General features: G+C 34.7%; 1 protein-coding gene across 3 annotated transcripts; it reads left to right on the forward strand.

The window, feature by feature from the left end:
- The first annotated feature begins 40232 nt into the window (after positions 1-40232).
- LOC150103899 (uncharacterized) lies at positions 40233-466970 on the forward strand. 3 transcript variants are annotated; one of them, XM_090397172.1, is made up of 26 exons: positions 40233-40478; positions 98705-98790; positions 116623-119310; positions 160452-160604; positions 164677-164738; positions 173631-173753; positions 196823-196966; positions 211032-211210; positions 225393-225502; positions 235209-235370; positions 247199-247305; positions 272645-272767; positions 277810-277914; positions 298143-298247; positions 312068-312183; positions 323017-323055; positions 336036-336099; positions 375604-375707; positions 382558-382702; positions 400032-400109; positions 418582-418697; positions 431591-431677; positions 441507-441585; positions 452333-452508; positions 459168-459332; positions 465000-466970. In XM_090397172.1, exons 2-25 carry the CDS (start codon positions 98739-98741, stop codon positions 459325-459327), a joined length of 5277 nt encoding a protein of 1758 aa, XP_090253298.1. In that variant the 5' UTR covers positions 40233-40478; positions 98705-98738; the 3' UTR covers positions 459328-459332; positions 465000-466970. The 3 variants fall into 3 exon arrangements, with proteins under 3 accessions (XP_090253298.1, XP_090253297.1, XP_090253299.1); XM_090397171.1 differs by lacking the exon at positions 40233-40478 and adding an exon at positions 63829-63850; XM_090397173.1 differs by lacking the exon at positions 40233-40478 and adding an exon at positions 85219-85318.
- The last annotated feature ends 17236 nt before the right edge of the window (positions 466971-484206 follow it).

Raw genomic sequence — 484206 nt, forward strand, 5'->3', positions numbered from 1 at the left:
CAGTGAATACATGCTTTTCACAGATCCCTTGTCTCATGACTGTAATGTTCATTGAATTTATGTATGCTGAACACTATGTTGAGATAATTATTGAGCATCATCATATTTCAGAAAAATATTGCACACATCTAATTAGTGTGAGTTCGGCTTTAGTTCTAATCACATTTTTCCCTACAAGTTTTTGATAATGTATGAGTGGATAATTTAGTCCGTTCTATTCAACAGATCGATATTCATTCAAATTTTTGCACATCATTTCCTTCAACCCATTTCGCAATAGCACCCATATGATATTGTGCATTATCGTGTTGAAAATACATGGACTGTCACAAATTAGAAAGTATTGCATCATGGAAGTATTGCATAGTCATCCTTTCAGGCCCTAACCGAAGGTCCTAGTCCATATCAGAAGAATCAGCTCCAGACGCCGTTCCACATCTGTTACTAAACTTCACGGTTCAGAATGATGCATTTGATCACAAGGCGTTCCCGTATATCTACTACACTCACACTTTCCCATCTGACTGGAAAAGTGTTTTCCTAGAAATCAAGATTATGCAGCTATTTATGTAGTATACAGGTTAATATTATGCTTATTTACTGTAAAAGCTGTATGTTTAAAACACGTTCAACTGATGTGTGCGTGATGAATCAAATTAAGAAATTTTGCATGTATTGTAATAAGTCTTCTTTTTGATAGTTTTTATCTGTTTTTGAGCTATATTTTTTGGGCCATCGTATTAGACGTCATATGTTTAATATTAGTTCTAGTCACTTACAGGCTAACTGCGAATATATTATGTTGCATGTCATGTCTTCTAAATATATATATATATATACTGTATACATTTGCTAGAGGAAACTCACGTTTACAGAGAGAAACCCAATTTCAATTCTTTCAGACAGGATGGGAATGAAACCCAATTTCAATTCTTTCAGACAGGATGGGAATGAAACCCAATTTCATTCCCATCCTGTCTGGTTTAGCGTTGAGTTGGGTTGGAATCATAGACGAAACAACTAAGGTTATAATAAGCTGAGTATGTTATTTTTGTCAATTGCAGTGTTTGAAAAATCAGCTTTTTCTGAAGATAAAACCTTTTCATCTCCGTATGATTGTGGCCAACTTTTCTTTAGTTGAAAAACTCTTATAAAGAATCTTATATCCAGGTCGTTCCATCTGAAGTTTGAATATCACAACTGCATTATGGCGTTCCTTCAGCCACAAGAATTTCACTTTTCTCTCTGCATAATACCTCGAGCTAATATCTTAAACATATACTTCAATGTTTTTGTTTACAGTAAAGCGAAATTAATTTTTTTTTTATATAAATCTATAATAATACATCCTTGAAAATGATCACAGTGGCAAGCGTTCTTTTCTGCGTACTATAGTGTATTGGCTCTTTCAAATAATTCGTTTCATTAATATCTGTTCATGAATTAAATAACATAAAGCAAATTATTAGTATTCATACATGGTGTACCTTCCTTTTTTCTAGTCGAGGAAGCTAACTTTATTTTGTGGACAAGTTTAAAAGTCTATAGTTGCGCACATTTATTTCTGCCTTAACAGATCTATCCGTTTGTCTCAGGATTGTTACTGTAATCACGGTATGCTGCTCTTAGGAGAAGTGTATCGTGATTACAATTTTTTGTCTTGGGTAATAGCATTCATGTCCGCCTAATCTGAAGATTGTTAGACTCGTATTGATCTTCATTGAAAGCTAAATAAAACCCCAATAAGACCGTAAGGCAATCCATTTTCAATAATAATAACTTATCAAATAAAACTTGTAAAAAGATTTTTTTTTAGTTGTCATGAGGCTTTGACGTATATTTATAGATATAAATAATATATCTATCATTTAGTTGTCTAGTCAGCGATTGATTTATGTTTTGTAGGGAAAAAAAAAACAAAAACGAATGAAAATATTGCTGACTCCTGCCGTGACGCAGAATCCTCAACAATTCTATACGATAGACAAAATATAAGACTGTCTACATTTTTTACGCAAACATCAGGCAACGATGTCCTTTGAGATAATTGTGGAAACAACAACCAGAACATTATGCACAAAAAAGTCTTTGAGAAAACATTTACATTCGTCCTTTACAGAAATCTTTGCGTATGAATGTGTTGGTGAGTTTAGTGCACACTCTCACAAAATGCCAAATTGGTTTTCTTTGATGAGAAAATAAATGCTGAAATATATCAGAGCATTTTCTAGTACTTTCTCCGTGATAGATGAAGGCAAATATGGTGGATTCCACTGGGACTTAGCAACTGCACCATGTACACCCATGGCTTTAATGTAGTGTTTCTCAACGTTTTTTGGATCGTGCCCCACCTCAGCGTCTCAAAGATTTTATTGCCTCCCCCCCTCTAGCATAATAGTCAGCCAAGTTCTGAAAAAGCATAATATAAATATATACATGTACATTTTCTAATTGCCCCCCAAAATATTCATATTGCCTTCCTGTGGGGCGTACGTCCCACGTTGAGAAACACTTCTTTAATGGAATTCTTGTTGACCACACTGAGGACACTGAAGTAATCAGATTCATAAGGTTTTTTTTTTTTTTTTGACGAATAAGGCAATCAATGCGTAACTATTATGAGCTTCGACACAATGTGAGGTTTAGCGATGGCCACTCCAAATGAAAGCTTGTGTGAATTCAAGCGGAACATCGAAAACCGATCCTACAACAAATCTTCTCTTCTCAAATCGAATGGAAAATAAAATATAAATGAACTATAAATAGAGCATAGTTGCAAAAAAATGACAAACATTGCCACTGAATCCATTACAAATATTTTTGTATTAGTATATTCAGCATACTAATTTAAGGGTATTCGGTGTTATACAGTTAAGACATTTGATGCATTTCATCCAATGAATATGAATTCTGGAAAACGCCAGACATTTTCTTTAATCCTATTCTCGATTAATACCGTTTGCAGACTCACCTGTTAACATTATAACAGTGCTTTTAAAAATCAATAAATGGTAGGTGCATTACATGAACAAATCCAGTATTTTCAAGGACAATGCGAATTTCGTAACAATATCTACCATTTCGGTATTAAATATTAAAAGCAGTCTAGACTTCCTCGTGCTTTATAATCAGAGCTGTTAGTTTACTTTAGTTTCTATTTTTCTCTCATTTTAATTTTTTCAAACTCTAACTTAAGGCTGCTGCCCTTCCTAAGCTCCAAATTAAGAGTATTAGTAAACGAACTCATTTAGAAATTTGATCGGTATTCAAGAACCATAGCTTTGAATACGCTAAGCACTTTATAGATTGCATGAAAAGGGGAAACAATTCTGATTTTCAGATTTTTTTTTTTTTCAGATCATTCTGTGAGACATGGCCCATCATTCTTTTACTGATAGCAGCATTACTGATCCCCAAATCCACATATGCTTGTGTAGTTTTCTTACATACTTAAGTACCAAGGAACTCTTACAATTTAGAACTCGCTGGTCAATTAGACCTGTTCAGACACCCAGCACTACAGATTAAGCGAACCAGAAAGTCTTAATAGGACATAAAGCACCAACGCCTTTCAGATTCGTGCTAGATTTCAAGTTTATTACTTTTTTTTTTTTTTTTTTACGGTTTCAGTTCTTTATTCTTTTAAAGGATTGAGCTACTATATATGTTACCGCCATCTGTTCATTCATAACAAAGAGGAGAACCAGGAAAATAATTCATCTTTCTCTGGGACTTTCTTAGGATTAGTCCATCCTAAGCAAATCTTCCATCATCATCGCCACAAATTCCGTCGTATTTTTCAAGTTTCACCCCTTTCTCTTGGTATAGAATATAATCTTCGGTATTTCCCGTCTTAATTTTTTCTTCTCTTATACATGGATCGTTGTTAGGAATCGAATGTCTGAGAAATGAAATCTGTTGGCCTCTATTTTCAATGTCATTCACTGTTCCAAGCGATATGATAGGTTTTATTTTTCACTTAGTTACTGTTATTTGTTCCACAGAAAACACGAATTTTTGATATTTAGCATCTGTCATAATTGTAAGCTCTGATACGTTCCAAAGTGCGCTGTAATAACTGTCTTAGTTCTTGCCAGAAACTCGTTTTGTGTATAACGTGAGAAAGTAAAAAAAAAAGGGTTTGTCCTTTCGACCACCCTAGAAAATTCTAGATTGTTCAATATAACAACGGAATCAATCTTCACGGCTTTCCTTACTGCAGAGACACTGTTTCTGACGTTTTTCTTTCTTTCTTTTTTTCTTTTTCTGTTTCCATCTCCCCCCCCCCCCCCGATACTTAAACAGCCATTCTTTAACGTAAACTATCAACTGATTCATACTTTAAATTGAAGGATCTGGGTGTGAAGATGTATTCAAAATATTCCAGATTTTTTGGCATTTCTTCTTATACATAAGACGTTTTCAGAAAAACATCGGCTACAATGAACTAAGAAATTATAACTTCAAAAGCAGTGTTGACCTTTTACTGGACTACGGCTTCGTGTATTTTAAAAACCTTTTTTTAATTCAAAGAGTCAACTCCCTAACCTTTTAGTATTAAACACAGTTTTAAAATCCAAACGATGTTGAAACTAAAATATCTCCCTAAATCATATATTCAAGGTCTTGCAATGAATTTAAAAGTTGTAGTTGGACATTAACGGTAAAATGTTTATAGACAGGCGTGGCCAGGAAGTGAATATTTTGTAATATATCATGTATGAACCGTGATGGATTTAAAGAACACGACGATATAAATCTACACCTACTTTCGACAGTTTCAAAGTCGAAGAGTAAAGATTGCAACATGTAAAGTAATTGCGAAGACAACGTGAGTATTATATTTTAAACAGAGAAACTATGACCGCTTTTTTTAAGGTAGAGAAATTACCAAAAAAACTCCAGTGAATCAAGAAGGGAAAATAACATGCATTACAAGAATAGTGGAAAACGTTAATAATTTATCTGTATATTAAGGAGAAGTGTGTTCAGCTGAATTTCAAACTCAGCTGTGTAAGCATTCTATAATGTGTGTGTTCTTCTTATTCCACCTCTTTAATCTAGATAATTGTGTTTCTAATTTAAATAGCGCTTTCCAAATATAAAAAAGCCCAATTAACAAAAGATTCGACAAACTTTTGTTAATTACGTTTTTTTATATAATCCTCAATCCTTTCTAAGTATGTATATTTATTTAGGGTGTAGAATTGTACTACCTATTTAAAAAAAATCTTCAACGAAAATTAATAGCGGACTCCATTAACTGTTGTTATCGATTTATTACAACTTAAATGCCTTCATGTTCGCTTTCAGTAAAAATTACTGCATGTCAACCCCGCAACCTTTCAGTAGTAAACACATTTTTAAAATCCAAATGATGTCATGAAACTAAATATCTAGTTGATTATATAGCTATCCTAGTACTCCAGTACTAGGATAGTTAAATTATATTTACAAATATAAAAAATAAAATTAAAAATATATACATATAAATAAATAATACAATAAATTTATCTTCATTAAACTGACCGTTTAATGTAGGTAAATTTTCATTGACTTTGGAGACGATTTAATCGGTAATAGCAAATTTATTTTTAACCCATATTATCCACATTATTACCTAAATGGTATGGAAATTTCCTAGGGACACCATTCTCATTCAGCAGATATTATGGACTTTTTAGTTTGTCTTTTGAATGTTATTGTGATTTAAAGATTTTATAGCGTTAGAAGATTCTTCGCAAATATAAATATATACGTTTATTTATTCCAAGTATTTTATCTAGATTCTAGACTATCACGATGGAGAAAACAGTTCAAATAATTAGTTGCGGCAACTAAGTGAATGCTGATGTTCATTTTTTTCCCCTTTCCATAATCGTTTTCCCTGTTTCCTGTTTTGCAGAAACATTTATGTCCAGTAGGGTGCGCCAGGTAACTGCATTCCAATGAAAATTACGTAGAGAGTATTGTCTAAATGGCGTAATATCGTTTCGTGTTTTGTTTTTCCTTAATGTATATAACACTGGCCAACAAAAAAAAAAAATTTTTTCCTGCTGATTATGATCTCAGACTTGTTTTTTTACCAATTTGGATGGCTGATTTCAAATATCAAACCCATTTTTCTCTATCACGTCAGGTTTTCCCTCTATGGCATTTTCTTTTTGCTAATTTGTAAGTTTTTGATAGTTTTAAGGAGGCAGTACTATTTAGAGGATCCAAAAAATCGATTTTTTAATATTATTTTCTGAAAGTATGTACTTTTAAAAATCTGTTCCTAACTTTTTATCAAGAAATTCGAAAAATTCCCGAAGATATAGCCTATTATTCAAAGCGGTGCGCAGATCAGAATCGGAGCGCTCACCGCTCTCGCTTGTTAGTAAACGAATAAATGCGTAAGAACCTGCAATGGTACGTACTGGCGCTTTGAATGCGAGAGAGGCCATAACCGACCTAATACATTTAGGTGATGAAAAGTAGGCGATGACAACTGCCTAAAACAAATGAATGCTATATGCGTCATAGCGGACAAAGAACGATCGAAATCAGTCAATCGTTAATCGATCGTGAACGTATGATGAGCGTTTATAACGTTTCAATAAGTCTCTGGTTTTTTTGTCTTGTTAATTGCATATTAGTCGGCAGTGAAGAAAATACATCATGTCTACTATTCGAAAATGTGTCAATAGTGTAGATTCCTTTTGCTACATTTGTGGCAGCTTTACTGTTCCCAGTCAAAGGACAAATATCACTGATTTCGTTAAGAAAGTGTACTTTGCATACTTTGACGTAAAACTTGCAGATCAGGACAACTCATGGGCTCCAAATAAAGTGTGTAAGTCATGTGTAGAAAATTTACGACAGTGGAGCAAGGGAAAACGCCAAAAATTAGCTTTTGGCATTCCAATGATTTGGCGTGAACCGAAAAATCACGTAGATGATTGATATTATTGTTTATTTCAGACTTCCGGTTATAATAAGAAAAAAATTGTGTATCCAAATCTCGACTCAGCAATTCGGCCAGTTGCTCATTCCAATGAAATAGCCGTGCCAATTTATAAAGGACTTCCTTTACTTGAGAACGAGCATGATCGGGATATGCCAGATGTTCTTGAGGAGCAAGACCCGGATGTTGATTTAGACAATGAAAATTTAATTTCTAGTTCTGGACCGCAACGTTTTACTCAAGCGGAATTGAATGACTTAGTAAGAGATTTGGGCCTATCAAAGGAATCATCGGAATTGTTAGTTTCAAGATTAAATGAAAAAAAACTTACTGGAGCAAGATACGAAGATAACTTTTTATCGTAGCAGGGAAAGTAATCTTGTACAATATTTTAAATACGAGTGTGGGTTTTTTTACTGTAACAATGTGTCAGGTTTACTAACTGAAATGAGTGTTGTACAATATCATCCAAATGAGTGGCGTTTATTTATCGACAGTTCAAGCAGAAGTCTCAAGTGTGTCTTACTACACAATGGGAATGTATATTGGCTCAATTCCGATTGGCTATTCAGTCCACTTAAAGGAAACATATGAGGACATTAAAAAGGTTCTGAAGTTATTAAAATATACAGACCATAACTGGATCATCTGTGTGGATCTTAAAATGGTGAACTTTTTACTTGGCTTTCAAAGAGGATATACAAAGTTTCCGTGTTTTCTATGCTTCTGGGATAGTCGAGCTAGAAACCAACACTGGAGTCAGAAACATTGGCCTCTTAGAATATCCTTAAATGTTGGAGAACAGAATGTTATAAATCAACCTTTAATTGACAGAGAAAAAATCATTTTTCCACCCACATCAAACTAGGTCTTATGAAGCAGTATGTTAAAGCTTTAGATTTACAATGTGAATGTTTCCAATACATATGTGAAAAATTTCCACGACTTAGTTATGAAAAAATTAAAGCCGGTGTATTTGATGGACCGCAAATTAGAACTTTAATGAGAGACCCAAATTTCATCAACTCTATGAACGAAATTGAGAAAGAGGCCTGGAATTCATTTACGATGGTTGCGAATAATTTTCTTGGAAACAAAAAAGCGTGCAATTACAAAGATCTAGTGGAAACAATGCTTGAAAATTTCCAGCGCCTAGGTTGCAACATGAGCATAAAGCTTCATTTCCTATACAGTTATCTTGATAGATTTCCCGAGAATTTAGGTGCTGTAAGCGATGAACAAGGCGAAAGATTTCATCAAGACTTAAAAACTATGGAAGATCGGTATACCAAGGAAGATGGGATTCTCACATGATGGCCGACTACTGTTGGAGTATTCAAAGGGATTGCCAAAACAGAACATACAGCAGAAATTGCTACAAACAAAAATTTATTCCCTGAAACTCATGTGTAAGTAAAATTGTCATTTTTTAAATAAATATTCTTGTAATTTTTAATGAATATTGTTAAGTAGTTATGTATCTAATTATCGGCCTCTCTCGCACACAAACGCCAGTACGTGCCGTTGCAGGTTCTTACGCATTTATTCGTTTACTAACAAGCGAGAGCGGTGTGCGCTCCGATTCTGATTTGCGCACCGCTTTGAATAATAGGGTATATCTTCGGGAATTTTTCGAATTTCTTGATAAACAGTTAGGAACAGATTTTTAAAAGTACATACTTTCAGAAAATAATATTAAAAAATCGATTTTTTTGATCCTCTAAATAGTACTGCCTCCTTAAAACTATCAAAAACTTACAAATTAGCAAAAAAGAAAATGCCATAGAGGAAAAATCTGACGTGATAGAGAAAAAATGGTTTGATATTTGAAATCAGCGCACCCAAATTAGTAAAAAACAAGTCTCATATAAAAGTCAGCAAAAATTGTGTTGGACTGCGTAATCAACTAGATATATAATTCATGAGCGTTTCTACCTGTTGCAGAAGAAATTATAGCTAATCAGATACGTTAATGCATTCCAAATGAGTAGTTATATGAAGAATATTGTTGACATATACAAAACGTGTGCCATATATTGAATTGCCTACGAACACCCATAAAATGGGGGGGGGTAAAATAAATAGATCAAAGATATTTTGGTAATCCGAATTAGAGTTTCGAGTGGTTCAAGATCACTATTTTGGGAAAAAAAAATAATAATAAATAAATAAATAAATAAAAAATTTCCAATGTGCGTGTAGATGTTAAAATGATTTTGTGCTTTTTTTTTTTTTTTTTTTTTTTTTTTTTTTTTTTTTTTTTTAACTGTGACCATCTTGCCCTTTTCTATTGAAGAAACGGACCTTTGAGATGAGTAAGTCTTCACTCTTGCGAAGAAAAGAGGTCGCATAAGGAATTTAATTTAATTTTTTTTCAACAATGTCAAATTCAGACAATTTTGTTTCATGCTAGGTGGAAGAGAGTATTCGATGCGAAACTTGCACTAATGCGATTAATGTCTCTGTAATCGGTGAGCTTTTTTTTTTTTTTTTAATTTCCCCAAGTTTCATCACGTTCATTTCTTTCGCTATGTTCATTCTATTCTGACTTCTGCTTTTGCAGACACGTTTAAAAATAGCTTGAACCATTTGAGGCAGGTGTATTAACTGATGTGACATTACGTATATCTTTATTGATTTATTATTATTTCTAGGCTTAATATTTTTACAGTTGCACATACGGCCATGACAGAAGAATTTAATGAAAGCAGAAAAGTGTCGATTTTTTATTTTTTAAGTATGTTCGAAGTTTGGCACCACTTCTAGAAAGACGAAAAATGTTTAATTTAATGGAAGAAAAAACATTACGCAAAAAACGTAAAGTATGAAGTTTTTTAAATTTCTGCTTCTGTTCTTAAAACCTTTTTTAAATGTTCATGGCGTGTTCAGTTCGTGATAGTTTCGTGCCATCCTTTCGAAATAGCTTTTGTACATCATCAGAGAAACCGAAAATAAAAGGTTACATGTGAAAATATGCTCCTCTAACATTTCAGCTTATTAAAACTGTAAACTACTAAATTACACTGCGCTGCATAAAACCTGCACTGCATATGACATAAGAAATGAGGCCATCGATACACAAAGTAAACAAATATTTAAAATAGTTACTGATATAAACTGGAATTTTTCTTTGATAATGCTTAGATGAAACCTTTCATTTATAATTCTTAGTTATTATTCTGTAAGACAAATCGTAGTCCAATTTGAATCAATATATAATTTAGATTTTAATTATATTGGAACAATCAGTTGAATAGAATAAATTTGATGTTCAACGATGATAGTAAGCTCCAGTTGCTGCATCTGTAGGAAGCTAAATCAGAATATATTTTTAATGTGTTATATTTTTACGCACACATCGCTGAAATTGGAAGTTGGTTTTGTACTTATTTCCTTTAATTTTGTGATTTACTGGTGATTGAGAATTTCTCAGTTATTGATACTTGTGTAGTGTTGTAGCAACGTTTTTTTATCGTTCCACGATGCTAGACTGCCAGAAGGCAGACTGTTATAGGTTCGATTACAGATGCCTACTAGAACTTTTTCCAAGCCTTTTTTTCCAACTTATTCCTGACTTACTCTATATTTTCCACAGGCATTTAGGATTTTTCTTCCTGAAACTTGGGTTTTTAATCTTGCAGTTCAGAAAATTCGACCGCAGAACTCGCTGTTTTAGACAATAAGACGAGTTATGGTTTAGGATCACGAGATGGCGGCAATTAACTTTCCTACTTTCACTTGCCCATGAGCTCACCCTGGAATAAGATTTCTGTGTTCGATAATCAAGGATGACTACTGATTTTAAAAGTTAGTTGACATTAAAATAGCTTCACCTACTTACTCCTTTTTGGAAAAAAATGCGATTGAAGATTAACTTATTATCTATTTTCTCTAAATATTTAAAATAAAATTTCATTTTTCTGTAATGCATTTTCTTATTCGTACTAGTTCATTAGCCGGAAATAAACAGGATTTAATCCTTATTTGAGGAAGAAAACTTTTTTTTTAAAAAAATGCATTAAATCTATGCAGAACCTCTAATATAAAACAATTTTATAAAACAGCATATGTGACGTCCAACTCTCAATAAAATAAGCACTCCTAGCGCAAAACATCCATAAGTAATATGATTGTATGAAGCAACTGCTTCCTTGTTAGATCCCAAGAAGCTTGCTCGCTCTCTCTCTCTCTCTCTCCCTCCCTCCCCCCCATTTTTTTTTCAATTTTTTCCTTTTTTTTATGCCATCATTTCAACCATTTTCTTATGCCTACATGTACTATTCATCTTCCTAATCCTTTGTTTGCTGTCTTGGTTTGGTCTCTCTCTCTCTCTCTCTCTCTCTCTCTCTCTCTCTCTCTCTCTCTCTCTCTCTCTCTCTCTCTCTCTCTGAGTTCTCAGTAACTCCCAGTTGAAACCCTTCCTTTGATACCACATTTGTCTCACAGAATAACCCAGCAAGATTTTTAAAGGTTAAGATTAAAAGAATTCCGTCTACGCACTTTAAAAATAAAGTTGTTAGCGGATTTATCATTATTATTATTTTGTCATTGCATGACATTTTCATGTGACGGAAAACCATTTGTCACTTTCGGACTGAATTTTGTTTTCTTCAAAAGTTTTTTTTTTTTCAGTAATTATTACTTTCCCTTGTGAAGAGATCCTATTACAGCGTTTTCAGTTGTTTATTTACAAATTAAATGAATAAAAAAAAAAATCGTCACTCACTGTTCTAAAGAATCATGTACTATATAGTACAATATATATTCTTTTTCTTCTTCACCCATAGTCAATGTAGACGGTTGGAGCACTGAAGGTGACAGTCCTAACATACTCTCTCCAGGTGTTTCTGTCTCAGGATCTCCTTAACAAAAATGGATAAGGAAGAATTAGTAATTTTCTAACATTATCTATCCAGGTGGTTCTAGCTCCCAGGTTTTTATTTTATTTTATTTTATTTTTTACCAGATGTCAAACAATATATATATATATATATATATATATATATATATATATATATATATATACATACAATAATAATATTCCAGGGTGAGGATAATATCCTGGAATAAGATTTCTGTGGTCGGTAGAATTCGAGATTTTAGATGGTTTTATTAATGTTTTCTTTTGGATATGAATATTTTTTAACTGCAAAATTTCGATAAATCTCGAGTATTCTGAATTTATGTAAGACGATAGGTCCGAGTAGTCGAAATCATTATTTCTAATTACAAACCTTATTACTGGCCAAAAAAGCAAATTGTCATTATATTACACATCAAGAATAAATTTATAGATAAGAAGTTACATAATGAAAAATTGAAGTAAAGTATTTTGTTTCCATTGCTTAGATATAGCTTACATAAACACGATCAAGCTCCATTCATCTTGTGAGTCCCATTTTCAGGGCGATCTGTTTTGTATTGGTGATTTCGGCCTATAGAATGACGATATAGTTCATATTTAGCTAATCATAGTTATAAGTATTATTATTATTATTATTATTATTATTATTAAACTCCAAGGAGTCCTTACACCCATCGGGGGAGGCCCTTAACATCATGCCAAGAACAACTATTCAACATCCACACAGTATCTATCATACTTTGCCTTGAACTCATTCACAGTCATGGCACGCACAACAGACTCTGGCAACTTATTCCACTCATTCACCACTCTCCAAGTAAAAAAACTAGTTCTAACCACACGCTTCCCAGTTTCCATGAATGGCCCCTAGTCCTCCCACCACCAGTTCTGTTCTGAAAAATATCGTCTGAATTAATCTTCTAGAAACCCTTCAGTAATTTGAATGTCTCAATCATATCACCCCTTTTCCACCTATCAACCAATTTCTGCAACCCACAAATCTTCAACCTGTTCTCATAAGGTTCATTTCATAGACCTGCTTATTCCATTCATTCATCTTGGTCACTCGCCTCTCGATCCTCTCCACCTCCTCCCCATCAAGAAGAAACCCTGGCGCCTAGATCTGGGCACAGTAGTCAAGATGGGGTCTTATCAAGGTTCGATATAGAGGAACAATAATCTGTTTGTCTCTGCTCGTCAAGGTATTCTTCAGTAACCAAATGATTTGATGAGCTGATTTAGCCACTTTTGCAATGTTCCCCCTAAACTTCAACTCACTATCCACGAACACTTCCGAATCCCTGGCCTCATCAATCTCCTGGAGTACAGTTCCACGAATGTGGTATACTGCTGCTAATCTTTTCACCCCAAAATGTATAACCTTACACTTTGTCACATTAAATTAATATCCATTCACCTCAGTCCAGTCCTCCAAGCTATCCAAATCATCCTGCAAAATTTTGACATCATGTGCATTCACTATTGCTCTACCCAACTTTGCATCATCCGCAAACAAATGAACTGTTCTTCTCAGATCCTTTCCTATATCATTAATGAACAAATTAAACAGCAGTGGTCCAAGAACCGAACCCTGCGGCACACCACTAGTCACAGGCCGTCTTTTGTACTCTACTCCTGAATAAACTACTCTCTGATATCTCTCCATCAATCACTCTCCTATCCATCCCACCAACCTTATATCCATCCCCATATGCTGCAAAGTATGCACAGTGGCGGCTCGTGGCTTGAAATCGTGGGATGCTGCACTTTCGAAATATATAATACACACTGTAAGTTCAGTGTACGCATACGTGTTTGGATAAAATATCAAAATTATGGTAAAAATTAAAAAAAATTAAACATGAAAAAATATTGTTTATTATCGATAAAATTATACAGTTTAGTATAATTCAAAATTACTTAAAAATTACTATAACAAATGTTATGTCTTTAATTGTAATGTTCAAATATTTAAAGTGACGGAGTAAACACGATCAGCACTACGAACACTTTACTACTGGCGCAAACTGCATATAAACAACAGTGGAACTGCGCGAGAGACAGTGCCGTATTACGCTAATAGCTCGTATCTCACTACGTGCATATGCTTGCGCGTGTAGCAATATTACACTGTGGAAAACACAGTACTATTAGCGTCCTACGCCCTCCTAAGTGCTACAAGATGGATTTTTATTATTTTTTATACAAAATAAGATAATTGTATAGGATTGTTGATGATAAAATTAAATATTACAAGCAACTATAAATAAATGAATAAATATATTTATGTATCGAGAAAAATTAGGAGTACTGCAGTTCCGCACTGCCTATGCATGAGCCGCCCCTGAGTATGCGATAACTTGATTTGTATATCGTAACTTAATAGACAAAACCAAGTTAGTGAAGCTTATAGTTAAATAGAATATATATATATATATATATATATATATATATATATTCTATTTATTTATTTTTTTAAAGTAAAGGGATACCTATCTTGTTATAATGTCTGACTAGATGGCGAAAAAAATGTATTTTTTTTGGAGGGTGGGGTGGGAGTAAACTGTAGATTGATCTACACTTCTCGTTTTCTGAACTTCATAAACAGAATGAGAGACAGAGAAATATTAGGGAGGTGGGAGGTAAGCTAGAGTTGAAACCCTAAAACAAGGAAGAGTAAATAATCTAGTTGAAATAATGTGGGAAATGATTAAAAAATAAAACATAAAATCCATATTATTGAAATTCAGTTTTAAATTTAAGAATGTAAATAGCTAAAATTATATAGTGTAATTCGATGTGAAATTATCGGGGCTGAACTGCATAATTTTTGATTTTTATGAAATAGTTATTTTGTCATTCTATCCTTTAAATTTTTTTCCTATTTTTATCCTTTGGCAGTGGTGTTCAACTTTTTTTACTACGCGAGCTACTTTTCTATAAAAAATTATTCGGCGATCTATTCTCTTATATATAAGTCCTTCGGCGACGTTTCCCCAACCTGATATCTGATTACGCACAAATAAACAACTAAAAAAAATACACAACTAAAAACTTTAGAAATTTTTAAATTTTAAAAATTTATTTATCACTTAATTATTTTAATACAACAAATATTTTAATACAACAAAAAAAAATATTGGAATAAAATATTTATTTCTCTATTTTTTGGAAAACCAAAGTTAGAATAAACAACAGATTGATTACAAACTCACAAGTTACAGGAAATGCTGGTTGATTAAAAAAAAAAAAAAACAAGTTAATGTGAAATTTGCCATTGTTTGGACCTCGCAATATTTTCATAGTCAAGTTGATATGAAGAAGTGGCCAATCGCAGACAATCATCCAAATGATCATTTCTAATTTGGGTTTCTTAATTGATTTTTTTATGACGGTCATATTTGAAAAAGTGGATTCTGACAAGTATGTCGATCCGAAACACGACAGAATTTTTCGCGCATATCAGTTAATATTGGGAATTATTCATAATACTTCCAAATGACTTCATTGTTTATTGATTTTAAATGTAAACTATTCTGAATGTTTATTATCTCAAGTTCTACTTCAGCTTGGTTTATATCAAGCAGCCCACTAATTTTATTTGAAATTTCTGTGATGTTCAAGTTTTCTTGAAATGGATTATTGAACAATCATTTCAGTTTTATTAAAATCTTTAAATCTTGAATTTATTTCTTCCTCAGCTAATTCTATTTCACGAATAAATTCTTTTAAATCATAGCGAAGCATTTCTTGATTTTGTTCAAAAAATGTTAATAAATATGGGAGATGTTTAAATTCGCGGTCATTTATATTTTTCTTTAATAAAAGTAAGTATTGTTGGAAAGTTTTTATTGAACTCAACATGTCAATTAATTTTTTATCTCTACCTTGTAACTCTAAATTTAAATTGCTTTATTTCGCACAGAAATCTACTAAAAATGATAAGTGTAACAACCATCTTTTATCACTCAATTGTGGATAAATATCTTCATCAAGAAAAAATTTTATATCGTTAATTAATACAAGAAATCTTTCTAAAAATTGACTTCTGCTGAGCCAGCGAACATTATTGTACAACAGAAGTTCCCTATCATCATGTATGCCTGTAATTTAAATAACCGGTGTTGCAGGGCTTTTCCTCGAATAGAATTTACAATTTTAAATGTAATATCCAAAACATCTTTCACTACAACAGTACTTGTTGGTGAGTAATACAGTAGTACGTTAAAAAATCTGGATATTTGTTATCGTTTTTACATAATGAAATGAAGCCTGATTTATTATCTATCATTGCAGGAGCACCATCAGTAGTAATAGACACAAGTTTAAAAAGCGGAAGTTTGTGTTGTTTCACAAATTCATCAAATGCCGAAAAAATGTCTTCTCCCCTAGTCCTTCCCAATAAAGGTATAATTTTCAAAAGTTCTTCTTTACTTGAACAATCTTGAAATACCATGCGAATAAATACCATTAACTGAACAATATCAGTGAAGTCGTTTGATTCATCAAATTGTAATGAAAACGCAACACACTGGTGAATGTCTGACATTAACCTGGCCTGGAGACTTTTCTCCAGCAATTGGAACTCTTCCTTTCGGCAATTTGAAACCTTCTCTGCGGCCTAGAAGTAGTCTCTCTCTAGCGACGTCTCAAACCGAGAGGCTCCTTTCTGGAAGCCGGAAACTCTTCCCTCAAGCAACGTGGATCCGGGCAGTCTCTCTGGTGGCGACCCTGGACCGGGCGGCCTCCTCTCTGACAGCAATTCTGGAACCGGAATCCCCTTCTGCTTGCTTCTGTCCTTTTTTATTAGGCCTCCTCTGAGAGCTCGCATGAAGTTTGGCAACCCCCAAAAGAATTGGTATGTCTTTCAGCTTAAGTTTCAAGTTCGGCACGCCTTTTGTTCTCCTCCGCTTTCTTTTGATTGTTTGTAAGTTGCCGGCCATCGGAAAGTTGTTTGAACTCTTTCTGACTGACTTCGGAGATGTTTACACTTAGAGCCTGCAAGCCTTTCTCATGCATACAAGTTTCAATAACAATCTTTCTAATGCCGCCATGTACAGCTTCGGCGACAAAAACATTGCCTTTGTTTTTAACACTAACATATTCTTATTAAAGCACTATATACAGTTAGTTTCAAAAGAGTTATTTACAAAAGCATCTAATACAAACTATACCGAGACAAACAAAGTTTATTTTTTTACAATATTCACATGGGACTTAACCTAAATAAAAAATCGATGTAATGTGCTTTGGAATATTTAATATTTAAGCTACAATCGAGTGTTTACACTTTGCTTATAATGGTATTCACTCGGCTCGCTGTTTGACTTCCACTGATCCAAATTAATTCATTTACCCGGACTTATAAGAAAATTACTGATTTGACAATTTTTAACGAAAAATAAATAAACAATAGCAATATACTTTAAAGCGAATTAAAAATAATACAAAATAATGATAAATGAAATATTATGTTTTCAGTTTTAATTAAATTTGTAAGTAAGGAGGAATACACAAAAGATCGACCAAAAATCGCTCCGCGATCGACGGGTTGAACACCCCTGTCCTATATGGCATCCTATTAATCATGGCGGCCCATTTTTATTTAGTGGATCTACAGCATTTTTACAATTTCAGAAAGTTTTAAAATTTATCATACCTAATTTCCACATTGTCCAATTTCTGATTTTTTTACTATCATTTTAATTCTCAAGGTAGGTTTGTGATTACTAGTTTGTTTGTTTCAAACAAACAAACTAGTAATCACAAAAAGTGAAGGTAGCCGTCACTTTTTCCGAGTGACTGCTACCTTCTTTAGGTGTTCCAAGTGCTATTTCTCCATTTTGTACTATACCCTGTGGACCATATTTTGAATCCACAAGTCTGAAAACTCGCCTCAAAATTTGAAGAAAAAAAAATTAAAACAGCTGACTTTGAAACCCCCTCCCCCCCAAAAAAAGTAATTTGGGAGTAAATAAAGATTTTAAAATTTTTGAGAGATACTCTTGATAGGTGACTATAAATTTCTGATTTCCCTCTTTTGAATAGCATCAAGCAATTTAGTGGGACTTTGAGTGCATCACTCCAAATGTGGGAACAGCATTCCATGTTTGGGCGTTGGAATTTATAGTGTTAGTAGTTTTGTAGGTGGAAAGTAGTATGTTGTGTAGACAAGTATGTCGAGTTTTTTGGCGGCCTCAAATCTATGGCTGAGATGTCTTTATGGTAGGAAAGGCTGGACAAACACATCTCAGCCTAGTCCAAGAAGAGAAATCTTATCACGTTTTTTACCTGAGTGCTATCGAAAATAAGAAGTAACGTGAACTATTTCTTGCGGGAAATTAGATAGGGTTGTGGTTTAGTAGCGTTGAAGTTCACAAGGTTATCCTCACCCCATTGAAGACGAGTGAGGAAAAGAGTTTAACATTTGTTATGGATAATCTTGAGACTTCTTATGATTAAGATTCAAAATGAAAGCATCGCGTCATCTCTCTAAGCTGTTGGGCATTGGCAAATAGCTTAGATTTGGCATTTCTCCCTTCTTTTTTTTTTATTTGCAAATAGAGACTACGTTAATGTATTAATGACAACGATGGAAATCGACTTTAAAAAAAAAACATATTTCCATGAACGATAAGATAGATAGATAGATAGATAGATAGATAGATAGGTGTTTTATTCTTCATATGATTATTACAGTTGAATTATCAATGGAGAGACTGTACGATTAATTTTGGTTAGAAATTTTCCTAGGTTTTTGGCAAAAGAGTTAAGAGTCCTAGAACACATCTTGCCCACCCGATCTGGTTTTATTTGGCTTTACTCTTCTGTTTTCAAAATAGTTACGCTTTCACCACAGTGAGTACTTATTCAGTAGTATATAACAGTTATTTTAAAGCTTCACAAAAGATGATTTCCACGATCATTTCTAAACCTTAAAGGCAATGGAATTTACACACAGTTATAGAATTGAGTTTCGAAAAGCTTCGTGGCAATTAAGGATATTTTTTTAAATTTATATTTAGGATAGTCAGACCATACACAAGAATTTTTTTCTTATTTAAAGATTATGTAGAAATGATTAACATATCAAATATGTTATTTGGAAAACTCCTCTGCTTAGTATAAATATAAATAGACACATATTTCTTATTTCATTTCTAGTAAGTAACAGAAATAGGAAATACATTCTTTTCATTTCAGATTATATTGCTTTAGATTTATTATTAAGGCGCTTTTATCTCAGTTAATCGACATAAAAATTAAGAAAATCAAACGATCAATAATTTTTTTTTCATTTTTATAGAATTGAACTAATCCTGCCATGTGCAAGGATAGAAACAGTCACCATGGCTGTATTCTTCTGATCACTATCACCATAGCAACAACTACGTTAGCACTAACGATACAGTATTGTTGGACTTTACAATATAGTGTAACGTATTATCTTATAAATTGGTTTTTGAGATATTTGTCATTTATTTATTACTGTTTAATCTGATATAATCTGTTTCAGTATTTCTCAAAGCGAAACTGCAAGGCACAAACCGATTCCTTGACTCATATTTCTGGAAGAATTAAAATGTCCTCTTTTATTTTAGCATCTTTTATCCCTTGGAAACTATTTCTTAGATACATAAATAAAACAGTGCTTCATTGTTTAGTATTTAGAGATATAAATTATTGAACTGTAATGTGATATGGTGGCAAGAAAATTGTTTCGATATTAATATTAGAGGTTATACGAAACACTCCTCTGTCTTGGAACAAAATTCTGCCTAGCAGGCTATTCTTTACGAACATAATGACTGTCTTCATTCTTAGCATTCCACGAAAGAAAACAATTATATACACAGATTTGAGAGAGAGAGAGAGAGAGAGAACTGGAAGTGTTGTATACTCTTCTTTGTACTTATTGCATCAAAGAACTATTATGTTTCTTGAAGTTTAAATCTTTCTTTCATTGTACAATTTCCAACCTTCTTTTCTTGAGGCCAAATCTAAAAAATATTAGTGAGTAAACGCATTTTGAGATAAGACTGGCTTAGTGGTTAGCTCTCCAACCAACAAGCTGGGTTCGAATCCCGCCATGGGCATGGATGTTTGTGATTGTCTTTAGGTGGGCGATGAATTTCATTGTCTGGTGTGAGACCACTGCCATACTTATTGAAGTCCTGAAGTGGCTTGAAAAAGTTCCATGTTTGTTCTCTAGAGCAGGGTTTCCGGACTATTAAAATGAATTAAAAATACAAATAATAAATACATAAAATACAGAATTGATAAAAATAGGAAAAAATCCTCAGCCCACCCATGGTACAAAATTGACTATACGTTTGCAAATAACATTTCGTGGGTGTGAGCAACAACAACAAAAAAAATTATATACACTGCTTGACATTTTGCTGCGATAATTGCAGCAGTCTTATGGGACATACTTTTCACCAGTGTATGATAAACGATCAATGGGAATTTTGGACCATTCTTCCTGTAAGCATGTAATGAGATCCTGGACTGTCGTGTGGTGGACGTCCTGTAATAATATGCTGTTTAATACTTTTATTGTAGACGGGGGCATTAACTCTTTATTCTAATTAGCAGTGCGCTTTTGCTTTCGTAACCTCTCTTACTTATTCTATTGCGTACTATGTTTATCCACCTTTCGTATTTACTAGTCGTATGCCTATGAACATTGGAAAATTTATTTGTTATGACTGCACCACCAGTATTTCTATATCGATAAGACTCAGTAATACTTCCGGTAGATCTCTCTCTCTCTTTTACTAGCATAAATTCCTTCACTAAAGTTTACATAAACAGTCGTCTCAAGTATTTAAACTGCGCTTTTAATGCCTTAGTTGTTTCCCGCTCACAAGTTGCGTTTATTTAGGAACAGTGCATTGTAAGTTTAAAAGATCAGACAACACTCTATTGACATATAAATAAGACACATTTATTTTCATTAAAATCAAAGTACATTAATTAAACAATAGAGAGGTTACTATCGTTTGCTGACTCTGTCTCTACCTATCCTTTAGACTTTTAGCATAAAGAAACTAACTTTCCCTTTTCAAACTAAATAACTATACAATATAATTACTCAATTACTTCTCTGCTTATTAAAACTAATTTACTCACAAAGAGGTTAGCTAACTATGCCAAGTTACTTCACAAATCTTATGCCAATTATTAACATGTCAAATGACTCTCTTATGGACACTTCTTATGACTATTAACTTAATTCGTATCAGTCTATCTATAACATATCTTCTAGATTATAAAGGTGGAACAAAAAATGGAACAATAAAAGATGGAACAAACTTACACAGGCTCTGTGTCACACTCGATCAAAGGTCTTGCACTAAAGTCCCTATGCCTTTTCTTTCATCTCGGGTTTTAGGCTTCCTTCTGGAGTGTCTTGCTTCAGTGGCATCTCCGGGATTTTTTCTTGAATAGCTCAGACAAAAGGTTTCAGCATACAGGCTTGAAGATCGCTCTGTGGCTTTTGGCTTTGGTTGACCTCCCGTGGTAAAAGGACATCCGACCGACACTTGGCTCGAGTATTTACATTGGCTGTTCTCTCGTCATTCCCATTCTTCTCCTCTAGCGTGGGTTCGGTGTAACGTCCGGTCCTCTAGATCCTACTTCTGGAACTTCTGCCTCTAACTGCCGACTCTGATAACTAACTGCCGACTGCCTCTGGTTCTAATGGCCACTTTGCCTCTAACTGCCGATTCCCTGGTTCTCTGCCGACGACTACCCACCTCGATGTTCAGCTCAGTCCCTTTTTATTTCACGCTCTCCGGGACCTTGCACCAAGGGTTGTAACCCCCGAAGAATTCGGCACGTCTCCTTGATCTTCTGTTAAGACCGACCCGTTTTTTCTTCTCCTCCATGCACTCCTTTAATCCTATCTTGTCAGGCAGTGGAAACTTGTCTGAACGTTGCTGATCTCTTTGATACTGACTTTGAAGGTGTTCATGAGCAGAGTTCGCAAACAACTTTCTCATACACTTAAATCGTAAATAACTTTCTTGTGCCTTTATACATAGCTATTATACAAAGTTCCGGTGGCAAAGCATTGCCTTTGTTTTTGACATTCTAGAATTTTTTTTTTTAAAAAGCAGTAAATATAGTCAATTCCCATAGTGTTATTTACATTAATATTTAGCATAAAATACATAGAGACATATAAGGTTATTTTTGTAACAATCTCATGAGACTTGATCTCTGTAAAAATCGATGTAAAGCGCTTTGGTACTTCCAAGCTACATCGAGTTTTACAGTCCCTTGACCTCACCTGATGTTTCAATTCATCCCACAAATGTTCAGTAGGTTTGAGATCAGGGTTCTTTGGAGGCCAGTCAAGTTTGGTGAAGTTCATGTCCACAAATCACGGAGTTCCAACAGCCTTATGACCCTGTGCATTGTCTTGCTGAAAAAGGCAATAGTCAGTTCTGGAAATGCAACAAAGTAGGAAACATTGCATTGTTCAGATACCCTCGGAGTTCAGTGTCATGGCACCACAAACAGCGGTTTAGGGCCAAACCAAGGAAAACAGGACCATATCATTACACTGCCACTTCCGAATTTCATAGTTGGGATTACATACTCTGGCAAGAGACGTTCACCGGGCATCCACCACACCTGTCAATATGTTGGGTAGAGGGTGTAGCATGATTCGTCGCTCTAAAACAGCTTTAGAAGCTTCCGCATTTCACTGCACATGCTATTTTGTATCACAGAAGACGACGCTGCATGTTGGTTCGGGTAATGTGTGTGTGTGTGGGGGGGGGGCTTGCATGTGGTGATCCTACCATGGAATCCCATGTTCTGAGTTTCGGTTCTGGATGTTTTTGTGGAGATTGATGTTCCATCGATGCTCGGAACTCCCATTCAACGTGTCGGCTGACGAATGGCGGTTTTTACATTTTATCGTTCATAACACCCTACGGTCACTTTCATGGAGTGGGATGTGTTTACTCCGTCTCTTTAAATATTTGGACATTACAATTAAAGGCATAACATTTGTTATAGTAATTTTTAAGTAATTTTGAATTATACCAAACTGTATAATTTTATCGATAATAAACAATATTTTTTCATGTTTAATTTTTTTAAAAATTTTTACCATAATTTTGATATTTTATCCAAACACGTTTACACTTACTTACAGTATGTATGTATGTATGTATATTTCGAAAGTTGCAGCACCCCCCCCCCCCACGATTTGAAGCCACCGAGTGCCACTGCTGGTACATAGCACTTGCAACTGACTTCCTGCTCTTCCATTTCAGTTAGTACCACCAGCGGCAGCTCGTGCATAGGCACTGCCGAACTGCAGCACCCCCAATTTTTCTCGATATATAAATATCTTTATTAATTTATTTGTATTTGCTTGTAATATTTAATTTTATCATTAACAATCCTATACAATTATCTTATTTCGTAAAAAAAAAATAATAAAACTCCATCTTGTAGCATTTAGGAAGACGAAGGACGCTAGAGGCACTGTGTTTTCCACAGTGTCATATTGCTATGCGATCAAGCATATGCACGTCATAGTGGAAAACACAGTTCCACTGTTGTTTATATGCAGTTTGCGCCAGTAGTAGAGTGTTCGTAGTGCTTATCGTGTTTACTCCGTCTCTTTAAATATTTGGACATTACAATTAAAGACATAACATTTGTTATAGTAATTTTCGAGTTATTTTGAATTATACCAAAGTGTATAATTTTATCGATAATAAACACTATTTTTTCATGTTTAATTTTTTTTTAAATTTTTATCATAATTTTGATATTTTATCCAAACACGTATACATTGTACTTACAGTGTGTATGTATATTTCGAAAGTTGCAGTTCCCCCACGATTTCAAGCCACGAGCCGCCACTGAATACCACAGATTATTAACATGGGCTGGTCCAGTTTGTCAATAATTTGCCATTTTTCTGATTAATATGTAGAAGGTATAGCTAGCTACAGAATAATCAATCATAAGCGAATATACTTAATATTTAAAGAAATGTTATTTCTCAGGAAACTACTGTAGTTGAATTTCGAGCTTAATCCAATTGTATTGTGGTAAAGATCGATCAATGTTTCACCAAGCTTGGATAAAATAATCCTAGTTGGTGAAATTTTGTATATGACACTAGTATGCTTTTTTTCTGAATTATAAATATATAACTAAATAATTTTGGTTTCTGCAAGGTTAAGTAACATTACTGAAGTCGCTGCTATTACTTAAAAAATAAATATCGACCAGTAGTATATAGCATTCCACGAACCAGCAGCCAAAGTAATAACGAATGCAAGCTTTCTATTGTTTAATGTTGTTTAAATATTTTCCACTAGAGATGTTATTACTTGTGTTCTAATCTTTTAGTTTATTCATGCGATTATCCTGATGAAGTGAAACAAAACAATTTCAGAAACTAGTCGAGAAATAACAAAAATTACTTATTCTATGTGATTTTTGTATTAAAATACCGGAAAAACATTTCGTAGCATATCCTTTCTACATAGATGTCTACCCAGTGGTAAAATGAATACGTATTGTTAGCGTATTTAGTTAACTTCCCACATATTTGTTTTACATATTTTCTCCTTTCCAGCAGGCTGAAAGAAATATTTTTATGAACTCTCTATCTTTATGCTACCAGACATTAGCCCGTTTATGTGTATTAATAGATAAAATGTTTTTGATGCACATCTCATCTTCCTTTTACCCTCTTTTACCTTGCGGTGTCGAAGGTTTATTAATCACCGGACCTCAAACCGTTCACAGGATGAGGTGGTCAGCCCTACGCCCCTGTACCTATGTCCGTAGTGTTGAGTTCTCAAGGTCGGTTTGCCAGCTTTGCTGGGTGAAAAACTCCAGGATAAACTGGGGAAAATGATGCAGATTGAAACTATAATTTCTCACAGGTTAAATTAAAGGTTAGATTAAATTAAATCAATTTTAAATATTTAAAATTGATGTTTAGATAAATATTAATATGAAATAAGTACTGTATTCATATTTTAGATTTATTCGGCACTAACTGTAAATTATCAATAATTTACAGTTAGCCCCCAAAATCCAAAAGCCTGGTTTGAAATATTCCATTGGAGTCGTGTTATGAAATAGAATATTTTCGCAGCCTCTCGAAAAAATCTTGCTAGATATTAAAATTATTTTCGTCTTAAAATCAATTAAGCTTTTCCCAAGATTTTTAAGTTTACGCTTGAGTGATCGCAAGCAACGATAACATTACTGGATGTATCCAAAGCAAATCAGATGATTCCTCCCTTCAAACCTTCAAACGTTTATCTTAAAAGTTATCTGAAAAAAAAAAAAAAATTCAATTATCACAAAAAATCACAACACAATTCAAATCTGCTTTGACATATCACTACTGAAGCGGTGCATCAAAGCTAATCGGCTTGTTGAGTTTACCGTTTCATTTTTTACCGCCTTTCTGGTTATTTTAAGTCGTGCAATCTATGTAGTAAAGTTTTACTTCATGAGTAAGAGCATTGTATAAAACTTTTCTATTATTTATCGTCTCGAAACGGCGCCTTTGTGTGGGGCACACCCACACGGCGCTGCCCTGATTATTGTCATTAATAATACAATGCTGTGTCTGACTGTATAGTGTAATTGTACGATATGGGACTCTTAGATTATTAATAATTAACATTTGGGTTTTGGTATAATACATTATGATTGAACTGTTATGAAAATACCTCATTCACTCAAATATCCTGTGCTTTGGAGAGGGTCGTCTGTATACTTATATATCTCGCTGTGTATGGGAAGGAAGACTGATATTATTATGTGTATGTTAAAAAGTGTAATTGATAATATTGCACTTTGAGTATTCGGTTTCTATTATTTTACTATATACGTAGCTTTCCGCGAATTCCAAAGGAGTGGAATTTGTCCAGTAATGTTTTGTGGACGAATGTATCCAATGCTTTTCTTAGATCTAACATATAAGTGTAGAGGATTTTTTTAAAATCAAAAGCTTTGTATATGTTCTTAACACCTTCTAATAACGTGGTTGTGTTATTTGTTTATTGGAATCGGTACTGTTTTTGTGAAATTACATTGAATAGTTGACGCAGTTTTGTAGTCGAGTACTTTTTCTAGTGCTTTTATGATTATTGGTAATTGACAATGGGTCGGTAGTTTTGTATGTTATAATTACTCTGTTTATAGAAAGGTGTAATTACTGCGGTTTTTAATTTGATGATATTGATGATGTAAATACTGCGGTTTTTAATTTGATAATACCCTTATCGAGAATTGCATCGAGCAGTTCTCAATGCATTTCTCGATAAGCATTTGAGCACTTCTCATTGAGCAGTTCTCAACCCTTATTGAGAATTGCATTGAGTTCTCAAGGCCGGTTAGCCGGATATTATTTATTCATAGCCTAAATTTAGGGTTTATTTGGGAGAGCGCAGCTTTTAGTTCTGGTTTGGAAATTAATGAAAAGATTGTAATGTTGTTTACGAATTTTTGGGTGAAGGATACAACTGTGTTGTGGAAGTTTGTGTTAAGCAGTTCGTTGAGTGTCGACGATGTTTTTTTTTTTCATATTCCCACTGTCAGAGTGGGAATATGAATTTATTTCCAATATTTTCCGCAGAGGAAAATATTGGAAATAATTCTTTTTGCGACGCGCATTTTGACTATTAGTTGTTGTGTTTTTTGTTATTTTTGTTTTATATAGTGTTTGTATCTGTGTCTAATTAGGTGATTTTTTTTTAATCTCTTCCAAATTTTATACGATGGAAAATATAACATCAAGTTTTCCCGTAGCAAAAATTAAAAATATAACAAGCAATTATAAAACAGAAAAGCAAAGCAAAAGAGGTCGCAATTCTGGTAGGTTCCAATGAGTTAACTAGCGATAAATTCAGTATTAGAGAGGATATGAAAAGGTTGTTGGAAGAAGCGAGAATTTTTGAATGTAAAAATTACTTTTACATTCATGAGAAAGTAGAATAATTTTTACTTTCTCAGTGAAGAGTGAGAAAGTAAAAAATTACTATTATATTACCGAGATATGATGGAAATGCATTACGGAGAAGGGCTATGACGGCAAATGATTCGATGCCTTAGGCATTAGTGAGACGTGGCTATCAGAAGCCGACATACTAACTGTATCGAGTGCAAAGGGTACAGTATTTTTTGAAGGATATACAGCAGCATTCCCCTCCCATCCTATCCTAATGATATCAGATTACTTGAATCCAGTTAGCTTTGAGACTGATGAGTGCAAAGGGTACAGTATATTTTGAAGGATATACAGCAGCATTCCCCTCCCATCCTATCCTAATGATATCAGATTACTTGAATCCAGTTAGCGTTGAGACTGATGACTGCAAAATTACTAAAAATTTTTCATGTGCAGTGAGTTTTGAAGCCTGGTGTGAGGTGGAACGATGTGTTGTCACAGACCTGGTGGATCGGTTGCTAGTGACGAAGAAATGCATCACCAAATAGAGACGATGAGTGCAAATGAGTAACCATAATGGGAGACTTTAATTAGTCGAACATTAATGGGGTAGTTGTGAAATCGCATGAAACAACAGCTCAATGAAACTGAATTCATTGAGCTGTTGTGAGACAACTTCCTTATCAGCATGTGACAGAAGGAACTCGTGGTCATTGGGTGTTAGATCTGATTACAATGTCATGGGGGGATTTCAGTTAAAGACGTAACTATTCTGTCTCCGGTTGATGGCAGTGATCATGCGGTGCTCACTTTCGAGGTGGTTAAGTTTATGAATGTTCCATTCAGAAACGGTTACATGCTGAACTACAGAGCAGGAAACGATGACCATCTGAGGAGTATGCTGGGTTCTGCGTCATGGTATCAGTTGTTGGATAGGAAGGATATCGACAGTTTGTGGGAAGTGTTTAAAAATACTTAAATGATGCGATATCAGAATGTGTCCCTCGAGTTCGAAGAATAAATAAATGAACTTGGAAAAAACAAACCCATGCTGCTACACACCTAGAAGTTCAAAGGCATTTGATAAGGTCTCTGACATAGGGGGCTGCTAAGCAGATTTCCATCCTGCTGTCTGCCTTTCATCCTTTGTAACAGAAGAGACAGTTTTCTCTGTAATCGTTGATTGCGGACGGTTTCTCTTTCGATTTCTCTACCAATGCAGGAGTAGTTCTGTGCCTTGTCTGTCATCTATTTTCTTACTCTTTTACCTGTTTTCATTGACCTCAAATTTTATGCATAGCTTTGTTGGTGATAATACCCTCCATTCCTCCTATTCTTCAGCTAATATTTACCTTTAGAATTTCCTAGCGGTAATATATTACATACATGTCTTCCTTGCCCTCCAAAATATTTGTTATTATTCTTTTCCGCTTGAAGAAGTTCTCTCATGAATACAAAGTTTGTGCAGAGTCAATAAATTCTATACAAATTCGTCTAGTCTTAGAATACTGTTGTCATATTTGGGACGGTGAAAAAAAAAAAAGTCTCATCTTGATGTTGTCCAAAAGTAGAAGATAGAACGGGAAATCGACTCCCCCTCCCCACACACGTAGATTTATTTCACCTACTCATTATATGGTAGATCTGTATATGCATATGCTTTTATATATACGTCCACCAGCATTGCTCAAACAGAATTAGGATCTGTCGTTCCTCCTTTCCGCTGCAACATTCATTCATTCATAGTATACAACTAACCTACTAAATTTGCTTCTCTCCTTCCTCTTTCATTCTATCCAGTGCTGTTTGATGAAGAAGTTTCTCAGAAACTACAATCTATTATTGAAAAGAAAATAATCCATTCTGTCTTGACATAGGAAAGTGAAAAAAATGCGCACGGAAAAATAGTGCCTATTCGTTCTTGACACGGAAATCGCTGGAACACACGCAATTGTCAGGCATATTGACAGACATTATGCTTGACTCATGACCTTGATTCCTTTGCTATATAGTACTATACTAAACCACAGTCGTCTTTTATATACATGTATTCAATGTTTCTCGTTCACTTTTCTATATTTACTGTTTCTGGCGCCACCTATGGAAAAGCTTATTTTGGGTTATCCAAATCAGTCTGTTTGGTGTTAGATAAGGGTTCACAGTTGGATATCCAACGAAAAAATTATATTTATGTATAAATATATAAATAGTTAGGAACTTAGTGATTTTTTCTTCGACATACGTTCTTAAATAAACAGGACATTTATATCTACTTTTGATTGTCCTTCTCAAAAGAGTCAAGGAAATTTTTCGCTGACTCTTAAACGACAGGAGATACGAATATCGACAGTAAACGTTTGGCGAATTAACGGCGCTTGCGCAGTTTCTTGGTACTACTGTAGCGCTGAAGAATAAGCAGGTCTATGACCTGAGTAACAGCGCTAACATTGTATCTAATTGGTAGTTCTTGCTGGCATTTCAGAAATAAAACTGATAAAAAAAAAATGGCTTTGCTCACTTGTAAGCCATATCTTATATTGTTCTATGCTATTCTATAAAAATGTATATCGAAGAAGTTTGTTATTTAGCAGATGTTGCAAATGTGCTAGTCTTATACATATTTGTTAAAATAAGTAAATCTCGTGATGAGTCTCCATTGGAGACTTGGAACGATACTAAAGTAAAGCAGTGGTAACCAAAGTACGGATCTGGTAGTACAGCGTGAAAGTATATATTATTTATTTTTACATTTACTTTGCATATTTATTATTATTATTATTATTATTACACCTTCCATAGAGTCGACAGAATTGACTAATTTTTTTCATTATTTATTTCTTTGGCTATTTGAATACAAGACATATGAAGTATAAATTTTTGTGAAGTGTGCCTAATGTGCCTCTGTGTAATTAACTTCCATTAAATGAGCCAGTTTTTTTGTTTGTTTTTTAATAAAAAGTTCTCGATAGATCAAATTCATTATCACATTCAGTATAGAGTTGTGTTTAATTACACATCTTTGTAGTATTAAAGTATAGGGTGTGTAATTAAAAATACTAATGTGATAAGTACACGGTATGATTATAATTGGTATGTTTCATTTAAATTATAATCAGCTACCACGGAAAAGTCTGGGTTATCGAAACATCGATGCAAAGAAAATGTCGCGTCCGAATATTTTTCCCCTTTCTTGTTTTCTTGTAATTGTGCGAGATACGAATAAATATCAACTCCGGTATGTTTAAAGATCCATATTTTCAGAGAATCACCAGGTATCAATCACAAATCGGATGGAGCCCAAACAAAGAAGTAATTTGGAAATTAGAAAAAAAAAAAACAAAAAAAAAAACTAGGGGAATTTTTTTTTTTATTCACAAGATATTACTAATATTCTATTTTAATTTTGCGAATGAAAAAGTGTCTTAGTAGATTTTCTTTAATAAAAAAAAATGGTCTAATCATCGTTTTTATAGTTCTATAATAATACTGCTGGATTTTACAAAGATATTGACAGGATTCCACATGAAACTTTATTGCATAAATTGGAACAAATAGATTCGATAAATTGGATTCGAAGCTGGTGAGTTGGATTAGAAGGTTGCTGATGGACAGATATCAAAGAGTGGTTTATGGAGGAGGTGAGTCCAGGAGAAGGCAAGTGACTAGTGGCGTACTTCAGGGCTCAGTACATTTACAGTATCATTAATTTGTACATTAACGATATTGGAAATACTCTTACGGGAAATCCACTTGTTTTCTGATGATGCAAAACTGGGAAGAACCATAGTCAATGAAAGTGATGTAGAGATCTTGCAGGATGACTTAAATATGTCGCTGGTATGGGCACAGTTAAATGGCTGCCAGTTTAACGTGGCTAAGTGTAAGGTGATGCACTTTGGGAGGATGAGATCACATGCTGTATACTGTATTGATGGAATGAATTGAACTGCAAGAAGTTGACGAAACAAGGGATTTGGGGGTGATTGTGGAAAGAAAACTGAAGTTTAGAATGCATATTGCAAAGGTGGCCAAAACAGCACATCAAATTACATGGTTGTTGAAGAACACACTGAAAAGTAGGGATGGGAAGTTATTGTTCCAATTTATAAGACATTATTAAGGCTACTTCTGGACTATGCGAGATCTGGTCGCCTGATTCCTTGCTGATGAAGTGGTGAAGAGGCTCCAGAGGAGTGACAAAGATTGTGGCAGGTCTGGAATGTTTCCTATAAGGATAAATTGAAGATTTGTGGATTTCAAAAACTAGCTGACAAGCGTAAGAGACGATATGATAGAAGCATTTAAGTTATTAAAGGGATTTTATAGGATTGACACTCATGACTTTTTTCTGTACAGCGCAGGAAGGAAGGAAGAGAACCAGGGATCATCCCTGGAAATTTTTAAGAGTGTGATTAACAAGGATGTCAGGAATAGTTTTTTTTTTCTTGCTTGGAGAGTGGTGAATGTGTGGAATGCCGGAGGTGGTTGTGAGTGCTTCGTCTGTGAATGAGCTTAAGAAGAGGTTATGGCAGGTATGACTTCATGAAGACACCCGTTATAATAATAATAATAATAGTTGCATCTTAATTGAAATATCACTGCTGTTCCGTATTTAGGAAAAAACACATTGAATTTTGTAGCTGTCATTTCATATAAAACTCTTGACAGCATTCTCATGGCATTTGCTAGTGAAAATTAATATTTATTATAATCGTGGATATTTTTTTGAAGTCTATTCAGAAATATAAAGGTCCGCGCGGTTAGCCTAGTGGCTATGCGCTTCACAACCATATGCCTGGGGAAGGAGTGTCCTAGGTTCGATTCCCGTCGGTGACGTGAGGAGCTGAAGGATCTTCCTCAGCCATAGCCAAGTTAGCCAGTCTTGGGCGTGGACAGCAGGGTTTTTTTCCTCAGTTTATTCTGGGGTTTTTCATCCCGCAAAGCAGGCAAACTGGCCTTGAGAACTTAACACTACAGGCCATAGGATATACTGGGGCATAGGGCTGACCACCTTATCCTGTGAACGGATTGAGGTCCGATGATCAATGGACCCTCAACACCGCAAGGTAAAAGAGGGTATAAAGAAGATGAGACAATGATTCAGAAATATCTGGCTTCCATCAAAATGAGCCCATTTTGGTCACTTTTTTGGATACATTTATTGAAATCTGTTTACGGATTCAAGCTGCCTTTGTCGGTTTGTCGCATTTCGTTTAATTGCGAGTATGTCATTAAATTTACGGTTTTCCAAAAAAAGTTTGAACCTTGATGAAAAAAAAATGTATGGAGTCAGATTAGTGAATATAAAGGGCACTGTATTATTGAAGGTTTGACCAAAAAATGCAACAAACTTTGTTTTAAAACGACAACAACAAAAACACACTTCTTTCCCTTCTTCCACAGATCTTTTTTGCATTAAATTGTTCACTTTAACCAAGAGTCTTTATTTCTCGACATTTAATGGTTGTCTAAAGCACTTTTGATTGATGTTCTCCCCGCTCACGTGCTTCGTTGTTCGACTTGGATTCGAATTTCATTCGAGGAACATTTAGAATTTGCTTTTCATCTAAAGATGAAGAGTCTTCATAGCCCAGTAGCAGTATTTGTCCTTCGGTTGAAAAGAGCTAAATTTGAATCTTGGTAATGCGACAAATCTTCATTTTTTTTTTTTTTTTTTTCAGATGAAATGAATTACTTTCATATGGGTGGCAGATTTTTTCCTCCCAAATAATTTTGTTTGCATCTTGCAGAACATGAATACTAGCCAGAAATCACACTTAATTTACAGATATATGAGACTAGTGGGAATGAAAGTTATGCTGCCACCATATAGTACTTGGACGTATCCAGTGTTCCCTGCTATGTGGCCACAACAACAACAACTAAACATGAGTTAACCAATCTCATAAGTGGTAGTTTCCTCACAGAAACTCGAGTTTATATAACTCTCTCTCTCTCTCTCTCTCTCTCTCTCTCTCTCACGCACACAGATGATCAAATGGGCATACAGACAAAGCAGTAATATTAAACTTATTTCATAGTCTCAGTTGCTCTTGCATAATGTAAACAACTACGCTATTCCTGTTTAAATGTCAGAACTGCTCAATTACATGTATACAGATAATAACAATTATTTGTATACATTTATTATAGCATCGTCTCCATATGTTACTTTTCGTAATTCATACGTTTTACAGGCCGTTTTTGCCAGTTTTAAAGCAAAATTTAATATCAACATTGCTAAGTTCATGTAAAGGTTTGGAGTTGTTAATTCCATGAAGATTTCCAAAAAAGATCCTGAGTTCATAGTAGAACCCATACATATTAAATCTTCGAGAAAAGGTAAACAAATATTGGGATAGTTATCACTAAAAGAATTTGAAAAAAGTTTCTTTGCCCTTAGAGTTGGCCCTGATCTTCTTCGAATAAAATGAAGCAGTTTTCGATTATTTTTTCCTACGATAATGACAAGCTTATGGCTAACATACGCATTGGAATATATACCTTTCTCTCAGTTAATTTTTTTATTTTTAATTTTATTTATTTATTTATTGAGAAGCATTTAGCATTTATTAGAGTACCACATGATAAGCTGATATTTGAAGTTAGCGGAATGGATTGGCAATTGGCTGTCTGATAGATATTAAAGGGAATGAAGTATTAAATGAAATGAAGAAGAAATATTAAAGGGAATAAAGTATAGTGTATGGAAAAGCAATGTTAGAGATAAGGGAAGTTTTCAATGTGATTCCACATAGCTCTGTACGAGGACCATTGCTGCTCTGGGGATAAGTGTTGTGCTGATGTACATCAGTGGCTCTTCAGGAGGTTCTAATAAGTTGAAAAGATAGACAGATGAATGGGAATACCATTTAACGTCGCTAAATGTGTACAATTTAAACTTTGGGATCTGCATACTCTGAAAGTATACAAGAGGCACGTGGCTTTCGAGTGATGGTGGATAGAAATTTGAAATTCAAAGGGTTCCAAAGGTTGTAAAGGCAACTTAGATGATTGCTTCAACATTTGGACTACTATGCTCAAATATGGTCACCAAGATTGGAGGGACGAATAAATTTTGGAGAGGATGCAGAAACATTTGAAAAAAAATGATTTCAGGACCATGGAATGTTAGCTATAAGGATAAATTAAGTGATTTAACCTGCTATTCAGCAGAAAGAAAACGAAGGGGGATGGATACGAGAGTGATTTAGACAGTGGAAGGAGCAAGGGAGTGATGAATAAGAGGACGAGAAGTTTATTATTGTTATTGTTATTATTAAGTGGAGAGTGGCGGTTGAGTGAAGTGAATTGCCTGAATATGTTGTGAATATTAAGAGTGTGAATAAGTTTTAAGGTTCAATATGATAGGTATGTTTCAGGCAGCAGAAGACCCGTGATAACTCTGGACGCTTGTGATATTTGTATAATACATAGTTAATGTGTATAGTGTAATATTAACTGTATAATGACGTAAACCTCTCTCGTAAACTATGCCCTCATGAGTCTTTGGCTTCAGGAAAGTTGCTGTAATAATAATAATAATAATACCTCTCAGTTCTCTTTATTGGATTTACCTTCAGCTTAGAATAAGAGTTTATAAAGTTTTGCAAGACCTTCTCTACTGTATTGAATTATGGACCATAAAAACTGAAGAAGAAAAACGAATAATGGAGAAATGAAATTCCTGCGAATGACAGCAGTCTATACTCTCTTGAACAAAAAACAGCACAAAAACTACGTAAGGAACTAAAAATAGACTCGGTATTGGACAACGTATACGAAGAAAGTGGATTGAACATATCGAAAAACTGAACAGTTCATTAGGCCTAAATCCTTGACATGATGATGCGTATAGTATGAACAGATGTTGGATTTCAAGGTGGGAATAGGGAACAGAATGATAAAAGCTTTGAGATATCTATATTATGGAGTTATATTATGAAAAGAGATATTAAGGGAACAGAGTGCGTTCAGTAAAGTGAAAAGTCAATAGGAGTGAACGGTAAAAAAGAAGTTAATCCTGTCAAACGAGTAGCTAGCTAGTTTTAGAATTCCAGTTAGATCTGATCGGCGTTCTATTCAGTTGTGTACTACTGAGGATCGCATATTCACAGAATATTCGATCCTCAGTAGTGCATTCACTGAATATTCTTGAATAAAGACTGATATATATCAAAGTAACAATCTATGGTAATTTCTGCCCATGGAAGCACATTCTTGGTATATGTACCGAGAAGTTTAAAACGGTGATTAAAAAAAAAAATCTTAAGTTCTGTAATGTTCCCTTACCACCAAAAATTATGGCATACAAGAATCCAAATTTAACTGCTCTTGATCAAAGCAATTTCTTTAATTGCCGGTGTAATTCTGCCAACTTGGAAAGAGTTTCTTTTTTTCTCTCTATCATTGGATACGAGCATAATTTCTATAGCTCGTAACGGACAATGATTATAGGTAATATAATACAAGCAAAACAAAACATTAATTACAAAGTTTTTTATATTAATTACTTATTTTATATTATATTTCGAAATTGGATGCTTTTTTGGTTGTAATGTTGTATCATAGTCAATTTTTCATCACAGTGGTAAATGAAACAATAAATAAAACTAGTCTTTACTCAAAAATTAAAGCTTTAAAAAATATAATTTAAATCAGGTAGAGACATAAGAAGGTATAAGACTCCCTGTGTTTAACTCTGAAACACGAATAACAATTTTATGTATAATTAGGAAATAACTCTAAACAACTTCATTTAAAAATAACTAACTCGTTATCAAATGTTTATTATGTTGGGGGAAAAAAATTGTCAGCTTTGTCAACATCTTAGTGAACAGCTACAAGTCCGTTCAGCTTTTTTGCATACGTATTAGTATGGTTAACTATAGGCCGTTACAAAAATAATTGCTTTCGCAATTATTATGCTGCTTTTGGACGCAGTCCCGCTTCCTGGTTATTACTGTTTCTGTTTCGACTTGCTGGTTCTCATTAGAGACCATGAATTCCATAACCGAAGAGTTGGTTTTGACATTTCTGTTTTTAATGTGATGAGGTTCTAATTTTTATAAACAAATAATTTTGCTTTTATTTGCTGTGCCACGATGTTTATTTCTATCAGTACTCATAAAAAAATGTAATTGAATTTTTATAATTCAACTACATTAATTTAGACAAAATATTATTATATCACCATTTATGAGACGCTAAAGAATTCATTTCTAAATTCTGGCGTAATCTTTCTCGCTAGAACAAAATTTCCCGTACTGAAAAAAGCAATTACAATAGAATGCGAGAGAACACTGAACGAAGAATTGTAAAATCGTAGCTAGAAACGTGAGCTCGTATTTCCAACTTTAGCAGCCTTTAAGTTCTATGTTTGGAGAAGTTTAAAAACTCCGTCAGGAAAAACTGAAATTCATCTTCATATGAACTTAGCCTCTAAAATGGAAATATAATATATATGATCTTCACAAAAGAACCGATTACAGCCACCTGCTGTATCAGGTGCAGTTATGTGTGGCGAAACATCAGGACAAAAATGACTGCAAATATAATACATAATGGTTCGTGTTTTTAAACGTGCAATCGAAATAAAGCATAATAAGTAATTGTTTTAAAATATACTTTCGATGATTAAAAACTTTTGATGATTAACCGGTAATGATTAATATTAAACATTACGAGTTTATGTGTTTATTGTTATCATTCATGTAAGATGAAAAGGATATTCATACTTTTTCATTCCCGAGTGCGTTGTTTAATATTTTTTTAACTAGATGGAAAAATGTCATGAATGGAGCTGAAACTTTTTTAAAGCTTAGTTTTCCGTGCTTTCGCCCATTACAGCATTAATTTATTTGTGAAATATTAGGCCATGACGTATGAACAGCCTGGAAGGTAGAGATGTGTTCTTCGTGGGAATCTTATGAAAGTGGTGCAGCATTCATTGAAGAATCGGGGAACAGTGTGGAAAGGATTAGGATTCTGACGAAGATATAGAATCGTGAAGAATCATGAGAAGGTTTTGGTGAAGAACAAATACTGGACACATCTGTTCCAGCATTTTTTCTTCAAATGCTGTAAGAGAAAGAAAAGAATTGCATTTAGACTAGAACTAAGGAGTATGAGGGAGCAAGGAACATAAAAGATGGAAGGGATGGAGCGATTCCTCTTTACTTCCTAGATCCACTCATTATAGGTTTTGCCACATATCATGTATTGAGTAGTTTTGGCAACCTAGAGTGCATAACTAGATCATTAAGAAAACAGGTCCACTAGCTTTCTCAGAAGCGTTAGTCTTTTCCAGCCATTTAGATTATATCCCTTAGTGGAAAGATGCGAGTTTACTTAATACATATGTTTTAAACGGTGGAAAATTCTGTCGGCATTTTATTTGTGGTTCGAAATTATTTCTACTTGGGTTAATAATATTAGATCGCGTAATGTAATGAATATTAGATGGTTTTAACGTATTAATAACCCCTTACTCTCTCTATCAGTCTTTCAGCTTTGATGAGAGACAAGTATTTGTGTGTGTGTTCGTTCGTTCACGGGGCTTGTATGTCTGTTTACAGAACCAAAAAAAAAAAAAAAAACGAGTTTACAGGAAGCAAAAGCCTACCGCCACATGTGACTCGCTAACTCATCTTTAGCTAAAACGCTCGTAACCCTGCAGCGGTCACGATCGAAAAAAAATTGCAGCGTAGGTCGCATGTATCTGTGAGATATATTCATTACTAGCATATGCTAAAATGCGATAAAACTTAAAAAAAAAAAAAAAACTGCAAATATAATACATGATGGTTTATTTATTTTCAGTTACAATCTAGAAATTATTGAACAAAGGAACAAAGAAAAAAAAAAACTAAACCAATACTATACTGACATCGGAGTTCGCGGTATCTCTCAGACACAATTTAACTATGAAATATCACACACCTTTACATAACACGTGTTAAACCAAAACTGACCGCATAAACAGTGCGGAATATCACTCGTAATATATGTATGCACAGCTACTCATGACCTCCAAGCTATACACCGGATATGTGTAAGAATATTTATATTAAGCAATTTGTTTGTATATATGTCAGATCAGCCGCGACCTCGACAGGGTTAATAACTATTCTTCGTGTCCCAGACAGTTTCCAACTCAAGTCTTTCCAGCCTATTATCGTTAGTGACTGAGCTACGAAGGCCTCTTCCTAGTAATGTAATATAAATTATTATTCAGTTATTTTAAATAATTTTATGATGAAGTTCTTTTTATAAATCAAAAACTTCGAAAATAAATAAATCGAAATGAACCTTAGAAAGCATTGAATTAATGCATATCGTGATGAATTACAATACCCCCACACACTTTTTATTTCCTAACTCTGCTCAAAAAAAGTTGTAAACCTATAGTAATTTTATATATATTTTTTTACTTATTCTGGACTACCTGTTTATTGGCACCATGCTGCTTATCTGTTAAGATTCTTTTTGCGGTTAATTTTGTAACAAATAGTTCAATATTTATGTTTATTAATTGTGTGATATTAATAATGTAAGATAAATATTTCTCCCTTCTAGACTTTTAAGTACAGGGAAAATGCCTACTGTAATACTTATTCCCTAAAATTAATTTATATTTATGTGTAAACGACGCTGTGCGTCGCTAAATACTCAACCTTAGCAGCAACTATAAACATTGCGTGCTCAAGGCACGTTACTGCTTTCGATTTGTTGTTGTTTTTAATTTCCATTTACGAGTGTTGTTTTATTTATTGAGATACAGTAGAAGTGCCAAACACGACTTTTATTTGTATGCTGTATGTACACTCGTGATTTTTATTTGATATTCGTTATTATTATTATTTGCTATTAATTTTAATAATAACAAAGTATTTTCAATAAGAATAATAAATCATAAGAATAAGAATAATCGGTATGAAACTCTCTGATTCCAATCTCTGAGTTTCTTATTCGGTTTTAAAACAATGTGGGATTTAATATCCCCTTAATTGAAATAGTAATTGAAATAAGAATAATAAAGTTATTATTTATATTTATGTATTTATTTATTTTTAATAATAATAATAATAATTTTATTATTATTTGTATTATTGTTTTCTAATATTGTTATAAATTTCTGAAATTGTTTAACATATATATTATTAGATCTAATAATTATGACCCGAAACTTTCTGCCTTCCCTAAGAAAGCAAAAAGTCGTTCATGAGTAAACAAAAATTTAATATTTGAAAGTCACTTGAAAGTTATTAAAGTATGGTGTGTTTTAACAGATGAGCTAAATGGAATTTAAACTATGATTCAGAAATGGGTTCATAACAGCAGCATTCTCTTTGATGGTCAGCATGGGTTTACTAAAAGAAGATCGTGTTTTAGTAATCTGCTTACTTATTATAACAAGGTTACCAATGTATTCGATAAAGGTGATGCATGATTTAGATTTTGCAAAGGCCTTTGATAGATTGCCACATATAGAACTGGTGATTAAATTGGAAAGCACAAGGTTAGATAAGGGATTGGCTGTCTGATGGGTATTAGCAAGTTGTGTATGGAGGAGCGATATCCCAGAAGAGGAAATTGCTAATGGTATATCCCAAGGGGGGTCTGTTTTGGGATCTTTGCTATTCAACTTTTATGTTCAACTTGGATGTCTGATGATGATGATAATAATAACAATAATAATTTATAAGAATGGAGACTGGAAAATACTTGTTTTTATTTTGAACGAGTCCTTAGAGTAGTGTTTGCTAACTGGCAATCGACAAAAAATTTACATTCGAAGGACTTTAATTCTTAAACAACGAAATAAACAAAACAATAGGAAAATCGTTGGCAGAGAAGCTGCCTTGCACGCTGACCCTACCTGTATTCTGCATGCATTTTGAAATGATGCTCGCACTATATATATCGATGGGATTGTACTGCTAGAAATTGACGAGGCCAAGGATTTGGGCACGATAGTGGACAGGGAGTTGAAGTTAAGAAGATATAATGGCGAAAGTAGACTAAAAGGATCGCTTGGATGTTGAAAAACACACCTGACAAGTTTTATGGAAATTCTATACACGATAGATTGGGCAACCTACATTACACATTAATATCATGGACAGCCTTAAAGTTGAAGAGAAAGAAGACATCTGTTAACCCTGAATTTGAAAAATAGGAAGGAAAACCGAACTACTCTACTCAGATTTGGTCTCCTGGGATTCTTGAAAATAATGAGGATGTGGTCGAGAGAATTCAGAGGTGGATGACCAAGAGTGCGAGGCTTATGGAATGCTTTTTATGTATACCCTTTATTGAAGGCTTGAAAGAAATTTGAAAAAGTTCCACGTCTGGTCTCTAGAGTACGATTTCTGGATTCTGTGACTCTTATCCCCATGTACGGTACTAATGTACGATAGGCTTACAACTTTTTTTATTATTCATGTTGCGTGGATTCGGATTATGTTTTGTCACAGTTAATTCACAATGTATTTTACTGTCTAAATGTATGCCAAGTTACATGTATTTCAGTTTCATTTGTTTGATAATAATTGTTCTTTTCAGTTTGTTGTAGAGAAAATGTACACATTCTCTTTGAGATTATTTTATATGAAAGCCTATATATTTTGTACTACCTTGTATTGGTAAGCACCTGCACACCATACTTGTTTTGTGTGTCGTTGTATTAGAACTGTGTCCTTATACCGCAGTTTAAGGTAAGTTTTTTGTCACCTGTTAATAAACATAGAATTTACTAATAAGAGTGTTTTCATTGCAGTATAATTTTTAGTTTTTTAGTACTTGTTCATCAGAGACAGGAATGTGGGAATTTTTTTATGCCACGGAAGGTTATAGCACATTAAAATTATAGCATTAGTATCCAAGAAAAGGTTTAGCACATTATTACTGTGGGTAGGCTGAGGGTTCAATAATCCAAAATACTATCTTAGAGAGTAAACATGAACGTTTTCAAGGAACTTCATGCCTCTAAGCAAGACTGTGACCTCACATCTAGCTACAGAATCGTCTGCCACATAAAGACACACAGACATCCTTTAATAAAGGGTACATTGCAAGGTTTCAGAAATTTCCTTCATGTTGTCGATCAGCATGAAGAGCTTCAATTAGACGTCTGTATTTTCTAGGTAATGTTTCACAGCGTAGATTCTTATGGGACTTCACTGAGATGGCACTTTCGTGCCTAGAAGTTCTGATTTTCTTGGTTCTGTTTCTGAAATAACTTTTGAACTGAATATTATTTTCTTCTGATTCGCAAGTTAGATATAAGGTATGCTGTGCTTGTTACTTTTCTGGAGTTGATGATTGGTGATGATGATTATGATGCGCTGTTTTTCTAGAAAAACTGTAAGTTGTCGAACATGTTCATTCTTTATTTTTCTCATGTCATGAACTATCGTTCTGAAGTTTCATATTAGATTATGGATTAATTTATATACCTAGAGAGAGAGAGAGAGAGAGAACAGTGGCGATTTTTAGGACTTTAGACAGCATTCGATCCACCTATAACATAAGTCAGATTATATTACAGAGTGTTCAGTAACACTAGATATTTAATGGCTGTTGCGATCTATCCAATACTGAATTGTTTTTAGTGGTTTTTATGATATGTAATGCTTTCTTTGCAGAAATCAGCGATTAACATTCACTCTTAGAACAAACAAATGGCGTCCCAGTCGAGAACATTCAGGCACCACCATATCACTGAAGATTCTTCCGTCCCCAACTTTTTTCCTCTCCACTAATTATTAAATTTGTTTGGAATAATAAACCAGTTGTGGATACTTTTAAATTATGGACTCTATCCTGGTTTCCAAAAAGCTCGTCGCCCTTCGAGATTGCTTGGGTTGCTTGATCTCAAGACATTAATCAGTATGAAAATCATTGTCAAAACTTTTATAAAACTTGAAAGAAATTCCGCATTACTGAAATGCTAAAACATGCTTGTCAAAGTATGTTATCATCATTAAAATGTTAATGATAATAAGCGATATGAGCATTCCAGAATATCACATAATCGCACTGCGATGAAAATGAAGAAAAAGTGAGAGGACTGATGCGAAAAACAATACCAAAGAGACTGTTCAATATATTTCGATTGACAATTTGGACATGACAGAAGTTCTTGTAAAGCATTGGCATCACTCCAGAGTATTTCAGTCTCTCAGAGTTTCAGTATTTCAGACCCTTTAGTTTAATGTTGAAACTTTGCCGAGAACTCATTAAAAATAATTTTTATTTTAGGTGCAGGCTACATCTACCAAAAATATTTGCTCAAAGTCCTGCAATCCATTGTGTGTTTGTGCCATCACTTGTGACTACGATGAACAAAGATCAAGTAATTTGTCAAAGATCTCACCTAGTTTACCATATTTACAAAATCCTATTTGAATCTAGTTGCCGGATCTCGTTCACGGATTATCAATTTGCTAATTATACCGATCATGTATATTTGTTTGTTTTAAGTGATATTTATCATTTTTATGACTTTTCCCTCCCGTTATATAAATCTCGTTTGCATTTTTATACAGTTTTTATATGTAATTTTCGTATCGTTTCCTAATTTTATAAGTTGTGAACCAATTCATAAAATTAGATTTCCTAACGCGGTTATTTAATAGCATGAATATCAAATCTTTAATTAATATTTAAACATGGATTTAAAAATAAATTAATATATTACTATTTATTATATTACATGTAATATAAAACCCGTGTAGTGTTTAAAGTATTTTAGTCTCATTTATTTTTATTTTTACTTATTATCGATCACTTTTTTTTTTTTTTTTTTGCTTTCTTCATAGCATCTCATTGACTTTATTTACTCTTATTAACCATGTGATATCAACTGAAGTGTTTGTATTTGTTTTCATTAATCATCTTATCCTGCTTTACTTGATGATGTTGTTTATGATAATACCAGTATAATTTTCTGAGCTGTTCTTAACAAGGACTTCGATTTTTAAACAGGGAAGTATGCATAAAAATACACGTAAAATCAAACTATTTATTTATTTATAAATGTAAGTTTAATTGTTGTATAGTAGTAGTATATACACCGTATGTATGTATAAATATCCTTATTTCTAATTTTACAAGTTACATAAAATGCAGTTTCTCTTTTCTTGTGGACTGCTGGACACTATTACAATATCCTTAATTACTGAAATCTTGGTTGAAATCCAATAAAGTATAGGAGGAGGAGGAGCAGGTTTTTTTTTTTTTTTCCCCGTAAAATAGACAGACCGACTCTTTGAAACATACTTTCTAAATAGTATGTTGTAGTGTCATAATGTATTCGTCTTGTCTGTAAAGACATCATAAATATATTTATGGTCCCGGTTGCCTCTATAATAAAACTAAAACAGGCTGACTACCTCTGGTGGTATTGCTTGATAACAGAAGAAAACTATGTTTCTATTGCCTATAGAGGCAGTATATAATCACTTTATTATTTTGACCATTTTTTCCCCCCGTGATAATGATCTCAAACGCGACAAGTTCTTCACCTGTAACACACTTGTATTGCTAGAGCGCAAAGATCAAGAAGAACGACTAAATTCGTTAACATTGAATTTAAATTTGAATTGGAGATAGATCTGTTTGGAAGTCGTACTGAATTATTATTAATAACTGGGCATTACCACGGAGTCGACTCACTGCGGGATGCTTATATTAATTGTTATTCATATTATGTCTATTGTACCTCTCAAACTTATTCACTGACAGTATATCCATAACCATTTCCAGATAATTCATTCCACTCGTTTACCATCTTCCAAGCAAAAAATATCGTCCTCACATGCCTAGTGACCACACCTTTAGTCACTTTTTTGAGGATGGTGTTTGTTTTTTCCTCTCGTATCATGTGTTGAACATTTTCTCCTCTGTAAAACCCTTTTACCGACTTATATGTTTCTATCATATCTCTTTTTCTTCTATCAACCAAACTGTAATCCGTGAATCCATAACTGTTCTCATGGGATGCACTCCACAGATGAGTCGCCATTTTAGTCACACTTCTCTGGATCCTCTCCACTACTTCCTCTTTCTCAAAAAAATCCTGGCGACCAAATCTGATAACCTTAGAGGTCATTACAACTGCTTATAAATAGAGAGAACTTCATTGTTTCTACTCGTCAGTTTGTTTTTCAGTACCCAAATAATTCTCTGCTATTTCGCTTATTATTGTGATTTGAACTTCACCTCTCTGTCCACTATCATTCCCAAATCCCTTGCAGTTTTGTTCAATCGATATAATACATAGCTTGCCATATTTTCACTCCATAATGCGTAACTTTTTGGCTTGATTTAGCACCAAAGAAATTAGTTAATTGTATAGGAGGAGGAGGAGGAGCAGATTATATAGGAGCAGATAATTTATTCAAGTGACGTCGAGATCCTGCAGGATCTCAATATCACTTTTATGTATTGTTATCTTCTCCAATTTACTGCCTTCAGCAAATAAATTAATATTGATGTACAAATGAAACAGGAACAAACTGAGTACGGTGTTGAGGGACACCTTGATATTTGTTCCAGTTTGTATATCAAGAGCATTTTTTTTTGTACTTTTAAAAGGTATTAATATTGTATGAATAAATGTAAACTATATATAATGAGTATGAATCGAAAGTTAAAGGTTCATCATGGTATATATAATTTAATTTAGTTAGCAAGTTTTTTTTTTTTTTTTTTTAGTAGCGTTGAATTCACTCCTATTTAATAAAAGCGTTGTTTTAATATGCATACTTTATTTCTTATCCAGTGCCACCATATCATACCATAATCGGAAGCTTGACGCGATATCTGACCTCTTTTTAAATTCCATTCAGGACAGGAGGAACTTTTATAGGGGCTGAATGTGAGTTAACTGAATTAACATGACAAACATGTAAAATATGACACGTAATTCTAGATACAATTAGTAGCCTTCCGCCGAAAATATATTATTGATCTATAATAGAATGATAAAGAGAAGAGTAAAAATTATGTTTATATTAAAATTAAAATCCAATTTAATAGCATGAACGAATTTTCAAAAAATAATAACATTTAAAATCATCCCGTTTCAAAGAAAAAGAAACAGAAAAACTTCGAATTAAAATATTCAGAACCTGTTATGAATATAGCGTTTGCTGTAAAAGGGACATTTCTTCTGATTTTATTAAAAAATAAAAAATCGATCACTTCAGCTAATTTCTGATTACAGACTAAAATGATATCGATTTTTTTTTCGAACACTTCCTGTTCATCGATTTCAACCTAAAACAAACAATTATTTTTAGCAATATCACCACTTCGCACGAACACGTGTGAAGTGGTTTTCAACAGTTACCTTTATATGGCCATTATTATTATTTGACACCTCCAGGGAGTCCAAAGACTCATCGAGGGAGAGTGTGCCAACAGCATCGAACGATTTTACCCCTTCCAACTACTAACCGCGCTCAAACTTACTTAACTGAGCCATTAGTAGCAGAGGCTCTACCAATCGACCAACCTTTGCCGGCAATGCATATTATTAATTTTTTTCATGAAATTATTGCAATATACAAATAGGCGAAACCTTAGCACATCAGTGCCGTGTGTAGGCAGCGGATGTATGGACTGACAAAGAAAAAGTTCTTTCTTTCAGAAGAGTACATTTTGCAGAGATATGATGCCAAATTGTTAACAACTGGTTTAGCTCGTTTAAAATTTTAAAGGAAAAGATAAAATTGTAACACGGTGAAACAGTTGGACTCTGCCACTTTGCTGCCTTTTTAAAAAAGTAGAAAATTCGTATTATTAATTTTATTCAGGAAATTATTGCAATTGTTGATTGACATAAAGGACGACGTTATCAGTAGAAATAAATATCATCATACGAGAGCAAATGTGTGGATATATTATTTTAAGGTGAGGCCAATTTGAGATTTATACAACGTTAGTTGCTCTATGGGAAAGGAAGAAGAGATAGAGTGTTTCTAAAGTTGAGGAAGATAGAGGTGCAATATTGACTCGATTTTTCAACTTCTGCTAAAGAGTGATGAAACAATCAGCTTTAAAGGATTTGGTTACGAATGATCTTCAAGCTTGAAATGTTCGGATAGCAGAAAAGGATTCGCTGTAATCCAAATAACATTGCTGTTAGCAAAACCATGCACTGAACTTGAAGTCACCGAGAGAGTCGTTGATGTATAAGGGAGGATAGAGGAGGGAACAGAGTCCCTAGGTGTACCATCCCATAACATAAATTAAAGTGGCAGGTAAGGCAACCAGCCAATTCAGTTGCAGAGAGAGAGAGAGAGTGGAAGTACGATCCTTAGAATAGTTTGTCAAGGAAGCATTTTTGTTACACCTTATCAACAGGAAACGATGAGAAGAAATTTCTTCATACATTTGTATGGCACATGGCAGAAGTGGATGACATAGATGGTGCACTTCCAGGTAGTAAAGAAATTGACTGTTACCGATATTCTTTATTATTTTAGACAGGACCAAGGTGAGTGTAACGAAATGATGGTTTCATGAGAAACTTAGCATATTTTAAGAATAGGCTAGATGTTACTTAGGTTATAGAACTAATTTAGAGCACAGTTTTGAGATGTGTAAATATGAGAAAGGCAAAATTATATATACAGGGTGTTCGGGATAAATTTGACATATTTATAATTAATTATATTTTTCCGTAAGTTACATGTATTAACACACACTTCTCTTCATTTAAAAGTTTGGACCCTTCTTCATTCATATACAAGATGTCAGAAAGGATGGATAGCTGGAACCCACCTGAATCATGGAAGAGAATAACTTGTATCATGATGATTCGTGCCCGCCATCAAAATAAGGATATTACGACTGCTGCCCAATGCTCCCTGAATACAGTAAAAACAATCAGGCATGAACTAGAGACTTGCAATGGTGACTACGAGGATGTAGCAAGAAGAAAGATCCCTAGCAGACGATCTGATTGCGTTCGTACAGCAGAATTCCTCGCAAATCTGCAGGAACAGGTGTTGAAGAACCCTGGCATTGGAATTCGGGCTTTGTTCGTGGAGTTGCTAACTGTAGTCAAGCCCTGGATAACAAGGGTAGCCAATGGTAGGCCGTATGTATGGCAGCAGGATTCGGCCCCTTGCCACACCTCTGGGAAAAGTCAAAAATGGTTGTCTGAAAATTTCTACGACTTCACCAGTCCAAATGTTTGGCCTCCAAACTCCCCAGACCTTAACCCCATGGATTATTTTGTATGGGGCGCAGTTGAAAAAGACACCAATCGCACTTCCAGTAATACAAAAGCCCAGTTAATGGATAAAATTAAAACAGTTTTTGCGGCCCTTCCCAGGGAGACTGTAGCATCAGCTTGTTCGAGGTTCCGAAGCAGAATTGAAGCTGTGATCGATGCTAATGGTGGTTATTTTGAGTAAATCTTGTTGATAGTATTGTAATTAACTCTGCCTGTAATGTTTTTTTGTCAATTCATTAAATTTAATAGATACAAAGAAGATTTTCTTTTTCCTTACGAAACTGTCAAATTTATCCCGAACACCCTGTATATATGTACAGTGTGTGTACTTGATGCAACGGATTTACTCGGCTATATGATATGATTAAAAATTTAATGACTATATATGCCGAGAGATACCAAAATAGAAAAAATACTATTTATTATTTGAGCGTATAACTAGTTTTCTCTTCTTAGAAGACTTCATCGGATACATAGCATGAAAAGAGAAATAATAATAATAATAATTATTATTTCTCTGTGTGTGTGTGTGTGTTACGGATAATGTAACAAACTCGGTTATTATTAATAATTACCGGCTATTATTAATACAAACCAAATAACGAGATTAAAGTGAATAACGAGAATTAATCACATGAACCGGTAATTATTAATAATTCCTAGAGGAGTCTGGTAAATGTAATAAAAACATGTTTTATAAAAAAATATTTTATATAAATACCTTATTATATGATTATATTGTTGTCCGAGTCCACGCGGTTAGCCTAGTGGCTATGCGCTTCGCAACCATATGCCTGGGGAAGGAGTGTCCTTGGTTCGATTCCCGCCGACGACGTGAGGAGCTTAAGGATCTTCCTCAGCCATAGCCAAGTTAGCCGGTCTTGGACGTAGACAGTAGGGTTTTCCCCAGTTTATCTGGGGTTTATCATCCCGCAAGCAGGCAAACTGGCCTTGAGAACTCAACACTACAGGCCATAGGATACACCGGGGCATAAGGCTGACCACCTTATCCTGTGAACGGTTTGAGGTCCGACGATTAACTAACCCTCGACACCGCAAGGTAAAAGAGGGTAAAAGGAAGATGATGATGAGATTGTTGTCCGGTTAAAAACAAATTACTTATTTTTGCAGGAAAGACCTCTGTGGCACTTGGAATTACAAAGGATTTCTGACTTTTTACATTTGCAGCGATTTGAGTTACAATGGGCTGTACAATTGTAATAATGGAAACCTTGACCATCTAAATTAGAATTCTTGCGGGCACATTCTCTTAGACTTATCTCAATATCAGAAACTTCATTAACTGAAATAAAAGTTTCCTTACAAACGGTAAATTCGTTCCTCGAATAGAGTTGGTTTAAAATACCATATTTTGTACCTAATTTATATAGGTTTTCATTCTCAATAGAAATTATAACAGCTATAATATTCCAGTTGTTGGTCTTAGTCCTATCATTTGCAATTGGAAATTTAGTCATTGAAAGCAGTAACATTTTTTCATCTTGCTTAAGTGACTGCTTAGCAGAGTTTCGAGATTCTTGAATTTTTTCAGTGATTTCATTGAGTGCAAAAGAAGTACTTTCTTTTATATATACAGTATATAATATGTCTCTTTTCATGTTATGCACCAGATGAAGTCGTCTAAGAAGACGACTTCATCGGGTATAAGTATCGGGGACAAGTAATTATATATATATATTCGGAAATTGTATTATATTTTATTTAAATTTTCTAATGTGTTTTATTTTTTCTAATAGAATAATGTTCACTTTTGATTTATTTCTCTATTTTATTATGTTACTTTCATATTGTGCTATATATATGTCTTTTTACATATAATATGTATTTATACAAGAGAGGTGCAAGTGTTTCGTTTCTGTGGAAAATAAGAACTAATTAACAGTCTGGTAAATCAGACTACTAATCAGTTTGGTAATAACAAGGAACCGTCATTGTTATGTTTTGAAGCACAGAATCGATAATAATAATTGGAGAGTTCGCGTAAATCCGTTATCATCAGTACATATTAGGTTACGTTTTCTCGGTCTACAGATTAGAACAAATTGTCGTGCCTGGCTCAGTAACCTTTCATGGAAGAAGAGCCATTTTTCTGTGAGTAAAATTCCAGAGCTGCAAAACATATATAAACATCCTGCATGCGTACATTGTGTCGGTTGTGTGGGGATGTATACATCATCTCTCTCTCTCTCTCTCTCTCTCTCACACACACACACACACACACACACAGGCTGGTATTAACTTAAGACAAACGTAAAAAAGACCTGAATTCGAATATCTTCTAAAAGTTGAAGAACATTTTCAGGTGTCTTTACAGCTGAAGGTGAGATAACGGTTTCGAAGAACACATGCGATTGATGAAAATACTTTTTTATGGTCGTTTGACTAACGAAAGGTTGGAAACCTACACCACATTTAGTATTGTGAGTGGACTTCTTTTCTTTAGATTCTTTCCATCCATTGCTGGATATATGCCTTCCCCTAAATTTTCCAGTTCTGTCTGTCTTTAGCTAATATCCATCTCATATCACATCTTTGTAGATCATCCCTCCATCTTATGTTTTGGCGATCTTTGCTTCTCTTGGTATCTACTCAGTGCACATATTAAATAGTTTTTCTTTTTAAGCATGCAGGCAAATCTCCTATGGGTTGGATAATCTGGGAACCTTGTTCTGCAGACACACATAGTACCATTTTCAAGCCACTTAAGATTTCTTGCAAACACGGTAATGGTCTTATATTGGACTAAAATTTACCCACAAAGAATTCCAGATATATCCATGTCACAGGGAATTCGAATAATAAATAATTTATTTATTATTAATTTTATAATATATAGTACTAAATTTCTTCAACAAAATTTAACCCCACATGAGATCTCTGCAATCCAGATTGTAATTAATATTTAATATGCCGGATTTTATTAAAGCTATTTCATTAGAAAATTAGGAATTTATGGCTAACTTTCTTTTTATTACAGAGTAATCACATACTATATAAAATTATTTCCTTACTTCAAAGTTCGTGTTTGTTTCATTAAAATTATTGAGTTAATAAAATTATTTATTTTTATTTCAACTATTTTTCTCTTAAGAAAAGAAGACTTATCGTAGTTCGATTCTTTTAGTTCATGCAAGAAACATTTTCTCTAAAATAAAAATGCTTTTTCACACAAGATGAGTTAGCCGGTTTCATATCCCTGCAACAGGCTTTGAGTGCAAGTTATTCGAAGAGATCGCAGACCTGGATTTTGGAGGTTGAGAAAACATCGAATCTTCAACAATTCCAGGTTCACTTGCCAGATGCCTTCCTGTTTAGTTAACGTGGAATTAGGACCGACGTGAGAACTGCTCAGTAGAATCGGTGCCCCCCCCCATCCTCACATATAATAACAACTAGCCGCCTGTTGCTCTATTAAGTATCACGTGAGAGTTCTTGAAATCATTCATTTCTTTTCAGAAAGCCCCCCCCCCCCTTTCTTTAAATCAAAATATCTTACAATAATGATCAGAAAGTATTTGACATTTATACTTTTTCCTCAGTTCGTTTCTTTAATAATTTTGTTTCGCTTCTTAACAAATTTTTCAATTCATTTTTGTTTTTGCTAGTCTTTAGGATCTTCTGTTGGCGTTTTTTTCATGCACAGTAACCAACTCACTGCTTTTCTTCTCCTCCCCTCAAATTATTTTACATTACTTCTACGATTCGAAGCATTGGATATAGTCATCTTACCTGTATGCTTCTTCCACCTCAGGTCTATTTTTTCCATTTCATGCACAGTTACATCGCGGATAGATAGAATATTAGGTTACAGTTTTTGAGAGTGACCATCTGTTAAATGGTTAGATGATTTATCCCTTGTATCTTTTATTTTAGGATTCCATAAAGTTTAGTTGATTAAACGATTATGATAAGCTGAATATTAAAATATTATATACCCTAGTTTAATCGATTTAATACCCAATAAGAAGTGGGAATCAAAATATGATCGCAAAGGATTTTTTATTTTATATTAAAATTTATATTGAATATTTTATATTAAAAATTATAAAAATAGTGTAAACTTAATAATATCCATAATTTATAGTCTACATAACGCTGACTATAACATAGATTATCATTTGTCATGATTTGTGAACTGGCCTTAAAATAACTACAATTTTTCATTGAAACACATTTTGTAATTTTTTCATAAACTTAGTAAAACGTTTTCAGGATTTCGAAATGCCTTGTACATGCAGCTGTACATGTCTTTTGTAGGCTTGTGAGTCAAATGATTTAAAAATAATAAAAGTATATTATATTCTTATTGTTAATACCAGTAGAATATATTTATTTAGCTCATACCTGTAGCTCAGTCATAGACGAAGCCCTTTGGTCAGAGACCTGGGTTCGATTCCCGTCCATGATGTGAGGAACCTATATCTCGTCTCTTTCGGCTAATTCACTAAAGGTGAATTAGCCGGTCTCATACGGAAGTAGGGTATTTTTTCACCCGGAAACTCGAGTTTTACACTGGCCGCATTGCCTTAATTGGTTCAGCCATTAACTCCAAATAGCCTAGCCTAGCCGCAGAAAGGCAGAGATCTAGGTGGACTGATGCAGTTGGAAGCGCATTAGAGGATCGAAATATAAGATCTAGCAGTATTGGAGTTCTTACAAATAGTAGGCTAATCTCAAGGAAACATGTTAATAGGAAATTAGTAATAATATAAACTTAATCATGAACTATCATATAATCTTTTACACGCCTTGAGGGTACATATCAGGATTTTCATGATGATCACAATATAATTTTTTCGCTGATAAAGGGAAAAATGCAGCTTCAATTTATAAACAAGAGATCTTTGCTGACAATCGCATGACAAAGAGATAAGAAACTAGCAAGCAGAATTTCAGTCAACGTTCATAAGGCAAAAATAAGCAACATTTTTATTTAAATTTTACGAACATTGACTGACATAATCATTATTTCTGGTTGCTAGTTTCTTATTTATCTATTTGCCATGCGATTGTCATCAAAAATTTCTTGTTTATAAGCTGAAGCTACATTTTTCCTCTTTTATCGGTGAACAAAACAAACAAAAAATTATCACCATCATTATCATCATGCAATCAATGACATAGAATTACATAATCCACCATCTGCACTTATATCATCTACTGCTGTCTCCACAGCATTCATCTATCGATTGCGCGTATTCTCTGGTCGGTTTGCATGTTTGAGAGCATCCAAAAACGATTTCCGGTTCTATTTAAAACCAATTTGTTTAAAATATTTTTCGCATAATGAGAATCGAATATAGGTCTTTTCCAGTTGAAGAATAAAATATTAGCTTTGCCACCAGCGTTGTGGGCTCGACTCTCAAGTTAACCTAAATGTTTGTACTACTTTGAAAAATATTGGGACTTTTAAGGGGGGGAAAAAGTGACAGAACCACATGTGCCGTCAAATTGCATGTTTGATCAATTTTATAAAAGTTTACACGACTGTTTTTTTTTTTTTTTTTTGGTGGGTCTTCCAGATCCTTGTTCTTCAACCTGTGGTCCGCGGACCGATGCCGATCCGCGGAAATTTCCTGGCGGTCCGCCAAAAATTTCTTCGTCTCTCAGAAACAACGCTCCAGCCACGTATATCAAAATTTCTAACCTCTAAGCAGCAGCAGATGCCGCACTAGCTAAAAATTGTAATTTTATAACACTGGATTTAATAAATAAAATACTATCTTACATTGGTTTATGTTTCTGTCTTAGCCGTCAGCCGGTCAGCAAAATATTTCTCCTATTTTCCCCGGTCTGCAGGTGAAAAAAGGTTGAAGAACGCTGTTCTAGATAACATATACGCTCTCCAACTACTAGATTGTAGATTCGAGTCTCCCCGCTTGCATGTCTTTAGGTGGTTGGTGGATTTCGTTAATTTGGTGAAACAGCTATCCTGCTTCCTCGAGGCTTGAAATGGTTTTTAAGTTTCATGTTTGGCCTCTAGAGCAGGGTTTCCGGATTATCCAACTCTTAGCTCATTCGCGGCAGTAAATCTGCGATAGGTTTAAAACCTTTCATGGGTGCATATTTAAAAAAAAAAAATTAAGAAAATATATTTCACATGTTCATTTTTTTCTAAGGAATATATGTAATAAATTTACTTACTAAATTATATTTTATTTATTTCTATTATTATTATTATTAATTTTTTTTTGTAAATCTCAAATCATAAATTATCATAGGTATCAGCAAGTTATGTATGGAAGAGAGATATCCTAGAAGAGAAAAGTTATTAGTGGTGCATTCCAAGGGTATGTTTTAGAACCGTTGATATTTAACTTTTTTGTTAATGATATCAGAAGGGATTTGAATGATGATATGCAGTTGTTTGCAGATGATGCAAAGTTGGGAAGAACTATGAGGAATGAAGCAGATGTCATGGTGTTGCAAGAGGACTTAAATATGCGCTGGCCTAAATAGCGATTGGGTTACCAGTTGAATGTTGCAAAGTGTACAGTTGTAATTGGAAGCAAAGATGGGATGCAGAGCATACAACTGGTGGGAATATCATAGAGGAAATGGTAGAGATCTGGGAGTTATTGTGAACAACGAGCTAGAATCGTGAAGACAGCACAACCGATTATGGCAATGATGTGGAGGACACAGACGTGTGGAAGTAAGGATATTATGGTTCCACTGTATAAGGCTTTGATTAGGCGCATATGAACTGTTGTGCACAGATTTGGTCACTGGTTTTCAAAAGGATGGAAAGCTATTGGAAAAGGTCCAGAGACGAATTGACTTCGGTGGTTTCTGGTTTCTGGAATGATGAGTATGAAAACAGATTGAGGAAATCCAAATTGCAGAGACTGGCGGATAGGAAGAGGAGGAGAAGGAATATGATTGAAACGTAAAAGTTATTATTACCAGAATAATGTGGATGAGGTTTTACATAGAATGGCGAAAACAAGGGGAAACATTCCTGGAAGTTGTATTAGGAGGATGTGAGCAAGGGGGGGGGGGTTTGAAGAGCAGGTTTTTTTGCACGGAGAGTGGTGGGTGATTGGAATGTATTTTCTGAGGATGTTGCGAATGCGGAAACGGTGAACATGTTTAAGGCAAGGTGTGATGAACTGTGTGGAACCTCCCGCGATGAGGCGCTTGACTCCATGGAGGAATAATAATAATAATAGTTATTATTATTAATACATCCCTATTTACGTTTAGACGAGTGTGCAAAAAAAAAAAAAAAAAAAAAAAAAAAAAAGTGCACCTGACTAGCAACTGTGGTGGATTAACTGGTGGAAACGGAGAGTTCTAGAGTAGTTATTTCAGGATTAAGGGCCATAAATGCCGTACCTTCTGACCCACACATAACATAAATATCATTCGGGATTCATTCTCGGTCTCACAAACTGTTAAGTCAACAGTAGACGCTTCACTAAAATATTAATAGTTTTCGACATTCGAAATCCAAAGAACAATGATCAATGAGTTTGATAGGCAATTTGTTTATAGTCATTTTTCTGCATTGCATTCTAATTAGAATTAAAACCAATAGGTCGGTAAGACTAGTTTTAATTAAGTACTACATCTACCACATCATCTCGTATGCTCTCATAAATTTACTAGGAAAAAAAAAAAAAAAAACTTTACACAAAAATACAATCTTGCAAAATTATAATTACTTCTCATATACTTGTTCATTGTCCAATGCAAAGCTTTTCATGCCATAATTTAGAGCCTATTGATTTATAGTAAAATATATCACGTCCTAGCGTTTTATGCTTAATGGTCTATCATGGCTTGCTTTCGTTGACAAATAATTAATGCTATAATAAGACAGTTGTTCCCATCTTCGCAGATCTGGTCGGCCGAGCAATTAGCGTACTCACTGTCAACAGCCTGCAAATTCAAATCCAGTCGATAGCATGAATGCTTATAATTGCCTTTAGATGGCGCAAGACTAACACTGCTTATTGGATGTCGGAAATGTCTGAAAAAGCTCCATGCTTGGTTTTCAGAGCAGTGTTTCTGGTCTGTGTAAAAAAATAAACAAAAATGATAAAAAAAAAAAAAAAAAAAAGAAAAGAAAGAAATGCTGCCTACGGTACTAAATGTACTATAGGTTTACACTCTTTCTTGAGTGGAACATAAAAAAAAATCTACATGTAATCTGTTGTGTCAACCAACTATATCTATGTACGTATTTTTTATTGGTTTCTTTCTCTTGTGGCGTGTAAAAATCTACCATCTCTTTATGGGATAGTAGATCGTATGTCACCTAACTCGCTTTCAGTTCAAAAGTACCTATATAAAGATTACCTCTCATCACAGATGGGATTCCAATCAACCAAAGGGCGGCTTCATTTGAACTGCAGAGGTTTCACTATGTATATGATTCATATAATGTTAAGAGATTAAGACTGTGTGTGTGCATGCGCACGTGTCCGCACCTCACCTGAATTTGACCCAAGAAAAGCTGTAAATTTATTAGTTACTGTGAGAGCTAAGAGCCAGATAATTCGGGAACTCTGTTCCAGAAATCGAATATTGTATACTTTAGTAACTTTGGATGTTCAGTAACATGGCGGCGATGTCATAATACCGTGCGATACAAAGCGTATAGTACATTAACCTATGGTACTTTCAGGGCCACCCCTAGGAATTTTGCCGCCCCTTCCCCCTTATTTTTCGTATAATTTATGCGAATTTTGCCGCCCCCAAAAACTTGTCACCCCATGCAAATGCACGTCTTGCACCGTCGGTAGAGCCGGCCCTGGGTACTTTCGCGTTAAAACCATGGATAGTTTTATCAGCTAGAAGCGATCTTAAATTGTTTTCCAGTAGACATTTACAAACATCCATGCCACAATGGGATCCGAACCCACATCCTTAGATTGGAGAGTGGAAACGTTGTCCTCTCAGTCAACCTGGTCGGCAATACCTACAATATTTCTAAATTATTGGGCCAAAGAAATTCATACAAATAATTACTTACTGAGTCTACGTGTTAAACATTCTGTTAGTTTGTGATGGCGAGTGACGAGAGTCTACATGAGTGAGGTGGGTTAAGATCGATTCTGAACTGCTCAGTTCATCGATGCCACTGGTTGTGTTCAAACCAAGTTCTCGTAAACCAGATTTGAGACATTGTTCTGCTGAAACGTGCAGAACCCTTCAACTAACACTGCATCAGCATCACGTGATGGGCTATGTTATTCAGGATATCACAGTATGATGAAGAGCATCCATCTTCATCTCTATGACTCCTTTCCTGTCAGTCTTAGGAAAATGAAGTCCTGTTGGAAGCATTCTAGTGATCATCACCTTGTGGGTTTCGTGTGTCAAATCTTGCTGGTGCGACTGCTGTTAGGCCTCTTGCTTTAAAGGGGGAGGATCCTTTGGTCAATCTTCTATTCAATATGCGTATGGCCTTTCGTTTTATAGCTTCGTATGATGTGCATAGAATTATTTGAGGAAAACTGGTTCTTCTGAAGTCTAACGCTCAAATCTCCATTGCGACATAGAACTGCCCTTTGTTCCTCTTGGCATTTTGAGTATAACGAAACGAGGCTCATCCCCTATGCAGTGGCGGCTCGTGGCTTGAAATCGTGGGGGTGCTGCAACTTTCGAAATATACATACAAACTGTAAATGTTTGGATAAAGGATCAAAATTATGGTAAAAATTTTTTTAAAAAATGTAAACATGAAAAAATATTTTTATTATCGATAAAATTATACAGTTTAGTATAATTCAAAATTACTTAAAAATTACTATAACAAATGTTATGTCTTTAATTGCAATGTCCAAATATTTAAAGAGACGGAGTAAACACGATAAGCACTACGAACACTACTACTGGCGCAAACTGCATATAAACAACAGTGGAACTGCGTGACGGACAGTGCCGCATTACGCTAATAGCTCGCATCTCACTATGATGTGCATTGCTTGCGCGCGTAGCAATATGACACTGTGGTAAACACAGTGCTGCTAACGTCCTTTGCCCTCCTAAATGCTACAGATGGATTTTTATTATTTTTTATACAAAATAAAAGAATTGTACAGGATTATTGATGATAAAATTAAATATTATAAGCAAATATAAATAAATTAATAAATATATTTATATATCGAGGAAAATCGGAGGTGCTGCAGTTCCGTAGTGCCTATGCACTAGCCGCCCATTCCCCTATGAGACTATAATGTTCTTTTTTTTTTTTTCCCCTTTGGCATTAATGGAACCTATATTTTAGGAGGGATAATAGTGATAATCAGGAAATTTTGCACTAGAGGCCAAACATGAAACTTTTTCAAGACTACTCCACTCCTTTAATAAACATAGCGGTAGTCTCATACCGGCCGATGACATTCCTCCCACCAAAAGGCATTCGCAAAACACCCATGCCTAAGATGGGATTCGAACCTATTGACTATTGGTTAGGTCCGCAGCATCTTGGAAGAGTGTAGTTTGTGCCTTTTGAATTGAACAGATCTTAAAAACCATTAAAAAAAGAGCCGAGAAGCTATCTTTTATGATTTTTAAGTTTGTGTTAATTTCTAATCTTTGTTCTCAACAAATCATACAAATTAACACTAACCTAGTCGTTGCTATTGTAGGTTTGTGTTAATTTGGAAGTTATACGGTATTAATTAAGTAACTTATTTTTAATATTTAATTCTATTCTTATTTCTATTCTTTAATTTTAAAACACAGTTATTGAACATCTCCTTCGTAGCATAGTTTGAGAGGATGACGCGAAATTTATCCTTAGGTTGGGATCATGGGCCGCTCGTGCATAGGCACTACTAAACTGCAGCACCTCCAATTTTTCTCGATATTGTTATTATTATTACATGACACTTCCGGGGAATCCAAAGACTCATCGAGGGAGCTTACTCTATAACTCTGTCTCCACCACTCAATCCACCAACTACAACGAATCGCAACTACACCATCGCCATCTACCGTCGACCACTAGTATTTTCACAGACAATTACAAACATCCATGCCCAAGGCCTTTTTGCTGGAGAGCGAATACGTTAACCACTCGGCCAAGCAGGCCGGCAATATATAAATATATTTATTAATTTATTTACATTTGCTTGTAATATTTAATTTTATCATCAACAATCCTATACAATTCTCTTATTTTGTATAAAAAACAATAAAAATCCATCTTGTAGCACTTAGGAGGGCGAAGGGGCAGCACTGTGTTTTACCACAGTGTCATATTGTTACGCGCGCTATTAGCGTAATGCGGCACTGTCCGTTGCGCAGTTCCACTGTTGTTTATATGCAATTTGTTCTAGTAGCCGTAGTAGGAGTGTTCGTAGTGCTTATCGTGTTTACTCCGTCTCTTTAAATATTTGGACATTACAATTAAAGGATTTAATTGTAATGTCCAAAAATTGTAAATCCATTCCTTTAATTACAATTAAAGGAATGGATTTTATTTTCAAGTAATTTTGAATTATACTAAACTGTATAACTTTATCGATAATAAACAATATTTTTTCATGTTTAATATTTTTTAAAATTTTTACCATACCTTTGATATTTTATCCAAACACTTATACACTGTACTTACAGTGTATAAGTAAGTACTTACTTATACAGTGTATAAGTAAGTATATTTCGAAAGTTGCAACACCCTACAATTTCAAACCACGAGCCGCCACTGATTGGGATAAAAAAAAAATAAATGATGAAATTCAAAATTTGGAAGGAAAAAAAAAGAACAGTATTTGGTATTCATTTTGGATCCAGAATGAGTTATGTTGAATGTGCCATTTATGTTTTAAAATTTTAAGAATAATTTGCTAAAATTTAATATACATCTGAAAATTTCCAAATTTTCATATTATAGAATAAGCAACGGATATCGACACGAAAAATTTATTTGACAAACTTCTGAAATAATCTCTCACTGGGTATCATATATCCATTACTTTTCGCTAATTGATAAAATTAGGAAATTTTAAATTTACATTAAATTTTGACAAATTCTTAAAATTTTAAAAGGCGTTAGTGGATTTACTTATTTATAAATGACACATTAGAGGTGGATCGAACAAATGCGATTTAAATTTAATTTTTTTTTATCACCCTCGATATTACTACATAATTTGAAATTGTTAATTATAATTGTATTTTTGCTAATCAAGTTTTCAGAATGATTTTTAGGTATGATAATAGAAAATATTTTAATATAAGATATTTTAGCTAGGAATAAAATGAATGATATAATTCGCATTGAAGTCTCCTCCCCGGACGGGATTTTATTAAAGAGGAAACGATGGTGGTTAAAGATATGAGGAAAGTTTTGTTTTGTTTCTTTCATTTTCTGTTAGGGAATTTTGACCTTGAGGCATTTTGCTCAAATTTATTTTCTTATGTTTACTAGTATAAGCTGCCTGTTTTAATTATCTTATTTTATTTCTTTCCATATGACATGTTTTACTTAAAATATGTTATTGTTAAAGGGTAACACATATCATGTTGTGCTCAAAATTGGCTGTTTTAGCATTAGGCTTATTGACTGCACGATCATGAGACGTATATCTGTTAGCGGCACATGTTATTAAGCTTCTATTTAAGAGGTAAAAATTATATTATCTAGAGTAACATACTTGAATCTTAAGGATGTTCGGAATCAGGGCCGCGCCAACCCGAGGGTACCCCGCACCCGGGCGACAACATTGATAGGGCGACATTTTATGTAGCTAATATCTATTTTGGATTATACAATGCAGTATTAAGGGCGGCCGATAAAAGTTTGCACCCAGGCGGCAAATATATAATAATACCATTGGTATTATTATATATTTATAAACAACACTCTTGGCGTGCCCCTGTTCGTAATAATTTATTATTATAAGAAGTATTCTCATGATTTTTAACATAGTAATATCTTCAAATAACTACCCCCCCCTTCCAAAAAAAAAAAAAAAAAAAAAACACTTAGTCATATGGAAAGCTAGAAGAGATTTCTACTTCCATAGAGGGAATTAATTAATATTTTTTTAATCTTATATCTCATGAAAGCTTGCTACTGTTTGTTGTTACGTTGGATATTGATGAAGGCGAGGAATGTATATGTTTGGCCCACTTATTAAGTGAACATACGATATGCCGAGAAGTATTGTAAAATTCATGGTTAATAAACAATAATAACAAAAACCTTACAACGAACCATGGGAATGTTCTTATAAATCCAGTGAGTCCATTGGCTTCAGTTATTTATTTGTATTCTGCGATTTAATTTGTTTGTTTATAAAGCTTGACTTTTTTTATTTTTTATTTTTATTTTTTAACCAACGGCCATGGGGTTTAAAGTAATTTAAAGTGTTTGGAAGAGAAAGAAGGTGCATATTCACACAATTGGATCTATATTCTCGTTTAATTTATTTATTTGTATCTCTGCGGGAGGAATTTTATAGGTTTTATAATTTCCAAATAAAGAAATTCAAGATTATTAACAACTTCAACAAGAGGCGAAGGTAAAAATTAGCTAGAAATTTGATAATATATATAAACTGTAACTGTAATTTTGTAAGCTGCTCTCATATAGCTAATTAAGATCTTTCGGTTAACGCATTTTTAAAAACATTTTCTTTTATTTATTTATTATTAGACGACTGAATTACTTGGTCTGGAGATGTATACCCAGACCAAGTAATTCAGTGTCTTACGCTGCAAACATGAGCCAGAAAACTTTTGCTGTTGTTCTCACCTAGATGAATTTAGGCTTCCGGGTATTATGTTGCTTTTTTTTCTTTCCCGAAATGCTACCGAAACAACTATAGCTAGTCTCCTGCTGACTGGATGGTCGATGACAAAAACAGTTCCTCCATATCAGTCGGTTGGGGCCATGCCCTTTAGTGAAAAAAAAAAAAAAAATTGTATTTCTAGATGGAATTCTCATCAAAAATTTTTATCATACGGAAGTTGCAAGTTTTCTTACCGGAAACTCAGTCTTGCAAAAGGGGTAAATTGGCCAGAGATTATTATTATTGTTGTTATTATTATTATTTCGTGACACCTCCAAGGAATCTTAAAGACTCATCGAGGGAGGGGTACTTCTACTCTACAACTTTCCGTCTCAGGGCGTTTTATCATTAGGCGAACCTAGGCGGTTGCTAGTCAGTTGCATATGTTCTCTGGTAAATCTTCAAGAGAACATTCTTTTGTGTATTTTGGCCTATTAATTAATCTGATGGTTAATCATTATTCTGATTAATGATTAACCATCCTATCTTAACAGTGACGCCAAGTTACTCAGCAGTTAACATAATACGTTAAGGAGACGAGGAGATAATATCAACAAACATTTTCACGCCAGTTTAATTCGGACCATTTACAGTCATTCTTTGTCATTCGTTTCAAGCATATTTCACTTCTTTTGCATTAATATAAAAATCTAAATTGCTGGAGTTTAGTCTTACAAATCTGCATGATTTTTATGAACATGTAGTAAACATTGCATTTAAATAAAAAAAAAATGACATTCACATGCCACCTGAATAAAATTTAGTCTTCAAATACTATTTTTTCTATTTAATTTATTAAGTTAATAAGTTTATTTGTTCATCTTTTTTAAAGTAATGAAGTATTTATTTCATTCTCTTAAAATAATAAGATAATAAAAGTAATATATTACGTCATTCTTTTCAAGCATATTTCACTTCTTTCGCATTAATATAAAAATCTAAATTGCTGCACTTTAGTCTTATAAATCTGCATATATATTTGTAAATACACAAATAAGATTTTAAACGATGGATTTAGAGCAGGGCGCAATCGATCTCCCCCCCCCCAAAAAAAAAAGAGTGAAAAAATTATTATTATGATGATCAGAGACTTCCAGGGACTCAAGAACTCATCTTACCAGCTGTCTTACCGTCGTCTCTTAAGTCATTCACATTAGATGCACTTAACTTCAACAGGCAAACCGTTCCATTCACTCACTGCTCTGTGAGAGAAAAATCTAGCTCTCACCCCATTCTTAACCGCACATAAACTCAATTTCCCCGAATGGCCCTTGTTCATCTCCTCACCTTGCATATAACGAAAAATTTCTTCAAACGATATCCTATAACATCCCTTCAAAGTATATAGGCTTCTATCATATTAACCGTCTTTGTTTGGTCCAACTGTATTTTCAATCCATATATTCTCAATGTCCTTATAATCCACGTTCCATAACCCCGATATCATCTTTGTAACCTGATATCAGGTTACAAAGATATTTTAATTCAAATATACATGCATACATATATCTTATTTTCAAGTACAATACTCATTAGGAATTTGGGGGGAAATGCTGTTATATAAATTTACCACAAGAACTTGTAAAATCTTATAAATATTCGTAAGCTGCTCTCATAAATTCTCCGTTAACCTGAAATATGTTTTAACGGGATTAATTAATTAGTACACGAAGACGAATACTTTTTTCATGGATTATTTATACGAGATTCTTCTCCAAGCAACGCTGTGTGCTGAAGCTTTGTTCCTCGAGGAGCGGAAAACTTTTCAAATTAGGGAATCATACTCAATACATATTGTGGATTAGTTCTGTTTTCAGACGCTTTGATTGAATAAAACAAATGCTATGATTTAAATATTTCTTTTTTATTAATACAATTTACTACAATTTTCTACCGCTAATAGATATTTAAGTCTTTTAAATTGTATTCGAATCAGAAATACATTACTATTTTTATTTTATTTTTTGTTTTTATTAATTGAAATTCACCATGCTACGAGTTCTTGAAATGTATAAGATTGCTTTCCATTTCCAGCTCTGGATTCGCCACCGTAGCAAAAACATTCTGACTTTAGATCTGGAAGGATTTCGTTGGCGTTATTTTCAAGATGGTATTTAACACTTTCCTGATGTTCTTTGGATGTACTGTTTCAGAACATTATTATTTCTGATAGATGGTGATGATTATAATTGAAATAATGTATTTATAGTTGTTTTCTCCTTTAGCATCTACATTGTCGAAGGATGTCTAAGTGGTCTCAGAAATCACATCGAGCACAGTTTTTTTACTTTAATTTGTGAAACTTAACAAGGCACTTAATGTTATTATTATTATTTATTATTTTTTTTTTTTTATTGGTATGTGATTTTCTGATCGGTGCTATATTATAAAATTGGATTAAAAATGAACAAACAAAACAACCGCCTTCAAAGTTCTGGATGTTTGATAGTCATAACACTATTAGATTTTCGTCGCTACCAATATTTCATGTACATGAGAAGTCGCTTTTTATTAAGTCCAATTACAACTTCAGTAAAGATATCTCTAAGCTGATTCCTTCTATTCCCAGTAGCCTTGGAGCATATTTTTGAACATGTGCGCAGGCGCTTTTATGGTATAGGACTAGTGCAGCAGTTAGCTCTTGGTTACTTCGCTTGTGCTGCTCTTTAAATAACTACATGCAGTTCAAAATGTATGGAAATTGCACACTAAGGAAACGTAAACTCTTGAAATGTAGAAATAAAGAAAGGAATTTATGAAATCTATATAGCTTAATTTGGTTGGTTATTCTAGATAAAATAACACTGAAATATTCATTCCCATATCCGACAATGTAGTCCATGTATAAATATACAACAAACAGTAAAAATTATTTTAGCATCTAAATCAAAAATTTTGTTGAATATATCACTTTAATTTATTTCTCCACAATCATTTAATTGTCAAATCGGGATTAATTGAAGATCTAAGGTCACGCATTGCTGGTGTGTTACACGCGGATGTTTACTATATAAGTGAAATGCCTTGAGGTAAGATGGTGGTCGTCAACGGACTTTCGCGGGTAGGTTTTTGGGGATTTTCGGGAATCTCATATACTTCCCTATAAAAAAAATCGCCAACAACTAAGTTATAGAGGGGAATAAATGTTTCTTAATTGTTGTAATATAATCACTAACGCTTTATTGTATGGTATGCGGTTATGCTGAATGATTGCTTCTTACTCTTGTAGTCTGTAGCTTACTGTGATGCTTTGTGAGATGGCGGCACTTGAGCCCTCTGCTGTTTGAAGTAGGCAGCATCGATGTTGGGCCGGCGCGGTGTTCAACTTTATTGCTATTTAGATTTAGAAATGACAATTTTTGTATAAACATCCATTTATGAATTTTCTTGGAAAGCATGTTTAGATTGGAAAATATATTCTAGACTTTGTGTATAGTTCAGTTAAAGTGTAACAATTATATTTCTTTAAAAAATTGGGTTTCTCGTTGGGATCTTTTTCGTTCGTTTACTGCTTTGAATTGCTAGCTATACGATCCCGCGTGATCTGTTGTTGGAAAATAAATTTTGAAAACTAACTTGTTTTAAGTGTATGATAATATTTAGAACATTGTATTTTATTAATTTTGAAATTCTGGTTGGGTTTTATAGAATAGTTTACCATGTGTAACAATTCGTTTATTATGCTGCATGCTGTGCACTAGCAACAAAAGATGTGTGAAATTAAATTATGCTCAGTACATTAGCGTTTACATGAAGAGAAATAGTATATCAAACTAACTTTTTAAACCGTAATTAAGTAAGGAACATTTATTGAGGACAGGAAAATCGATGAACTGATAAGGCGACATTGTGAAGAAGTTGCTTTGAATTCGTCTGGTTTAGTGTATCTAATGGGATGAATATAACGAAATTCTTCATTTGAAATTATTTATATATATTCATATAGAGTTTTCAGTATATAATTTGCTTCATTAAAGAAGCTTATTTGTTTTGTAGAAATGTAACCAACAAGAACCATTTGTAAACTTCCTAGGTGGTGTTACCAAACAGCCATTGCACCTGAGTGATGAAGAATGTATGTAACATGCACATTTTCCATCATTATGCGTGGTTTGAATCAAATTCGCATCCTGTATGCTCCCCTTTCTTTCTTTCTTTCTTTTTCTCAGTATCATTTTAGATGCAGTTTCAAATAAATTGACTTCATGGCTCACTTGTGGAAGATTTTAAATAATGTTTTGTTTACTTACCAGATAATTGTTGCCTTTTTGTAACCTTGCTATATAAGTGAAATGTAGGTGTATTTTAAAGTGGTTATGATGGTAGTTTTAAATATTGCATATCAAGCCTCTCCCCCTAGATGAGATGGCCTGTTTGTAATTAGAATGATAAAACTGATCATGTTTATCATTAGTATTGTGTATGTGTGACTGATTCTTACCAACTCTTTACATTTTCAATAGATAACAGTAATCTTAAAATTTACTGATCAAGTGCTAATTTCACATTCTTGTATATAACTTGGTTATAATCAGTTTGTGCATTGGATAATATTCTAAACAAGCACACAAAAACAAAAAAAACCCTCACTTTTGATGTACGGGCAAATGAAAACTTAACTGATAATGAATTTCCCATTGTACCATTTCTGTTGTGGAGATAAAGATGTTAGCTTGAAGTTACTTTGGATTAGATTAACCTTTGCCTTCAGAGGTTTATGAGTATGAATTGTTCAAATTCTCTTTGGTCAGAACTTCATATATGTAATGTGAAGTTTGGGTGTTTCTTTCTTCTACTCGAAAAGTCAAGTACTAGATCTCTTCAGAAGAGGATTACAATTTCTGTATTATGAATTTAAAATATCAGCTGAAGTATTATCATAGTGGAGGTCATATGCGAATTTTGGTTTTTAATGAAGAGCTGCAGTACAGCTTTGGCACTCAATAAATAAATGCAAACTAATATGGTAACGAAACTAACATGCTTTGGGATTTTTAATCATTAAGTACAGATGTTTCTGACCATATTGGTTCACCATTAAAATGTTATTCTAAATATTTTCAGGAATTTTATTACCTTGTATTAGAGTCCAGTTTATCTTAAGATATACATGGATCCTTTTAATTATTTTTAAACACATGAAGTGCTATTTTTCTCATTGTTGAAATGAGAAAATATAAAATGTTTATCTTATCAAAACCCTTTTATTGTTTTTCCACAGTTAAGAATGAATTTGTTTCTTATTTTGGTGTCACTACTTAATTATCATCCCTAACTTCCTGCACCTATAATTTCCATTTAGTTTTCAGATAAACTTTATCTTATATAATATCATTTTTGATATGTATACTGGATTGCTAACATGGATTCAATGTTAGGCATTCCTAACATCAAATCCATGTTTTGTTTTGTTTTTTAATTCATGTAAAATTTACATTTTTTAAATGTAAAATTACATTTAACATAATTTTAACATAAATTGAACAGCATAAATATTTTAAGGTAAAAAGTTTGGAAAACTTACCATATATACTTTTTTGCTATGGTGCCCTGCATAGTTAGGGTTTTTGTGTTCTTGACAAAAGTGTTTTTTTATTATTATTATTATTATTATTATTATTATTATTCAGGCCTCCATGGAATCAAAAGACTCATCGTGGGAAGTCCCTCCTAGGAAACACAAAGTCTCTCATACCACTCATTGACCGTTCTTGCTCTCACCACTCTATCAGGCAATGCATTCCACAGTTCATCCACCCTCCATGCAAAGAAACCACTCCTTATCCTCTTGCTCACAGCTTCCTTTCGTAACTTCCAGGGATGGTCCCTTGGCATCTCTTCTTCCTGCTGTTCCACCAAGCGAAGAACTCCCCAGTGCCAACCCTGTAACTACCTCTCCACAGTTTAAGTCTCAATCATATCACCTCTCCTTCTATCTACCAAACTCTGCAGTCCATATTCCCTCAGCCCAGTCCTCATAACTAACATTGTACAGTCCTGAAACAATCTTTGTTATCTGCCTCTGTACTCTTTCCACAGTTAATTTATTCTCTTCAAATCCTGGGGACCAAATTTGAGAAAAATAGTGTGTGGTCTGATCAGGGTCTTATACAATGGAACGATAACTCTTTTATCTCTGCAGGTCACCATCCTTCTCAGTATTGCAGCAATCCTCTGGTTACCTTAACCACCTCTGCAATATGTTCCCTGAATTTCAGGTTTTTATCAGTACCCCCCCCCTCCAGATCTCTTGTCTCCACCACTTCCTCCAGTATAGCTCCTCCAATTGAGTATGCAGCCTCCCATCGAGAAGGGAGATAATTCTGTAATTAGGCTGACTCCAAAGTTCAGAGTTCAAGCAGTTTGAGGTTATTGCTAAAGCATGAAGAATATTTTTCCAAAGAATTGGGAAACATGAATATAAACTGAAAATTCTTAAAAAAAAATGTTAATTAGTCATACCTTTTATGATAGGTACTTTGTGCAGTCATCGCCAATAACAAGAATAATAAAATGACCTTTCTGGAGAATACTACCAGTCAATAGCTTGACTAGTAGTTGAGTGAATTAAATAAGAATGAAATGTTTAGTGACAATTATATACATCATCAATCTAATTCTTTTTTTTTTTTTTTTTCCCACAAGAAAATTATTATGGCGAGTAAAGTTAAATTCTAAAATTGACCTTTCATATTGAGTAAAGGGACAAGGACTTGCTAGATGAGGTGAAATTAATCCATGAATTCCTTCATTTCATTTGTAATATCATTATCTCCACTGAAACCATTATTATCTTCCTATTATTATCCCCCATTGAAACCAGCTATTATCTTCCCTTAAGTTCATGAGTCTTGTAATCACAAGACTCATGAACCTATGAGAAGATAATGGCTGGAGATCTACCCAAGCCTCTTCTTCAGTTATGCCTCCTGTGAACCCATTGTTATAAACATAGCATGGCTATGTTTTTTGTTTTAAAAATGACAGGCCATGTAAACTTCAAAGTCTGTACAAGCTTCTTAGCCAGAATAAACTTTTACAATCAATTTGTGCCTTACATTGGACTTGAACCTTCAGTCTTTGTAGAAAACAAGTATAGTGGTTTTTATCAACCAAGCTGGTTCAGGCAGGCCATTTATATTGTTTTAATTTTGGTATTTATTAAAATAGCTATACCATCATTGAAATCATGGTGTAGCTATTTGAACATATTTTGTGTATTATACTTCGTTGGATATGAACATTTCTTGCATTTGTAATTATACATATGGATATTTAAGAATGTGATGTTAATTTTTCAACGTGCAACTGCATCTTAAGCAGTAATGCTCCCCCTCTCTTTTTTTGAATGAACTTTTTAATGCTTTCCTTTTATTAAACAGTTTTACCAATCATTGTTCACAAAGAGACCTAGATGCCAAGTGCAGAGGCAACATGAGATGCAACATTCAGCTAGTTGATTTCTAAAAGTTTTTGGTTTGCAAAATTCTAATTTGTGTAAAGTAAAATTGTCTAACTTTTTGGTCCATTTTTCATTTTTTGAGCATTATGTAATCTTTTAAGTGGCTTCAGAATTTTAGTTTTATTAGTTTATTGATTGTGCTGAAGAGTAGACCCAGATTTATATTATTTAAGTAATTCACAAGTTTGAGATAAAAAAACAAAACTCATGGCTTTCAGAAAAATGAATTCACTTTGGAAGGTAAAGAAAAGATGTAAATCGCATCATATTGTAGAGTTTTTCGTACTGTGTGTGTTAAATGTTTGCAATAGACATTAATAGCATTTGATTGCAAAGCCTATGCAGTTAAGAAATTTTCAGTAGGTGTTGTTTGAAACTTATTTTCAGTTTTATCATTATGTTTGCCCTTACTTGTTTGGTATATTCCTATTAATGATATTGTCAAAATCAAGTGAAATGTTCCTCAAATTTTTTAATTTCTCCTTTCTTTTTGAATGGGATAAAGCTGATTAAATCTTCTGCAGTGTGCAGCAGACTTCAGTTTTTGGAAAACATATTTCTATAACTTGATTTTATAAATGAAACATCCTACTTTTTATACTCAAGTTCTTCTGAGAATAAGAAAATATCAATGGAAAATTAGTTAATGAAATTCATTCAAATTATCAGATTATATTATATAATTTAGTTAAGATTGTGTAATTGTCGGTTATATGGTTAGTTTTAAATTTCTTTATTTTGTAGAGTTGATGGTGTTACAGAAATGAAGACTAAAATAGTTCTTGAGATCCTGCTAAATATGTTATATTTGGGCAATAGTGATCAGGGAAAGGAAGGAGTAGCTATAGTATTGTATTCAACACTAAACTTGAACTTAAACTTCTTAAATTACTAACAATTTAAAGAATGAATTTCAAAATGGGAAACTGAACAATGACACTTATTTGGTACCTGTTGGCCTACAGAAGATTCTATGAGGGAAAGATGAGTTTTTTACAGGACTCATTACAGAGGGCAGCTGACATAAAGGGAAAAAGGAATAGCTGGAAAGGAATGTTGTTGTGGTTAAATTGTTTGGAGTGACTGGTGAGAACCAGGATCCAGAATTGGATTGACAACAGTGGTATTATTTTTGATGGACAGCATGGATTGCTAAAGGGAGGTCGTGTTTTAGTAATCTACTTACTTATTACAATAAGGTGATGGATTTATTGGGCAAAGGAGATGGATACACAGTAATATGCTTAGGTTTTGCAAAGGCTTTTGATAGATTACCACACAATAAGTTGATAGTCAAACTAGAACAGATAGCAGATAGGGTTGGATATTAGACTAGTGCATTGGATCAGAGATTGGCTGTCTGATAGGTACGAGCAAGTTGTGTATGGGGCAGCAATATCCTGGAAGAGGAATGTCACTAGTGGTGTGCCTTAGGGGTCTGTTTTAATGCCATTGCTATTTAATCTGTGTGTTAATGATATTGGGGAAGATTTGGGCGGGGATATTCAGTGTTTGCAAATGATGCAAAGTTGGAATGAACTATGAGGAGTAGAGCAGATGTGGCCTTACAAGAAGACTTGAATAGATTGAGCGAATGGGCACGGAAGTGGGATGCCAGTTTGATGCTACAAAATGTATGGCTTTAAAATTTCAGAAACAAAGATGGAATGTAGAATTTATGCTTGGTGGGGATATATTGTTGGAGGTGGAGGAAATAAGAGATCTTGAGGGATAGTGGATAAGATTTAAAATTTAGAGGACACGTTGCCAAAATTGTGAGGACAACACAACGAATTCAGGGAATGATGCGGAGAACACAGACTTGTAGAAGTAAGGAGATTCTTGTTCCGTTGTATAAGGCTCTGATTAGGCCACACATGGACTACTGTTCGCAGATTTGGTCACCTGTTTTTTAAAAAAAACAAAGAGATGTTGGAAAGAGTCCAGAGGTGACCGACTAAGGTAGTTTCTGATCTCTTGAATGATAAGAGGGATGCAATTTGCAGATACTAGTGGATAGGAAGAAGAGGGGGTGATATGATAGGCATACAATTTGGTAAGGGGTTGCTATAGGATTAACGTTGAAGAGGTCTTTCATAAAATGGCGAGAGATCAGGGGGAGAACAAGAGGTCATCCCTGGAAGGAGGTTGTGAACAAGGGAGTGAGAAGCAGGTTTTTTGCGTGCAGAGTTGTGAATGATTGGAATGTCTTTTCTGAGAGAGTGGTGTCTGCAGAGAATTTTAATGTGTTTAAGGCATGGTATGATGAGCTGTGTATATGACAAAGTGATCTCTTAGATGACTCCATGGGGGTCTTACGATAATAACGATAAAAATAGCTGGTTTTTCACGGAGATCTAAAGAAGTAGAGTAAGAAATGAATAATAGACATATATTCATATTGGGAAAATTTGTAGAAAAGGGCAAAGTTAATAATGGTAAATACCTGCTAGATTTCTGTTTATGATACGGACTAGTCAATAGAGACCATATTCCATCATAAAGATATGTATAGATTCACAGAGAGAACACACGAGAAAGAGGTTTTATTGAATGTTATTTTTTGATATACTCACATGCTTGTTCAGGAAGTAAGAGAATGCAGATGATTTGAAATAAGAAATGATCTGCATTTAGTTTTAAGCAGGATAAACATGAATTTCATATTAAAAAGAAAATTATTTATGAAAATATTGAAAAGAATCTGAGTCGAACAGCTTTTGGAGGTGAACTGTGGACTCAAATATACATATTGGAGCCAAAAAAAAAAAAAAAAAATGTAGACATTTGAAAATCAATACTAGAATTTGCAGACTAAGTTGAAGATCCATGAACAAAACAATGATTGATGAAGTCAGAGAGCCATCTGGTTGAAGGTTGCAAGAATAGAAAAATCAGAACTTCATGGTGAACTCAAGAAGTTAGAGACAATCTAAGAAAACAAGAAAGCCTATCAAAAACTACTGGCAAATACGTCAGAAGATGCCCTGAGAGAATGTGCTCCATCACTCTCATTTAACAATCCAAAAGATTATTAAATGAGAGTGAAAGAGCACAGAAAATATTCAACAGAAATGTAATCAGGAGTACTTATCAATTGCATGAAGTAGAAAAAAAAAACTTTTGGGAAACCTAAAGTGTGAAAAGTAACTGGAGTAGATGATATTTGACCAGAAATGCTCAGGTATAGTTTTACAGTGGTTTCACTGCAAAATTCAGAAGGTTGAATTCCATATGATTGGAGTAGAGTTTATACATAAGTACCAGGAGATGGTTCCAAATAAATTAGAGGATTCCCTACTGAGTGTTTTACAGGGAAGGTTTATGGTAAAGCAAGAAAAATTGTTGAAAAGAAATTTAGAACAGGTTGGGTTTAGGCTTTTTACATGGTGTTAGGGTTAATTTTTACTCTAAAATAAATAGTTTGAAATCATGGAAATATAATTGGAATCTGCATGCAAATTTTCTAGATCAGGAAAAGGCTATTAGGAAAATTGTTTAAAATCCTGTACATATTATGGTGTAAATCAGATATTATGCAGCTGTTAGAATTCAAGGTGTTCCAAGAAGATGGCTTGATATGAAATCAGGTGTAAGATAAGGGTACACATTACTTTATTCATCTGAATAAAGTAGTGTGCACCTGAGAAGGAAAGTGGCATTAAACTTCTAATAAATTAGGAGATATTCTTTCTTTATTGTAAAGATGATGTTATACTCCTAAGTCTTCAGAATCTTGAATTAAATTGAATAATTTAACAAGTATTGTATGAAAATAGCAATAATAAAGACAAAAACAATGAAATAAGTAGTACAATGGAAATTGACCATTAACAGTGAAACATTAAAACTGAATAAGTAGAATATTTAACTGTTTAGTTGTTTTTCATGAAGATTACAAACATGGAATTAGACAACAGCAAAGCTAACATGTTGTGGAGTCAAATGAATAAATTTATGTGGAATAAGAAAGATGTCAAAACATTAATATAGCTAACTGTTCCAATTTAGTTTTAACTTTTGATATTAGTGTTGAGTTTAGAAATAAAGCAGTCGATAAATAATTGGAGACCATAGATATGAGAGTTTTGTGAAAAATTAGGTGAGTGAATAAATGGTATCAATGGTATAATCATATTAAAAATGAAAATTAGAAATCTGTCCTTGTTAGCATTCAAAATGTTTTAGCTGATGTAATCTAAGGTGCTTAGGCCAGTTAAAAATGGGAGAGGGAAGGTTAGCGAAATAGTTGTTTTGATGGTTGGAAAGAGACCCAAAAGATAAACCAAGTTCTAGTTGGATTTGTGCTGTTATTAATACCTTCAAAGGTAATAATAACACACAAATCCACAGTCTTGGAGATCTGTCAAATAAAGATTAATTTGGAAGAAAATTGTTTATTGAAAGCCAGTAATAATGCATAAGAGTACATGCCATGAATTTGGTGACGGTGAAATATAACTTCTCTTTCAGTTTTCAGAAAAGGCTCACCCAATTAAAATCATCAAATTCTTGATAAGGAATATGATTCACCATCATCAATTTCCTGATATGTACCCTCAAGGAGTGTTCAGCCTGTTATGACAGCACTACATGGTTAACTTTGCATTATTAATCTCCTATCAACAATTTTCCTCCAAATGAGAGTATTACTTGTCAACACTCCAATATTGTCATACGTAACATTTTGTTCTTTTAAAGCACTTCTCACTGAATCAATCCACCGAAAAATTTTCCTGCCATCTTGGCATCGAACAACTGTTTTGCTAATCTTTCTTTTCTCATTCTCTTTAAGTGACTGTACCACCTTAGATTAGCCCTGTTCACACTTTCTTGAATGCAAACAATATCAAGTTCCTTCCTAATGTCTTCATTTTTAATATCATTCTGCCATTGATTTCATCTGTTCAGGTCCTTAATTTTTTTAAGAACTCTCATATCTATGGCCTCTAATCTTTGATCAAGTGCTTTATTTCTAATCAACTCTGTCCATAACTTAAAACTGGTATGAACACTATCTTGTATGTTGCTAGTTTAGTGTGTTGGCTAATTTCTCTCATACATATGATTTTATTCATCTGGTTCCCAACCATACCAGTTTTGCTTATTCTGTTGTGTTTTCCACATTTAACTTGCTATCTTCATAAAAACTGTGCCTCAATAGCTGAAATATTTTACTTATTCTATAGGCTATCAATTCAGAATGCAGCTAAAATTTTCTATGTTCCTGCTTATTTTCATAGTTTGTCTTTTTATTGCTGATTACCTTGATTGACCTGTGATTTCAGTCAGGATTTCTCTATGACTGTAGGTTGTAAAGAGTCTAGCTATTTCTGTCTTGAGCCTTTCTTTTCAATTTTCTTCAACTTTATTGATCTTTTATTGCTGATTTTCATCCTAAATTTGTTACAGCTGTTATTTAGTTTAGTTAAAGAATCATGGAGTCATGCACTGGATTTGTTTAGGAGTAAAACATCATCTGCATAAAGCAAAGAGCTAAGTTTGATATCTCCAATTCTAATATCTGGTTTCATTGGAGATATCAAACTACAATATGTGAATTCCTAGTATTACCACTTACCATCATGAAGAAAACAGTAGAGGAGTTTTTTAGATTCCATTAAAGAGATGCTATCAACTTCAAGTACAAAATTGAAAATGGTTGTTTAATATTATTATGCACAATTTTTAACTATAATGCTAAAAGATTCAATATTTTATTGTCAATGAAAAAATATTGAATCAGCTGTGATTCATATAGTTATACGAAGTTGTGCTATTTTTATTTGTGAACCAGGGCAAAGTGTGATAAGTCAGCTGCCAGAAACTCAACAGAACTGAAAATTGGCATTGTATGAAGCATGAATAATAGAAAAGAGTTAATTAACACTAGCAAAAGAATTGTAAACATGTAACAACATGTAATAAACAAGTAAAAGAGAAAGATAATTAAAACAGTTGAAATTCTTCTAAATGTTGATTTATTCAGGCAATAGCATTCAGAAAACAGGAAAGAGTGACTAGAATATTAACCATGAAACAGAAAGATAAACATCTTGAAATTTTAGGAGATGATTTCTAGTAGAGTGATGTGAGCAAATTTCAAAAAGGGACTTATTTCTATGTATGGTTACCATTAGTGTAGAAATGAGGAATTCTCTGGTCATTAGAGAGGTTAATTGACAACAAAAATTGGTTCTTGTTAAATAGCAGAACAGGAAATGAATTGCAATTCTACAAAAGTATTATGGGAAAATTTGTAGAGGGAAAAAAAAATACAGGGCTAATAAGTACTGGCCGGATTTTGATGAGCTTATTAACTCCATATTCTATCAAAAAGATTGCATACATTTGATGGAGAGAACACAAATCTTATTACATTAAAATTGATATTGTCATATTTGTTCAAGATACAAGATTTGTATATGGTGTTTAAATAGAAAGTAGTCCCCCATCTGGTTTTTGAGGTTAAAAATCATCTTGAAATGTGTTTTTGAAAGTTTTCTAAAAGAAAAGATAAGCAGTCTTCACTTGTGAATTATATAATTCAATATGCAACTGTTATTCGTCAAGAAGTGAATGAGTTTGAAAACAAGTATCAAAAATTAGTGAGTGTCAGAATTTGAAGAAATGATTGATTCAGCTGCTGCAGCATACTACGAAGTTGTTTGTAAGGATAAGAATGCAAGCTTAATGCAGACTGGAAAAATTAGAGGCAATCCTGGAAAAGAAATACTGAAAGTCTTAGCATTGGATGGCTGGTTGGCTGAGGTTAGTGTATCTGCTTGCTAACCAGCAGATTGTTGGGGTGAATTCCGCTGTGGGTATGTAGACATTTTGGTGAATGTCTTAAGGTGGAAGGTGGGTTTCATCACTTACTGAATCAGAAGTGGCTTGAAAAATTTCCATGTTTGTTTGGTCTTTGGAGCAGGGATTTGGAAATATCTTTCCTTTAGCCCACTTGCAGTAATACTAACATACAATAGGCTAACATGGTTTAACAGAGCAGCATTTATAATTGAAAGGTGTACAGAAGATATGAAAAATGAGATTTAAGGCAAGGTTGCACACACTTTTATTCTGCTGCAATACCATTTGTATTTTATCACACTATGAAGAAATGACAAAATCTGATATTAAAAGTGGAGATATTTAAACTCAATTCTTTACTTTATGCAAATGATGTTTCACTCCTAAGTGAGTATTTAGGACTGACAAATTGGGTATGGAAATCAGAACAAACACCCCGAAAATAGGCAGAAACATGAATGTAGTTTTCAGTGGTTGAACTCTTGAAAATAAAATGCTTCAGCCATTCAAGCATAAGTTTTAGTGAAGGCAGGAAATTAAATATGGAAATAGATAATACTTCATTTAAAAAGGCTAAAAGAAATTAGCCAAAACTCAAAACTAGCAAATTATGCAAGATGACAATGTTCAAATCGATTTTACTTTACAGATATGAGAGCTGAATTAGAAATAAAACAGGAAATTTCTTTCGAGCAGAACAGAATGATTTTAAAAATGAAGATATCAGAAAGGATATCTTCATTTTTATCTTCATTGTTTGCAAGAACAGAAAATATACCCTTTGGAAGTCCATGTGGATTGATGTAGTGTCTGACAAATAAAAACTGATGATATTGGAGATCTGACAAATCATTAATTTAGAAGAAAATTGTTGACAGGCAATTAGTCTAAGTTTACATTATTACTGTCATAGTAACCTGTATACCCATTAAGGATACATATGAGGGAACAGTTGTGATGAAAGCATTTACATACTTTAATGTAATCGTACTACGAATGATATGCTAGAAAAATTACAGTAGCAGGAGAGTATTTTTCTGTGAAAAGAACCAGTAGTAGCCATTCTTGTTGGCTACATGGTTAGTCTATCTGCTCTCCAAACAATAGGCTGCAGGTTCGAATCCTGCCATAAGCATATACTGTATGTTTGCGACCGTCTTTAGTTGAGATGAATTTTATCACACAGTATGAGACCGCTGCCTTGCTTGTTTTGGAGACCTGCAGTGGCTGAGCATGTAACTTGAAAAAGTTCCACATTTCATCTTTAGAGCAGGATTTCTGAATTATGTAAAAAAATACAATTACAGAAAAATACATAAAATTAATAAATCTTCAGCCTGCCCACTGTACTAATGTAATGTATTAGTATATAATGTACTAATTTACAGGCTTATAATCTTTCATGGGTGGGAGCATATAAACTCAAAGCTAAATCCTAAGTTAAAGCACATCTTTAGGATATACTCCGATTTGTCAGTTTTTAAACATTCATTTATTCCTTTATATTGAATAAATTGAAATTCGATTCGTGTTATGTGATATTTTATAAGGAAATGAAGATAAAACAAGATTTTTATTAATGCCAGGCAGCGACCAAGGTAAGAATTTTCATATTTACTGCATTGAACTTAGTCAGTTTATTTACTTTCATTTCCATTTGCTTCTCTTTATGATATGCTAAGTTACTTTTCCTGGTAAGAATATTTTATTATCATTGTGGTGATGCTTGTTTATATCATGATTGCAAAAATTATATATACAGACATTACTGTTTCAGAAATTTTTTTTTTTCACAAACCTCAGTACACTGCTAGCTTGCTTTCAGATTGTTATTAGATTCAGTTTATGAGTAGACTTTCCACTAAATGTCGATAAGCGAATGCAGGTATTAGGTCTATTTTTCCACCAAAAATTGCAGTCCTTATAAGTGTTGTTGGGATGTAGGTCTCTCACCATCAACCTCTTTGTGTTTTCTAATTCTTCTGAAAGGTATAATGTAGAGTTGAGATCAGAACTCTGTGTTTGTTTTTCTAACCTTATTTACATTTCTTCAAACCATATTGCCATAGTTCTTGCAGTATAAAATGTTGATACCCAATTGGGGTGGTTTCATAAACTGCCACAACATAATAGACAAACACAGAATTATTTAAACTCAGTATGATATGTGCTGGTAATTTTTTTTTTTTTTTGTATTGCTACATCAAGGGATTGTTGTTGTCTTGTCCTTTGAAGAGTCTTAGATGTTTCCGTGTGCTCCTTGTACTGCTTTGGCTATGTCTGTGATTTTGTTTGTATAGAGCTGTTGTTCAGGATTAGGATCTATTTCTTGCAAGGCTGCTGTAATTGCTGGACAGGTAAAGATGTGAGTGGGTGTCAATTCAGTATTGGGGCAGTTGTTGCAGTTTCTATATGTTCTCGTATCATCTGTATTGATCTTCTTCCTCTATAATGCCCTGTTCGTAGTCTTGCTATCGTGGTGGAGGTCCTTCTGTCAGCATTGATCTCGGGAATTTGATGTTGTATCGCTGATTTCAATGGAATTAGTTTAGCTTTTGCTAGTGCATTGGCATCAGCAAGAGTTATCATATGAGTTTCTTGGTTGAGTTCTCTGGCCTCTTTTGCTAATTTATCAGCTGCTTCGTTGTGATCAATGCCTACATGAGCAGGAATCCATTGTAAAATGCAACTTTTACCTAAACACTTTAGTTGATTTAAGAGTTTATGGATGTCTTGTGTGAGCTTGGTATTGCCATTTTTGATTGCCTCCATAGCTGATCTTGAGTCACTGTAAATTATAATTCCTTTAGATTGTTGAGATGATGATAGATTTAAGTTGGCTTCTAGTGATTTATTTATTGCGTAGAGTTCGCTGGTAAAATTGGAAGCGATTCTCCCAGATCCAACTTTTATTGAAAGTTTTTCACCTTTCGGGAGTAGAAGGAGAACACCAGCGCCTCCATTAATCATATTGGTGTCTGATGATCCATCGGTATGACAAATAACCTGTTTGGAGGATGAAAGAAGGTTGATGGTATTTAGGCCTTTTTCTTTAAGCATTTCTTTTGGTTCTTTTTTTGTACAGAGTTTGGTAAGGTTTAGATTTATGGAGAAAGGACTGGAAAATAGATGTTCTTTGTTTATGTGAACATTTAGCTGATCAAGACCTATTTCTTTCCTAATAGTGTCATCATATTGTAAAGTTGATGATCTGTGAAGTCTGCAATTTTAGTTCCAATGTTCATAAGTTTTTAGGGAGATATGATCACTTTGGTAGCTTCTGATATTATTTATGAATTTTATGGTGGCAAATTTTCGTCTGTCCTCCAGCAGGTCAAGCCCACATTCCTGTTGGGCTCTGATGTTGTTAGTGGATGAGACTGCACCAATGATAATCTTGGATGCTTTTGCTCGTATTTTGTTTAGTTTTTTCTTTACCGATGAGGCCAAAGGTGACCAGATAGGTGCTGCATATTCCATTATTGGCCTTATTAGTGTAGCGTAAGTAGTTTTGAGGATTTTTGGCTTTGCGCCCCAGTTTGTTCCACAAAGCCTTTTCAGTATATTTAATTTTTTTAGAGCTCTGTTGGAAGTGTTAGAGATGTGTTGTGCAAAACGTAATTCCTGATCAAGTGTAATACCAAGGTATTTTGGATTTGTGACTTTTTCAATTAGCTTGTTATTGATCATGACTTTGGGATTGTAGGAATGTCTATTTTTCCTGTCTGTACTAAATGTACTTAGTTTTGTTTTGTCTGGGTTGATTTTGAGTTTAAGTTCGTCTGACCATTTTTCTAATCCTCTCATGGATTTGTTTAGAATTTCCTCTGATTCTGTGATTTTAGCACTAGTGTGCCAGATGGCTATATCATCTGCATAGCAAGTTACTTTTGTGTCTTCTGTAAGGTAGGGATGAATATTATTGACATATAGAAGGAATAGTAAGGGACTGAGTACTGAGCCCTGGGGAACACCAGCCCAGGTTCTCTGCTCTTTTGATATTGCTGCATTGATTCTGACTTTGATCTTTCTTCCTCTGATGAAATCAGCAATCCAGATTAAAGCGTTTCCTCTAATTCCAATATCATGTATTGTTTGTATTAATTTTTTGATCCAAACACGATCGAAAGCAGCAGTCATATCAAGGAATATGGCAGTTGTCTTTTTTGTTGGTTTTTCCTGAAATGAGTCTATTATTGTTTGGCAGAAATGGAATAATTGATCTGTTGTCGAATGACGAGTTCTATAGGCAGTTTGGTAGTAGTTGATTTTCTTATTTTTTGTCAGCCAGTGCATAAGCCTGGAGTGTATGATTCTTTCAGTAATTTTACAAAGTATGCTAGTTAATGCGATAGGTCTGTAACTTTGACATTCTGCAGCATTTTTGTCAGGTTTTAGGATGGGTACAATAACTGATTTTTTCCATTCTTTTGGAAGTTTGCCTGTTCGCCAAGAGGTATTGAGAATGTCCAGAAGTTGTTCTTTGGCATTTTTGCCAAGGTGTTTGACCATATGACCAAAGATAAGATCATTACCAGGGGATTTATTAGGTGCAGTTTTCTCGATTGATGAATTTAGTTCACTTAGTGTAAATTCTTTGGAGAAGATGTCATTAGTTTGGTATGTTCTTGCTTGTTTTAGCATTTTACTTGTGAGTTTATTGAGGGGCTTGTCCTGTCTGTTATACTGAAGTTTGGAGTTGTTTGAATAGGTTTTTGCCAGTGTGTTTGCAATTTCTTGATCTGTAATAGCTTGTTTCCCAGCATTTATGATGAAGTTTGTTTTCTGTCGGTTCTCTTTTTTGATATTGTCTAGGATTCTAATAATGTTCCAGTGTTGGCTGTCTTTTCTTGGATCCAGGTTACTGCAAAGTTCTGCCCATTTCTCTTGTTTGCACTTCCAAATTTCCTGCTCTATTTTGTGTGGGGATCCTAGTTTAGAATAGGAGAAGAATCCTTCCATAACAGCACTTCTGCACTTAACAGATTGAACAGTACAGTCTACCAAATAATGTTTTCTTGGCAGCTGCCATGTCCAAACACATCCATCTGATTTGAAGAGTGTATGCATTGTGTTTTGTTGTGCCATACCACAACGTTTCAGTGGTCTTTCTCTAGTTATGTAAAGTTTTGTGCCCCACAGATAGAACCTGAGCAGTGTAATATTCGGAGTGCTGATTTGTATATAGTAATATTTCCTGGAAATACTCATTCAAATCGCTATAGTCACAGACATCTTGAACTTCTGATTGATAGAATTCACTGATATATGATAAGGAGAAATGGGTAAAATTTTTTATATGGTCGGTCTGTCAGTGTTTCTTGAGGTACTTTTCACCATCATGTCTTTTAATGGTGTCATTTGATCTGGGATAAATTGTGCTGTAGTTGAATCAGCTGACTAATATGATTAGCATATTATTAACACCTTGCAGAAAATCAGTTAACTCTAAATCCCCATTCCATTTTCAGTATATACAGATCCAATCACATCTGTGAGATTTCTTACCTTTCTAAGCTTTTATTTGAAGTCTTATTTTAGTGAATATTAGTAATTTTAGTAATTATTTTTGGTTATATCTTACTTATTTTAGACTGTAATGTTGTGTGTGTGTGAAATTGAATATGGGATATCATTTTAGAAAGCAGTTTTATATATGGCCTTGGCTGCTGTACAAGGAAAACAGCAGCCAAGGCATCCTTGTTTACCGAGTTTAGCATGAGGGATTTTGTATGACGTAGTGTATGTTCTATGTATTTATTGCCGAGAGTGAATGGTTTGTGGTGCAAAAGCAAGAATGGGGAGAGAGAGTTTGTTGTAAATGTTTTGTGTGGCAGTGCAAGAAATGTGAGTTGTGTGGAAAGTGGGAAAATGAAGTGATGAATATGAACGATGTAAGAAAAAATAGCAGAAGTGTTCTGGTTAATGTGGAAGTAGTACATGATAGCGTGCAAAATGAGAGCATGAAAGAAGTGGCTGAAAGTAATATGGATGATGAAGTGACAAAGGAGAGAAATATGCAATGACAGAAGATATGAAAGCATTGTCAAAATAAGTGCAAATGAAGAGTAAGAAAATAAAATTTGTGATTCTACTGCCTTGGTATGACAGGACAGAATTGAAAAGAAGGGCCATGATTGTTAATGAGAAAATTGTGCAGGAGGAATGGCGTGCAGTTTATTGATGTATGGAGTGAATTTGATGGACAAAAGGACATATATATATATATACCTGATGGATTACATTTAAATGGTTTTGAAGTTTGGTGTTATTGTGTTGACGTGTTTTTATGTTTGGTGAAAGTGTTATTTAGTGAGAGTTTTGGAAGTGCAGAATCAGGGAAACTAGAGATATTAGGGGGAATACAATCAAGCACGTGTTTGGTCACCCCTCTAATAAATGAGCATGTGTGTAAGTATGTACACAAATGATCATGTAATGCTAAATGCGATTTCACTGGTTTCTGTTTAGAATGAGTTGGTAATAACATTGATGATGATCAGCCTTTCAGATTTGATTTATTCAAATGAGGTTTGAAAGCAGTACAGGGATTATTTAATTCAACCATATTTATTAAGATTAGGCTGGTTTTTTTTTGTCTGCTGCAGATTCTAAAAACAGTTTTTCAAGTTTGTATTTGCTGTGATGGAGCATGGTGGTTTCTTCCATCTGATTCTGAGTAAGGTATCCAAGGCATGGCTGATTGACCATAGTTGTGTGGCAGATGTATTTTTTGTGTTTTTCTAGGTAGATATTAGCAGAACTTTTAGTCTGACCATAATATGATAATTGGCAAGAATAAGGAACCTTGTAAACACCTCAAATAGAGAGGGGGGAGAAAGCAAATTCTTAGAAGGTAAAGCCAGCTTTAAATGAAGTTTGAAAGCAGTGCAGAGTTTGAAGAACTATATTTCTTCAAAGTTCTGGCTATTTTTTCTGAATTGCTCAATTTTACATATGGCTATGAAACATGGATACTAAATGCAAAGGAAATTCAAAAATTAAGAACAGCACAATTTAGTATAGAAAGAAGCATGCTTAGTATCAAGACTGAATCGCAAAAGTCTCTGACATCATAGGAAAAGTGAAAATTTTGAAGTGCAATGGACTGTGCTTATTGCTTGAAGACAAGATCAACGATGGATGAAAGAAGTACTGGATTGGATTCCATGAGGGGAAAAATGACCACGACGCCTCAAACCTAAATTACAGTGATTGATGATGTCATCAGATTTGCAGGAGTGACATGGGAAAAGAGAGCCATGGACAGACAGTTTTGGAGTAATCTTGGAAAGGCCTTCATCCAGCACTGGATTGGCAATGGCTGATGATAGGGAAGAGTAATGGCATTACTATAGTCTTTATGTTGAGAGGGATGTGATAAGGCTGAAGGGACAGATAATTTGTAGATTTAAAAAAAAAAATTTTTCTGTTCCACCAAGTTCCGCTTACAGCAGAACTTGGTGGAACAGAAGTTGGAGGCTCTGTTGACATGAGTTTTGATGACTCCATATTGTTGAGAAGGGGGGAGATTGTGAGAAAGTTTATGTATGTATCTACCTGCCTGTGTGGGTGGGTTTTTCTGTAAACTGAGAAAGGGTGCCATTTGGCAGATGTGTCTAAAAAGGCAAGCTGTTGTTTTTTCATTTTCAATAAACTGGATTCTGGGTATTGACTGTTGAGGTGGAGAAGGAAAGAGCCTGGTGTGCCATGTTGCCAAATAGAGAACACATCATCAATATATCTTAACCAAATAGAAAGCTTGAGACCTGATATTATTAAGAGCATTTTTTCTGCTGTAAGTTATTCCATTAAAGTGCAACATGAATGTAAACCAGGACCTAAGCCTAAATACTTCATAAAAAGAGTAGGTGAGAGTAGAAGAACAAGAGATCAACCCAGAAGTGGATTTTTTACACGGAGAATTTCTTGGTGAAGTGAACACATTATCAGAATGCATTGTAGGTGCTGGGGGTGCTAAGGATTTTAAAGTAAAATATGATATATGTGTTGTTGAGTGAGCCTCCCATATTGAGTCTGCAAACTCCATGGAGGTTGATGTGATGATAAAATTATTTTTTATTTCATTGCTTTCTACATACAGGGTATCAGTGCATTTTTGGACTAGAGTGTCATTTACTTCTGTAGATTGAGCATTTATCCTCACACTGTTTCCCTAAGGACTGTGAGCTCTAGTCGTTCAGGAAATATAGTTTCTTTTTCTTTTCACATATGGTATTATTGTGTTATAGGTTTTTTGATCACTCACATGTGGGGTTGATATACATTAAATATGCTGTGGCCACAGAGACCTTTACATGTGAAGATATCCCAAAATTGTGAAGAAGAAACCATAAGACATTTTGGTGTTATAAATACATATAAAGACAGTATTATTTTACCTAATAATGTTTTCTAAGCATATGTCTTAAGGTGAGTTAAATCCTACTTGATTGGTCACTATAAAAGCAATAAGGAGTTCTTAAACAGTTTTTTGGATTGCTGTGAAAAGAAAAGCATAACTGTCTGTTGCAAACAGTCAAGAGTTTTGGTTAGTACTTAAGAAATAAATTTCTGATAGCTTGATGAACATTCATCAAGAATAAAGTTCGAATACTATATCTAAGAAAAGCAGAAGTAATCTTCTATTTGGATAAGGCATACTCTTTCTTTCAAGGTAAGTTGTTTATTTTGAATTAATCATGCTTTTTATGCAACCTTTATTCTTGAGTAATCAGTTTGCAAATAATATCTAATACACTAGTATATACTTCTGTATGTATTACATTACCTTAATCTAACAGATAAGCTTAGGAGTTGACGATTATTCATGACTTATTTTTCACAGTATTAACAACAGCACACAATTTTATCAGAGAGATGTTTTATTAACTGCTTATATTTTGCTGATTTTCAACTTGGCATCATCAGAGCACAACAAGCAATTGTACATGCGACAGTGAGTGAAACAATATAATTGCAATGGACAAAAGATCTAAAGTCCTATTTTTGGCATCCTCTAATGAAAAAAAAAATAAACAGTTATTCAGGAGTTTCTTTTAGGATAACAGTCTCCCAAATTTTTGGCTAATTAATGCAACCATATTTGTTAAGATTGGGAGAATTCTTCAAAGCCATTGCTGACTCAAAAAGTAATCTTTCAGATATGTAATGACTCCTAAATAGCACATTCGTTTTCCTCCATCTAATCTGTGGTCTGTCAGTCCCGACTTGTCATAGTAATAGTAGCGAATGTATTTTTCATGTTCTTCCATCGGATGTTAACTGATCTTCCTGTTTGCCCATAATAGGCCAAGTCACAGTCACAAGGAACATGGCCTTCGCACCACTTTCAAATCTCATGTCAAGCTGGCACCTTTGATCCGCTCTCCTAAGGGTAAACTTCACCCTTTAGCACATCCAGGAGTGTATGAAGTTCCTTGTGACTGTGACTTGGCCTGTTATGGGCAAACAGGAAGATCAGTTAACATCCGCCTGGAAGAACATGAAAAATACATTCGTTACTATTACTACAGCAAGTCGGGACTGGCAGACCATGCTTTGGACACTCCTTCACACAGGATTAGATGGAGGAAAATGAATGTGCTATATAGGAGTTGTTATAAATCTGAAAGATTTTTTGAGTCAGCAATGGCTTTGAAGAATTCTCCCAATCTTAACAAATATGGTTGCATTAATTTGCCAAAAATTTGGGAGACTGTTATTCTAAGAGAAACTCCTGCATAGCTTTTTTTTTTTTTTCCTGTTAGAGGGCGCCAAAAATAGGACTTTAGATCTTTTGTCCATTGCAATTATATTATTTCACTCACTTACTGTCACGTGTACAAGTGCTTGTTGTGCTCTGATGATGCTGAGTTGAAAATCAGCATAATATAAGCAGTTAAAAACATCTCTTTGATAAAATTGTGTGGTGGTGTTAATACTGTGAAAAATAAGTCATGGATTACATTACATTGGTATTACAGTGGTGATACAAGAATTGACAATTGAAGAAAACAATTGAATTAGAATACTTTTTTTAGTGATATTTTATAAGTATTTCTTATGTGATTTTCTTTTTCTAGTGACAGAAGGAATACCTGAAAAATTATTTCAGTGAATTAGAAATAGTTCAAATGTAGATGCGAATATTATGTAAATAAGTCGATAGGATTAGATTGAACATGTGTGTTTGTGTTTTAAGGATATGTAGCTTGATTAAGTTTTGTAACTGGATCATGAGAGAACAAAATAAAGGTATGATGGTTTTGTTTCTTGCTCAAAAGGACTAAAAAAAAAATAATAATGTTCATGTACTAACCAAAAATCTTGACTGTTTGCAACAGACAATTATGCTTTCTTTATTTATTGAATCATGTAGAGACCACCATGGATTTTTTTAAAATGTGAAATCTTGTTTTAGAAGTTTTTTCCTATTTTATGATAGTGCTAATTGCATTTGACGAAAGAGAGATATTTATATTGTGATATTTTTGGATTATGAAGGTGTTTGACAGATTATCATATAACAATTTGCTATTCAAATCTTAAAATGAGGCTGAATAGATTAATCGCTTTGATAGGAGATTGGTTTTGTGATAAGTATTTGTGAATTTTTGTGAAAGAATGGTTTCTTTTAACAGGAGGCTGACTAATGGAATACAGAATCCTTTCTTTTAATGTTACATGGTGATTAGCATTCATTTCGGTAAATTATGAAGACTACAACCATGATAGGAATATTTACTTTAATTTCCCGATGTTTCGACCTACATATTAAGGTCATCATCATCTGGAGTACGCGTGCACACACACATACAAAGATAAGCTATATTACGTTTCAGACAGTATGACAAAGATTTGATGAACCAGTTATTCTACTGGCCTGACAATTCTAAAGCAATAACTAGCAACCTGACCAAAACTGAATTGGCAGCTATGAAATCTTTAAAAAGCAATCCATCCATCTGTTTACTGGGCATCTACAGATGCGTATGGTCACTCCAATGCTCGGTGATGTGAACCACCAGGCCTCCCCCGTGTACTCCTGTTGTATGCCTTTCTGGAGGATTCAACTCTATGAAGATCATTCACTCCACACACTCACACACCATCCATCCATCCATCCATCCATCCATCCATCCATCTCATTGACAGTCTGCCCCTTCCTCTTTTTCCAGGAACTTTACCTTCTATTACTGTTCTTAGAAGTCCTCCTTCCATCGTGTCCAAAATATTTTAACTTTCTTCTGTCAATATCCTTAAGGAGCCTTAAAGTTGTACTGATATTTTCTAACACCCATTCATTGTATGCCTTTCAGTATATGATATCGTCAACAGTCTTCTATAACTACATCTCAAAAGCAGCAATCCTTTTCTTATCTGACTTCTTTAGGTTCTAAGTCTCTCATCCATAAGTCGCTTTTGGAAAAACAATTGTATTTTCCAAAGGCGACTTTGCAAGCCTTCATATTTCCCTTATGTAGTGATATGAAAACTGACTTCTAGTCTCTAGGCCATGATCCTATTTCCCATATTCCTTGTAATCAATCTCTAAAACACTTTTATCCCTCCATCTCCTGTGGTCTTAATTAACTCTGCTGGGATTCCACCTGCACCTGGAGCCTTACTGCTGTTAAGCTGCTTAACTGCTCTTTCAACTTCATGGCTAAGTGGAGGAGGTTCCAAATCGGAATTTTCCTGGTGAGAGGGCTCCAAATTTTCTTTATCCACTCTGTTGTTGTTGATGTCGACATTTGGGCTTAAACCTGTGCTTTAGGTCACGAACTAAATAAAACATGCTTTTATAATTGTGCCTCCTCATCTGGAACTCTAGCTCATCACATTTATTAGTATAAAACTTTTCCTTGTCCTACTTGATGGCTCTTCTGACTTCTCTATGTAATCTCTTATATTCTTCAGTGTTTCTCTTAAATCTCTTATATTCCCTGTGTCTCTTTGTTTTTCCAACCACCTTCTTTTGATTAGTTACAATATTGAATCTGATATCAATGGATCTCTTGGTCTTCTTATTGGGCCAAGATACTTCTTGGCTGTATCTTGTATTATCACCTTGACTCCTTCCCAAAACATTTCTGGTGAATTCTCCTCATTGATCTCCAAAAAAATCATCCAACCGAGTTGATGTTTCTTCTGTGAGTCCACTAAGAATTATTCTAACATCCAGTCTAGTGGGATGTGCTTGACTTAGACATTTTTGGAGTCTTAGTCTTACTTTGGCTCTTACTAGCTGATGGTCTGTACCACAATCTGCTCCAGGTCAAGTATGCACATCAGAGATGCTCATCTTCATTTGCTGGAGAGCCAGGACATAATAATTACTAGAGCCGATAAAAGCAGTGCTACATTTATCTAGAAAAAATGAATCGATCTCAGACAACAGCGCCTATCAACTTGTGAAATATGACCCACCTCATTAGATTAAAAAGAAAACAGAAGAATATCTTAAATCAATCACATCCTTGCTACACAGCTAAAAAAATATTACTTCAACACTATGTTTATTCCTTGAGAGTTTATGGTTTGTCCAAGATTTGCAAGCAGAATTTACCTCTTTGGTCGATAGTTGAAAGTATTGACAGCCCTGAATATCATCTAGCCAAGAAACTAGCATCAACACTCAAGGAGTTGGTAGGTCGTTCCCTCTTTTATATTAAAAACACACAACACTTTGTAAACAATATTAAGGGCATCAAATTTGGAAAAGCAATTTATCAGTCAGTTTTGATATCTCCTCTTTTTCGGAGTCACTAATGTCACTAATTGGTACATCTGATTCTTCTTTTACAATTGCCCACCCAATATCACGGTGCTCTTTGTTTGTGTATTATGTTCTAGCTATTTACGTTGCAAAATACTTCTTACCTGTAAAAAGAAGGCACAGCTATGCCCTTTCCCCTCATTTGCCTAACTTTTATATGGGAGTTTTTGAGCAATGTGCTCTAGATTCGTTTACTTTAAAACACAAGTCTGGCATATATATATGTCGATATTTTTGTTATCTGATGTTTTGTTATATGAGAAAAGTATCTAATGTCTGGTCCATAGGACCAGACATTAGATACTTTTCTCAGCCACCTTAAACAACATAAACACACACAATCAACTTTTGAAATTGAAAGTCAGAACACACTTCCTTTTCTAGATACACTTGTCACACGTCTTCCCTCCTTCCTTCACTGTTTACTATAAGCCTATATATACTGGCCAGTGAACTCTTTCCACTCAACACAAAAACACATCGGGCCAAGATACTTCTTGGATGTATCATGTATTATCACTTTGATTCCTTCCCAAAGCATTTTTGGTGAGTTCTCCTCATTGGTCTCCAAAAAATCATCCAACCGAATTGATCTTTAAAGATCATGCTTTAAAGATTTTCTCCAGTGAGTAAGCACTTAAATATGAATTATAAGTTATTAGCAATACATACCTGAAAAATGGCTTCAGCAAAAATGTTATCAGCAAAATTCTTCACAAGATTCCACTTAAATATAAAAATAAACTAGATTACCATACAACTGTAGCCATTCCATACATTAAAAAGATATCAGATAAACAGAATACTATAGAAATATAACCTTAATGCCACCTACAAAATTAAACCACCTGCAAAATTAAAGAACTTATTCAACTCATCCAAGGATCCACTTCCTTCACTGGCCCACCACCCTGGAATATACTGTATTCACTACACCTATAATTTGCCCTATATAGGTGAAATAGAATGCACAATTCCTATCCAAAAAAAAGGAACATAAATGACATGTTTAATTTAATAACTATGGTAAATCTGGCCTTTCTGATCATGCCCTGAATACCCTGCATAGAATTGACTGACTGGAAAGGCACCTGTTCTTTACATCACATCAAAATAGTATGAGTGCAAATTTAAAGAGGCCCGAGAAATTCTTATCCTTAATCTTAACAGTAGTGGTGGTCTAAAAATCCAAAGAATATGGATTGTACATATTCTGCTCACATAACTTTTTGGTCAAAGAGTTATTTCTAATTACTACAGTCCTAATTATAATTCTCATCTTATAGAAATCTGTCTTATAGAAGTATAAGATCTAACAATGTTGGAACCTTAACAGGTAACAGATTAATTCCGAGGAAAATTGTAGATAGTGAGTTAGTAATGATGTAAATTTTTCATTTAGTACTATTATATAGTACTGCCGACCTGGTTAGTGTATCCGCTCTCCCACCAAAAGGCTGCAGGTTCGAATCCTGCTGTGAGCATGGACGTTTGTGATTGTCTGTGAAAATACTAGTGGTGGCATGGCAGTGCTGAGTAGATGGTGTTGGTGTAGATGATGCGGTTCGTTGTAATTGGTGAATTGAGTGGTGGAGACAGAGTTCTAGAGTAGGTGCCCTCCTTCGATGAGTCTTTGGACTCCCTGGTGGGTGTCGTAATAATAACAATAATAATATCCTGTACATCCCTTGAGGGTACATGTCAAGAATTTGATGATGACTGTAGTAATTTAGGATTTTAGCCGTTAATATAACAAACACATTTAAATTACTGTAGGTCACCAATTTTGCTGTATTAAAAGTATTAATGTGAATTTATTATTCTCTGGTGTTATAAGTAGGATATAGCTTTGTAGTTTTTTTTTTTCTATTAGAGGTCAGGCCAGTAGAATAGTGGTTGATCAAATCATTGTTACTTTGACATACTGTCTGAAATGTAATATAGCTTGTGTGTGTGTGTATGCATATACTCCAGATGATGACCTTAATATGAAGTTTGAAATGTTGATAAATTAAAGTAATTATTCCTAACATAGTTGTAGTCTCCATAATTTTCCAAAATTAATGGAATACTCATCTTATCAACAAATAACTTATTTGTTAATGTTGAAATAGTTTGAGGGAGGATGTTTAGTTGGTTGCGAATGAAATAAAGTAGGGAGGTACTAATTATGTTGATGTAGTGTCTCTGCAAGAGGATTTCAATAGACTTGGCAAATGACTTGAAGATACCACTTTAATCATGTGAAGTGCAAAGTTTTATACTTTAAAAAACTGTGTATTCTGGAGGATTACAGGATTTGAATTAACAGCAAAACTGAATGTTCAGATGATAAGTTGCAAAAATAGGTTAAGCAATTTTTCCCCCTTTTCACTGGGCTACAAAATATTTACAAGTGCGTCGAGATATTTGCTTAAAAACACTTCACATTCATTTTCATATAAACCTAGTGGTCTGTTATTGCCAGGTAGAATAATTTTGTATAAAAATGATCTTCACTGCACTGATTTATGCCTTTTCTTTCTACTTGTGACAAGCCATATTGTTTGTCAGGTCAATTTTGATAGAGAACATAAAAAAAAACATATTTTAAAGACTAAATTAGTCCCACTAGCAAAAGTAAAAATTCAGTTATAGGTGATTTACCATGTATAAATCACTAAGATTACCATCTCATGTAGTTGCTTAATTTTTCTTATTACTGGTAACTGTTACATTTGTTTCATTGCTGCATACTTCCATTAACTTTGAATGATAATTTGACTAAGGGAATTTTTTTGTATATTTTCATAGGATGAGAAGCATATTTTTCACTTTATAATATTTTTTGGGGTGCTTAAGGGTCAAAGCTGTATAACTGAGAGGAGACCTCCACATATGCTTCGACTATTGTGCCCAGATTTGGTCACCTAGGTTTCTTCTTGATGGGGGGAGGAGGTGGAGAGGAACCAGAGGCGAGTGACCAAGATGATAGCAGGTCTATGGAATAAACCTTATGAGAACAGGCTGAAGATTTGTGGGTGGCAGAAATTGGTTGATAGGCAGAAAAGGGGAGATATGATTGAGACATTCAAATTGCTGAAGAGTTTCTATAAGATTAATTCAGAGGATATTGTTGAGATCAGGACTGGTGGTGGGAGAACTAGGGGACATCTATGGAAGCTGGGCAAGAGTGGTTAGCAAGGGTGTTAGAGCTGGGTTTAGAATGGTAAATGAGTGGAATAAGCTGCAAGAGTCTGTTGTGGGTGCTATGGCAGTGAATGAGTTCAAGGCAAGGTATGATAGATACTGTGAGAATGTCGAATAGTTGTGTGGACATGATGTTTAGGGCCTCCCTCGATGAGTCTAAGGACTCCCTGGAGTCGCCCGTAATAATAGTAATAGGCTTTAAAGGAATGCGGAGGACTGACCAGGGCTTCTAACCTAATGTCCAATCCTCGTCCTCTCGTGGTGCACCCTACTAGGTATCTACCTGGATACTGAACGAATGAGAATGGGCTGGCAATATAGGATTTAGCTGACCAAATTGTATTCTTATTGGCTTAAATCACAATATAAAACGATGGTACAACATGATAGAATTTCTTGCTGATTTGGGCATTGCCTAGTTAAACAAGGCCCCTGTTGTTTTTGCCAGAGAACCAGGGTAAACAGCGAAAAGTCAGCTACTGGAATAAATCCTAAAACACACCTGAATTCAACATCACCAGAGTTCAAGAACGGTATTATCAACATAAGAAGCCTGAATGGCAAAGAAATGGTGCTAGCTGAGAAATTGCTGTCTTCAATTTTGTTTCAATCAATAGGGGGTGATTGAAACAAAAAAGATAAAAACTGGTGAGCTATTTCTGATCAATAAATACAAAATTTTATATTCAGGCAATGACGATCAAGGAAAAGAAGGCATAGCCATAGTATTCAACATTAAATATGAGGCTAATCTTCTTGAATATAGCTTGTGTGTGTGTGTATGCATATACTCCAGATGATGACCTTAATATGAAGTTTGAAATGTTGATAAATTAAAGTAATTATTCCTAACATAGTTGTAGTCTCCATTATTTTCCAAAATTATGGAGACTACAACTGCCCACATCACTCTACTTGAATGGCAGGCCATATCAAGTAGAGTGATGTGGGCAAATATCAGAATGGGGAACTGGACAATGAGACTTATTTGTGCATATGGTCCCACATAAGGTTCTACTAAGGTAGAAGTGGAGGAATTTTTTGAGGGCTTTAGAGAAACCAACTGACACAATGAAAAATGAAAAGTTGATCCTTGTTGGTTATCTAAATAGCACAGCAGGAAATGATTGACAAAAATATTTTGGGAAAATCTGGAGAAAAGAGCAGAGCTAATAATAATGGCAAATACCTGTTGGATTTCTGCTCAGGACATGGACTGATTACTGACGCCATGTTCCAACATAAAAATGTGCAGAAATTCACATGGAGAGAAGAGGCAAGAAATAAAAAAAGTCTCATTGACTATGTTATTGTTGATAGTGATGTTTTCTCCCTGGTACAGGACACTAGTGTTTACAGAGTATTTAAAATTGGAAGTGATCACCATTTAGTCTTGTGCAGGATAAAATTGAATTTCATATCGAAAAGAAGAACATGTAAGAAAGTTTTAAAGTGAATAAAAGTTGTGCAGCCCTATATGTGAACTGTAGATTAAAATACACAAAAATTATTCAAGAAAAAATGAAAAAGTTTGAGAAAAGATCTCAAAGGGCATGTGGTGAGGTTTTCTGCAAGGATAGAAAAATCAGAACTCCATGGTGGACACAGGAAGTTAAAAGGCAGTGAAGGAAAAGAAGAAAGCATATCAAAAGTTCCTGGCAAATAAGTCAGCTTGTGCTCTTAGAGAATACAGAGACAAATGTAAGAAAGCTAAAGACTGTCTAAAACTGGCTAAACAAAAGTCATGGGAAACTTTTGGTAAAAACATAGAAAATAAATATCAAGAAAGTGGCAAGATATTCTAGAGGTTGTTGAAGAAGCTCAGGAAGGGAGGAAAGAGTACTGTAAAAGGAATTACAGATGATAAAAATGACATTAAAACTGGAGAAAAAGATATCCTTGATGTATGGAGTAATTACTTCGAAAAATTGCTACATGACACAATCACTGAGAGCACAGGAGTAAAAACACTGAGCAGGCATGCAATTAGGAATTCATATCCATACTTGAAGGAGGAAAAGCCATCAAAAGCCTGAAATGAGGAAAGGCAGCTGGAGTAGATAATATTCAATCAGAACTCAAGTATATAGGTATAAAAGTCTTACAGTGGCTGCACTGTATAGTTCAGGCTTGGACAGAGGGATGAATTCCAGATGTTTGGAGTAAAGCTCTCATAGTACCCATATATAAAAAGGGAAATAAACTGAATGTGAAAATTACAGAGGTATTTCCCTATTGAGTGTTCCTGGCAAGATCTATGCAAGTATACTTGAGAAACAGTTGAGAAAGATTGTGGGAAAATACCTTGGTGAAAAACAAGCGGGATTCAGGCAAAATAGAGGCTATCAGGATCAGATTTTCACTTTAAGTAAATAGTCGAGAAATCAAGGGAATATAAAAAAGCTCTGTGTTTAAATTTTGTAGATCTGAAAAGGCATATGACAAGGTACCAAGACAGAAGCTATTCAAAATGCAACAGTTATATGGTGTCAGTGGGGCATGATATCAAGCAATATTTAATCTTTATTTGAGTTGTACGTCAGCAGTTAGAATTGAAGGAAGTACATGAAGATAGTTTAATGTTAAATCTGGTGTCAGACAAGGATGTACATTATCCCCTGTGTTATTCATTATCTATATGGATCACATTATGAAGGAAAGTGGTATTAAACCTGATATCAAAATTGGAGATGTTAATCTCAGCTCTTTGCTTTATGTGGATAATGCAATTCTTCTAAATAAATCTGCTACAAGATTCCCTGACTAAAGTGAATAACTGTTGTAATAGATATTGTATGAAGGTCAGCAATAACAAAGCCAAAGACAATGAAAATAGGGAGAAGCATTGAAAATATCAACTGAATTGTGATTGAATAACCTATAGAACAAGTAAGACATTTCAACTATTTAGGCACGATTTTTAGTGAAGATGGTAAATTAAATATGGAAACACACAACAGATTCAACAAAGCTGGTATGATAGGAATTCAACTGAATAAATTTATATCGAATAAGAGAAATTAGTCAAAACACTAAATTAGCTGTATACAAGAGAGTGTTCAAACCGATTTTATCTTATGGATCTGGGAGTTAGGTTAGAAATAAAACACTTACCAAAGACTAGAGAGCTCAGATATGAGAGTTCTGAGAAAGATTTATAGGGGTGAACAGGTGGGATCAGTAACAATATCATATTCAAAACTGGGATATTAGGAAAGAACTTGACATTGTTAGCATCTTACCTCCCCCATTCTGTTTAAGTGACCACCTTAGCAGAGCTAAGGTGGTCAAGATAAGGTGACCAAGATAAACAGAATAAGATTAGCAAAACAAATGTTCTCTGCCAGGTTGGCAAGAAAAAGACCCAGAGGAAGACCAAGATATAGGTGGATTGATACAGTAAAAAATGCCTTAGAAGTTAGAAATATAAGATCTGATAATGTTGGAGTCTTGACAGGTAACAGATTGATTTGGAGGAAAATTGTATATAGGAAGTTAGTAATGATGTAAGTTTTTCATGTAGTACTATCATATCCTGTACACCCTTTGAGGGTACATATCAGAAATTTGATGATGTTATATTTTTTTTACAGTTGACTAATTACAGTTATTCATTTTGATAACTGATTGAGACTGCTAGGATGTTAAGAATAATTACTTTAATTTCCCAATGTTTTAACCATCATATTAAGGTCATAATTTGGAGACAAGCTACATTACAATTTAAACAGTATGCCAAAGTGATACTAATTTGATCATCCATTATTCTATTGGCTTGACTTCTAGTGAAAAAAAAAAAAAAAAACTTACATCAAAGCTATATCCTGTTTTTATAACATTGCCAGGAACAAAATCATGTTACCTTTTAATATAATAATAGTTTTTTTTTTATATTGATCTCATGCACAGGAGGTATATCCTTAGTATCCTAAACACAATGCACATATCTTTACTGATATATATAATGCTATGCATTATGGGAAGTGCACTACCCAGACTGGTTTCAACCTGTATCGAGGTCTCATCAGTGGGAGCCAGACCGAGAAGTGATACCAAGGTTGAAGTAATGCAGAAGTCATATTTCTATATACAAGTAGAGATATTAGAGATATAGTTTTCATACTGATAGTTTTGGTTTCATCCTTTATCCGTGAAGTTGCTTCACAGATAAAGGATGAAAGGATGGCTATAACAGTACCCTTTTGTAATAACATGGCACTGTCATGACAGTAACATGCTGTTGTACTTGGCCTTCTTCCTGTTTTATTGCCATATTGGGTTCACCATTTTATGGCTGTATCTTCCAGCGTGTGTGTGTGTGGGGGGGATTCTTGGTCTCTACAGTGTATTTTGGAATGTCTTTGAAGGGTATTGTCCAGCTGCATGTAAGATGGAGTGTGGGAGATATATAGAGAGAAAGAGAGAGAGGATGGAATCGATACTGTCTGGACCAAACACTGCACCATTCACAAATATCAAATTGATGTTTTGCTAGGTAATGAAAGTCATCTACAACCTAGAAGTCTGATCATTATTCTATACAAAGACATGTCTCTGAATGTATATCAGTTTCAAAATCTTAGATTTTGAGATCATTATACATTTACTACAGTGATGACATCAGTTGAGTGAAATTAGAAAACTGTAATATGCACTTACAGTACACTGTTTTGGAATAGCCCATCTGCATAGAAATAATTGACTTCTGTATCCTTTTTTGTATAATGTGTAACAGGGGTTATTATGCTGGTCTCACTCTCTGCCTTACAAAATAGTTACATATATTTATTAGACTAAAATGAATGTAAAGTTACTCTTCATGTCAACAAAGTTCTGTTTGTTCGACATGTGGCAGTTTGTCTTCAAGAATGAAATTCAGGACTGTTTGTATTACATTAGTAATATGTACTTTGAAATATTCTGCATTCCAGTTTAATTTACTTCAGAAATATATGGACCATAGTTTAAAGAACAAAATATGCAATATATCAACATGCCAAGCATGCATACCAGGTTCTAATATTAGAATAATAAATGTGTGTGTGTGTGTAGTATAATTAGCATGCATATCAAGGTGCATATTAGGTTTAACATCAAAGGGTTAAATTATATTTTTACATCGTGATTTTATGTTTTATGATTCTGATACATCAATGTAAGTTGTGCATATATTTTATACTATCGTTGGAAGTTTATTTTCCACTTGGTTAGACTTTAATAAATTTAGTTTAATCCTTTATCCAAGTGTAAGCAAACAAAGTTTGCTCCTGAAGTATCTTCAGGACTGAGGCAACTCATAGTAAAGGTGGATCAAGCTCTCATCACTCTTGTCTCAGTATTTCCCATAATGCAAAGCACATCTTGCGGACATGTATAATGCTGTGCATTAAAGGAAGGGCCACTACCCAGACTGGTTTCGACCTTTATTGAGGACTCTTCAGTGGGAGCAAGACCTAGAAGTGGTGATACTAAGGTAAATATGACCTCTCCATTACTTCTGCCTTAGTATCACCACTTCTGGGTCTGGCTCCCACTGATGAGACCTCAGTAAAGGTCGAAACCAGTCTGGGTAGTGGCTTTTCCCTTAATGCTTAGTGTTATACATCTCCGCAAGGAGATGTGCTTTGTATTATGGGAGATACTGAGACAAGGAGTGATAAGAGCTTGGTTCACCTTTACTACAAGTTGCCTCAGTCCTGAAGATACTTCAGGCACAAACTTTGTTTGCTTATACGTGGATAAAGGATTAAACTAAATTTATTAAAATTTTATACTATCCACAATAGTCTCTGGCATGATGATACTCTCTGGTGGTTGCTTTTTGTTTTCTAATGACAAATTTCTTCACCTCTTTTTATGGTTATCAGTACTTTGTGAAAGAGCTTTTTTTTTTTTTTTTTTTACTGTAAAATTTCTGAAAAGTCTTGATACTCCTAAAATTGTTTAAAGTAGGAAAGAAAAAGTTAAGCTACTTTTCATAATGGAGCAGTCCATTTATGATTACTAGGTTAAAAGAAGTTAAAATTAAATTAATGAGGTTTTAATTAAAGGCTGTTAATTTACATGTAAAAACTTAATCAGATCTGAGATGTATACAATTAAAAGTGATGAGCACAAGATAATGACAACTAAAAGAACATCTGTTTAGGATGGAAAGATATCGGCTATCAAAAGAAATGGATAGATATAGACAAAAGGGAAAGAGAGAGAGAAGACCAGCAGCAAGATGGAAGGACTAGCGAAGCTGGAACAGGCAAATGCTTCATCCTTCAAGAGAAGAAGAGTAAAATTTTGAAGATAAAAATGGTAAAAACTTGACACAAGACTTGATCAAAGCTGAGATGATATACAATTAAAAGTGATGAGCACAAGATAATGACAACTGAGTGCAGAAAATATATTCAGATAAACGAAAAATATAAAACCTATTTTATATGTAAATAAAATAAACACTGAAAATATGAATTGCACAAATTTTGGATTTTAAAGAACTAAGAATAAAGAAAAAGAAATAAAAACCTGTTATATATATATATATATATATTTTTTTTTTTTTTTTTTTTTAAATGTTGCTTCCACTTATGAAAGGTTATTTGCAAACCTATAGTACATTTTGTACCATGGGTGGGCTAAAGATGTTTTTTCTTGTATTTTTATCAATTTTATATATTTTTTGGTATTTTTTAATTTATTTTTTACAATGTTCTAATGATCAAATGTGGAACTATTTCAAGCCACTTAATTTCTCCAGTAAAGCAGGGCAGTGGTCTCACAATGGACCATGCAGTTAATCTCCCACCCACCCAACCAGACTGACAAAGTACATGTTTTAAAACGTCATGAGATGTTAATAACAAAAAAAGTAATGATAAGCAAGCTTCATGGTTTTTGTGAAACATGTTAGGAGGAGTTTGGTTGGTTTGAGAGTAATTTATTTTGCTTAATTGCTATGAGCAATTAAGCAAAATATGTGTGTACAAAATTTGTTTTTTCTTTGTGCTAGAAAATAGTCAGGTATGGTGGGAATATTACCATCTCGCTAATGCTCAGATAAGCGAAACTTAATAAAACGTTTTAGTAAATTTTGTACTTTGTTGTTAGTGATGAAGTCAATTCTGTAATTGAATATTTGTTTTTGATTTTTTTTTTTTTGTGTGTTATTAGTTTGTTTTTATCTGTCATGTATTTTCTGTACTCAGTTGTCTGTATCTTGTGCTCATCACTTTTAATTATATACCATCTCAGCTCTGAACAAGTTTTGTATCAACTTTTTACCATCTTTACCTTCAAAATTTTCACACAGGTATCTAAATTAATATCCTTTAATTAAACCTAATTTAATGTTAACTTTTTAGCATAGTCGTTACAAAGGGACTGCTCCATTGCCAAAAATAGCTTAGCTCTTTCTTTCCTTTTTTTTTTCTCCCTAAGTAATAAAGATGGCAATGCATTATGATATTACTAATGATCTTTGCACTTACCCACTAGAATAATATTGCAATGGTAATACGCCTTGCACATTGCTGCTTCTTTTTTCCATTTTGAGTTAGAAGTAATAATGTTTTCAGTTTTATCAAAGATTCCTTATTATAGCATGCAATGTATTTGAATAATCATGTCATTGTTCCTTTAAGAAATGATAAACATTCTCATGGAATTGAATTATATTTCAGGGAGAAGTAGCTTGACTTCTTATGTTATCAAATCATGCAAACTGAAAATCGATCTTTTTGGTCTGGAAGAACCGGTAATTCCAGAGGTAAATATTTAGTTTGCAACATTTATATTTTTCATATTAGAAGACATATTTTTAGTTTTCTTTAAGCAGCACATATCTGAGTAGGATAGCAACCTGAACTGTCTGATATCTTTTTGGTTCCTTCAATAGGGAATTAATAGCCAGTGAATATTCTTTTAAGGTTGTGTTTTAGCACCAATTATAATATTCATTTTGTTTGTTTGTCTGTCCATACAATACAAGTTATTCTGGTATCCTGACTTGTTTGGAATTTATTGATATTTGTTGTCTTTACAAAAAATTATCAAGCTATTCCAGTTTTTGCTTTCATGGACTGTTTGCAGAGGCACCAAAGGGCATAACATGTTCAAATTATATATTGCAATAACTCTTCCTTGGCTATATGGAATTAATAAAATTTGGGATTTAGTATGCATGATTGGTCCATTCGTTTCAGTTTTTATTTAAGTTTGATCTCTTTTATTAACAAAATTTCAACAAAGTAATTTATTGATAACTCTACACTAGCTGGATATAATGAAATTTTGCATTTAAAATCCCTGTTGAACTTTGTTTCATTTGTGGGTTACTCAGACCATGTATAGTGTCGGAATTGGGCAGAATCTTATTTAAGTATGTACATATGTCAAAAACAGGTTGATTTATCATAAATCCACAATGTTTGTTATACAATTCTCAAATATTTACTAAAGTACTTCCACTTCATAGGCTTCTGTAATTTAATGCAAGTGTGCCGAGGACTATCAGTGTAGCATTAGTGAAAATAATAGAAATATTTACATTAAAAAATTCATCTTTGAACTATTTCATACTGAAACTGTATTGTATGTAAAGAGTTTGTTACAGCAGTTTGTGCAGGATCAAATTGGGTATCCTGCAATTCAGTAATTTTCATTTGAACTGATTCTAGCTTCAAGATTGGTAGATAGTTTCCTCCTCCCATTATGATTTCCATATTTCATAATAGTGCTTCATGGTATAAACAAAAGAAGAAGAAATTCTTGTGGAAAGGCTTAGACATTGGTTATGCATTTTTTTACTAAATAATTTACAGAAATTACAACATCAACTAGGATATACATTAAAATAAATTTTAATATGCTTAAATATTTCGGCAACATCACGTTGCCGAAACTTAAGAACAAGACACGTGCACGCAAGCACAACAAACAGTAAGTGAGGAAGAAGCAGGAAGCTATTATTTCTCCTAAAGTCCTGATGGTGCCCCCTAGCGGCAATGTTGGTATTCTTGGGTGATTGGGCTGAAGGTCTTCTGATATAGGCTTCCCAAATTTGAGGTAGTCTCATGCAGCCAAATTTGTTGATGTTTGGATTGTTTCTTAAGGCTGAAGCTGATTCCATGAAAAGCCTTTCATATTTGTATTTACTATGGTGTATTATCGTGGCTTTCTTTCACCGTATTCTATGGCAGGTATCCAGTGCATGGTCAGCAAGACCAGAGTGGCTGTATTGGTGAAACCGGATGTAGTCCTTGTGTTCTGAAATTCTGATATTTGCTGTCCTGCCTGTTTGGCCAAAGTAGGACAGCTAAAAGATATTAACATTTATTTTAATGTATATATCCTAGTTGACGTTGTAATTTCCATAAATTATTTAGTAAAAAAATAAGAGAAGAAAAATATAATTACTTTATTGTACTTACTAATATTTCTCTAGTTTTCCACCTAGCATCTTCAGAATACAAATTACAACTGTGACAAACACAAATCACCCAACTAAATTTGTAGAAAATTCAAATTGTAACTGTAAACAAACTAATGTCCTAACATGGTTCCTTCTATGAGACGGATAACAAAGTTAATTTGGAGAAGTCATGCTATCTGTCTCAGAATTGACCATCTTCCAGGTCTTTGGAAAATTAATGCAGTGTAATGCAGCCATACTTGAGATTGAGGAAATGCTTCTTAGCCAATACTGCTGCTTAAAAGTCTCTCTCAGAGTTATTGAAACTTCTGTGGAATACCGACGACTTCATTTAATCCTATGTAAAAGATTATCCATAGCATGGTCTGCTAGTCCAGACTTGCCATGCAGATAGATGAACATAGATATAATTTTTGTGTTCTTCAAGGTGGACGTTAACTGATCTACCAGTCTGCAGGCACAAGAAAAAATATGCACTCCAGGATGCACAACAGGATGAAACTCATCTTTAGGAGAAATGGATGAAGGTAGCTAGCTGATTAAAAGCTTTGAAAGTAGCATAGAGATCATATTTACAAAGAACTATATTTTCTGATCGCAGACTGAATATATCCTTTATATTCAGTTCTGCAATGTTTGGTTTCTGTCTGCAATGTTTTTGCAATCTGTGGTCATGTGTGTTAGTTACAGGAGGAATGAGGGATGCATGCAGTATTTTATCTGTTTTATAGGGATTATAGCCATTGACTAAAAATTGTTATGAAGGTATGTGATGTAAACCCCCCCCCAACAGTTTGACATCCTTAAAACATTTGCACATCAAGCCAGGGCTATTTGTTCAAATGTCACAGTCCTTGAAACTCGGCTTAGGTGCCTTTGCAACACTTTTTTTTTTAGCCAGTTGGCTGCAATCCTTATAAAGTTCTGCATGTCCCCCCCCCCCCCATCCCTTATATTCAGGGTAAATCAGAAAAGAAAGTTAAATTCTCTGCAAATATGATCTCTATGCTACATTCATTCTACTAGCTACCTTTATCCATTCTTTTAAAGATCACCTTCATCTCTGGAACTACAGTTAAGCCTTACTTTGAACAGACTGGTAGATCAATTAACATCTGCCTTGAAGAATACAAACATTACACCCGTGATCATCTGTAAGGCAAGTCTGGACTGATACACCATGCTCCTTCACATGGAATTAAATGGAAGATGACATCAGCATTCCATAGAAGTCGCCATAGATGTCGGAGACTAGCTCATTTTCAATTGCAATTTTAATCGTTTCTACAATGATATAGTTGAGTGCTGTTGCAATGTAATTTGTGTTCTGAAGATGCTGAATAGAAAACCAACAAAATATTGGTAAATTCAATAAATTATTTTTCTTCTCTTGGTGGTAGCGATACTGTTAAGTGCTATAATGAATAACTAACAATACCTAAGTCTTTCTATACATATACCAGATTTAATTACAATGGGTGATGAATGGGACAAATCAAGTCAGGACAAGAAATTTTGATATCTGGGTTATTCAAGATACAATACATCTGATATTCTGGTGAATGGTCATCATAGGAGGGTATGTGGTGCATTGTTGCTGGTATGGTTAGGTGATTCTAATCTGTGAAAAAAAATGATGTCAAAGAGATCAGTTTTTTCTTTTGGATTTTAGGGTAAGAGTAGTGCTGTCTGTGTGTTGTATGTATGTATGTGTATGTGAGAGAGATAGAGCACAAATAAATTTGCATCCAAGAAATAGAAGGCATGACTGTCATTTATGTGAGAGGTATTTTATGATCCTTTGAAGTTAAATTTAAGTTTGTTTGGTAATGTTACTGGGCTTCATACTGAGAATAAAGCTTTGAAATGTTATTTATTTTTTGGTGTGGTATTTACTTGAGTAAATACTTATAATAAATTTACTAACTTTAAGAAACTACTGAAAAGTTCTGACTGAAACCTCAGGCCTAATGTTGTTCTAACGAAAATTCACTGTGGCAAACTATTTCTGTGGTCCGTGTGAGTTTGCTTTCTTGAGGGTCATCTGTACTCTATCATATAAATTAACATGATGTACAGACAATGACTTTTTTTGCCTTGTGAATCCAACCTATTAAAAGTTATAAACCTGTTATACAGTTTTGTACCATGTGTGGCTAGAGGATAGATAATCAAGAAACCCTTCTCTAGAGAAGAATAGACATGGTTCTTTTTCAAGTTTCTTCAGACCTTGATGGTCTCACACTAGTTGATGAAATCATCTTCCACCTAAAACAGACTTATTCACATATAACACATTCTGATTTTAATGTAGTTAAGTTAAATTACTTTATATACAAATGATTTTGTACTCTGTATTCTAGTAAAGTATGAAGAATAAAGCTTAAGTGAAATGAGGTTCATTTTTGAGATTGTTGTTTTTATGTGTCAGATACACTATTAATATTCAAATAAGTAAAACATTATAACAACTTAGTTGAATTATAAATTATAGATACCAAGAAATTATATACTTGGTTTAATCCTTTATTCAAGTGTAAACAAACAAAGTTTGCACCTGAAGGGCAGCTCGTATAAGGAAGCTAAGACTTCACATCACTTGCCTTAGTATCCCATAATGCAAAGCACATCTCCTTGAAGACATGTATTATGCTATGCATTATCGAAAGGGTCACTACCCAGACCGGTTTTGACCTTTATTGAGGACTCTTCAGTGGGAGACAGACCCAGAGGTAATACTAAGGTGAAGTAATATTTTCATATACGAGTTGCCAAAAGGTGTCACAACTTATTATTAAATTATTCTGGATTAGAGAAAGATGTTAGAAGTTTTTTCACTTGATTATAGTATAAATTAAAGATATCAAGAAATGATGTACAGTTACACCCTGAGTTACGTAAGTAATGCGTTCTGTAAACTTTACATAACTCGAATTTTACGTAAGTCGAATTTGTAAATTACATACATATAATAAAATGTTCAGTGGCTACTCATGCTGCTGAATGAATAATATTTATCATTTTTGGGGTGATTAAAAAAAAATTCAGTTTTAAAAAAATTTATCAATTGTATTTGAATAATATACATACTGTAAATATGAAGGTATGAAAAATTTATAATATAAAAGAATATAAAAACAAAACTGAAATATTCATTTTTCCAATAAAAAAGTCTTGTGATGGCTAAGTTGGTTGTTGCTGTTCTGCGGGAAGTTTTATCCCTTTCAATGTTGAAGGCTGAGGTTAGTTGGGGTCGTCTGAGTTGTGATCTTGACTTTGTTGTGAATGGCATCTCACAAATATGTCTAGAGTAGATTGTGTGGTCACACTCTTCTTGTCCTCGTAGATGGCCTTGTAACTAGACATATCAGAATAGATACGGTGGCTAACATTTTCAAACCACTCAGTGTTCGGATCCATCGATTCTAATTTTGCTAACGCCATGTCTATCAAGTTAAAAACCTTGGCTAGTCCCTTCGTTGTAAATTTCTTTATGTCTGGCGGTCTTTTGGCTTATTGTTTTCTTCGGAATCCCTCCAACTGAATAAGGTCATCATTAGTTAGCTCTTCATCATGACTCAAAAGAAGCTCGTGAATGTCACTGTTATCCACTTCCAGCTCTAAGTGCTGTGCCAGTTGCACACACGTCTCCGTCGCCTGCTGAAATTCTTGTGTCAACTCAGCACCTATATCAGTCATTGTTTGCTTTCCTTCTGTGAAATGCTTAAAATGATGGACCACTTTTGGACAGAGGTTCTTCCACACAGTGTTCATTGTTGTCTGCTTGATTTCATCCCAAGCCACGCCGATGTTTTTGATAGCGTTAAGGATGTTATAGTTCTTTCAGAAATCATGTAGAGTAATGCCCTTACCACAATCAATGGCCTTGGTTGCTTGGGAAAATGTACACTGCAGATAGTAGGCTTTAAAGGTCGCAATACCTCCTTGATCCATAGGTTGCAATAGTGAAGTAGTTCTAGGAAGAAGGTAAACAACTTTTATATCAGGATGAGTCATCCAACTCTTCTGAGTGACTGGGGATATTGTCCAGAAGGAGAAGCACTTTAAACGGGATTCCTTTCTCAACACAATATTCCTTTACCTGGTGAATGAAGTGGTTATTGAACCAGTCTTCGAACAGCGCATGTGTAACCCAAGTCTTGGTGTTGTATTTCCAGATTACGGGCAGCATACTCGTGTCAGTGTTCTTAAAGGCGTGCAGGCTCTGGGAATGATACACTGTAAGCAGTTTAAGTTTTAAGTCCCATGAAATGTTGCCACCAATCATAACTGTGATCCGATCTTTTGCGACCATGAATCCAGGCATAGATTTTTCCTCTTTTGCAATAAATGTCCATGTTGCCATCCTCTTGAAAACAGAGCTGTTTCATCGACATTAAATATTTGCTCAGGCAAATATTCCTCCCCCTCCAATTATTTCTGCCAGAGGTTTGGGGAATCGACTTGCTGCCTCACCCATGATTTTGATGCTGTGCAGATTTGTACGTTTCTTAAATCGTTTGAACCATCCAGCACTAGCTTTAAATGTACTCTCTCTGAGTCCATGATTCCGGCCTGCTCTTTTAAATCCTTATATAGGGCCATAGCCTTCTCCTGGATAATCAGTAAACTTAATGGTATCTGCTTCTGTGTCAGATCATCGATCCAGTGAGACAACAATTTCTCCATCTCTGATATCAGGCCCAGCATCTTCTGGTAATAATTGTGCCCTTCAACGCTACCACACCTTTTGTGCTTTCAACAATGCGAACTTTCTCCTTCACTATTGTATTCACTGTTGAAATAGGCCAATTTATTTCCTGAGCTATTATTGATAGAATTTTCCTGCCTTCATACATGCGAATTATTTCAGCTTTTCTTCTAAAGTAATTGCAGACCTTTTTTTAGATTTATTACCAGTGCATTCAGTTTTGCGTTTGCATTCCATTTTAAGAATAAAAAACAACAAAATTAGCAATGAAATGTGAAAGATGAAATAAGTGGATGAGCTAACTGTGCGAGGCATCTACTTCTGTACTGCAATAAGGCTGTCAAAGATGCACCTGCGCAAAGCCGCAAATCTGTTCATATGCGCGTAACTGCAAATTTACGCAAGTCGCGTGTTACGTAACTTAGGGTGTAACGGTACTTGGTTTAATCCTTTATCCAAGTGTAAGCAAACAAAGTTTGCACCTGAAGTATTTTCAGGACTAGGGCAACTCGTATAAGGAAGCTAAGACTTCACATCACTTGCCTTAGTATCTCATAAGGCAAAGCGCATCTCCTTGCAGACATGTATTATGCTATGCATTATGGGAAGGCTCACTACCCAGACCAGTTTTGACTTTTATTAAAGCCTCTTCACTGGGAGCTAAACCCAGATGTGATACTAAGGTTGAAGTAATGTAGATGTCATATTTTCATATACGAGTTGCAAAAGGTGTCATCACACCTTATTATTAAATTAATCTGGATGAGAGAAAGATGTCAGAAGGTTTTTCACTTGGTTATAGTATAAATTAAAGGTACCAAAACATTATATACTTGGTTTAATCCTTTATCCAAAAGCAAACAAAGTTTGCACCTGAAGTATTATGCATAGCATAATACATGTCTGCAAGGAGATGTGCTTTGCATTATGGAACACTAAGGCAAGTGATGTGAAGCTTCCTTATACGAGTTGTCCTAGTCCTGAAAATACTTCAGGTGCAAACTTTGTTTGCTTACACTTGGATAAAGGATTAAACAAAGTATATAATTTCTTGATATCATTAATTTATAGTATAACCAAGTGAAAAAATTTTCTAACATCTTTCTCTAATCCAGAGTAATTTAATAATAAGGTGTGTGACACCTTTTTGGGCAACTCATATATGAAAATATACGAGTTGCCAAATAGTAATCAATACTTTTGTGTGCTTTTAATTATATATTTCATTCCCACTTTGAACCTGTTATTGATAATGCAGAAAAATATCTTGTAGTCAGTCTCATATTTGTAGATTTAGGGACTCAAAAACACACGTGTTAAACAGATTGTTAAACTGTAGTCAGTATTAGATAGAAAAATAGGTCTCCAGCTGCTGATTAAGGTGTGATCTCTATTAGGTTTAGGAATGAGGACAGTATGGCTTGCTACAAATTCATTGGTATGTGTCCTGATGAGAGAAAGGAATTAAATAGTGCAACTAGAATGGGAAGAATAAAATCCCAGTCCTCACGATAAAGTTCTATCCCTAGACCATCAGGCCCTGGGGATTTTCGTGTCTGGCATTCTTTATTGGCTGTGGTAACTTCAGATGCTGTAATGGGGCTGTCAAGCCCATCTTGGATATGAACAATAAAGCCATTAATGTTCCAAGAGTTATAATTTCCAACAGTACTATTGTCTTCAAACAGATTTTTGTAGTGTTTTTGAAAGGAGTCAAGGATGTCTTTAGTGGTGGATATGTCTTCTCCATCAACACAGATTTGAGTGATAATTATTTCTTTGCGAAATTTTGTAAATTGTCTGTTGAAGAATGCAGCTGAAGGACTAGCTGTAAGTGCTGTTGTATTCTTATCTTAAAATTTCTTTCTTCTACTTGTTTCTGCCTTTCCAGTTCTATCTCTATGTTAATGTTACTAATGATGTTGCTACATTTTATACCATTGCGTTGGTTGTTACAAACCAGCTTCTCTTTTTATACATATCTTTCAACTTTTTCCTTTGGAGGAAAGCCTTTTCCTTTCATCATTCGATCATATTATGCTGTATTGCTTGTTTGAATTTTAACCACCTATCCCAATTCCAGGTAACATTATTCTAATTCAAACAGGGGGTCTGGAATTTAGTTGAAAAGATCAACGGAAAATTTGGTGGAAGTCTCTATGGTCCAGACTCTATTTTTTCCATGCAGTGGAACTTAAGTATAACTGGATTATGATCTGACATGTTGATGTCAAGATGTTTTATCTGAATTATCCTATTTATAAGGGAAGAAGAGATATAAATTCGATCAATATGAGCATCAATACCTTGATTCATATTTTCATATGGCTGGAGATTAGGATTGCGAATCCTCCATATGTCTACTAGTTGAGCATTGTCAAGACATGTTTTTAACTGTGCATATCCCACTTTTCCACTCCTGGAGTGTCCTCCTATTTTGTCTAATGTGCGGTTTTCAATACAATTCCAGTTCTCCAACTATTATGATGTAGTAGGCACCATATAAATATGGCTCCAATTCCTGGAAGAATTTTCGCCTAACTGTTCCATTGGATGGAGCATAAACATTTATAAACCTTATTACACATCTACAGTATTTCCAGTCTATTGTCAGGATTCTCTCTTCTGCATTCCTTTGGATATTACAGAATAAGAACTCATACTCTAGCCCTGTTAAATCTTCTAAAGCTCCAATAAGAAAAAAGTGGGTATCTATCTGTTAAACTTTTTATATCTTTATATCTGCAGAATTATGTTTCTTGGAGAAACAAAAACCTGATATTATGACATAGCATAAGTTTCCATATAGTTTCTTGTTTAATTTGCCTATGGAATCCTTGCACATTTAATAAGGCAATGCAAAAAGGAGTTGCTATGATTATTGAAGTGTCACTGGTAAGTCTTTAACTTCTAAATTTTGGATGAACCCGATGAGGTCTTCAGTCTGTGAAGAAGCAATTGTGTAACCTGCTTCTTGTAAACTGTTTTCCAGTTTTTTCCAGTTGCTTTCCATTTCTTCAATTTCATGGCTATCGTTTTTGATTTGGAAGCAAATTATTTTCTTTTCTTGTAGATGATACCGAGAAAACTTTGAATCAGTAAACTTTATTATATTTTCTTAAATTGTATCTCTTGTTTTCTCTTTATTAGCATGAGTTGGTTCATAATCCATAAACTCTTCTGAGCCTGAAGAGTTTTCATTTGATGATCCACAGCCTTCTCCATCTTTATATTTTTTATTACTTGTTTTTCTTTTAGTTCTTTTTTTTAATTTTTTTTTGTTTATCTTCAATTTTTTTTTATTAATCCGTCTTTCCTTTTTGATGATCTTGTTTGTTAGCAAGTTGTCTTACTTGCTTTTCTGTTTCTTCTCCAGTTTCTCCTTGTAGAACAGTTGAATGTTTTTCATTTCATTGTGTACCTGTTCAAAATTGTTATTTTAGGTTCATTATTGGTAATTTCAACTGATGTTCCATCAGTATTTGACTGGAAAAGTTGCTCCTGTAGGTCTGGAATTTTGGGGCTAATTTCTAACTAATTTGGTTGTGCACTTTTTGTGATTTTACCAAGTGTAGTTTGCTTAAAAGCACCATCTTTACTAGACTAAATTGGAAGATCCAGGAACTCTTCATTATGCCTCTCTGATATATATGGTGTTCTAATTGGCTCTACAGGAGCTCCCACTCTTTCTCCGAAATTTCTAAAAGGACAGTTGTTGACGTGGTGTTCAGAACTTTCGCATTTCTGACAGGGTTTGAGGTACTGATTAGCAACATGTCCCATCTTCATGCAATTGAAACATTTAGATTTGGGACAGTTACCACCTAAGTGAACGTATGAACCGCAACGCAGGCATTGACGTTGTACTCTGGCATAGTTTACCATAACTCGGTTGTACCGATGTTGACAAAATTTGGTACAGGCGTCTTCATATCCATTGTGAAGGTGACATCACCAGAAAACCAATTTGGATCTTCACTTGACAAACCCTTTCGTATATTACTAATCTTACCCCATTTTGAAAATGTCTGTATAAGAATTTCATTACTATTCTCTATGTAAACCATCGGAAATCTTTCGATTTTTACTGTTTTTATCTGGCTCCTGACCATTACAGGAACGACTGTGCTGCCTTTGAAAGTAAAACCCTGTAATGATTTGTCCCTTATTTCCACATCTTTAACTACAATTAAATATTTCCCTCTGCTGTAAGGGGTGAAAAAATAAATCTTGTTTGTGCTATCTCTTTTAAAACCTTAGTTACCTGTCTTGCTTCTTCACATTTGGGAATTTCAATTCCTAGAGTTCACACCCTTGGAGGAATTGGTACCATTATCTCAAGTGGGAAAAAAGACTATAACCTCTGCGTTTAATTGGAAGAAAAAAACTTTCAGTCGTAACACTGAGAATAAAATAATCCTGTGATATAGAAATAATTCTACACCGCCAGCAAATGTTTGTTTGAGCTACTATAAATGATGGCATGATGCCGCTAAAAGTAATCCCATAATGCAGATACTAACTCCACTACCAGCAATCCTAATATTTATTAAAAAAAAAACCAGTGCTAGTGGGGACGAAACCACCACTAGCACCAGTAAATTAAATTGAAGTGAAAAATAAACGAAAGAAAACTAAAGTACTTATCTTGCCAAAAAACCGAGATCTCGTCAGTAGGAGCTAGACCCAGACTTCTTCAATTGAGGTGTCTTGAATGTGAGCCAGTCTAGAGGTGATACTAAGGTTGAAGTAATGCAGAAGTCATATTTTCATATACAAGTTGCCAAAAAGGATTAGAGTAATTTAATACCAAGAAATCATATACTTAATGATACCAAGAAATCTCTCTCTCTCTCTCTCACACACACACACACCAAACTGTTTAATAGTTTGCATGTAATGCACAATTATAAAGTTTCGTGGCAAGGTTCCCGGGGAAGGGGAGAAACATTTTAGGTTTACTTCTATACTTATCTGTTATATACACATCATTCAAGAATCACATGATGTTTACATTGAAAATTATCTCTGGATGAAGTTAATTACATTATTGTGATGATAGATGAAGAATGATGGTATCTACAATATGTTTTTGTCTTTAAATGAGGTTATAGTAGATATATAAAATTTCAGTTGCTGTTGTAATGCTTTATTTCTTTTGGATTTTGAATTCTTTAAAGTTTGAATTTTATATAGGTAATCGTGAAGTTTAAAAAATTCTTGGTCTGCTCATTATTTTTAACATTAACATTGCTGCTATGGTTGGCTGAGTGGTTCATATACTCACCCTCTAACTTACAATCTCTGAATTTGTATTCCAGTGTGGGCATAGCAGGAAATGATTTTCAGCACTGGATGTGAGACATGATCCTACTTATTGGAGGCTGGGAGTGGCTTGAAAACGTTCCGTGCGTTTGGTCTCTAAAGCAGGGTTTCTGAATTATGTAAAAATTTTGTAAAAAAGTAAAAGGACCATCTTTTGACAGACTAGTGCAAGGTGGTGTTTGTGGATATATGTATATAGTGCATAAAAATATAAATCGAATTATATTATTTCCCCAAGTGCTTTGCCGATTATGCTCCTTATTTTATTTAAGTCTTTTGCATTAAATAAATTTCTGCTCAGATTACTATCAAGTTCATAACTTAATTGTTTATGATTTTTTTTTTTTGCATAACAGTTCTTAAATAATAGAAAAATATTCATACGGTTACACATAAGGTTATTTTAGTATTGCGTAAATTCTTACATGTTCCCCTTGTAATGTATACCACAACAATCTAGAATGCGATGTTTTTTTGATTGTTATGATCCCATAACGTAATACTTTTTCACTTGATATTTCTGAATAATGCTGGTAAAGATGTTTTTAAAGTTGGTAGGAGGATGGAGAAACACTTAGATAATGGATGCCAATACCTCATCTTAAAAATCCAAAGAAAAATATATGACACTTTTAGCCTGTTAGCAAAAGCTTTATGAAGAATAGAAAGAAGCCACTATGCAGTAATATCTTGATAATTTTACACAGAATGGTTGGATGGGCAAATCAAACTTTTTTTTTAATCTTATTTTCTCATATTAATTATGCTTTATTATATTGCTATACATTAAGAATGACTGATATCTGATTTGTATGTGAATCCTGCAAATGAAACTAACAGAAATAACCTTTAAAACATGTTAATGCACTAACACATACAAACACTGTAAACACTTCAGCAATAAGGCAGGATTAACTGATGAGGGGATTAAATTTGGTTCACATAAATTTCAAGTTATGTGATGTTTGTAGACCATAGCTCTTACGTAATTTGGACACTGTTTGTGCTCTGGATCAGAAATAGCCATAGAAGAGATTTTTTTCGCTTGATTATACTTTAATCACGTGAAATTATACTTGACAAGATATTATATTCTTGTTTAATCCGTTTTCCAAGTGTACGTAAACAAAGTTTGAGTGCGACGTATCATCATGACTAGTTTACTTGTATATAGAGGCTGTTGACTTCATATCATTTCTCTTAGTATCTCATAATGCAAAACACACTTCAGCAATACATATTGCTATGCCTCTGGGTAGCAGATCACTACCCAGACTGGTTTTGATCTTTATTAAGGTGTTATCAATGGGAGCCAGACCCAGAAAGATGCCAAGATTGAATTAATGCAGATGTCTAGACTATGAATAAATAAATAAATAACAAAATGAATAAATCAAGCTTATTCATATATTTTTTTTTTACAAAAAAATCCCTACAAATTAGTAGAAAAATATTACTAATTTTGTTCTTGCCTCATGCATAAAATGTAATCATAAATCAATATTACTTTTTTTTAGAATTGACTTAGAAATAGATAATTTTTTTAAAAGGAAATGTTTCACATAAGGTGATGAGGATGATGACATAGTCCTTGGAGGTATGTTCCGCCAATATGTGAATGTGTCTAAATCAGCTCTGACAGTTTGGCATAGTATTTTTAAAATTTTTTGATATGCTAAAGTTCAAATGCATAAAGAAAAGTTGAGTTATTTGATTTTGGCCATTCAGTCCAGATAAACAAAAAATCTAAAGTAATAAACAAATGATTTATGTATTATTCGTGTATATATCATTTTGTTCAATTAGAACAAGCTGTTTAATTTGGTATACAGACAATATATATGAAGGGGTGAGTCTGGAAAGTTCTTATAAACACCTAGACAAAAATGATATTAAACCAATTGATATAACCACAAGAAAGAACATATTAGTAGCAGAGTTATGAAGGTAACTCATTCTTATATCTTATGTGCTTTCTTGTGGTTATATCAGTTGTTTAATATCACTTTTGTTCTAAGTGTTTATCAGAACTTTCCAAACTTCTCTGTACACTATTTATGATGGCATGCAGTAAGATTTGAAAATGAACTATGCAAGTATAAAGAATACATTCCAATAACTTTTGGTTTAACCTTGTATTATAATACCATTTTGTACAAAAATATTTTATTTTGCAATGCATTGAAGAATAAGCTTATTCATATTTTAGTTAACTAATAACTGTAACCCAATATTATTTTTTAAATTTAAATTAAAAAATACATAGTAGATGTAATTATAAATTTGAATGCTTATTCAAAGAAAGTGCCAATACACTACTTCATTGTCCCAACTTGAATTGGAATGGCTGTGTTTCTTTACCAGAAATTTGGAAAAGTCTTATCTTTATAAATTTTAAACAACAACATTTTTTGTATATGTATGAAATTTATATATACTCTACTATGATTGCTTTAGCATGGGGCATGTATCTCACTTTTGAAATCCATTGTTGTCGTTTTACCATTTGAATTATCAGTTACAATGACGATTCAAAAGAAGGTTTATAGATTGAAATATTTGGTTATTTACAATTAGTAATAAAAGATCATCATCATCAAATTCCTGCCATGTACTCTCAAGGAGTGTACAGGATATGATAGTACTACATGAAAAAAATTACATCATTATTAATTTCCTATCTACAATTTTCCTCCAAATCAGTCTGTTACTTGTCAAGACTCCAACATTATCAGATCTTATATTTCTATCGTCTAAAGCACTTTGTACCGTATCAATCCACCTATATCTTGGTCTTCCTCTGGGTCATTTTGCTGTCAACTTGGCAGAGACCACTCGTTTTGCTAATCTTTCTTCGCCCATTCTGTAAAGTGACCATACCACCTGAGATTAGCTCTGCTAACGCATTCCTCGATGCTGACAATGTCAAGTTCTTTCTTAATATCCTCGTTTTTAATATGATATTGCCATTGATGCCATCTGTTCACGCCTCTAATCTTTCTCAGGACTCTCATATCTGTGGTCTCTAGTCTTTGGTCAAGTGTTTTACCTCTGACCCAGCTCTCAGATCCATAAGTTAAAACTGGATTGAACACTGTCTTGTATACAGCTAATTTAGTGTTCTGACTAATTTCTCTCTTATTCCATATGAATTTATTCAATTGACTTCCCACCATACCAGCTTTGCTGATTCTGTTGTCTATTTCTATATTTAATTTACCATCTTCAGTAAAAATCGTGCCTAAAAAGCTGAAATGTTTTACTTTTTCCACAGGTTCTCCATTCACAACACAGTTGACATTTTCAATGATTCTGCCTATTTTCATTGTCTTTGTCTTTTTATTGCTGACCTTCATACCATATCTATTACAACAGCTATTCAATTTAGTCAGAGAATCTTGCAGACTTGTAGCAGATTTATTTAGAAGTATAACATCGTCTGCAAAAAGCAAAGAGCTGACATTAACATCTCCAGTTTTGATATCATGTTTAATACCACTTTCCTTCATAATGTGATCCATATAGATAATGAATAACAGAGGGGATAATGTACATCCTTGTCTCACACCAGATTTAACATTAAACCATCCTCCTGTACTTCCTTCAATTCTAACTGCTGACTTACAACTCAAATAAAGACTAAGTATTGCTTGATATAATGCCCCATTGACACCATATAACTGCAGCATATTGAATAGCTTCTCTCTTGGCACCTTGTCATATGCCTTTTCCAGATCGACAAAACTTAAATACAGATCTTTGTTATATTCCCATGCTTTCTCGACAATTTGTCATAAAGTGAAGATCTGATCCTGACAGCCTCTATTTGGCCTGAATCCAGCTTGTTCTTCACCAAGCTTTTCTTCCGCAATTCTTCTCAACCGTTTCTCAAGTATACTTGCATAGATCTTGCCAGGAACACTCAGTAGGGAAATACCTCTGTAATTCTCACATGCAGTTTTATTTCCCTTTTTATATATGGGTACTATGAGAGCTCTACTCCAATTATTGGGAATTCGTCCCTCTGTCCAGGCTTTCTGAACTATGCAGTGCAGCCACTGTAAGACTCTTATACCACCATACTTCAGCATTTCTGGTCGAATATCATCTACTCCTGCTGCCTTTCCACATTTCAAGCCTTTGATGGCTTTTTCTACTTCAAGTATGGATATGTATTCCTGACTGCATGCCTGGTCAGTGTTTTTTTTACCACTGTGCTGTCATCACTGCTTGTTTCATTTAGCAGTTTTTCAAAGTAATTACTCCATACTTCAAGGATATCTTTTTCTCCCGTTTTCATGTCACCTTTATCATCTCTAATTCCTTTTACAGCACTCTTTCCTCCATTCTTAAGCTTCTTCAACAACCTCCAGAATATTTTGCCACCTTCTTGATATTTATTTTCTATATTCTTGCCAAAGTCCTCCCATGACTTTTGTTTAGCTAGTTTTACACAGTGTTTAGCATTCTTGCATTTGTCTCTATATTCTCTAAGAGCACAAGCAGACTTATTTGCCAGGAACTTTTGATATGCTTTCTTCTTTTCCTTCACTGCCTCTTTAACTTCCTGTGTCCACCAGGGAGTTCTGATTTTTTTTATCCTTACAGACAACCTCACCACATGCCTCTCTGACAGAATCAATCAATGTTTGATTCCTGTTCTCAAACTCTTTCATTTTTTCTTCAATAATCTTTGTGTATTTTAGTCTACAGTTCACATCTGAGAGCTGCTCAACTTTTATTCGCTCTAAAACTTTCTTACATGTTATTCTTTTCAATATGAAATTCAATTTTATCCTGCTCAAGACTAAATAGTGATCACTTCCAATTTCAAATCCTCTGTACACTCTGGTGTCCTGCACCAGGGAGAAAACATCACTATCAACAATAACATAGTCAATGAGACTTTTCTTATTCCTAGCCTCTTCTCTCCATGTGAGTTTGTGCACATTTTTATGTTGGAACATGGTGTTAGTAATAACCAGTCCATGTCCTGAGCAGAAATCCAACAGATATTTGCCATTATTATTAGCTTTGCTCTTTTCTCCAAATTTTCCCAAAATATTTTTGTATGTCTCACAATCATTTCCTACTCTGCTATTTAGATCCCCAACAAGGACCAACTTTTTATTTTTCATTGTGTCAGTTGCTTTTTCTAAAGCCTCAAAAAATTCCTCCACTTCTACCTTAGTAGAACCATCTGTGGGACCATAGGCACAAATAAGTCTCATTGTCCAGTTCCCCATTCTCGTATTTGCCCACATTACTCCACGTGAGACTGACTGCCATTCAAGAAGATTAGCCTCGTACTTTGTGTTGAATACTATGGCTACTCCTTCTTTTCCTTGATTGTCATTGCCTGAATATAACATTAACATTTTGTATTTATTGCTCAGAAAGATCTCACCAGTTTTGGTCTTTTTTGTTTCAGTCACCCCTATTATGTCGATCTGGTACTTATCTAATTCCTCAGCTAGCTCCATTTCTTTGCCATTCAGGCTTCTTACATTGATAGTACCGATCTTTAACTTTGGTGATGTTGAGTTGGGGTTTGTTTTCAGATTTGTTCCAGTAGCTGACTTTTTGCTGTTTGCCCTGGTTCCCTGGCGAAAACAATGGGGGCCTTGTTTAACCAGGCGACACCCCAGCCGGCATGAAATTCTGTCATGTTGTACCATCATTTTTTTTTATTTTGGTTTAACCAATAAGAATATAATTTGGTCGGCTAAATCCCAAATTGCCAGCCCATCCTCATTCGTTCAGTATCCAAGTAGATACCCAACAGGGTGCACCACGAGAAGATGAGGATTGGACATTAGGTCAGAAGCCCTGGTCTGTTCTCCGCATTCCTTTAAAGGCTGTGTGGAGGTCTCTTCTCAGTTATACAGCTTTGACCCTTAAGCACCCCGTAATAAAAGATTATTAATGATAAACTTTTATAACTAATTATGTAGACACAAGAAAATTTATTAATAAGAAAATTTCATATGTCTGCACATGTGTGTTGTGTCTGTAGTGTTATTTAAATTGAACTTATTTATTTATTTATTTTTATTGGAAATAAGTAGAAAATTGAAATGTGTTTTTTATTGTTATTTTAGCATTATATTCTTTTGCTTGTTTCTTTACAGGTGAATACTGGGGTCATTGGTCATCAAAGGGAAGAGGAAGATTTTCTAATACATATAATAATTATAATCGGTCTGTATATAGTAGATCAGATAGCTATAGATCACATCATGAATCAAGAAATCACAGATCCTCTCATAATTATCATCATTCCAGGTGGAACGGTGGAGTATATAATGAAGGACACAGAGATTATCCTGAATATTTTACATCTAATGAAGCAAGAAGTGCTGCAGTTCGTGAGAAGAATTCTCATAAGTCTCGGTCATCACCTTTAACACCCCAAAATGTTTCTAAGATTCATAGTACAGAATCATTCTACAGAAGTCCGGTGCAGAACAGTCACCATGAAGTGAGAAGTGTTCCTAATGGAAAACAAAGTAGGTCAAGAATAAGTAGTGAAAGTAGTTTGAATGCTGCAAAACCTACAAGATTGCCACATAAATATGAGGACATTGATAATTCAAAGCTGGAGAATAGGAAGAACAATGCTATGCATGAGAGTCCCAAAAAGTCAGAGTTGTTATCTTCTGAAGATAAGACCAAAAATACAGCCCCATTTATTGAAAAGAGTATAAGTAATCTGATAAGCAAATTATTTTCAGAAAAATCTCTTTCAGAATCACATGCTGTGAAATCTCTTAATAAGAGTTCAGTACTTCCATTAAACCATGTTTCTAAAAGAAATAATAATAGTAGCTCTGTGCATAAGGATAAAATTAAAGCAGGGGAATCTAATAAGAAATCTGCCTTGGGATGTAGTGAATCTCCTAAGAGAGAAGCAATAAGAAATCATTTGAAGTTTCAGAGAGATAAAGAAAAAAATGGGTTTTGCTTTCTTGATTGCCAAACAAAGAAATCATATGTGACTAGCAAGCAGAAACTAATGGATGTTCCAACAGGTAAAGTCAGTGGATCAAATAAAAGAAAATTGTCTCCTGTGTTGAATAATTCTTTGCATTCAAGATTAAACAGTGTTGAGTCTCCAAAGAATATGAAATCTGATGGACAGAGTATCATGCCAGTTTTGCCATTGACAGTCAGGTTGAAAAGAGATCCACCCAAAAAAGTTGAAGTTTCCAGTGATGACATTAAAATAAATGTGTGTAATGGACCACCACAATTATCTCCACACAAGCCTTTTCAGCTTCATGAAGACATGATGACATTTAATAATAAACAAGTTGAATCAAAGTCATTTTTGAGTTCTGAAGTTCATCAGAGTTTCTCTGACATGCCTATTTTGTGTAAAAATTTGGATGAGCCTGTGAAAACAGTTTCTGAAGATCTGCCACAGAAATCTCCAGAAAAAAATGAAGAAAGTTCATTACATTCAAGAGTTCCTTTAACTTTGCCTGTAACCATGGAGAAGATGTCATCTTTGCATAATATTCTAAATTCTGTAATGAAAACATCAATCAGCAAAGTGATAAGGAAAAGGCTAGATTTTGATCCAGAAGGTAAACAAGGATTATATGATACAAATGCTGAAGAATTACCTTTAAATAATGTTGATGGAAACTTTAAGGATGATTTATCTGAAATCAGTTCCTCTACAATAATTGTTTCACGGATTGATAAATTTTCTGATTCTCAAAACTCTGCTAGTGAAACTACAATTCAGAAGCCACAGGCAAATGTTAAACTGACAAAATCTCTGAAAAATAAAGTTCAGAGGACTCTTGAATCTGTTACATATAGGACAAGACTTTATACAAGTAAAAGAATTCTTTCTCTTCGAAATGAAAGGAGGCGACCCAATTTAGAAGTTTTGAGGTTAAAAAAGAAAGCTAGACAGTTAAAATCATCAAGAAGAAATCGGATAATCTCAACTTCTGCAATTAGGAAAAAGGAAAAAAAGAGGAGAAAAAGACATTTTAAAGGAAGTACTTATGATCTTTATTTGAGTTCTGGAAAAAGGAAAAAGAAAAAAACTTTAAATTCAGCAAGCACTTCAGTTGGAACTCAAGATGATGAACTTAGTACTGCTGGAACTGATACATTAATAGGGAGTCTACCTGATTCCGAAGACAGTTTTGAAACTGTCAGGACTTCATTTACAGTCCAAGAAAAATCTGATCAACCAGGTCAAGTCCTAACAACAAGTAAAATTGAGAGTCCTCTACTTGGTGAAAAAATTGTGAGGCCACTTCCTATTCTTAATTCTGTTATGAAAACTTCTCTTCGTGAAGTTTTAAGAGCAAGTTTGAAGTTAAATTCTGACAAGATTGCACCAGTAAATGATGTAAAAAATTATTCTTTTCATAATAGTGAAGACAGTACACAAATTACTTTAGCTAATAAAGCTGTAAATTATTCAACACAATGTTCAACAGATAGTAACATTGTTTCAAATAATAACTATCAGGACAGTCAATTTCAAGAAACAGCACTGGACCGAGCATTAGAAACTAAAACAGGCAGTGAATCTTTTTTCACTTCATCAACTCATTTACATGGACATGAATACAGTGCCAAACATACTAGGAGTATGGCAAAACAGGCAACACAAAAACAGCAAACATTGCCTTTCTTGCCTTCTGGTAGCAAAAGTGAAGCCAAGTCTTTTATTGATACTTCTATGGTTCCTGAATCTTTGTTATCAGTGAGTGAAATAGACAGTTCTGATGGACATGAAACTGAAGTAATGACTAGTGATCAGAAGAAGTCTTCCCAATCCCATCTAAGTGGTCAGTACTTTTTAGCATAATTACATGTTTTTTTAAATACTGATTTGCTGAAGAATAGAAATAATAAGAAAATATGAAAAACTTTTAGTTTCTTTATAACATTAATATATCAGATCTGTAGTAAGGATAAGATTTCTCATGAATGATAATTAATACATAAATTAGTGGCTATTTAAATTGAAATTGTACTTCATTTGTTGCATGCAGTTATTCTGTGAAGGTCATTTGCTAACAGAATATTGATAAGTTGCATGCATTTTGGGTCATAGATTAAAAAAATGATAACAGAATTGGATTTGGATTTTCTCACCAACATAGATCTTTGATTGTTTCTGCTCTGAGTAATCTGAAGTTGTGTCAGTTTTCTACATAGAATAAATACACTCCTCATTTTCTGGTGTATGTCAAATACTGTGTTATACAGTTCCAACACAGTTAATAATTTTGAGTTGATTATCACCTACATCTAGCTGGCTTTCCACATTCTTGGTGGCTTTTTCTACCTCAAGTATTGATTTATGCTTCTGATTGCATTTGTCTTGAATATTTTCTACCACTGGTCTGTGATGTCTGGATTCATTTAACAGTCATTTAATTATTCCAGATATCTAGAATATCTTTGATTTTCACATTGCCTTTATCATCTCTGATTCCTTTTACAGTAGTCTTTCCTCTGTTCTAAGCTTTTTCGATAGCCCATGCTTCTTAAACTTTTTCAGACTGCAGCAAACTTAGCAGTGCAAATTTCTGTTATGACACAGCCTGTGTTCTTAATGCTGGATGCTTGTATAATTTTACCATAAATTTATATAGTATTTTACACTTTACACTACATTGACTACAGCTGAACTTGATTATAACAAGCACCAGGGGACTGAAAAGTTCTTTGTTATAACCATCACTCTCTCTATATCAGTGAGTGATGGTTATAATATTATTTCTACACATATCTGGAAGGTTTCGTTTATAACTGATTTTACAGTTGTGATATTGTTTGGAAAGTGAGGAAGGAGGGCTGGAGGCTAGACACTGAAGAGGTAGTAGAGCAGGGAGGTTTCTAAGGTAAGATTAGGTTATAAACTGGCTTGCAATCTGATTCAAGTGGTCATACAAGCTAAATCATTCCTTTCATTTTGGTCTATTTCAAGAATTGGGTATTCTAAGAACTACCCGAGCAATTAAGAACATGTGCATAGTTACCAAAATTTGTATTGTATATCCATGTAGTATGCATGTTATAAAATGAGTAATTGTATGGGAATATGTGTAAATTAAAATTATGGCCTTTTTCTCATTACAACCATGATCATGTGATTTCCTTTTTTGTTACAACAAAGTTCAACTGTATATTCAAATTCTATTATTATAATATATGTTTTTATAGTAAGACATGACAAAAATGAAAAATTAGAGAGTGATTTTAAATTTTATTATGCAAGTGCAATTGGAGACATAGCTCTTCTTTATCCATGGAGGAATATGGGACAAACACTTAATTTATGTTCTGCTGACTGAAGTTTTGGTCTGAATTTGGTCTTAATTTGAGTGAGGCTAGAAAAGCCTGACTCATGTAAGTGGTAGCAAATGCAACAGATTTGAAACAGCATATCTAGAAATGTCTGGATATTCCTCACCACTGGCAAGCCAAAATTTGGCATACCGTTTGAGTGGCTTAGGAAAATTTTTATACAAATATAACTGTATTGATAGGTAGAAGCATTCCGTAATTAGGATGAAAATATTTTTTATTATCAAAATTTGCTTTCATAACACTGTAATAGCCTACAGAACATTTTCTGCCGTCACAATATTTATGTTCAGTCTTCTTACAATAGTCTTCCCACAGATATAAGTTGCTAGACTTTAGTTTAACAACATTTTACACACAGCTTTGCTTTCTTGCATTTTTTTCTGTATTCTTTTATAAGGCAATGTGATTTACTTGCTAGGAACTTTCAATATGCTTTCTTATTTTCCATTGCCACTTCTATCCTACTTTGCTACATTCTTCCATAGCTGAATTAATAATTGTTTTTTTAGAGCCTATCACCTAGGTTTGTTTCTCGTCTTCAAATTCGTTGATATTTTCCTTGAATAATGTTTGCATATTTAAGTCTAAAATTCACCTCTGAAAACTCTTTGACTTTAATTCTTTTAAAAACTTTCTTGCACACCTTTCATTTGAGTATTATGTTCAGTTTTATTCTGCTCAAAACTGAATGGTGACACCTGCTATTTCAAATTCTCTGTATACTCTTGTGTCCTGAACCAGCTTGAAGATGTCTACATTGACTTAATGAATAAGACTTTATTTCTTGTGCCTTCTCTCCATGTTAATTTGTGCACATATTTATATTTATGTTGGAACACGAACAGTAAGTAATTAAATAAAACCCATTAAAGAAAAAATTAAATCATCTTTGTTTTTCTGCTCTGTTTGCTTTTGTGTAATGAAAAATCCCATTTTCCAGGAGAGATAAACCTCCCACCTCACCTTCTAACTCACCTTCAGTTGAACAGTCATTATAACGGTTCTTCTTATCATCCTAGATAGGATTTGACCCCTCGTCCGTCTAATGAAAAAAGAGAACTAGCATCAGCAATACTATATATGATTTGAGGTTAGGGAGAGATCTTTTTTGAATGGAAGGGCAGGGGGAAGCCTGAGAGAATGTTCTAGCATTGGTGGAGAAAGCCAAAGAAGGGATGCATTCTACCATGACATGGACATGTAGATTGACTAGAGAGGATATGGGAATCTAATTGGAAAAAAAAAAAAAAAGCTTGCTAACAAAATTACCATATTCTGGTCTGCTGTCATCCCCTCAAGAGCATTTGGAATTCATAACAACTGATCAGTGAGTAATGAAGGATACTGATTACTGGTGAAGAAGTTGGCTATTGATGGCTTTTTCCATTATTTTTGATAGAATTGAGGTGAATGCAGTATAGCAATTACTTGATGGTTGGCTTTTTATCTCCTTTCTCTGGAATGGGTTGAATATAGGTTTGCTTCCTTGCTTTTCAATATACATGCTGGATGAGTATGAAAGATTGTAATGATGCTACTTGTGAAGACATAAGGTATTCAGGATTTTTCTGATGTCTTTCTAGTGAAAGACCATAGGAGGCCTGCAACTAGCTGTGTATGCTTTAGCATTAGTGCAGGAGTTTGGAATCTTATATTTAAATGAAGAAGAATATTATATTTAAATGATGTTGTACTAGTGTTATCTGGATGTCAGAGAGAGAATAAACATAGATGGGCTGAAGGCAGTCCTTCTCTTAGGTGCTCACTGGTTTTGGTGAGGGACAAAAGGCTACTGTTATTTGAGCAGGATGCACCTTTTCTCCATATGGCCTTTTCAAAGTCTGATTTTGATTTGTTGATGGTCTTTCTCTTTCTGTAGCTGTTCCATGCTACAGTATAGACTGAGTGTGAAGCTGGAGTTTTTGTTGTGGGCCATTATGATACACTGCATTTTTTTTTCTTGGACTGCCTTGCCACACTTTTGGAAAGCTAAAGTTTAGATAGTTGTCTGAGATTTTGAGTGGACTAGGGGATAAAGGCCTTCATTTCAGTAAGAATTATTTCAGTTATTTGGTTCAGAAGAATGAAAAGAGTATAAGGCTTAAGGAAAGAAGTAGAAATCTCAGATTTCTATTGCATAGCCATAAAAACAATTGAGTTCATCTGAGAGTTGTTGGATGGAAGATATTCTGTAGAAAAGAAAACTTGGATGAGGTTATTCAGGAAAAGAGCTGACATAATTAGTATATTTGGAAGGAGAACTTTGTTATTACCTAAGCAATCAAAGGTATAAGGAGAGTAAAGAGGATTATCAAGTATTCTGCTTAGCAGATAGACAATTTAGGGAAAGTTCATTGTTAATAGTAGATATCACAGTATCTCTTCCAGTTTGATTTAGTGGAATTGGAGAAGAGGAGAGAAGCCAGTTTGATGAGCATTGAATTCTCCAAGGAAGACATCCTCATTACTTGAGTATTTGGCCTTCAGAAAATCAAGCTTCAAAGGCAAATAATGAAGATGGTCAGATTTATTAGAAATTGGAAATCAATAGAAACAACAAATGAATGTGACTAAATGCAGTAAGGAACTTTTGAACCAGAGCTGATCATAAAAGAATGGATACAACAGTTGGCTTTCTTTAACATGGGTCAGATCTGACAGCTGCACAGGTTCCAGCCTTGTGATGGAAGGAATCATCATGCATAGTATTTGGAAAGTTGAGGTAGACAGTAATTGTTGCTACCAGTTGAGGTTCTGTTGATTCAGATTAAGATGTTTGTAATTAAGACCACAGGTGTTGTATGATGCAAATGTGTTTTTATTGCAATGGGTTATGCTATTTTTATGATTTTTTTTTAATGTATTTTTCTTAGCATCTTGTGTTTTTTTGATAGTTTTTGATCCACAGTGTATCAAGATTATTTATAAATATTTGCATGATTGATGATGGAAAAGAATCCATAATTGTGTGCCCCACAGAAAGTGAAGGTTCTACATTGTGGATCAGAAGTTAGTCTTTTCATCAGCAGGAAAGCTGTGAAGAATTCCACCCATTATGAATTTTTGTGACTCATAAGTATTCATTTGTGGAAATCTGCTATTTATGTGCATATTTTGTTGCATGTGCGCGCGCGCACACACACACACACACACACACACACACACACACACACACACACACACACACACACACACACACACACACACAGAGAGAGAGAGAGAGAGAGAAAATTGCATAATTCCAAGCTCCTGTCAGTTAACTTTCCAATCAGTGCTCTTTCAAATTTGTGGTTAGATGACTGGTTGAAGACCATCTTGATAAGCTTATTCTGGCTTTGAGCTTGACGTGGTGTTAGTTCCACCTTTGTTCTTGAGTACTTGAGTTCAGCAATAACAGAAGTTTGATGGTGTCCATTTAAATAATATGTAAATGCATGCAGCCCATTTTTAAATATAATATATTTATTTCTTTGTTTTTGAATAAAACAGCAAAATGGAAAATTTTGAGAAGAGACTGGCTAGTGAATCCATGAGAGGAAAGCTGTCATTAAAAAAAAGACAGAGCAGATGTTGAAGGTGTGTATATGGAAGAGTGAGCAATAAGATGAGTGACCGAGGTTGTGGAGAATGGAGAAAGTGCACAGTAATTGTGACTGTATTAGTTGGAATAAATGATTTATGAGGAAGTATGAATGACATAGCACAGGATTTGAGTGTGTTGGGATGAAGCAGAAGATTTGAATGGGAGACATGCTAATAAATTTCTTGAGCTGCTAAGGAATAATTACCTTTCCCAACATGTGGTGGAAATTCATTGATGGTACAACATGGATATGAGTATCTGACAATAATAATGTCTCATTCAGTGATAATAGAAGTTGCTAGGAATCTAGTAGTAGGTAAAAGTAATCATGTAATTTTTGATATGGGAAGTAGCCAAACAGATACAAACTTTGCTGAAAGCTTGCATCTGTGGATCTTGAGACTAATAAACTAAGAAAACAGATTGGTGACCTACCATAGCATGATCATTTGAAGAGAATCAGCAGTGATTTGGACTTCATTTGAGATCAGTTATGATGGCAGTGTCAGACTATATTCCTAAGATTAGAAAGAAAAATAAAGTAGAAGGAGGTGAAATGGATGAATTGTAGAATTGGCAGGCGCTTTGGAAAGAGGAGATGCTATGAATCAGATATATGAAACAGGATTATACTCCTCAGTGGCATGAGGCCACAGGCTAGGAAAGAGAAATTAGCATGTAAAAAGAAGATCGATTTAGACAGCAAAACAAAATCCTAGAGAATTTTTACAGCTATGCAGCTAGTAGAAGAGAATATACATATGGTAGACTGATTTTAGTGCTACAGATGGACATGGGAGATAAGAATATGAAGTGTTTGAAATTTTCAGCAAGCTTGTTGTTAAATAAAGCTATGGGACTAGAAGATATCACATGTATATTAAGGGTATGTACAAAGTAACTCATATGAAGGTAGAGTGTTTTATCATCAGGAACTCGTGTTTTTCGTCCCTCAGAACAGACTAACTTGTTTTCCGTGAACATGCGCATCTCCAGACATCGGACACAACTGGAATAAGGATTGGCCAACTTCTTCTGTGGGATTTTTTGCTTTTGAATGCATGCACGGTGAAGTGTGGGTCTACGTGTGAGCGTAAATGATGATGATGACAAAGGAACTGATAGTGTCCTTGTCTTGGTTGTACAATGAGAGTGGCAATATGTTCGAACTGTTCCAGAAGTGTGGAAAAAGAGGAAAATAGTGCCACAGCAAAATCCGATAATCCAAGTTAGTGGTGTGTTAAAATATAGGATAGTTTGGTATCAGAAGTGGTGGTGAACATATTAGAGAGGCTGGTTAGATACAATGCAATTTTGGATTGATGAGAATAGACATCTTTCTAGAGAGGACAGATCTGTTAATGGGAAATCTTGTTTCAGCAACCTGTTTTTATATACAGCAAACCCTGCATAGTACAGTTTTGAACAGCGTGGGTTTTGCTATAGCACAACTTATAATTTTTAACAAAAAAGATGTTTGTTATGGTGGTGGTGAGAGGCAACCTCCACATAGCCTTTAAAGGAATGCAGAGAACCAACCAGGACTTCTGACCTAATGTCCAATTATGAGCTGGCAAATTTTGATTTAGCTGACCGAATTGTATTCTTATTGGCTTAAACCAAAATATAAAATGATGGTACAGCATGACAGAATTTCAGGCCAGCTGGATTGCCTGGTTAAATAAGGCCCCCGTTGTTTTTGGCAGGAAACCAGAGCCAACAGCGATAAGTCAAATACTGGAACAAATGCTAAAACACATCCCAACTCAACATCACCAGAGTTCAAGATTGGTACTATCAACATAAGAAATCTGAATGGCAAAGAAATGGAGCTAGCTGAGGAATTAGATAAGTACCAGATCGACATAATAGGGATGACTGAAACAAAAAGACAAAAACCGGTGAGATCTTTCTGAGCGATAAATACAAAATGTTATATTCAGGCAATGACATTCAACATTAAATATGATGCTGATCTTCTCGAATGGCAGGCAGTCTCAAGTAGAGTAATGTGGGAAAATATCAGAATGGGGAACTGGACAATGAGACTTATTTGTGTCTATGGTCCCACAGAAGATGCTACTAAGGTAGAAGTGGAGGAATTTTTTGAAGCTTTAGAGAAAGTAACTGACACAATGAAAAGTTGATCCTTGTTGGTTATCTAAATAGCACAGCAGGAAATGATTGACAGACTTACAAAAATATTTTGGGAAAATTTGGAGGCCAGAGTAGAGCTAATAATAATGTCAAATACCTGTTGGATTTCTGCTCAGGACATGGACTGGTTATTACTAACACCATGTTCTAACATAAAAATATGCACGATGGTGATGTTTTCTCCCTGGTGCAGGACACCAGAATGTACTGAGGATTTGAAATTGGAAGTGATCACCATTTAGTCTTGAGCAGAATAAAATTGAATTTCATATTGAAAAGAATAATGAAAATGTGGACTGTAGACTAAAATACACAAAGATTATTCAAGAAAAAATGAAAGCGTTTGAGAACACGAGCCAAACCTTGGCGATTCAGTGGCAAGCCCTGAAAAAAAAACACTGATTGATTCAGCCAGAGAGGCATGTGGTGAGGTTGTCTGCAAGGATAGAAAAATCAGAACTCCATGGTAGACACTGGAAGTTAAAGAGGCAGTGAGGGAAAAGAAGAAAACATATCAAAAGTTCCTGACAAATAAGTCAGCTTGTGCTCTTAGAGAATACAGAGACAAATTTAAGAGAGCTAAACACTGTATAAAACTAGCTAAACAAAAGTCATGGGAGGACTTTGGCAAGAACATAGAAAAGAATATCAAGAAGGTGGCAAAATATTCTGGAAGTTGTTGAAAAAGCTTAGAAATGGAGGAAAGAGTGCTGTAAATGGGAGAAAAATTGCTGAATGAAATTGAAGTAGTGGGACTGTAGTAAAAAGTATCAGAGGCTTGAAATGTGGAAAGGCAGCAGGAATAGATGATATTCGACCAGAAATGCTGAAGTATCGGGGTATAAAAGTCTTACAGTGGCAGTGTAATCTGTGGTGCTATTACTTCTCTTTATAAAGCCTGATTGGTTACTGCACCTTTGAAATACTGTTATTCTAATTAGCAGTGTGCACTTTCTCTCTCGTAACCTTTCTTACTTATTCTATTGCGTACTATGTTTATCTATCTTTTGCACTATGAGTCTTATGCCTATGGATACTAGAAAATTTATTTTATTAAGACTGCGCCACCAATATTTTTTAACTGGCATAAAACTCAGTAATACGGCCGGTTGATTTCTCTTTCTCTAACACAAATTCCTTCAATAAAACTTTACACAAACAGTCGTGGTCTATTTGCACTTAACTATACGCTTCGGCTATCTCTCTTGGTTTCCCGCTCACAAGTCCAATAATTTTTTTTAGGAATAGTGCATTGTAAAATATACAATCAGGCGGCACTCTATTGACATATAATTAAAACACATTATATTTACAAAAAACAACAAAGTACATTAAATAAGCAATAGGGAGGTTACACTCCCTCTCTCTCTCTCTCTATCCTTTTGGTATAAAGAAACAAACTTTCCCTTTTCAATATTAAATGACTAAACAATATATTAACTCTGTTACTTCTCTGCTTAAGAAAACCAAATTGCCGAGACTAATTTACTCATAAAGAGATTAACTAGCTACGGCAAGTTATCTTACAATTAATATTCCAGTTAACAACAAATCAGAGGACTCTATTATAGATATTTCTAATTACTATTTCTCGTCAGTCCATATATGACGTATCTCCTAGATTACAAAAAGAATGTACATTAGCGGTAGGTACACACGGAGGCTCTTTGTCATGACACCTTCCAAAGGTCCTTTATCAAAGTCACTATGGTTCTTTTTTCATCCTTGCTTCAGGGGATGTTTCGTTACAGTATTAGCGGTTCTTGGACCGCAATTTTCCCGGTACTCAAAAACTCAGGCAAGAAGTCTCAGCATAAAGGCCGGAAGATCATTCTGCGGCTTTTGGCTTTGGTTGACTTCCCAATTTTTTTCCTCTGGCTTGGGCCAGCCGTAAAGTCTGTTTCTCTGGGTCAGTATGCTTCTGATTCTCCACTGACTGCCTCTGGCTCTCTTCGGTAACAGAGCTTCGCCTCTCCTTCTGTCAGCAACTAGAACCTCGCCTCCTCTCGACTGCCTCTGGTTCTCTGCCGAAAACTGTACTAGTTCTCTGCTGGAAACTGCCAACGATGATCGGCTCAGTCCTCTTTTATTTTTGCCTTCTCGGGACCTTGCACCAAGGGTTGTAAACCCAGAAGAAATCGGCAGTTCTCCTTGATCCTTTTGTTAAGGCCGGCCCGTTCTTTCTTCTCCTCCGGGCACTCTTTTTTCCTTGTCTTGTCAGGCAGCGGAAACTTCTGAAACTAGCGGACCTCTTTGATACTAGCTTTGAAGGTGTTCATGCGCAGAGCTTACAAACAACTTTCTCACACACTTAATCATAAACAGTTTTCTTGTGCTCTTACACATAGCTATTATACAAAGTTCCAATGGCAAAGCATTGCCGTTGTTTTTGACATTCTAGAAACTTTAGTTAAAACGGTAAATACAATCAATTCCCATAGGGTTATTTACATTATATTTCTGCTCAGGATATGGACTGGTTATTACTAACACCATGTTCCAACATAAAAATGTGCACAAATTCACATGGAGAGAAAAGGCAAGGAATAAGAAAAGTCTCATTGACTATGTTATTGTTGATAGTGATGTTTTCTGCCTGGTGCAGGACACCAGAGTGTACAGAGGATTTGAAATTGGAAGTGATCACTGTTTAGTCTTGAGCAGGATAAAATTGAATTTCATGTAAGAAAGTTTTAAAGCGAATAAAAGTTGAGCAGCTCCAAGATGTGAACTGTAGACTAAAATACACAAAGATTATTGAAGAAAAAACGAAAGAGTTTGAGAACAGGAATCAAACCTTGGAGATTCAGTGGCAAACTCTGAAGAAAACATTGATTGATTCTGTCAGAGAGGCATGTGGTGAGGTTGTCTGTAAGGATAAAAAAAATCAGAACTCCCTGGTGGACACAGGAAGTTAAAGAGGCAGTGAAGGAAAAGAAGAAAGCATATCAAAAGTTCCTGGCAAATAAGTCAGCTTGTGCTCTTAGAGAATATAGAGACAAATGCAAGAATGCTAAACACTGTGTAAAACTAGCTAAACAAAAGTCATGGGAGGACTTTGGCAAGAATATAGAAAATAAATATCAAGAAGGTGGCAAAATATTCTGGAGGTTGTTGAAGAAGCTTAGGAATGGAGGAAAGAGTGCTGTAAAAGGAGTTAGAGATGCTAACTCCTTTTATGCTGTAAAACGGGAGAAAAAGATATCCTTGAAGTATGGAGTAATTACTTTGAAAAACTGCTAAATGAAACAAGCAGTGATGACAGCACAGTGGTAAAAAAACACTGACCAGGCATGCAGTCAGGAATACATATCCATACTTGAAGTAGAAAAAGCCATCAAAGTTTTGAAATGTGGAAAGGCAGCAGGAGTAGATGATATTCTACCAGAAATGCTGAAGTATGGTGGTATAAGAGTCTTACAGTGGCTGCACTGCATAGTTCAGAAAGCCTGGACAGAGGGACGAATTCCCGATAATTGGAGTAGATCTCTCATAGTACCCATATATAAAAAGGGAAATAAAACTGAATGTGAGAATTACAGAGCTATTTCCCTACTGAGTGTTCCTGGCAAGATCTATGCAAGTATACTTGAGAAACGGTTGAGAAGAATTGTGGAAGAAAAGCTTGGTGAAGAACAAGCTGGATTCAGGCCAAATAGAGGCTGTCAGGATCAGATCTTCACTTTACGACAAATAGTCGAGAAAGCATGGGATAACAGAGATCTGTATTTAAGTTTTGTCGATTTGGAAAAGGCATATGACAAGGTGCCTAGAGTGAAGCTATTCAATAAGCTACAGTTATATGGTGTCAATGGGGCATTATATCAAGCAATACTTAGTCTTTATTTGAGTTGTAAGTCAGCAGTTAGAATTGAAGGAAGTACAGGAAGATGGTTTAATGTTAAATCTGGTGTGAGACAAGGATGTACATTATCCCCTCTGTTATTCATTATCTATATGGATCACATTATGAAGGAAAGTGGTATTAAACATGATATCAAAATTGGAGATGTTAATGTCAGCTCTTTGCTTTATGCAGATGATGTTATACTTCTAAATAAATCCGCTAGAAGTCTGCAAGATTCTCTGACTAAATTGAATAGCTGTTGTAATAGATATGGTATGAAGTGAGCAATAACAAGACAAAGACGATTAAAAATGGGCGAACAAGTAAGACATTTCAGTCTTATATGTTCTATAGTGAAGATGGTAAATAAAATATGGAAGTAGACATCAGAATCAACAGAGGTGGCATGGTAGGAAGTCAGTTGAATAAATTTATAAGGAATAAGAGAGAAATTAGCTTTATACAAGACAGTGTTCAAACCAATTGTAACATATGGATCTGGAAGTTCAGTCAGAAGTAAAACATTTGAGCAAAGGCTGGAAACAGCAGATATGAGACTCCTGAGAAAGATTATAGGAGTGAACAGGCATAAATGGCAATTTCATATTTAAAATGAGGATATTAGAAAAGAACTTAATATTGTTAGCATCCAGAAATGTGTTAGCAGAGCTAATCTCAGGTGGTATGGTCACTTAAACAGAATGGGAGTGGAAAGATTAGCAAAACAAGTGTTCTCTGCCAGGTTGGCAAGAAAAAGACCCAGAAGAAGACCAAGATATAGGTGGATTGATACTGTAAAAAAGAAGACAGAAATTTGAGATCTGATAATATTGGAGTCTTGACAGGTAACAGATTAATTTGGAGGAAAATTGTAGATAGGAAGTTAGTAATGATGTAATAGTGTCCTATCCTCTACATCCCTTGAAGGTACATGGCAGGAATTTGATGATGATGGCTAGATGAGATATCAGATGTACATTAATAGAATGTACAAAGTTACTCCTATTGCTGTAGAGGGTTTTTTGTCCCTCAGAACAGGCAAACTGGTCCCGTGAACATATACTTCTCCAGCATAGAACACACATGGAATAAAAATTGACCAACCTTTTTTCGTGAAATTTTTGGTTTTGAATGCTTACACTGTGAAGTGTGGGTCTACGTGTGAGCATAAATGATGATGACTAAGGAACTGATAGTATCCTTGTCTTGGTTTTCAATGAGAGTGGTAAAGGAACTGTCCTGGAAGTGTGAAGAAAAAGAAAAATAGCCATATCAAAATCCAATAATCTGAATTAGTGGTTTTAAACTATAGGATAGTTTGGGTATCAACTGTTTTGGTGAACATATTAGAAGGCTGGTTAGAGATAGAATGCAATCTTCGATTGACAAGAATAGACATCTTTCTAGAGAGGATAGATCTGTTAATGGGAGATCTTCTTTCGCAACTCTTTTTATACACAGCAAAACTTGCATAGTGCAGTTTTGAACAGTGTGGGTTTTGTTATAGCACGGCTTATAATTTTTAACAGTAGTACAATACTGCATTACTGACATTTCAACTCTACTAAAACAGTACTGTAGTGATTTATCATATTGCTTTAGTTGCAGTAGCAGCTGTATTGATACACACTTCATATTGTTTCAGCTTTGGCACAGTAAGTTGTGGTTACTCTACAAAATTTTTAATTTTTTACATATCCCTTTATATCCAATTATGAGTGGGAAGAGGAAATGCAACAAACCTTGTTGAACCTAACAAACATAAATGGTTAACACTAGAACAAAAACTTGAAATTATAAGGCATCATGATGAAGGAGCATTGTATGCTGAAATAGCACTTGATAAGGAATGAATGAGTCATCAGTACAGTGCTAATTAAGTAAAAATGTCAAATAAAAAAACATGGAATAGCCACAGCATCTTAGATGACAAACGTGATCATTGAAGAACTTCTGTGAAGAAGTGGATAACATGGAATGTCTTTTAATGATATTGATTGAAGACTGCAATAAAAAAAAAAAAAATTTCCATTAAGTCACATGATAATTCACGCTAAAGCAACAAGTCTCTATAAGTGATAAATGAAAACAGAGAAGAAAATGGAGATGAAGAAGAAACTTTTTTTTTTCAGCAAATCCTGGCTGGTTTTATAACTTTCAAAAGCTTATGGAGTTTGAATTGTAGGTGAAAGTGCTAGTGGTGATAATGATGCTGCCACAAAATTTTCCAGTGGGTTAAAAGAAGTGATTAAAGATTTGCTTCCTTGTGGCCTTCTTTTTCAATGATGATGAAACAAGTTTGTTTTGGAAGATGCCTTCATGCACTTATTTAGCAGACAAAGAAAAGTCACAACTATGATATAAAATTTCACAAAACTGTTTGACACTTTTATTAGGTGGAAATGTATCTGACAATTAAATTAAAGCCTTTACTTGTTACTGAGCTGAAAATCCACAGGCTCTTAAGGGCTACACTAAAAGTGTTCTTCCTGTAATATGGTGATCAAATAAGAAAGCATGAGTTACATGACAAATGTTGAAGAATGGTTTACAACTTATTTTTGTCCTGCAGGTGAGTGTTACTTCACAGATAATGATATGCATTTTAAAATTTTGTTAATAGATAATGCACCAGGTCATCCTACTGCTATTTTTGACTTGCATGAAAATGTTAAAATCCTTTTTCTGCTGCCCAATACATCATTATTACAAACAGTGGATCAGTGTGTCATTTCAACATTTAGCACCTACTATTTGAGATGAACTGTTTTGAGATGAGGTCGTAACTTTGACAAATTTTTGGAAATGCTTTAATATCAGAAATCCTGATGAAAACATTAGTGAATCATAGCTTAAAATGACTGCTGGCAATACGAGCACTGTGTGGCATTGCATTATGGGAATGATTTCACTAATTTTGAATTGCAAATTAACACTGTTTCTAAAGACATTAGAAAGGTTGGGAAAGATCTCAGATTTGAAACTTTGGATTTTGACAATGTACATAAATGCATTGACTTGTGTTCAAATGACTTAGATGATGTAACGCTCATGGAGATGGATCAACAGTCATGTGAAGAAGAGGGAGATAAATTAGATGAAACTGTCACTGAAGCACCCCAAAAAATTCTCATTAAATGAGCTTTTGACTTTTATTGGAAAAATAGATAACGTTTGTGATTTTCTTATTGATGGCAATCCTAACATTGAACAATGCATTAAAATTCAGCAAGTTTTGCAGAATGGTATTCAATGTTATAAAGATATTCATGCTGAAAAAATGAAGGAAAAAACCTGTTTAAACTACATTGTTTAGATACAGTTTTTTCCATAAAAACTCATGTTTAGTTATCAACAATAAAACCCTTTACATTTTTTTTTGTTTTATTTTAATCCTTTTTAATTTTTTTGTGCACATTAATTTGTATTTTTGCTGAGCTTGCAGTAAACAAATGGTGTGTAATTATTATTATTTTTTTCCAACCATACTGTAATTGTCTGTTTGGAATGCATTACACCATATCATATTATAATAATGTTTTAAACAGCATGGTTTTGCATAGAATGGAACTTTTTCAGCACCTACTAATCACACTATATGCAGGGTATGTGCAAAGTTTATGAAACATCTAGAATACCAACTCTTTAGTACCATTTTTCCTCGACCTTATGTCTGGCTTCAAGTTTGTAGATATCTCCACAGCTAAATCCCACTCAGAGACAAAATTATTACGATTTTTGGACAAGAAAAACTTCATGTGTTCCCATATCAAATTCACTACTGAATATGAATCCAACAACAGTCTTCTCTTTCTGGATACTTTTATAATTGGTACTTGATTTTTTGTTTATAGAAACCTTCCTTTCATTCGGATACATTCATCCATCTTCATGCTATTATTCATCACAGAAGGCAGGTATTATCAAAACCCTTGTACGCAGGCTCTTGCAATCCACTTTTTTAATATTCCTTGTGTTGGAACAGTAGTTTATCCTTGCTAGACCACAATTTGATATAAGAATTTTCATATCCTACCTTAAAGGAACATTGGAACAAAGAGCAGTTTTCAGTACAGTACCTTCAAATAAGTGTGGATGCTGCTTCTCTGCTACTATCTACCAGGAACAAATTATCCTTTCCCTATCCCCTGTCCCTGACACATGCATTGAAAAAAGATAGCTTAGAAATGGACGAAAAAGCTTCATAAACGTGAAAAGGAATCAAAGATGATAAAGGAGACATAAAAACTCAAGATATTCTAGATATCTGAAGTAATTAATTTGAAACACTGTTCTGTCCCTCTCATTTAACAATGAGAGGGACAGAACATTGGCTTAAAAATAATTAAGATGAATGCAATCAGGGACACATCTGAATTATTTGAAAAAAAAAAAAAAAGTGATTATCAATCTGAAATGTGGAAAAGTAGTTGGAGTGGATGACATGTAACCTAAAATGCTCAATTATGAAGATATAAAAGTTTTTCACTCTATTAAAAGTGTTTGGACAAACACTTTTAATCTTTAAATCTGTTTGAAGGGTCAGGAGGGGTAGTAGGAAGGTTGAATTTTAGATGATTGGAATACAGTTATCATAGTACCCATCTAGAGAAAGGGAAATAAAACTATATTACAGATGAGTTTCCCCATTGAGTGTCCTAATGAATCTCTATTTAAGACAAATATAGTAATCTGCTGTTTATCCAACCTTCAAGACAATGACCCTGCCATTAACCAACCCTTGCATGGCAACTAATTTCTAGTAGAACATTATGTAATTATACTTTGGTTATCTGACCATTCATTTATCAGAACTCACTATTCTGATGTTTGAAGGGTTAGATAAATGGCATGTTAATTTATTTTCATGGTATTGATTACAACATAGAATGATAAGAAAATAATTAATATTTGTTAACTTATTAGCTGATATTATATTCAGAATCTTCAGAGCACAAGAACAGTTTGTTACTGTACATGAAACAGCAACAATTTGGTATAACAGGTACTAGTTTAAAAATATTGTAACTGAACTGAACTGGCAACACAAGGAACTGAAGTCTTAATTCCATCTATATTGGAAAAAAGAGAGAAAACAAATATTAATTTGATCTTAAAATGACTGTCTCCCAGATTTTTGGTGAATTTATACAGCCATATTTGTTGAGGTTTGGAGTATGTTTTAAAGCTGCTGTTGATTAATATGTACTGCCAACACATAAGTCTTTATGACTGTAGTTGAGAAATCCTTGTAATACTGTATAACAAACATCTGTATTTAAGTTTTGTTGATACGGGAAAGGCATATGATAAGGCACCGAGAGAAAGTTGATCAAAACACTACATTTATATACATGAAAGAAAGGACTGCATTTATATATTGCTTAAATGGTATATAGCATATTCTTAAGTTGCAACATGTTATACTCTTAAATAAATAAATTCAGTATAATTTTTCAGGATTCTTTACTAAATTGAATAACTGCTATCTCAAATTTGCCATGAAAGTCAGCAGTGAAAAGACAAAAACTGAAAACAGGAACACAAAAAACATCAGCTGCATTCTCAGTGGAGTACCTATGGAATGAATAAAATATTTTGGCTGTTCATTTTGGCAGTAGCAAGCCAGTTACATAAATTTATATATAATAATAGAGAATTTAGTCAACACTAAGCTAGAGCCTCCATAGCTCAGTCGGTATAGACGAAGCCCTTTGGTCGGAAGACCTGGGCTCGATTCCCATCTGTGACGTGAGGAATCTTTATCTGGTCTCTTTCGACTAAAGGTGAGTTAGCCAGTCTCATACGGAGGTAGAGGGTTTTTTGTCCCTTAGAACAGGCAAACCGGCCCCGTGAACACACACGGATTATAGTCACGAATATTTATTACAATATGTGGAAGAGATAGGGCCCTCACCACATGTCATTACACCCATAGTTAACCATGAATCACATCATGGTAGTCAACCTCTTAGATAGGAAGACCACACATGAATGGGAAGCTAGCAGTTATAAGTGTGTTCAATGACCAGTTTTTAACTCGTATATCTGAGAGTTGGTTAAAAATAAACATTTAATAAAAGTGTAGAGGCCACAGAGATGAGAGTTCAGAGAAAAATTAGGGAATGAAATTTCATCTGGTGGTAGAATCATGTTAAAAATGAACCTGATAGAAATGTGTATATGTAGAGTGACTCTAAGATGGTAGTCACTTAACAGGTGACTTCCATCTGTTTAAGTGACTACCATCTTAGAGTCACTTTAACAGATGTTTACTGCCTAAATAGCCAGGAAAAGACAGAGGATTGCCATGTTAAAACTTGGTAATATCTCATGGTGAATTGATGCAGTTACAAGTGGATGGAGGGCACTTCTTAACTAAAATGTTACATTAGAGACCTGACAAATAAGAGAAGAATTTGGGGGTGTGGAAACTGTTAAGAAGCTAGTAATAATTCAGATTTTATCCTGTCATATCCCTTGAGGATACATATTAGGAATTTGATGATAATAATGATGAAAAATTTGTTCTGTGTATTGGAGCAAACTTAATAGGAGAATGGTGGCAAATTGCATAACCTTACACTTTGCCACATTAAACTGACATCAATTCTCCTTTGCCCATATTTCCAGTCTATTTAAATCATCCTGCAAAATTTCAACACTGTCTTTGACTATTGCTCTACCCAATTTTGCATCTTGGCAGTATATCCCCTCAGGTCATTCCATGTATCATTAATGTATGAATTAAATAGTAGTGGTTCAAGTACAGAGCTCTGTGGCATACCATTATCTCTCCATCAGCCACCCTCTTATCCACATCACCAATTTCACATCCATCTCCATTTGTTGCAATTTATCTATCAAATTCCATGCAGTAGCCTGTCAAAAACCTTTGTTAAAATTCTACATTTATTCTACATTCATTTATTCTATATAGTCACTTTATTATAAAAAGTGAGCAGGCTACTGAGGCATGACCTACTCTAACACAAAACTATGCTGCCTTTTTTTTCTTTTTTTAATGTTGTGCCCATACACACAAGGGGTTGGTTGATCAACCTATAGCACATTAGTACCATGTAATACAATATCCCATTCCTGTCCCCCCAATTTTTGACATTCGAAAATGACTTACTTTGAATGATTGTTATATGAAACAAGAGGTGATAGAATAGTGGGGGAAATATTCCAGAGGGAAAGCAATCAGGAGTACATATCAATAGCATTAGGTGGGAGATGAATTTCATCACCTGATGTGACCACCACTCCACTTGGAGGCCTGAAGTGGCTTGGAAGAGCTCCAAGTTTGGTCTGTAGATCAGGATTTCCAGACTATGTAAAAAATAAAAGAAATACAAATATATATATTTGTATTTCTTCATTTCGTCATCATCAGCCATTGTCGATCCACTGCTGGATGAAGACTTTAAGATTACTCCAAAACTGTTTGTCCATGGCTCTCCTTTCCCATGTCACTCCTGCAGATCTGATGATATTATCAATCCACCGTGATTTAGGTCAGCATCGTGGTTGTTTTTCCTGTCATTGAATCCAATCCAGTACTTCTTTTGTCCATCATTGATCTTGTCTTCGAGCAATATGCCCAGCCCATTGCCACTTCAGATTTTTCACTCTTCCTATGATGTCAGAGACTATGATTTGATTTTTTATCCATGTATTATTTTTTGTGATCCAGTCTGTTGATACCAAGCATACTTCTTTCAATAGTACATTGTGTTGTTCTTAATTTTTGAATTTCCTTTGCATTTAGTGTCCACGTTTCACAGCCATATGTCAGTATAGGAAGGATACATTTTCTTTTCAGGCATAATGGTAGTTGGCTTTTGAATATTGTATGTAATTTTCCAAATGCTTTCCACCCAAGCATCATGCGTTTTTTAATTTCGTCCATAATATTTTATTCCTGATAACTAATATTTAAGGAATTGACAGCGTATACTAGAAATATAAATTAAATAAACTTTAATATATACTTTCCGATATTTCGGCAAACGTCATGTTACCATCTTCTTGGGAACTTAATACAAAGACACGTGCACACAAGTACTACATAACTTGTTATGTAGTACTTGTGTGCACGTTTGAATATGTAGTACTTGTGTGCACGTGTCTTTGTATTAAATTCCCAAGAAGATGGCAACGTGACATTTGCCGAAATATCGGAAAGTATATATTAAAGTTTATTTAATTTATATTTCTAGTATATGCTGTCAATTCCTTAAATATTAGTTATCATGTTTAACCAGCGTATAAGCCTCTCAACAAGAATAATATTTTATTCCATTGATATCTGTTGTCCTAAGTATATGTAATGATTACTTGTTTAATTTCATCATTATTGATTTTTATTATTTCTGGTTGGACATAGCTATGAACATAACTTGGATCTTCTTTAGGTTTATCTCTAGGCCAGCTATTTTGCTAGCAGTTTGGAGTTCTCGGATACATCATGCGCAGTTGAGGTAAAGATATCTATGTCATCTGCAAAGCGTAAATGGCTTTTTTTTTTTTTTTTTTCAAACATAGGGCAAATAGTTTTGCCAAGATTTTGTACTTCCATTTATCTTCAGACCTTTCCTTTCCCAATCAAGAAGTTTGAATATTTCTTTTAGGCATGCTGTGAATAATTTTGGAGATATTTTGTCGCCCTGTCATATACCTCTCTGTATTTCCACAGTAGAGATGTTTCCATTGAAAAGAATTGCTGCTTTGGCATTGGTGTATGCTGATTTGATGGTCCTGACGTATGGCTCCTCCACTTTTTGGTTTCATAATGCTTTAAGTATTGCACAAGTTTTTACTGAATCAAAGGCTTTCTCACAACCAATAAAACCAAGACACAGTGATAATTGATATTCATTACACCGTTCAATAATCTGCTGTACAACTTTAATATAGTCCATTGTACTAAAGCCCCTTCGAAAGCCTGCCTTTTCTTCTGGTTGTGCTAGGTCCAGAGTCATACAAAGCCTATGAGCTAAGACTTTTGTAAACACTTTGTAAACCACTGATAGTAGACTGATGGGTTGATAGTTTGGCAAGTCTTCTACCTCACCTTTTTTATGTAACAAAATTAGGGTAGCTTTCTTCCATGTTCTTGGTACATCATTTTTTTTTTCAGACAAAGGGCAAATAGTTTTGCCAAGATTTTGTATATCATTTCCTACCTTCTTTTAGAAGTTCATCTATAACTCCATCCTCATCTGCAGCTTTTCTGTTTTGCAAGCTTTGGATGCTCCATATAGATTCTTCTGGTAGAATCTGTGGTACTTCAGCTATGTCATAGTCATCTTCTTCTTCATTTAATTCATCATCCTGATATAATACTGAGTAAAATTCTTCAATTCTTTTTGCTATAGCATATCTATTTCTGGTTATGGTCCCATCTTATAGTTTGACTGTAACCATCTGTTTATTGTTGTTCGGCTTTTTTGAGAATATGGTTGTTTTCAATTGTTTGTTGTATGAATTTACAATTGAATTTTCGTAATTCTTCTGTGATACGTTTTCTGATCGTTTTGCACAATTCAGTTATTCAATTTTATTCTCTAGTTATTTGATTGTTTCATTTCTCTTCATCAGCTGTTTTGTTTGTTCGGAAATTTTGTCTTATTTCTGTTCTGTGGTACCAGCTATTTCAAGTGAGCATTGTAAAAGATTTTGAGTAATAATGTCATTACTTTCTGATGGATCAGCATAGTCATCTATAATAAGATTTTTAAATCTATTATTTAGTTCATGTTGGAATATATCTTTTTTAATGCTGAGTTTGTGTACATATATGTTTTGCTTTGATCTTTGAAACATTTTTCTTCTTTCCTTTTGGCATTTTATTTGAATCTTACTGCATAACCATATGATGATCACTTCTAATGTTGAAAATGTTTTTAACAGCAGTCTTGAAAGATGTTTTTCTTATTTCTGAGGATAAAGTCAATTTCAATAGTTTTTCCATTTGAACTTTTCCATGTCCATTTCCTATGTGTTTTTTCTTGAAAAAGGAATTCATGATGTACAAGTTTTTTTTTTTTTCCCTGCAAATTCTGCTAACCTTGCTCCTCTATCATCTCTCATGCCATATCCAAAATTTCCCATTGATTCTGATTGTTGTATACCCAGATAACCAATTCTAGCATTAAAGTGTCCCATTACAATTCTGAAATGATGTTTTCCTTTATTGTAAAGTTGGGATACATCATGACAGAAGGCTTCACTTTCTTCATCAGTATGACTTATTGTTGGTGCATAGACTTGGATGATCTTTAGAGTGAATGTATTTGAGATTTGAACAACAATACTTGCTATACGATCAGACATACTGTCAAATTCTATTATTTTGTTCTTCAATTTTTTGTTAATCATGAATCCAACTCCACTGATTCTTTCCTTATCTTGGCTCTATAATACGGTATGTCTCCATTTTTTAATTGAAGAATTTCTTTACCATTATGCCTAACTTCACACAGTCTGAGAATGTCCCATTTTAATTGCTTTAGCTCTTCAGTTAGCCATGCTTCACTTTCACTCCTCAGAGTCCTACAGTTTAAAGTTCCAAGGCCTAGTTTCCAATGGCAGCATGTTCTGGTTATCTGGGGATTCTTGGCAGGCAGTTAAACATGAAGGCATAGGGTGCATTCATGTTTAACTGCCTGCTGCCATAGGCAGAAACAATTTGGCCTCTGGGGAATGAGGACCATTTTATTTCTGTTTGATTCATCTTGGAAGATTAAGCCATAAATTCATCATGCCGGCCCACTGCGTGATGAATTTATATATATAAAATATATGAAAAAAAAAAGTATACTTATAATTGATAAAAATGGAATAATAATAAATCCACATCTAAATCCATGATACGTAATGTACTATAGGTTTACAAATAACCTTTGCAAATAATAAGTTTGCTAAAACAAAGCCATTAAAAAATTGAAATGTGAGGACATGCAGCTGAAATAGATGAGATTCAACTAGGAATACTGAGGAGTATGGAGGAATAAATATTTTACAGTGATTATACTGCAAAATTCAGAAGGCCTGATCAAAAGGTTAAATTCCAGGTGATCGAAGATAGAGCTTTCATAGTTAGTACCCATCTTTGAAAAGGAAAATGAAACTGAATGTGAGAATTACAGAGGAATTTCATTATTGAGTGTTTCAGATAAGATTTATGTATGAATACTTGAAGAGTTGAAGAAAAATTTTGAAAGAGAAACTTTGAGAAAAATCAGCTGTTCAGGCTAAAATAGGGATTGTCTAGATTACATTTTAACTTCGAGACAAATATTTTAAAACTCATTGGAATATAACAAGATCTGTGTTTAAGTGTATATCTGGAAAAGGCATGCGACAAGGTATTTAGAGAAAAGCTTTTTATCTATTCACCAGACATCAGCAGTTGCTGTTTAGTCACTCCACAACTCAGTGATGTGCCACACACAAATTCTTGTTAGTTGTTCCTGTTGTGGGGTTTTCTTGAGGCTGGCTTCAACTTTCTAAAGACCAGTCGTGGTCTTTGGAGAGTTGACACGCTATTCATCCATCTCACTGAAGGTCTGCTTTTTTTCCAAGAACTTTATGTTATTGTTTTGAGAAGTCCACCTTCAATTCTCTCTCAGTATCCAAAGTATTTCAGCTTTCTTCTCTCATTACTCTTAAAGAGTCTTAAAGTTCTATCAATGCTTTCTAGAACTTATTAATTGGTCTGCCTTTTGGTGTGTGTTTTTCAAAATGTAAAGTTGTTTTTCGTGGTGTAAAGTTATTGAAAGTTTATTTTTCACTTGGTCAGACTATAATAAATTTAGTTTAATCCTTTATCCAAGTGTGTGCAACAAAGTTTGTGCCTGAAACACTGGGTGGCTCCTTGCAAAGGTGGAGCAATACTGAGATAGGAGTGTTGGTAGCTTGCTCCACCTTTGCAAGGAGTCGCCCGGTGTTGTACCACTTTACCCCAGTTCCGAAGATACTTTCAGGCGCAAACTTTGTTTGCACACACTCGGATAAAGGATTAAACTAAATTTATTATAGTATGATCAAGTGAAAAATAAACTTTCAACGTCTTTCTCTAAATCCAAAGTAATTTAATAAATAGGTGGCACACCGTTTGGCAGCTCCTATAGGAGGAGATGACCTTGCTAATGCTTCTGCCTTGGTATTTCCACTTGGGCCTGGCTCCCACTGAAGAGATCTCAATAAAGGTCAAAACTAGTCTGAGTAGTGGCCCTTCCCTTAATGCATAACATCATACATATCTGCAAGGAGATGTGTTTTGCATTATGGGAGATACTGAGATAGGAGTGTTGGTAGCTTGCTCCACCTTTGTAAGGAGTCGTCCGGTGTTGTACCACTTTACTCCAGTTCTGAAGACACTTTCAGGTGTAAACTTTGTTTGCACACACTTGGATAAAGGATTAAACTAAATTTATTATGGTGTAAAGTTGGTTGTAGGGAGAGGCTCAAGAAGATTTATTATTTATTTATTATTCATATGAATCCCATTTTGAAAAAGAGTAGCATTTTCATATCCTTATCAGAATTGGAAAGGTTAATAGCAGCTCTTTACTTTATGCAGATTATGTTATAATCTTAAATAAATTCAGTACTAGTCTGCACGGTTTCTTAACTAAATTAAATAACTGCTGTAACAGATATATGAAAATTAGTAGGGGGAAAAAAAAACCCTTTGAAAGTAAGAACATGAAACTGCATCCTAAATTGAGAACTCATAGAACAAATAAAATATTTCGGCTATTTAGGTACAATTTTTGACAAAATTGGCAATTAAATTCGGAAATAGACTACTGATAAAAGCAGATAGGTGGATAGCCAGTAAATTTATAAGAAATAAGAAAGAAATTGGCTGAAACAGTAAACTGGCTCTATACATATAGCGTTCAAACTGGTTTTAATTTATGGATCTGAGATGTTTAAAATTAAAACCATTAATGAGAGTTCTGAGCAAAAGTTACAGAGTGATTGAATGGCCCACTGGCAGAATCATATTAAATATGAAGATATTAGTAAGGAACTTAACATGGTTAGCACTCAAGAATGTATAAATTCAGCTACTTTAATGTGGTATTGTTACCTAAACAGAATGGGAGACAGGAAAGGTTAGCAAAACAAGGGTTTGATGACAGGAAAATGACCCAGAGGGAGACTAAAATCTAGGTGGATCGATGCAATTATACGTGCCTTTGAAGACTGAAATATGCAATCCAACAATATTGGAGTGATAAACCAGTCCAATAGCTTGACAGCTAACAGATAACAGTCTACCTGACAGAGGCTAATTTGGAGGAAATGGAAGTTACTAATAATGTGAACTTATTATGTAGTACTACCATAATGAGCATGAAAAGAATAATCATAATGGGAAACTTTAATTAATCAAACATTGATTGAATAGCAGTAAAATCTCATGAGACAAATGAAAATGAATTCATAGACCTGTTGTGAGACAACTTCCTTAAGCATGTAACAGAAGGAACTTGAGGTCAAAGAATGTTAGATTTGATTATAGTATCAGAGGGTGTTTCATTTAAAGATGTAGCTATTCTTTTCTTTTAGTGTTGCATGGTGATCAGCATTCATTTTAGAAATTATGGACTTTACAATCGTATTATAAATAACTATTTTAATTTCCTGATGTTTCGACCTTCATGTTAAGGTCATCATCTGGAGTATATACAAATATACAAGAACAAGCTGAGTTACATTTCACACAGTAAGCTAAAGAAACAATTATTTGATCACAGGTTATTCTACTGACATGACCTCTAGTGGAAAAAAAAAACAGATAAAATTACAAATTAATGAATTATTTAGAAACTACTTCAAAGCTAAATTCTATTTAAGATAACATGAGAAAAACATTCTTTCTTATAGATAGTTTTCTTACAGTAACAATGATGTCCTATTTTTAACATTACAATTGTTATATTAGATTTAGGATTTTGGATTATCTACAGTCTTGTTTATAGTTAACTCTTAGGGAGGAAGGTTCTGTGGGTAGAATATGTGCCTTCCATATGCTTGGAATTTTTAGACCATCATTATTGTTCAGATTGGGGTGGCTGATAAGAATCTCAAAGGCTTTACCTTAAATTTGCATTCATACCATGTTTTGGTGTGATGTAAACAACTTGTGCTTTTCCAGTCAATTCTGTGTAAAGTGTTCAGCGCATGATCAGAAAGGCCAGCCTCACCATAGTTATTATATTTAATGTGTCGTTTATGTTCCTATTTCCTCTATATAGGACGCACAATTCCTATCAGAATTGTGTGTCCTATTTCCTCTATATATGGTAGATTCCAGGTGCATTAAATACGGTATACTCCAGGGTGGGCCAGCGGAGGGAGTGGGTCCTTGGATGAGTTGAGTAAGCTTTTTAATTTTGTAGGAGGTTGTATTTCTGTAATATTCTATTTATTTTATCTGATGTCCCTTTAGCATAAGGAATAGTTATAGTTTTATTGTAGTCTGGTTTATCTTTGTTTTTTTATTCAGGTCTTGTAGAGAATTTTGTTGATAGTGTTTCAGCTGTAACCATTTTTTTAGAAAAGTATTGCTGATAACTTTAAATTTGTCTTTCAGTACTTGTTCATTGGAGCAGATATTCAAAGCCCTGTTTTTCAGAGTATTAATGACACCTAGTTTTTATGTTGGGTGGTGGTGGGAGTTTATGTGTGTATATATTGGCCAGTATGTGTATGTTTCCAGTAAACATTGAAGGAAAGACTGCCAGAAGGAAGACGTGTGACAAGTGTATCTAGAAATGGAAGTGTGTTCTGTTTTTCAATCTCAATTGTGAACTGTATGTGTTTGTGTTGTTTGTTTAGGTGGCTAAGGAAAGTGTCTAGTGTCTGGCAGCCATGGAGCCAGGTCGCGAAAACATCGTCAACATATCTGAGCCAGACTTTTAGGTTTTAAAGGAGAGGAATCTAGGAATCTTTTATATGGAACATTTTGAGCAACATGCTCTAGATTCCTCTATTTAAAACTCAGTCTGGCTTAGATACATTGACAATGTTTTTGCAATCGTTATCGATAAATAGCTTCTGTGCCCTGAAGATCTTCTGACTATGGAAAAGCGCGTCGTAAGGAATCTGGGTCAAGTTCTTTGGAGTTTGAGCTTGAGAAAAACTCGCAATGAAGGTCATGTGTCCATCTTTTAAAGTGATAGACTGTGCCATGGTACTCTTCTGAGAACATGAAAATGTTCTTAAATGCTATATAGATGTGTTCAATCAGAAGTTGAAAACTGCAAATCAGGTGTCCATTGAGAGATTCTTGAAAATGCAGCCTTCAACTTTTCCATGCCGGCTAAAGTAGATGTGATTTAGATGTGTTTATAATGTATTAATCTTCAAAATAAAGAACTACTTTAATAGTTATTTGTTTTATACGTACTGGATATTTTATTTATTACTCTTATGCCTTAATACATGTGAAAAATTGGTACAGAAGAACCATCATTGTTTTCTATTCAAGGCTGTGGAAACTTCTGCACCAATTTCTTTGGCTTTCATAGATGAAAAAGCCTTTGACTCAGTAGACCTTTGTAAAATGCTTGTAGCTCTAAAACAAATAGGAACAGGTGATATTTATTAACATATTAACTCATATATGAGGGAGGTTCATCTGAAATAAATTTAAATGGAAGAGAAATAGAAATAAAAAGAGGAGCCAGACAGAGAGACTCGATCTCACCAAAGTTATTTGCCATAGTCCTTGAATATGCTATGAGAAAATTGAACTGAAAGAAAAGAGGACTGAATATTAATTGAGAATGCTTAAGCAATCTATAATTTACTGATGATATCATTCTAATAGTAACATTATCAAAAGAACTAGACCACATGATTATTGAATTAAATGAAGAAAGTCTGGATATAGGCCTACAAATAAATATGAATAAATTAAAAATAATGTATAGTGGAAATACTTCAGAATGAAAACAAATTGAAATAAATCAAAGACAGATTGTAATAGTGAATTCATACAAATATCTAGGACAAATCATTACAAATTAACTTGATAATGAAATTTCAGCCAGAATAACAGCAAGATAGAAAGTTTTTATCCACTATAGAGAGAGATATTTAAAAGCAATTTACCATACTGCCAAAAAAGAAAGATCTACAGCCCCGTGTGTACTCCCAGCAATTTATTTATTTATTCATATGGAGTTACCTCCCTTTCTCCCCTGTTCCTATTGGGGCGAGTTGAGCCTCCCCCCTCATGGGGGATTGAGTATTTATGGCTGTAGATCCGTGTGTTCATGGGGCTGGTTTGCCTGCTTGTGGGATGAAAAATACCAGATAGACTGGGGGGGAAACCCTGCTGTCCACGCCCAAGACTGGCTAACTTGGCTATGGCTGAGGAAGATTCTTAAGCTCCTCACGTCGGCGGCGGGAATCGAACCTAGGACACTCTTTCCCCAGGCATATGGTTGCGAAGCGCAAAGCCACTAGGCTAACCGCGCAGACTCCCAGCAATGACCTGTGGTAGTGAAACCTGGAGTCTGACTAAAAAAAAAAACACCTAGAGAAACTGAAAACAACAACAACAACAAAAAAAAAAAACATGGAAAGAGTCATTTTGGGAATAATCCAGTCCAAAAAAGAATAATTGAATAAGGAAGCAGATAAAACCTTAGTAATAAAAAGCAACAAATGGCACTGGGTAGGACATGTGATGAGAATGTCTGACAACAGATGGACTAAGAGAACAACAGAATGGACACCAAGAACTGGTTATCAGAAACTAGGTAGACCAGTGGTGAAATATGGAACAGTGAGATAAGATGTTATGGATATTTATGGTGGAGAGGTGCATGAGACTGGCTAAAATGGAAGGAACATGGAAAGGCATTCATCCAGCAGTGGAGTGATGATGTGCACCTTCAATAAAATTAATTTTAAAAGTTCGGAATCTTGGTCGTTTGGGAATGCAACCTCTATTATTCCAAGTTATAAGTTTCCCATTTTGTGTTTTTGATATATGCATCAATTCTTGAGAATGCAAATCCCATATATAATGAGAGATACCTGTATTATTTTTCTGGCTCTCCATGGAGTCACTAGACTTATTGCAGATATTCTGATATTATAAATATTCAGTGTTTTTCAATTCTTTCATATCCAGTTGGGCTTATTTTATTAGGTTGCTGATCTTCAAATGAAGGTCCAATTTGAAGTTTTCTGTAAATTTTCTTTTTATATGAATCCCATTCATAAAAAATTGTAGTGGATGGGCTTGGTACAACCTTGCTCTAGAACTTCATGTCTCTAGGTGGTGCTCTCTCATGCTGAGTGATGAAATTCATCTACCTTTTTAATAAATATATTGACAAACATCCATTACTATGGTGGAATTTTAACCATGGACTACTGGTTAGAAAGCAACGATGCTGTCCACTAAATATCTATATAAAACTAATTTAGTAAAACTATGATATTGGTATAAGATCCCAGAAAACTTTTCTATTGTTTTTTTGTAATGTTCAGTATTGTTACAGGACAGAAATGTAAACTGTCATTGGCTTTGGTATTTAGTAAGTTGTGAACTGCTAAATCTGTCAAGACCAGTGGCAAACCTATGGTATGCATACCAATTTTTTTGGCATATGGAACTCACAGCATCTCACAAAAACAAACAAACAAAAAAAAAACAAACTTCAAAACATCACTCCAGGAATCCACTTTGAGTCATCTCCTGTGCATGCCTCTCTCTTTCTGTGCCAGGTATTCAGTGACGTCACACCTGATATGTTTTAAGTCAGAGTGGTGAGTGTAGTGATGAAATTATATGATTAAATGTCTTGAATGTTGCCTTTCCAAGAATAATATTTCATAGTTATGTAGATACATATAATATGTATATTATGATGAGAAAAATAATATGCTGTGCTAAATTCAAAGGGGTATGCAGTTTTTTTAAAAGGTTTAGCCAATTTTGGCACACATCCGTAAAAGCGTTTTCCATCTCCTGTTGCAGAACAGTAGGCTTACTTATGAATGTGATTTTATTTTTTTTTCTTTCTGTGAATCCCAACTAAGAAAAGTTATAAACCACTTGTATATTTTTGAGTTTTGAGTAACACTCAATCAACATTGGTGCTGAAAGAAAACAGCACTGTCACTGATTTTGGTATTAGTAAGATGTGAACTTCTAAATCAATCTACACCATTAAGCTCACTTTAGGAATACCCTGAATTTTTTTTATGGGAATTCTGTCTAAGAAAAGTATTAAATCACTCATATGTCCAGTTCCTTGGTTAGACTGACAGATAATTCAGCAACCTTGCTCTAGGGACCAAACATAGTACTTTTAGTGGCTTAGGTTTGTTTGTCTTTCCACTTCTATAGCAAAGGTGGACAAAGCTTCACATCACGGGATATTAAGGCAAGTGATGTGAAGCTTTGTCCACTTTTGCTACAAGTTGCTCCAGTCCCGAAGATACTTCAGGTGCAAACTTTGTTTGCTTACACTTGGATAAAGGATTAAACTAAATATATAATTTATAGTCTAACCAAGTGGGAAAAAACTTTCAACATCTTTCTCTGATCCAGAGTAATTTAATAATAAGGCATGACATCCTTTGGCAACTCATATGGGTAAACAGGCCTTCTGCATTGCTTCAACCTTGGTATCACCTCTGGGTCTGGCTCCCACTGAAGAGACCTCAATAAAGGTCGAAACCGGTCTGGGTAGTGACCCTTCCCATAATGCATAGCATTATACATGTCTTCAAGGAAATGTTCTTTGCATTAATGGGATACTAAGGCAAGTGATGTGAAGCTTTGTCCACCTTTGCTATGAGTTGCCCCAGTCCTGAAGATACTTCAGGCACAAACTTTGTTTGCTTACACTTGGATAAAGGATTAAACTAAATATATAATTTATAGTCTAATCAAGTGGAAAAAACTTCCAACATGGTTGAATGAGGATCACATTATAACAAGAATAGATTTGGGTGGATATGATGTTTTTCATGGGTGGAAAGGGAGATGTGTTGTTGATCGCAGCAGAGGAGTTATCCCCATCTAAGGTGGAAATGAAAGGAGCCTAATAGTGGCAGTGGTTTTTGAAGGCGTATGGAGTGAACAGAATGAAATATTTAGTTGGTTGTTGCTATAGACCTGGTAATGTGGAGGGAATGAGAAGAAAATGTATAGGCAAATTGATCTGACTAATAAGAAATGGGTGATTTTAATTATGGTAATATAAATTGGAATGAAGAAACAACATCTGACAGTAAAGGCACTGTGCAACAGAGGGCACACAGGAATTAAAGATCTTGGATTTAATTATCTCATCAGAGGATGGCATTTTAAATGAGGTGTCAAATCTCTCCATTTGGTGAAATTTACCACATAATGATTACTTGGGTGGTGGCCACTCATATGAAGACTTCTGCGAGAAAGGGATATATGTGAAATTATAAGGCTTGTAATTATGACAAGCCCAGGAGACGGTTTGCAGCTATATTGTGGAATAAGGAAAGGTGATCAATTCTGCTTGGGAACCATCTAGCAGGAGCAATGTCTCCACACATTCCCAAGGTCAGGAAGAAAAAGATTATGGAGGAAGCACAAGATGAGTGGTAATAGTCCATTTTGTGAGGAGTACAAAGAGCAAGCAAGAAAGGTGACTTGTTTGGAGAACAAAAGTGCAATAAGGGCAGCACTTATCTAATGGGACCAGAAGAAATCCTAATTGTTCGATTCATGGACATTACGTGGAGAAAATGGTAGAATGATAATCACTGAGGAGGCTGTAGTAGATATGTTAAATAAGCAATTCATACATGTTTATCCTTGTAAAAGTAACATTATGTTGAACTTGAGAGCACTGGAGAGGGAGAGGCTACTGTTGGCGAGTGAGCAGGATGTATATGAGGAATTGAGTAAACTTAATATGTTAATTATGTTGTAGTACTTGATGGTATATTACGACATATGTTGAGTGAATATTCCAGGGAGTTAACAATAGCATTGTCCTTCCTCTTTAAAATGAGTCTGAGATTGGCCCAAGTTCCAAAGGAGTGGAAAGTGGGCAAAACTGTTTTGATTCGTGAAGAGGGTGATAAGGCTTCGAATTAGAGATTGGTCTGTTTGTCTGGAGTTGTGGTCAGGATGTTACAAAGGTTAGTGAGGACAAGGATTCAGAATTGGGTTGACAACAGCAACATTCTGTTTGATGGACAGCCATGACTTTGCAAAAGGAAGATTTTTTTTAAGCATTCTTCTTACTTATTTTAACGTAGGGACAGATGTGTTGGCTAAGGAGATGCATACACAGTAGTGTATTTAGATTTTGCTAAATGGCAAAATTTAGCCTTTTTACAAAATATAGCCTTTAATAGATTACCACATGACAATCTGGTAATTAACTTGGAACAAATTGGATTGGATAGCTGATTAATGCACTGGATCGGAGATTAGTTCTCTGATAGATATTAGCAAATTGTGTATGAGGGAGCAATATCCAAAAAAGAAAAGGAAGCTGTGTGTGTGTGTGATAGTGAACCTTCTGCAGCGAGTTGACTCCAAAGAAGTCTGATGATAATAATAAGGGATACTAAGTTTGTATTCCCTTCATCGTGTTTACACCGGTGCTCAGTTTCTTCCACTGGCGTCTTCTACAAACATCCAGTCAATTTTCATCTAAATTGGCATTTATAATCCTTCTGCTTTTTGTTCAATCTGTCGAATTGAATGCAACAACAGCTATTCACTGCCATTTTGCAGGTCAGCTCCAAACTTCCAGAACAAATTTTGCTTTCTCCTCATTACTCTTCTACTGCTGTCTTTAGGAACAGTCTCTCTCCTCTTGTGAGGATTACAACCCACAGGTCTCCAAATTCAGTGTAAAAAATTATCTTCTTTCTCTTCAACTTTTTTGTCCATCCATGGTACTGACATATGATAGGTTCTTAAACCTCTCACTTATGAGATCACGTTAAGAAAAAAAAGTTTGTTTTATGGTGATATTATATTACGTAAAAATCTCACATTAATGAGTAATATGTTTTCGTTATATGATAAAGTAATAATATATTACATACATACATACTAGTGGCAGTATAAAATATGCTTATTCTTATTTATTTTATTTGGGCAATCTGTTTAATTGTTTTTATGTTTATTTCTATCACAACTGATTTCTGTCTCCCCCCACCCTTAAACAGACCTAAGGTTATCAGCCTGTTTAATATGTGTAGTTCACCAACTTTCACCCGATTCAATTAGAAAAATTTATTTTATTTACGACTGCACCATCTAATTGAATTAATATAGGTTGAAAGTTAAGGTGAGGAAAACAGAAATTATTAACTATGTACAGATTTTCCATTATGCAAGTCGTGACTGCTCGATATTGAATTTGCACCCAGGTTTGCTATTTTTTTTTGGAGATAGTGCAGTGGCTAAAGAACAGTCCAGGTAGTTACAAAACATTTATTTTGAACTGGAACAATAAGTACAGTACACATAAAAAATTACTGAGAAGTTATCTCACTCAACTGTTTTAACATACAGGGAATTCAGTTTATATAACAAAACTCACAGTGCACTCAAGCTATGCTAACTTATTAGACTTAAACAAGTAATTGTCTCCTATGTCATAACCATGCACATTTATCTTTACTGCATATACAATTTAACAAAAAATCTTCTCTCAAAGACTGTAACCTAATTATTGCCTAGCTGCATACATTTCCTTAATAACACTATTTCCCTTCTTACAACTAAGTATATATTTGTTATCTAAAAAAAACAAAGTTAACATATAATTTTCCCACAAAGACTGTGACTTAGTTGCCGCTTGCTTATAAACAATTTCTAGTAAGCACACATACAATTCAGAGGTATGCATTCTTAATAATTACAAAACAGTGCTTGCTTACTTACGTTTTCCTAGGATATAGAGTCCAAATAAATTACAACAAACTTATCAAGATTGTAGCATCTTCTTCCTGGTTGATTTTTGCTGCTTGGACTACACTAGTGGTCTCTTATGGAAATTACCTCTGGTGAAAACTTGATATGGAACTTGCGAAGTTACCGTCAGACTTGCAGGTAACTGAGCTCTCGTAATGTGTTCATCCGTCACTGGAATTTCATCAGAAAATTTACTGACTGGAAAACAGTGGGTACCGATTATTTGGAGACACAAACTTGAGAGCCGTCGATGAGAGAGAAGGCCTTGGCAATGAGAAGCAAAGCCAGCAATGTGAGAAAAGCCTCGGTGATGAGAAGAAAAGGCAAAAGTAAAAGGCCCTAGCCAAGAGCCACAGTCTCCTTTTATACAATGTCTAGCTCTTTGTTCTCTGTAATGTGCTTTTCAGGATTAGCCTTTAGCGTAATGACATCATTATTGCCCCCTTTCTGTTGACATCGCTTGAACTTGCAACCTATGATTTGACATTTCGTGTTCACTAATCTGGCTTAATCCCTACTTATAGCTTTACATACAAGTTAATGTATATGCACTTTTACATCATAATTATAACATTCTTTTAAGTACATTATATTTCAAGAGTTCAAAATATTTAGAAAATCCTGGAAAATCAAACGCAAAAATTTAACAAAGTTTAATTATTTGCTAGAGATTTTACAGCAGCTCATAAGAATTTGTAGTGGTGGGACTGCACACAAATCATGCGTTATCCCCACTACATTATCTCCACTAGGTAGCAATTTGGTGTGGTCTGCATTGAGTGCAGCTCCAGTGTTGAGCATACTAGCCAGTACTGATACTAGCCTGCACAGCACATTGACTATTGCAAAATACAACTATTGCTACAAAATGAATTATTAAAATACTGTTGAGCAGTGTTGTATTACAAACAAGAAAATAACAGTTTTTAAATATATATATAAAAATTTAAGAACAGAGGTAATAAAACAGAAACTTTCATTTTATACTGGAGGGGCTGTAGCCCTGCAGCCCTTATGGATGAGCTGCCACTGATACATACACACATACATTAGTTCATTATCATCAAATTCCTCACATGTACTCACTAGAGGGTGTACAGGATATGATAGTACTATATGAAAATCTTACATCATTACCAGTAGTGGCTTGAAATTGTGGGGATGCTGCAACTTTCGAAATATACATACACACTGTAAGTACAGTATATACTGTTTTGGATAAAATATCAAAATTATGGTAAAAATTAAAAAAAAAATTAAACATGAAAAAATATTGTTTATTATCGATAAAATTATACAGTTTGGTATAATTCAAAATTACTTAAAAATAAAATATATTCTTCTTGTTTTGTTTCATGAAAAAATATTGTTTGTTATCAATAAAATTATACAGTTTAGTATAATTCAAAATTACTTAAAAATAAAATTCATTCCTTTAATTGTAAAGGAATGGATTTACAATTTTTGGACATTACAATTAAATCCTTTAATTGTAATGTCCAAATATTTGAAGAGACTGAGTAAAGACGATAAGCACTATGAACACTCTACTACTGGTGCAAACTGCATATAAACAACAGTGGAAACTGCAAGATGGACAGTGCCGCATTACGCTAATAGCTCGCATCTCACTATGACGTGCATATGCTTGCGCGCGTAGCAATATGACACTGTGGTAAACACAGTTCTGCTAGTCCTTCACCCTCCTAAATGCTACAAGATGGATTTTTATTATTTTTTATACAAAATAAGAGAATTGTATAGGATTGTTGATGATAAAATTAAATATTACAAGCAAATATTAATATAAATAAATTAATAAATATATTTATATATCGAGAAAAATTGGGGGTGCTGCAGTTCCGCAGTGCCTATGCATGACCTGCCCCCTGATCATTACTAACTTCCTATCTACAATTTTCCCCAATCAATCTGTTATCTGTCAAAACTCCAACATTATCAGATCTTATATTTCTGTCTTCTAAGGCACTTTTTACCGTATTAATCCACCTATACCTTGGTCTTCCTCTGGGTCTTTTTCCTGCCAGTCTGGCAGAGAACACTTGTTTTGATAATCTTTCCTCTCGTATTCTGTTTAAGTGACCCATACTGCCTGAGATTAGCTCTGCTGACATATTTCTGGATGCTAACATTGTTAAGTTCTTCCCTAATATACTTGTTTTGAATATGATATTGCAATTGATGCCATCTGTTCATTCCCCTAATCTTTCTCAGGATGCTCATATTTGTGGTCTCTAGTCTTTGGTGAAATGTTTTATTTCTAACCCAGCTCTCAGATCCATAAGTTAAAATTGGTTTGAACACTCTCTTGTATACATTAGCGTTTTTGACTGATTTCTCTCTTATTCCATATAAATTTATTCAGTTGACTTCCTACCATATCAGCTTTGTTGATTCTGCTGTCTATTTCCATCTTCAATTTACCATCTCCACTAAAAATCATGCCTAAGTAGTTGAAATGTCTTACTTATTCTATAGGTTCTCCATTCACAATGCAGTTGATATTTTCAATGCTTCTGCCTATTTTCATTGTCTTTGTCTTGTTATTGCTGATTTCATACCATATCTATTACAACAGTTATTCAATTTAGTCAGGGAATCTTGCAGACTTGCAGCAGATTTATTTAGTAGTATAACATCATCTGCATAAAGCAAAGAGCTGAGAATAACACCTCCAATTTGATATCAGCTTTAATACCACTTTCCTTCATAATGTGATCCATATAGATAACAAATAACAGAGGGGATAATGTACATCCCTGTCTGACCCAATTTAACATTTAACCATCTTCCTGTACTTCTTTCATTTCTACATTTCTAACTGCTGACTTATAACTAAAATAAAGAGTAAGTATTGCTTGATATAATCCCTCCATTGACACCATACAACTAGTTTTGAATAGCTTTTCTCTTGGCACCTTGTCATATGCCTTTTCCAGATCTACAAAACTTAAATACAGATCTTTGTTATATTCCAATGATTTCTTGACTATTTGTTATGAAGTGAAAATCTGATCCTGATAGCCTCTATTTTGCCTGAATCCAGCTTTTTCTTCACCGAGCTCTTTTTCCACAATCTTTCTCAACCGTTTCTCAAGTATACTTGCGTAAATCTTACCAGGAATGCTCAGTAGGAAAATATCTCTGTACTTCTCACATTTAGTTTTATTTACCTTTTTATATATGGGTACTATGAGAGCTCTACTCCAATCATCCGGAATTCATCCCTCTATCCATGCCTTGTGAACTATGCAGTGCAGTCACTGTAAGACTTTTATACTCCATACTTGAGCATTTCTGGTTGAATATCATCTACTCCTTCTGCCCGTCCACATTTCAGATTTTTGATGGCTTTTTCTACTTCAAGTATGGATATGTATTCCTGATTGCATATCTGGTGAGTGTTTTTTACCCCTGTGCTCTCAGTGATTGTGTCATGTAGCAATTAATCAAAGTAATTACTCCATACATCAAGGATATCTTTTTTTCTCCAGTTTTCATGTCACCTTTATCATCTCTAATTCCTTTTACAGCACCCTTTACTCCATTTCTGAGCTTCTTCAACAACCTCTAGAATATCCTGCCACTTCTTGATATTTATTTTCTGTGTTCTTACAGAAGTCTTCCCATGACTTTTGTTTAGGTAGTTTTACACGGTGTTTAGCTTTCTTACATTTGTCTCTGTATTCTTTAAGAGCACAAGCTGACTTATTTGCCAGGAACTTTTGATACGCTTTCTTCTTTTCCTTCACTGCCTCTTTAACTTCCTGTGTCCACCATGGAGTTCTGATTTTTCTATCCTTGCAGACGACGTCATCACATGCCTCTCTGGCTGAATCAGTCAATGTTTTCTTCAGGATTTGCCACTGAATCTCCATGGTTTGGTTCATGTTCTTTAATTCTTTCATTTTTTCTTGAATAATGTTTGTGTATTTTAGTCTACAGTTCACATACATTTGTTTGCATTTAGTAATGCATTGTATATGTTAGTAGTGCCAGACTGTCATTTGGTTATATGGTAGCGATACAAGAGAAACTTAAATGTATTTAAACAGTTAACTGCTTAACATAATGTTGTGAACCTTAGGGAATAACATATAAATATTGTACACATATTGGCCACTGAATTAGAAACCTTTATTCAGATGTACGTAAACTTCACTTACACAGTGTATGTGCAAAACACTTGGTCATATTTTGACCATGTGTTCTAGGCAAATATTTATGAATGCTGCTGATCAGTGATTATCAGTAGTGTTGATCACAATGGGAAAATCAAAGGATCTTTTGGAGTTCGATAAAAGGCTTATTGTGGGTGCCTTTCTGGCTGAGCTAGAGTTTGAAAAAAAAAAAAAAACCATCAGAGCTGACTGGTTTCTCAAAATGTGAGATATCCCAGGTGTTTAATCAGTGGAAAAATAAAGCACGGTTTGATTGGCTGTCTGATAGGTATCAACATTTTGTGTATGGGGTTAACAATATCTTTCATTAAAAATTCAAAAGATTTCAAGAATAAAATATCAGGATTATCTTTACAGACCACTTATAGAAGTAACCACAATGGGGATCTTCTATTTCTTCTACTCTATTTTATGCAACGTTTTGAACAGCATATTCTCATCATTTTTTCTCCTTAGCTGTCTATTTGGTATGTATATGTTGATAAACAATAAATTACACGATAACCACAGTAATTAACTTTAATGAAATGAAAGTGCAGATATTTTAGTGTGTAGAAACAAGCAAAATCAAGGAAATGTGAATACAAGGACACAGCAGTTGATGGTTTATCAATTAAAAACTGTTGCTGCGTGCTAGAAATTAATATTAATTAATAATGCTATTAAAAACTATTTTTGATGGTTACATAAAATAAGAATCTCCCAAATTTTTGAGAGAGAAAGAGAATCATTCCTATTCAGATTTGGCCGCTGATGTAAAAGGGCTTGCAACTTTCTTTGAAAAGGCATTCATATTTAAACCTGCATCTATGGAGAAGACGAGCTTGATCCCACTGGATCCTGTGTTTAGTGTCAGTACTATGTTGTGCAAGACCAGACTTTTGAGGTTTCATGCATTCGATATAATATTGATGTTCATTAATTCTTTTTTTTCACAGAACGGCCTGTCTGCCCAAAGTATGGTAAATTACATTCACAAGGTATCTGGTAAATGCTGGCTAATGATAGAGGTGACAGTTTATCTTTTGTAGATGGCAACAGATGAGAAATTTTGTGGATAGGAAAATATGTGGGAATGAGATGATATGATACTTCTTCAAAATTCTATATCTATATGTTGAAGTTTTTGCTGTGTGGAACTGTTACTTGCCTGAACTTTATGAATTTCTTGGAAAAATTAATCCAACCCAAGAATTGAATTTATACTCGAATTAGAACATAACAGTTGTCTCCCTTTCTGGACATTCTTGTTCTATGTTAACTTAATGGCAGTCTACAGTTCTCAGTATACAGGAAACCAACTCATACTGGTAAATATATTAATGCTGCTTCTCATCATCATGCCTTATTAAAAATATGGCATGATTAAACCTGAGTTCACTGTGCACATAAGCTATGTTCCACTGATTCTCTTTTAAATAATAAACTGTTATTTATCAAAACTACTTTTATCTGTAATGGTTATAATACAAAAATAATTGATAAAATAATAATTATGGTCTCCATCCCAATCCTCTAGAAGGAAGTTAGTTACTAGAATTTCAATTCCATATGTTAAAGGACTCTCAGAGAAAATTGCAAGACTTCTTTAACAGATTGACCTACAAGTTTCTTTCCATCCAGTTCATGAACTAAATTCTTTCCTATCCTTTCTGAAAGATAAATATTCTTTTCTCTCTTATCCCAGAGTTTACAGGATCCCTTGTTTGTGCTTTGTTGTTATGGGCAGATGGGGGCGGGTCTGCTCAGATTTGTCTAGAAGAACATCAAGAGTATATTATACTTCAAGAGTCTGATATGTTTGGTTTAGCTTATCCACTATATATAGAATTCCTTGGAACAAAACTAAAGTCCTACACAAAAGCTATTTTTTTCTTGAAAGATTATATAAAGTTAAGTCGCATTCACAGCCCAAACCTCAACAAAAACGATTGCCTTAAACTTTCCCTTTGGGAAGTTGTCCTAAATAATACTCTTCATTTCTCTGTTTCTTAATATTGTAATTATTTAAATTTATTTCTTATAAATGGAGTTATCATCCAGCAGTTGTTAGCATATATTGTCACATTCTGGCAATTTAAGTGTTATTCTTATTGTGTTTATCTCTTTTTGACTATTGATGACAGTGGCTAGGAAACCTAGCCAAAAATTACAAATCATTTATTATTATTATTTTTTTCATAATGTAACTGTTATTCCATTATTCTGTAATGATTTTTTAAAAAGAAACATGTAGCATTCATCATGAATAGCATTTACAATGTTCTGCATGTGTGTGTGTGTGTGTGTGTGTGTGTGTGTGTGTATATATGTATAAGAACTTGGGAATGACATTGTTCTTTCTCTATCATGGCATTCAAAGTGATAACATTTTTACAAATATGGCTCACGCAAAATTCATAAAGAAGGGGGGTGTCTTGTTCTACCTCATAGTGAAAATATCAGCTGCCTGACATATACCATATTCATGGTCTCATATGAAGGCAGCATGGTTTTTTATCCTGCAAAAACAGACAAACCAGCCATAAGAACACACACAATTAACAGACATAATACACTGGCCTCATAGCTTGAGTCGCCTCATCTGTAAATCCAAAATAACTAAAATAACATGAGCTGCTCTTTAAAATCACTCATTACTTTTTAACCATACTATAACCAAACCATTAGAACTTATTGTTAGATGGTATAACCATACTTGAATATTCTTGCCATATAAGCTTGCTTTATTTGGGTAATATGTATAATCCCATGCACCACCTAAGATTTCTAGAAATCTTGCACCCAGCATCGGGTAGTATATTCTAACAAATAGGATCCAGGATCATAAGTACAAATAGAATTAGTTTGGAGCTTTTGATAGGAGTTTGTGTGTATGGGGGGGGGGGGGGTCAATAGCTAATGATGTCTTGTATATCCATTAACTTTTTTGTTTATTTGTTTATTTATTATTATTTTTTTTATAATATTTCACAACTTGCTTTTAATTCTTAGCATAATTGTCATTTAATATGGAATTAGTTGGTTCTGCTATTTCTCTATCTCAGATTGACTAGATAGTTGTTACACTGCTGGTATCAACCGACCAACATTACAAAACCATTTGAACTGAGCAGTTTGAATTGGGTTTTTCTTGTATCATAGTTGCATTTGTGGCCTTCCTTAATATTTTGTTTATGGTGTTATTGTTTTGGAATTATAGCTAATGTTCTGTGGTCAGTGTATTATATCTGTTAGTTGTTTGTTTTCAACACTTAACTAATGACATAAAAATTTATACCACTGCACTTCTTTTTTTATGTACATTAAAAAATAAAATTAATAAGAAAAGAGCATGAAAGGAAGGTTAAATAATTTGAATAGGAACCATAGGACAAACACTGACTGGATTTGCATTTCACATATAGTGAAATGCAAACTAGATAGCTTGCATTTCACCTATTACTGTTGAAATATCTGAAACATTTTAATTAAATAAAATTCATATACACATTTTGTTCTGAATTTTATTTAATACTTCTTAAGTCTCGCATTAAACATTTACAAGTAATAAGAATCAGTTAAACAACCCTGCATTGCAATTTAGAATTTTTATTTATTTATTTATATTTTAAGCTCCAGTGGCTTCATAGTAGAGTTAGTAAAGTCGCTTTTTTTTTTAAATCAGAAAATGGCTTCTGTGACCCAATTTCTGAGTTAAGTTAGCCTCATTTAGAAGTAGTGAAATTTGCATTAGAAATTCTAAAATAACCTATGTTTTGTTAGTCCAAACAGTATCTCATATAATATTTTGAATGTTGCAAAATTTTTTTTACTGATATTACTTTTCACATTTGTATTATTTATACCAGTAGGTGGAGGAGATTCAACTATAGCATTTGCTGTCAAGAAGCGACAAAGAATTAAACACAAGTTTCCCGAAGATCATATTGATGTGGATGCTGTTAGCATATCATCTACTCTTTCATCAGGTTCTTTCAGGAAACACTCCAAAAAGAAAAAAGGTGATACAAAAATAATCTTCTCTTTCTCTTTCTCTCCCCCCCCCCCCCTGTTTGTAGTTATTAATCAACAGGGTAATTTGGCTTTGGGAAGTTCTACTTTTTCTCAAAGAGAAAAATAGGTCAGTTTTCTGATGTATCATTAAAATTATGCTTTTTTGCAATTTGCATTTTTGATTATAGCCAACTTCCTTTCTAGTTGCAGAATATTACTTAGAATTTAAATATTTTATATATAATCATGAAATTCCTGATATGTATACTTAGGAATAGGATATTATGATAGTACTACATGAAAAGTTTATATTGTTATCAACTTCCTATCAATATTTATATTTTATATATTGATTTGAAATCTTTTTGTAGAAAGCCTACACCTCCCCCTCAGCTTAGACAAAGTAGAATGATAGAAATATGTGTTAATGTATCAGCTTGTCACCATAGTAATAGAGGATGAAGTTTGCTGATTGATTGTCAGGAATCTTGTTATTCATATAATTTATTTTAGATGTCTGAATACTGAATTGTTAATGTTAAGAATATATTAGTAATTTTGAAACTTCACTTTCATCAGTTATGCTTTTAGGGATGAATGCTTATCAAAGCAACTAAGATACTGAGGCTGTTAATTGTGGGTATTCTTCTGGTTGGTTTGTTGCTTTGAGGATGAAAAACCTGATTTTCTCAGAGGAAAAACCTTGCAACCTCAAAATTAGCCTGCCTAACTTACCTTCATTTGAACAGTCATCACTGATACTACCTGAGTTCCACAAATGAATGATAAGTCTGTCATTAGTATATCCAAACATATTTTGATTGTGGAATGTTATCATCAAAGCTAATCCATAACTTTAGTCAGATTGTTGTATGAAATTTATAGAGCTTGCAATCACCACTCTGCTTTAGCCATTTTTAGCCACTTCTTCAGAAGAACCACTGACCACAAAATTAACTGGCATAATATGCACAGTTTTATTAAAATTTTTGGCAGATACTTTATCTTAATGTACTTATCTGACCTCTTTTCATAAAATACTGTTCAGTAAATAGTCTGATAATGCAGCCCAAACCAGTTCTGCTTAATAACTGAGGGAATAATCTAATAATTTCATTTTGCATCCTTTTTATCAGCTCACAGTGAATTAACAAAAGAGAGTAACCAAGAGTGTTGTGTGGTCTAAAACAGATAGCAAACATTGCTTAGTAAGTTGCATGGCTTTTATTTTGTGTTCTTGCTGTTTGAAATATATGCCATTTTATGTATAAACAGAGGATTATGGTGAATGGCCTTGACTGTAGTTCCATATAAATTTAATTTACATTGACTTATTTGTTTGAGTCTTCCTTGGAGACATGGGAGGAGACTTAGCAATCCACTACAGACAGGATTTGAACCCAACTAAATGTCATCATGTCGTAACACTTTTGTATCTCTGAAAATGCAGAATATCCCAACATTTATACAGGCTGTAATCATGCTGCCGGCATAATGCATGAAAAGGATAGACTGAGATTGAATTTACATTAATTAATAAAACTTTGTTCATTATGCTTTTCTTTATTCATTAATATCAATGTACAGTAATTTTTACTGTTTTTACAAGATAAAATTGAAAAAGTAGTAATTGAAAACATTTAAAATTAAAAGATGAACTGATTCATGGTAATAGAACAAATCTTCATTTAGTTACTCTGAGGAAAGAATGTTCTGTGGAAATTCAAAATAAGACTTAAAAGATAATTCAGTATATGATGTTTAACGAGAATAGTAATACCATCATGGGTGTTTGGATATACCAAACTTCAGTGTTGGCAGAAGATAAGTTTAATGATTACTTGAATATAAAATTGGTTATATTTAAGTTTTAAATTTGACTTTTGTTCATTATTTTAGCAGAGAACCCAAGTTTAACATTTTTGTTGTTTTCATTAGTTTTAACTTGTAAGTTATACTTGACAGAAAATTATATTATTTTCTTCATCCTTATTTAACCTAGACTTGAGCAAACAAGTTTACATGTAGACTAGATTATTTGCATCACTTTTCTATACATCACTTTTTGTTACTTGTCAGTCAACCATTCTCCTATCCATATCTGAAGCTTGCATGTGGAATCCTCTTAAACTCCAAACATTCAGAAATATCATAGTATATCCATTTACTTTATCCAGCTCTACTGTTTTTTTTTTTTAAACTCTGTTATAAAATGTGAAGAAATTACTAAAACAAGATCTACCCATTGACAGAATTGTGGATCATAGCACTATCTTTCTACCTTTAATGTGATTTCTAATCAGCCTTTCCAATTTGATGACCACATCACAGATACTGAATGGTCTGTAATTTGTTACATTAGTCGTAGTTTCAGCCTTGTATAATGGAATTATTTTGCTCTTTTCCATTTGTTAGGAATCATGCATGGTGATGAGACCAAGTAGAACAACCATGTCAGGGACATTGCACATTCTTTTCTTCAGCCTCCCCCTCAATGCTAATGGCCCTTTCAATCCTACTGCAGTGTTTGATTGCTTTACTTGCAATAGATTTAATTCCTCTAAATCATCTCCCTGTATTTTTTCATCTACTTATCCCTATGGGATAAGTAGATGAAATTTCATCTACTTATCCCATCACATTAGAGATTTTTACTCTGATTAGATTTAAGTCTTCTGCAATCAAGAGCAAAACTCCTCCACCTTATCTTATTTGTCTTTCCTGAATGGCTGCCTAATAAACTAATGGTAAACTAATGGCTGCCTAGAAAGTTACCATTACTACATTGAACACTTCTTCTTCCTTGTCATTTTTCTTTACTTCCTGCATAGCATTAAAACTCTTTTAGCTTGCTCTGCACTTGTTCTTTGCCTTCCTTACGATGATTGTTGCTGTTCATGCCAAACATATATGTCCCTTAGTCAGAGCTGTCATGTGTATCAATATATCATTACTTCCCAGTTCAAGATTTCATGATCATTCTTACCATTTGAAGGCATAATTATCAACTCATTGTGCAATTATCAGATCTCAATATTTTATATACTGCAGTCTTTCCCATCACATGCTGCTTGAGGTAGTTATCCCTGTCTAATACCATAAATTATTTTTCTCTCAGCTTGGATGCTTTTTACTCCCACCAGTCTATCTCTATAGTTGAAATCATCCATAATAATAGTCCTCCTTGTATCCATAAGAGTTTTCTGCTTATGCAGTTCACAGTCTTCTCCACCCTTTGTCTGTATTGCTCCTACTGCTACTATCACATTAGAGATTTTTACTCTGATTAGATTTAAGTCTTCTGCAATCAGGAGCAAAACTCCTCCACCTTATCTTATTTGTCCTTCCTGAATACACTGAACCCTCTACATTCTGTTCCTGTAATGTCAGCCTTCTCTGAAAGGCAGGTCTCACTAATGCCAATAAATTTTTGGTCTCGCTACATCTACTAGTGGTAAGAACTCCTCGCCTTTATTCTTTATGCTTCTGACATAAGTTTATTTGTATGCTAGTAAACCACCAGACTGATTAACATTGTAGTAACTCTTTAAACTGATCAGATAGAGAGTTGTAGTAGATTCCTTAGCCAAATTCTCACATGTTTCTACAGTGTTCTCTTTCCGTTTTTGGACAGACTAGTCCTACTATTCATGTGGTCATTCATAACTTCCTGTCATTTTTATTTGCCATTATACCTGTTTTTCTGGCCACATAATTTAATACACACATCCATGCAACCACCCTACCACATCTAGTTTCTTTGACTATTCACATTCATTCTTTCATTGAACAGCAATTTTGCCAAGTACCCAACCAAATCGATCCTTATCTTGCAAGTACAAATCCTTTCAACCCAAAAAATCATCCCATACTTTAACATACTTCATACCATTTTCTTCTACACAGTCTACTAACTTAATTATGAATTATTTGCAATCTCAGCTCTCTAACTCAGTTCATGCCTCTCATACCATGGCAACAGACTTGCAGTCTTGACAGTTGAAAGTTATTATCAACTGCTGTTGTAGAGTTTACATAAAAGTTAACAAAGTGAAACTTTTTTTTTTTTGTTTATTGCAGATTCTGGTGATGAATTGCATCTTGAGCCAGTTGTTCCTAATTTCCTTAAGGAAGAGACAGTGGTAAATTGCATCATTCATAATTAACTTTTGTTAATCATATTCTTTATTGTTATTTTTATGATTTAGGATACTGTAAAATAAATGACTAAATATTAATTATTAAAATAAAATGTAATTAAATACATCACATTTGATAACACAATTTTGTGCAATATTATTTCTTTCACATTCACATGTATATTCAAATATTCACATGTATATTTGTCTATGCCTGCCATTAAAAAGTAAATTATTTATCTGAAATTGATCATCATCAGATTCCTGACTGATATTGTGTTCTTTCTCTGTTTTTTTCATGCCATCCAGTCAACAAACAAACCATTTTGCTAGCATTTCTTTTCCTCCTCCTTCTTCCCTTCAGGTATTAGGCTTAGTAACCTGTTACGGAGCTATCTTTAGTCCTTCTTAGCCATACCCGTCCCGAGGATAAGGTGGCTATCCCCATGCCTCCCAGTGTGTCCTATGTCTATAGCTGCATGTGTTCACAGGGCCGGTTTGCCTGCTTGCAGGAGAAAAACCCCCAGATAAACTGGGGAGAAAAATCCTGCAGTCCACGTCCAAGACCAGCTAACTTGGCTATGTCTCTGAAGGATCCTTAAGCTCCTCACGTCGATGACGGGAATCGAACCCAGGACACTCCTTTTTCAGGCATATGGTTGTGAAGCGCATAGCTACTCGGCTAACCATGCAGACAACAGATTTCTTTTCCATTCTATTTAAGTGAACATATCACCTGAGATTAACTTAGCTGAAATATTCATGAATGCTGATGATGTCAAGTTCCTTCTTAATATCTTCATTTTTAATGTAGTTTTTCCATTGATTCCATCTGTCCATTATTTTCCAGTTTTTCTCAAACTCTCATATCTGTGATCTCTAATCTTTGATCAGCTATTTTATTTTTTACTCAATCTTCTTTTCCATATCATAAATTAAAATTGGTTTGAACCCTATTTGTCTTGTATATGGCTGCCTTTCCACATTTCAAGCCTTTGATGGCTTTTTCTACTTCAAGTATGGATATGTATTCCTGACTGCATGCCTGGTCAGTGTTTTTTACCACTGTGCTGTCATCACTGCTTGTTTCATTTAGCAGTTTTTCAGAGTAATTACTTTGAAAAACTGCTAAATGAAACAAGCAGTGATGACAGCACAGTGGTAAAAAAACACTGACCAGGCATGCAGTCAGGAATACATATCCATACTTGAAGTAGAAAAAGCCATCAAAGGCTTGAAATGTGGAAAGGCAGCAGGAGTAGATGATATTCGACCAGAAATGCTGAAGTATGATGGTATAAGAGTCTTACAGTGGCTGCACTGCATAGTTCAGAATGCCTGGACAGAGGGACGAATTCCCAATAATTGGAGTAGAGCTCTCATAGTACCCATATATAAAAAGGGAAATAAAACTGCATGTGAGAATTACAGAGGTATTTCCCTACTGAGTGTTCCTGGCAAGATCTATGCAAATACACTTGAGAAACGTTTGAGAAGAATTGCGGAAGAAAAGCTTGGTGAAGAACAAGCTGGATTCAGGCCAAATAGAGGCTGTCAGGATCAGATCTTCACTTTACGACAAATAGTCGAGAAAGCATGGGAATATAACAAAGATCTGTATTTAAGTTTTGTCGATCTGGAAAAGGCATATAACAAGGTGCCAAGAAAGAAGCTATTCAATATGCTGCAGTTATATGGTGTCAATGGGGCATTATATCAAGCAATACTTAGTCTTTATTTGAGTTGTAAGTCAGCAGTTAGAATTGAAGGAAGTACAGGAAGATGGTTTAATGTTAAATCTGGCATGAGACAAGGATGTACATTATCCCCTCTGTTATTCATTATCTATATGGATCACATTATGAAGGAAAGTTGTATTAAACACGATATCAAAATTGGAGATGTTAATGTCAGCTCTTTGCTTTATGCGGATGATGTTATACTTCTAAATAAATCTGCTACAAGTCTGCAAGATTCTCTGACTAAATTAAATAGCTGTTGTAATAGATATGGTATGAAGGTCAGCAATAAAAAGACAAAGACAATGAAAATAGGCAGAATCATTGAAAATGTCAACTGTGTTGTGAATGGAGAACCTGTGGAACAAGTAAAACATTTCAGCTATTTAGGCACGATTTTTACTGAAGATGGTAAATTAAATATAGAAATAGACAACAGAATCAGCAAAGCTGGTATGGTGGGAAGTCAATTGAATAAATTCATATGGAATAAGAGAGAAATTAGTCAGAACACTAAATTAGCTGTATACAAGACAGTGTTCAAACCAGTTTTAACTTATGGATCTGAGAGCTGGGTCAGAGGTAAAACACTTGACCAAAGACTAGAGACCACAGATATGAGAGTCCTGAGAAAGATTATAGGCGTGAACAGATGGCATCAATGGCAATATCATATTAAAAACGAGGATATTAAGAAAGAACTTGACATTGTCAGCATCGAGGAATGCGTTAGCAGAGCTAATCTCAGGTGGTATGGTCACTTTACAGAATGGGCGAAGAAAGATTAGCAAAATGAGTGGTCTCTGCCAAGTTGACAGCAAAATGACCCAGAGGAAGACCAAGATATAGGTGGATTGATACGGTACAAAGTGCTTTAGACGATAGAAATATAAGATCTGATAATGTTGGAGTCTTGACAAGTAACAGACTGATTTGGAGGAAAATTGTAGATAGGAAATTAATAATGATGTAATTTTTTTCATGTGGTACTATCATATCCTGTACACTCCTTGAGGGTACATGGCAGGAATTTGATGATGATGGCTGTTAGTGACCTGACAAATTTCATTCCATATAAATTTAATCAGTTTTCTCCATTATGTTGTTATTATGTGCCATCCAGTTGTTTTTGACTCTTATTTTGTGAATAAAGCTCTCTGTCTCACATTTCAGCAGTCCTAAGTTCAAGTTGTTAAGTTCCGTTATGTTGTCCATCCAACTTTTTTTGCAGTCTTCCTCTCTTCTCATGTCTTCAGTCTTCCCGAACATTACCAGCTTTAATTATTCTGTTGTCTATTTCCATATTTAATTTTCCATGTTCACTAAAAGTTGGGATAACAGAAATGTTTTGTTTGTTCTCTAAGGTCTCTATTTCTTAATGCAACTGTTTTCAGCATTCCTGTGTATTTTCATATCCTTTGTCTTTTTATTGCCGATTGTCATATTGAATTTTGTGCAGTAGTTATTCAGCTTAGTTAAAAAATTCTTCTGACTTGTGGTAGATTTAAGAGTAGAATATGCATAATGCAAAGAGCTGAGGTTAACATCTCCAATTTTTATATTAGGTTGGATGCCACTTCATAATATGATGATGTATATCCTTGTCTTACACCTGATTGTACATCGCATCATTTTTCTGTACTTCATTCTGAACTGCTAACTTAAATGTAGACTATATAGCTCTGTATAATGTCCCATTTACACCATATATAATTGTAACATTTTGAACAGCTTATCTCTTGGCACCTTGTTTTATGCCTTTATTCTGAGTTACATGACTGAAATACAGATCCTTGTCATATTCCCATGATTTCTCATCTGTTTCTCTTAAGATGAAAATCTGATCCTGATATCTATTTGGCTTGAACCCAGTATGTTCTTCTCCAGTTTTCTTTTCCACAATTTTGCTTAACCTCTTCTGAAGTATGTTTGCATAAATCTTACCTAGAAGAGGCAGTAGAAATTTCTGTGTAATTCTCACATTCAGAGAACTCTACTCCAATAATCCAGAATTCGACCAGCTCTTCTGTATTATGCAATGTAACCACTGTAAAACCTTAAGCATTTATATTTGAGCATTTCTGGTTAAATATCATCTACTCCAGTCCCTTTCCACAGTTCAGATTTTAGATGGCTTTTTTTTCTCAAGTGTTTATATATATTCTGATTGCTTTCATTCCTCTTGAATATTCTGTCACCATTGTGTCATTTGTTTTATTTTAGAATCATTTAAAGTAAATATTTTTTTAATTTGATCCACACACAAAAGGTTGCTAGATGTACGGCATATCAGTGCCATGCATAGGCAAGAGAGAAAGAAGGATTCTATTGACTTTTTTTTTTTTTCAACAGCTGAAGGTAGGTTCTTTGGGGAGGCTATACCAAAGAATAGAGGGAAATGGAATGAATGAGGAAGCAGAGAGGATGTTACCTTTCTGTTGAAGCCTCATAATTGGAATGACTACATTCTAAATCCTTTAATATGGTTTTCTCGAAGGACAGATTTAGTGCCAGCAACTGTGGTAATTCCTGTTAAAAAGCTCAGTTCCAGACAGATGGTCCACTGCCTAGTAGTTGCTGCTAGGCCTGAACAGTCTCACTGGTCTTCCTTGATTCTTTGCACCGAGTGTCTTGGGTGACTGGTACATCTACTTTGAAAAAATTGAAGTGCTTTAAGCATGTAACACCAGAATAATGATACATGGAATAGGATCTTGGTTCTATTTTGATTGTTTTCAGAACACAGGGGAAGAATGATTAAAAGGGACAATTGGAACCATTTGTATTGTGATGCTATATGTGAAATTCTTGTGCTGTTGCAAGCTGAACTGCTGTGAAAGCATTTGCCAAAAATGCTTTCATTAATCAAAAACAAATGTTAAAGATTTGAAGGCAATCCAACACCACTCTAGTTCTAACCAGAAACAATGGCAACCAGTGATCTGGATGAGGTCCTCAACTGACTCAATGGGCAGCATTTGAGAAACCAAAGTGTTTGGATGCTGAGAGAAGCATAGTTGCGAAGTTGAAACTTAAAGAGATTGATGGAAGGGCACCACAGAAGTGTAGCATGTGGCTTAATGAGATTCAGTATGGAATAACTTAACTCAGCCTGTACACAGGAAAGATTGACAAATTAATAGCTCTTTCTTGATTCTGTGGGTGAAGAGTGCATGACTGTTCTTTTGAATAACAGCTGGAACTCTAGCTTACTAAAGGGAACTGATCACTGAAGTCTTGTGTTTAGTGTTGAATAATATAACTATTCCTTCTCTGATTATTGCAGTCTAAAGATAACATCCTGTAATTGATTGAGTCCACTACAAACCTAGAATGTGTATTTTTTCCTCTAATTCCAGACCTGTTTTTTTTTTTTTTATTTGAAGAGAAAAACTGAATTATTAGTTTAATGCAAAATATGGAACTACAGCGCTTACTGGTGCTGTAGTTCCACACACACACACACACACATAGATAGATATAAATTGGAACTCCATGGTGGACTATGGATGTTAAAGAGGCAGTGAAGTAAAAGAAGAAAGTATAGGAAAAGTACTTGGCAAGTAAGTCAGCTTGTGCTCTTAAAGAATACAGAGAAAAATATAAGAAAGCAAAACAAGGTGTCAAAGTAGCTAAATAAAAGTGTCGTGGGAAGGACTTTAGCATAGAAGATACATATCAGAAAGGTGGCAAAATGTTCTGGAGGCTATTTAGCAATGGAGGCAAGAGTACTTTAAAAGGAATTGGTGATAAATGTGACATGAAAACTGAAAATTAGCATATTCTAGATCAGTGCTTCCAAACTTATAGACGCCAAGGCCCCTTTGGAAAAATTAAAATATTTCACAGTTCCCATCGGAAAAAAAATCGTAATATAGACATATATTATTATAATATGTATTGTATTTATATTCAAGATTTTGCATTTGTAATCTTTTGTTTCTTATCAATGCCTTTGAAATGAAACTTATATGAATAAGCATATATTTACTAATATTCATTAATCGCCGAAATACGCAAGAAGCAAAATTTATGAACCAACACCAATGTGTTGGTCCATAAATTTTTTCCATTAAAATATAAAAAAGAATAAAATAATAAAAATTAAATATGTTTCTTTTAAGATTTAAAAAAAATCTGCCTTACTCTTAAAACATTTTAAATTTGTTTTCATTATTCCCCCCCCCCCCCCCCCAACAACAAAACTTACTGCCTCCAAGGCATCGGTGTTTTGGGATGCTGAAGGTATTTTGTTTATTAATTATCGTGAATAGGGTAAAACAATAACTGGGAATGTTATTCCAATCTTTTAACCAGTTTGGCCCACAGTTTGGGAAGTGCTGTTCTAGATGACTTGGGCAGTTACCTTGAAACATAACTGAATGAAACAAAGTGATAGAACAATGGTGGGCAATATCCCATAGGAACGACTCAGGTAAGAAAGCTGCCAAAAATCTGCTGTACTAGATATTACACAGCTTGCCATAAATATTGAAGCAAAAAATGAAGCAAAAGTGTTGTCTGTATCCCTTGAAATGGATAAAATTAAGTATCGTGTGGTTATAAAATTATTTGTACAAGAAGGTTTAGCGCCAAAAGAAATTCGTTCGAAGTTCATAAAAGTTTATGTGCACTCTTCTCCTTCATTTTCGACAATTAAGAAATGGGCTGCCTAGTTTAAACGTGGCCGTACCAGCCTTGAAGATGTTCAAAAAGTGTAACAACACCAGCAATCGTCGATCAAGTGCATGATATTTTATTGGATAACCAGCGAGTCAAAGTGCCTGAAATTGCTGAAACTATAGACATTTCAAAAGAACGTGTAGAATAGATTTTGCATGAGGAATTGTAAATGAAAAAGCTTTGTGCAAGATGGGTTGCACACTTGTTCACAGCAGGTCAAAAATGCACTTGCATGAAATCTCTGTTAAAGCACTTGAAGCATTTTCATGCACTTGCATGAAAGTGCTTCAAGTGCTTTAACAAGAATAAAACTAATTTTGTGCATCAGTTTATTACTATGGATGAGACTTTGATTCACCATTACACACCAGAATCCAAACAGCAGTCAAAACAGTGGACAGAAGTTGGTTGTTCAGCACCAAAGAAGACAAAGTCAGTTCCATCAGCAGGAAAGGTCATGGCATCGATGTTTTGGGATGCTGAAGGTATTTTGTTTATTAATTATCGTGAATAGGGTAAAACAATAACTGGGAATGTTATTCCAATCTTTTAACCAGACTAGATGAAAAAATTCATGAGAAAAGACCTAGTTTGCAGAAGGGAAAAAAATCATCTTTCATCAGGACAATGCACCTGTCCACAAAGGTGTTTTGGCAATGGGAAAATTAATGGATCTGCACTATGAATTGTTGGAGCATCCACCCTATTCCCCAGATTTGGCCCCCACCGACTTCTATCTCTTCCCAAAACTAAAACTCTTCCTCGCTGGTCAGTGCTTTTCTTCGAATCAAAAGATGATTGCAGCTGTAGAGGGGTATTTTGCAGATCTTACTGAGAACCACTACAGGGACGGGATAATGGCACTGGAGCATCGCTGGCATAAATGTATTAGTCTTAAGGGAGATTATGTTGAAAAATAAAAATAATTTTAAAATTATAAATTCGTTTTTTCATTGTTAGGCGAAGATCTTTTCAGACCACCCTCATAGAAACAAGAATTGTGTGTTTGCTTAAAACTCTAAAATTAGAGTTTTAAGGAAATACATGCTTCTTGTTGAGATGCAGCTATGAAACTGAGTTAATGCAATAAATTGTACCCCTACCCTATCCTTTTCATCCATTATGAACGATAAAGGAGACATCTGAGATTACTGTTCAGGTTGACCATGAGCAGGTCTAAGTGTGGATTACATCTAAAGTAGCATATAAATATGTTATGAGATATGAAAGTGGAACAAAATTTCTTCTTAATGTTTTATTTTAAACAGTGACAGAATTCTGAGAAATTTTTTTTTTGATTAAAACCTCCTCTATATGAAAATATAATTTTCATACAGAGACTGTGAAACAGAGAAATGATTCAAGTATGTAACAAGCATATAATTAAGCAGTATCTACTTTGACATCAGTGACACATGCTAATGTTGTGACCTTGCAAACAAACTGTAGAACAGTTAACACCATGGCCACAGATGTTAAATAAAACTCCTGCTTATCAGTCAGTAAAAGCGAAGTGTGATGTGCATTGTTTAATGAATACTAAGTCTAGTTTTTGTAGGCAGAAATGAATTAGAAGTTCAGGTGTTGATGAGACTGGCAGTCTAAATGTTTATACAAAGAGAATCATGGGAGATATAGCAGCATTAAGAGAAACATCCGATAAGCCTAATGGATCTCTAAGAAAATACCATATGATGTACAACGTGCAGTTTTACTAAAAGGGAAAAGTATTTCCAAAACATGCAAAACATCTCTCTCTCTCTCTCTCTCGCTTTTCTATGAAAGCAAGGTGAAAATGGTCTGAAAGGAGGTAATAAAAATAGAGACAAAGTGCTGTGTTTTACTTTTTTTATATTACCTTTTCGATTACCTTTCTCTGTTGGCTTAAAAGTAGATTAATTAAACCAGGAATCAGTAATAGAAAAAATTTTAAACAATATAAACAAATGGATGGAACACGTTGAAAGAATGAAAACAGAAAGATTACCAAAACAGGCCTTAAATTACAGACCACTAGGAAAAAGAAAACCAGGACATCCTCTTAAGAGATTCAACGATAACTTTTAAGGCCAGAACAGGCTACTCTAGGCCTAAATCCTTTACAGGCATGACGATGATGTTACCTTTTCTTTTATCTGAAAAAGATGAAGATCTGACAAATAATTGTACAACTAAGCAAATGATTTTTTTTTTAAATTTCTTCCCCTGTATTCAAGAATATATTAATTCCATCTTGAATGATTATTTTTGCAACCATTTCCAGTAAATAAGTGAAAGAAAATAGAAATAATGTCTTGAGAATGAAGAGGTACATCTAGAATGCAGATTGAAAGTCCCAAAACAATACAGCAAAAGAACAGTATTGTTTTGTAACACTTTGTTTAGCATTTTTGTCACATAGGTGTGCAGTTTTTCTTTCTGTGTGTGGACTCTGCTTCAACATATTCTTTAGTAAAGTTTATTTTCATTTCAGATTGACAGCAAACAGTTTCTCTTTGCACCTTGTACTTGCACTGGAAAGACTCTGGATCGTGCTTGCATGAAGGCACAGGAAGGATATATAATTTGTCAGGCAGTTGATTCTATTGATGATAAAGTAAGTTTCGTTTTTTATAGCTCATTTTAAATATTACTTTTATTCATCATACATAATAGATGTTATTTCCGGACAGTTTCTCAGCAGTATTATTTTGTATATACTAATTATTATGAATTATTTCTTGCTACAGTGATTTATAAAATGAAAGCTTGAATATATCTGAATTGTATGCAGAATGATTAGTGATAGTATATCGATAGCAATATATGTTTAGACATAACATCATTTTAAGTAGGAGTGATGAATTTCATTAGTAGTGGTGTGAAGTTGCACGTGAAAAAGTTTCACGTTGTGACTAGAGCTAGATGACGTGAAGGTCATATATATTTGAACAGAAATGTTGATTATTTAAGCTTGAATTAGTTGTAATGAAATCTAAGATTCTGCCATTGATCAATGGCAGAATGTTCAATCTCATAATTTTTTCAGAACTTTCATATCTTTGATCTTTAGTTTCTTTTTGTGAACTTTCACGAGGAATTCTTAAATCATTGGAAATAATTAATCTAGAAATTTTTACACCATTCATTCCATGTCTTAGTGATAGTGTATCTGAGCTCAGGTTCCAGTCATCTGTTTCCTTGTATGTTAACTGACAGATATGGGAGGAAAAAAAAAACATTGGCTTACAGAAACATTGGAATGGATAACACCAAGAAAAAATCACATCTTTAATGTTTACCAGGTTTCTTTCCCCTTGTCACTAGTCTTTTTTTTTTTGACAAATTGACAGATAATAATGAAATCAGAATTAAAGATTACATTGAATACTTAAAATCCAACAAATCTAGTCATGCCTTCTATGCCCTTTATGCTGGTAACAGAGTTCACTATTAGAACTAAATCGTGATGCTATACATAGTATAAATTTGTTCATCTTTTCATGAATACTTGTGTGAAATACTGCTTTATTGCCCAAATTTGAATTGTTCAGACTGTATACAAATATCAGAATTTTGAGACATTAGAAACTGCTTCTAATATATATGCTAAAATTATCACCAGCCTGCATGCTATTATGAAATTCTGAGATGTCATGAGAAATGTTCTCAAGGGTTGTAATATACATATAATTTCATTGTGAATCTTTTTATTCTGAACCTTTAATAGTGTGTTCTCTTGGATGGTAGAGCTTGTGACAGACTCAGGTTATAAACATGATAGATGTATGTATTTCTTGAACATTTATTCAAGTAAAATACACGTTGTTTTTATTAATAATCAAATTCCTGATTTGCAGTCTCAGGGGATATACAAGATATTATGATAGCACTACATGAAAAGTTTACATCATTACTAACCTCCTATTAGATTTTTTCCTCCAAATTAATTGTCAGGACTATAGTATTGGCAGATCTCATATTTTGGTCTTCTAAGTCACTTCTTACTGCATCAATCCACTTAAATCTTTCTGTTCCTCTGAGTTTTTCTTGTTATCCTGGCAAAAATCACTTGTTTTGCTAACATTTTCTCTCCATAGTGACCATACTATTTGAAATTAACTCTGCTGATACATTCATGTATGCTAACAATATCGACTTTCTTCCTAATATCATTGTTTTTAATAAGTTTTGTAACTGTGTAACTGTAGCCCTAAGACAGGCTGTCAGGAAAGAGATGGCTATCGTCTAAGAAAGCTTGTTCTAACAAACTTCCTATGTGCAATTGACTGAAGCATTTAATCAAGGCTGTTCTTGACCCATATGTCATCAAACTATGCAGAGGGAATTGGAGATGATTCGTATTGGCACTTGCATGCCTATATGGAAACCACTGATTTCTACAGATAACTGGAAAATTTGTCTACAGTAGTGTCAGGAACACTGTGACTGGACACTGGAAGACTGGAAAAAAGTTGTGGTCTGACAAGTCATGGTATACCTTATTCTGTATTGACAGTAGGCAGAGGGTTTGATGGGAGCCCACATGAAGCAGTGAACCCAGTTTGCCTCATAAATACAACTGAAGGTTTTGGAAGTGATGACATGGTGTGGAACAAGTTATGTTAGTATGGAACAGTTCCCCCGGATATTGCTGGAATATCTGAACATTGTTACCGATTAAGTCCATCCTGCAAATTACACCATTTCCTGCTGGGTGATGAAACAACCATCATCCAGCAGGTGATGGTTGTTTCATGGATGACAATGCTACCATTGCACAAGAGCTGTTCATCATTGGTTCAGCGAGCATGACAGTGACTTCAATCATCTTCCCTAGTTGCACAAAACCAGATCTGAACCTCATTGAGAATGTATAGGTCATGTTAGAAAAATTGATCCAGGAACAAAGTCTTATTCCATCAAATCTGAGCCAGCTGAAAACTGTCTGGTGAATGCTTGGTATGTTGTAGACATAAATGCAATCCAACACCTTGTGGAATATCTGTCAAACCTGATATGTGCTAATTCAGGCTAAAGGAGGTCCAACACGATATTAAATAAAAGTTTCTAATTCAGCGGCTGGTATGGTATGTGTAGTTTAGTGTTTTTACTGATTCTTTGATATTCATATACATTTTACTTTCTACCATACCAGCTTTGCTAATTCTGTTTATTTTCATATTTCATTTGTCATCTTTGTTCATAATTTTGCCTAAATAGGTGAAACATTTTACTTGTTCTGTAGGTTTCATACAGTTGAAATTTTCAGTATTCCTACCTGTTTTCATAATCTGTCTTTTTACTGCTGATTTTTATATGAAATATAAATTTAATTATATTTGAGTTTTATTTCTAACTAAATTTAATAATGTATGTTATTAAATTTAGTGAGAGAATCATTTTTATCAGATTTGTTTAGGAGTCCAACATTTCCATAAAGTAAAGATCATCATCAAATTCCTACATATATGCTTAGAGGGTGTATATGATCTTATGATAGTACTACGTGAAAGGTTACATCATTACTAACTTCCCATCAAAAATTTTTCTCCAGATTGTCCTGTTTTCAGTCAGCTTTCCAATATTATCAGATTTTATATTTCTCTCTTTTAAGGCACTTTTTACTGTATCAATCCACCCACAGTTGGTCTTCCAGTCTGCTTTATAAAGTAAAGATCTGAGATTAAAGTCTTCAATAATAAATTTAGTTTAATCCTTTATCCAAGTGTAAGCAAAACAAAGTTTGCGCCTGAAAATATCTTCAGGACTGAGGTAAGGTGGTGCAACACCAGGCAACTCTGAGCAAAGGTGGACCAAGCTCTCATCTCATCACTCCTTGTCTCAGTATCTCCCATGATGCTGCATTATGGGAGATGCTGAGACAAGGAGTGATGTGATGAGAGCTTGGTCCACCTTTGCTCGGAGTTGCCTGGTGTTGCACCACCTTACCTCAGTCCTGAAGATATTTTCAGGCGTAAACTTTGTTTGCTTACACTTGGATAAAGGATTAAACTAAATTTATTATAGTCTAGTCAAGTGCAAAAATAAACTTCCAAAAAAAATTAGTCTTCAATATTGATATCAGATTTAATGTCACATTTCTTTCATGCCTAGCAAAGTGGTCGATTGGTAGAGCCTCTGCTACTTATGCTCAGCAAAAAGTTAAGCAAGTTTGAGCACAGTTAGTAGTTGAAATACTGTGCAATACAACTTTTTCTATGCCAGGTTGGCAGCAAAACGACCCAGAGGAAGACCAAGATATAGGTGGATTGATATGGTACAAACTGCCTTAGACGATAGAAATATAAGATCTGATAATGTTGGAGTCTTGACAAGTAACAGACTGATTTGGAGGAAAATTGTAGATAGGAAGTTAGTAATGATGTAAATTTTTTCATGTAGTACTATCATATCCTGTACACCCCTTGAGGATACATGGCAGGAATTTAATGATGATGACAACTTACTATATAAATAACCTGGCTGAAAAATACTGGGAATAAACTTACCTATATACTACAGTTTTATTGATGTCAAGCAAGCATTTTTTTCTGTTGACAGGAATAAAATTATAATTTTAGATGTGTGGAGTGCATTTGATGGCAGAAAAAGACTTGTATCGAAGGGATTACCTGCATTTGAATTCATTTGGCATCAGGAACCTGGAAAAATTACTTATTGGGATGAGACCTAATGCAGAGAGTCGGGGGGGGGGACTAGTTCATCAAGAGAGGAAAGGGAAAAATGTGTATGAAAGTTCAGCTATGTATGCAAACATGATAAAGATATGAATGGCTTTGAACATGGTTATGAAACTGGTGAAAGGATGGAAATATGTGTTTTGGGTTTGGACCTTTTGAAGTATGTCCTGGGAGAGAAAAGAGAAAGTTCTAAAACAAGGCCATACAGATTGTATATTTAATTATAAGAATAGGCAAGCTGGTAATTTATGCATTATATACAATTGCCAGGAGCATCAGAAACAAGGGGGAGGGATTTGAATTTGTTGCTTTATTCAATTTCTTTTGGCCTAAGATTGTTGAATTAGTAAAATCATTAATGTGGTACAATCTTGCATTCCTTCTGCTCCTTTGGAACTTGACCCAATGTAAGACTTATATTAAACAAATATATCAAGACAGATGTCAACTCCCTGGTACATTGCTTCAGAATACATGGTGATATATCATCAAGTCCCACACCCTTATTAATATCAAGTTTACTTAATTCCCCATATATCTAAGTGGTTGATTTCGTTGCTTTAATGAAACGATGTGGCCTAAAATTGTTGGCATCAGTGAAACCTGACTATCTGAATCAGATATAGTAGCTGAGATTAAGTGTGCTGGATATACTATTTTTAGGAATGACAGAACAGATAAGATAAGAGGGGGAAGTACTACTAATGATATCAGCGACTTAAGTCCAGTTAAGGTAGAAATGAATGAAAACAATGATAATAATGTCTCATGTTGCAGTGAGTTCGAGGCTATCTGATGTGAAGTGGAGACTAGCAGAATGAAATATAAGGTTGGTGGCTCAATTGCAGATGATGAAAATGCATCTCCAATTTAGCCTTATGGGTACTAAATGAGTGATTATTATGGGCGACTTTAATTATCCAAACATTGATTGGGTAGAAGAGAAATCTCATGATAAGAAAGAAGAGGAATTTATTGAATTGTTGCAAGACAGCTTTCTCAAGCAGCATGTAAAAAAAGGAACTTGAGGTCAGAGGGTGTTAGATTTGTTCATAAGCATCAGATGGGATCTCTGTTAAGAATATGACTATTTTACCAGCAGTTGTTGACATTGATCATTCTGTGCTTTCTTGGGAAATACCAAAGTATATTGATGCTCCAATTAAAATAGGTTGCATGCTGAACTGTAAAGTTGGAAATTATGAACAACTTAGAAGAATACTATCTTTGATCCAAGGTATCAGTTAATGAATCGGAAAGATGTCAGCAATACATGGGAATCTTTGAAAAAAAGTTTAAGTGAGGTGGTATCCAAATGTATCCCTAGTGTTCGAAGAATAATTAGAGTGAAATGGATGTGCAAACCTTATTAGGCAAGAATTTCACAAGAAGATAATGATGTGGAAAGAATATCGTGAGAAGAGTTATGAAATATATAAATCGCAGGGCAGAAAAGTAATGAGTATTGTGCGGAAAGCTAAATCAGAGAAAGAATGAAAAGAAATTGGCTATGCAGGCTAAATGCAATCCAAAAGAATTTTATCGATATGCCAAGCAAAAGAAATACAGAATGAATTTGCAAGAATAACTTTACTGAATGTGGATAGTACTGTAGTGTCTGAAGCTAATGAGATTGTTCAATTAATGAGTACTCTCACTTTGCTAAGATATATCATATATCTTAGCAAAGGTGTGTGTAACATGGTGCACTATGCAACTTCTACTACATTGGATGAAGAGATGGAGGTGCATGAGAATGAAGTTGAAGAGCTGTTGCACAACCTGGATAAGAATTTGCAATAGGGACAGATACAATATCAGCACGTTTACAAAAGAAATGGTCAGCCAAATTGGCTAGGCCTATCAGTGTTTGTATAACTTGAATCTCAGCTCTGGAATGATATCACAGGAATGGAAAGAAATCATAGTTCCGTGGTACAAGGGTGGTGCAAAAACATGTGTTTTTGCATCACCTAACAGCTAACTACCAACCTATCAATATCTCTGGGATGGTGGTGAAGATTTTAGAGAAGTTGGTAAGAACTCGCATATGGAAATGGATAGACGGACAAGCTGCACTGTGCAAGGAACATCGTGATTCACTAAAGGAAGGTCATGTTTTAGAAATTTGCTCATATTTTATAACAATTTTGCTGCCGAGTTGGATATAGGGAATGTATTCACTATGATAATGTTGGATTTTGCTAAGGCAATTGATAGGATACCACATGAAAGGTTGTTGCATAAACTGAGAATATGGGATTGGAATATAAACTCTTTACTTGGTATAGGGAATGTATTCGCTATGATAATGTTGGATTTTGCTAAGGCAATTGATAGGATACTGTTGTATCCCTATTTACGATTGTTAAACTTTCTTTTATCCTTTCAAGTGAATCTCTATTTTATCTTTAGTCAAAACTTAACTATGCACGAGATATTACAAAATTCAAATATTTAAGCCTTTTCTCCCCTTAGTGTGTCCCTAATATTTATATTATACTGCGCCTTTCAGGACATTTAGTTTAGAATATATAATTCGAAAACAAGGAGCAAAATACAAAAATATGTCTGAGTGTGAAACCATTAAGCAATCGTGACCCTCTATCTCGTAACTTAACACATTAATTTCCCATGTGATTAGGTTCGTATGTTTTTCAAGTGGTGCATTAGGTAGCAATTTCAGACAACTGTATTATTAATGAACAAAAGTTTATTAAAAACCTTAAACATGGTACAATTCAATTTCTATTATATAAAACACAATTCAATACTAAGAATAAAATTACAAATTTCACAAGCAAAATACAAGTATTAGGGCAAAAATCCTATATGGGAATTTGCAATCATGCCGTCATAACAGACTTTATACATATAAATATACACATATAATCCTGGAACAAATTAACACTTTACCTAACCTTATACTAGTCAGAATGCTCTATATTGCTATAATACCATGGACATTAATGTTTATATTCAGTTTACCTTATCTAACTTACAAAACAATATAGGTTAAACTATCCTTTCACTATGCCCATACATATATTTGACCTTTAAGACACTCTCATATGAAATACCATGTGCATACATAAATCTCTAGCAAATAATATAAACTAGTTTACTCTCACTCTACTCTGATTTGTACTAAAGTCCTAGTATATCTTCGACTGTCCAGTAATTAACAATGATTGCAACTACATGCGATTTCAATTGATACAATATTTTACAGTTCCTTTCTAGGACGAACCCTTTTTTTCACGATCTATACCTTTCGTGTTTGAATTAAGGACACACAGGATCTTCTATTCTATCACTATGGAACTCATCACGTGGGCACGGACTTCTGTATGGATTTCCTTTCCGTCGATACGAGTACTGGATGATGAGATACATAGACAATTCCTTCTTGTAACTATACGGCATTCCTCGTCTCTTGCAATAGGAATACGGGATCGAATTCCCGCACACTTTGTTTCCTTGTTGCGTTGGACGGAGATAACTCCTGCGCCGTTACTCAGGAAAACCCGTGTTACCTATACAAAAATTTCGTGAAGAAAACCCTTAGGAAAAAAGCCTGTGTGTGTGTGTGTGGGGGGGGATTCCTAACCCTTTTATCTGCATGGCCCCTATCGGGCACCTTCAATCCCCCCCCCCCCACTGGAGTCAATCTCACTCACTAATTAAAGTCGAGTTTTTCTGCCCAAAACATGCTACGGTTCCTTGCATGCGACTCTCACGTAACGATGTCTCACTTCGGGAATTGACCTTGAGCGATCGTTATTTGTTTTAAGCTAGCCTCTGTACTAAATTAATCCCCTTTTAAAATTTACTTGCATATTTTAATCTCCTCTTTTCAAGTGTTAAAACTAGCCTCTCACATACAGATTCTTATCTCTAATCTTCTTTGTCTTACTTAACCTATTTTTTTCATATCCATTTTTTTTTGTAATAAGATTCCCTTTTATATTATTTAGTTAAACAATTTCTGCTATAATTAATTTTCTTGGATGCAAGCATATTTTCTGTCTTTAAATATCTTGTATTAGCTACTTACATAGGATTTTATATTTTTAATTGTTACACCATGATAACTGAAATTATTACATTCTTGGTTATCAGGGTGTAACAATACCACATGAAAGGTTGTTGCATAAACTGAGAATATGGGATTGGAATATAAACTCTTTACTTGGATAAGCAGATGGCTGACAGACAGATATCAAGAAATTGGTATACGATGGGTGTGAATCTGCCAGATTTAAGGTGACCAGTGGTGTGCTTCAAAGTGTCAGTTGTTCAATCTGTACATTAATTATATTAATAAGGATCTAACAGGATATGTGCAATTATTTGCAAATGATGCAAAGATAAGTAGACCAATCAAGGATGCTACTGATATCCTGCAATTACAAAATTATTTGAATAGGCTGGAAACTTGGGTAAAAGAAAATGGCTGTCAGTTTAATGTAATAAGTGTAAAGTTGTGCACTTTAGCGTGATGAGATTTCCAGTGGCATAATATTAGTGGGGCTATGCTACAAGAAACAGCTGAGGCTAAGGATCTTGGTGTAATGGCAGATAGGGATTTGAAGTTTAAAGATCACATAGCAAAAATTGATAATACCACTCAGAGGATGATTGCAGTGTTGAAGCAAACCTTGCCATCTAAGAATAAGGAAGTCAATTTATCTCTTTATAAGGTCTTGATAAGACAGCACCTGGACTGTGCAGATTTTGTGTCCCAAGGGGATAAAGAGTTGTGAAAAGGGCGCAAAGAAGAGTTACAAAGATTATACCAGGATGATGGAATTTAGCTTATGAGGACAGATTGCGAGTATGTGGATTACAGTCTCTGATTAACAGGAGAAGGAGGGGGTGATATGATAGAGATCTATGTTCTGAATTGGTGTTGTAGGATACTTACTGTCTGATGAAAATGTTCATTATAAGGAAGGTGAGGAGATAACACTGGGGCATCCATGGAAGTTAGGTTTGTTTGTGGTCAAAAAGGGATAAGAGAGCTAGATTTTTCTCTCACAGAGGAGTGAGTGAGTGGAATAGTTTGCCTTTAGAGGTAGTGAACACATCTAGTGTGAATGAGTTTAAGGAAAGTATGGTATGACAGCTGGATTTGAGTGATGTATAGCTTCCCTTGACTTCCTTGATGAGATTTCCAGCAGCATATTATATTACTGAGGTTATGCTACAAGAAACTATAAAAAGTGAGATGTATATTTTTAATTCACTGCTCAAAGAGTTAATAAAGTGTTCACTATTGAGGTCTCAGATAATAGTCATAATAATAGTAGACATGTAGAAATCTATATTGTGGTCAGCAAACGTTACTTCAATGGAATACGAAACTCAAAGGTGATGCCAAGTGCTAACTGAATCTGATCATAAACTGGTCTTAATGAAGATGAATATTCGCCTGAAAATAATAAAATTAAAAGCAGTCGATCCCTAAAATGGGATCTGCAAATGGTACAAATTCCAATAGTAAAATCAAAATTTAACGAAAATGTTTCAGAACTGCTGTTTGCACAGTTGCAAAATGAAAATGAACCCTGTCAGTGGAATAGACTACAAGCAGCTATCATAACATCTGCTAAAAACCACATCAATAAACAAGAAGAAAGAAAGAAAAAACCATGGATAACACAAGAAATAATCAACCTTATCGATGAAAGAAGGACATGGAAAAAAGGAGCAAATGAAGAAGAAAGATTAAGATATAAAACATTGGATAAAAGAATCAAACAGTAATGCAGAAGATTGAAAGAAAACTGGATAAATAGGCAGTGCACTGAGATAGAAGAATTGCAAAATAGGAACAAAACCAGAGAAGTATTCCTGAAAATGAAAGAACTTAATGGAAAAGCAAAACGTACACAGTCTAATAACATCAAGACAAAGATGGAAATATAATCATTGATAAGGAAAAGATAAATGGAAGATGGGCGGAGTACTTATCAGATCTCTATGATGATGATAATGATAACATGATAGATGATTCATGACACCATAAGTTAAACATAACAACAGATACCACTCTACTGACAAGAAAGGAGATAGAACACGTAATTAAGAATCTTCGTAATAATAAATCCCCTGGGTGAGATAATATCCCAGCTGAGCTGCTGAAAGCTTTGACTGGCAACAATAACTATTTAGTTGAATCCATTCAGGACATCTATAAAACAATTGAATTACCTGAAGTTTTTACAACATTTATCTGCATACGAATTCCAAAGAAAAATAATGCGCAAAATTGCGAGGATTACAGAACATGCATCTAAAATTATTTTAATCGTTGTTAACAGACAAATTGAAAGAGCCGTAATTGGTGAATTGAGAACAGAAGAGGAATGGAAACCATTAATGCTATCCTGGAACTAAAAATACTTATAGAAAGATTAGTTGAAAGAAATAGGAACATTTATATATGCTTCATAGACTCTCAGAAGGTCTTCGACTGGGAAAAACGTAATAAAATGTTCAATATATTAGATAAATTAGACATAGAAGATCACATACTTAAGATTATAAAAATGATTTTACACCAAACAGAAAATGCAGCTGTTTAACTCTGAAGCTTCCGTAGTGAAAATAAAAAGAGGAGTTAGATAAGGTTGTATCCTTTCACCAAATCTATTTAATATCTATAGTGAGACAGTGATGAAAAAGATTGAAAAACAAATAGGAATTAGTATCAGTGGTATAAAATACGACAATCTTAGATATGCTGATGATACCATTCTAATAGCAGAAAACAGAAAAAAATTTAAATTACTTCATAAACAATATGAAAATTGAACATACAACAGAATACAAATATTTAGACATCTACTTTACTGCTGATGGAAAGCAAGATAAAGAAATAAAAATAAGAACAGCCATAGCTATTCACAACAGATAATGGCCTTTGAAATGTGGTGCTATAGGAGAGCTCTGAAAATCTCATGGACAGAACATGTGACAAATACAGATGTCCTATACAGAATGAGAACACAGAGATCTTTATTGCAGGAAATGATCCAGAGAAAGATGAGATTGGTGGGACATGTTACTGAGAGGTTCAGCAGGACAGAGGAATACTGACAGTTTTAGAAGGAAAAATTATGGGAAAAAGATCAAGAGGCAAAAAACTAAGGACATGGCTTGAAGATATAAAATCATGGACAGGATCACATGGCTATGCAGAAACAAAAATGAAAGCCACCAACAGACAGAACTGGAAGGACATGATGCTGCACCCTCTCACTGAGGAAACTACATGAAGAAGAAGAATAATAGACAGATTGTGATCTGACAGATGCTGATCTCAAGCATTCTATATATCACATTGCTAGTCATCATAATATAGTATGAACTATATGTTCATGCAACAGTATCAGTTTAGTATTTTATTTCACTTTCCTGAAGAAGTATACTGTAATGCACATGAAGCTTGTAGAAATTAGAACTTAATCCTTTTAGCAGTAAAGCAATATAGTATATATATGTCACCATGTTTGTATCCCAAAAGCAGTATTAATGTATATATATGTTCATATTTTAAAAAAGTGATAAATTTACTTTGGCTTTTGAGTTTTTGCAGGGAGGTGCTGTAATCTCTTATCAAATTCTCTTTTGTTTTTTTGTGTTTTTCATGTATTTATAAGCTATAGAAAGTGAGATATATATTTTTAACTTGCCACTCAAAAAGTTAATAAAGTTTTCACTAAAAGTCTTCATATGGTAAATATATTAGGCAAACTTTCAACATGTTCTTTATTCTTCAGAGTTCTTCATAGAAGTTCTCTGAAGCAATGTTAATTTCACTTTGGCTGTAATGAAATTTAGTATTTTGAATCTCCTGAAATTTTTTTGTTATTTAAATTTGGTCAGTTGGACCATTATTGGTGGGTAAATTATTGTATTTTTCGGACCATAAGACGCACCTTTTTACATAGAAAAATCGACTGAAAATTGGGGTGCGTCTTATGGTCTGAAGGTAACATTCAAATACGAATCTGTACACCGTACCGAAGCTGTAAGCGAAGTTCAATTACTGGCGCAATATGTTAATAAAATGAGTAAGTACGCCACTGAAGGTAGGTACCTAAGTTATCTTGCTGCATATGGGTGAATCACCGATTTAGAGTGTCAGTAGTCAGTAGTGTGTAAACATATGCGCTTTTGTACGGTTCATTATTTTTTATAAGTCATTAAAATTTTTATCTTAAAATTAGAAAAAATGAGTGTAAAACAAAAAAGACATTCATATAACGTAAGTTATAAATTAAATGTGATAAATTATGCAAAACAACATGGAAACAGAGCAGCAGAAAGACATTTTGGTTAAACCACCATCAGATAAAATGATTTGTGAGTGGAGAAAACGAAGAACAATTAAAATTACTATGTAAACACAAGAAAATATTCCTTTCGCACCTAGAAAAGTGGCCAGAATTAGAAGTACAAATGAAAAATTGAGTAACATATCATCGAAACATGGGAATATCTGTTTCTACGAAAATGATAATTTTTGAAGCGAAACGATGGGCAACTGCTAATGGAATTTTAGATTTTACCAGATCACCGTCTTGGTGCTTTAGATTTATGAAAAGACACAGGTTATGCATGCGTACAAAAACCACTCTCGCCCAAAAAATGCTGGCTGACTATGAAGCTAAAATTATAGAATTCCATAGATTTGTCTTATCAGCGAGAAGGAAATTTAACTTTGAGCTTAATCAAATTGCGAACATGGATGAAGTGCCTGTAATTTTTAATGTTCCTTCAAATTGGACAGTAGATTCAAAAGGCACCAAATCAATAGTGATCAAAACAACAGGTCACGAAAAACTCACTACACTGTAGTTTTAGCTTGTTACGTGGACGGAACAAAACTACCCCTCCCCACGTTAATCTTCAAGAGAAAAACATTACCGAGAGATGAAATTCCATGGTGTTATTATCCACTTTCAAGATAAAGGCTGGATGGACAAAACAGGAATGAAATTATGGATACAAAAGATATGGTACATCGTTTAAAAAGCCTGCAATGTTAGTGTGGGATCAATTCAGAGTGCATAAAACAGAATCAACCAAGAAGTTTCTAAACGAAATGAATACAGAATTAGCTGTCATTCCTGGAGGCCTTACAAGTCAATTACAACCCTTGGATGGATCTATTAATAAACCATTCAAAAATTTTATGCGGGAAGAGTGGAACAAATGGATGGCAAAGCCAAATCATAATGTTACAGCAACAGGACGTATAAAACGGCCAACAATTTCAGAAGTATGTTGTACCTGGGTGAAAAATTCATGGGAAGCTGTGAAAGAAGAGACGATTATAAAGTTATTTAAGAAATGCGAGATAAGTAATACGATGGATGGTACTGAAGATGATGCAGTTTTTGAAGGAGTGACAGCAATAGTTCAGATAGTAATACGAATGGTGACATTAACGAGACGAGTGATAGTGCTGAGAGTGAAAATGAAACGAATATTGCTAATACAAATGATTGTAACAATAAATAAAAATTAAGTAAGAATTTGTACATATCTTTATATAATAAAATATTTTTTTCTAAAAATTGTCTCATAAATTTGGGGTGTGTCTTATTGTCCGAAAAATACGGTATATTAAACAAAATTGTTTTCATTAGTTGAGCATTTTGGCTTATGGGCTGGTTTAAACTTGTTATTTTAGGTTTAATGGAATGAATACAGCACAGAGAAACAAATACATGTTTAACGGATCTTAATCTTAATAAATATGATTGTTTTAAATTTCCCAATATTTAGGAAGAAACTAATTCTTAGGCCTCCCGCCCAACTAAGGCTAGCCAATGTTCAGATGGGCACTCCAAAGGGGAGTGCCCATCTGGACTTAAGGCATTTAGTCTTTCTTTCCACTTATCATTTTGAGTGTTTTTATGTGTGCTTTTACAATTTTAAGATTGCATCTCTGATGATGTCTCTGTGAAGATGAAATATAGGATCCATTCAGCTTTTGTTTAATTGTTTCTGTGCTGTGTTCATTCCATTAAACCTAATGTTTTCATTCAAATCAACAAACAACAACCATGGGCTTAACACCTGTAGGTGTCTGATGCCATCATGATATGATTCTTCCATTGCATTCTATTTTGTGCATGATGACTCAGTTTGTGTACAGTGTTTCTGCACCATTGGGCGATGATAATGTCATCGCCCAATTCTCTGTTTGTTCTTCCTCTTTTGTTCTTTCCTTCATTCATCCCAAACAGCAACATTTTTAATTTCCTCTCATCGTTCATTCTACATATATGGCCAAATAGACGTAGTTTCCTTTTGATTATTTTATGGATCAGGTTTTCTTTGGGTTGTATTTGTCTATAGCACTTCCTCTATATGGTTTAATATATCCTCCTTTCAGATTCTCTCAGGAGCATGTACTCAGGCCTCACATCCATAGAGCATGCTGCTGAAAATACAGGTCTCCACAATGCACAGTTTAGTGTGTATTTTTATAGCTTGGCTCTTCCATATTTTGTGCATGGCTTTTAAGATACCTGTTGCTCTGGCTATTCTAATTTTTCTCTCTTTTTTGGTGCAAGTCATGCATCATGTGGCATCCAAGATATGTGAAGTGTTCCACATTTTCCAGTTAAAATCCTTCAATGGTAACTTTGTTCAGTAACTCCTGTTGTCTGAATATCATTTTTAAAATTTTTTCAAAATTGACATTTAGTCCATGTCTTTTTCCTTCTGCGTATGATGTTTGCAGTGTCCATTCCAGCCTTGCTGTGCCTTCTTCAATCAGAACGATGTCATCTGCAAAGCAGAGGTAGTTTATTCTCATGCCATTTATTGAAATGCTTCCACCAACTTCTTTATCTTATCTAGTGTTCTTCCCAAATGTGTCATGAAGATGATTGGTGATATTGAGTCCACTTGTCTTGTGCCTTGACTAGTGACACTAATCTCCAGTCACATCTGTTATCCTGACTGTTGCTTGTGCTTGGCTGTTTATATCTTTCAACAGGTAGATCAATTTATTGTCCACACAACAGGATTCCAGACTGCCCATGTTATATTTTGGCCAATATTTCGTCGAAGTCCACAAAACAGCAGTATATATCTTTTTGTTCTTTCTTCGAGTTTTCTCTGCTATTAGTCTTAGTGGGAGTATTTGTTGCACTGTACTTCAATCTTTTAGAAATCCAGCTTACTCATCAGAAAGATGTACTTCCATATGACCCTTCAGGTGTTCTCCAAGTATTTTCATCAGCATTTTGCCAATTTTTTGGTATATTCTAAAGCACTGCCTTTCTTACGAAGAACAACCAAGGCCAATATTTTCCACTCTTTGGGGGCATGTCCCGATCTCCATATTTTATTACATAGTTTATGCATTTCTTTTACAACCAGTTCGGTGCCATATTTTAGTATCTCACCTATTATGTTGTAATTTCCAGGATTCTTGTTGTTCTTGAGATGTTTACTTACTCACCTCCTCTTCCAAGATGTCATTTTCAAAGATCTCTGCTGGTAGAGAGATTGCTTTTAGTTCTTTGATTACTTCTGTTGCAGTATTATTTAGTTGGTTTTTTATATAGTTTGCTGCAATATCTTGTCCATCTGTGTATGATTTTGGTGTTGTTCATCAGTACTTTATCATCTTCATCTTTGACTGCTACTGGTCTCCATAATACTGTTCAGTGTCTTTGCATTGAACAGCACTATGGAGTTTGTATAATGCAAAGTTTTCATTATATAAACCAGAAATACTAGAATCAGTTTGATACTGAATTGTGTCTGTATATGAATGCAGTAAGCAACTTTCACTATACAAACTTGTAAGGACTACAGGAATAGTTTGTTATAGTGGATAACTTCTGCTAGAATAGAACACTATAAAAATGAAGGAAAATTCAACTAAAACACTTATTTATTATAAAATTTTCACCTTGGTATCATAGGCATCTTCAGTATACAGGATTATAGAATGGCAATTAAACAATAACAGTAATTCGAATTGTGCTCATTCTTTATGTGCTTCAGGTGAACTTTTATAGATATAATTACAACATATTAAATCTGCCTTTTTATCAAATGATTTTAAGGATTCTTTCATCAAAAAAAACTTTTAACAGTTATGGTATCTCTGCCTCTTCCAACACAGAAGAAACATCTTGCATTCCTATCTCTTATGTGCAAGGAATTTTTGAATGCATAGCTAAAGGTTTAAAACCAATGAATATTTTTGTACCTTTTGCCCTATCAGAAAAATCTCCACCTTTCTACTTCTGCTGAGGACAAGCTTTCATCTCTAGGTTTTCCAGGCATCTACAAGATTCTTTGCTTTTGTGGCTAAACTTATTTTGGACAAACTGGAAGATCTGGTTTTATTCATCTAGAACAGGGGTGTTAAACTAATGTTTGCATAAGATCTATATTGTCCATACAGATATATCTGTGATCTACCTTTTCAAAATTGGAGTATAAGGTATAAGATTTCTAATTTATGTTTAGACAAAGAAAAAATTATCGTAATATTATTTATTATTATTACAATATATGAATATAATTATTGTAATATTAATTAGTTATAATGCTTAAATGAATATTGCAGTTTTTTTAACCACACTGATTAAAATAAACATTTCATTTTGAACTTCCTGATGAACCAACATTACTTATTCTACACTGAAACGAGTTCACAATTTTTGCGTAATTTGGTGTATAATTAGTCTATGCATTTCTCAAACATGACTCCAAATGTTAATGTATGATATTTTGACTTAATAATGTTCATTTGTGAAAATGCAGATTCGCAAAAGTATGTCGAACCAAAACAAGCAAAAATATTTTCCGCGCATTTTCTTAAGTTAGGATGCTTACATTCCGGTAAATATTTCAGAAATCTCTCTTCGTGTGTCCTTGCGTTGACGTAAACATCATTTTTTATTGTTAGTATTTCTTCTTCTAGCCTAACAGTATGCATATCAAAAATAGAGGAAAGGTTTTCTGCTATTATTTCTGGCTTTACGTTGGTATCAAATGAAAAACTCATGAAGAGAATTACATTCTCAAGTTTCTTGAAATCCTGAAAGCGGTCGTCAAATTCTGCAATTACTTTCCGAATTTCATCAATATATTTATTTCTGTTGAAATTAGCAAAAGCAGAACTACTTAATTGTGCAGTTATATTCGGAAAATTACATAAATTGTTATTTTCAAGCTTCACTATCAGTTGATTCAATTTTTCTTTAAAAGCATTGATAGAACTAATCATATCAAAAATTGTCCAGGCCCCTGAACCTGAAGTTCTAGGTTTAATTCATTTAATTTACTGGTTATGTCGGTCAAAAAAAGCTAAATCCAGTAGCCAAATATCATCTTTTCACTGTTCGTATTCGTCGTCCCTATCGGCAAGAAATTGTTTACTTTTTTTCAATTAAATCCCTAAATCTTTGAAGAAATTTGCCCCAACTTAACCACCTGACATCAGTATGCATAAGCAGCTCAGAAAGTTCATCATTATCACGTTCTTCCATTTGCAACTTAAAAAAGATGCCTTTGTAGAGCTTTTGCCCAAATTGAATTGGAAATCTTGAAAGCTATGCTCATAATTTCTTTCATATTTAAAACTTTAGCACCCAGCACTTGTTGATGTATAATACAATGATACTGTAAGAAATTAAGGAAATATTCATCATGCCTACATAGTGTGATAAAACTGCTACGACGACCTGTTAAAGCTGGTGCTCCATCTGTGGTAATTGACACTAGTTTATAAAGAGGCAGTTGAAACTGGTAAATATATCTTCACCCTGTGTTTTTCCCTTTAATGAAATGATAGTAAGTAATTCTTTAGTAGAAAAGTCTTTAAAAACCATTCTAATAAAAATAATCATTTGGGCGATGTCAACTGCATCAATAGATTCGTCCAACTGAAGTGAAAAGGCTTGATAATCCTTAATATCCTGCATTAGTTGCTCTTTTAGATCCACATTTATTTCTTCTACTTGTTTTGCAACTGTATTTCGTGATAACTGTATTTTGTTGATAGCAGCAACTATTTCTGATTTATTTTCAAAATTACAAAACAATGATTCAGCTGCTGCAAGAAATGCTTTTTTTAAAAATTGCACCATCACTAAAGGGTTTCTTATGTTTGGCAAGAATATGACTCACTCTTAATGATGCAGTTGTTGCTGTCTCTGATTTCGATATTATTTTAATGAAACATAACTGCTGTGATGACAAACTTTTCTTTAATTCTTGAATTTTGACTTTTCGTAAATCACTGTTATTTGGATACGCCATTTCATAACTGCTGTCTACCGATTTAAAGGTTCGTTCCAAGTTCCCTTTTTTCGGCAGAGAAACACTTCCATTGCAAATCAAACAACATTTGTCTTTGATCATAATAAAGAAATAATCATGTTACCACTCTTGATGATAGTGATATGTCTTTGCTTTTTTTGTAGTAGTCATGATGGTACAATTTTAAATTATACTCAAACACTTTAAACTTTAAATTTTAAACTTAAAATTTAAAGTTTAAATTGCACAAGCATAAAACAAACAACCGGGTTTATAATACTACTATCATTTATACATCAAACTTAACGTGTTTGGGATTTAGCCGACCAAATTGTATTCTTATTGGTTAAACCAAAATATAGAATGATGGTACAACATGACAAAATTTCATGCCGGCTGGGGCATCGCCGGTTAAACAAGGCCCCCGTTGTTTTCGCCAGGGAACCAGGGCGAACAGCGAAAAGTCAGCTACTGGAACAAATCTGAAAATAAACCCCAACTCAACATCACCAGAGTTAAAGATCGGTACTATCAACGTAAGAAGCCTGAATGGCAAAGAAATGGAGCTAGCTGAGGAATTAGATAAGTACCAGATCGACATAATAGGGGTGACTGAAACAAAAAAGACCAAAACTGGTGAGATCTTTCTGAGCAATAAATACAAAATGTTATATTCAGGCAATGACAATCAAGGAAAAGAAGGAATAGCCATAGTATTCAACACAAAATACGAGGCTAATCTGCTTGAATGGCAGTCAGTCTCAAGTAGAGTAATGTGGGCAAATATGAGATTGGGGAACTGGACAATGAGACTTATTTGTGCCTATGGTCCCACAGAAGGTTCTACTAAGGTAGAAGTGGAGGAATTTTTTGAGGCTTTAGAAAAAGCAACTGACACAATGAAAAAGGAAAAGTTGGTCCTTGTTGGGGATCTAAATAGCAGAGTAGGAAATGATTGTGAGACATACAAAAATATTTTGGGAAAATTTGGAGAAAAGAGCAAAGCTAATAATAATGGCAAATATCTGTTGGATTTCTGCTCAGGGCATGGACTGATTATTACTAACACCATGTTCCAACATAAAAATGTGCACAAATTCACATGGAGAGAAGAGGCTAGGAATAAGAAAATTCTCATTGACTATGTTATTGTTGATAGTGATGTTTTCTCCCTGGTGCAGGACACCAGAGTGTACAGAGGATTTGAAATTGGAAGTGATCACTATTTAGTCTTGAGCAGAATAAAATTGAATTTCATATTGAAAAGAATAACATGTAAGAAAGTTTTAAAGCGAATAAAAGTTGAGCAGCTCTCAGATGTGAACTGTAGGCTAAAATACACAAAGAATATTCAAGAAAAAATGAAAGAGTTTGAGAACAGGAATCAAACCTTGGAGATTCAGTGGCAAACTCTGAAGGAAACATTGATTGATTCTGCCAGAGAGGCATGTGGTGAGATTATCTGTAAGGATAAAAAAATCAGAACTCCCTGGTGGACACAGGAAGTTAAAGAGGCAGTGAAGGAAAAGAAGAAAGCATATCAAAAGTTCCTGTCAAATAAGTCAGCTTGTGCTCTTAGAGAATATAGAGACAAATGCAAGAATGCTAAACAGTGTGTAAAACTAGCTAAACAAAAGTCATGGGAGGATTTTGGCAAGAATATAGAAAATAAATATCAAGAAGGTGGCAAAATATTCTGGAGGTTGTTGAATAAGCTTAAGAATGGAGGAAAGAGTGCTGTAAAAGGAATTAGAGATGATAAAGGTGACATGAAAACGGGGGAAAAAGATATCCTTCAAGTATGGAGTAATTACTTTGAAAAACTGCTAAATGAAACAAGCAGTGATGACAGCACAGTGGTAAAAAACACTGATCAGGCATGCAGTCAGGAATACATATCCATACTAGAAGTAGAAAAAGCCATCAAAGGCTTGAAATGTGGAAAGGCAGCAGGAGTAGATGATATTCGACCAGAAATGCTGAAGTATGGTGGTATAAAAGTCTTACAGTGGCTGCACTGTATAGTTCAGAAAGCCTGGACAGAGGGTCGAATTCCCGATGATTGGAGTAGAGCTCTCATAGTACCCATATATAAAAAGGGAAATAAAACTGCATGCGAGAATTACAGAGGTATTTCCCTACTGAGTGTTCCTGGCAAGATCTATGCAAGTATACTTGAGAAATGGTTGAGAAGAATTGTGGAAGAAAAGCTTGGTGAAGAACAAGCTGGATTCAGGCCAAATAGAGGCTGACAGGATCAGATCTTCACTTTACGACAAATAGTCGAGAAAGCATGGGAATATAACAAAGATCTGTATTTAAGTTTTGTCGATCTGGAAAAGGCATATGACAAGGTGCCAAGAGAGAAGCTATTCAATACGCTTTAGCTATATGGTGTCAATGGGGCATTATATCAAGCAATACTTAGTCTTTATTTGAGTTGTAAGTCAGCAGTTAGAATTGAAGGAAGTACAGGAAGATGGTTTAATGTTAAATCTGGTGTGAGACAAGGATGTACATTATCCCCTCTGTTGTTCATTATCTATATGGATCACATTATGAAGGAAAATGGCATTAAACATGATATCAAAATTGGAGATGTTAATGTCAGCTCTTTGCTTTATGCAGATGATGTTATACTTCTAAATAAATCCGCTACAAGTCTGCAAGATTCTCTGACTAAATTGAATAGCTGTTGTAATAGATATGGTATGAAGTGAGCAATAACAAGACAAAGACAATGAAAATAGGCAGAATCATTGAAAATGTCAACTGTGTTGTGAATGGAGAACCTGTGGAACAAGTAAAACATTTCATCTACTTAGGCACGATTTTTACTGAAGATGGTAAATTAAATATAGAAATAGACAACAGAATCAGCAAAGCTGGTATGGTAGGAAGTCAATTGAATAAATTCATATGGAATAAGAGAGAAATCAGTCGGAACACTAAATTAGCTGTGTACAAGACAGTGTTCAAACCAGTTTTAACTTATGGATCTGAGAGCTGGGTGAGAAGTAAAACACTTGACCAAAGAGTAGAGACCACAGATATGAGAGTCCTGAGAAAGATTATAGGCATGAACAGATGGTATCAATGGCAATATCATATTAAAAAGAGGATATTAGGAAAGAACTTGGCATTGTCAGCATCCAGGAATGCGTTAGCAGAGCTAATCTTAGGTGGTATGGTCACTTAAACAGAATGGGCGAGGAAAGATTAGCAAAACGACCCAGAGGAAGACCAAGATATAGGTGGATTGATACGGTACTAAATGCTTTAGACGATAGAAATATAAGATCTGATAATGTTGGAGTCTTGACAAATAACAGACTGATTTGGAGGAAAATTGTAGATAGGAAATTAATAATGATGTAATTTTTTTCATGTAGTACCATCATATCCTGTACACCCCTTGAGGGTACATGGCAGGAATTTGATGATGATGACGAGTTAACGTGTTATGTTTGTACAGTGCATCAAAGTGAACAAAAACCCAAAGTGGGCATGTTTATGAGGGCGCATACATTTCCAAGTACACTCCACAACAAAAGTCTCATAGCGGGAAATTTAAATATTTTTAACTAATATTTGTAATTTTTCTATTGAAATTTTTGAAATAAAATTCAATTTAATATAATTGAATTATAAACTTGAATTATTGTACAAAAAAATTTAAGTTTTTAATTAACGTAAATTTTAAATAGAACCATAATATAGATTATTATTTGATAAATTGGTTAATGTATTTGGACTCATCTATATATTATTTTGAAAATTGAGACAAAATAAATTTGCGATCGACCCCAAAGCATTATGCGATCTACCCATAGATCACGATCAACGTTATTGACACCCCTGATCTAGAAGAACACAAGTCTTATATTACATATCATGAGCCAGAACAGTCTGAACTTGCTGAGCATACTATATGCACTTAACATAGAGTTTATTGGAACAAGATAAGTCTTTCATAAAGGTTCGTTTCCTCATAGAACATGTTTATAAAAAAAACATGAAACTTTACTTCATAATACTAACTTAAAGAAATCTGATGGCCTACATCTGTATCCCTTGTGGGAGATTATACTTATTAAATCTACAAATGTTTCCTAACTTTATTTATTTGTGTGTATGTGTATTATGAAATTATTGGTTGACTGTTTTGGTTGTCTTACATTAGCTACTAAGGCAGCAAGTATTGAAATTGTTTCTTATTTTTAATTGCTGTTCTATAATCTTGTATTGAAGATGCTTATGATAGTTAGGTGAAAATTTTACAATAAATACATTTTTTACACGAGTTTTCCTCTGTTTTGGTAATTATTATTATTATATCAACTCACAGTATTTCATTATTGAAACAAACTTCTGCTGTAATGAATTTCTTGTGAAATTCATTTTGTAATGAAATTCCTGCATACAGGAATTTCAGCAGCTTATTACATTGAGTAAATTAGTTATATCAGTGTTTTTTTATAGTGACAGTGAACTGTATTATGAAACAAACTTTTTTATGATGATCTCCAGTTATATCCTTACTTTGAAATCAATGAATAAATTGCTTCTGAAATTTAATCTTAACTTTTCATTTTATAATATATTACACAGATTTTATTGCTTTTAATTTAACATTGTTTTCAACTGTGTGAACTTATTTTATCTTTTGCAGCTGGTGAACTGTCCAAATAATGTGAGCAATCATAATTTGGTTCGTCCATCTGTTAAAATTCCATATGCCGCAATGTGTGAAGTACATTTATCTAGATTACGACGGCACCAGTGTTGTCCTAGTTGTGGAGTGTTTTGCACACAGGTATTGTTAAAAACTATTAGGTTTTGAATTTTTTTCTTCTCTAATTTATAATGGTGATTTTTTTATGATGATCTCCAGTTATATCCTTATTTTGAAATCAATGAATAAATTGCTTCTGAAATTTAATCTTAACTTTTTATATTTTTATGAAAATATGAAAAGATTATATGAAAAGTTATCCTTCCATGGTTATTCTTCCTTTTACTCACCGTATAGTGAAAGAACTCCTTCAGATTTCCTTTAGCCCACTCAACTAATTTCCAATCGGATGATTTTTTTCTTTCTAACAATGTCAAGTCCTCTAAGCTGTGCCTTATATTGCTTGTGAGCTTTTTCCGTACATTTTTTATTTTTTTTTTTTTGATCAGGCCTGCATTCCTTCAGACACCCTTCACCATCTCCTATGCACTACTGATATCCTTCAGTTGCAGTTTCTTATGCCTTGAGCATTATGTCAAGCTATCTCCTAAGCTTGTCATAATTGTCATGACATAAGAAACTACAGTCATTTGCTCTGTGGAACTACAGAGCAAGTGACACACACACATTCTTTCAGATCAAAACTGTATGAACACTCTTTCCAGTTGGAGGCAAGGCTCTCTGATGCTATATCTTGCACTCAGAAACCCTGATTGCCCTCTATCACATGCTATTCAAATAAGTATTATTTCTTATCTATAAAGAGGACTCAGAGTTTTTGAGTGCTAGATTTGGTGATAGCATTCTTCATGCAATTGTATTTTTAGGTATCTTCATGCATTTTTATAAGCCAGCATCCTTTTGTGATGACTAATGACGATGATAGCACATAGGATTACTTGGTTATTGATGAACACACTAACATCCAGAGATAAAGAGGTTATTATTATTCCTCTTTATAAGGCATTGATACCTCCACATCTGGATTACTGTGCTCAAGTCTGGTCACCTGGATTCCTTGGAGATGAGGAAGTGGTGGAGAGGGTTCAGAGGAGAAGTTGGTGAGGAGTGTAAAAAAAAAAAAAAAAAAGCTCTCTACATTGATAGATTGAGAGTTTGTGGATTACAGAGGTTGATAGGCAGAGAAGAGGGAGGATATGATAGAAACATTTAAATTACTAAAAGGTTTTTATAAGATTGATGCTGGGGAAATATTTCAGCTGTGTGATAGTGATGGAAGAACAAGAGGTCATCCCTTGAAATTAAGGAAGAGTGTGGTTAACAAGGGTGTGAAAACTAGATTTTTTGCTTGGAGAGTGGTGAATGAATGGACTGCATTGCCTGACTCAGTTGCGAGTGCTTCATCTGTAAATGAATTCATGAAGAGGTATGATAGATATTGTTTCGAATAGTTTAGGTCTCCCACGATGAGTCTTCTGACTCCATGGAGATACCTGTATAATAATAATAATTTTTTGTCTTACAGAGAACAGTGACACATGCACACACACAAGTTTTTTTGAAAAATTTGAGAAAACTAATGATAATGGTAACTACCATTTGGATTTCTGTGTAGGAAGTGGACAGTGTTAGTTGATGGTGAATAAGATAGGGTAGGCGAATAGAACATGGTATTTGACATTACTAACACCATGTTCCAAAATAATTTTTATATTACTTCACAAGAAATAAGAAATATCATGTCAATGTTTGATAATCCTATACAAGAAAGTTCAATTTATTTCACCATAAGTTTCTCACGGTCTGTGGTGTTGCTTCTTCCAGAATGAATATTATGGATGTCCCCCACTACAGTAAACTGCTGAGAAGTTCCAGTCAGTCATTCCCATATGCAAAATTCTGTAACAAACTGTCTAGTATAATTAATTATTCATGTAGTTCTCATGAGTTTGCTGTGATTAATTTCAATGGATAAAACATTCAGAGAACTATCACCAAATTCACAGAATGTCCAAGATTGGCCTGGACATTCTTGGATTTGACATTACATCCGTGGCTCTCCAGGATTGGAAAAAAGTCTAGGATTTTTGATATATCAGTGTTAGTGATTAGTAATTCTCCTTGTGTATATGATGTTTGTGTCTGATACCTTTTTTTTTAGTTTTTGCATTCCTTACTTTACTTACTATGTGAAAGAGAAAATGCAGTTTCAATGAAAAGTTACAGCTGAGTATAAGTTTTTAAAATCTTCTTATGACAGTGATCACGTAAAATGCACTTTGTGTAATGGAGACTTCTCAGTCACATAAGAAGAGGTGATATAGAAGATCATATAAAAAGTTCCAAACACATAAGTATTGTTTTATCTTCTAATATTGCTGCTTATTTTAAATCGACAGACACTGCTGATGATGACCTTAAATGTGTTGCTAAAGAAGCCATATTTGCTTATCATTCTGGAATGCATGACATCAGTTTCATCATTATACATCTAAGTTAATTAAAAAGTTATTTGAACCAAAATTTTCAGTTGTATCATGATGTATTCATTCCCCTTGTCTAGTTCAGTGGTAACATTGTTATAGAACGAGCAAGTTGCTAAAACATGACCTTCCCTTAGTAAACCCATGTTGTTCATTGCAAAGTAGAGATTCACTGTCAACCCATTTCTGAATGCAAGCCCTAGCCCTAACCAATTTTTCCAAAATCTTCACCAGCACTACCGAGATACTAATTGGTTGATAGTCGGATACATCGGTCTTTGCACCACTCTTGTGTGCAATGGATTTACAATACATTCCTTCCATTCCTGCAGAATCTTCCCTGTTCTTTGACTCATAATAAACAGCCTGTCAAAGGAATATCCAGTTCAGCTGAACACTCTTTTAGTACAGGTGCTGATATCCCATCAGTCCCTATTGCTGAATTCTTGTTCAATTTTTGCAACAGCTCCAGTACCTCATCCTCACACACCTGTGTTTCTTCATGCAGTGAAGAGGTAGCAGTGACCTTTGGACTGTCGTTTACATCTAATTTACCCATTCATTGTATACATGATGCATTCACATAATACTAATTTATACACAAAGTTCTTTACATGGTATTACAATTCTACTAAAAGGAGGTAATTCTATTTCTATTTTCAGTTAGTACTTTATTTCTTCTGCTCGAGTACAAGTTTTTTCTCTCAGCTGATTTTTCTGACTTGTTAAATCCTGAATGAATTGTTTCCTTTTAAAGGTTCTTCATTCACGATGTAACACCGTACAACAGTTGTGACGTTTCTAGTCTGCTGCTTATAATTTTCGTAATGGACATCATCCTTAAGCACACGGTATTCCTTCCACATCACCCTTTTCTTACAAATCTCTTGCTCGATAAGATCACACATCCATTTGATTCCTACCCTATTTATTCTTCAAACTCTCATGATACACTCTGATATCGCATCATTTAAGTATTATTTAAATTCTTCCCATGCACCGTCAATTTTCATCCCATCCATCAACCAATCCCATTCTAATGAAGTTAGTATACTCCTCAGTTGGCCTTAATTTCCTGCTTTGTAGTTCAGCATGTAATCTTTTCTGAATGGAACATTCATAAACTTGGTCACTTCCAAAGCGTGTACCCCATGATCACTGTCACCAACCGGAGGCAGAATAGTTACATCTTTAACTGAAACGCCCTCTGACACTATAATCAAATATGACACTCTTTGGCCTAGAGTTCCTTCTATCACATGCTGCTTGAGGAAGTTGCCCCACAACAGCTCAATAAATGTATTTTCATTCTAATCATGAGATTCTACTGCTACCCAATCAATATTTGGATAATTAAAGTCTCCTATTATGATTACTCTTTTTGCACTCATCTTTTCTGTTTGGTGATGCATTTCTTCATCACTATCAACTGATCCACCAGGTCAGTAACAACACTCCACTATGTAATTGATCTAGTTAAATTCCTCCTCACACCAGATAGCTTCAAACTCACTGCTACATGAAATATTGTTAGTAGTAGTAGTACTACAATCATGGGTCTCAACCCTAACTGGATTCAAGTCATCCAATATCATTAGCAGCATGCCCCTCCTCTCCAATCCTCTCTGTCCTTCCTAAAAATAATACTCTACCCTTGATAATCGATACCAGTTAGTAAGTCTTATTCTGATAGCCAGATCTCACTAATACCTACAATCTGAGGTCACAACATATTGACTAAGCCAAGAAACTCTACCCCTTTATTTCTGATACTGCTAGCATTAGTGTACAGACATAATAATCTACCTGTTTTTTCTTTTGTATAGTGTTGTCTGCAGTCTGCCTGACACAGTTGGACAACTTGCAGATCTCTATTTCTTCTCTAATGCCTTATACATGTAGAAATTTTTGCACACGTTTGATGAGTCCGAACTGGACGAACACAAAGCCGAAATTGTTCTCTCCTCGTCAACATTTCCATGACTAAGCTCATTCCTCATTAGCACATTTATATAACATTGTCACTCTTATACTGACATTCACACCATTCCTCCCTTTATAATTTAGTTTCCCTGACTTTATGTGTTAGCTCTAATACCATTTATTAGTTTTCTAGAATACCAAACGCATTCAGGTGTAGGCCGTCCCTCTTATACAAATTCAATCTTCCCTCAAACTCACTCCACACATTCAAAAACTCATCTCCATTCCTTCTACGTATTGAATCGTTTGCCATCATCACCCTTCTTCTTAATTCTTTTTTATCATACTGAGGTAAAATACTGACGATTTTTGCCTCTTCCAACAACCCTTTCATATCCTCTCTCATACTGAAGTTATCTCCAGTTAAGTCATTAGTACCTGTTTCAACTCTGATTTCGTTTACTTTTCTTTTCTGTTTTTGAATTGTTTTGTATATATTTAAATTTTCACTCCAGGAAAACTGGACATTATAACTCGCTCATCAATAGCATGTTTTATTATAGTCACCACACCAAATAACTTCTTTCTTTTTATTAACAACGTCATTTACCTGATTTCCATTATTTTCTGACTTACCTGTTTCCGTGCTTTGTTGTTTCTTATTTTCCTGCATAACTTTCTTTTTCTCCCTTTGTTTGTTTAAATGCCTCTCGACTTTTTTGCAATTCCTGCATTGTCTCTCTGATGATCTGCTTCAGTTTTGCTATTTTGGAGGTTAAGTTAAGGGGATAATAACTCTCTCATTATTTTAAAATCGGATATGAAACTCGGAGATCGAAATCTAAGAGTTTCATGCCGAAGAACTTTCGGCGAGTCCAAGCGTAATTCAACACCTGGTAGTACAACACCTGGGTAGTGCAACTCGGAGCAAAGGTGGAGCAAGATCCATCACTATCCTTAATATTGTCTCATAATGTAAAACGCAGCTCCTAGGAGATGTATTACTGTTTTACATTATGAGGAGAGGTGTCACTACCCAGACCGGCTTCGACCTTTATTGAGGTCTCATCAGTGAGTATGTAGACCTGGATAATACCAAGGTTTAAGTGAACTGAACTTACATACCCTTACCATACGAATTGCCAGAAAGGTGCACCCATATATTATTATTAGGATAAAGTGCCAAGAGGCTATTATTTTCTGGCATCGTAAATTAAGTTAAGGGGATAATAAATCCCTCATTATTTTAAAACCGGATACGAAACTCTGAGATCGAAATCTAAGCGTTTCATGCTGAAGAACTTTCGGCGAGTCCAAGCATAAGTCAACACCTGGGTAGTGACTTCTCCTCATAATGTAAAACAGTAATACAGCTCCTAGGAGCTGCGTTTTACATCATCATCAAATTCCTGCCAATATTAAGGATAGTGATGGAGCTTGCTCCACATTTGCTCCGAGTTGCCGTAGTGTTGTACTACCAGGTGTTGACTTACGCTTGGACTCGCCGAAAGTTCTTCGGCATAAAACTCTTAGATTTCGATCTCCGAGTTTCGTATCTGGTTTTAAAATAATGAGGGATTTATTATCCCCTTAACTTAATTTTCACCACTAGAAAAAAAATAGCCTCTTGGCTCTTTATTTTGGAGGTTAATTCATTTTCATTAACCTCCTTCACATCACAAATAACCTCATTAGCGGAGCCAACCTTCTTGTTCTCGCCTGTGGTGTTTTCTTAGCATTACATTTCTTACCCTTTTTCTGCACCATTTTAAACGTATTCTAAGATATTGAAATATCTTAATAAAAATATACGGTAAAATACTAAATACACTAAAAACTAATATCTATACTAGTATACTATAAAACACTAATTTTCTAAGTGAAAAACACAGAAAAACAGACAAAAATCACCAATTTTACAGGAGCGCTAAATTCACCGACCGCAATGCATCTGCATCCTCGAACCAGAAGCGATAATCATTTGAGAAACATCAAGAAATGCTCTCTTGATAAAAAGGTGATATGTTACTGCGTTGATAATACCAATACAAATTTTAGAGAAATAAATAGGAGGGGGTGAGAAAAATGTATTCAGAAAAATTGAAAGAAGTTTGTCTCGTCCTGTTCTAGGCATTGGCTGCTTGGCACACAGTAAATAATTATGTTCAGTCTGCTGCAGATACACTACCTGTGGATATTGAAGTGATAGCAATTAAAATATACAAATATTTTCATGTATACACAGTCAGAACCACCCAACTTAAAGAATGCTGCGAATTTGTAGATATCGAATACAAGGCAGTTTTGTCTCACAGCAGTTCAAGATTTTAGAGCTTATGGCTGCAATACAAAGAATTTTAGATATATTTGATGGTCTAAAGTCATATTTTCTTTCAAGCGAAAAATGCCCAAAGATTTTAGAAGATTTTTTTGAATATCTAGTAATTGAAGTATATCTTCTGTTTTTGCATGGAAATTTACAATTTATTCAAACTGTAATCAAGCAAGTAGAGTCGAATTCTATAACTACAACAGAGGTGTTAATGAAATATTCTGAATGGGAAAATAAACTTAAAGAAAGATTTCAACATAAATTTGTGCCATTTTTGACACAACAGTTAAGTAAGCTAGTATCAAATGGTGAAATTAATCAGGAAGATTTCTATAGGAACATCAGCAAGTTTTATGACGTGAGTATAAACTATTTACAGTTCTGGAAGAAGAGCATTGAACAGGCAGAAAAATTTAATTGGATATTTTTAACTTCTGATGTGAATTGGGCTGATTTAGAACAGAGTGCACATTTTTTCAACATGATAGTACATAATTCAGTAAACACAGATGAATTATTTTATGAAAGGTCAATGCTAAACAAAATTCTACAACAACAAAAGCAAGAATGGAACTCGAAAGCTTTAAGCATTCGAGATAAATAGTTGTCTTTATTTGAGATCTTTAAGAATGCTGGCATCACCTTCAGAAATATATTCTCTGAGATCGTGCTACCTACATTTCACTAGAACACGATCCTACAAAAACTCAAAAAAAAATTAAGAAACTTACTTAAAAAATAACCTCCTAGCCACTAGACATTACAAAAAAAACTCTAACTTTTCAGTTCTGCCCCCCCCACCCCCCCACCTGATATACAGTTTATCAAAAATCCACAAACCTAATTTCCCCAAGACCTATAGTAGATGCCACTGATGCACCTTGCTACAAATTGTCAAAGCACAGCTGGCCAACTCTTTGACCCCCTCACTGGTCTTAGCACTTCCTACGTAAAAAACTCGACCCACTTGAAAACCTTAATTGAAAATCTAATTTTAAATAATATAGACTTAGTGGTTATCTTTAAAGGTACCTCTGGCATAACTATAAATAATAAATTACATGATAACTTAACTTTAATGAAATAAGGGTACAAATATTTCTTACTGAGATTAACAGTACATCATCAGTGTAGACAACAAGCAATCAAAGGAATGGAATACAAAGTACATAACATTTGGTAGATTACCAATTAAAAATTGTTGCCACATGCTAGAAATTAATATTAATAAAATATTATTAAATAATTCTTAAAAACTATTTCTTTAATGGTTACATAAGATGAGAATAGGGGTGCTTAAGGGTCAAAGCTGTATAACTGAGAGGAGACCTCCACATAGCCTTTAAAGGAATGCGGAGAACCGACCAGGGCTTCTGACCTAATGTCCAATCCTCACCTTCTCGTGGTGCACCCTGTTGGGTATCTACTTGGATACTGAACGGACGAGGATGGGCTGGCAATTTGGGATTTAGCCGACCAAATTGTATTCTTATTGGTTAAACCAAAATATAGAATGATGGTACAACATGACAAAATTTCATGCCGGCTGGGGCGTCGCCCGGTTAAACAAGGCCCCCGTTGTTTTCGCCAGGGAACCAGGGCGAACCGCGAAAAGTCAGCTACTGGAACAAATCTGAAAACAAACCCCAACTCAACATCACCAGAGTTAAAGATCGGTACTATCAACGTAAGAAGCCTGAATGGCAAAGAAATGGAGCTAGCTGAGGAATTAGATAAGTACCAGATCGACATAATAGGGGTGACTGAAACAAAAAAGACCAAAACTGGTGAGCTCTTTCTGAGCAATAAATACAAAATGTTATATTCAGGCAATGACAATCAAGGAAAAGAAGGAGTAGCCATAGTATTCAACACAAAATACGAGGCTAATCTTCTTGAATGGCAGGCAGTCTCAAGTAGAGTAATGTGGGCAAATATGAGAATGGGGAACTGGACAATGAGACTTATTTGTGCCTATGGTCCCACAGAAGGTTCTACTAAGGTAGAAGTGGAGGAATTTTTTGAGGCTTTAGAAAAAGCAACTGACACAATGAAAAATGAAAAGTTGGTCCTTGTTGGGGATCTAAATAGCAGAGTAGGAAATGATTGTCAGACATACAAAAATATTTTGGGAAAATTTGGAGAAAAGAGCAAAGCTAATAATAATGGCAAATATCTGTTGGATTTCTGCTCAGGACATGGACTGGTCATTACTAACACCATGTTCCAACATAAAAATGTGCACAAATTCACATGGAGAGAAGAGGCTAGGAATAAGAAAAGTCTCATTGACTATGTTATTGTTGATAGTGATGTTTTCTTCCTGGTGCAGGACACCAGAGTGTACAGAGGATTTGAAATTGGAAGTGATCACTATTTAGTCTTGAGCAGGATAAAATTGAATTTCATATTGAAAAGAATAACATGTAAGAAAGTTTTAAAGCGAATAAAAGTTGAGCAGCTCTCAGATGTGAACTGTAGACTAAAATACACAAAGATTATTGAAGAAAAAATGAAAGAGTTTGAGAACAGGAACCAAACCTTGGAGATTCAGTGGCAAACTCTGAAGAAAACATTGATTGATTCTGCCAGAGCGGCCTGTGGTGAGGTTGTTTGTAAGGATAAAAAAATCAGAACTCCCTGGTGGACACAGGAAGTTAAAGAGGCAGTGAAGGAAAAGAAGAAAGCATACCAAAAGTTCCTGGCAAATAAGTCAGCTTTTGCTCTTAGAGAATATAGAGACAAATGCAAGAATGCTAAACACTGTGTAAAACTAGCTAAACAAAAGTCATGGGAGGACTTTGGCAAGAATATAGAAAATAAATATCAAGAAGGTGGCAAAATATTCTGGAGGTTGTTGAAGAAACTTAAGAATGGAGGAAAGAGTGCTGTAAAAGGAATTAGAGATGATAAAGGTGACATGAAAACGGGAGAAAAAGATATCCTTGAAGTATGGAGTAATTACTTTGAAAAACTGCTAAATGAAACAAGCAGTGATGACAGCACAGTGGTAAAAAACACTGACCAGGCATGCAGTCAGGAATACATATCCATACTTGAAGTAGAAAAAACCATCAAAGGCTTGAAATGTGGAAAGGCAGCAGGAGTAGATGATATTCGACCTGAAATGCTGAAGTATGGTGGTATAAGAGTATTACAGTGGCTGCACTGCATAGTTCAGAAAGCCTGGACAGAGGGACGAATTCCCGATGATTGGAGTAGAGCTCTCATAGTACCCATATATAAAAAGGGAAATAAAACTGAATGTGAGAATTACAGAGGTATTTCTCTACTGAGTGTTCCTGGCAAGATCTATGCAAGTATACTTGAGAAACGGTTGAGAAGAATTGTGGAAGAAAAGCTTGGTGAAGAACAAGCTGGATTCAGGCCAAATAGAGGCTGTCAGGATCAGATCTTCACTTTACGACAAATAGTCGAGAAAGCATGGGAATATAACAAAGATCTGTATTTAAGTTTTGTCGATCTGGAAAAGGCATATGACAAGGTGCCAAGAGAGAAGCTATTCAATATGCTGCAGTTATATGGTGTGAATGGGGCATTATACCAAGCAATACTTAGTCTTTATTTGAGTTGTAAGTCAGCAGTCAGAATTGAAGGAAGTACAGGAAGATGGTTTAATGTTAAATCTGGTGTGAGACAAGGATGTACATTATCCCCTCTGTTATTCATTATCTATATGGATCACATTATGAAGGAAAGTGGTATTAAACATGATATCAAAATTGGAGATGTTAATGTCAGCTCTTTGCTTTATGCAGATGATGTTATACTTCTAAATAAATCTGCTACAAGTCTGCAAGATTCTCTGACTAAATTGAATAGCTGTTGTAATAGATATGGTATGAAGGTCAGCAATAAAAAGACAAAGACAATGAAAATAGGCAGAATCATTGAAAATGTCAACTGTGTTGTGAATGGAGAACCTGTGGAACAAGTAAAACATTTCAGCTATTTAGGCACGATTTTTACTGAAGATGGTAAATTAAATATAGAAATAGACAACAGAATCAGCAAAGCTGGTATGGTGGGAAGTCAATTGAATAAATTCATATGGAATAAGAGAGAAATTAGTCGGAACACTAAATTAGCTGTATACAAGACAGTGTTCAAACCAGTTTTAACTTATGGATCTGAGAGCTGGGTCAGAAGTAAAACACTTGACCAAAGACTAGAGACCACAGATATGAGAGTCCTGAGAAAGATTATAGGCGTGAACAGATGGCAACAATGGCAATATCATATTAAAAACGAGGATATTAGGAAAGAACTTGACATTGTCAGCATCCAGGAATGCGTTAGCAGAGCTAATCTCAGGTGGTATGGTCACTTAAATAGAATGGGCGAGGAAAGATTAGCAAAACAAGTGTTCTCTGCCAGGGTGGCAGCAAAACGACCCAGAGGAAGGCCAAGATATAGGTGGATTGATACGATACAAAGTGCTTTAGACGATAGAAATATAAGATCTGATAATGTTGGAGTCTTGACAAGTAACAGACTGATTTGGAGGAAAATTGTAGATAGGAAATTAATAATGATGTAATTTTTTTCATGTAGTACTATCATATCCTGTACACCCCTTGAGGGTACATGGCAGGAATTTGATGATGATGATGATGATGATGAGAATCTCCCAAGTTGTGAAGCCCTTTTACATTGGCCAAATCTGAATCGAAATGATTGTCTCTCTCTCCCAAAAGTTTGGGAGATTCTCATCTTATGTAACCATCAAAGAAATAGTTTTTAAGAATTAATTAATAATATTTTCATCATCATTCATATCAAGGATTTAGGCCTAGCATGGCCTGATCCGGCCTTAGAAGTCATCATTGAATCATTTAAGAGGACGTCCTGGTTTTCTTTTTCCTAATGGTTTGTACTTTAAAGCTTGTTTTGGTAATCTTTCTATTTTCATTCTTTGAACATGTTCCATCCATTTATGCTTATATGCTTTATTTTTTAATAATATTTTATTAATATTAATTTCTAGCATGCAGCAACAGTTTTTAATTGGTAATCCACCGACTGTTATGTACTTTGTATTCCATTCCTTTGAATTGCTTGTTGTCTACACTGATGATGTACTGTTAATTTCAGTACGAAATATTTGTACCTTTATTTCATTGTATCAAAGTAATTATATCAAAATAATTACTTTGTTTACCAATATTTCCCTAAATGACACCCTAGCACTCTTAAAAAACGTTTTTCCTTCTGATATCTTAAGAGCTCTCTTCCTTTGCCATCAAAGAAATAACAATAGTTTACCCTTCTTAGACACCTTAGTAACATGCCTTCCTAATGGTAATCTTTTCTTCTCTGTATATAGAAAACCCACTCACACAGACAGACACATTCACCAATTCTCCCACCACCACCACCACCACCCTTCTCAACAATATGACATTATTAAAATTCTAACCAGTAGAGCCCACAAGCTTTGTTCCAATGGAACCTCCCTTTCAACCGAACTCAACCATATACAGAACGTTTTCCTTTCCAATAGCTACAATGATTACAGAATTAAAAAAATAATCAGTTCCTCCCCATTCCCCTGCCATCTCTTCAGAAGGACTTCAGAAATGCCATCACCATACCCTACATCCGTGGCACATCAGAAAAAATAGCCAGGTGCTTAAAAAAGTAAAACGTTCGCACAACGTTTAGGCCCCACCGTAAACTTACTACTCTTATCTGTTCTACCAAAGATTAGCTTCCTCTTCTCTCAGTGCCTGGAGTATATAGAGTACTCTGTTCCTGCAAGCTGGCTTACTGCAGACAGATAAGCAGATCAGCAACCATCCATTTAGAACACAAATCATACATCTGCAATCACTGGTCAATTTGGCCTTGCAGACCATGTTTTGGATATAACCCCAGAATCTCCTGGAGAAAAATCACCATACTCCACCATAGTAAATTCAAAAAAGAAAGACTGTTTTTAGAATCTACAGCAGGCACTCAGAAATCAACCGAATCTAAATAAATGTGTTTGCATGAAACTTCCCCAAAATTGGGAAACATTAATTATCAGAGATCCCACGTTACATCCTAGGCCACCCACAAACAAGCATAGCGGGCGCTCCACCTAGATAGGACTTTAGAGTCGCCCACGTATTTCACTTAATATTGTATTGTATTTGAGTATGTTGTTACAAAAGTTATTTGTAATCCCTGAAGATGTCTCAGTGACTGAGACGAAATATTGGAACATTAAAATTAGTTTTAATCCTTTCCCAGTGCTGAAAATATTCTATTAAACCTCCGACACAATGTCCTCATAGCACTTAAGCCTCAACACACGGACACTTTATTATGTTAAGAACTGAATGCTTTCTTCATCCATACCTGAGCATATTGACATTAAAGTATCCTAGTACTTGTTAACCAAATCGAATGGTTGCTGCAATATCTGCAACATACCCCATTCTTCACTGAAAAATTGTGATGATTACAACATCTGTTGCTTTAATGTAAGGAATTATGTGAGATAAATTGGATAGTTGGGAGAAACATATCAAGGACAGCATAAAAGATTTAGAATATAAATGAGCAGATAATGCTAGTCTGCTTTTGCATGTTACAAAAATAAATCACATCATTGACTGGCAAGTCATATGGGTGTATATAACTTCAAAAGATGTTTTGAATTGGCTGAAATGTTTTATATCCTCTTTTCAGTTCTCTTTCAATAGAATTGAATGTATCATTTTAAGTGGAATTTCAGCAGCCTCCATGCAGAGCTAAAACCCTACATGTTTTGTCTATGAAACTAACTACATTAAGTACAGCAGTCATTGAAGCATGTCACAAATCTCAGAGACAAGATTTGTGACATGCTTCAGTGAATAAGCTTTTATAACTTTTTGTAGAAGCTTATTCACTGAAGTCCAGGACTTAATGTGCATATTGTATTCAATTTGTAATTTTATCATGTTCTATTTTAAGGTTAATGGTTCATACTATAATCTTTCTTGTAATATGTTACAGTAACAGCATAAACTATTACCTAATGAAGCCACATAAAACTAGCGAAACATGAGAACCTATTTTAATAAAAAAATTTTGTAATACTATTGTAATTGAAAGGCATATGCATTATGCATTGGAAGTATATACATGAATGCTAGCAATTTTTGTAAAGCTTTTGAAGACATAATAATTTTCAAATTAATATCATTGTATTGTATATGCTTAGTATTTTCAAGTTTCCAGATTTAAATGTAGCATAATTGTCCTATACTGATATAACATTCCTTGTATAACTTTCATATGTTAATGGTGGCAAGATATTTATTGTTTACTTAGAACGTAATGTTTGTGGATATTTAGAACATGCTGATGCAGCATTATATGTGGTTTTATTAAATGTTGTTTTATTAAATGTTGTACATATTCAAAGTTCTCTGTAATTCTTATGTATTTTCAGGGTCATTTCTTACAATGTATAATGATATGCAACAACAGAAATGTTTTTCATTTCTTCCATCAACATTGCCAAGCTGTAAGAGAAAATGACTTTCCTATTTGTCCTCATTGTGGTACTTCTTCAGAATTCAAATCAGTGAGGCTAGAATTGAATATTTCTCATAGTTCCCCACTTCTTGAGTAAGTTTTGAAGTTTTCTGTATATTTCTTGAACCTAACACATTAATGGGATGGGATGGAATACAGTCAACTCTCACTTATTGAACCATAGGAGCAGTAAACTAAAATGAAAGGTTTGTGCTATAGTGAATTTCCTTCAGAATAGTATTGAGGGACTTTGGCTAGGATGTCTAATGTCTTAGTAGTTTATTATAGTGAGTGAATTCACTATGGTGGTGTTTGCTATAGTAAGGGTTGGCTGTATATTAATGCTAAAATGTCTTAAATTCTGCCTGACTTTCATATCGAGTAGTGCAGTGATTTAGCATGAAGATAACTTTTATGTGGTTTGTTTATGAGAGATCTCTAGAAAGATTTCACCATTTGGTATTTTGTTGATTAGAACATATAGGAAAGATAATTTATCGTTACTTTCCAGTTGATTTAAAATTTTATTTTATAGTGACTTGAGTTGAGGAAATGGAGAAAATGATTTAAATCAGGTTCACTGTATTTCCAGATAATAAATATGTCATCTGTATATCTCTACCAAATTAAAAGTTTTAATCTGCCTTGATGTAGGTCTTTCTCAGATTTTTCCATGAAAAGTTCACCATTTGTAACAACACTGGACTAATAGACTACCCATATTTGAACTTGCTGATTTCCTCAGTTCTTTCTCCATTAATGTACACTTGTTTCTCAAGAGCTTCCCTGTCTGTATTTTCTTTAAAAAAAAATCATCTAACGCCTTTCATTCCTTATAGGGAGTAGGCGAGGCCTTTCTACCCTATCTAGCTTTTGGAGACTGAGTAGGCAGTTTAATCTCCACTGGTAGCCCATCAGAGATAGCAGGCCCATCTCTATCACTAATTATAGGTGGCTACTGATGAAGAGACCAGTAAGCAAGTGCTGCCATCTCTTGGTGCCAAACCCTAACAGGATATGTTACTGTCTGAAATAATGTGGGTGCTACGGTCAGTTTTCTTGAGTTTACAGGATGAAAAACCAGAGTTCTCTGGGAGTAAAAACCCGCTTTCCCATGCCCAAGATCTACTAACATCGAGACTGATCAAAGATGGTTTGAGAACCATAATTTTTGTGTCAGGGGTGCTTAAGGGTCAAAGCTATATAACTGAGAGGAGACCTCCACATAGCCTTTAAAGGAATGCAGAGAACCGACCAGGGCTTCTGACCTAATGTCCAATCCTCACCTTCTCGCGGTGCACCCTGTTGGGTATCTACCTGGATACTGAACGAACGAGGATGGGCTGGCAATTTGGGATTTAGCCGACCAAATTGTATTCTTATTGGTTAAACCAAAATAAAAAATGATGGTACGACATGACAAAATTTCATGCCGGCTGGGGCGTCGCCCAGTTAAACAAGGCCCCCCCTGTTGTTTTCGCCAGGGAACCAGGGCGAACAGCGAAAAGTCAGCTACTGGAACAAATCTGAAAACAAACCCCAACTCAACATCACCAGAGTTAAAGATCGGTACTATCAACATAAGAAGAATGGCAAAGAAATGGAGCTAGCTGAGGAATTAGATAAGTACCAGATCGACATAATAGAGGTAACTGAAACAAAAAAGACCAAAACTGGTGAGATCTTTCTGAGCAATAAATACAAAATGTTATATTCAGGCAATGACAATCAAGGAAAAGAAGGAATAGCCATAGTATTCAACACAAAATACGAGGCTAATCTGCTTGAATGGCAGTCAGTCTCAAGTAGAGTAATGTGGGCAAATATGAGATTGGGGAACTGGACAATGAGACTTATTTGTGCCTATGGTCCCACAGAAGGTTCTACTAAGGTAGAAGTGGAGGAATATTTTGAGGCTTTAGAAAAAGCAACTGACACAATGAAAAAGGAAAAGTTGGTCCTTGTTGGGGATCTAAATAGCAGAGTAGGAAATGATTGTGAGACATACAAAAATATTTTGGGAAAATTTGGAGAAAAGAGCAAAGCTAATAATAATGGCAAATATCTATTGGATTTCTGCTCAGGACATGGACTGATTATTACTAACACCATGTTCCAACATCAAAATGTGCACAAATTCACATTGACTATGTTATTGTTGATAACATAGTCAAAAGTCTCATTAACTATGTTATTGTTGATAGTGATGTTTTCTGCCTGGGTGCAGGACACATTGGGTACAGGATAAAATTGAATTTCATATTGGAAAGAATAACATGTAAGAAAGTTTTAAAGCGAATAAAAGTTGTGCAGCTTTCAGATGTGAACTGCAGACTAAAATACACAAAGATTATTGAAGAAAAAATGAAAGAGTTTGAGAACAGGAATCAAACCTTGGAGATTCAGTGGCAAAGTCTGAAGAAAACATTGATTGATTCTGCCAGAGAGGCATGTGGTGAGGTTGTCTGCAAGGATAAAAAAATCAGAACTCCCTGGTGGACATAGGAAGATAAAGAGGCAGTGAAGGAAATGAAGAAAGCATATCAAAAGTTCCTGTCAAATAAGTCAGCTTGTGCTCTTAGAGAATATAGAGACAAATGCAAGAATGCTAAACACTATGTAAAACTAGCTAAACAAAAGTCATGGGATGACTTTGGCAAGAATATAGAAAATAAATATCAAGAACGTGGCAAAATATTCTGGAGGTTGTTGAAGAAGCTTAGGAATGGAGGAAAGAGTGCTGTAAAAGGAGTTAGAGATGATAAAGATGACATGAAAACGGGAGAAAAAGGTATCCTTGAAGTATGGAGTAATTACTTTGAAAAACTGCTAAATGAAACAAGCAGTGATGACAGTGCAGTGGTAAAAAACACTGACCAGGCATGCAGTCAGGAATACATATCCATACTTGAAGTAGAAAAAGCCATCAAAGGCTTGAAATGTGGAAAGGCAGCAGGAGTAGATGATATTCGACCAGAAATGCTGAAGCATGGTGGTATAAAAGTCTTACAGTGGCTGCACTGCATAGTTCAGAAAGCCTGGACAGAGGTACGAATTCCTGATGATTGGAGTAGAGCTCTCATAGTACACATATATAAAAAGGGAAATAAAACTGCATGTGAGAATTACAGAGGTATTTCCCTACTGAGTGTTCCTAGCAAGATCTATGCAAGTATACTTGAGAAACGGTTGAGAAGAATTGTGGAAGAAAAGCTTGGTGAAGAACAAGCTGGATTCAGGCCAAACAGAGGCTGTCAGGATCAGATCTTCACTTTACGACAAATAGTCGAGAAAGCATGGGAATATAACAGAGATCTATATTTAAGTTTTGTCGATTTGGAAAAGGCATATGACAAGGTGCCAAGAGAGAAACTATTCAATACGCTACAGTTATATGGTGTTAATGGGGCATTATATCAAGCAATATAGTCTTTATTTGAGTTGTAAGTTAGCAGTTAGAATTGAAGGAAGTATAGGAAGATGGTTTAATGTTAAATCTGGTGTGAGTCAAGGATGTACATTATCCCCTCTATTATTCATTATCTATATGGATCACATTATAAAGGAAAGTGGTATTAAACATGATATCAAAATTGGAGATGTTAATGTCAGCTCTTTGCTTTATGCGGATGATGTTATACTTCTAAATAAATCCACTACTAGTCTTTAAGATTCTCTGACTAAATTGAATAGCTGTTGTAATATATATGGTATGAAGGTCAGCAATAAAAAGACAAAGACAATGAAAATAGGCAGAATTATTGAAAATGTCAACTGTGTTGTGAATGGAGAACCTGTGGAACAGGTGAAACATTTCAGCTACTTAGGCACGATTTTTACTGAAGATGGTAAATTAAATATAGAAATAGGCAACAGAATCAACAAAACTGGTATGGTAGGAAGTCAATTGAATAAATTCATATGGAATAAGAAAGAAATTAGTCGGAACACTAAATTAGCTGTATACAAGACAGTGTTCAAACCAGTTTTAACTTATGGATCTGAGAGCTGAGTCAGAAGTAAAACACTTCACATAAGACTAGAGACCACAGATATGAGAGTCCTGAGAAATATTAGAGGCATGAACAGATGGCAACAATTTAGCAATATCATATTAAAAACGAGGATATTAGGAAACAACTTGACATTGTCAACATCCAGGAATGCATTAGCAGAGCTAATCTCAGGTGGTATGGTTACTTAAACAGAATGGGCGAAGAAAGATTAGCAAAACAAGTGTTCTCTGCCAGGTTGGCAGCAAAACGACCCAGAGGAAACAAGATATAGGTGGATTGATACGGTACAAAGTGCCTTAGATGATAGAAATATAAGATCTGATAATGTTGAAGCCTTGACAAGTAACAGACTGATTTGGAGAAAAATTGTAGATAGGAAGTTAGTAATGATGTAATTTTTTTCATGTAGTACTATCATATCCTGTACACCCCTTGAGAGTACATGGCAGTAATTTGATGATGATGAATTTTTGTCTTGCTAGGATTGAGCTGAAATCCTCTGTTCTTACTGATCTTGTTAACTTTGTCAAGAATTTGTCCTAGTATATCATATAATTATTATATAATATACTAGGACATATTAAAAATAAAGCCTTGATTTTTTATTACACTTTGTTGTATAATTGGTCATTTCAGCAGCTTCTCTGAATCTGTAAACACAACTGTTAAATTCAACATGACATCTTGCAAGTCATTCAAGTACCTGATGTTTTCATCGGTAATATATAAAAAAAAAGCTAGGTTCAGATTTGTGAGCTTAGCTTTTCTGTACATCTTTTATATATTCTTTCATGCAACTTTCTCCAAAGTGTCTCATTTGTCCAATGTAACAGATATTACATGCGTAAAAAGTTTTATATATGCTTGGGCTCTTAACTGGTGAATATGGTTGGTTTGGTGACTTCATCATGGAGAATTTTGTCATTGATGTAAAAGCAACTTGTAAAAGTTGTATGGCTTTAATAAATTAGCAATTTTACTCGTGATGATTTTTATGTAAATTAAAAAACTACACCTTTATAGTCTATGCTTGTATATGACACATATATAAGATATGTTTTGATGCATATCTTGTATATGTGTCAAAACATTTGATGACATTTGTAAATGTTATTGATAGTCTTAAGATTATGGCCATTCTTTATGAGTTGTTACTTGAAGTAATCCATTTCTTGTTTTCTTTTGTTGTCACTTGATCTGTCCACCTTGGTTCTGGGCATGTAGCATGTAAATATTTTCCAGTGTTGAATTTTTTTTATATATATATATATATATATATATATACGCACGGTTAGCCTAGTGGCTTTGCGCTTCGCAACCATATGCCTGGGGAAGGAGTGTCCTAGGTTCGATTCCCATCCACGACGTGAGGAGCTTAAGGATCTTCCTCAGCCATAGCCAAGTTAGCCAGTCTTGGGCGTGGGCAGCAAGGTTTTTTCCGCCAGTTTATCTGGGGTTTTTCATCCCACAAGCAGGCAAACCGGCCCCGTGAACACACAGGTTACAGTCATAAAAATACTTACGGCAAGGAAGGCAACGGGAAACCACCTTGCTCATAATCATCTCTCCCTAGAATGGTAGCATTTAGCTACCCTCCCGCGGCCGTATGGCAGATGGGAACCAGAAGTGACATATATATATATACCAAGGAAGAGTGTTCTGATCAGTAACTGAGACTGATACATCCAGAAAAGTACTGTCCTATTTTCTTTAATTTCCACTATGAAACATATTTTGTGATTTAAACTATTCACAAGGAAGTTGTTAAAACGATAGTGTTTCTTTGGAATATGGCCAGATTAGGAAAATATTATCAACATACCTTAGCCATATTTGTGCTTGATTGGTATTTTCAATGATCATCTTTTCAAAGGATTGATTCCATATGAATATTTGCTAAGTGCAGAGAAACTGAAGCTACCATTGCTAGGCCCACTTTCTGTTTCATAAATGTCTTCATATTTTAAGAAAGACAGTGTTTGATAAGGCTGATGCTGTCTGTCAGAAGTAGTTCCTCTGTATCGCGTCTTCTCTGGGATTATTTTGGTAAAAAGACTCATTACATCCAAGCCCACTAAAATACCTGCCATATAGCACAAGAAACAGAGAATTAAACAATTTTTACTTAGTTTTTTTTATATTTTTTATTATGTATTTTTTTTTTAATAGAGAAAGTAATACCATTAAAATGTTGTCTCGTTTTAAAAAAAGAAGCCTGTTTTTGTACTGATGTATTATGAGTTTACAACCTTTCATGGATGAGAGACACAAATGGCCAGATTTTTAAACAGCTATGTGGCCTTGAACCTCAAAGGCTCACTTTAGTGAGTACAGGAGTGGCAAACCTGAGGAACCTGGTGTTGGACCATGCCTTACTTCATGTAATATATTGCTGTTATATTATCCGTAGACTAGTAGTAGAAAGTCCCAACCCACCTGTCCAATATGGGATGAATCAGGGAACAAAACTTCCCAGATATGAGGAAAGGGCCTCTGCAAGCCTACCACTTTTTTTCTTGCATTAACTTCATTCCAGAATGCTAATATTGTTGTGCCTTATAATACATCTCATGCGGCATCGATTGTCATACAGAATAATCAGAGCTGCATTCAGGGTTTAGGCAGAAGGTCCTGTTTGAGAAGTATATTAAAGTCTCCAACAAAAGTCAGTGATATTGTGATTGAGGAATACAGTAGTTATCTTAGAGGGAAATTTTACATAGGTACATGTAATGTTCGGGATCTACAGATGGGTACTCTTGATATTGTTTGTACAGAGATGGAGAGGTATAAAATTGACATCCTGGGAATTACAGATACCAGATGGAACTGAGAAGGTCACTTCAGAGGACAGAATGGTAAGCTTGTTGTTTATTCAGGAGATGACTCAAAGTATCACGAGGTGTAGCTGTGATACTGAAAACAGTTCAGGCGAGAACCTTTCTTGGTTATAATCCTGTTAATGACAGGATACTTTGCATTAGACTTAAGGTTCATCTTATCAATGTGTCAATCATGGTAGTTTATGCCCCCCCCCCCCCACACACAAATAGGCCTGATGAAAAGTGTGAAGAATTCTATGAGAGTTGGACCTGAGTGAATGTGTAACACTCATGGTGAAAGGCTGAAACACCAAATCACATCCTGGCTCTCCTACAGTGGAAGACAAGCATCTCTGATGTGCATACTTGTCCTTTGAGCAGACTGAGGTACAGACCATCAGCTAGTAAGAGCCAAAGGAAGACTGAGTCCAAAACCTTCCAAGTCAGGCACATCCCACTAGACTGATTGGTAGAGTAATTCCTAGTGGGTTCACAGAAGAAACATCAATTTTTTGGAGACTAGTGAAGAGAACTCACCAGAAATGCTTTGGGAAGGAATCAAGGTTATAACAGAGGATACAGCCTATAAGTATCTCACTCTAATAAGAAGGACCAAGAGACCCATGGATATCAGATTCAGTATGGGAACTAATCAAGAGAAGGCGGTTGGAAAAACAAAGAGACTCAGGGACTGAAGAATTATAAGAGATTACATAGAGAAGTCAGAAGAACCATCAGGCAAGACAAGGAAAAGTTTTATACTAATAAATGTGAAACGATACTTCCAGATGAGGAGATACAATTATAAAAGGTTGTTTCATTTAGCTCATGACCTAAAGCACAAGTTTAAACCCATATTGTATGTCATCAGAAACAGGAATGGAACTGTAGCAACAGAAGAACTGGAAATCAAAAACAGATGGAAAGAATACTGTGAGGAACTGTACAACAGAGAGAATAAAGAAAATTAGGAGCACCCTCTCACCAGGAAAATTTTGATTTGGAACCTTCTCCACTTAGCCATGAGGTTGAAAGAACAGTTAAACAACTTAATAGCAATAAAGCCCCAGGTGCAGATGGTATCCCAGCACAGTTAAGGCTACAGAGGATGAAGGGATAAGAGTCTATCATAGATTGATTACAAGGATACGGGAGATTGGAAGAAGTTGCTTTCATACCACTACATAAGAAGTAAAATATGAAGAACTGAAAGAACAATAGAACTATTAGTTTAACAACTCATATAAGCAAGACTTAATTAACCTCCCTACCGGTGAGGTGGATGAAATAGTCAGACCAAATTGCACTTATATTATCCATGTTATTCAATGGGTGTTACAGAATCATATCCAGATTTAGCTGGGCATCTATAGACGTCATGGCCAGTTGGGGTGTTGAAGATCATTCTAAATAGGATTGGGTCCAAAGTTGAAGCAGAGATGCTTGAGGAACAAGTAGGTTTTAGGAAAGGTAAGGGCACCAGAGATCAGATCCTTTGCCTTAGACAGATCATAGAAAAATATAAAGAATTTAGACTCCCTCTGTAATGTATTACATTGACTACTCTAAAGCTTTTGACTGTGTTCAGCATAGGAAACTGTGGGAAGTAATGAAAAGAATGGGTTTTCCCTCAACACACTATCAAATTTGTAACTAATTGTACGGGGAGCAAGAAGCCTTGATAAGAACATGTGTTGGATTAACTAATCGGCTTCAGGTTGGAAAGGGAGTTTGGCAAGGATGTCTACTTTCTCCTCACTTGTTTATTATTAGGACGTGTGTAGCATTGGATGAGCTCAAGACAGGAATTAGAATAGGTGGTAGATTGATCAGTAATCTGAGGTATGCTGATGATGTAGTACTCCTCTAAATAATTGATGGTATCATTATTTCTAAAACTGAAAAGTGTTTTTTCTCAATCTTTACTGTTATATTTTTGTAATAGTGCTACATTTTTTTTTTTTTTAATCATTTGCAGTATTTATGGGAAATGGTTTTGGTCGTTTTTTTTAATTTTTATTTATTTTTTTAATTTTTTTTAATCCCCACTACACATATCTGTTTTTGCTATGTTATGAGGATTAATGACAAAGACTAAATACTAAATTTTTTCACTAGGAAGTATACTTTCATTTTTTTTAAAAAAAAAGTTATTTTCCAGAAGACACATTTTTCTTTCTTCAGATGCTTTTGGCACATATAGAACACATGTATTTTCTTTGTTTGAAGAGATCTGTGTTTGAATCCCACCTACTAGGATATGAAGAACCTCTATCAAGGCTTATCGAGAAAGAGTCATGTAGTGGTGGCAGCAGGGTTTTTATTCCTAGTTTCTTGTATTTTTCCTCTGGCAAAATAGGCACACTGGCTAGAAGAACACACACCATTGACAGCCAAAGGATACTATTAATTTTTCAAGTATTGATTTTTATTTTTTAATTTTTCAAGAAGCCAAGTTACATGACAGACCACTGAGCTTAATGCAGAAGTGATTTTGCACATCAGATTGACTGAATGTGAATGAAGGTATCATTGTCTATAGTATTCCAAACTTCTGAATCAGTACTATTGGCATCAGCAAAATTCATATCTCAGCAAAGGTTGGTCGATTGGTAGAGCCTCTACTGCTAATGTTCACGCAAAAAGTTAAGCAAGTTTGAGCGCAGTTAGTAGTTGCAAGGGGCCAATTGTTTAATGATGTTGGCACTCTCCCTCAATGAGTCTTTGGACTCCCTGGAGGTGTCACATAATAATAATAAGTTCTAGTTGATTAACAGCATATCTGGTTGAATTATGGATTTTCTCTTATAAAAGAGAGAAGGATGTTTTGTTATAGATGCATTTTGAACTTAAAACATGATATGTTCTTTGATTCTCAACAAATTGGAATGATCTGCTAATTCTATATCTCTTGAGAAATGTTAATCAGTTTAGAAGTGAAATCTTCTGGTATTTTAATCTTTCAAGATTATACACCTATTTATTTCTTCTTTCCATAAAGAGTAAACATTTTATGTTAAATTTTAGTGATGAAAAAGCTTTTTTAAACGATAAAAAATACAAATATTAAGCTAACAGACAAGTTTTGTTAATTAACTAGCAGCTTTTTCAGTGTTAGATATTAGTTAACATAATGTAAAGAAGAGAGCAGAACATTAATACAAAACTGTTAAGAACATAAACTTTGGGAAAAATGAAAACTTGCTGCAAATCATACAAATCATAGTTTGTCATAAACTCTCTCATAGTGGTTTTAAATTATTGTTAGCATAATTTTAAATCTGGATGTTAAAAGATTATATCACAAACTTTATATATCATACAAAATCAATTATTAGTATTTGAGGGCACTATGACATTGCATGACATCAAATTCCAGCCATGTTACCCTCAAGGGGTGTACAGGATATGATAGTACTACATGAAAAAAAATTACATCATTACTAACTTCCTATCTACAATTTTCCTCCAAATCAGTCTGTTACTTGTCAAGACTCCAACATTATCAGATCTTATATTTCTATCGTCTAAGGCACTTTGTACTGTATCAATCCACCTATATCTTGATCTTCCTCTGGGTCGTTTTGCTGCCAACCTGGCAGAGAACACTTGTTTTTGGTAATCTTTCTTTGTCCATTCTGTTTAAGTGACCATACCACCTGAGATTAGCTCTGCTAACGCATTCCTGGATGCTGACAAACTTCTTTCCTAATATCCTCGTTTTTAATATGATATTGCGATTGATACCATCTGTTCACGCCTCTAATCTTTCTCAGGACTCTCATATCTGCGGTCTCTAGCCTTTGGTCAAGTATTTTACTTCTGACCCAGCTCTCAGATCCATAAGTTAAAACTGGTTTGAATACTGTCTTGGTCTTGTATACGGTTAATTTAATGTTCCGACTAATTTCTCTCTTATTAGATATGAATTTGTTCAGTTGACTGCCTACCATACCAGCTTTGTTGATTCTGTTGTCTATTTCCATATTTAATTTACCATCTTGAGTAAAAATCGTGCCTAAGTTGCTGAAATGTTTTACTTGTTCCACAGGTTCCCCATTTTCACAACACAGTTGACATTTTCAACAATTCTACCTATTTTCATTGTCTTTGTCTTTTTAATGCTGACCTTCATACCATATCTATTACAACAGTTATTCAATTTAGTTAGGGAATCTGTTGTGATGAATATGATTTGGGGCCTCCCTCGATGAGTCTGATGACTCCCTGGAGTTGCCCGTAATAATAATAATCTTGCAAACTTGTAGAGGATTTATTTAGAAGTATAACATCGCCCGCATAAAGCAAAGAGCTGACATTAACATCTCCAATTCTGATATCATGTTTAATATCACTTTCCTTCATAATGTGATCCATATAGATAATGAATAACACAGGGGATAATGCACATCCTTGTCTCACACCAGATTTAACATTAAGCCATCTTCCTGTACTTCCTTCAATTCTAACTGCTGACTTACAACTCAAATAAAGACTATATTGCTTGATATAATGCCCCATTAACACCATATAACTGTAGCGTATTGAATAGCTTCTCTCTTGGCACCTTGTCATATGCCTTTTCCAAATCGACAAAACTTAAATACAGATCTCTGTTATATTCCCATGCTTTCTCGACTATTTGTTGTAAAGTGAAGCTCTGATCCTGACAGCTTCTATTTGGCATGAATCCAGCTTGTTCTTCACCAAGCTTTTCTTCCACAATTCTTCTCAACCGTTTCTCAAGTATACTTGCATAGATCTTGCCAGGAACACTCAGTAGGGAAATACCTCTGTAATTCTCACATGCAGTTTTATTTCCCTTTTTATATATGGGTACTATAAGAGCTCTACTCCAATCATCGGGAATTCGCCCTCTATCCAGGCTTTCTGAACTATGCAGTGCAGCCACTGTAAGACTCTTATACCACCATACTTCATCATTTCTGGTCGAATATCATCTACTCCTGCTTCTCAACCGTTTCTCAAGTATACTTGCATAGATCTTGCCAGGAACACTCAGTAGGGAAATACCTCTGTAATTCTCACATGCAGTTTTATTTCCCTTTTTATATATGGGTACTATAAGAGCTCTACTCCAATCATCGGGAATTCGCCCTCTATCCAGGCTTTCTGAACTATGCAGTGCAGCCACTGTAAGACTCTTATACCACCATACTTCATCATTTCTGGTCGAATATCATCTACTCCTGCTGCCTTTCCACATTTCAAAACTTTGATGGCTTTTTCTACTTCAAGTATGGATATGTATTCCTGCCTGCATGCCTGGTCAGTATTTTGTACCACTGTGTTGTCATCACTGCTTGTTTCATTTAGCAATTTTTCGAAATAATTACTCCATACTTCAAGGATATCTTTTTCTCCTGTTTTCATGTCACCTTTATAATTTCTAACTCCTTTTACAGCACTCTTTCCTCCATTTCTAAGCTTCTTCAACAACCTCCAGAATGTTTTGCCACCTACATATTTATTTTCTGTGTTCTTGCCAAAGTCCTCCCATGACTTTTGTTTACACAGTGTTTAGCATTCTGACATTTGTCTCTGTATTCTATAAGAGCACATGCTGACTTATTTGCCAGGAACATTTGATATGCTTTCTTCTTTTCCTTCACTGCCTCTATACTTCCTGTGTCCACGAATGAGTTCTGATTTTTCTATCCTTGCAGACAACCTCACCACATGGCTCTCTGGCTGAAACAATCAGGGTTTTCTTCAAGGTTTGCCACTGAATCTCCGAGGTTTGGTTCCTGTTCTCAAACTCTTTCATTTTTTCTTCAATAATCTTTGTGTATTTTAGTCTACAGTCCACATTTTCATTATTCTTTTCAATATGAAATTCAATTTTATCTTGCTCAAGACTAAATAGTGATCACTTCTAATTTCAAATCCTCTGTACACTCTGGTGTCCCACACAGGGAGAAAACATCACTATCAACAATAACATAATCAATTAGACTTTTCTTATTCCTTGCCTCTTCTCTCCTTGTGAATTTGTGCACATTTTTATGTTGGAACATGGTGTTAGTAATAACCAGTCCATGTCCTGAGCAGAAATCCAACAGGTATTTGCCATTATCATTAGCTTTGCTCTTTTCTCCAAATTTTCCCAAAATATTTTTGTATGTCTGACAATCATTACATACTCTGCTATTTAATCCCCAACAGGACCAACTTTTTCTTTTTTATTGTGTCAGTTGCTTTCTCTAAAGCATCAAAAAATTTATCCACTTCTTCCTTAGTAGAACCTTCTGTGCGACCATAGGAACAAATAAGTCTCATTGTCAAATTCCCCATTCTGATATTTGTCCACATCACTACTTGAGACTGCCTGCCATTCAATAAGATTAGCCTTGTATTTTGTGTTGAATACTATGGCTACTCCTTCTTTTCCTTGATTGTCATTGCCTGAATATAACATTTTGTATTTATTGCTCAGAAAGTTCTCACCAGTTTTTGTCTTTTTTGTTTCAGTCACCCTTATTATGTCGATCTGGTACTTATCTAATTCTTCAGCTAGCTCCATTTCTTTGCCGTTCAGTCTTCTTATGTTGATAGTACCAATCTTTAACTCTGGTGATATTGAGTTGGGAGTGTGCTTTCAGATTTGTTCCAGTAACTGACTTTTTGCTGTTCGTCCAGGTTTTCCCTGGTGAAAACAGCGTGGACCTTGCTTAATATGGTGACGCCCCAACCGGAATGAAATTTTGTCATGTTGTACCAGGGGTGCTTAAGGGTCAAAGCTGTATAACTGAGAGAAAACCTCCACTTGGCTTTTAAAGGAATGCGGAGAACCAACCAAGGCTTCTGACCTAATGTTCAGTCCTCACCTTCCCGTGGTGCACCCTGTTGGGTATCTACCTGGATACTGAACGAATGAGGATGGGCTGGAAATTTGGGATTAGGAATATAACCAAATTGTATTCTTATTGGCTTAAAAGATGAAAGCCAGCATGCAATTTTGTCATGTTGTACCAGGGGTGCTTTAAGGTCAAAGCTGTATAACTGAGAGGAGACCTCCACTTGGCTTTTAAAGGAATGCGGAGAACTGACTAGGGCTTCTGACCTAATGCACAATCCTCACCTTCCCGTGGTGCAACCTGTTGGGTATCTACCTGGATACTGAATGAATGAGGATGGGCTGGCAATTTGGGATTTAGCCGACCAAATTGTATTCTTATTGGCTTAAACTGGTATACAAAATGATGGTACAACATGACATCAATAGATTCTTTAATACTTCAAGATAAAACAGGAGAAAAATTTTTCTCATCATTAGAGTAGAGAAAGGTTTGTATATTAGGAATGACATTCTAAATCAAGGGAGTTGATAGATATGTTGTGATTACAATTATTATTAGTAGTAGTTATCTCATTTTTTGTAAAAAAAAATCCTAACATAATTTAAATTATTACTAGATCAAAGAAGGAAAAAGGAGGCCTAGAAAAACTTAAAAAGCTGAATGGAATCATCACACCAAAGACAGTTAAAATTATTGAAGTTCCTTCAAAAGAAATATGCCATAATAGTAAGTAGATTTCATTATATGAATTCGTGTGTGTGCGCGCGCGCTCGCGCTCGTACATATTTTTTTAATGATAGTAATTAAAAAAACAATGAATGAATTTTAATGATGATTTTATCAATAAAATTTAGTAAATCTCTCATGTGCGAGATTATCATAAAAATCTTATAGTAAGGGTTAGATAATTTGAAACCCTGTTCTGGAGATAATTTAAACATTATGTCAGTTTAATTGAAAGATTTTATTTATTTATTTACTTTTATGGTGCTCCCCACAGAGAAAGTTTATCTGGTGCTATCTATACAGGTTATTTATTTATTCGTATGGCATGAATAACAAAACATGCAGTATAATACACTGTCATTTTAAAAACATATAAAATTAAAAGTCAAAAGCCATTTTAAAAACCAATAAAATGAAATGGTTACAACCATATTGGTTAGATAGTTCATAGCTTCGGGTGTAGCACTTAAAAAGTCCAATTTGTCTCCAGAATATGCTCTGAGATAACACTGAGTCACAATATGGTCCACAATTTGTCTTTGAGCTCCACAATCACAATGTGGGGATGGTCATTTACTCCATTTAAAAAGCATGTCCACACATACACCATGACCAGTTCATATTCTGTTAAGCTGAGTCCAGGATTTTCGTGGGAGGTATGAGCGAGCATCAAAACTTTCTTTTAATTCTTTGAGAGAAAATTTTGTGATGTCATCTGTCTGGCTCTCCCACTGTTCTTGCCACTTTTGCTTCAGGTCAAAGTTAGATTGTAGTAGTAGTTGGGCTAATTGTAGTGGTGGATGTCTTGATCTCAATTGTCATACACTTAAGTCTGGGAAATCTAAGTGTATTGGTAGGGCTGTGTTCTCAAAGATTTTCTTATACTCCTGCCTTAGTCCTGTGCAGATTCGGTGGAACAATGTTGCTAAGAGCTGGAAGCCAGTGTGTGGGCGTTGATTTAATTGTGCCAGGAATCAGTCTCATTGTATTATTTAGTTGGCTATCAACAAGTCATGTGTGCTATTTAGCCACACTGGTGAGCAATATTCGGCAACAGAGAAAACTAGGTCAAGAGCTGTAATCTGCAGATTATCAGGTGTTGCTCCCCATGTCGTGCCTATTAGTTTTGTATTATGTTGTTACGGGTTCTTAACTTAGCAGAAACGTTTGTTAGGTGTTGCTTGTAAGAGAGCATGCGGTCCAGGGTCACTCCCAAGTACTTTGGAAACTTATTGTGTCGTAGTAAACATCCTTCAAAGACGATATGTAAAGTGACATCTGCAATGCGATTATTAAGGTGAAAGCTTGATACTTCTGGATTGAGCTTGAGCCTCCATTTTTTGTAATATTCACCTATTGTTTTCAGATCTTTTGTAAGTGCCTCTTCAGCCTGACTCATGTTTATGTGTCGAATGGCAATTACAATGTCATCAGCATAACAGAACTTGCATGAGATGGTAGCAGGCAAGTCATATGTGTATAGGTTATAAAGTAAGGGTGCTAATACTGATCCTTTTGGAAGACCATTATTAAGTTTTCGTTGTCAGGACATTTTATTTCCTAATATAACTTGAAAGAAATGTTCAGTGAGCATGGAGGAAATTAAGTGTGCAGTCCGTTTACATGGAACAATGCTAAGAAATTTGTATATAAGACCTTCACGCCATAGTGTATCATAGGCTGCTGTTAGGTCCAAGAAGACAGCTGATGTTTTTTCTTGCTTCTGAAATCCAGCTTCTATGTATGATGTTAAAGTGAGCAATTGATCACAGCAACCACGTTTTTCTCTAAAACCAGCTTGTTCAATCGGGACATGCTGCATAATTGGTATGGACAATCTGTTGTAAACATTTTATAGGTGCAACTCAATAAAGCAATAGGTCTGTAACTTTTTGCCTCCTGGGGTGGTTTTCCAAGTTTAAGAATAGCAACTATTTTTGACTTCTTAAACTGGCTAGGTAGTTTCTGGCCAGTCAATAATATATCAGAACAGAATTCATAGAGCCATTTTATAGTATTCGGCCTGCTATTAATCAGAAATTCAGGATGGACACTGTCGAAGCCTGGGGCCTTGCCTGCTTTGATATCTTTCATGAAGGCTTTTACTTCATCTATAGTGAAGATTGAGGCATATCGTGAGAAAGCAGGGACATTTGTTTTTAAAGCTCTAAGTTCTTTCTTAACTTTTTTGGTATGTTCACGGTCCTTAGGTGCCCTTGACATATTAACGATTTGATTAGCTATTTTCTCAGGGGAGATAATTGTGCTTTTTCTTTTAGTTAGATTAATTGTGGATAGTTGTTGGAGAAGATTCCAAGCTTTTCTACTTGATCGTTTAAAGTCAAGGTTCTCAACCGTATCAATCCATTTTGTTTTTCGAGATGAGTTCAGACTGTGTAGTAATTCATCTGCTATTTCAGGATCTTCACTTTTCAGTAATTCTCTGTAGAGATGTTCACTCTCTTCATTCCATCCATGGACATAATCTTTTCTGTAACCTCTAGGGATATATTTTTTTGCAGTTGATATGATTGCTTCTACAAATCTTTGTACTTTGCAACTCTAGCAGGTATCCAATGAACACATTTATCCAATTCATTCACAAAATTTCTCCGATTTGCTTTCTTAAAATTCCAAAACGGTCTTGGAAAGGATCTTGCTATAGTTAGTGTCATACCGATTTCCAGTAACAGCGGTCGATGTTGACCGTGTGGGAAGTTAGAAAGTACATGTCATCTTGCTGGTAATGGTTGCCCTTCTGTGTTTATTCAAACAAAACATAAGTCTGGATTAGACTCTGTTTGCCATGCTGATGATCTAAAAGTGTTTCTATCCTTGGCATCTAATACAAGGTGTATATACAAGGTGCTATACAGGTAATATGGAAGTATAGAAGTAAGTAAAAAATTAAAGAATCTTCCATGATATATACTTACTAAAGAAGACCATTTTTATTTAGAATGTGTTCTGGGTAGCAAATAATTACAGAACTTGGTCTGGCGACATACATATGTCTAAAAGTCAGCAGTAGTAGTAGACAGGACATGTCTAAGACAGAATCTCTAGCTTAATAAATAAAGATATCTGTGGGAAAGGATTTCATAATATACTTAGTATAAGATATTTTCTGTTAAATTTTATTATGTGAAATGTGTGCAGTTAAATTATATTAAAGAGTACAATAAACTTCTGATTATCTAGAGGCTGATTAACCAGATTATGGATTAACTGGGCCTTGCAGTCCAAAAGTTATAATTTTCTTACTGGATATAGTAGTTATCTTATTTTGCTACAGTAAAACACACACACACACACACACACACACACACACACACACACACACACACACACACACACACACACACACACACACACATATATATTTATATATATTTTTTTTTTTTTTTTTTTACTAATTTAGTACATTTGTACAATGCAATTCTACAAATTATACCATATATTCCAACTATCCCCATTCACTACTATCATAATATAGAACTATTGCATTCCATTATAAATGTGGTGGAAAATCCCAGCAATGAAAGCAGTTGCATTGAATTAATAACTGTCTACACACAGTGCTGTGTGTGTGTGTGTGTGTTGTGCATTTGTTTTAAACTTTTATATTGTATAACAGAAAATTTAAATCTTTTGCCCCCCCAAAAAATAATTTTCTGTTATGCAGTATAAAAGTTAAAAAAAAACACTTAAACACTGTGTAAAACTAGCTAAACAAAAGCACAGGAAGACTTTGGTAAGAACATAGAAAATAAATATCCAGAAGGTGGCAAGATATTCTGAAGGTTGTTGAAAAAGCTTAGAAATGGAGGAAACAGTGCTGTTAAAAGGAATTAGAGATGATAAAGGTGACATGAAACTGAAAAAAAAAAAAGATGTTTTGTTGAAGGATTTGAAATTGGAAGTGATCAATTTAGTCTTTAGCAGGATAAAATTGAATTTCATATTGAAAATAAGAACATGTAAGAAAGTTTTAAAGTGAATAAAAGTTGAGCAGCTCTCAGATGCCAACTGTAGACTAAACTACACAAACATTATTCGAAAAAAAAAGAAAAAAAAAAGAAAGAGTTTGAGAACAGGAACCAAACCTTGGAGATGCAGTGGCAAGTCCTGAAGAAAACACAGATTGATTCAGCCAGAGAGGCATGTGGTGAGATTGTCTGCAAGGATAGAAAAATCAGAACTCCATGGTAGACACAATAAGTTAAAGAGGCAGTGAAGGAAAAGAAGAAAGCATATCAAAATTATTCCTAGCAAATAAGTCGCTTGTGCTCTTAGAGAATAGAGAGATAAATGTAAGAAAACTAAACACTGTATATAAAACTAGCTAAACAAAAGTAAATGTAAGTCTTCTGTGTAAATAAGAACATAGAAAATAAATATCAAGAAGGTGGCAAGATATTCTGTGAAGAAGCTCAGAAATGGAGGAAAGAGGAGTGCTGTAAAAGGAATTAGAGATGATAAAGGTGACATGAAAACTGGAGAAAAAGATATCCCTGATGTATGGAGTAATTACTTCGAAAATTGCTAAATGAAACAATCAGAAACTGCACAGTGGTGAAAAACGCTCAGCAGGCATGCAGTCAGGAATACATATCCATATTATTCCTGACTACAGCTGGAATACTATGGCATCAAAAGGCAGCTGGAGTAGATGATATTCAACCAGAAATGCTTAAGTATGGAGGTATAAATATCTTACCAGTGGCTGCACTGCATAGTTCAGAGGGATGAATTCCAGATGATTGGAGTAGAGCTCTCGTGTACCCATATATATAAAAAGGGAAATAAAACTGAACGTGAGAATTACAGAGATATTTCCCTCCTTATTGTTCCAGGTAAGATTTATGCAAATATACTTGGGAAATGATTGAGAAGGATTGCAGAAGGGAAGCTTGGTGAAGAGCAAGCTGGATTCTGGCCAAATAGATGTTGTCAGGATCAGATTTTTACTTTACAAAATATTTTCCCAAATTTTATTATTATCATTGATAGCAATATCTTTGCTTCCTCTTCAACTGGCAAACTTTGCTGTGCTCAGGTATTCCAAGTTTCAAGGCCACCAAATCTTTAATCACCATAGCATTTTCCACTGGAATAAGAATGGACAAACATCACTTACATATTTCCTTGATGTCTTCTTTGCTCCTACTGTATATATGTACTCACTTTGTACAAATCTAAACTATGCCTCACCTTAGAATACTGTTCCCATGTGGTACTCAAGACACTTTTCCAAAAATCCTTAATGTCGAGAAGAAGATTGTTTTTCACTTTGGGGTGAAAAGAATAGCAGCAGTATATCGCATTGGTGGAACCGTACTCCAGGAGATTGATGAGGCCAGGGATTTTGGAGTGTTGGTGGATAGGGAATTGAAGTTTAGGGGGCACATTGCAAAAGTGACTAAATCAGCTCATCAAATCACTTGGCTTCTGAAAAATACTTTAACATGCAGAGACAAACAAGTTGTTGTTCCTCTGTATCGAGCCTTGATAAGACCCCATCTGGACTACTGTGCCCAGTTATGGGCACCAGGGTTTCTTCATGATGGGGAGGAAGTGGAGAGGATCCAGAGATGAGTGACCAAGATAATGGAAGGTCTGTGGAATGAACCTTATGAGAATAGGTTGAAGATTTGTGGGTTGCAGAGATTGGACGATAGGCGAAGGAGGGGTGATATGATTGAGACATTCAAATTACTGAAGGGTTTCTATAAGATTGATCCAGAAGATATTTTTGAAAATATGACTGGTGGTGGGAGGACTAGGGGCCATGCATGGAAGCTAGGCAAGAGCATGGTTGACAAGGGAGTTAGAGCTAGGTTTTTTACTTGGAGAGTGGTGAATGAGTGGAATAAGCTTCCAGAGTTTGTTGTGGGTGCTACGACCGTGAATGAGTTCAAGGCAAGGTATGATAGATACTGTCAATGTCGAATAGTTGTTCTTGACATGATGTTAGGGCCTCCCTCGATGAGTCTGTTGACTCCTTGGAGTTGCCCGGAACAATAATAATAATAATCTAATTGATAATACCTCTTCTACAGAGCATACCATAGCCTTTATCACAAAGATCTGTTTCTACTTTATTTCTTTTTTTAGAGGTATGTCCATAGGTACAGCTTAACTGCACTGCATCCAAGAAAATGCTTCATTTCCCACATTCTACCAAACATAAAAATAAATAGCAGTAGCTGGAAAGCACAACCCATGCACACATTCAAATTCATACACCATTTATCTTTAAGTTGTTCTCACCAACCTCTGTTTGCTATGTTATTCTATTTTCCTGAAAAGCTCTTTAAGGATTACAACCTGCTGCCACTCAAAAAGAGGTGACAGTAGATTCCTTCTCTATCCAATTGTGATATCCTGTTATTTTTGGATTAATATAACAAGAATTCTGTCTAGTTAAAAGGAAAAAATCTCTGTAAGTGTATACATGTAACATGTAAATATCCTGTTGGTTTTATAACTAATTCAAGTAATTTCTGATTTAACGTTAATTTACAATTTCAGTTAAAGTTTATCCATTCATTTTCCCTTCCATTTTAATTTATTATTACTATCATTATTATTATTAATAGAGACCTCCATGGAGTCAGGAACTCATCAAGGTAGGCCATACTATTTGCACCATCTGTCATACCTATTCTTGAATTTATTCACACTACTTTCACACAACATTCAATTGCCATCCATTCTAATCACGCACCGCTCTATGAGAATAAAAATCTAGCCCTCATCCCTTCTTGACGGCATTCATTCTCAACTTCTGAGGATGCTTTCACATCCTTTCCCCACCCTCCATAAAACGAAAAATTTCATGTACTGAAATTCTGCTTTCATACGTTTGTGACTCGCAATCATATCACGTTTCTTTTTCCTGTTTGCTAGTGTCTGCAGTCTACAAATTCTCAATCTATCTTCATAATCAGTATTCCACAATCCTGATATCATTTTTAATTGATACCTGCGTACGATAGTCTAAGTGAGGTCTTGTAAGAGAGGCAAAATGACATCCTTATCTTTACATGGTTAAGGTTCATTTTAGAATTGCAATTATTCTCTGAGTTATATTTACGACTTTTGCTATATGAGTTTTGAACTTAAACTTCCTGTCTATTAAAACTCCAAGATCCCTAGCCTGATCAGTTTCTTCTAGCATAATCATACCAATATAATTTGACATTGAAGATATATATATCTTCAATGTCAAATTTGACATTGAAGATATATATATCTTCAATGTCAAATTATATTGGTATGATTATGCTAGAAGAAACTGATCAGGCTAGGGATCTTGGAGTTTTAATAGACAGGAAGTTTAAGTTCAAAACTCATATAGCAAAAGTCGTAAATATAACTCAGAGAATAATTGCAATTCTAAAATGAACCTTAACCATGTAAAGATAAGGATGTCATTTTGCCTCTCTTACAAGACCTCACTTAGACTATCGTACGCAGGTATCAATTAAAAATGATATCAGGATTGTGGAATACTGATTATGAAGATAGATTGAGAATTTGTAGACTGTATTTGTAGACTATATATATATATATATATATATATATTTATTTATTTTAGAATAAAATAAACTTTATTCTAGCAGGCACTTTCAATTTTACTTATATATATATATATATGTGGCGATTAGTTTTTACTCGGTTGTTATACATTTCAAAAAATAGATTTAATGACTCCAAGACCGAGATAACATATAAAGATTTTAATGATAAATACTACTAGTTTCGGCATATAGCAGCCTTCTTCAGGTATTTATAAAGGAAAGGAATACTAATAAACATTGAATTATTTAAACAAACTGGAAATTACAGGTACAAATTGCCTCACATAATCGATACATAAAAACGTTGTATTTTTCAAGTTGTTCCAACTGGCGTGCCATTGTTTGTTGCAATTGTGCGTGCAAGTTCACGTGAACGCCAATATTGAGAACGTGCTCTGTGTCCTAAGGTAGATATAATTCCAAGTTTTTGTGGTGGAAAATGATGAGAAAGATTATGCAGATATCTATTGGTATGCGTAGGTTTTCTGTACATAGAGATTTTTAATCTTTCAGAGTATCGTGTAAGCATAACATCCAAAAAAGGTAAAGAGTTATTATTTTCTATATCAGCAGTAAATTTTATATTAGGATGTTGGATGTTTAGATGACGAAGAAAATCTGTGAGAGCTGTGTGCCCGTGATTCCAAATAATGAATATATCATCAACATATCTTTATTTAAGTGGACCGGGTTCAGTAGGATTTCCCTTGATTCTACGATTTTTCTTTCAAATTCATCTTCTCAGCGAAAAATATTTTCTGATCTATTCCAGCATACAGAGTGGCTTTTCATATATATATATATATATATATATATATATATATATCTTCCTTCTCATTTAAACCAAAAGTTTGGAAAAGATATGTTGATGATATATTCATTATTTGGAATCACGGGCACACAGCTCTCACAGATTTTCTTCGTCATCTAAACATCCAACATCCTAATATAAAATTTACTGCTGATATAGAAAATAATAACTCTTTACCTTTTTTGGATGTTATGCTTACACGATACTCTGAAAGATTAAAAATCTCTATGTACAGAAAACCTACGCATACCAATAGATATCTGCATAATCTTTCTCATCATTTTCCACCACAAAAACTTGGAATTATATCTACCTTAGGACACAGAGCACGTTCTCTCTTAAATGAACAAGATGAACTACAAAAAGAAATGAATCACCTCACTCTTATTTTTAAACAAAATGGATACTCTGAAAAAACAATTAAGAAACTTCTTCTGAACCCTCCTAAGCAGTGCACAACAGAGACTATTAATTTTAAAGGTAGCATCTCTATTCCATACATTAGCACAGTCTCTAAGAAAATAGCTAAAGTCCTTAAAAAATATAATATCAGGACCTTCTTCACCACACTTCCAAAAATCCGCTCTCTAATCAGCCATCCAAAACCTACTCATCACAACCTTAAGTACCCTGGAGTATATAAATTGTGGTGTGATTGCAATATCCCATACTTTGGTCAAACTAACAAATCTATTGAACAACGCATAGAAGAGCATAAGAGAGACATCTCATACAAAAGATCTCATGCAACTGCGTTATCCAGTCATGTTCTTTTTTCAAATAATCCTAATGATGACCAACAAAGCCACTCTGTATGCTGGAATAAATCAGAAAATATTTTTCGCTGTGAAGATGAGTTTGAAAGAAAAATTGTAGAATCAAGGGAAATCCTACTGAACCCGGTCCACTTAAATAATAATTTAAGTTATAACATCCCAGATAGCCATGCTGCAGTTATTCAATATTGGCGTTCACGTGAACTTGCACGCACAATTGCAACAAACAATGGCACGCCAGTTGGAACAACTTGAAAAATACAAAGTTTTTATGTATCGATTATGTGAGGCAATTTGTACCTGTAATTTCCAGTTTGTTTATATAATTCAATGTTTATTAGTATTCCTTTCCTTTATAAATACCTGAAGAAGGCTGCTATATGCCGAAACTAGTAGTATTTATCATTAAAATCTTTATATGTTATCTCGGTCTTGGAGTCATTAAATCTATTTTTTGAAATATATATATATATATATATGGGGGGGGGGAATTGTTGCTCTATTTTTGCTAATGAACAATGTTTTCTTAATAGCTTCTGCTTTAGGTAAATTTCTCCTTGGTCCAGATAAGCAGCAGAATCAAACTATGTTGACATCTCTCTCTGCAGAAAAACCTATTAATTTGAGATATACTGCAAAAAGTTTTTATTCAACTGTAAAAAGTGGAGATACAGAAAAAGTATTAAGCATATTAGGTAAGGCTAATTTACTTGTAAAATATTCCACGTTTTGAATCTTGATGAATTTTCATATTTTGTTTCGTTAAATTCATAATGCATTTTGGAGAAAAGTGCTGGGGGGGGATTATATTTTTCTCATCTTTGATATAAGAGCATTTCTGTGATAAACCAGGTAATATATACGTGCTACATTATATCTGATTTTCTGTAAGTAAATCTTCAGGGCAAACAGTAAAAAGTCAGCTACTGGAACAGACAATGGGGAACCAGACAATGAGACTTATTTGTGCTTATGATCCCACAGAAGGTTCTATTTAGGTAGAAGTGGAGAAATTTTTGAGGCTTTGGAGCAGGGGGATGTCAAACTGGCTGGCCACATGCAAAGCAATTTCTTGTGGCCTGTGATGCCTCAAGGAAAGATACAAAAAAAGGGATGGTTGCTTTTTATAATAAAACAGAAATATCGATTTAAACATTAGATTTATTTGTTTTCATACAACATTTATAGTTACAATATGGATGCAACAATGTGCTATAATATAATTGCAATGATAAAAATTTATATCGCAATTTCAATGTTAGATCCGATCCTCATCAATCATAAACTATATTTTTGCTTTCATTGTTAATTTATAGCACGCTGTGGTTAGCAGACTGAAGAAACTGAATTCTATTGGCTAGCAGCTGTTCAAATGACACACAGCATACACTCCTCATGCCAATCCAGCATACACGAGTTTATAATTGCCTGCTATTGTCAATCAGCAATCTCTGAAGCACATGTCATGTGCCGAACACGAATAACATAATCTAGCTGTGAGAGAATCCCTTTTTTATTTTTTATTTGCAATAGTATCGTGCACTGGTCTACAGTTTTGTGTGTTTTTATTCAATAAATTTAGCTTTAATAATGAAAGTAATTATATAAATACATTTTTATAAAAAATTATTATTAATAATATATTTATTCACCCAGACAATGTCACTTTCTAAGACAACAAAAAAAAGAAATTTTTTCCCCTCATTAGCAATTTTTCAAGAAAAATGGGAATCGAATTACTTCTACACTGAAACAAAGGACAAAATTGTGTGCATTATTTGTAACAAAACAATTAGTGTCGCCAAAGAACATAATATAAAAAGGCACTACAATAAAATTCACCAAGAACAATATTCACTCTTTAAGGGTAAACTGAGAGAAGAAAAATTATGAAGTATCAAGAATTCACTTCAAAGTCAACAAGTATTTTCAAATATTATGAAAGACAATGAATCAGCAGTGAGAGCCAGTTATGAAATCAACTATTTATTGACGAAACATTCCAAACCTTTTAGTGACAGTTCCTTGGTTAAGGAGTGTATGATAAAAGCAGCCGAAAACATAAGTCCCAAAAATGTGCAAGTATTTCGCAATATTTCTTTGTCCAGAAATACTGTGATCGAAAGAATAACTGAAATGGCTGATAATCTGTGTGACCAGTTGCAAGAAATATCCACAAACGTAGAGTGCTTTTCAATTGCACTTGACGAAAGTTTCTATATTCATATGGCTCAAGTTGCTCTGTTTCTTCGGGCTCGCAACGACAATATGAATATTACTGAAGAGTTCTTGGAAATGATCTCCATCCACTGAACTACTACAGGGGAAGACATTTATGATGCCATGTGGAGCATTTTGGAAAAATGCCTACTTCCTCTTATAGCTGTGACAATCGATGGTGCTCCACCAATGACAGGCAAAAATAAAGGTTTTGTACCAAGACTTGCAGCAGAGTTACAGGAAATGTATCCATACATTCCAAAACTGCAATCTTTCCACTGCATTATTCATCAGCAGGTCCTGTGCTCCAAGGTATTCGAAATGAGCAGTGCACTCAAACCTGTGACAAATACTGTGAACTTCATCTGATCCAGAGGCCTCAATCATTGCCAGTTTGCACAATTTCTTAAAGACTTGGAGAGCGAATTTGAAAGGCTACCTTATCCAGAGATTTGTTGGCTATCTTGTCATAAGCTTTTTTCTACTTTTAGAGAAGATGAAATTGTTCCTAGAAGTGAAAAATCATAATGTTACATTTCTTAATGATCAGACATGAGTATAAGATGTAGCATTCTTAGTTGATATTACAGGACATTTGAATGATTTTTAATATCCAACTTCAGGGGAAAGATCAGTTAATAACACACATGTATGATGTACTGGCAAGTTTTAGATGTAAATTGGTTTTGTTTAAAAATCATTTAAAAGTGAATATCACCTATGAATGTTGATATTCTCTCGAACAATAAGAATCATAGTTTTACCTTTTCTCAATATTGTCCCAAACTAGAAAAGACTAAAGAAGAATTTGATAGGCGATTTATAGATTTTTAGGAGCAAGAAGCTTTTTCACTTTTTTACAGGTCCTTTTTTCTTTAATTTCGAAAAAAAGTCTCCTGTTTGTATTCAAATGGAACTTGCTGATTTGCAGAATGATTCTATTGTAAAAGAGAAATACCAAGAAGTCAGTGTTCCAAAAACATACACTTATTTAGGTCAAAAATATTCAGAAATAAAAAGGTTTGCAGCAAAATTCTATGTTATTTTGGAAGCACCTATTTATGTGAACAGTTATTCTCATGTATTAGAAGGTAACAAAACAGCTCACAGATCAAGACTAATCGATGTCAATCTTTTTTGCCACAATGAGAGTCGTATGCTTCAATCTTTGAGTTCCAAATTTTGGCAAGCTGGTTAACAATAAACGTTGTCAAGTGTAAAAAAAAAAAAAAAAAAAAAAAAAATTCGATTACTTAAAATTACCATAATTATAATATGCAAGTTTAAATATTTTTACTCCAAAATATTATCATCTTTCCCCAAAATATAGACATGTCCCCCCTAAAATAAAAGGATTTTATTTCAACGCAAACACAAAAAATTTCATACTAACAGCAGGCTCTGTAAATTTTTGTGATAATTATTAATGAGACTCTATAATGAAACTGTATAAATATTTGATTTGTTCAAATAAAATTTAATTTTAGGTGTAGGTTTCTGTAGTTTAGCAGTTCATAAGAAAGATTCTGGTAATTGGACCACACGTTTATTAAGATAAATATCAATAAAAATAAAAATAAAAAACCTGACAAGTTTCGAAAGTCGTTTGACTTGCATCTTCAGGGGTCAAAGGTAACTAAAAGTTTACACACAAGAAATGAGAAATTACTCAAAATAGTTCATTCGATGCAGTTGTGGCCGTCTAACTGTTCATTAAATTAAATATCCGAATTTAAATAAACCATATTAAATTTAATTGAATTAAATTAAATGCTATATATTGTAAATATATATATATATAAAAAAAATCAACTAACACCTTTTTATTCCCATATATACAGGGAGTAGGCGAGGCTGTTTTTAGCCCTAACTTTTTGGAGACTGAGTGGGCAGTTCAATCTCCACTGGTACCCAATCAGAGATAGCTGGCCCAAGGCTATCACTAATTAAGCGGCACGCAGTGAAGAGAGATGGCTCTACATGTGCCACAATCTCGTGGTCCCTAACACTCGTATTAGATGCCTGAAATAATGTGGGTTCCGTGGTCAATTTTCTTAAGTTTACGGAATGAAAAGTCCGAATTTCTGGGAGAAAAAAACCCGCTTGCCTGTGCCAGAGATAGACTAACTCGGGAACCAGTCGAAAAAAGGCTTAGAAAAATTTCCTCTAGTCGCTGACTAGACTCGAAACCAAGTCTTCCTTTGTGCGGCCAAGCACCATGTTGTGTAAACGCCACATCCACTGATACTTTATTTTTTGAGTTGTCATAATCATTAAGGTATGCAGATGATGTAGTGGTGATGGCAGAAAGCAAAAATGGATTACAACAAATTGTTCAAAGAATTGAAAGCTCCTGTAAAGAATACAGACTAAGGATTAACACAAAGAAGACCAAGATAACGATAATGGGCAGATAAATAGGTATGCTTGCTTTAGATAATGCAAAGATAAGATGTGGAGGAAAGATTTTAGAAGTGAAAAGATTTCAATATTTAGGTAGTTGGATCTCAGAGAAGCAAACTTTGATCTAAATCAGCATTTATGGAAATGAAGAGAATTTTAATAAATAAGAATATTAAAGTAGGTGTGAGAATTGGAATAACTAAACCAACAGTCTGGAGTATTGCAAGTTATGGAAGTGAGTCATGGACACTCAGAAAGAGAGATATGGAAAGAATTAATGCATTGGAAATGTGGTGTTATAGAAGGATGAAAAAAGATTAGCTATACAGAGAGAATATCAAATCAAGAAGTTTTAAGAAGAGTTGGGATGGAAAGAACACTGCTTAAGAACATTATGCAAGAAAGTCCAGATTTGCAGGACATCTGACAAGAACTATATTACAAGGGAAAGTTGAAGGGAAGAAAAGATGTGGCAGGCCAACGAAAGAGTGGTTTAATGACATTGTGGAATGGAATAGACTTGTTTAAGAATAACGGAGGCAACAGACCGAGAGAAATGGAGAAGAGCTGCTCATCTGCTGCAACCCTCGTTTTTGGAGGATGCTACCGGACGACGACGATGACATAATCATTACACTATTATTTTATGTCTTATAATGACGTAGAATAAATAAATTTTCATTATTAATTTTTATTAATCAATTCTAATTAGTGCAGGTTTTTTTCAGTCAAAATGTTTTGTGGCCCACTTGAGATGCACTTTTATGGCTTGCAGTCCAGTTGAGTTTGACATTCCTGCTTTAAGAGAAAGCAACTGACACAATGAAAAATGAAAAGTTGGTCCTTGTTCGGGATTTAACTAGCACAGTAGGAAATGATTGTCAGACATAAAAAAAAATATTTTTGGAAAATTTGGAGAAAAGAGCTAATAATAATGGCAAATACCAGTTGGATTTCTGCTCAGGACATGGACTGGTTATTACTAACACAGTGTTCCAACATAAAAATGTGCACAAATTGAATTTCATATTGAAAAGAAGAACATGTAAGAAAGATTCAAAGTGAATAAAAGTTGAGCATCTCTCAGATGTGAACTGTAGACTAAAATACACAAACATCATTCAAGAAAAAATGAAAGAATTTTAAAACAAGAAATAAAACTTGGTGATTGTGGCAAACCCTGAAGAACACATTGATTGATTCAGCCAGAGAGGCATATGATGAGTTGTTTGTAAGGATAGAAAAATCAGAACTCCATGGTGGACTCAGGAAGTTAAAGAGGCAGTCAAGGAAAAGAAGAAAGCATATCGAAAGTTATGGCAATAGGTCAGCTTGCTCTTAAAGAACACGGAGAAAATGTAAGAAAGCTAAACACTAAAACTAGCTAAACAAAAGTCATGGGAAGACTTTAATAAGAACATGGAAAATAAATATCAGGAAATATTCTGGAGGCTATTGAAAAAGCTTAGAAAGGACTTTTATCTAAAAGCTTAGATCACATTATGAAGGAAAGTGGTATTAAACATGATATCAAAATTGGAGATGTTAATGTCAGCTCTTTGCTTTATGCAGATGATGTTATACTTCTAAATAAATCCGCTACAAGTCTGCAAGATTCTCTGACTAAATTGAATAACTGTTGTAATAGATATGGTATGAAGGTCAGCATTAAAAAGACAAAGACAATGAAAATAGGTAGAATTGTTGAAAATGTCAACTGTGTTGTGAAAATGGGGAACCTGTGGAACAAGTAAAACATTTCAGCTACTTAGGCACGATTTTTAGTGAAAATGGTAAATTCAATATAGAAATAGACAACAGAATCAGCAAAGCTGGTATGGTGGGAAGTCAATTGAATAAATTCATATGGAATAAGAGAGAAATTAGTCAGAACACTAAATTAGCTGTATACAAGACAGTGTTCAAACCAGTTTTAACTTATGGATCTGAGAGCTGGGTCAGAAGTAAAACATTTGACCAAAGACTAGAGACCACAGATATGAGAGTCCTGAGAAAGATTATAGGCATGAACAGACGGCATCAATGGCAATATCATATTAAAAACGAGGATATTAGGAAAGAACTTGACATTGTCAGCATCCAGGAATGCGTTAGCAGAGCTAATCTCAGGTTGTATGGTCACTTAAACAGAATGGACAAAGAAAGATTACCAAAAACAAGTGTTCTCTGCCAGGTTGGCAGCAAAACGACCCAGAGGAAGATCAAGATATAGGTGGATTGATACAGTACAAAGTGCCTTAGACGATAGAAATATAAGATCTGATAATGTTGGAGTCTTGACAAGTAACAGACTGATTTGGAGGAAAATTGTAGATAGGAAGTTAGTAATGATGTAATTTTTTTTCATGTAGTACTATCATATCCTGTACACCTCTTGAGGATACATGGCAGGAATTTGATGATGATGAGCTATCTGTGCTCCATATGCTATGTAGAGAGATGGTGGCACTGGTAAACATCGGAGATGCCCCATGATCCTCCCGCATCTTACTTACTAGATCTTGGTATTCTTATAATAGTTTACCTTATTATTATGGCTATAGGCTAGTGGATGCCCTGTTCCCACCACCTGGACATCAACTACCCAAACGTCACTATCTCTTTTAATTACTAAGTTTGGCTTATACAAACCTATGGAGGTCCTACAATGTGGTTCCACCATGGTCTCCAGCCTTTGTTCTTAAATTGGTTGTTCAGAATGGAGACCACGTCATCATGCCTCTGCATGCAGACCCCATGGGTGCGGAAGCAACACTGGGCTATATGAGACAATGTCTCACTGTAGTGGCAGTCAGCCCTACAGTTTGAGTCGTCACTACCCCATCGAGCTGTGTGGGCTTGAGTGGGCAGGGCATTGATCCTCGTCCTGATAAGGTCAATATACTCAAACCCAGGGAAGAGTCTGGTACCATCCCTTACCCAATCATTCTGGGGAGGCACCAGATATGACTCTTTTAAAGGAGCACCATCCGCAGAAGAGTGCAACAGAGATGTCCTCTCTGGTGTTCTGCAGGTGCTAACTCAATTAAGGTACCTTGATAATGGAACCAGCCTTTAGCCCACCTAGTCTTCTTGTATTAATGGGCTATAGAAAGCCTCTCTGCAGATAGTGGAAAAAGATAGTTCTAACTTTTTCAAAGGCGTGGGATCAGCCATCTAAGTGATGGAACCCCGAGCCCGCAGTCCTTCAGCCTCGTGTGGAAATATGCAGTCGGGGTGTCAGTCGGCAATCGAAGCCGTGATCTCACGGCTGAATGGATAGCCCTGTCCATTTAGCACAGTACCGAGATATATGTCCTACCAAGCACCAACTTGTAGTAAAAGTGAAGCAGGAGATAGTGGGAAAGGAGAAACAGTCTTTGTTAGGGCTGGAGAGGAACTTTACTCAAAGAAGCTCTCCTAAAAGCTGGAATCGAAGAGACAGAAGACCTTCTCTTTGGGGTGAACATGATACCGAGGTATCTCCACTCTTTCAGGATGGTCAAAGCATGCAATGGCCTCCTGTGCAGGGAAATCTCTATAGTCTCGACCTTAAGCTTCTTGTCACGACCAGAGGGGACAAGACTCAGACCTTGCAGACTTAGATCCCCCGTATACCACTTTTTGATATCTGCCAGTCAGCCATCCTTTTATCCATGCTAATATTGTATAACCCAAACCCAATTTCTCCAATTTATGCTTCTTCCATGCTGTATTATGTCAAAAAGCCTCAACAAAATCCAAAAGTATCATGTGTATCCATTCCCCTTGTCTAGTTCAATGGTAACATCGTTATAGAATGTGAGCAAGTTGCTAAAACATAACTTTCCCTTAGTAAATGCATGTTATTCATTGCAAAGTAGAAATTCACTGTCAATCCATTTCTGAATGCAAGCCCTAACCAATTTTTCCAACATCTTCACCACCACTCCTGAAATACTAATTGGTCGATAGTTGGATGCATTGGTCTTTGCACCATCCTTGTGCAATTGAATTACCATACATTCTTTCCATTCCTGCAGAATCTTCCCTGTTCTGAGACTCATATTATACATCCTGGTCAAAGGAACAGCCAGTTCTGCTGAACACTCTTTTAGCACACGTGCTGATAGTCCTCAGTCCCTATTGCTGAATTCTTGTTCAGTTTGTGCAACAGCTCTAATACCTTGGTCTCACACACCTGCTTTACTTCATCTAGTGAAGAGGTAACAGTGAGCTCAATGTTGCATTCATAACGAAATGGGCACTCATTAACTGAACAACCTCTTCTGCATCTGTAACCCTCATGCCATCTGGATTTAGAAGAGTTATTCTTTCATATTCATTCTTTCTTTTACTTGCAGCATATCGATACAATTCTTGTGAGTTGTCTTTAGCACGCAGAGCCAGTTTCTTTTCATACTCAGACTTTGCTTTCCATGCAACAGTTGTGACTATTCTAGCCTGCTGCTTATAACATTCATAAAGGACGTCTTCCTTATGCACACAGTATTTCTTCCACATCTTCCTTTTCTTACGAATCTCTTGCTTAATAAGATTACACATCCATTTGATTCCTGCTCTATTTATTCTTCGAACTCTCGGGACACATTCTAATTTTGCATCATTTAAGTATTGTTTAAATGCTTCCCATGCACTGTCGATATTCTTTCCTTCCAACCGATTCCATTCCACTAAACTCAGTATACTCCTCAGTTGGTCATAATTTCCTGCTTTGTAGTTCAGCATGTAACCTTTTCTGAATGGAACATTCATAAACTTAGCCACTTCCCAAGTGAGTACTGCATGATCACTGTCACCAACTGGAGGTAGAATAGTTGCTTCTTTAACTGAAACGCCCTCCAACACTATAATTCAATCTAACACTCTGTGACCTCGATTTCCTTCTGTCACATGCTGCTTGAGGAAGTTGTCCTGGAACAGCTCAATAAATGTATTTTCATTCTTCTCATGAGATTCTACTGCTACCCAATCAATATTTGGATAATTAAAGTCTCCCATTATGATTACTCTTTTTGCACTCACCTTGTCTATTTGGTGATGCATTTCTTCATCACTAGCAACCGATCCACCAGGTCTGTAACAACACCCCACTATGTAATTTCTTGTTAGATTCCATCTCACACCAAATGGCTTCAAACTTGAATGCCCTTGAACTGGTTATTTAATGAAAGTCTTGCAGTGGGGCATGTTCCTAAGGAGTGGAAATAAGGCAAAATAATACAACTCCACAAGAATGGTTTGAGACAGAATTTTCTTACTGGTCTGTATATCTGCAGTTGTGATCAAACTGTTGGAAAAATTGGTTAGAAATAGAATACAGAATTGGGTTGATGGACATAAGATTTTCTGTGATGTCAGCATGTGTTCGGAAGGGGCAAGTCCTGCTTCAGCAATCTACCTACATTTCATGATAACATAACAAGTGTGTTGGATAAGGGAGATTCATATACAGTGGTTTTCTTGGACTTTGCAAGGACATTTGATACATTACCATGTAACAAATTGTTACATAAGCTGCAAAAGATGGGATTAGATAGCAGATTGAAGATTGGCTTTCTGAAAGATACTAGCAAGTTGTGTATGATGGAGCAGTGCCTCAGAAAAGGAAGGCGACCACTGGTGTGCCTCAGGGTTTTGTTCTTAATTAGAACAGAACTACTGTTTAACTTATTTGTTAATGATATTTCATGTGAATTGGCTGGAGATCTTCAAATGTTTGCCGATGATGCAAAATTACATAGAATTATCAGGAGTAGTGCTGATGTTAATTCTCTACAGGAAGATTTGAATAGACTTCTAGCATGGACAAATAAGTGGGGGGGGGTTGCAGTTTTAATATTAATAAATGCAAGGTACTTTGGGAAACAGAGATAAGTCTATATACTTGGAGTGATATTAGACAGTGGATTGAAGCTCCCAGGGTAAATCTCAAGTGTTGCATAGACTGCACATTATATTGCTGCGATAAAAAGTTTATTGACATGTAGGGATAAGGAGGGATAGGACATGTAGGGATAATATAAGGCATTGGTCAGACCACATATGGACATGCATGCAGTTTTCATTGTGATGCAGAAATGCTAGAGATGGTCCAAAGCCAAATGACCAAAGTGATATCAGGACTCTGCAGTGTTGGTTATGAAGAGCTTTTGATGGAATGTGGATTACAAAGGTTGGTGGATAGGAGGAAGAGAGGAGATATGATAGAGACTTCCATTTAGTTAAGGGATTCTATCAGATTAATATGGAATCCCTTAACTAACTTTGAAGGTCCATCATATCTCTTCCAAAAAGCATGGATATTAAAATGTGAAGAACGAGTGGCCATTCCTGGAAGTTGTATAAAGATGTGGTGAAGAAGGGTGTTAGGAGTAGATTTTTTGTGGAGAGTTGTGAATGGAATGCATTCCTGGAGTACATTATGAATTCAGGTAATGTAAAGAACTTCAAAGTTCATAATGATAGACACATTGATTGAGTGGGACTCCCATAATGAATCTCTCGACTCCATGCAGGTTACCCAAGTAATAATATATTTATTATGCTGCTGTTTTATTTATTTATTTATCGTATGGCATATACACACACGGTTAAAAGCAAATAAAATAAAATACATATGAATATAGATAAGATACAATATATAAAATTATAAATGAGAAGTAAAATATAAACAAGCAGATAAAATACAGGTATTAAATATATGACAAGCATCAAGCAAAAAATGTAGTCATATTTTTATATTTAGATTTTTAATCCAATTGATCGCCTCTGGGGATAGGTCAAAAACGTCCTTTAGTTCACCTGGATATGCTGTTAACTCACATTCCTGAACTATATGACAAATGGTTTGGGATCTCGGCTCCACAAGGGCAGTGGAGATTCGGTATCTTTCCCCATTTCGATAGTAAGTCTCCGCATACACCATGACATGTACAGATCCTGTTAGCAGTCTTCCATATATTCCTGGGGAGGTGAAATCCAGATGGTTTTTGAAGAATATTTATGTAGCTATGGACTTCAGTTGATACTGCTTGAGTCCACAGTGCATCCCACTTATTCATCAAGCTGGCATTCTGACTGAGAAGATTACAGGTGGTTTTAATGCTCTTCTGGATTTTAATCTATCAGATAAAGCATCTGAAATAAACTCATGTATTGGAAGATTTTGGTTATTTGAGATTCTTTTCTATTCACGAAGCAGAGCTTCCTGTTGTCGCAATTCTGGAGGAGAAATATGGCTCAGAATGGGGAGCCATTGTAAGGGTGTGCTTCTGATACAACCCATTATTAAGTGCATAGTGAGATTAAGTTGAACATCTAATTTGTTGACGTGGTGGCTATTAAGCCAGACAGGGGCACCATACTCAGCTGTGCTGTAGACCAGTCCTAAAGCGGTGCACTGTAGAGTTGTGGCACTTGAGCCTCATGTAGTACTGCAGAGCTTCTGAACTATATTATTTCTAGTATATACTTTAGCAGCAATATTAATCATATGTTGTTTATATGACAGTTAATATATGTTTATATATTATGCTGCTGCTGCTAATATAATACATTAGGACAGGCTGGTTAACAAATCAGAATGCTTTACCCGTTTCATATATAGGCTATGAAATGTATTATCAAGTTATTCTTTAGGTCACTAGCTCAGTAAGTTTTGTGTCTTGTTCATGAAAATTGCCATCTCCTGTATGTTTGTTGCAGACAATGATGATAAAATGTTGAGTGTGATATAATGATTAAACTTATATCACTGATAAAAAAAATTACAAATTATTCATAAAAGATTTATGAATAACTTGTATATTAACAATTCAGTTTATCCCCCCCCTCTCACATATTTATGTAAATAAATGATTGATAATTTTCAAATATAACTCTTTTAACTTTTATTTAGCTTCAGGATTTGATCCTAACTACATATTCATGGATCATAACAGGAATACTGCCCTGCATATAGCTTCTACTTTAGGATGGTTTGTGATTGTACATCTTCTAATACAGGTAGTGTATATATGTAGTTCGATTATGATTAATATTATTATTACATAAATACACTGTGGTGTCTGTTATTTTCTTCACATGCACTCCCTTAATGAATCTGTTCCATCTATCCCATCCAGTTAAAAAAAATGGCTTATTGTCTTTCCTGTGGTGATATTTATACAGATTTCATGGATTACCTAGTTCTGCTTCTTAGGTATGATGACAGCATTTTACAAGCATGATAACACTCATCCTTACTAATTGGCATATCTGTAACTTGTACTCCTATAACTATGCTCTACTAATATTCCAAAAGTGTGATAATTTTAGTAAGCAGTTCTGTAATTGCTCTACTCTCAAATTAAGCATTCACAACAATATATATGTCTGTATATGTTACAGATAATGTAATAAATCCGGTTATTATTAATAGTTACTGGCTATTATTAATACAAACCAAATAATGAGGTCAAAGTAAATATTTTACGAGAATTAATCGCATGAACCGGTAATTATTAATAATTTCTAGAGGAATTAATAGCAGAAAAAATAGGAGATAAATACCTTATTATATGATTATATTGTTGCCTGATTAAAAACAAATTACTTATTTTTGCAGGAAAGACCTCTGTAGCACTTGAAATTACAAAGGATTTCTGACTTTTTACATTTGCAGCGATTTGAGTTGCAATGGGCTGTACAATTGCAATATTTAAAAACCTTGACCACCTGAATTAGAATTCTTGTGGGCACATTCTCTTAGACTTATCTCAAATCAGGAACTTCATTAACTGAAATAAAACTTTCCTTACAAATGGTAAATTCGTTCCTCGAATAGAGTTGGTTTAAAATACCATATTTTGTACCTAATTTATATAGATTTTCATTCTCAATAGAAATTATAACAGCTATGATATTCCAGTTATCGGTCTTAGCTTATCTACGTCTGGAATTCTTATCTGAACATTTTTTCCTACATTTACAATTGGAAATTTAGTCATTGAAAGCCGTAATGTTTTTTTCATCTTGCTTCTTAAGTGACTGCGTAGCATAGTTTTGAGATTCTTGAATTTTTTTCTGTGATTTCATTGAGTGTAAAAGAAGTACTTTCCTTACTTTTTTCATTATTTTCTAATTCAACATTAGTTATATTTTTTATTTTGTTATCTTCCTTGTTGATCATTCCTGTTTCAGAAGAATGTTGTTTTCCTTTGCTTTGACTAACATTCTTAAATTCTGTTTTTGTTTGCATCTCCAACGGATAAGTCTTCACTTGTATCATCTATTTCCACTTCCACATTGTCACCGTTCTCTGTCCTCATACTGCTTTCCCTCCCTGAGATTATCTTCTGACATTCAACATTCTTATTAGTTCGATCTTTTAATATCATCTCAAGATCTTCTTCACTCGTGATTTCTGACAAGGTATCGACTGGTAAGTATGTTTTCAAACCTACCTTAGATTTACAGCCAAACATAGCTTCATAGGGACTGCGATCTATTCCAGAGTGATGTGCTCTATTTTTCATAAATTGAATAAATTTTATCCCTTCTGAGCATTTTGTTGTTTTATATGTTTCAAGCCATGTGGATAACATTTTTTCAATGTTCTGGTTTGCTCTTTCAACCTAGCCTTGTGATTGACTTTGCCACAGTTTTCCATGAACAATCCTAAGCTCATTCCACAGACTTAATTATTTTATTTGCGAATTCCCAGCCATTGTCACTTTGAAAGATGCATGGAGCTCCAAATATTGTGAATACATCCAATAGATGATATGCAACTTCTTCAGCTCGTTTTGTTTTCAAAGCTCTAAGTTGACCAAATTTCGTAAGATGGTCTTGATAAAGCATTATAAATTTATATTCACCATCAACTTGTGACTGCATATCAATTAAATCAATCTGTCATCTGGAATTAAATTCGCTGCTTTTAATTGGTTTAACAATGAGCCCCTTTTTTTTGGAATTCTCAATTTCTTTTGGCAGGGTTCATAAAGATTCAAATATATCATAACAATTTCGACTGTGATGTTCTTATACTTCTCCTTAAGCTCTTTCATCATTCTATTTTGTCCTCCATGGCCGATGACAATATGAGTATCATGAATTAACTGAAAATTTTCCTCCAAGAAAGAGTAATACATAATTGGGTCTCTTTAATTTTTAACAGGTATGACGAGTTTTTCAACATTTCCAATTTTTACAGTATCATATCTTGATAACCGTTGATAATCTTCTGGTGTCTTACCCGAAACCTTCTCTTTGTTCTTTTTAACTTTCACTAAAAACGAATATTACTCTTCTCTTGTGAATAACTGATTATTTTTCCCTTTTTTTGATCTCAACATATTAACTTGCTCGTTAAATTGTTTTCTCATTATTTCTAAATCTCCCATTATGCTTATTGGTACATAAAATCATTGAAAATATGGAGAAATGTACGCACTTACTAGCGACTGATGTAAATAAGAAAAAGCAACCTCTCCCATTAATGTATTAATCAGTACTAAGCTTCTTCCAGGGCAGGGAGATGAAGCACACAGTCACGTATAATTTTCTCTGAAAACCATTCATGGGAGGACTTTGGCAAGAACATAGAAAATAAATATCAAGAAGGTGGCAAAATATTCGGGAGGTTGTTGAAGAAGCTTAGGAATGGAGGAAAGAGTGTTGTAAGTTAGAGATGATAAAGGTGAGATGAAAATGGGAGAAAAAGCTATCCTTGAAGTATAGATTAATTACTTTGAAAATTTACTAAATGAAACAAGCAGTGATGACAGCACAGTGATAAAAAAAACCCTGACCAGGCATGCAGTCAGGAATACATATTCATACTTGAAGTAGAAAAAGCCACCAAAGGCTTGAAATGTGGAAAGGTAGCAGGAGTAGATGATATTCGACCAGAAATGCTGAAGTATGGTGGTATAAAAGTCTTACAGTGGCTGCACTGCATAGTTCAGAATGCCTGGACAGAAGGACGAATTCCCAATGATTGGAGTAGAGCACTCATGGTACCGATATATAAAAAGGGAACTAAAACTGAAAGTGAGAATTACAGAAGTATATCCCTACTGAGCGTTCCTGGTAAGATATATGCAAGTCTACTTGAGAAACGGTTGAGAAGAATTGTGGAAGAAAAGCTTGGTGAAGAACAAGACGGATTCAGGTCAAATAGAGGCTGTCAGGATCAGATCTTCACTTTACGACAAATAGTCGAGAAAGCATGGGAATATAACAGAGATCTGTATTTAAGTTTTGTCGATTTGGAAAAGGCATATGACAAGGTGCCAAGAGAGAAACTATTCAATACGCTACAGTTATATGGTGTTAATGGGGCATTATATCAAGCAATATAGTCTTTATTTGAGTTGTAAGTTAGCAGTTAGAATTGAAGGAAGTACAGGAAGATGGTTTAATGTCAAATCTGGTATGATACAAGGATGTACATTATCCCCCTCTGTTATTCATTATCTATATGGATCACATTATGAATGATAGTGTTATCAAACATGATATCAAAATTGGAGATGTTCTTTGCTTTATGCAGACGATGTATACTTCTAAATAAATCCACTATAAGTCTGCAAGATTCTCTGACTAAATTGAATAAATGTTGTAATAGATATGGTATGACAGTCAACAATAAAAAGACAAAGACAATGAAAATAGGTAGAATCATTGAAAATGTCAACTGTGTTGTGAATGGAGAACCTGTGGAACAAGTAAAACATTTCAGCTACTTAGGCACGATTTTTACTGAAGATGGTAAATTAAATATGGAAATAGACAACATAATGAACAAAGCTGGCATGGTAGGAAGTCATTTGAATAAATTCATATGGAATTAGTCGGAACACTAAATTAGCTGTATACAAGACATTGTTCCAACCAGTTTTAACTTATGGATCTGAGAGCTGGGTCAGAAGTAAAACACTTGACCAAAGACTAGAGACCGCAGATATTAGAGTCCTGAGAAAAGATTAGATGCGCGAACAGATAGCATTAATGGCAATATCATATTAAAAACGAGGATATTACGAAAGAACTTGACATTGTCTGCATCCAGGAATGCGTTAGCAGAGCTAATCTCAGGTGGTATGGTCACTTAAACAGAATGGGCGAGGAAAGATTAGCAAAACAAGTGTTCTATGCCAAGTTGGCAGGAAAATGAACCAGAGGAAGACCAAGCTATAGGTGGATTTATACTGTACAAAGTGCCTGAGACGATAGAAATATAAGATCTGATAATGTTGGAGTCTTGACAAGTAACAGACTGATTTGGAGGAAAATTGTAGATAGGAAGTTAGTAATGATGTAAATTTTTCATGTAATACTATTATATCCTGTACACTGCTTGAGGATACATGGCAGGAATTTGATGATGATGAATCATATGCATAATTTCATAATGAAAAGAACCAATCGATAGAACGGGCTCACAGCGTACATTAAAAACCAACAGAAATAAATTTCCAAAGCTGGGAGTCATGTGGTACTTCCCCATCCTCCCCCAACTTAGCGTATTGAAAATGATTACATTTATCATCAATAGTTGGGAAGTGTTATTACATTTACCATCAAATATTAATAATTACCGGTTCCTGTGATTATTTACTTATTTACTTCAACCTTGTTATTTGGTTTGTATTAATAAGACCCAGTAATTATTAATATAAACCGATTAATTATTTGGACCGTAACATATATATTAAAGCCGTCTCTGTCTGTATATAAACCCACTATCAAGACCTGTGATTCAACTTTGATGAAATTTATTATAATGACTTCAAGATACCTATTCCCAAATATCTTTGCAGAACATGATTGTAAAGATATTGCCCATTAGCATCCTTTATAAGCATTAAGGGAGTAATCAATTGATTTATGTACTACATTTATAACTTTATTTTAGTAAGAGAATATGCCATACTGAATATCACTGAAATCCATTAGATTAAATTGTTTAATAACCATTTATGTGTGGTACAATGGATATTATTAACAAAAGAGGGGGGCAAGACAAGAGTGGCTAGTTGATGTGAACGAATAGTGTGGAAAGAGTTTGCAGGATTTGCATTACTTGCAGTAGATAGATGGAATGGCAACGAATGGTGAAAACTACATTAGACACCAATGGGCATACAATGGGCATTGGACCCTTGGTACTTGATGATAATTTGAACAAATGTAGATTTATTCATAATTACAGTTTTTATCTATATACCCATGGTTTTTGCTACATTTATAACAGGCTTCTGGATTTTTGTGCTTATTTTTGCTGTGTGACTTTAAATTTCACCTTTCTGTTCATTAGTTAATTTATTAATTAGTTTATTAATTAGTATTAGTATTTATTAATACATTAATTTTATCTTGTTTTCACTCTCTCACTCCTTTAAGATGAGCAAGCGAATGGTTATCTGGATATTTTTGGATTTACAGCTGAAGCAACTCAGACAATGAGGCCAGTGTATTATGTCTGTTAATGGGGTGTGTGTTCTTATGGCTGGTTTGCCTGTTTTGCAAAATTTGTTTTTGATAATTAATACATACATATTTCTACTTTGTGCGGTAATTGCTAATGAACAAGCTTATGGATAATGGTGTCCTTTACCCAAAATTATACTATACCATGTGCTTTTGATACATATTTTGGCATGTGTTAAGACTAAATAATGCTGTATTACTTTGACATAGACATTAATCTGGATAACCATTTGAAAATATCATGTTTTAGAGATGTAATACTTTGATTCTAAGAGTGAGAAGGTACCTTACCATACTTTATTAGCCTGCTCAGTACCAGTGAATATCTCTACTCTCAATTTGATCTCATTATTGTTGAATATATGTAGAATATACTGTTTGTGACAGGGATCTTCTTGGACTGTGGGATGTCAAGTCTACATCAGGGTTAGTGTGGAACACTTTTATCTATACTCTGCCAAGTTATACTTAGAACTGAAATAAGTGTTACTCGATGTTACTGTCTTCCCTATTATTGGTGGTTTGAAGTTGCTTTTGCTATGTTTACTTTCTGGTTCTGTTTTTCCAGTTCTTTCCTTGGATAGAGATCCAAGGAAAGAGGAAGAAAACTGCTACACAGATATCATCATCATCATCAAATTCCTGACATGTAACCTCAAGAGTTGTACAGGATATGATAGTACTACATGAAAAATTTACATCATTACTAACTTCCTATCTACAATTTTCCTCCAAATCAGTCTGTTACTTGTCAAGACTCCAACATTATCAGATCTTATATTTCTTTCGTCTAAGGCACTTTGTACCATATCGATCCACCTATATCTTGGTCTTCCTCTGGGTCGTTTTCCTGCCAACCTGGCAGAGAACACTTGTTTTGCTAATCTTTCCTCGCCCATTCTGTTTATGTGACCATACCACCTGAGATTAGCTCTACTAACGCATTCCTGGATGTTGACAATGTCAAGTTCTTTCCTAATATCCTCGTTTTTAATATGATATTGCCATTGATGCCATCTGTTCATGCCTCTAATCTTTCTCAGGACTCTCATATCTGCAGTCTCTAGTCTTTGGTCAAGTGTTTTACTTCTGACCCAGCTCTCAGATCCATAAGTTAAAACTGGTTTGAACACTGTCTTGTATACAGCTAATTTAGTGTTCCGACTAATTATTCTCTTATTCCATATGAATTTATTCAGTTGACTGCCTACCATACCAGTTTTGTTGATTATGTTGTCTATTTCCATATTTAATTTACCATCTTCAGTAAAAATTGTGCCTAAGTAGCTGAAACGTTTTCCTTGTTCCACAGGTTCCCCGTTCACAACACAGTTAACATTTTCAACAATTCTACTTATTTTCATTGTCTTTGTCTTTTTAATGCTGACCTTCATACCATATCTATTACAACAGTTATTCAATTTAGTCAGGGAATCTTGCAAACTTGTAGCAGATTTATTTAGAAGTATAACATCGTTCACATAAAGCAAAGAGCTGACATTCACATCTTCAATTCTGATATCATGTTTAATACCACTTTCCTTCGTAATGTGATCCATATAGATAATGAATAACAGAGGGGATAATGTACATCCTTGTCTCACACTAGATTTAACATTAAACCATCTTCCTGTACTTACTTCAATTCTAACTGCTGACTTACAACTCAAATAAAGACTAAGTATTGCTTGATATAATGCCCCTTGACACCATATAACTGTAGCGTATTGAATAGCTTCTCTCTTGGCACCTTGTCATATGCCTTTTAGAAAATCGACAACACTTAAATACGGATCTCTGTTATAATCCCATGCTTTCTCGACTATTTGTTGTAAAGTGAAGATCTGATCCTGATAGCCTCTATTTGGCCTGAATCCAGCTTGTTCTTCACCAAGCTTTTCTTCCACAATTCTTCTCAACCATTTCTCAAGTATACTTGCATATCTCTTGCCAGGAACACTCAGTAGAGAGGAACACTCAGTAGGGAAATACCTCTGTAATTCTCACATTCAGTTTTATTTCCCTTTTTATATATGGGTACTATTAGAGCTCTACTCCAATCATCGGAAATTCGTTCCTCTGTCCAGTCTTTCTGAACTATGCACTGCAGCCACTGTAAGACTTTTATACCCCATACTTCAGCATTTCTGGTCGATTTTCATCTATTCCTGCTGCCTTTCCACATTTCAAGTGTTTGATGGCTTTTTCTACTTCAAGTATGGATATGTATTCCTGACTGAATGCCCGTTGAGTGTTTTTTACTACTGCTTGTTTCATTTAGCAATTTTTCGAAGTAATTACTCCGTACTTCAAGGAATATCTTTTTCTTCTGTTTTCATGTCATCTTTATCATCTCTAACTCCTTTTACAGCACTCTTTCCTCCATTTCTAAGCTTCTTCAACATCCTCCAGAATGTTTTGCCACTTTCTTCATATTTATTTTCTGTGTTCTTGCCAAAGTCATCCCATGACTTTTGTTTAGCTAGTTTTACACAGTGTTTCATTTTCTTACATTTGTCTCTGTATTCTCTAAGAGCAAAAACTGACTTATTTGCCAGGAACTTTTGATATGCTTTCTTCTTTTCCTTCACTGCCTCTTTAACTTCCTGTATCCACAATGGAGTTCTGATTTTTCTATCCTTGCAGACAACCTCATCACATGCCTTCTCAAACTCTTTCATTTTTTTTGAATAATCCTTGTGTATTTTAGTCTACAGTTCACATCCGAGAGCTGCTCAACTTTTATTCGCTTTAAAACTTTCTTACATGTTATTCTTTTCAATACGAAATTCAATTTTAACCTGCTGAAGACTAAATGGTGATCACTTCCAATTTCAAATCCTCTGTACACTCTGGTGTCCTGCACCAGGGAGAAAACATCACTGTCAACAATAACATAGTCAATGAGACTTTTCTTATTCCTTGCCGCTTTCTTTCCATGTGAATTTGTGCACATTTTTATGTTGGAACATGGTGTTAGTAATAACCAGTCCATGTCCTTAGCGGAAATCCAACAGGTAATTGCCATTATTATTAGCTTTTCTCTTTTCTCCAAATTTTCCCAAAATAGTTTTGTATGTCTGACAATCATTTCCTACTCTGCTATTTAGATCCCCAACAAGGACCAACTTTTCCTTTTTCATTGTGTCAGTGCTTTTTGTAAAGCATCAAAATCCTTCACTTCTACCTTAGTAGAGCCTTCTGTGGGACCATAGTCTCATTGTCCAATTCCCCATTCTGATATTTGCCCACATCACTCAACTTGAGACTGCCTGCCATTCAAGAAGATTAGCCTCGTATTTTGTGTTGAATACTATGGCTACTCCTTCTTTTCCTTGATTGTCATTGCCTGAATATAACATTTTGTATTTATTGCTCAGAAAGATCTCACCAGTTTTTGTCTTTTTTGTTTCAGTCATCCTTATTATGTCGATCTGGCTTATCTAATTCATCAGCTAGTTCCATTTCTTTGCCATTCAGGCTTCTTATGTTGATAGTACCGATCTTTAACTCTGGTGATGTTGAGTTGGGGTGTGTTTTAGGATTTGTTCCAGTAGCTGACTTTTTGCTGTTCGTACTGGTTCCCTGGCGAAAACAACAGGGGCCTTGTTTAACAGGGTGACATCCCAACCGGAATGAAATTTTGTCATGCTGTACCATCATTTTTTTATTTTGGTTTAAGTGAATAAGAATACAATTTGGTTGGCTGAATCCCAAATTGCCAGCCCATCCTCGTTCATTCAATATCCAGGTAGATACCCAACACGGTGCACTGCGAGAAGGCGAGGATTGGACATTAGGTCAGAAGCCCTGGTTGGTTCTCTGCATTCCTTTATAGGCTATGTGGATGTCTCCTCTCAGTTATACAGCTTTGACTCTTAAGCACCCCTCTTCACAGACTAATTATTATAATTCATATCTGAATTATTATAATTCAGAAAGAATTTTTTTGGTATCAACTGAAGCTTTAAAACATTCCCCAAACTCTACAAGTATGGCTGTATTAACTTACCAAAAATCTAGGAGACAGTCATTTTAAGATCAAATTAATATTTCTGTTTTTCTCTCTCCTTATCCAACAATAGATGGTGCAGTTAGGACTAATCCCTTATGTTGTCTGTTTCATTTTTTTAAACTAATCCCACTGTTAACTGAATTGTTGCTGTACGTGTACTGTGACAAATCTGCAAAATATCAGCAAATAAGTTAAAATGAATATTAATTATTTTCTTATTATTCTTGTGTTGTGAATCAATACTGTTAAACGAACTGCCAACACATAGGCCTTTGTACTCACTTAAGTTCTTAATAATAAAGTGATGATAATAATAATAATAATAAAGACTTAATAATAAAGTTATGTCCAGTTATTATGAGATGAATTTTACTCAGATTTGGGATTTGAAAAACTAGAAAAATTTGTCAAACCTGAAATTTTCAGTTCAACTATATTCAGTGCCATGAACAGACAATATATTGGAATTATATGTCTCAGTAACTCTTTTGACTTAATGGAATTCAATAAACTTTGTGATTTGGGAAACATACTTGAAGGTGCTTGCACAATTCATCATCATCATCATCAAATTCCTGCCATGTACCCTCAAGGGGTGTACAGGATATGACAGTACTACATGAAAAAATTACATCCTTACTAACTTCCTATCTACAATTTTCCTCCAAATCAGTCTGTTACTTGTCAAGACTCCAACATTATCAGATCTTATATTTCTATCGTCTAAGGCACTTTGTACAGTATCAATCCACCTATATCTTGGTCTTCCTCTGGGTCGTTTTCCTGCCAACCTGGCAGAGACCACTCATTTTGCTAATCTTTCTTCGCCCATTCTGTAAAGTGACCATACCACCTGAGATTAGCTCTGCTAACGCATTCCTGGATGCTGACAATGTCAAGTTCTTTCCTAATATCCTCGTTTTTAATATGATATTGCCATTGATGCCATCTGTTCACGCCTATAATCTTTCTCAGGACTCTTATATCTGTGGTCTCTAGTCTTTGGTCAAGTGTTTTACCTCTGACCCAGCTCTCAGATCCATAAGTTAAAATTGGTTTGAACACTGTCTTGTATACAGCTAATTTAGTGTTCCGACTAATTTCTCTCTTATTCCATTTGAATTTATTCAATTGACTTCCCACGATACCAGCTTTACTGATTCTGTTGTCTATTTCTATATTTAGTTTACCATCTTCAGTAAAAATTGTGCCTAAGTAGCTGAAATGTTTTACTTGTTCCACAGGTTCTCCATTCACAACACAGTTGACATTTTCAATGATTCTGCCTATTTTCATTGTCTTTGTCTTTTTATTGCTGACCTTCATACCATATCTATTACAACAGCTATTCAATTTAGTCAGAGAATCTTGCAGACTTGTAGCAGATTTATTTAGAAGTATAACATCATCTGCATAAAGCAAAGAGCTGACATTAACATCTCCAATTTTGATATCAGGTTTAATACCACATTCCTTCATAATGTGATCCATATAGATAATGAATAACAGAGGGGATAATGTACATCCTTGTCTCACACCAGATTTAACATTAAACCATCTTCCTGTACTTCCTTCAATTCTAACTGCTGACTCACAACTCAAATAAAGATGAAGTATTGCTTGATATAATGCCCCATTGACACCATATAACTGCAGCGTATTGAATAGCTTCTCTCTTGGCACCTTGTCATATGCCTTTTCCAAATCGACAAAACTTAAATACAGATCTTTGTTATATTCCCCTGCTTTCTCGACTATTTGTCGTAAAGTGACGATCTGATCCTGACAGCCTCTATTTGGCCTGAATCCAGCTTGTTCTTCACCAAGCTTTTCTTCCACAATTCTTCTCAACCGTTTCTCAAGTATACTTGCATAGATCTTGCCAGGAACACTCAGTAGGGAAATACCTCTGTAATTCTCACATTCAGTTTTATTTCCCTTTTTATATATGAGTGCTATGAGAGCTCTACTCCAATCATCGGGAATTCGTCCCTCTGCCCAGGCTTTCTGAACTATGCAGTGCAGCCACTGTAAGACTCTTATACCACCATACTTCAGCATTTCTGGTCGAATATCATCTACTCCTGCTGCCTTTCCACATTTCAAGCCTTTGATGGCTTTTTCTACTTCAAGTATGGATATGTATTCCTGACTGCATGCCTGGTCAATGTTTTTTATCACTGTGCTGTCATCACTGCTTGTTTCATTTAGCAGTTTTTCAAAGTAATTACTCCATACTTAAAGGATATCTTTTTCTCCTGTTTTCATTTCACCTTTATCATCTCTAATTCCTTTTACAGCACTCTTTCCTCCATTCCTAAGCTTCTTCAACAACCTCCAGAATATTTTGCCACCTTCTTGATATTTATTTTCTATATTCTTGCCAAAGTCCTCCCATGACTTTTGTGTAGCTAGTTTTACACACTGTTTAGCTTTCTTACATTTGTCTCTGTATTCTGTAAGAGTAAAAGCTGACTTATTTGCCAGGAACTTTTGATATGCCTTCTTCTTTTCCTTCACTGCCTCTTTAACTTCCTGTGTCCACCAGGGAGTTCTGATTTTTTTATCCTTGCACACAACTTCACCACATGCCTCTCTGGTAGAATCAATCAATGTTTCCTTCAGAGTTTGCCACTGAATCTCCAAGGTTTGATTCCTGTTCTCAAACTCTTTCATTTTCTTTTCAATAATATTTCTGTATTTTAGTCTACAGTTCACATCTGAGAGCTGCTCAACTTTTATTCGCTCTAAAACTTTCTTACATGTTATTCTTTTCAATATTAAATTCAATTTTATCCTGCTCAAGACTAAATAGTGATCACTTCCAATTTCAAATCCTCTGTACACTCTGGTGTCCTGCACCAGGGAGAAAACATCACTATCAACAATAACATAGTCACTGAGACTTTTCTTATTCCTAGCCTCTTCTCTCCATGTGAATTTGTGCACATTTTTATGTTGGAACATGGTGTTAGTAATAACCAGTCCATGTCCTGAGCAGAAATCCAACAGATATTTGCCATTATTATTAGCTTTGCTCTTTTCTCCAAATTTTCCCAAAATATTTTTGTATGTCTCACAATCATTTCCTACTCTGCTATTTAGATACCCAACGAGGACCGACTTTTCCTTTTTCATTGTGTCAGTTGCTTTTTCTAAAGCGTCAAAAAATTCCTCCACTTCTACCTTAGTAGAACCTTCTGTGGGACCATAGGCACAAATGAGTCTCATTGTCCAGTTCCCCATTCTCATATTTACCCACATTACTCTACTTGAGACTGACTACCATTTAAGAAGATTAGCCTCGTATTTTGTGTTGAATACTATGGCTACTCCTTCTTTTCCTTGATTGTCATTGCCTGAATATAACATTTTGTATTTATTGCTCAGAAAGATCTCACCAGTTTTGGTCTTTTTTGTTTCAGTCACCCCTATTATGTCGATCTGGTACTTATCTAATTCCTCAGCTAGCTCCATTTCTTTGCCATTCAGGCTTCTTACGTTGATAGTACCGATCTTTAACTCTGGTGATGTTGAGTTGGGGATTGTGTTCAGATTTGTTCCAGTAGCTGACTTTTCGCTGTTCGCCCTGGTTCCCTGGCGAAAACAACGGGGGCCTTGTTTAACCGGGCGACGCCCCAGCCGGCATGAAATTTTGTCATGTTGTACCATCATTTTTTATTTTGGTTTAACCAATAAGAATACAATTTGGTCGGCTAAATCCCAAATTGCCAGCCCATCCTCGTTCGTTCAGTATCAAAGTAGATACCCAACAGGGTGCACCACGAGAAGGTGAGGATTGGACATTAGGTCAGAAGCCCTGGTCGGTTCTCCGCATTCCTTTAAAGGCTATGTGGAGGTCTCCTCTCAGTTATACAGCTTTGACCCTTAAGCACCCCTTGCACAATTCAGTTTTGGAAAATTTTGGGAAAAAAGTGTAATTTAAAGAAGTTTTGTAGTTAAGATGTATATTAAAAATTATCAGTTTTGATTTCAATCTGATAATTATTGTTGTGAAAAATTTAGGTGGAACGAAATGTTTTGTCTAGAGATAAATTACCATCTACACAATGATGAAGTAGCAAGTATGTTTAAAGAATAATGTAAAAAACAATAAAATTATTGTCATGAGTCTCAATGACCACCTATTTTGGTGGTTTGCATCTTGGGTAATTGTTACTGAACACTTTTAAACAATATTTTGCAAGAAAATTACTGTTTTGATGAATTATGAAAGGAATTCATCGAATTCTTTTCATAATTCATCAAAATTGTGCATCAGAAAAATTCAGAAAAGTTGTTCAACAAATTTCATCACTGAATTGCTTTTCAGTTAGTTGCTTTTGCGTTGAATTCTCATACTGTGAACTGCTGTTTGAGTAATTATTCACTTAATGAAATGCCTTTTTGATAAAATTGCCATTCATTAAATTGTGGTTTGATTAATTGTTTATTCAACAAATTACTTTTCAATGAATTGTCTTTTGGTGAACTGTTTATCAACATGAATTTTGAAATGTTATGTCTAGAAATTGCCCCCCCCCCCCCCCCCAGTCCAGTGCTTCCCGAACTTATGGATGTAAAAGCCCCTTTGGAAAAATTTAAATATTTCACGGCCCCGCATCGAAATCGAAAAGAAAATTGTAATACAGACATATCTTATTATAATATTTATTGTATTTATATTGAATACAATTTATATTCAAGATTTTGCATTTGTAAGCTTTTTTGTGCTTCTTATCAATACCTTTGAAATGAAACTTATATGAATCAGCATATATTTACTAATATTCATTAAGCACTGAAATATGCAGGAAGCAAAATTTGTGAACCAACACCAATGTGTGATTTTTTTTCCCATTAAAATATAAAAAATAACAAAAAATAAATAATAAATAATAAAAATTAAATAAGTTTCTTTTAAAATAAAAAAAAAAGAACTGCTTAGTCTTAAAACATTTTAATTTGTTTTCATTATTTCACAGTCCCCTCACAAAACTTGTGGCCCCCATGGGGGCCGGGGCCCACAGTTTGGGAAGTGCTACCCTAGTCAACTTCTGTATGGAGAAACTGACTAGCTGAGCCAGCTTCTCTATTCTCCTCCTAGACAGTGAAGATATCTTCGTTGAGTGCTTTAACCACGCTACTGGCCAAGATGCCTATAAACGTCAAGGTTATCATGGATGCGAAGTGTATTAAAATTGTAATACCATTGATATTACATTGAAATATATGATGGATACGAATTGTATGAGGATGCGTATTTTATCCATAATGGCCGGTTAGGTGGTTAATATTCTCAGCCATCTTTTCTTTTCCATCATTCTAAATTTTGGGAAAATTTGGAGAAAAGAGCAAAGCTAATAATAATGGCAAATATCTGTTGGATTTCTGCTCAGGACATGGACTGGTTATTACTAACACCATGTTCCAACATAAAAATGTGCACAAATTCACATGGAGAGAAGAGGCTAGGAATAAGAAAAGTCTCATTGACTATGTTATTGTTGATAGTGATGTTTTCTCCTTGGTGCAGGACACCAGAGTGTACAGAGGATTTGAAATTGGAAGTGATCACTATTTAGTCTTGAGCAGGATAAAATTGAATTTCATATTGAAAAGAATAACATGTAAGAAAGTTTTAAAGCGAATAAAAGTTGAGCAGCTCTCAGATGAAAACTGTAGACTAAAATACAGAAATATTATTGAAAAGAAAATGAAAGAGTTTGAGAACAGGAATCAAACCTTGGAGATTCAGTGGCAAACTCTGAAGGAAACATTGATTGATTCTGCCAGAGAGGCATGTGGTGAGGTTGTGTGCAAGGATAAAAAAATCAGAACTCCCTGGTGGACACAGGAAGTTAAAGAGGCAGTGAAGGAAAAGAAGAAAGCATATCAAAAGTTCCTGGCAAATAAGTCAGCTTTTACTCTTACAGAATACAGAGACAAATGTAAGAAAGCTAAACAGTGTGTAAAACTTGCTAAACAAAAGTCATGGGAGGACTTTGGCAAGAATATAGAAAATAAATATAAAGAAGGTGGAAAAATATTCTGGAGGTTGTTGAAGAAGCTTAGGAATGGAGGAAAGAGTGCTGTAAAAGGAATTAGAGATGATAAAGGTGAAATGAAAACAGGAGAAAAAGATATCCTTGAAGTATGGAGTAATTACTTTGAAAAACTGCTAAATAAAACAAGCAGTGATGACAGCACAGTGATAAAAAACGCTGACCAGGCATGCAGTCAGGAATACATATCCATACTTGAAGTAGAAAAAGCCATCAAAGGCTTGAAATGTGGAAAGGCAGCAGGAGTAGATGATATTCGACCAGAAATGCTGAAGTATGGTGGTATAAGAGTCTTACAGTGGCTGCACTGCATAGTTCAGAAAGCCTGGACAGAGGGACGAATTCCCGATGATTGGAGTAGAGCTCTCATAGTACCCATATATAAAAAGGGAAATAAAACAGAATGTGAGAATTACAGAGGTATTTCCCTACTGAGTGTTCCTGGCAAGATCTATGCAAGTATACTTGAGAAACGGTTGAGAAGAATTGTGGAAGAAAAGCTTGGTGAAGAACAAGCTGGATTCAGGCCAAATAGAGGCTGTCAGGATCAGATCTTCACTTTACGACAAATAGTCGAGAAAGCATGGGAATATAACAAAGATCTGTATTTAAGTTTTGTCGATTTGGAAAAGGCATATGACAAGGTGCCAAGAGAGAAGCTATTCAATGCGCTGCAGTTATATGGTGTCAATGGGGCATTATATCAAGCAATACTTAGTTTTTATTTGAGTTGTGAGTCAGCAGTTAGAATTGAAGGAAATACAGGAAGATGGTTTAATGTAAAATCTGGTGTGAGACAAGGATGTACATTATCCCCTCTGTTATTCATTATCTATATGGATCACATTATGAAGGAATGTGGTATTAAACCTGATATCAAAATTGGAGATGTTAATGTCAGCTCTTTGCTTTATGCGGATGATGTTATACTTCTAAATAAATCCGCTACAAGTCTGCAAGATTCTCTGACTAAATTGAATAGCTGTTGTAATAGATATGGTATGAAGGTCAGCAATAAAAAGACAAAGACAATGAAAATAGGCAGAATCATTGAAAATGTCAACTGTGTTGTGAATGGAGAACCTGTGGAACAAGTAAAACATTTCAGCTACTTAGGCACAATTTTTACTGAAGATGGTAAACTAAATATAGAAATAGACAACAGAATCAGCAAAGCTGGTATGGTGGGAAGTCAATTGAATAAATTTATATGGAATAAGAAAGAAATTAGTCTGAACACTAAATTAGCTGTATACAAGACAGTGTTCAAACCAATTTTAACTTATGGATCTGAGAGCTGGGTTAGAAGTAAAACACTTGACCAAAGACTAGAGACCGCAGATATGAGAGTCCTAAGAAAGATTAGAGGCGTGAACAGATGGCATCAATGGCAATATCATATTAAAAATGAGGATATTAGGAAAGAACTTGAGATTGTCAGCATCCAGGAATGCGTTAGCAGAGCTAATCTCAGATGGTATGGTCACTTAAATAGAATGGGAGAGGAAAGATTAGCAAAACAAGTGTTCTCTGCCAGGTTGGCAGGAAAACGACCCATAGGAAGACCAAGATATAGGTGGATTGATACGGTACAAAGTGCCTTAGACGATAGAAATATAAGATCTGATAATGTTGGAGTCTTGACAAGTAACAGACTGATTTGGAGGAAAATTGTAGATAGGAAGTTAGTAATGATGTAATTTTTTCATGTAGTACTGTCATATCCTGTACACCCCTTGAGGGTGCATGGCAGGAATTTGATGATGATGATGATGATGATCTTTTCTTTTCTAGAAAGTTCCACTGATCCAGCTGGAAGAAATTGGTACAGGTAGTTCCCACCTTTTCGAATTAATTGGTTCGTGGTGACTGTTCGTAAATCGTGTATTCGTAAAGTAGGAGTTTATTTGCCTTAGAAATAATGCTATAAGCGAGAGTTATGTTCGTAAGAAGGAATATATATAAAATATATAATGAATATTAAATGATATGGCTAGAGATTTACATATTTAAAAAATAACATAAGAAAAATTTTAAATTAAAAAAGATTCTTATCACTGGGTGAATCGGCAGCCATCGAGGTAGTAGAAGATATATTAGGAAGTTTCGGTGCATCTTTATTTTTCAAAGAAGGCCTTGAGTGTCATCTGCTTTGTTCACTTTTGCTTCTTTTCATTTAAAATAGCTTGATAGCAAGGCAGAAGCATTATACATTTTGTGGGAAAATTTACTAAATCGTTCAGAGTCTGAATCTTGTGATTTCAAAGATTACTTGAGCTTTTTTGGGAAGTTTAATGCTTCTTCTAGGCTTTTAAAATGAAAAACTGAGTTGGAGCTTCCTATTCGTTATCTTTTTTGTCTTTATTGTTCCTCTAATTCAAGGAGATAATTGGGTTAGAGTTCTATAGTGGGAGATTGAAGCATCTCATTAACATCACCTTCCGAAACTTCCATTTGCAACTGGTTAGCCATACCTAAGATTGCTTGAGTTTCAGAATTCACAATCTTTGTTGGATCTTCAAATCCTTCGAAATTATCATTAAACTGAAGACAAAGTTTATGCCATATTCCTTTCATAGTTTTTTTTCGGAAACTTTATGCCAGGTACTCTGCATTACCTGAATTGTGTCTAAAATGTTGAATCTCTTCCAGAACTCTTTGATAGAAAAGTTTCCATCTTTATCAGTTGCTTCTATTAACATTTCAAAAGTGATTGCGATGTTTAAAGCACATTATCTCAAAGAGATAATGTGCTTTAAACATCGCAATCACTGCCTGATCCATTGGTTGTAAAAGAGAAGTTGTATTTGGAGATAAAAAGACTATTTTTACATTAGGGAAAATGTAATCTACTGATGAGGGATGGCTAGGTGCATTGTCAGTTATCAGAAGCACTTTAAATGGAATTTGTTTTTTCTCACAATAAAGTTTCACTTCAGGAACAAAGTGATGCATAAGCCAATCTTCGAATAGGGAACCCATGAGCCAAGCCTTCTTATTTGCCTTCCATATTACTGGAAGAGTATCTTATTTATTACTATCTTTATTAATTCCTTTAAGCTTCTTGGATTTTTTGATCAATGCAGAAATAAGGGTTTTAACTTGCAATTGCCAGCAGCATTGCCTTCTAATAGTAGAGTGATGTGATCTTTCAATGCTTTAAAACTTGGCATTGAGGATTCTTCTTTTGCGATGTAAGTTCTTGCAGGCATCCATTTCCAAAAATGGCCCATCTCATCTACATTAAAAATCTGAGATGGTGAGTAATTTCCTTCTTTAATTATTTCTTCTAATTTTTTTGGATAAGATTTTCAGCCTCACTGTCACCTTGTACTTTAATGTTATGCCAACCAGTTTGCTTTTTATATCGGTCAAACCACCCACTAAATACATGCAGCATTTAGTGGGTGATTGCAGCAACCGCCCACTAAATCCTGAAAGACCCTTTTTTGGTCTTTCAGCATTTTAAAAATGGCTAATGCTTTAGTACAAATCATTGTGTAGGTAAGCGGCATATTTAATCATCGAGTTTGGTCACTTATCCAAGCAGTTAAGTTTTTCCATATGAGGAATTATACAGCTTGTTTCTTTATTACACAACCATGTAGACTGCATAGATTGTGCATTTTTTTACTACTTTCAGATATTTTTCTTTATCCTTTAAAATGGTGCAAAATGTAGAATCAGCAAGAGAAAATTTCTCAGAAAGAGCTTTAACGGTGCTACCCGCTTGATGACTGGTAATAATTTCGTATTTTTTCTCTAATATAATTGCTTTGTTTCTTTTACTCATTTTCTGGTTTTGCACTGTTGCTTCTTTTTTTTTTTGGCATTGTTGGAAACGTGAAAGGGTTATATTTAAAAAGAAAACAAAATAAAATATGAGGTGTAATTGAAGAAAACTAAGAATAACACATTTGCGCCATATTCCTTTCTTAGTTTTTTTTTGGAAACTTTATGCCAGGTACTCTGCGTTACCTGAATTGTGTCTAAAATGTTGAATCTCTTCCAGAACTCTTTGATAGAAAAGTTTCCATCTTTATCAGTTGCGTCTATTAACATTTCAAAAGTGATTGCGATGAGCCTCAGTCACTCACCACCAAGGCTCGTGAGTGACTGAGGCTCATTCTAACTGACCATTATGTCATTACATACTGTGTAATTCTCCATACATGTCCTTATCTCCTTCGCTACATGCAATTGATAATAAAAATTCCGAACCAAAAAATTCGTAAAGTGAGAACTACCTGTATTTACTGTTAGCATTGACCTAATGTATATTCACCGGTCAATCAGAATACTAGATAATCCTAACCATCCTCTCAACATTCTTGATTTAGGATACTATAAACCTTTATAAAAACTTTTCAACCAAAGGTTATTTAATTGGTTTTGTATAGAGGTGGCAGATTTTTCCATCTTGTAAGCTTAGGTTTTTCATCCTATAAAACCATTCAGACATGAAAATGCATGTAGATTTGACATAATACCATAATATGTTGCTCTCATAGCTTTAATTGCTTTGGAAGTAATTCCATCTCAAGAACTCAGAGCATAACCTTTCCAAGGTTAAACTCTGAGTTCTTGTCTAAGTTTCCTTTTCTGTGCACCTTGTTTTTTAAGGTGCACAGAATTCTCTGCATCATTCCCACAGATATTCTAAGGATAACTTCCATGCTTTCTACTCTTTCTTCCTGATTACTGTTTCTGCTCTGTTCTTATCCAAACACATGCTTTGACCAAATAAATGAAATGATTCTTGATGAAGACCATCCTTATTCCACTCAGTACTCCAACTGATATCTCAAGTGGTGTGTTGAAGCAATCCACACAAAATATGTAACATACCAGGAGTCTCTTTACAACAGTATCAAGTTTGCACCCAAACTACACTGTAACTCCCAACAGCTACAAAATAACCAACATATCCAAATAGAACTGTGAAAAAGATGAGTGTAGCAAACTTATCTCTTCTCAAGTGGCATTTATACTTTTTTTTTTTTTTAAGTGCAAATCCTTCCCATATAAGATAGTAAACCTGTGCGTGTGTAAATTTAAATCATTTTGCTCCTGCTTTTAGAGAGCAAACATGATACTTTTAAAAGCAGCTTCAGGTTTCCAGTAAACATGTTGGTGATATCACACCAAATGAAGAAAATCATCTATTACTTTAAAGACATTCACAAACAACCATCCCTATGTTGGAATTAAACCCAACAACCTGTTAGAGAGTGACATGCTATCCGCTCAGCTTATATCAGCTTTATCATCTTTACTTGCTTGCCATTTTCGAAGATGTTGAGATGGACTGCTCACAGTTCAGCATTTACAGCATCACACAATTCATCATATAGTGTTGTTAGCTATATTTATTTTTGACAGTTCCACATGAATCACACTAATTTGTTCACATGTTAGTGCTAAACTAGCCGTTTATAAATACATTGGACCTTACTCAATGGAAATTGACACAGTTCAAGATAGTATTTGTATCTTGACATCTTTTTAAGAAGTCTAGCCTGTTTAGTTGCCATGTCAGTTTCATCTTCCATTTATCAAATTCCTGCTCAGTTGAGAAAGTAAATAAATATATTATTTTTCTTATTATTGTCTTGTGTTGTGAATTAAACCTTATATAAAAACTGAACATGAACTGCCAGCACATATGCCTTTCTACTTGACTATACCTGTGAGTGAGTGAGAGAGAGAGATAATCTTTTTGCTCTTGTTACTATTCTAGAGCCTAGCTGAATAAAATATTGACAAACTGTTTAGAAATACTGAATTCCATCAGTTTTTTTATCATATTTTCTTTGAATTTTTTATTACGCAGTTTTCAGTTTTTGTGTTCTGCTGGCTTGGCTTTGTGTTGTTCTCTCAAGATGATATGCCAACACTAATTCTTGAAGATTATCTTAAAAATTAACATGCATTAGATCCTCATATAACTCAATCATTGTGTTCCTAGAAACCCTCATGCAATGCAAAATTTTGCAATATAAATAACAGGGCTTATGGAAAAAATAGGATTAGAGGTGGACCACTCAAGAATGCACATTCATAACCAAACCATTACCGAACACAATAAATAATCCTAATAAAATAAGCAATTGAAGACTAATAAAAAAGACTACCAAATTCAAAGTTTAATGATTTAAAATTAAGTTCTTTCCTTAAAAATGAATGAAGGCATTTTCAGGGAGAGAGCTGTGACAAGGTATTGAAGCCATGAAGTTTTTGAGAAAGCATTGGCACATTATCATCATCAGAACTATCCGTGCAGTTAGCCTAGTGGCTATCCGCTTTGCAACCATATGCCTGGGGAAGGAGTGTCCTGGGTTCGATTCATCTGGGGTTTTTCATCTGACAAGCAGGCAAACCAGCCCCGTGAACACACGGATCTACAGCCATAAATACTTACCCCCCCCCCCCCCCCCCCAGGAGGGGGCTCAACTCGCCCCATTAGGGACAGGGGAGAAAAGGGAGGAAACTCCATATGAATAAATAAATAAATCATCAGAACTGACAGGTATAGGAGATGCTCTTGCTTTAATTTTCTTCACATTTTATCTGTCTGCAGTGTCATCTTGTTTATGCCTGAAGCATTTGTGATATGACATTGTTCTTTTATTTTGTTGAAAGCATTTCAGAATTTCTTACTTTTATTTTATCAATACCGCATTTCTCCATTTTCATCAACATGTGCTTCTTTGTTACAATCTTTTTACGTGGTTTACTATTTTGGAAGAAAGGCAGAGTTAAGCAATAATAGCAACAAAATATGAGGAGACAGGCTCTCGCACATAAACGAAGCAATGCACGTGTAGCAACTTGCACAAATAATAATCTAGAGCAGGGATTCTCACTCTATGGTACACACACCACTGTTGGTATGCGAGCCACTGCCAGGTGGTACGAAAACAGAGTATAAAATAAAAGGGTAAATTAACATATTTTTTTACTCACAACATGAGTTAAGAATTAAAAATGTATTCACAAATAATTAACAGTTCTACTTAAAATATTTCATGCAACTAAATGAAACCAATTAGATTTTATATTATCATTAAAAACTTTTGTATAATAATATGCAAAAATAATACGGAAGTTCAATTTGAATTTAATAAGTATTAATCAAATGACGATGACAGAAAGTAACTCGAATATATTTGATCAGACAACAATGGGAAACAGTTTGTCCATTGTCATTTGAGAAACGATCGGAAAGTCATTAATATTACTAGCAGCTACGGATATGGTTAGAATAATTTTTGGGGAAAAGGCAGCAAAACAACTTGAAATGACTCCATTATCCAATGACACTGTATCATGAAGAATTTCAGATTTGTCTTCAAATGCCAAGGAGCAGTTAATAGAAAATGTTCAGGCTAGTAAATCAGTAGTTTCATCCATACATAATGTCAGTAGTTTCATCCATACAATTGGATGAAACTACACATTACCAGCATGGCCCATCTTCTTACATATATAAGATTTATAGATGGAAAAATAGTGAAGAAAGAGTTCTTGTTTTGTGAACCACTGCCTGCTCAAACAACCTCAAATTAAATATTTTCAAAATTAGACCAATTTATGAAAATGAATTATATAGAATGGAATAAATGTGTTGGTGTTTGTTCTGATGGAGCACGTGCAATGATTATGAAACACAGTGGCGTTGTTGCAAAAATTAAAGCAGTAGCTCCACAAGCAAAATTTATACATTGTAGCATTCATTGCGAGGCTTTATTTCCACAAGAAATATGCCTGTTGCTCTGAAGACAGTTTTGAATGAAAGTGTGAGAATTGTTAACTTCATTAAGTCCAGAGCTATGAATTCATGCCTATTTTCCATTTTGTGCAATGAAATGGGTGCTGAACATGATTCTCTTTTACTTCACACCAAAGTTAGGTGGTTGTCAAGGGGAAATGTATTGAGCCGCCTGTTTGAACTTCGTTCAGAAGTGCAGATTTTTCTCTCTGACAAATCCTCAGGCTCAGACTGAATTATTACACTGATGAACTGTGGCTTGCCCGGTTGGCTTACCTGGCAGATTTATTTTGTCACCTCAACCAGCTGAACACAAGCTTGCAAGGTGCTCATACTTCCTTATTCTTGGTACAGGATAAAATTGCAGCTCTTAGGCCTCTCATTCATGCTATACATGCCATCATTAAAGAAATCGATATTGGAAACACGTGTTCCTTTCCATTGTTGGATGCTTTCTTAACTGAGAATGAAATTCTTCTTCATAGTGAACTGGCAGTGAATATAAAGAAGCATCTTGGGAGTCTAATCACAGATTTCAAGGAATACTTCCCTTTAAACCTGGCTTCAGAATTTTGGATTAGAGATCATTTTCCATTGATGATGCCTTACCAGAAACGTTAACTCCTTCTGAGAAAGATGAACTGATCTAGTTCTCCTGCGATGGAAGTCTCAGGCAAATGATCAAGAGGATGGATTTAACAGACTTCTGGTTGGCAAGAAGAAATGAATATCCAGTGATCTCAGAAAAAGCTGTAAAATTTCTGTTGGTGTTTGCAACTACTTACCTTTGTGAATGTGGGTTTCTTCTCTCATTTATATCAAAAACAAGTACAGGAATAAGTTGAATGTTGAACCCGATTTAAGACTCAAATTAAGTCAATTGAAACCAGACATTAAGAAGCTGTGTTTAGCTAAACAAGCACCACCTTCACACTGAAACAAGAATGTGAGTTCTGTAATTAAAAATGTTACATTTATAGCTTGTACTGATTGTAAGTTTATTTGAGAACTGGAGTACCATTATCAGGAATATGTGTTTGTCAAAATTTGTTTGTCTTCTTCTCTTCTTTTTCAACCTTTTGGTTCTGTCCACTGCTGGATGAAGGGCTCCCCCATGGTTTTCCAGATCACTCGGTTTTTCTGCCTTTGTTTATGTATTCACTCATTATTATTTTAATTTTTAAAAATTGCACATTTTAAAGAACAATCCATTGAGTAGATTCAAAGAGTATCTGTTTCTCCAATAAATATCTGAATAAAATAATAAATAACTAAATAAATCATTAGTATTGTAGAGAAATACTTATTTGCCCGTGGGATTTTCGGAATTTGGAATTTGCTTACCGGGGCAAATAAGAAATACTTATTTGCCCCGGTAAGCAAATTTATTCTGGAATAAATTTGCTTACCGGTACATCTAATATCCTGAATTAAATATAGTGGTATGCAACTGGAAAAGATTGAGAACTCCTGACCTAGAGAAAAACCATGCATAAGCAAATTTGCTTCATGCTATACATGCCTGCATTCCTCTGTTTATCAATATAGAAGATAATTCGTGTTTTATAAACATGTTATGTGAGGACCAACTGTATTTTATTGTTTACTGTAATTTTTGCCAGTTTGAGAAATGTTGTAGCATCCGTCATGATATGTTAAATGAGAACAATGCATGATATTTGTAATAGTACACAAAAACTTACACAGAAAATTAATAAGGCTCCATATATTTGTATTTGGTTGCGTGTGCACACACACACACACACACACACACACACACACACACACACACACACACACACACACACACACACACACACTCAGTCTGGCCTCGAAAGTTGGCAATTGGTATGAAATGGAGAGAGAGAACAGATTTCAGTTCATGGGAATTGATTTGTATTTTGCATTCTTTCACCTCATTTTTTTTTTTTTTTTTTACAAGTTATTATTAGAATACGTCTCATATATATATATATTAGTAATATTTAGTTATATAATATTATCTTTCAATTTTAGGATGGTGCCTCTATAGATCAACTGAATGGGAACCTGTATACACCATTAATGCTGGCAGTAGAAAACAAACATGCAGATATAATTCATTACTTGTTAAGTGCAGGTGCACAAGCTGATATAAAAGTAAGTTGCAAATAATGTTGTCGTGTGGTAAGTAAACATAACATCAGTAGTTTAAATATGAAATCTGAGCCCAAAAAAAGTCAAAGAATCGATGTCAGATTTATAAATTTCATTTGAGACTTGATCATTATGGTGATACAGTTTTCAGTGTGTCATTTTCAATGCTGAAAGCAACAAACACAAGTGAAAACTATTTGCAGCTTACCAACTACTTGCTTAAAATTGTTATGATATTACTCAAGGCAATAGCACAGAAATGTCCAAAATGCATTACCACATGGTTCTGTCTGACTTGCCATGCATGTCAGACAGAACATGAGTATATTCTGACATGAGTATATTCATGTATATTCAGACATGAGTATATTCTGGGAATTTGTCTTGCCTTGAATATATGCATCAGTCCCACATAAGTAGTTGCAGAGTCAGTAGCACATGTTCTGTGTATGTGTATAGGCAAAGATCAAGGAAGACAGAACATGTTAGTATTTTTCTTGAAAAGCTCTAAGTTGTTTGTCAGGAAGGCTGTTCTAGAGAACAGAGGCAGATGGAATAAATGAAAACTGGACTCAAGACTGTAAAAGATGTTGGGCAACAGCTCTTTGTGTTTTAACAGGTGCTCTGGAAAATGGAGGAAAGGGCTAAATTCCTGTTGCCAAACTGCTGATCCATTGCCCTCGCCTCTGTCCTATCCAAAGTAATGGAGAAGGTCATCTGTACTGTGTGCTGTTTTGTGCTGCATGCTGTGTGATTCTTGTTTTCATTGCCATTTTGCTTTCATTTACTGAAAGCAAGCTGCAATCATGCAGATATCACTACTAAACCTATCAACAACCCCAACAAACACTGAATTCATTCTTGATTATCAGTAATAAATCTGTACTGCCCTAATAAAATTTACAGACGTACAATTTTGCCAGTATTTAAAAAAAAAGAAAGAAAAGCAGCAGCTTATCTTGGCCTGAGCAGTTCTATTGTCTTCATCTGATGTCACTTGGCAGAATCATCTAATATTATGCATATATTGGGGGGGGGGGGGCAGTATATAGTATTTATTTGTTCATCCATTTTTGTTTCACCCAGTGTACATTGAGTGGACTAAGGGTTAGATAATTTAAAAATTGTGTTCAAGGGCAGCTTTTTCTCAATTGCTTTACTCTGAAGGAATGCTGAAAATAATATTTTGGCCTCAGGGAACACTGCATAAAAATTATACTGTATGTTTATTTATTTATTTTTCTATCATGATCTCTTGCGGAACCCTTGGTTCAGAAACCTTGCTCTAGAGACTGAACATGGTATAATTCAGTCCTGCAGCTTCTTGGTTAGAGAGTGGATATTCTGACTACTTGACTAACTAGCTGAGTTGTTTTACCACTGTTATAATTTTTTGTCTATTTTTATAACATCTTTATGGTCTTTGAATTCTTTCTGTGGACTACCTTAATTTCTTAGCTTTCTTAGTTAGTAGCCTCCAAAATTTTTATACCTTCATGATATTTGTCTTCTGTATTCTTTCCAAAATGCCTTTTAACTACTTGCATACTTAACTGCATTTTCATACATTTTTCTTCATGTTCTCCAAGAGCATATGCTGATACACTCTTAGAGAACATGAAGAACATTTAGCTTTCTGTATCCACTATAGAGCTTTTCTTTTTCTGTATTTACTGGAAGCACTATCACATGCTTTTTTAATTGAGTCAGTCAGTGTTTTTCAGATCTTGCCACTATCTCTAATTCAGTTCTCCTTTGCTTTTATCCCAATGTTATTTATATATTTGAGTTTCACATCCAAAAATTTTTGGCTTTTGATCTTTTTCAAAACTAGTACACATTTTTTGTTTCAGTGAGATACTGATTTTTATTCTGCTCAACAGTCGGCAGTAGCCATTTCCTGTCTCAAATCCCTGTTAGCTTTTGGACCATTCTGAAGATATTGTCATTGATAAATGACAGATAAGACATTGTTTTATGTGTGTTTTTCTCTCTACGTGAACTTATGGATATTTTTATGTTGTACATGTTGATAACAATGACTAGTCTGTGTTCTTTGCAAGAAATTAGCTGTCACTTGTCATTATTATTAATAATAATAACTCTACTCTTTGCTCCAAATTTCCCCCAGACTTACAACTGCTGCCATCTTATGGTCCATAACATTTTATATCATTGTAACAGTGAGTTTTCTGCAGTGAATTTTCTTGAGATATGAGACTTAAAACTTAAATAAAAAGTCCTTCAAGTGTCATTGAGTGCCTGGGCTCTTGTAAAAAAAGAAAAGGGGATGGGGTGGGGGGGAGACTGACCTGCAAGGATGGTCTCTCTCCTCCTCTTTTCTTTTATAAGAGAGAGAGAGAGAGAGCTGCTCTCTCTCTCATAACTCAAAAAAAATTTACTTTTTTTTTACCCCTGATAGAACCTGTGGTACTATAAGTGCAAATAAGTATGAAATTTATCCATATCACAACTAGAAACTGTCCCCATTCATGGAGTTTATCTTCTTTTTTAAATGTTGAATACCATAGCCACTCCCTCCTTTTCCTGCTTCCTACTGACTGAATAAATTATCTTGTTATTTAGAAGGATTTAAAAAAGAAAAAAAAATCTAATTTCATCGCTAGTTGCACTTTTCCATTACTTTTTTTTATTTAGTTGTCGTGTATAATTGCATGATGCAATTATGCACGGCAAAATAATAGACAAAATGAAAGAAACAAAACCCTGGATTACACAGAAAATCAGACACTATAAAAATTAGAGATAAAGTGTATAAAATGTTTAAAAAATACCTGCACGATCAATGAACACAGTTCCAAATACCATAGAAATCTAATGCGGCATAAATTAAAAGAAAGTAAAAACGTATACTACGCAAATGAATTCCTAAAATGCCAAAAAACAATGGAAATTTGTGAATAAAATAACTGGCAAAGATATACAAATCCTCCCCATACTTAAAGATATTGATAGGAATAGAGAAAATGGAGACAGAGCTGAAGCTTTCACTGAAGAATCAGTGAAAGCATTCTGAAAAATGCTAAAACCATCGCTCAGAATTTGCACTTCAAGAGAATTGATAGCTCCATATATCTTTTCCCCACTTGTGAAAACGAAATCGGAAGTGTTTTAGCTAGCCTAAAAACAACCCAAACTTTAGGGTATGATGGTATTAATACTAGCATTGTGAAAGAATGCCAAATGTACATTATGGAACCCCTAATGTATATTTTTAACTTATCACTGATGACAGGCATTTCCATTGGATTTTAAGAAGGCCATAGTTGTACCTATTTATAAAAAGAGAAACAAAAATAACTTGGAAAAATTACAGACCAATTTTCCTTCTACTGGCCTTTTCGAAAATTTTATAGAAATTCATAAAAATTAGACTCATGAAAATTTTGGACAAAAACAACTTCTTTTCAAAGAATCAATTTGGGAAAGTTTAACTCAGAACATGCTTTACTGAACTTCACAAACACGGTTTATACCTCCCTAGATGAACATAAACTAACATTAGCAGTATTTTTAGATACATAAAGCTTTTGACACTGTATCATTTGGAATACGAGGTACTGCCCTAAACTGGTTCAAAAATTATTTAAATGCCAGATCACAAATTGTAAAAATAAAGCTATAGCAGCTCCAAAACACTAGACTGTGGTGTACCACAAGGATCTGTTTTAGGACTAATTTTATTTAATATTTAAATCAATGACTTCTGCAATCTTAAACTAAACAATAAAATATATACTTTTTGCAGATGATAGTACTAATTTTCTCTACAGACACAGCCAAACAAATACAAACCATAGTGAATGCTGATCTTTTAAAAGTAACAAATTGGTTCTAGTCAAATAAACTCACTCTGAATGTCTCAAAAACTAAATATGTAAATTTTAACTTGTGAAATACAACAGGCAAAATGAACTTCACTGCAGAATTAATTTGCATGATTGGAATTGCAGGACAAATTCAAATTGCAACTGTGAGAAAATAGAAAAAGTCAGTGTAATAACTTACTTGGGATTAAAAATTGATAGTAATTTAAGCTGGAAACTGCATATTACTGATGTCATAAATAAAGTACAATGTATGTTAAACAGACTTTACTACCTAAGTAGATTCTTAAATTTAAATATGCTAAAAATATTTATTCTGCCTGGATTCAAAGCACACTACATTATGGTATATTTAGTTGGAGAGGAATCTATTGCACTATGCTGAAATCTTTAGTCTCGACTCAATAAAGTAATTCAAATCTTAACTAGAAACAAATACAAGGATACTGCGATGTGTAATAAATACACCATACTAAAGATACTATCCCTTAGATATTTATATGCTATTCATAAAAAGAAACAACAAATGAGTAAATATCAAACAAGGTGCTTTCCTTAGTAGACATAAGGGCCTAAAATATATAGTTCCTAAAGCAAATAAAGAAGCATTACACAAACATTATATACTTATTTAGTGCAAAAAATATTCAACACACTACCTTTAACAATAAGAAATGAAACTAACCCAAACAAATACAAAACTCGAATGAAAGAATATTTATTTTCACACAGAAATGAGGAAGCTCTGTTCAAAATAATTGTATAAATGATTGGTTTTTGCATATTGGTATTAAAAAGATCCATTTAAAAATTATATTATTTATATTATACGAATGTACATATGTGTATGTAATGATGAATTTTTCTAACTTTTTCTAACTTTATGCATATTGTAACCTGGACGAGCTGTTACTCTTAGGTTATACGTATGATTGTCAGAATTTTGTACTAGAATATGAAGTTTACAATAATAAATAAATGCCCCAGCTTGCACGAAGTTTTTATTGTAATGTATTTGTGTATAGTTTTATGAGAGTATATCTGTCTGCCTCATAATAGCAGGATAATGTATGAGGATGGAAATTTATATAGTAGTAGTATATTTTATGCTAATAATACTTAGTTCAACATTGGTTTGTGTGTGTGTGCATAAGAAGAAAATATTTATGCGATCATTTTCTGGTGTGTTTCATTTAGGGTGAAGATGGAACAACTTGTCTTCATCTAGCTGCTAGATGTGGTTCTTTTGAAATATGTAAAATGCTGTTAAATACTACAGCTAAAATAAACATTAATGTCTTGGTAAGTTTAATAACTTTTTTGAAGTTCCTAACTTGTATTCCTTATGTTGTTTATATTATCATTAACTAATTATTAAAAAATTTACCTTGCCTCAGAAATGTGTAAGCATATGTTTTTTTAATACATTAAGGAATTCAGTAACTTTGTTACCGTTAATTGTGTATGAGCCATGAAATAGACTATATAACCAAAGAAAGAATTATTTTTCTGGGAAAAAAGTGAAATTTCATCAAGCAAGGAACAACAGTGATGAGTGAAAGACATGGTTGTATTAAAAAATTGGTATACTATTGAAAGAGATATTCAAATTACCATAGTTTGTCATCACATATAGGATGTCCATTTCATTCAAATGTTGTTGCGAGTTAAAATTTGTACCAGCTGCTCATTGAAGGTTATTACCTTAACTACTAAAATGCTACCAGGTCAGTCAAAAATTTAGTTCCAATTTTAGGCTGAGGTGTTTTAATTCAGTTCAAAGTATACTACCTTAAAATGTTCTAGTCCAAGCTAGAAATTACTCCTAATATAATTAATAATGAATTTAATCAGGTATCTACAGTAATTAAAAAATCATTCAGTAAATACATATATTAATCTATAAGCACAAATGTAAATTAGTTATTAATAATAGTTTTTATTCTCACATTTTCATTGAATTTAAGCTTCTTAGAGTATGTTGAGCTCAGTAAAATAAAATAGTAGAACAATGTCCAAGAATAACATCACAACATCTCAAAGTGGGGCGTACGCCCCACAGGGGGGGGAAATTTGAAAATGGTGTTTATACATATGTACATATTTATATTATACTTTTTCAGAACTTGGCTGACTATTATGTTAGAGGGGGACATCAAAATCTTTGAGACGTTCAGGTGGGGCATGATCCAAAAAACATTGAGAAACACTGCTGAGTACCTTATCATAAACTGCATTCAGAAACTTTCAAGTACAATTATAATACTGTGTCTATTTTTTGTAAGTAATACACAAAGCAGAGTAGAAAAATTAAGATATTAATTCATGTAAAAATCAAATTTTAAGGAAGTTTGCATGCACCAATGACCTCAAGAGCTATGCCAGTGGTAGCTAAGCTACTGGTAGGGCCTCCCTAACTGGACAGGTCAAGAGGTAGAGGCCAGACTAAGAGAGACATCCTGGTTCTCCAGGTTGGAGATTTTGTGTAAGGCTGGTTACCTTGCCAAGTAAAAAATTTCTATAACTCAGATGCTAGAACTGGAAAATTCATTGGACTGAAACAAAGGGTAAACAATTAGGAATTTTGGACATTTTAAAAATAGCCACAAAGCTATTTTTAAAATGGAACGTACAAAGCTTAACAACAAAAGAATTAGAATTGGTAAAACAACTGAAAACTAAAAATATTAATATAGATGTGATAACAAAAACAAAAAAGAAATTAATGGGAACGAAATATGTAGTTGGTTTTACTATACTATATAGTGGAGTGGACTCAACACTGCTGAGAGCAACATAAATGAGTGGAATACTAATTACAGTAACACCTCATAAAAATCTCAACTATTCTAGAGATGTGATATTAGAATTGGATCTCTTTGATGTTCCAGATGAGGAGATATATTTACACCTTAAAGCTCAAGCAGTGTTGACAGGTATGAGGCAAATCCTGATATGTAAGGATGATCACCTGCTTCTGACCAGGAACATCATCCTTACTTTTGATATACCCAAAACTTCAACATTGGTAAAAGCAGGATATTTTCGTTTCCTGTTAGGCTCGACATTCCTAATTCACTGAGATGCTTTAAATACCAGAAATATGGTTGTGTCCGAACTGCCTGTCGTGGCTTTACTACCAGTGCCTGATTTAGTAGGAAAGAGCATATTGACATTGTCAGCATCCAGGAATGCGTTAGTAGAGCTAATCTCAGGTGGTATGGTCACTTAAACAGAATGGGCGAAGAAAGATTAGCAAAACAAGTGTTCTCTGCCTGGTTGGCAGGAAAACAGCCCTGAGGAAGACCAAGATATAGGCGGATTGATACGGTACAAAGTGCCTTAGACGATAGAAATATAAGATCTGATAATGTTGGAGACATTATCAGATGTAATATTTTCATATTACCAAGTAACAGACTGGTTTGGAGGAAAATTGTAGATAGGAAGTTAGTAATGATGTAAATTTTTCATGTAGTACTATCATATCCTGTACATGTACCTTGAGGACATGTCAGGAATTTGATGATGATGAGCATGATAAAGAATCTTGCTTGGCAAAGAAACTTAAACAAGTCAACTGTCAGAGAGAACATCCAACTCTGGTGCATGCCAAAGTTAGAAGGATGAAAAAGAAATATAAAAATTTAAAATAGAACAAAATATGTCAGGATGCAAAGATAAACTAGCTACAACCACCACAATTATCCTGAAATTCTCTATTGCTGAGAGGTGGCTGTAATTTGGCCATATATGTAGAATGAATGATGAGAGAAAACTAAAAACATCGCTGTTTGGAATAATTGAAGGAAAGAATAAAAGAGGAAGACCATACAGAGAATGGGGCGATGACATTGTCAAATTGTGCGGAAACTCTATACACAAACTGAGTCATCTTACACAAAATAGAATGCAATGGAAGAATCATATCAAGATGGCAGCAGACACCTACAGGCATTGGACCTATTGTTGTTAATGATGATGTCTATTCCACCATCTGATAATTTCAGCATACCTGAACTTTATGATCGTGAGTGCATTATCTATGGAATGCATCATTTGCCCAACTGGTTACAGGCTCACTCCTGAAATAAGTTCTAAAATGATCTATGTTCGATGAGAACCTACTTTTCAAGAAAATTATGGCAAAGGTATCTATCACTGAAAGATAACAATTGGACATCCCAAAGATAGAGATTTCAATAGATACTTCTGTATCCATTGAAAATAAACTCAACTCAACAAATGATCCTGATGCATCAGATGATGCAGCAAACATTTTTCCTAGAGGAAGGTATGGATAACTGGCCATCCATACTTCCCAAAAATCAGTTTACAAATGTAAACCCAATAAAGGTAAGTACTCAACTTCTTGGAAATCAAACAAGTCTACAATGCCAATATATAGGTACATTTTTACAGTAGAACGGTCATGGATCCTGCCAAAATATCAATTATATCAAGGTTCTGCTGCAGAAACACAAACTCTTCTGTTTCTGTCTACAGGAAAGATATTTAAGAGCCAGTGAGGATCCATCTTACTGTTTTTCATATGGAAAGAAATGGAGTAACTATCTTACTGAGCAATCATACTCCTTTCTGTGCCTAGCTTTTACTGCTCTGGAAGCAGTACCAGTTCTCCTGTCCATGGGATTGTTATTATAATATGCTCCATTTATTTACCACTGGGTTTTGAGTTAAATGAAATGGACCTTGATTGCCTTATATTGGAAATGCCTTAGTCTGTGCTTTTCATGGGTAACTTTAATGGACACAGCACTCTGTAACACGAATAGACAAAGCTATCATTGACAAATGCTTGACAATAATGACCTCTCCCTTTTTAATGATAGACTCAATACCTTCTTTCATATTGCCTTCCCACTTGTATTTTGCAATAGATGTTACAATATATTACTCTTCCATTCTTCCACAGCTCGTGGGATTTTTAAAAGAACAGAAGGAAGTGATAAATTTCCTATGATTTGTGCTATATCCTAATAGGAAACAAGTTCTCCTACACCAATGTTTCTCAAAGTGTGGTATGCAGACCCCCAGGGGTCCATGAAAGGTCTTCAGGGGGTCCGTGGCAATTTTCGGCTATGCATCATTAATGCATGGAATAAAATTTAAGTTTGAGATCGTAAAATGCTCCTATTCTATCATTGAATAAGGTACAGAGACATCTGCAGGCTGTGTAATATGCTTCTCAACAAACAGTGCAATTAGAGACAAACTGGGATAAAAATTGGCACTAACTAATGAATTGCATGACCCCTCCCACATAAAATGCTGTATAGTAGACAATCAAAACCATATGATGCACCGGCAACATATGGTTTTGTTTGAGTGAACGTGTTGAAACTAAGAAATATATAGTGAATGTGTTTCAGATATTATATAAGGAATTCGGTTGAAGAGAATTAGCATTTCAACTGAACTGTCGGCTTGCCTTTGTCCATTAGTAACGCGACCTTTTGTTAATATCACACCAATCATATGAATGACTTCATAGCTGCTTTATTTCTACTGGCCTACCATTGCTGTCTGTTTCGAGTTCTCACTAGCCATTTGTTGAAGGACTGTAATTTTAATATATGGTAATTTTTATTTTTTTTAAGCTTTCAAATTCTTAAGTATGGATCACTGGTTAAAGACTGGATTTTTAAAATGCGCAAAAGAGTGGAACATAGTGGATACAAATAGCTGTCAGCAACAAGAAAACGTTGATATTGTATCTGGATCAAGTGAAATTGATAAGCGTGTGTCATCTGGCATCTCTAAAGAACCAACTAGGAAGAAGATGAGAAAACTTCATAAGTACGATATAAATTACTTGAAATGTGGATTTTCATGGACGGGAAATGAAGAGGAACCTATTCCATTATGTGTAATTTGCGGTGAAACTTTAAAAAATGAAAGCATGAAGCCATGTAATTTAAATCACCATTTTGAATCGAAACATAATGAATGCAAGGACAAACTTGTCGAATTTTTTCAAAATAAACTAAAAAATTTAAAAGAATCTCAAAAAGTGATGTCGATCGTGTCAGGATGTGAAAACATCAAGGCTTTAGATGCTTTATATCGTGTGTCGCTATTAATAGCAAAAAGTGGTGCAGTGGAAACAATTGGTGAAACTGTGGTCAAGCCTGCAGCAAAAATAATAGCGGAAATTATGATCGGAGATAATGCAAAAGGAGTGCTTAAGGGTCAAAGCTGTATAACTGAGAGGAGACCTCCACATAGCCTTTAAAGGAATGTGGAGAACCGACCAGGGCTTCTGACCTAATGTCCAATCCTCACCTTCTCGTGGTGCACCCTGTTGGGTATCTACTTGGATACTGAACGAACGAGGATGGGCTGGCAATTTGTGATTTAGCCGACAAAATTGTATTCTTATTGGTTAAACCAAAATAAAAAATGATGGTACAACATGACAAAATTTCATGCCGGCTGGGCCTTTGCCCGGTTAAACAAGGCCCCCATTGTTTTCGCCAGGGAACCAGGGCAAACAGCGAAAAGTCAGCTACTAGAACACATCTGAAAACAAACCCCAACTCAACATCACCAGAGTTAGATCGGTACTATTAATGTAAGAAGCCTGAATGGCAAAGAAATGGAGCTAGCTGAGGAATTAGATAAGTACCAGATCGACATAATAGGGGTGACTGAAACAAAAAAGACCAAAACTGGTGAGATCTTTCTGAACAATAAATAAAAAATGTTATATTCAGGCAATGACAATCAAGGAAAAGAAGGAGTAGCCATAGTATTCAACACAAAATACAAGGCTAATCTTCTTGAATGGTAGTCAGTCTCAAGTAGAGTAATGTGGGCAAATATGAGAATGGGGAACTGGACAATGAGACTTATTTGTGCCTATGGTCCCACAGAAGGGTCTACTAAGGTAGAAGTGGAGGAATTTTTTGAGGCTTTAGAAAAAGGAACTGACACAATGAAAAATGAAAAGTTGGTCCTTGTTGGGAATCTAAATAGCAGCGTAGGAAATGATTGTGAGACATACAAAAATATTTTGGGAAAATTTGGAGAAAAGAGCAAAGCTAATAATAATGGCAAATATCTGTTGGATTTCTGCTCAGGACATGGACTGGTTATTACTAACACCATGTTCCAACATAAAAATGTGCACAAATTCACATGGAGAGAAGAGGCTAGGAATAAGAAAAGTCTCATTGACTATGTTATTGTTGATAGTGATGTTTTCTACCTGGTGCAGGACACCAGAGTGTATAAAGGATTTGAAATTGGAAGTGATCACTATTTAGTCTTGAGCAGGATAAAATTGAATTTCATATTGAAAAGAATATCATGTAAGAAAGTTTTAAAGCGAATAAAAGTTGAGCAGCTCTCAGATGTGAACTGTAGACTAAAATACACAAAGACTATTGAAGAAAAAATGAAAGAGTTTGAGAACAGGAATCAAACCTTGGAGATTCATGGCAAACTCTGAAGAAAACATTGATTGATTCTGCCAGAGAGGCATGTGGTGAGGTTGTCTGCAAGGATAAAAAAATCAGAACTCCCTGGTGGACACAGGAAGTTAAAGAGGCAGTGAAGGAAAAGAAGAAAGCATATCAAAAGTTCCTGTCAAATAAGTCAGCTTGTGCTCTTAGAGAATATAGAGACAAATGTAAGAATGCTAAACACTGTGTAAAACTAGCAAATCAAAAGTCATAGGAGGACTTTGGCAAGAATATAGAAAATAAATATCAAGAAGGTGGCAAAATTTTCTGGAGGTTGCTGAAGAAGCTTAGGAATGGAGGAAAGAGTGCTATAAAAGGAGTTAGAGATGATAAAGGTGACATGAAAACTGGAGAAAAAGATATCCTTGAAGTATGGAGTAATTACTTTGAAAACTGCTAAATGAAACAAGCAGTGATGACAGCACAGTGGTAAAAAAACACTGACCAGGCATGCAGTCAGGAATACATATCCATACTTGAAGTAGAAAAAGCCATCAAAGCCTTGAAATGTGGAAAGGCAGTAGGAGTAGATGATATTCGACCAGAAATGCTGAAGTATGGTGGTATAAGAGTCTTACAGTGGCTGCACTGCATAGTTCAGAAAGCCTGGACAGAGGGACGAATTCCCGATGATTGGAGTAGAGCTCTCATAGTACCCATATATAAAAAGGGAAATAAAACTGGATATGAGAATTACAGAGGTATTTCTCTACTGAGTGTTCCTGGTAAAATCTATGCAAGTATACTTGAGAAATGGTTGAGAAGAATTGTGGAAGAAAAGCTTGGTGAAGAACAATCTGGATTCAGGCCAAACAGAGGCTGTCAGGATCAGATCTTCACTTTACGACAAATGGTCAAGAAAGCATTGGAATATAACAAGATTTGTATTTAAGTTTTGTCGATTTTGAAAAGGCATATGATAAGGTGCCAAGAGAGAAGCTATTCAATACGCTGCAGTTATATGGTGTCAATGGGGCATTATATCAAGCAATACTTCGTCCTTATTTGAGTTGTAAGTCAGCAGTTAGAAATGAAGGAAGTACAGGAAGATGGTTTAATGTTAAATCTGGTGTGAGACAAGGATGTACATTATCCCCTCTGTTATTCATTATCTATATGGATCACATTATGAAGGAAAGTGGTATTAAACATGAAATCAAAATTGGACATGTTAATGTCAGCTCTTTTGCTTTATGCGGACGATGTTATACTTCTAAATAAATCCACTACAAGTTTGTAAGATTCTCTGACTAAATTGAATAGCTGTTGTAATAGATATGGTATGAAGGTCAGCAATAAAAAGACAAAGACAATGAAAATAGGCAGAATCATTGAAAATGTCAACTGTGTTGTGAATGGAGAACCTGTGGAACAAGTAAAACATTTCAGCTACTTTGGCACGATTTTTACTGAAGATGGTAAATTAAATATAGAAATTGACAGCAGAATCAGCAGATCTGGTATGGTGGGAAGTCAATTGAATAAATTCATATGGAATAAGAGAGAAATTAGTCGGAACACTAAATTAGCTGTATACAAGACAGTGTTCAAACCAGTTTTAACTTATGGATCTGAGAGCTGGGTGAGAAGTAAAACACTTGACCAAAGATTAGAGACCGCAGATATGAGAGTCCTGAGAAAGATTATAGGCGTGAACAGATGGCATCATTGGTAATATCATATTGAAAACGAGGATATTAGGAAAGAACTTGACATTGTCTGCATCAAGGAATGCATTAGCTGAGCTAATCTCAGGTGGTATGGTCACCTAAACAGAATGGGTGAGGAAAGATTAGCAAAACAAGTGTTCTTTGCCAGGTTAGCAGCAAAAACAACCCAGAGGAAGACTAAGATATAGGTGGATTGATACGATACAAAGTGCCTTAGATGATAGAAATATAAGATCTGATAATGTTGGAGTCTTGACAAGTAACAGACTGATTTGGAGGAAAATTGTAGATAGGAAGTTAGTAATGATATAATTTTTTCATGTAGTACTATCATATCCTGTACACCCATTGTGGGTACATGGCAGGAATTCGATGATGATGATAATGCAAAAAGATCTTTTGATCGGATTTGCATTTCAAATAGTAGCATTCATCGAAGAATCACTGAGATGGCTGAAAATATAAAACAAACATTGTTATCCAATATACGTAAGAGTCGTTATTATGTGTTGCAGGTAGATGAATCCACTGACATTACAAATTTTGCAAATCTTCTAGTGTTCATTAGGTACGAAAAAAATCAAAAAATTCATGACGACCTTTTATATTGCCACCATTTCCAGAACATACAACAGGAGAAGAAATATTCAGTATGAATACCTTTATGCATCAAAACAAGCTTGATTGCAAAAGTTGTGTTGGAATAAGCACGGACGGAGCGAAATCCATGGTCGGATCTAAAAAAGGACTTCTTCCAAGGATTCAAGCTGTTGCATCAAATGCAAAGTCCACCCACTGCTGCATACACAGGGAGGCTTTGGCTACACATTTGATGTCTACAGACCTAAGAAAAGTTCTTGATGAAGCTGTAACAATCATAAATTATATTAATGGCCATCCTCTAAATGCCAGACTTTTCTCTCAACTTTGCAAAGAAATGGGAAGCAACTATACACAACTTCTTTTGAACTCCAATGAACCAATGTTCATCGGCTTTCTTGTGGAAAAGTCCTTACTTGTTTATTTGAACTTCGGAATGAACTACAAGTTTTTCTTGATGAAAAGTTTGAATTGAAAAAGTATTTACATAATTGGAAATGACTCAGTCAATTAGCATACCTGGCAGATATATTTACTGTATTAAATAGTCTTAATTTATCTTTACAAGGCAAGTAAATTTCTATATTTTATGTCCAAGATAAAGTGAACACCACGTTGGCAAAAATGAAATTATGGGAAAAGCGGGTTTAGTAATGGAGAATTTGATGCGTTTCCATTGCTTCATGAATTGCTCGCAAGTTCAAATGAACGAATTGATGATGTGAAAATTACTATCATGCAGCATTTAAAAAGCTTACAAATGAATCTAGAAAAGTATTTCCCTGAATTGGACATTAATATTGAGTGAATAAGATACCCTTTCAATAAAAACAAATTTATACCAAAGGGTCTATCGTCAATAGAAGAAGAACAACTTTTAGAACTAGCTTCTGATGGTTTCCTAAAAAATAGATACAGCGAGAATACAGTATCATCATTTTGGCTACAAATACAGAATGAATTTCCTGAATTAACAGATAAAGTTCTAAGGTTCATTTTTCTATTTCCAAGTTCATATTTGTGCGAAGTTGGATTTTCGGCCCTTGTAGATATTAAGACGAAGAAGAAGAATCACATTATAGATGTTGAACCGGATCTGAGATTGAAATTAACAACTATAGAGCCAAATTTTGCTGAAATTTTATCTCACATAAGCAATTTCACTCCTCTCATTGATGATAAATTATTTCAAGTAAGTAAAACTTTATAATATCTTTATAAAGTTTGTTCTATTAAAAATAAATCATATTTTTTGTTTACATGAACATATAAATTCAAATAAAATAGAAATTTAATTTTTTAATATTTTAAATTAATTTATTTGTTTTAATTAACTTATTTATTTTTAATTAATTAATTTTTTAGCTAATTAGGGGGTACTTGGTAATAATGAAAATTTATGAAGGGGTCTGCAGATATCTGAAGTTTGAGAAATACTGTCCCGCACAATGCCCATGTGATAAATGGACCAAGCTGACTAGAATACTTTTTTCCCATCTTGCAAAATTTAATGCTGAAACAATCAGTCAAACAGCTATCAGTGCAGCAGTGACTTATGTAACTGATTGCATTGTCCAAGCAGCAACAGCTGCAATTCCAAAGACATTATCTCAGATTTCCACTCTGTCCAAAGTCTTTGTGGAACCTGAGTGCCAAGCAGCCAGAAAAAAATTAAAACAGAGCATGGAGGTATATTTTGTAGATACTCTACCACATCAAATCTCATAGTTTATAAATGTGCTTGGTCTATATCACGTTATATTAGATATCACAGTCAAAAACAATCTTGGATTCAATTCACATAATCTGTTAATCAAATAACCAGCAAAAATTGTATGGGATAAAATCCATTCACATCTTCCTGAATTTTTAATATTGAAAGAACAGGTAATATAGGGTTTAAACTTTTCTACAAATGGCTAGTCATACAATCAGCCATTTATTAAAGAGCAATTAAAAAGAGCTCTTTTATTCTCTTATCCCAGTGCATTAGGTCCTGATGACATTCATTATGAGATGATAAAACATCTTCCATCATCTTCATTGGATCACCTTTTCTTACTATAAGAAAAATACTTATAGAGGAAGAGTTTCCAAATTCTTAGAAAATCAATTGCCATTGCCATCCCAACACCAAGAGATGATCGAACACATCAGACAACTATTGACCTACTGCTCTGACAAGTTTTCTTTTTAAGATATTGGAGAATATGGTAAATGCCAGACTTCTTTGGTATTTAGAAAACAACGAGCTTCTCTACAGCACACAATATGGCTTTGGTAGACATCATTCAACTTGGGACCATTTGGTCCATTTAGAAACTTGTATAAGAGACATATTTCTGAAACAAAAACATATGGTTTCAGTATTCTTTGACATGGAAAAGGCTTAGGAAACGCCTGGTAATGTGACATTAAACAACATCTATCATCTAATCTTAAGGGGGACACCTTCCCTTTTTTTTTTTTTTTTTAAATCAAAAACAGGAAGGTGCTTCCAAATGTGAGTGGGAAGCACATTATTCCAGCTATTTTGCTATGATGAGGGTGTTCCCCAAGCTTCTGTATTAAGTATTGACACTCTTTGCTGTCAAAGTGAACTCAATCAGTGAACAATTTCCTTCCATAGTTGGCAATGACTTCACAATATACTGTCATTCTTCTTTAGGGTTATTGAAAGGCATTTTGAACAAACTATGAATCATATCTTTTCCTAGGCTTTTAGCAATGGGTTTTTGGCAGAAAAAAAGTGTGTGTGTGTGTGTGTGTCACTCAAACCCAGAGTTAAGGATGGGTCAAACTATTTCTTACAAAAGGAACAGTTTGAACCCCCTCCCCATCAAGAATCTAAGCTCTTCGGATTCATTTTTGACAGATAGCTTACATTCCTTGCCCACATTTGTCAACTTAGAGAAAAGTGTAAAAGATCATTGAATATCCTTCTCATTCCATCTTCTACAGAATAGGTGTGGATTGATTTTCTTTGCTTTGCCTTTATCAAGCACTTGTTCGATGAAAGCTTGATTATGGTCCTACCTAATCAACCAACCAACCAATTCCATTTCGTGTCTTACATACTCTTGTATCTCGGACTATCCTGAAAATATCAGGATAGTCAACAATAATGTAATCAAGTTTTTTAGTGTCAATGTTAGCCACTGATTTATTTTTACCAATAGTATTTTCTATTTCTCAAGCACGATGAATACCGAAATTTTGTAAGATATCAGGATACAAGTTATATTTGTCTACTTAAGAAAGAATATGGGCTGTAATGTAATTCAACAGAAACTGATCCCCCTCTCTCCTCTCTTTTTGGTCCTTTGATGGGGTGAGAGACTGCTTCTGGTGGAATGCAATAATTCCTCCTCTTCTTTTTTGTAGTCATTGCATTTTTGCATTTTCTGTATATGTGGCATATGCTTTTTTGCTATGTTGCATAATGCTTAAAACTTTTTGCTTCTTAGCTGGATGTGGCAATTGTTCAACAGGCAGATGATGACAATTAAATTTTTTTAATGTTATTGTTTCAAACAAAAAAAAGTACTCCTGTTAAATTTTTTTAAAGATCTCAAACTATCATCATCATCAAATTCCTGACATATACCCTCAAGGGATATACAGGATATGAGAGTACTACATGAAAAATTTACATCATTACTAACTTCCTATCTACACCATCAGCTGGTTTGGACCAGTCATTTGTCGAATGCAAATTTTCTGAAATTTGAACTATACCATGACACCATCAATGACAGTATCACCAATTATTCATAAAAGTTGACTCTATTTGGATTACCTTTTTTTACAGATAAGTTTGGAGATAAGTACAGAATCTGACCAAGAAATATCTTGATCAGATTCCGTACCCTTGAGGGGTGGTATACAGAATACTCTGATAGCACTGTATGATCAAGTTTGCATTAGTACTTTCTTCCAAGTCAATCTCTTATTTCTCAGGTTTACAATATTTCTAAAACTAATATTTCATTTTTCTAAAGCACTTCTTACTGCATAAGTCTATCTGGATCATGATCTTCCTCTGAGTTTTCTTTACTTCCATTTCAGCATCAAATCTTGTTTGCCAACATTTCCATTCCTTTTAAGTGACCATAACATCTTTAGTTGGCTCTGTTCACACCTTGAATGCCAACAATATCAAGTTCATTTCTCATATCTTCATTATTTTTTATAATTCTGTCATTAATGCTATCTTTTCACTCCTGACTTTTTTAAGACCTCTCAAATATGTGGCCTGTAGTCTTTGATCAACTGTTATATATTTCTAAGTAATTAAACTCTGATATCCCAAACTTAAAATTGGTTTTTAACACTCTTGTATAAATTGCTTGTTTATTTTTGGCTGATTTCTCTCTAATTTCATATAAATTTATTAATTTAGATTTCCATTATATCAGGTATGTTATTTATTTCCATGTTTTTAATTTGGAATTTTGTCTTCTTCCCCAAAAAAATTGTACCTCATACTCAAAAGTATTTGACTTGTCCTATAAGTTTTTCAATTGAAAATGCAATTAATGTTTTTCTGTGGTCCTATTTTCATAGGTTTTATTTTTTCTTGCTGATTTTCATATCAGACTTACTCCATTTATTTAGTTTAGTTAAAGATTACTGAAGACTTGCACTGAATTTATTCATGATTATAATATCATTTGTTTAAAGAAAAGAGCTGAGTTGAATGTTTCTTTGATATCAGGTTTAATGTCACTTTCTGTATCTTATGTGCGATCCATATCTTACACCCTGATTTTACATCAAACCATCTTCTCTACCTCCTTCATTTCTATTTATGCCATGTTTTGGGTAACTTTCTCTTGCACCCTATTATTTGTTTTTTCTGGATCTTCAAGAACATTAAAATCTGATCCTAACAATGTCTATTTCATCTGAATTCAGCTTATTTTTCTTTCATAATTTTTGTTAATCACTTCTCAGTTATGTCTGCATAAATCTTATCTCTAAACACTTAGTAGGGAAATCTGTCTGCAGGTCTTACTTTCAGTTTTATTTTCATCTTTTTTTTATCCTCTTTTACCTTGCGGTGTCGAGGGTTTATTAATCATTGGACCTCAAACCGTTCGCAGGATAAGGTGGTCAGCCCTATGCCCCAGTGTATCCTGTCCTGTAGTCTTGAGTTCTCAAGGTCAGTTTGCCTGCTTTGTAGGATGAAAAACCCCCAGGATAAACTGGGGGGGAAAAAACCTACTGTCCATGCCCAAGACTGGCTAAACTTGGCTATGACTGAGGAAGATCCTTCAGCTCCTCACATCACCAACAGGAATCAAACCTAGGACACTCCTTCCCCAGGCATATGGTTGCGAAGCGCACAGCCACTAGGCTAACTGCGGACTTATATATTATATTTCCATATTTGAGCATTTCTTGAATAATTGTCTGTTCTAGCTGCCTTTCCACATTTCAGGTTTCTGATGGTTTTTTATTAATTTAAGTATTGATATATATTCTTAATTGCATTCCTCTCAAATATTTTTTATCACTATTGTATTATCATTGCGATTTCAATTAATAGCCATTCAAGATAATTAGTCCAGACATCCAAAACATTTTCAGTTTTTATCATCATCATCATCATCATCAAATTCCTGCCATGTACCCTCAAGGGGTGTACAGGATATGACAGTACTACATGAAAAAATTACATCATTACTAACTTCCTATCTACAATTTTCCTCCAAATCAGTCTGTTACTTGTCAAGACTCCAACATTATCAGATCTTATATTTCTATCGTCTAAGGCACTTTGTACCGTATCAATCCACCTATATCTTGGTCTTCCTCTGGGTCGTTTTCCTGCCAACCTGGCAGAGAACACTTGTTTTGCTAATCTTTCCTCTCCCATTCTATTTAAGTGACCATACCATCTGAGATTAGCTCTGCTAACGCATTCCTGGATGCTGACAATGTCAAGTTCTTTCCTAATATCCTCATTTTTAATATGATATTGCCATTGATGCCATCTGTTCACGCCTCTAATCTTTCTCAGGACTCTCATATCTGCGGTCTCTAGTCTTTGGTCAAGTGTTTTACTTCTGACCCAGCTCTCAGATCCATAAGTTAAAATTGGTTTGAACACAGTCTTGTATACAGCTAATTTAGTGTTCCGACTAATTTCTTTCTTATTCCATATGAATTTATTCAATTGACTTCCCACGATACCAGCTTTGCTGATTCTGTTGTCTATTTCTATATTTAGTTTACCATCTTCAGTAAAAATTGTGCCTAAGTAGCTGAAATGTTTTACTTGTTCCACAGGTTCTCCATTCACAACACAGTTGACATTTTCAATGATTCTGCCTATTTTCATTGTCTTTGTCTTTTTATTGCTGACCTTCATACCATATCTATTACAACAGCTATTCAATTTAGTCAGAGAATCTTGCAGACTTGTAGCGGATTTATTTAGAAGTATAACATCATCCGCATAAAGCAAAGAGCTGACATTAACATCTCCAATTTTGATATCAGGTTTAATACCACATTCCTTCATAATGTGATCCATATAGATAATGAATAACAGAGGGGATAATGTACATCCTTGTCTCACACCAGATTTAACATTAAACCATCTTCCTGTACTTCCTTCAATTCTAACTGCTGACTCACAACTCAAATAAAGACTAAGTATTGCTTGATATAATGCCCCATTGACACCATATAACTGCAGCGTATTGAATAGCTTCTCTCTTGGCACCTTGTCATATGCCTTTTCCAAATCGACAAAACTTAAATACAGATCTTTGTTATATTCCCATGCTTTCTTGACTATTTGTCGTAAAGTGAAGATCTGATCCTGACAGCCTCTATTTGGCCTGAATCCAGCTTGTTCTTCACCAAGCTTTTCTTCCACAATTCTTCTCAACCGTTTCTCAAGTATACTTGCATAGATCTTGCCAGGAACACTCAGTAGGGAAATACCTCTGTAATTCTCACATTCAGTTTTATTTCCCTTTTTATATATGGGTACTATGAGAGCTCTACTCCAATCATCGGGAATTCGTCCCTCTGTCCAGGCTTTCTGAACTATGCAGTGCAGCCACTGTAAGACTCTTATACCACCATACTTCAGCATTTCTGGTCGAATATCATCTACTCCTGCTGCCTTTCCACATTTCAAGCCTTTGATGGCTTTTTCTACTTCAAGTATGGATATGTATTCCTGACTGCATGCCTGGTCAGTGTTTTTTATCACTGTGCTGTCATCACTGCTTGTTTCATTTAGCAGTTTTTCAAAGTAATTACTCCATACTTCAAGGATATCTTTTTCTCCTGCTTTCATTTCACCTTTATCATCTCTAATTCCTTTTACAGCACTCTTTCCTCCATTCCTAAGCTTCTTCAACAACCTCCAGAATATTTTGCCACCTTCTTGATATTTATTTTCTATATTCTTGCCAAAGTCCTCCCATGACTTTTGTTTAGCTAGTTTTACACACTGTTTAGCTTTCTTACATTTGTCTCTGTATTCTGTAAGAGTAAAAGCTGACTTATTTGCCAGGAACTTTTGATATGCTTTCTTCTTTTCCTTCACTGCCTCTTTAACTTCCTGTGTCCACCAGGGAGTTCTGATTTTTTTATCTTTGCACACAACCTCACCACATGCCTCTCTGGCAGAATCAATCAATGTTTCCTTCAGAGTTTGCCACTGAATCTCCAAGGTTTGATTCCTGTTCTCAAACTCTTTCATTTTCTTTTCAATAATATTTCTGTATTTTAGTCTACAGTTTACATCTGAGAGCTGCTCAACTTTTATTCGCTTTAAAACTTTCTTACATGTTATTCTTTTCAATATGAAATTCAATTTTATCCTGCTCAAGACTAAATAGTGATCACTTCCAATTTCAAATCCTCTGTACACTCTGGTGTCCTGCACCAGGGAGAAAACATCACTATCAACAATAACATAGTCAATGAGACTTTTCTTATTCCTAGCCTCTTCTCTCCATGTGAATTTGTGCACATTTTTATGTTGGAACATGGTGTTAGTAATAACCAGTCCATGTCCTGAGCAGAAATCCAACAGATATTTGCCATTATTATTAGCTTTGCTCTTTTCTCCAAATTTTCCCAAAATATTTTTGTATGTCTCACAATCATTTCCTACTCTACTATTTAGATCCCCAACAAGGACCAACTTTTCCTTTTTCATTGTGTCAGTTGCTTTTTCTAAAGCCTCAAAAAATTCCTCCACTTCTACCTTAGTAGAACCTTCTGTGGGACCATAGGCACAAATAAGTCTCATTGTCCAGTTCCCCATTCTCATATTTGCCCACATTACTCTACTTGAGACTGACTGCCATTCAAGAAGATTAGCCTCGTATTTTGTGTTGAATACTATGGCTACTCCTTTTCCTTGATTGTAATTGCCTGAATATAACATTTTGTATTTATTGCTCAGAAAGATCTCACCAGTTTTGGTCTTTTTTGTTTCAGTCACCCCTATTATGTCGATCTGGTACTTATCTAATTCCTCAGCTAGCTCCATTTCTTTGCCATTCAGGCTTCTTATGTTGATAGTACCGATCTTTAACTCTGGTGATGTTGAGTTGGGGTTTGTTTTCAGATTTGTTCCAGTAGCTGACTTTTCGCTGTTCGCCCTGGTTCCCTGGCGAAAACAACGGGGGCCTTGTTTAACCGGGCGACGCCCCAGCCGGCATGAAATTTTGTCATGTTGTACCATCATTTTTTATTTTGGTTTAACCAATAAGAATACAATTTGGTCGGCTAAATCCCAAATTACCAGCCTATCCTCGTTCGTTCAGTATCAAAGTAGATACCCAACAGGGTGCACCACGAGAAGGTGGGGATTGGACATTAGGTCAGAAGCCCTGGTCGGTTCTCCGCATTCCTTTAAAGGCTATGTGGAGGTCTCCTCTCAGTTATACAGCTTTGACCCTTAAGCACCCCTTTTCAGTTTTTATGCAGTCTTTATTATTATTATTATCATTATTACACATCCAGTGAATCAGGGACTCACTCATTGAGGGAGGCCATACATTACCTACACCAGCTGTCATACCTTTTCTTAAACTTATTCACACTAGACACTCACTACTTTAACAGTTAAAAAAAATCTAGCTCTTACCCCTTTCTTAACTGCACATAAACTTCCACGAATACTCCATTGTTTTCTCCCTACATTCCATGTAATGAAAAAATTTATCAACTGATATCCTATAAAGTCTTCTCAAAAGTTTACTTACCTCTATCATATCAGCCCTCTTTCTTCTGTCTACGAGTGGCTGTTGTCCACATACTCTCAATCAGTTCTTGTAATCTACATTCCATAATCCCAATATCATCTTTATAACTTTTCTTTACAGCCTTTCCATAGCATTTTTTTATTCCTTCCACCGATATAATATGTTATTGGATATCACATCATGCCAAAGTGCATAACTTTACACTTTCTAACATTGATAGCCATTATCATCTTCCTCCACTTTCAGCCTGTTCAAATCACCCTGCAAATGCCTGTATATCAGTAGCATCTCTGATTGTTCTGCCTATCTTTGTATCATCACCAAATGATCTCCTGTCACCCCCTTTCCAATATCCTTAACATTTATATAATAAACAACAGTGGTCCAAGGACTGATCCCTGGGGTACATCACTGCTCATCTTAAATCTGGCAAATTCACATCTCTCATATATCATTTTCTGTCAATTCCTGTCTGTCAGCTATCCACTTATACAAGATAGTAGTTCATATTCCAATCCCATATTCTCCAGTTCAGTGTTTCTCAAACGGTGGTCCACGGACCTCACAGGTGGTCCGCAGGCAGACTTAAATTAATTAAATAAATATATACTTTTTAATTATCCAAACAAAACAAATTAAAATTGAATAAGTAAAAATTATTGAAATCAAATGGAGCCTTCAAAAATCCAACAAATAGCGTCAGAATGCTCAAAGGCAGAAGCAATAAAACTATTGTTTTTCACTTCACCCTTCTTTTATTATTCATCATTCTGCTGCTAAATTTGTAGATGCAGAATGACAAATAATAAAAGAGGAGAAAGTGAAAAACAGTATAGTTTTATTGCTTTGCCTTCCCTTGCTGTTTTGCCAGATTTGAAGTAAACATGTGTTATCAACATTTCAACCAATTGCTTATTGTGTATAGATTTTTATTATTGAAGGTTTCCTTCAACCAAGGCTCAATATATCTTCAGAAGTGATACTTGAACAAAGTGTGTCGTGAGTTAACTCCAGTATTTGTATATTTATATATTTTTCGGAAATGTTTTTTTAATATTGGAAAAGTGGCTTAGAACTAGGACTTTGAAAAGAAGAGCAAATGGAACTGGTAATGCTAACCCTAATTGTAATACACATGTTGTAACGGCTAGTAAATCTGATACTATTAAAGTAGAAGAAATAAGCAGTTCAAAGAAAAAAATGCAGTAGGAAATATAACAGTTCATATTTGGAATTCAGGTTTACTTGGTGTGGAGATGAAAGTGAACAGAAACCTCAAAGTGTTTTGTGTTATGAAGTGTTGTCGAATGAGTGCATGAAACCTGCAAAACTCCGACATTTAGAAACTGAACATTGTGATGTGAAAAATAAGCCAATTGAATTTTTTCAGCGACGCTTAGGGACATTAAATCATGGGAAAGATATAGTTTTGGCCATGGTTTCGATTAATATAGTTACACATATAGTTTCCATTAATAGCAAAGCACTGGAGGCATCCTGTCTCTTAAGTTTACACATAGCGAAAACAGGGACACCTCATTCTATCGGGGAAAATTTACTACTTCCAGCTATAAAAGATGTAGTAAAAATAATGTTTGGCAGCAAGTTACTAAAAGATGTTGATTTGAAGCTCAACCATCTCATTAAAAGGAGTTAATAACATAATTATATCATCTTATTTATTTGTTTAATAAAAATGTAAACTTTGTTCAATGATGATACACTTTTACTTGTTTACTTCCAATTTAATTAATTATGTTGTCATATCTTTCAAAACATGCTTTTAGATTTATTATGTTATAAATGGCACAGTTTTTCTGAAATGTTGGTAATTCCTACATAGGTTTTTTAAAAAAAATACAAAAAATCATAACGACGTATAGGGAAATAAAAAAAAATAGTATGTTTATTTTTGAAGTAAAACTTTAATTCCAACATTCTAAAATGTTATTTTTCTTGCTTTTCTGTTCCAAAATCGTCGATCACATTGTCGAAGTTTATTTCATCACTCAGTTGCTGTTTTATAGACAGTAAGGCAAGATTTCATAAACGCCAAAAAAGGTGCTGCCAGGGGCGACCCCCCCCCCCCCCAGCTACACCTCTGCAACATAGTAGTCCGCAGAATTGTTTTAGGCATTTTACTGGTCCTTGGGCTTGGAAAGTTTGAGAAATGCTGTGCAACAGCCTTTCATGTGGTATCTTATCAAATGCTTTAGCAAAGTACAAACAGTGTCATATATATCATATCATATGGTCATATATATTATATGGACAAGAAAAATATGTACAAAAAATTTTAAAAGAATGTCTTTCATCTTTAAACCACTGCCAATTTCAGGTAAAAGGAATCGATTATAATTATGCATAAGTATTATCAAGAAGTAGCTGAAAAGCAGTCTCATGTTCATGCATATTTTTCAGCAGGTCAGTTAATAATAATAAACAAATATGTTGTATATAATGAACACATATGCTGTATTTTCCTGTTATAGATAATGCACTCTTAATTTTTTTCTTATTGGCAATTTCAGGATGATGGAGGATGGACACCTCTTGTTTGGGCAGCAGAATATAATCATGTAGATGTTGTTCGGTTATTACTTGACAAAGGGGCAGATCCATGTTGTAGAGATAATGTAAGCTGACTTAAATTCTTAATTTAATATAATTTTGGGAAATTACATATTGCCTGCTGATTAAAATATACATTAATAAAATATATATAATTATTATTGTTTTATTCTTTTTAGGTACATTTTGCAAGAATAGCACCTTTTAAAATATTTATATTCACATGACATCAATTCTAGATCTTTCCAATCAAAGAATGTAATTCTGTCTTCAATATGAATCCCTACTAGAGCTATTTTGAATAAACATGAGTTAGCTGAGCTGATCTCATATGAACATCGTGGAAAATTTATATTCTGTGGAAAATTATATTCTGCTGTTGTTTCCTATTGCAGAATAGACAAGACAGAGAACATAGGCATTTAACAAACTTGTTGTCATTTTTCAGCAAAGTTTGTTGTATATTTGCAACAAAGTGTCTTGGGCACTTATTATTATTCCAAACAATCCAGCTCAGTCAATGTGCATGCATATTATAGGTTACAAACAGTAGTAAATAAACCGAGCCTTTGGAGTGGAGCCAAAAACAGCCCTGAATTTTCATTCTGATAATGAATGATATCACCCTTACAGTTCTGGTGTACCATTGTTGATTGAATTGACTAAACTGGTATCAGTATACTAACATTTCACAACAGTTTAGTATGTTATAAGTAGTGGCATGCTGAAACAAGCTCACATGTGAGCTGATTGTTAAATATTCTAGAATTTTGCGAGTCAGATGTTAAACTGGCAGTGGCTATAAATGAGGCAAGCGAGTATGAGAATGACTAAGTGCAAAATCTAGTGTCTCAAAAAAAATATTGAATAAGGTAGTCAATTCAGGAAGTAAAGGTGGATGTGGGCCTAAAGGGATGCTGCAGTTTCTATATATTAATGTCAAAAGTATTCGTGAACAAGAGGGAGGAATTTGGGGCATTGGTTAGTGCAACCTCATCAAAAGCTATAGGCATTAGTGAGACTTGGCTAACAGCAGGTGATGTAGTTACAGGTATAGAATGTGAAGAATTTAGTATTTTCAGGGAAGGTAGATAAGATAGGATGGGGGAGGGGTACTGCTGATGATAGAGAATGAACTGCAGCAAAAAAGAATAGGAGATAGGCAGGGGGTGGCTGTTCATTTGAAGCGTGTGAGATCAAGGCCAGTAAGACAAAATATACAGTTGGTTGTTGCTATAGACCAGAAGGTTTCATCTGTGGAAGATATGCATCAGTAAATTAGAATAATGAGTACAGGTTGAGTGATTATTTGGGGAACTTCAACAATGGAGATATTGACTGGAAAGAAGAAAGATCACATGGCAGGAAGGAAATGAAATTTATACATGTACTAAGAGGTAATTACTTAAGGCATCATGTGATAGAGGTGGACTAGGGGTCTGAGAGTATTGGACCTGGTCATAGGATCAGAAGAGCTATCCATAACCAAGGTGGTCACATTTTCTCTGATTTTTGAAAGTGACCAAGCAGTTTTGACTTGAGAGATTGTAAAACATGAGGAATATTCTGTCAAGAAGGGGTATATGTGGAACTAGAAGTCAGGTGATTATGACAAGCTAAGGAGGAAGCTTATTTATGTGCCATGGTATAAAACTGCAAGAGAAGGATGTTAGTAATGCATGGAAGATAGTTAAGGGTCATCTAGAGCAGTGCTTCCCAAACTTCTGGATGTCAGGGCCCCCTTTGCAAAAATTTAAATATTTCGCCTTTTGATTCTTTTCCCCTCGGAAACGAATCAAATATTACAAAAATCAAATGCATATATTACATTTTTTGCCTCTTACCGTTTGGTTCTGAAGACGATGCGGGCTGTTCTGGAAAACATGAAATACTGTCCCTTTTTGTTATGTTGAATTTTTTCTTGACAATTATTCATAAGACTATTACACTGTTTTTATATGTAACCTTTGTCAAGTAGCTTTATTTTATCCTCCTACATGTTTCGCCAATTCTTTCTATTGGCATCCTCAGGGAATACAAACTAGTAAGCTAAAATGAAGGTTACAGACTAGGTTATAACTGATGGTTCTAATTCATACAAAAAATTGGTATTGTGCGTGTCTCGTTAATGTGATTTATTCGTTATGGTTCATGATGCAGTTGTTATGAAAGTTCATTTCTTTGATGTTTAATGATCTGATAAAAGTTTTCCAAATTTCTGGTAAAATTAGACCTTGATTCTTGTTTAGGTTTTCAGTTTTATGGGTGACTGTAGCTGCTTCTTTAAAGGTTCTTGAATGGTAGTTATCTTCTATATATGGCATAAGGCTCTTATCCCACTCAATGTGATGGTTAGTAGAGGCAAAGTGGCATGAAAGGCCTGAAATATGTCTTGTCTGTTATTTCTGACATATCCTATGTGTTCTTTCTTTCTCGTTTCAAAGCTTCTAGAGGTCTGACCTACGTAACTAATACCACATGAGCAAGGTATATTATATACTCCAGAGTACTTGTAGAATGGGTGAGGATCTTTTGGTGATCTTAAAAATTTCCTAATAGTGTTGATTGGTTTGAATGCCACTCTTTTCTTCTAGAGAAAAAAATCTTAACCCAGATCATTCTAAAACTGAAAATTTGGTACAGTTTTGTAGATGACATCTTTATCATTTGGGATCATACGAAAGAAGAACTAATGAATTACCTCAACCAAATCAACAGTTTCCACAATACCATCAAATTCACATTAGAAATGAAAAAAGATAAAAACTGCCATTTCTTGACATTTTAATAAAGAAACAAACCAATAATAGTATCGACCTATCTGCATACAGAAAACCTACAAATACTGGACGTTACCTCCATTTCAACTCAGCTCATCACATAGCTCAGAAACTTAGCATTATCCATAGTCTCAAGAAAAGAGCTATACAGTATATGACAGACAAGGATGACCTACTAACGGAATTAACCACAATATCCAGAGAACTTTCTTTAAATGGTTACCCAAAAAGACTCTACAACAAGATTCTCTTTACTGATATACCACATCGACAACGTGATGACGTCCAATACATCAGTACAATTACGATTCCTTTTGTCAGCAACCTTTCCAAAAAATTAGCTAACCTTTTAAAACCACATAAGATCAGAGTGGCATTCAAACCAATCAACACTATTCGTAAATTTTTAAGATCACCAAAAGATCCTCACCCATTCTACAAGTACTCTGGAGTATATAATATACCTTGCTCATGTGGTATTAATTGCGTAGGTCAGACCTCTAGAAGCTTTGAAACGAGAAAGAAAGAACACATAGGATATGTCAGAAATAACAGACAAGACATTTCAGGCCTTTCATGCCACTTTGCCTCTACTAACCATCACATTGAGTGGGATAAGAGCCTTGTGCCATATATAGAAGATAACTACCATTCAAGAACCTTTAAAGAAGCAGCTACAGTCGCCCATAAAACTGAAAACCTAAACAAGAATCAAGGTCTAATTTTACCAGAAATTTGGAAAACTTTTATCAGATCATTAAACATCAAAGAAATGAACTTTCATAACAATTACGTCATGAACCATAATGAATAAATCATGTTAACGAGATGCACATTGTCACGCACAATACCAATTTTTTGTATGAATTAGAACCATCAGTTATAACCTAGTCTGTAACCTTCATTTTAGCTTACTAGTTTGTATTCTCTGAGGATGCCAATAGAAAGAATCGGCAAAACATGTAAGAGGATAAAATAAAGCTACTTGACAAAGATTATATATAAAAAAAGTGTAATAGACTGTCCCTTTTTTTTTTTTTTTTTTGAGTCTGTTTCTGCTTCTTCTGATTGTTCGCGGGATTTTTATTTTTTTCAGCCCCTTATCCATCTCAGGGTTAAATTTTTTAACGTAGAAGAGATCAAATAATATCACCACTTACCGATACTGACACACCATAGACTGATAACATGAAATTAGTGAATGTTACCTGAATAAGGGCATCCCTGGGCACCAGGAACAGTTTTCACTTTTGTGACTTTTCTCCCTTTACGGTAATTAAGCCTAATGCGAAACAGACAGCAAAGGCAGGTTATTAAAACGTGCATATGATTGGTGCAGTATTAACAAAAGATCGCGCAACCGAAAGATAAAAGCATAGCTGACCATTGAGTTGAAATGCTAACTCTCTTCAACCGAATTCCATATGTGAAACTGCCATAACATTCATTATATATATATATATATATATATATATATATATATATATTACTTAGTTTTAACACTTTTACGAATTTTAACATGTTTGGTTGAATTTTCTTGCTGCCTTGGGAAATCAAACTCACACACATCTAATTAATAACAATAGTTTTTAGTTAGATACTGTGTTTGCCCATGCAAAATATGGTTTTGTTTCAGTCTGAAACAAAACCATATTCATACAGAAACTATACAGCATAGTTTCTGTATGAGGGGACATATGATTCATTAATTAGTGTGTTTTTATCCCAGTTGTCTCTAATTGCACTTTGTTGAGAAATATGTTACACAGACTCCTCATACCTTATTCACTGACATAATAAAAGTACTTGTTTTTATTGCCTCTGCAGTATAGTGGCTGTTAGGGAGGGGTGTTGTTTACCAATGCAAGCGAGTTACTGTCTCTCCACATGAACTTGTTTAAGCTTTTTTTCATCTGTGAAGTATATGCAAAACTTTTATCGGTAACAGAAAACTAGCTCGGATGACAGTGACAATATAAAACGAGTTTTGATACGTATATAAAGTCAATATCAACAGTCCCTGATTATGAACGCGTGATGAAAGGGACAGGAAGATTTGGAGCTTCCCTGGAGAGCATTCGAAGTAAATACAATTAACCACTGCTTTGAAATGAAACATATGAATAAGCAATATTTACTAATATTCATTAAGCGCCGAAATATGCAGGAAGCAAAGTTTGTGAACCAACACCAATGTGTGAATTTTTCCATTAAAATATAAAAAAATAACAAAAAAGAAATAATAAATAATAAAAGTTAAATACATTTCTTTTAAAATAAAAAAAAATCTACTTAGTCTTAAAACATTTTAAATTTGTTTTCATTATATCACCCCCCCCCCACCCCCAACAAAACCTACGGCCCCCAAGGGGACCGTGGCCCACAGTTTGGGAAGCGCTGATCTAGAGGAAGCAATATTAAATTGTATACCTAAGGTAAGAAGGGTTAATCAGGTAGGAGTTAGATGGATGAGTATTATCATTAAGCATGCAAATTACACCTGCTGTGTAGTTTTCCGAAGAGAGTGCAGTCCAAAGAGAGGGAAGAAGGAAGGAGGCATTGACTAATGTCATTCACACTATTGTCTGACACCCATTGTCTGAGGCATAGGAATACTGGTAGATTCTGGGCAAGACAGTTTTTAGCTAGCTAATTAAAAAAAAACCCAGCACAATTCTTGTTATAAGTTAGCTGGTAGCATTAGTTGAAGCCTCAGTGACTTCATTGTGAATTGTTTCCCATGTGGTTCTGTTAATAAGCCTGGCCTCTAAGAAACAAGTCAGCATGTGCTTTTTCTTTTTTTTCCCCTTACATCATGTAAAATGATATTTTACATGATGTAATATGAATTTTTCGGGTCATTTTCATGCTTGTTTGTAAAAAGTAAATCAAGTACGTCTTCAAGAGTCATCCCCTAGAAGACGGTTGGCAATCATGTCATGGAACTTTTTTCTTTCTTTTGCTGCTCTGGAACATTTATGGTAATTCAAGCCAGTCCAGTCCTTAATGTCTTCAAACCACATTCTCCTAGATCTACCTTTCCCTCTTTTTCCATCCAGTTTTTCTCTTCTAATATTAATTTCTGAATGTCTTTTTGTCTATTTAGATGTCCAAAATATTTAAGTTTTCGTTCTTTAATGATTTTCATTAATGTTCTTTTCATTTTGCTTTCTTTAAAACATCTTCATTTTTCATTTTCTCTGTCCATGATATTTTCAACAGTCTACTGATGGTCCACATTTTCAAAGCTTCTAATTTTTTTCTCTGCTTCTTTATTTAGAGTCCAAGTTTCACTGTTGTAGAGAAGGCTTGACCAGATATAGCATTTTATTAATCTTTTTCTTGTGTCTATGTTAATGTCTCAGGATGTTAGAACAGTTTTCATATCAATAAAGGCTTTTCTTGCTATCTCTATTCTTCTTTTTATTTCTTTAAGGTAATTTCCTCCATCTGTAAACATTTGTCCCAAATATATAAAAAGACTGAACCAGTTCACTTTTCTTTTGGTTAACAGTTATATTTAGTTTCTTATTTATTGATTCTTTGATGTAATCACGTACTTTATTTTCTTCAATAAAGTACAACAATAAGTTTCTTCAATAAAGTGTACTTATAAAATTTTTTTTAATCTCCTATTCATGAAAGGTTGTAAACCTGTAGTGCATAGTACCTTGTGTGGGATAAAGAATTTTTGTGTGTGTCTGTGTTTTAAAATTTTTTTATTACACATTCTCGAAACCCTACTCCATACATGACATAACTTTTTCAAGCCACTTCAGACCTCCAATAAGCAGTAAAGGGGTGATGAATTCACACTGGATGATGAAATTCATTTCCACCTAAACAAAATCACAATCATCGCTGCTCAAAGCAGGATTTGAACCTGCAGCCTGTTGGTTGAAGAGTGTGTATATTAACCACTTAGCCAAATAAGCCAGCAATACTACTCAAAACAAAACATTTTTTTTTCACTGAAATACATGTAGTCTCAGATGTTCCCAACATCTGATTTTTATTTTCTAAATTTAGATTTTTAATTCCTAAATTGAAGTTCACACATAAAATATAAATACAGAATGAAAAGTTTAATTTTAATTAAAAAAAAAAAATACAGACAGCATATTAAAGACTTGATATTTTAATGACATTTTAGTAGCTTGGAGGAGGTTGGGGTGCTGCTGATGATATCTAGTGATAAGGAAATGAAGGTAGCAAAATTGAGCAAGATACACTACTTGGAAAGAAGTCAATGGACACCATAGTGTGAGGAACAAACAGCCACGACACCCACCTTAATAAGATGTAAAACCTCCTTTCACTGCAGCAGTTTTGTTGGACATACTTTTTCTATAAGTATACCAAAGTGATCAATGAGAAATTTGGACCATTCTTCCTCTAGGCACGTAATGAGGTCCTGGATTGTTGTGGGGCAGACATCTCTTAACCTCACCCGACACTCCAGTTCATCTCACAGATGTTCATTAGGAAAATGAGATCAGGGCTTTGTGGAGGCCAGTAAAGAGTGGTGACATTCATGTCCACAAACCACACAGTTGCAGCAGCCTTATGACACAGTGCATTGTCTTCCTGAAAGAGACAATGGTCAGTTCTGCAGAAAGACCATAAAGTAGGAAGCATTGTATTGTCCAGAATGTTCCTATACCTCTCAGAGTTCAGTGTTCATAGCACCACAAACAGAGGTCCAAGGCCAGACCAGGAAAAACAGGACCATACCATCTCACTGCCACCTCTGAATTTCATAGTTGGAATTATGCACTCTGGTAAGAGATGTTCACTGGTGCATCTACCACACCCATCCATCTGTTCAGTAGAGGGTGAGTGTGATTCGTTGCTCCAAAACACTGCTTTTCAAGCTTCCACATCCCACTGTCCACACCACTGAAGACAGTGCTGCATGTTGGTTTGGGTAATGTGGAGCTTCCATATTGCAGTCCTTCCATGGAAACTCATGTTGTGCCTCAGTTCTGAATGAGTGCAGATTTGTGTTCTAGGCCCAGAACTTTGCATTCAACACATCAGCTGACAAATGGCAGTTTTTACATATTATCTTTTGTAGCACCCTGCAGTCATGTTTGGTGAGTGTGTTGGATCATCCACTGTGGGTAGCACTTGCAGTTGATTCCCTGTGCTTCTGTCTCAGCAGTTATCACTAATTTTCGACCTGCAATGGCCCAATAAGGAAGGTATGGCAACTGGTATGCGTGATATATATCCTCCCTCAATGAGTCCTTGACTCCCTGAGGTCTCACATAATAATTATAATAATAATAATAAAAACACACACATGCTATATCCTCAGTCCTCTCAAATAGGGATACACCCAAAGATGACAAATTCTTTGGAATGATTTTGAAATTCTACACTGTTGTTATTAAAAACCAAGAAAAATCTAGGTATCTACAGAGATCCTGTTAAATCTTAGGAATTTTAAATATAAATTCAGCTGTAATCTTTCTGACTGCTACAAAGCAATGATGCAGCTATTTCGTACAAAAGCGCAAGTATGCCATGTATGTGCAACATTTTGCCACGTGCACAGGACTCTTTTAAATTACCAGAATCTTATCTGATACTTTATTTGAACGCTAGTGTTATTCATGTTCGAACTTCTACGAACAGGTTTTTTACACTCACAGAAACCCCTTGCAACAAGAATGAAACTGTCATGTTCATATAAGTATTCTGCTGTTGTTTGTTTTAGTATTTTTCATATTGGCAAAGCCTGCATTCAACCATAGATTATATGAGGGGATATTTCTAATAAGTTATAAGTTGCAATTCGGTGTAGATTTGTAAGATGTATATATTGACAGTACTAGATTATTAATTTCATCAATTTTAAATAAAATAATTAAGAAATCAAATTTATACTGCAAGGTTTAAAAGTAAATTCTCTTCATTCACTTGAAGCAACACAGAAAATACTATTAATATGTTTATTAAATGTATTCTTTTCTAAACATCATCATCAGTTCCTGATATTTACACTCAAGGGATGTTTCAGGCTACTATGACAGCACTAACATTTTGTTCTTCTAAGGCACTTTTGACTGAATCAATCCACCTAGACTTTAGTCTTCCTCTGTTTTCTTGCTGTCTTGGCATTAAACACCTGTTTTGCTAACCTTTCTTCTCCCTATTCTATTTAAGTGACCATACCAGCTTAAATTAGTACTGCTCACATATTCTTGAATGCAAACAATGTCAAGTTCCTTCCTAATGTCTTCATTTTTAATATGATTCTGTTTTTTCTAAACATATTATCTAAATATGTCTTTTGTAAAAATAAAATTTTACATCTTTAATATGCATACAGTTCACTATCACTTACACATGCTACTATAACAAATTTATTCACTATAACAAAAACAAAGTGTTCCTAATGAGAATCATTTGTACATACAGGTTGTCCCATAATTAGCTAGCTATTTCAGTGAAATGGGATGAATTTTTAAAAAACTCATGTTTAATACATGTTATAAATGTAAACATTTCTAAATTATTTCATAATTTTATCATCATCTCCTTTCAGAACCCTAACCCTAATAATGAATACACAAGAATGCACCTTTGTTGTAACATTCCATATCAAAGGAGGACAATCTAATGAAATCAGAGAAAGATTTACAAGAAATTTAAAAGAACTGGATCTGTACACGATGAGGTGGGAAGAGGATGCTCAAGGACAGCACATAATGGTATCGAATGAGGACGACAGTTGTTCAAGGATGAACCAACAACATTGGCTAGGGAAGCAGTCAAAGACTCATCATATCCAAGACAACAGTTCATAGAATCTTGTGTTCGACACTGGTGAAAAAGGCTTATGACATTCAGGTACTGCATTCCCTAAATGAAGAGGATTATCCAAGTCGAGCAGCAACGTGTGCAGAATTTCTGGATCAGATCGAAAATTGAGGTTTATTGGATAACATCTTATTCAGTGATGAGGCAACTCATCACTCTCGCGTGGAAAATCTCCATTTTCGATCTGATCCAGAAATTCTGCACACCTTGCTGCTCATTCATTCTTCCCATCTCGTGTACGGATCCAGTTCTTTTAAATTTGTTCACAAGTTCACAAATCGCTTTGTCTGTAGGATGGTTCTGTGAAATTTCCTTGTAAATCTTTCTCTGATTTCATTACATCGTACTTCTTTGATGCGGGATGCTACAACAAAGATGCGTTCTTGTATATTCATTATTAGGGTTAGGGTTCTGAAAGGAGATAAAAATAAAATTATGAAGTAATTTAGAAATTTTTATTTATAAAACATATTAAATATGATAAACATCAATAAACATGAGTTTTTAAAAAAACGTCATATTTCACTGAAATAGATAGCTAATTCTGGGACACCCTGTATGAAAGTCTTTTATTTGTATGTCCTTCTAATTAATTAAGTATGAACTTCCACACAGTTCCAAATATTTGGTTATACTAAATGTACAAACACTTGAAGGGCAGCAGCTTAATCATATACAAACAAGAAGTATCATCAACATCTAACCAATGGGCATGTAGGTTACTGTAACAGTACTACATGAGTAAGCTTACATTATTACTAACTTTCTATCAACAATCATGTCTATAATATAAAAAGAAGACCAATCACCAGTCGAAGGTGATTGGTCTTCTTTCCAAGTCTTTTTTTTTGCCATATGTGTCATCACACACTTAATTTGCTAAACTTTCCTTCCTGTTTTTAGTTCTATCAGATAAACTTTGACTTATGCCATATTAGATTAGTTCTACTCGCACATTCTTGAAGGCTAACAATTTCAAGTTCCCTATTAATATCATAAAATTTCATATTATTCTGCCATTGATGCTATCTATTCACTCCCCTGTTATTTCTTAGAATTTTCATATCTGTTGCCTGTGGTCTTTGATCAGCCGTTTTATTTCTAACTCAATTCATAGATCCATAAGCTTAAATTGGTTTGAATATTGCCTTGTGTACTCTTCTCTTTTTATAATTCTTTGATATGACTACCTGGACTATTGTTCACAGATTTGATCACCTGTGTTTCTTTGTGATGTGGAAATAGTGGAGAGAATCAGAGGTGAGTTACCAAAATGGTGAGTTGTTTTGTTTAATGCACCCTGTGAGGATAGACTAATGGTTTATGGACTATGAAGTTTATATGATAGATGTTAAAAAGGAAATATGATAAACATATAAGTTACTAAAGGATATTTTTAAATTGGTTTATAGATGGTAATGAAATATTTTCTGTATATGATCGGATGAGTGTGAATCAGAGTTTAACTAACCCTGGAGGTTGTATAAGTCCTCATGACATCATTAACAATGCCGTCAGGAACTAGATTTTTTGAGTGAATAGTATGAACAGAATGGATGGCCAGAGGTATCATGACTGCTCTTGTTGGTGAACGAGTTTTCCTTAAACCAGGCGTCGCCATCATTCTATACAAGGCAAGGGCCAATATATGATGAGTGGTAGCATCATGGGCTGCACGCTTTTAGAGAGAACTTAAATAAAAATTAACTCTGGGAGAACAATATAAAATACTTCATTGATTTAAATATAAGTTGTTAAATTAAATTTAATTACATATTTCTGGTTTTTTTACATGTAACACAACTTAATGAGAACACCGTGGACGTTCATGTGCGGCAACAAGTTCATCAAAGTCGATTTTCAATGATGATGACTATATTCGTAACAAACACTGAAGGTGTTCATCAGTCAGTCAGCTTCTATGTGACGATTTAACCGCCTCATAGTTGAGAAAGTGGATTCACATTTGTGTGTGTGTGTGCTTCCAAACATAGATGCAATTCTCAAGTTGAAATCACTCAATGCAGGATATTTTTCCCTGGGTACCAGTTTCCAAAAGCCAATGCCTATCGCCACCCTTGACTGGAAAAAGGGGTCACTTTGAAGGTCACACAACTCCAAATAGTATCATGCTGCTCTGAAATGGTGCATTTCATTGGGTTGTTAAATAACGTCAGATGTGGCCGCATGTCACTGAAGTCAGAAAATCGCTTACTGAATTGCTCCAAAAGTTGGTCTAACATTGGCACAGAAAACTTGAAGTCAATGTCATGGCTCCCCTCCATCAATTCCCTGCAGGAAGGGAAATGTACCAAGTTTCCTCTGATTAGGGTTAATTTAAAAACCTTCAGTCGACTTATTAGCCTATCTAGGTGTCCAACTAAATCTGAGATTGTTTGGTTATGTCCCTGTAACTTTACTTTGAGTTCATTCATGTGGTGTGTGATGTCTGTTAGAAAGGTGAGTAAGCTGTTAAAATGAGGATCACATAGTTTTGTGATAAGTTCTTTGTTTGTCTTCTCGTGTTCCTCTAAAAGCTGTTTTATTTCCTTTCTCATAGCAAAAAAACCGTTTCACACAGTTCACTCTGCTTAGCCAACATATACTTCTGTGTACAACACTAAATCGTCGTATTCTGCCTCCATTTCTGTTAAAAAAGAAAGAAACTTGTGGTGTGTCGAGGCCCGATTTCTGCCTTTAATTAGATTCACACACTTCATTACAGTTTTCATAATATCCTCTATCTCCAGAATTTTATCACACAGAGCCTCCTAATGTATAATGCTGTGCAATATGATTCCGACCTTCCTTAGTAAGCCAGCTACGCCTGTTTAAGTACCATGCATTGATTTGGCACCATCTGTCACAATAGCTGTGAGATTGTTGACATTTACAACCTTCATAACTGCATCATAAATGTCTTGACCTTCGGCTGTGTTATGCAATGACTCTAATGCTAGTAGCTCTTCATTAATAACAAAGTCTTTGGAAACAGTTCGAATGAAAATTAGAAGTTGAGCTGTATCTGTTATGTCAGTTGATTCATCCAGAGCCAATGAGAAGTAAGCTGAATCTGTAATAACATTTTAATTTATTTAATATGTGAGAACCTATTTCCTCGACTCTTTTTGTTACAGTTTGTTTTGATAGTGGGATGCTTTCAAACTCACTAGCAATTTTATCTCTCCCAAATGCACGTGCCATCTTTACAGAACAGTGTTTTACAAATTCACCATGAGATAATGATTTTTTTGCTTTTGTTATCTCTGCACTTACAACAAATGATGCCAAGGGTGAGCTTTTTTGTATTGATGTTGGTTTAGTAAAAATAGATTTCTGAGCACTAACCTTTCTCTTCAAATTACATACAATTTTAGTACGTACTTGTCCAATATTCATGGTATTTAGCGGTATGGTGTTGTATGTAGTGGCATTTGAGGTTATATTCCTTGTACACAGACAATACTTGAAAGCACACAAGGCAATGTGGTTTGTTGTCGTTATTGTTTATAAACAGAAATTCATTTTCCCATTTCTCCTGAAATAACCTGTTTTCTTCACAGATCTTACATTTCTTACTCATAGTACATAATGGCTGAAGTAACTAACCAGGGGACACAAACTGCAACAATAACACTGTTAATTGTGAAACTTTGAATCTGATCACTCTAACCAGAGCAGAGCAAGTGACTTTCAATGATGTGTTACTCTGGAGCGCATAGGAATCTACCACTCCCAATACTACAGCTCGCACAGAGAAGCAGTAGATTTTATAAATTGAGTAATCTTTTTAAAGCAATTTTGATTCCATGTTGAGAATATAGATTGTTTCCGTCATCACAAATAATGAATATAACTAGTATATTAATCAGAAAATCACGGTTGAAACTAATAGCTAAATTGATAATACATATAATTTAATATAGTTTATATCCTCCGCGGGCCGCACAAAATCACTTTATGGACCACATGCGGCCTGTGGGGCTGCTGTTGTTGGCCACCTATGCCTTAAACTATAAATAAAAAAGTATAGTGGGCCTTTCTTTTATTTCCATAGATGACAGTGTCTTATTAGCAGTCTACAGAAAGTAGCTTTGTCTCTTAAAGTGGTTTTTATCACCTTGCAATACATGTGGAGTTAAACAAATCACAGAAGCCATGTATATTGTTCATTTCCAATTAAAAATGATAAGGTATATCAGATTGAAAATTGAAGCTTATTCATATCATAATTAAATATATTATACATTTATATATTAAACTTTTTACTTTTGCAGGAAGAAAATGTATCTTTACACTGGTCAGCTTTCTCAGGAAATGTTGATATTTGTCAAAGTTTGTTGGATGTTGGGTGCAAGCTTGAAGCAGTTAATGAACATGGCGATACACCTTTGTAAGCTTATTTATGGTTCATTCAGTTAGAATATATAAAGAGATTTTGAAATATTTCTTAAATCTCCATTTGTAAGACTGCTAGAAAAACCGAAATCTTCATGTCCTTGATCTCACTAATATTGGAAATGTATCTGTTTTTATTAGTATAATTTAAAAAAAAAAAAATCTCATATAGGAACATTTTAGAAAATAACTCATTCTTAATGTAATATGAAGAACTCAGTATAAAGATATGTATAGTAACAGAAACAAAGAAACAAATAAATATATATACAAATATATAACAGAAGGGAAAAAAAGAAGAAAGAGCAAAGGCACGTATAATGACAATGATACATAAATCAGTGAAGAACAATATTGTAACTACTATAGAATAACATGTATGCTACAGTAAATAACTTTTTTTATGTAAATATTTTGTCTTATGTATTATAAGACATCATCAATACAACTAATGAACAACAATAGGAATTGAATTAAAAAAAAGTAATGCATATACTTAAATTGGAATCTCTCTAATCGATGTATACAGTCAAGTGTTCATGGATTAAAAACTACTGGGCTGAAATTAAAATACTTAAATGAAAATAAAAAAATATAGCAGATAAATTATTGAATACTGTTGAGGATAACAATTTTCCAAACTTTTGGCATAGTGTGACAATCATTTTGGTTAAGATTAGGTCTATGAAGTAAGGCTTCAGCACTTTCTTTATATAGCCGTTCTTGTTCATATGTGGATCTATATAGTAACTTGGCTTTTTTGCCATTGGATCCTGTGGTTAGCATTTTTGATTCCATGTTGTGCAAGGCCAGATTTGTAAGGTTTGACAAGGCAGATGTGGTCTTGATGTTCAGAGATATGTTTATTTATATATCTTCCTGTTTGTCCATAGTAAGACAAGGTACATGCTAGGTAGCATCGACTCACAATGCATCTTAAAAATATGGCATCATAAAATCTTTAGTATCCAGAGCGCACGATTTGTTCTTCTGAAGAATCCCTAAAACAAGAATTGGAAATTATCAAAGACAGCCTTACTAACAACCCCAAAAAATAATTAACAAATCTCCTACAAATCAACCCAGCCAAGAAGAAGCCTGCAGGACTCCTATTCCATATATTAAAGGCATCTCTGAATGTGTGGCAAAAATTATGATAAAATATCAACTCATTGCTACCTACAAACCCATCAACCAAATTCACAACTTGCTACCTCTCCCAAAAGACAAACTCTCACCAATGATGCTACCTGGCGTATACCAGGTTCCATGTTCGTGTAACTAGTCTTACTGTGGATAAACAAGAAGCTATATAAATAAACGTATCTATGAACATCAAGACCTCACCTACCTTATCAAACCTCACAAATTTGGCCTTGCATAACATGGAATCGAAAATGCTAACCAGAGGATCCAGTGACAAAACTCCAAGTTACTACATAGGTCCACATATAAACATGAACGGTTGTATAAAGAAAGTGCTGAAGCCTTACTTCATAAACCTAATCTTAACTGATGTGACTGTCTCATTATTCCAAAAGTTTGGGAAATTGTTATCGTCAACTGTATTGAATAATTTATCTGCTATATTTTTATTTTAATTTCAGCCCATTAGTTTTTAATCCACAAACACGCAACTGTATACCTAGAGGGATTCCAATTTAAGCATGTGCATTAGTTTTTTGAATTCTATTCCTATTGTTCGTTTATTGTACTGATGATGTCTTATGATACATGAGACAAAATATTTACATAATAAAAAGGTTATTTACTGTAGCATATGTGTTATTTTATTGTTATGAATACCTCACAGGTTTCACTATATATAAAAATAATTAACTATGGACTGAAAGACTAATATAAATTATACTTAAAACATTAGGAGGTCACAACAATAATCAGGACATATGCACCAAAAGAAGGTAAAGAAGAAGGCATTAAAACTGTTTATAAAGAACAAAAGAAAGTCATAGATAAAACAGACTGTTTGCTACTAGCAGGGGATTTAAATGCCAGAATAGGAAGCAGGAAATACAAAACAAACATAGGGAGATTTGGTCAAGATATATGTAATCAAAATGGACACAAACTATGTGATAATGAACTTGATATTTGAACATAGTGAAATTAAATAAATATACATGGTCAGCGAGGATGAAAGTTATTTATTGACTACACTATTTGCAAACTTTAAATTAGCTGAGTTATCTTATATGTAAGAACATACATATTGAGGTTCCTTTCTTTTAGCGTTGCATGGTGATCAGCATTCATTTTAGATTGGACTTTACACCCATGTTATAAATAACTATTTTAATTTCCCGACGTTTTGAGGTCATCATCTGGAGCATATACAAGGACAAGCTGAGTTACATTTCACACAGTAAGCTAAAGAAACAATGATTTGATCACTGGTTATTCTACTGCCATGACCTCTAGTGGGAAAAAAAATACAGATAAAATTACAAATTAATTATTTAGAAACTACATCAAAGCTAAATTCTATTTAAGATAACATTAGAGAAACATTATTTCTTATAAATAGTTTTCTTACAGTAACAATGATGTCCTATTTTTAATATTACAATTGTTTAGATTTAGGATTCTGGATTATCTACAGTCTTGTTTATAATTAACTCTTAGGGAGGAAGGTTCTGTGGGCAGAATATGTGCCTTCCATATGCTTGGGATTTTTAGACCATCATTATTGTTCAGATTAGGATGTTTGATAATAATCTCACAGGCTTTTCCTTAAATTTGCATTCATACCATGTTTTGGTATGAATGCAAACATGATGTAAACAACTGGTGCTTTTCCAGTCAATTCTATGTAAAGTGTTCAGGGCATGATCAGAAAGGCCAGCTCACCATAGTTATTATATTTAATGTATCGTTTATGTTCCTTTTGTCTGATAGGAATTATGCGTCCTGTTTCCCCTATATATGGTAGATTCCAGTTGCATTAAATACGGTATACTCCAGGGTGGGCCAGCGGAGGGAGTGGGTCTTCGGATGAGTTGAGTAAGCTTTTTAATTTTGCAGGAGCTTTAAAGGTGGCTTTGAGGTTGTATTTCTGTAGTATTCTGTTTATTTTATCTGATGTCCCTTTAATGTAAGGAATGGTTATAGTTTTATTGTAGTCTGGTTTATCTTTGTTTTTTATTGAAGTTTTGTAGAGAATTTTGTTAGTGTTTTGACTGTAACCATTTTTAGCATGTAATCTAAAAAATGGTTATAGCCAAAACACTATTAACAAAAGACATTCTCCCTAAGAGAAAACTATCTTTAAGAAAGAATGTTTCTCTCATGTTATCTTAAATAGAATTTGACTTTGATGAAGTTTCTAAATAGAAAGTTGGTGAGTCTGTTGCCATGGTATGACAGAGAAGAGTTGAGAAGGAGGGCCATAATTGCAAACAACTCTATGCTTAGGTTATGCAGGAGGAGTGGTGTGGAGTTTGAGAAGTGAGTTTGATGGGCAAAAGGATTTATATAAGAAGGATGGTTTGCACCTGAATGGATTTGATGTACTGAGACTGGAAAAAGTGTTGTTGAATGAAGTGGAAGTGGATGCAGAATCAGGGAAACTAGAGTTATTGGGGGGGGGAGCGGATATGCAGACCTTAGGGAGGCGTGTAGGAATGTGAATAATATGCCGAGCAAGTACGAAGGACAACAAATCAGAATGGGTTATTTAGTATAAGGCATCAGGACAGGGGTGGGACTAATGGGCTTCTGCATTTCATGTTTACTAATGCCAGGATATTAGGAACAAGAAGGAAGAATTTTTGGCCTTGGTTGACTCTTCCAGGCCACATGTTATTGGCATTAGTGAAACATGGCTGACAGAAGATGATTAGCTAGTGGGATTGAATGTGAGGGGTATAGTGTGTTCAGAGGGACAGAGAGAATAAAATGGGGGGGAGGAGTGTTATGATGATAGCTAATGAACTGCAGCCAAGGAGAATAGAAGTTGAACTGCAGGATAGAGAAAAGAGCACATTTGAGGCTATTTGGTGTGTGAGATTGAGACTAGCAGAACAAAATATACAGTTGGGTGCTGCTATAGACCAGGTGATGGAATAGATAGTGGAGACAGTATGCATAAGCAAATAGAAGCAATGAGTGGAAGGATGGTAATTATTATGGGGGATTTCAACTATGGTAACATTGATTGGAAGGAGGAGAGGACACATGGAAGGAAGGAATTGGATTTTATGCAGTTATTAAGGGATAACTATCTGCGACAGCATGTAATGGAAAATACTAGGAGCCAGAGAATGCTTGACCTAGTAATTGCATCTGAGAATTTGGCTGTAATGAATATGACCCCGTTGCCACAAATTGGTGAGAGTGATCGTAGGGTCTTGACCTGAGAGGTGGCTAAATGTGTGGAATTTTCAATTAAGACAGGGTACATGTGGAATTACCGGGCTGGTAAATATGTTAAGCTTAGGAGATTGATTGGTTCAGTGCCATGGCATGTAAAACTGCAAGGGCTGGATGTTGATAATGCATGGGAGGTGGTTAAGGAGTGTTTGCAGGAGGCAATGGCTGACTGTATACCTAGAGTTTGAATAATAAATCAGTTAGGGGTTAAATGGATGAATAACACTATTAAGCTTGAGCTGCAAAAAAAGAAACAACTGTGTTGGAAATTTGAGGAGAAAGGTGACCTGCAGGCACATGAACGGTATAAAGCACAGGCCAGAAGGGTAAGGAGTATGGTAAAAAAAAGCAAAAGCAGATTATGAAAGAAAATTAGCCATGCAGGCTAAAGAAAATCCCAAACAGTTTTTTAGATATGTTGCAAGTAAAAGAAAAAATGTATATGGCAGAATGATTTTAAAGAATGCCGATGATAGGGAGGTAACCGAATCAGTTGATATAGTGGAATTACTGAGCGAGCATTTTGCAAGAGTATATCATCCAGGTGGTGATATTGCAGGAATGAAGGAACCAGCAGCTTATATGGGAATTGTGGTGAATGAAGTGGAGGTTAATAGTGTATTACAAAACCGCAATGTGAATACATCTGTGGGATTGGATGGTATACCAGCTCGTGTCGTACGAGAAGTGGATAAAGAATTGTCAGTGCCTTTGACCATTTTGTTTAATTTGAGTCTCGGGTCCGGGTTAGTTCCGAGAGGGTGGAAAGAGGGGAATATAATTCCACTGCTTAAAGAAGTTTTCGTGACTGCTGTTGTAAATTACCGACCGATCAGCATATCAGGAGTCGTTGTCAAGGTCTTGGAGAAAGTAGTCAAGAGGAAAATACAGGAATGGATAGATGAAAATGGGATACTGTATGGGGGACAGCATGGTTTTGATGAGCTTGGATGTAACTTGCTCACGTGTTATAACACAGTGACGGCTGAACTGGATAAGAGTAATGGGTTTACAGTGATTCTGCTGGACCTTGGTAAGGCCTTTGACAGGATACCATATGGAATTCTAATCAGTAAACTGCAGCACATGGGGATGGATAGGAGGGTGGTTGATGGAGAGATATCAGAGAGTAGTTTATTCAGGAGCAGAGTTCAAAAGACGGCCTGTTACTAGTGGTGTGCCGCAGGGTTCTGTTCTTGGACCACTACTGTTGAATTTGTTCATTAAAGATATAGGGAGGGATCTGAGAGGAACTATTCATTTGTTTGCTGATGATGCAAAGTTGGGTAGAGCAATAGTGAATGCACAGGATGTCAAAATTTTGCAGGATGATTTGGATAGTTTCAAGGACTTAGCTAAGGAGAATGGATGTCAATTTAATATGGCAAAATGTAAGGTTATGCATTTTGGGGTGAAAAGATTAGCAGTGGTATACTGCTGCTAATCTTTGGAACGGTACCGCAGGAGATTGACGAGGTCAGGGATTTGGGAGTGTTGGTCGATAGGAGTTGAAATTTAGGGGGCACATTGCAAAAGTAGTTAAATCAGCTCATCAAATCACTTTGTTACTGAAGAATACTTTGACGAGCAGAGACAAGCAAGTTATTGTTCCTCTGCATCGAGCCTTGATAAGATTCCATCCAGACTACTGTGCCCAGATTTGGGCACCAGGGTTTCTTCTTGATCGGGAGAAAGTGGAGAAGATCCAGAGATGCGTGACCAAGATGATAGCAGGTCTATGGAATGAACCTTATGAGAACAGGTTGAAGATTTGTGGGTTGCAGAAATTGGTTGATAGGCAGAAAAGGGGTGATATGATTGGGACATTCAAATTACTGAAAGGTTTCTATAAGATTAATTCAGAAGATATTTTTGAGAACAGGACTGGTGGTGGGAAGACTAGGAGCCATCCATGGAAACTGGGCATGAGTGTTAGAGCTACGTTTTTTACTTGGAGAGTGGTGAATGAGTGGAATAAACTACCAGAGTCTGTTGTGGGTGCTATGACTGTGAATGAGTTCAAGGTGACGTGTGATAGATACTGTGTGAATGTTGGATAGTTGTTCTTGACATGATGTTAGGGCTACCCTCAATGAGTCTAAGGACTCCTCAGAGTTGCCCGTAATAATAAATAATTAAGTTGTAATTTTATGTTTTTTTTTTTTTTCCACTAGAGGTCATGCCAGTAGAATAACCAGTTCAAGTCATTATTTCAGCTTGTCCTTTTATATTTGTGTATGCTCCGGATGAGGACCTTGATATGAAGGGTCAAATGTCGGGAAATTAAAATAGTTATTTATAACACGGGTGTAAAGTCCATAATTTCTAAAATGAATACATATTGAGGCTTTGAATTAAACTCTGATCTTTGAGCCATTTCTTGTAAAGAGTTACCAGAAATAGCTCAGTTCCAAGAAGCAAAAATAGAGTACAAGTAGCAGTGCAATTGCAAAATGAGAAGTCAATAAAAAAAACGCAGAGAGAGAAAAATGGAACATTTTTGTAACTGAACTAGAAAATTAGCACCTCCGTAGCTCAGTTGGTATAGACAAAACCCTTTGGTGAGAAAGCCCTGGATTTGATTCCCATGCATGACGTGACGAACCTTTATCTAGTCTCTTTCGACTAATGGTGAGTTGGCCGGTCTCATACAGAAGTAGAGGGTTTTTCCACCCAGAAACTCAGTTTTTTCTCCCTCAGACTAGGCGAACTAGCCCTGTGCACACACACACACACACATGGATTTACAGTCATAAAAATATATATACTTAATCCCTCATTAGGAGTGTTTAAGATAATGAAGATGTGATTGTGAAGGAAGATTGGGCAATTAAAATGACCTTATATTTATTACAGTTAAGTCCCTAACCCCTATAACTCTGTTTGATTTAATGTATCAACTTATGTCCGACTCGACTTATGTCTTGCCAGATGGAACGAAACCCGGGCATAAGTCGAGGGATGACTATTAACATTTGAATCTGTTCTATGTATTTCTTCATTGTTAGGTGTGCATGTGCGTTCAAGGTCTAGTGAATGCCAAAGGTGGATAGCAGTGCAATGTTATTTTCTAAGAATTTGGCAAAAATATAACATCCAGACTTTTTTCACTCCTCTACTTAAGCTTTGATTTTGGCCAGACAGAAAACACCATCAAATTATGTCTAGAGGAACATAAAAGAGATGTCACATATGGAAGAACTAGAGGGTTCTTTCGAACTATGTTCTGAATTCTGCTAATGCTAACGACGAAAACTCTATCATTCATCCAGTCATATGAGACAAATTAGAAAATATCTTTCAGTGCTATGATGAACTGGAAAGAAGAATTGTAGAATATAAAGAAATCATCCTCGATCCAGTACATCTCAACACTAACCTCAGCTATAATAACTGTCATTGCACTGCTTTAAAACTTTGGCGTTCATGAAACTTGAATGCACACGCATGCCCAACAATCAAGAGATACAAAGAATAGCTTCGAACGTTAATGCATTGGTAGTTCTCTCATGTTATGCACCAGAAGAAATCTTCTAAGAAGACAAAACTAATTGTGCAATTTACTTAAAATAATGTTTCTATTTTTTTTTATCTCTCAACTTATGGTCATTGAATCTATTTCAATATATATATATATATATATATATATATATTATAATAATAATCTTAAGGGCCAAAGCTGTATAACTGAGAGGAGACCTCCATATAGCCTTTAAAGGAATGTGGAGAAAACCGACCAGAGCTTCTCCTGTCATAATGTCCAATTCCTCACCTTCTCGTGGTGCACCCTGTTAGGTATTTACCTAGATACTGAATGAACGAGGATGGGCTGGCAATTTGTGATTTAGCCGACCAAATTGCATTCTTATTGGCTTAAACCACAATATACAATGATGGTACAACATAACAGAATTTCATGCTGGCTGGCACGTCACCCGATTAAACCAAACTCCCATTGTTTTGGACAGGGAACCAGAGTGAACAACAATAAAGTCAGCTACTGGAAAGAAGCCTAAAGCACACCCCAATTCAATATCACCAGAGTTCCAGATCGTACTATCAACATAAGAATCGACACTAAATATGAGGCTTATCTTCTTGAATGGCAGGCAATATCAAATAGAATGATGTGGGCAAATATCAGAATGAGGAACTAGACGATGAGACTTATTTGTGCCTATGGTCCCATGGAAGATTCTACTAAGGTAGAAGTTTGAGGCTTTAGAGAAAGCAACTGAAACAATGAAAAATGAAAAGTTCGTCATTGTAGGGGATATAAATAACAGAGTAGGAAATGATTGTCAAACATACAAAAGTATTTTTGGAAAATTTGGAGAAAAGAGCAGAGCTAATAATAATAGCAAATTCCTGTTGGATTTCTGCTCAGGACATGGGCTGGTTATCACTAACACAATGTTCTAACATAAATATGTGCACAAATTCACATGGAGAGAAGAGGCAAGGAATAAGTCTCATTGCCGTGTTATTTTTGATAGTGATGTTTTCTCACTGGTGCATGAAACTAGAGTGTACAGAGAATTTGAAATTGGAAGGGATCACCATTTAGTCTTGAGCAGGATAAAATTGAATTTCATATTGAAAAGAAGAACATGTAAGAAAGTTTTAAAGCGAATAAAAGTTGAGCAGCTCTCATATGTGAACTGTAGACTAAATTCCCGAAGGGCCGCTATGGCATTGCACTGTTTAAGGTAAAACAACTTAACAAGTAAAGCACGCTGAGGCAAGGTAGGATGCATATTGAGCACAATTGTCAGTCATTCGAATAAGTGCCTGAACGTTCCCCATCCCTTTTTAAGTGGAATTGATGGCACTGCTCTCACATACGCACAGTAAAATTTGCATAATCCTTTTTACCTGCATTTACTGCAAATATTTGACTGCTTTCGACCACTATCAGTGACTTTTGGTACTAAATCTTTTTTTTGAAGAATTCATCTCCCCATGCCTTCGAAAGTCTCAGTATAAAATGTGGTCTCATTCCCAGCAGTAACAAGATGAAGACAATGAAAATAGTCAAAAGGATTGAAATATCAACTGCATTGTGAATGGAGAACCTATAGAGCAAGTAAAACATTTCAACTACCTAGGCATGATTTTTTTAATGAAGACGGTAAATTAAATATGGAAACAAACAACAGAATTAACAAAGATGTTATAAGGAATAAGAGAGAAATTAGTTACAACTAAATTAGCTGTATACGAGGGTTTTTTGAAATGTTTGTTAAAAAAATAAGTCAAACTCATTTTTTTTGAAAAAATCGCCTTTATTTCTCAACATAGTCTCTATCAAGGTGTACACATTTCGTCCAGTGAATTTCCAATTTTTTCATCCCATCTAAAAAGTAGGATTTGTGAAATTGTGCAAAATAGTCATTAATAGCCTCGATGATATCCTCGTTCGAAGAAAATGACTGACAAAGTCCATGGTATCGTTACAGAAGACTGATTTGGAGTAAAATTGTAGATAGGAAGTTAGTAATGATGTAAGTTTTTCATGTAGTACTATCATATCCTGTACACCATTTAGGGCACATGTCAGATAAAAATCCCAAAACAGCCTGATCCTTTTGGCATAAATATGATAAATATGTTATTTCCAGGCAATCAAATTGTATTAGCCACACTAGAAGATAATTTATAGAGATCAATAAAATCATTAAATGAGATATCAGCAAAATATAATGTGAGAATATAAAAAATAAAGATAAAATAATGGCTTTGAAAGGAGAAAACCGAATAATAAGTAAAATAGTGATAAATAATAAAATATTAGAACAAGTATATACTTGCAAATACCTAGATGTGAGTTGTTGTATGAAAATCAAAAGACAGAATTAAAATATCGAATTTTGTTAAGGACAGCGCATAAGTAATATATTTAGAACATAATGTAAAATGGTTAGAACATCTAAATTGAATGGACAATAGCAGACTGCCAAAAATACCATGTGGGTATAATAAACGTAATAATAAATATAAAAAGAAGAATTGGAAGACCAAGAAAGTGATGGCATGAGACCGGAATATGCCAGTTTACCTAAAATCCATTATAGGAGGAAGAAAATGATGCATTCTTAACTAAAAGGTGTGTGTTGGGGGGGGGGGGGGGGATCATCAGAAAGCTTCATAAATATTGTCTTGCAAATATGTTGAAATATGCTTTATTGTTGGAATGGTATTTTCACCATTTGTTCCTTTACCAATTTTTCGTGATATTCTTGTCTATTGTCATAAAGATGTTTTTGAGGACTTTTCATGACGTGAATGTAGTGGGGAAGTCACTAATTTGGTTGAATTTGAGTTCAGGAATTTTAATATTAGCCTTTAAAGGATTAGGCTATATGAAAATATACAATTTGTTCAGTTTTTATTTCATTCATTGATTATTTTACTTTTATTTTTTATTTTTTATTTTTAGGCATATAGCTGCAAGACAAGATAGTTATGAATGTGTTGTGTAAGTAAATTTTTAATACTTTAATATCTTAAGTTTTATTACATTTTTTGCTATATAAACATTTTGAAAATGAATAGAATCTCATATTATCAAATAGAAGTACAAGTTACTACAAGAATGCAAATTTATTTAATACCACCACCATTCATGTGGATTAAAAACAGACATAACATTTAAAAATAACCAAACATTATTGAATGTGAATGGCGATAGCACACAAATGATAGTTATTATCAAGTTGTGTGTATGTGCACACATGTCCATGCATACATATATGTGTCCTTTGAACCAAAACAATGCACTATTAGGAAACTTAACTCTGTATAATGATACAAATGTTATATCTCTTCTTCTCTTGATGTTTTAGACTCATTTGTCGATCAAGGCCAAATAACTTCTTCATAGTAATCCATGCCTTGTGAGGTAGTTAATCAGAAATAATTTCTTTTTCATCATCATTAGTGTTCTGTCTCTTGACAGGTCCAATGGTATAACTCAGCAGATTCTTTTTCCCCAATTTCCTCTGCCTCTTGCTTCCTCCTTCATTTCCTGATATCTTCTTGTTCCCATTATATCATCATGCATCGTTAATCGTCTTCTTCCTCTTGGTCGCTTTCCTTCAATTTTCCCTTCTCTCATTCTTTTCAGTAGGCTGTCTCCTTTTAATACATGTCCTATCCAGTTATGCTTTCTTCTTCTTATGGTCTTTAGTAAATCCCTTTCTTCTTCAACTCTTTGTAATACTTCTTCATTGGTGATTTTTTTAGTCCACTTTATTTTCTCCATAACCATATTTCAAATGCCTCTAACATTTTAGCTTCTTTCTTCCTAAATTGTCCATGTTCTGACCCATACTCCAAATATAGCACTTAATAAGCCTTTTCTTTAGGTTTTTATTCATTTTATTAATAAACAAATTTTTCTTGCTATAAAAGGCATATTTTCCTTTGTTAATTCTTTCTTTTATTTCCATGTCACATTTTCCATTTTCTTGTATTATACTACCAAGGTATTTGTATTGTCTCACTTGCTCTACACTTTCTCCTTTCATCATCACCTTGATACTTCCTGGTTTCCTGGAGACTCTCATCGCTTTTGTTTTCTTTGCGTTAATTTTCATACCATATTTCTTGCATATATTTTCAAATTTTTGCATTAGGTGCTGTAGTTCATCTTCGGTATTAGATAATATTGCTTGATCATCTGCAAATCTAATATTTTGTATTGTTCTTCCTCCAATAGTGATTTCTCTTTCCTCTTCATAAAATGCTTGTTTTATCATTTCTTCTGCAAATATATTGAAGAGCGTCAGTGACAGGCAGCATCCCTGTCAGAGCACACCTCTGCCAATCACACGTTTTTTTAGTTTTTCCTACTTTTGTCTTTATTATGGCCGTCTGGTTCATATATAATTCAGCTATTAACCTTCTGTCTCTCCAATCTAAACCTATTTTGTGTAATATTTCCATCAGATTTTCCCATTTCACCATGTCAAATGCTTTTTCAAGGTCGATGAAACAAATATAAACTTCTTTATTTACTTGTATATTCCTTTCGCATATGATCCTCATTACTCCAATTGCATCTCTGGTTCCTCTGTCTTTTCTAAATCCAAATTGATCATCCCCCAGAAAATATTCCACTCTATTATACAATCTTTGATTTAATATTCTTAGCAGTACTTTGGAGGCATGTGAGAGTATGCTTATAGTTCTGTAGTCACTTTACTGAGCAGGATTGCTTTTCTTTTCAATTGGTATAAGAATACTCTCTGTGAAATCTTTAGGCCACACTCCTGTTTTATAAATGAAGTTGCAGAGTTTCCATGTTTCTGTTATACCTTTGTTCTCCAGTTCTATACCTACACCTTTAAACCACCCACTAAACTTAAAACCATATTCAATTCCTCTAAGGATCCTCTCCTCCCATTAGCACACCCTGGAGTCTATTGCATCCGCTGCACCTGTAACTTGCCTATACATTGGTGAAACAGGACGGATAATCCCTATACGCAAGAAAGAACACATTAAATATAACCATTATGATGAAGCAGGCCTCTCAGACCACGCGCTCAACACCTTACACCAAATCAACTGGAAAAGCATCCGCTCTTTACACCACACAAAAACCTGGTATGAAAGGAAATTTAAGGAAGCCTGCGAAATCCTGATAAACCACCCAAATATCAACAACAAAGATGGCATGAAAATTCCAAGGATCTGGATGGCACACATTCAGCCTACCTAATATATAAGATCCAGCATAAGTCAGGACTCTAGCCAATCTTCAGTAGAAACCATTCCATATCAACTGGCTGGAATGTACAAGTATAATCATGATGTTAATATATGTATATAGATAGATACTTGTTGTTGTGCCCAATGTATTTCTACAACCAACAGATAACACTAATAATAGGACTCTAGCATTGATGTGTGTATATATATATATATATATATATATATATATTTTTTTTTTTTTCCACCAGAGGTCAGGCCAACAATTGTTGTAGTGGTTGGTATCTTTAACAAACCAGTTTGATTGTAGTGTAGCTTGTTTCCTGTGTATAGTTTTATGCTCCAGAAGATGACCTTGACATAAAGGTCGAAACGTCGAATGTAGATTTTAGTTATATTAAACTAAAGTTTTTATTCAAACATGGTAGTTGTCTCCATAATTTTCAAATATATCTTCTTCTCTTTGGAAGTTTAAACCAAGTATTACCAATGATTAGTTTGTGTTTTTTTACAAAACTCTATAAGTCTTTCACCTCTCTCATTCCTTTTTCCAAGGCCATATCTTCTTGTTATTCCCTTCTTTACCTTTTCACCTACCCCTACATTCCAGCCTCCTATCCAGATGGTACACCTTTTAGTTCTGTCTTCTTCCATTATCTCTTCTACTTCATTTTCATCATGGTCACTTGTGGGCATATATTTCTGTATAATCATTATGTCCACAGGCTTTGCTTTCAGTTTAATCATAATCACCCTGTCACTTTTATATATTATTTTTTCTACTGAATTTTTTAACCTTTTCATTCAAAACAAATGCTACTCCATTTTCCTCCCGTGTTCTACAGGAATATATAATTCTATAACCATCACTTTCAAAATCTCCTATATCTCCCCATCTGATTTCACTTAGACCAACCACATCCATTTTATTCCTCTCCATTTCTTTCTTCAAGTTCTCTAATTTACCAGCTCTTGACATTGTTTTTACATTCCAAGTTGCAACATATATAGTTTCTATCTCCTTCTCTCTTGGATGTCTTATTTTCTTCTTCCTATTTTCCTCAATACTTGGGATCCCATCCTCATTGTCCATTTGAGGATTTCCAAGGTTAACGACCTGAGAAGCCTCATTTCTTCTTCTGATGGGCATGACATCCATCGTTTGCCGATATACCCCATTTTTGCCAGTTGTGGAAACTAAATTTGCCGAGTTCACCATATTTCTTGGAAATAATACTGAGGTGGTTTCCTGTTGCCTTCCTTTATGGTATGTTATGGTTTCAAACCTGGGAGAGCAGCAGACTCCCACTGCTTAAAATAGGCTACTCCTCTCACTACTAAAGGTAGAAAATAAAGTAAATAGAAAAGAACCACCCCTAGCCCTCGAATTATTCTAATAGCATTGGGGGGGGGGAAACAAGAAGACGAGAGGACATATAAAGAAAGAAGATATGGACCAGTCTATAGATAATATAACAGACGTACATTACATGAAGTAAGGCATGGTCCAGCATCAGGTACCTCCGGTTTGCCTTTCCTATACTCACTAGAGTGAGCCCTTGAGGCCAAAAGGACTTCACTATCTCTAAACAAGACTGACTTAGCTGCAGTTGCAAAGCCTTTATAAAGGAGTTATTCATATACGGACAGGATTCAAACCAAGGTTCCCACCTCATAACACACACAGGGTGAGTCAAGATAAATAATTATAACTTCAGGAGCTTATATAGTACAGGCCTTTTTCAGTTAAAACCCTTTGATACTGAACAGTTATAGAACTATGGGTCTTTGAATTTTTTAAAAAAAAAATGTCATTGGAGTTCAAGAATTTTTAATTAATCTTTTCATTAGATGCTGATACTATTGCCAGCCTCAGTACTAATGCAGAAATAATGTACGAGTTACTTGTTCTATGTAACCATCCATTGCAGTTTATTATTGTGTCTTACAGAATGCATTTGATGTTGTAGTGAATTCTGTATACTATCCATTGTTTCTGATACTGATTATATCAGAAACAATTGATCAAAATTGATCTTTTGTTCAATCAGTTGAACAAAAGATCAGTGTATATATGTTTAGATTTCATTCCAACAGTAATGGTAAATCTTCTATCACTGAGGGTGTTTTTAAAACAAAGACTTCTGAGTTGAAGTGTTTAACATTTATCTGGAAATCGAGATAGAGAGAGAGAGAAGAACATTTCTTTGCTTCATATTTCATCTGTGTGTAATCAAACAAGATATGGCCAAGTGAGAAAATATTATTGATAGGGTATATTGGAATGTTCACATAATTGCTTGGCCTGGTTAGCATAATAACCACTTTGCCTGGTTGACCAAGTGGTTAACATACCTGCTTTTCAACTAACAGGCATAGATTCGAATCCTGCCACCACATGAATGTTGCGATTGTTTTTAGGTAGGAAATGAATTTTATGTTCCAATATGGGACCACCACATGGCTTATTGGAGGCCTGAAGTATCCTGGAAAAGTTCCATGATTGGTCTCTAGAGGAGGGTGTCCAGACTATATAAAAAAAAAAAAAAAAAAAATGAAAAAATGATATGAAATACTTAGTACTCCCACCATACTGATATACTATAGGTTTACATCTTTCATGGGTGGTGATGCAACACACACATAAAAGTGTATTTAGTGATATTCTCAGTGAACTGTTACACACCCTTTTATTCAATATGAAATTTAATTTTATCCTGCTCAACACTACATGGTGATCACTTTCAATTTAAAATCATCTGTATGTTCTTGCTTAACCAATGGGAAAATATCGCTATCAACAGTAACATAGTAAGACTCTTATTTCTTTCATCTTCTCTCTCCATGTGAGTCTTTGCACATTTTTATGTTGGAACATACTTATACTATGTTCCAACATAAAAATGTTGAAACATAGTATAAGTAATGACAAATCCGTGTCCTGAACAGAAATCCAGCAAGTACTTGTTGCCATTGTTATTATTATTAGCTTTACTGTTTTTTCAAAATTTTCCCAATACATTTCTTTATCTGTAAATTAAAGATACCAAGAAATTATATACTTGGTTTAATCCTTTGTCAAAGTGTAAGCAAACAAAGTTTGCACCTGAAGTATTTTCAGGACTTGGACAACTCGTATATACAAGCTAATGACTTCACATTGCTTGCCTTAGTATCCCATAATGCAAAGCACATATCCTTACAGACATGTACAACACTATGCATTATGGGAAGGGTCACAATCCAGACCGGTTTCGACCTTCATTGAGGTGAAAAAGTAAAGGGATTGCTCATCATAGGTCTAGAGTAGTTAGTATATAGGGGTGCAAGATAGCCTGATAGTATCAGGAGAAAGAAAAGACAGATAGATAGCATGAGAGATAGAGCAAAGGCCCTCAGCTCTTTTATATCATCATATAGTCGAAAGCTATTAGTTTTCCTTTTTCACTAATCTCATATAGATGAACAACCAAAAGACCAATGGAACCTAAAGTGCAAAGATGGCTGATACCCAGGTGGTTAGCCCCATCTGGATTTAACTGCCTTGAGTTGGCCTTGTATGTCTGGGATTGCTCTCCAGTCATCCCTGCAATTGACTATAAGAACACTTTGAATTAAGAGGATGGAACTATTTAAAAAAACCTCTCATAGCAAGAATAGACAGAATTTTATCTTCCCTTGGTGAATATTGCATAATGTGGATGGTCTACTGGTCTACACCATCTAGTCATAAATTTAATATCTCCTAGAATGCTTCTTTCTAAATACAAAAATCATCTGATTGAACAATAAAATTTCCACAATACAATATTACAAAGCATTTGCATATCATATTGCTGGTTTTCAAATCCATGTTTCTTTCTAACCTTCCATAAATGATATTTTAATTCATTAATTATAAAAATCAAAATTCTCTTCCCATTGCTGACAGGTGGTGGGTATTGCAAAAAAAAAAAAAAACCTGTTCTGTTTTAAGCAATGGAATGCCCAACAGATTATGTATTACATAATCTGTTCCAAATACGCAGGGCAAGAGGGCAGCTGTAGAATGCATGTTCTACTGTTTCCAATTGGTAACAGATGTCACAGATTTGATCTCCAATGTTAAAGTACTTCCATTTGATGGTATTGACTGGAAGACGGCCATATGCTTGAAGAAATTTCTTCAAGCAAGATCCCTCCTGTTAGAGTGTCCTTCGAACTTCAGTACCCAACTGTGGAACTTTACAGTGAAAGAGATTAAAGATTTGTTTATACCAAATTTTACTTTTTTTAATGGAAAGAATGTCAATTCCAGATTGTTTTAGCAGTTTTAGAGTTAAGTAAGAGTGTCTTAGTATTCAGGAACAATCTCAGCTTTTGGACCTTGATAATCATTAACTCCAAGCAAGGGAAGATGAAAACCCAGGTAGTACAGAAGAAGGTTTGCACATGTGTGATTAGTCTGCAATATTTTATGGATTTTTGAAGTTGTATTGCTTAAATAGCAGAATTTTAAGACTGGAAGTCCAAATCCTCCATGCTTCTTTGGTAGTTGAAGAAATTCCTTTTTAACTTCTTGGTATCAGCTTGACCACAAAAACTGCACAGGTTTACTATATAATTGCTTTACTTCAGCTTCTGTGCTGTCTGTAATATTTATGATGCACAACTGAGCAGGAAAGATTATTGTTTTGGATACTATGGCTTTAGAAGAAAAGAAGAGTGTCCCTATTTTCCAGTCTTCTAACTTTCAAAGTTCTTGGAGTGGTAATATTGGGTATGAGGAGAATTCCAAGTATAATGATGAGTTCTCTCTTAGGGGGTTAGTCCAAAAGGAATCTCCAAGATCCCACTTTCTAAACACTTTTAATTTTGTCTTGTATGCATTACTTTGCTTTGCTGAATTTTTCCAAAATACCAAAAAATATATATATATGGAATTATTATCCTTCAAAGTTCCTACTACATCATCTGCATATGTTAATGCCTTATTTTTCTTTATAGTTCAAGAAACTGTTATTCCTCACATAGCACGTGTATTGTCGACTTCCTGTAAGAAAGGTTCAAGAACCAATGCAAAGAGCAGTGGACTAAGTGGGCAAACTTGCTTGACTCCTTTTCGAAATTTTATTGGATTTGACAGGAACCCATTAACTAGGAGGTGGGATAGGCTCCTTTGATAATGGATAGCAGCTTTTTACATACGCCAATTTGCTGGAGAATGTGGAACAGAAAGGGATGCCGGACATTATCAAATGCTTGAGTAAGAAAGAGCAGTGGACTGCTCTTTCTTATCAATAGACCTGTTCTGTCCAGAACAGGTCTACTGATATTTTCTTGTCTGGCATTCTTTATAGGCTGTGGTAACTTCAGATGCTGTAATGGGTCTCTCAAGCCCATCTTTGTTTATGAACAGGAAAGCCATTAATGTTCCAAGAGTTATAATTTCCAACAGTACTATTGTCTTCAAACAGATTTTTATAGTGTTTTTGAAAAGAATTGAGTGTCTTGAGTGGTGGACAGTGGTGGTCTCCATCAATGCAGATTTGAGTGATAGTCCTTTTGCGAAATTTTGTGAATTGTGTATTGAAGAATGCAGCTGAAGGGCTATCTGCTAAATGCTGCTGTATTCTTATCTTAAAATTTCTTTCTTCTACTTGTTTCTGCCTTTCCTCTTCTGTCTCTATGTTAATGTTTCTAATGATGTTGCTACATTCTATTTCATTATGTTTGTTGGTTTGTTACAAACCAGCTTCTCTCTTTATACAGGTCTTTCTACTTTTTTCTTTTGAAGAAAGCCCGTTCCATCATATTCTGCTTTACTGCTTGCTTGAATTTTAACCACATATCCCAATTCCAGGTAATATTATTCCAATTTGAACACAGGATCTGGAATTTGGTTGAAAAGATCAATGGAAAATTTGGTGGAAGTCTACATGGTCTAGAACAGATCTCTATTTTTTCCATGCATTGGAACTAAGTAGAACTGGATTATGGTCTGGCATGTTGATGTCAAGATGTTTTATCTGAATTCCTATTTATAAAGGAAGAAGAGATATAAATTCGATCAATACGAGTGCCAACACATTGATTCATGTTTGCATTTGCCTGGAGATTAGGATTGCGAATCCTCCATATGTCTACAAGTTGAGCATTGTCAAGACATGTTTTTAACTGTGCATATCCCACTTTTCCACTTCTGGGAGGTATTCTCCTAATTTGTGTAATGTGGGGGTTTTAAATATGATTCCAGTCTCCAGCTACTATGATGTAGTGGGCACTGTATAAATATGGCTCTGATTCATGGAAGAATTTTCGTCTGACCATTCCCTTGGATGGAGCATAAACATTTATCACTATTTCAATTTCATGCCTATAGTTCTTGATTTCAAAAAAAATAGAATGTAGCAACAACTTAGTTATTTTCTTTTCATATAGATGATAATTGTACTGAGAAAACTTTAAATCAGTAAAATATATTATATTTTCTTTTATTGTATCTCTTGCTTTCCTTTTATTAGCATGAGTTGGTTCTTCATAATCCATAAACTCTTCTGAGCCTGAAGAGTTTACATTTGATGATCCACAGCCTTCTCCATCTTTACATTTTTTATTACTTCTTTTTCTTTTACATGTAGTTCCTTTTTTTAATTTTTTTTGTTTATCCTCAATTTTTTATATTAATTCATCTTTCCTTTTTGATGATCTTGTCTGCATGTTAAGTTCTTTCAGTTGTCTTACTTGCTTTTCTGTTTCTTCTCCAGTTTCTCCTTGTAGAACAGTTTCATGTTTTTGCATTTCTGTGTTAATGTTTCATGTTCATTGTTATACTAGGTTCATTATTATTGTAATTTCAACTGATGTTTTATCAGTATTTGACTTGGAAAATTGCTTCTAAAGATCTGTGTTGGATCCTGAATGCAGGGCTTTACAAGTAAATTCTTTATTCAGGATTTAACATGACAAACTACTACTTATTAAGGAGATATCTGCACATCAGCTAATAATTATAAAGTATTATTTTATGTTTTGTAATAATTGTAGTCCATGTGTGCCATATAGTGAGCGTTATTGTTAGGTTATTCGTAATTCCCAAGTAAGCTGTCTAGTACTTTGCGAAATTCTGAGAAAAGTTTATAATAGTAATCCGGAATAATCGCGTATAATCGGTACGAGTCGAGCGTAGCGATGGAGGCTATACCTACGCGGAAATATGACGTCAGAGCGCCTACCTAGAATAATGTAACCGGACAGGTTAGCGAGAGTGTAGGATCACCCAAGGGGCATGAACGATGGGGTTCGTGGGTGAAAACCACATTGAATAGAGGGCGAATAAAAGACGAAGCACGCCATTTTAAGGGGCTTTTTTTTTTGACCTTTTGATCTTCGAGTGTCGGATTCGAGTTTTAGGGGGAGCTTGTCGGAGGATTCGTGAGAGAGCGGTGGGTCGGCTACGGTAATGACAGACGGCAGGTTCTTTTCTTGAGAATGCTTGAAGATTTTCAAGCAGAGCTGATCGCGATATGACGGCCCATGCGGAATCGAGCCTTAGCAGAATGTCCCATTAGAGAAAGTTTCCTTCGGAGTGGTAGACAGCACGCAACAGTCGGAAACGATTAGAAGAAAAAGCGTAGTACATCGCCAGGTGCAAAGACAGCCGAAGAATATGCAGTATAGTAATCCAGACCTACATGAGATGGCGGCATGAAATCTGAAAGGATCTGGTAATGTAAGAGTTTTCGTTCTTTGTTAAAATTTGTTTAGAAGAAAAGGAAATTTGTGTGTGTTGTAACTAAAGAACACTAGTAGAGAACTTTTAGTGAGAATTTGACTGAATTAATTAAGCCCTTGTGGAGCAAAGAAGAGTTGTTAAATAGGCAGTGATTTGTGAATGGCTAGACTTGCTTAGATAAAATTTAGAATTAAGGTAATCATTGATAGAGTATTAATGAAAGTGTTAAATAAGTATTCTCTGAGTAACTTGTGAAGGGAATTATATAGTAGTAGTACTTTGCTTAAAGCTAATCTTATCCTTTCATAATCGAAGGATTTAACTTGCTCTGATTCATTGTGCTTTAGTATTACCCTTAACTTAGAGTGAATTTTGATCCATTGAGTATTTAAACTTAAATAACTGTAAAATGTTTTATGTTTTTCCAATAAACATGCTTTGTACCTTATACCTGAGTTATGCCTGATTACGAATTCAAACCACCACTTATGAAATTGAACCTTTTTTGGCGGGAAGGAATTTAGATAGAATTGCTTAAGTGAGATTCGGTCTACGACTGCTAACTGAATCTGCACAGCGCTAGTGTGAGATAAATTATTGTGTGTATCCTTTTAAAGTTTGAATTATTTCCCTGAACAAGAGTCTCTTCTGTTATAGGATATTGGCTGACGCAGCGAAATATAAATTTTGCCAATATCCGAAGAGGAAATAAATCTGAATTAGTATTTTAGGAGGATGACAATAGATTAGAAGGAGACTTATTATAGAGGTAGAATAAGATATAATATAGAGAGATAGCGACATAACAATAGAGTAGCCGGTAGGACTTTGATTGTACACAGTTTTGAGTAAGCAAAAGGATAGATTCTAGAGACAGTAAATTAATGTATAATAAGATTGAACTTACGACTTACGAAATAACATTATACGAAAGTAAGGATATAACAATAACACAACGACGAATTACAAATTTAACATCTGGAATTTTATGGCTAATTTCTAGCTGAGTTGGTTGTGCACTTTTTGTGATTTTATCAAGTGTAGTTTGTTTAAAAGCACCATCTTCACTAGACTGAATTGGAAGATTCAAGAACTTTCACATTTCCAGAACATTCCATGGCGTTGAAACATTTGGATTTGGGGCAGTTACCATCCAAGTGATCGTATGAACCACAACACAAGCACTGTCGTTGTACTCCGGGATAGTTTACTATAACTCTGGTTTTACTGATGTTGACAAAATTTGGTACGGGCATCTTCATATCCATTGTGAAGGTGACATCACCAGAAAACCAATTTGGATCTTTACCTGATAAGCCCTTTTGTATATTTACTAATCTTACCCCCATTTTGAAAATATTTGTATAAGAATTTCATTACTATTCTCTATATATTCCATTAGCTTTTGATTTTTACTGTTTTTATCTGACTCCCAACCGTTACAGGAATAACTGTGCTGCATTTGTAAGTAAAACCCTGTAATAAATTGTCTCTTGTTTCCACATCTTTACAATTAAATATTTCTCTCTGCCATAAGGGGTGAAAGAATAAATCTTATTTGTCCCAACTATCTCTTTTAAAAGTATACTTGTCTCACTTCTTCACTTCCGGTAATTTCAATTCCTATAGTTCACACTCTTGGAGGAATTGATACCATTATCTCAGGTGGGGAAAAGACTATAACCTCTGTGTTTGATTGTAAGAGAAAAGAAACCTTTCAGTTGTAAGACAGAATTAAATAATCCCATGATACAGAAATAATTCTACATTACCAGCAAATGCTTTATTGGAGCTACTATGAATCTTCTTAGTAGCTCCATCTTGTAATGCAGTTGTTAACTTCACTACAAACAATCTTAATATTTATTTAAAAAAAAAAAAAACCCAGTGCTAATGGGGGTGAAACCACCACTAGCACCAGTAAAATAAAATCAAAGTGAAAAACAAACTAAAGAAAACCAAAGTACTTATCTTGCTAAAAACCAAGATCTCATCAGTGGGAGTCAGACCCATAGGCAATGCTAAGGTTGAAGTAATGTAGAAGCCATATTTTCATATGCGAGTAGCCAAAAGGTGTCACACCTTATTATTAAAATACTCTGGATTAGAGATAGTTGTTGGAAGTTTTTCCACTTGGTTATACTATAAATTAAGGATACCAAGAAATTATATACTTGGTTTAATCCTTTGTCCAAGTGTAAGCACACTTTGTTTGCTTACACTTGACAAGATTCTAAATCAAGTGATGTGAACTCATCAGCTATACGAGCATATACGAGTTGCCCCAATCCTGAAAATACTACAGAAGCAAACTTTGTTTGCTTACACTTGAACAAAGGATTAAGCTAAGTATATAATTTCTTGGCATCTTTAATTTACAGTATAACCAAGTGGAAAAACTTCCAATTTCTTTATCTGGTAATCATTTCTTATTCTGCTGTTTAGATTTCTAGCAAGAACCAAGTTTTCAAGTTTTCCTTTTTTGATGTGTCTGCTATGCTTTCACAAATTTTTCCACTTCTACCGTAGTAAAATCTTCTATGGAACCATAGGCACAAATAAGTCTCAATGTCCAGTTCCACATTCTGAGATTTGTCCACATCACTCTACTTGATATTGTCTGCCATTCAAGATTATCCTGATATTTAATGTTTATTCTATAGCTACTCCTTCTTTTCTCTAATTGTTAGTGCCTGAATATAACATTTGTATTTGTTACTTAAAAAGATCTCATCTGTTTTTGTCCTGTTATTGTCAATTTGGCACTTATCCAATTCTCCTACTAGTTATCAAGAATTTGATAACCAAAATCATGATAATACTATATAGCTCATTCATTTTGTTCATTCATAATCTTGATAATTCTATCAATTTATTACTTGTGAAAACTCTTAACTATATGGAAACTTCAGAATGCTAATTTGTTGTTCTAATGTTATCTTAATTTTTATTTATCTAAAACTGAAATATTGAGCTGACTAAAATGCACATAAAATTTAATTTTATGTGCATTTTATTTTGATTTGTAGATTATTTCTTTCGAGAGGAGCTAATCCTAAAGCCAGAAATAAAGATAATGAAACACCTGTAATGGTGAGTATTAATTGAGAAGATATAATAAATCATTCATATCTTTTAGAGTACAGTAATACTCCACTTTACAATAACATTTGTATTTGTGATGATTTGCTTTATGATGATCCACTCATATGATGCTTTTCAATTCTGACCCATGTATGTTCAGCTCGGCATTTGCTAATACGATGCTTTTAGCAACACGAATCTGCTGTGATCAACTGATATTCAGTATTAATGAACTCAGTTTATTTACAACTTCATTTCTCACTATATCTGTTTGCGTTTTGCTGCAACTTATAAACTGTTTCTAAGTATTATGATATGTTTATGATTATGTTAATAATTGCAGATAAAATTCAAAGTAAAGGTGCTGTTTCTCCAATGAAAAGAATAAGAAAATGTGTAAACCTATTTCATTAGATATGAAGATTAAAATGATTAAATTTAGTTAGTTAAATTAAATGAATAAATTGTCAATAATTAAATGGTTAAATTTAATTAGTGACAATGGTGTATCATACGCTGAGAGAGACCCCATGCAAACTTCCATCACGTTACTTGTTACATTGTTAAAAACAAAGATAATGTTCTAAGTCAAGAGATTTGATTTGATTTTTATGGTGTAAAGACATCAAAGGTCATACTGTGCTAAGACACAGGTCACAGCAGCACATATGGTAATTGATTACGGCAATCCTAAACATCCATGTCCTTGGCGGGATTTGAGCCCACAGCCTTTTGGCTGGAAAGTGGATACACTAACCACTCAGCCAACCAGGCATGCACTAAGTCAGGAGAAACGTGCTGCCTAGTTAATACTACAATTATTTATAAACATGACAATGTTTATAAATAATTATATTTATAATATTTATAAACATGACAATCTACACCATTAAAATGAAAAAATTTTAATGGTGTAGATTGATGACTAAACTGGTTGACATGTTTCCTTAAGCCAAGCTATTCTGAATAACTTTTTTGTTTGTGAAAATTATTTTATTTATTGATTTTTCTTTTTTCTTTTTTGCATATCTGATATACATAAGTGCTTTCTTTACATAATTGATGTATATATATGACTGCTTAAAAACATTATTAAACTGTTACCTGCATCTACAATTGAGGGGACAAATGTAGTGATTTGCGATATAATGTCATTTGCTATGCAACAGTGTTCAGGGAACCCAACATGTCATATGACCTGCGTATGCTTGTACTTTTTTTCTAAAATTTTATCACCTTGATGTATCGAAGGCATAGTTCTCTAAAGTATTCTTCTGAATGGAGAATGCCCATATGTGCTTTTAAAGAATGAAAAAAAGGAGGATACTATCAGCAATAGTATCTTCCTTTTTTTCATTCTGGTTCCTGTCTGCTATCATGATCATCATCATTAAATTCCTGATACATGTCCCCAGAGAGGAAGATATTGGAGATTATGATAGTCCTACATGTAAAAATAAAAAATATTACAAAAAAATTTATATAAAATTAATAAAAATGGCAAAAAAAATCCTTAGCCCACTCACTGTACAAAATGTACTATAGGTTTATAATAACCTTTTGTGGGTGGGAACCACACATAAAACATGATAAGTTTACATAATTACTAACATCCTTAGACAGTTTCCCTTCAAATTAGTCTGTTATTATTTGTAAGAGGTACATTCTATCCATCTATTCATTGGATATCATCAGATGCCCTGTGGTCACTCCGTTCCTGATGTGCCACACCAGTTGTGCATATAACAGGCCCAGTTGTGTGGTCCTGTTGTATGCTTTTCAGAGGCTTTAGCTCTCTGAAGATCAGTCACATCATCCATCAATTCATCTATTTCATTGAGATTGTATTACTGTTTTGAGATGTTCTCCTTCCATTATTTCAGTGTGTTCAAAGTATTTCACTTTCTTCTGTCATAATCTTAAGTGGTCTTAAAGTTCTACTCATATTTCATAACATTCATCCATTTGTCTGCCTTTCAGCATACGATATCCTCAATGGCCTTCTGTAACACTACATTTCAAAAGCTATCCTTTTCCTTCCAGACTTCTTTAGGTTCCCAAGTCTCACATCCATAAGTCAATGTTGAGATTATATATATTAAAAAAAAAAATAAATAAATAAAAAAAAAAACTACATCCAGAATCCTCAACTTTGTTAACATGGAGATGGATCCATCGTTTCAGATTTTAGACAAGTCTCTGACTGTTTTTTTAGCCATTCCTAATCTTCTTCTGACGTCTTCTGAACATCATTCTTCATGTTAATGATGGAGCCTAGATATTCACGCTTGCTGACTTTCTCAGTTATTTTATAGAGGTTGCTTAGAAGCTTCCCCCATCTATATTTCCTTTGAGAACCATAATCTTTGTCTTGCTAGGATTGAATTGAATTCCTCTTTTCAGACTGATCTCATTAACTTTGTCAAGGATTTGTCCCACTTCTTCTTTGTCATTGCAAAGGAGAACTGTATCATCAGCATACCTCAGATTACTGATCAATCTGCTACCTATCCTAATTCTTGTGTTAAGCTCATATAATACTACATACATGATGTCCTCAGCATAGATACTAAACAGGTGAGGAGAAAGTAGGCATCCTAATCCAACACTTGTTCTTACTGTGGCTGTACAAGTTAGCTATCAACCTGATAATGTGTTAAGGAAAACCCATTATTTTCATTACCTCCCTCAATTTGTATGCTGAACACAGTCAAAAGCTTTGGAGTAGTAGTCTATGAAATACATTACCGTAGGGAGACTAAATTCTTTATAATTCTGTATGATCTGTTTAAGTCAAAGAATCTGATCTCTGGTACCCTTGCCTTTCCTAAAACCTACTTGTGTCTCCAGCATCACTACCTTAACTTTGGCCTCAGTCCTGTTTAGAATGATCTTTAATTAAATCTTGCTTACATGAGAGATTAAACTAATAACTCTGTAGTTCTTGCAATCCTTCATATCTCCCTTCTTGTGCAGTGGTATGAAAACTGACTTCTTCCAGTCTGTAGGCCATAATCGTGTCTTTTAGAGATTTGTAATTAATCTATGAAACACTGTTATCCCTTCATCCTCTGTGGCCTTAAATCTGATGGGATGAAGCTAAGGTGACTTGGAGTCTCTTATTGGAGTGATTTATTTGTGCCTATCATCCCACAGAACGTTCTACTAAGGTAGAAGTGGAAGAATATTTGAACTTCAGCAAGAACATAGAAAATAATTATCAGGAAGGTGACAAAATATTCTGGATCTAAATAGCAGAGTATGGAAATGATGGTCAGACATACAAAAATATTTTGGGAAAATTTGGAGTAAAGAGCAGAGCTAATAATAATAGCAAATTCCTTTTGGATTTCTGCTCAAGACGTGGACTGGTTATTACTAACACAGTGTTCCAACTTAAAAATATGCACAAATTCACATGGAGAGAAGAGGCAAGGAATAAGAAAATCTCATTGACTGTGTTATTGTTGATAGTGATGTTTTCTCACTGGTGCAGGACACTAGAGTGTACAGAGGATTTGAAATTGGAAGTGATCGCCAAGGTATAAAAGTCTTACAGTGGTTGCACTGCATGGTTCAGAAGGCCTGAACAGAGGGATGAATGTCAGATGATTGGAGTAGAGCTCTCATAGTACCCATATACAAAAAGGGAAATAAAACTGAATCTGTGGATTACAGAGGTATTTCCCTACTGAGTGCTCCTGGTAAGATTTATGCAATTATACTTGATAAATGGTTGTGGAAGGGAAGCTTGGTGAAGAACAAGCTGGATTCAGGCCAAATAAAGGCCGCCAGGATCAGATCTTCACTTTACGACAAATAGTTGAGAAATCATCCGAATATAACAAAGATCTGTATTTAAGTTTTGTCGATCTGGAAAAGCCATATGACAAGGTGCCAAGAGAGAAGCTATTCAAAATGCTCTGTTGTATAGTGCCAATGGATCATTATATCAAGCAACACTAGTCTTTATTTGATTTGTAAGTCAGCAGTTAGAATTGAAGGAAGTACAGGAAGATGGTTTCATGTTAAATCTGGTGTCAGCAAAGATGTACATTATCCCCTCTGTTATTCATTATCTATATGGATCACATTATAAAAGAAGTAGTATTAAACCTGATATTAAAATTGGAGGTGTTAATCTCAGCACATAATCTATATTCTTTAGATTATGTGGATGATGTTATACTTCTAAATAAATTCAGTACAAGTCTGCAAGATTCCCTGACTAAATTGAATAAGTGTTGTAATAGATTTGGTACGAAGGTCAGCAATTACATGACAAAGACAAGGAAAATTACCAGAAACATCGAAAATATCAACTTCATTGTGAATGGAGAAACTATAGAACAAGTAAACCATTTCAGCTACTTAGGCAAGATTTTTAGTGAAAATTGTAAATTAAATATAGAAATCGACATCATTATCAGTAAAGCTCGTATGGTAGGAAGTCAACTGAATAAATTTATATAGAATAGGAGAGAAATTAGTTACAACACTAAATTAGCTATATACAAGTCAATGTTCAAACCTATTTTAAGTTATGGATCTGAGAGCTGAGTTAGAAATAAAACACTTGACCAAAGACTAGAGACTACAGATTTGAGAGTCCTGAGAAGGATTATATGGGTGAACAGATGGCATCAATGGCAATATCATATTAAAAATTAGGATATCAGTAAAGAACTTGACATTGTTAGCATCCAGGAATGTGTTAGCAGAGCTAATCTCAGGTGGTATTGTCGCTTAAACAAATGGGATTGGAAAGATTAGCAAAACAAGTGTTCTCTGCGAGGTTGGTAGGAAAAATACTCTGAGGAAGACCAAGATATAGGTGGATTGATATAGTTAAAAGTGCCCTAGAAGACAGAAATATAAGCTGTTATAATGTTGGAGTCTTGACAGGTAACAGATTGATTTGGATGAAAACTGTAGATAGAAAGTTAGTACCGATGTAAATTTTTCTTGTAATATTATCATACCCTGTACACCCCTTGGGGGTACTTGATTTCCAGTTCTTCTGATCAATATGTTCTGTTGCATTGCTGTCTTTTATGACATTCAATTTGGACTTAAACTTGTGCTTCCTCATGTGGAACTCTATCTCTTAACATTTATTAGTATAAAAATTTTTCTTGTTCTGTCTGGCTTTTCTAACTTCTCTCTGTAATCTCTTATATTCTTCATTACTTGTTTCTGTTTCTTCATCCATCGTGTTTCTATCAGATCTCATGTTTAATCTGATATCCATGGGTCCCTTGGTCTTCTATGGCAATAGATACTTCTTGATTGTATCCTATATTATAACTTTGACTCCATCCTAGAGCATTTCAGGTTAGTTTTCCTCACTACCCTTTAAAGGATCATACAACTGTGTTGGTTTCTTGTATGACCCTACAAGGGATTATTACTATGATATTCAGCCTAGTGCGATGGACCTGACTTGGGAGGGTTTGCAGTCTTACTTTGGCTCCAACTAGTTGATAATTGATATCACAGTCTGCTTCGTGACAAGTATGCACATCAAAGATGTTTGTCTTCTCTCGTTGGAGAGCCAGGATGTAATCAGTCTGGTGCCTTGACCTATCATTGTTAGATATCCAAGTATAGGTCTATCGTGGGTGTTTCTGGAAGCAAGTATCGGTAATAACTAATCTGTTATCATGGGCAAAATCCAACAGTATTTCACCATGGGTGTTATGTTCACCCAGATCAAACATGGCTAACTCTGATACTCATTCCCACTTTTGTATTAAAGTCCCCTAAAATGTAAAGTACAATCTCTCCTTGGTAGGCAGTCCAAAACAATCTAAGTTTTCATAGAATTCCTCACTCTCTTTATCAGGTCTATCTGTGTGGGGTGCATAAACTACCATGATTGACATTGTAGGATGAGCCTTAAGTCTGACACAAAGTATCCTGTCATTAACAGGATTATAACTCTGACAAGCTCTTGCCTCCACTTTCCATAGTACCACAGCTATCCCATGATGCTTTGAGTCTCCTCCTGAATAAACAACTACCTTACCATCCTTTCTTTTTGAAGTGACCTCCATTACATTTGGTCTCTGTAATTTCTAGGATGTCAGTTTTAAACTTCTCCATCTCTTTATAGACGGTATCAAGAGTGTCTGTCTGTATGTACACATACAGACATACCTATGTAAACTTTCCTTCCAAGATTAATCCCATACCTTCTGTATTTCTCATTCACAGTAACACTGACATGTGTGGGATGACTGTAATATACTTCTCAAATGGAACCCTCTGCCTAAACCGTGAATGTGGCTCTGATTATTCTGTGCAACAACTGATGCAGAACAGCATGAGATGCTATAAGGCACAACTATATTAGGATTTTGGAGTGAAGTTACTGCAAGAAAAAAAACAAGTAGTATAGTGACAGATGTCCTTTTCACATATCTGAAGGATTTTGGTCCCAATTGATCCCATGTTGGCTAGGTAGGTTGGGACTCCAGCCTATTATCATCATCATCATCATCAAATTCCTGCCATGTACCCTCAAGGGGTGTACAGGATATGACAGTACTACATGAAAAAATTACATCATTACTAACTTCCTATCTACAATTTTCCTCCAAATCAGTCTGTTACTTGTCAAGACTCCAACATTATCAGATCTTATATTTCTATCGTCTAAGGCACTTTGTACCGTATCAATCCACCTATATCTTGGTCTTTCTCTGGGTCGTTTTCCTGCCAACCTGGCAGAGAACACTTGTTTTGCTAATCTTTCCTCTCCCATTCTATTTAAGTGACCATACCATCTGAGATTAGCTCTGCTAACGCATTCCTGGATGCTGACAATGTCAAGTTCTTTCCTAATATCCTCATTTTTAATATGATATTGCCATTGATGCCATCTGTTCACGCCTCTAATCTTTCTCAGGACTCTCATATATGCGGTCTCTAGTCTTTGGTCAAGTGTTTTACTTCTAACCCAGCTCTCAGATCCATAAGTTAAAACTGGTTTGAACACTGTCTTGTATACAGCTAATTTAGTGTTCCGACTAATTTCTTTCTTATTCCATATGAATTTATTCAATTGACTTCCCACGATACCAGCTTTGCTGATTCTGTTGTCTATTTCTATATTTAGTTTACCATCTTCAGTGAAAATTGTGCCTAAGTAGCTGAAATGTTTTACTTGTTCCACAGGTTCTCCATTCACAACACAGTTGACATTTTCAATGATTCTGCCTATTTTCATTGTCTTTGTCTTTTTATTGCTGACCTTCATACCATATCTATTACAACAGCTATTCAATTTAGTCAGAGAATCTTGCAGACTTGTAGCGGATTTATTTAGAAGTATAACATCATCCGCATAAAGCAAAGAGCTGACATTAACATCTCCAATTTTGATATCAGGTTTAATACCATATTCCTTCATAATGTGATCCATATAGATAATGAATAACAGAGGGGATAATGTACATCCTTGTCTCACACCAGATTTAACATTAAACCATCTTCCTGTACTTCCTTCAATTCTAACTGCTGACTCACAACTCAAATAAAGACTAAGTATCGCTTGATATAATGCCCCATTGACACCATATAACTGCAGCATATTGAATAGCTTCTCTCTTGGCACCTTGTCATATGCCTTTTCCAAATCGACAAAACTTAAATACAGATCTTTGTTATATTCCCATGCTTTCTCGACTATTTGTCGTAAAGTGAAGATCTGATCCTGACAGCCTCTATTTGGCCTGAATCCAGCTTGTTCTTCACCAAGCTTTTCTTCCACAATTCTTCTCAACCGTTTCTCAAGTATACTTGCATAGATTTTGCCAGGAACACTCAGTAGGGAAATACCTCTGTAATTCTCACATTCAGTTTTATTTCCCTTTTTATATATGGGTACTATGAGAGCTCTACTCCAATCATCGGGAATTCGTCCCTCTGTCCAGGCTTTCTGAACTATGCAGTGCAGCCGCTGTAAGACTCTTATACCACCATACTTCAGCATTTCTGGTCGAATATCATCTACTCCTGCTGCCTTTCCACATTTCAAGCCTTTGATGGCTTTTTCTACTTCAAGTATGGATATGTATTCCTGACTGCATGCCTGGTCAGTGTTTTTTATCACTGTGCTGTCATCACTGCTTGTTTCATTTAGCAGTTTTTCAAAGTAATTACTCCATACTTCAAGGATATCTTTTTCTCCTGTTTTCATTTCACCTTTATCATCTCTAATTCCTTTTACAGCACTCTTTCCTCCATTCCTAAGCTTCTTCAACAACCTCCAGAATATTTTGCCACCTTCTTGATATTTATTTTCTATATTCTTGCCAAAGTCCTCCCATGACTTTTGTTTAGCAAGTTTTACACACTGTTTAGCTTTCTTACATTTGTCTCTGTATTCTGTAAGAGTAAAAGCTGACTTATTTGCCAGGAACTTTTGATATGCTTTCTTCTTTTCCTTCACTGCCTCTTTAACTTCCTGTGTCCACCAGGGAGTTCTGATTTTTTTATCCTTGCACACAACCTCACCACATGCCTCTCTGGCAGAATCAATCAATGTTTCCTTCAGAGTTTGCCACTGAATCTCCAAGGTTTGATTCCTGTTCTCAAACTCTTTCATTTTCTTTTCAATAATATTTCTGTATTTTAGTCTACAGTTCACATCTGAGAGCTGCTCAACTTTTATTCGCTTTAAAACTTTCTTACATGTTATTCTTTTCAATATGAAATTCAATTTTATCCTGCTCAAGACTAAATAGTGATCACTTCCAATTTCAAATCCTCTGTACACTCTGGTGTCCTGCACCAAGGAGAAAACATCACTATCAACAATAACATAGTCAATGAGACTTTTCTTATTCCTAGCCTCTTCTCTCCATGTGAATTTGTGCACATTTTTATGTTGGAACATGGTGTTAGTAATAACCAGTCCATGTCCTGAGCAGAAATCCAACAGATATTTGCCATTATTATTAGCTTTGCTCTTTTCTCCAAATTTTCCCAAAATATTTTTGTATGTCTCACAATCATTTCCTACTCTGCTATTTAGATCCCCAACAAGGACCAACTTTTCCTTTTTCATTGTGTCAGTTGCTTTTTCTAAAGCCTCAAAAAATTCCTCCACTTCTACCTTAGTAGAACCTTCTGTGGGACCATAGGCACAAATAAGTCTCATTGTCCAGTTCCCCATTCTCATATTTGCCCACATCACTACTTGAGACCGCCTGCTATTTAAGAAGATGAGCCTCGTGTTTAGTGTTGAATACTATAGCTACTCCTTCTTTTCCTTGATTGTCATTGCCTGAATATAACATTTTGTATTTATTGCTCAGAAAGATCTCACCAGTTTTGGTCTTTTTTGTTTCAGTCACCCCTATTATGTCGATCTGGTACTTATCTAATTCCTCAGCTAGCTCCATTTCTTTGCCATTCAGGCTTCTTACGTTGATAGTACCGATCTTTAACTCTGGTGATGTTGAGTTGGAGTTCGTTTTCAGATTTGTGAAAACGAACCCCAACCAGCCTATTATGTGAGGCAAATACCTGGGTGAGAAGACAGACCACCACTGCATAAGAAAAAACGGAATAGTAAAATAGGAAAGATTCACCCCTAGTCCTTGAATACCCTAATAGCATTGGAGGGAAGGAGCAAGAAGAAAAGATAGAAAGCAGGTTAGGGGCCAGTTTACAGATAATATAACTTGTGTATATTACATGAAGTAAGGCATGGTCCATCATCAAGTACCTTGTGTTTGCCTTTCCCATATCACTTAAGTGAGTTTAAGTGATATGGAGTCTAATGAAGTTCTCTCCCTTGAGGAGAGAACTTCATTAGAGAGAGTATATTCCAGTCTTCTAAAGGCATTTTGCAATACATCAGCCTACCTAGATTTTGGTCTTTTGGGTCTTTCTCTTATTATCTTAGCATCACACTCCTGATTAGCTAAATTTTTTGTTGTGCTTAAGTGGCTGTACCATCTTAAATTAGAACATCTTACACATTCTTGAATGCAAGCAATGTTAATTTCCTAAAATCTTCATTTTTATTGTGATTCTGCTGTTGATGCATCTTGTCACTTCTAATTCTCAGAATGTGCTCATATCTGATGTTTCTTTCTTTGATAATCTGTTTTATTTGATATTTTATTTTATTTTGACTAACTGAACTCTCAAATCCATAAGTTAATATTGGTTTGAACACTGTCTTGTGTACAGCTAGTTTAGTGTTTTGATTGATTCCTCTTTTATTCCATGTATATTTATTCAACTGATTCCTAACCATAGTAAATAGTAAGAAAACCAATAGCAAGCTTTGCTTACTATTAGTATTCATTTTAATTTGCCCTACTCTTCAATTGGCTTTCTTAAAATTCACTGCCTTATCTGCCACTTCTACCTTTCATTTCAGTTCTTCTATCATCATTGAATGATCGCTATCATACTTTATAATTGATGTGGGCTGGGCCATTCTTATTTACTCTGATAATATTATTAATCCATGATGGCTTTACCAAGCCATCATTGAATTAACCAAAAAATTGCTACTTAATGCATTTACAGATTTTTTTATGTATTAGTCAATAACACTATTAAAATTGAACATTATTAATACTTCTCTTTGTCATCATCAGTTTCCTGATAAGTATCTTCAGTGGGTATACAGTATTACTACATGATTGAATAATTTTAATGGAACATGAGTACTATTCATATTTACATAACTTTCACGGCTTACACATACAACAAAAAATATAGAATTTTATTCAAAATTCTATATTTCATTGAACGTTACATAAACATCATCAGGGAAACAGACCAATAGCTATATTCAAAAGATGAATCGTAATAATGATTAATGATAGATACTTGCAAGCAGTCTGATTAGATGAGGTTTGGACGATTTTGTAATGTTTCACCTGTTTTAAGAAAAGATGATCAAATTTGAACTTGATTGAATGAAAGCAGTTTTGTCTGGTTCCATTATTTTTATCTACACAACTTTTTACACTTGTTCCTTTGAACTCCAATCATAAACTTCTGCAACCGAAACATGACCTAATATGAAGGTTCCAAAAGTTTCTGGCCTGACATACAAAATTTGTGCCAATTTTAAAATGCCATGCACGACAGATAGCACCATTTATGGAAAGGTTAGTGTACCAGTTTCAACACTCTACCTGCATTGTTCAGTTGGAGGCACTCGTTTGACCAACACGTGACATGCTAAGTGGCTGTAATGCTAAAAATTGAGTACTGAGCTGTGATAAAGTTTTCACCAAGGAAGGGCTTCTTCCAGCTGCTATCAAATGGTGTTTATGGGGAAGCTTCTCCTTCATATTCCATCATGAAGGAATGGGCTAAACAGTTTTCCTGGGGGGGGGGATGAAGATGATCCTCATGATGGTCGGGTGGAAGTGATGACCAAGGAAAATCTCTCTTTTGTTGAGGAGGAACAGCTCAGTGACAAACTGCTGAAGCTCAAAGAAATCTCAGCAAGGTTGGGGGCTTTCCATAACAACTGTCTTTCGCATCATTCATGAGAAGCTTCACCTGACAAAGGTCAGTGCAAGGTGGGTTCCCCAACTTCTTTCTTCAATTCAGAAGGAGCATTGTGTGACCTGTTCCTGCAAGTTTTTAGAGTTTTGCCAAGGTAATCAGAGAGAGAGAGATGTGCTGGAATCTGTTGTCACCTGGGATGAAACCATGGTCCTTTATTATGATCCTCTTTCCAAAAGGAATCCATGGAGTGGCACAAACCAGGCGAAGCACTGCTAAGAAAAGCCAAGGTCACTCAGTTCACCAAGAAGATCATGGCAACAATCTTTTGGAATTTCTGGGAAATTCTCTTGATTGACTTCAAGGAAAGGAATACCATCATGAATGCAGAATACATGCTTCACTCCTGCACAAACTGTGCAATGCCATAAAGGAGAAGAGACTAGGAATGCTGAGTCACGGTGTTTGCCTGCTTCATGATAGTGCTCCAGTCCATACAGCCATTGTTGCAAAGGTTGCAGTGAAGGACTGTGGCTTCCAGGAGATTGAACACCCACCCACCCTACAGCCCAGATTTAGCACCCGGTGATGACTACCTCTTCTTGAAACTGAAGAAAGACCTTTTGAAGAAGAAAATTTGCAGATGACAATGAGGTGAAAGATGCAGTTTTAGGCCATTTTACGAACAAAAGTGCAGACTACTTTTCGAAAGGCATAGAAATGTTAATTCAAAGATTTGAAAAATGTGTTGAAGTAAAGAGAGATTATGTTCAAAAGTGACACCGTTGTATTCTTTCTATCACCTCTTAAAGTTAGTCAGGAAAAAATCAATTTCTCAGATCCACAAGTTAAAACTGGTTTGATCATTGAATTGTATACTGCTAGTTTAGTGTTTTGGCTAATTTAACTGTTATACCATATAAATGTAGTTAACTGGTCCCCCCCCCCCCCCCATCATACCAGCATTTCTTTTCTGTTGTCTATATCTATGTTTAATTTGCCATCTTCACTGAAAATTGTGTTTATTTAAAATAGCTGAAATATTTTCATAGTTTTGGTCTTAATTGCTAATTTTCAAGTGAGATCTCTTACATCTGTTATTCAGTTTAGTTAAAGAATCCTGGAGACTTTCACTGGAGTAGAACAATATCCACATAAAGCAGAGAGCTAAATTTGATATTTATGATTCTGATATCAGGTGTCTCATTGTCTTATTTCACTAAATAACTCACATAATGTTCTCATCGCTTTTTTTACTACTATATACATTAACTCCTAAATTTAAATTTCCTGTCTTAAATTCCTCCTCCTTAATATGTGATTTTACCAAGTCACCATTTTCATAGTCCAGATCCTGTGTTATGCACAATAAACTCTTCTTTCCTGCTTGGTCTCTCCTGCCATCATCACAGTTATCCCCTCAAGTTTATTTAGCATTCTACTAAGTTTTAAAAACTCATGTAATATCAACAAACTTATTTTTGGAACTTTATGAATTAATACATAAGAATAATTTACCTCTAATGTCACCTCTTATAGATTTCTTGGCCAGTCTTTGATACCCTTTTCTGCTCAGTTACAGTGATGACTCTCTCCAAATATTACACCAAGTACAGTACCATCTTCAACTCAATAGATCATTCAGTGGTTCATAACAATATCCCATAAGTTGAATCTAGAATCATAAATTTCCGCTATCTGTTTACTGAAATCTTATATTTTTAGTTACTGATACTGTAGATTAGGTTTATTATATGCAATTATGATAATGTCATTTGCATATCGTATATGAATGATATGTCTGGTTGTTTGTTATTATTCTTTTCATTATTAATTATTCTATTAAAGAAGTTAAAAAGTGGTGGTGAGAGTAGCATCACTCCTCTTCACATTTAATATCTGTGTATTGATATTACCAATTAGCACAGTTGCTTTGGTATTCCAATAATACATTCACATTCTAAGTATTTCATAATCTGTTTTTATTATATAGGATTTGGAATAAGTTTTCTCTATTAACAGAATCAAATGCTTTTCTGAAATTTAAAAAAAAAAAAAAATGAAGACCTCTCCCCCCCCCCCCCACTGCATTTCTGTGTAAAGTAAAGATCTGGTTATGGTTGATATATTTTTTCTAAATCCAGCTTGTTTTTCCTCTTCAGTGTTTATATTCTGATTTATATCATGATGTATCCCAACTTTACAATAAAGGAAAACATAGTGTTGATCAATTTTATTAACTGAACCAACTAGTTTCGCCACACTTATCTGTTGGCATCTTCAGGGCACATACATATAGGTTTAAACAATCTCACAAATATGCGTAACTGCAAAACTGACAAGAATAAAAACACTGACTAGAATAATTACTAATAAAATGGTATCGAACGTGAGTGAAACACATATCGCGTGTACAAGATCAGCTAGCTGTTGCTGAGGAACTTTCTGTAGTTTGTATTAAAGTTCATTTCTTCGGTTTTTAAGGTTCTGAATTAGGGTTTTCCATATCTCTGGGAGTATTAAGGAAAACATAATTTCAGAATTATAATGGGAGATTAATGCTAGAATTGCTATACAACAATCAGATGAAAGCTTAATGGGAAATTTTGGATATGGCATGAGAGATGATATAGGAGCTAGGCTAATAAGATTTGCAGAAAAAAGAAAACCTGTACATCATGAATTCTTTTTTCAAGGAAAAACAAAACAAAACATAGGAAGTGGATATGGAAAAGTCCAAATGGAAAAACTAGTGAAATTGACTTTATTATTATTATTATTAAGAGAGACCTCCAGGGAGTCAGTGACTCATCGAGGGAGGCCACATATACACACACACACACACCAGCTATCATACTTATTCTTGAATTCATTCACACTGCTTGCACTCACAACATCCATAGGCAATCCATTCCAATCACGCACCACCCTTTGAGAGAAAAATCTAGCCCTTACACTCTTCTTGGCAACTTTCATTCTCAGCTTCCAAGGATGCCCTCTCGTCCTTTCCCCACCCTCCATAAATTGAAAAATCCCATCAATTGAAATCCTGTATGACCCTTTCAGCAGTTTGTAAGTCTCAATCATATCACCCCTCTTTCTCCTGTTTGCTAGTGACTGCAATCTACAAATTCTCAACCTGTCTTCATAATCAGTATTCTACAATCCTGATATCATTTTTAATATTTGCCTTTGTACTCTCTCCAATATATCAGAATAACATCGGAAACCAGGAGACCAGACTTGCATGCAGTAGTCCAAGTGAGGTCTTATCAAGGCCTTGTAAAGAGGCAAAATAACATCCTTATCTTTACATGTGAGCGTTCGTTTGAGTATTGCAATTATCTTTTGAGTTGTATTTGCAATCTTTGCCACATGACCCCTGAACTTCAACTTCCTATCTTTTAACACTCCAAGATCCCTAGCACCTCATCGGTTTCTTCTAGCCTAATCCCACCAATATAATACGACATTGGATAGGTAATCATGCCGAAATGAATGACTTTACATTTACTGACATTGAACTGACACCCATTTTCCCATGCCCACAATTCGAGCTTATTCAAATCATTCATTATCATCAGCAAATAACTGTATGTCGGTTGTCAAATCCTTCCCAATATCATTAATGTACAGATTGAATAACAGTGGACTAAGCACTGATCCTTGTGGTATACTACTTGTTACCTTAAACCTTGCAGACTCAGATCCCCCGTATACCACTTTTTGATATCTGTCAGTCAGCCATCCTTTTATCCATGCTAATATTGTATAACCCAAACCCATTTTCTCCAATCAGTCCCTATTGCTGAATTCTTATTCAGTTTGTGCAACAGCTCTAATACCTCGGCCTCACACACCTGCTTTTTTTTCATCTAGTGAAGAGGTAACAGTGAACTCAATGTAGATAGCGTTTAACAAAATGGGCACTCATTAACTGAACAACCTCTTCTGCATCAGTAACCCTGACTCCATCTGGATTTAGAAGAGTTATTCTTTCATATTCATTCTTTCTTTTACTTGCAGCATATCGATAGAATTCTTGTGGGTTGTCTTTAGCACGCAGAGCCAGTTTCTTTTCATAATCAGACTTTGCTTTCCATACAACAGTTGTGACTATTCTAGCCTGCTGCTTATAACGTTCATAACGGACATCATCCTTATGCAAACGGTATTCCTTCCACATTGTCCTTTTCTTACAAATCTCTTGCTTAATAAGATTACACATCTGTTTGACTCCTACTCTATTTATTCTAACTCTCGGGACACATTCTGATATCGCATCATTTAAATATTGTTTAAATGCTTCCCATACACTGTCGATATTCTTTCCATCCAGCAACCGATTCCATTCCACTGAACTCAGTATACTCCTCAGTTGGTCATAATTTCCCTGCTTTATAGTTCAACATGTAACCTTTTCTGAATGGAATATTCATAAACTTAGTCACTTCCCAAGTGAGAACTGCATGATCACTGTCACCAACTGGAGGCAGAATAGTTGCGTCTTTAACTGAAATGCTCTCCAACACTATAATTCAATCTAACACTCTTTGACCCCGAGTTCCTTCTGTCAGATGCTGCTTGAGGAAGTTGTCCTGGAACAGCTCAATAAATGCATTTTCATTCTTCTCATGAGATACTACTGCTATCCAATCAATATTTGTATAATTAAAGTCTCCCATTATGATTACTCTTTTTGCATTCACCTTTTCTATTTGGTGATGCATTTCTTCATCACCAGCAACCGATCCGCCAGGTCTGTAACAACACTCCACTGTGTAATTTGTCTTATTAGATTCCACCTCACACCAGATGACTTCAAACTCACTGCCACGTGAAATATTGTTAGTAGTATTACTACATTCATAGATCTCAACTCTAACTGGATTTAAGTCATCCAGTATCGTTAGCAGCATGCCCCCTCCTCTCCTATCCACTCTATCCTTCCTAAAAATACTGTTCCCATGACACTCGATACCAGTTAATAGGTCTGATTCTAATTTCCAGGTCTCAATAATTATCCTTAGCAATAAGAGAAACATCTTTCAAGACTCTTCTGTCATCAACACCTTCAACATTGGAAGTGACCATTGTATGGTATGCAGTAAGATTCAAATAAACTTCCAAAAAAGAAAAACAAAAAATGTTTCAAAGATCAAAGCAAAATATAGATGTACACAAACTCAACATTAAAAAGATATATTCCAACATGAACTAAACAATAGATATTAAAATCTTATTATATATGACATAGGTGGCCAACAGCAGGCACGCAGGCCACATGTGGCCTTTAATGTGATTTTGTGCGGTCCGCAGCAGGATAAAAACTATGTTAAATTATATATATTATCAATTTAGCTATTAGTTTTGACTTCAGACTTTCTGATTAATATACTAGTTATATTCATTATTTCTGATGACTGAAACAATTTATATTCTCAACACCAAATCAAAATTCTTTAAAAAGATTACTCAATTTATAAAACCTACTGCTTCTCTGTGCGAGTTGTAGTAGTGGTGGGAGTGGTAGATTTCTATGCACTCCAGAGTAACGCATCATTGAAAGTCACTTGCTCTGCTCTGGTTACAGTGATCAGTTTCAGAGACACAGTTTCACGGTTCACAGTGTTAGTGTTGCAGTTTGTGTCCTGTGGTCAGTTACTTCGGCCTTTGTGTACCATGAGTAAGAAACGTAACATCTGTGAAGAAAACAGGTCATTTCAGTTTTTTTCTTCTTTTTATAAACAGAAATTATAAACAATAACGACAACAAACCACAGTGACTAGTGTGTTTGCAAGTATTGTCTGTGCACAAGGAATATAACCTCAAACGCCACTACATACAATACCATGCCGCTAAATACCAAGAGTACATTGGACAAGTAAGTACTAAAATTGTACGTAATTTGAAGAGAAAGGTTAGTGCTCAGAAATCTATTTTTACTAAACCAACATCAATACAAAAAAGCTCACCCTTGGCATCATTTGTTGTAAGCGCAGAGATAACAAAAGCAAAAAAACATTATCCTATGGTGATTTTGTAAAACACTGTACTGTGAAAATGACACGTGCATATGGGGAAGATAAAATTGCCAGTGAGTTTGAAAGCATCCCACTATCAAAACAAACTGTAACAAAAAGAGTCGAGGAAATAGGTTCTCACATATTAAATAAATTAAAGTGTTATTACAGATTCAGCTTACTTCTCATTGGCTCTGGATGAATCAACTGACATAACAGATACAGCTCAACTTCTAATTTTCATTTGAACTGTTTCCAAAGACTTTGTTATTAAAAAGTCTTTGTTTCCAAAGGTCAAGACATTTATGATGCAGTTATGGAGGTTGTAAGTGGTACTGGTGACATCAACAATCTCACAGCTATTGTGACAGATGGTGCCAAATTAATGTGTGGTACTCAAACAGGTGCAGTTGGCTTACTAAGGAAGGCTGGAATCAGTTGCCCTGTATTGCACTGCATTATACATCAGGAGGCTCTGTGTGATAAAATTCTCTAGATAGAGGATGTTATGAAAACTGTAATGAAGTGTGTGAATCTAATTAAAGGCGGAAATCGGGCCTTGACACACCGCAAGTTTGTTTCTTTTCGAACAGAAATGGATGCAGAATATGACGATTTAGTGTTGTACACAGAAGTACATTGGCTAAGCAGAGTGAACTGTTTGAAACGGTGTTTTGCTTTGAGAAAGGAAATAAAATAGCTTTTAGAGGAACACGAGAAGACAAACAAAGAACTTATTACAAAACTATGTGATCCTCATTTTAATAGCTTACTTGCCTTTCTAACAGACATTTCACACCACGTGAATGAACTCAACGTGAAGTTACAGGGACATAATCAAACAATCTCAGATTTAGTTGGACACCTAGATGGATTCATAAGTTGAGTGAAGGTTTTTAAATTCGTCCTAGTCAGAGGAAACTTGGTACATTTCCCTTCTTGCAGGGAATTGATGGAGGGAAGCCATGACATTGACTTCAAGTTTTCTGTGCTAATATTAGACCAACTTTCGGAGCAATTCAGTAAGCAATTTTCTGACTTCAGTGACTGGCCACATCTGACATTATTTAACAACCCAATGAAATGCGACATTTCAGAGCAGCATCACACTATTCAATTGGAGTTGTGTGATTCAAAGTGACCTCTTTTTCCAGTCAAGGGTGGAGATAGGCATTGGCTTTTGGAAACTGGTACCAATGGAAAAATATCTCCTCCATTGAGTGATTTCAACTTGAGAATTGCATGTATGTTTGGAAGCACACACAAATGTGAATCCCCTCTCTCAACTAGGTGGGCGGTTAAATCGTCACATAGAAGCCGACTGACTGATTGAACACCTTCAGGATTTGTTACGAATGTCATCGTCGTCATTGAAAATTGACTTTGTTGAACTTGTTGCCACACATGAATGCCCACAGTGTTCTCATTAAGTTGCGTTACATCTAAAAAAAAAAAACCAGAAATATGTAATTAAATTTAATTTAACAACTTATATTTAAATCAATCAAGTATTTTATATTGTTCTCCCAGTAGTAAAACGATTTAATAAATATAGTAATTCAATACATATAACTATTGTCTTGAAAAAAATGCAGAGTTTATTTTTATTTAAGTTCTGTCTAAAATTGTGCAGCCTATGATGCTACCACTCATCATATATTGGCCCTCGTATAGAATGAAGTTGGCCATGCCTGATATATGACAATGCTGATCCATCATGAAGTAATGATATTATTACCCAAAAATGTTTAGAATGCTCACTTGAAGTAGCGGATACCACAGAACAGAAACAAGACAAAATTTCTGAAGAAACAATACATCTCATGAAGAAACGAAGAGAAAAAACATCAAATAACCTATCGAATACACTGAATTGTGCAAAACAGTCAGAAAATGTATCAGAAGAAATAAGAATATTCAGTTATAAATTCATGCAACAAACAATTGAAAAGAACAGTAGTCTCAAAAAAGCCAAACAACAATTGATGAAGAGCAATAAACAGATGGTTGCAGTCAAACTACAAGGTGAAAGTATAACCAGAGATAGATTTTCTATAGTAAAAAGAATTGAAGAATTTTACTCAGTATTATATCAGGATGACAAATCAAATGAAGAAGACGACAACACTACAAAATAACTGAAGTGCCACAGATTCTACCAGAATAAGTTATGTGGAGCATCCAAAGCTTGCAAAATGGAAAAGCTGTAGGTGAGGACCGAGTTATAGCTGAACTTCTAAAAGCAGGTAGGGAAATGATGTACAAAATCTTGGCAAACTATTTGCCCTATGTCTGAAAAAAAAATGATGTACTAAGAACATGGAAGAAGGCTATCCTAATTCTGATACACAAAAAAGATTAAGTAGAAGAGTTGATGAACTACCGAACCATTGATCTACTATCGGCGATTTACAAAGTGTTTACAAAAAGTTTTGGCTCATAGACTTTGTGCGACTCTAGACCTACCACAACCTAAAAGAACAGGCTAGCTTTTGAAGTGGTTTTAGTACAATGGACTACATTCAAGTTGTAAAACAGGTTATCGAACAGTGTAATGAATATCAGTTACCATTATGTCTGCTTTTTATTGATTATGAGAAAGCCTTCGATTCAATAAAAACTTGTACAATACTTAAAGCATTACAAAACTGGCAAGTGGAGAGCCATATGTCTAGACCATCAAACCAGCACACACCAATACAACAACAGCAATTTTAACAACAGATGAAATTAATTGCTGATGAAGAGATTTATTAAACAGATGAAGTGCTACCTATGCTTTTATCTCAGTGGAGAGCCATATGTCTGGACCATCAAACCAGCACACACCAATACAACAACAGCAATTTTAACAACAGATGAAATTAATTGCTGATGAAGAGATTTATTAAACAGATGAAGTGCTACCTGCACTTGTATCTCAGTATGGTATCACCGATTGTTGACTCACTCAAGTGGAGGAGACATATGTCAGGACCATCAAATCAGCATCCACCAATTCAACAACAGCAATTAATTTCAATGAAAACATCTCTACTATGGAAAATGCAGAGAAGTATAAGACAAGCTGACACAATATCTCCAAAATTATTCACGACATGACTAGAAGAAATATTCAAACTTCTTGATTGGGAAAAAGGTCTGAAGATAAATGGAAGATATTTAAGCCAATTACACTTTGCAGATGACATACTTATCTTTACTTCAACTGCACATGAATTACAGACTCATATCCATGAACTCCAAATTGCTAACAAAACAACTGGCCTAAAGAAAACCCAATTTATGTCCATCCAGAAATAAAAATCAATAATGATGAAATTAAACAAGTAGATCATTACATATACTTGAGACACCAGATATTAGCGGAACAAAATATCATGGATGAAATTAAACAATTAATGATGCCGCTACAAGTGTACTTGAAAAGGGAAGTTTTTAACCAATGTATTCTTCGTATATTGACATATGGCTGTGAAACATGCACACTAAATGCAAAGAAAATTCAAAAATTAAGAACAGTATAATTTAGCATGGAAAGAAGTATGCTTGATATCACAAAAGAAATACGTGGATAAGAAATCAAACCAAAGTCTCTTGCATCATAAGTGAAACATCTGAAGTGGCAGTGGATTGAGTATATTGCTCGAATACAAGATCAACAACGGACAAAGGAAGTACTGAATTGGATTCCACAAGAGGAAAAATGACCTTGATGGCAACTTAAATCACAGTGGATTGATGATATCATCAAATTTGCAGGAGTGACATGGGAAAGGGAGCCACGAACAGATAGTTTTGCAGGCATCTTGGAAAGGCCTTCATCCACCAGTGGATTGACACCGGCCGATGATGATATTCTGGTTAATCAGTTTGCATAATTCTAATAAAAGTTTCATATGTGTGACAGTAGAGTTCTTTATGTACAACTAGAAGAGATCAGATAGATCTTCTCTATCTGGTCTCTTCACCTTTTCTGTGATCTTACTCTTTGACTCTTCCCCTCAAATTTCATTTCATGCATTTTTCATACATTCGTCTTAGCATTCTTTCTAATTTCATTATGTCCAAAACCACTTTAAGCTCACAAGCATTTCTTTAACCACTTTCTAGTTAAATCTTTCATAATGTTTACATTTCTTATTCTATTTTTCCTTGTTTTTGTTTAGTGTCCTTAAAACTTTCATTTCCATTGCTTGTATTTTACTTATTTGTCTTTTTGTTAGTCTTCATGTCTCTGTTGCATAAGTTAAAAAGAGCAAAAAATAACTTGTGTTAATCGAAACTTTTTCACTTCAGTGGAATATCACTGTCCCAAAGTAGACTACTTACCCTATTAAAAAAGTTTTACCCATCGAAATCCTTTCATTATCTCCTAGTCTAAACTTCCATCACTAGTAAACATACCGTAAAATTCGATGTAGCTTAGAATTTTACAAGCGCTTTACATCGACTTTTACAGAGGTCACTTCTCAAAATATTGTGTTAAAAATAACTTTTGTGTCACTGTATAAAGAATGCTAAAAGCCTATGTAAATAATCCGATGGGAATTAACTTGCTCAAACTTTGTAAACAAAGAACATCCAAAATTGGTAAAAACAAGAGTAATGCTTTGCCACTGGAAACTTTATATTATTGCTGTAAGTTTTTACCAATTTTGGAAACTTGTTTACGAGCTCTGTATGTGACCACCTTCAAGGTCAATGTTAAAAGGGTCGGCACGGATCAGACAAGGTCTGATCCGTGTTAACATTTTAACGTGCCGAATTTGAGGGGAAGAGTCAAAGATTACTCTTTGACTCTTCCCCTCAAATTTCATTTCATGCATTTTTCATACATTCGTCTTAGCATTCTTTCTAATTTCATTATGTCCAAAACCACTTCAAGCTCACAAGCATTTCTTTAACCACTTTCTAGTTAAATCTTTCATAATGTTTACATTTCTTATTCTATTTTTCCTTGTTTTTGTTTAGTGTCCTTAAAACTTTCATTTCCATTGCTTGTATTTTACTTATTTGTCTTTTTGTTAGTCTTCATGTCTCTGTTGCATAAGTTAAAAAGAGCAAAAAATAACTTGTGTTAATCGAAACTTTTTCACTTCAGTGGAATATCACTGTCCCAAAGTAGACTACTTACCCTATTAAAAAAGTTTTACCCATCGAAATCCTTTCATTATCTCCTAGTCTAAACTTCCATCACTAGTAAACATACCGTAAAATTCGATGTAGCTTAGAATTTTACAAGCGCTTTACATCGACTTTTACAGAGGTCACTTCTCAAAATATTGTGTTAAAAATAACTTTTGTGTCACTGTATAAAGAATGCTAAAAGCCTATGTAAATAATCCGATGGGAATTAACTTGCTCAAACTATGTAAACAAAAAACATCCAAAATTGGTAAAAACAAGAGTAATGCTTTGCCACTGGAAACTTTATATTATTGCTGTAAGTTTTTACCAATTTTGGAAACTTGTTTACGAGCTCTGTATGTGACCACCTTCAAGGTCAATGTTAAAAGGGTCGGCACGGATCAGACAAGGTTCCGCTATCAGATAAAACGGATTTAGGAGCGCACTTCAAAGAAGAAAGAAATAGTCTGCCTTAGTAGTAGATCAAGGAGTCGCACCGAATTCTTCGGGGGGTCTCAACTCTTCAGCAAGATTTCAAAGAAGTAGGGATAAAAGGAGTCGGCAGTTGAACATCGAGGACACAACTATTCGGCTAGGTCACGCCAGAAGTCAGAGGGAAGCAGAGAAGAGAAGGACGCTGATCCACCAGAGGCTATCTAGATCTATAACATTGCAGCAGAAGGTCGCTGGAAGCTATTGACCGAGGAGTGGATTTCAGTGCTGGAGAAGAATGCACCGCCACCTGGACGAGAATGCATATACTCTGTACGTTGGATCCCCTTGCCCGAGCCTATGAGTGCCGGAAATCTGCGTTCCAGACCCTGCCAACATCCCTGATGAGATGCCGGTGACATGAGATACTATAGGAAGGAATCCAAAGCCTCTGAGACGGAAGAAATGTTTAGGACTCTAGAACAGAACCATGAATAAGTGCACAATAAAGATAACAGAGCTTATGCAAGTTTGTTCATTTTATATGTTCTATTTTTTATGTAATCTAGGGGAAACTATTTATAGTGGACTCATAAATATAAGGTGCTAAAAATAAGCAGTGTCTATGCGGAAGTTTTTTTGGCTTATTAGTAATTGGAGTACCTATATATATAACAGCTGGGTATAGCAAATTCATTTTTTTTTTTTTAATGAATTGTCTAGGATTTTACTTCAGTAAGCAGGGAAGTGAATGGATATTTATATTGTCTAGTTGTTATGAATTGCAAAGGAAGTTTTAACATTTAGCTTTAACGGATAGGTAGAAGGAGTAACCTCCCTATCGTATAATTGGTATAATTTTGTCTCAGTGTAAATAAATATGTTTATTATATGTCAATGGAGTGCCGCCTGATCTTTGATTTATAATCCACTGTTTCAAAATAAACTCGGGTCTGTAAGCGGGGAAAAAATAGGATATTCATCTCATCCGATTGGTAATGGATTGAGTCCACTAAGAAGAACGGTTCTCTACTTATCGCGATCTTTAGCCATCTCAATCATGACTATAGCTTGATAGATGTGAATGTTCTTTCAGCAACTTTATCCAAGTGTTTCTTGGTCTTCCTCTGGGTCTTTTTTTTCCGATATATCCATTCAGAGCTAAATATGGGAGTCTATGTGGGCCATTCTCTGAATATGACCAAACCATCTCAGTTGATGCTCAATGATTGTGTCTATTATATTATCTGGGAAGTCTAAATCTGTTCTGACTTGATCATTAGTGTTGTGTTGCATCCAGTGGGTGTTATTAATTTTTCTGAGGCATTCCATTTCAAATGCTTGAAGTTTCTTGATTGGTTGTTGAGTTAATCTCCAGGCTTCTGAAGCATAAGTAGACTTTGGGATAATTGTTTTATATAATTTTAATTTTATACTCGTTGGGATTTTTTTATTTTTCCATATTTTGTTTAGTTTATTCATGTTGGTCCAACCTAGGTTTAGCCTGTGTTTTACTGTTTCCATATTGTTGAGGTTACTAGATATAAGACTGCCAAGATAAACTTATTTATTAACTTGTTCCAGCAGGTGATTTTCAAGATTTAAAGAAATATTTTCTTCTTCTCTACCTATCTTCATTATTTTTGTTTTATGAAGATTTATTTTCATACCAGAAATTTTACAAGAATCATTTAACATATTAATAGTTTTTTCTAGCTGTGGTTTAGAATCTGCTAAAATAATGATATCATCCGTGTATTTTATGTGATTAATGTTGGTACCATTGATTTTTACAACTGGTTCATCGGCTATGGTTTTAAAGACTCTTCTAGGAAGAGGATAAAGAGTTGAGGTCAGAGAGGGCATCCCTGCATTACACCTTTCTCGACTCTGAAATTCTCAGTTTTAATTTTACACATTTTAATATAATGTGTTTGTTTTAACAAAAGCTTTGGTGTCTCCATCCTTGAAGTATGGAATAATTATTTTGAAAAACTAAATGAAACAAGCAGTGATGACAGCACAGTGGTAAAAAAACACTGACCAGGCATGCAGTAATACATATCCATAATTGAAATAGAAAAAGCCATCAAAGGCTTGAAATGTGGAAAGGCAGCAGGAGTAGATGTTATTCGACCAGAAATGCTGAAGTATGGTGGTACAAGAGTCTTACAGTGGCTGCACTGCATAGTTTAAAAGCCTAGACAGAGGGACGAATTCCCGATGATTGGAGTAGAGCTCTCATAGTACCCATATAAAAAGGGAAATAAAACTGAATGTGAGAATTACAGAGGTATTTCCCTACTGAGTGTTCCTGGCAAGATCTATGCAAGTATACTTGAGAAACGGTTGAGAAGAATTGTGGAAGAAAAGCTTGGTGAAGAACAAGCTGGATTCAGGCCAAATAGAGGCTGTCAGGATCAGAACTTCACTTTACGACAAATAGTCAAGAAAGCATAGGAATATAACAGAGATCCGTATTTAAGTTTTGTCGATTTGGAAAAGGCAAGGTGCCAAGAAAGAAGCTATTCAATACGCTACAGTTATATGGTGTCAATGGGGCATTTTATCAAGCAATACTTAGTCTTTATTTGAGTTGTAAGTCAGCAGTTAGAATTGAAGGAAGTACAGGAAGAAAATGTTTAATGTTAAATATGGTGTGAGACAAGGACGTACACTATCCCCTCTGTTATTCATTATCTATATGGATCACATTATGAAGGAAAGTGGTATTAAATATGATATCAAAATTGGGGATGTTAATGTCAGCTCTTTGCTGTATGTGGATGATGTTATACTTCTAAATAAATCTGCAACAAGTCTGCTAGATTCTCTGCCTAAATTGAATAACTGTTGTTCAATTTATGGTATGAAGGTTTGCAATAAAAAGACAAAGACAATGAAAATAGTCAGAATCATTGAAAATGTCAACTGTGTTGTGAATGGAGAACCTGTGGAACAAGAAAAACATTTCAGTTACTTAGGTACGATTTTTAGTGAAGATGGTAAATTAAATATGGTAATAGACAACAGAATCAGCAAAGCTGGTATGGTGGGAGGTCAATTGAATAAATTCATATGGAATAAGAGAGAAATTAGTCGGAACACTAAATTGCTGTATACAAGACAGTGTTCAAACCAGTTTTAACTTATGGATCTGAGAGCTGGGTCAGAAGTAAAATACTTGACCAAAGACTAGAGACCACAGATATGAGAGTCCTGAGAAAGATTATAGGCGTGAACAGATGGAATCAATGGCAATATCATATTAAGAACGAGGATATTAGGAAAGAACTTGACATAGTCTGCATCCAGGAATGCGTTAGCAGAGCTAATCTCAGGTGGTATGGTCACTTAAACAGAATGGGCTTGAATGGGCGAAGAAAGATTAGCAAAACAAGTGTTCTCTGCCAGGTTGGCAGCAAAACGACCCAGAGGAAGACCAAGATATAGGTGGATTGATACGGTCCAAACTGCCTTAGACGATAGTAATATAAGATCTGATAATGTTGGAGTCTTGACAAGTAACAGACTGATTTGGAAGAAAATTGTAGATACGAAGTTAGCAATGATGTAAATTTTTTTCATGTAGTACTATCATATCCTGTACACCCCTTGAGGGTACATGGCAGGAATTTGATGATGATAAATGTTAAAATATCAGAATCCATTTTTACGTTTTTTTTTAGGATAGTAATCAATTTGTTTCTATTAACTGAATCAAAGGCTTGCTTAAAATCTATAAAACAACAGCATATGGGCTGGTTGTATTCCAATATTTTTCTGCTATATTATTAATGGTGAAGATATATTCTATAGTGGATCTATGTGGCCTGAATCTTGCTTGGTATTCCTCTATGATTTTTTCTGTAAGCACCCATGTTCGCTTTTGTATAATTTGAATGAATAGTTTATAACTATGACTTAAGAGGGTTATGGGTCTGTAATTTTTACATATTCTTTTGTCTCCTTTTTTTTGAATTAGTATAATAATTCCTGTTTTTATTTTCCGGTCAGTTTGAATTACTGCAGTATAAAGAATTTGATTAAATAAATTCATTAAGAAATTAATGGCTTCCTTGCCTCCATATTTCCATAGTTCTATAGATATTTCATCTTTACCCATAGCTTTTGAAAGTTTCATTTGGTTTATTGCATTTATAATTTCTGCTGAGGTTATGGGTGGTGCCTTTTCATATATCATCTTCTCTGTTATATTTTCCTCCTCCTCCTCCTGTTCCTTTTTGAAATAATGTTTGATAGTAGTCCTTCCAAATTATTTTAATATTTTGTATTGACCTAGTTTGTAGATTGTTTTTATCTTTCATTGTTAATGGTTTATCTTTATAGATCTTAGTTAATTCTTTGATAATTTTGTATACTGTTTTATTATCATTTCTTTTATTAGCTTCTTCGCAGAGTTTTGCTTTTTCCTCCAACCGGTTATTTTTGGCCGATATGCACATTTTATCAGTTTTGTTTTTAAAATTCTTATAATGTTGTTTATTTTCTTCTGTATTTTTTATATTTAATATATGCTTTGCTGTTCTTTTTTCTTCTAAAGTATTTAGAATTTCAGGGGTTATCCATTCATGATTTGGTCTTGATGTTGTACGAAATATGTTTCTTGCAGTACTTATAATTTTTTTACCTTGATTCCATGTATTGTCTATATTGTCATAGGATAATCTTCTAAACTCCTTTTCTATTAGTGTCTGATAATTATCTTGCATAGATTTCTCTTTCAGTTTTGACAGGTCCAATTTGTTGATAGGTGCTAGTGATTTACGATACTTGAATTTATTTTAATTTTTGCTGCTAGCTGTTCATGGTCAGTGTCGATGTCCGGAGTTTTTAAAGGTCTAACATTTTGCACTGATGATTTCCAATTGGTTTCATTAGAATGTAATCAATACAGTTCTTTGTTGTACCATCTGGTGAGGTCCATGTGTATTTGTGGGAAGGTCTATGGAAAAAAAGGGTGTTATACATTAAATTGATTAAATAGGATATTAGGAACAATAATAAGTGCATGTGGATCACAACTATATATGATAATTGATTGGAAGGAATTTATGTTAGAGAGAGGTCTGCCGGCCTTATTACCAAGTCTTATGCCGAGAAAAGAATACTAGTGGTGCAGTATAAACAAATAAATTTTCAGTGCTCTTAAGCATACAGTAGGAAGAGCAGAAGGTAGTATAAATTTTGTACAAAAGAGTAAATCACTATACATAAGACAGAAACCAGTAACATAGCAAAGTTAGAGAACAAACAGAATATTACAACAGCTGACAAAAAGATTACAATGCCTAAGTCGACAACATTTTATAATACTTCTCAGATATTTGAGAATTTCACTATTCAAAACTTGTCCGTTGAGTCTAACACCATTAACTTTAAGATTTCTATTGTCTTCTACCTTTCTTATGAACTGGAATTATTTTTCTCTTTATAGTCACTCATCTGGGATCATACCAGAATAAAGAATCTTGATAAATAGTAGTGTTAATTTTCTTTTTAGGTTTGATCCTTCATATTCAAACAGCTCTGAAGAGATATTGTCAATTTCTGATCTTTTTATTAAGCTTCATTTTGTTAATTGCTTGATTTACTTCTATTTCTAGTATCTCTAGTCCTTTTTTTTTATTTGTATTTTTTTATTTGTGTGTGCATGTGGTGTGTTTGGGAGGATTGCAAAACCATTGATCTTCCTTTTTCTCCTGCTAGATAATAGCAACCCTTATAAAGAGAAATATTCAACCCTTCTTCAACTTGTTGCACTTTGTTAGTGAACAATGAAGAAGAACATTCTAATGTGTATTAGAATCTTCTTCATTGTTTCACTTATGTAATCCTGTTTTTCACTTGATTTGTACTCAGGAGCCACTACTTAGTTTCAAAATATTACTAGACATTCTGAAAATCTTAGTTCCTTCAAAGTGCACTTTCCCCCTCCTTTAACCCTGAGTAAATTTCTTCTCTAAATCATCCTCCACTAGATATAAGAATTTATACACTGATTCATACTAGCTCTTTCCATTAAGATTTTCATTATCGAGATGAATCTCACATTTAAATGATCAGCTGTTTATGATTTGGTAAAGCCTTTATTAACTGCCATCAAGCATTATCAGATTAGCTATTAGATGTTGATACCTTCTCAGAGTTTACACTTGTCATATTGCACAATGCCAGATTGCTTCATATTATTGTTACATGTAATATTATGTAATTCTCGTAGACAGACTTATACGTTGGTTATGCATTGCTAAATCACTTAAGGAATTGACAACGTAGATAGGAATATAAATTAAATTACACTTTAATAAATATTTCCGATATTTCGGCAACGTCACGTTGCCATCTTCAAAAGGAACTTATAAAAAAGGCACGTGCACATAGGCACTACAACACAGTAACTGAGAATGAAGTGATGATGCTATTGTTCTCCTAAAAGTCCTGATGGTGCCCTCTAGCTGGCTAAGTAAGTGTTCTTGGCCGTTGGGCTGAAGGTCTGCTGATGTAAGCCTCCCAAATTTGGAGCAGTCTCATACAACCAAATTTGTTGGGGTTTGGAGAGTTTCTTAGGGCTGAGGCTGATTCCATAAATAGTCTTTCGAATTTGTATTTGCTACGGTGTATTACTGTAGCTTTCTTCCACCATATTCTGTGGCATGTATCCAGAGCATGGTCTGCAAGACCAGAATGGCTGTACTTGTGAAAACGGATGTAGTCCTTGTGTTCCGAAATTCTGATATTCGCTGTACTTCCTGTTTGGCCAAAGTAAGACAGTTTACAGCTGCAAGGGACCTGGTATACACCGGGTAGGTCTAGGGGAAGTGGTTGGTCTTTAGTGGAGTGGATAAGGGATGCCAATTTTCTGTGTGGTCTGTAACAGGAGGTGAAGTCATGTTTTTTTAAGATTCTGGTAATTTTTTCCGAGGTGCCTCGGATGTAGGGAATGGTGATGGATTTAGAGTAATCCTTGTTGTGGAGGGCGGTTGTGGTTTGTAGGTTTCAATATTTTTTAGATTTTTTTTTTTTGGGGTTGGGGGGGGGGGTAGCCGTTGGCTGAGAAAGTGTTGAGGATGTGATTTAGTTCAATGTTTAGGGCCATGTTGTTAGAACAGATTAGTTTAGCCCTGTTGTATAGTGAGGGGGGGGGATTGTTGGTGAATGTACCTGCCTGTATGGATGGGTTTTCTATAAACTGAGAAAACCAAGGTTTCAGGCTGGCTGGTGTTGTTTTCCTCTTTTTCCAGGGTGAACTTGATTCTGGGGGTGTTGGTTGTTTAAGTGCGTTAAGAAGGAGAGGAGTGTATCAGAGCCATGTGGCCAAATAGCGAACACATCCTCAACGTACCAAAGTCATGTGGTTGGTTTTTGTGGGGCAGAGGCTAAGGCTTTTTCTTCAAAGGTCTTCATAAAGAAATTGGCCAAGGGTGGGGAGAGTGGTGAACCCATGACTGTCCCCTCTATTTGTTTGTAGAATTTTCCCTCCCAAACGAAATAGCCTGAGTTCATTGTTAACTGAAATAGGGCTGAGATATCGGGAGAAAATTTAGCTTGAATTAGCTCTAAAGTTTTCTTGAGTGGGACATTTGTGAATAAGGAGGAGATGTCAAAGCTGACCATTATGTCAGTACGTTGAAGTGTAAGGTTTTCTATGCTGACTTTGAAGTGGGCTGAGTTTTTTATGTGTGACGGTGTGTTGACAGTATAGTGTGTGAGCTCTTTGGCCAAATGTTTAGCTAATTTGTATGTGGGGGAATCGATGCCATCCACTATGGGATGTAATGCACATTTTCTTTATGTATTTTTGGGAGTCCATAAATACGGGGGTGGGGTGGGTTATAGAGTTAAACAGCTTTAATCTGTTGGTAACTTCTACAGGCCAAAAAGTGACTTTCTTAAGGAGCCTGTGAAGTTTTCTGATTTGTGAGTTGGTGGGATTATATTTGATATGGAGGTAAGTAGCCCGATCTAATAGAAGAGCATTAAGCTTACCTGTGTAGTCCTTTTGGTTAAGTACTACAGTCGCATTTACCTTATCTGCTTTGGTGATAACTATTTCTTTCTTATTTCTCATTTCCTGTAGAGCTTTATATTCCTTGTTGGATATGTTGGTTTTTGGAGGTCTTGCTTTGGAGAGGATACAAGCTACATCCAGTCTTACACTGTTGGTGATTTGATTTGGAAGGTGGCGGATTCCGCGTTCGATCTGGATCATAATATCCTCACTAGGTATTTTTCTGGGAGCAATGGTGAAGTTGTGGTCACGTGAAAGCGCGTTGAGTGCTCAGGGTGAAGAAAGGTTGATTACGGTGTTGGCAGGAAGTTTTTGATTGACATTAGAATTCTTTTTTAATTTTTCGAATTGTTTCATCTGTCGACCTCGTATTTTTTCAAATTCTTTGTCTGCAGCAGTACATGAAACGTCATGTAAAATTGACCAAAGCTCGTGATATAAAGTGCACAAAAGCTCTTCTTCAAAAGCACAAATAGCTTTGTTAATGTCTGCTAAGAGAAACCGCGTAGCGGCGATTTGTTCCCGCAGCAAAGCGTAGCTGGCATGGTTATATATATATATGGACAGCTTTTTGTGAAACAAAACAGCTTGAATTTCAGATAATTCGGGATTACCTGATTATCCCGGCAGCGTTTTAGGAAAGTTAGATGATTTAATTGTCTAGACAACTTCATTTTACCGTATTGCCGAGCCTTCCGTGCGATTGCATCTCCGTGGATGATGGTAATTCTCGTAGACAGGCTTATACGTTGGTTATGCATTACTAAATCACTTAAGGAATTGACAACGTAGATACGAGTATGAATTAAATTACACTTTGATGCTCTGGATACACGCCACAGAATACGGTGGAAGAAAGCTACAGTAATACACCGTAGCAAATACAAATTCGAAAGACTATTTATGGAATCAGCTTCAGCCCTAAGAAACTCTCCAAACCTCAACAAACTTGGTTGTATGAGACTTCCCCAAATTTGGGAGGTTTACATCAGCAGACCTTCAGCCCAACAACCAAGAACACCTACTTAGCCTGCTAGAGGGCACCATCAGGACTTTTAGGAGAACAATAGCTTCATCACTTCATTCTCAGTTACTGTGTTGTAGTGCCTATGTGCACGTGCCTTTTTTTTATAAGTTCCTTTTGAAGATGGCAACGTGACGTTGCCGAAATATTGGAAATATTTATTAAAGTGTAATTTAATTTATATTCATGTCTATGTTGTCAATTCCTTAAGCGATTTAGTAATATTATGTAATATTTGTTTCTAGTCCACAATTTCTATAACTAACTTGCAGATTAATATCATACTTTCTTTGTTGGGTTCATCATTATGTTTCATGTACTAAACATAACTCTTTGTGGGTAAGTTATCACACATTTTTATTTTTTTTCTTTTGATTTATAACTTTTCATTTAGAGCTTTCTGTATTTTTAGCATGTTTCTAATAGTAATTTAAATCAAAATTCTATAAGTTTAAAAACAATACTGATTTTTTGCTACATTAATATTCCCCACCCCCCCTCACACATAAGAAGTTCCAAAATGCAGCACATCAGTCATCAGTGCTTGGTGGGCAAAACGGTATCTGATGATATATTTTTTAAACAAGTAACTGCAAGTTATAGTCTTCGTGGAAAATGGTGTTGGAAAGACTGTTCCAAAAAAACAGAGGTAGACAAATTGAAAGAGAAGAAGATGAAAAGTTTGGTTGATTTTGAAGTTAGATTATGAATGAATACTGACCTGCAGTTACGTGTGTTTACAGGCTTTTTAAGTGAAAGTGGAGGTATAATAATATTCAAGTTCGGTGTAGGAGCAACTGTGAAATACCTCTAGAAGAGACACTAGGCAGTGTCTGAAAAGAGTGAGTCAGTAATTACAACATGAACAGTCTGTTGTGGTCTTCTTTATATTTTAATGTTTCATGAGTTTAAGTTTCATACACACCAGTCTCTAGTTTGCATGCCCTCAGCCCATCCTCATAAGTAACATTGTTGAATCCTGATATCATTTAGTTATCTGCCTCTATCCTCTCCAAATTTAATTTATTCTCTTCAGATCCCAGTGATCAGATCTAAGCACAGTAGTCAAGATGTCGTCTAATCAGAGTTTTATACAAAGAAATCACACTTCTTTTATCTATACTATCTTATAGTAATCCTCTGGGTTGCCTTCACAACCTTTGTGGTATGTGCCCTGAATTTCAAATTTTTATTGACAGTCACCCCAAGATCTCTTGTCTCATCCACTTCCTATGTCACAGTAGAGTATGCATTTCACCACTGTTGCCATTCACCCTGGCAACTGAAGTTTCTCTATCTTCACATTCTCTCACTTGCTCTGAGAACAACAATCTCTTCAGATGCCTACGCCCTTCTGTGTTCAAAGGCAATCCATCTCATGCATACTGCTCTTTCTTCAAATGCTCTCCAAGCATCCACATCCTCCAGACTGCTCTGGGTAAATCACTTGATTCCCTCTCACTCTGTTCTGCTTCACAGTTTTTAACAATAACCTCAACTCTCTCACTACCTGATTCACTCTACTTCTTAGATCATTTGTACCAACGATCACTATCATATCATCTACATTCCAACCTTGCTTTATTGCCATATATGCACTCTGTCATTACTCTAGGAGCATTTCTCTAACATTATATTCTGCAGACCATGAATCATTGAATCTCCATACATCACTCATTCCTCTCAGAAATCAATTCATTCCTTGCTCTCCTGCATCCCATTCATCTCATTTTCCATTGCTCCTGATATAAGTATATCAAATATTTCTCTTTTCCTCTATTTTCTTCTCATATTCTCTCTCTCTCTCTCTTCCCCCCCCCTCTCATTCCCATAACTTTCTCTCACACTTCTTGTTTGTCTCTCATCACTCAGCCTTTCTAATCGTCTAACCTTTATATTCACACAAGTCAAATAATTTTTCATATCCCCCATTTCCTTTCTCAATACCACTTATCTTCATATCCAAGCATTTTACCTTCACTTGAGATTTATTAACACAGTCAGCACCATTCTTCATATCTTTCACATCTTCAGTTACACTACGTAACATCAAATCCATTGCCACCTGACACTCACTCCTCCCCCGAACATGCTACTCATAACTTTCTTCCACTAAACACACATTTCCTCAGTACTATTGCTGCTACTTGAAGCCTAAGATATTTGATATACTTATATCAAGGTCACCAACTCCCACTACATTTCGTATTTCATGTCTACATTTCATGCAAATATGAAATGTAGTCAGTGCAGACTTTGAGAAAACACATTCTGTACATGTCTTGTTTTTTAATATTTGTATTATTAACAGTTTATCTGAGATATGCTTTATTTATGCCCTCTTTGTGTGTGTGTGTGTGTGTGTGTGTGTGTGTACACTCTGAAGAAGAAGCACCTGTTCATTTGATTTTTGTGAATAAACTAGTCAGTTTAATATATACTGACTAGTTATAAGTACATGGAACCTAACATCGTGGATGTTAGGTTCCATGGAAATGCTGAGTTATATAAATCCCGTTATGCGAGACTTAGATCACATAGAAAAAGTAGAATTATGTTCCGAATCGGGTTTTTTTTTTTTTTTTAAATTATATAAACAACAATGACATATCCAACAAAAATATATTTTATTTCATGTAATTCATGTAAGTTAAGAAAAGATAAACTATGAAACAAATACATAGTATAAACTTATAAAAAATTACAAATTTTAGATAAACTTCATTGCACTTAATACATAAACGTTTTAGGCAAAATAAAATAAAGTGCATATTTTAATCATTATCACTGTCTTCAAAACTAACATTTTGTAGATGTTCTTTATTTACGATTGGCCAGACGTCCTCATCACTTGAAATCTCTTGGACATCATTTGTATATAATTCTCATTGCATACTTTGTCTGGTTGAGTTATCAAGAAGTCAGTAATAAGACCTTGCTTGCCACTCTGCTGCAATTTTTTTATTAAGTTCATAATATGAAACTAAACAAATATCCAGTTGTCTAGTGAATTTTCCGGAGCGCTCCATTGAGGGTTCATTATCCATAAAATACTTTCCTAACTTTCTTGCCAAATTCAATCCTTCTGCTAATTTTTTTAAACTGAATTCTTTAACGTATTCATCACAATCAGAATCTTTGGCAGGAGTTTCCTGCCATTTTGTTCGACATCATCTATTAATTGTACCAGTTCCTCCTCATTTAAATCTGTTTTCCCATCAATTAATTCACTAGTTTCATTTTCAACCATATCGCAAAAGTCCTCTAAAGTGGTCCTTACTATAAAAATAAATTTTTTTCGTAAAAAACATTACATATGTATGTAACTCACCAGAAAATAAAGTGCTTAGCTTGAGATTAACACACTTATGATTTTTAATGGACTTTCCTGGCAGAAACGAAGACAATTTTCAACAATAAATATTTTATACGATAAACAATTGACATACATGCATGCTAAAGGGTATTTCCCCTAATGTAAATTCGCTACTTATAACTACATGTGCGACATGGGCAAACAGAAATTTAACTAAGATAAAATTTGATTTTGAAGGCATGCGTTGAAAATTTGTAGACTGTGTTATACAAGGGTTACCTGTATATATTATTATATAAGTATATATAATAATATATACTTATATAAGAATCCCAGTTTTTTTTTAATGGAATACTCTTTAGAATTATAAATATAATCCATGAAATAACACATTAATCTGGTATAAAATTGTTGATAGATTAATGTAAACTTATTGGTAGTAACTATTATAATATCTGTACACTCCTTGAGTACATATTCTTGGAATGTATGATACTACTTGTACTTTATTTTTGCAATATAAATGAGAGCAAATTGAGTAAGTTAATTGAGAGCATCCTTCCACGTTTGCTCTGTTACTTATGTATTGCTGTAACCGCAAAAAATAATAAGTTCAGATCATGTGGAAACAAATATAAAATCACTGTTAATTTTTTGGTATAGAAAGCAATATTTTGGTTGAATTTTTGATGAAGCTTTTTTTATTTATTCCATTATTGTTATTATTTTTCAAGAGTCGTTTCTCTTACAAATTCCATATTGACAGTATTGTTTGTTTTTCTTTCTAGAATCATATAGAAACAGCAGATTGACTGGGCTGAAGTTTAGTTTTCTTTATCATTAATTTATATACCGTATTTATTCGATAAATACGGTATATAAATTATACGAGGTTTTGCATATACTTTGTACACGAAAAAAAGTTTAAACATGTTCACATTGGAGGGATAGTAACTCGCTCCCCCGCAGTAAACAACATGCCCTCCTCAACAGTCATTATACTGCAGATGCAAGAAAAACAAGTAGTTTTATTGTATCACTGAATAAGGTACAGAGATTGCAGAATTTGCAGTCTGTGTAATATTTTCTCAACAAATAATGCAATTAGAGAACCGGGATAAAAACAGTACTAACTAATGAATCGCATGTCTCCTTCCACAGAAACTATGCTGTATAGACTTAAGCAAAACCACATGTTGCACTGGCAAACACAGTATCTAACTAAAAACTGTTGTCCAATTTTTCAGTTACATGAAATAAGTGTTTGTTTGCTTACCTTTGAAATTTTTGATGTCATTAAGACAGATCACAAAGACTAACTTCAAATAAAATTCAGCCGAATGGTTGAAACTTTGTGTGAGTTGAGCCCCTTCTGCATGATGCAGAAGTGATACATAAACTGTAATGAGAAGTTCTGTCAGAACGATAAATGGGCAGAACACCACCCCATTGCAAATGTGTTAAAACTAAGAAATATATTAATGAATGTTGTTATGGTAATTTCAGATGTTATGGAATTTGGTTGAAGAGAATTAGCATTTCAACTCAAGAATTGTTGGCTTGCCTTTGTTGTTGGGGTCGTGCAATCCTTTTTTATTACTGCACCAGTCATCTTCATAGCTGCTCTGTCTCTACTGCTGTACTGTTGGTGTCTGTTCCGTGCTCTGCTTTCACTTCTCATTAGTCATTTGTGAAGGATTGTTCATTATGTATCTCAAGTCTTGTAAATTACAGGTAATTTTTGCAAATAATTTGTAAATAATGGGAAAGAGGATGTTATTTGGGTAAATGAGTCTGACGATGCACACAAGGAAACTGCTCTTGAGGCCAGAAGTAGCAGTAGCGAATAGGAGATTCTTGGTAAGTCATACCCACTTTCAGTTTTTTCCTGAAAACTTTAGTTTCCGAAAATCCCCAGATATATCTCGTACCATGATTTTTTACCTTTAATTTTGGAAAAAAAAGTGAGAGTTATATTCGAGTAAATACGGTAAACACTGCTTACATAAATTAATATAAGACAGGTATAAATTTTTTGGGTATAAATCAATACCCAGAAAACTGGCAGGATATAGCAGCTGCTGTACAGTAACCACCACCACTGTACAGCTGCTGTACAGTGGTGGTGGTTACTCTTCTAGAACCTGACCAAAAAAAAAAATATTGATGAAAAGTTTTTGCTTATGATGTCAAAATAATTTTGCTCTTTTATTTACACCTATTTATATTTAATTTATAATTATTTATTTAGAATCTGAAAATTATTTTTAAAGATAATCTTATATGTTATACAACATGCAGTAAAGGCTTTAATGAACACTTAGCTTACTAAATAAAATCAAATTATTATTTATGTCCAGTGCAATCTATAAAAATTGTCGTCATTCAATATTTAAAAAAAATGGCTTTCAAAATATATAATTTAAAATAAATTGCCATTAGCAGCATAATGCATAATGTAATAGAGGTGAAGTAAACATCACCTCTATTACTTTTTTTGTATATTATGCAGTTCAGTTAAACAAACAAACAAAAAAAGTAATAGAGGTGATGTTTACTTCAGCCACCCTTGAAAAGTTGGGAACCTGTCTTATCTATTCTTCCTTATCTATCCCACATTGGCAGATTTTTTTCTTGGAAATAAACATATCAAATCTTCAATAAGCAAGTTGATCATCTCACGTTTAGCAGTGAAAATTGTCTACCAACAAAGATTCACATAATCCAGCAACAATTGTAAAATCTTTTATGGCATTCTGCAGTGCTCTCATTATGCTAAACTTACAGTGAATCAATGAATACTTTGTTATAGCAGAAAGTTTACCATAGTGCATTTCCTTCAGAATTGCATTAATCCTTATGGTGCTTAGGCTTACTCAATTATACCTAGTCTACCCATAAATATTGTTACAACTTGTACAGCACATAAACCTTTAATTTATCAGTAATTCATTTACAGCTTTCAACACATACAAACCATATGTATAACTTGCATATAGCAGAAAAACTCAATCGTCAAAATGTCCTCCTTTTGCCTTCATACATACCTGAAGTCTGTGAGACCATATATCAATGGCAGCACACACAACATTCAACAGAAATGCTGCCACTACTTGCTACCAAATCCACCTTCAGGTTGGCAATTCTGAGGTGTAATTTCTTGTAAGCTTCTCTCTCTCTCTCAAGCTCTAACCATAATTTGAAGTGCAGTGGATTCAGATTGGAACTTCCAGACAGCCAATCAGATGGTAATATGTGATCGTGCACATTTGCCTTGGTGAGGATTACACCATTCATATCCAAAAAGACAGTGGCAAGACCCTTTCCTGCTGACTTTTGTGTTTGGAACTTCTTTGGCCATGGAGAACTTTTGTGTCTCCACTCTACTGATATAGTGATGAAGCCATGTTTCTTCAACAGTCACAATGTGAGCCAAAAAAATTTGTACCTGATTTCTCAAAATGATCCCAAAATCCCTTGAGATGACAGCACACTTCTCTCTCTTTTGGTCAGCATTCAAACATTTGGGAACCACTTTGCTGACAGCTTCTGCATATCCAGATGTAAGTGATAAAGACCCCAACTCGTTCCTTGGATATCCCTGAAGTCTGCAATGTTTTTAGCTGGTATTCATCTATCATCAAGGATCATGGCATGCACTGCATCGATGTTTTCAAATGTGATTGTTGTGGAAGGTCTTCCTGCCCAGTTTTAAATTTGGCCACCCATCTGGCAACTGTTGGATATGCTGGGGCACAATCCCCTAAAGTCTCACACAAAGTTTGGTGAATCTCAGTTGCAGACTTTTCTTGCAGCACAAAAAACTTGATTGCTCACACTCCGTGTCTTCAAATTTCTTCAAAACATCTAACATGTATTCTTATATATCCTAAAAGAAAAAAAAAAAAGAACAAATTATTAAATAATAAAACGTGGTGGTTAAAGGGTTTTAAGATATGTTCTTTCTTGTGGCTATATCAGTTGCTTTAATATCTTTTTTTATTATATTAAATTATATTATATTATATATTATGTTAAAAATAAAAGTTTTATTAATACTGCTTTTAGTGTTCTAAAAAAGATTCCAAAACATGGATGGCTTTAAATATGCATCGAGAATTGAGAAAGCGCCATGCCCATTCAAGCCATAGGAGTGAGAGAATTTTGTCCAGGTAATTTTGTGTGTATGCATGTACACATATAGTAAAAAATTTATTATATATTAACTTATGAGTATGTGAAAAATGCTTACAGACTTAATGTATTAGTTATAATGGTAGACACATTTTTTTTTTTTTTTTTAAATATCAATTCCATACGTGAGGTTACACAATCTGTAGCACATCAGTGTCATATATTGACAGGATATATATATTGGGTTGACGAATACGTTCGTGCAGTTTATGCCACTTCGCCTGTTGCTATTGTTACGCTACCACACAACGCTATTGCACAGTTGAAAGGCGACATTTTACATAACCTTTCATTGAATTTTCATTAGGCCTACTTCAGTTGCGTGAGTGTAACATATTTTTAGAAATGGAAGGAAATAACGTACATTACTGGCATATTTTGCTTTTTTATTTCAAATAAGGCAAACGAGCTGCGGAAGCCCATAAAAAATATGCAGCATATATGGGGATGGTGCCTTAACAGAATGCGTATGCCAAAAGTGGTTTGCCAAATTCCGTTCTGGAGATTTCGACCTCAGTGATGCGCCTCGCACCGGTCGCCCGACTGAGGTTGATTCGAGTGTTGTGAAGGATATCGTCGACAGAAATCCATCACAAACAGTGCAGGAGATTGCTGCAGTACTGAATGTATCCCATACAAGCGTTGAAAACCATTTGCACAAGCTGGGATATGTTTCAAAACTTAATGTTTGGGTGCTGCATGAATTGACTGAGGCCAATATGACTGCTTGCATATCTATCTATGAATCGCTGTGACGTTGCCAAGAAAACGACCTATTTTTGAAGCAGATGATTACGGGAGATGAAAAATGGGTCGTGTACAATAACGTGGTACATAAGATCATGGGGAGGGCACAAGTACGAACCACTGCAAACAACCTTGAAAGCGGGGATTGCACCCAAAGAAGATCATGCTCTCTGTGTGGTGGGATTATAAAGGTGTTGTCCACTACGAGGTGTTACCGTCAGGAGAACGATTGATTAAATTGTCTATTGCTCACAGTTAACACACCTGGCCTGTGCAATTAGCAAAACATCCTGAATTGGCAAATCGGAAAGGAGTTGTCTTTCACCACGACAATGCCAGACCCCACACATTAATTGTTATGTCTTGGCTGGGATGTTTTGCTGCATCCTCTGTATTCACCAGACCTGGCACCTGCTGATTACCACTTATTCCGATCATTGTAGAATTCTCTGAATGGGAAAACCTTCGCTAATGAGGAGGCTGTCAAAACACCTGGATCAGTTTTTGCCGCTAAACCGCAGGAGTTTTATGAATGCGGCATAATGAAGTTGGTGGACAGATGGCAAGAGGTCATTGATAAAGAGGGTCAATATATAACTGACTGGTATGTATAATATTATATATATTAAATAAAATGTGTTTCATTCCACTCTGAAAAACCGAACAAACTTATTTTCCAACCTAATATATATATATATATATATATATTAAGGATACCAAGTAATTTTATAAACTTTTTTTTACTCCTTCTCCCGAGTAAGCAAAACAGTTAAGTTTGCACCTGAACGTAGTTCAAGTCTAAAGGTAGTGCAACACCAGGGCAGCTCGTCGTAAAGGTGGGTAAAGCTCTGATCACTATTCTTAGTATTTCCCATAATGTAAAACACATCTCACTAAAAGATGTATACTGTAATACACTATGAGTGTGTGTGTGTGGGGGGGGGGGTCACTACCCAGTTCGGTTTCAACCTTTTTTGAGGTCTCCTCAGTAAGTTGCTAGACCCTGAAATACCAGGGTTTTTAGTAATACAGAGCCTTATCAACTTACCTATACAAGTTGCTACAAGGTGCTTTTACTTTGAATGAATAAGAAACTTTATCTCATCCAGTTGCTACAAGGTGCTTTTACTTTGAATGAATAAGAAACTTTATCTCATCCAGAGTTTTTTTATTCAAAGTAAAAGCACCTTGTAGCAACTTGTATAGGTAAAGTTGATAAGGCTCTGTATTACTAAAAACCTTGGTATTTCAGGGTCTAACTACTCACTGAGGAGACCTCAAAAAAAGGTTGAAACTGATCTGGGTAGTGACTCCCCATAATGTATAACAGTATACTTCTCTTAGTGAGATGTTTTACATTATGGGAAATACTCTGATCACTATTCTTAGTATTTCCCATAATGTAAAACACATCGCACTTTTACAACGAGTTTCCCTGGTGTTGCACTACCTTTAGACTTGAACTATGTTCAGTTGCAAACTGTTTGCAACTGAACAGTTTGCAACTGAAGGAGAGTGGAGAAATGGTGTCATTTGGCAAAACAGCACTCATGAAAGTACCAGTAGAAGAGAGACAGAGTGCAAGCAACATGTTGGTGAGGTACTGACTGAAGTGAGTTTATGAGAGTCGGGTCACCACTTAACTAAATCACTCCTCTGAACAACGTCAAGCATTTTTAGAAATGTTTTCAGTGCACTACGCTACTATAAAATGATTTTTAGTTGATGTTGGTCAGAATTCAAAATATCTTTTGGTCTCATGTATTAATGTCTGCAGCATCTCTTGGAATTCTACAAATATTTCTACAGCTGAGTTAAAAACCCTGGTGGACCTTTTTCTTTGTAAAAATGACAGCATTTTAGTATTAAAAGCCGACATAGGAAATGTGACATTCTTGAATGTGTACAAGAACAAGATGAGAGATTTGCTTAATGATGTCAGTATCTATAGATAATCGAGAAAATGGCTCTATGTGTAGTGCTCATAACAAAACAATGGATCTTCTAATTGGCCTAAGGAACAAAGAGCAAATTACTTTGAAACATCCAGTCATTCTGCATGTATATGGTACTCCTAAAATTCACAAGGAGAGTATTCCACTTAGATCTGTTGTGGAGATACTAGACATTATCTAATATACTACCTATGCAAATATCTAGTTACCTACTCAACATGAAGGAAAAATATCTTACAAAAAAATTCTAAGGACTTCATGAGCAAAGTCAAGGATATTAATTTGGATCTAACAGATAGTTTGGCCAATTTATTCTTCACTAATCTTTTTGCTAACTTTCCAAGAGAAGACACCATACTATTATTAGATGTTACCACTGGACACCATCAAGCTGTTTAAGCATTGTGTGGACAACACATTCTTTTAAGTTTGAGGACCTTTACTCTGAACAGACAGAAAGCCTAGTCACAGGTGTGTCAGCTTCCTTGCATTTAGCAAATATATTTATGGAATCATTTGAAAAGCCAGTCCTCCATAGACACCATACTGAATACAGAATTTGGTTTATGTATGCTGAAGATATATTCATCATCTGGCCAGTCTGGCAAAGAATCCCTACAATTTCACCAACTTTTTCAATAATGTAAGCTACAAAATTCAATTCACAGTGGAAGTTAAAAGAAATAAAGCACTTCCTTTTTGGATGTTCTTTTCTCAGTAGTGGACTATGGTGGACTTTCATTTGAAGTACAGAAAAAAGTTCAATACTAGAGGATACCTGCATGCTACTTCATATCATCATCAAGTCCAGGAAGGCATTATTAAAACAATCAGAGAAACAGCACATACACAATATCCAGTCATAACAAAAGGGATCAGGTGCAATCCTAAAACCATTAGTAACATCTTATAAAAGCCATTATGTAATCCATTGAACATACTGGAACAAGATAACTACCAAGATGCAGTCTGTTTGTATAAAAAACATCGCAGATAAGATAGTAGAAGTGCTTAAGCACTAAAAGTTGCCTTCACACACCTATATGAAAAAGTCTCCATGTTGCTGTAATCACCCACATGGCCTCGTGTTATCTGGTACTTTGGACAAATGGTGTGATCTGGAAAGATCTTTATGAAAAAAACATGTCAAAGATGTGCAAAACAAGTAGGCACACAAATTTGGATTAACATTTCATAACATCAAAAGCACATCAGGTACTTTAGCAGCTCACAGGAATGCTGTGCATTGAATTTCAACAACTTTGTATGTAGATTCGGTGAAGACACCAAAATGCTACATTGTCCATCCTAATGTCACAGAAACCAAGGTTTCATTTTGAATCTACTTCACAGCACATATGCTCATTGTTGAATAAAAAAATTCAACAGTGAGCATATGTCTCTGGAATCATGGTGCTATGTTCTCAGTCTAGTTTTAGTTCATTCTTTGTATGATAGTTGATACCTTAGAAATCACTCTGTTAATATAAGGTTTTTCCCCCTTTTTTTTCCTCCCAAAGATTTATCTTGAAGATATATATAATAAACCAATTAAATTCTTACTCTTGATTCATACTAGATAAGAAAATGTAATCCTTGGGAAAAATGGTTCACAATGCTCTTCGACAGAATAGAGAGAAAGAGAGATAAAAATGAAAGAGAAGTATAAGCAGTTCATGTGATAAGTTTTAAGCTGAACTGCATATGGATTTTAACCAGCTCAATTTTAACTGCTCAATTGTTTCCCTACTTTTCTTGTAAAAATTGAGCAATTGACAAAATTCCTTTCCAGATAAGGTAATCATATTAATATCTTGAATTATCATTCAGTTCAAAAAAAAAAAAAAAAAAGCTTTAATGTTGCGATTACTCCTAATTAGAAGGAGTAATAGCAACCTTTGCAACCTATCCTCTACATCTTGTGTTGTCTGCAGCAGCAATAGATATTCTTTGCTTCGATTGTATATGCCTAGTGGAAATAGTTTCGAACTTTGCTGCTTAGATTTTCCATTTACCTTGTCAGCTGCTTTCCTCTAATGACTTGAAAAATTCCTCCACTTCTTCTTTAGAAGAACCTTCTGTTGGAGTATAGGCACAAATACGTTTCATTGTCCATTTCCCCATTTTGAAGTTTACCCACATGACACTACTTCAAATTGCTTACCAATCAAAAAGTTTATCTTCACTTTTGACATTGAATACTATCACTACTCCTTCCTTCCTTTTATCATTTTTGGCTGAAAATAACATTCTATACTTCTTATTTAGTAGGATTTTAGTCTTCTGAAATCCTGTTTTAGTTTTCTTTGTCTCAGTAACACCAGTTATGTCCACATAGTTGGTACTTTTTCAGTTCTTCTCCGAGTTTGATTTTCTTTCCATTGATACTCCTTATGTTGATGGTTTCTATCTTCATTTCTTCAGATGTTGAATTTGTTCTTCTTTTCTAGGTATTGAGTTGGAGTCAGTTTCTAGAGATTAGAAGAAATGTAATTTATTCTTATCTAGAAACTTAAGCTAACTTTCTTATTTGAACTTTATTTACATAAGAACTTAAGAACTTTATTTACTCCTCTTCCAAAAATCCATTCTCTAGTAAGCCATCCAAAACCTAGTCATCATAATCTTAAATATCCTGGTGTTTATCAGATCTAGTGTGACTGTGCCACATTCCTTACTTTGGCCAAACAGATAAGTCAATCGAGTTACGCATTGAGGAGCACAAGAGAGACATCACTTACAAGAGAACACGTGCCAGTGCTTTATCTAGCTATGTTTTGTTTTTGGCCAATTCTGATGAAGAAAACCATAGCCATACAATCCTTTGGGACAAATCTAACAACATTTTCCGTTGCCATGACGAATTGGAAAGGAAGATTATAGAATCTAAGGAAATCATCCACATTATACCACATGATACGCCACAGTAAATTATTAATAATTCCTTGGCTCTAATCATAGTATTTCTATTATTGCCTATTCTTTCCTTCTCAACATGTGCAATTTGTATTCACATGGTTTATGTTTCATCTATATCCTTTCACATATTTACATTAGTTTATATTAGTATATTTAGTAATTTAAATATACCAACCAAAGATAAAACTCCCCTTAATTATTGGTTTCTAATATATCCTGAAGCAAATGCATTATTTCCCCCTCATCTATGCACTTCTGATTTCAGTTGAAGCATGTGTCCTGTCCCAAGATCAAGTACTACTCGAGATGATTTGTTCCTGCCCAGTGAACATATTAAGAGAATAGAAATCTAGCTTAAATTTCCATACCTCTAAAGAAAAGCAAAATGTTATATGGATTGAGAGAAAAATTTCAGCTGTATTTTATGGAGGCTACACTGCTACATTAAAAAAAATTCAAAGAAGCTGCAGGAATGATATCTCTGCAATAAGAATCAAGGCTGGATTTTCAACATACACTCACCTTTGATAAAAAATAAATTTCCATCTAAAAGATATTTCGATATGAATACATTAATTACCAGTGCATAATATCACATAAACTGTCACTTGTTGATTTACTAATGACATTAATTAACCATGTTGGAAGTTTTTTTTTGCACTTGGTTAGACTATAATAAATTTACTTTAATCCTTTATCCAAGTGCAAGCAAACAAAGTTTGTGACTGAAAATATCTTCAGGATTGAGGTAAGATGGTACATCCCTTGGCAACAAAATTAATGCAAATTATCAACAAAATTAATGAGTAATTGATAAATAAATTTTTTGTAGTGAAATACCAAACCATAATATGAAAACCAAAACTGATGTTGTATTGTTTTCTTTGGAATACTGAGTTTGCTGTAGTCTGTGTGAGTGCTTGTGTGTGGATTGATAGCATCTCAGTATCAATTGAGGATGTCATATACCGTTTAAGTTGAGTGTTTGAAAACAATATCATTAGATTTCTGAACCTCTTATGCAGTGTTTTTCTTCACATTGTTCTAGAACAATGTGAAGAAAATAAATAGGCTTCATTGTGTTATTTAATGAATGTAGTTAGTATCATATCCGTCAGATTATATTTCATGTAGTGATATTGAAAAATGTAACTTTCCTTATTTACTAGAACATTATGTTTCTTATTTGTTTCATTTCTTTTTGTAGTGATATATCTAGAGGCAAAGAAAGGTGTCCCATCCAGTGTGTCAATGATGTGGATAGTGCAAGTTTACCTGCAGATTATCTGTACATTCTTGAAAATTGTGAAACAACACCTATTGATATTGACAGAACCATTACTTCTCTTCAGGTAGCATTTATTTCCTTTCATCATTTTCATTAGGTTAAGTTGCAGGCATATGGAACTTTACACACCCCAGAATATGTTAGTTGCTGAAGATCCATTAACACATTCTAATAACGTTTATCCATTCTCTTAAAGACAAATTTCATCCACTAACAAAACACTTAACTTGACATTTATGAATAAACTTCCTTTTACCTAACCATAAAAAGTAATACAATAGGACATTAGCACCAATCCCCCCCTGCAAACACGATTAGTTAGAAGTTGACTTCAAACAATGATTCAAAATTAGAATTACAATTAAAATTGTTTCCACAACCACCTGATCTCTTTGTTCAATAAGTATCAAGTATATTTTTATACTTTATTAGCAAGTTAATAAATAATTTTTCCTTTGATGTTATTCACATCTTATTGGTGTCTTGATGAGTGAAGGACAGGACTGCGGTGTTTAGGGGAGGGGTGAAATCAAGGGAGGAATTTAAGACATCAATGTTTATAAATTCCTTTTGGCAGATAATTCTTTAAAAGTAAAAAAAATAAATTTAATTCATAAAAAAAAATACTAAGTTTGAATAATGTAATAAAGTACCCAAAAGAGTGAATAAAACAATAAAATAATCCACCAAGGAAAAGAAGATCAACCCACTTGCATTTTTTATAATTTCAATCTCTACATAGGCTATAAGAATATGGAGAACCAATTTGGCTGTCCTGGTTTGTCAAGTGAAGAGCATACAAATCTTCCATACAATTTGTGGGAGGTATGAATCCCACCTGTGTATAGATATTTTTAACATCTTTAGTCAGGAGATGAATTTCATTGCCTAGTCTGAGACTATCCACTTACTAGACACCTGAAATGGTTAAAAGAGTTCATTGTTTGATCTACAGAGTATGATTGCTGAATTATTTAACTCTTAGTGTCCACGTACAGTACTAATGCACTACAGGTTTACAACCTTTCATGGGTGGGAATTCATAAACAAATAACACACAAAAAAAAAAAAAAAATATATATATATATATATTTAAAAAGAATTGAATGACTTAAACCGAGAGAAATGGAAAAAACGGTTTATTAGTACTACACAACTAGTTTCAGCTTTTTAACAGCCTTCGTCAGGGGCACATTATAAAAGAAATAACCATTAAACATGGAGGAAAAAACTGTAAACATCACGGAAGGTAAATGTATATATTTAATGTTAAAACGTTGAAGTCAACGTATTCAAAGCTGTTCCCTCATTGGCTACATTGTTAGACATGTGCGTGCATATAGCATCTCCTGAGTCCAGTATTTGATCACAGCAGAATGACAGTCTGAAAGGTTGTAACTTAGGTTGTTGTTGTTTAGATGTACAGGGTTGAGGATGATTTCCTTAGATCCTATAATCTTCCTTTCCAATTCGTCATGGCAACAGAAAGTGTTGTTAGATTTATCCCCAAGGATTGTATGGCTATGGTTTTCTTCATCAGAATTGGCTGAAAATAGAACATGGCTAGATCAAACACTGGCACATGTTCTCATGTAAGCGATGTCTCTCTTGTGCTCCTCAATACGTAACTCGATTGACTTATCTGTTTGGCCAAAGTAAGGAATGTCACAGTCACACCAGATCTGATAAACACCAGGATATTTAAGATTATGATGACTAAGTTTTGGATGGCTTACTAGAGAATGGATTTTTGGGAGAGGAGTAAATAAAGTTCTTATGTTGTATTTTTTAAGAACCTTGGCTAATTTGGGAGAAACAGAGCTTATGTATGGTATAGAGATATTGTCTTTTACATTATTCGTCTCTTCATTATGACACCAGGAGGATTAAATAGGAATTTTTTTAGTAATCATTTGAGAATATCCATTTAGTTGAAAAGTAGATCTAAGAAAATTGATTTCTTTATGAAGTTCAATCGGGAAGAGAGCGAGCTCTATGTCCCAAATTTCTGAGGAGGATAATGATGGGATTGACTATGGAGATATCTGTTGGTGTGGGTAGATTTCCTCTAGAATCGAGATTTTTAGTTTTTCTGAAGAACCGGTCATTTTGATGTCTAAAAAAGGAAGGGAACCATTAGCTTCAAACTCAGCTGTAAATTTAATATTTGGGTGTTGACCATTTAGATGTTCAAGGAATTTCAGGAGAGATTCATGGCCATGGCTCCAAATTAGGAAAATGTCGTCAACATATTGTTTCCAAATTCTTGGTTTTAAGGAGTAGGAAGAGATAGTTTTAACTTCCAAATCTTCAAGATAAATGTTGGCAAGTACAGGAGATAAAGGATTACCCATAACAAGACCATGATTATGTTTATAGATGGTATTCTGAAATTTAAAGTATCCTGACTTGAAGCAATGAGTAAGTAATGCTAAGATCTTTTTGGATACTTTATCCTTGAGTATTACCAGAACTTTATCTGTAGGAACATTTGTGAACAAGGAGACTATGTCAAAGCTATCCGTGATTTCATCTTCCTTGACAATAATATCTTTAATATATGACACAAAATCCGCAGAGTTATTAATAAAAGACTGTGACTTGCCAGAAAAACATTTGAGAGATTTTGCCAGATATTTGGAAAGGTTGTATGTTGGAGAGTCAATACTTAAAATGATAGGACGAAGTGGGGTATTTTCCTTGTGGATTTTGGGGGACTCCACATAAATGTGGAATCACTGGATGGGGAGAGCGAAGAGAAAGGCGAATGTTTCTAGACAGTTCAGAGGTAGTTTTCAGTAAGTTGTTGGTCCAGTTTTGGAGTTCACGAGTGGGATCTCTCTTGAGGATTGAGTAAGTGTCACTCTGTAACAATTCAAACATCTTATTTTTATAATTTCAAAGTTAAGGCAACTGTGGCATTGCCTTTATCTGCAGGAAGAATAATTATATTTTTGTTATTTCGTAACCTCTTAAGAGCCTATTGTTCCAATGAAGAGATGTTGTCTGTAGGGGGTTTTGCATTTTTGATGATAAAAATGGATTCAATACAGAGTAGTTTTGCTTCTTGGGAAGGGAGAAAGAAAGAAGGTAGCTTTTTCTATCTTAGTAGGTAGTGATTGTTTAGGGATAGATCTGGGAGATGGAATAAAATTTAATCCTTTACTGTGGCTCTGAAAGATTATAAGTTGATTTATTAATCACAAGTTTGTCAGGATGGACGTGAAGTTTTGAGAAATTCAAATTATTTTGTACTTTTTTCAGGGCTTCACATTTTTTAATAAGTTTCAATTTGTCATTTTGAATTTTGGTTGCTTGAGATTCACTACTCATTCTAATGAGATACCAACTGTCACTCTCTAGAGATTCTTCAATTTTTTGAGATAATGCGATTTTTTTGTTAAATAAAAAAGCGAGAGTGCGTTTTGTGTCGAATATCCTCTCAGCTAGAAGATCTAACTTTGTTTTGTAATAAATGCTTTTAGCCCATTCCATTGTAATGTTTTCTTTAAAGGATATAAACTTAGGAAACAGCATGGAATTTACAGCGTTTTAGGAACACTAACCTGTTGATGTTCAGGCCTATCTTCTTCAGTGTTTTCTGGAAATTTCTTATATTATTAAGAGAAGCCTCGTCATAAGGGCTATAGATGTATGAAGATTGATTTACTCGGTTGTTATACATATTTTTAAAAAGAATTGAATGACTTCACAAGACGTGTGAAGACGGCAAAGCAGCAGTGTGTTTCCTGTTGCTGAGCGATGCAAGTCGAAAAAAATATAGCACGAGATGACAGCAGTGTTCGAGTTTTACACAATCGGCGTGGATCTAACTGATGAGAAAGCGGCAAAGGATTCCTTTGAAGGTAAATCATGTTAGAAGCGGCGACACAAAAAGTTTGTATGAAACAAGTGGCGAATTCGGGACGAGCATGTGACTCCCACGTGGCAGCAATCCATTATACAGAGGGACAATCTATAACAAAGAACAGACGGAAAGATCGAGAAATCATCTAACAAGGTGGTAATGTACAAATCTTCTTTTTTATGTGTTATCTATTGGTGACAAAGGTGTAAAATGGATAGAGTTTAGAAATTGCCACTAGAGTTTAGAAATCGCCACTTGTTTCTTTTGGACTTACAAAAAGTTCGTAAGCCCAGAATGATACTTGATATTGTATATCAAGTATCAATGAGATACTTGAATATAGAGGCTAATGACTTCATATCACTTGCCTTAGTATGTATCCCATAATGCAAAGCACACCCCTTCTGGACATATATCATATAATGCATAATGTGAAAGGGTCACTACCCAGACCAGTTTCGACCTTTATTGAGGTCTCATCAGTGGGAGCCAGACTTGGGAGAGATACCAAAGTTGAAGTAATGCAGAAGTCATATATATCTCATGACATAAGGTCAACCAAAAGATGCTTGACTTTATTAATAAAAATCTCTGGATGAGAGAAAGATGTAGAAAGTATTTTACCTTTGGTTTATTATACATTAAAAATACCAATAATTTTTATACTTGGTATTAATCTTTAATACTAAGGCAAGTGATATGAAGTCATTAGCCTCTGTATACAAGTAGCGCAGACGTGAATATATTTCATGTGCAAAACTTTGTTTCTGTTTCCTTGGGAAAAGGATTAAAACCAAGTATAAAAACTTCTCGGTATCTTTAGCATATAATAAACCCAAGGTAAAAAACTTTCTGCATCTTTCTCTGATCCAGAGATTTTTATTAATTAGGTCAAGCACCTTTTGGCTACTTGTATATGAGATATATATATATATATGTGTGTGTGTGTGTGATTTTGGGGGTGCTTAAGGGTCAAAGCTATATAACTGAGAGGAGACCTCCAACATAGCCTTTAAAGGAATGCGGAGAACTGACTGATGCTTCTGACTCAATGTCCAATCCTAACCTTCTCGTAATGCCCCCTGTTGGGTATCTACCTGGATACTGAATGAAGCCTGAATGGCAAAGAAATACAGCTAGCTGTGGAAATATGATGCGCTAGAGATATGAGATACTATAGATATATAAAATGGGTTTGTCTCCCCCGTTCGTGGCTTTTTAGGATTTTTCATCTGGAGTTGCTGGAGTTCCGGTGGAGTCAGGAAGAGTTTCAGTTCAAGGTCTAGTCAATAGCAGGCAGCTATTCTCTGCTGTCGTTTCGCGATGTCGGGCGGAAGGAATAGACGAAGAAACGTTAGGTACCTTTCTGAGTAAGTCTGAAGAAACTGGCCGCCACATATGTCCACGTGAATCGATTCAATCCATGCTGTTTCCAGTCGAGAATGCCATGAAAGGACAGAACAAAGAAGGTCAAATCTAGCTGTGAGCTATAATCGCCAAGGACGAGATCGAACATTCGGAGGGAAATTATAAAGAAAGGATAGACGGAATAAGTTACAGGAATGTGGTAATGTAAAACCCTTTATAATTCCTTTGTTAACAAAGAACGGAATAATGTGTCATGGAAGAAACGAGATGTTAGGCTATATAACTCTAAACTTGTATGAAGGACTATAGTGAGATTTTAGATACCAATGTTTAGAACCAAATAGCTGTTTCTTTAATATTTGTCTGAATGAGTAGTAGTTAATTTGCCATAAGTAATGATCTATAGAATTATCAATGTGAATGTTTTAAGAATATGTGTAAGATAGTAAAGATATTTAAGGGATGCTAGCTAGAATTTTGTGTAGTGAAATGAGCCTATTCTTAGATGTGATATGTGAATTACAGTTGATATGTCTAACCTTATAACTTGGGATAACTCTATTCCTATTGAGTGTTTTTTATTGTAAATGTGTAATCTTTTGAATCTAATAAATGTATCTTGATTATCTTAACCTGTTTTGTGCCTTGATTTGAATCCAATGCACCACTTGCTAATATTTGAATCCGAGCGGGAGAGAAATATATGACAGAGACCATGACTGCAATCTAAAGTGTTTTAAGAGAGATAGATAAAATTGATATAAGGAGTAATTAATAGATTGATTTACTTTGTATATTTTCTGAGGGTTACTTCTTGGTTAAAAGGAATTTCTAACCTAGGGATCTGGCTGGTGCAGCTTGAAACAGATAAATATTGCCAGAACCCGATTAGGAGGTAACTCCAGACCGTTATCGCTGAGGATCGGACTCTATTCAGAAGTCAATCCTTTGTCAATTTATGTAATATACGTAATCATTCTAAGAATCGGCCAAATTGTGTGGATAGATTTAACTGTGAATAAGATAAGAGATATAAGAACAAGAACACAATATAAATTATAAAGAAAAGTAAAAGAAAAGCCAGAATTTAACAATAACACCATACTGCTGGGAGTGGTGGTGGTGGTGTTGGTGGAATATGAGGGTGGTTTCATAAATAAAGTTCCTGACTAACTTTTAGAGGTGATAGAAAGAAACAACTGCATCATTTTTCAACATAATCTCCCTTTACTTCAACACACTTTTCACATCTTTGAATTAACATTTCTATGCCCTTGAAAAAATAGTCTGTATTTTTGTCTGCAAAATGGCCTGAAACTGCATCTTTCACCTGATTGTCATCTACAAATTTTCTTCCTTGAAGGTCTTTCTTCAGTTTCGAGAAGGGGTAGTACTCACTGGGTGCTAGATCTGGACTTTAGGGTGGGGGTTCAATCTCCTGAAAGCCACAGTCCTTTTGACTCAGCATTCCTTGTCTCTTCTCCTTTATGGTGTCACACAGTTTGTGCTGGAGTGAAGCATACTGTTCTGCATTCATGGTGATATTCCTTTCCCTGAAGTCAATCTGGAGAATTTCCTGGCAATCCCAAAAGATTGTTGCCATGATCTTCTTGGTGGACTTGAGTAACCTTGGCTTTTCTCAGTGGTTCTTTGTCTGGTTTGTGCCACTCCATGGATTCCCTTTTGGAAAAAAGATCATAATAAAGGACCATGTTTTCATCCCCAGTGACAATTGATTCCAGCACTTTTCTCTGATTCCCTTGGCAAAGCTCTAAAAACTTGCAGGAACAGGTCACACGATGCTCCTTCTGAATTGAAGAGAAGTCAGGGCACCTACCTTGCACTGACCTTTGTCGTGTGAAGCTTCTTATGAATGATGTGAAAGATGGTTGTTATAGAAACCTTGCTGGGATTTCTTTGAGCTTCAGCAGTCTGTCATTGAGCAGTTCCTCCTCAACAAAAGAGACATTTTCCTTGGTCATCACTTCCACAGGCTGACCATCACGAGGACCATCTTCGATGCTCTCTCTCTCTCTTCTTAGGCGAAATTGTTTAGCCCATTCCTTCATGGTTGAATACAAAAGAGAAGTTTCCCAATAAACACCATTCAATCGCTGTTTTTGATAGCACTTGGAGAAAGCCCTTCTTTGGTGAAAAGCTTTATCACAGCATGGTACTCAATTTTTAACATTACAGCTACTTAATGTGGTAGGTGTTAGTCAAACGAGTGTCTCAAACTGAATCACGCAGGTAGAGAGTTGAAACTGGTACACTAAGCTTCCCATAGATGGTGCTGTCTGTCACACATGGCATTTTAAAATTAGCATGAATTTTGTATGTCAGGCTGGAAACTTTTGGAATGAACCTACCGTCCAGTGTGGGATCTACAAGGAAAGGCAGACAGCCATCATTTTCCTTTCCCATAGTAAAATCAAACTGCGAGTGTTGGCCATTGAGATATACTAAGAACATTTTTAACATATTCTCATCATGTAACCAAATAGAGAACATTGATCAGTATAGCTTATAATATTGTGGGTTTGAGAGGGATAGTATTTAAAGCAGTATTTTCAAGATGCTCTATGAAAAGATTGCCGGTGGTGGTGGTGGTTGGGAAGAGCATGACCAGAACTCCAAAAATATGATTTAAATCTACTAGCCAGAAAAAAACTTTACTCACCCAAGTAATCAGTCGTCTTCTTCAGCTAGTTCAACCCTGAAGGTTCTTTGCTACATTTACCAATTTCTTTCATTCCTTTCTGTCTTGAGCTCTTTCATTCCAATTCTGGATTCCCATCTCACTTTTTGGATATTATTCTCCCAACGCATCCATGGTCTACCTCTGGGTCACTTTCCATTAGTCTTTCTCTTGAATGTGTGTTTAGAAATTCTCTCCTCATTCTACCACTTGTCCAAGTCATCTCAATCTACCTGCTTGAATTTCATCAACTAGAAGTGGGGATCTATAGAGTTCATATAGGTTTTGATTATGCCTTCTCCATTCACCTATTGTGTTATATCTTACAGGTCCATAAATCCTGAGGAATTTATTTTCAAAGATCTGCAATGTTTTTTGCATCTTGGTCTGTTATGCTCCATATAAAACAATAGATCTAATGATTGTCTTGTATATTTCTGTTTTAACTAGAATTTTGGAAGATAATAAACAATATAGTGAATCATTTGGAAGCACATTTTCTGGCTTTTATTTCTACTAATTTCATTACCTTGAGTAATCAATGTTCCAATATATTTTGAAGGAGATGGCACTTTTGAATTTCAGATTATCAATGGTAAAAGGATTATTTCCCCTATGATTGTGATTTCTGCATATATTTAAATATTTAGTTTTATTCTGGTTGATTTGTAATCCTAGTTTTTCAGCAGCAGTTTTGAATTTCTAAATGTTGCTTTAATGTTCTCAGTATTTTCTCTAACAAGACATACATGTTCTAATATTACTGTTCTGTTTATGTTATCTTTTACAATTTCTCAAATGCATAATTCTAATGGTAAATTAAAAAGAATGAGCAAAAGGGCATCTCTTTGTTTCAATCCTGTCTTAATATCAAAAGATTCCAGTCTAATTCCATTAGCTAATACCATGCTTCGGCTGTCAGTGGTGCAAATTTTGATTACATGTATTAACTTATGAAGTATTCCTAGTTCATCTAATATTCCCCAAAGGTCTGTATGAATGCTATCATATGCTTTTCTAAAGTCTACAAATAAAATATGGACCTGCAGATTAAATCCCCCCCCTTTTTTTTTCTCTAGTATCTAAGTGTAAACATTTAGTCAGTTGTTGATCTCTTTCATCAGAATGCAGCTTGATATTCACCAATATTTTCTTCAGCATAAGATACATTTTAGCATAATATTAGATAAAATTTTATAGCCTGCTGGCAGTAGTGATAGTCCCCTGTAATTTTCACATTCATTTTTTGTTTCCCTTTTTAATCCTAATTAAAATCCTAGAAATCTGAAAAGTGTGGTTTGAAAAGTTCTCGGCTTAATGATGAAAAAATGAATTTATAATTTCAAAATTATTTTTATTTTTCACCATAATCTCCCTTAAGACTAAAACATTTATTCTAGTGATGCTCCATGCCATTATCCTGTCCCTGTGGTGGTTCTCAGTAAGATCTGCAAAATATCCCTCTATAGCTGCAATCACGTCTTAATTCGAAGAAAAATGCTGACCAGTGAGGAAGAGTTATAGTTTTGGGAAGAGATAGAAGTCAGAGGGAGCCAAATCTGAGGAATAAGGTGGATGTTCCAACAATTCATAGTGCAAATCCCTTAATTTTCCCATTTGCCAAAACACCTTTGTGGGCAGGTGCATTGTCTTGATGAAAGATGATTTTTTTCTTCTGCAAACTGGATGTTTTCTCACTGATTTTTTAGTCTAGTCTGGTTTTATCTAGTTCCAAAACACTAATGCCATGACCTTTCCTGCTGATGGAACTGACTTTATCTTCTTTGGCGCAACAACCGGCTTCTGTCCACTGTTTTTGACTGCTGTTTAGATTCTGGTGTGTAATGGTCTCATCCATAGTAATAAATCGATGCACAAAATTAATTTTATTCTTGTGAAATGCTCCAAGCACTGTTCAGAAATTTTCATGTGAGTGCATTTTTGATATGCTGTGAGCAAGCGTGGTGCCCATCTTGCACATAGCTTTTTCATTTGCAATTCTTCATGCAAAATATATCCTACATGTTCTTTTGAAATGCCTATAGTCTCAGCAATTTCACCCACTTTGACTCGCCAGTCATCCAATACTATATCGTGCATTTCATCAATGATTTCTGGTGGTGTTACACTTTTTGAACATCCTTCACATGGATCATCTTCAATGCTGGTACGGCCAAGTTTAAAACTCGGCAGCCCTCTTAATTCTTGAAAATGAAGGAGAATAGTGCCCATAAATTTTTATGAACTTCAAATGAATTTCTTTTGGCTTTAAACCTTTTACAAAGAATTTTATAATCGCACAGTACTCAATTTTATCCATTTCAAGGGATAAAACATTGCAGACAACACTTTTGCTTCAGACAGCTGTATAAAACAAACTACTTGATAGGTTGACTTGCAATTTCAAATGGATGCTTATGACCGATGTACCAACTTATAAATAAAAAAAAAAAATCATGCCAATAGTGTTGCCATCTATGGTTGAGGTTATGTATATGAGTGGTTATTTCACTACCCCCATATTTAATGAGTTCAGCTACTATTCCATAAGTACCAGGTGCTGTGTTGTCTTTGAACTGCTTTATACTCTCCTCTACTTCAGCTAGTGAAGGTTTAATTATTTAAGGTATCGGTGTACTTTATATAAATTTTGTTAATTGTGATGTTTGTTTTTTTTTAAAAAAAACTAAATATTATGATGACTAAACAAAGTAATACATTCTTTAATTCTCATTATACAGTTACATGTAATTATACAGCTGGGTTTAAAATGTACACCACAACACTGCTTATCGCAACTCCGTTTGTCTTTTGTTTCATTAATTGTTCATAATGAAGGGTGAATTTATATAAATTCTGTATAAACAATAATTTCTTAGGAAATGCAAATAATAAAATTCACGAAAAACTAGAAAGTAGGCAGCCCTCTATGTGGAGTCTGTGTGTTGAGGCTTAAGTGTTGTGATGACATCGTGGAGGTTTAATGGAATATTTTCAGCACTGGGAAACGATTAAAACTAATTTTATGCTTCCAATATTTTGTCTCAGTCACTGAGACATATTCAGGGATTAAAAATAATTTTTGTTACAACACACTCAAATACACTACAATACTATGATGATGATCATGTATGACTTTTGTTCTTAGAAGAACACAAATCATACATCTTCAATTACGACTACGGTCAATCTGGCCTTGCAGACCATGTTTTGGATACAACTCACAGGATCTCCTGGAGAAAAAACCATGCTCCGCCATGGTAAATTCAAAAAAGAAAGATGTTTTTAGAATCTGCAGTGGCTCTCAGAAATCAACCTGATCTACATAAATATGGTTGCATAAAACATCCCAAAATTTGGGAAACGTTAATTATCAGAGACTCCATGTTACATCCTATGCCACCTCAAGCACCCATAGAGGATGCACCATCTAGATAGGACTTTAGAGTCACCCACATGTTTTACTTAGTATTGTATTGTATTTGAGTGTGTTGTAACTAAAGTTATTTGTAATCCCTGAAGATGTCTCAGTGACCGAGACAAAATATTGGAAGCATTAAAATTAGTTTTAATCCTTTCAGTGCTGATAATATTCCATTAAACCACCAACCTGACAACCTCTGTGTGGAGCCAGCCCCACTTTTCACAGTGCACTGTCACATGATCTGGTCTTTGACTTGTCTTTCCAAGATAATTGTATTTTTTAAAGAACAATATTAAAAGCATTTTTGTTATGTAAAAATTTCAAGCATTTAATTATGCCAAGCTAATTCATGTTCTGAGCTGTGAATATAAGTTTAGGAACAATACTAATCCTTATAATTTTTTTAAATTTTTTATTTTTATGGACAATACTGATGCTGTATCACAGCTGTGCACCTACTTAAAGTGTTGGAAGAATAAGATGTATAGATGTACTATAGTATTTAATTACATTATACCAAGTTTATTGTTTTTGTTTATAATTGCCAGTTCATTTTGTTAATGAAATTATATTGTGACTAAAGTACAATTATTATTAATTTATAATAATAGATAATCTATTACATATGTTGTGCATACTATACCTTAAACATATGTATAGTATACATGACACATGTAATAGTGAACCAAACGAATGCACTGATTTATTTAAAATTTTCTTTATTGGAAATAACTGCTATTGATAACTAATTTGATTTAAATGTATTCATGTTATGAAAAACTTGAATATTTATGTGCACTCTTCAAGTGTGGGAGAGTACTATTTTCAAATAAAGTGGCATAACTATAACATGTAATGACAGCTAATTTTTTTTGCTTCATGACTGTAACAAAAACCAGAGGCGTGATGCTTTGTGTGTGAGTGGGTGGAGTGAAAAGAACACTAATACTGCTGTGAGAGAAATGAGGGAATTTTTGTAACTCACTAGCAGATATTTATGAAATTTTGTGATTAATAGTTATTAATTGTTATGTTATGACAGAACAACTGTTGGAGGAAGAGGATACAACAGGTTGAGATTGTAATGACTTTTTGATTTTTCATAGTCTTTCATATAGAAAGAAAAAGTTCTGAACTTTTTGAGAAAAAATAAAGAATAAAAGAAAGTGATTGTCTTACATTATGCTTTTAGAGAAAACTTGCAGCTAAATTGCAAGTGCTTTGTGATTTCTTAAAAGTAAATGCCATAATGTTCGAATTAAGAATTTCAGATCCAGGAAGTTTTATTTCCAACTCTCTGGAAATAATACTTTTTTAATAAATTCATTGGAGGCCCCTGTGATCAATAACTTGACAATGTATGAGAAGATGTTCTAAAATCTGTGGTGGTGGTGGGGATGTAAACTTTGCATGCAAAATATAGAATGAGTCTGAAAATTCACTCACCACGAATTCTTGATACTCATCTGTGGCGAGTGGATTTCTGGAGCCCTGTTCATGGTTGTGCCTTAAATCTGCTTATAAATTTTTCCCTGCCATGTAAAATAGGCATAGTGAAAGTGGATAAGGCAGATGTTGTGGGGAGGGAGGATAAATGGCTTATATTGGCTTATAATCTAATTAGCTAAATAAATTTAGTTTACTCTAAATAAATAAATAAATTCAGTACACTCCTAATCATGAAATAACTGCCTATCACTATATTCTTTTTTTTATCCATTTCTGCTTTCTTACTTCATGCAAATCATATCCTTTGGTACCTTTCCCACCATTTACGAAGTGCTTTTCAAGTCTCCCCACTTCCCATTTGGTACTGTGAAACCCTCTTCAAAGTTTTGAAATTTCAAACATCATGCCTGTCAATAACTGTCTATCACTATATTCCTTTTTTATCCATTTCTGCTTTCTTGGGCCTTCCTTTACTACTTCATGCAAATCATCCTTTGGTACCTTCCTACTATTTACTAAGTGCTTTTCAAGGCTCTCTATTTCCCATTTGGTACCGTGAAGCCCACATTAAAGTTTTGAAATTTCAAAAATTGTGCCATACTCTTCAGTTTTGTTTTTTTTTTACTTCACATCTCCTGTCTCATACTATCTCACATGTTTCACACTGCTGTCATTGTCTTCCATTCTTGCTCAGATTTTTCCTGGTTTACTACTTGCTCTGCCATCTCATTTACTTTGCTGCTTGCATCCAACATTTTACAAGTGCCTAATCAACATGCATTTCTTGCATGCTTTTGTATTATCACAACCTACTTCCAATAGACAGCTTACATTATTTACATTTGCAAACACATACATTCCATAATAATTTATTTAAAAAAAACAACAACCGCAAATGTGACTTATAAATAAACAACATACTTCCAAGTAATTTTTCTGAATTGTTAACTTACCCACTTTCCTAACAATGGCTGCAGATTTGTATCCTAAAACAGGCATGCTTGTATATGAGTGTCTTTAGGTGGGAGATAAAATTTAATTGCTTGGTGTGAGACCACTCCCCTGCTTTTTGGAGGCCTGAATTAGCTTGAAAAAAGTTGCGTGTTTGATCTCTAGACCAGTTTCCAGATTATGTAAAAATAAATTTAACTAAATATCAAAAATAAAATAAAACAAAACAATAACGATAGAAAAAAATCCTTAGCTCACCCATTGTGAGACTTAAAAAAAAACACTTAATACTAATATGAACTTACATTTTTGGAGTACTGTTAACAGTACTTTTCTTCCACATTCCCCATAGCTGAATTAATTGTTACTTGCTTTTTAAATGCATAAATGGAAATGTATAAAATAATGAGAATATTGGCTACCTGTTTATTATTATTGCATGACACCTCCAGGAGGGAATCCAAAGACTCATTGAGGGAGGTCATCTACTCTTCAGCTCTGTCTCCACTGCTTAATCCACAAACTATATAACTATATCTCCCTACTTGGTTTAGTTATTACTTGCGTTTTAAATGCATAAATTTAAATGTATAAAATAATGAGAATATTGGCTACGTTTATTATTATTATTATTACATGACACCTCCAGAAGGGAGGGCCACCAACTATACAACAAACCACAACTACCAACATCTACACCAACGGCATCTATCATCCACCACCACCACAAGTATTTTCACAGACAATCACAAACATCCATGCCCATGCGAATGTGCTAACCACTCGACCAACCAGGCTGGCAAAAATAAAACAACATGCCACGGCCAGGAACCGGACCTGGGTTAACTGCTTGGAAAATAGCTACACTAAACACTATATCACTGTTGCACACAAATATTATTATTACATGACACCTCCAGGGAGTCCAAAGACTCATCAAGAGAGGGAACCTACTCTACAACTCTCCATTTCCACCGCATCCATCTACACCAACGCCATCTGCTGTCTACTACCAGTAGTATTTTCGCAAACAATCACAAACATCCATTAGATTAAAAAAAAAAAAAAGCTGTCATGTATGTTGAGATATCCATGGAAGAATTGTTGCATTTAATGTGGTAAAATTTGAATTTATTTTTCCAGAATATTATGATTATTACACAGGCATTTCCTTGCAGTCCAAAGACTTATCACAGGAGGCCTACACTAACCAATTTACCCAATGCCTATCATACCTTTCTTTAAATTCTTTCACTCATATAAAGCATTCTGGTCAACTCATTTCAGTCATTCACAGCTCTCCAAGCAAAAGATCTGTTTCTCACACCCTTGCTTACCACACTAGTATGCAACTTCGAAGCATGCTCTTTTGTTCTCTCCCATCTAATCATGTAGCATTTCTGTTATCAACTTCAGTGGTTTGCTGTAGAAAGTAATAATACTAAGACAAGACCTCCCTTTACAAAAGTATATTGCCCTCCCATAGAGTATTGCATTCCTACACCCATTCCTTAATTTTGCTCTTAACCAATTTGCCATCCAGTTCTTGTGCCCCCCCCCCCCCTGTGCCTGAAATATTAATTGGTCTATAATTGTTTTATCTGTCTTGGTACCTCTTTTATGTAATAGGACTATCTTGTTCTCTTTCTACTCCCTCGGAACTCTGTCAGTATTGAGACATTAATTTACAGTCTGGTTTGGGAAAACTGCCATTTCTTCTGCACTTTCCTGTAACACATAGGCTGATATCCCATCTGATTCCATGGCTGTATTAAATTGGGATTTCTTAACACCTTCAGCTCATCTGCCTCTGTTTTCGTTTTGATCCTCGTCACATCAATCACTTCATTATCACTATCTGGATGTTACCCATTCCCAAAGTGATCATTCGGTAATTCAGCTATTTCCTCTGCTTCTTCAACTCCATGTCATCAGCATTCATCATAGTTATTTTACCATAATCATTCTTTTATTTTCCTTTAAAAGAATCTGTTTGCAAGCAAATAGAAGAATGATTATGGTCTGCTTTAGCTAATTTTCTCTTATCTTATTTGCCTTCCTCACCATGTTAGTTATCCTTCTCCTTATTTATCCTCCACAACATTTTCTTTTGCAACTCCTACTTAACGATCCTCATTATCTATGCTATTAACAACACACCAGGAGAAAATAATTACTTTACTCAATCTAAAATTTGAATATAGTAGAAACAATTCAAATTAACTGAAAATAAATTAATGTTCTATCCAGGTGCCCTATAAAAGCACAGTTAATTCAGAGAATTTAGGCTAAATGATAACAGAAAAAAAACCCAGTAATGCCAATAAATTCCACATCTGCCTTAGAATATGGAATTTATGTATATAGAGAGAATTATCTAATACAACATGTTGATTCTGGGACCTTGGTTCCAAGAACACTGGATCTGGTGACAACATCAAAAAATGTATTCATAACCAAGGTAACCACTTTGCCTCTGAGTTACGAGAGTAATCATGCTTAACCTGAGAGTTGACTGTGTGAATTTTCAGTTAAGAAGGCTTATGTGTGAAATTACAAAGTTGGTGATTGTGACAAACTTCAGGAGGGAGCTTAGAACAGCGATATGGTTTAAGAAACTGCAAGGGAAAGATGTTACAGTACATGGAAAACGATCAAAGGATATTTAAGAAAAACAGTATCAAATAGGATACCTAGAGTCAAGAGGATAAATCATTTGAGGGTTATGTACAGATGGATTTGGGGTTGGTAGTTATTTGTAACAGTCACGGTCCTTTTCAATTCATTCCTGTTATACCTTGAATTAAGACTTTCACAATATTTAATATGTTGTTCTCATGTGTAAAATGTTAAAATTAGCTAAACAGGAGTCATGGTAAAAACTTTGCTAAAAACATAGAATAAACATAATGGGAAAGGAATGATTAGCAAAACTAGTGTTCATTGCCAGGATGCCAGGAAAAAGATCAAGAGGAAGACCAGCTGTAGGTGGATTGATATAGTAAAAATTGCCTTAAAAGAGAGAAATATAAAATCTGATACTATTTGAATGCTGACTTGAAAGCAGGCAAATCTGGAGGAAAACTGTTGATAGGAAGTTAGTAATGATGTAACTTTTCATGTAGTACTACCATAAGATCCTGTACACTTCCTGAGGGTATATGTCAGCAATTTGATGATGATGATTCTCATGTAGCCGAATGCTGTCAGGGAACATTCATCATCTGTGCTATCTTCACTGTCCTAACCTGATCACTTTTTTGGTTTTACCAAAAATTATAATTTTTTTCCTTTCCTTTTTTTTAAAAAAAAAATAGGTGTGGCTAAAAAATTAACATGTTGGTTTGTAATTAGTATGACCAATGAATACATGATTGCTATTGCTTATAAGTAAAAGGGTAGTGTGCATCTCAGATGTTGAATGAAAATAAAGTTGGTATTCAGCTGAGAAATGTTTGCCAAGTTTTATTGATCCTCATTAGTAATTTTTTAGAAATATTTGCAGAAAAAATATACTTGTAGTCTTCTGTTTTTAACTTTCTCTTTTAAAATATCCATGTGAATTTTAATTTACATGGATTAAAAAAAAAGCTATTTTTTTGCATTATAATTGTTACTATTATTTGTAATTGCAGAGATGCCAGTGTACTGATGATTGTTCTTCAGATACTTGCAAATGTTCCCTGTATAGTTTTAAGTGTTGGTATGATAAAGTAAGTATTTTTTTATTATTTTAATTTTACTGTTGTGTATGTTTCAGACACATCACTCTACAAAAATAAATAATAACATACTCATAATATAGGCTTCGACAAATTTCTTCTGGATAGATATGGAAAACATTCCAGTTGTTCTGCTGTGTGACAGCAGATGTGCAGTAAAATCATGATCTCACCAATAGAAAGAATAACAGTATTTGTTTATCAAAGTTAACTATTGATTCTCACTGTATTTTTTTTCTTTAATCTTGTTTTCTGCTAATGCAGACATTGTATTTTGGTTGGGGGGGGGGGGGAACCCTTTTACAAAGTTATTTTTCGAAAGTAATCATTATCCTAGTTTCTAATTTTCTTTGAAAAAATGTGAACAAAATATAAATTAAGACACAGCTACAAAATTATTCCACAATATAAAATCAAGCAGTTTTTCTATTTTGACCCATTATAAGTCCAAAAACGAACAGATCTGGTTAATTCTGTGCATGTAAAGAAGACTTTAGACACTTTTACAAGTGTCTACTTACTAACAGAATATAAGTTTAGATTTATGTTGAATAATAAAAAAAAAAAGAACAACTGTAGTTTATAGTTTCATAGTTTTGCACAATGGAGGAAGAGATCTATGATATACTATCATTTTCACAGGAATTAGTGGGATATGATCGATATATCACTGTGGATTCTAAGAAAATGCATATGACAGAGAGAGAGAGAGAGAGAGATGACATTAGTCTTAACTGCAGTTTAGTAAATATGTTATGCCAGAAAATATCAAGAAGTTATAATAAAAGAAAATGACTTTTATCACCCTTGCACAATGGCAAAGATGAATAGAAGTCTGATCAATTCTATTTGCAAAGTATGTATGAGATATAGCATGGTTTTTTAAACAATTTGGTTTTTATCAATGTTACTTAAACAAAGGGTAACATGTGCATTGGATGCAGGCTTTGAGAGTATGAGATAAATGAATTTTATACCTATCTGGATTGAATTGATAGGATGCTGTATGCTAAGCTTGATATTAGGTTGAAAGAGTTAATGTTAGATTGAAAATTGAAGAGGTGATTAGTAGGTTAGTGGTTAAGATATAAACAGATCACATGACATTGTAGCAGGATTAGTTATGAAGAAATTGAAAAGTACAAACAACGCTTAGGTTTTTTTTTTTTTTTTTTGAATCAACAGCTGATTTAAAAAAAAAAACCTAAGCGTTGTGCTAAACTTCTCAAGATTTTAAAAATATTAAATCTTAAATCTCTTAAATCTTAAAAATATCGTACAGCGGTGGACAAGATACTGTAGTGAGTTATATGAAGAAAAAAACTAGATTCAGATAGCGTTGGAAAACTGACTGAAGAATTGAAGCAGATATCACCACCAGGTAATGAGCATGATATGGACATTTTAAGAGGAGAGGTAGAAAAAGCAATAGGATGACTAAAACACAACGAGTCCTGGTAATGATAACATTACAGGAGAAATGATTAAATATGATGGTGCAAGTATGGTTACAGAAATGCACCAACTATGTAATATGGTATGGAAAGAAGAGAAAATGCCAGAGGAGTGGGTGAAATCAATATTAGTAACATTATGCAAGAAAGGAAATAAGCTAGAATGTAAAAATTATAGAGCAATTGCCTTGATAAGTCACCTTGGTAAATTGATGATGATCATATTGACAGAAAGATTGAGATCACAATTGGAAGCATACCTTGCAGACGAGCAAGCAGGATTTAGGAAGGATAGAACTACAATTCAACAGATTTTGACAATGAGGTTAATAGCTGGGAGAAAAAACAAAAACATATATACTTGCTTTGTTGATTTTCAGAAAGCATTTGACAGTATTAACCAGAAAGTGACATTAGCAGTTCTGGAATCCTATGGAATTGATAAAAAACTAATAGCTATATTAAAAGATGTTTATCAGAATGCAATTGCAGCAGTTAGAATAGGTGATGATTTGGGGAAATGGTTTAAAACAAGCAGAGGTACTAGACAGGAGACCCAATATCACTAAGCATTTTCATCACACATTTCGAAAGAGCAGTGGACAAACTGAAAGAAGATGTCAAAGGAATATCTGTATATGGAATGAGAATTAACAATCTGAGAATTGCAGATGACATTGTTATTATTGAAGAAGACGAAAGAGAACTACAAAAAACACTGAAACTGTTAAATGAGGAAGGGAAGAGATTTGGACTTGTTATAAACTTGGAAAAAACAAAGACAATGGTATTTGGTGAGAAGAACATGAAACAAAAAATACAAGTTGATGGAACTGATATAGAAAATGTAGAACAATTCGCATATTTGGGAAGTAAACTGACATATGACTTGGACTTTAAAAAATAAATAAAGATCAGGATTGCAAAGGAAAGAACAAATCTGAAGGCCATGCATAACATCTGGAAAAGTAAAGTGATCAGCCTGCAAACAAAACTAAGAGTACTTGAAACATGCATCTTCAGCTGTGTACTGTATGGATCTGAAAAGTGGGTAATAAACAAGGAATCAAGAAAAGGAATTTTGGCATTGGAAAGAATGCCAAAATTTTAATTCCCTTGTTACAGGAAGATTCTAAGAATAGGATGGGTACAGAAAATCACCAATGAAGAGCTCTATCAGAAGATACAACCAAAACAGAATCTAATGCAGAAGATTGTAAAACGGAAGCTGCAATTATTTGGACACATCTGTAGAATGAGTGAGGACCAGTAGATAAAGACATTTATGTTTGGTATTTTGGATGGTTTAAACAGAAGAGGTAGACCATACAGAGAATGGATAGACGATATAAAAGACTGGTGTGGAATGGGTGTACAAAAACTGCAACACTGTGCACTGGACAAAGAAAGGTGGAAGAAAATAGTGAAGCAGGCATCAGACATCAACGGGCAGGCAGTGAGCCCATGGTTCGTGATGATCCCAGATGTCTCCATGGCAGAGACATAAAGTATTGGAATTATTAAAACCTATTTTTAATTATTGCTGTGTGCTGCCTCATTCCATTAAACCTAATTATAAACTTAAACCAGCACCTGAGCTTTACATTTAAGAAATTGATTAGTAGGGAATCTCAGGGATCAGTTTTGAAAGATACATTTTAAAAAAAGTATTATAGTATATTGAGAGCAGTAAATGTAAACTTGTTTGTAGATAATCCTGATAAAAGGGTGCTCCATAAAATGAAAAGCTTTCTTATCTCTTTATATCAAGAATTAAAAAATAGGAGCAACATGAACCATAAGTTCAGAGATTACATAAACACTAACATGTATTTATCAGTCTGTGAAGAAAAACGTCATGCATTTTATAAGCAATACAAGACCATTTATTATTTATTTATTTTTATTAATAATTCCAGTTTCTGCTACATTTTTTCTCCTAACACTTATATATGTCTTGAATCACTTTTATGAAACAAAAGCAAACAATTTCTACTTGTATTAAAAAGCCTCAATAAAATAAAACCTCTACACATATAACTAACTATATTAGTGCATTTTTGAATTCTGATTGGCTCTAAAACATTGGTGGATGAGTGGGGCCAGTGATGTCATTCTGACAGGTTAGAATCATCATCATCAAATTCTTGCCATGTGCCCTCAAGGGGTATCAGGATATGATAGTACTACATGTAAAATTTGCATCATTACTGACTTCCTATCTACAATTTTCCTCCAAATGAATCTGTTACCTGTCAAGACTCCAACATTATCAGATCTTATATTTCTATCTTCTAAGGCACTTTTTAATGTATCAATCCACCTATATCTTGGTCTTCCTCTGGGTCTTTTTTAAGTGACCATACCACCTGAGATTAGTTTTTCTAACACATTCCTGGATGTTAACAATGTCAAGTTCTTTCCTTATATCCTCGTTTTTAATATGATATTGTCATTGATGCCATAGGTTAGAATCAATATAATAAAATATTTAGGGAAAATAAATACCTCTTTCTTAACTTTCAGAATTTTAATATCCACTACTAAGAGTCGCATCCAACATTCCATCACTGTGTAAGAAATGAGATCAATTATCAATGTCTGCTATGTATGTATTTCAGATTACTGTATCGCAATTAACTGGTTACCTTGCAGTGCAACTGAGCACTCTGTAAGATAAAATGATGTGCGAGTAACCTAATTTTCTCATTGGTCTATACCATTATGACAAAATAAGTGATAATGAGCAAAACAGATATTTGTGATGACCAGCCTTCCCCAATATTTGTGATAAGTTAAATATATGTGTGTATGTATGTATATATATATATATATATTTTTTTTTTTTTTTTTTTTTAACTATTTACAACATAAAACAGGAAACAGAATCAGCATTATGTAAATAAAAACTGACACTTTCAACTGAAACTTTGGTCTTTTTTTCATCTGCTGAAAATTTTTGTTGCTTATCATGAGCACATTTTCAAGCCCTGCCTATGAGTGATTGTTTAAGAGAACTGGAGGGGAGGTATGTGCTGCAGTAAGAATACTGGCCTAGCTAAACTTGTAAAATTTGGCAGGCCTTTTCATCTTAACTTTTAGTAGCATTGTATAAGATGAATTGTGAACTTTAGGTTAGGAAGCCCTTTTAAGAATATTTAAATATGTATTTAAACTTTTATTAAACATTTAAATTAATATTGGGGTGCTTAAGGGTTAAAGCTGCATAACTGGGAGGAGACCACTATGTAGTCTTTTAAGGAATGTTGTGAATATGACATCTGACCTAATGTGCAATGAAATATAAACTCTTGACTTGGATCAATGGATAGTTGACAGATAGATATCAAAAAGTGGTATGTGGTGGGTGTGAATCTGCCAGATTTAAGGTGACCAGTGGTGTATACCACAGGGTTCAGTTCTTGGGTCATTGTTGTTCAATGTGTACATTAATGACATTAGGAAGATCTAACAGGAGATGTGCAATTGTTTGCCAATGATGCACTGATGGCAGGGCAATCAGGGATGCTACTCATATCCAGCACTTACAAAATGATTTGATTAGGCTGGAAATTTGGGCAGAAGAAAATGGCTGTCAGTTTAATATTAGTAAGTGTAAAGTTTTGCACTTTGGTGTGATGAAATTTGCAGTGGTATATTATATTAGCGGGGTTATGCTACACGAAACTGATGAGGCTAGGGATCTTGCCACAATGGTGGATAGGAATTTGAAGTTCAGAGGTCACATAGTAAAAGTTGCAAATACAACTCAAAGGATAATTGCAATTCTGAAGTGTTGTAAGGATGAAGAAGTCATTTTTCCTCTTTATAAGGCCTTAATAAGACCACACTTGGATTATTGTGTGCAGATTTGTTCTCCTGGGTTCCAGGGAGATAAAAAAAAAGCTGTGGAAAGAGTTCAAAGACAAGCTACAAAGATTATACCTGGATTATGGATTCAGATGATGAAGACAGATTGTGATATGTGGATTACAGACTGTAGTTAATAGGAGAAAGTGGGGGGTGATATGAGAGAGGTATATAACTTTTGAATGGGTGTTATAGGATTTCATCTGATGAAATTTTTTGTTATATGGAAGTTCGGTAAAGAACATGGGGGCATCCATGGAAGTTAAGTTTATTCTCAGTGAAGAAAGGGGTAAGAGCTATGTTTTTCTCTCACAGAGCAGTGAGTGAATGAGTGGAATAGTTTGTGCATCTACTGTGAATGAATTTAAGAGAAGGTATGACGGTTGGTTTGAGCGATTTATAGCTTCCCTCAATGAGTCCTTAACTCCCTGGAGGTCTCAGATAATAATATTAATATTCTGGAAGCTGCTGAAAAAGCTTAAAAATGGAGGAAAGAGCACTGTAAAAGGAATTAGAGATGATAAAGGTGACATGAAAACTGAAGATAAAGCTGTTCTAGTTGTCTGGAGTAATTATTTTGAAAGACTGCTAAATGAAACAACTAGTGTCAGCATGATGGTAGAAAACTCCCAACAGGAATGCAGTCAGGAATACACATCCATACTTGAAGTAGAAAAAGTCATCAAAAACCTGAAATGTGGAAAGGCAGCTTGGAGTGGATGAAATTTGAATGCTCAGATATGGAGGTATAAAAGTTTTACAGTGGCTGCGTTTCATAATTCAGAAGGTCTGGTCAGATGGTGAAATCCCAGATGATTGGAGCAGAGCTGTTATAATACCCATCAATAAAAAGGGAAATAAAATGAATGTGAGAATTACACAAGTATTTTCTTGCTGAGTGGTCCCTAGAAGATTTATACAAGTATACTTGAGAAACGGTTGAGAAGCTTGGTGAAGAACAAGTTGGATTCAGGCCAAAGAGAGGTTGTCAGAATCACTTTAATCAATTTCACTTTAAGACCAATAATTGAGAAATTTTGGGAATATAACAAGGATTTGTATTTAAGTTTGTTGATGTGGAAAAGTCATGACAAAGTGCCAAGAGGAAAGCCCTTCAAAATGCTACAGTTATATGGTGTTAATGGGATATTATATCAAGCAATACATAATCTCTATTTAAGCTGTAAGTCAGTAGATAGACGAAGGATATACAAAAAGATGAGAGAGTTTGAGATAAAATCAGGTGCGTGCGTGCGCGCGCACGCAACAAGGGTGCACATTATCCCCACTGTTATTCATTATCTATATGGATGACATTATGAAGGAAAATGGTATTAAGCCTGATATCAAAATTGGAGATGTTAATCTTAGCTCTTTACTTTATGCAAATGATGTTTTACTTTTGAATCAATCCAGTGCAAGTCGTCAAGATTCCCTGACTAAATTGAATAGCTAGTGCAATAAAAGACAAAGACAATGAAAATTTGCAGAAACATTGATAAAATCAACTGTGTGAAGATGGTAAATTAAATATGAAAATAGAGAATAGTAGTAATCAATCTGTTATTGTAAGAAGTTAGATGAATAAATGTATATGAAATATGAAAGAAATCAGTCAAAACAATAAATTAGCTGTACACAAGACAGTGTTCAAACCAATTTATAGTTATGGATTCTGAGAGCTTGGTTAGAAAAATAAAACACTTGATAAAAGACTAAAAACCAATGTGTGAGTTCTGAAGAAGAGTAGGAGAGTGAACAGATGAAATCATTGGCAGTATCATATTAAAAATTAGGACTTTAAGAAAGAACTTGCCATTGTTAGCATTCATGAGTGTGTTATTGGAGCCAATCTCAGATGGTATAGTCACTTAAACAGAACGGGAGAGGAAAGATTAGCAAAACAAGTGTTCTTTGTGATGTTGTCAGGGAAAAGACCCAGAGGAAGACCAAGATGTAGATGGATTGATACGGTAAAAAGAGCCTTAAAAGAGAGAAATATAAAATCTGATAATGTTGGAATTTTGACAGATAACAGATTAATTTGGAAGAAAATTGGTGATTGGAAGTTAGTAATGGTGTAACTTTTTCGCATAGTACTATCATAATTATCCTATCTAATCAGAATGCTTGGGGGAGACCCGACTCCTACCAGGCGCGTCCCTTGGGTGGCAGATGAGGGAAACCCCAACGGGTTGCTCCGAATAAAGAATAAGGAGTCGTGGACCAAAGGATTCAGCAGAGGAGTGGCAAGCCAGCTGCATTATTCTGCCATTCAACCCTATGAATCAGGAGTCTCCACTGTGTCAAGAGAATATTACTGCATCCGAGGAAACCGACGCAACTGATCCTAGATCACAGGGAGCAGCCGAGAAGTTTAGTATGTGGTCAGCCAATAGAGTTTTGCATCTCTTAACCTTAAATATAAGGACACTGTTAAAACCTGGGAAAATAAATTTGATGGAAAAAGAACTTGCTAGGATTACATGTGACATTGTAGGCTTGGCTGAAACCCATTGAACAGGAGAAGGAATTATAAACCTAAATTCAGGAAAACTATTCTACTCGGGCAGAGAGGACAATATACATAGAGAAGGAGTCGCCATTTTAGTGAACAATAGGCTACAAAATGCATTCATGGCCATAGAACCACATGGCCCAAGAATGATCACTATCAGATTAAAAGGTAAAGAAAAAAATGTTCACTTTACAATAATTCAAATCTACGCCCCTGACTAGTCACATGAAGATGAAGAAATCGATACCTTCTATGTTAAGTTGCAAGATCTCATAGACAAGACCAATAAGAAAGATATATTAATAGTGAATGGTGATTTTAATGCCAAAATTGGGAAATCCATCACATCCTCCATACCCCAGGCATGGAGGATGTGATGGGCAGGTTTGGAGTTGATAACAGAAATGAAAGAGGAGAAAGAATATTAGAATTTTGTAAAGCAAACAATCTATTTATCTGATACCCTTTTTTTCCATTGACCTTCCCACAAATATACATGGACCTCACCAGATGGTACAATAAAGAACTGGATTGATTACATTCTAATCAAACGCAATTGGAAATCATCAGTGCAGAATGTTAGAACTTTAAAAACTCCAGACTTCGACACTGACCATGAACTGCTTGCAGCAAAAATTAAACTAAAATTCAAGTATCGTAAATCACGAGCTCCTATCAACAAAGTGGACCTGTCAAAACTGAAAGAGAAATCTGTGCAAGATAACTATCAGACACTAATAGGAAATGAGTTTAGAAAATTTTCCTATGACAATATAGAAAATAGATGGAATCAAGGTAAAAAAATTGTTACAAGTACTGCAAGAAACATAGTTGGTACAACATGAGGACCAAATCATGAATGGATAACCCCTGAAATTCTAAATACTTTAGAAGAAAAAAGAACAGTAAAGCATATATTAAATATAAAAAATACAGAAGAAAATAAACAACATTATAAGAATCTTAAAAACAAAATTGATAAAATGTGCATATCAGCCAAAAATAACTGGTTGGAGGAAAAAGCAAAACTCTGCGAAGAAGCTAATAAAAGAAATGATAATAAAACGGTATACAAAATTATCAAAGAATTAACTAAGATCTATATAGATAAACCATTAACAATGAAAGATAAAAACAATCTAGAAACTGGGTCAATACAAAATATTAAAATAATTTGGAAGGACTACTATCAAACGTTATTTCAAAAAGAACAGGAGGAGGAAAGTATAACAGAAAAGATTATATATATATATATATATATATATATATATATATATATATATATATATATATATATATATATATATATATATATATATAAAGGCACCACCCATAACTCCAGCAGAAATTATAAATGCAATAAACCAAATAAAACTTTATTATTATAATAAAATATTATAATAAAAAGCTATGGGTAAAGATGAAATATCTGTAGAAATATGGTGGCAAGGAAGCTATTAATTTCTTAATGAATTTATTTAATCAAATTCTTTATACTGGAGTAATCCCAACTGACTGAAAATATTATTATACCAATTCACAAAAAAGGAGACAAAAGAATATGTGAAAATTATAGACCCATAACACTCTTAAGTCATAGTTATAAAGTATTCATTCGAATTATACAAAAGAGAACATAGGTGCTTACAGAAAAAATCATAGAGGAAATCCAAGCAGGATTCAGGCCACATAGATCCACCATAGACCATATCTTCACCATTAATAATACAGTGGTGCCTTTGTTAACAATTGCCTCAGATAACGACGTACTTGGTTAACGACTCTCGATTATGTTAACCTCTATCTGATCTAAAAAACCGGAATTTTCCGATCGCACTCAGCCACACGTGGGAAGACATTGTCGAATAGAGAATAGCCACGTGGCATAGCTGTGAAGCTCAGATATGTTTGACCCATCATAGCCAGCTGTTTATGTTTTCCGTTTATTGTTTCTTTTCTTGTAGTGTACCGTGCTTTATTTTAAAATTTGTGGTTATAAATGTGTTTTATGATGAAAATGAGTATTTAAGCATTTATTTTTTATGTGTTGGTTCACATAGACAATTGTTATATCTACTGTAATATTTGTTATATTTCTCTCTATTTCTTATTTTATATATACTTCATTAACCTCTATTATCTTTTCTTGTGTGTATTCTAACTAGATTCCACCTAGGGATATTTCCTTTTCAGATACTGGCAAATTTATGTTTATACTGCGCCAGCCAGTATCCTATAACAGGAATTTTATTCAAGTTGAGAGAAATATTCCTAGATTCACTGGCATACACTCTAACACACACTTAAATAAATATCAGTACTTTGCAGTCGTGACCAATGATCTATTACTTAAACATATATATCTAAAATTTGTCCCGCTATGGTTCTAATTTTATAAGTGGTAATTTGATATCTCGAATTCAGGCATGACTCAGACATATGCAATTAAACATGTTTATCGGAACTAAATGACAATTACAACTAAATTGAATCAAATTACTAAATTTTCTAAATCTGTTGCTAAGTTAAATCTCATGCTAAGATAATTAAACAATTCTAAATTAATTAAGTTCACCTAGACAGATCAAATTGTTAATCACACAGAACAATAGAAAGCAATGACAACATTACACTTAATTAAGATTCTCTCATGCATGCTGTTCATAGAGTACATACTATACAACTTGTTGCTTTCTCAGTTAAGGTTATCTACTAAACAAAATACACTTCAGTCACATACAATTAGATTCATTCCTGACAATTCTTTGTCCAACAGAATTTTGCTGTCTCAAATATACGAAATCTTATTCAAGTTCTCTAAAGGATTGTCCACATTACTTAATCAAACATAAATTTCAATCTTCTATCACTTCCATAACATATAACAAAGATCTCTACATTACCCAGTTCTTTCTGAAGGTCTATTAACTACCATGTGTTGTTCTGGTCATCCTTCGATCGGCTATCTCAGTGCTTGGCTTTTGGCTATGCCGTCCTTTCTACTGCTGCCAGGCTCGAACTATTTTCTTCTGCTCCTTTCCGATGGGACATCCAGCGAATGACTCGATTTCTGCATAGGCTGATGATTCGCGTATGGCTCCGCGTGGAATCTTGTTCAGCATAATCAGGAAAACAGCCTGCTGTCCAACATCATAGAACCCTGGCTCGTCCTTTCTCTGACCACCGGTCAAGAATCCTCGAGATGAAATCCGGAACAAAAAGCCTTGCAATATGGTGCATTGCCTTATATCCCATGTTATAGCACCCTCTTTTTGTTGTATCCTTTTTTTCGTACGACCCTTAGTTTTAATGTCCTTAAGATGATCCCTATTGCTGTTAGGTACTGCCTTCAAGGAAAGCGCGCTTACATTATTTTCCACGTACACTGTAGCCTCCGGCCTTATGACCGATACATGTGTTTCAGATGCGACCTTTGCACTGTTACTCATGACCTGTCTGTCGACTTACATTATTTGAGACAGCTTAATAGGACACAAATTTAACCTAATATTTCTTTTACATGGAATCATTAATTTGTACACAATTCTCTACATAGTATTACAATTCTACTAAAAGGAGGTAATTCTAATTCTATTTACAGTTAGTACTTTATTTCTTCTGCTTGAATACAAGTTTTTTTCTTCAGCTGATTTTTCTGACTTGTTAAATCCTGAATGAATTTTTTCCTTTTAAAGGATCTTCATTCAGGATGTAACACATTAAATTGGCTTGTGCGTGTCACTGTTCGTTCGCCATCAAAAGGCAAAATAAAATCTCATCTGTATAATAATCATTGTATCTATAAGCTGCTAATCAGTGTATGTTACAGTAAGTGCTGTATCTAATATCGTCACCTTACAAGCAAAATGCACTAAGTCAAAAATTGTGGGTTTCGAATTTAACTGTTAACTTTTTATTTCAAAAAGTTTTTTTTTTTTTGAACTTTTACTTTTATTTTCAGGTGACGATATGTTCTTTGTATCCCTTGTCTTAGTGTCGTACAATTTGTAATAATACCGTATTTTGCGTATCTTTTTTTTTTATAGAGTGAATTTTTTTACCGTGTGACAAATGGGTCCCAAAAAGAAAGCTAGTGAGGGAAAAAAAAACAGAAAAAAATTTTCTCTATTGAACAGAAGAAAGAAATAATAGCAAAACATCATGAAGGTGTGAAAGTTATGCAGCTAGCTCAAATATATGAAACCAGTCATTCTACAATATTAAGCATTTTGGCTAAGAAAGAAGAACTGAACTTATGGTAGCTAAGGTTGCTGAGGGAACCTCAAGGTTGAATGTCAGAGGGCTTCTTTTTGAGCAAATGGAAAATCTATTACTAATTTGGATCAAAGAAAGAGAAATGGCGGGCAATACTACATCTCAAAATGCAATCTCTCAGAAAACTAAACAGATTTATCAAGATTTGAAAAAGAAGACTTCGGGATCAAGTTCTGAGGTAGATGATGATTTCAAAGGTAGCAGAGGTTGGTTTGACAGCTTTAAAAAAAGAACAGGAATTCATAGTGTGGTCAGACATGGAGAGGCAGTTAGTGCTGACAAAGCAGCAGCAGATAAATTTGTCAATAGCTTTAGCTTTACAAGAATTATAGAAGAAGAATACCTACCTCAATGTCTTCAATTGTGATGAGACTGGGTTATTTTGGAAAAAAATGCCCAACAGGACATTTATCACGAAAGAAGAAAAAAAACACTTCCTGGGCATAAACCAAAGCGATGTTAACCTGTCTTGTTAACCGATGTTAACAATACAGGTTAACATCGCTTTTAGCAGCAAATGCAAGCGGAGACTGCAAGGTAAAACCAATGTTAATCTACCACTCAGAGAATCCCCGAGCATCCAAAAAGTTCAGTGTTTCTAAATCCAATCTCGGTGTTTTGTGGAAGTCTAACAGCAAAGCCTGGGTCACAAGAATAGAATTTAGAGACTGGATTCACAAAGTGTTTGGACCAACTGTCAAAGCCTATCTTGAGCAAAACAATCTGCCTCTAAAAGCCATTTTAACCTTGGATAATGCACCTGGCCATCCAATGGGCATACAAGAAGAGCTACCAGATGAAGGACACAAATTGGTAAAAGATATTGTGACAACTGCTCATGATCTTAACTTGGAAGTAGAGGAAGAAGATGTTGAATTATTGGAGATACATGACCGAGAACTGACTACTGACGAGCTAAAAGAACTTTTCAAGCAGCTATGTGAAGAAAAGGAAATGGAAATTTTATCTGAAGATGAGGATGGAGAGAAAGACCAAATTACGACTGCTGAAATCAAAAATGTTTTGGCAAAGTGGGAGGAAGTTCAAAATGTTATGAAATGGAATCAAAACAAATCTGAGGTTATCAGAACTGCAGATCTATTTAATGAAAAGTCCATGCAGTTTTTCAGAAACATTTTAAAAAAGAGGCAGAAGCAAACAACCCTAGACATGTTTTTTACAGGTCCATTTGTCAAAAAACTCCAAAGTGAGCCCAATTGTCCTTCTGGTGAAGATTGATAATTAAAAACTGTTTTCATGAGCAATTCATTTTATTAATGTTAATTTTTTTGTAGCAAATATACTGTATAATAAATAAATGATATTTACCATATTTTTATGACATTTTAAATGAGTTTTATCTGCATTTTAATATGTACTATGGTTGTGGAGAGGAGCCGGAACAAATTAATCGATTTTCAATTAAATCTTATGGGAAATTGCCTTGGATAACGACGGTTTTGGTTAACGACGGTAATCCTGGAACGGATTACCGTTGTTAACTAAGGCACCACTGTAAAGCAGAAAAATATTGAGAATACAACCTGCCCATATACTGTTGTTTTATAGATTTTAAGTAAGCCTTTGATTCAGTTAATAGAAACAAATTGATCACTATCCTAAAAAACATAAAAATTGTTTCAGATATTTTAACATTTATTACAAATTATTATGGAGACACCAAAGCTTTTGTTAAAATGAACAACATTAAAACCGAGGATTTCAGAGTCGAGAAAGGTGTAATGCAGGGATGCCCTCTCTCACCTCAACTCTTTATCATCTTCCTAGAAGAAGTCTGTAAAACCATAGCCGATGAACCAGGTGCAAAAATCAATGGTACCAACATTAATCACATAAAATACGTGGATGATATCATTATTTTAGCAGATTCTAAACCACAGCTAGAAAAAACTATTAATATTTTAAATTACTCTTGTAAAACTTATGGTATGAAAATAAAACAAAAATAATGAAGATAGGTAGATGAGAAGAAAATATTTCTATAAATCTCAAAAATCATCTGCTGGAACAAGTTAATATGTTTATCTTGGCAATCTTATATCTAGTAACCTCAACAATATGGAAACAGTAAAACACAGGCTAAACCTAGGTTGGACCAACATGAATAAACTAAACAAAATATGGAAAAATAAAAAAATCCCAACGAGTCTAAAATTAAAATTATATAAAACAATTATTATCCCAATGGCTACTTATGCTTCAGAAGCTTGGAGATTAACTCAACAACCAATCAAGAAACTTCAAGCATTTGAAATGAAATGCCTCAGAAAAATTAATAACACCCACTGGATGCAACACAACACTAATGATCAAGTCAGAACAGATTTAGACTTTCCAGATAATATAATAGACACAATCATTAAGCATCAACTGAGATGGTTTGGTCATATTCAGAGAATGGCCCCCTCATAGACTCCCATATTTAGCTCTGAATGGATATTTAGGAAGAAAAAGACCTAGAGACAGACCAAGAAGTACTTGGATAAAGTTGCTGAAGAATATTCCTATCTACCCAGCTATAAAGTCATGAGTGAGATGGCTAAAGATCGCGATGAGTGGAGAACCATTCTTCTTAGTGGACTCAACCCATTATCAAGTAGATGAGATGATGAATCAGAATGACATACACACACTTGGCTGAAACTAGCATTGTTAAGGAACAGAGCTGAGCGGTGCACTCTAATGCCAGTTGTTTTGATTAAAGTTTCAATTAAACTATAATTAAAAATGTAATTTAAATTTCACATCTAAAAACACGTAAAGTTAATTTTTCTTGTTTTAGGAAAAAATGAAATGGTTTCGTGTTATAAATACAGTTCTGGTTGGTTCTGATTAATATGTACATTTTGTTAAAAAAAGAAAAAAAATGATCTCAGCTTTATAAATTTCTACTGAATTTAGAAAATGTCACACACATTGGTGAGAATTTATAGAAAAATGGTAAACATTTTTGTAAATGTTTATCATTTATAAAAAAAATTATGATTATGGGTATTTATAATAATACTTTTGCTCTCTGCAAAAGACTAAATTCCATCACTCATGGCTTGGATATGAATAAATATAAAATAGAAGTAGACATTATTGAACCAGAAATGTCCAGATATAGAAATATAAAAAATTTTATGGTAGCTACGCTGAATAATTCAGAGGATCTTGTTAGAAGGTTGAAATCCAGATAATTAGAATAGTGCTATCATTACAGCCATCTCTAAAATGAAATAAAACAGAATATGAGAATTACAGAGGAATAAGTACACCAGTGGTACATTTTTGCATGAGAATCATGTAAAAAGATCAAGAAGTCATGAGAATGTAACAAGGAATAGGTATTTAAGTTGTTCAGGTCTGGGAAAAAAAAATATAAACTGCTTGAAATGTTATCATTATGTAAATTGTATATTACCAAGAGTAAATTAAATTAAGCTTGCCAAGGCTTAAGCTTTGCTTACACTTGGAGAGAGAGTATTAAACAGGAATATAATTTCTTGGCAAGTTTAATTTAATTTATAAAAGTGAAAAACTTTCTATTACCAAGAGTATTACACAGCCTGTACTTAAGTTGTAAGCCAGTAATTAGAACTGAGGAACATACAGAAAGATTTGATGTACAGTCAGGTGTTAGACAAGGATGCACATATCTCCACTGCTGGTCCTCTACATGAACCATTTCATGAAGAAAAGTGGCATTCTGACATATCAAAATCAGCCATAATAAACTTTACTTTATACAGGTGATATTATTTATACTCCAAAATAAAATTCTCCTCTCATCAGTGGAAACCAGACCCAGGTAGATATCAGGGTTTCTCTGGAACCAGAAATGTTCCCCCCCCCCCATCTCTCTTAAAAACAGTATCACAGCTCCTCCTATCCTAATATGCAGTTTATGCTTTGTAGACTTTATGTATGTAATCCCTCTCGCCACACCTTGAAATCATTTTCTGTATTATATATCATAAAGATTCTCCTTTTGTGTTAATCTATTTCTCTCTCTCTCTCTCTCTATTTCCCCCCTTTCATCTAAAAGTTTTGCTATTAGTTGAAAGAAAAATAACAAAAAATAAAGTAAAAATACAACAATAAGTGCACCCCCCCCATATCGCCACTAATATTCGTGCCTCAATTCAAACTTAAATGATGTGCACCACTACTCATATGCATTTAGACCCGATCTATTATTTCCCATATAACCCCAGTTGGTAGCCACAACAACTAATGTTCGCCTCAGCTATTAAAATTACATTCTCTATGACTCCTTTAGTAAGAAAAATAGTATGTGTGCTTTTATGAGATTTGACATTTCATGTCAGAGATTACTAATCTGAAAATCCCCTCTATGTAACTTGCTCGAGCTGAAAATTTCTTGCCACAATTTGTTGTTATTTCATATGCTGCCTTTATCACTCTCCTAATTCTGATAACTACTCTGGGCTCTTCAATTATTTATCTCCAAAGGTTGATTTTTTACAGTCTAATTAACTCATTAGTGATATCAATCTTTCTTTCTTTGGGGTCTTCACTGTTCATCATTCAATATAGCCCTCTTTTAACTTCACAGATCAGGCCAGAAGATATGCTGATATTTACTGTAAAGAGAGCCTCTGTAGTTCAGTTGGTAATGATATCCTTTGATTGGAAATACTTGGATTTTAATTCTGTCTAAGATGCAAGGAACCTTTAATAACCATCTTTTCAGCTGAAGATAATTTGGTCATTCTCACACATTCTAGATTGGGTGGTTTTCTTTGAATTTCTCGGTCATTGCTGGAATATCCACTCCTCCTCCTTCCATCCATGCTCTTTCTCATATCCATAACAATATTCTCTCATTGACTACAAATCCTATCCATAGTTTTTCTGATGAAAACATACTCCATTCCTTTTCATTATGAGACAGCAATACTACTCATTCAAACTTCAAAATCTTTCATAGTCATGTCATAAATAGATGTTACCATTTTTCTAGTGAGGTGAGAATGATTTAGTGTAGTTTCATGCTTCCAAAATACAATCCTGTATGAAAAGATCTCACTTCACTTCTATTTACTTTTGATAATCAGAGATTTCTCTCCTTGAATTGACCACCCCATCCATAGCCCCATTATTGCCCCCCCCCCCAAATTGCTTTGTTCTTATTCAAAACACTGTTAGTCACCTGCACAACTCTTAACATTTCGTAAATTCCAAATCTGTTTAATTTTACAGTACTCATCCATGTTTGGAGTGGTGCATCAAAAACCTCCCCAAGAATGCTCAGTGCTCTTCAGAAGAGTACAGTCCACTTAATAGATGATCTCTCTCTCTCTCACACACACACACAGATATTTTCTTCATTATCTTGCTCATAAATACACTTTTGTACAGGTATTTTCAATGCTGCACCACCAAATTGGCCATTATAGTCCCTCCACTTTCCTCTAAACACGTAAAAACAAAAAGTGGCAGGTCACCTTGTGTACACTGGTTTAGCTTCAAACTTATTGAACCAACTTGTCATCCTTCTCTTTCAGTCTCCAACCACTGCTATTCTTGAGAATTAGCCTTTCCCATACCATTCAACCCAGGACTATGACCTCTATATTCCTTTTATTTCTTGACTACTTGCATACCTTGTTTGTGACTTTTTTGTATATATATATATATATATATATATATTTTTTTTTTTTATGCATGTAGTGAGACAAACAGATGTCCTTGTTGTCTAAACTGTACAGATAAATGATGCACAAGGAATGAAATTTTTTTCATTCTAGCAGGAATGTATCAAGAAACGTCAAGAAAAAATTATTTTTGATTTTAATATATCTTGGCTTAGAATCAGTAGTTTAATGGAATTGTGCAATATTAGAAGAAAACACATTTGTACCTAAAGTAAAGACAGGTTTGGTCATTATCGACACATATTACATGATGATGATATGTGTTTTGTGGTGCATATTGATAATGGTGTTTCGACTAATCTCAGAATGTCAAATTTTAAATTTATTGAAGTCTAGTAAGTGGAATGCTGCACCACACTGTTCAAACTTGAAAGCATGAATTCACTGAGGAATGTGGTTATTTGTGAGAAGTGTGATTGAAAAAAATGATTTAGCCATTAAATGAAGTTGGGTAAATAATTTCATGTTATTTAACCAACTACTACATTTAATTTATTGCCTCCATGATACTCATGTTTAATTTATCTTTGAATGAATTGAAAAAATTGAGTAACTTATTTGACTTTATATTAAATTATAATTCAAAAATACAATAAACTTAGAATTCAGACTCCTTAAAAAGTTTAATGTTGCATTAATCAAGTATATTTGCATTTATCTAGTCTGGACTTCTCTTATCAGAATTTGATCTGCTTGAGCCTCCTGTATTATTTGAATGCAATCGAGCCTGTTTATGTTGGCAGAATTGTAAAAATAGAGTTATTCAACATGGTGTAAAGTGAGTATGATTTGTTTCTTGGTATGTATACCCACATAAATATATATTATTATTGCTGTTTTTGTTATTATTGAATTTTTTAATGGTAATCGCACATACAGGGAATTCTTCAACATATAGAATGTTAATTCTATGAATGGGCAAGAAGTTGAAGAGAAAGAAGAAGATTAACATTAGATTTGAAAAACGAGGAAGAAAAATTTATTTTATTAGTTTAGAGTTGCACTTTGAATAGTGATGAGTAGTTGCTGCACATGTTTTAACAAATGTATGGGAGAGTGGGTGGAAATTACTCCTGAAAATTCTGATGAACAGTGACCATGCAAACACTACTTATTGAACATCTCTGTGAAAGAAATGTGGTGAGGATTAGTCATTAATCATGTAATTGTTCTTGTTTATTTTGAATCAAGGATTTTTTGAACTCACTCCAAATGTGAGAACAGTATTCAGTGGTGTATTGATTCGTGATTTGTATAAATATTAAGGATCATCAAGATGTAAAGCAATGCCTTGAGCAAAGAGAAAGCTTAATTTATTATTATTATTATTGTTCCGGGCAACTCCAAGGAGTCGACAGACTCATCGAGGGAGGCTCTAACATCATGTCAAGAACAACTATTCGACATTGACACAGTATCTATCATACCTTGCCTTGAACTCATTCACGGTCGTAGCACCCACAACAAACTCTGGAAGCTTATTCCACTCATTCACTACTCTCCAAATAAAAAACCTAGCTCTAACACCCTTGTCAACTACGCTCTTGCCCAGCTTCCATTCATGGCCCCTAGTCCTCCCACCACCAGTCATATTTTCAAAAATATCTTCTGGATCAATCTTATAGAAACCCTTCAGTAATTTGAATGTCTCAATCATATCACCCCTCCTTCGCCTATCGACCAATTTCTGCAACCCACAAATCTTCAACCTATTCTCATAAGGTTCATTCCACAGACCTGCTATCACCTTGGTCACTCGTCACTTCCTTCCCATCACGAAGAAACCCTGGTGCCCATAACTGGGCACAGTAGTCCAGATGGGGTCTTATCAAGGCTCGATACAGAGGAACAACAACTTGTTTGTCTCTGCATGTCAAAGTATTTTTCAGAAGCCAAGTGATTTGGTGAGCTGTTTTAGTCACTTTTGCAATGTGCCCCCTAAACTTCAATTCCCTATCCACCAACACTCCCAAATCCCTGGCCTCATCAATCTCCTGGAGTACGGTTCCACCAATGTGATATACTGCTGCTATTCTTTTCACCCCAAAGTGCATAACCTTACACTTTGGCACATTAAATTAACATCCATTTTTCCTAGTCCAGTCCTCCAAACTATCCAAATCATCCTGTAAAATTTTGACATCCTGTGCACTCATAATTGCTCTATCCAACTTTGCATCATCAGCAAACAAGTGAACACTTCCTCTCAAATCCTTTCCTGTATCATTGATGAACAAATTGAAAAGCAGTGGTCCATGGAGAGCCCTGTGGCACTCCACTAGTCACAAGCCGTCTTTTAGACTCCACTCCTGAATAAACTACTCTCTGGTATCTCACCAACCCTATATCTATCCCCATCTGCTATAGTTTACTGATTAGGGTTCTATGTGGTATCCTATCAAACGCCTTGGCAAGGTCCAGTAGTATTACTGTAAACCCATTACCCCTATCCAGTTCAGCTGTCACTGTGTTATAAAACGTGAGCAAGCTACTGAGGCATGATCTACCCTTCACAAAACCATGTTGTCCCCCATACAATATCCCATTTTCATCTATCCAATCCTGTATTCTTTAATTGACTAATTTCTCTAAGACCTTGACAATGATTCCTGATATGCTAATCGGTCGGTAATTTACAACAGCTGTCTTGGAACCACCTTTATGCAGTGGAACTATTTCCCCCTCTTTCCACCCCCTCGGGACTAACCCAGACCCGAGACTCAAATTAAACAAAACGGTCAAGGGTACTGACAATTCTTTAGCTGCTTCTCGTACAACACGAGCTGGTATACCATCCAATCCCACAGATGTATTGACATTGAGGTGATGCAATAGACTACTCACCTCCACTTCATTCACCACAATTCCCGTATAATCTACTGGTACATTTGTTTCTGCAATGTCACCACCTGGATGATATGTTCTTGCAAAGTGCTCACTCAGTAACTCAACTATATCAACTGATTCAGTTACCTCTCTACCATCGGCATTCTTTAAAATCATCCTGCCATGTACATTTTTCCTTTTACTTGCTACATATCTAAAAAACTGTTTAGGATTCTCTTTAGCCCCTGCATGGCCAATGTTCTTTTGTAATCCTTTTTTTCCTTACCACACTCGTTACCCTTCTGGCCTGCACTTTATACCGTTCGTGTGCCTGCCGGTTACCTTTCTCCTTAAATTCCCTCCATAGTTGTTTCTTTTTTTTGCAGCTCAAGCTTAATGGTGTTATTCATCCATTTAACCCCTAGTTGATTTATTATTCGGACTCTAGGTATACAGTCAGCCATTGCTTCATGCAAACACTTCTTAACTACCTCCCATGCACTATTGACTTCTAGTCCTTGCAGTTGTACATGCCATGGCACTGAACCAATCAAACTCCTAAGCTTATCATACTTTCCAGCTAGATAATTCAACATGTACCCCGTCTTAATTGAAAATTCTACACCTTTAGCCACCTCCCAAGTGAAGACCCTATGATCACTCTCACCGATTGGTGGCAATGTGGTCATATTTGTTAGAGACAAATCCTCAGATGTAATTACTAGGTCAAGCACTCTCTGACCCCTAATATTTTCCATTACATGCTGTCGCAGATAGTTATCCCTTAATAACCGCATAAAATCCAATTCCTTCCTCCTGTGTGTCCTCTCCTCACTCCAATCAATGCGACCATAGTTGAAATCTCCCATAATAATCACCCTCCTTCCACTCATTTCTTCTATTTGCTTGTGCATACTGTCACCATCTTTTCCATCACATGGTCTATAGCAGCACCCAATTGTATATTTAGTTCTGCTAGCCACAATCTCACACCAAATGGCCTCAAATGTGCTCTTTTCTCTATCCTGCAATCATCATCATCAAATTCCTGCTATGTACCCTCAAGGGGTGTACAGGATATGACAGTACTACATGAAAAAAAAAATTACATCATTATTAATTTCCTATCTACAATTTTCCTCCAAATCAGTCTGTTACTTGTCAAGACTCCAACATTATCAGATCTTATATTTCTATCGTCTAAGGCACTTTGTACCGTATCAATCCACCTATATCTTGGTCTTCCTCTGGGTCGTTTTCCTGCCAACCTGGCAGAGAACACTTGTTTTGCTAATCTTTCCTCTCCCATTCTATTTAAGTGACCATACCATCTGAGATTAGCTCTGCTAACGCATTCCTGGATGCTGACAATGTCAAGTTCTTTCCTAATATCCTCGTTCTTAATATGATATTGCCATTGATGACATCTGTTCACACCTATAATCTTTCTCAGGACTCTCATATCTGTGGTCTCTAGTCTTTGATCAAGTGTTTTACTTGTGACCCAGCTCTCAGATCCATAAGTTAAAACTGGTTTGAACACTGTCTTGTATACTGCTAATTTAGTGTTCCGACTAATTTCTTTCTTATTCCATATGAATTTATTCAATTGACTTCCCACCATACAAGCTTTGCTGATTCTGTTGTCTATTTCTATATTTAATTTACCATCTTCAGTAAAAATCGTGCCTAAATAGCTGAAATGTTTTACTTGTTCCACAGGTTCTCCATTCACAACGCATTTGACATTTTCAATGATTCTGCCTATTTTCATTGTCTTTGTCTTTTTATTGCTGACCTTCATACCATATCTATTACAACAGCTATTCAATTTAGTCAGAGAATCTTGCAGACTTGTAGTGGATTTATTTAGAAGTATAACATCATCTGCATAAAGCAAAGAGCTGACATTAACATCTCCAAGTTTGATATCATGTTTAATACCACTTTCCTTCATAATGTGATCCATATAGATAATGAATAACAGAGGGGATAATGTACATCCTTGTCTCACACCAGATTTAACATTAAACCATCTTCCTGTACTTCCTTCATTTCTAACTGCTGACTTACAACTCAAATAAAGACGAAGTATTGCTTGATATAATGCCCCATTGACACCATATAACTGTAGCGTATATGGTGAAAAAACTCGTAGCTTATATGGTGCCAAGAAAGAATAGCTTCTTTCTTGGCACCTTGTCATATGCCTTTTCCAAATCGACAAAACTTAAATACAGATTTGTAATATTCCCCTACTTTCTCAACTATTTGTCGTAAAGTGAAGATCTGATCCTGACAGCCTCTCTTCGGCCTGAATCCAGCTTGTTCTTCACCAAGCTTTTCTTCCACAATTCGTCTCAACTGTTTCTCAAGTATACTTGCATAACTCTTGCCAGGAACACTCAGTAGGGAAATACCTCTGTAATTCTCATGTTCAGTTTTATTTCTCTTTTTATATATGGGTACTATGAGAGCTCTACTCCAATCATCAGGAATTCGTCCCTCTGTCCAGGCCTTCTGACCTATGCAGTGCAGCCACTGTAAGACTCTCACACCACCATACTTCAGCATTTCTGGTCGAATATCATCTACTCCTGCTGCCTTTCTACATTTCAAGCCTTTGATGGCTTTTTCTACTTGAAGTATGGATATGTATTCCTGACTGCAAGCCTGGTGAATGTTTTTTACCACTGTGCTGTCATCACTGCTTGTTTCATTTAGCAGTTTTTCAAAGTAATTACTCCATACTTCAAGGATATCTTTTTCTCCCATTTTCATGTCACCTTTATCATCTCTAACTCCTTTTACAGCACACTTTCCCCTATTCCTAAGCTTCTTCAACAACCTCCAGAATATTTTGCCACCTTCTTGATATTTATTTTCTATATTCTTGCCAAAGTCCTCCCATGACTTTTGTTTAGCTAGTTTTACACAGTGTTTAGCATTATTGCATTTGTCTCTGTATTCTCTAAGAGCACAAGCTGACTTATTTGACAGGAATTTTTGATATGCTCTCTCTTCTTTTCCTTCACTGCCTCTTTAACTTCCTGTGTCCACAAGGGAGTTCTGTTTTTTTTTATCCTTGCAGACAACCTCACCACATGCCTCTCTGGCAGAATCAATCAATGTTTTCTTCAGAGTTTGCCAGTGAATCTCCAAGGTTTGATTCCTGTTCTCAAACTCTTTCATTTTTTCTTCAATAATCTTTGTGCATTTTAGTCTACAGTTCACATCTTGGAGCTGCTCAACTTTTATTCGCTTTAAAACTTTCTTACATGTTATTCTTTTCAATATGAAATTCAATTTTATCCTGCTCAAGACTAAATAGTGATCACTTCCAATTTCAAATCCTCTATACACTCTGGTGTCCTGCACCAGGGAGAAAACATCACTATCAACAATAACATAGTCAATGAGACTTTTCTTATTCCTAGCCTCTTCTCTCCATGTGAATTTGTGCACATTTTTATGTTGGAACATGGTGTTAGTAATACCAGTCCATGTCCTGAGCAGAAATCCAACAAATATTTGCCATTATTATTAGCTTTGCTCTTTTCTCCAAATTTTCCCAAAATATTTTTGTATGTCTCACAATCATTTCCTACTCTGCTATTTAGATTCCCAACAAGGACCAACTTTTCCTTTTTCATTGTGTCAGTTGCTTTTTCTAAAGCCTCAAAAAATTCCTCCATTTCTACCTTAGTAGAACCTTTTGTGGGACCATATGCACAAATAAGTGTCATTGTCCAGTTCCCCATTCTCATATTTGCCAACATTACTCTACTTGAGACTGACTGCCATTCAAGAAGATTAGCCTCGTATTTTGTGTTGAATACTATGGCTACTCCTTCTTTTCCTTGATTGTCATTCCCTGAATATAACATTTTGTATTTATTGCTCAAAAACATCTCACCAGTTTGTCTTTTTTGTTTCAGTCACCCGTATTATGTCGATCTGGTACTTATCTAATTCCTCAACTAGCTCCATTTCTTTGCTTCAGGCTTCTTATGTTGATAGTACCGATCTTTAACTCTGGTGATGTTCAGTTGTGGTTTGTTTTCAGATTTGTTCCAGTAGCTGACTTTTAGCTGTTTGCCCTGGTTCCCTGGCGAAAACAACGGGGGCCTTGTTTAACCGGGCGACGCCACAGCCGGCATGAAATTTTGTCATGTTGTACCATCATTTTTTATTTTGGTTTAACCAATAAGAATACAATTTGGTCGGCTAAATCCCAAATTGCCAGCCCATCCTCGTTCGTTCAGTATCCAAGTAGATACCCAACAGGGTGCACCACGAGAAGGTGAGGATTGGATGTTAGGTCAGAAGCCCTGGTCGGTTCTCCACATTCCTTGAAAGGCTATGTGGAGGTCTCCTCTCAGTTATACAGCTTTGACCCTTAAGCACCCCTATCCTGCAATTCAACTTCTATTCTCCTTGGTTGCAGCTCATCAGCTATCATCAACAATACTCCCCCCACCCCCATTTTATTCTCCCTGTCATTCCTGAACACACTATACCCATCACATTCAATCCCACTAGCTATATCATCTACAGTCAGCCATGTTTTGCTAATACCAATAACCTGTGGTCTGGAAGTGCCAACCATGGCCAAAAACTCTTCCTTCTTGTTCCTAATACTCCTAGCATTAGTGTACATGAATTTAAGACCCCCATTAGCCCCAACCCTACCTTGATGCCTTATATTAACTATCCCACTCTGATTTGTTGTCCTTATTCTCTTGGGCATATTATATTCATTCTTACATTCAACTGCCTCCCTAAGGTCTGTATATCTACCCCCCCACCTAATAAATCTAGTTTCCCTGAATTCGCACATCCACCACATTCAGCAACACTTTCTCAAGTCTTCTTACACCGTAACCATTCAAATGCAAGCCACCCATCTTATATAGATCCTTTCGCCCATCGAACTCACTCCACACGTCCACAAATTCCACACCACTCGTCATACATAACCCACGCATAAAGTCATTCGCAATTATGCCCCTCCTTTTAAACATTTCATTATCATACCGTAGCAAAAGACTAATCATTCTAACTCTCTCACTCTTTTCTTTTGCTACCTCGAACAATTCATTCAGGTCTTCTATCATTTCCGTTTTGTCTCCTTTCAAATCATTCGTACCTGCCACAACAATCATTTCTTTCACCCTTTCCTTTTGCTCTCTAATAGACTCAGTTACATCCTTTATGGTCGCACCAGGTTGGTACGATTTTGTCAAATCCTCTACTATCACACCTCTTACTAAAAGTCTCCATACAGCACTCTATCCTTCATTTTGTTCATGTTCACACTCATACGTCTATTTTTCCTGTCATACTTTTTATTATTGGCTGATTCATTCAGTCTACTTTTGCTCATACGCTCTAGCTGCTGTTTTGCCCTTTGTATCGCACCATTCAACAACGCGATCTCACTCATTGCGTCTATCTCATCTTTTTTATTCTCAGTAAAACTATTAATACTATCATTCACACTTTCTACATTCACACTCTCACAATTCTCTGGTACAACCTCGCCGTTTCTTGTCATATCTCTATTTTCTTCATTCTGAAGTTTGACAAAAATATCACACTCACGATCCGAAATACTCTTCAAATTCTCATTCTCCCTACATTTTCTACACACATTCACTCCTTTATTATCATCTAACCTCACTCCGCAAAGCGTACATTTCACAGCTAGTACACTGAATCATCTCTTTTATACTACCATTCTTTGATAAAGATACCAAACCATCATTACTGGCTGCCATTTTCCTTCGTACTGGAGCCATACTTACTTGCAACGTATTTTATCAAATTATAAATTATAACACACCAAAAACACACACTAAGAGACACAAGGCAAACAAAACTACGCAATATTAAATAAATTTATCAACGAACACTACACACTACGAATCCCTCTATCGGCAACAGCCCCAATGAAATATGTTATAAAGACACACAAAATACTCTAAGAACACGAAAATCGTTCTAATATACTATAAAACCAATTTTCTAAGGAAAAACGCACACAAAAAACACCCCAATTATTATTATTATTATTATTATTATATAATTATATAATAATAATTATTATATTAATATTATATAATAATAATAATAATATTATTATTATTATTATTATTATTATTCGTGACACCTCCAAGGAGTCCGAAGACTCATCGCGGGAGGACACCTACTGTACAACTCTCCATCCCCACTACTACACAGAACCTCTACTACCAATCACTTACATCAACACCACCTACTGCCCATTTCTTGGTTTGATGAGGTGATATACTAAAACCCACACTACATCTGCTGTGTTTTTGCTGTCTGTTGTGTCTTCACTCATTTGATAAATGAACCATATCTAGACGGTTAATTTACAGAAGAAACTTAGGTTTCCATTAGGGTGCTCTTCTTAGAGAACTATTGAAAATCAAATAAATAGGGAAATAATTTTATGCCGGCTTTTACTAGCATCTAGTCCAAAAGAAAGGTATGATTCTCATCTTTTTTACAAGACCTTCAGGAGTACTGCTAATAACAATGTTGCAAGAGGGCAGGAGAAAAAAAAGTTCATCTTCATGAGCAAATTAAGAATTTAACAGATCGAGAGCCACAGAAGCATGTATTTCATTACACTACTGGAGTGCTCTTGTGGTGTCTTATATTAGATTCTCAAATTTCATTTTTATGGTTTCATTTTAAAGTCAATAAGACTTTCCTAATATTCTATATGTTCTCTCCATGTAACTCAGTGTGTATCTTTATGTTGCAATATGATGTTAATAACGAAACACCCATGTCCTGAAGAAATCCAGCTGGTACTATTCATTGTTATTAGCTTCACTCTTTTCTCCATATTTTCCTAGAACAATTTCTGTATGCCTGATATTCATTTCCAGCCCCTGTTGGTCTCCAGCTTGTGCTTTTTCTTCTTGCCAGTAGCTTTCTCTAATGACAAAAAGTTTCTCCACTTCTTCATAGAAAAATCTTTTGTGCCCCTATAGAGACAAATAAAACTAATTATCTGATTCCCCATTTTGAAATTTGACAGCAGTACCCTACCTGAAATTGTAGCCATTGGTGCTATAGCTTCTCCTTTCTTCTTCTTCTTTAGCCACTTTCCATTCACTGCTGGATATAGGTCTCCCCTTAACTTTTAAGTTCTGTCTTTAGACATTGCCCACATGTCGAACTTTTGTATCATCTTGTTCTTTGGCAACCTTTCCTTTCTTGGTATCCACTCAGTGCTTAATTTTGTCCACCTTTCGTCTGGCAGTCTGCTAATATGGCCGGCCCATCTCTATTTACATGATTAACAACAATTCACAATATCTTCTACTCCAGTTATCTCTCTAATTCTAGTATTTCTTATTTTTTCAGTTTTTGTTATGTGAAGCATTATTTTCTCCAAGGTTCTTTGAGACACATGCAGCCTGTCTTCCTGTTTTTTAGTTGTTGCCTATGTCTCTCTTCCCTGGGTATAAACACCAGAATAATGCATACATTAAAAGGCTTTCTTTTTAGACATGTAGGTAAAGTTCCTAACAAATAATCCTTGTACAACCAAAGTGCTTTGTTTCCTTCTGTAATTCTTATTTCTTTGTCTTGTTTTTCCCTAAAACTAACTAATCGGAGGACTAGAGTTCTCCAAAATTTCAGTATGCTTACCCCCGTTAATTTTAGTTCACTTTGATCTGAATTTCATCAGTTTGGTTTTAGTTAGATTAATCTTTAAGCCTTTTTTTCCCTGCTTTCTCCATCAAGGTCATTTATCATTTCCTGAGCTTCTTTATTTTTTTCTAAAAGAACAATTATCTGCAAAATGTGATTGAGATATTTTTCTCTTGATGCTAATTCCATAGTTTTCCCCATGTGATGTTGTTAAAGACTTATTCTAATGTAGCAGAAAACAGTTTAGATGATAAGGATCTCCTTGTCTCACTCCTCTTCCAAAACCAAATTTCTTTTCCTGATGTTCTAGCTTTATACCGACTGGTAAGTTTTGATATACAGTTCTTAATAATAGCTTATACTTTCTTGGGATGGCTTGTTTTTTCAGCTAATGCCTTTTATTCACTTATAAGGAGTAAGTGAGGCCTTTTAACCCTATCTGGCTTTTGGAGACTGAGTGGGCAGTTCATTCCCCACGGTAGCCAATCAAAGATAGCTAGCGCTCAAGACTATCAGTAATTATAAGCAGCAACCGATGAAGAGATGGGCAAACAAGTGCTATCATCTCTTGGTATCTAACTCTAATAGGATGTGTTATTGTCTGAAATAATGTGGATTCTAAGGTCAATTTTCTTGAGTTTACGGGATGAAAAACCTGAGTTTCCAAGCGAAAAGCTGCTTGCCTGTGCCAGAAATCGACTAACTCAGGAAGTGGTCGAAGAAAGGCTTAGAAAAAGTTTCTCCAGTCAGCAACTAGACTTGAACTTAAGTCTAACTTCGGGTGGCTTAGCACAGAGGATTCAAGCGTCACTTCTTCCACTGAGCTACACAGGTATTTGGTTTGTTTTTTTAAACTGTTTATTATTTCTGACTGAAATAGAGAACCAAAGGCTCTTTTAAAATCTAGGAACATTATATTCATTTGCTTTTTCTATTACTTGGTTAATAATGTGGATGTCATCTATTGCAGAGAATCTTACTCTGAATCCTGCTTGTTATGGCTGTTTATCATCCAAACACCTTATGATCATGTTTAATATAATAGATATAAACATTGTGTACAACTGTGATAGCAAACTGCTTGGCCTATAGTTATTAATATCATATCTGCTGCCCTTTTTATGTGATAAGATAGTCAAGGCTTTATGTCACAGCACTGGAATTTTTTCTGTAGTTAAAATATCATTAAGCATACCCAATATGACCTTATGAAACTGAACCCACTGCCCAAATATAACACCTTGAGTTATTATTTAGCAGTTTCTCACTGTTTAGACTTTTCTGTCTCAGTAATCAGTTGTGGTGATATGGCACTTCTCTACTTTGGCAAGTTTCATTTCTTTTCTGGAAGTGAGCTTGTTCAAGTAGCTGACTTTTCAATGTTCACACTGATTATGTAATGAAAAGATCAGACCACCATTATTTAACCATGCAGTGTCTGAACCAGCATGACATTTCCTCACATTGTATGATAATTTTTGTTTGTGGTTTCAGCAAATACAGAATGCAGTTTGGTTGGCTAAATCTCATACTGCCAGCCCATTCTCATTCATTTATTATCTCAGTAGATACCAAGTAATGAAGAGCACTGTGACATGCTGGATCAGAAGCTTTAATTGTTCTCTGCATTCCTTACAGTCTGTGTGAAGGCATACTCTATACGGAATTGGTTTTTGTGTGTGTGTGTGGGGGGAGCTTGATCCTCAAATTACACATAACAAGGGTAGTGAAGGTGATGCAGAGAATTGCCAGAATAATGAAAACAATTTTAGGACTGATTAATGTTGAGTACAGTAGTAGATGAAAGGTAATTATAGTCTTTTATAGTCTTTAGTGGTTTATGTTAATTCCACCCAGGCAAGGATATAAAACTGTAGTGCATTAATACCATGGATGTGATAATAGTTATAATGTGCTCTACATACCAAACATGTCACTGTTTCAAAATCTCCAGTTGCTGACTGGTGATCTTATACTGGGCAATAAAAATCACTTGTTATTTAAAGACTTTCACAAACATCAATTCTACAGTAGGATGCAATTCCACAGTCTCTTAGTTTGGATACCAGAGATATTATCTACTTAACCATCCAAGAGCTACATGTGGAAGTTTAGCCTTCATGGTTGATTAAGAGTATGTGTAAAATCTCACATGGATGTTTTATGTAACTTCTTTGCTTTTATAGGTTTTTGTTTGTGAAAAAAATGCATTACATGTGATAAATACATTTCAGATATAAATTATACACATAATGCAAATTATGTGTTATTCAAATTTTGTGATGTAAGAACTCTGTGATATTGGCATAAAACACGTATGAGTCCACACTGTAAATTTTGGGAAACGAGCATGTGCATAAGGCATAAGAGCTTTTGTATGAAAGCTATCACTTTCTAAGACAGAGAGTCGTCACATGGATATAGTCATGTAGAAGTTCGTTGACAGGGAAGATATTCGTCGGCAGAAAAAGGCATTCACTGTTGCCCAGGTCATCTTCGTTGCCAAAAAGAAAAAGTTTGTCAATAGAGGAAATCAGCAATAAAGAGAATTAGTGGGAAAGGTAAACCAGAACATTTTGGGAAAGTAAAAGACGTTGTTTAAAGGAAAACTCCCCTCTCCAAACCATCTTGACAGTGCATGTAGTGACATTATATCAGTCTTGCAAAGAAAGCCAGTATGCTGATAAGATAATTGGAACTTTCTTCTATATGCATAGGGATGTACTGCACTGTATATATGATTTTCTGTCATAGGGGAAACCTTTAATGCAGTGGTCTGTGTTCAAATATCCACAAAATTCAAATGCACCTCATGAAAAGAACCCACAAATAGAAGCACTATGCTCAGCAGACAACCATGCATTGCTTCCTGTTTTCCCTAAAGCTCAAATTTGAATTATTGGCCAGCACTATGAGAGCAATGAGATATTTCAAGACATATTACCAGCAATTCACAGCCTTATCTGCCTTAGTATAAATTTAAGCAACCCAACCTAGTTTGTTTTTATGCATCTATAATTTTTAAGAGATAATTCGAATAGCAAGTTATTTTAATAGTCATGTTAATAAGTTGCATTTTTGTTTGTCAAATGAGTATCGCATATATATATATATTTGCTTGTTTATTTACTGTATTTACTGTATTTTTAGATGTCGTTTACAATTATTTCGTACCAAAGGTAAAGGCTGGGGTGTACGAACATTAAAAGATATTCCAAAAGGTGCATTCATATGCGAGTAAGTTTTTTATTTTAGTGTTTTATATATTTATATAGAGTACGTTGTATTCTTCAGTAACTCTACATTATTCAAAATCATGCCAGTTTAACTTTATAGGAACTGCATAGTTCTATTGAATTAGCTCTTACTTTTGTATCAATGTTTTTCATTCTTCTGCATTTCTATATATTTTTTTAAATATTTCTATGAAATGATATTTGCAAAATATCTTAACTGATCTTTGTTAAATGACTGTGTAAAAGCTATGAGAAGCTCAGAAACACTGTGATTAGTACTGTTTATATTTCCAGGCATTTAATTGGCTCTTGCACAGCAGTTTCTGAGAACTCTCATCTTACAGTATCTCTTCTCTCTCTCTCTGTCTTCTACAGTTAGGTTTCCAATTTCCTCTATGAAACATGACAGAAGAGTGGTAGAAATATTAAAGAAAGAAAGAATGCAATCAGAAGTGCCTACCTGTACTTGAGGTAGAAAAAAGCCATCAATTGCCTGCAGTGGGAAAAGGTAGCCAGAATAGATGGCCAGAATATCTGACCATTCAGAAGTGTTCAAATATAAGGTATGAAAGTTTTACATGGCTGCACTGTATAATTCAGAAGGCATGGTTCTAAAATACTTTAGAAGGTCAAAATTCCAGATAATGGCAGTAGACCTCACATAGTACATATCTACTAAAAGGAAAATATAACTGAATGTGAGAATTGCAGAGGATTTTTCCTACTAAGTGTTCCAGATAAGAAAGATTTATGCAAGTAAATTGAGAAGAGGCTAAAAAATTTTTGGAGGATGAACTTGAAGAACAAGCTCAATTTAGGCCATATAGTTTGCCATCAGACTATTCTTTCAGTTTCATGAACTGTCCTTTCAGGATAGTTTAGGAGATCATAGGAATATAAAGATCTGTATTTATCTGGCAGAGGCATTTGGCAAGATGCCAAGAGAAAAGCTGTTCACAATACTATGATTATATGATGAAAATAGGACATTATATCAAACAGTGCATAGTCTATATAGGAGTTGTAAGTCGGCAGTCAGAATTGAAGGAGATATGAAAAAATGGTTGGATATAAAATCAGGAAGGAGAGATGCACATTATCTCTACTGTTATTCTTCATCTGTATGGATCACATGGTGAAGGAAAGTGGTGTTTGAAGCTGATATCCAAATTGGTGATATTCAGCTCAGCTTTACTTCATGCAGGTGATGTTATGCTCTTAAATAAATCTGGTATGAGGCTGCAGATTCCTTAACTGAATTAATTAGTTACTATAACAAACATGGTTTGAAAATTAGCAATAAGAAGACAAAACTATGATGGGCAGTCTCAAGTAGAGTGATGTGGGCAAATATCAGAATGTGGAATTGGACAATGAGACTTATTTATGCCTATGGTCCCACAGAAGGTTCTACTAAGGTAGAAGTGGAGGAATTTTTTGATGCTTTAGAAAAAGCAATTGATACAATGAAAAAGGAAAAGTTGGTCCTTGTTGGGGATCTAAATAGCAGAGTAGGAAATGATTGTGAGACATACAAAAATATTTTGGGAAAATTTGGAGAAAAGAGCAAAGCTAATAATAATTATTATTATTACGGGTATCTCCATGGAGTCAGTAGACTCATCGCGGGAGACCCAAACTAGCAAAACAATATCTGTCATATCTCTTCTTGAATTCATTTACAGACGAAGAGCTCACAACTAAGTCAGGCAATGAATTCCACTCATTCGCCACCCTCCAGGCAAAAAACCTTGTTCTGACACCTTTGTTAACCACACTCTTCTTTAATTTCCAGAGATGACCTCTTGTTCTTCCATCACTATCACACAGCTGAAACATTTCCCCCGCATCAATCCTATAAAAACCTTTTAGTAATTTCAATGTTTCTATCATATCCCCTCTTCTTCGCCTATCAACCAATCTCTGCAATCCACAAGCTCTCAATCTATCAATGTAGGGAGCATTTTTTATATCACTCACCAACTTGGTCACTCTTCTCTGAACCCTCTCCACATAATGACAAATACTTGTTGGATTTCTGCTCAGGACATGGACTAGTTATTACTAACACCATGTTCCAACATAAAAATGTGCACAAATTCACATGGAGAGAAGAGGCAAGGAATAAGAAAAGTCTCATTGACTATGTTATTGTTGATAGTGATGTTTTCTGCCTGCTGCAGGACACCAGAGTGTACAGAGGATTTGAATTTGGAAGCGATCACTATTTAGTCTTGAGCAGGATAAAATTGAATTTCATATTGAAAAGAATAACATGTAAGAAAGTTTTTAAAGTGAATAAAAGTTAAGCAGCTCTCAGATGTGAAATGTAGACTAAAATACAGAAATATTATTGAAGAAAAAATGAAAGTGTTTGAGAACAGGAACCAAACCTTGGAGATTCAGTGACAAGCCTTGAAGAAAACCCTGATTGATTCAGCCAGAGAGGCATGTGGTGAGGTTGTCTGCAAGGATAGAAAAATCAGAACTCCATGGTGGACACAGGAAGTTAAAAAGGCAGTGAAGAAAAAGAAGAAAGCATATCAAAAGTTCCTGACAAATAAACCAGTGTTTGCTCTTAGAGAATACAGAGACAAATGTAAGAAAGCTAAACACTGTGTAAAACTAGCTAAACAGAAGTCATTGAAGGACTTTGGCAAGAATATAGAAAATAAATATCAAGAAGGTGGTAAGATATTCTGGAGGTTGTTGAAGAAGCTTAGAAATGGTGGAAAGAGTTAAAAGGAGTTAGAGATTATAAAGGTCACATGAAAACAGGAGAAAAAGATATCCTTGAAGTATGGAGTAATTACTTTGAAAAATTGCTAAATGAAACAAGCAGTGATAGCACAGTGGTAAAAAACACTCAACAGGCATACAGGCAGGAATACATATCCATACTTGAAGTAGAAAAAGCCATCAAAGTTTTGAAATGTGGAAAGGCAGCAGGAGTAGATGATATTCGACCAGAAATGATGAAGTATGGTGGTATAAAGGTCTTACAGTTGCTGCACTGCATAGTTCAGAAAGCCTGGACAGAGGGACAAATTCCCGAAGATTGGAGTAGAGCTCTCATAGTACCCATATATAAAAAGAGAAATAAAACTGAACGTGAGAATTACAGAGGTATTTCCCTACTGAGTTATCCCCTCTGTTATTATCCCCTCTGTTATTCATTATCTATATGGATCACATTATGAAGGAAAGTGGTATTAAACATGATATCAAAATTGGAGATGTTAATGTCAGCTCTTTGCTTTATGCAGACGATGTTATACTTCTAAATAAATCCGCTAGAAGTCTGCAATATTCCCTGACTAAATTGAATAACTGTTCTAATAGATATGTTATGAAGGTCAGCAATAAAAAGACAAAGACAATGAAAATAGGCAGAATCGTTAAAAATGTCAACTGTGTTGTGAATGGAGAACCTGTGGAACAATTAAAACATTTCTGCTACTTAGGCACGATTTTTAGTGAAGATGGTAAATTAAATATGGAAATAAACAACAGAATCAACAAAGCTTTCAGGTAGGAAGTCAACTGAATAAATTCATATGTAATAAGAGAGAAATTAGTCAGAACACTAAATTAGCTGTGTACAAGACAGTGTTCAAACCAGTTTTAACTTATGGATCTGAGAGCTTGGTCAGAAGTAAAATACTTGACCAAAGACTAGAGACCGCAGATATGAGAGTCCTGAGAAAGATTAGAGGTGTGAACCTTTTAATTTCATCCATGATATTTTGTTCCATTGATATCTGTTATCCTAAGTATATGTAATGATCTACTTGTTTAATTTTCTCATTATTGATTTTTATTATTTCTGGTTGGACATAGCCATGATGTTCATGGCTAACTTGGATCTTCTTTAGGTTTATCTTTAGGCCTGTTGTTCTGCTAGCAATTTGGAGCTCATGGATACGAGTCTGTAATTCATGTGCAGTTGAAGTAAAGATAACTGTCTCATCTGCAAATCATAAATGACTTAAATATCTTCCATTTATCTTCAGACCCTTCCCTTCCTGATCAAGAAGTTTGAATATTTCTTCTAGGCATGCTGTGAATAATTTTGGAGATATTGTGTCACCCTGTCTTATACCTCTCTGTATTCCCACAGTAGAGATGTTTCCATTGAAATGGATTGCTGCTGTGGCATAGGTGTATGCTGATGGTTCTGATGTAAGGCTCCCCCACTTGTTGGTTTCGTAATGTATTAAGTATTGCACAAGTTTTAAGTGACTCAAAGGCTTTCTCATAGTCAACAAAACCAAGACATAGTGGTAATTGATATTCCTTACACCGTTCAATAATCTGCTGTACAACTTGAATATGGTCCATTGTACTAAAGCCCCTTATTCTTTTGGTTCTGCTAGGTCCAGAGTCGCACAAAGCCTATGAGCTAAGACTTTTGTAAACACTTCTTAGACCACTAATAGTAGACTGATAGGTCGGTAGTTCGTCAAGTCTTCTATCTCACCTTTTTTATGTAACAGAATTAGGGTAGCCTTCTTATATGTTGTTGGTACATCATCTTTCTTCAGGCATAAAGTAAATAGTTTTGCTAAGAGCCCCACCCCCATACTCGCCTAATGTGACTGTAGGATGCTATAAAGGATAATATGTAAAAACCATCATTTGTCGGCCAACACGTTGAATGCCTAGTTCTGGGCATTGACTGGAACACGAATTTACACAACCACATTCAGAAGCTCGCAATACAGGTTTCCATGTTAGGACTGCAATATGTGCAAGCCCTGCATTACTTTAACCAGCATGCAGCATTGTCTTTGGTGGTGCAAAGAACGTGTGCGGTGGGATGTGATACAGGATGTTATGATAGTATTACATGAAAAAGTTGCATCATTACTACATAATTTCTACTGATGCTTTTTTCCTGCAAATCTGTCATCTGTGTTCTAAGCTGCTTTTTACTACATCAGTCCACCTAGATCTTGGTCTTTCTTAGGATTTTTTCCCTACTAACTGGAAAATAACACTTTTTTGCTAATTTTTCCATTCCAATTCTGTTTTAAGCAGCCACTCCACCAGAATTTTGCTCTGCTAACATATTCCTGAATACTAAAAATGGGAAGTTCTTTCCTAATATCCTCATTTTTAATGTTATACTGCCCTGATGTCATCTATTCACCCCCTCCCCTATCTTTCTCAGAACTCTCATATCTGTTTCTGTGTGTTTTAGAAAGGAGTCAAGGATGTCTTGAGTGGTGAACATGTCTTCACCATCAATTCAGATTTGAGTGATAGTCCTTTCTTCGTGGAATTTAGTGAATTGTCTATTGAAGAATGCAGCTGAAAGTTTATTTGCAAAGTGCTACTGTATATTTATTTTAAAATTTCTTTATTCTCGATTCTATCTTTCCACTTCTATCTCTATGTTAATGTTTCTAATGATGTCATTATATTCTATATCATTGTGTTGGTTTGCTATGAACCAGCTTCTACAGGTCTTTCAACTTTTTTCTTTTGACAAAAGCCTGTTCCTTTCCCTATTCAATCATAGTTCGTGTTGCTGCTTGTTTGAATTTTAATCACATGTCCCAGTTCCGTTATTCCAGTTTGAACTTTATACGGTGCCCACTCCTGGGGTGACCTCCAATTTTGTCTAACATGGGGTTTTCAATATAATTCCAGTCTCGAGCTGCTGTGATGTAGTGGGCACCGTATAAATACAGCTGCAATTCCTGGAAGAATTTTCATCTAACTGTTCCATTGGATGGAGCATAAACATTTATAAACCTTATTACACACCCACAGTATTTCCAGTCTATTATCAAGATTCTTCCTTCTGCATCCCTTTGGATGTTACTTTGGAATAGTCCATGAAGGGGGGGGGGGATAAGAACCTCTACTCCAGTTCTTTTAAATCTCTCAAAGCTCCAGTAAAGAAAGTAGATATCTATCTGTTAAAGATTTTATATCTGCAGAAGTATGTTTCTTGGAGAAACAAAAACCTGATACTATGGTGTAGCATAAGTTTCCATATAGCTTCTTGTTTAACTTGCATGTGGAATCCTCATATATTTAATGAGATAATGCAAGAAAGAAGATGCTAGGATCAGTGAAGTGTCATTGGTAAGTCTTTTAGATTTTGGATGAACCTGATGAAGTCTTCAGTCTGTGAAGGAGCAGTTGTGTAGTCTGCTTCTTGTAAACTGTTTTCCAGTTTTTTACAGTTGCTTTCCATTTTTAATTTCATGCCTATTGTTCTTGATTTCGAACCTAGTTATTTTCTTTTGATGTAGAAAATAATTGTACTGAGAAAACTGAATCAGTAAACTTTATTATATTTTCTTTAATTGTATCTCTTGCTTTCCCTTTATTAGCACAAGAGATGGTTCTTTATAGTCCATAAACTCTTCTGGGTCTGAAGAGTCTTTATTTGATGTTCCGCAGCCTTCTCTATCTTTACATTTTTTATTATTTCTTTTCCTTTTCGATTTAGTTCCTTTTTGTTTTGTATTTGGTCACTTAAACATTAAAACTTGAGGTTTTTCTTGGTTTTATTCATCGACCAGATATTTGTAAATGATATGCACGAATTGTCAACAAGTTTCACCAGCTATTCTGTCTGGCTTCTTCAGGACAAATATAACGGTACTCACTAACGTTTACCAGCAAAAAAGAAGAAGAATGGAGTAACACAGTCGACTTTGTTTTTTCTTCTTCTTTTTTACTAGTAAACGTTAGCGTGTAACACAGTCAACTGTGTTTCTTCTTCTCTTTAACTAGTAATAAACGTTAGTGTGTACCATTATATTTGTCCTGAAGAAGCCAGACAGAATAGTTGGTGAAACTTGTTGACAATTCGCGCATGTCATTTACAGATATCTGGTCAACGAATAAAACCAAGAAAAAGTTCAAGTTTTAGTTCCTTTTTTTTTTTAACACATCTTTTAATATGTTTTTGTTTATCCTCAATATTTTTTTTATTAATTCATCTTTTCTTTTTGATGATCTTATCTGTTTATTAAGTTCTTTCAGTTGCCTTCTTTGCTTTTTGGTTTCTTTTCCGGTTTCTCCTTGGAGTACAGTTTCATGTGTTTGCATTTCATTTTGTATCTGTTCAGTTGTTATACTAGGTTCATTATTGGTAATTTCAACTGATGTTGTTCTATCGATATTTGACTTGGAAAGTGGCTCCGGCAGTTCTGGGATTTTGAGGCTAATTTCTGGCTTATTTAGTTGTGCACTTTTTGTGATTTTACGAAGTATAGTTTGTTTAAAAGTACCTTCTATGCTAAACTGAATTGCATGACCTGGGAACTCTTCTTTATGCTTCTCTGATATATACACTGTTCTACTTGGCCTGGTGCTCCCACTCTTTCAGCAAAAGTTCTGAATGGACAGGCATTAACGTGGTGTTCAGAACTTTCGCATTTCTGACAGGGTTTGAGACACTGATTAGCAATATATCTGATCTCTGTGCAGTTGAAACATTTAGCTTTGGGGCAGTTGCCACCCAAATGATCATATGAACCACAATGCAGGCACAGTTTTTGTGCTCCAGGATAGTTTACCATAACTCATGTTGTACCGATGTTGACAAAATTTGGTACGGGTATCTTCTTATCCATTGTGAAGGTGACCTCACCAGAAAAACAGTTTGGATCGTCATCTAATATACCCGTTTATATGTTACTGATTTTACCCCATCAAAAATGTCTCTATAAAAATTTCATTACTGCTCTCTATATATTCCATTGGAAATCTTGATTTTTACTGTTTAAACCTGGCTTCCCACCATTACATGAATTATTGTGCTACCTTTGAATGTAAAACCCTCTAATAGCTTATTCCTTGCTTCCACATCTTAACTACAATTAAATATTTCCCTCTGCTGTACAGCATGAAAGAATAAATCTTACAAACCCCAACTATCTCTTTTGAAACCTTAGTCACATGTCTAGCTTCTTCACATCGAATTTCAATTCCTGGAATTCGCACCCTTGGAGGAATTGGTACCATTATCTCAAGGTGGGGGGGGGGGACTAAAACCTCTGCGCTTGATTGTGAGAAAAAAACTTGCATCTGTAAAACTGAAAATTAAACAATCCTGTGATATAGAAACTGTTCCACACCACCAGCAAATGCTATATTTGAGCTACTATAAAATGGCAGCTGTGATACTCCCAAAAGCAATCCCATAATGCAGATATTAACTGCACTATGCAATCTTAAAATTTACTTAAAAAATAAAACCACTGTTAGTGAGGGTGAAATTACCACTAGCACCAGTAAAATAAAATCAAAGCGAAAAGCACAGGAAAGAAAACCGAAGTACTTATCTTGCCTAAAAAATCTGAGACATCATCAGTGCGAGCCAGACCCAGAAGTGATACTAAAGTTGAAGTAATGCAGAGGTCATGTTATTTTAGTAATAAAGGTGTCACACTTTATTACTAAAATACTCTGGATTAGAGATAGGTGTAGATAGATTTTCCACTTGGTTATATTATTAATTAAAGATGCCAAGAAGTTATGTTCTTGATTTCATCCTTTATCCAAGTGTAAGCAAACGGAGATTGCTTGCGAAGTAATATTACAACTGTGCTACTTCTATATAGAGGCTAATCACTTCATATCAATTGCCTTAGTATCCCTACTAAGGCAATTGATGTTTGCTTACACTTGGATAAAGGATGAAACCAAGAATATAATATCTTGGCATCTTTGATTTTATAGAATAACCTTTTCAGTGAGAAATTCAATTTTAATCTGCTCAAAAGTAAACAGTGATCACTTCTTGTTTTATATCTCCTGTATGCTTTTGTATTCTGAAAGTTTGAATGTAGAAAGGCCTGATTTTATGAACGGATTAGGTTCCCACTGTTCATAAAGTGAATCATTCAAAAATTGAAGTAAAATTATAATATATTTAAATGAGGTTGGTTTCTTCAGTACAAAAACTGACTTCTGCAAGTAATTTTCCGATTTTTATAAATAATTATGGTTAGTTTATAATTATTTTACATAAATAATATTTATAAATAATATAAGACAATAAGTTATAAATTTAAGTAAAAATATTGTATAATAGCATAATGGAGAAATCTTAATGAAATGGGCTGGTTGAGAGTCACCTGGAGTTACAGGAATGTTATTTTGATTCATATTATCAATCCACTGCACTAATAATTTTTCCATTTTTATCTATTGCCTCACTCCTTGAATATTGATGTTCTTGACACTTTTGCATTAATGGTTCCTGCATGTGAATGCTTATGTTATCTTCGTTGGTAACTGTTTTTAAATTATTTCAATAAACTTGTTATTGAAAAAGTGGTAGTAAGGTAAGACTACCTGTTTAGAAACTCTGCAGTTACTGCAGAGTTTCTCAGTGAGAGTGATCTGACGAACTTCTGTACATCAGCGGAAGGAATTTTTGTATAAAGTATAAGAAAGAAAATGTGCATCCAAGTCGCCTCGGATTGAAAAACTGTATGTGTATTAGAAGTAGATCTCCTACTCATTTGGTATGAATAACAATTTATGTTAGCAGTTACTTTATTATTAACTTTTGTGTAATGTGATGAATTGAAATCCACATTTTGCTGCAACATGAAACATGACTGTCTAATCATTAATGTGGTTAATCGAAATACATATTCTCATATATTTCGTATTATATAGCTTTGCATAGAAAGAAAATATTACTGCAATGCAGAGCTTTCTGATATATTTGGAATTATAAATGCTAATTTTTCGCCTCTGTTCATATTTGTATTGGAGAAGAGATGTTTCATATTTCAGATAATATGCATTGATTTTAAAAATGACTAATGTTTATCATATTAATTATTTTGTAGGTACATTGGTGAAATAATATCTGATTCTGAAGCAAATGAAAGAAAAGATGACTCTTATTTATTTGACCTTGACTGTAAAGTAAGAAATGAATCTTTAAAAATTGCAGTGATTTTTATTAATGAGAAATATTAATAAAATCATTAATAATAAATAAATCTCATATAAAATTTTATTGTGATTATCTACACAGCCTTATTTAGAGCATCCTTAATGCTAATTTAAATTAATTGTTCCACTTATCATCCCTTGTTTGGTGTGTGTGTGTGTGTGTGTGTGGCGGGGGAGGGAGGGAGATGGATAACTGAGAAAAGACCCCCCCCCCTCTTAACTCATAAGAAACATGAAAGACCAACTCATGCTTCCAAATCAGAATTCACTCCTCAGCTTCCTGTGGTATGCCTCATTATTAAGTATCCTCTTGGAATGGGTTGGTACACTTTGGGACTTAGCCAAACAAATTATATTCAATATCAGTTGAAACTTCATATACATTATGGTGGTACAGTGTAATCAGATGTCAATCAACTACTGGATTGAATTCAGCAGAATTAAAGGTATGATCAATGGAAAAGAAGTGGAGTTAAGGAATTGCAGAAATACCATGTTGACATGATTGATGTTACTGAAACTCAGAACATTAAAGCAGGTAAGACCATTCTAAATACAAAGTATAAGAGAATTTATTCAGGAACTGTGAAACTGGGAAAAAAAAGGTGGCAGAGTAGCTACAGTATTCAACTCCAAAACATGAAGACAAACTTCTATTCATGAATGGGGACAATTTCAAGTAGAGCAGTGTGAGCAGATTTCATAATAGGAAATTGGACTTACTTGTGCATATAGTTTCATGGAGATTCAGTAAGCAAGAAGTAGAGGAATTTTTCTGAATAGCAATATAATAAGGCCACATTATTATATGCAACAGAGACATGGCAATTGAACCAAACACTGGAAGATGAATTGAATAGTTTTCAAATGAAATGTTTGCATAACATATTAAAAGTATTTTGGCCTACTGAATTATATAAACTGACTGAGCAAAAATATATCACCAGTGAAATAAAAAAAAAAAAAAATGTATGTGGAAATAGATTGGACATGTACTGAGAATGGACAGCAGAGAGAGATTCCAAGAGTAGCTTTAACATGGATTCCAGAAGGAAAAAGGAGAAAGCCTAAATTAACTTGGCAGAGAATGACAGAAAAGGAAAGAAGAATAGCTGGTTGGGAGAGCTGGAGAGAAGCAGAATTAGCGACACAAGACAGAAGTATCTGGAAGAAATGGATCCCAGCCTTACGTGCACATGACGAGGATAAGTAAGTTATGATAGCTTTACTCTAATCATCGGAAATTGTCTCCTGTCCAGGCCTCTCAATTATGCACTGTAAAAGTTATATACAGCCACATATTTGAGCATTTCTAGTCAAACATCATATACTCTAGCTGCCTTTCCACATATTGGTGGTTTGATCAAGTATTGACATGTTCTCCTGACTGCATTCCTCTTGAATATTTTCTGCCAGCATTCTGTCATTTCTTGTTTCATTTGACAATCTTTCAAGTACCGTATTTTCCGCCGTATAAGACGCACTTTTTTCCTTCAAAAATAGGTCTGAAAAACAGGGTGCATCTTATACGCCGATACTCAATTTTTTATTGATGTAATTTCTGGAAATTTTCTCTGTTCTGAGTTACGTGATTTCTCTGTGGGAGGGGGGACATGCGATTCATTAGTTAGTGCCGTTTTTATCCCAGTTGTCTTTAATTGCACTGTTTGTTGAGAAACAGCAATTAAAGCACTGTTTGTTTCTCAATAAACAATGCAATTAAAATTGCCCGGATACATTGAATTTTATTCTATGCGTTAATGATGCATAGCCAAAAATTGCCACGGACCCCCTGAAGACCTTTCATGTACCCCTGGCAGTACACATACCACATTTTGAGAAACACTGACGTGGAGTTCAGTGGGTCCGCGCATGCACTGTCGTCAACGATTACAGCTGTGTCCTGTTCATTTAAACTTTCCAATTGTTGTCGCAGTTGTGAACAGTGATAAATTTCTGCCGTTAAATTTTCTCTAAATTTCTTGGCAAATTATGGCTGAAAAACGTCAGCATTGTTACAGTATTGCATACAAGCTACGTGTGATTGCATATGCTAAAAAACATGGAAACAGGGCTGCAGAGAGGCATTTTGGACCATCCCAACTGAGAAAGTGTTAAGAACTTGGCAGAATCAGGAAGAGGAATTAAAAAAAGCAACTCGCAGTAAACATAACCTACGAAGTGGAACTGCAAAATGGCCAGAACTTGAGGCAGAACTGAATACTTGAATTTTAGACCACAGAAAAGCAGGACTTTCAGTGTCTACAAAAATGATTATTCATCAAGCGAAAACGATAGCCACTAACAGAGGGATCGCCAATTTTACTGGATCAACATTATGGTGTTCAAGATACATGAAGAGAAACCAGCTATGTATGTGAACTAAAACAAAAATATCACAAACGATGCCAGCTGAATATGAAGAAAAAATGATTGAATTTCATCGATTCGTCATTAACGCAAGGAAACGAGAAAATTTTGAACTTGCACAAATAGGATAGGAAACATGGACAAGGTTCCGATGACTTTTGATGTGCCCTCAAACAAAACTGTAGATTCCAAGTGCACTAAAAGTGTTACTGTTAAAACTTCGGGGCACAAAAAAATTCACTACACAGTTGTTTTATTCTGCTGTGCTAATGGGGGAAAATTTCCGCCACTATTGATTGTTAAAAGGAAGATGCTACCGAAAGAAAAACTTAAAGGAGTGTTTGTACATATTCACGCAAAAGGCTGAATGGTTGGAGGAAGAATGAAGTTATGGATAGATAAAATTTGGTCTAATCACCCTGGTGGACTGTTGAAGTCTGTCATGCTAGTATGGGATCAGTTTCGTTCTCACAGAACAGACGATGTTACAAATAAACTCAAGGAATTGAAAACTCAGCTGTAATTCCAGGAGGTCTAACTAGTCAGCTTCAACCTTTAGATGTCTATATTAATAAACCATTTAAGGGATTTATGAAGGACAAGTGGGACAGCTCGATGCAGTCTTCAGATTTTGAGGTTACGCCATCAGGAAGAAGGAAGAGGCCTAGCATTTTGCAAGTTTGTGAGTTGGTCAAAGCTTCATGGGATGCTGTGAAAACTGAGACAGTGGTTAAATTATTTAAGAAGTGTGGAATTAGTAATGCACTGGATGGTACAGAGGACAATTTGTTGTATGAGGACTGAGATTCTGATTTAGAAGAGGTTTCAAGTGTCTTTTCATTTAGCTCTGGAGATGAATTTCTGAGTTTTGACAATTAAAAGGTGGGTACTCTTTCCTAGTTAGATTAGGTATTTGTTGAAAGTAGACTTACTTATTACTTTATATTTGAAATACTGTAAATCATTATAATATTCAATGATAAAGTTTTTTTCCTAAAAAAGGGGTGCATCCTATACGCCTGCAAATACGATAATTACTCCACATATCTAGAATATCTTAAGTTTTTATGCTACCTTTATCATCTCCGATTCCTTTTACAGTACTCTTTCCTCTATTTCGTAGCATTTTCAATATCCTACAAAACATCTTGTTGCCTTCCTGATACTCATCTTCTGTATTCTTACAAGTCTTCTTTTGATTTTTGTTTAGCTACTTGTTTTCTTTTGCTTTCTTTTTTTAATGACTACCTCTTTAATTTCCCAAGTTCGCCTTGGTGTTCTGATTTTTCTATCCTTGAAAACAACTTCACCATGTACTTCTCTGGCTGAATCAGTCTGTGGTTTCTTCAGTCTTAATCTCTAAGGTTTGGCTCTTGATTTATTTATTTATTTTTCTTGAATAATATTGGAGTGTACAGTTCACCTCTGAAAGCTACTTGACTTTGATTCTTTTTAGACTTTTGTACATATTTGTCTTTTCTGACTGAATAATGATCACTTCTTTCAGATACCCTGTATACACTTGTGTTTTGAACATGTGTGAATATATTCTGTCAATAATAACTTGTTCATAAGACTCATTTTTTGTGTGTTCTCTCCATGTGAATATATGTACATAATTATGTGCATATATTCACATGAGGGCTACATATGCAGAAGTGGTTTTAATATAATGATGTTTAATGACCCATAGTACTTGTCCTGAACAGAAATCAAACAGGTACTTACCATCTATTATATTAGTTTTATCCTTTACTCCAAATTTTTCCAAAATATTTCTGTATGTCTGGTATTCATTTCTGCTGTAGTGTTTAGATTATCAACAAGAACCAGCTTTTCCCTTTTTTTTTGTTAGCTGTCCCCGCAAAAAAAAAAAAAAAACTACTATTTTCTGGAACTATAGGCACAAATAAGTTGTGCTGTTCAATTTCCTGTTTTGACATTTACTCATATCACTCTATTTGAAATTACTGGCCATTTAATAAGTTTCTCTTAGTGTTTAGTGTTAGTTACTATAGCCTCCCTTCCTTTTCCTGATCATTATTATTGAAATATACATTTATTTAGCAGTATCACACTAATCATGTCAACATGATTCTTCTCATACGTATACATGTATATATTGTGTATATATTCATCTGATATCATTAGCAGCACACCCCTCCTCTTCTATCCTCTCTATCCTTCCTAAAAATACTGTACCCTTTACACTCGATACCAGTTAATAGGTCTGATTCTGATAGCCATCACCAAATAGAAAAGGTGAATGAGAAAAGAGTAATCATAATTGGACTTTAATTATATATATATATTTATATATATATATATATATTGAATTGAGATTGATTCGAGGATACATTGTAGTTGGTCAGTGAATTTAGTGCTCATATAAAATTGGTGAGTGGGACACTCACCAAAATCCTTTCTGCACCAAAGATGGTACAGAAAGACAAGGAAAGTGTGTCAGACTACCATAACCGATTCTTAGCTCTTGCCAATATGTTAAGCGTCTCTGACGAAGAGCGCCACCATCTTAACTGTGCAGTCTTCCAACATTTTAGAGGGGGATTGAGACAAGAACTGAAGGAAACAGCATTTGGGAAGGAGGGACATAACTAATTTAGAGGAGTGCTTGAAAGCAGTCAGACAAAGAGAGCAACTGCTTGGAGCCATTTGTTCCGCAGCCTCAATTGGGTCCGTCCATGTCATTAGAGAAGAGAGAAACAGCATAAGGGATCAGGACATTAAAGTAGATAATACAGAAAAGAGGTCACAGAAAGGATGTGAAGTTAATAGACCTGAGACAGTCTACCAGGTTGCAAACAGCAGCCCAAGTCTTAGTGAAGTACACTCATTGATCTAACAAGAAGTAGAGAGATTACAACAGCCCATCATGGAGCGTCTTGATGCTGTATTGGGTCAACTGACAACAGCTTCAAGGGCAAACCACGAGAACTCCTCTTTTCCAGAGGAAAGAATTAATAACATGATCCACCAGGAAGTTGAAAAGATGCAGGCCCCACTTCTGGGTAAAATGGACACGATGATGAGTAAGTTAACAGAGCTGTCAGCTAAATGCAACGGGAATTCTCCTATGTCCTCGGACGGAGATAATTCTAGAGGTTACTCTCGGGAGCCCCCAAGATGCTGTAGCTGCGATAAGTTGGGACATCTAGCCCGTAGTTGTTTCAGCAAACAAGGAAATTCAAAGAATTATCGTTTTGAGGCAAAGTCACATGTATGTAACAGACAGGAAGGAAGGAAAGGGGGACGAAATCAAAAAGAAAATACGGAATTAACAATTGAAGGAAGGATATGTTGGAGAAACTTTAGGGCACTAGTAGACACAGGCTCTTAGACTTCTATTATCCCTGATAACTACTTCAGGGAGATTGAGCCATATATGAAGGGAAGGGTAAAACACCTAAGAAGGCCCATCAAACTTCTAGGAATATCCTCCACTATCACCCAAGCTACTAAATCTGTGAGGCTGAGAGTGAATTTGCCAAAATTTGGGATATCCGCTTGGCACAATTTTATAGTCCTGCCAAGGAACTCTCTTCCTCACCTAAGAGTGATCCTAGGAAGTGATTTCCTATTTAAGTTTGGATTTTCTTGCGATTTCACTAGAAGGGAAGTTTATTTTCAGAGAAGAAGAAAAGGGAACACTTTGGCCGAAGAGGGATCGCAGGCTAAAGGGGAGGAAGACACAGGGTTAAACACACTCAAAAGTCCGAAGCTGAGTGAGGTCTCCCCGTCAAGGACCATAGAGGGACCTGAGATAATCAAACCAGAGGAAAAAAAGACTCAAACTGAAGAAGAGGTTGGTTTCTATCCCCGAAAAGAGCGAGAACAGGAAGAATACTTTAGAAATTAACTGTGTAGTGTAGCTGTAAGGCAGATCATGATTAACCCTTTTTGGGAATTCAGACCCAGAAAGAATGCTAAGTTTATCCCCAGAGAATTGAGGAAGAAACAAAAATAGTTTTTATAAAGGAATTAGAAAAACTTTATTTTATAAAAAGAGGGGTCTTTGTTAGATCTTAAATGAAGGAATCTTGGAAAGAAATCATTCATTTAGGGTCTAACATATAAAACTTGCAAACATAGAGAAATACTTGCACATCAGTTGTAATTAAAAGTGCAACTTCCTCACTTTATGTAAAAATTTGTATTCTTTATTTAAGCACCTTATATTTAAGCTATTGTGATTAATTTGAGATTTCATTTTTGTATGTCTTAAAAAAGATGGATAATGTGAATTAAATTTAAGCCTTACTTAAGCTATGTAAAATCTATTGTGAGTCATCATAAAGCTGTTAAGTATTAATTCCTGGAAGGCCTAAAGCTATACGTGTACAGCATACTTGAAAATCATGTAACCATGTATTCCATGAATCCGAGTATATCAGCGTCGTAGAAACGCTCAACCCCCTTTTATACTCTACAGGAGTATAAAAGGGGGTTGAGCCTGGAACACAATGCTTTTCTCTTGATCTCTTTCGTTTTCCTGTTGGGTATTTCGGAAGTTGGCAGGCAGTTTCGCGTAAGGGGGGGGTGAAGTCTGTGATGTCAGGCAGCGAGCATTCGTAAAGAAATGAAGCTGGATTCTATGCTAAGCTGAAGGAAAAAATTCTAGTCCTAGCAGGATCAAGCCATCGCAGAAAAGCCCCATCGAGTTGTTCCTGAAACGCAAAGATTTTGAGTCCGTTTCCGGCAGAAAGATTGAAGATAGCGTAGCCCCTATGTTGCCGTATAGACAGCCAAAATAGATGAGAAATATCCAGATAAACACGTGGTGCAGAACGATGTGGAAAAAAGTCGGTAAGGTGTAATTGCTCTAATTTTGTGTGAATGTTCATTAGAAGAAAGAAGATTGTTTACAATTGTGAAATTTAGAACTTTATTCTAAGAAACTATGAACAGTCTCTAATCAGAAAGTTAACCTCGTTTGTGAGTAAGAAGAATTGTTTAGAAGAGATCTTTTGTAACTTGTATGTGATAGGATTAACTTGAAGCGATATGAAAGATAGAATTTAGTGTCTCAATAACATTAGAATGGTTGATAGTTTTGTTCTTACTAGTAATACTGCTAGAAGGAATTTAGCTTAACTTATTATCATTTGATTTATATCCCAATGTGTAATTACTGTGTTTAGCATACCTTATAAGATTTAATTAGCTCGAATGTGTTAATCTCTTAGTTCGAGTTTATTTAGCATTGAACATAATTAAGTGTATGAGTTTGTATTGTGTTTTAGATATTTCAATTTTCCTGATCCTGAGTATTTTCCTGAACCTGAGTCATGCCTGATTACGATTCCAAATTACCACTTATAAAAATAGAACCTATTTTGGCGGGAAGGATTTAGAGAGTGAATATAAAATATAGATTGAGGTCACGACTGCAATAATCTGAATCTATACGGCAGTTAAAATAAGATATTGTGTAGGTAATCTTCTGACTCTAGTATTGTATCCCTGAGCAAGGATCTTTTCTGCTATAGGATACTGGCTGGCGCAGCAAAATATAAATTTGCCAGTATCCAAAGAGGAAACAATCCTAGATATAAAAATAAGATTAAAGTAAGAGAAGAAAGAATAAACATCGACATAACAATAGAGCAGCCGGTAGGATTTTGATCATATAAGGTTTAGGTAAGAAATGATAAAATTAAGTAATAAAATTTATGTAAGAAAGGATAGATAAAGGTAAAACTAAATTAAGTATAAAAAGCATAATTAAATATAGAACATCGATATAAGTACAAAACAAGATTTTAACAGTGTGCATAAGGATGATGTGCATAATGAAAATTATAAGCAGCAGGCTAGAATAGTCACAACTGTTGTACAGAAAGCAAAGTCTGAGTATGAAAAGAAACTGGCTCTGCATGCTAAAGACAACTCATAAGAATTCTATCGATATGCTGCAAGTAAAAGAAAGAATGAATATGAAAGAATAACTCTTCTAAATGCAGATGGCACGAGGGTTACATATGCAGAAGAGGTTGTTCAACTAATGAGTGCCCATTTTGATATAAGCTATCAATCTGCTGTATGCGACATTGAGCTCACTGCTACCTCTTCACTGGATAAAGAACCTCAGATGTATGAGGTATTAGGGCTGTTGCACAAACTAAATAAGAATTCAGCAATAGGGACTGATGGGATATCAGCATGTGTGCTAAAAGAATGGTCAGCTGAACTGGCTATTCCTTTGACCAGGCTGTTTAATATGAGTCTCAGAACAAGGAAGATTCTGCAGGAATGGAAACAATGTATGGTAATTCCATTGCACAAGGGTGGTGCAAAGACTGATGTATCCAACTATCTACCAATTAGTATTGCAGGAGTGGTGGTGAAGATTTTGGAACAATTGGTTAGGACTTGCATTCAGAAATGGGTTGACAGTGAATCTCTACTTTGCAATGAGCAACATGGGTTTACTAAGGAAAGCTCATGTTTTGGCAACTTGCTCACATTCTATAACAATATTAGTTACCATTGAACTAGACAAGGGGGAACGGATACACCATGATACTTTTGGATTTTGCAAAGACTTTTGACAGAATACAGCATGGTAGACTGTTGCATAAATTGGAGAATATGGGTTTGGATTATAGAATATTAGTGTGGATAAGAAGATGGCTGACTGACTGACAGATATCAAAAAGTGCTATATGGGAATTTGAGTCTGCAGGATTTAAGGTAAGCAATGGTATACCACAAGTATCAGTGCTTAGTTCACTGTTATTCAATCTGTACATTAATGATACTGGGAAGGATTTGACAAGCAACATACAACTATTTGCTGATGATGCAAAGATAGGAAGGGTAATCAGGAATGCTGCTGATATGCAGTACTTGCAGAATGATTTGAATAGGCTGGAATTGTGGACATGGGAAAATGTATGTGAGCTCAATGTCAGTAAATGTAAAGTCATTCACTTCGGCATGAGTAGATATCCAATATCATATTATATTGGTGGAATTATGCTAGAAGAAACTGACAAGGCTAAGGATCTTGGAGTGTTAGTAGATAGGAAGTTGAAGTTCATGGGCCATGTAGCAAAGATTGCGAATACAACTCAAAAGATAATTGCAATGTGAAACGAACGTTCACACGTAAAGGCTTTGATATGACCTCTCTTGGACTATTGTGCGAGGTCTGGTTTTTGTTGTGATTCTGATATATTTGGAGAGAGAGTGCAAAGGATAGTGTTAAAAATTATATCAATTGTGGAATACTGATTATGAAGACAGATTGAGAATTTGTAGACTGCAGACACTAGCAAACAAGAAAAAGAGGGGAGATATGATTGAGACTTACAAACTTCTGAAAGGGTCATACAGGATTTCAATTGATGAAATTTTCAATTTATGGAGGGTGAGGAAAGGACAAGTGGGCATCCTTGGAAGCTGAGAATGAATGCTGCTAAGAGGGGGGGGGTGATGAAGGCTAGATTTTTCTCTCATAGGGTGGTGTGTGATTGGAATAGATTGCCATTGGATGTCGTGAGCACAAGCAGTGTGAATAAATTCAAGAATACGTATGATAGCTGGTGCATGTAATATGTGGCCTTCCTTGATGAGTCCCTGACTCCCTGGAGGTCTATATTAATAATAATAGTGTGTGTGTGTGTGTGTGTGTGTGTGTGTGTGTGTGTGTGTGTGTGTGTGTGTGTGTGTGTGTGTGTGTGTGTGTGAGTGAGAGAGAGAGAGAGAGAGATTTGTTATCATAGCATACGTTATGCTCTTGGAGATTTGCCAGATGGTGAATAAATTATTTACTAATCTAAAATTCCAAAATGTGATGATTATTCAACATAACCCTTCCTTTAAAATGTTTATATTTTGAAGGTTTCTTTCCTAAAGGAGAGATAGTTGACTATCTCTCCTTTAGGCATACAATCATATAAAATCTGTAGTAAAAATAAATATTTGTTATATTTTTTTTAATGAATAATTTGCAGCATGGGTGTGTTCTGATTAACCAAAATCTGTTTTATTATTAGACAATATTTCAGCTTATTTTCACTGTTCATTGTTAGTATTTTTAACATTCTTTCCATGAAGTTATCCTACTTTTAATGATAATACAATAGCTACATGTTTTACAGAATCAAAACACTAAATAAGTGGATAGAAATATATAAACCTGCATCATTCATACTGCAGAATTAGTGAATATTAATGAATATTTGGTCATTTAACCTTTTGACAAATGATTGAAGTTCAAAAAAATGTATTTTGACATATTCTTAATCTTTATATCTTTTCCCTAATTTTTGTACATGAAGATTGTTGTGAATTTTGTAGTTACTAATTTATTTGTTTATGTAAGGATGCAGAAACTTATTGTTTGGATGCACGAGAATATGGGAATATCAGTAGGTTTATTAATCATCTTTGTGAACCCAACCTAGTACCTGTGAAAGTGTTTGTTGATCACCAAGATATTCGCTTCCCTCGGATAGCATTTTTCAGCGCACAAGAAATTAAAGCCTACGAAGAGTTAGGGTAAGAGTGAATTGTTTATTTTATTTTATTTTATTTTTTTTTATTTTTAGGGTGCATATAGTTTTTATTCTGAATGTTTTCAAAAAATGTTTGACATAACTGTATGCTTTTCACATGGCAACTGTAATAACATTTTCACATTACTTTTCTCTCCTGCTTAAACCTAAAAACAAGAGAAGTCAGATATTAGTCCTAGGTCATATAAGGGTGAAAGCTAAATGTCTGGGCTCTATATTACTTAAAGTAATGTGGAAAACTGGCTGAGCTCCTGCGACAGTGACCAATCCTTACCTTCCTGTATGAGGATGCACTGACAATTTGGGAAAACTCATATTATGTATTGTCTTAAACCACACAAATATGTTCATAGTGAAGAATTTATGGAGACAAAAACACATGTTAGAGTAATTACTTATAATTATGAAAATAACACAACGTTTCAACATTTGTATCGAGGTCATCATCAGGAAAACATGCATATGCACAGGACACAAGTTGTATGACACTACATAGAAGTAAGATAAATCTGAATGCTTTGTTAATCGTCTGACCTCTGTTGGGGAAAAAAAAAAAAAAAAAAAAAAAAAAAAAAAAAAAAAAAAAAAAAACCACAAAGATAAATTAATTAACAAAATAAAATAAAGTTTATTTACAAGCTACAATAACACTCAAAATGTCAAGGTGTTATTTTCATAATTATAAGTAATTACTCTAACACGTGTAATTAACACGTGTTTTTGTCTGCATAAATGCTTCACCATGAATGCTGACTACCATGTAACCTTAAAAGAAAGAATTAACACACAAATATTTTGATATAATGTGAACAAATTGAAAGCTTTTCCAGTTATAGCATTATATTATAAATTAAAGATGTCAAGAATTTATATAAGGGTCAAAGCTGTATAACTGAGAGGAGACCTCCACATAGCTTTAAAGGAATGCGGAGAACCGACAAGGGCTTCTGACCTAATGTCCAATCCTCACCTTCTCATGGTTCACCCTGTTGGGTATCTATCTGGATACTGAACAAACGAGGATGGGCTGGCAATTTGGAATTTAGCCGACCAAATTGTATTCTTATTGACTTAAACCAATATAGAAAATGATGGTACAACATGACAAAATTTCATGCTGGCTGGGGTGTCACCCGGTTAAACAAGGCCCCCGTTGTTTTCGCCAGGGAACCAGGGGTTAAAGATCGGCACTATCAACATAAGAAGCCTGAATGGCAAAGAAATAGAGCTAGCTGAAGAATTGGATAAGTACCAGATTGACATAATGGGGGTGACTGAAACAAAAAAGACAAAAACTGGTGAGATCTTTCTGAGCAATAAATACAAAATGTTATATTGAGGAAATGACAATCAAGGAAAAGAAGGAGTAGCCATAGTATTCAACACAAAATACGAGGCTAATCTTCTTGAATGGCAGTCAGTCTCAAGTAGAATGAGGTGGGCAAATATCAGAATGGGGAATTGGACAATGAGACTTATATATGCCTATGGGCCCACAGAAGGTTCTACTAAGGCAGAAGTGGAGGAATTTCTTGATGCTTTAGAAAAAGCAACTGACACAATGAAAAAGGAATAGTTGGTCCTTGTTGGGGATCTAAATAGCAGAGTAGGAAATGATTGTGAGACATACAAAAATATTTTGGGAAAATTTGGAGAAAAGAGCAAGGCTAATAATAATGGCAAATACTTGTTGGATTTCTGCTCAGGACATGGACTGGTTATTACTAACACCATGTTCCAACATAAAAATGTGCACAAATTCACATTGAGAGAAGAGGCAAGGAATAGGAAAAGTCTCATTGACTATGTCATTGTTGATAGTGATGTTTTCTCCCTGGTGCAGGACACCAGAGTGTACAGAGGATTTGAAATTGAAAGCGATCACTGTTTAGTCCTGAGCAGGATAAAATTGAATTTCATATTGAAAAGAATAACATGTAAGAAAGTTTTAAAGCGAATAAAAGTTGAGCAGCTCTCAGATGTGAAATGTAGACTAAAATACACAAAGATTATTGAAGAAAAAATGAAAGAGTTTGAGAACAGGAATCAAACCTTGGAGATTCATGGCAAACTCTGAAGAAAACATTGATTGATTCTGCCAGAGAGGCATGTGGTGAGGTTCTGTGTAAAGATAGAAAAATCAGAACTCCATGGTGGATACAGGAAGTTAAAGAGGCAGTGAAGGAAAAGAAGAAAGCATATCAAAAGTTCCTGGCAAATAAGTCCGCTTGTGCTCTTAGAGAATACAGAGACAAATGTAAGAAAGTGAAACACTGTGTAAAACTAGCCAAACAAAAGTCATGGGAGGACTTTGGCAAGAACATAGAAAATAAATATCAAGAAAGTGGTAAGATATTCTGGAGGTTCTTGAAGAAGCTTAGAAATAGAGGAAAGAGTGCTGTAAAATGAGTTAGAGATGATAAATGTGACATGAAAACAAGAGAAAAAGATATCCTGGAAGTATGGAGTAATTACTTCGAAAAATTGCTAAATGAAACACTCATCAGGCATACAGTCAGGAATACATATCCATACTTGAAGTAGAAAAAGCCATCAAAGTGTTGAAAGGCAGCAGGAGAAGATGATATTTGACCAGAAATGCTGAAGTATGGTGGTATAAAAGTCTTGCGGTGGCTGCACTGCATAGTTCAGAAAGCCTGGACAGAGGGACGAATTCCCAATGATTGGAGTAGAGCTCTCATAGTACCCATATATATAAAAAGGGAAATAAAACTGAATGTGAGAATTACAGAGGTATTTCCCTACTGAGTGTTCCTGGCAAGATCTATACCAGTGTACTTGAGAAACGGTTGAGAAGAATTGTGGAAGAAAAGCTTGGTGAAGAACAAGCTGGATTCAGGCCAAATAGAGGCTGTCAGGATCAGATCTTCACTTTACGACAAATAGTCGAGAAAGCATGGGATTATAACAGAGATCCGTATTTAAGTGTTGTCGATTTTCTAAAAGGCATATGACAAGGAGCCAAGAGAGAAGCTATTCAATACGCTACAGTTATATGCTGTCAATGGGACATTATATCAAGCAATATTTAGTCTTTATTTGAGTTGTAAGTCAGCAGTTAGAATTGAAGGAAGTACAGGAAGATGGTTTAATGTTAAATCTGGTTTGAGACAAGGATGTACATTATCCTCTCTGTTATTCATTATCTATATGGATCACATTATGAAGGAAAGTGGTATTAAACATGATATCAAAATTGGAGATGTTAATGTCAGCTCTTTGCTTTATACTGATGATGTTATACTTCTAAATAAATCCGCTACAAGTCTGCAAGATTCTCTGACTAAATTGAATAGCTGTTGTAATAGATATGGTATGAAGGTCAGCAATAAAAAGACAAAGACAATGAAAATAGGTCGAATCATTGAAAATGTCAAATGCGTTGTGAATGTAGAACCTGTGGAACAAGTAAAACATTTCAGCTACTTAGGCACGATTTTTACTGAAGATGGTAAATTAAATATAGAAATAGACAACAGAATCAGCAAACCTGGTATAGTAGGAAGTCAATTGAATAAATTCATATGGAATAAGAGAGAAATTAGTCGAAACACTAAATTAGCTGTATAGAAGACAGTGTTCAAACCAGTTTTAACTTATTGATCTGAGAGCTGGGTCAGAAGTAAAATACGTGACCAAAGACTAGAGACCGCAGATATAAGAATCCTGAGAAAGATTATAGGCGTGAACAGATGGCATCAATGGCAATATCATATTAAAAACGAGGATATTAGAAAAGAACTTGATATTGTCAACATCTAGTCCTCCCACCCCCAGTCATATTTTCAAAAATATCTTCTGAATCAATCTTGTAGAAACCCTTCAGTAATTGTAGAAACCCTTCACCCCTCCTTTGCCTATCATCCAATCTCTGCAACCCACAAATCTTCAACCTATTCTCATAAGGTTCATTCCACAGACCTTCAATCATCTTGGTCACTCGCCTCTGGACTCTCCACTTCCTCCCCATCACGAAGAATTTTTACACACAATTTATGTGCAATTTTTAGTGAAGAAATGCAAACTAGATATGATAATAGAATATACTACTGGTTTTCAAAATGAAGCAAACACACTCCAAGTACCTCTAATTTCAATTTCTTTTAACAGAATCGCTAATTTCTTTCTTCTCGGATTATCAAAAAGCACATCATATTAGATCCATTACTATTCTTAAGGATGGAAACGCTTTCGTCATTATTAACTTTGTATCTTTCATGCAACAAGGTCTCAGGAAAGCTACTTATTTATTTTTATTTTTTGAGCACAACTTTTGCATGTACTCTATATTCCTTCCACTTATTTCAGTATAATCAAGAACTTGATTATACTGAAATATAATTAAAAACATTAAAAACACTTGCAACAACTGTTATTAGTACAGTTAGAAATTTAAAAATTATAATTTTTAAAGTAGATACCTTTTACTTTTAGTTTGCTTTGAAATATAATTGTGTACTATCAGAAACTGAGAACACATTCTAAGAAAACTATAGCTCAATATTGTTTTATTAAAATGGAAGATGTAGGGAGGGGCAAGAATTTTGTATATGTGAATTTATAATTTCAAAATTATTTTTATTTTTCAACATAATCTCCCTTAAGACTAATACATTTATTCCAGCGATACTCCAGCACCATTATCCTGTCCCTGTAGTGGTCTCAGTAAGATCTGCAAAATATCCCTCTATAGCTGCAGTCACCTCTTGATTTGAAGAAAAACACTGACCAGCAAGGAAGAGTTTTAGTTTTGGGAAGAGATAGAAGTCAGAGGGAACCAAATCTGGGGAATAGGGTGGATGTTCCAACAATTCATAGTGCAGATCCCTTAATTTTCTCATTGCCAAAATACCTTTGTGGGTTGCATTGGCATGATGAAAGATGATTTTTTTCTTCTGCAAACTGAGTCTCACGAATTTTTTCATCTAGTCTGGTTAAAAGATCAGAATAACATTCCCTGGTTATTGTTTTACCCTTTTCAAGATAATTAATAAACAAAATGCCTTTAGCATCCCAAAACACTAATGGCATGACCTTTCCTGCTGGTGGAACCACCGACTTTGTTTTCTTTGGCGCTGAACAATCGACTTCTGTCCACTGTTTTGACTGCTGTTTGGATTCTGGTGTGTAATGGTGAATCCAAGTCTCATCCATAGTAATAATTTGACACACAAAATCGGTTTTATTCTTGTTAAAACCGTCCAAGCACTGTTCAGAGATTTTCATGTAAGTGCGTTTTTGATCTGGTGTGAACAAGCATGGCACCCATCTTGTGCAAAGCTTTTTCATTTGCAATTCTTCATGCAAAAATATATCCTACATGTTCTTTTGAAATGCCTATAGTCTCAGCAATTTCATGCACTTTGACTTGCTGGTCACCAAATAACGTATTGTGCACTAGATCAATGATTTCTGGTGGTGTTACACTTTTTGGACATCCTTCACGTAGATCATCTTCAAGGCAGGTACTGCCATGTTTAAATTCGGCAGACCATTTTTTAATTGTCAGAAATGAAGAAAGAGTGCCCATAAACTTTTATGAACTTCGAATGAATTTCTTTTGGCGTTAAACCTTCTTTTACAAAGAATTTTATAACCGCACGATACTTAATTTTATCCATTTCAAGGGATACAGACAACACTTTTGCTTCAGGTAGCTGTATAAAACAAATTACTTGATAGAATGAATTATAGTTTCACATGCATGCTTATGACATGTACCAACTTAGGGGAAAAAAAAAAAAATCTTGTCAATGGTGTTGCCATCTGTGGTTGAGGCCGAGAACTTTTCAGACCACCCATATATATATTTATAAAGAATAAGAGAGAAATTAGCCAAACCATAAAGTATACATGATGGTATACTTCTCCATTGCTTTCACAGTGGTCATGTATACCAGTCATAAATCTGAAAATTGGGTTCAAAATAAAATATTTACTTATTTGATTAAGTATTTCTTTTCTAATCACAGGTATGGGAGTTCTGAGGAAAATAAGGGGAGAAAACAAGTGACATTAATAGCAAAATCATATTATAATGATGATATGTGAAAAGACTTGATATCATTGACATTCAAGAATGTGTGAGCTGTCTTAATTTAGGAGAATATATGGTCCCTTAAACAGAATGGGCAGATGAAGGTTAGCCAAACAAGTATTCATGGCCATGACAAGAAAAAGATCCAGAGAGAGATCAAGATCTAGTTGGTTTGATGCAGTCTGTTAATGCCTTAGAATACTGAAGTGTAAGATATAACAGTATTGGAGATCTGATAACAATAATTTAGATGAAAATGCTTAATGGAAAATTGATATTGTAAATATCAATTTTCTATTAATATTTACAATATCAATTCAAAATTAGTGATATTGTAAACTTAATTGGATGGTACTATTATTGTACCCTGTATAGTTTTGAAAATATTGGGAAATGATGATGATGTTTAAACAACTTTCGTGAAGAGAGTTGTGCATTTATTTTTTTTATTTCTCTCTGTAGAACAGAATAGTGTGCATATGTGAGATAAAGGTAAACAACTATTTTGTTCTCTGAATAAAAGCAAAATATTTAAGATATTGTCCACTAAATGTCAGTTTACATTTTTTTTTTTTTTTTAATAGGTTCGATTATGGGGAAAAGTTCTGGATGATAAAGTATAAGTCCTTCTTTTGTGTCTGTGGTTCTTCAAAGTGTAAATATTCCAAAGATACTATTAATTCTACATTAGACAAGTACTACAAACGGCAGAGTTTAGAATCAACAGTACCAGAAGAATCTTGAAATAGGTAATAATTAATTTCAGCAAACACATTCAGCTGTTTTTATTTTCAGTACACAGCACATTAAATTTTAGTGTGTATTGGGATGCCTTAGGTAATGGATTTGTTTCTTCCTGGTAACTAGGAAGAAACAAACAGATTTACCATCTCTATAATAAATACTCTTTTAATGTGCATTATATCCACAAAAAGTTTATAACTTTTTATGGGTAAAATTAAAACTTTCCTACATTTAGTACTAGAGGCTGGTTATGTTGTTAAATAATCTATATGCTGCAACATTTATTCAACAGTCTTAAAAAGTCTGTTGAAAAAACTGTGACTATTGGTGAACTCCTTGTCATTTATAATAGATATCCAGAGGATGCAACCAATATGTCATAAAAACATGATATACATCATATTCAATTTATCTTGCTTGTTTCTTTGTTTTTATTATTGAACTTTTATTACTAAATGTTATTATGTTTATAATTTGCAACATTGTTGGCCTGGTTGGACAGCGAGTGGTTATGTAGTCATCACTGTCCGACCAACAGGCTGGAAGTTCAAATCCCACCATGGGCATGGAAGTTTGAGGTTATCTTTAGTATGGAGATCAATTTCATCACTTGGTGCAAGACTGCCATCCAGCTTATTAGAGGTATGCAGTGTCTTAAAAAGTTCCATGTTTTGTCTCTAGAGCAGAGTTTCTAGACTATGTCTTCTTTTCTTTTTTGTTTGCTTCACCACTTGTCAGCAACTGCCTGTTCTTGGACTCCACTCTGCAGAATTCCTCCAGTCCTCATCCTGTAAGCTTCCACGTAGCATTTGGTCTTCCTCTTTTTCTCCTTCTTGGTGATAATTTATAATTGTCAATGGCCATCATTCTTCTCTCATTCTCTGATCTCCACATTCTTGACTCTCTATCCTCTCCTTAACAGGCTGCTCGGCTTCCATCTCTGTTTGATTATATTCATTCCTTAGACGATTCATATAGGTAGCTTTCATACATTGAGATGATCCATTTCCACAACTTCTATTTGTTTCCCCTAGCTAATTGTGAGAATTCAACACTCACATTCATAGATCATTATACTCTCTATAATTACATAACATAGCATTAGTTTTCCTTGAGACCTTGTGATTCTGTAAAGCACCATTCATGGTTTTATTAGTCACTTGTGCCTGTTCTGTTTGAAGCACTTTGTCCACACCAAGTGAATATCATGTGGCCAAGGTGTCTTGAAGGTATCTACTGATTTTATTGTTCCAACCTCTAACTCAATATCTGTGGCACTATCACCTCCAGCGACTAGGTACTTGGTTTGTAACAGATTGATTTTCAGGCATCAGCATTTATACGTATCCAACAGTTTTTTCACCTGTTATTCCATATCCTCCTTGTCCTGTGAAAGGATCACTTGATCATCTGTATGTAGGACTTGTACACCCATTTTATGGTTGCATCCAAACAGATCTCAGACAACATCCCTGTTTTGAACTCCTTGTTAGTAGTAAACTCCTCTACTTCAAAGACATGGATGCTGCCCAAGCATCCACACACACACACACACACACACACACACACACACACACACACACACACACACGTATATATATATATATATATATAGTCACTTGGGCATCCAAAATATATCAAACAGATCCGAACACATTTTTATTCCTAGCATAATTTTATTCTGCGTTGATTTTGGTGATAGGATTGTATTATGTTACAGAGTATAATATATGCTTTCATAAATTAAAGATGCCAATAAATTAAATTCTTGGAAAAAAGTTTGTGCATGAAGTGACTTCATGCATAAACTTTTGCTTGCCTACACTTGGATAAAGGATGAAACCAAGAATAATTTCTTTGCATCTTTCATCCTTTATCCAAGTGTGGACAAACAAAGTTTGCACATGAAGCCACTTCACAACTGGATTACTTGTATATAGAGGCTAATGACTTCACATCAATTGCCGTAGTATCCCATAATGCAACTTGCATATCTTTACTAAAGCAATTGATGTGGAGTCATTAGCCTCTATGTACAAGTAACCTGGTCGTGAAGTGACTTCATGCACAAACTTTTGTTTGCCTACACTTGGATAAAGGATGAAACTGACAATAATTTCTTTGCATCTTTCATTTATAGTAAGCAAGTGAAAAAACTTGCAATGATATATGCTCTAATGGTGTAAGACCACTTACTGGAGGCACATGGAATGGCTTGAAAAAGTACTGTGTTTGGTCTCTACAATAGTGTTCCTGGATTACTTAAATATAAACAAAATTATTTATATATATATATATATATATATAAAGCTTTAATCCACCTATAGTGCTAATGTACTGCAGGTTTTACCATCTTTCCTGGGTGGGGAGGGCCACATAAAAACCATAGTAGAATGCACAAGAAAGCACCATTGTCAGAACCATAATAACTTCTTCATCCATTTTCCATATTCTGTAACTAGATCAGATCAGCCAGTAACAAAGTAGTCAACGAAATATATATCTCACGAAGAGTTTCCAAAACATTGGTAACATCTTACTCCATTGAATTCTTGACCCCTGAAAAGCAAAGCAGAAAAACATCCAGTTTTGTTCATTCGAAACAGTCTGCAACTGTGGAAAGAACTAAAATCTGTTTTTCTTCAGTGTTGAGCAATTCTTGTATGACCCGATAACACCCATTATGAGATGGTCAAATATTTATCTTTGTCATTCTTGGATCATCTGCTTTGCCTCTACAACAGAAACTTGTGAAGATGAATTTCCAGATTCCTGACAAAGGACAATTATTATTGTCTTTCCTGAGCCATGTGAGGTCCAAATATTCCAACAGATTATCATGCAATAGCTCTGACCAGTTGTTTGTCTAAGATTCTAGAGGGGGGGGGGTTAACTTTCATATTTTATGGTTTCTGGAGAACAACCACCATAACCAACAATCATTGCTATCTGGTAAAAAAAATAATTCTGTATAAGATCATTTAGTTAGACTGGAAATGATCATCTGACACTTTCTTCAAGGAAAGTAATACTTGGTATCAGTTTTCTTTGATATGGAAAAAACACATGACACATTTTGGAGGTTTGGTATATTTAAAGACTTCCAGAACTTTAGGCTTAGATGGAACCTCCTTCTTTTCATTATGTGTTTTTTTATCATATCAAACCTTCCAAGTTTGAGTGTGATCTGTTTTCTCCTGATCCTTCATCCAAGAATCTGTGTTAAGTTCTGTATGAAATATCACACTATCAAAGTTCACTCAGTAGCAAAAAAGCTTTCACCTAGTATAGGCAAAGTCATCTAAAAAAAGATAGTCAATTGTTTGCTGCAGCTATCATAGAAAGACAGTTGCAGCAAGTCTTCATCTCAACCCAGAACTTAGACTAGGACAAATGATAATCCCAGTTGTGACAGTGGCAAGGTTCTTGGACTCATTTTGAATAAAAAGTTAACACATTTCTAGTACCACACATATATCAAATGGGAAATAAGTACCAGAGAGTAATCTATGGTCTTTGCTCTGTCTGCACTGAGCACTTATTTGATCATGACTCATTTATAGGTGTCATGTCTGTCAGAGACAGCATACTTTGATGGTTGGATCTTATCATGGTCATCAGGTTATCAGAACTGCAACTGGTGTATTTTGAATACCACACCTATTCCTAGTGAACCATTGTTGGTACTTCAACATCAGTAACCGTCTTTGCAATATGCTATTAAAATAAAATTCCTGTTAGAAAATTCTTGCCCTTCAAAAAAATTTCCACATGGACAAGTATTCTTTAAATGGGTTGCTGGAAGTGCTATATAATGTCTAGAACTTGAAGTAATAATTCTTTAATTACTATAAGGGAGCATTCTGATTTTTTTATTTATCCACACAGATGATTCCAAATCCAAGATTTTATGGGGTCTCCTGCTCTCTGAAATAGCATAATATTTAATTGAATCACACTAGAATGTAGTAATTATACTGCTTAGCTGCATGCTATGGAGTTTTGCTCTAAGTTATATGAAATTGACATGCTATGAAACATTACATGTATTCATTAAGTTTCTCTAAATGTACTAAAACATGTAGTATACTATCAATATCTAATGTTCTCTGTCTGATCAAACATCAAGGGGAAATGACTTCAGACACTGCACCTAGGTCATCTTGAGTATGTAGATCATTGAAAGGAGAGAATACAGATTATACCAGATCAAACTGTAGCAGTCCAGACTATTGAACCAGCATTATTACATGCAAATAAAAAGACTGTCACTTTGCTCTAGTGCATGGATTATGCATCACAATAATGCCTGTGCTATCATATGACATACTCACAGTCAAGTGAGTATGAAAAACTGACTGTGAAAATGAAGAATATTTTATTCTCAAGATTTAATTCTTTGAGTTTTGTGAAATTTGCTTCTTTTTTTTTTGATGATTCAAAAAAATTTATATATATATAAATATATATAAAAAAGCGATCACATCAAATAGTATTTCTAAATGCATTAAAATATTGACTGTACTCATTAGATAAATGAGTTGTATTAAAATATAATCAATGATTAAAACAGAACTGCAGTGCTCATACAGAGGTAAGTCATTGCCATTCGATAAAGAGTACGTAGATGACATGACAGCCTATGTGGAACTTAGTTCTACATAGGCTGTAGAACTAAGTTTATTTGCATGTAACAATGCTGGTTCACTATTGATCTTTTGATGAACTGAAAGTAAACTCAACATTTTAGCATCAGAAAGCAAATATAATCATTTGAAATCCTGACATGTGAGCCTATTTCAGTAATATGACATTTTCCATTACATGTTTTGTCTTTTTTGTTTCATTTTCATACCAAAAGTACTATGTTTCTCCATTGCTAATAACTTCATCTAAAAAATTGTTTCTGTTGGCCAACAATATTTCTGTTAAGCATGCAAAGTTGTCGCTATCATCTTTGTTGAAAACTTTCTTCATATCTAAGTTGTCTTCATAGATTCTTTGACTAAATTTCTCTGCATTCATTTGTATTCTTAAATGTTATGACTGAACCAAAGCTCACACCCTTTCAGCATTTTCACCAGTTCTATACCGTTTTGTATGATTACTTCTTTCACCATGTCTCACATGCTCCTTTGGCACTCAGAAACACTTTTTCATGCTGTACCTCTGTACATCATTGAGTGCATATCTGTAGTTTCACTTATATTTTGCCTTTTTGCACAACTTAATATTAGTTTGTTGTCCTAATCAGCAGTCACTTATTTTTGCACTATGGGATAAGACGTACTCTCTCACTATTAATGCTATTGCTTTACAAGAATTGACATTGATTATTTTATGACTGCATCAGACCTGCAAAGACCTAGTACTGGAACAATTACTGTTGCATTACAGTACTAGGAAAACCTTACTACATTTTCAAAACTTGGAAATGTAGTAAGGTTTTCCATGCATTGTACTTTTCAAATTTTTATTATATGCTACAGGTTGAATTTAGATTTAATTAAATTTACATTAACATTTACATGTATGTCTGTAGTTGTTATATTTTTTCTCTGTACAAAGAGAATACTAACTGTTTGATTTTATAAATATATATATATATATATGTGTGTGTGTGTGTGTGTGTGTATATATATTCATCACACACATTTTTCTTTTTTTTTTAGGGAAATAGTTTATCTAGAAGAAGGTTGATGTACAGTGTGAGAAGAAATCCTTGAAAAACTTGAGTGTACATAGTCTTAAAGACAAGATACTACTGCCAATCAGTATATAAATTGTTGTCACCACATTATAAATGTGTACAAATAACTACTTTTTTTCCGCATTTTTGTTTTTATCATTGTCATCATGTGTCATTAAAGTGTTGCTCAACTAGAAATCAAGTTATCATGGGCGAACTGCAAAGGGTGTGTTTTGTAAATCTCCCTGTGACTCACCACACAGTTTCAGCCATCATCAGATTTGTGGTGCCTTCAGTGCTGTTACACATACTTAAATGTCCTCGGAAATAATAAGCGATACTTCAGACACTGTCAACACTTTCAGCTTCTGTGATGAATATATAACGTTTCAGCTGCACAACATAACTCTTCCCATGATGTTTTGAGAGATGTAGACTGTGTTAGTATACTGTGATAACGCAACTGCCATCTCCATTTTAAAAATGGATTTTTCTGATAAATTTCAGGGTGTAGTAGTCATTGTCCCTAATACATAAAAATCATTTGTTTTAGTCATAATTTCAAGTTTTGCAGTGTTTGTTATTATTACACCCAGTAAAATATCTATTAGAAAATGATTTTATAACTAACTTTGATATTTCATTCTTCACTGCCTGTAAGTCATACATATATATATGTGTGTGTGTGTGTGTGTATAAATATATATATATATATATATATATATATATATATATTTAAAAGAAAGAAAGAAAAATTCTTTAGCAACTGTGCATTAAACACCGTGTACACATTGTTTTATATGATGTACGAGATATTGTCAGGATCATTAAAGAAATATCAACACTTAAATGAGGGGGGAGAGTGTTTTAATTAATCTGTCCCTTAACCACCTTGGCATCCACGACATAAATTTACCTGGTGAAATGTTTTTGACTTTCTTCCTAAATTCAGATTCAGGTCAAACATTAATGGCAATTCTCCTATCTCTGTAATTCATATTGGTGTAGTAGTAGCAATAAGTTGCTGTCCTTGATCACTCATTCGCAACTTGACATAATTTTGCTTGGCTACCATTTTTCTGCTAGTAGTGAAATGTCAAAAGTTTTAATCCCATCAATGAACATATCTCTCATAATCTAATTTTTAAGGCTTTGAATAAGAATAAAAATGATAACATTTATCAAGTATCATTGATGCTTTTATTTGGTATAAAGCTGCATTTTTAAAGTCTTTATCTAACTTTACATGCTGATATAACAGTTTTTAATTCACTAATAAATAACAAACCTTTATGTATAGTGTATGTGCTGGGGAAAAAAAGTTTTCAGTTAGCAATTCTTGCATATTGAACATTTATAAGTATCCATAGCTAACAGTTTATTACTGTCACTGAAGGTACTAAACATATAATTGGTTGTCAGGGTGGTTAAATTTAAATGGCTTAAAAAATAATAGCTTTGTAAAAAAAATACTGTAGTTACTTGCAGATATTTAATGTGTACATGTGTTTATGTATGTATGTATCTATTTATGCACTTTTGAGCTTTTATATTATTTTATACAGGTAATAATGAATTGTATTAATTCTTTGTATTACAAAAATGAAGTTTTCATAAGTCAACTAAAACTGAACAGAGTGATTATTGGTAGCTTCAATTGATCATTTCTTAGTTCTGTTATTTTCCCCCACAATGCAGATTGCCTTTTAACTTGAGTGTAAGAATTGTGTGCACAATTCACATGAATTCAGAGAAGTTTGAGGTTTTATATCAAGGTATTGATTTTACTCTAAACTGTATAATACTATGCTATAAATTCATTAACTATTTAATTTTAATAATTACTTGTGTATATTTTTAGTCCCAGGGGTGTGACGATTTTATTAATGTGAATGCAACTGTAAAATATTATGTGCTAAAAATATTGAGACTTTAAGATTGTCTTGAATAAAAATGAAAAAAACATTATATTGTTTATTAGCAATTGTAGAACTATTCCATATAATATTAACAATTGTTAATGCATACAATTTCTGTTCATGCATTCTTCAAGATAAATTTAATAATATAATCTGGACCTGATTTACAAAAGAAATTATTTCAGTGCATGCTGTGCTTAGATGGAAAATTGGAGAATTGGCAGTCTCACATTTCCTGCCAATTCAGTATATCACACCCTGATGCTTACCTGAGTTTTAACATACCGAATTTGTCTGATGTCAGTTATTCCTGTACCACTTTTACAATTTTTGCCATATCCATTTATCTCCTGTACTATTATTTACATAATATTTTTTCTTAAATTGACTCACTTTAACACATGAAAATAAAACAATATAAATAAGAATAAGTAGTACAGCGAAAACAAAGCAGTGTTATTAAATTAAAATAACAAAAAATACACCCCAACTCATTATCACCAGAGTTAAAGATTGGTACTATCAACATAAGAAGCCTGAATGGCAAAGAAATGGAGCTAGCTGAGGAATTAGATAAGTACCAGATCGACATAATAGGGGTGACTGAAACAAAAAAGACCAAAACTGGTGAGATCTTTCTGAGCAATAAATACAAAATGTTATATTCAGGCAATGGCAATCAAGGAAAAGAAGGAGTAGCCATAGTATTCAACACAAAATATGAGGCTAATCTTCTTGAATGGCAGGCAGCCTCGAGTAGAGTGATGTGGGCAAATATCAGAAAGGGGAATTGGACAATGAGACTTATATATGCCTATGGGCCCACAGAAGGTTCTACTAAGGCAGAAGTGGAGGAATTTTTTGATGCTTTAGAAAAAGCAACTGACACAATGAAAAAGGAAAAGTTGGTCCTTGTTGGGAATCTAAATAGCAGAGTAGGAAATGATTGTGAGACATACAAAAATATTTTGGGAAAATTTGGAGAAAAGAGCAAAACTAATAATAATGGCAAATATCTGTTGGATTTCTGCTCAGGACATGGACTAGTTATTACTAACACCATGTTCCAACATAAAAATGTGCACAAATTCACACAGAGTGAAGAATCAAGGAATAAGAAAAGTCTCATTGACTACGTTATTGTATAGTGATTTTTTTCCAGAATGTACAGAGGATTTGAAATTGGAAGCGATCACTATTTAGTCTTGAGCAAGATAAAATTGAATTTCATATTAAAAAGAATAACATGTAAGAAAGTTTTAAAGTGAATAAAAGTTGAGCAGCTCTCAGATGTGAACTGTAGACAAAAATACACAAAGATTATTGAAGAAAAAATGAAAGTATTTGAGAGCAGGAACCAAACCTTGGAGATTCAGTGGCAAGCCTTGAAGAAAACCCTGATTGGTTCAGCCAGAGAGGCATGTGGTGAGGTTGTGTGTAAGGATAGAAAAATCAGAACTCCATGGTGGGCACAGGAAGTTAAAGAAGCAGTAAAGGAAAAGAAGAAAGCATATATCAAAAGTTCCTGGCAATAAGTCAGCTTGTGCTCTTAGAGAATACAGAGACAAATGTAAGAAAGTTAAACAAAAGTCATGGGAGGACTTTGGCAAGAACATTAAAAAAAAAAAAAATCGGCTAACGCCTTTTTTTATTCCCGTATACGGGAGTAGGCGAGGCCATTTAGCCCTATCTAACTTTTGGAGACTGAGTGGGCAGTTCAATCTCCACTTGTACCAATCAGAGATAGATGGCCCAAGGCTATCACTAATTAAACGGTCCACAGTGAAGAGAGATGGCTCAAATGTGCGGCCATCTTGTGGTCCCTAACCCTAACATAATATTTAATATCTGAAGTAATGTGGGTTCTTTGGTCGTTTTTTTTGAGTTTACGGGACGAAAAAACCTGAGTTTCCGGGAGAAAAAACCCGCTTGCCTGTGCAGGAGATCGACTAACTTGGAAACTGGTCGAAAAAAGGCTTAGAAAAATTTCCTCTAGTCGCCGACTAGACTCGAAACCAAGTCTTCCTTCGTGCGGCCAAGTGCCGTGGTGTGCAAACGTCACATCCACTGAGTTACACAGGCTGTTGGCAAGAACATAGAAAATAAATATCAAGAAGGTGGCAAAATATTCTGGAGTTTGTTGAAGAAGCTTAGAAATGGAAGAAAGAGTGCTGTAAAAGGAGTTAGAGATGATAAAGGTGACATGAAAACAAAACTGGAGAAAAAGATATCCTTGAAGTATGGAATAATTACTCCGAGAAATTGCTAAACGAAACAAGCAGTGATGACACACAGTGGTAAAAAACACTCAATAGGAATACATATCCATACTTGAAGTAGAAAAAGCCATCAAAGCCTTGAAATGTGGAAAGGCAGCAGGCGTAGATGATATTCGACCATAAATGCTGAAGGTTGGTAGTATGAAAGTCTTACAGTGGCTGCACTGCATAGTTCAGAAGGCCTGGACAGAGGGACAAATTCCCGATGATTGGAGTAGAGCTCTAATAGTACCCATATATATAAAAAGGGAAATAAAACTGATTGTGAGAATTACAGAGGCATTTTGTTACTGAGTGTTCCTGGTAAGATATATGCAAGTATACTTGAGAAACGGTTGTGAAGAATTGTGGAAGAATAAGCTGGATTCAGGCAAAATAGTGGCTGTCTGGATCAGATCTTCCCTTACAACAAATAGTTGAGAAAGCATGGGAATATAACAAAGATCTGTATTTAAGTTTTGTCGATCTGGGAAAGGCATATGACAAGGTGCCAAGAGAGAAGTTATTCAATATGCTACAGTTATATGGTGTCAATGGGGCATTATATCAAGCAATACTTAGTCTTTATTTGAGTTGTAAGTCAGCAGTTAGAATTGAAGGAAGTACAGGAAGATGGTTTAATGTTAAATATGGTTTGAGATAAGGATGTGCATTATCCCTTCTGTTATCATGATCAGGGGTGCTTAAGGGTCAAAGCTGTATAACTGAGAGGAGACCTCCACATAGCCTTTAAAGGAATGCGGAGAACCGACCAGGGCTTCTGACCTAATGTCCAATCCTCACCTTCTCGTGGTGCACCCTGTTGGGTATCTACTTTGATACTGAACGAACGAGGATGGGCTGGCAATTTGGGATTTAGCCGACCAAATTGTATTATTATTGGTTAAACCAAAATAAAAAATGATGGTACAACATGACAAAATTTCATGCCGGCTGTGGCGTCGCCCGGTTAAACAAGGCCCCCGTTGTTTTCGCCAGGGAACCAGGGCGAACAGCGAAAAGTCAGCTACTGGAACAAATCTGAAAACAAACCCCAACTCAACATCACCAGAGTTAAAGATCTGTACTATCAACGTAAGAAGCCTGAATGGCAAAGAAATGGAGCTAGCTGAGGAATTAGATAAGTACCAGATCGACATAATAGGGGTGACTGAAACAAAAAAGACCAAAACTGGTGAGATTTTTCTGAGCAATAAATACAAAATGTTATATTCAGGCAATGACAATCAAGGAAAAGAAGGAGTAGCCATAGTATTCAACACAAAATACGAGGCTAATCTTCTTGAATGGCAGTCAGTCTCAAGTAGAGTAATGTGGGCAAATATGAGAATGGGGATCTGGACAATGAGACTTATTTGTGCCTATGGTTCCACAGAAGGTTCTACTAAGGTAGAAGTGGAGGAATTTTTTGAGGCTTTAGAAAAAGCAACTGACACAATGAAAAAGGAAAAGTTGGTCCTTGTTGGGGATCTAAATAGTAGAGTAGGAAATGATTGTGAGACATACAAAAATATTTTGGGAAAATTTGGAGAAAAGAGCAAAGCTAATAATAATGGCAAATATCTGTTGGATTTCTGCTCAGGACATGGACTGGTTATTACTAACACCATGTTCCAACATAAAAATGTGCACAAATTCACATGGAGAGAAGAGGCTAGGAATAAGAAAAGTCTCATTGACTATGTTATTGTTGATAGTGATGTTTTCTCCCTGGTGCAGGACACCAGAGTGTACAGAGGATTTGAAATTGGAAGTGATCACTATTTAGTCTTGAGCAGGATAAAATTGAATTTCATATTGAAAAGAATAACATGTAAGAAAGTTTTAAAGCGAATAAAAGTTGAGCAGCTCTCAGATGTGAACTGTAGACTAAAATACAGAAATATTATTGAAAAGAAAATGAAAGAGTTTGAGAACAGGAATCAAACCTTGGAGATTCAGTGGCAAACTCTGAAGGAAACATTGATTGATTCTGCCAGAGAGGCATGTGGTGAGGTTGTGTGCAAGGATAAAAAAATCAGAACTCCCTGGTGGACACAGGAAGTTAAAGAGGCAGTGAAGGAAAAGAAGAAAGCATATCAAAAGTTCCTGGCAAATAAGTCAGCTTTTACTCTTACAGAATACAGAGACAAATATAAGAAAGCTAAACAGTGTGTAAAACTAGCTAAACAAAAGTCATGGGAGGACTTTGGCAAGAATATAGAAAATAAATATCAAGAAGGTGGCAAAATATTCTGGAGGTTGTTGAAGAAGCTTAGGAATGGAGGAAAGAGTGCTGTAAAAGGAATTAGAGATGATAAAGGTGAAATGAAAACAGGAGAAAAAGATATCCTTGAAGTATGGAGTAATTACTTTGAAAAACTGCTAAATGAAACAAGCAGTGATGACAGCACAGTGATAAAAAACACTGACCAGGCATGCAGTCAGGAACACATATCCATACTTGAAGTAGAAAAAGCTATCAAAGGCTTGAAATGTGGAAAGGCAGCAGGAGTAGAGATTGGAGTAGAGATGATTGGAGTAGAGCTCTCATAGTACCCATATATAAAAATGGAAATAAAACTGAATGTGAGAATTACAGAGGTATTTCCCTACTGAGTGTTCCTGGCAAGATCTATGCAAGTATACTTGAGAAACGGTTGAGAAGAATTGTGGAAGAAAAGCTTGGTGAAGAACAAGCTGGATTCAGGCCAAATAGAGGCTGTCAGGATCAGATCTTCACTTTACGACAAATAGTCGAGAAAGCTTGGGAATATAACAAAGATCTGTATTTAAGTTTTGTCGATTTGTAAAAGGCATATGACAAGGTGCCAAGAGAGAAGCTATTCAATACGCTGCAGTTATATGGTGTCAATGGGGCATTATATCAAGCAATACTTAGTCTTTATTTGAGTTGTGAGTCAGCAGTTAGAATTGAAGGAAGTACAGGAAGATGGTTTAATGTTAAATCTGGTGTGAGACAAGGATGTACATTATCCGCTCTGTTATTCATTATCTATATGGATCACATTATGAAGGAATGTGGTATTAAACCTGATATCAAAATTGGAGATGTTAATGTCAGCTCTTTGCTTTATGCGGATGATGTTATACTTCTAAATAAATCTGCTACAAGTCTGCAAGATTCTCTGACTAAATTGAATAGCTGTTGTAATAGATATGGTATGAAGGTCAGCAATAAAAAGACAAAGACAATGAAAATAGGCAGAATCATTGAAAATGTCAACTGTGTTGTGAATGGAGAACCTGTGGAACAAGTAAAACATTTCAGCTATTTAGGCACAATTTTTACTGAAGATGGTAAACTAAATATAGAAATAGACAACAGAATCAGCAAAGCTGGTATGGTGGGAAGTCAATTGAATAAATTCATATGGAATAAGAAAGAAATTAGTCGGAACACTAAATTAGCTGTATACAAGACTGTGTTCAAACCAATTTTAACTTATGGATCTGAGAGCTGGGTCAGAAGTAAAACACTTGACCAAAGACTAGAGACCGCAGATATGAGAGTCCTGAGAAAGATTAGAGGCGTGAACAGATGGCATCAATGGCAATATCATATTAAAAATGAGGATATTAGGAAAGAACTTGACATTGTCAGCATCCAGGAATGCGTTAGCAGAGCTAATCTCAGATGGTATGGTCACTTAAATAGAATGGGAGAGGTAAGATTAGCAAAACAAGTGTTCTCTGCCAGGTTGGCAGGAAAACGACCCAGAGGAAGACCAAGATATAGGTGGATTGATACGGTACAAAGTGCTTTAAACGATAGAAATATAAGATTTGATAATGTTGGAGTCTTGACAAGTAACAGACTGATTTGGAGGAAAATTGTAGATAGGAAGTTAGTAATGATGTAATTTTTTCATGTAGTATGTCCTGTACACCCCTTGAGGGTACATGGCAGGAATTTGATGATGATGATGATGTTATCATGATCTGTATGGATCACATTATGAAGGAAAGTGGTATTAAACATGATATCAAAATTGGAGATGTTAACGTCAGATCTTTGGTTTATGCAGATGATGTTATACTTCTAAATAAATCTGCTACAAGTCTGCAAGATTCTCTGACTAAATCGAATAACTGTTGTAATAGATATGGTATGAAGGTGAGCAAGAAAAAGACAATGAAAGTAATTAAAATTGTTGAAAATGTCAACTGTGTTGTGAATGGGGAACCCGTGGAACAAGTAAAAAATTTCAGCTACTTAGGCACGATTTTTACTGAAGATGGTAAATATGGAAACAGGCAGCAGAATCAACAAAGCTGGTATGGTACGAAGTCAGTTGAATAAATTCATATGTAATAAGAGAGAAATTAGTTGCAATACTACATTAGCTGTATACAGATAGTTTATAAACCAGTTTTAACTTATGAATCTGAGAGCTGTGTCAGAAGTAAAACACTTGACCAAAGACTAGAGACCACAGATATCAGAGTCCTGAGAAAGATTAGAGGCATGAGCAGATGGCATCAATGGCAATATCATATTAAAAACGAAGATATTAGGAAAGAAATTGACATTGTCAGCATCCAGGAATGAGTTAGCAGAGCTAATATCAGGTGGTATGGTCAATTAAACAGAATGGGCAAGGAAAGATTAGCAAAACAGGGTGTTCTCTGCCTGGCTGGCAGGAAAACGACCCAGAGGAAGACGGATTGATATGGTACAAAGTGTTTTAGACGATAGAAATATAAGATCTGATAATGTTAGAGTGGAGTCTTGACAAGTAACAGACTGATTTGGAGGAAAATTATAGATAGGAAGTTACTAATGATGTAAATTTTTCGTGTAGTACTATCATATCCTGGAAACCCCTTGAAGGTACATGACAGAAATTTTATGATGATGATGAACAATTTATAGAAATGCATACCTACTCGAAAAGAAGCCTCTCTTTGAGAAAAATAAAACTGTTCGTAATCACTCAGTGATAAAGGGGTGTTCATTTCAATTATTACTTAATTTCAGATGTTCTGGTTCCTCATTAATCGATAAGACAAGTTAGTGTTTTGGTTTTAATTCTAACCATCACTGAGAATCAACTTGGATATGTATTTAGTTGGAAAGGGCTTAAGATATTTAACTGCCTTCTCTGATTAATGCTTTATACTGAAAATTAATTCCTAATCAAAGTGATGTTGAGCAACTGTTGTTTCAAGAACCCATCGAATGTGATCTTCAGAATCTGTTCATCTCAATGTGTCATGTTATTTAGTAATGTCTGCAAAGCAGTGGAAAAAAAAGAAGTCATTGTTATCCACTGACTGCTGCCATCCAGTTAGAGAAAAATGCTTACGAAGACCTTTTATTGTGTCTTTTTAGCATCTTTTCAAAATGTTCAAAATATTTTCAGATGAGTTTCTAAGTATATTATTATATGTATAGAGGAAGGACTTTTCCATGTGAAAATCAGCCAGCTTCAGTTTAAAACAAAGTAGTGTTTTTGTAATGTCAAGAATTCACTGACCTCTCCTTAACATAATAGACATTTTTAACTTCTTTTTTAAGTAATTATCTTAAATCTTTATGCATGCCTTGGATAAACACCAAAAGATTAGTTATGTTCACATTATTGGTAGATTCAGCAGTTTGCAGTGAATAATGTCAACTTTCAACTTTGTCATACTCAAGATAATTGCTGCTTTACATTTTCAGCTAGATCTAGTTTGGATAATTTTGTAATTTACAGTCATTTTGTTTGTTTCAGCAACTCCAACTTTTGAATTTCATCTCCTGTCACACTATGCCTTAATTTCTGTGATTCAAATGTCATTCTGCTTTGTTTCAAAAAAAAAATTAAACAGGTTTTGTATGGTAATAGTATTTGTGTTTCAAATAATGATTTTTGATATTGGATGGTTTCATACTGGAATTTATGGGCATCTCTGAACATATGAGGCATAATGGAATAGGTTAATTTTCATTGCTAATCCATGAAAATCTAAATTTCAAATAATTTTCATGTTATTTGTACAATATTTTCAGTTTCTTTGGTATACTTTACCATTATCATCAGCATGATTGATAACTGATTTCATTGCTATCACCCACTAATATTCATATTTTTCTTCATAATCTGTATATATATATATATATATATATATATATATATATATATATATATATATATATATATACACACACTTTTAAAAATCCTGTATTTAACCACTCATCCACGATAGATTTAACAGGAGGAGATAGGATGAAGAGTGTGGTCCAGTTCCATTTCACAGCTACATGTACTTCCACGGTAAATTATTCCAAACTTCCAGAATTAGCATTTTAATATATTGCACCATCACAGGTAAGAGAATTTTACAATTGGCAAGCAATGGGAAGGTGGGGGGGGGCATTTCTTTTCCAATAAAATTACCTCAGTGTCGCATGCCAAATTTTTCTCTCAAAGAGCAGTGCATAACTGGAGAGTGGCTTATGTTTGGAGGTTGTGTATAGATAGTGTGAATGATTTCAAGATGAGTCTTCATATAAAGAATATGTCAAAAAAAAATAATTACCTTACTTTTTTTTTTTTTTAAGAAACTTTAAATGAAAAAATGTTTTCTCTGACAACCTCTACTAAAAAAAACAATCCCATCTCTGCAATCATTAACTGAATGAAAAGTGCTGCACCTTTTTTGAGCCAGTGAGGTTCTGTGCAAGAAAATCTCGGCTTTATTTGACAGTGGAGTTCTTTAGTTACTTTCATAGTTGTTTGGGGTTAGATTTTAATTATTTTTGGAAGGAGAATGTCAAGAACATATGCACTTTCCTGATATAGTTATCAGTATGTGACAAATAACAAAAACGTTTGGATGCCTGACTTGCTTAGAGGGATGCTTTAAACATTTTTCTGAATGTGTGAGAAGTGAGTCCAGGTCATTAAAATCATTTTATGCATGTTTCAGCTTTGACAATTAATTCAAGATAAATGCATTATGGCTCAGTATGAGAATTAATTCCTACCCAAGCTTGAAATGCTTCTTTTGGTGACCAAACGAGTCATATGAAAACAATAATGATTGCAGTTTTTGTGCCTCGTGAACATTTTCCTTCAGATTTTGTATTATGAATTCTTTTCTGGTCTCTGTATGGTATATACAGAAAATTGGATGTGACCATCGGTGTAGAGGATTTCTTCTTCAAAGAGGGCTTCAGAATGAGACTGAAAGCTCCTCAACATCTGACACTTCAAGACTGACATTTACTCCAAGCTGTGTCACTTCTTCAGTTTCTTGTTGTTTGTGAATTTGAACCCTTCAAATTTGGGCCACAATTTTCCATGTTGTTGACATCAATTTCTGGCTCACCTCCTAAGTTTGTCAATGTAATCCATAGCAGCTCTGATATAATTCTTCCAAAATTCTTTTATTGTCAGCTTGACTACTTCATTGATCTCATTATATTGATTCAATGAATCGATATAATGATTCATTGGTTGAATGAGTAATGTGGTATTTGAAGGTAAAAATGTCATCATAATCAAATTCTGATATGTACCCTCAGGGGGGGTGGGGGTGCAGCATAATTATGATAATACTACATGAAAAAGTTACACCTTACTCACTTCTGATCAACAATTTTCCTCTAAATTAATCTGTTATCTGTAAAGATTCGAGTATTATTAGATTTTATATTTCTGTCTTTTAAGGTACCTTTTTACTGTATCAATCCATCTACGTCTTGGTCTTCCTCTGGGTCTTTTTCCTGCTGACCTAGCAGAGAACACCTGTCTTGTTAATCTTTTGTCTCCCATTCTGTTCAAGTGACCATACCACTTTAGATTAGCTCTGCTAACACATTCATAAATGCTAACAATGTCAACTTCTTTCCTGATATCCTTGTTTTTAATATGATACTGACATTGATGCCATCTGTTCATGTCCCTAATCTTTCTCAAGACTCTAATATCTGTGATCTCTAGTCTTTGGTCAAGTCAAGTGTTTTGTTACTAACACAGCTCTCGTATCCATAAGTTAAAATTGGTTTGAACACTGTCTTGTATACAGCTAATTTAGTGTTTTGGCTAATTTTTATCTTATTCCATATAAATTTAATTAGTTGACTTCTTACCATACCAGCTATGCTAATTCTGCTTTATTTATTTATTTCCATATTTAATTTACCATCTTCACAAAAAATTGTGCTTAAATATCTGGAATGTTTCACTTGTTCTCTAGATTCACCATTCAAGAAAGGCAAAAATGTCACTTTTATGAATTCTGGGCTCAAAGTCTAAGCTGTTATTGACAAACAGCAAAATCTTCTTCAGGAAGTTCTTAGTTTAAAGTTGTTTTTATATAGTTGGGCATAAAGTAATTCAGAAACTAATCGTGAAAAATTTCATGGGTCATTCATGCCTTTCAAATTGTCACTTAAAAATCACTGGGAGTTGAGATAATGTTCTGCAATGCTCTTGAGTTCTCTGAATGATAGATAAGAAGTGGCCTCACTTTGATGTCTCCTGAGATGATCATTCCCAATATCACTATTAGATGATTAAAAAAAAAAAATGACCAAAAGAACATACATTAGTATGTTTTTTTGGTATGTTTATCCAGGAGAAGGGAGAGTCAGTTTCTTCAAAGTTGAACACTTAGGCTGGCAAGCAACCTTGGACAAGTTCTTTAAAGTTTAGCATATATTTTTTAGCTGAAGCTTTATCTGCTGACTCTCTTCTTACCTCACAGTTAGTATGGTGTCAGTTCTATTCTTAAAATGCCTAAATCACCCATAACTTGCTTAAAATTTGAATGTTAGACTTGTTTCTTTTAATATCAGAAAATATCTGTTTCTTCTCATAAGTTGTTTCTGCCAACACATCTTTCACAACTTTCTACAGATCTCTTCAGCAGTTGTTTTTCAAGAAACAGTAAAATTACCTCTGTTTAATTTATGTTAAATCATAGGTTTGATGTCACTGTCATCATTAAATTCCTAATATATGTGTCCTTGGGGGATGTATAGGGCATTATGATAGTACCACATGAAAAAGCTACACCATTACTAATTTCTGATCAATAATTTACCTCCAACATTATCAGATCTTATATTTCTGTCTTCTAAGAAACTTTTTATTGCATCAGTCCACCTTGATCTTAGTCTTCCTCTGGTTATTTTTCCCCAGCTTGGTAAAGAACACTTGTTTTGCTAATCTTTCCTCTGTTAACACATTCCTGAATGTTAACAATGACAAATTCTTTTATAATTTCTAATATCCTAATTTTAATATACTCCCATTGATGCCATCTCTTCACTCCACAAATCTTTTGCAATACTCTCATATCTGTGGTCTCCAGTCTTTTATTTGTAACCCACTTCTCAGATCCATAAGTTAAAATTGTACGTAAATTAATCCTTTATCCAAGTGTAAGCAAACAAAGTTTGTGCCTGAAGTAACTTCAGGATCAGGCAATTCGTATATAGACTTTGCATCACTTGCCTTAGTATCCCATAATGCAAAGTACATATCCTTAAAGCATTTATAATGCTATGCATTATGAGAAGGGTCACTACTAACACCAGTTTTGACCTTTATTGAGGTCTCATCACTGGGAGCCAGGCTCAGAAGTGATACCAAGGTTGAAGTAATGCAGATGTCATTTCCATATGTAAGTAGCCAAAGGGTGTCACACCTTATTACTAAAATTCTGGATTAGAGATGTTGGAAGTTTTCCCACTTGGTTATACTATAAATTAAAGATGCCAAGGAATTATATTCTTGGTTTAATCCTTTATCCAAAGTGTAAGAAAACAAAGTTTGTGCTTGAAGTAACATCTGGACTTGGCAACTCGTATATATAGAAGCTAATGACTTCACATCACTTGCTTAGTATTCCATAATACAAAGCACATACCCTGCATTATAGAAGGACATCTATAATTATTATGTAACCTCCAGGGAGTCCAAAGACTCATCGAAGGAGAGTGTGCCAACACCATCAAATGAACTCCTTCCAACTACTAACCGTGCTCAAACTTGCTTAACGTTTTGCTGAGCCATTAGTAGCAGAGGCTCTACCAATCGACCAACCTTTGCTGGCAATGCTATGCATTATGGGAAGGGAGCCAGACCCAGAAGTGGTACCAAGGTTGAAGTAATGCAGAATGGCTCCTACTCAATAAAGGTTGAAACCAGTCTGGGTAGTGACCCTACCCATAATGCACAGCTTTATACATTTCCTTAAAATAAGTGGGAAAAAAAGGGGAATTGGAAGACCAAGAAAGATGGCATGAGTCCAAACAGGCTACCTGGCCTAAAATCCATGTTAGAAAGAAATTCAATTATTTGGCTCTGAAATGAAGGATTTATAATATCCTTTATTTCTCTAACCTTTGAAGTTGCATTCATGAACTCATTCTGCCAAAATTATGAGAAAATATTACTGTTGATGTGATCTGAAAACCCCACTCGTTTTCTCAGAACTTGCATTTGGATCAACAGTTCTGCTTATAACTCATCTTTCAGATTCATAAGTTAAAATTTGCTTGGATACTGCTAGTTTAGTGTGTGTTGGTGTTTAGTTTCTCTCTTATTTCATATAAAGATTTTCAGTTGGTTTCCCACTTATTCTGTTATCTCTTTCTATATTTAATTTGCCATCAAAGTAAAATATTTCACCTATTAGGAAGTTTGTTTAAATAGGTGAAATATTTTACTTTGATCACCATTGAGAATGCAGTTAATATTGTCCACATCCTTGTCTGTTGTCATCTATTTTTATTTATTTCCATATTAACTTTGTTATAGCAGTTATTCGATTTAATATCAATGAAAAAAAAATGTTATTCTAAATATCTGGAGTCTCATTCTGGAAAATTATTAAAGTAGATTACAAATGATAGAAAAGGTAGTAAACAAAATATCAAGGAGGAATGCATAACTGGTAATTAATTTACGGAATTGACAACGCATATAAAGTAAATTAATTAAAGATAACTTTAATGAATCACTTCTATATTTCGGCAATGTCACATTGCCATCTTCGGGAACATAAAGATATGGTATGTGCACTAAGGAACTAACAAAGCAAATGAGGAAGAAAATAAGAACTAATTTTGTTCCTAAAGTCCTAATGGTGCCCTCTTGCGGGCTAATTTGGTAGTCTTGGCAGTTGGGCTGAAGTTCTCAAAATGAAAGTCTCCCAAATTTGGGGCAGTTTCATGCACCCAAATTTGTTGAGGTTAGGAACGTTTTTTAGAGCTGCTGAAGATTCTTTGAATAGTCTTTCGTATTTAAACTTGCTGCGATGGATTATTTTTGTCTTCTTCCAACGAATTTTATGGTGGATATCTAAGGCATGGTCTGCCAGCCCAGAGCGGCTGTACTGGTGGAACCGGATGTAGTCTTGGTGTTCTGAAATCCTGATATTTGTTGTTCTGCCTGTTTGGCCAAAGTAGGACAATTTGCAGCTGCAAGGGACCTGGTATACACCAGGTAGGTCTAGGGGAAGTGGTTGGTCTTTGGTAGAGCGGATAAGGGATGCCAACTTTTTATATGGTCTGTAACAGGAAGTAAGGTCATATTTTTTGAGGATATTAGTTATTTTTTCAGAGGTGCCCTGGATGTAGGGGATAGTGATAGACTTGGTGTAGTCTTTATTGTGGAGGGGGGGAGGGGGGTTGTGGTTTACAGGTTTTAGTATTTTTTGGATTTTTTTGGGGTTGTAGCCATTGGCTAAGAAAGTGTTGAGGATGTGGTTTAGTTCCATAGTCAGGGCCTTGTCATCTGAGCAGATTAATTTTGCCCTGTTAAATAGTGTTTTTATCACCCCATATTGTTGTGAGGGGGGGTGGTGGGATTGCTGGTGAATGTATCTGCCAGTGTGGGTGGGTTTTCTGTAAACAGAGAAAACCAAAGATCCATCAAGCTGGCGGGTGATTAAAGTGTCTAGGAAGGGGAGGGTGTTGTTTTCCTCTTTTTCTAAGGTGAACTGGACTCTGGGATGTTGGTTGTTTAAGTGTGTTAGGAAGGAGTGGAGTGTATCTGAGCCATGTGGCCAAATAGCAAACACATCATCCACATAACGAAGCCAAATAGTGGGTTTTTGTGGAGCGGAGTTTAAGGCTTTCTCTTCAAATGTCTCCATAAAGAAATTGGCCAAGGGTGGGGAAAGTGGTGAACCCATGGCTGTCCCCTCTATCTGTTTGTAGAACTTTCCTTGCCAAACGAAATAGCCTGAGTTCATTGTGAATTCATTGTGATTCATTAAAGTTATCTTTAATTAATTTACTTTATATGCGTTGTCAATTCCGTAAATTAATTACCAGTTATGTCTAACCAACGTATAAGTGTTACTACTAGAAGGAGGAATGCAATCAAAGAGCGCACTTCGGTATTTCAAGTAGAGAGCCATCAGGAATCTGAAATGTGGAAAAATTTTACCAAATGTATTTGAATTTAAAGCGGGTCTTTTACTTGAGTGGCACGATGTTTTCTTCCTAAAAAAAACTCCGCCACCTCTCGCGAAAACGTGAACACTCATGTGCAGACATTAAAAATGCATCTTTCGAATGTTGTAGCAGAGGAATGGCAACGCTGTTGTTAAGCTGCCTAAAATTTCTACTAAGAGCACTCTGTTCTCCATTTCTAAGCCTTTTCAAAGGCCTCCAGAATATTTTACCACCTTCCTGATTATTTATTTTCTATGTTTTTTTGTTTTTTTTTACCAAAGTCTTCCCACGACTTTTTAGTTAACTTTACCCAGCCCTTCGCTTTCTTACCTTTTTCTCTGTATTCTCTAAGAGCACAAGCTGACTTGAACTGGCGAGAATTAAATCGTTTTTTTTTTATGTGTGCATTGCATAATTCAGAAGGCGGAATTCCAAGTGACTGATGTTAGAGAGGTCATAGTTTACTCATTTATACATAAAGGGAAATATAACTGAATCCAAGAATTGGATTCAGTTTTATTTCTTATTCTGTTGAGAGGAATTTTCTAACTGAACATTCTAGGTAATATTTATGCAAGCACAGGCTAAAATGAGAACAGGCTAAAAGAAATTGAGAAAACTACCAAATAAGAATCAGAGTTTAGGCCAACTGTCAAGACCAGAATTTTTTTTTTAAGATAAACAGTTGAGAATTCCTGAGAACAAGAATCTACATTTAAGCTTTGTAGATAGATATGCAAATGGACAATTTGCATTAAGTTTGTTACTAGAATATGCCGTTATATTATGTGTATTCTTTGTTTTTCTTAAATTTGCAATATATTGTCACAATATATATTTGCAATATATATGTCCCTATAAATCAATAGGGGTTCCATGAAGTATCTAATTTGGAGAATATTGCATTTGTGTGAGTACCATTCCAAGATGGAGAAGTCAATAAATAGTACGATTAGGGAATATCTAAGCCTTTTTTTTTCGATCGGTTCTTCCCGAGTTAGTCAATCTCCGGCAAGGGCAAGCGGTTTTTTCTCCTGGCAACAGCTTTTTCGTCCGTAAATTCAAGAAAATCAATCGTGGAATCCACAGTCATTAAATACATAGTATTATGATTATGGACCGCGAGATAGCAGCACTTGTCAGCCCTCTCTTCACCAGATGCTGGATATTGTCAATGATAGTCTTGGGCCAGTTAACTCTAATTGGCCTCCGGTGACGATTAAGCATTCCCCTCAGTCCTCCCCAAAAGTTATATAGGGCTAAACCGGCTCCCTGTAAAGAAATCAAAAGCATTACCTTTTTGTTTTTCTTTTTTTTTTTTAATTCATATAGCTTGTTACTAGAATATGCCATTATATCATGCGTATTCTTCTCTGTTTTTCTTCAAGTTAAAAAAGATATTTTATTTAAGCGATATTTTTTATACGTAAAACAATATGCCGTTTTGTCTAGTCTGCAGCTACTCGCCAGCTGGCAAAATTACTTGCCATTGGCAAGTGAGCGTATTTGTTGAGCACTGCAAATAAATATAATTTATGTTAGAGGCTTAATGGAAACAGCACTGAGAAAGGACTAAAAATACTCTTTAATTCTTTCAATATTTTGTCTCAATCACAGAGGCAGTTTAGGAAATACAATATACGACTTGTAATACAAAAACAACACTCAATAAGTGAAATTAACTAAATCTATAAATCTATATAAATATACAAAAAAAAAAGAGATGCCCAATTGAAGGAACTGGAGAGGTTTAACAGTACAGTATTACAAGCAGAATACAAAACAAAACGGAATTATCTTACAATACAGATTAGAACTGCAAAAAGAAACTATTACAGGACTCACAGACACCTGATCTCATAGATACCTGACCAATGAACTGGTAGACAATGCACATACACTCACTTCCTCTAAAACGATAAAATACGGCTTTGCTTTCTAATCCAAATGCCTCAAATAGTTGATAAACAACTTTCAGTTTGTGAACTCCGTCCAAAACCTGTAGGAAACATTCTCCACTAGGACCACGAGCAACCTAGTCAAAGCGGGTCACTCACAGTAACAAAAGAAGAAATGTCACTTGCAATTCATCAAATTAATCACAAAGGACCAGATATAGGCTTAATCAGAAGAAAGACAACTACATTCTGTAATATTAAAACCGTCAAAAGTTTTCGAAACGCGGTACATAACTGAAAAACTTAAGACTGCATACATCACTTCCCATAAATAAACACTAAAAAAGAAGCTTAAGTAACTACATCTCATCGCCACCTTTTGGCAAGCAACCAAATTATGAAGAGCATTATGTGTTATTCTCTACATACGTAGAAAAAATTCGCGTCATCCTGAAAACAATACGATGTTCAAAAGAATATAAGAACAATACTCTTAAAATTTCACAGACCTAATAAACGCATCGTTCGATAAAAATGGAATAGTATTAGTTATTTTTATTGATTTAACAAAAGCATTTGACACACTAACGACCACTACACAACGTTGTTAGACAAATTACACGTCTAATATCTTTCTGAAATAAATTTAGCGCACACTTCTAGTAAGACGGTGACAACGCCACCAGAACAA

This window comes from Typopeltis vanoorti, chromosome 8, assembly GCF_054136105.1.
Source record: "Typopeltis vanoorti isolate ZY-2024b chromosome 8, IOZ_Tvanoo_1.0, whole genome shotgun sequence".
Classification (NCBI taxonomy): Eukaryota; Metazoa; Arthropoda; class Arachnida; order Uropygi; family Thelyphonidae; genus Typopeltis; species Typopeltis vanoorti.

Excerpts from the sequence above, each read along its gene's own strand:
- LOC150103899 (XM_090397172.1), top strand. The coding sequence starts at position 98,739 with ATGCAAACTGAAAATCGATCTTTTTGGTCTGGAAGAACCGGTAATTCC. Across the intron at positions 211,211-225,392 it reads CATAGTTCCCCACTTCTTGA|ATCAAAGAAGGAAAAAGGAG; the intron begins GTAAGTTTTGAA and ends AATTATTACTAG. Across the intron at positions 441,586-452,332 it reads TATTTGACCTTGACTGTAAA|GATGCAGAAACTTATTGTTT; the intron begins GTAAGAAATGAA and ends TGTTTATGTAAG.